This window comes from Heterocephalus glaber, unplaced genomic scaffold (genome assembly GCF_053883595.1).
Source record: "Heterocephalus glaber isolate CG9 unplaced genomic scaffold, H.glaber_assembly_v1.0 deba00001571, whole genome shotgun sequence".
NCBI classification, from domain to species: domain Eukaryota; kingdom Metazoa; phylum Chordata; class Mammalia; order Rodentia; family Bathyergidae; genus Heterocephalus; species Heterocephalus glaber.
Genome location: NW_028258356.1, coordinates 5,716,872 through 6,293,587, shown reverse-complemented (window position 1 = coordinate 6,293,587; position 576,716 = coordinate 5,716,872). Strand labels below are relative to the sequence as shown.

At 33.5% G+C, this 576,716-nt stretch overlaps 1 protein-coding gene and 1 pseudogene across 1 annotated transcript; both read right to left on the bottom strand.

The window, feature by feature from the left end:
- Positions 1 to 6,572: 6,572 nt before the first annotated feature.
- On the bottom strand, positions 6,573 to 7,198 carry LOC101720870 (rho-related GTP-binding protein RhoQ pseudogene; annotated as a pseudogene).
- Positions 7,199 to 327,523: 320,325 nt separating this feature from the next.
- Atxn7l3b (ataxin 7 like 3B) lies at positions 327,524 to 331,092 on the bottom strand. The gene has a single exon (XM_004845025.3). The coding sequence runs from the start codon at positions 330,764 to 330,766 to the stop codon at positions 330,473 to 330,475; it is 294 nt and encodes a 97-aa protein (XP_004845082.1). The 5' UTR covers positions 330,767 to 331,092; the 3' UTR covers positions 327,524 to 330,472.
- Positions 331,093 to 576,716: the final 245,624 nt, after the last annotated feature.

Sequence of the window (576,716 nt, the reverse complement as noted above, 5' to 3'; positions counted from 1 at the left end):
TTTTAAAGGCTAAACTGAAAATTAGGGTGGATCTCAGACATTCTATGAAAATCTTTTCTTCCTTCCCCTGTCTCTGAGTCAAGGCAGGGATGTTCAGTGCTCAGTGGTGTCTGGTACAGGTGGACATTCATTCCTGATCTAACTCTAGGGCACTCAACACACCAAAATAATGGGACAACATTATTGATGCTGCTCAGAAAATCAGAATATGCTGCTGGTCCTAACTATAGAGGTGGGGGGTATTCTGTATCAAATAGCTCAAAGGGTGAAGCAAGGGAGTAGACCATTGAAGGAAAGGTTGTATTTTATTTACACAAGTCACCTGGAGAATCTATGTTACACTTAGGATCTTTGGTAATAAGTTGTGTTTCCTCTAACTGCAGGTAGTGACATGGCAGTTGTTTACAGTTTTCTGCTTAGATCCGAGAATCCTGCTGGGATTGTTTTATGTGATTGTTTTCCTTTTTTATTAACTCCAAGAAAACTGTGTTCTTTATTCTATACCTTATTCATAGAGAGAAGCAGGCGGAATTAAACAATAGCTCAGTTCCAATTTCCAATACAATGAAGGAAAACTAGAATGCCAATAGGTTTCTATCCCAGTAATTATTTTCATATGTCCTAGAATATTGATTTAAAAACTGTAACCAACAACAGTTTTATATGTGTCTTAAATGATATTTTTAATATCCACTTAAATGTGATTTGATCTATTATACTACTTATACTACTTAACAGGTAATTTTTTAAATACTGAGCTATTTCAAACCTCCAGAACCAACTTCCATACTAATCTCTACATTTATCTTGAGCTTTCCCACATTTTTTTTATTGTACATGAGCTAGACCTTTTAGTTACAAGATGACAAATAAAACATTGACCTAGTGTCTTATTTTGCCTCAAATCCATAGTCTTGCTTTCCATTAAATTACAAGATAACAAATAAAACATTGACTTAGTATCTTATTTTGCCTCAAATCCACAGTCTTGCTTTTCTTAGCTAACAAATTAAATTACTAGGAGAAAGGAAATATTTTTCCCCAACCCTCATTTGAGTCTGTTTTTGTTTCTGTTTTTGGTTTTTTTTGAGTACTGGGGTTCAAACTCAGGATCTTGTGCTTGTGAGGCTGGCAGCAGAACTACTGAGCTAAATCCCTGGCCTGAGTCTGTTATTTTTTAATCTGCAGAAAACAGATATTTCTAGGAAATTTTGATATTCTTTTTAGAAAAGCTATTTCATTTCATCATAATCAACAGTATTCATCCACCTATATATCGTATTCAAGGAATTGCCAGCATTACAAACTTATCTTGTGAAATCTTAAACATATGTAGTAGGACTGAAGCTAGAGGCTAAAATGTGGTTTAATATAAGAGCTCTGGGGGTTCTAATGGCAATGGATTTATGATTCTACGGTGGTGTACCCCAGAGACCAAGAATGAATTGAAAGAGCTTTCTGCCCTTCGCTGTCTTCTGCAACACAAATCCTTTTGATGAGTGGAACAATTTGCTTTTTGAATTGCTCTGTTGATTCACGAACTTCAGTTATTTTACATGAACTCCCAAGATGGCTATGCTGTAAGTAAGGACAAAAGTTAGGTATCACCGAGATAGTTAGACTACAATCACAATTACTGTTTCATTTATTTTCCTGGAACAAATAAAACTTTACCATGTGTTACCATGATGAAACTCTACAAGGATTGTGTTAAGCCATGTAGTAAACTTCCCGGTTCCTCCTGGAACAAATATTTATCAATATCAGAGAGAGAGAGAGAGAGAGAGAGAGAGAGAGAGAGAGAGAGAGACCAAGAGAGACCTAGACCAAAAGACCCAAGGACCTTATTTGCAACTTATTAATCTTTTTGTCCTTTTACCTTGAAAGATGTCCTTGTATTGAAAAGCAATAAATGTGAATCCTCCTATGGAAAGGATATTCTCAGAAATGTTTTACCTACTAATTCACTTATTCAACAAATACTTATTGGGCACCTACAATGTGCCAAGTGCCATGGGTGTGGACATAGTTTAACAAATTAAGTCAGTGATCTCTTGCTTGTGAGAGGATGCAACTATGTCATCAGTATTATGATTACTGATTTTGCATCTTTCTCTGATCTACTTAGCTGCATGAGCTATATTTCCACAATTATCAACTGAGTCTTCTGTGGTGCTTAGGGGTACTTTTCTCAATTATTTAAAAAGTATTGTGGTCATTTATTTAAGTAGTATACTTGTTTGTTTTTTTCATTGATTTGCAACTGACAATATTAGCCAAGTTGCTTTCAAATAAGCATTTTAGCAGTGAAACTGATTGTATGATTCCTGTCATTATTCAGTCCCTGTAATTTTGCCTTTGCTATTAGCTACTTGAAGTTATCTTCCACAGATTATTACCACAATAATTGCTTCCTATTATTGCAGATCATCATTATTTTAAATTTTACTTATTGTTATCATGAGTGATTTTGGAATGTATATTGAAGAAAAATCCTTGGTATATATGATTTTTAAAAATAATTGAATATCTTAATATTATAGATTGGTAAAAATGTTAATGTATTTCCAAAGTAAACTTAAATATGCATTTTCACAATATATATACATCTTTTAGATGTTAATTCAACTTCTTCAACAGTTATCACCTGTTTTCACAAAACACTGGGGTGATTGTGTTGCCTGTCTATGATTTAAATTGACCAAAAGTGGATGTCAATAATACCTACTTGTGCTCTTTGAAATGGTTTTACAAATTATGTAACTAATTCATTAAGCCATGATATAAAGATATTTGTGATTAAACTCAAAAACTATCTCTTTGTCTTCCTATCTCTGTGTGTGTTTTGTCACAAACCCTATTTGTCTCATTTATATCAGAAATTGCTGCCATTGAGGAATTCGCTCCTATACTCTGGGGCTTCATAGCATTGTTTCTGATACATTTTGGGAGTTGCTAAAGAATTTCATTTATTAATTAATAATATGCAAATAAAAGCTGTCTCACCATCATTTTAGTTTCTAGGATATAACTTTAGTTATATATACAGCATATGTTAAATAAATGACTTATTTGAAGTAAATATATTTCCTTTTTCAGGCATTTATAAGTTTGCTTTCAGATTTGTCAAAACTCTTAATGTCATATGAAACAGTCTAACCCAAATGTTTAGAATTTTTGCTTCAAATACTTGTTAGCTTCTTTCCTCTCTCTCTTTATTTTTTGAAAAATACAATAATTTAACATTTACAATTATAAACTATTCGGTTTCTATTTTTACTAGTTAACTACCTATAATTGTGAAAGAAATATATGCTTTGAGTTATAGAAAACTAGGTTATTCTTGTAGCTTTTTTGTCATTAGTATGATCTTGGACAACTACGCAGGTTACATTTCATCAAGTGTAAAAAGTGCATGATAATTACTGCTTCTTCAGATTGTGGTGGAGTTTAGTATTTTTCACATGGTTAGTTGTATAAAGATACATTGTAAGAAATTCCTTTTATCTTATAATAAAAGATCTTGCATATTAATGAAATGTTTTTTGAAGTAGGTGATAACATAGTAAACGAGGTACAGTCTTTGCTTATACTTACCAATGAATGTAAGCTAAGTGCATAAGGAACATGAACTGCAATCATGTGCCTTGAGGTTTCTTGCAATGTGACATGCATCTTCAAAACAAAGGATGATTAGTTTTGTCTAAGGAAATTAAGAAAGAGTTCAAGTTGGAAATCACTTTCGAGAAAGACTTTAAATAATGAATACACCTAAAAATGTGATTAAAGGATACTGAATTCATGAATACTTCATTCTAGGTAGTAGCAACATTGTCAATAGAAGCCACACACTAAGGATATTAGACTAGAGAGTCAAAGCCATGTTCTCATGAAAATTACATAAGAGTGGAAAAGAAATAGCAAATTAATTTACCTGTAACTAAAAACATGGTTGTGCATATATTGCTGTGATTTGATCTTTTTAATTCTTTTGGGAAGAAACTCAGAAGGGGAATAGCTAGGTCAAATGGGACCTCTAATCCTAGTTTTTTGAGGTATCTCCACATTGATTTCCACAGTAGTTGCACCAGTCTACACTCCCACCAACAGTGGAGAGGGGTTCCTTTTTCCAGAAATTCTCAACAGTATTTGTTGTGTGTTGATTTCTTGATATTAGCCATTCTTTCTTGAGTGAGATGAAATCTCAGCATTGTTTTAATTTGGATTTCTCAAGTGACCAGTGATGTTGAACATTTTTTCATGTGTTTATTTGCCATTTGTACTTCTTCATCTGAGAAAAGTCTATTTATTTTCAGACATCTATTTTTTTGATTGGGTCTTTACATTTGGTGCTTCTAATTTTTTTCAATTCTTTGTATGTTCTAGATATTAGTCCTCTGAGGACCAACTAGCTACAATTTTTTTTTTTCCAACTCTTGGGTTGCCTCTTCATTCTGTTGGTGATTTCCTTTGCTATGCAAAAGCTTTTTATTTTTAAAATTTTTATTTATTTATTTATTTATTTAATTTTACACTGCAAAAGCTTTTTAATAGAATGAGATCCCAGTGGTTGATTCTTTGTATTATTTCCTATGTATTAAAACCCATTAAGTTTTTGTTCATGAAGTCTTTGGCTATACCTATGTCCTCAAGAGATCTATCTTTTCTCTCTTCCATAAAATTTAGTGTTTTTGTTTTAATATTTAGATCTTTGACCCATTTTGATTTTATTTTGGTGTATGGTGAGAGACATGGGTCTAATTTAAAATTAAAATTTAATTTATTTAATTTATTTTTTTGGTGACTGATATAAGTATTTAAGGCTGTCATTTTCAAGTATAAATGTTTAGTATTCCAGGCCGGGGATTTAGCTCAGTGGTTCCGGCGCCTGCCTCTCAAGCACAAGGTCCTGAGTTTGAACCCTGGTACCAAAGAAATAAATGTTTAGTGTTCCATTACCCAATCTGTTCAATACACATAGCTGTAAGTACAAATCATAAAAATTAACAGAAGCCTACCAAAAACAAATCATAATTTGGGCAACAGCAAGTTAAATGTAAGGAAGGCTAGGGGAAATCGTGGATTAGATTATGCATCTCTAAACTGCATTAGGTAGCTCACACTTTGTCTAGCACTACTATCTGTTGTGTGGCATCTGGAACATGGCAGATCCACAGCAGACCAAACAAAGAAGGTAGATTAGGACCAGTTATTAAGAATGTACACCTCTAACACAGTCCTAAGGCCTATTCCCTCAGATGATGATGAGAAATGGCTCCAGTACCACGTAAGCTTCACAGATGAACATGAAAAATTAGTTTCCAATTTTTTTTTTTTAAGCAGAGCCTTTCACCTTGAGACAAATACGTACTGCCCTGGAACTAATTAAATCAACATTATCTACTTCTGGCTTAATGGAATAATTGTGAAATGTAATACAACTGGAAAGAATAGGTATTTGGAAGCCAGTAGTATTCTGTTTAACTTACATTCTGAGAGTGTACATAAGCTATGGTTCTATAACTTCTGCTATAGTTGCAATATCTGTATCTGAAAGGTGACAACAGTTTTATTACAGAAGCAGCTGCTCTGTTTTAAATTCCATGTAGCATGCTTTGATTCTAGGTCTTGCCTCTTTAGCATAAATCAACGTTCTCTTGTGTTTTGCTCAGCATACACAGTTCTCATTTCATTTGATGTACATGGTCAATGTGGGAACTTTAAAAAAATTATCAGCTAATTCAGAGAGCTAAACTGAGTTCATGATTATGGCAAAGTCTGACCCAAAATTTTAATTTGTAATTTAGCATGCATCTCATGCAATTTGGGGAGCATCAAACTAAATCTACAATTGTCAGAAGCCTTGTTACAGTTTAATGCACATTAACTAAAATGTGTACATTTTTAGTGTTGATGATAAATGCAGTTATGACCTTATTACACTTTTGGTATTCTTTAAGAAACCATATTAAGCTTTAATATAGAAATATTTAGTTTACATTTAACTTGTGCTCAGGTAATAAACGTTTGTTTGCTTTTGATCTCATACATTCTCTCTTCAGGTATGGGCCATCTCCTGTACGCTTGGAGCAAACTTTGGCTATGTGGCTGGCCTTGTTTTTTCACCACTCTGGGTATACCGGAATAGAAAGCAACTTACGTTCAAGAACAATTAACTGGAGCAAATGGAGAAGATATTTCTTTGTGCAGATTCCATAAGGGCTGTGCAGAAATGTATATGGTCAAAGCCAAGCAGTTCCATTTACAGCACTGTTTTTTTTTAAATGTAGTTTCAACATGATGTGATTGTAGCTTTTTAAACTATGAAAACCCTGAGAGAGTGTACCTTCTAGTTGAAATTAAGTATTTATAATAGATTGTGGCGTCAGATTCTGTTTGCTGCTTCTTAAACTTTTAAGGAACATTCTTAATAAACTTTATAGAATTCTGGGGACAGGTTTTTGCTTTCTTTCAAGTTTGAAACTGCTTCATTATAAGAGGTCTGGGTATTGCTGTAGCATTTTGTATGCTTTCTGAGAGAAACTGACAGTTTTCTTGGCCACTGAAGTTTTTCACATAATCAAACAACAGTTTATACATCTTAATCCTATTCTTTTTTTAACTGTATGTTTCTTTGGAGTTAAAATGACTATGATAGCCTCATCAAAAACAGTCTTCAATCCCTTCTGGGTTAAAGCTGAACATTCCACATAGCAACGTGCTCCTATCTCTTTTGCTAGTTTCTGTCCTTGTTCCACATATATAGGTTTGTCTTTCATGTCATTCAGTCTCGCTAAAGTTTTGGGGTCATCCCAGAGATCAATCTGAGTTCTGATTAATAAAAAGGGTACATGTGGTGCGCATTCCTTAAGTTCTGTACCCACTCTTCTTTCACATTTTGAAACAAGGCTGGATTGACCAAGGAGAAGCATATGAGGAAGACATCAGGCATTGAATAGAATAAAGGCGTCAGACGATCAAAGTCTGTCCCTCCGTATCATAGAGTCCCAGGAGGTACTGCTCCCCCCACCCCGCCCGCAGTGACGCTGACAGTCTAGTGGTCGAAGACGGTGGGCACGTACTCCTTGGTGAAGGCGTCGTTGGCGAAGCTCATGAGCAAGCACGTCTTGTCCACAGCCCAGTCGCCCACCACCACGCATTTGAGTATCAGCGCCCCGGTCCCATGAGCCATGCAGCGGCCGGCCGGCCTCCAGGCATGGTCCCGGAGCCCCCGCGCCTTCTGGGCTCAGCACCAGAGTGCCTCGGGGGGCCACCCCATGGGTCTAATTTTAGTCTTTGAGATGCAGAAAGCCAGATTTTCCAGTACTACTTATTAAAGAGGTTATCTTTCTTCCAGTGGCATTTTTGGTCCCTTTTGTCAAAAATGAGGAAGGTAAGTGTGTTTGGAGTTGTTTCTGCATCTTCTAGTCTGTTCCATTGACCCTCATGTCTATTTTCTTTTTTCGGAGCCTTGCTGTTTTTATCACAGTAGCTCTTAGTATAATTTGAAGTCAGGGATTGTGATGCCGCCTGCCTTGCCTTTGTTGCCCAGAATATTGTACATATTAAATATTAAATGTCTGAATTTTGTTATTTTTCTTTTAAGATTCAGAGGACTTTCATAGTTGTTAGCATGCATATGAAAGTAACTCCTGAGACCATTTTATTACTAAAATGTGTTGTTACTAGGTATGTAGTTAATGCCTGGTCACTCAACAAAGTTGCTGCACTCTGGTTGTGAGGAATTTGAGCATCTCTCCATTCTTTGAGGGTTTTGGGATTTGGAATTTATTCCATTCAGAGATTCATAGTACATTTTACTGAGCTTTGATGATTCTAATCTTAGCATTAATCCAGAGGCTCAAGAAAATTCCTCTTTAAAATTCTGGAACTTTTTCTTGCTTAATTTCCCCATGATTGTGCTAGATACAATAGATGGCCTAAGCTTCTTCAAAACTGATCCTCTGTCTCCTAAATTCAGTGATATCACTATGTTTTGCTTGACTTCTCTTTGCTTGCATTGGAATCTAGAATGTGGCTTGATGAAGAAAGATGATAATCGTAATGGTCACCTTACTTTTTCTCTTTTCTCAGGTAATAAAGATTTGAGCTGCATTTTGTTCAGTGTTTTAAGGGTTGTTTCATATATTTTGTTCAGCTTTTTAGTTGTTAATGACAAGATCACAGTATTCCCATCATGACTTGAAGTGCAAGATATTTAATTTCTTTTGTATTTAAAATTTTCTATTATATTATACTATTATCTTTATGTGATTAAATGAAAAAAGTAAAGCCAATATGAGCACACTTCTCTTTGGAGAGTTTTTCTTTTTCATCTTGAAGTCAATTAGAAGAAAAGTTTATACTATTGTTTTGACATAAATTGTTCCAGAATAAAGTTATAATTTATTCTACTCAACATTCTCCATTAGAATATTATTGTATACATTGAAGTTGTTCTCCTAAGTACATTATCTATGTGATAAGCTTGTTCTCTTAGAGATGTCATTTATGTGAAAGTTATTATCCCCAAAAAAGTATAGACGAAGAATTCTGGCAAACAAGACAGAGAAACTAGGATTATTTATTTTATTTTATATTTGCCCAAATAATACACACCAAACAGCTATGTTTAAATACCAGATCTCAAAGATTCTTTAGTTTGATGAAACTTTTTTTTGTACTGAGAAATTTTAGAACTGAACAATTACTACATTTGCTCATAGACACCATTTTGCAACAATAGGTGAAGAGAAATACATCTTTGCTGGTAGCCTAAATGTCATTATTTATTGGCATATATTTCTTAGAAAAAATATGAAATTCTGAGAAGTCAAGTTGAATATATAACAAGTGTGTACTAATTCTACAATGGTGGAAAATATCTTTGAAATTAAAAAAGACTGAAAAATGGCTAAGAATTTTTTCTATTTTTTATAGTTTAAAGAAAGATACAGTATTATGAAAAACTTTTAAATGAGACCGTGTAATTTGACATACACTGTTATATAAAGCTAGGAGCTTAATCCCCTGGTCAAACAGTAATTCTTTTGTCATACTGTTTAATGTAAAAACCTAAGCTCCTGCCTCAAAGTTCTATTTTGTAGTTTGAAGATTATATTTATAATAAGATCTTTATTGTCACTATTACCAAATATCTGAGAATAATCTCTTGTTTGGTCTAAACACTTAAAACTGAACAATTATTCTAAATTAGTGAGTGTACAGAAATAGACTCTTCTCCCAAATGATAGTCTTTTCTTTCTTATTACCATCTTACAAAATAGAATCTAAACAATACAGAACATTTTCATAATCTCAAGATTACCAAGTGAATATTAATATGAAACAGCAACATTATCATCAAGTTTTTTTGATTTAAGCTGTCAAGTAATAACGGTACCTAGCCTATAGTACAAGGGCTGTGAAGCTTTAAAAAAAAACATTTCATAATATAACATGGTTTCCTATTCATAGTGGCAGTTTTAGGTGTGTTAGAAAAGAAAGTAAAATATGAAGAATTTAAGACTATTATTGGATGGTTGCTTGGCACTTAGCTTTTGGAGAAATGGCTTTTCCATTCTTCTATTAGATAACTGTATCATTTTTAGTTTTGAAAGTGTATTTGGCAGAAAGTGTATTTGGCCTGAGTTAAGTGCTACTGCAGTAGGCTCAGCTATAATTTATAAGGTACTTGCGACACTTCTTGTCTGTGGCCTGGATCTGTCATAAAACAAGTACATGACAAAACTTGACTACTTCTGACATGTCCAACATACATTTTAAGCAGAAAACCTTACCCAGTTTGCTCTGAATAGGAACAAAATCATCGTTAAATAATGTAATGGGACATTTGCATTGTAAGAAGCAGGACTAGGCAGAAGGACTTGGACTCCGATCTAGGTATATTTGGGGTTTGTCATGGAAGAATTGCTATTGTAAAAGGTCCTTAGCATAAGATCATTCATACATACACATTTCATTAGGTTCTATATGCTATTATAGAGCCAGGAATTGAGTATGAAATTCTTCACTAACTTAGCAAACATTATTTCAGTATGATGTTCTTGAAATACTAAAAATAAGACCTTTCATCTTAGAACAAGCAAAGGTAATGAGGCAGTGAACACCTTAAGAATTTAAGCACAATTACTTGTAGTGAATCTCTATCATCTATCTATGTATCTATTATCTATCATCTATCAATATTTCTATCTGTCTATCTATCTTCTGCATCTTTCTTCAAGACACTAAGCCTTCTAAGGAAAGAGATCATTTCTTATTTGCTCTAAAATCCTATCACCTGGAAGTGTCTGGTGCATGTTTCAGTTGTTATTAATTAAGTAGACAGACAAGTTTGGATCTTCTTGGTACTGAAGACTGTGCCTGTTTTCACCATGAGATGAGAATCCTTGAGATACCATGAGGTGGTTTTTGTTTCTATGTTGCTCTGCAGGTGACACAACTTCTGTTTGGAACCCAGAGCAAAGATAATTATATCTTACACTCAAATTCATTCATTAACACACCTTGAACTTCTTCTATTCTCATCTATCCTATACTTTCAAAAAGTACCCCAGTCACGTGTGATCTTGAGGAAACTTGTCCACTTCCTTTTTAAAGTCTCATCACAACACACCACCCTTCACGTTATCAATAAAAGTACTTGTCCCCTCAGTACACAGTTATTGTGTGCAGCACATGCTCCTCAAATTGAGGCTACTCATTATTCTACCTCCTATTTTATATAGAATTAGTGGGCAATGTGCATTATCCAAGCCCACATATGTTTGTAAGTGTTCACTTATCCATCTCCATCATTGTATGATGATCCTTATCCTAAATAGCTGTGCCACATTCTGTATTATTCACACCTGCCTTCTACACCTTCTGTCCTTTCAGGTCATGGTATCTTTTATTTTAGTGTTCTTCTGTATGTTCCCTTGATAAATATAGAGAATTCCACCTCAGCTTCATCTCAAGTAACCATACTGTGGACACACTGTAATATAGGATTTGTCAAAGAATGTACAATAGATTGTATCTTTAGTTTTATGTATTTCTTTTGTCCATTGGATGAGCTGCTTCATAAGGTTTCTCAGTTTTCACATTTTCTAATCATTTATCTATATTTTCCTGATCACTCTTTACTCAAATCCAGTAGCTTCCTATTATACTTCAAATAAATATCCAACTTATTACTTTGACCTACAACCTTCTGCATGGCCAAGTCACTTCCTTACTTTCTGATTTTATTCTTTCACTCAGAGTCTTATTTTTCATACTTTAGCCTCATTGATTGTTTTCTTAAACAGAATAATAAATTCATTTTTGTCTCACAACCTTTTATAACTGTTTTTGAATCTGAGCAGACGATGTTCCCATTAGATTTTAATTCAATAACTTTCCTTTTATTAATGAAGTCTTAAATGCTACTTTGTTATTTCCTATAAGGAAAGCAACCTTTGTCTTCCAAACTTCATTGTTCCTGGTTACTTTCTGTCATACTATAATTACTTCTGAATAGAATTAATATTCCATTATACATTGTATAAAATGTATTATACAGTAACTTTTAATGTATGCTATGTGTTATGATTTAGATCTAGATGTCTCCCCTCAAGTCTCATGTGCTCATAGGTGGGGCTTTTGGAAGGGTGATTGAATCATGGAGGTTTTTTCGCCAAATGTGAATTTCAAAGGTGAGGCCAGGCCAGAATATGTGGATCACTGGGGCTGTTACCTGAAAAAGCATATCTTTCTCCCTAGCTCCTCCCTTCTCTCTCTGCTTACTGGTTGCCAGGACATAAAAGCAGCTTTCCTCTGCCAGCCCCTTCCACTCCACCTTCCTGACTTCAAGCCAGCCATCTATGAACTAAAAACGTGAGGCAAAATAATCTTCTCTTCCTTTTAAGTTGTGAATCTCAGGTATTGTACCTCAGTGATGAGAAAGTGACTAAGTCTTGCTTCTTTGTCCTTGGGGTAACAACTATTGATGCCTTACTCATTGGTAGATAGTTGTAAACTTTGTAGACCTTCAGTAAAGATGTTACCTGATTGACAGACACTCATACCCCACAAGTTAAATATGCATAAGACAGTATTCTTGTATCCTTCAAGAACTTCTGAATGTAAAGTGAACAATGTCAAATACAGATAGGAAGAAAAACCCCTCAAAATGAAGGAATCAAAATGGAAAATACACATTAGATATTTAAGCTGTCTATAAAATATAATTTAAAACAAAATATCTTGTATTTAGCCAAACTTTAGACAGAAAAATCTCAAAGTATTCGTTCCATATAAGTAAGTTGCTGACTTATAAACGAGTTCAGTTGCAGAAAAACATTTCTAAGTTTCATTTGTTCATATGTCCCACTACACCTTTGAGGAAAAAATATACAATGTAAAGCATTAAAAAAAACAAACACATATACAAAAATACTGTAAATACACTATTTTTATGGGCAAACATGAGTGAACTACTTCCACAATTTATTCACATCTGTGAATATTTATAATGGGAAGTCCATTCATATCTGTGAAAGTCTGCAATTAGAATGTTTGTATGTTGAGGACTATTCTATTACTCATTCTGCATTAGTCCTCATTCTGCCTGTATGTGGTCTCATTAGTCTGTATTCCTTATTGTGCAATAGTCCTCAGAGAACTGTTCTGTATTCTATTTCAAGGAATTTTCCTCAGTACTCAGGGATTTATTGCCAAATATTTATCATATTATTATTTGACTTAATAAATAATCAGAAATAATCTTTTGTGTCAATAGCAGTTAATTGGTTAAAATATTTCAAAGAAGCAATGAGAATAATTTCAACTGACAGAAATTTATAACATCAAGATTATTTTCTTGCTCAGAAGTGGGAAAAAAACTTCTTTATCTGGTTCAATACATTCAATTCAATGAGATCTTATTTTTAGTTCAAATAAAAATTGTACTTTATCATACTGGGAAAGCTTTTGCTAAGCCTGGTAGCCTGTAGTTTTCTACAGAACAGAAAGAGATATTATAGATTGTAATAAGAAAAAAAGAACCAGGATAAGGGAGTTTTAAAGCGTTTTTACATAATGAAGTATTTAAATTTTAATAACCAACTCAGTGTCAAAAATATAATATACATATTACAGGATTTTGAGCAATGATATATTTGATGTACACTATTATAGAACCAAGATGGGCAGTTAGTATGAACATACCAAAGAAAAGCAGAACTAATTTAAGATCTATTATCCTCACAGAAAATCTCCAGCAATTCCACTGATTACCAGTCTGCTGTATCCTATGCAGCTGTGTTTCTCTTCCTCCATGTGGTATAATTGTCAAAGTCAAATTTCTGAAGGGGCTTCTGCAGACATACTCAAGGATCTGTTTGTAAAAAGGAAGTCGAAGTGTATGATAGAGGTACTGTGAGGCCCTGTTGTGTAAATATCTAAAGAGAAAACCACAGTAGAATCTTAGGGGTATTTTAAATGACATTCGTTCATTCACTACTTATTTATTTATTTATTTGTTTGTTTGTTTGTTTATTCTGAGGAATGAACAGAGGGCCTTTGCATTGAGCTACACCCCTAGCACTACCAGTTCTTTTCCATTTTTTCTTTTAAAACAGAGTCTCACCAAGTCACTAAGTTGCCCAGGTTGGGCTGGAACTTGCAGACCTCCTGCCTCAGCCTCCTGGAGCACTGGAATTATAGACATTTGTCACCATACCTGGATAATCAGAGGATATTTTATGTGCATACTACCATGTCTGGCTGTAGATGACACTTTAAAAACTATGGATCTGAAGTTCCATTGAATTTGAAAATAAAATATTTTCAATTGCTCACTTAGAATGTGGTTGGGTAACTAAAGTTTGTGGACTAAATCCACCTAGCTTTGTAAATAAAGTTTCATTGTAACACTGCTGCCCTGTTTATCTATGTATTTTCTATAACTGGATGGTTTAAGGTTAATGAGTGCAACAAAAGCCCTATGACCCACTGAACCTAAAATATTTGCCAAATGGATATGTAAGAAAAAATATCACAGATCCCCAAATGTAGAGTATTTTTTCACATATATATTTTCAATTTAATTTATTAAAGTATATTTAATATTTTTCCATGGTAGATTATTGTTATGAATCATTTGACATTATACTAAAATGCTAGTTTCTATTAGAAAACCTCCTCTCTTTAATAAGTAGAAAAATAATAAATTAAGTCTTATCTCCTAAAAGCAGTTTCTTCTTTTTATATTAATATGCTAATATTTTGTTGAATAGGACAATCCACACAAAGTACATTCTCAATGTATCTTTTATTGACTTAGAATTCTAGAATTATAACTTAAAGCCATGAGCCATTTGACAACTATTTTCACTGGCTGCAGATGCCATCTAAAACTAGAGCCCATAGGCCACGTTTATGAATTTAACTATAAATATTTGGCATACTAGGTTTTCTCTTAAAGATACATATAAAATATATTTATTTATTCAATGTGTGAGTCTTAATTATTATATCAAATACAATGATTTTTTCATTATATTTGGACACTTATACTGAGGTTATGAATGGTTTTCAGACCATTTATGTCTTAAAAAACTAGAAAACAATTTTGAAAGAAAATCTGAATAGAAGTTAAAATGAAAAATTTAGTCAGGGTCTGAGACCTGAACTGTTTCCCTTTTGACAAAAGGTAGTTTCAGCTTCATTCAGATAAACAATATTAGTAGTTACCCTTCTCACACACATACATATATAACCAACATTCACCAAAGCAAATGTTTGCAAGTACTTTGTATTAACAAGAATCACTGTTTTTTTCACTATAATCACAAGTTTAACTATGGTTCCTTATCCTCAGAAATATCTGGTTGATCCATGACAGAGCTATGCTAACTTGAGGGATGCAAGATTAAAGGAAGATCTGGTAGGATTCATCAATCCAACATATATCCTTTGCCCCATACTGAAACTGCTTCACATGTTTCTGTGATAAGTAACATAAAATTGTAGTTTGTCATTTCCAGTGTCAGAACACTAAGTTATCTAACAGGAACATATTTCCTTTTTGTAGTTAGTGTATGTGGCAGTCAGTTAATAAGGCTTGCTTTTATTAAGCTGATTCTTAACTGAGGAATTCTTAAGCTATCCTTTTTATTAAATTCTTAGGTTAATGTCTCAGGTTCAATATTAATTCTTTGTACAGGTTATGTTAAATTTTCTTAATAATTTTATAAAATTATTATTTCTATGCCCATGATAACATAGGCATTGTAGGAAGTGAAATTATTTACCTTCTTTCTTTTATATACCCTATATTTTATGCATACAGGAGATGCATAAAATGTTTCTTTGAACTCTTTTTCTTTATAAACACTAATCATCCTTTAAGATGAGAAGTTCATATCTCTGCTGTTTTGCAAAATGATATAATCTGTCTTTCGAAAGCCAAAAGACTAATAACTTATACTCTATGGGTTATTACTGAATAACGAGTACTTTAAAGTTTGTGATAACTTTACATATATTAGTCTAATTTCTGCAACAACATAACAAACATTTTACTTAATTATATTTTATTTGTGTCATTCTTTTATTATCTGTAAATCATCTGAAAGTTTTATGGATTGTCTGAATTTTAATACCACATATTTTAAATGGTTTTAGCTACCAATTGGAAGTGACCTGCAATTCAATTTCTGCATTACAATATTCATTTTAATACATTTTTTGTTTTTAGCCAGATATTTGGCCTCCCTTGTGCTTTTTAGGAATCAATTTCAGGTGCACATCATTTTAATTCTATTTGTAGAAGAAAGCATAATGGCTGGCTTTTTTTTTTCTTTTTTGCATGTAGCTGAAGGAACCCAGCTGTATGTGATATGAATAAGAAATGCTTTCTACTTAATATTAAATAAAATTGGCATTTAATAATCATAGTATTGAATGTGTCAAATGTTGTGGTCACAGAAAATACTTTCTAAATCTTTCTTGCAATTTTAATTTGTTATTGTTCAAATGTATAGATTGATCTATTGTTTAGGATTATAAATATTCTTATAAATTCTCAATTATAGTAATCTGAGCAGCATTTGATTAGCTCACATAAAGGTAAGTAAGCAAAAAATATGCTAGTTTTTGAAGGCACATTTTTCATCTATGAAACTAATGATGACAGGCTCAGCTAAAGTAAGTCCCTCTGGATTCTGGGTAAAAGCTACTAGATACAATTGACCTGGTTTCTGAAAATTTGGATTTAAATAGGCACCGCTGCCATTACATCCTTTGATTATTTGTAATTCTATTAGTATTTTACGTCTGTAGTCATATTTTTGGAATTGGAACACAAGCATTTCAAGGCTCTTAGTAATTTCTTTTATATTATCTATCTTGTTCCTGGTAGACCAAATATGTTTTTTTAAAGAAAATGTATTGTAATTTATTAAGCTACTTACACAACAGGAAGAATGTTGAAATTTCTTATAGTATCTAGCACTTAGTTCTGCATGCTTTTTTTTTTGCATAGAATCAGCGTAACCACACGTCCAAAATTGGGAGTGAATGCTTTGATATTACCAACATATTATCAACTGATCTCTGTATAGATATATCTAGATTCAAACTCTCTTTTTCAAAGGAAATTTGATAGATATCAAGACTTTTAAAATATAAATTAAACTAGTTATTTTAGTATCAATTATCAATAGGAATAAGCATTTCAATTAAGATACATTAAAATACAAATTCCTTGTATCATTAGTCTATTATCATTAGTTACTCTTTGATTTGTTTGATCTATTCATTATAAAGCAATTAATCTATAAAGTACTACAGGTGTTATAGAATATAAGACAAAACTAAATTTAATAGGACTCCATTTGTTAACAGCTAAAACATGGTATAAAAATGTACTTGTTAATAAGCAAACATTAATATAAGGAGGACTGCAATAAAAAGGAACAGAATAATGCATAAACCAATGCAGAGTATTAGACCCCAATCATGATTGCTATTTGAGTGTTTGCAGAAGTTGCTTTTCTCTTGCCCCTATTAAATGATGATTGACTTACTGGGTTTTCAACATCCCAGAATAAACCCATCCATCACTACTCTTACTTCACAGAAATGGAGCATTCTATTTCTGTTAAGTTACTGGCATTCACAGAATAAAATTTTTAACTTTCACTTCTTCTCCTCCTCTAATACATACATACACACTCAAACTGTGCACATTCACCATAATTATCTCTAATTTAAAGAAGTGAAATTTGACTATTTGCCATCTACTATGTTCCAAGTAATGTTAGACAGTTTGTCTTATTTCATTTTTTTTGTCAAAACATCACTGTGAGGTATTTATTATAGAAGACCAAAATGGATTAGAGAAGTGGATTTCTCAGTACTTTTTTCCAAAGATAGTAAGGTATAGAATCTTCACTGTGCATGTTGTTTTATTGAATATGCACATTACAGGTAGCACAGTTTAGATCCTTAATTTTAGAAAGACGTTTAAAATATTCATTAAATCAGGAACCCATATTAACTCATACCCCCCTCCTTTAGGGGTAGCTGGACACCACATCAGAAGTCTGACTACCCTGAGATCTCCACCCTGTTAGAGATCTAAAATAGCCATGTGAGGAGGATATAAAAAGTGAAAGCAATACTGGTTAACTGCCAGTTGCTCTGCCATTCAAGACTAGGTGCCTCTCACAAGTGTGCAGCCATCCAGACATTCAAGATCCAGCAGATGCCACAGACAATAGGACTGAGGTCTAAAAGATAAGGCTTTCAGTCATATTTTAACATTGAACCATCTCAGCTAGAACTCTGTCATCACAGCATGGAAACAAGTCACTTTACAGCAATCCACCTAAATTCTCAACACACAGAATTATGAGCCTAATAAAATGAGTTGTTTTTTCCCACTAAGTTTTGGGTATTTTGTTACACAGCAATAAAAAAACAGAGTATAGGACTTTGTGGGATAAAATTGTACAAAATTGATTCTGTATCTTTCCACCTCCACTGTGTAGATAATGAGAAATTAATACTGTATAGAGATATTGTCAGTGTAAAATGAGCAATGTTGGGGGGAAATTCATCTTATTCTTTGTCCTGTGCTTAGGAAAGGAAAAGGAGGTAGAAAGATGTGGGGTTTTTTTTTATTGTGTGACTAGGCGTATTAGTCAGCTTCCCCAATGCTTGACATGATACATGACATCCACAGCTTAGATGAGGACAGGTTTAATTTGCCTCATGATTTAAGGGGATTCAGTCTGTAATCACCTGGCTCCAAGGCAAAACATTATGGCAGAAGAGTGTGGGAAAGAAAAACTGCTTAGTTCATGGGATTTAAGAAGTAGAGGAAAGAAACTGTGCCAGAGAGGAAGGTGCCGGGGACCACATACAGCACCCAAATCCACACATCCATGACTCACCTAGATACACCCAGAAATGTACTTTCCTAATTTTGTAGGACTTTTTTAAGCCAACCAAGTTGACACAATAAAAGTTAACTGCCACGCTGGCTATTTTTCACATTTATTTGACTTGTGTGAAATTATGAACATTAACATCTGAGATGAGAATTTAACAGGAAAATACATCATTCAAGAAGAATAGAGAACCATTATCTAATCTTTTCTTAAATAGTTTGTTCTTCAGTATTATGCTTGGACCTAGGAGATACATAGCAACAACTGGAGTCACTGGCTCCATTTTTTCTTTTTTTTCTCTCTTTTGTTTCTAGTGCTGGAAAATCCAAGAGTCAGTTGTTAGGCTAAAGAAAACAAGAAAATAAAAATTCCATGGTTTTGGGGAATAAGTAACTTGGAGACAGACAGACTTGAGTTCAAGTTTCAGTGGTTTGACCTTAGACAAATTTCTAATGTCAGATTTTTGGCTTTTTATCTGCAGATAAAGGAAGATCTAAGTGAGGGGAATATTGATATGATTAAATAAGATTGCTTAAGGAGAGGGTTCAGCACATTATACACTTGTCATTCAATTGTTCTTCCCTTAGCTTTTCAAGCTAAATATAGAAACATCCAGAGTGGCCCTGCTTCTGTGTACTTAAGTGAGAAACTCAATGAAACCTTTAAAATGTCTAGCAGAAAGACTTGCTCTATGAGTCACTTAGCCATGATAATTGATAATGTTATGTAGATTGGCCAGACAGACTGCAGAGATGATGTGCAGCAGTTTTGATTAGTGAGCCCAAACTCAATGCAGAAACCTGGCTTTGCCCTATCCATTTAAATGTCAGTGTGTGCAGCAGATTACTAGCAAGATATGTGTCTCCACTTCTCCTTTATAAAATAAGATTGACAAGCGAGCAATAATTTCACTTTGTTTAGGTTAGTTGATTCTATCTCACATCTTTATCCTTTATTTTTTAGCTTTCTTTTCTTTTTTCCTTCCTTCTTGAAGAAATATTTTTACTAAGGTAACCTGAATGATTAGGGACTCTATTTCTGTTGACTATAAAGGGATTTGGGGCTGGGGTTATAGCTTAGTGGTAGAGTGCTTGCCTAATGTACTTGAGCCCCTGAGCTCCAGTATAAGAAGCAAGAAAAATAACAGTGATAAAGGAGATTTGAAAACTTCTATTGGCCGTAGACACATTTGGCTGTAAGGGACAGATATTCACTTATATTACCATGAATAGTGGAAAATTAAGTTATATGATTAATAAGGGAAATGATAAGTACCAAATGTAAGGGTGACTTGTACTGATGGAATCATATGAAGAGTGAAGTTAGACCCCAAGCTAAGACCTTAGAACCAAGACATCCTTTATTTCTCTTGTGCTACTGACTTATCATTTGCTTTTTCCATTGCTGTTTCTGTTGCTTTGGTCTTTTCATTTCTCCTGTTACTATTAAATACTTCATCTTCCAGTTGGCATCTCTAGAGCAATGCTACTGCCACAGTCTATTTCCTTTCAAGCTGACATTAGTTATATGTTCTATTTTACCTCTATGTGTTTGAGATGCCTTTCAACTTCACCTGAAACTGCTAAGTGAGTTACTTATTAAGCAGCAAAACCACAATTGATTTATCATACTACTATTGTAAAAGTCAATTTATCTGGCCAGAGCAGGGCCCACAGCAGAGCCTGGGACATGATCATCTTTCAGTCACGAGCTGTGGCTTGGAAAAGGGTTGTGGGGCAATTTGTCTTAAAAGGATCTGCATAACAGGAGCATAACTGGTATATTTAATGCAGTTTTAGATTTTTGGAGGTAATTTACCAGGATTTTCTACAAATTTAGGAGGATCATAATTGATTTCTTATTTGTTATGATTTTCCTAGCCTATATATATATATATATATATATATTTTAAGTTTAGCTTTTCATTCATGACTAATTTTTTTCCTTAGGTACTATATATCACAACACTTACCCAGTGATCCTATGATTGTTTGGTGTGTCTTCCTTCATATTATAAATTCAATGAGGACAGACATTGTGTTTTAGATATAGCTATTTAAATCCCCATACTTGTCAGATGAAAATTAACATATACATATTTTTAACCTTTATTGAGCAAAGAGATTTAAACACATTTGACCATGCTCATGAAACAACCCTATATGACATTCAATCAATCTGCTATGTAAATATTTTTATGTTTAAAAACACAAACATAGTTTATTATCATCCACAAAGAATAATAAAAATATTAAATATTATCAATAAAAAATAGGTCCTTTATAGTCTTTACTGGATGAATCTAATATAGATAGGTCATTTTAAAATTATTATTTAAAGGTAATTTGCTTTATTCAGCCCTCTCCTGTACACTTTTCTATGTTTAGCATATTTAGTCTATTATTTGAAGACATCGAGACTTTTTATTATGTGCTGGCACTGTTATTTCGTCTAACCAAATATTTGACAGCAAAAGTTTCTTCAAGTTGGAATGTTTTTCTCAGTTCAAAAATGTACTAGTGGCATTTTAGGCTAATTTTATTTTACCAAGGAAAATTGTCTTTTTCACTGAGCAAGTTTTATTGCCATGGAAGTTTAACTGGGGGTATAAAGAGTAAGAAAACATGTCAGAGATTTTGTATTCTATTAATGGGTCATTCATTTATTCAGTCATTCACAAGATTAGTTCATTCTTTAAGAAACAGTAGAGTCCTAATTTGCATTTTTCATGTATTGAAATGAACTAATTACTGAAAGAACAGTCAAAGAATGTAAAACTCAGATGGATGTAATTGCAATTGTGGATGCAAAACATGACAGCTCTTCTTTGCTTTTAACTGTCTAAAGCTCTTGAAATGAATACCCAAGATGCACTAGAAATATTTGTAGAAAAACATCAAAAGTTTCTCCTGCTGCCAAAGGCAGATATTTGTTGGTCTAATGTACTCAGGTATTGCTACTTATGGAAATTCTCTGCTGTAGTTGAAATCTGCATCCTGATTAGAATATTTGTGAAAGAGAACTCTGCTGCTGTACTTTAGATTCTCCAAGCACAGACAATAAATAAAATCTTCCAGAAAACATAAATAACATTTTAATTCTACCTAAATTCTTCAGGATAATATATTTCCCTGTTGGAGCTTTTGAAAATAATATCTTACTGACATTACACTAAATGCTCTTGTCATGTTTACAATCATGTCATAAATGCAGAAAACCAGTTATCCCACAAGTACAGCTTGAATTCTAATTTCTGCATAGAGACAAAGCCAGGCTCTGACATAATTTCTAAGGGGGATGAGGAAGTAGCTAGCACACAGGAGAGTAAGACATTGACCTCCTTCTTTCTGTGTGTCATTTTCTTGTTTTCATACTTTTCCAATATCTTCATATCATAATAGTATAATTAATTGCATCAACATTTAACAATATTGAAAAGAATCTTATTCAAAAATATTCTTAAAGTGGGAAGCTGATTCCACGGCTTCTCTCTTAGGTTTGTCAGATTTCTACCAACTAAAATTCCAAGATTTATTAGTAGGCACTTTAATGAAAATCCATGACCTATAAGGTGTTCCTTCAGTATGATTAGAATATATTAAGGATAGACATAATTTCTCTTCATAACCAGAATAAACCTGATCTTTGCTTTGAGATTAATTCTACATTGAGTTGTATTTCCAGGGAATACAGAACTCCAAGAAGATGCTACTTGAAAAAATCATATTTTCTAAAAATTATAGTAGATATAAAATAAAGTTTTTATAGCAATAATAATAATAATATAACTTAAAAATTTATAGTGTGCCTGCTGGTACTATTTAAAATTTTGAAGATGAAACAATTGATTTCTAAATAGACAAAAGAAGTACCTTCTCTAATAAGTGTTGAAATGAATTTGAGTCATGATGCTCTTTACTGCATAAAATAATCTCTACTACCCAAAGTAATCTCCAAATTTAATACAATCATATCAAATTATAATAATTTTTTGAAAAGATTGGGAAAACAAGTCAAAAACTCATGTGGAAAGAAAAGATCTTACATAGCCAAAGTAATCCTCAGGAAGATAGAAAACTGAAGACATCACTGTGATGATCAAGGTTACTGTCTAATTTAATTTTCTTTGAAGCTGTCTTGAGGATTAGTAAGTCACAGTGCTGTGTGACAGGGTAGATCGCTGGAGGCAAGGAGTGGGGGACTATATATACTCCATTGCCCCTTCCTCTCTGGTATCATTCTCCTATTCTGCCTCCTGATGTAAGCATCTTTACTCTGCCATGTCCTTCTGCCATGATGTTTCTGCCAGAGAGCCAGTCAACTGTGGACTGAACCCTTGAACCATGAACCAAATTAAATTCCTCCTCCTTTGAATTACAGGGGGTGTATTTGGTCCCAAGGGTGGGAAAGCTGACAAATACAATCATATTACCTAATTTCAAAATCTAGTACAAAACAGTAATAGTCAAAATAGCATGCTACTAGCAACAAAACATATGTATAGATCAATGGAACAGATGTGTACAAACCAATAGAACAGAATATGTCAACAGAAAGAATAGAGAATCCAGAGAAAGAGCTATATATCTCCAGTCAACTTATTTTGTTAACAGTGCCAATTAGACATAATGAGGAAGGAACCTTCTCTTTAATAAGAGGTGCTGAGTAAATTTAAATTCTACATGCCATATAAAGAAACTGGACACTTATTTCACTCCACACACACAAAAAGACCAACTAGAATCATTTAAAGTCTTAAGTAGAAAAGTTAAAAGTATAAAACAAATAGAGAAAATATAGGATGATTTTGGTTGGAGCTCAAGAGACAAGAATACTGAAAGGAATGTGAACAGTAAAGACCAGATTTAGGAAGTTTTATTTGGTAATAAGAACTTCATTGTCAATTGAAGAAGAGTCCATGTGTGTTACACTCTGACAACAAAAATATATAAGTTGCTCATATTTTAAGAGTGCAAGATACTACAATTAAGGATGGTGATCTAATTGATCTTACAGAGGAAACTTCAAGAAAGCCCAACATTCAGGCTGTGGCATTAGTACTGCTGCCTGCTTTTAAGGAGATTTATACTGAGAATCAGGGGCAAAACAGAACAGCAAAGAACAGAACAGAACAGAGAAGTAGAACAAAAAATTTCAAAATCTTTAATTTTGTCCCAAAAGGAGCTGTATATAAATTTGGGACCAAAATAAATGTGTTTACTAAAGAGTTTTGTGCCATTAAAAAGAAACTAAGACTTTGTGAAAGGACAAGAAGAAAGATACCTTTAGAGTGTTCTAGAGATTAACAAGATCCCATCCATTGCAAGCTTAAATGTGAAAAAATGTACCCCTGGGACTCCTACTTGAGAAGGGCTGTCTAAGTAATTGGTTCCCTGGGATTCATTTCACTGTGATCAGCCAACCAAGTACTCAGAAGCCACTATAGCCATGGGCCAAGAGGAAATGAAAACTGCTTCAGCTGGCAGTAAACTTTGGTGTCATATGTGTGATATCAGTTTTACTAGCATATAAATTGCAAGAATTCTGGAATCAGATAGGCTTCCACCCAAATTGCAAAGACAATCCTGAGAAGTCAGGCAAGGAAGCCCTGAAAGGGCAAGGCATGAAGCTGTGGGATGAGGCCAAAGATGCAATGGAGACCACAGAGAGTTGTATATACTGGGAACATGAAATATCTTCCAATAAAAGTCACAGATAGTGAAAAGCCAGCCCAAGGGAGAGGTGTTGTAGGGTATAATTGACACGATCATCAGAGTGGAACTGTCCAAACCCTTTGGAACTTACTTCTCAGTCATGTGCACATGCTACTGGATGGGAACTAAAAGATTTAGTGTTTGCCCTTCTGGGTTTCAAACTTGTTTTCATTTGATTATTTTCTAATCACCTATTCCTCCATTTTGTAATGAGAATGTTCACCCTATGCTGTTATACCTTGGAACTATGTAACGATGTTATTTTCACAGAGCTTCACAGTTTGTCTTGATTCTCAGAAGAGACTTTAACTTGGACTTTTGAAAAATACTGGAACTATTCAGTTTTTGGGGAAGGGAATGTTGTGTTATGGTTGTACAGAAGATAGTTATATGATGTTAGCTGGAATTAGGACTTTGTGTTTATTTAAAGAAAAAGTATGATATAAGGATATTAATTTGAGTTTCAAGTTGACAATGTGGTTGTTAATTGTGTCCTTTCAATTGGCTTGTGAACCACCCAGGGGATTAGTAAACCACATTTCTGGGTATGACTGGGTGGGTTATGGAGGCATGACTCTATAGTCCCTGGCTCCTTTTTCCCTGGCACTTTTCCCCTGCTATGCTCTCCAGCCACCATGAAATAAGCATTTTTGTTCTGTGATGTTTCTTCCTCAGAGCCAGCCAACGAAGGTCTTAGTCCCTTTAAAATATAAGAGAATTTAAACCACTCTTCCTTTGAGTTGTGGTTGTCATGTGTTTGTGTCCAGTAACAAGAAAACTGACTAACTAACACACTAGGACTGTGTCTAAGGTTACTTGGCTAGTAATTGACAGAGTCAAGATTTAAACCCAGAAGGTCTGGTTTAGCATTCATTTTAAGCCTATAGACTGCTTCTCTTTTGATGATAAATATGCAGTGTTTTCACAAAAACATTCCAATGTCTTTTAGTCTTCAAGTTAAGAAAGCATGGAATTGGCTGGCTTTTATAGAACTAGTGTTTTGTTCAGAACATCATCCACAATGATGTATGTAGACAGCTTTTGTTGAAATGAAACAGCTGATGTGCTCTTCACTCCTTGGACTAGCATGTCTCCCCAGTTCAATTTTACTACTCAAAAATTTGCTTGTGAAAAGGGAAATATAATTGTTAAATAGTAAAAGAGAATATATCATCCATATTTTTAATGTTTAACTTATGAAATCAGCAATACTTAACTATAAGTAATATAGTAATCACACTACTGTATAATATTTTTCAAAGAAATATACTTCTGTGTAATATGTGCAATATACAAATTGCTTCCCATTTTTAGAATTTCCTTAAAAATCATAATTCAATAGAAATACATTTAAGCAATGTGTGGATATCACAGGTATTAATTTACCTTGATGTGACCATTTTGTGAATTGTAAGGTAGTTAGAAAATTTAGTTCTTCTAATATTATTCTATAACTTGGAATTATTTAAAACTTGAAAGTGTCTTTTTCATCCTCTTTCTTTACTTTAATTGATAAAAGTTTATTGTATTAATATTTTTATTGTTTCAAAGATAGGCTGTATTTTTAGCATAACTAGAACATTAAATATTCATGTTAACAAGTTCATAGAAATGAAAATTTTTTCTTTTCTAATTTTTAATTTGTTCTTTGGTATCGGGGATCGAACTCGGGTCCTTGAGCTTTCCAGGCAGGCGATGGAACCACTGAGCTAAATCCCAGGCCTAATTTGTTCTTTAATAAATTCTCATTGGAAACTTTAAATTGGTACAAAATTGGACATGTATCGCAAATGCAAATGCAAAATATTTAATTTTATTTTATTGATTAAATATGTTGTAGTATATGTATTTTCAGTATTTTATTTTGAATTGTGAAATTCTGAAGTATTTGCATTGATACTTTAGTTTAAACTAAGAACAGTTTTATGTTGATTTTAATAACAGACTTAAAACCTTGGGAGGGCCCTTCACAGATTTTGGAGAATTGAGTCAGGTATCCTCATTATGAATGCAGTACTGGTATGTTCTTTTGAGCCTGGGATTTAACGTAATGTCACTCTCATCTGCAAAGTACCTGTTGTTCCATCTAATAGAAGCTTCAGGGAAGTTGTACCTCAGTTTAAATTAGATGAGAATTGCATTGCATTAATGTCAATAAAAATTTATATACTAGTAAAATATATTATGTCCCTTTCTCTGGATGGCAAGATGTTTTCTATTATATTTTTAATTAGATGATCTTTTCCCATTATAATTAGTGAGAAGAACCAATGTTGAAGATTGACAAATGTTTTTTTCTACAGTGGCTCATATGCCACTATCTTCATTTTCAGATGAATTTTCCTGATGTAATACTGTTTTCTAGTTCTGATTGTACTGGATGATTGAATATGTATAAAATTGATACAATTTCTCTTAAATATCCAGTCTTTCCCCTTTCTACATTTGCATGCATTTCGTCACTCTCTGGCAAAGTACCAGGCTATTTTCAGACCTTTCAGTCTCTATTGTTGCTTCTCATTTTCTCCCTAACTTCAAACAGAATGACAATTTTCCATAAGAGGCTTAAGAATCAAGGCTTTTCCAAACACGATGCAATCAGCTGACCTATTTCATACGCAGACTTCTTTCTCTTAATAATAAATTCTGCACTATCATTTGAATATATTTTAATACCAAGATAGATGTATGCAATAACCAGTTTTTTCCTCTTATTTTACAGAAGGTACACACTTTGCATCTTACTTAGTTACCTAATTTTTCTTGTGTGTTTTCTTAAAATTGAGTAGCTTGGTATTTTTTCTGAATCTGCTCCATGGTTCTTTCAAACTTCTGTAATTCTATTTTCTCCATTTCCTTCTCCTAAACTTGAGATTTTTCTGGGATGCCTCCTACTATATCCATTACTCATTTACAGATCCATTCTTTATTACTAGGTAGGCTCAGATAATGCTAGGATATTGCATTAGACTGCCCTTTTCCTCCCCTGGTCTCTGGCACTTTCTTGGCATAATCTCTATTCTACTGTGCACAAATACTTTTTCTTTACATGGTTCTCTCTATATAAGTTATTGCCTAAGGAAAGATGCCATGCCATCTTTGTATCCCATGTAGTAAATAACACAGTTTTTATTTCATGATACAACTTTCTCATAAAAGAGAATAAATGATAAAGACAATGTAAATATGGAGTAAATGTCTGAGAAGGTGAATCTTTCGGCATGTTAGCTCAGAGGGTGACTGAAAATGGATCCTCCCTGAACTTGAAGATTATGACCTGGTTTACTCTGTTTAGCACACAGTTGATAAGAGGCTCTGAAAATTGAAAGAGAACCTTTAACCAACTTTGAAAAAAGCATGTCTTCTATTTTTATAAAACTTGTAGAACATATTGGTAGACAAATTTACACAATTTCTGTCCTTTAAAACATTGAATAAACAAAAATTTCTAATTACTAAAGAACAAAATACATATTTTACCTGTCATTACTTTTAAAATAAATTTAGTTTGTATATTAAAACATTTTATTTTTTATCTGGGTCTTATTTGCAAGTAGACTATTAAGGTTAGGTACTTATCTTGGATGTTTAACTGTGAGAAAAATGTCCTTGACTTGGCTTATTATTCCATTGAGTGATAAAATTTCATTAAAATTGCTTAGCAGATCTTTGAAAGGAGTACTCAGAGAGGGTGTTCTAGTTATAGTAGGTCAACTTTGAGAGTTGAATTACAAAACACGACTATACTGTTTCAGAAGAATCTATTAAAACTACAAAGTTTTATGGATAATATGATTAATTCATAAAACCTAATACTTCTTGTGGGATGACCAAGGAATAAAGTAAAGCGGGCACAATGTAAGAAAGAACTCAAATAAAAAAAATATAGCAAAATTGGGAGCACATGTTGATGAAAAGCTAATTATATGGGATATATTTAAGCTGAGTTAACTGATATAGAAATATATTTATTTTCCATAATACATCATATATTATATGTGTATAACATCCTTGAAGTACAAGAAGCATTATTTAATTTTTTCAACTTAAATGGATTGTATAAGAACATTTATTTAGCTAGGCTCCAGAATCTGTTCTAAACACAGGGAATATAGCTATGAATGTTCTGTTATATTCATAGATTTATAATGATTCTTGTAAATGTGGCCACTGATGATATTGTGGAAAATTAAATCCAATATGAAGAGGGATAAATAAATCACATTGCAAGGAAATGGAACATCACATATAAAGGACATAATTTTTGAAGAAATATTAATACGGTATTCAACAAATATAAACTTCCATCAAATAATAAAATATTTTGGGGCAAGTAAAATTAGTGTGTGATTAAAAGTTTTTATTTGTACTTTTCTTCATTGTCATATGCCCTAAAGTCTCTTTATGCTCAAATACCCAAATAACAGCTCATTAACTATAACCACGTTTTTTCCTTTTCATTCAATTTTATTTTAAGCATGACAGAGAATCAAATATCACATTACCAAAGAGTAAAAATTAGTGCAAGTGAAGGATTTCAGGACAGTGTGAAAACCTACTTTGCATCATGAATATTCTGCTAATTATTCAGAGATGGAGATGATTGGGAAGGGAGGCACTTTACCATTTTTCCCTGATGAAATCTGACACTTAGCACATTTATCTTATATTAACAATGGAATCTTAATCAGCAAGAACTCTTTACAAGGTGGAAAGAATGTTTGCTTATGTTATGGAGTTAAATTTTTATAAATATCAAGCCACATGGCATTGTAGCCCTCAATCTTTTTCAATTAATGGAAATTTAATGAAATACTGCTAAAAGAAGTGCCTGTAGGGAACTTGACTTACAAACCATACAAAAACTTCTTAGGGATTTCAGCATCTTCAAATCCCTCCATCTGGCACAGCTTCCTTCTGGATATGAGACTAAGATTTAGTCCCTAATGAGTCAGTTGAGAATCTAAATTAGACTTAATTATTCTAGAGATTGTAAATGATTAGAAAAGCGACTAGAAAAATGATTAGAAAAGCATCTAGAAAAGTGAATAATGAGATATGGGATGAAACGCTGAATCAGCAACAATATATTACTAGGAAAAAGAAAATCTGCAAGGGACTTTTTCCTCAACTGGGTGCAGATATATGACTGTTTTGAAACTGTGACTTAATGACAGAAACTCTATTCTGTTTCTTTTTGTTTTCACACTTAGTAAAGTATTCTGGTTCCTGAGGATGCAAATACATATTAAAAGAATAGATAGGGAAAGAAAAGTATAAAACCAGAAAGCATGAACATTTTTGCTATACAGCTAGAATATTAAAACTAAAATAGATATAACTGAGACTTTATGGATATAATTAGTGAAAAATCCTGAATTTAAAACGTTTTGGTCTCTGGGCATAGTGGCACACAACTGTAATCTCAGCCTGAGAGGCTAAGGTAGAAAGATCATAAAATTGAGTTTAGCCTGGGCAACTTAGGGGAAAAGAAAGGAAAGAAATGCTAAAGATGCAGCTAAGAGAAGAAACTGAGTTAAGTCCCCAGTACCACACACACAAAAACAAAACAAAACCAACAACAAAAGAGTCATTGAGAGTACTCTCAGGACCAGAACCTCAAAATATTTTTCCTAAACAAAATCAATTAGTGGTTGCATGATTACTACAAATTGAACATATAAACATCAGATAAATGACACATCAAACTCAGCCTCTACAAGTGGTACCAAATAATATGCTTGTGGAAAAATGTCATAGCTATATTTTAATCTAATAGTTTCAAAAAATTAAAATAGATCATATTTCTAGGCCCTTTTATTTTCTAACTCGATATTGTACAAAAATGTCTAAATTGAACCAAATCATTTTTGTTTCAAAACCATATAGCTTTTGTACATATTAGCATATATTCAAAATAGAAAAATATATAAATGATAAATAATTTTTGGAATTATAACTTAAAACATTTTTTAAAAACAAAGACATTCACATATCTTATGGGAAACATATTACACTCTATTAAGTATTTGACTAAAGACTTACACATAGTTTTTTTGTATTTTAACATCAGCTTTAACTTTTTGAATTTTCCAACTCATAAACCAGCCACAGTAAATTCATAAAATTAAGATTCTTAAAACTCTTAACCTAAGAAAATTGAGTACAGCTTTAAAACCACAAAATAATAATCACTGTAAAACAATATTAGAAATGTATTAGGTGTAGTTTCAAAATATTTTGGATATATAATCTCATTTCATAGTCCAGAAACCATATGAGGATGTTTTTCCATTCTGCAAATGAGAATTCTAAGGCTCATGAAGGTTAAATAGCTTGTACATAGTCAGTAATAGGTAGAGCCAGCCAGAATTTGAACTAGAGTCACCTCATTGCCTCTCGATTGTACTTTGAATGATAAAGTATTACTTTGACATTAGGTATGCAAATATCCAGAAACCAGCAATTTTTATAATTTGATGAATTAAATGACTTTCATGTAAAATGTGTATGAATTAAAGAGCATTTAAAAATAGAGAATCAAAGTAAGGTTGGTAAAAATTTCCAGTCATATTACCAGTGACAACATATGAACATTTCAGTCCATTTTCACTCAGACTCTGATACACTCATATAGGTATTTTAAAACGCAAAATTCACACCCTATTTTATAATCTCCTTGTTTTTCCCCTTAGTAATACATCATGACCTACTTTTCATATTATCACATTTGCACAAAATCATTTAAAGAATATTTTCTCCATTGTTGTCATTCTGTCTTATAGTGCCATCTCTAAATAAAGGCATCTTCAACACCCTGTGGTGAATGTAATCTACTATGAAAAATATCTCCCCATGTAATAAATCAAAATTATTATTGCAGAAGACCTTGAATTTCCATTTCTCGCTGAGTGTTTCAGGACCCCCAAGAGTGAACATACTGTTTAGTTGTTTCACACAGCAGGTAAAGAAGGTAAACATGATGGAAAATTTCAGAAGAAAAACTCGTAAATTTAATGAAGCTAATTTCTCAATGAGATATAATAAATGGAAGATAAATTTGCCTGAATGCCTGATATTCCTTTGATATCTGCATAGATACTGCCAGGGCAGCGTAAATAGAGATTGTGTAAAGAAATCTTAAAATTTTCTAGGTTACCAAACAAGTGATTTACTAAATATTTGGATATTTTATATAAATTGTGTCACTAAATAAATTATGTTATATAAACTATTGTGTTATTATTTATCTAATGATGTTTAAATGTTGCAATATATCTAAGTTATAGAATGAGATCTCTTAGCCAAGACAATCTGATACAAAAAGTGATAAATCATATACGATTGACTAAGCAACATTTCATATGTGTTATACCTGAAAATATTAGCAGTAATATTGCCAAAAATATTTTTTGTGGTTTTTCATAGCAGAAACAATATTTACTCCGATACGTATGACACTACTTCAAGGATAATTGAAGTCCCACCTCCTAAGAGACAGAAACTTTTCTCTTTCTTTCTTTCTTTCTTTCTTTCTTTCTTTCTTTCTTTCTTTCTTTCTTTTCTTTCTTTTTTTCTTTCTTTCTTTCATGATGTGGGATGATCAGGGCTTCCAAACAGATAAGTTATTACACAGAACATAATTTCCTAGAGAGTTACTTGTATTTTCATAAGGTTCTATGTGCTAACAAGGAAAGTTAGAATTCAAAATTTCAAATAAGAATGACACCAAAAATTTCAAAATTTCAAAATAGGAAAAAAAATTTCAAATAAGAATGACACCAAAAATTTCAAAATGTCAAATAAGAACAACACCAAAAATATGTATCTAACAAGATACATGCTGAGTCTACATAGTGAAAATGTAAAACACTGATATTTAAAAGTGGTATGAATGTAAAAGTGTTAAAAAAGGATGTGTACCTTTGACAGTGTTATTTGTATCTATTTTAGTTTAGTTTTCATTGAATATAGAATTCAAACACATGAATCAACAAGTATAATTAATTTCACGAATAGAGTTTAATACATTTATTTAATAAAAACGTAGTAAATAAATACTGCTTTAACTAATATTCTTTTTAAAACTAATATTCTTATCCATAAATTGAGCATTACCAGCACCAGAAAAATTCTCTCTGTCAAAGACCATTCCTATATCTGATTTGTTTTATTTCTTTTTAGATTCTTGGACCTACTTACCTGTCTCAGTACTACAGGATAATAACCATTACAGCTTACTGTTAAGTCTCCCTATCTGGAAAAACTTCCAACTTTTTGTGTATCATAAGAATCTTATACATTACCTTGCATCTGTTTCTGGGTGAGACACTTGTTCTAACCTGACTTCAAATCAATTAACTATGTGGGAGAGTTAAGTTCACCACTAAGGTCAACACCCAAACTTCTCCTGGCTCCTGCCCTATTCTCAATTCTGATACCAAGTATCATGTGGCAGAAATAGGGTAAGAGTTTCCTCCTTAGCTACCAGAGGCCAGGTACCAAACATGACCAGTGAGAGATAAGAGATAGGAAGAGAAGGACAGATAAAGTCCTTTTCCATATCCATTTGGCTGGACTTCAAAGGCCTCATGTTTCTGTACAACCTGTCAGAGCTACCGCGTGGGACAACATGACTGTGAATCCTTGCGGTGCAATCGACATCTGGAGAGTGCATCATAACAGATTTGCTTCTCATTTTTCTTTTTCCTTATTTTTCCCTAATATGCAAAACTAAGCATTAATACTTAAGTATTTTCTTCAGATTCTACATTAAAATTTTTTATTAGTACATGTTTACAATACATGCTTTTTACAGTCTTTTTGAGGAGTTGGCACATGTACATAATACAACTTGGGGTTTTTTTTTGTCCTCTGCCCCCCCATCCTGCTCTAGTTCCCTTTTCATTCTTGTTGATATTATTCATCTTAGTTCATGTCTATGACATATAATATCCACATTCACTGATTTTATTAGAACCTAGTACATGGCATATCTTCACTCTACCTAATTCTCCATCCCCTTCTCCTCACCTCTCACCCTTGGTTCACTGGAGCTCTTCCCATCTGCAAGAGATCTATCCCCTTGTATCCTCTATCCTTCTTTTATTTTTCTCTCACATGGTACTCACTCAGATGAGAGATATCATATGGTACTAAAATTTGTGTGTCTGATTTATTTCACCCGGAATCATATTTTCCAAGTACATCCATTTTCCTACAAATGTCTCAAACTTGTCCCTCTATATAGCCCAGTAGTATTCTATTATATACAGATACTACATTTTCTTTATTCAATCATCTATTTATGGGAATACAGGATGTTTCCAGGATTTGGCTCTTATGAATCATGTTGTTATAAACATTGTTGTGCATGTATCACTGTAGTATGATGACTGAAGCTCTTTGGAGATGGTACCTAGAGGGGGATAGCTGGGCCATATGGAATTTCTAATTTAGTTCTTTGAAAACTCTCCATAATGGTTTTACTAATGTACATTTCCATTAACAATGTAGGAGCATTCCTTTTTCACCACAGCCACATAATTAGAGAGATGCAAATTAAAACAAACATAAGCTCCATCCCAGGCTCCTAGGACAGAGAAGCTCAGCCGGTCCCAGCACCCAGAAGGAAGATCCCCACCTCCATCCCAGGCTCCTAGGACACAGAAGCTCAGCTGATCCCAGCACCCAGAAGGAAGCTCCCCTGCTGCCATCCCAAGCTCCTAGGGCAGAGAAGGTGAGCCAGTCCGAGCACCCAGAAGGAAGCTTCCTGCCTCAATCCTAGGCTCCTAGGGCAGAGAAGGTGAGCTGCGTGGGTGCCAGAAGCACCCCCCCGCCCCCGGGGAAATGAGAAGACACATAAACAAGCCTCAAAAACAGACTTCCAGATCACCTACAGCAACCCCAAAGGGAAATGAGGTGGAACAATCTGATACTCAACCACCTGGAATCTCTGAACTGGCAACAAAAGAGGATCTGGGAAAAATGAAATCAGAAATAATTACTCAGATAACAGCCAAGATTTTGCTCATGGTGCATGATTAATAAATCTAGAGAGGACACAGATAAAAAAATAGAGGATCTGAGGAACATGATGGAATCCCAACATAGGAAACAAATGGAATCCATAAAACAGATTCAAACAGATTTTCAAGAGATTAAAAACTCCATAGAAAGTCTGCGCAGCAGAATGAACCAATGTGAGGATAGAATTTCACACATAGAAGATAAGATTGCAATTAGTGACCAGGAAAAGAAAAATTGCTTTAAAATTGTAAGGGAAAATGAGAAATCAATCCAGCATCTGCTAGATGATGCAAAGAAGAATAGCATAAGAATGATTGGAGTCAATGAAGAAAGAGGAGAGAGTGCAGAGGACATAAAAAAACTGTTCACAGAAGTGATGGCAGAAAACTTCCCAAGGAGGGGAAAAGAACTTGACATACAGATAAGTGAGGCATATAGGACTCCAGCTAGCCTTAATCAAAAAAAATCTACACATAGGCATATAATTGTTAGGATTCCAGAAATCGAGCAGAAGAACAAAATTCTACAAGGAGAGAAAAGAAACAAATCACATACAAAGGAAAGCCCATCAGAATCACAGCAGACTTCTCAATGCAAACCCTCAAGGCAAGAACAGCTTGGAGAGATGTATTTCAAGCCCTAAAGGAAAACAGCCTCCAACCCAGATTGATGTACCCTGCAAAACTATCTTTCAAAATGGATGGAGAAATAAGATACTTTCATGACAAAGAGCACCTCAGGAATTTCATGAATACCAAACCGGCACTCCAGAAAATTTTAGACAATACCCTAGGAAAAGACAATGAGGATCACAACCCCAGGAAACCCAGAAGAATGAATCCACTGGGCATGACAAATTAAATGCAAAGAGGGAGAATCCAAAAAAAGAAAAAGTCATGACAAGGTTTTTAAAACTTTTAACTTCATCTCCCTAATGAGTGTATAATTCAATCTTATTGTACTGATTAGTGTTTTTCTGATTCTAGAGTTGCGCACCATTCTTTGTGCTATACTGGCTATTTATCATCTTCTTATGTCTACATTTTAATTGGGTTGTCTATTAATGAGCTCTAAGAATTTTTTATTTTTCTGGTCATAGGTTATATGCATTGTAAATATGGTCTGTTTAAGGACTACTTTTCATTTTAATGATGTCATTTAAAGTTCTAAATTTTGATGGAATCTCATTTATCAATTTTTTTCTTTTATACATCATGGTTTTTGTATCCTTGCCTACCCTGAATTCATAAACATTTTCCCTTATAATTTCTTCTTAAAGTTTTATACTTTTAGGCTTTCTTATTTAGGTTCATAGATCCCTTCAAGTTATTTTCATGTATGGAAATAAAGGGTTGAGGTTAATTTTTTATATACGGATACCAGGTGTTCTAGTGCTGTTTGCTGAAAACATTATCTTCTCCTCGGCTCTTGGATTGAGTTTATATTCTATAAAATGCTAATGTTAAATAATCTTTCAAAACCCAGTGGACCATACATGTGTGGTTCTATTTCTAGATTCTCTGTTTTGTTCAAATAAGTCTATATGTCTTTCCTTACACCAACACTGCCTTGATTACTGTAGCTTTAGAAGAAGTCTTAAAATTAGGTACTAAACGTCTTCCAATACTGTTTTTGTTTTTAACTTTTCTAGGTCCTTTGTACTCCTACATAACTTTTAAATTTCAATATTGAATTCTTCATTTACAGCAAGTATACACAGACCTGAATTTTTATATATACCTTGTGTTTTCTAATCCTGCTAAATTCGAGTATAAGTTCTAGGGGCTCCTAGAGATTTCTTAGTACTTTCTCTGAAGATGATCATTTCATCTACATGTAAAGATTTTGCTTCTTCCGTGCCAATCCTATCCTAGTTGTGTCATTTTATTGCCAGACTATTTTGGTGGGGACTAGGTTTCAAAGTTTAATGGACAGATAAAGAGTAAGCATATCCACCCTTGTTCCCCACCATAAGGAGAAAGCATTGTATCTTCTCCATTCATATATGGCGTTCTCGCTGGAAGTATGGAGTACATGTCTTCAATCTGTTGAGAAGTTTCTGTTCTACTTCTAGTCTCCTGATAGCTTTTACCATGAACAGCTGTAGAATTTAGTCCAATACTTTTTCTCCAACTAGTGGCAGGATCATATGGCTTTTTCCTTTCCTCTGTTAAAGTGATGACTTTTGGGGGTGGATCTTCCAATGCTGAACCAACACTGCCATCCCTACAACAAAACCACTTTCTACATCCTGCCAGATCTGACTTCTAAGAGTTTGTTTTGTTAAACAAATTTCTATCTATGTTCATACTTTTTTCTTCTATTATCTTTATCCAGTTTTAGGATTAGCACAATGTTAAGTTCCTAAAATGAGGGGAGAAATGTTCCTTCTTTTTTCTGCTTTTGTTGTTTGATATAATTTATCAGATAAAATGTTTATGAGCCTGCTGTTGTCATACAGGTAGGTTTTCAAGCTAGGAATATACTTTCTTTAATAGGTGCTATTCAAATTTTATATTTCCTCCGGAGTTAGTTTCATTAATTTGTCTTCCAAGTTACTTCTTAGAAGTTGTCAAATTTATTTCAAAAAAGATTTTTGTAATATGTTTTCTATATCCTTTTAAATTATGTAAAAGCTGTGGAAAAAAAAAACCCCAAAAAACAAATATAAGTTTCCAACTTACTCCAAAAAGAATAGCAACCATCAAGAAATCAAACCAAAAAAAAAATAACAGAATAAATTTTCTTAGAACTTGGTTAAGATAATTTTCTGGCTGTTTTTGCCCTTTGGATTTTTATAAATTTAAAAATTTCCTGCATATATACACATAAATACATTCACAGCTAATGAAATTTCATTAGAATTTTGTTATTATAAAGCAATTAGAAAACAATTTAATATCACTAAAATATTATTCTTTATTAATATAGCAAACCCCATTTATTAATATTTTCTTTCAAGTCAACAAAGTTTAAACACTTTAATACAAGTGGCACATAATATTTTGACAAACTTTTTTCTAAATATATAAATGATAAAATGTGCTGGCACATGATAGAATAAAATATGATACATCTTATGCAACTTTAAATAGTGATTTTCCATTTATTTTTAAGTCTTTGAGCCAGTTAATTTTGACATTTTGGTTTTAAATTCTATATCCTTGGTAAACATGATAATGTGTGCACATATACATACATACATACATACATACGTGCACATATTCTTTTGCAATGCTATCTACACAACATAAAATTTATTTCTTGCCTATCATTGTTTTCTTGGCATATTAGGCAATCATATTTCTCCAGTAACATATTTAATAGAAATGGTGAAAGTGGGAATCCTTGACTTATACCTAACTCTAAGAAAAAGATAAAAATTAATGATTTTTATATTTGTTCTAAGATTGTGGATGTATCTTTCATCGGGTTAAGTAATTTACATGGAATTCGTAGTTTATCAAGATAATTTATCATGAAAGTATTATGAATTTCACCGTATGCCTTTTCTATATTATATTTGTTACCATATAGTGTGTTAATGCAGTAAATGTTATTGATTGAATGTGGAACATACTGTAACTTTGAATTCCTGTGATAAACACAACTGACTATGATGTAAAATTATTTGCATATACTATTGCACTTGCTTTGTTTATATTTTTTTCAGGTTTAGAAAAATATTAACCTGTGATTTTTCTTTCAATATATTATTTTTATCAGGTCTTGAACAAGATCAGCTAAATTATACAATGAATTACAAAATGTTTACAGCCGATTTATTCTTTGAAATATGTTTGCATACTTTGGAAAATATTTAGTCTATGAAGTCAAACAAATAAACAAAACTCTTCACAAATGAACTTCCTCACCAGATGATTTTATCAAATATTCAATAAACAAATAAGAATCTTTTATTTCTGGTCCACAATATCAAGTAATCTAACTTGAATTGTTGCTAAGTACTTATGACAATGAAAAACATACCAGTAGCCTAAAAATTAAAGCGGAAAGTAAATCTTTTGGATTTGTTTTCAATTAGCTTTTTCCCATACTTGACCAGGCTATCACAAACCTCAAAGCCTGAAAGTACTCAGTAAGCTCATTTATGGAACACTGAACATACACATAGTGCCTACTAATGGTTCAAGTCCTTGTTAATTATTAAAGTTTTTCATTTCTATGTGTGTTACTTTTAGTTTTAGTTTTATTTTATATATTTTTAGTTTATCCATTTTATTTGTATTTCCTAATTTTTTTTTTGGTACCTGGGATCAAACTCAGGATCTTGAGCTTGCTAGGTAGGCACAGTGCCAGTGAACTAAATCCCCAGCCCCTGTGTTTCCTAATTTTTGACATAAAAGTGTTCATAATACTCTTTGGTTTGTTGCTTAATATCCTCTAGTAGTGCTTCATCTGTTTCTTCTGACTTTGGTTACTTGAAACTTCTTTCACAATTTTACTGCTCTTGCATATCAGAAGTATCTTTTTGAAATTATACATCTCAGAAAATTGATTTTTTAAATCCTTTTCAATCTATCCTATTTTAGTAATATTTGTAATATTTTTTATATTCTCCATTCAGCATTCTTCATATATCCTTTAATGTTTTCCTAAATTCTGCATGACATCAAAGTTCATAAATTTTCACACCTTTTATTTTCTAATATTCTTATTTAGACATTTTAATTACATTAAAAATTATATATTATTTTAAATATTCAATTTAAATTATTTAATTTTCAGTTATATCTTTTTTCCTGTTCAGGTTGATTATATACATCCTGCTTCTCCCCATACAAATTTATTTATAAGTTATATGTTTCTATTGTTTTAAAGGTCTTTTGAATAGTTATAGCATGAATGTGTTCCTATACACTCCTGTCCATTCTGGTTACATTATACATTCACTTATATACTCTTGTCCCCTGATATTTACTAGATAAATTTAGAATTGTATGCTTTAAGCTTCTAATCTTATTCTGATATTGAAATTTTATCTATTTTGACTTTCTTTAGAGCCTTCTCTGCTTAAGGTGTCATTATTACTTCCTCTTTACCCTGTTTTTCACTCCTCATCCCATGTGGAATATTTGTCTTTAACCTAGACACCTAGCAATCACACAGTCCTTAGTCCTCAGTTTGAATAATACCAATTTCTCATAGATTGTCCTCTGTAGTCAAAATTTACTTTCTCATTCGATTTCTTTTTTCAAATTTTTACTTTTTATTAGTAGATGTTTGCAGTATTTTATGATTCCATTCCTTGTGGGGAGTGGTACATGTACATAACACATCTTAATTCTTGTCATTCCCTTTCCCTCCCTTTTCGCGCCCCCTTCACTTCTTGGTCCCCTTACCTTTTGCAAAAGATCTGTCTCCCTATTTCCTATTATCTATTTTTTATTTTGCTCTTTCTTTATATTTTAGGTTTCTCATTTAGAGAAAAGCATGTGAAATTTAACCTGTGTGTCTGATTTATTTCACTTAATGTTATGGTCTCAAGGTGCATCCATTTTCCTACAAATGATTCATATTTATCCATCTTTAGGGCAGAGCAGTACTCCCTTATGTATGAATACTACATATTCTTTATTCATTTATCTGTTAATAAACGTGAGGGCATTGGCCAGAGGTATGTATGAGGTAGATATGCAGAGGTAAGGGACTTTTGGAGCCACACACTCAAAACCTCCTGGAATCCATGATTAAAGATTAAAAGATCACCTACAAGGCCACAAGACAAAATAGAGTCCAAACACAATGTCTTAAAGAATGATGCTATGGCCCTCATCCTCCCCATATTCTGATTTATTACTGAAGGGCCCTAAGGCCCTAAGACCATGCTGACATTTCCCTGTCTTTCCCCTATCCCCTAAATGAATTCAAGCATAGATGTCTTTCCTTTGTCCTTTATCCTTGCTTCCTGATTCTATTAATAAAAAGCCACAAAAGCTTCAGTTTGGGGCTGTCTCTATGAGATGGTCTCATGCTGGGTGGTCTCGGTTAAAGGCAGTCCTCTGGGCCTTTTTGGAGTTTGAATTGGACATTGATTCTGAGTAGTCTCTCATCCTTTGTGCTGCACCACAGTTGTGAACTGTGACAAATAAAGATATAGGGTGCTTGTAAGATTTAGGTATTATGAGTTGTGCTGCTATAAATATAGGTGTATGCATGTATCACTGTAACATGATGCCTTTAACTCTCTGGGAAGATTCCTAGAAGGGGGAATACCTGGGCTAAATGGAATTTCTGTTTTTAGTTTTTTGAGGAATCTCCATACTGATTTCCATATTACTTGTCCTATTTTACATTCCCATTAACAATATAGAAGGGTTCCTTGTTCAATATCTTTTTTTAGGGCTCCTTTTCAACATCATTTGTTAGAGAATTCAAATTAAAACAACACTGAGATTCGATCTTACTCCAGGAAGAATAGCTATCATTGTTCTTTCAATTTAAATAATACATATGCCACTCAATTTGAACATCAAATTCCTTTTTTTTTTTAGTATATGCTATTTTTACTCTTCTAGAAAATATGCAAGAATTTAAATTACAATGTTTTTCTCATCTTTTAAATTCCCTCCATGCTTAATCAATTTACCATCATGAAAGAGGTATAGTGAAAGTGTAGAAGAAATGAATAAATAAATGAATGAATGAACCAATACCAATTGGTATAGGGTGATGCCACATTGTCCTTGACTGATAGGAAATTGGCAGTTATTCAGTGAGACACTCTAAATTGCTTCTACAATAAAATGGCATGCTTCCTACAGTGGATAGTCAGTGATTGATCCTATTAGATTGAAACGGCACCTGTTTCTGTTTTAATGTATTTCAGTGCATATCAAGTACGCTTGATAATGCAGATTGAATTGTTCTAAATCGGTTGGAGTCTACAGAAATAATAAATGAGGCAATTTTAGCTTTGAAGACAATGGACTTTAATGAGAATATTTCTGAATCTGGAAATTTGCAGTCATAATTTATTTATAGCAGGGCTTATGATTCATCATTACAATTTCTTTCAAATTTTGTAAGAAAAGTCATCTTTATGAGTACAAGCGTCTTATTCTCACAGCTGCTTTTCACTAGATGATATTTCCTGCAATCCCTAAACTTAGAATTAGCAGTTTTCAGCTTACTTTTCCTTTGTTTACATTTGAAACATTTTTACCATATAAAAATATCATCATAAGAGTGCAAGAAAGAAATGTATGATGTTTTAGCAAGGCCTGCTAGCAAATTCTAGTGTTCTTTGATTTCAGGTGAGGATGTTAGCAGCTGAAATCTCCTTCCCCATGGTGATGGTATATAAAAAGAAATGAGATCACATGGCTTTTCTTTTCTTTTTTTTTTTTTTTTTGTTTAAAAAATGGTTGATGTGTCCAAAGGGCTTCTTCAGAGTTTGCTTTATGAATATTTAGCCACTACTTAAAATTTCTGGAGAATAACATTTATTTTTTATTTTATTTTTTTGCTTAAATTCTTTTATTGGTACATTTTAGGTATACAATATGTTTACATTTATCATTGGATGCTTGTACCTGTACATGATGCATCTTGATTCTTATTTTTTCCCCATTACCTGTGTGCCCTTCACCCCCTCCACCCTTCCCTATTTACATAGACTTCATTTCCTTTTTGTTTTCTTTTGTCATAATTTTTCCTTTCCCTTCTTCTTTTTCTCTTCCCCTCCCCCCTACCCTACCCCTTTGGAACTTTTCTTCCTATTTCAAATTATCAATTATTCATATTAATCATTTTAATCCTTATTTACACTTTCAATTTCTCACACTAGAGAAACTATTCAGTATTTACACATTTTTGCCCCATTATTTCACTTAAGAGTATGGCCTCAACATGCATCCATTTAGCTATAAATGTCTCCAGTTTCTCATTCTTTATGGCTAAGTAGTATTCCATTTTATAAAAAAAAATACATCTTGTTTATCCTGTTTCCAGTTGATGGGCACTTGGGTTGTTTCCAAGTTGTAGCTATTACAAACTGTTCCACTATAAACATGGCTGCACATGTATTTCTGTGGTATGATTCTTTTAATTCTTTTGAGAAGATACCCAGCAGGGGCATAGCTGGGTCAAATGGGACCTCTAGCCCTGGTTCTTTGAGGAATCTCCATACTGATTTCCACAGTGGTTGAGTACAGACTGGTGTAACATTTATTTTTCTTTTTTGGCAGGGGGGAACTGGGGATGGAACTCGGGACCTTACATTTGTGAGGCAGGGAGCAGAATCACTGAGCTAAATCCCCGGCCCTGTAACATTTATGTTTTTATCATATTTGCAAGGATCTAGTAATCTCTAGCTGCTAGAGAAGAAGTGGGCAGATATTTTTGCAATCTTATAGTGCTATTTTTAAGAAGTTTTACCTGTCTATTGCTTTCATTCTATCTGTGTTCATCTTGTGATATATACACCCTGGACCTCCAAGGCATTCAGAGGCTTGGGAAAACCTAGATGTTGGATGATTACCCAAAGTTTAAACACTATATACAAATAGAAGCCCCCCCCACTGCCAACATGGAGGCCCAACATACCATCACCCCCAGCACAGAGGAGCAGAGGCCCCCAGCACTGAGCAGCTGAGCCTTTCTACTTGCAGTGCTACTACCCCCAGCACAGAGAAGCAGAGACCTGCCAAACGCCTAGGGGGTGAGCTCCACAGGCACCAGCAGCATCGCCCCCACCATGCTGAAATGAGAAGACACGTAAATAAGTCCCAAAACCAGACTTCCAGATCACCTAAAGGAACCGCAAAGGGAAATGAGATGGAAAAATCTGATACTCAACAACCTGGACTCCCTGAACTGGCAACAAAAGAGGACCTGGAAAAAGTGAAATCAGAAATGATTTCTCAGATAACAGCAGAGATTGGGCCCATAGTGCAAGACATGATTAATCAATCTAGTCAGGACACATATAAAAAATAGAGGAGCTGAGGAACATTATGGAATCTCAACATAGGAAACAAATGGAATCTGTAAAACAGATACAAACAGATTTCCAGGAGATTAAAAACTCCACTGAAAGTTTATGAAGCAGAATGAGCCAATGTGAGGACAGAATTTCAGATATAGAAGATAAGATTGCAATTAGTGACCAGGAAAAGAAACATTTCTTTAAAATAGTAAGGGACCACAAGAAATCAATCCAGCAGCTGCTAGATGATGCAAAGAAGAATAACATGAGACTAATCAGAGTCAATGAAGAAACAGGAGCGAGTGCAGATGACATAAAACAAAACAAAACAAAAAAACCTGTTCACAGAAGTGATGGCAGAAAACTTCCCAAGCAGGGGAAAAGAACTTGACATACAGATAAGTGTGGCATATAGGACTCCAAATAGCCTTGATCAAAAAAATCTGCACATAGGCATATAAAAGTTAAGATTCCAGAAACCCAACAGAAGAACAAAATTCTACAAGAAGTTAGAGAAAAAAAACAAATCACATACAAAGGAAAGTCCATCAGAATCACATCAGACTTCTCAATGCAAACCCTCAAGGCAAGAAGAGATTGGAGTGTCATATTTTAAGCCCCAAAGGAAAAACAGGCTCCAACCCAGATTGATGTACCCTGCAAAACTATCTTTCAAAATTGATGCAGAAATAAGATTCTGTTATGACAAAGAGCACCTGAACTTCATGAATACCAAACCAACACACCAAAAAATTTTAAACAATATCCTAGGAAAAGACAATGAGGATCACAACCCCAGGGAGCCCTGCAGAATGAATCCATCAGGCCTGAGAAGAAATTAAATGCAAATGGGGAGACTCCAACAACAACAAAAAAAAGTCATGAGAAGGATACGTCAATATGTATCAATTATAACCATCAATGTTAATGGTCTCAATTCACCAATCAAAAGAAATAGAGTGGCAGAATGGGTCAAGAAGCAAGATCTAACAATATGCTGAAAGAAGAAACACACTTAATTCAAAAAGAAACTCATAGACCGAAAGTTAGAGGGGCAAAAACAATACTCCATGGAACAGGAACCCCCCCCACCAAAAAAACAGGATTAGCTATCCTTTCTGCAGATCAAATGGATTTCAAACCAACACTGATTAAGAGAGACAAAGAAGGACACTACACCCTTGTAAAGTGATCAATCTGACAGGAAGAGATGACAATCTTAAATATAAATGTACCAAACACTATGCACCCAACTATATAAAAACAAATACTAATGGACATGAAAAATCAAATAAGCACTAATGCAATATTAGTGAGGGACCTCAATACCACCCTCTCACAAATAGATACATCAACTTGACAAAAAATAAGTAATGAAATCCTCAAACTCAAACTCTTGAACAAATGAACTTAACAGATGTTTACAGAGTGTTCTACCCCCAAAAAACAGAATACACATTATTTTCAGTTGCACACGGGTCATTCTCTAAAATAGACCACATACTCACTCATAGAACATGTTTAAATAAGTGCAAAGAAATTGAAGTTATTCCCTGTATATTATCAGATCATAGTGCGATGAAATTAGAGATCAATAACAAAATAAACCTCAAGAATTTCATAAACACATGAAAACTGAACAACAAACTTCTGAAAGACCAATGGGTCACATAGGAAATTAAGGAAGAAATCAGACAGTCCTACAATTAAATAACAATGTCAATACAACCTACTGGAATCTATGGGACAAAATGAAAGCAGTCTTAAGAGGGAAATTCAGAGCAGTGAATAAGCATATTAGGAAAACAGAGGGAGACAATTTACAAAACCTGATGCTGAACCTCAAGATTCTAGAAAAAGAAGAGCTGGACAAACCCAAAGCTCATACAAGGGGGAAATTATAAATATCAGAGCAGAAATCAATCCAATGGAGACTAAGAGAATGATACCAAAAAATCAACGAAGCCAAGAGTTGGTTCGTCCAAAGAATAAACAGAATTGACAAACCCTTAGCCAAGCTTATCAGAAAAAGGAAAGAAAAGGCCCATGCAATTAGGAATGAAAAGGATGAAATTACAATGGAGCCAGCAGAAATGCAGAGGATCATCAATACCTACTTCAAGAAACTAAATGCCAATAAGATGGAAAACACAGAAGAAATGGACAGATTCATAGATATGTATGAATTACCAAAATTGAATGAAGATGACCTAAAAATTCTAAACAACCCAATATCCATCAGTGAAATTGAAAACATAATGAAAAACTTACCAACTAAGAAAAGCCTGGGCCCTGATGGCTTCACCGCTGAATTCTACAAGACATTTAGAGAGGAACTACTGCTGCTACTGTTTAAACTCTTCAATGAAATTGAAAGGGAAGCAATACTCCTGAATTCATTCCTGGAACCAAACATTACCTTGACTCCCAAAGCAGATAAAGACCAAACTGCAAAAGAGAACTATAGGCCAATCTCACAAATGAACATAGATGCAAAAATCCTTAATAAGGTACTGGCAAATAGAATGCAGAAGATCATTAAGGAGATCATTCACTCTGAACAAGTGCGATTCATCTCAGGCATGAAGGGATGGTTCAACATACACAAATTAATAAATGTAATACAATATATTAATAAAGCCAAGGACAAAAACTGTATGATCATCTCAATATATGCAGAAAAAGCATTTTACAAAATCCAACACACATTTATGATTAAAACCCTACAAAAAATTGGAATAGACAGTCTCTATCTCAATCTGATAAAAGCCATCTATGAAAAACCAACAGCCAATATCATACAAAATGGTCAAAAACTTAAATTCTTCACAGTAAAATCAGGAACAAGACAAGGATGTCCACTATCATGATGCCTGTTCAATATAGTTTTGAAAACATTAGCCAAAGCAATTAGACAAGAGAAAGAAATAAAAGGAATAAAGATAGAAAACGAGGAAGACAAATTGTCACTTTTTGCAGTTGAGAGGTTACTCTATATAGAAGACCCTAAAAATGCCACCAAAAGTCTTCTAGACTTAATAACCAAATTCAGAAAGTACATGCAAATGAGGTCAACACACAAAAATCAATAGCTTTTCCGTAAATGAAAAACAGACTCACTGTGAGAGAAATGAGGCAATCAATTCCTTTCACAATAGCATCCAAAAAATTGAAATACCTAAGAATCAACCTAACAAAAGAAATCAAAGACCTCTTCTCTGAGAACTATAGCACTCTGAAAAGAGAGATTGAGGATGATATCAGAAAATGGAAAGACATCCGTTGCTTCTGGGTAGAAAGAATCAATAAAGTGAAAATCGCCATACTTCCAAAAGTGCTATATAGATTCAATGCAATCCCAATTGAAATCCCAGCAGCATACTTCACAGAACTACAGAAAACAATCCAAAAATTCATATGGAACAAGAAAAGACCTAGAATAGCAAAAGCAATTCTAGGCAACAGAGACATGGCAAGGGGTATCACAACCCCCAACTTGAAACTCAACTACAAAGCTACTGTGATAAAACAGCATGGTACTAGCAAAGGAACAGACCTGAGGACCAGTGGAACAGATTAGAAGATGCAGAAACAGCGCCAGACACACTCAGCCATCTCATCTTTGACAAAGGAGCCAAACACCCTCACTGGAGGAAAGATAGCCTCTTTAATAAATGGTGCTGGGAAAATTGGGTTTCAGTTTGCCAAAGATTAAAACTAGAGCTATATTTCTCACCATGCATTAAACTAAAATCAATATGGATTAAAGATCTAAATATAAAAACAGAAATGTTGAACCAGCTGGAACAGAGGCTAGGTAGAACTCTTGAAGACATCGGTGTAGGAAATTTTATGAAAAAATTTTAGTCGCCCGAGAACTAGCACAATCAGCAGGTGGGATCTCTTCCTATTAAAAAGCTTCTGGAGAGCAAGAGAGGCCACTAACAGCGTTAAGAGACAACCCACAATGTGGAAAAAAATTTTCCCCTGATGTTCCTCAGACAAAGGTCTAATATCTAATATCTATAAAGAACTTAAAAAAATCAGACCTCCCAAATTTAAAGACCAAATCCAAAAATGGGCATCTGAAATAAACAGACATTTCTCAGACAAAGAAGTAGAAATACCAGATAAACATATGAAAATATGTTCAACATCGCTGGTCATTTGAGAGATGCAAATGAAAACAACGCTGAGATTCCCCCTCACCCCGGAAAGAATGGCTGCTATCAAGAAATCAACCAATAACAAATGCTGGCAGGGCTGTGAGGAAAGAGGAACCCTGCTCCACTGCTGGAGCGAGTGTAGACTGTTGCAACAACTGTGGAAATCAGTATGGAGATACCTCAAAGAACTAGGACTGGAAGTGGCATTTGACCCAGTTATTCTCCTGCTGAGTATCTTCCCAAAACAATTAAAAGAAGCATACCAAAATATTATATGTGTGCCCATGTTCATACCAGTACAATTTATAATAGCCAAAACTTGGAAGCAGCCCAATTGCCCATCAACTAGAGACTGGATAAAGAAAATGTGTTTTTTTTTTTATGAAATGGAGTACTACTCAGCCTTAAAAAATGAGAAATTAGAGACATGTATTGTTAAATGGATGCACATTGTGGCAATAGTCTTTTTTTTTTATTATTAAATTCTTTTATTAGTACATTGTAGGTATACAACACAATTACTTTTCTCATTGGGAATTGTACCTTTACATAATGCATCTTGCTTCTTATTTTTTCCCCATTCCTAGCCCTCCCTTCATGCCCTCCACCCTTCCCGTTTTACAAAGACTTTATTTCCATTTTTTCCATTTCTCATCATTTTTCCATTCCCTTCTATCCTTTCCCCTAGCCCTCCCACTTCCTTCCCCTTTGCCCCTTTTCTTCCTATTTCACATTACCTATTATACATTTAGTTGTGGCAATACTCTTAAGTGAAATAAATAGGACACACATGTTTAAATACTGAGTAGTTTCTCTAGTGTGAGAAACTAAAAGTGTAAACAAGGTCTAAAAGGAGTAATAGGTAATATGAAATAGGAAGAAAAGGGGCAAAGGGGAATGGGACTTGGGAGGGGTAGGGAAAATGAAAGAAGGAAATGTTATCAATATGAGAAAATGCAAAAATGGAAACAAAATCTTTGTAAATAGGGAGGGATGGAGGGGTTGAATGGGGGGCAGGGGAAAGGGGAAAAAATAGGAACCAAGAGAGATTATGTGAAGGTTCAAATTTCTAGTAAAAAAAAGACCTTATACAAATAACCTGGAGGACAATAGAGGGTCCTGCCATGAAAGCCAGAGAAAAGAAAAGGATGACTGCCTACCTTGCTTTTAGTTATTCAAAAAATATTTGGTAAGTCGTTATCAGGTATATTCAGTTCATATGAATTTCAATATCAGTTGTTTTAGCATTTATTATTTACACACGTTTATTTGTCTCATTTATATGGAAATGAATTCACATAAATTCTAAGCTGAAACATCAGGACTTTCCTCCAAAGATAAGTCAAGTAGACTCAGAGATCCTGTAACACAGGACAATGAGGACACAGAAAACTGATATTCAGAAGATGCTTTTACAGGTTTAGAGGTTGAGATTTCAGTCTCAAGAGAAAACAAAGAGAAAAAGCATGTATTCATGTAAATATGACATGGAGCATTCATAGTTGTGTGGGAGTGTATACCTGTGACCATGAATAAAATTATAAAGATATCTTTTCCTTTGAGACAGTGTTCTTCATGAGTGGACAGCACAGAGTAGTGGGGAAAAGTGTATGTAGAGCAGAAAAGTTTCCTATTGCAATATACTACTGACTACTATTGGCAAATCATTTTGTCCCCTTTAATGTCAATTTGCTTTTTCTCAAAATAGACATAGCAAAATTTTATCCATAAAGCAAATGAGAGGATTACTTCAAAAGCCATGAAGACAATATTTGACAGAAGACAGCATTCAGTAAAATTAACCCAACCTCCCAACTATAATTGTTTTTTTTTCTTAAATTCTCTTATTGGTACATTTTAGGTGTACAATACATTTAGATTTATTTTTGAGTGCTTGTACCTGTACATGATGTATCTTGGTTATTATTTTTTCCCCATTACCTGTGCGCCCTTCACCCCTAAACCCTTCCCTATTTACATACTTCCCAACTATAATTATTTAGTTCCCCTTTAGAAAATATTACATACTGATTTCATTGAGAGGTGTCTGTAGGATGGCCCTAAACCCTTCCCTATTTACATACTTCCCAACTATAATTATTTAGTTCCCCTTTAGAAAATATTACATACTGCTTTCATTGAGAGGTGTCTGTAGGATGGTCTCATTCTCATTCTTAAATATGGCCAGTTTAGAACTGAGAAGTTTTACGTTGTTATCACTATAGTACTATGTTTCTTCAATACAGGAATCATTCTGAGCTTTTTTTTTTTTTTTTAATCTTCATCCTGGTTTTAATGACTCATTGACTTCTGAAAACCTGACTCCATTATTTATCCTCAATTTCTTGGCTCTGTCTTTAAAGATCAACTTTATATTGGATTCTAACTTTTAGTCTGATGATGGTCTTTCACTTTCTCACTAGCTCCTTGATAAGGCACACCTTTTGTGATTTTCTTCCTTGGTAGACCATGAGGATCCTAGGATTTCTTAATACCTTCAAATTAAAATACTCTAGATTCCTATTTATATTTGTATACTGGTGTTTACAAATGGCAAATTATGAAAATACTCTGTCACTGATAAAGTCCTGAGATTTGATTTGTATGTGACAATTTTCCCAAATCATTTCATTCGTCAGATTACTTATAATTAAAAACCCATCAGTGAGTGGGTATAGTGGGGTTGGAAGAATTGACAGAAGATGCTTTTATGGGAATAATGTTCTAGTTGTTCTGGTAAAATTAAATGGGTTCCATAAGAAAAATGAATATCTACACAGTTGTGAATAGGAAGTGTGCCAGAAGATGGAGTAAAACGGGAGCATGACCTTATGAATCAAACTAGAAATTTCTACTGCATTCACTAGGGAAAAGATAATTTGCTTCTGGCTGAATTTCCTCCTGAGAGTAGTTCACTTAGGGATGTCATTCTTTGAGATAATCTTTTTGACACATTTTGTTGGTAATGGATTACTTCTATAAATTATTAAATTTTCAGCTTAAAAATCATCAAATAAATGTAAAAAATAGACATTGCCACATCATTCTTTCTGAAGTGGAATTAAACATGATATAAAAATGACTTAAGAGGTAAATGACTTTTTTTTGAAGTAAATGTCTTTGATATTGAAGCAAATTACAGAGTTTCTTTGTGAATTGACTTGATGGAGCTGGTGATATTAAAATATATTTACATGTGGATATCAAGTTTCAAGAATATCATTTTTGAAGATGCTATTCATTCCTCATTGTGTGTTTTTGGCATTTTTATAGAAGATCAGTTGACCATGTATCATATATACCTGAGTTTGTGGGCAGTCTATTCCATTACATTGGTTTGTGTGTCCGTGTCCATTATTATGGTCATAGCATGCTGCTTTTTGTTTTTTTCAGTCCCGGGGATCGAACTCAGGATCTTGCACTTGCAAGGCAGGCGTGGTGCCACTGAGCTAAATCCCTGGCCTCATACTGTTTTGATTTATATAGCTTGTAACATATTTTGAAATCAGGAAATGTGATGCTTCCAGCTTTGTTCTTCTTTTTTTGTAATTGCTTTGGATATCCAAAGTCATTTGTGGTTCCATATAGATTTTGAGAGTCTTCCTATTTGTATAAAAAATGCTAGAGGAGTTTTTATAAGGATTATATTGAATTTATAGATAGTTTTGAATAGTATGGACATTTTAACAGTATTAATTCTTCAAGTTTGTGAACACAAGTTTATTTGTGTCTTTTAAAATTTCTTCCATCAAAGTTTTAAAGTATTTATTATGAAGAATTTTCACCTCCTTGAATGTTTATTACCTAATATTTTATTCTTTCTCATCATTAATAGAGTTGTTTTCTTCATTTTCTTTTCAGATAGTTCTTTACTGGCTTATAAAAATGTAAAATATTTTGACATTATATCCTAAAACATTGAATTTATTAGTGTTAACCGGTTTTGTTTTGGTGAAGTCCTTAGAGTTCTCAACATAAAATAATGTCATCTGAAGTCAGAAAAATTTTTATTATTTCCTTTCTAATTTAGGTTCTTTGTATTGCTTTTTTGAGCCTAATTGCCTTGACTAGCAGTTCAAGTACTATGTTGAATAGAAGTAATGAGAGTGGGCATCTGTGATAATTAATCTTGATTGTCTATTTGATTACTTAAGTGATACCTAAGAGATCGGTAAAGCACACTTCTGAGTTTGTCTGAGTGGGTCGTGGGGCTTGACCTTGGCGACCGTATTTGGTCCAAGACCCCTTCCTCTCATCTCTTTCCCTCCCTCTTTCTGCGTCTTGGCTGCCATGTGAGCAGCTTTTCTCCACCATACCCTTCCACCATGCTGTTTCTGTTTTGAGGCCAGCTGATAATGAGCTGATACCTCGAAAACTGTGAGCCTAAATACATATTCTCTCCTTTATGTTTTGGGTGTCAGGTATCTACTCTCCACCAAAAACACTGACCAATACAGCATCCTTGTCATATTTCTGCTCTCAGAGAAAAACTTTCAGATTTTGACCATTAGGTAGACTGTGGGCTTCTTGTATATGATCTATTTGACAGTGGTGGTGAACCTGCGGTGCACATATTATTTGCATTTCTTTTAAGACAATTGATGTTAATGCATGAGTTAGTTTTTCTAAACTAAAACCTCAGTATTCAAGTTTAATTGCAGTGTTGGCACTTTGTGATAAATAACTGGGTTTTGGGTTGCAGTTTGGTCTCTCTAAAAGGTTCACCATCACTGGTCTATTATATAAGATAATTTTGGGGCCTGGGATTTAGCTCAGTGGCACCGGGCCTGACTTGGAAGGTGTGCGTGTGTGTGTGTGTGTGTGTGTGTGTGTGTGTGTATATATATAATTTCTTTACTTAAGATGTCTCAGAGTTTTTATCATGGAAGTGGGTTGAATTTTTTCAGATTCAAATGCCCTTTATTGTCTATTGAGATGATTTTATGATTTTTGTCCTTAATTATGTCAATATGGTCTATCAAATTAATGATATGCATATGTTAGATTATATTTGTGTACTAGGGATCAATATTACTTGTTATGTGATTCATTCTTCAAGACATAATGTTGAGAAAACTGGATATCCACATGTAAAATAATAACTTGCTTAATTTATACCACACAAAAATCCTCTTTAAACTTCTACCAGTCCTGCTTAAAAAATGTTAAAATCTCCTGAGAGAGAACTTTTATCACTATATGCTGTTTAGAAATAGAATACTATCCATTAATGGTATTACAGTTTTAGAGTCAAACTAAATCTTTGAAGAATATATGGACAGCACATTTTCTAATGGGTTTAGAAATTTCCCTTCAGGACATTATAATACTGTAGCAAACAGTATGTTTTTCTTGGATGATAAGAGGGCAGACTTATCAGTATAAAATTGTCTTATATCTTTGATTTTTTTGAGTTCTTTATATTCAAAGGATTAATTACCCTCCCAAGGAAAATTGGAGTACATATGAGAATTACACATCAGTGGAGGTGTGGATGTAGCTCAGCGGTTGAACACTTAGTATGCATGAGGCCCTAGGTACAAACCTTAATACCACCTCATGAAATATATGTGCATTAGTGTGAGTTTATTGTGATGAATAAATAACATAAAGATACATATGGATTTAAATATTTGTTTCCATGTATACTTCAACTTTCTTAGAGTGTACTTTAGTCCATGATAGTACTTAATAATAATTAATAGTGCTTACTACTGTTATTATGATCTCTTTGGGGGAACATACATCATCATTTCTTGTCCCTAATTATAACTACAGAATTAGTGTATTTTTTTCAATTGCACTACTAACAATCCCTTTATTAGACAAATGGAAAATCTGACAAGATTATTGAAACATTTAAGGTTTGGGTAAGTTTAGGTTGGATAGCATAATTCTCAGAGTCAGATAATTTTGTGGTCTTATGGTGTTCATCTTTCCCTAAGCATTACAAAGTCCACTGTGTGTGTGCAGAAGGCATGCAGAACACATAACTTGCATCAGCATCTGGTCCATATAAAGTATCTGTCCATTGAATGTCCAATCACTATGATCCTCACAATTTTTACTAGAAATAGATGAAAAGTCATTAATGACCAAAAGATTCTTACCACCATCTTACCGTAATAATCAGTTAACTCTTCAATATTGCAGTAAATTATTCATCTCAGCCTTCTTACCACACTTCTCAGTAGCACTTCTAACAAAATGAATTCAAAATAGGAGACAGAAGAAACCTCAGTCATTTTCTCAAACGTTTTTCATTCAAACAATTGTTAACGCTGTGAATCTCTAACTATTTGAGTTTAATGTATTTATCTATTCTTCTCTATCATTGTCACAGATAACTGAGAAATGCCAATAAAAAGAAGTTTAGAACTTGAGTATAAAGTGTTTTGAGGCAGGGGAATCCATGAGACTGGAACAAAAGACAAGTGATCTGGCATTGAACATTGCTGACATAGACATGAAAAACTTAGATGGGAATGACTAGTGTACAAAAGAGTAATCTTTTTTGCCTGAAATATATGGGTTTCAGATGAGAGCAAGAAAACATTCATTAATTCATAGAGAAGGCCTACTATGTGTCTGGTAGTACAATAATTACTGAGGATACTATGATATGCAATAGAGCCATGGGCCTTACAGACTTACAGTCTAAAAACTCAGGGATTAATACATGTTCATACTGTAAAATATCTTGACAAAAATGCCCTTATAATTTACTTTGAGATGAGAATATTGTACTAGATTTCAGGGCACAAACAGAATGGAAGAAAAGGGGAATATTTTTTCTAAATAGGAACACAGAGATATTTGAGGGAAAAAATGAATTTATATAGGAATTGCATCCATAATATTTTAAATAAGCTTTACATCTGCCTATAATAATTTCTTCATTTTATAAGAAGGATTTGTAAAAGAGGATTTAAAAAAAGATTTAAGAATAATCTTTAAAATACCACTTTAGCTCTAAATATCCTGTCTAATGACCATGTGTATTTATATTTATTTTTCTCAACATTGTTTTAGCACAACAATAATGACAAACATTGGTGGAGGTTAATGGGGATAATTACCCACTTCAGCTACTGCTGCTGACAGATAAATCTGTAAAGAAATTACTGCAGCCAAAAGCATAATCACTATGCCCCAGGGAACTTTAAAGTCTTAATCAAAGTCATTTTTGTTAAGTCATTTTTAAGAATTACCTTTACTAAATGAATGCTAGTAATTATAATCTATTGAAGAGATATTTTATTTTTCATCTCTAAACATAACACTGTGTATGCTAAGCTCTGATTCATTTGTAAAATATTGCCTCCTTTAATTCACACAAAATTCTGTATTTTCCTTGGTCCATTCAGTCTGCTTGAAGAAAATATCATGAATTGGTTAAGTTACTCATGACAGAAATACCTTTCTCAAAGTTCTAGAAGCTGAGAGTTTCAAGATGAAGATTCTGGTGTATTTGGTGTCAGACTGGGGAATGTTCTGCATAGAGGAGCCACTCCTATGGCAAAAGGATCTAGGCAGGTTTCTAGGGCTTCTTTTATGAAGAAATCAATCATATGATTAAGGGATTCACCTTCATGGTCCAATCACTTCTCTGAAGCCCTATCTGATAATACCATCTGCTTCAGGGTAAGATTTCAATACATGTATTGTGGGGGAACACAGACATACAAATCTTAGCACATAATTGATGTAGTAATTTTCCCCACTTTGTAAATTAGGACAGTGAAAACCTAGTGTAGTTAACCAATTTGTCCAAATTAATAAGTAGCAGAGCCAAGATATAGACTCAGGCAATGTGATAGAGTCTGTCCAGTAACGTTACCTACCCCAAATCCAAGTTAAATTATTTTGTTTGTCCATAGTTTTGTTATCATGTTCTAAGATAACCATTACTTTTGGACAGTTTGTGACACAATTTTTGATAATTGGAGAGGCCATTTATTTGATCTAGTTTAGTGTTATGGCAGAAGAAGTCACCAACAATTTCTTTTCCAATTAATGTTAGAGTACTTTTGGAGTAGTAACTGATTGTTTTTAATGTAGCAAAATATACATAGTTATTTAATGTTAACTATTTTATGTGTAATGGTCAGTGACATTAAATACTTTCACATTGTTGAGGAATTGAATTGCATCTTTTAACTGTTTTGAATAATACTACTATGAGCATTGGTATACAAATATCTGTTCTTGTTGTGGCTTTCAATGTTGGGGGGACATATATATGCGCCCTTAAATAAGATTACTGAATCATACTCTAATTCTGTTTAATTTTTGGAGGAGCTGACTCTACTTTCTACAGGGACTGCACCATTTTACATTCTCACCAACATTATATAAATTTTCCATTGTTTACCCTTTCTCTTCCCTCCCTCCCTCCCTCCCTTCCTTTCTTCCTTCCTTCCTTCCTTTTCGCATGACAGTTTAAAATGTCTTTTTCCCTATATTGCATTCTATTTCATAATCCTATGGACCTATTAAGGTAATATAAATGCTTACAGAAACTTTGTCTTCTTTTAAACATAGAAGGCACACATTAATAGCTCAAGACTGTACAGATGATCATTAACCTCTTCTTCAAGTATCTGCTCTCACTTTAGCCCCCACCAAGACCTACAACTATTGAGTTACATAGAGAAGGGGGAATGATCGATGCCATGGAACCCTAGAACATGTTAAAATTGGTGCTAGAGGTATATTCCATTCTCCCCCAAATATGCAAATTTATAGAAAGAAGATAACTACATTCATGAGGCAAGCTTGATCACTTGGTACGTAGAAAATTCCTCTCTCCCCTGGAATGAGTCAGCTACAATCTGGACTTATGTTTTAAGTTATAACAGGTAAATATACAGTATTTGGCTTCATTCCAAGGTATTAACATCTACATATTTATAGAAAACTTGAATACACACACACACACACACACACACACACACACAGAAATGAGCATCCACAGATGAAAGACATAACTCAGCAAACAGTTGTGACGTACGACTCAAGGGAAAAGAATGTTTTGATCAGGGAGATTCAATAGTATTAACTATGTTCTATCCCATGAAGAAAAGACTTAAAATTACTCAAATGATTTAATGCAAGTTTGTTATGAATGTTTGATTTCTAATATTTTTCTTTTGTCAAGAAGCTGTTTCTGCAATATTAACAAGTTTTATAATTAGTGTAAATGTAAAAATTTTCATAGAAAATTATGCGGCATTATTATACCTTAATTTAATGCTTATTTATGAAAGAGGCAATGATATTAGGACTATTAAGACTGCTGGTGGTTTTCAGTCTATACACATAACTTTCAGGTTTATTTGGGGATAATTTGTGAATATTATCATTTCCTCTAGATGCCTCAATTTGGATATTGGTTCTGCAGAGTAGCCCTTGGAGAATGCCTGCTAAGGAGCATGGGACTGCACCATGAGGCAGGAGGAATGAGCTGAAGAGAACAATAACGCTTACTATGTTATGCACATATTCCAGAGTATATGTACTATGGTGGAACATTTAAGGGCTCAGCTGGACACTGTAATGAGCACATACTGCACTGCACTATGCTTTGTCATGCCCTAGTGACTTTACAAAACTTTCTCTACTTTATATACTTCCTCTTCCCCACCTTTTATGTGGCAAAAATAACTGAATTTTCTCCACTGGTAAGCTTTTCCTGATCTCATGGACTGAGTTGGGAATCTATAGTACCATAGAACCTGTGCGTTATAGAATCAGACCCAACAGCTTCCAAAGTAGGTTATGAACTCTTCAAAGCAGACATTGCTATTCATCATTTTATTCCAGCCTCCTGCCTGATAGGATATTATGCACCCTAGTAACTATTGCACAAAATTTTGTTAAAGTAATATCACTGCAGCAAGCAGCTTCTGAAATATTTCCCAGGGACTCCCACATTCTCATCTTTGTAGGATTGGGTGGTCTGGACCAAGGGACTTGCCTTTAAAAAACCAAAGCAAGGGAAATAAATAGGATTATACTTACAATATTAGCTTTGAAAGCACTTTGAATTATAATGCTGTGGTGAAGTAAGCTTTCATCTGGGATGGCCTAGGGAATACACCACATGGCAAAGTGCCAAGGGCAGCTTTTTGTCTTGGGTCAGCAAGGAACTGAGGTTCTCAGAATCCAAGAGTGCCTGACTCCAGTTAACATTTTTATAAATGATCCTGGGAGAGGATCCACTCCTGTTCAAGCCTTAAAATAACTATAGCACAGGTTGACACTATGATTGCAGCTATGTAAGAAAGACCCATGGCCAAAGGACCTACAGATAATAAACACTTTTATTTTGTGCCACTAAGTTTTACAGTATTTATTATACAACTATAGCTGATTTATACCATCAAGTCAATGGATTAGCTTGATTAGACAACAGTTATCAAGCACCTTAATATGTCATATGTAAAAATTAGAAAGTAAAATTTTCCAGAATGACTGAGACTCTGTAGGAATATTAAGCAATAGAAAAAGAGGGACCATTTTCATTGTGGAAATAAAATGGCATCCCAATATCTTAGTCTGTTTGGCCTGCTGTATAACAGGTCACTATAGATTGGGTAGGTGAAATAGTAAACATTGATTTCTCAGAGTTCTGGAGGCTGAGAAATTCAAGATGAAGGCAGTAAAAAATTTAGTGTCTGAGCAGGGCCAATTTTCTAGTTTATAGACTGTTATATTCTCACTGAAACCTCACATGGTGTACATGAGGAGAAAACTCTCTGGGATCTCTTTTATAAGGGTACTGATCCAATTCATGAGGGTTCTCTTCTTACAAGCGAATGACCTCTCAAAACCCTCTGTCCTGATACCATCACCTTAAGAGTAATGATTTTAACATACCATATAACTTTATGGGATACACAAGCCTACAGTCTGTAGCACTAAACATTTACAACATTTGATCTTGAAAATTGGTTAAAGATATGCTATTAGAGTAACTATCAATTTTTCCTAAGTATAATAGAAATTCTAAATATTTAGGTAGATATGATCCAAACTAGCTCCTAACTTTTCAGAGGGGTGCCTGACTGGGAACAAATGTCTGTACTTATTAATAATATTTATTAGATATATACCCCAATAAGATTATTATTAGTTGATTTCAAGAGATTAATTTCAAGATAAATTAAGGAAAACGAAGTGAAATAATAAGGTTAAGAATTCAGATTCCAAATTTACTTTTCTTCTAATATATTCAATAATATGATCCAAAGAATATTTTAGACTTGGAAGTGAAAAATCCATAAATAATAAAAGTAAGTTAGTAAATTTAACATATCAGAATCTGTTTAAAAGTGAAATCAATGATTTTCTAAGATAGAAATATAAACATTTTTCTAAGAGAGAGTTATAAAGATGAAAGTCTATTTTCCTTAGATTTTAAAATTAGAAATTTATGGAGAATAATTTTTGTAATTTTTAAAATGATCTTTGCATAACCAGTTTTTACATGTGTGCATGATACAGCAAAGGGTGAGCTTTAAAGAAAATAGAGAATTCAAGAAACGTATCAAATAACCATTTAAAAAGAAATAACATATAATTCATTAACATTCAAAGTATTTTTAATGAATATGTGTGGCCAAGGAAATTTAACTAGAGTCCTAGATATGCATTTATTGTTTTCTCACAAATGCATGAAGAGTAAAAACATAATTTTTGTGGTATTTCCCCTTATCAAACCAAAAAGAAAGTAATCTCCAAAGCTACACAGAATGCTAATGTGTAATACAGGTATTTTATAATTCATGTGAACTTTCAAAACATCTAGACTTCTTTTAAAACTAAAATTTAAAATTAAAGTCTTGGAACAATTTCAGTATACTTTCATCTTGCAAAAAACTACATTAGTATTAAAAACACAGTCATATAAAAGTTGGAAATTCTAAGATATCAAAAAGATTATCTGATTTCAATTTTTCAAATACTCTTTATTTTTCTGTACTGCCTTTTAAAAAATGCACATATAGGGGCCGGGGATTTAGCTCAGTGGTTTCACTGCCTGCTGTGCAAGTGGAAGAACCTGAGTTCGATCCCTGGTACCAAAAAAACCAAAAAACAAAAAACAAAAGCACGTATATTTAAATATATATATATATATATATATTTGTTAATTCAGTTTTAGTTCCAGACAATATCCTTTTTGCAGCAATGTAAGAACATGTACATTTTGTACATTATACAAAAGTAGGAGCAAAGCACAAATGTATGTAATATTTTCTTGGCTAATGCTGCTGAGCTTTCTATGTACCTAAAATAAAGATGGGATTATATAATTGCTTCAATTATTTCCATATCTTGAAACTTAACACTATGCAAATGTTCTTGAGCCTATTGTATTCCAGACAAGCAGAAATTCTATTATAAGCCATGCAAATATGTTTTCATAATAGTAGGTACAGAAAGAAAACCAATGTATGTCTTGGTGCCAACGTGGTTCCAGCACCATTACAATTCCATGTATAAACAGTAGTCTTCAGTATAATGGTCAAATTTGAAATGTTTTACTAGAATAACTTGTTAAAAGAGACACAGTGGTTTGAATAATTTTGAGGTTATATGACAAAACTCTATACATCGAGAAATATAACAAACCTCTGTAGGATTCACAAAGTTAAGTTCTTTCTGCTCTATTGTGTTGTTCAGTGCCAATTATGATTCCTCATTCCAAGAAAATCACTAGTAATATATATTTACATATGGAATTTACCTATATATCACTTAACTGTGTTCCTGTGGAACTAACATTAATATCTGAGATTATGCTTTTTTAGAAATGAGAGAGTATAAGACTGAGCAATCAGACATGATTGCATGGATGGAGACAAAATTAGTTCTGGAGGAAATTACTCTATAGGTTAAGATACAGCTGGAATGCAATTTTAAGATTCAGCTTTTATCTTATTTCCTTAGTACATTGTAGAGAGATAGAAAGAACAAAGCTTGAAATAGAAGCAAATGGATCCCTTAAAAATGGAGAAGCCACAATTGGACATGGGAAATGATGATGGCTTATCTTTAAACCCACTTCATGATAAATATGCTGGAAACTCAAGAAATATTCAATGATCTACATTATACTTGCTGAAGCAGAACATATACTAAGAAATGAGAATGACTACAGAAGGTCAACGTTGTGACAAAAATACCACTGAGTTTACTATATTTATTCATCTGTAGAAATGCTTTCTATTTTCCCAAGAATTCCTTGAGGTATAACTTATTAGATTTTACAGATGAGAGAACTGAAGTCCATAAAGCTCTCACAAATTATAAAATTATCACTGCAAAATCTAATTAAATTGTATAACTGCATGAATTCTTGGATTTTAGAGCTGAGTAGCTGAAGATTTTATCAGAGTAGTCGGTGTATGGATTGAAATTTAAAATACAGGATTGAGAGAAACAGCAAAAATGCTTAGAAAGAAAGCCTTCCAGTATTTATTTGATTGGTTGATTGATTGATGTGATTTATCAACAACAAAAATGTATATAGATCACTTAGGGAAAATCAGAGAGTCTGCATCCATTGGGTAATCCATATCCCTCCTGTGTCAGATGAGTTAATTGTTTTTGAACATTTGGTTTTGAATTGATGGAAGAGATAAACATTAAAGAAGAAAAGGATTCTATGAACTACTGCTTCTCTAGTCAAGTACATTTCTTCTTACTTATTGCTTACAGTGGTTCATATTATATTTTGTTCTTATCGTTTTCAAAATCTATTCTGGATTTTTTATTTTTCTTATTCTGCCAGTAAATTTTGCTTTATTTAATCCTTTCTACCAAACACATTTTAAATTTTTAATAGCATCCCCCTTCAAATTGCACTTTCTCATTGGTCTGTGAACTCTAATTCAAATTTAAATATTTTTGTCTTGTTTTGTTTTTGGTAGCTGGGATCAAACTCGGGACCTTGCTCTTGTGAGGCAGGCAGCATAACCACTGAGCTAAATCCCCAGCAACACTTTTAAATATTTTCATTGTTAAGGGTACATGTAATAAGGTGGGGGAGAGATAAAAAAAAGTAAATGCTCATCTGTTTTCTTTCTTTTTTCTTTTCCATTTAAAATATTTCCTAACTGGTTTTCCTTTTCTCAGTTTATCTCTTGTGAGTTACAGTTGGCAAGCACTGCATCATATGATTAACTAAGCAAAGCTAAGATCATTAATTATGAGTAACTTCCACTCATTTTTATTTATACTGCTGTATACAGGGTCATGTTTTTACATAAGACTAGAGGAAACTGTAAATTACAGAGAGGCATTCATTAGCAAAGCATTCCTAACACATTTGACCTGTGTGGCTGAGGACTCTACAATACTAGGAACAAAGGAATGAAATAAACTAAATTCTAAACCGGGAAATAGTTAACATAATTCCTTGTATTTCAGCTGATTTTTTTTACTTTGTTACACCAAGCCCTGGATTAAATAATATATTTAAATTATTTTTGTGAGGTTATTTTCTATTCCGATCTTTGACATCTATAAAAGTAAAAAGAAGAAAAACTCTTTTAGAACTAAAAAATTACATATCTACCAGTTTCATTTTTATTTCTTCTTCATAAATGTCAGCTTAAAAACACTGATTTGTAATGAATGTAGTTTTAGGTGTTGATAATAAAATAAAATTTGTATTTGTTTCTTGAAATAATATGCCTGTTTTCAAGTCTTTTTTTTCCCCCCAGTACCGGGAGTCAAACTTAGAACCTTGCACTTGCCAGGCAGGCATGGTGCCACTGAGCTACATCCTGGCCCTGATTGTTTTGATATAGTTACTTTAAATTAACTCATTTGAAAGAACTAAGTATTAAAATATGACAAAAATATAGATGGTGATAATTTTCAAAATCCAGTATAAAATTTAAATCTTTTAAACCAGAATTTAAATACCTCTGACTTAATCGGTCCTCCTTCCTCCAGAAGTGAATATAAGTTTTATTAGGAGGTACTTTTGATACAAATAAAACAATATTTTATATGACAGTATTTGGCTCTATAACAGACATATCAGTAAATATATAATGAAAATTTAAATTGTTTCATCTCAAGAAACTATTCACTATATGTCTGATTACTGCTAAGAGAAAAAAAATCACTTCATATGAGTACTTATAAACATGAACTATCACTTATTCTGCTCATTATCTGTGGTTGGCTGGACTGTAGGCAGTTTTCACTTAGTGTCTCTCATGAGGATGGAGTCAGATGGAGGCTGCAGCTGGGGTCATTTCTAAGCCTTCTGTAATCACATGTCTGACACTTAGACTAGGAAAAGGCAAATAGACAAGGCTCCTGAGGGCTTTCTCACTCTCCTTTTCTCTTTCTCTCCCTATTTGGTCAAATTGTTTTCTCTCCCCTCATCATTTAGCCAGAATTCTTATATGGAGGCAAAGGGAGTCAGAGCAAATATCTCAAGAGAAATTAGTTAAGGCCGCATGACATTTTTTATCCATTCTTGAAGGTCACACAGTCTCATTTCCACCACATTGCACTCCCTCTCTCTCTCTCTCTCTCTCTCCTCTTCTTTCTTTCCTTCTTTCTTCCTTTTCCTTCCTTTCATTCTTTTGCTCTTTCTTTCCTTTTCTGGTATTGGGGCTGGGATACCAGGCCTTTGCCCTGAGCTGCATCCTCTGCCCTTTTTAATTTTTTCATTTTGGGACAGGGTCTAAGTAAGTTGCTGTCTTGCTCATGCTGGCCTCAAACTTGTGTGCTCCTGTCTTAGCTTCTCAGATGGCTGGGATTACAGGTTGCACCTCTGTACCAGTACTAAGCCCAAGTTCAAAGAAAAAAGACATTGATTTTCCCTCCTACTTAACAGAGAAATAAAAAATTTGAACACACACTCACCATGTATGCAAATGATTATCTAGTATTTATTATTTTGTTGGTAAAAAGTATCCACTTTTATGAAATAATGAATAAGTTTTGAGTTACTAAAACCAGTAACTCACTATATTTCATCAATAATGGTTGTGAAATGATGACTCAAAGCACTTTTCCCTCCGTAGGGTGAGATTTCCCCAAAACATAGGAAGGAAAAAATAAATATAGCATTGAGCTAGCTGGTGTAATCGGTTGGTAGGATCACCTATTTCCATTGTTTGTTCAAGAAATATTTGTTCAGCACCTAATATGTACCCACTGATCATGTGAGCCTATTATCAAAAATAGAAGAGAAAATTAAAACCATACTGAAACTATTTATTATTTAGTTCTAGAAAAACAATGAAAGCTATATAACCTAAGGTTTAACTTTTAAGATCAATTATGATTATTAAACTAAAAAATTAAAAAATCTTCCAAACAGATTAAATGTATTTGTATTTTAAATAAACTAATAGAAAAAAGAGGCACACTGTCCAAAAAGTGTGGAAAATATATTAAAAAGCCATTTGGAAATAATGAATAAACATATTTGCTGAATATTTAACTTTATTAATAATAAATTAACTACAAAATTAAATATAATTTTCCTATAAAATTGACAAAGCCAAATTATGTTTTCTACCCACAGCTGCCAAGTATATGGAAAATGGTTACTGGATGGTGGAAATATGAACACAGATTTCCTCAAGAACGAAGGTAAAATATAGAATGTGAAAAAATCCTTACACACATGAAAATCCAGAAATTTATTTCTAGGAAATAGTCAAGATATGTTTAATGATATACACATAAATATGAGTAAACAAATACCAAAATCATTAGCAAAGCAGGAACTCAGATAAGAGGAATGTGGACAATTAATCCAGATTGATTTCAAGTAAGAAATCAAAGTTGATATTTAAGAGAGAGTAGATATGATGTGGATAGGCTGAGGAGATTAAAAAAACCAAAACTCATGATCATAAAACTAACACAGCATCAATTGTCCCCTTAGCTTAATTTTAAAATTCTGTTCTACCTCAATCTTTTTTTTCTCTGAGTTGCTAGTGCTTTTACCACAAGTGCCAAATCCCAGAGCAAAGTGCTTTCTCCTTGGTTTTTGTTTCTTTGCTTTCCCCCTAGATAAGTTCCCTAAAAATAGAAATAGTATCTTCTTTGACACCCTCTACTGCACACAGCGGGGTGAATGAATCCCATTTAATGCCGACAGAACAGAAGTTTTCTGGTTGAGCACCCCTTACAGGGGCTCTAATAGATCATTCATTTCGGTCTAAGCACAGGGGATCTTCAGCGCTTTATTACATTGACTACAAAATTGGTTACAGCTTTGCTTTTGTTTTTATTTCTCTTTTAATAAAATGATCAGTGTGACATTACAGTTCATAGAAAGGTAAGTAATAAAAGTAAACATTATTTGATATTTTGTAGCCTAAAACTGTATTTTCCAATTTTCAGTATTGGACTTGGTCAGATTCGGCCTTATTATTTAGGAAGATGTATTTATGAAATAATTTTAAAACGAAAAGCATTAATATATTACTTCTTTTCATGGCACTACTTATACAGAAGACAGAGAAAAATGCTACTATTTGAATAATCATTTACATATATATGAGTACATTTAAAATAAATCTATATGATTCATTGCACTATTAATATTTTTAGAAATCACCTGATTTTTAGAAATCATATTTATTTTATTTGCACATCCAATACAACAAAATTTGTGCATAATTTTATGAATCTCCCAGAACTATTTGTGAATAAAGGAATCACAATTATGGCAACCAGTTGACTAAAGTGGGTAAGATATTTATCCGTATAGTTCATTTCCTTTCACAAATGTAAAGTAATTGCCTTTTACTTTTATGGTACATTTAAGCTCATGTTACCAAAGAAGATGCTTTCTGCAAGAAAGAAAAATACCTGATTTATAATGAAAAATATTTGCATTTTATAGAAGACAGCTGGAAAAACATACACATCATATTAAAGAAAGCAGAGAACATGTTATGATTATGCACATATGTAATGTACCACACAAAGAGATCCACAGCCATATATTTTACTTATTTAATAATTTGCATCTCACTTCATTTTGGGAAACAGTTTCCTTTGTGGATTCAACTCCAATCTCAGGAAGTTTTTCTTATCATTTTGTTCAGGAAAAAATGATGAGCTCAAATGAAAGTCAGCAGTAAAATGAAATTGTATTTCTGAACAGGAAACAAATGACACATTTGCAACTTACCTTTGTTGTTGCTTTTTTTGTCTTTGTAATAAAATGCAAAAGCATAACATTTTATATCCATTAGAAGCTTATTTGATAAACAAAGGGCCTGTTAAAATTTCACAGTATTTCTCAAAATTAAACACATCTAAGAGTCTGTCATGAAGACAAAATAACATAATACCAAATATTAAAATCCATCCAATGAGGAATTTTTCTTCATTTTGAAGATGTAATAGTTTTCTTTTTATAGAATAACTGAAAAAAATTTTCTCCTGAAGTCAGTGAACTATAGAAGTGTAGAACAAATAAGGAAGAATAAATGCTCAAATCGCATGGAAATAAAGTACTTCTAAAGCTATCTAAACACATTAAATGCATCTCAATTCTTTCACTTCACAATTATACTACTTTTGGAATGAAGTTAAAGATCTTGGCCCCAAACTCTAGTTATTCATGACACGTGAGTCTGAAATACATGGAATAAGGTTTCACCTGTCATATGGCTGAATACTTCAATTGATAAACAAATGGTAGAAAAAGTAAGCATTCTTGTCTTGTTACATATCTTAGAGGAAAAGCTTTCAACTTTTCTCCATTCATTGTGATTTGTAGATCCAATGCAATTTCTATTAATCAAAATAACAATGACATTCTTTACACAAGTGGAAAAAGACAATAAAAATTCACATAGAAAAACAAAAGACTGAATCACCAAAGCAATCTTGAACAAGAGCAAAGAGCAAAGCTGGCAGGATCATATCACCTGACTTTAAAATAGACTACAAAGCTGTAGTACCCAAAACAACATGGTACTTGAATAAAAATCAGACACACAGAATAAAAGAATATAAAAGGAAACTCAGAAATCCATATATTTACGCAATTAATTGATTTCCACAAAGTTGCCAAGAATACACCTGGAGAAAGGCCAACATTTCTCCAATAAATGATGTTAAGAAAACTGGATATCTACATGCAGAAGAATGAAAGTAGACATGCTGTGTCATCCTATACAAAAATTAATCTAAGTGGTTTAAAAGATCAAATTTAAGATCTAAGAGCTATGAAACTTTTAGAAGAAAATTTGTAGGAAAAGTTATGAGACAGTTCTAGTAAAGATTTTTTGAACAAAATGTCAAAATTGTGCATTTTTTATATACAAAAAATGTTTAGAGACAACTCAGAATGGGAGAAAATATTTGTGAATTATACTTTGAATTAGAGGCTGGTATCAAAATGCACAAGGAACTCAAACTATTCAATGACTAGAAAACAAACAACCTTATTAAAATTGGGCAAAGTATTAAAGAGACATTTCTCAAAAATAAAGCAAAATAAATAAACAAACCAAAGTCATACAGATGACCAAAAAGTATGAGAAAATTCTCCATATTTCTAATCATAAGAGATATGCAAATTAAAACCACAATGAAATATTACCTCATATTTGTTAGAATAGCTATTATTAAAGAAAAGATGAGTCATCCAAGTGCCGGTGAGGGGGTGGAGAAAGGAAATGCTTATAAACTGTTCATAATGTCGTAAATTTTTACAGCCATTTTGAAAAACTGAATGGATGTTCCTCAGTAAACTAAAAACAGAATTACCATATGACTCAGCAATCCCACTAGTGAAAATACATTCAAAAAAAATGAAATCTGCGTGTTGAAGAGATATTTGTATTTCCATGTTTACTGAAGTATTATTCATGATAAACATCCTAAGTATCCATTAGTGGATGAACAGATTTTTAAACTGTGGTATCTATACACAGTGGGATACTATTTAGCATAAAATACAAGGAAATTCTATCATTTGCCATACTATGGGGAAAACTGGGGACAATGTGTTAAGTGAAATAATCTAGGCACAGACTAAATTTTCTATGATTTTTTTGCTTTTTGAAATTATAAAATCCCTTCTCCTTTCATTCTGTTCTTGTCCCATACGAACTCCATCTTTAGGTTCAATTATACTCTATTATTGATATTGAGTCAACTTTGAATCAGGCCACCTTTCCATTCTCTTTGTTTCCATTACAGGTGTGCTGACATCTATACAATAAATCTGTTTGACTTTAAAACATATTCAAAAGTAATGCTTTGGTGAGTATTTAACATTATTCTTCAGGGCCTTTATCTACAATCAAGTTTTCCTCCAGTCTTTAGAATGCATGTCCAAATTTTCTACACCTGTATATATTTCTTACCTAATCCTATTTCTTTCTCTTAGTGTGTGACTCTGCTACTAACATTACCAAGAAAAAAAAATCTCATTATCAGAATGAAGATTCTTCAATAATTTTCTTTTCTAACTCTAGATGTACTGGAATAATAATAATAATAATATAAATAATTATACTATTTGTGAGCATTTGTGTGTTACTAATTCTGAGTTTCTTAACCCATGCTTCAGTTTCTTCATCTAAAAAGTGGGTATATAATAATAGCTTTCCGAATTATTCTATAACTTAAGTAATTAGAAGCATATATATTAGTGTCCAGCATGTAGTAAATACTGAATATGTTTTATCTGTTTCATCATCAACATCATCATTAACATGACTTTGCATACACTTACTCTAACCCTAAACATGGATGTTACACTTGATGTTTTTATTACTCTCTCTACATACATTTATGATTATTGCCTCTTGATTCCAGATTTCAAATTTATCCAGTTATTCATACTATAACTTTCCAAGTTTAGTGTATAATTTTGGACATTATGTTTTTCTTTAAAAATGTCTCCTTAGCTATGTTCACTTTCTGCTATAGTGTTTGCAAGGCATGAGAAAGATCTTTTGAAAATATAAATTTGATTATTACTTTTCTATTTAAACATAGCAGAACAGATATAAGGTTCAAACTCCTGGTTATAATTTAAATCCTTATTGTTCAAAGAGTGACAAACAGACCAGCAATACTGGCATTGCAAGTTTCTTAGATGTTAGTGTCCCATCCTAGACCTACTAAATAGGAACACAAGAATTAACAAGACCCCAAGTGATAGCTTTGTAAATCAATTTTTTGAGAAGGACTAATTTATATAGTCTTTTTATCTAGCTCCACCTATCACTTCAACCTTTTATTTTTCCACCTCATACTCTGTCAAGTTCTATGAGCCTGTCCTAGTCATTTTTTAGCTGTGGACAGCTCTCTCTATTATGTCTTTGAATGTGCTGTTAGATCTTTTCATGAAACACTGTTAATTTACCTTGATACTCAGGTACCATTTCCAAAGTGAAATTCTATTAGTCAAGTCTCTTTTCTTCTCTCAAGTCTTTTAATAGTGCTGATTTAATCCCTAGTAATGGCTATGTGTCCTTTCTTATTGTTTCTCCAACAGAACACTCTCTACTTCTCTCATGAAAACAATAAATATACTTGCATTTCAGAACAGAGATGTGATAATATAAGTCAATATAGCTACCCAGACTATTTTTCTCTAGGATGTCTTGAATTTCTAGAAGAGTGAAAATGCCTAACAGATAATCAATAAACATTTGTTGAACAAATGATGAATGATGAGAATATTGATGCTTAAAGAATTTGATTAATTTATCCTTTCACATTGACCAGAATTAGAGATGTTAAAGTCTGTTCATATTCTCATTTTCTACCTTTCTGTCTCAGAATAGATATTTCTCTTCTTACAATACCAATTCCTTTAGACTTTTCTTTGTGCTAAATTCTTCAAATTTCTCTAGAATATATTATATCAATTATGTGTCTCCAATTTTCCGAATCCAGTGTATTCTTCATTTTTTTCTATTTAAAATGAAACAAAGAAATTATTTGCTTAGATCAAATTTTCTCAGAGATGTTTAGTGAAGTACTTACGGCTAAATGGAGTTGAAAACAAATGAATTGCCATCATCATAAACATTATAGTACATTATACAATATGTGCCCCTTAGAGAGAATCACAGTGAGTATATTTGCAATATCCAGAAAACAATTTGAGATAAATAGTGGAGGTAGAGTCATCATTCAAGAAACATGTACTGCTATCCTGAATAAAGATGATCATGGCATTGGTAGATCTATAGAAGGGGTCATGTTGCAAACATTTTTTGAGATGCAGTTGAGAGAACGTTGTGATCATACATATAACATAAGTATAACTGAGTCACAGAACAGTCTAGGATTTCTGTTTTAAGCAACTTGAAGAGTTATTATGGTATTATTCATATGGAGACCGCTATAGGAGCAGGAGATGTACTTGGGGTGGGATTTAGTGATGGAAAAGAAGCCATTTTCCACTGGGGACAGATGGAGACAGACACATGGGTAGATGGAAAATGGTGTGCAGTAGCTTCCAAGAGTAGTCCTGGACATTATTTTCTGTGGTGGTGTAGCAACCTAAGATCGTTGAAGAGTACTTGGGTAAGCCATGATGCAGGCACTTCTTCTTCTTTTTTTTTTTTTTTGCCGGCACTTCTTAAATATGTAAAATTTGGATGAATATTTTCTGCTTATACTGCCCCTACCCTTCTGACAGAAGCATAAGTCTCTAACTCCCTCTGTTAAAGACTTCCTATTTTTGAATTTTGGAGTAGCTTTTATTTCTCACACAAAACTAACTGATCTAGGATGAAAAGTGTCCTTTGAAAAAGTCACATTATATTTAGAGCAAGAAGATGAGGAAATGTTACAGAAGGAGATAATGTGCAGGAGTTTGCTAATTCTATAGTCTGGGTTCTAGAGGTATGTCAGAAAGATTTTAAAAGTTGAGGAGGGTTAGGAGATAGAGTTACGTTGGAAGATGAGTGAAACCTATGGCTTTGGGAATTCAAGTGCTGATAGATGTCTTTGAGCCTTGGAATTCATATAACTAATGTGAACAGAGAAAAAGATATTATTAATTCTGATAATTTGACATAAAAATTATAATATTGTTAGAAGGTAGGGAGTACTGGAAAGGAGGTGTGAGATTTTTCTGGACCATAACATGTGAAAAAAACCAAATTAATGTATATTTTAGTTTGTTACAAAAGAAGCATTTGAAAAGTTATATTTAATAATATATCCACTGGAGTTTATATCATTAAAATTAAAATACATTTTGAATATAATAAACATACAAATGACTATTCATTGCTCAAATAAAATTGGACATAAACATTAGTGTATTGTATCTGTAAGGAGACATAAGTAAATCATAAAAATATAGAAGGTAAAATCTTAGAAAATTTCCTTTAATGTTCTAATACAGTGATTTGCTTCTAAATCATTGCACAGAAAGGTCTTCTCATACACTTAGTGATTTTCAGGCATTTGAAGAACTATTGATGGAAACAATAATTTCTCTAGCTTTCTGAGTGATAGGAAAGCAATATAAATAAAAGTAAAATATGTAACATACCCCTACGAAAACTTCTTCAATTTTTCTTATATACTTCCTGATTCAATAAAATCATTCAATATTCATACATTCATTCAATAAACTTATATTTAATTCTTGACAATATGTTACCATATTGAGATACTGATATTAAAGAAGATAGGAGGAAAAGGCTCAATTTAAACATATTAGGAAAATACAACATTGAATATTTTAGTAGTGCTGATAATCAAATTGTGAAAACACGGAAGAGATTTTTTTTATCTTGTCAGAGAATGCTAGAGATGAATCTTTAAGGTTCTTCATGAAGATGGAGAAGGATGTTTTTAAGGCAGAAGGAAGAAGATGTTCAAAACTGAGATGAGCACAAGGTCTTTATTGCTTTCAGTCATGAAAAATCCCAGAAAAAAATATGGGAAAAAGACTGAAAAAACTCAAAAGACAAAAATGTCTGAGCTAAAGGACTTCGTATGTGATGGAGTTGTACTTTATGTATAAATATGTATGAAGTTGGAAATCAATAAAATTTTTTAAATAAATGATGTTTAGGCTTTTGAAAGGATTTTGCCATCTGTGTGTCTGGAATGAGTGGGTTAAGTGAAGAAAAAGGAAGTGGATAAATATTTAGGGAGATCTTGTTTCTTGGAGTCTAGACAGTTGAAAAGACATTATTTATGGTAGGAGAGAGGAAGTGAGTCATCTGCCAGAGAACTGGACACTTCTTGCTATGAGAAGTGGCTCAATTCATTCACCCAGCTGTCAGGAGCATGGTGTGAGAGCAGGTCCCAGCTTCCCAGTGGTAAGTTTCTTTAGTGGAAGTCTGAAGTCTTGTCCCAATACTAGGGGCAGACAAGGCAGCCTACAGGCAGTAACTGGTCTATTCAGGGTAACAAAGGCCTACATTTATGTATGTATGTATGTATGTATGTATGTATGTATGTATTTATTTATTTGCCTCTATTCAAGACAACTCTGAAAAACTTTCCCAGCTCCTGAGCCTCTTATGGGATTTTCTGAATTCTCTTACAACTGCATAGTAATTCAACCTCAGCCTCCATCTTAAACAGTTTCTTGGTTATGGGTGCTGATCTTATGGGTATTCCTCAATAATTCACCTACATAAAAATGTTTCCTGTAACACTAGACCCATGATAGTATGTTAGATGACAAAAATATAGGAAAATGTATTGTAGATAATATTAGCTTATAGGAACATTGTTAAAATCTAACTGATAGGCTGGAATCATAGCTCAGTGATAGAGAATTTAATTAGCATACACAAGGCCCTGTATCCCCACTGTGGCCAAAAAAAAAAAAAAAAAATCTAATTGGCCATTAACAAACAAGATCTCACATTTTCCCATTCTGTTAGAACATCTTTCATGTTGTTTTACATGTGTGTCTTTTGTTCACATTCACATTCTTTCATCAAGTATTTAAGTTTCTTTGTGTTCATGGGACTAAGAATGTGCTTGATGGCACTACGAATATAAATATTGCATAGCCTTTCTCCCAACAGAGATTGTGATCAATTTAAAATGGCCAAAGATCATGGAAATAGATGAGCCTCAGAAATATAGCCTCAGTTCATGAGAGAGATTCATGTGATTCAAAAAAAGATATTGGGTGTAGTATATGAAAGACATATACGTATTGAAAAATAATCACTTTGCAAAATTTATGGAGAACAAACTGGAAAAGGAGCTTGGAGATAGGGAACTCAAGTACAAGACAATTTCAATACGCTAGATGATTTGAGTAGGGTTGAAGCAAAATGCTGAATGTAAAGATTTAGATGAGGGGGTACTTTTAAATTATAATTAGGATCATGTAATTTATAAAACTTTGGAAAATTTTAAGTAATGGCTAAAACTGGGTAAACTTTGACTCAATACTCTCTCGGCTTGATTTTCACTGATCAAAATAAAGGTGAAAGAAAATATAATTTAGTTGAGAAGAGAAGGCAATTGATTCACATTTGAACAAATTATTCTTATTAAACTAGGTGAGATTTACAAAGAGAAAGAGGAGGTAGTGAAAGAAAAGATGACTGAGAGAGTAGAACAAAAAAGACTCGCAAATAAAATTGCAAAGGAGCTAGATTGAGAACCAGATGGGGAAGGGGAAATGATATCATGGAATCCAAAAGATGAGACAGATTCATGAAACCATAGTAACCAGTATTGAAAGCTACAGCCAAATAAGAGGATAGGGAAAAAAAAGTGTAATTTAACAATCAGATCATTGTAGCAAGGCTTAATTAGTGCAATTCAGTGAAATGATGAGGCGATAGCAAGAATTCAAATATTGTGGAATGACAAGGGGGGGAGGTTGTATAAGAAAGACAAGGAGCTTACACATATTTTTTGCTTATTCTAGAATTGAGAGAAAGCATAACAAAGAATTTCAAAGATAAAGTTTCTTAGAAATTCTTCTATTGCATTTTAATTTTTAAGATAGAAAATTCTTGTTTTATCTATTTATAAGCAGAGGAGAGAAACCAGTAGTATAGAGGAATAGTGTCAATATGGAGAAAATTCCCAAGACCAACAAAGTGGTAGTTAGCATAATATTTAGAGTAGCAGCATTACACTTAAGACAAAATTGGGTTTATTTCTTCTGAGACAAAAGTAAAAAACTATTGTTATACAAAAATTTTCAGGTTAGATGTAGGGGGAGCACCTGGTAATGGATCCCATATGTGAAGACATCTATTTCTCATCTGGAAAAAAGAAGGTTTTGTGCTAGAGAAAAAAACGGTTGGAAAGTTAGAGAGAAATGTGGGAGATTTTGAATACCGGCTCTGAGTAATGTGAAAGACCATGGTTATAAATAGATGAATTGCTAACAATTACTGAAAAAGGATATGGTTTTCTGAGCCATGATTTTGCAAAGTTACTAAGATAAAGGATAAATGATTTTGCCCAGTAATTTTGTTTTTAAAAAATGAATTATACAATGACTAGAATTATTTGAAATATGAAATGGAAATGTCTGCCTTCACTTTTTTAATATGCTCATTAACCATTACTTTGAACAACCTGAGGAAAAATGTCTTATGAGGGTGTGTGTGTGTGTGTGTGTGTGTGTGTGTGTGTGTGAGAGAGAGAGAGAGAGAGAGAGAGAGAGAGAGAGACAGAGAGAAATGGTTTGAGTACACAAAAAACTAGATTCCAAATGGTAAATAGAAACCATGATCATTGAGTGATTAAAAAATCAGAGGAGGAATTTTGCAACCTGGTTTTAATTAATAATTCTCACAAATATCAAAACTTCTGAACATGAAGTGCCATGAACATAAAATGAACACAATATGAATGTGATCTTTGTCTTTAAGATATGATTAGAAAAAATCAAAGCAGAACATCAGTCTTTAAATGCAAGCCATCTGATATTTTGATAAAAAGCTTAGTTACTTTTTCTTAATTTTATAAAAACCCTTTCCTCAAATCTCTGGCTTGCCATTTTTTTTTTACTGGTCCTGTGTGAATATTTTCCATGTCTATAATAAAGCTCTGTCAAAGATTCAATCAGTTCTTCATATTTCTTTAACAATGAGAAGTGGATATGTCTCTTATTACTGGGAAAGTAGGGCATTTCTTTTTCTTTGAGGACAAAGCAGCCCTACAGAGGTAAGTAGGATAAACTGAAGTCAATTGATTTCATAGAAAGCCAAGAGACTTAGCTGTATGAGGGATGAAAGGTTCGTATCCATAGTATAAATGAGCTATCAGTCTAATGCATTGATGAGATGGTCATCCCACAGCCACAGCTAAGGTTTTCCACTGGAGGAATGTTAATGTCTCAGGAGAAACTCTCATTACTCCACGGGGTGTGTATGACTCTGTGTATGAAGAAGAGGGACCTCAAAAATTGGGTCAGACTTGATGTTTTCATAGATGAATTGTCAAATTCTCATTCTTTGACTGAACCACTCATCAGTTTCACAGAAAATATATCTGAACACCCAATTTCTCATAATTATACTTGTTTTTTTCCAATTTTTACTTCAACAGCTATTCCTATGCAAAATTGTCATTGAGTTTTCAAATGCAGGAAAGAAACCACAGGCATATGCTTATATAACCAGTGCAACTTCTAAATGGTGCATCAGAAATCAGCAAGACTTCCTGTGTACATGTAGGTTAAGACCACAGTAAAGGTCTAACTATGCTTGAGGAGCTAAACTGTAGTTGCTGTGGAAACAGAGCTTAACGTTCAGGTTTTACACAGTGGTGCATAGAAAATTTTAAGCCAACTGTGCAGCAATGTCAGCTTTTTCATTGAATATGCAGCATCAGTTACAGGAAATGGCATGAATGGAAGATAATTAGTTCCTAAAACTGACAACAACATCAAACACACACACACTCTCTCTCTCTCTCTCTCTCTCAGAAGCATAATTGCATATAATTTATATATATGTAGCATTTTCTACTCTTTTTGTGAATTGATTTTCAATGTCATATTTTCACTCCACTGTTCATAAATGTCATTTTTAAGAGGATTTTCAAGTATTCTTTTCTTTCTGATAAGAGTAGTTATAAATGATCTCTAACATTTTTCTCTATAAATCCCCAGCATTGCTAAACATTCTCATCTCGGCCAGTTATGTGTGATCCCATTCATGCTGCCCTTGCCTCCTTGTTCCTGGTGGAATTTTGTCATGTCTGCAGCCATCTCTGAGTACGATGTTGGGTGACCAACATCTTGGAAACTTTGAAGGTGGATATTGCTCTTTGGTTAATCATCCAGTTAGTATAGGGCTGACACAGTAACTGTGATGAAAAGAAATTTTTTAATCATTCCATCTGTAGAGGGAACAGGTATTTAATTAAATTAACACATTAACACAATAAATTAACATTTATTTTTTCTGTGAGCACAGAAAAACTACTACATTTTAAGGCTTTAATATTTTAATTCAATATTTCAATTTAGTGCTCAATCATGATGATTTTGTGAAAATCTGCACAAATCCCACCAGGACACAAAATAAAGTCAAAAAAACATAACTCACAGGGAAAATTATTATGCTTTACCATGGACAATGGTTATTTTCCTATATTTTAACTGTCTCATTTTCTTTTATTTAATTTATTATGGATTATGTACTTACCCTACCTCAAAACTTTCTGACAGTTGTAAAATTCTTCAGTTTATTTCATACATTATGCATTTTATCATTTACTTCATAACCCTCTCTTTTTATACAAACTTTTAAAGACACTTACATAGAACATTGGATTACCTTATGCCAATAACTTGGAGAGTCTTTTTTGGGGGGTGGGAGTCTTTTTATTTTATCCCATTGAAACTTCTGTTTTTTCATGCCAATATTTAATTTATCTTGATATATTCAATATAGTCTCCTATAGTTTTTTAAAAATCAGGGCATAGGAAGTATTAGCAGACTTTCATGTGTAAAAACATCATTGTTCCACTTTCATGCTCAAGTTGAAGTGGATTGGATACAAATAAAAATATTTTTTAGTTAGAACTCTAAAAGTTTGACCATTTTCTATTTCTTTTGGGGAACTGCTTCAGATACAGTCCATTGGTCCTTTGGCCCCCAAAACACAGTTTGCTTTTGTTTTGGTCATGGGAGTACCATGCTGTGGGGACTCCCACTTAAGAATACTGTTCCCTCTAGTCATGGTGATTGATTCATAAACAGGCGTTCAACTCTAGCAGCTCATATCAGAGCTGGTGGAAGTCAATGTACAAGTCCCAGGAGAGAGATTTATCTTCCTATGGAATTACAAACTATAAAAACTATGTAAGCCTGAAGCTGCTTACCATGTTCTCCCACGGCACACTGAGGAATATTATTACATAATGATGCTGAAATTAAATAAACTGAAATTAAATAAACCAGTGCCCCTTTTTGATCATGCCAGTCGAGTGGCAGAGGCAGGTTTCAGTCTTGCCTCTTCTTCCAAAGCACTAGAATTTCTTTTGTTTAATATATCAAAGCACAAACTGTGAAACTGATGAATTTATGTGCTGGAAGGCTTTGTGGCTTTTATCAATTTTGTTTCAACAAAACTAACAAGGGACAAGAACAAAATAAAAAGAGTGGTTTGTAACTGTTAAGTATCATTCACTGTGTATGACAGTTTTCTCTGGTTGTTAGATTAAAACAAAGAAAATATACATCTGTATAATACATGTAATACTTAGATATACATCCATGCACACAAATATATACACAGTAAGTCCCTGACTGATGAACATTTGAGTTGCCACCTTTCACAGATACCAACAGATCTGCATTGCAAAAACTCAACAAATCGTGAAAGTAACTCACTTGTCTGTTGGACATTGTCACAGTTGTGCTGCTGTGTGGTTACTGTATAGTGCAATAGTATACTATATTTTCTAGTAGTTTTTAGGCCTTTGGGAGGTGGCCAAATTGTGGGTATATGATTTTGGATGAAAGGCGCAAATATCTGTATTAGTCCACTGATTTGTTTAGTGAAGTTCTGGGTGTGGGTGATGAGAAGGCTGACCCTGGATGTGGGTGGGGCCAACCAATAGGTCTGCAGTCTGAATGGAATAAAAAGGGGGAAAAAATGCTTGCTGCTGGCTACTTCCTGCCTGCCTTGCCATGGATGTGTCTCCTCTGTCATGCTGCCCTGCCTTGGAGCCAGCCAACTATGGACTCAAACCTCTGGACACTGAGCTAAAATAAACCTTCCCTCCTCTAACTTGTGGGTAGTCAATAACTTGTCCCAGGAACAAGAAAGTTACTAAGAATATATATGTTGCCAAGATATATATCTCCAAGCTATATTGCCAAGGTACATAAGACTATATTGCCGTTTTGTGCTATTATACTATAATAGCATCACAGACTGCAAGTCACAGTATAAAGAACAGAGATTCATTTCTTAAAGTTCTGGAGGCTGGGAAGTCCACTATGGGAAAACTGCATCCAATGAGGTTTTCTTTTTGTATCATCGTATGGCAGAATGTGGTAGGGTGAGGAAAGACATCAACAGGCTAAACTCTCTCTATAAGAAATTCACTTTTGTGATCACAAACCCAGTCCCATAATAGTGACATTATTCTATTCCAGAGAACAATGCCCTAGTAACCTGGTCACCTCTTAAAGGTCCTACTTCTCAGTAGTTGCACAGAGGACTAGATTTTTAAGATGTGAAAGTTGGGAGACACATTCAAGCCATAGCAGTATGCATAAATATATTATGTATGTAATGACTTCATAATTTGTGCTAATATATATTTATCCCATTAGTCCTCATGCAATATTATCCAGGGAGCATATAGCAAACTTTATACTCCAGGATTTCTGCTTATTTCCAGTTCACCATCCTTGAGGAAGTTATGGGGCAAAGTTTTCACATGTTCACAAATTTCTTTAGCTCAGATTGAGAAAAGTAATTGAAATAGTCATCTTATTTCTATAAATGTATCATAAATATAAAAATAAGTAATATATTTTCACAGTTGTCCTAGACATATATCACTAACTAAAATTCCAGTAGTCATTTTTAGGAAGTTGTATTGATATTTCTGTAAAATTTTTATTTAGAATGTTATTAAATATTTGGATAAAATTTCACTAAAAATGACACTGGACAACTTAAAATGCTGTGCAGCAATATTTGGTACTTTCTAACATATTGTATAGTCTTTTAAAGACACTTTATACTTCATGATCTTGTCAAAGAGATGACACATAAAGGAGAGAAATTTGAAACATAACAAAGAGGATAATTGTGTGTCAGTGGTATCACAGGAGATGTATTCTTTCACTTTGGAGGATGTTTCTAAATCTTCATCAAGATTTCAATCTCAAGTTCCATCAAGTTTACATCAAAATATCTTCCTTTGAATTGTCAAATACAAACCATAGTTTTTATTTTTCAATTTATGATGTTCTCATTAAATATGTTGCAGTTTTGCTTATGAAATAATTGTATGTTCTGTGGTGGAAATTCCTTTAAATTTTTTTTGTTTTATGGCTTAATAGAATGCTTATAGTGTCTGCAAGAACTGACCGAAATGTTAGCCAGTGCTAATTGGTCCATTTGAGATGTGTGTTTATTCTTAAATGGGTCAATTTCTGTGTTTGGACTATAGTGGATGAATAAATAAATCACTAGACTGTAAACATGTATGAGATTTCTCTATAATCTGCTTCTTGTTTTCCACAACAATAATTATCTCTATAATTCTGTGAAGATATTTGACATTCCATTTCTATCTTTCCATGTAGCTGGCTCATTTATAATGTGGTAGATTTACACTCCCACCACCAATGCTCTGCAATTGTAGAGCTCCTCTATTATGTGCAACTCAGAAAATAAAGAGAGTTAGAAGGGGAGAAATTTCTGCTTGCCTATCTACATTTCTCTAGCCTGAGTTAACATAGTTATAGTCTTTTGGATGAGGTGCCCTATACTTCACTAGAAGCAACTTTCTTTGAAATCCAATTAGGTGCATTGTTACTAGCATCATCATAAATACACTCTTCTGCTCGTCTGCCACTGTCATCAACTCCATGTACTATCAATAGCTTCACATTATCATTTGACAGAGCATTGAAAATTTTAGGTTATCACACAATTTAGAGAGGCCCTGGATTGAAGAAACTGAACATTTGAAATGAAAATTTCAGTGTCTCTAAAGAGTTTCATATTTCTTGGTGTTCAAAGTAGACTGGAAAATAAATAAATAACCATTTTGGTCTGTACTATTTCTTCCACTCTTTATTCTTTTAGTGTATAACCTAATAGTAAAAATAGGGAACTTTAGTAACAGACTATTCAGATTCTTTTCCCAGTTTTGCTAGTTATTATTTATGTGACATTGGAAAAATTATTTTAATATGATTGATCTTTATATATAAAGCAAGAATTGTGAAAGTACTTATCATATAATAAGTCTCTGTTATGTTGTTTTTATAACTGTAACAACAGTTCTGGTTTAAAACACTAAGTCTTAACATACCATTTAGATAACATTGCTGCTTTGGAAATAATGAATTCCAATTTTAAGCTCCAAAAATAGGAACACTTGTTGTCAACACACTTTGACTGGGAGTGCAGGAGTGCTTTAAATCAATTCAATAGGTTGATCAAATAAACTTACATGACTGGGCCCGGCTATATCCCATGTTCAAAGGTTTGATACCTCTCTCTCTCTGTCTCACTCACACACTCACACAATTTTGCTATGTTTTGTGTTGAGTTTGTTATAGGCAATTTTGCTCTGAAAAGCCTTTGAAGACTGCTCTGTCTTTTCAATGTGAGATCTTAATACAAAGCAAAAAGACCACTCCTTTTCTCTCCAGCATGTCCTCAAAGCAGTCTATTTGGGCAATCTTGGTTCATGTGCTTGTCCCAAATAGTCCCAAGGAGTAACACTTTTTCTAGTAACAAGTACCATTTCCCAGTCACAGGGCCACATTCAGGCTGGGGAAGGTAGGTCCATTCAATGACCTATTATGGCTTATAAAATATTATGACATAAAATGGCATCAAGACAGATAAAAATTTACAGATGTGTCATAGTCACTCTAATCTGATGCCCTCTCCTCACTTTCTATCTCTTCTCTAGGTTTGCAGCTACTGAAAAATCTGGAACAAATGTCAAAGCTTACACAATTGTTCCATTTAGTTGCCCTTTTTTTCTGCTGCTGACCCTTCTGCTGTATCTCTGCAAATAAACCAGAATCCTGCTGGTGCTTCCTCAGGAGTCAGTACAGCTCACCACTTGTAGCAGTGGTTCTGGATTTGGGTGTTAACATTTTTGTGGTACCATCTATTGTGTCCCCTTGTCCAAATAATTTCCACTGTGTCAAAAAACTGTGATCTTAGGGCTGGGGGTGAAGCTCAGTGATACAGTGATTGCCTAGCAAGCATGAGGCCCTGGGTCTGATACTTGGTCTCTCTCTCTTTCTCTTTCTCTCTCTCTCCTTAGATAATCTATATAATTATATTGATAAAATTATCACTGTCCTGTGATATCTAGAGACATGTTTGTATTAAATGATATTTCTTACAACAAAGAACAGAAAAGGAAGTAAAATTTGTTGGTTGTTAGTAAAAACAGTTGTGTCCATTAGAGCAAGTGTAGCTACCTCCTGTAAGTTTCATCTTAAGACATTGCATGATCTTTTCCTTTGTTTTCTTTCTCTTTATTATTTTTTGTTCTGATCCCTGAAAAACTCTAATACTTGATGTATTCAGAACATGTAATTCTTGTTTGATTCCAGAGACTGTCAAATGAATAAATAATATGTTCGTACTTCAGGCTTCATCTGGTTTTATTCAGTGTTGCTATTTTTGCTCACTTGCTGTACTTTTTTGTGTCCTACTTCCTCCTGTACTTTCTTACAGATAAAACATTAGATGATTTCCTTTAATCTTAAAAGGCATCTCATAATGTTAAAAAATATAATAATTAATCTCATAATATTAAAAAATATAACTCTGCACTCCAAAACCAGGTGCACCTTTTAGTTCTTAATAGTAACAAAAGTGCTCTCCCCAACCTTTTTCATTATGTTGAAATACCTTCAGTAGCCATGTTCTTGCTTTGGCAATCCTATGGCGAGGTCATCCATGTCATTCAAATGCTATGAGTCTGTGAATTTGCAGTGTGTGTCTAGAAAGATTTTAACACCAAGAGCCTTCTACTCTCCCAGCTTAACCATGTCTTGCAGAGAAGTTGTCTTAGTTTATTTTCTGTTGTTATAACAAAATACTGAAGGCTGGGTATTTTATGAAGGGAAGAGGTTTATTTAGCTCACAGTTCTGGGAGTTCAAAAGCATTGTGCCAGCATCTAAGTGGCTCTAGTGAGGGTCATCTATCTAAATCACAATGTGTCAAGTAATAAAATAGCGGGACTGGGTATGAAAGCCAAAGCTCACATGGTGAGACAGGAAGCAGAAGTCCTACCTACTTCCCACTAAGTCTCATCTCTGAGCATTCCCACAGGAGGACCAAGCTTCCAATATATCACCGTGTGGGGGACACATTTAAACTGTATGTGGACCATAAAGGAAGTGTTTTATTAAAACCCTTTATGGGCTTTATTGTTATTTTTGTTATTATTCTTATTACTAATTTTCTATCTTTATCAATATCTTCCTTAATTTTATCTTCTGTCATGAGATGAAAAAGATTTAAAATGGTCATTTAAAAAGCTCATAGCCAAATATTGTAAACACCCTTGAAAATCCCTTCTTTTTTACTTTTATTAAATGCTCGATTTGAACTTTGTTATATTTATATCTAGAAGTCCCTAAGAGCCTCATGAGCTCATAGGTGGAGCAACTGAATCATGTGGGCACTAGAGGTAAATGTGATGTTAGAAGGTGGGGCCTGGTCAGAATTAGCAGGTCCGGGGTGGGGGTGGGGTGGGCGACTGGGAATGGTGTATCTCCCTAGCAGACGCCTTTCTTTGCTGTCAGCCTCCTAACCCCCACAGTGTGAGCAACCTTCCTCCATGAAGACCCTTTCCCCATGTTGCTTCTGCCCTTGACCCAGCCCACCATGAATTGAAACTTCTAAAAAATGTGAGGCAAAATAAATATCTGTTCATTTAATTTGTTGGTAGCAGGTATTGAGCCTGAAATTTATTTATATTTTGGTTTTGTCATAAGAAAAACCACATGATAATTAACTTCTGCATCTAACTTATTTCACTTAACGTTATCTTCTCAAGATTCATCCCTTTTACTACAAAGGGTATTAATTAATTCTTCTTTATGGCTAAGTAAAATTCCATTCTGCATATATATGGCACATTTGCTTTATCCATTCCTCTGTTGATTGGCATCTAGGCTTTTTCTCTAGTTTAGCTATTGGAATTGTGCCGCTATAAACATAAGAATGCATTGTATCATGATGTTTTTAACTCTTTTAGGATAGTACTTTCTTTTTTTTTTTTTTTTTTTGGTACTGGGGATCAAACTCGGGTCCTTGTGCTTATGAGGCAAGCGACGGAACCACTGGGCTAAATCCCCGGCCCAGGATAGTACTTTCTTAATGACGGTATTCTGTATGACCAGTTGGAGGAACGATCATTTTATAAGTCGTGCAAACCAATATGCCCAGTCTATAAAAATAAAGTTTTCAAATTATCAAGCAAAATTTGTGCTGTGTAACTATAAAACTGCACACTGAAAATTGAATGTTATTTATAGTGTTCCTTATAATACACTTGTATTTGGCATGTTATTTTTGCTGTATTTAATCAACTATACATTTATATTCTATGACATCATCTCAGTCTACTTTTCTCATGTTTGTTAAAGGACTATCTTTTTTAATATTTGGAGTTATGTTTATAGCCTAAAAAAGGGATATTTGATAATTGTGCTTTAGTTAGCTTTTAAAATTTGAGGTCAGTTTATGTAACTATATTAACATTCGCCTTTCATCAACTGATATTGAAAGAACATGAAGAGTTTGCTGTTTTATTATGCAGGACTGCTGCACTGATGGTATCTCAAGTGTTTCTGTACTGTGGTACTTGACAGTCGAAACCCCAGTGTTGATGAAGCATGGTAAGGTGCTCATCTCCAGCTGGGTCTGACTGTTCTAAATAGCTTGCCATCACTAGACTTACATCAGGAATCAGCCCAAGCTTCTCTGGCTTACACAGAGACCTGGGCAAAATTCATCTAATGGTCTTATTTTCTCCCCTATTCTGTGTGGTCAAATAGAAGTATGATTGTTTTGTAATTTCTGAGTGGTTAGGTTTTTGGGATATGCTCTTGCTGTGTGAGCTTCTCATCAAAGGTAGTGTTATTCTACATGTTTACCACCAGATGAGGACAGCTCGCTCTCTCTCTCTCGCTCTCTCTCCACCATGTATGTATGTGTGTTTTTCTGTCCTCTGTGTGTGTGTGTGTGTGTGTGTGTGTGTGTATATCTCTGCATTTAGAATTTAGAACAGGAAGGGAGAGAAAATAAGTTGACCTTATCAGAATCCTCTACTGGGGAAAAGGAAAGACCAATATCCAATCACTGCAGATGTTAAAAGCAGCTAACTCTATACCACTTGCACCATGCTTTGTATAGACATGACATCTTTTCTCTGTATAACATTAAGGATTTAGCATTGCTAAAAAACATGAATAAATAAACAAATTTTGGGATATGTATATATATTTAGAGAGAGAGAGAGACAAGTCTGATGTAAGACAGGGTAACACTACTAACTGCGAAAACAAACCTCCTCCAAATCAAAATACTTTCATATGTTAAGAAATCATTGTGCTCATGTCACAATCTATTATGAGTAGTATGAGTTTCCAGAAATTTCCTTGTGAAGGGATAACTTGAGTTTCTAGCTCTTTCTGTAGAGTGCCTCCTCTGTCTTGAAGTCATTCCTTTCTCACTACAGAGATAAGGGAAAGAGGGGCATAGAATAAGCAACATGGGCAGAGCAAGGAGGGGGACGTGTGTGAAAATGTGGAATTGTAAGGTTCACCTTTGAAAGTGGATGTGTATTATTTGTTTTCATTTTTGTTGTCCAAAACTACTCACAGGGCACCACCTTACACCAAAGAATAGTGGCATATGTCTTGCTATGTTCTATAAAACAGGCAGTTAGAATTGGTCAGTAGATATGCAATCGCTTCTGGTTACCAATATATTTTTCATAATTTCTCGAAGATAGAACACATTCAACCTTTCCCAAAGCTGTTGATATCCAAATTCCACTGGTCATGGCACACAGCTTAACATCTGAGACCTTTAGCTGATGTTCATCCTTCCCATCTGGGAACAGCTATGACTTCTGGTCTAAAGACCTTTTTTTAAAGGTGCAGATTATATGCACAACCTCTTCCAATCATCACTCAGTTATCTCAGGGTGAAATGAAAAGAATATAAACCCAAAATGTCCTAATTATGAATGCAAAGGAAAAGTTCTTGATTTGTAGTAAATCAAAATGCTGCCAATTAGACTACATTAAAAGCCTTTCCTCTGAGGTGTGAAGGTTCCTTGAGTAGAAAATTAGTCAATTACCTAGAAGGATATCCCTTGTTCATATTTCTCTATATTTTCCCTTATCAGACCTGTGGAATGCTTGTTATGTTCTGTAATTGTCCTTAGTCATATCCATTGTCACAAACAGCAAGATTTCACTCTTTTTTATGATAGAGTAGTATTCCATTGTGTATATGTACAATATTTTCTTTATTCATCAACCTATGGGCATTTAAATTGTTTCTGTTTCATCACTTCCCCGCCTTTTGGCTAAGATCAAGTGTTTCTGTTTCATGGCTACTGTGAATAACATCACAATGAACATGAGAAGGGAGATGCCTTTTGACATACTGATTTCATTTTTTAAGATATATACCAATTACTGGAATAGCTAGATTGTATGATAATTCTATTTTTAGTTTTTTAAGGAACTTCCATGCGGTTTTTCACAATGAATGGACTAATTTAGATTTCATCAAATAATATGCAAGTGTTTCATTATATACACATACTCACCAGAACTTGATAACTTTTGTGTTTTTATTTATTTTTTATTAATTATATTGGTACATTTAATGTATACAATATAACGACATTCATCATTGGAAATTTGCACCTTTACACGATCCATCTTGGTTCTTATTTTTTTCCCATTCCCCTGCCCTCCCTTCAACCCCTCCATCCCTCCCTATCTACAAAGACTTTGTTTCCGTTTTTCTTTATCTCATATTAATTCTATTCCCTTCTTTCTTTTTCCCTACTCCTCCCACTTCCTCTTCCCCTTTGCCCCTTTTCTTCCTATTTCACATTATCTATTATACCTTTTAGTCCTTATTTACACTTTCAGCTTCTCACACTAGAGAAACTATTTGGTATTTACACATGTGTCCTACTTATTTAACTTAAGAGTATGGCCTCAATGTGTATCCATTTAGCTATAAATGTCTCTAGTTTCTTGTTCTTTATGGCTGAGCAATACTCCATTTTATTTTTTAAAACCCCACATTTTCTTTATCCAGTCTCCAGTTGATGGGCATTTGGGCTGCTTCCAAGTTTTAGCTATTACAAATTGTGCTGCTATGAACATGGGTGCACATATATCACTGTGGTATGATTCTTTTAATTCTTTGGGGAGGATACCCAGCAGGGGAATAGCTGGGTCAAATGGGACTTCCAGTCCTAGTTCTTCGAAGTATCTCCATACTGATTTCTACAGTGGTTGCACGAGTCTACACTCCCATCAGCAATGGAGAAGTGTTCATCTTTCTCCATAGCCCTGTCAGCAATTGTTATTGGTTGATTTCATGATAGCAGCCATTTCTTCTGGGGTGACGTGGAATCTCAGCCTTGTTTTCATTTGCATCTCTCGAATGACCAGTGATGTTGAACATTTTTTCATATGTTTATTTGGTATTTCTACTTATTTGTCTGAGAACTGTCTGTTTATTTCAGATTCCCATTTTTAGATTGGGTCTTTAAATTTGGGAGGCCTGATTTTTTTTAAAGTTCTTTATATATTCTAGATAGTAGACCTTTGTCTGAGGGACAGCTGGTGAAAATTTTTTCCCACATTGTGGGTTGTCTCTTCACACTCTTGGTGGTTTCTCTTGCTGTGTGGAAGCTTTTTAGTAATAAGAGATCCCACTTGTTGATTTTGCTAGTTCACGGGCAACTGAGGTTTTGTTTATAAAATCTTTTCCTACACCAATGTCTTCAAGAGTTCTACCTAACCTCTGTTCCAGCCGATTCAGCATTTCTGTTTTAATGTTACAATCTTTAATCCATTTCAATTTTAGTTTAGTGCATGGTGAGAGATACAGGTCTAGTTTTAATGTTTGGGAAGTTGAAACTCAGTTTTTCCAGCACCATTCATTAAAGAGGCTATCTTTCCTCCAGTGAGGGTGTTTGGCTCCATTGTCAAAGAAGAGGTTGCTGAGTGTGCCTGGGGTTTTTTCTTCATCTTCTGATCTGTTCCACTGATCCTCAGGTCTGTTTCTTTGCCACTACCATGCTGTTTTATTGCAGTATCTTTTCAGTAGAGTTTCAAGTTGGGGATTATGCTACCTCTTAACTTTTCTTTATTGCCTAGTATTGCTATTGCTATTCTAGGTCTCTTCTTGTTCCAAATGAATTTTTGGATTGCTTTCTCCAGGTCTGTGAAGTATGCTACTGAGATTTCAATTGGGATTTCATTGAATCTATATAGCAGTTTTGGAAGTATGGCCATTTTCACTATATTGATTCTTCCTACCCAGAAGCAATGGATGTCTTTCCATTTTCTGATATCATCTTCAATCTCTTTCCAGAGTGCAATGGTTTTCCGAGTAGAGGTTTTTGATTTCTTTTGTTAGGTTGATTCCTAGGTATTTCAATTTTTTGGATGCTATTGTGAAAGGAATTTATTGCCCCATTTCTCTCTCAGTGAGTCTGTTTTTTGTTTACAGAAAAGCTATTCATTTCTGTGTTGACCTTGTATCCAGGTACTTTATAGGATTTGGTTATTAAGTCTCGAAAACTTTTGGTGGAGTTCTTAGTGTCTTCCACATAGCATAACATGTCATCTGCAAATAGACAATTTGACTTCTTCATTTCCTATCTTTATTCCTTTTATTTTTTTTCTCTTGTCTAATTGCTGTGGCTAATATTTCTAAATCTATATTGAACAGGACTGGCGATAGTGGACATATTTGTCTTGTTCCTGATTTTAGCATGAAGGATTTGAGTTTTTGATCATTTAGTATGATATTGGCTTTTGGTTTTTCATAGATGGCTTTTATCAGATTGAGATAAGAGTCCATCTATTCCATTTTTTTGTAGGGTTTTTATCATAAATGCATGTTGGAATTTGTCAAATGCTTTTTCTGCATCTATTGAAGTGATCATATGGTTTTTGTCCTTAGATCTATTAATATAGTGTATTCCATTGATTGATTTGTGTATGTTGAACCATCCCTGCATCCCTGGGATAAATCCCACTCAGTCAAGGTGTATGATCTTCTTGATGATCTTCTGCATTCTATTTGCCAGTATTTTATTAAAGATTTTTGCATCTATGTTCTTTAGTGAGTTTGACTTATAGTTCTCTTTTTTGATTGGGTCTTTCTCTGCTTTGGGGATCAAGGTGATGCTTGCTTCCAGGAATGAATTTGGGAGTATTTCTTCCCTTTCAATTTCACTGAAGAGTTTAAACAGGAGTGGCAGTACTTCCTCTGTAAATGTCTTGTAGAATTCATCAGTGAAGCCATCAAGACACGGGATTTTCTTAGTTGGTAAGTTTTTAATTATGTTTTCAATTACATTGAGTGATATTGTGTCATTTAGAATTTTTAGGTCATCTTCATTCAACTTTGGTAATTCACACATATCTAGGAATCTGTCTATTTTTTCTGTGTTTTCCATCTTATTGGCATATAGGTTCTCAAAGTAGGTATTGGTGATCCTCTGGATTTCTGCTGGGTCCATTGTAACTTCACCCTTTTCATTCCTAATTTCATGGATTTGAGCCTTTTCTTTCTGTTTTTTGATAAGGTTGGCCAGGGGTTTGTCAATTTTGTTTATTCGTTCGAAGAACCAACTCTTGGGTTCATTGATTTTTTTTCTATTGTTCTCTTAGTCTCCATTGCATTGATTTCTGCCCTGATCTTTATAATTTCCTCCCTTATATGGGCTTTAGGTTTGCCCTGCTCTTCTTTTTCTAGAAGGTAGAGGTTCAGCATCAGGTTGTATAATTGAGCTCACTCTTTTTCCTAATGTGAGTATTCACTTCTATGAATTTCCCTTGTGAGATGGCTTTCCTTGTGTCCCATAGATGTTAATATGTTGTATTGGCATTGTCATTTAGTTATAGGAACTGTCTGATTTCTTCTTTAATTTCCTCTGTGACCCATTGGTCATTCAAAAGTGTGTTGTGCAGTTTCCATATGTTTATGTAATTCTTGTGGTTTCTTTTGCTATTGATTTCCAATTTCATTGCACTATGGTCTGATAATATACAGGGGATAACTTTAATTATTTTGCACTTATTTAAATATGTTCTATGAGTGAGCATGTTGTCTATTTTAGAGAATGACCCATGTGCACCTTAAAAGAATGTGTATTCTGATTTTTGGAGTGGAACACTCTGTAAACATCTCTTAAGGTCATTTGTTTAAGAGTTTTATTGAGTTCTAGTATTTAGTTGCTTATTTTTTGTCTAGTTGATCTATTTGTGAGTGTGGGTATTAAGGTCCCCCACTACTATCATATTAGTGCTTATATGATTTTGCATGTCTGTTAGTATTTGTTTTATATTGTTGCATACACTAGTGTTTGGTGCGTATATACTAATGATTGTCATCTCTTCCTCTTGGATTGTTCCCTTTACAAGGATGTAGTGTCCTTCTTTGTCTCTCTTAATCAGTGTTGTTTTGAAATCCACTTGATCTTCTAAGAGGATAGCTAGTCTTCCTTTTTTTCAGGTTCCTGTCTCATAGTGTATTGTTTTCCACCCTTTAACTTTCAGTCTATAAGTTTCTTTTTGAATTAAGTGTGTTTCTTGTTTTCAGCGTATTGCTGGATCTTGCTTCTTGACCCATTCTTCCAGTCTATTTCTTTTGATTGGTGAATTAAGACCATTAACATTGATAGTTATAATTGATACATACTAACGTATCCTTCTTATATAATTAATATGTATTGACTTATCCTTGTCATGACTTTTTCTTTTTGTTGGATTCTCCTCGTTTGAGTTTAATTTCTTGTCATAACTGATGGATTCATTCTGCAGGGCTTCCTGGGGTTGTGATCCTCATTGTCTTTTCCTAGGATATTGTTTAAAAATTGTGGGGTGCTGGTTTGGTATTCATGAAATTCATCAGGTGCTCTTTGTCATGAAAGTATCTTATATCTCCATCAATTTTGAATGATAGTTTTGCAGGGTACATCAGTCTGGGTTGGAGGCTGTTTTCCTTTAGGGCTTGAAATACATCACTCCAAGCTCTTCTTGCCTTGAGGGTTTGCATTGAGAAGTCTGCTGTGATTCGGATGGGCTTTCCTTTGTATATGATTTGTTTCTTTTCTCTAACTGCTTGTAGAATTTTGTTCTTTGGTTGGGTTTCTGGAATCTTAACTATTATACATCTATGTGTAGATTTTTTTGATCAAGGCCATTTGGAGTCCTATATGCCTCACTTATCTGTATATCAAGTTCTTTTTCCCTGCCTGGGAAGTTTTCTGCCATCACTTCTGTGTAGTTTTTTTTTTTTGTCATCTGCTCTCTCTCCTGTTTCTTCCTTGACTCCAATCATTCTGATGTTATTCTTCTTTGCATCATCTAGCAGCTGCTGGATTGGTTTCTCTTGGTCCCTTACTATTTTTAAGAAATTTTTCTTTTCCTGGTCACTAATTGCAATCCTGTCTTCTATGTCTGAAATTGGATCTTTGCATTGGCTCATTCTCTGTGTAAACTTTAAATGGAGTTTTTAATTTCCTAGAAATCTGTTTGCATCTGTTTTATAGATTCCATTTGTTTCCTGTGTTGGGATTCCATCATATTCCTCAGCTCCTCTATTTTTTTTATCTGTGTCCACTCTAGATTTATTAATCATGTCTTGTACTGTGGACACAATCTCTGCTATTATCTGAGAAATTATTTCTGATTTCATTTTTTCCAGGACCCTTTTTGTTGCCAGTTGAGGGATTCCAGGTGGTTGAGTATCAGAGTGTTCCATCTCATTTCCCTTTCAGGCTCCCTTAGGTGATCTGGAAGTCTGGTTTTGGGACTTGTTTACAGGTCTTCTCATTTCAACAGCTGGAGCCTGCTGTGTCTTTGTTGAGGTGACTTTTTGCCCACCCAGTGGTGTTGAATTCTCAGCAAGACACCAAGCAGCCTTTCCTCTGCTGCTCACTAGCACACCAATTCATGGGTTCAGAGTGGTGACCTTCTAAATCTCTGAGCTGACCTGTTGTCTGGGCGGGCTTCTGGCTGGGGTCTGAGTACACTTGGGTTGGTATCTAGGCATGCCTCTTACTGGGGCCCCTATGTAGCTATTGTTTGGGATGGCCTTTGGTTGGGAGATGTGCTCTCCAGTTTCTGTCTGCACAGGCTTTGGCTAGGGTCTCCTTGCACTTATCAATGGTATTGGGGCAACCCTCTGGGTATTGCTTGTGTGCCTGTACAGCTCTTCTCCAGGAAGGTCCCTGGCTGTGGCCAATGGTATGGCGAGCCTCTGGCTGAAGCTTGTGTGCCTATATAGCCTCTTTCTGGGCGGGCCTTTGGCTTAGGCTTTTGTGCCTGAGCCTCTGGGGTCGGGCGGAGCCCTGGTTGGGATACACCTGCAGCCACTGAGCTGGTCTGGGCCACACAGGTACTCCCCAGGATCTGACAGAACTTAGGGATGGAATGGCAGGCCTCCAGGGGAGCCTGCATGCTTGTGCAGCTCCTCTCTGGGCAGGCTCCTCTGCTTTGTGTTTCTTTTTTTAATATTTTTGTAAAAATTTTATTTTATTGGTACATTTTAGGTATCCAATATAATGACAGTCGTCATTGGAAATTTGCACCTTTACATAATCTCTCTTGGTTCTTATTTTTTCCCCCTTCTCCTCCCCTCCCTTCAACCCCTCCATCCCTCTCTATTTACTGACTTTGTTTCCATTTTTCCATTTTCTCACATTAATTCCATTCCCTTCTTTTCTTTCCCCTGCCCCTCTCACTTCCCCTTCCCCTTTGCCCCTTTTTGTCCTATTTCACATTACCTATTATACCTTGTAGACCTTATTTACACTTTCAGTTTCTCACACTAGAGAAACTATTTGGTATTTACACATGTGTGTCCTATTTTTTTCACTTCAAAGTATCACCTCAATGTGCATCCATTTAGCTATAAATGTCGCTAATTTCTCATTTTTGGTGGCTGAGTGGTACTCCATTTTATAAAAAAATCCCCGTATTTTCTTGATCCAGTCTGCAGTTGATGGGCATTTGGGCTGTTTCCAAGTTTTAGCTATCACAAACTGTGCTGCTATGAACATGGGTGCACATATATCACTGTGGTATGATTCTTTTAATTCTTTGGGGCAGATACCCAGCAGGGGTATAGATGGGTCAAATGGCACTTCCAGTCCTAGTTTTTGAGGTATCCCCCTACTGATTTCCTCAGTGGTTGCACCAGTCTACACTCCCACCAGCAGTGGGGCAGGGTTCCTCTTTCCCCACAGCCCCTCCCCCACCCCCCAGTATTTGTTATTGATTGATTTCTTGATAGCAGCCATTCTTTCCTGGGTAAGGTGGAATCTCAGCATTGTTTTCATTTGCATCTCTTGAATGACCAGTGATGTTGAACATTTTTTCATATGTTTATTTGCTGTTTCTACTTCTTTGCCTGAGAAATGTCTATTCATTTCAGATCCCCATTTTTGGACTGGGTATAAAATCAGTCAATGTAATATACTATATCAATAGAGCCAGGGATCATCTCAATAGATGCAGAAAAAGCATTTGACAAAATCCAACATGCATTTATGATAAAAAAAACCCCTACAAAAAATTGTGTTTTTGATAATAGTACTCTTACTGGAATGAAGTGATGCCTCCTTTGTTTGAATTCTAATATCTCAGGTTTTAGTGACAAGCATTTTTTCTTATACCAGTTAGCCATTTGTTTTTCTTTTTTTGAAAAGTGTCTATTTAGATCTACTACCCATTTTAATTATTTTTTTTATGTTCCTTATAGATTTGGAATATAAACCCTTGTCAGATGTAGAATTGGCAAATATTTTCTCCCATTATGTAGTTTGTCTCTTCACTCTGATTATTATTTCCTCTGCACAAGCTTTATTTTCATGTAATCATTTTGTCTTCATTGCCTTTTATTTCTTTTGTTTTGGGGTCTTATTAAATAATAAAATAAAGCCTCGCCAGTCCCACTGTCCTAAAGTGTTTCATTCCTTGTTTCTAGCAGTTTTTTAGTTTAAAAATTTTTAAGTCTTTAATTTATGTTTTATGATGTCTGTAGCTGGTATGAAGCAAGGAACAACTTTTATTCTTCTACCTGTGAATGTCTAATTTTCATATCACCACTCATTGAAAAAGTTGAAAAGTTATCCACTGTGTTGTTATCACATTTATCAAAAATCTGTTGGCTCTAGATATATGTGTTTCCTCCTAGTCTTCCTATTCTGCTCTATTGGTCTGTACATCTGTTTTCATGCTAATGCCATGTTGTTTGATTACCACAGCTGTGTTGAAGTCAAGTAGTTTAATGCCTGTTGCTTTGTACATTTTTTTCTTAAGATCATTTTGCTTACTCAGGTTTTTTTTTACAGTTTTGTACAGACTTCAGGATTGTTTTTTATGAATAAAGAATTGTTTTCTATGAAGAATGTTGTTTTCGATTGTGATTTTATTGAATGTGTAGATTATTTAAGCTAGTATGGATGTTTTAATACTATTGATTTTTTCAATCTGTGAACACAGAATGTCTTCTGTTTTTCTATATGTCCTTTTCAATTTCTTTCCTCCCAATTTCTTTCATCATTTTCGTATCAATTGTTGAGATCATTCACCTTTTTGGTTAAATTTATTCCTAGTTATTATAATAATGTTTTATAACTACTAAAAATGGAATTGCTTTCTTGATTTTTATATCAGATTATTTGCTATTGGCATATAACATTGGTATTAATTTCTATGTGTTGATTTTGTGTCCTGCAACTTCGCTGAATTCATGTATCCTGTTTAATATTTGTAGATGTCTGATTTCTTTGCTTTGTAAGTTTCATGTGTGATACTTTTTTCCTTCCCTTTTTTTCTATTCCCAATGATAAATGTGATCATACTGTATACCTAAAATGTACCAAAAAATTCATGGAATAAAAAAAAGAGTCATGTGTGAGAAGTCATTCCCGACATTCTTTGTTAAGTGCTACTCTCCCTTCTGTTCTGTTTCTTTTCTCTGTGGTCTTCATTTCTTAACCTAGCTATGGTCAAACTCCAGAACAGAAAATAATAAAATACCTCCAGAATACATGGAAATATCATTAGAAATCAAAGATTTTTTTAAATCCATAAATGTTGACTAATTCATCTAATTTTACTTGCTTTACTCTTGCTTTTAAAACAAGTAAACAAGCAACAGTAAACTATAGGTTTATTCCTACTTAGCTTAACACAACATTTTATTCAAGAAGTTAAGGTGAGATACTGAGTGTGATTTTTATGACAAAATAAACTTTGTTTACCCCTCATTTTTTTTCCTAGAATCACCACTATTTACATTCCCTTGGATATGTTACTCAGTCCCTCTATATCTCATTTCTGAGATGAGGCTAATAATAGTCTCTTTCTAATATAACTTTGATAACTAAATAAAATAAATTTGTTTCTTTTTCAGTTATCTAAGCTTTCAGAATATAACTACTGTTGTTGTTGCTGTCACAATTTTCATCCATATTTTGTTACATGACTGTGGTATCTGGTGTCTATACAACAAGCACCCAGTGTTTATTGACAAGATATAAAGTAATAATTAAGACATGACCTTCAAGAGCTCTTTGTTTAGTGACCCCTTTATAAAAAATCCACAGCAACTTTAGAAGATTCAATTTTATTTTCAATATTCCTTTCATCTGATCAGTTTATAGATGTCCACGGATTAAATGAATCCTTATTTACTTGGTAAACAGCATTTGGAATAGCAGATGGTTTTGAGTTGTATGTCTATCCTTTCTTTGGGTCTTAGTAATATATTGAGCAATTATTTGCTATGTAATGGTTGCTTCAGGAAATAAAGTAATTTATTTCAAAATTACAGGGCAGGCACATGGTACATGGTCACAAAGGCATTAACAGACATGCAGATGGCAATAACATCAATACAACCACCACAAGCACTAGCAACAGATTTTAAGAACCAATCTGCCTTTGGGCTTCAAAATGCACTACACATATTACTATTCTTGATTTGTTTTAAGAAGACATAAACTACCTTTTATTTTTAACTTCTTGTTTTAGATTTAATATTCTGAATCAAGGTACTGAACAATGCATTTTGATTAGCTGGGTTTTTTAAGTTGTATTTTACATGATGTCTGATTCATCAGATGATTTGAGCAAGAATAATACTTTCTATTTGCTTGTTGCTATGTGTACAAAATATATTTGTTTTTGGATAATACTTTGTACATTGAGTTCCAATAATAAAATCTATTTAAAATATATTTCAAGGAACATACTATTTCTGGTCTCCATAAACACAAACATGGTACTCATCACAGTACTTGTGATTGTCAGTTGCTAAGGTTTTCATTGTTGTTTTGTTTTTCTGTTTTTGTTTTTCGTAAATGTTGTGTGGCTGTCAAAAATGTAACAGGTCTTGCAACTATGATGTAATGAAGATATCCATAGATCTCCACCCTGTCCAGTCCCCCCCCCGGGGGGGGAGGGGCCTTTTCTATTTTGCTGTTCTTTTCCAAATTAAGCAGAGTTTTTTCTCTGAGTTACAAAGAATCCATGACTGTACAATTAAGTCTCAAATGTTTTCAAGATAAGAGCAGTATCTTTTCCTTTATAATCACTACTTTTCCTTTTTATAAATTGTTAGATCAAGACAATATCTTTGTATTCCAGAACAAATCAAAAGCAACTCCATCTTGAAAGATATTTCTTGAATCATCTGTAGGTTGGAAATCACATTATCACATTTTTTCTTGTACTACTATTATTACTTAATATATAACCATTACAATTTCCCATACCTTAAAAAGAAAACAAAAGCAAATGAGGCTGGGCTTGTTATTTTATGTACTCACAAGCTATATTTTTTTAAAATTAAATTTAAATCTTTCCATCCAGCATTCCAGTGGGAATCTACAGACTTTGATGGGTTAAGATGAGTTTTTAATTTATAACACAGACATGACCAGTATTCTAATACTTTCCTAAGTTTATAATTTGATCTTGAGGAACTTCTAGTGTAATGATGACAGCACTAGCATTTTACTAACATAAAAAATACTACGCATTTTCTATTAACAAACTCTCAGACCTCATAATCAAAACTATCAGGGAAAAAAGTCTCATGTTTTATTTTTCTACTTCTCCTCTCTCCTTAGTGCTCTCCCTTGGGTTTTCTCAGACCCAAAGCAAAGGAGTGTTGTTTTAAGAGGATCATCACTCACCTAGCTCTACTTTGAAAACTAATGGAAATTTCTAAATTTTCTAGCTCTCAGAAGCATCCAATACAAAATGAACTCTTTTTTCTGGAAGTATTTGCTTCTCTCAGTTTTTGAGAAGACGTATTTTCTGGTTTTCTTTTTCCCTAATTTTCTCTGTACTTTTGATTTCTTGATATTCTTTCTTTGTTTACCTCTTAATATTGGTGCATCTGAAGATTATTCCTTACCTGTCTCCTCTTTATCTATCATCATGGTTAAAAATGTAGGTTATAAAATCATACCATATGAATTTGAATTCATGCTTCATCAATGATTAGTTATATGCCTTTAGTCATGCTATTTAGGCTCTTAGTGCTTCGATTTTTTGAATTGCAAAATGAGGGAGAAATAATGTTTTAAAATGAGCTTTTTATCATTAGATGACCTGATTTAAATTGAATTTAAAATAGTGTATGTCCCATAAATATTATATGTATAATATATATACACACATACAAAGAGTATGTTAATTGTTGTGGTTTTTGTTATTATATATGGCACATAGAATTTGGACTTTTCTTTCAACATGTCTTCTCCTGAGTTACTATTGAGATCCAGAGTTTGCAACTACTGAACAATCTGACATCCCCACTTTAAATATTATAATAGCAATAAGACATTTGATATAAATTGACCAATATTCTTGATTTCTTGCCACCCACAACTCTTTTCCTCCTTCAGATTTCAGTCTCTTTAAATGATACTACTTTTTATTTAATCTAGACAGAAATTGAGAAATAATCCTTAACTCCTTTTTGACTAACCATGATAATTATTCATTAAACAAACAGCCACTGAGGAGTAACTTTCCACTTATGTCTTTGAATCCTAGAGATGTGACAGTGAACATAAGAATGGATTCCTCTTGTAGGCTAGAAAATACATCAAAGCAGGGGAAGCATGGGACATGGCTATATAAAAGGGAGAGTGTGAATCTATGAGATTCCAGAGCCAGAAGAGTCTTCCTTAAAAATTGACACTTAATCTTGGGACTAAATTATAGAAGAGGAATGATGAAAAAGAAGAAAAGTTTAGAATATAGCTTGGTTTGTTTGAGGTAAATAAAGTAGCTAATATAGCTCAGTGGTAGCTGATGATGATAGTTGATATGAGCCAAATACATAGGAGTGAAATCATGTGGGAGTTTATAAATTAGCTCAAGGAGTTTGTAACACAATCTGAATATAATGATAATTTTTGAAAGGTTCTCAGCAGAATGATGATGTAGACCTATTTATGTTACAAAAATATCACCTTCCTCTATATCCTATACAAATCGCTTTACTTTCTGTTTAAAACTCCTTAATGACATTGATAATCAAATACGTGAGTGCTTAGAATATGTCAAATATGCAAATATGATAAACGTAAAGTAACAAGTTAAATAAATTTGATTCATATTAAGACTTTGTAAAATTGAAAAGTCAATATTTTAATATAAAATTTAATTGGAATTTTCCATTATACCAAAAATATTTTAAATAAATTTTATTTAATTCATTTCAATAATAATGCGTGGCATATGCCTTCTTTATAAAACACCGACTAGATATATAAGCACAGACTCTACTCTCAAGAAGCTCCAAGTTTATTAAGATGCATAATGGTGCAACAGAAGATTGAATCACAGCATTTTTCTGAAGACAAAGGTAAACGTGGGGTTCGTACTTTCCCTCCTTCCTTCTTTCCTTCTTTACCACTCTCTTTCTTTGGGAAAACTACCTTAAACTAGAAATAGAAGTTGGAAGGAAAAATGGAAAGAATTTTAAGCCATCAAGTTAAGCGAGACAGATCCTGGGAATTTATAAGTCTCATGTGACTTTGATCCTATTGACACTGGAGATTAATGTGTCATGAAAATTGACTACAAATTACTCAAAGCTTGATTATAGAACTTCTCTGTATTAATCAGCTTGAGATGACATAATAAGATACCATAGGCAGGAGAGTTTAAAAATGGACATTTTCTTGCAGTTTGGGAAGCTGGAACCCCAAGTTGAAGGTGCCAGAAATGCTGGTTTTTGGTGAAGAAGGCCTCTTTTCTTGGCTTGCTGGTGCCACTTTCTTGCAGTCTTTCCTTTTGTGCATTCAAAGAAAAAGAGGCCAGGTGTTTCACCTCGCCTTCTAAGAACACCAGTCTTATTAGTTCAGAGACTAGGCCTTATGACCTCATTTAACCTCAGTCTCTTCCTTTAAAACCTTCTCCAGGTATAGTGACATTGAGAGTTAGAGCTTTGAATTTTATATGGGAAAATTCAGCTCATAACATGCTTTACACATTCATGATTGTCTCCTGGATAAATGACATTGTCCTTAATTCTAACAAATTAAAATAAAATAACAAAAATATTATTTTAAATTTCTGGGGTATAGGATTTGGGAAAGAAGTTTAGCTGGGTAATTTTGGCTCAGAATCTCTTATGAATTTCCATTGAAGACATTAGCAAGTGCTGTAGTTACCTAAAGGCTAGACTGGTGCTGGAGGGAAGGCTCATACACATGGTTATTGGCAGAACAATCTCAGTTTATGCTGGGTCTTGGCAGGAGGCCTCCATTCTTTGCTATGTAGACCTTTCCACAGTACTGGTATGCCTTGATTCTCTCACAGGAGGTGATTTAAGAGAGAGAGAGAATAAGGAGCAATGGCAATTTATTCCATGATCTAGTCTCGAAGATAATATTGTGTCAATTCTGCCTATTTTGATTCATTAGAAGTGAATTCCTCTGAAGAAGTGCAAAAGTAGGCATCATCTTTGAAAGGAAATGTACCAAATCATTTTATATTATTTAAAGCAAACACAGCCTCCTAAAATATTTCCTGGCTTTATAAATCTTTATATTATTAAATAATTATAATTTAATTGTAGATATACAGCAATTCCTTAAAACTAAAGGAAGTGAGAATCTATAAGAAATAGATGAGTTAGTTTAGTTATTATGAAATTCAGGTAACTCAACTACTGACAGAAATGAAATGGGGAGAAACAGCATTTTATCTATACAAGTTATGAGTATAGCAGCTTATATTGCTAGTTCATAATAGTTTCTATTACAGCAAAGTAAAATAAATGGTAATTGATTGCACTTTGTTCTCTTACTGAAAAAATATTTCTTGAGGTATTATTGCTGAAAAGACACTGATCTTCCCTTCGGATATTAGTACGAAAAAATTTTGTCCTGTATGCTCCTTGGGCCATCCTGTGTAATTTCCTGAGGCTGTAAATGTGTTCTTTCATTTTAGCCTTGCATAGTAAGTAAAGTTGTATTGCTATCCTTTCATTCCAAAATAGTCTATGACTGTTTTTTTATACAGTGAACTGCTAAGCTGTTTCAACAAGTGAAAATAAAGTTAGCACTAAAAGATGTGCTTTAGATGCTATCACTAAACATGTTTCTTAAGATGCTACCAGATATTCACAGGCCAGAAGACCTTAACCTTGCTGTATTGGAGGGAAGATTTATAATTATGTTTAAAATATTAGTGTAGTTGGAACTGAACTTTCACAAAGCTTAGTTTTATAATTTATGGCCTTGCTTCAGAATTACAAAAAAATGTGATCTTGTAAATAAATTGTAATGGAAAGTGCCCAGTAAGAAAACTCTAGAAGTCTAGGTCCAGAGACATGAACAGGCAACGTAGAACTTTCTAATGTTTGTTTCTTTCACTACAAAATAAGAACTTAAGGATCATTCTATGGCCTCCTGGAGTTCTACAGTTCTATGATTATTACAGCATTTTATGGAAGAAATTAGAATATCATTAGTGTGCATGCTATAAAATATCAATGAACTGTAAAAGAAGTTTATTTGCTACATGACCAAGTTAATTTCACATTTGTAAGAATTTTAATGAAATAGATACCCAGGACATAATTTACATTAATATTCAAATTTCATAAGATAAATTTTTACATTTAAGCTAAGACAGCTTTACAGATAATTATGATGGCCAAAGAAAATATTAGGAATTAAAAAACAAAACATTCCATTATAACATGTAATAGCATATTACATAAGACAAAAATATGATTTATAATTAATTTTTGCATCACCATATAATGATTTTATGGTGAAGTGATGACAGGCAACAATTTTCTAAACATATTATCATCAAGAGATTAGTGCAAAGAAGGAATGAAATTTTCAGAGTCAGTTAACTATGGTACTAAGATATTTATATAATCATCTCAAATTAATTCATAAAATTATTTAAGCCTAGATGGAATATCATTAGTTCAAGCAAATGTTTATTATGAAGAGGAAGTAAGGAGGTTTGACAATAAGTATGTGTCATGTGATTTTAAGCTGATTATCTAAACTTTATATTATATAATACCCTTACCTTTGATATTAAGAATTTGGAGTCATAGATCATCATACATTTTAAAGACATGGAACTTCAAGTCAAACCTGGATTTAAGTTTCTTATCTTTGACTTATTTATTCTGTAGGATTACCAAAGTTATTTAGACTTAGTAAGCTTTAATCTATCCAGCTTCAAAATAGGGATGGTATAATGCATCTCTCAAGGTAAAGGATTAAATTAGACACTGCACATAAATATGTTCCACATATTAGATCATTTATAAGTAGAATCATATGTTCTCCTTGGCATCAATGTACTCTTTTTAAAATATTCTTATCTACCTTGTCCATTTTTAGGACTAAGAAGATTGGGGTAAACATATATTTTAGAAATGCTTTGCTCAAATTAAGCTAACTGGAATTAAAAGATTCTTCTAGACCCAGAATAGCAAAAGCAATTCTAGGTAACAGAGACATGGCAGGGGGTATCACAATCCCCAACCTGCAACTCTACTACAAAGCTACTGTGATAAAAACAGCATGGTACTGGCAAAGAGACAGACCTGAGGACCAGTGGAACAGAGTAGAAGATGCAGAAACAACGCCAGACACACTCAGCCATCTCATCTTCTACAAAGGAGCCAAACACCCTCACTGGAGGAAAGATAGCCTCTTTAATAAAGGGTGCTGGAAAAATTGGTCTTCAACTTGCCAAAGATTAAAACTAGACCTGTATCTCTGGCCATGAACTAAACTAAAATCAAAATGGATTAAAGATCTAAATATTAAAATAGAAACTCTGAACCAGTTGGAACAGAGGTTAGGTAGAACCCTTGAAGACATCGGTGTAGGAAAAGATTTTATGAACAAAACCTCAGTTTCCCATGAACTAGCACAAACAATCAACAAGTGGGATCTCTTCTTATTAAAAGACTTCTGCACAGCAAGAGAAACCACCAGCAGTGTGAAGAGACAACCCACAATGTGGGAAAAAATCTTCACCTGCTCTTCCTCAGACAAAGGTCTACTATCTTGAATCTATAAAGAACTTAAAAAGATCAGACCTCCCAAATTTAAAGACCCAATCCAAAAATGGGCATCTGAAATGAAGAGACATTTCTCAGACAAAGAAGTAGAAATAGCAAATAAATACATGAAAAAATGTTCAACATCACTGGTCATTCGAGAGATGCAAATGAAAACAACGCTGAGATTCCATTTCACTCCAGAAAGAATGGCTGCTATCAAGAAATCAACCAATAACAAATACTGGTGGGGCTATGGGGAAAGAGGAACCCTGGTCCGCTGCTGGTGGGAGTGTAGACTGGTGCAAGCACTGTGGAAATCAGTATGGAGATACCTCAAAGAACTAGGACTGGAAGTCCCATTTGACCCCGCTATTCCACTGCTGGGGATCTTCCCCAAAGAATTAAAAGAATAATACCACAGTGATATATGTGCACCCATGTTCATAGCAGCACAGTTTATAATAGCTAAAACTTGAAAACAGCCCAAATGCCCATCAACTGGAGACTGGATAAAGAAAGTGTGTTTTTTTAATAAAATGGAATACTACTCAGCCATAAAAAATGAGAAATTGGAGACATTTATAGCTAAGTGGATGCGCATTGAGGCAATACTCTTAAGTGAAATAAATAGGACACACATGAATAAATACTGAATAGTTTCTCTGGTGTGAGAAACTGAAAGTGTAAATAAGGACTAAATGTATAATAGGTAATGTGAAATAGGAAGAAAAGGGGCAAAGTGGAAGGAAGTGGGAGGGCTAGGGGAAAGGATAGAAGGGAATGGGATTAATATGAGAAAATGGAAAAATAGGAACAAAATCTTTGTAAATAGGGAGAACTGGAGGGGTTGAAGGGAGGGCTGGGCAAGGGTGAAAAATAACAACCAAGAGAGACTATGTAAAGGTGCAAATTTCCAATGATGAATGTCATTATATTCTATACTTAAAATGTACCAATGATTAGAATGAATAATCGATAATGTAAAATAGGAAGAAAAGGTCCAAAGGGGTATGGGTAGTGGGAGGGGTGGGGGAAAGGAAAGAAGGGAAAGGAAAAATGATGAGAAATGGAAAAAATGGAAATAAAGTCTTTGTAAATAGGGAAGGGTGGAGGGTGTGAAGGGAGGGCTAGGAATGGGGAAAAAATAAGAACCAAGATGCATTATGTAAAGGTACAATTCCCAATGAGAAACGTAATTGTTTTGTATACCTACAATGTACCAATAAAATAACAATACAAAAAAAAAAAAGATTCTTCTACCAGTGCACATTGCTTACTGTGTTAAATGAATCTTATATTTAGATATTTTACATTTAAAAGTAGAACTGTTAATATCAAGTGGCCCTGTAGATGCAGGATTGGAAATTTAGTTAATAAAATGCCAGATAATTTTCACTAAAATTGAAAAAGCCAAGTATAGTAAGAGAATCTACTTTGTCAATGATACTTCCATTCTCCCACCCTTTCTAGAATTTGATGTTTGCTTCTCAGTGAAGCATGCAGTGCACTGTTACAGTGGACTAAGGCACAATCTAGACACTCTAAACCTGGAATTTATGATTAACTGCTTGTTATATAAGCATTCCCAGGGAAATCACATTCACAAAGTTTAAAGTCTAATGCTCCACTCTAAAATCTGCCTGTTAATGGCAGACAGTATCATTCAGATGAAAAGGCACTTGATAAGTGAAAAAATACAATGATTATTTTACTAATTACACACACACACACACTAACGTAAGAGTTAAGGCAAATTACTCATACTGCCAATGTTCATCACAGGGCCTTCTTCTGTGGTAAGATTCTCTAGTTCTGAAAGACGCTGAGTCCTTTCAAGGACCTGAAGCAGAAGCCCTTGCTAGTTTATTCTGGGCTTATTTTGCGAAGATGTCCATCTGGCTCCAAAGCTCACCTTCTGCTGGCCAAGCTGTTCAGTTGGGCAGCTGTATTATCTGGAGCCCAGGTGTCCACAGGGCCACTTGCTATATGCACAGTAGTTGATATAACATTTTGATTTTAATATAAAACAAAACATGGAGAGACTATTGGAAGGCTTCACTCTTCACATATTATTTCTGTCCATGTAATGCTACTTGGGCACAGGTAATCACCTCAGGGCAGTTATTGTATGTTGGTTTAAATTGAAGGTACAAGTTAAAAAGCAATTTTAGGATTTATCCTGAGAGCTGTCTTCTTAAATGATACTGTGTGACAATATATCCATGTTAGTCTTGGCCATCCTCACATTATGTGTGTTGTCCCAGTATAATTATTGAAAATTCCCTTTTTTTAAATCTCCCCAGTGTCCTTTGGACAATTCACCCTATAATTTCCTTAATAATGTTAGTAGCCCTCATGATTCTTCTTGAGATTTTACTCTCTCCTGTCTTTAAGCATTAATCAGAGCTGGATGAATAGGCTTTTCAAAAGTGTGGCTAAAAATTAGCCTGATGATTTTACAATAGTATTTCTCAATAAGTTAGTAAATATCAGTACAGGTCAGAGCTGATAGAAATTGACTGATATTTAGACAAATGTAACAGTAGGCTATTGATGCAAGTGGAGGTAAAGGATTGAAGTGACAGTGTTAGGAGCTCCTAATAACAAGTCAGGAGTCTTGTTGCCCAACGATCCCATTTAGTGCCATCATACAGAGAGCTAAGGTAGGAGTTTAAAAGGTCAGAAAAACATGGTCCTTGATGAACGAGGTTGAATAGGTGGTTAACCAACCAAAGGATTTGTCATATTCAATAATTTGAGAGGACTTTTGATAAGAAATTTTTTATTAATAATTCTTTCCAGCAACAAAAACAGAAAGTACGAACTTTCAGAAAGAAATTTTAGTAGCATCGCTAGTTCTGAAAGAGATCCTGAGTTTCCTGTGTGAACATTGTTATCTCTTAAACAGAGGTGCGTGGGCAGTACTGAAGCAACCCACTAATTGTCTTTATCCTGATTTGGGGCTTACTAAACAACTTCTTCTGTTTCCCTATGGAAAGAAACATCATTTACATCTCAGCACAAACTGAAAAATTAGCATTCTGGTAACTATATACATGAAAAAAATGTAAATACAACTTCTTGTCATAATGAGGACATTTTAAAATTAAAATCACAATAAATGATCATACTCTGATGACACATCACTATATGACCTTCTGTATCACACCCAAAGACCACTTTTTTATCTGCTAACATAAAGTCAGTAGATGCTATATACAGTGCATGTATTTGCACATTTGTTTATGAAAATTCTGAAATTTGAAAAGTACTTCATTAAGTCTCCAAAGCCATGGAGTAAATCAATAGTAATGTAGGGAAGGACTGAAATATAGGCTTTCCAAATTAATATTTGCTGCTCAGCTTATCCACCTATGCATTTTAAACCTGTGTTATAAGTCACAGAAAAAAAAGTGTATGCTTCTATCTTTTCATAAAAGTATTTAAGCACACTAGTCATGATTCCAATTTTAAAATACAGTGACTCTGTGTTGCTATATATAGGTTGTCAGAGCCATTAACTTGAGATTACAATATTTCCAGTTGACATTAAATACCTTAGGCCTATTTGAGATAACATTTAAATCCTTGACTTGGTTTAACAATTGAGTATATCTTTCTATCAGTGAATACATTTTCCCATTTTTGAAGACTTTTAAGTGAAATCTGATTTTTTCTTTTTTATTGCAAAGGTAATACATTCATATAATACAAAATTCAAAAAGAATTAAAAGTGAATTTAAACTAAAGCTTTCTCTTTCTTTAGCCTAAGTATAACCTAATTTCCTAGCCCAGAAGTATCCACTGTTACATTTCTTATATATTCTTTCTAAATTTGTTGTTTGAGAATATGCACATACACATTCACAGGAAAATATTATGTATTATGTGTCACCCCTACATAGAATAACATTCTTTTCAATATAAGTTTAAACAGAACTGTCATATATATACATAGATACATACATATATATATATATATTTTTTTTAATTTATTTATTTTGTACCAGGGATCGAACTCGGGGCCTTGCACTTACACAGCAGATGATGAAACCACTGAGCTAAATCCCCGGCCCAGAACTGTTATATTCTTAATAGTGCATATCATTTCACTGAATGTATGAACATAATTGATTTGAAGCAGCTCCAGTTCATAAATATTTCTGGTGCTACACTATTTCCTTGCAATCTGTTATTTTGCTTGAATCTGAAGAAGTTAAATAACTCTGAGTAGAATATCTTGGTAAAAGGATATATAAATTTAAAATTGTGTAAATGTTTTCAAGTTGCAATAGACAGTAGTTTAGTTTATATCTCTTTCAAGTGCATACAGGCATGTAGGAAAGTATCTTTTTCTCTTGTTCACAGTTTGTAGAACCAAACCTTCAGTTCTTTCTCCATAAGATAGGGTAAAACAATGTTTATTTGTAGTCAAAGTTTGAATTTTTCTTAAATTTATTTTAACACTTTAACTGTTTTTAATATCCAATATCTATTAAATGCTCATGCCTCTTGCCTTGGAGAAAGAATGGAGCGGTGTCAATGCATGCTTTGTTACTTACTAAGGATTCTTTCTCCAACCTTTCCTGAGAGCAAATACCTAAATTCCTGTGAAGGAATATGTGCTGAAATATGTGTATAATTTCTCAGTTATGTTTTTAAAATGCGTCCCTTCTCACTGCCAACTATACCTTTTAGTAATGACTAAAATTTGCACAAAATGGAGGGAGACAGGACAGCCATTTTAGAACATAGAACTAACATTTTTTGGAAGACCAAACAGCAATATGACCCCTGACCTTGCATACATACTATTGTTTGAGACATAAACCAACCAACCAACCAACAAACAAAAATCTATTTTTAAAAGATATTTTAACTGTTACTATCTTGCCATTTGTTTAGAAATCTCATCTGCATTTTAATATAAACATATTATATTGAATAATTGATTTTTTATTGATTTGTAGGTGCTAATGATTTTATTGAGTCCACCCTTCAATGGAATACTTATTTATTTTTTCAGTTGTTTTAAAAATATCTATTTTTCAAAGTTATCACATTACCTTACAGTATATCCAAAGATTAATGAAAGATGAATGACAAACATAAAAGTGATAAAGTGTCATGGCATTAGAAGAAAACACTGGAAAATAACTTTTGGCAATAAAATGTGCACTTTTAAAAAATAATGAAAGTGCTGACCTAGAGAAAAACAGAAGTTAGATATTATTAAGATAAAACATGTTTGTTCATCAGAAAAAGGGAATGCAAAATGCTGGTACAGAACAGAAGAAAATATTTCCGTATTTTGGAATGATATTTGTATCCTGAATGTCTAAAATACTTCAAAAATTGACTAAGAAATACAAACAACCCAACAGATACATGGAAAAAAGTCAGTATAATCAAATGTGCCATAGGTATATGAAAAAATGCTTACCATCATTACTCATCTAGGAAGCGTAAAATTACCATATCATCACACATTCTCCAAAATAGCTAATATTAAAATATCAACAATATAAAAGTATTGGTACACAGTACATCCTTCCTGAGTGTTATCATTATGTATCCTAAAATGTACCAATAAATTTTTTGTTATAGAATAAAATCAAAGACAAAGATGCTGTAAAAAAAAGTATTGGTGAGGATGTGAAATGATGGAAATCCTCCTGTAGTACTTGTGATAATTTATATTTGGAAAAGTATTTGGCAAAGTCTACTGCAGCTGAGCATATGGATTACTTTGATCCAATAATTCTATTCCCAATGGAATTGTGTACATATGTTATCAAAAGTATAAGAAATATATAATACTCCAAAATTGAAATGATTTACTCTCAATAATAGTAGAACAAAACAAAAAATAAACATAATGCATTTTCACAATGAAATATAGAGAAACTAGTTTGATTATTCAACAATTACATTAACAACTACATTAAATAGTATAGAAGAATCTCACCAAAATATTAACTATGTACTCTTAACAAGGCAAACATTGTCCCTAAGAAGGTAAAAACTGGTTCTTGGAAGGGGAAAATACTGCTCTTATGTAGATATGCATAGACACATACATATATCCACACAGATTGAAAAGTTTCAGTTACAAAAGTGGAATAAATTCAGAAGTGTTAATGTGCAGCAGGTGACAATGATTAACAATATTTAATTTTGCACTGTATATTTGCTAAAAGGATGATTCTTAGTGTTCTCAACACATACACAACATTTCCAAGCAAAAGTTAACTATGATGGATAGGTTAATAAATTTGATTGTTTTGATCATTTCACAGAATGTACGAATACCCAAATATCAAATTATCCATCAAAAATTTATACATTTACTATTTGTTAGTCATATCTCAATAAAGCTTAGAGAAGTACAGATGGACATACAGTGTACAGATCAATAAAACACCACTGGCATTAACATTTCATTGGAGGTTAATTAGTGTCTTAGTCACTTTCCATTTCTGAGACATAATATCTGACTGACACTTGTAATTTAAAGGAGGAGAGCTTTATTTTGGATCATGTTTTTAGGCTATAATTGACTGACTTTAAGAGAAGGAGAGGGAGAGGGAGAGAGAAAGAGGAGAGAGAGAGAGAGAGAGAGAAGGAAGGGCAGGAGGAGAAGGAGGAGGAGGCGGAGTGGAGAAAGAGAAAAATGCCCTATTGCATCACTTCCCTAGTAACCTGCCTCTTCCAACCACCAAATCAGGTCAGCTAATTGTCCTCACCATTCTGTCATCTTCCCAAAACCCAACCCATGAGCATATGAGGGTGTGGGGGAGGCATCTAGATGTAAACCATAACATTCAGCAAATAAAAATATAAAACTTGTTTAGGTACAACAAAAAATGAATCGAAGAAACATTATTTTAAGAAAAACAAAGAAGCAAACTATGTACAAATGCATTCAGATGGTATGATTGCATTTATATAAAGTTGAAAAACAGATGTATGATGTCACAAGTCAGCACGTGATTACTCCTGGCTGGGTGGGGTGGTGTTGTGACAGGAGGAAATATGAGAAGCTTCTTCAGGGCTGCTCAAGTTCTTCTTCTAGATTTGGGTATTGTACCTGTCTATATATTTATGATTTGTCCACCATACATTGTATTCAAATAAAAGTATGAAACATTTGGACCACATGGCTTTTTCCTCATTAATATATGTCCTTATATGTGTCTATTTTTCCTTCGTCATTTATCATTTGTTGTTTGTATTTTGAAATAATTATTTTGTAACTTTATAACACTAAGATTAATTCTGCTTCTTAAAAGAGTGAGCATTACACAATATGATAATTACATCATATTATAGTTCATACATTTGTATGATTATCTTGTTAATAAAAGATAAAAAGGTTAAAAATATCACGTTAGTAATATACTAACTATATCATCATACTAACTGGAATGGTTAATAGAGTAATATAATTCAATACAATAGTGCAGTAACTTAGTAAAATGCCCTTTTGGGACCTACTAATCTGCAAACCTTCTAATCTTCAATAGAGATGAAGGCTACACTCTTTATCAGTCTACCCTATACCTCTTTGATAACACTTCTGAGATCCTTTCATACTGATTTTCCTTTAGCACTCATTCATAAATTTATCATTTGTCCAGAAATCTATTTCCTTTCTTAAACTCGTGCTTTTTTAATTTTTTTTTTTTTTGCTTTCAAAATATTCAGAGAAAAAGTTTTACTCCCATTAAAAAGTTGAGAGTTAAGGAACTTGTCAAGCATAAGGAAATCATGGAAACACTCTTTTGCATGTATTTCTTGTGACAGTAGTGTGAAATGACATGTAGTGTGAAATGCTTTTTTCCTGTACGTAGTAAGAGGACAGGAGACTTTTTTGTCTTAAACTCTATCTTGTGAAGCTCCAGAGCCGGCCGTCTACAGAATTTCCTTACCAGAAAGTGAAAATAGGAGTGAGGGAAAGGTGATCTATTGACAGGCATCAGAGAACTCTGGAGAAGTGATGAGGGCTTGAAAAAGATGAATGAGGTTCATGTTAGGAGGATGATCGTTTCTCAGTGATCATATTCATTATATATTGCACAGTAATTTACTGTTTGCTAACTATACTCTTGGACATTACTCTATACTTAACGCAAACAGTGGAAAGCATTAAAATTTTGTTGAATTAAGGACTGAGTTTTCTTCATATGTTAGCAAATGAATAAAGTTTTCTAAATTAATATAGATAATTAGTGAATAGTGCTGATTTCTAAAATTCATATCAGAATTCATTTCTGAATCTTAAAATATCATTATTTGTGTATATTTATTGCAAATATTAACTAATTACTTTACACTGTTTACCATTGCAGCAATTAAAATCTTCATAAAGCTTGTCCAAACTGTGCATATTTGGAGAATGAATCCTTATCCTTACTCTACTATGCAAAATTTATTGCTCATTAGAGTCACCATCATATTTTTACTAAAACAAATGTTAGAAATTATAAGAGTAATTTTCTAGGTCAATTATGAGTGCCTTGTTTTACATACTTAATGAATATAATACTTCCAAAAGTAGAAGGAAAATTATAAACATAAATACATAAGAATTTTTTCATAATCACATTTAAAATCTATATTACTTACATTTTATTGCACTTTAATTTATGATATAGCGATATTCTCTACTTAGATTTTTTTCCTACATAAGAGAAAGTTTATTTGCTAGGTAGCCAAGTGTGGAGGTGGGAGATCCATGTCTTAAATCTGCCTCCAGATAATAGGAGGATTTTTTTTCTTTTATTGATTTTTTTTTATTAGTACATGTTTGTAGTACATAGTGATCGCATTCATTGTGGGGAACTTTTACAAGTACATAGCACATCTTAATTCTTTCTTTTTCTCTCCTTCTTGTCCCCTTCTTTCCCTCCCCATTTACAAAAGCTCTATTTCCATTTTTACTTCATTTTTTTATTGTATTTAAATCCATTTTCACCCCCTCAACACCTTGTTCCCTTTTCCATTTGAAACAGTTCTTCCTACTTCCTAAAATCGATCCTCCATTTTGCTCCTTATTTATGTTTTGGGTTTCTCACACGTGAGAAACAATGCAATACTCAAACTTGAGGGTCTGATTTATTTCACTTGACTGTTGTCTCGAGGTACAGCCAGTTACCTCAAAATGTCTCAAGTTTATCTTCTTTATGGCGGAGTAGTTGAAGTATAGGTTCTTAACTTTTAAACAATAAACAGCATTTTGACTGTCAATTTAATAGATATTGAATAATTAGTTTCAGAATTTATTATTTCTAGACAGTCTATAAATAAAAACATAACATGTTCAAATTTATAAAAAAACCCTCAATTTTTTATATAATTTCATATGTAAATATTTTTAATTTATAAGGTTGAAAAGATTAAATTAATCTGCTTTCCCATTGCTGGGACACAATACACAACACTCAAAATTTAAAGCAGGAGAATTTTTATTTGCTCAGAGTTTCAGGGCCCGGCTGCATGGCAAGAACATTACGGTGGAAGGGCAAGGCAGAACAAAGATGCTTGGTTCAGGGTACCATGGTATCTCTCAGGGTCCCCAGAGGGAAAGCAGCAAGGGATCGGAGACAGCACTCAAGCTGCCACCTCCATGACCCATGCAGACACATCCAGAAGTGATGACCAACCCCCTTGCTGGAGGCCAAATCTGGTGAAGTTGACACAATCAAGCTTAACCTGGACCATCCCAAGTAGTGTAGTTAAGTTGTCTTCTTTTTCAAGACACCTTTTTGGTCTGTACAACGTCGAAGTCTATTCGGCTTTACACAATGAAAGGATGTGAAAGTGACCCAAACTGTTCATCCAAAACTAAGTTACCACTAATTCAGTCCTCAGAATATTTTGATGACACAAAAATACAGGAGAACATGAATCTTTTTCATTCCTTCAATATTTTATTATTTGCTTGTCTCTTCATGTCAATTTTTTCTTCCTTTAAAACAGTAGTGGCCTAATGAAGTTACTCCATACTTCACTGAGAATATTTAAACCATTATGAAAAAAATCACGTCTTTCAAAACAAGCAATTGGCAGCACATTTTAGAGTGAAAATGCATTTTTTCTAGGTTCAATGGATTAGCTGTTGATCCTCCAATAAAGGCAGTTCCCTCATTCATACACTAAACCAACCTTCTTGTTTATTCTTAGTCATCTTTCTTTTTTATATATCATCCTCTTTTCCTTCTGTTGGATTATTCTCAGTGACATACAGATTGAGTTAAATTTCTTTCTAGCTATAATCAAAAGATAAGAATAGATGTATTTTAAGTACATCTCCTCATCAGGTTTTAACCCCCTTTCTCAGCCACCCTTCTCTGCAAAGATTCTCAAAAGAATTCTCAAGTCATTGTCTCTACTTGCTCAATTTCTGTCTAGTAATTTCATCACTATTGTAAAATATTATTCAACAGTATAAAATATTTGAAACTCAAATAATAGCAAAAGCTGGAGATGTGGCTCATTGGAGAGTAACTAAGGCTAATTCATGAGAAGACTCAATGTTTGTAAAGACATCAAATTTTCCCAGTTTTTTTATATGCATAATACAATTCTAATCAAAGTTCTGACAAGTTATTTATTTTGCAGACCTGATATGATTATTTTAAAATTTATGGAGAAATACACAAAACTAAGAATAAGCAAGGCACTTTCTAGGAAAAACAAGGTGGGAAGGCTTATTCTGTAAAACTGCAGAGCTTATTGTGAAAGATGACAATGAAACTAAGATGAAAAAATATCCAGTAATATATCCTGTTACGGCTTGTGTTTAATGTTCCCCCAAAGACTCATGTGGTCATTATGGGGATTCCTCTGAAATCATACACTCTGGATCTAGAGGGTGCTATGCTGGAATTGATTCATGGTGCAATGTTAGACTCAAAAGCACTGGGATTAAGAGTGTGAGTGCAATCCACCCTAAGTAGTCTGGATAAAATTAAAGGAGCAGAAAGCACTGTTAAAGTCCCTTACTTGCTTTTGCTGCTTTTTGCTCCTCCATGAACTGGTTCTCCTGTGTGAAGTCCCTCTGCCAACCCACCCTGCTTTGGATCCAGCTGATTATAAACTGATACCTCTACAAACTATGAGCTAAATAAATCTTTCCTCCCATAACTTGTGGGTGTTAGGTATTTTTTCTTAGAAACAAGAGAAAAGTAACTAAAACAAATTCGTATGAGAACATTTGATTTAAAGTAAAGCTGAAACTGTGGGATCATGGACACACACACACACACACACACACACACATGCCTGCATGTGGATACACATATATACAATAATGTACTATGAAAGGAAAAATACAGCTTTTCAATTATTTTAAGAAAATTATATCACATTATAGATATGTTTCTGAAATAACATTAACTATCTAGGAAAATATTTTTACACTTAAAATGCTAAAATAAAGCTATTCATCAAAAGCCAGTTATGCCAAGATAAATATAGGCATTAGAAGAATATATTTTCAAAGCATGAAGGAGAGGCAGTATATCCATAAGATAAATTTTATAAGCAAAAGCTCAGGAGAAAAATGACTAAGAACCCTAAACCCATATTTCCCCCAGAAATCTCCAAATGGCCAACAATTAGTAGTCGGTGAAGTGCAAATTAAAACCAACACGAGATACTGATACACATACTTACCATATTTAACTTAAACCAAAATTAATTTAATATTAAAATGTTGCTTGTCAAGTGTTGGTGAGAGTGAATAGCAATAGTTCTCATTTATTTCTAGTGGGATTGAAATTTTTGGTATCATTTACTTATACTGAAGATATACATGTCCTATAATCCAAGAGAAATTCAAGAAACAAGTTTAAGAATGCATATGGCAGCATCATTATTGATAACTTTAAAATTAAAAAAAATACTCAATAGAAGAATGGATGATTCAATTGGGCAACATTTCTATCAGAGTATTTTATGTATGCATAAAAGTGAACAAATGGTAATGACAACAAAATAGATGCATCTCATATGTAATATTAAGCAACATTAAGTAAAAGAAGTCAAATAGAATGCTATGCACTATATGATTCATTTATATAAACACTCCAATTGGCAAAATTAATCATAGCATAAATGTACAAAGAGAAGCAAGGTAGTGATTATCATAAAGATCATAATAGCGGGGCTGGGGATTTAGCTCAGTGGTTCCACTGCCTCGCAAGCACAAGGTCCCGAGTTTGATCCCCGGTACCAAAGCAAAAAAAAAAAAAGATCATAATAGCAGTAACACTTAGGAGAGGGAAAAGAAACCATTTTTGTGAAATCAGGAGACTTCCGTGTTTTTAATCATATTCTTCATTACCTGACAACATAGTTCACTTTAAAAATTATTCATTAAGTTTATTTTTGCTTTTAATTCATATTTATCTAAAAGAATAATATTTCACCATGAAAAGCAGTTTTGTTAAATCATTTACCTATATAGGAAAAATACTATTACCTCAATGGCAGTTTTTCCATCCATGTACTAAGGTTTTTGCATCCTTAGGACTTCTGGTTGTAGTATAAGACCTAGTTATTTATAAAAAATACAGAGTTCCATTATTATAACATAAATTCTTCAATTAAAATGTTTATTATCCACATGTACCGTCTTATTATCTTGTAAACAAAATTTTATCTTACAAAGATGACATGGTTTCTTTATTGCTTCAGTTGGATTTGTCTTTATTTTACTCTCAAGATTTGTATAAAATTTTAGTTATTTTTCAGTTCCTTTTCTTTTAAAAGAATTACCTTAGAAGAAATCATTCAGACACATAAGTCACCAAGCAGATGACTCAGTTAGTATAAGTGTGTAGAAGTACAATATTACTTTCTACATTTTGATTGCTAGAAGTTATTGTAAATAGAATAGATGTCTATTGTTCATTTTTTTGAAGCAATCCAACTCAAACAGAGATCAAATGCTTTAATCTTTATAGTAAATTAATAAGTTAGCATGGGTGGTAAGTGGTACCACCTCTTATTTGACTATTGTGAAATAAATAATGATTCTGAAAGAGTTTGTTTATACTTCAAGAAACTGTCTTGAGTCTCTAATCACTCAATATGGTTTAATGATGGACATCAGGCTACCTACCGAAGAAACCACACCATGAGACAAGTATACTGTGTCAATTGTAAAGGCAGCACATCCCCAGTGAAGTAGCATTGCATGTGTTTAAAAATAGGGTTTACAGATTGAATGCAGTGTCTTTTACCTGTGTAATATTCGAAAAGTCACCTATCCATTTTTTTCATTTCCTCTGTCATAGAATGGTAATAATAATAACATTGATACTAATGGAACTTATATAAAAGTCATTTTTAAAATATAAAATGAATGTAAATAAAAAATAACTTTAAACAGAAGATAGCCTAAAGTGAACTTCAATAAATATTAGTTATTAATTGATTAGGACAATTTTTCATTACTGACTATCAATATAATTCTTTGTTTAAAAAAGTATTCTTCATAATCTCCATTATCTGATATTCGACCAAAATGAGAATAATAAAATAAGAAAAGTGTTACATAAGAAGAACAATAAATGCCATGAAAAGGGAGAAGAAAAGAAGGCAAATACAGTGCTTATAAATGATAGAATCTGTAACTGTAATTCCCAAACATCAAGGGGCAAAGTGATTTGGAGATCTGCGAAAGCCTGGATTCCCTAGACCCACCTGCTGAACTCCATCTTACCTCCCATGTGATTCTGATGTAATTAGATTAAACTGGGAGAAATATTATATTAGTTAGACCAGCCTCTGAACTTGACAGTCATGAAAATTAATATTGGAGAAAAGGAAATGAAAGAAAAATGAATTTTAACAGTGGTACCACAACAAATTAATGAAAAGGCTAAGTTTAAAAACCAAATGACTTGTCCAAATGGAGCAGCATTTTTTGTTATAACAATTTCTTAAAGAAAGAGACAAAATTTGGTGATGTAATATCCTCCCAGACTCCTAGGGAAACTAATCACTGAAACTTTTTTTGGATTCTAATTATAATTAAAATAGAACAATTAGATGCAGATGAGTCATTCCTGTTTTTGCTAATACAAGAGGATTGAAGAACACGTCTCAAACTTTGTCTGAAACCTGCAAACCAGTGGACCTTTTTCACCTCCTTAGTCACAGGTGAAGCACTGGGACAGAAAGCCTTGCTCTAATGTTGCACCATGAGTCACAGAAACGAAAAATGTACCTACTGTCTTAGTCTGTTTTATGTTGCTGCAACGGTATTCCACCAACTGGGTAATTTACAGTACACTTAAATTGATTTGGCTCCTGGAGTTTGAGAAATCCAAGAGCAATGTGCCAGCATCTGGCAAGGGTCTTTGTTTTGTGCGATAATTTGAGACGCAGACAAGCAAGCATATGCAGGACAAAGAAAGAAATTGAGCCAAATTTATTCTTTATCAGGAGCTCATGTCTGTAATAAAAGCATGAATCCATTTGCCTCTTAAAAGTCCAATCTCAAATTATTGTCACAAGAGTAACTGAATGTCATCATGAGTTTTTGAGGTCATTCAAACTATAGCACCTAATCACTGGCCCATAGGACCCATCTGTGTAAATACAAGTAAATTTCTGATGATCAGTTATAATTTTGTACTTATTGTTGGGATTATCTGGAGTCATATGCTGACCATTGTCCAAATCTAACACATATGTACCAACTGTTGATCGATACATTTCTATTCCGGAGTCCAATACATAAGCTGCAGCCCATATTATCTTGCCAAAATTGTTTACAAAAATGTTCAGACTGGTGATTTGTGCCTGGTTTCTGTTATATTAATTTCTTTCCAAACTGTTTTATTTTCCAGGCTGCTATAAAGGCTTTCCAAAGACCCATGTATCACACATGTTTTGGGAGTTTGTAATCCAGTAATAAAGCATGTTTGAAATGACCAAAACCTACTTTAAAAGCTGAGCTTGGCTGTCTCAGATTTTCACGACAGCTTCCTGTGCAGTAACGTAATCCTTACTTTCATCAGAGCGTGACAGGGATGTGTTTTTATTGTCAGTCCTTTCACTAAACTCACCAAGCACAAAGGATGCATTATCTCACCCAGATGGATCACTGCTGCTACAAAAGAGAAAAACAAATAAGAGTTAAAGAAAGGAAGAAGCTTTCGCTACAATCTTTCCTAAAGTCCAAGTCCTATTGTATGGATCAAGTCTGAAGAACAAGGACAGAATGAAAGAACATTTAGTTGTCATGTAGTCGTCAAGCATAATAAATAGATTGCCAGGTAAATACTTCTCCCACATTTGTGGGTTACTCTCTATATTAACTAGTCTTCTCTTGTGTATCTGCCTGGAAATCATGTGAACAGTAAATCTTTTGTCCTCTGAAGCTTCTGACATAGGTTAGAAGAAGGCCTAATTATACTAAATACAGTCATATAACACACTTCTGGCTGATAATTATTTTCCTATTTTCTCAAGACAAATTCTACTCAACAATATTGTCTGAAGTTTTTTTTTCCCACAAAATGTTATGCAATAAACACTCAGACCACAGTGTAAAAATACTATATAACACAACTTCACTGGCATAAAACTTCCCCACTAACATAAAAGTGAGCATTAAATTTCTCCTTTCTAAGGAAGGTTCAGCTAAATTTGCATGTTTTTTCTATTTGAAAGCCACTATTTCCAACAAACAACTTTCTTTATTATACAATTGAAAATATAGTAGTATGTTGGTATATTTTGTTCTGATCTCTATAATAAATTAAATAATGTATTACTAATAAAGTTGGATTTTCTTTTATATGTTCTTATAATTTGATTTCTTATATCCATTCCCAGAGAAAATCATTACCAAGAATTTAGTATGCGTCCTTCCAGTGCATAATTTCATACTTTTGTTAAATATGTATTTACCTATTAACACAATGCAGCAATACATTTTGTGCTGTTAATTTATAAAATTTATTTAACCTCTATTATATCTTTCAGACACTTTTATTTTTTTAAATTCATTAATTTTTTTGGTACATTGGTACAATGATGACATTCATCATTGGGAATTTGTACCTTTACATGACATATCTTGGTTCTTATTTTTTTCCCCATTCCCCTGCCCTCCCTTCAACACCTCCAGCCCCTCCTATTTACAAAGACTTTGTTTCCATTTTCAGATACTTTTACTCTTGTATCACATTAAGGTTTTGAGATTTATGTTGAAACATATAGATAAATGATACTTTTATTATTTTTCCATTTCTGAAGAGGAATTAAAATCCAAAATAAATGCTTTTACAAATACTAAGACTTTTGAGGCCCAAATTCTCCACCACTCAGTTTCTTGTTATTCTCAGTCTACAAAGTGTCAGTTGCTCTACATCACTTTTGTTAATGTCATTGATGGGCATCATGGTGCATTATAATTAACTTCATATCTGTTATTTTTCCCATTCATGTGCCCTCTGTGTCTCTGTCTCTCTCCTATTTATTGTTTCACATTCACCTCTGAGAAGAACATAGAGTTATACTATCATCCATGTTATAATCTCTTTCACATAGAATAGAGTCATTGTTACAGGGAACAGTGGAATACGGGGCCATCTGTCCATTTCTTGCAATGTAAGTAGAAGTCATAGATGTCATTTCCAGACAACACAACTAAGAATAGAGGTGTGTTTGTTGGTTTGGTTTTTTCCCCCATAAGTTTATCGGTACATTTTAGGTATACATTATGATCACATTCATCATTGTGAATTTGTACCTGTACATAGTATGTCTTGGTTCTTGTTTTTTCCTATTCTTCTTCCCTCCCTTCCAGCCCTCCAATTCTCTCCATTTCAAAAAACTTTGTTTCTGTTTTTTGCTTCTTTTCTCACTTTTACTTTCCTTTCCCCACCCCCCACCCCCATTGCCCCTTCCGGTTTGAACCTTTTCTTCCTCATTTCACATTATCTATTACACATTTTGGTCCTCATTTACAATTTCCATTTCTCACACCAGAGAAACAATTCAGTATTTACACATGTGTGTCTTATTTATTTCACCTAAGAGTATGGCCTCAATATGCATTCTTACATATAAATGCCTCTAGTTTAGCATTCTTTATGGCTGAGTAGTAATCCATTTTATTTTTTTTTAAAAAAACAATCTTTTTTTATTCAGTCACCAGTTGATGGGCATTTGGGCTGTTTCCAAGATTTAGCTATTAGAAACTATGCCACTATAAACATGCACATTAATATATCACTGGGGTATGATGTTTTTTAATTCTTTTGGTAAGATACCCAGCAAAGGAACAGCTGGATCAAATGGGATTTCTAATTCTAGTTTTTTGAGGAATCTCTATACTGATTTATTGTTGCACCAGTCTACACTCCCACCAACAATGGAGAAGGTTCATTTTTACCCACAGCCCTGCCAGCATTGGTTATTGGCTGATTTCTTGATAGCAGCCATTCTTTCTGGAGTGCAGTGGAATCTCAGTGTTGTTTTCATTTGAATCTCTTCAATGAGCAGTGATGTTGAATATTTTTTCATATGTTATTTGCTGCTTTTACTTCTTCATCAGAGAAATGTTTGTTCATTTCAGATGCCCATTTTGGGATTGGGTCTTAAATTTGAAGGGTCTGATTTTTTTTTAAATTTCTGTATATATTCTAGATAATAGTCCTTGGTCTGAGGAACAGCTGGTAAAAAATTTTTCCCACATTGTTTGTTGTCTCTTCATTCTCTTGGTGGTTTCTCTTGCTGTGCAGAAGCTTTTTAATAATATGAGATCTCAGCTGTTGATTCTTTTTGCTACTTCAAGTGCAACTGAGGGTTTGTCCATAGTCTTTTCCAATGCCAGTGGCTTCAAGAGTTCTACCTAAGCTCTCTTCCAGCCGTGTTTCTGTTCCACAATGTTTCTGTTTTCCTACTTAGGTCTTTGACTCATTTCAATCTTAGTTTCCTACATGGTGAGAGATACAGGCTTAGTTTTAATGTTTGGCAAGTTGAAACTCAGTTTTTTCAGCACCATTTATTAAAGAGGCTATCATTCCTCCAATGAGGGTGTTTGGCTTCTTTGTCAAAGATGAGGTGGCTGAGTATGTCTGGAGTTGTTGCTGCATCTTCTAACCTGTTCCATTGATCCTCAGGTCTGTTTCTTTGTCAGTACCATACTGTTTTTATCACAGTAGCTTTGTAGTACAGTTTCAAGTTGGGGATTGTGACACCCCCTGCCTTGTCTTTGTTGCCTAGAATTGCTTTTGCTGTTCTAGGTCTCTTCTTATTCCAAATGAATTTTTGGATTGTTTTCTCTAGTTCTGAGAAATATGCTGTTGGTATTTCAATAGTGATTTCCTTGAATCTATGTAGCAGTTTTGGAAGTATGGCCATTTTCAAAATATTGGTTCTTCCTACCCAAGAACAAGGGATGTCTTTCCATTTTCTGATATTCTGTTTGATCTCTATTTTCAGAATGCTGGAATTTTCAAATTGGAGGTCTTTTACTTACTCTGTTAGATTGATAACCTGATCTACTTTCATTTTTTACCTGAGACCAAAATTTCAGGAGAACCTAAAACACAGGAGAAGCCTTGAGTCCTGAATTACCATATGCCAAAAAGTTGTGTAGTAATAAGAACTGCCGTCGTGCAACTGTTATTTGAATGAGAAATAAACTTTTGTTGTACTAAAGCACAGAGATGTGTGGATTTGTTTGTTATAATAGCTAGCATTACTTTAAGCCACATATTTTTTATTTTACATAAAACACCCAAGAGGATTAAAGACTTCATTTTATCTGATGATTATTTCAACCATTTTAACATATCCCAAATCTTCCCACAATATCATCTACCTAAAACTATATACTACTATATCCTACCTAATTTGACAATCAGTGCAGAATCTCTTTCTTCAATTCTAGACTTGGGTGTTTTTAAGTGATAGCAAGTACTGGATTGTTAATATTTCTGAATGTTTTTCATGGTAAATATTGGGATAAAATTAGTACATTTTTGGTCTTTAAGAAAGATAGTTGATTTACAACTATTGTATAGCATATGGAGAGAGGTATTTTCACAGACCTTAAAAACAGGACAGCATTGATAAAAAAAAAATGAGTGGATTGGAAATTTTGATAGACATTAATTAGGAGCCCATTTAGCCTAATTAAAATGAATATTTCCTAATTATTTTAATGGCAAAGAGAAATATTCATATATATTAGCCATTTGAGATCCAGACACATTCTTTCTGACACATGGAAAGAAATGCTATTCCACTAACTTATAAAGAGTGTCAAACTTAAGTATAGTTCTGAAGAAAATACAGCTAAAAAGAAGAAAACGTGAGTTAATATATTTTCCATTCTCTATTTCTTATATTTGCATGTACTTTAGAAATACTTTTAAACATTGCAGTTTATTATAAATTATTAGATATAATTTTTTTAAATCAATGGAAAGTACTCCTATATTTGGAATTTTTCCATGAAATCTAATTAATTCATATTTATCCTATAACAAGTCCTAAAATCCATTTATATGACAGATATTTGCAGCTGTGCTTATTCTAGCTACCCCACAACTGCTGTCAGTTATTCTACTACCAACACTCTAAGTGAGAAAATTTCTTTCTTTCTGTATGCATCCTGGGAAATGGGTATCATTAACATTTAGTCTAGGTCCCTAAGCAAGATGTAGGCATATAATTCCAGTTAGGTCTGTTAAGCTTTTAAAGGGACTGTAAATGGTAAGCTGGGTAACATGAATATGTGGGAGGTGGGTTAAAGCCCATTTATCAAAACAGCAGCAGAAGACTCAATATGTTCCTGTTCCGTTCCCTCAGCCCCTTCGGCTCTACTGGTTCTCACTTTGCCCCAGACAGTCTTCTGCTTTTCCTTTAATGAATTCTATTTTCTTTCATGCTAATCTAGATAAGGTTTTATAAGTTCCAACTAAAACATCTTGAGAAGATTTTTTATAAAGTTTTGGTTTCAGCATTACTCCAACACTTTCTGATCATTTTCTCAATCTAATTTGAATAACATGACCACTATTTGTCAAACTCTTTTAAAATATGAAGCAAACAAACAAGCATAGCAACTGATCTAAGATTTCAAAAGTCATTTACCATACATGGCAAATAAAATAATGACCAAAACTGCACAGTGTTTCTGGAACTTTATAATTTTCTTAAAAATTGTTATATTATGATCTTGTTTAATCCTCATAAGAATTCTGCAAAATAGATAGCAAAGGAACTACCAATTCAAAGGAGGAAATTAAGTTTGAAAAAGAAAAAAGGATGCTAGAGGAGCATGGAAAGATATTTAAAGAAAAATCTGCCATTCAAACTAAATAAATTTGCTTCGTACTGAAAGTACATTGTAAAAGTACATCTGAAGAAATCCTTTAATGTGAATAGAAGTGATCAAAAATATGGCATGTTTAACTGAAATTTATTACAATAAAAGAGATACATTATCATTAATTGCCCTCATAATACTCCCAGAGCTTCAAATACACTTATCCCATCATTTTTGACAATGTGCCTTTTATTATGCTGTTTTAAAAAATTTAAACTTTCAAAATATTTTTAATAAATGCTTGAGTTCCATGAATAAGAAGACAAAAATACAAAATCGGTCTTTCAATTCATTGTTTGTTTGATCCTTTAATCTTCCATCTCCTCAATAAATGCTATTCCTACTACCAATTTACCTAACACTGTTAATTGTATAAGACACACAGAATTAACTTTCAATTCAAATAAAGTAAAGAGACATATGATATCATTCTGAATCCAAGATGGGACTGATGATGGTCTTTTTACTTTAACAGACTGATGAACTTTTTCACTGAAGAGGTTGGAGAAATCCTCTTTGTTCTCAAGTCTATGACACCTATTCAACAATCAAAAAATTAAAGAATATGACTAGAAGTTAGAAAATAATTATTTATCAGCTGTTTGTCTTTAAAATTATTGGACACTATTACCATAATTTATAGCATAAATATATAAACAATGTAAATATTAATATGTGCATGCATATCTACTTACCTACAAATTTGTGTATATATACATACATATGTGTGTGCGTGAATGTGTGTGTACATACCTACTTATATTTAAGAAATAGATTTGGTCTTTTATTAAAAGTCTGGAAAAAATATTTCATAAGTACTGGTTAAAATATTTCCTCTTTTATGCTTACATTTCTTTGTGCTCTTTTCTTGTTAGAAAAAAAAAGCAATCAACTGGTATATCATTTCTAAAGTAGACTTCATCTCTGAAAACTATTCTTAAATCATTCCTTGATTTTCTTTTCCCATGATAAATGTTTCATTTTGTTTTTATTTTTTCTCTTATAGGCTTTGATTTTCAACCTTTAATCATCTGATTTACTCAATGCTAGCTGGATTCAAGACACATGTTAAATTGCCATTGATTTATTCATTTGGGTACCAAGTGGGTGCACAGACATTGAAAGAGGTTTTTCTTCCATTTTCTTGCAATCTCTACCAAATGCAGAAATTCCAAGATAAATTTAAACCGCACTTCAAGCACCCTGGTAAAAAGCAAAAAATGAAGCCTGCAAAGTGTCAATATCACAAAAGTAAAACCAGCCCCACTCTAGGGTTTTAGGTTGAGAGGACTAGGAATTTATATCGTTTCATTGGTCATTCAGAAATATTACCCTCTTTTCAGGTTGTCCATCAATGCCCACTAAGTTCAAATGAATTGTAAAATACTTTAGACACTTATGTACACTTTTTCACAAGTATAAGGAAAAAAATGAGAGTTGGATTACACTAATCAGATTGCATCTACACTAACTTGTTTCTTTTCATTACCAAGATTAAAAAATAAGCAAAGAGTTAGTTTTGTTTTGATTGACAACTATTTTTTAAAGATGCAAGTATTTTTGATCAATCATTAGTCAAAATAGTTAAGTGTGTGTCAGTTACATGTATGCTTGCGTTTTCCTTTGTTTGAAACGAGAAATTCTAGGGTTCACATTTCAACTTCCTTGATACTATTCTTTTCCTTCTATCCATTTCCTTTTTTATTTTGAACCTGAGATTGTGATTTAAAGTTACTAAGCAACTAGCTGCTACTGAAACCATCATCCATAACTTTCATAGGAATGATTATTCATTGCTGTATCCACCATACCTACTTTTGTGGTACTTATTATAGTGCTATAAGTATTTATTTTATAAATCCAAATTGGGCTATTCTGCAGGCAAAAAATATTGTATGTAACCTTCTCTACCTTGGCCAAAGTGAATTATATTATTACATATTTGTTTATACAAATATTAAATATTTGTTATTACATAACATTTAATAAGTGTTATCAATAAAATGAGAACTGACAGCATAGTTTGGCAAGGCTAATTGCTATAAATGATAAACCTTAGTAACTCAGTGGCTGAAAATAATAGATTATTTATCACATTTAAATTATTTCAAATTTATATAAATTAAACTAAATGAACTTTATTTCTTTCAAGTAAAAATGGAAAATAAATACCAACAGAGCAAATATATTCCTTCTAACAAAGACATAACAAATCTTAGATGACTATTAGCTTTCAATTTTCTATTGGACATTAAAAAGGAAATACTTCTGAGAAAGAAACAAAAATAAAATAAAAATTTTAAAATCAAAATTTGAAATTTAATAATTAACTTTTGACTTTGCAGCTGACTTGCTCTTTTAAGCTTAATAAGTTTCTTAAGAAGATTAAATATCAAACTACTTTTTCAAAGCTTAAAGAACACAAAAAACAAGACAAAAATCCTACCATAATTTTCTTCAGATGTTAGAAAAGTGCTTCATGCATTCTCTAATTGTAATCTCTCCCTTGTAGCAACATTAACTAACAAATTGTTCCTAAATTACTCGTATTCTACAAAAATGCTAACACAAAAGATGAAAATAAATTAAATACTGAAATATCTTTCTCCTGCCAAAGTAAACTCCTATTTAAGATAGAAAATACTTGACATATTTTTAGGTGTAAATTTAAGATTCAGGTTTTTCCCAGTTCTTTTAAGTATAGCTTTATAAAAATGGAATTACGTATTTTATTTTTTTAAATTATACAGTATGCAATTAAATATTTATAATTTGCTAAAAAATTATGAAATGAACTGTGCAAAAAGTGTAAGTTCATAATTTGGAAATCAGTTCAAATGATAGTAATATAATATAATGCATGATATGTTGGTGAGGGACAAATAAGAAAATATATATGAAAATATACAAAATGCTCTTATGCCCATGGTTGGATTTCAACAGGTATAAAATTTCCCATTTTCTAATTCAATTTCCTTCCTTCTCTTTCTCTTTTCTTACTTCATTCCCTTTTCTAAACTTCAGCAAGTCTCAGTGATATACTGACATCAAGAGACCATAACTCTGAATATGTCTCTTGTCCTGCTTTAAAGTGAATATTGACAATAATATAAAAGTGTGTAGAAGGTAAACAGACCTATCTATCTCCTTCAGCAAACATTTGAGAATATTGTCTTATTTTGTGGTTGTATGATTGCAAAACATTGTATCAGTAGGAACAAGTGGTTGTACACATTTTACAGGGAAAACATGGCTTTGACTAAATAGATGCTAATAGATTAAGGGAACCTTAACGTAAACTGAAAAATATTTGTTTCAGACAAAAAAACAGATTCAAGAATTACTAGTTATTTTAGAAATATTCTTTTTCAAAAAATAGTCACAATTTTGTTATTTCTTTAATAATTAATTTTGCTAGTTTTTAAAGCTATAAGTAATTAAATGTCAAAGTTCCCAATTTTATGTGATGTTTTCATACTTTGCACTTGAAAATAATGTCAATTCATGCTGGCTGAGCCTAAAAAATTTAGTGCAATAAAACATTAAATCTCAAAATTAAAAGCAGCTTTTAAAATTAATTCTTACTATACATTTTCACACTCAAAATCAATGTCCTAGTTGCAATACAACATAAATTACTGAAATAATGTCTTAACAACTGTCAGATAAGTTTGTCCTCACTTAAATATTAAAACATTTTTAAATTTTGAATGATTAAGATGTGATATATATATATATGCACCAATTCCCCAAGATGAATGTAATTATTATGTCATGCAAAGACTTATAAAAATACATAAATATTTTTATTTATACTATCAATTTGACCTGTTTTACTTTTTACTGGGAAGCCATATATATATATATATATATATATATATATATACACACAATAACTCCTCTATATATGTTACACTCTGCACTCACAATTATTTGGTTCCTCTATAGCTTATGTCTTCATTTAAAATATATCTATTTGCTATAATTTTGTATAAAGTACATTAAGTAATTTATCTAAGCATTACACATATAATTTATACCCACTAGCCTTTCATTCATTATTTATTCTTATCCACTAGTTATTTACCATATGCTTGATAATGGGCTAATTACTGGAGAGTCCAATATTATGAGGTTTAATTTCAAACCTTAGAAAAAATTATTATTTTGGAAACTGCACAATATACACTCTGTGGTGACACGACAAAACTAGTACAAGTAAAAAGACAACACACGCAAGTCAGTGCTGAATATGCACTGTAGCATGCATTCCTACAATTTCTAGATCATTATATAGAGTGAAATAAAATTAACTCTCTACCTAACTGGACATAAAGAATTGAACTTCAGATTAAACAAAAATATAAATGTGAAAGAAGAAATTGTAAGATAATCATATTAATATGTGAGCAAACTTTGAACTGAGGTAAGGAAAAATGACTTACAATTTTCCAAAAGAATAAATTATAAGTAAATTTTTTTTTTGGTACTGGGCATCAAACTTGGGACCTTGTGCTTGCGAGGCAGGTGCCAGAACCACTGAGCTAAATCCTCAGCAAGAATAAATTATAAAAATATTATTTATGTGCATGAATATCTGTGTCACATTTTTGTAATTCTCTCAATGTTTTGAATTTTTCCATTGCTATTAACCTGTCGTAATGATCTTGTGTTACTATTCCAACTCTTTTGGGGTGCTACACGCTACATCTATACATGACAGTTAACTTAATAAGGAAATCTTGTGTGTGTTCTAATTCTGGCTCTGCTCCATCAATTTTATTTCATCTTCCCTCTTCTTGGATCTCTCCATTCCCTGAAACACAGTACTATTTTTTTTCATATTGTTCATCTTTTATTGTTTTATTGGTACATTTTAGGTATACAATATGAAGACATTTCATTGGGAATTTGTACCTTTACATGATATATTTTGGTTCTTATTTTTTTCCCCATTCTCCTACCCTGCCTTCAATCCCTTCACTCCCCTCCCATTTACAAAGACTTTGCAAAACACAGTATTATTGAAATAAAAGCAATTAATAATTATACAATGTTCTGTAAGTTGTCAAGTGAAAGGAAGAGTAATGCATCTCTCACTTTACATGAAGAAGCTGGAAATGACTAAATAAGGAAGGAATGTTCAAAGCTGATACTGGCTGAAACCTAATCCTCTTGAACCAGTTAGCCATATTGTAAATGCAAGGAAACCCTTCTTAAGGGAAATGTTACTGCTGTAGTGACAAGTGGTAATAAAGTAAAACAGCTTCATTAACTACAGTCCAGACAGCTCAAATCATTCACCTTCCCTTAAATTAAAGCCCAACTCTGAGCATGTCCTTTTGTTCATTTCTGTGAAGACTGAGAAAGATCAGGAAGATGCAGAAAAAATGTTCCAAGCTATGAGAGGTTGGGTCGTGAGGCTGAAAGGGAGAAATAGAAGGCGAAACAGTAAATGCTGGTGAAAGAGCTGCAGCAAGTTACCCAGAAGTAACTAAGATAATTGATGAAAGTAGCTAAACAACAACAATTTCAAAAGTAATTAAGTTGTATTATGTACATGTACCAACTTTCCATAAGCAATGCAGTTATCATGTACTGCAAACATGTACTAGTGAAAAAGAAACAAACATTAAAAAAAACAATTAAATAAGAAAAAAAGTTTTAATGTAGATAAATCAGCCTTATATTGGAAGAGGATGCTATCTATAGCTTTCATAGCCAGAAAGAGAATTAAATGCCTGGCCTCAAAGCTTCAAAGTAAAGTCTGACTCTCTTCTTAGGGGTTAATACAGCTGATAATTGTAAGTTGAAGGCTGTGCTCAGTTACTATTCCAAAAATACCGGAACCCTTAAGAATTACTTTAAACCTACTTTGCCTGTGCTCTTTGGTCCTTATTATTTTTATTATTGCTCACTATTTTGCAAGGCCTATGGCTAAAGACTCAGCCCAATTTATTGTTGAAGGCCAAAGTTGTGTCTTCCATAGGTGAAACATCCCATTTTTATGTAGTTTCTCTTACATACATTTTATTCTCTTCTTCATTTTTTCCCATTCTTTTTAGTTTTTTGATTTTTTGGTTTTGGGTTTTCTTGGTACCGGGCATTGAACTTGGGACCTTGCACTTGCAAGGCAGGAGGCATAACCACTAAGAGAAATCCCAAGCTCCAACCATTCTTTTTAGTGTTTATGTTATTATACTCTCTAATTAAAGCAAACACAAGATACAAAATGCAATAATTATTTAACTGGTATAAAAACTTGACAATGTCCTTTCCTGTATTTGTCCAATGTTTCATTGTATTTGAAATGTAAACTTATCTTTTCTAAAATATTATAATTTTTCTCAGATTAGAACATGTCAGTGTTAAAATAGACAATCTTCAAATCTCTGCACCAAAAGATTAAAAGATGTATTGCTCATTCAGAAGTTAGCCTAATCCAGTGTTGACAACTAGATTCTGTGTGTTGATTCAGAAATCTGTGTCCCTTTGATCTAAGAAGATCTCAAATCTTCTGCATTTGGCTAAGAAATGGAAAGGAAGCAAAAGGTTGTCACATGATATTTAGGGTGCCGGATCTGGAAGCATGTGATATTTCCATTAGGAATTCATTGCCCATAGTTAGTCAAACAGCCTCATACCGATGAGATGAGAGTGGCTGGGAAGTGTAGAACAATTTGTTGTTCCTTCTGCAATAGTTTAAACAGTTATCAACATAGTAGTTTGTTAATTGGTAATGACAGAAACAAATAACAACTTGGAAAATTGCCTCAGTGTATGCCTAAGTCTTCTATTAATAGAAGAAATGATGTGGTTCCAAAAATCAGACACCTACAAAATTGTCATTTATATGGTTCCATGTTCAGGAATATAGTCACAGTTTTGCACCTTTCTAAATATAATGGCTTTATGAAGTTAATTATGAAATGCTGTGAAAGGAAACAAAAAGCTAAGTATTGGGGAAAATGTCAAGATTTTCTATTTGAGCTTTTTGAGATTGCAACTACATAAATAATAAAAACTTAGTCTAATTTGATTTTTTTGTGATTCTCAAAGGACTAATTATAGTTTCACTTTCCTTTTGAACTAATTGACCATCTGATGCTTTTCATCTTTCTTCATATTTTGAAGATGTCTTACATTAATGATAACTGTCATTCTGGTACTAGCCCTTGTTTATTATTTCAAATTAGTGAAACCTGTTCTTCATTTATTTCTTCTTTATATTCACAAATATATTGATATTACATACATTCACGGCCGGCTGTGGTGGCACAATCCTGTAATTCCAGCACTCAGGAGGCTGAGGGAGGAGGAGTGCTGTGAGTTCCAGGCCAGCCTGGGCTACATAATGAGATCAAGGCCAGCCTGAACTACATAGTGAGACCTTGTTTTTTTTAAAAAAATCAGTAATACCTATATAACTGTTTGTTCGTAGCAGTAAAATAAGTTTTAAACATTCTAATACTTGATTTTACTAAAGTTTCTAGTTTTCTACAAAGGAGATATATGTGGTCCTCAATCTTAATCTGCTGTTGATTTTATATTTCTTCTAACATAAATATGATGACAAGTTACAATAAATACCAAAAATTTATAATTTTTATTTGGAATATTTATTTTTATTTTATCCTTAACTTGGTAGGCTTAACTTAGTTTTATAAAGAATAGTCTTTGAATTATTATACTAAGGCTAAGTCTTCTGAATTTTTTCTCAAAGAATCACAGTATCTTCTAGTATTTTATACAGTTTTCATTAACATTTTCAACCTTTCCATTCCTAGATCTTAAATTTTTTTATTTATGTCAAATTTTGTCATGTCTGTACATTCCAAAGTCTACCTTGTCGTGTGTTATTTTCTCTGCTTTCAAAACTTTATTCTTTAAGATTTAACATCCTATTAAGGATGTTGACTCAACCACATCAGCCAGAATTCTTTTACCATTTCCCCATTTGAGCTGATTCTTTGTTCTCTAATTTCTCAGAAATACTACACATATCCAGTATGAGAATTAATGTTTACATGTGTGTGAATTTTTACTCTCTTCACCCCTCCTTTTCAATGATTCATAACATTAAAAATGTGAAGGAAATATCAGAGTGGCTTAGAGTGAAAAATCAGTGGATCCATGATGAAGTTAAGAAAAAATGATTTCTGCTATTGCAAATGTATTTCTTTCTGTCTTTCTAGCTCTTACCATACAGCTTTTGCTTTTTTGGATTCATAAGTTATTCTAACAATAACAATTTTCCTTTCTATTCTCTGATTCATTATTTTCACCACTGAATTTTAAAGGACCACAAAGTGTCTGCTATAATTAAATCTAAAATGTCCCCTCAAATTCTCCTCTGTGAGTAGATCATGGGGGCACTATAACAGACTTTCTGTTAGGAAGTGAGGTTTGGTTTGAGGTAGGCCACTGGGGATGTGACATAGAGTGGTAAATGCATCTCCCTCTCAGGCTCCTCCCTTCTTTTTCTGCTTTCTGGCCACCATGATGTGAGAAGCTTTCTTTCCCACCAGACCCACCTTCATCCTCTTTCTGTATTCCAGGTTGACAACCATGGACTGAAACTTCTGCAACTGAGGAAAAATAAAACTCTCTTTAAGTTTTGGGTGGTACATATTTTGTCCCCAACAACAAGGAAAGACAATGTCCCTACCCTAAAGATTCACAAAATGACACTAATTGCCAAAATGACCTTTCATTGTGCAGATCTCTACTTGAATGACAAATTCCATAATATTGCCACCACTTTCATGAAAAAAAAATTACACTTTAAAAGGAGAATGGGCAGTATTCTACTCCAGTTAAAACCCTTTCCAGGATTATCTCTACCCTTCCTGAGAGAATATTAAGTACCACTGGTGATGCCATTTGGGAAGTGATCCCCATGGTTTCACTCTTGGTACATCCATCCACATGCACATGAGTATACCTTGATTAGTATTAGGAAAAGCAGACAGAAAACCTTCAGGAAAAGCAAAGATGAATAGATCTTTAGGATATCTATTACTGGAAATAAAAAGTAGCCAAACAGAGCTAAACAGGAAAAAAATTTTTGAAGTATCTGAAAGATCATTTCACTTGGTGAATTTACCTCTATTGCTAGAAATGGGAAATGGGAAAACAATTTTGGAAAGCAGATCAAGAGCTTACCACAAAATTAAATTTTACCTCTTACAGATATTGCTAGAATATAAGAAATCAACAAAAAGTTTTAAATACACAAACACTCAAAGCATTCATAATGAAATAAACTGAATAGTTCTATATGTATTAAATTAATTGAATTTCTAAAAACTCACATGGAAAATTGCACTCACAACTGGCACCACGAGAAAAATGTTTTCAAATATGTGAAAGATAAAAAAATAATAATTGTCAACAAAAATCACCAAAAATTAGAGGACAGAGAATACTTTTCTATGCACTTTATAATTTCATGGTAATGGAGTACTACTCAGCCATAAAGAATGAGAAACTAGAGACATTTATAGCTAAACGGATGCATATTGAGGCCATACTCTTAAGTGAAATAAATAGGACACATGTGCAAATACTGAAAAGTTTCTCTGGTGTGAGAAACCGAAAGTCTAAATAGGATTAAAATGATTAAAATGGCTCTGTCCCCAAGTCCTGCACAATGTGACCAGCCTGTGCAAGCTGAGGATACAGGCAGTATGAAGCCCCTGGTCCGTTCTGGGCTCTTCCCACTGCAGAGTGAGGACCCCTGTAAAGCTTGCACGCCCTGCTCCTTCCCCGAGTTCCGCACAACGTGACCAGCTTAGCTGCGCAGACGCCCGCAGGGCCCAAGGATGGTTCAACATTCATAAATCAATAAATCAATAAACGTAACACACTATATTAACAGAGTCAAGGACAAAAACCATATGATCATCTCAATAGATACAGAAAAGGCATTCCACAAAATCCAACACCCATTCATGATAAAAACCCTACAGAAAACTGGCATAGAAGGTCTTTATCTCAACCTGATTAAGGCTATCTATGAAGAACCAACAGTCAACATCATACTAAATGGTCAAAAACTGAAAATTTTCACCCTAAAATCAGGAACAAGACAAGGATGCCCACTATCACCACTCCTGTTCAATGTAGTTCTGGAAACATTACCCACAGCAATTAGAAAAGAGAAAGAAATAAAACGAATAAAGATAGGAAAAGAAGAAGTTAAACTGCCATTATTTGCTGATGATATGATACTTTACATGGAAGATCCAAAAAACTCCACCAAAAGACTTCTAGACTTAATTGGCAGATTTAGTAGAGTAGCTGGATATAAGGTCAAAACTCAAAAAACAATGATTTTCTCATACATACACAATTAGTAGACTCACTGAGAGAGAAATTAGGGAAACAATTTCTTTTACAATAGCATCCAAAAAAATGAAATATCTAGGAATCAATCTAACAAAGGAAGCAAAAGACCTCAACACTGAAAACTATACCACTCTGAAAAAGGAGATTGAGGAGGATATAAGAAAATAGAAAGACATCCCTTGTTACTGGGTAAGAAGAACCAATATACTGAAAATGGCCATAATTCCAAAACTATTATATAGATTCAATAGAATACCAATTGAAATTCCAACAATATATTTCACAGAACTAGAGAAAACAAAATCCAAAAATTCATTTGGAACCAGAAGAGACCTAGAATAGCAAAAGCAATTCTAGGCAACAGAGACAGGCTGGGGTATCACAATCCCGAACTTGAAACTATACTACAAGGCTACTGTGATAAAAACAGCATGGTGCTGGCAAAGAAACAGACCCCAGGATCAGTGGAATAGATTAGAAGATACAGAAACAACTTCAGACATACTCAGCCACCTCATCTTTGACAAAGGAGCCAACCACCCTCATTGGAGGAAAAATAGCCTATTTAGTAAATGGTGTTGGAAAAACTGGATTTCAACCTTCCAAAGATTAAAACTAGACCCATACCTATCACCATGCACTAAACTAAGATCAAAGTGGATTAAAGATCTAAATATCAAGACAGAAACATTAAACTTGCTGGAAGATAAGTTAGGTAGAACTCTTGAAGACAATGGCATAGGAAAAGACTTTATGAACAAAATCTCAGTAGCACAGAAACTAGCACAAAGAATCAACAACTGGGCTCTCATCTTATTAAAAAGCTTCTGCACTGCAAGAGAAACCAGCAACAGAGCTAACAGACAACCTACAATGTGGGAAAAAAATTTTAGCAGCTGTACTTCAGACAAAGGACTACTATCTAGAATATATAAAGAACTGAAAGAAGTCAGATACCCCCAAATTTAAAGACCAAAAATGTGCATCTGAAATGAACAGACATTTCTCAAAGAAGTAAAAGTAGCAAATAAATACATGAAAAAATGTTCATCATCACTGGTCATTCAAGAGATGCAAATGAAAACAACACTGAGATTTCACTTCACCCAGGAAAGAACGGCTGCTATCAAGAAATCAACCAATAACAAATGCTGGCAGGGGTGTGGCAAGAAAGGAACCCTTCTCCATTGTTGGTGGCAGTGTAGATTAGTGCAACCACTATGGAAGTCAGCATGGAGAAACCTCAAAGAACTAGGGCTGGAGGTCCCATTTGACCTAGCTATTCCCCTACTGGGTATCTTCCCCCCAAAATTAAAAGAATCATACCACAGCAATATATGCTTACCCATGTTTATAGCGGCACAGTTTGTAATAGCTAAAGCTTGGAAACAGCCCAAGTGCCCATCAACTGGAAACTGGATAAAGAAGATGTGTTTTTTTTTTAATAAAATGGAGTACTACTCAGCCATAAAGAATGAGAAACTAGTCATTTATACCTAAATGGATGCATATTGAGGCCATACTCTTAAGTGAAATAAATGGGTCACATATGTGTAAATACCGAATAGTTTGTCTAGTGTGAGAAACTGAAAATGTAAATAAGGATTAAAAGGATTAATAACAAATAATTGATACTTTGAAATAGGAAAAGGTCCAAAAGGGTAGGGGTGGTGGGAGGGGAAGGGGAAAGAAAAGAAGAGAAAGGAAAAATTATGAGAAAAGAAAAAAAATGGAAATGTAGTCTATGTAAATAGGGAAGGATGGATGGGGTGAAGGGCGCAGAGGTAATGGGAAAAAAAAATAAAAACCGAGATACATCTCATGTAGAGGTAAAAGCACCCAATGATAAATGTAAACATATCATATACCTAAAATGTACCAATAAAAGAATTTAAGGAAAAAAAAATAAAATGATTAAAATGAATAAGTGATGATTTGAAATAGGAAGAAAAGGTGCAAAGGGGTAGGGGAAGTGGGAGGGGAAGGGGAAAGGAAAGAAGGGAAAGGAAAAATTATGAGAAAAAGAAAAAATGGAAACAAATTCTTTGTAAATAAGGAAGGGTGGAGGGAGTGAAGGGAGAACAGGGAATGGGGAAAAAACAAGAACCAAGATACATCATGTACAGGTACAAGTACCCAATGATAAATGTGAATGTATTGTATACCTAAAATGTAACAGTAATAGAACTTAAGGAAAAAAGAAGAACTACCTTCTTACCAAATAAGATAGCCAAAAGTATAATGAAACAGAATAACTCATCAGTAAACATTATTAATCAAATAAGCAAACTATTAAAAAGTTATATAGCATTATAAAGTAAGTTTTTTCAAGGAATGCAAAATTGGTTGAACATATACAAACTGATCAATGTAATTTATTATTTCAACAAGCTAAAGAAGAAAAACTGGGATCGTCATAGTGAATGCAAAAAAAGCATTACATTTCCACATTTCATTGTAATAAAAATCTTGGTCCAAAAGGAAAATTAAAACAAGGGAACTTCCTCAAATTCATAAAATTATCTATGAAATTCCTCCTGTCAACATCATGTACATTGTAACAGAGTGAACAATTTTTCCTTGAGACTGGAAACAAAGAAAGAGTTTTCACAATAGTCACTCCCAAGTCAACATTTTACTGGAGGTGTTACCCAATCTAATAAGACAAGGAAACAATAAAATGCAACCATCACAGAAAGAACAAAATACAGTGTTCTCTATTTGCTCATGACATGGTTACTTATATAGAAAATGCTAAAGAATCTAAAAGATAAGTAATTAAAACTAATAAGTAGTTGGTGCTGGGGATATATCTCAGTGGTGACATGCCTGCCTGGCAAACCCAAGGTCTCTGATACCAGAAAAAAAATCATTTGGATTTTTTAAAATTAAAATTTAATTTCTTACTGATACACAAACATAGAATTTTACATATTAATAGATAGCAGTGATATGTCATAGTAGCAAAAATAATTGGAAATTAATTTTTTTTTCCAGTACTGGGGGTCTAACTCAGGAACTTGCACTTGCCAGGCAAGTGAGGCACTGCTAAACTACATCCCCATCCCTGAAAATTAAAATTTTGGAAAGGACTATCTATAATAGTAATAACAATCTATCTAGGTATAAGCTAAAAATATGTTTAACATTTGTAACTTTATACTGTAACTACAAAACATAATCAAAACATTAATGACAGGAATAAAAGAAGCATACATAGTTGGAAAGATATACTATATTTATGAAATAGAAGACTCAATATGGTTGATATTAATTCTTCCTCAATTGATATGTAGATTTAATATAATCCCAATACAAATTCTAGGATGCTATTTTTATTTTATTTTTCATTTATTTATTCATTTGTTTCATGAAAAACAACTTGTAAAATTAATAGGAAAATAAGCACTAAGAATATCTTTCATGTCAAAATAATCTTAAAAGTGTTTCAAAATCAAAAACACCCTTGAAGGTCTTCTTTGATATCTAGTATTTTTATAATATGACAGCAGGCAAGAAAATGTTAACTTTGGTGCAAAAATAATTAAGTGGATCTAAGGAACAGAGCACAGGATGCAGAAATAGATTGAATCAATAAGTTATATTTTGTGTGAGTTTATGATTTGGTTTCAAATGTCCCCCAAATTCATGTGTTGTAAGCTTAGTCCCCAGCTGCTGACATTGGAAGGTAGTGAGGACTTTAGGAAGTGTGGCCTAGTTGAAAGAAATTAGGTCACTGGGGATGTGCTCTTGAAGAGGATATTGAAATTTTAACCCCTTCTTTTGGTTTCCAGCCATTACGGGTGAGCAATTTTGCTCCACTATGTGCTCCCCCACCATGATGCCCAAAGCAAAGGGGCAAGCAATCACGGGCTGAAACCACTGAAATTGTGATTCAAAATAAATCTTTCCTCTTTTTGCATTATTTACCTAAGGTATTTTGATAGAAACTAACTGAAACAGACTTCCTTTATATGCCATTCTGGTTAAGGTAAAGCTAAACCTAAAGCTGATCAATGGTTGCCAGGAGTGGGAAAGTAATGGAAAGGAATGATTTTAGGCTCAGATGTTAACATTTTCTTGAGTAGGAAATATTCTATTTCTTAACTGTCTTATATTTCAATTGAACTGTAATAATTAAAATCCTATGAACATTTATTGGATACTTCTTAATAATAATTAATGAATGACTTGGTTCTAGGGTGAAGGTATGGTCTGAAATTGTGGCGGTGTTTATAAATATGTATATTTATTTTAAAACATATATAATTTTAAATAGATATGTATTGGTATAATTACAGATGGCTTAGTGGAAGAATGATTGTGTAATGTCCTTGGTTCAATGATACAACCCCCGAGAACCTCTGCCCTCCAAAAGAAAAGAAAAATGAAAAGGAATAATTGCAGTGTTTGGGATTTATTTCTGCTTAATCTGCTATGATTACTGGGGAGAAGCAGATTGTTGAAAGGAAGTGTTACAACAGAGAGCTCATTGAACTATTCTAACTAGTATTATATTCTATTAAAAATTCCCTGACCTAGATATATAGCATAGTCTTTTTTTTTTCAGCATAATCTTCTTTTGAAAATTATTGGCCATTCTTCCTAAGCTTGAAAAAAGAAGTTATATTCCATATTCATGTCCTAATAAACCATGAAAATACTTCTTGGGGGTTGTTTGACATAGGAAAAAGGAAGATACAAAATCTTTTAAGAGTGTATTATTTTATGAAAGCATCAAGAAATTTCTGTTAATGATGTGGATTTGTGTGATCCTTCCCTGAAAGTTAGTGAGTTTTCATGACACAGTGCTATGATATACCATCTGAATAAAAACAATAATTCAAGAAGACAAAATAAAGTAACTTAGAGAAAAATAGCAAAGAAGTCATTTTGTCAGTGGAACAAATTAATATTTCACACTAGAAGCTCTATAGGATATGTTAAAGGTTCCCGATGAGATATACAACAGAAGCACAGTATACTCTACAGGTGGTTCCAAGCAAAACCTATCATTAAAAAGAAAGGACCTGAAGACTTAAAAAAAAATTTATAAAAGAAGAAAAGATCAATGATTTTTACAATATTCAATAATTACTTCTACTTTATTATATATATATATTAATGTGGTAAGCATATCAATGCTAGTCTCATATTGTTATCATTCTGGTGTTCCTTGAGTCTATGCAGTGTACTTGAAATCTGCCATAAAACTCAGAACTGACAAGATTTACCACTAGCACAATAGTTGAGTCTAAAAAAAAGTTATGGATAAATACTATTATCCATTAAAGGAATATAATTTTTTAAAAGAAGAAAATATTTTAATTATTTAATCTACTAGAAACACTATTTTGTAATTAATTACTGAATATTACATCAGATTTATCAATTAAAATGAAGGAATATTGACACTTTGAAATATAGAAGATTATTGCTTTCCTGCATCTCATTAATAATAATATTGAATCCACCCTGAGAAAATCTAAATCTCTAGGATATTAGCAATCATAATTTTTAATGCACTGTATTTCTCACAAAAATATCTTGAAAATTCAACTGAATATTTACTGTTTATAAAAGGATTAATGTTTAAATTATGGAGTTATATTAAGGAGGGGCATATATTGACTTTCTTTGATGACTGAAACTCCTTAAGTATGTTCCCTGGCAATGACTTCATAATTCCACACTTACTTAAATCTCACTTTGAAATGTGTGAGTAGCAAAGTTTCACTGACTTGTATGGTGTATCAGCCTATTGGGACTGCTATAGCAAAATATAGACTGGGTGATTTGTAAAAAGTGGAAATTTATTGCTTATAGTTCTGGACAGGGAAAGTCCAAGATCAAAGTGTCAGCAGATAAAGTGGCTTCTGAGGGCTTTTTTTATCAAGATGGTGGCTTGGTGCCATGTCTTCACAGGGCAAAAGGGATGTCTATTTATTAACATCATGCAATTTAAATATATATAAATATTTATATATAATATATACATAATCATGTTATTGTTATTTCAACACATTTGCCATATTTGATAATCCTACTAGAATGATAGCCATTAAATAATTTTCATAAATAGCAATAGTTACACTAATGAAAGTTTAAAAAAAATAAGACAAATTTTCCTAATGATATATCAGCTGTTTACCTAGAAACGCTTAAATAAAATTTGAGCAAAGTAACTGAAGTTGTGAAAAAACTTATTATCATATTAGCATGGCAAAATTAATTTTACATCATTCATTATATTTGGATAGCAAGAAAATATTAATAGAAATCAAAATAACAAACAAAAATATTGAAGCATACAAAAATACTCATATTTTTATCTTTGAAAAAAGGTGTATTAGGCTATGAGAAAATAATGAACAAAATTTCCCCTAGTAAATACCTTTTACTTGTTCCATTATCAAAATACAAATTTAAAAATGAATCTAAAATCAAATTATATTAGGCTTAAAATCTACTAAAAATTAAAAATATTATAATTTTATCTAAAATCATAAAACTGAGTAGCCTACCACTTGTTACACCTCCTACTCTGTCTTCAGCTTCTCCCTCTTTTGTTTACTTTCTTTATTTCTATTTTTCTTTCTTTCTTTAACTCTTTCTCATTTTTGGAACAGGATTTCACCAGAATTCTCAATTATTTTTACATTGTCATGTATGTGTATACAAAATGACATATTCTTTATATTTGTTATATGTACATATACACGTGCTAAATTCATAAAAATTTCTTGTAATTGTGTATGAAATTAAATGTTATTTTTAAAGCTTAGATTTCTGGCAGTCATGTGATTGCTGCCACAATTGTGTATTTTTAGCCATGTGCTTGGAATTTGGTTAGTAGAGTGCTAGGTATTATAACTTTATATAGAGAGATTCACAGTATTGGTTTCTTACATTCCTAAAAAGACAAATAATTATGTTAAATCCACCACATATTGTAATATGTACTGATATAAAATAATATAATGTGAAAGTATGAATTATTTTATGACCATTTATACCATATAAAAATACAAATTGTCTCAGAACATTCAAAATAATATTTAACTCACTCAAAACTAAAGAAATACCAAATAATGAATTTTATTTGAATCTGTAAAGTTGGTAAGTGAAAAGTTTTTAAATAATTGTTTTGAAAATGAGTGTAAAAGAATAAATATGCTCAGCATTGCTGTTAGAATCATGAATCAGTACCTTTGGAGAATGTTTTGGCAATATCTTTCAGCATTTAAAATATTATGCATTTTTACTAAGACATTCTATTTTTAAAAAATTATTTAAATGATATGCTCAGATAAGAATACAAAGACATACACAAACATTGTTCATATTTATGAAATCTTTTTAAAAACTCACATGAGCATTACTAGCACATTTTGCATGTGGTAAATCTCCCTGTGTTGACATGAAATGATACCTCACCCTGTTGTGTGTCATGTTTTTAATATAGGTAAAACAAGTTAAGACTAGAAGGCATTATATGATCATATTTGTGCCCCAAAGCAAAGGCACATCCTTATCTCTTCTTCTGTTCTTTCATTCTTATGCTGGATTCTGGATATAGTGACTGAAGTGGAACAGATTTGAAACTGTGACCATGAAAACACATGTTAAAGATGGCAGTATGAACAAACAGAAGGAGCTGCCAATCCTGATGGCTTTTAGAGCCACACTGTTAGTCCTGAGTTGTTTCAGGTTCCTTGTAAAGAGATAAAAATCTACTGTATTCCTGTTGTGTTACATACAGACAAACACAGTGCTAAATCATACAATAATGGTCCTCAAATCTTTATGCTGTAAACCACTTAGCTGAGCAACCTGTGTTTATATCATTTGTCTAGATTTCATCAACAAGTCAGTATGTATCTAAGTGAGTCAAAGTCAAACATTGTCAACAATAATTATATTGTCTGTCAGAGAAAATTGGATGAATGTATGAAATTTGCAAAATATTGTATATAAAATGATGTAAGGGAATTGTTTTCACTGGATCTAAGATTATTAAAAGGCTTTTTACTTTCTCTTTTTTTTGGTACCAGGGATAGAACTCAGTTCCTTGTGCTTGCAAGGTAGGAACCGGAACCAGTGAGCTAAATCCTTGGCCCTTTATTTTCTTAATTGGATATGAAAGATCAATGATTTTCAAATTTAAATTTTGAATTTCTAGTACTATCTTTCCATTCATTGTAGTCAATTTGCTGAGAGTCAAAAGGCCATTAATGTGTCATGGTACTTGTTATCAATATTATTTATTACAGATTCTCTATTATGTTGTGATAATTATTGAGAAAATGTTAAAAGTCCCAAAATCTATAGTGATTTAAATAATTTTGATGAGAGTCTATTTTAAAAAACAGTAACAAAAATGATTGAAGCAAGTTTGGATCAATTCCTGTATGTCTGGACTCCAGAATTCTAAACATCTCCCCAATAGTTAAAACAAATCACTTGTTAAACAGTATAGTATAACAAAAATGTATCTTACTTTTCAGAATATGTTGTTTCAATTACATTTTGTACTGAATTTCAATTTCCTAAATGCCTTATCTTCTCTAATCTGAATTGGAAGCAATCAAATCTCATTTCTTCTTGCTAGGAGACATAGCAGAAAATAAGTTCTTAGTTTAAAATGTAAAACACAATAAGTCCCTTCATGTAAGTGTTTTTGTGGAAGCAGAACAATTGTTAGCATTGTTTACCCAATGTATACCCAGGTATGTATGGTATTTTATGTAAACTTCAGGAAAGTAAGGGATAGGACTCATTACATCTTCACTATATTCAACATTAATGCAGAAATGAATGAGTGACTGAATGATTAGAATCTTACAGATCAATATTCCTTTGAATATACTTCTTCCAGAATTTTATTTTTGGATTTTCCTCAAAAATTTAAATGTCTGCCAAAGATCTATAAATTAATAATAAAATTGTTATAAGCATACCATGAAAAAAATGCCTATAAGAACGATGGCTCTTGGGTTAAAGCACATACATTTGATGCTGATGCTGACATTTACTGTTTCATTTATTGATCCTTCACATAACACTAGATGTTTACTTTCAGATGAGTCACTTAAATTTCCTAGTCATGGTGTTCTTTTTGTTTTGTTTCTGGATATAAGAATAGTATATAATCTCTTTGGATAATTACAAGTTCCAAGGCATGCCATAAGTATCCAATTCATGCTCACGATTTTTATTCAGTTCTATGTTATAGTACAAGTGATTTCTTGAACAAGTAGGGTACTGTTTCCCAGCATCAGCTCTCAATAGATCTCAAGATTCTTAGGCAAAACTTAATTACTAAGCACTTTTTGAGAAGGACTGTACATTTTGCACATTTCCAGACCTATTGTACTACTTTGAACTCTTTCTCAAGGTACAATTTAGATATCTTCTAGTGTGGATTATTGACCTCTAAGACAACTGGGTCTGAGGACATGCAGTTTCTGTACCAAAAACAATTTGAGTTTCATAGCTAGTGAAGAATAAGCATGCTAATGCTAATATTTTGGTAGAACCAACTTAAAATATGACTCAGACTGAAGTCAGAAAATCTTTAAATCTTGTTCCACTTTCCTTTCTTCTTTCTTACAGCAAACAATTTTAGTTTAAACTCCAGCAGCCACCTTGGTTCACGAGGAAAATGGAGAACGGAGGAAGCCTTACACTAAGCACGGAACAATGGAAAGGTTGCTAATGATCTCTGTACTTCTTTCATAAAAGAAGTCAGTAAGTATTGTTTAAGCTTTTGCTTACATGGTGAAAAGTAAAATGATACTCAATTTAATTCTGCATGTTGGAATTATATATTGAGAAAACGTGCATTAATTCATTTATAAAAAATCAATAAAAGATTAGATTTCACGAATCATTCAAGTTTAAGAAGGTAAATTACAGAAACAATGTTTTGTAAATAATTCCCCACATAGTAAAAGGTATAGTATGAAAAGTAATCGTACTAATAATAAAGTATTTGGTATATATTTTAATTATTGTATTCAGGGTTCTATGCTATAGGTTTTGCATATCTAAGCCTATTTAATCTTCACCGTATTCTTTGAAGAAATTGCTATGGTAATTATTACATTACAATTGAACAAATTTAAGTTCAGATAGACTTGATGACATTTACCAATGACTGTTACTAAATGGCCAAGTCAGGATTTAAAGCCAAGTAACTGAGGTTGTGTGATTATGTTACCTAGGAAAGTACCAATGATACTCTCATCAACACTTAAAAAGCAACTATGTTAATTATCACACTGCTTTATTTTGCTATTTCTTTAGAAGTCTTTTTTTTTTTTTTGTACCGGGGATCAAACTCGGGTCCTTGCGCTTGCGCAGCGGGCGGCGAAACCACTGAGCTAAATCCCCCGGCCCTAGAAGTCTTAATGAAGTTGAAATGCAGGAATTCCAGGAGATACTGACTGAAAATATTAGAGATACTTACTGAAAAGATTAGAGGGTTAAGAAATGAAGAGAGTACACTGGTATTTAAGATTTCAAAAGTAGGTCAACTTCAGACAACTTCAGGGTCCTTGGTCCATTGATAGGTTGGCTGGTGCTAGGTGATCATAAACACAGTCAAATAAGACAAAGGAAATAAAAGTTTTAGGGTATTTGTTTGAGTGCAAACGCTTCCATGGAAGTTTTTATGATCATCCAGATAATGAGAAGTCCTTTTTTCTTAATAATAATGATTTTACATACCTTTAGGATCATTTTCTTTTTATCCTCAGGTTTTCTTTTTTTGGTACCGGGGATCGAACTCGGGTCCTTGCGCTTGAGCAGCAAGCGGCGAAACCACTGAGCTAAATCGCCAGCCCCTAACTGCAGGTTTAAATATCTTTTTACCACTTGCTACCTTTGTTAAAAACTTAAAATCATTTTTTGTTTCTACAAAGTATATTTTATAAGCTAGTCTTTCTTCTTTCAAAAGTCTTGTAAATCTGCCTTGAAACGTGTTAGTATTAAAGGCTACAAGCTTCTATTATTTTATGACCAAATTGTCATTAAAACGAAATTTTGAATTTATATGAGAAAAATATTGGCATTTCTATGAATCATTGTGTGCATCATCAGTTCAGGACAACACTTCCCTCTATTAATGGTAATCTACAAACATAACTAAAATAAATTATGTTAATAGAAAATTGATTCAAGCAGAAGACAAGAATATGATAGGTTAATTTAAAATGAATTCTTTTAGGTTGGTAGTGAATGGTATGTTTGATGGCTAATTCATGTAATGTCTAGGAAAAGATAAGTTGTTTTTATAATGGATGTAATTTCCCCTGAATTGTATTTATTGACTGAATGTGTGTCTGAGATATAATAATGTGACTTCAGTTGTTCCTTTTTTAAATTTGGTGCTGACAGAAATTTTTCTTTTATTTTACTCTGAAGAAAATTTATAACTATGCATGACTGATATTATTTCAACCAATCTATTTCACCATCACTTAGGTAGTAGAGAATAAATTGTAATGGTGAATATAATCTCGATTTGTAAATGAAAAGAATCTTGTCTTACTGTGTATATCTCTTTATTCCTATACAAATGTAGATAATACGAACAGCATACAGATCTTAGGTAGATTAAATAATTTAAAAGTTTGGAAGTATCTAAAGAAGTGTAATACTAAAATATACAAATATTGTGCAAGTTAGTCAAAATATTTTGTGTAGTATACCTGAAATGTATAAGAAATTGAATTTAAAAAATTAAAAGAAGTGAAAACTTTAATAAAGAGATTTATCTTGATTATCTCAATGTCAGTAATATTTTACTGACATATATATGACTAAATTATTTATAATTATTGTATTTATTTTTAATTATTGATTACTGGGATGCCACTTTTTATATAAAAAGACTTTTGCTACTTTTCTGTTTCATTTATAACAAATTATTCACTGATGATGAATAACATTTTGAATTATGTTACTATATTTTGAAAAAGCTTTACTTTAGCTCTAGTCTCATACCAGCCACTTCTTACTGTCAACTGTTAAGTCTTCACAATCTGTCTCTGTCTGCCTCTCTCTCTCTGTCTCTCTCTCAATATTTACTATGCTCATGACTCAATTACCTTTTGCATTTGATCTTTCCACTGTTTGTTAACTCCTCCTGCCTGCTCATTTATTTTCCCTCTAAACTTACTCTTTCCCTTCAGACTACAAACATGTTCATATGCCTCTCAATTAACACAACAAGAAAAACAATCTTTCATTAATATTACAATCATAGATAGATTATACTATGTAAATAGCCATTATCACTGCAGAAAAAGTGAAACGTTCCATTTCTCTTTTTGCTTATATGTTGTGGCATAAGTGTCTAGTGGAATTCAGCCCCTAGGAATGTTGTAACATTCATGGCAATTTCTGTCAAAGAAAAATATTACAGGCTGTCCTCATCCACTTAATGCACAAGTTCCTGCACCATGTGCCTTCTGGCTCTTCTCCAAAGTCAAAAAGACTATAAAAAGTAAATGTTTTGAATTAATTCAGAATATTGAGGTATCTAAAGCCACAAAACAAAGACTGGCAGGGGTGGAGTATTTAGCTCAGTGCTTCTGCAGCCTGCCTCTCAAGCTCAAGAACCAGAGTCTGATCCCTGGTACTAAAAAAAAAAAAAAAAAAAAAAAAACTGACACAAATGCTTCCAAAAGAGGCAAGAATGATTGCATAAGTGTGTTGGAAATGAAAGGAAATATTTTTAGGGGATTAGTAGCAATCTTGTACGGTAACATATTTTTAATTATAAATATTCACCATATATGTCAATCACATTTTGTGTATTCACTGAATGCATGCATATATTTAATGTTGCATATATTCAAAATTTTGGTGATAGCAGGACAAGTTATTACTGTATTTGGTAACCTTGCATGGTCTGTCCTCAAAGAGTGATTTGTTATTAGCTACCATTAGATTCTGAAAATAATATTATATATCATTTTATGTTAATTCCACCTCTTATTTCTGAGTTTTCACTCACAGTGTGGATTTTCCCTTGAATACATTGTGAAGACAGAGAATGTGTTTCTACCCATGATTTTCCCCATACAGCCATCCCAGTCTAGTCGTTCCCCTCTATAGCTGGAAGTTGGCAAATGGGCTAAGATTCTAGCAAGTGTCTTAGGTTGTATATCAGTGAAACTAGATTGATTATAAATTTTATCCAGGTCTATATCACAAGTTGATATATACTTTTCTTAGTTTTTCTCCTGTTTTATTTTTCTGGAATATTTTATGCAGTAATTTTAATAATTCTTGATATTTTCTTACTTAGATTTGTATGACACAGGGTGTCAGTCTTTGCGTTAGGATACAGTTTTTTCTTTCCTTCAAAATATGTTCTTTCCTATAGATTTGCCCTCTAAGCTTCTCCACCATCTTTGCACTCTATTTAATATTCTCATATTCTTATTTATTTCTATATTTAAAATGTGTTAAAAATTAAAAAAGAAAAAGGAGCTATCAAATTAAAAATCAAGAAGCCAGAAAATTATAATTTTGCTTTGACTTAAAGTAGTTTGTGACTTTGAGCTTGCCATTCCATTTATTCATGTTTCATTTTCCTTTTCAATTAAAAACATTTTCGGGCTGGGGATTTAGCTCAGTGGTTTCGGCGCCTGCTGCACAAGCGCAAGGACCCGAGTTTGATCCCCGGTATCAAAAAAAAGTTCCTGAAAATCAATTAAAAACATTTTCTATGGAACTTTACTATAAATATTACTAATATTACTAAGTAAAATGTAATGTGAGGTCAAAATAAGTAGAGCAAAATAAATTCTTTCTTTAGAGATTCACAATGTACATTGGCAAATTAAGGTTTTGAGAAGTCCTGTGACTTAGAGTAAAAAGAAAGAAACAGAAACATACAAAGTAAAGAAAATGTTTCTATAGCTCAGTTTTCGAAAGCCATGTGATTATATAATACCGAGCTAATAAATCTCTCAAGTGTATCCAGTTTTCCTCAGGTTCACTACCAACACATCCTTGCCCATCAAAATGGAGAGTACATTTCCAGCCGTCTATTCATAAAACTCAAAAACTTTCACTGCCAAAGTCACCTTAATCTCTGTCCTCTTTCTATATAATCTTCAGGTGGCAAGGGAAGTAAGATTCTAGCAGGTCTCTTCTGCTGCGTTTCCATGAACCTTGGTAATAGAAAAAGGGAGCACAATTCACTAATTTATAAGCACCAGGAAAAAATACCATTCAATATTTTATCACTTTATCAATATTCATCACTCAGACTCTTTCTTGGATGTCTCCCTTCCTTCTATAACCAGTGAATTCCCCCTTGAGTTTTTCAAGATTCAACGTCCATATAATTTCTTCAAAAACAGTTTTTGCACTTTTCTAGAGAGATTTAAGGTCTCTTATACTAGAGCTCCCCCTTCAGTCCCTGCACATAATCCTACCATACCACATATCACATATGACTATATTGATTTTAGTTTCCTGGTCCCTTAGTTGAAACCTGGATTCATGAGAAGAGTCAATGCTGGACTACATTAGCTGAGCAAACAAAAATCCAACTATAGATACCTAGATTTTAAAAATTATTCTATTCCACCATTAAGTTCCCTGATCTGAAATTCTTCATCTTCTGCCTAAAATACATGGAGAATATTTGAAGCATTATGGATGCTTCATTGATAATATAAAACCTCAATATGAGAAAAAAGTGGAAACAAAGTCTTTGTAAATAGGGAAGGGTAGAGGGGGTGAAGGGAGGGCAGAGGAATGGGGTAAAAATAAGAACCAAGATACATCATTAAAGGTACAAGATTCCAATGATGAATGTAATCATTATATACCTAAAATGTACCAATAAATTTAATGGGAAAACCCCCTCTATTATCATGCAGATTACATTCCAATAGGTATAATGTCCATTAATTATTCAAAACATTAAACTATTTTTATTAAATTTATATTACATATTACCTAAAAATTTGATCAGCATGCCATTGAACTGATAATGAAGCAAGGAAAAAAATGTAACCAAAAAAGAACTAGGGACAATGATTTTTTCATAAAACAGGAAGTTTTCCTTTAAATAAAGGAGTACATACATACAAAAATGAATAAAAGAATGAGAAAGGAGTGAATATTTAAAAGGAAGAGGGAAAAGAAATGTGGGAAATGAGAGAGGGTAAAAATAAGATTAGAGAATAAACAGAGACCAGGGAAGGAAAGAGAAGAGAAGAATGGACAAATAGTTGAAGATGGACAAATAATGTGCTAAAAGACACAAATTTGCATTAGTAACTGAGTGAACTTTGACTGGATAATGTATCTACTGGGAGAAATGAAATCTTCAACACATTCCTAAGCTAATAATCTGAGATTTGAGATTCTCTTCATGCTTTTGACAAGTTTCCTTTGCTAAATTTTAAAAAATATTCCTACTTAGAATGTATATTTGAGTTTTTAATTCATTGTTATAATGTTAAGATCTGTTTTTCAAAAAAATATTTTAAAGAAGGTTTTTAAATGAACCTGTTGAGCCATTGTAGGACTATACTATAGAAATTGCGATCACTCCATTCTTTAGAATGGCACAGTGGAGTACAGACTGTAGGAATCTATTCTGTTTATTATGTCTGTCAATGTTGAGTCTTAAAATTAGCAATGACCAATTCTTCTATGATTGAATATTTCCTTCTAATATTTAACCAGATCTATTGGTTGCCAGGGAGGGATTTGCTGATAATTGGAATAAAGAAGTAGGGACGAACACAATTTTTATGGATATAACACATTTATAAAACACACACATATGTTTAGAAAACAGACAAGTCATAACATTGAGTCAATTTTTGGTTGCAATGTCTCAAGTTTTAGAGACAGGTGAAATATGGAAGGAGTTGGTTTTGTTTTAAAATCCAAATTATCTCTATATCTACTGCTATTTTTGACAGCCCAGTGAGAAAGTCCAGGATAGAACACTGAAATCATAAGTAAGCTTTGTAACTCACTACAGAATGTCCTTATTAAATCATAATGTTGGTCTCTGACGATCAATAAAGTTTTACTGTTCCGAAGAACAATGAAATGAGAATGTTGCATGATTCTGAAAGGGTATTTCTAAGCAACCCTAAAAGACAAGTTTCTTGACCAGAGATGGAAGGTATATTTTCCCTTTCTGCTCTTGTAATCTTAGTTTTGCAGCTTAGTACTCAGCATCCCACATACTTTGCAAACTCCCTGGTATGAGTTCATTTTTATTCTTTATGTTTCCTAGTCCCTTGGAGTTTAATCAAGCTAAACTAACTTTGATTTCTTTAACATCAATCTCTTTAAATATGAGAGGCATACTTTAATTTATGCAAGACAATTTATAATGTCTACATAATTTGAATTTTGTACAAGGGCTCATATTTTTGTAGACTATATTAAAATTTCCACTATGTTTAAGGAATTGCAATCTTTTTTAGATGGATAGTTTGTCAATTTATCTTCCAAACATATAATGGTACAACACTAAAATCTACATGGCTAAATGATGTTTTGTTCATACAGAAAAGCAAACCTGAATAATATTTTAAACAGCATTTTTTTCTAATTGTAAGTCAGATGATTTTGGCAGAACAATGTGAGAAACAAAGAAGTTTATGAGAAGAGTAATGGTCATTTGTAACATCTCTTAGTGTTTTAACATTGTCAATATTTGAAAATGCACATCTTCATTATTGAAATAAATGTAGCAATAGAAGTCAAGCGATATTTCTTAAAGACTACACAATTAAATTATAACTAATATTCATACTAAATATTGCACATAATAGTAATGAGATAATTAAAAAGCTTGAGATAATATTTTTAAATTTATAAATTAAGAATTCATCAAAAAGAAATATGGAAACTCTCATTCATCTTTATGGAAGGCAATGAAGCTGGAAAATGTAAATGAGAAACATTAAAATTGTTATATTCTTTGATGTATACTTTCACACTTTTAAAGAACTTCGCTGAAGGAACATTTAAGTGGTACATGATTATTCATTTCATCTCAAAAGTAGCCAACACTGAAATCAAAATATGACCAAGAGTGTGAATTTTTTAATTCCTTATAGTTCCAAAAATTCAGATACTGGAAGTAACTTCCTTGCATAAATGTTGAGCACATTGCTTATTGAAATATATGTTATTTAATGATCATTTATTGCATGTAACAATGAATATGAATTATACCTACCTCAAAGTGTGCGTGATTTTTTTCTCCTAGCAATGTTCAAGTGCTCAATTAAAGAGATGTAATTACTAGATCTTCTATGGCCATTGTTGTGCCAAGGAACGAAAAAAGTTTTTATAAAGATGGAGTAGAAAATATTTACAAGGTAATAATTGTGATACTGAAACAGGGCTTCTTAGCTACATAAACAGTGAAATGAAGGTAAGGAAATAAAGTCAGTAGAAAAAACAATGATCAGGTCGATGGGCTGAAGGACTGGGAGGAAGGAAATTGTCATAGTAAAATATTGAGCAAAGAAGTTGGAACTTCTTTCTATAACAAGGAGCATTAACATGTTAAGTACTGAAGATGTTTTTACAAGTTTGATATGTGCCTCTATTTTCAGTATTTTTACATGCAAAAGTTTTAAATTTCTCCATGATGTTTTTACCTTTGTTATTGGCTTTCTTCTTAGAAGGACTTCTCTGCAGCAGAAAATTAGTTTTATTCCCCAAATGTAGGTCATATTTCATTGTTAAGCATTTATGATCAAGCTCCAGATGTGAATCAGACCCACTCCCCAGGAACCTTATCAGCTCCACCCCTTCCTCAGAGTATACCTGAGCACTTCAGAGTGGGGTCCTAGTTCTCTTACCTTTCCTAATCTGCATTCTTTACATAAACTTACAAGTAAGCACAGTTAGATAGTGTTTTCTCACTTTGGATAAAATATAAAATTAAAGTTTATTCAAATTTCATGTTTCTCTGAATGGCTAAGAGTCCTAAGAATTCTTAAACTATTTAAATCATGTCCTTGGTTTTCATTTGTAGCAGGCTTAAGAAGACAAAGAAGTGGGATAAATGTACAGAAGATTCTCTTTTTCATCCAAAAAGGATGAAAATCCTCATCAATGAAGTCATTGCAGATTAACAGCTTTAAAAAATATCCAAAGGGTAAGAAATTAATATTTAAAGTATATTGACAAATTTATTCAATGAATAAGAAGATAAAGTATCAGGCCGGGGATTTAGCTCAATGGTTTCAGCACCGGCCTAGCAAGTGCAAGGACCTGAGTTTGATCTCCGGTACCAAAAAAAAAAAAGAAAAAAAGAAAGAAAATAAAGTATTCTGTCTCAGTTCCTGACCTTAAAGGAGCTCAAAAAGCTCTGGGTTTTTCATCTGAAAAGGATATGTGCACCATAAACAGTTTTAAAAACATGCAGTTTTGTCAAAGATAAGTTGGCTGAGTGTGTTTGGGGTTATTTCGTGTCTTCTAGTCTGTTCCATTGATCTTCAGGTCTGTTTTTGTTTTGTTTTGTTTTGTTTTTTTGCCAGTACCATGCTGTTTTTATCATGGTAGCATGGTAGTATAATTTCAAGTCAGGGTTTTTGATGCCTCCTGCCTGGTCTTTGTTGCCCATTCTAGATCTCTTCTGGTTCCAAATAAATTTTAGAATTTTTTTCTCTAACTTTGTGAGCTATGTTGCTGGGATTTTGATCAGAATTGCATTAAATCTGTATGATAATTTTGGAAGTATGGCTATTTTCACTACATTGGTTTTTCCTATCCAAGAGCAAGGGATATCTTTCCATTTTCTAATATTCTCTTCGATCTCTTTTTTCAGAGTATTATAGTTTTAAATTAATTTTATTGGTACATTTAAGGTATAGAATATAATGAAATTCATCACTGGAAATTTGCACCTTTACATAATTCATCTTGGTTCTTATTTTCTCCCCATTCCCCTGCCCTCCCTTCAATCCCTCAACCCCTCCCTATCTACAAAGACTTTGTTTCCATTTTTTTTTCTTTTTCTCATATTAATTTCATTCCCTTCTTTAGTTTCTCCTACCTCTCCCATTGCCCCTTCCCCTTTGCAACTTTTCTTCCTATTTCACATTAGTTATTATACATTTTAGTCCTTATTTACACTTTCAGTTTCTCACACCAGAGAAACTATTCGGTATTTACACGTGTGTCCTATTTATTTCACTTAAGAGTATCTCCTCAATGTGCATCCATTTAGCTATAAATGTTTCTAGTTCCTCATTCTTTATGGCTGAGTAATACTCCATTTTATTAAAAAAAACACAAAAAACCACATTATCCAGTTGATGGTCAATTAGGTTGCCTCCAAGTTTTAGCTATCATGAATCGTGCTGCTATGAGCATGGGTGCACATACATCACTCTGGTATGATTCTTTTAATTCTTTGGGGAAGATACCCAGCAGGGGAATAGCAGGGTCAAATGGGACTTCCAGTCCTAGTTCTTCGAGGTATCTCCATACTGATTTCCACAGTGGCTGCACCAGTCTACACTCCCACCAGCAGTGGAGCAGTTTTCCTCTTTCCCCACAGCCCTGCCAGCATTTGTCATTGGTTGATTTCATGATAGCAGCCATTCTTTCTGGAGTGAGGTGAAATTTCAGTGTTGTTTTCATTTGCATCTCTCAAATGACCAGTGATGTTGAACATTTTTTCATATGTTTATTTGGTATTTCTACTTCTTTGTGTGAGAAATGTCTGTTCATTTCAGATGCCCATTTTTGGACTGGGTCTTTAAATTTGGGAGGTCTGATTTTTTAAAGTTATTTACATATTCCTAGATAGTAGACCTTTGTCTGAGGGACAGCTGGTGAAAATTTGTTCCCACATTGTGAGTTTTCTCATCACACTGTTTGTGGTTTCTCTTGCTGTGCAGAAGGTTTTTAGTAAGAAGAGATCCCACTTGTTGATCATTTGTGTGAGTTCATGGGCAGCTGAAGTTTTGTTAATAAAATCTTTTCCTACACCAATGTCTTCAAGAGTTCTACCTAACCTCTGTTCAGCTGGTTCAGCTTCTCTGTCTTAATATTTAGATCTTTAATCCATTCCAATTTTAGTTTAGTGCATGGTGAGAGACATAGTTCTAGTTGTCATCTTTGGCAAGTTGAAACCCAATATTTCCAGCACCATTTCTTAAAGAGGCTATCTTTCCTCCAGTGAGGGTGTTTGGCTCCTTTGTCAAAGACAAAGTGGCTGAGTGTGTCTGGAGTTATTTCTGCATCTTCTAATCTGTTCCACTGGTCCTCAGGTCTGCTTCTTTATCAGTAGATGCTGTTTTTATTACAGTAGCCTTATAGTAGAGTTTCAAGTTGGGGATTGTGATAACCCCTACCAATTCTTTATTGCCTAGTACTGCTTTTGCTATGCTAAGTCTCTTCTTGTTCCAAATGAATTTTTAGATTGTTTTCTCCAGGTCTGTGAAATATGCTACTGGGATTTCAATTGGGCTTGCACTGAATCTATATAGCAGTTTTGGAAGTGGCCATTTTCACTATGTTGATCCTTCCTACCCAAGAGCAAGGGATGTCTTTCCATTTTCTGATATCCTCTTCAATCTATTTTTTCAGAGTGCTATAGTTTTCAGAGTAGAGGTCTGATTTCTTTTGTTAGATTGATTCCTAGATATTTCAATTTTTTGGATGCTATTGTGAAAGGAATTTATTGCCCCATTTTTCTCTCAGTGAGTCTGTTTTTCCTGTAGTGGAAAGCTATTGATTTTTTGTGTGTTGATCTTGCATCCAGCTACATTACTGAATTTGGTTATTAAGTCTAGAAGACTTTTGATGGAGTTCTTGTGGTCTTCTAGACTATCATGTCATCTGCAAATAATGACAATTTAACTTCTTCCTTTCCTATATATTCCTTTTATTTCTTTCTCTTGTCTAATTGCTGTGGCTAATGTTTTCAAAACTATATTGAACAGGAATGGTGGTAGTGGAAATCCTTGTCTTGTTCCTGATTTCAATGTAAAGGATTTCAGTTTTTGACCATTTAGTATGATATTGACTGTTGGTTTTGGGGTTTTTTGGGTTTTTTTTTTTGTGCCAGGGATCGAACTTGGGACCTTGTGCTTGCAAGGCAGGCGCCAGAACCACTGAGCTAAATCCCGGGGCCTGACTGTTGGTTTTTCATAGACGGCTTTTACCAGATTGAGGTAGAGACCATCTATTTCAATTTTTTGTTAGGTTTTTATCATAAATGTGTGTTGGATTCTGTCAAATGCTTTTTCTGCATGTATTGAGATGATCATATGGTTTTTGTCCTTGGCTCTATTAATATAGTGTATTACATTGATTGATTTGCGTATGCTGAACCATCCCTGCATCCCTGGGATGAATTCTGCTTGGTCAGCGTGTATGATCTTCTTGATGATTTTCTACATTCTATTTGCCAGTGTCTTATTAAGTATTTTTGCATCTATGTTCATTAGTGAGATTGGCCTATAGTTCTCTTTTTCGGTTGGGTCTTTTTCTTCTTCTTTGGGGATCAAGGTGATGCTTGCTTCCAGGAAAGAATTTGGGAGTATTGCTTCCCTTTCAATTTCACTGAAGAGTTTAAACAATAGTAGGAGTAGTACCTCTCTAAATGTCTTTTAGAATTCAGCAGTGAAGCCATCAGAACCCGGGCTTTCCTTAGCTGGTAACTTTTTAATTATATTTTCAATTTCATTGATTGATATTGGGTCCTTTAGAACTTTTAGGTCATCTTCGTTCACTTTGCTAATTCACACATATCTAGGAAGCTGTTCATTCCTTCTGTGTTTTCCATCTTATTGGTATATAGGTTTTACGAAATAGGTATTGATGATCCTCTGGATTTCTGCTGGGTCCATCGTAATTTCACCATTTTCATTACTAATTGCATGGATTTGGACCTTTTCTTTAATTTTTTGGATGAAATTGGTGAAAGGTTTGTGAATTTCATTTATTCTTTCAAAGAACCAGCTCTTGGCTGCATTTATTTTTTTGTATTATTCTCTTAGTCTCAATTGCATTGATTTCTGCCCTGATCTTTATAATTTCCTCCCTGGTATGGGCTTTGGGTTTGTCCTACTCTTCTTTTTCTAGAAGCTTAAGGTTCAGCATCAGGTTATGAAATTGAGCTCGCTCTTTTTTCCTAATGTGATTATTCACGGCTATGTGATTCCTTCTTTAATTTCCTCTGTAACCCATTGATTATTCAGCAGTGTGTTGTTCAGTTTCCATGTGTTTATGAAATTCTTGCAGTTTCTTTTCCTACTGATCTCCAATTACATCGCAACATGGTCTGATAATACACAGGGGATAACTTCAATTCCTTTGCACTTACTTAAACATATTCTATGTGTGAGTATGTGGTCTATTTTGGAGAATGACCCATGTGCAGCAGAAAAGAATGTGTGTTCTGATTTTGTGGGGTTGAAGACTCTGTAAATATCTGTTAAGTTCATTTGTTCAAGAGTTCAATTGAGTTCTAGTATTTCATTACTCACTTTTTGTCTAGTTGAGCTATCTATTTGTGACAGTGGGGTGTTGAGGTTCCCCACTAGTATTGTATTAGTGCTTATATGATTTTTCAATGTCCATTAGTATTTGTTTTATATAGTTGGGTGATCTAGTGTTTGGTGCATATATATTAATGATTGTCACCTCTTCCTCTTGGATTGTTCCCTTTACTAGGATATAGCATCCTTCTTTGTCTCTCTTAATCAGTGTGGGTTTGAAATCCACTTGCTCTGCAAAGAGGATAGCTCCTGATTTTTTGTGTGTGGGGGGGGACGTTCCTGTCCCATGGAGTATTGTTTTCCACCCTTTAACTTTCAGTCTGTGAGTTTCTTTTTGAATTAAGTGTGTTTCTTGTATGCAGCATGTTGTTGGATCTTGCCTCTTCACCCATTCTGCCAGCCTAGTTCTTTTGATTGGTGAATTGAGACCATTAACCATTGATGGTTATAACTGACATATATTGACTTATCCTTAGCATGACTTTTTCTTTTTGTCAGAGTCTCCCCCTTTGCATTTAATTTCTTGTCATGCCTGATGGATTCATTCTGCAGGGATTCCTGGGGTTGATGCTCATTGTCTTTTCCTAGGATACTGTTTAAAATTTTTTTGTGTGCTGATTTGGTATTCATGAAGTTCCTAAGGTGCTCTTTGTCATGAAAGAATATTATTTCTCCATCAATTTTGAAAGATAGTTTTGCAGGGTACATCAATCTGGGTTGGAGGTTGTTTACCTTTAGGGTTTTAAATAGGTCACTCCAAGCTCTTCTTCCCTAGTGGGTTTGTGTTGAAAAGTCTGCTGTGATTCTGATGGGCTTTCCTTTGTATGTGATTCGTTTCTTTTCTCTACTTGTAAAATTTTGTTCTTCTGTTGGGTTTCTGGAATCTTAACTATTATATGCCTATGTGTAGATTTTTTGATCATGGCTTGTTGGAGTCCTATATGCCTCACTTATCTCGATGTCAAGTTCTTTCCCCCTATTTGTGATGTTTTCTGCCATCACTGTCATGAAGTTTTTTTATGTCATCCATACTGTCTCTTGTTTCTTCATTGACTCCAATCAGTCTGGTGTTATTCTTCTTTGTATTATCTCACAGCTGCTGAATTGATTTCTCATGGTCCCTTATTATTTTAAAGAAACTTTTCTTTTCCTGATCACTATTTGCAGTCTTATCTTCTATATCTAAAATTGTATCCTTGCCTTGGTTCATTCTCTGCGTAAACTTTCAGTGGAGTTTTTAATCTCCTAGAAACCTGTTTGCATCTGTTTTCTGGATTCCATTTGTTTCCTATGTTGGGATCCCATCATGTTCCTCAGCTCCTTTATTTTTTTATCTGTGTCCTCTCTAGATATATTATTCATGTCTTGCACTATGGGCACCATCTCTGCTGTTATCTGAGAAATTATTTCCACTTTCATTTTTTCCAGGTCCCCAGTTTTTGCCAGTTGAGGGAGTCCAGGTTGTTGAGTATTAGATTGTTCCATCTTGTTGCCCTTTGGAGTTCCCTTAGGTGATCTGGAAGTCTGGTTTTGAGAGACTTATTTATGTGTCTTCTCATTTCAACAGATGCAGCCTGCTGTGCCTTTGTTGAGGTGACTTTCTGCTCACCCAGTGGTCTCGAATTCTCAGCAAGCCAACCAGCAGCTTTAATTCTGCTGCTCACCAGTACACCAATTCCTAGATTCAGAGTGGTGGCCTTCTGGATCCCTGAGCTGACGTGTTGTCTGGGCAAGCTTCTGGCTGGGGCCTGTGCACACTTGAGTTGGTATCTCGACATGCCTCTTTCTGGGGACCCTATGTAGCTGTTGTCTGGGATGGACTTTGGCTGGGGGCTGTGCATCCCAGTTCCTTTTGTCTGTTCAGGCTTTGGCTAGGGTCATCAGGCACTTATCAGTGGTATTGGGGTAGGCCTCTGGGTATTGCTTGTGTGCCTATGTAGCTCTTTTCCAGCTGGGTCCTTGGCTGTGGCCAATGGTATGGAGGACCTCTGACTGAAGATTGTGTGACTGTACAGTTCTTTTCTGGGCGGGCCTTTGGCTTAGGTGGGTGTCCAGGAGCTTCCGGGGTCAGGGCAGAGCCCAGGCTGGGATTCACCTACAGCCATGCTGGTCTGGGCCTCAGTGCCGCTCCCCGGGATCTGCGCGCACTTACTGATGGAATAGTGTGTCTCTACCGAGCATTATAGTTTTAATTCCAGAAGTCTTTTATTTCCTTCCTTAGAGTGATTCCTAGGTATTTTATTCTTTTCCAATATTATTGTGAAAGGCATTGTTTCCGTAATTTCTCTCTCAGTGAGTTTCTTGCTCATGTAGAGGAAGGCAATTGATTTTTGAGAGTTGACTTTATATCCAGCTATGCTACTGAATTTGGTCATGAAATCTAGAAGTCTTCTGGTGGAATTTTTGGAGTCTTCTTTGTAGAGTATCATGTCATCTGCACATAAAGATAGTTTAAATTTTTCCTTTTATTTCTTTCTCTTGTTTCATTGCTCTGGCAAATATTTCCAGAACTATATTGAGTAAGAGTGGTGACAGTGGACATCCATGTTCATTGGAAGAAAAATAAGTCTCTTGAATAAGATGTGCTGGAAAAACTGGCTTGTTACATTCTGAAGACTAAAACTAGATCCATGATTCTCATCATGAACCACACTAAAATCAAAATAGATCAAAGATCTAAATATTAAAACAGAAACACTAATTCTGCTTCAAGAGAGAATAGAGAGAACTCTTGAAGACTTAGGGGTAGGCAAAGACTTCATGAACTAAACCCAGAGTGCACAGGAAATAATACAAAGAATCAACAACTGGGATCTCACCCTATTGAAAAGCTTTGGCACTGCAAAACAAATCACCAATAGAGTGAAGAGCCAACCCACAGAGTTGGAAAAAATTCTAGCTAGTAGTTCCTCAGACAAAGGGCTAATACCTAGAATGTACAAAGAACTGAAAAAAATCAAACCCCTCAGATTTCAAAACCTAATCCAAAAGCGGGCATCTGAAATGAACAGACACTTCTCAGATGAAGTACAATGGAAAATAAATATAAGAAAAAATGTTCAATATCACTGGTCATCAAAGAGATGCAAATTAAAACAATACTAAGATATCTTCTCACTCCAGAAGGAATGGCTAATATCAAGAAATCAACCAACAACAAATCCTGGTAGGGCTATGGGGAAAAAAAGAACCCTTCTTCACTGTTGCTGGGAGTGCGGACAGGTACAACCACTATGGAAATCAGTGTAGACATTCCTCAAAAACCTAGGATTAGATGTCCCATTTGACCCAGCCATTTCTCTTTTGGGTATCTTTCCAAACAAAATTAAAAGCATTATACCACAGTGATACACATGCACCCATGTTTATAGTGACACACTTTGTCACAGCTAAATCTTGGAAACAACCCAAATGCCCATCAATCAATGAATGGAAAAAGATGATGTGGTTTTTCTATACAATTAAGTACTAGTCAGCGATAAAGAAGGATAAACTTTAGATATTTATAGCTGAATGAATGTGCCTTACTCTCAAGTGCAATAAACCAGACATATATGTGAAAATATTCCATTATCTCTCTGGTGTAAGAAAGTGAATATGTAAATAAAGAACAAAATGTATAATAGACAATGTGAAATTTTAAAAAATCCTTCAATAGGAAAGGGGAACTAGAGAAGTGGGAAGGAGAAAGGAAAGAAAGAAAAAGAAAAAATTAGTAAAAGAAGGAAAAACTGGAAATGGGGCTTTTGTAAATATAAAAGGGGAAGAGGGATTAAAAGGTGGAGAAGTGAATGGGAAAAAATGGAATCAAGATACATCATGTAAAGTTACAAATTCCCTATGATAAATGTGATCATTATGCAAATCTAAATTGTAGCAATAAAATTAAAAATGATTTTAAAAAGGCTTGACTTAACATCTCAAAAAATGCAGTTTATGCCAGGTCATACTCAGGTGTGAGAGTACAGAATTGTGATAGAACTGAGGGGTATTATGAAATCATTATCACTGGCTTTAATTGTCTGATTTACTCTTATAGGGGATTGCTGGACATATGAGTAATAGTAAGTGATCTAATGCATCTTACTTTGGCTTCCAGATACATGTTTTCCTTCCTGCTATCTTTAGCAATGACTCTTTCTTCTTGATGGATTGGCTCAACATTACAAGGACACAATCTTTGCCTTTGTGCCTATTCAGTGGCATGAAGAGTCCAAATAGCAAATAACATTATACAGTATAGTACTTGAAATTCAATGGAAATATTGTCATGGTGACTGGTGGAAGCTTTCCTTGCTTAGATACTAAGATCCCTAAAAGATATGAGTCCTGCATAGAAAAGAAATAGATATTTGTTAATTAGGTATAACAATGACAGATTCTGATTATGATGTAAATAGCATCACAGAACTGTCATTTGTTGGGTTGCATCTCAACCTCACAAGATACATTTCTAATATATAATATAATAAGCTGATCTGCAGTAAATCATTTTATTCCACAGAAATAGCTGTTTGAGGTTTATGGAAAACATGGTAACCTCAAGAGTCAGAAAATTGCCTTAATTAATTTATCTTAAAAGTGTTTTCTTCTTGAGAAGTAATGTTACATAGGATACTATGACTATGAATAAGATACTCAGTCACTGGATGGTAATTCAGGTAGAAGCCTGGCAGAGAAGAAACGCAGATATTAAACATTGTGAATATTCCAGTCCATAAAATTGCTGCCCCTTCCATCTACTAGAGATGAGGTTTAAGTTGTTAATCTTACCATCATGGTGGTGAACTTGGGCTCTTGGCAAATTGAGAAGAACTCAATGTTATACCGTGACAATGTTATGTACAATGACAATGTTATATACAGTGACACCTAGGCTATCAAAGTCAATTCATCCCAAGTTCATATTCAAACACTAAAATATTCAAGAACTGAACATAGTTTTCCCATAAGAAATAATGGAAAGCCAAATAATTGCTTTTGAGGCACCAAAATTACACTTATAAATTCATTTTTCCAGAAATTTAACAAATTTCACAATGTTTCTTTCTCTAACTTTATTGTGGTTCTCACAATTTTCCTCTTAGCTTTATTCATCCTATCATTAACTTTCTTTGAAGCCATTATTGTGATATTTTATGCAAATAAAGCACACACACACAACATGATGAATGTTTTAATGCACTAACGGAAGCACTACATGTTGTCTAAACGAGTGGTGTTTAGACTGAAGGGTCACCCCTTTGTGACTGGTGAGACTCGAGGTTTGACTCACTCTCAGCCCATATAGGATTTTTCAAGTCAGATTTTCAGTTCAACTATTGAGCAAAGATACAAAAATTAAGCAGATTTTCTTTGAACATTGCTGTTGAGTATTGGAAACTTCAAGCTTGGAGCCGTACAACACCTGAGGTGTCACTATACTTCATCACTGCCATCTTTTAATTTTGTTCATAGGAGTTAGAGTAAATATTTTCATGCTGGGGAGAAACACTGAGTGAACTCTGTATGGCATAACACCTGGTAGGTCATCTAGTAAACTGCTATCTCAGAAAAGAGGACGTTTGGGAAAGTATTCACACTGGATACACATATGTCTCACAATCTGGGCCATGTTGAGAGATTTACACACATAATTCATCAATAAATACCTACTTTACAAATTGTCACTCTTTTTCTTCTAGTTTTTTGTCCATTGATATAAAATGATTGTACCTCTTTATATTCTTTTCTCTTTTACCTTCCCTTCACAGACAACTAATTATGCAGAAGTGTGACAGGGACTGCAAATTAATCACAAAGCCCATATTCTCTCCCTTACCAACAAACATCTAGACTTTGTTTTTCAGCCTTCATAGAATCTAGGTATGAACAAGTGACTAAATGCTAGACTACAGTGTGTAGACAAAACTGATGGCTGCTACATAGAGACCAACTCCACAATTGCTCATGGGCCATTCTTTTAGTCTTTCTTCTATGACACAGTGACACAGACAGCCTAATTTTGAAGATTCCAAGCAACAAATGAAAAGAACCATGGTCATTGCTTGGAAGAGAAAACTACTTGATATGAAATTTTTTAAAAAAATATTTGAATGAAAAATATATTGATCAGAAATAGATTTTCAAAATACGTGAATGAGAAATAGATTTCTATCAAGTTAAAGTCTCATATTTTGGATTTTATTTTATAGAAACAAAAATTTCCTAAAGAATTTAGGTATTTCCCATGAATTCACAAATAGGAATTGTGAGGAAGATAATAATAGCACATCAAGATAACTATGAGTGAGTCATATAATTCATTTATCCTTGCAGGATATATTTTGACCTGAGCTTATTTATTGAACTCAGTCAACTCATAGGAATGTGTAAGCTAACACACATTTTAATTTTAAGCTACTATGTTTTGGAGTTGGCATTTAAAGTTGCACATAGATTATCAGAAGGGACCTACAGAAAAAGTGAATATTGCTAAAATATTTCAAGAAAGTGGTGCAGAGGGAAAAAAATGGTACAGCAGTGAGTGCCAGCAGCACAGTTTCTCTAGAACAAAGTGTCTAAAGTCTGGAAATCAATAGCTTGGAGAGGATTCAAAGTGAGTGGAGGTTACCTGGGAACCAAGAAGGCACTAACAGAGGAGAACAGGATTGAGTGCTACAGAAGAAATAGTTCGGACCGTGAAGAAGAGAGATGAACCCCTACAGACTACACAGTGGTACTGTATATCAGGATGCATGATCAACAGGCAAAAATCATTAGCATTTGAGTATACCAATGATGGAAGGGATGAGAAGAAAATTATAAAAATAATACCATTCACAGTAAATGAAAATGAAAAATGATACAACATGCTATCTCTCATTTGAGTGAGGCAAAGTACAAACAAAGAGAATAATACAGGATGGATAGAAGGTGAGAAGGTGATGGATATCTTACAATAGGGAAGAGATCCAATGGAATGAGTGCAAGGGGTGAAGAAGAAAGGGGAATAAGTAGAGTAAGGATATGCCATGTACAGGAACCTAATAACCTCAACTAATGTAAATGTTATATTGAATAACATGAGATAAGATTCATAATATCAGCAAGAATGAAAAATGGGACAAGGGAATTAGAGGAGCAGGGAGGGAGGGGGAGTGAAGGGGGAGGATATTAAAAAAAAAAAAAAACCCAAGCTGTGTTATTTATGTGCAACTACTCCCCAAGATGATTGTAAACTGCATGAACTGCAAACTTTAAAAGTGCAAATTTTAAAAATTAAAAAAAGAAAGCAATGCAGTTGCCCATACACATAATAGATGATAAATGAAATTGTCAGCTGAGATGATCAAAACTAGGAAGAATCAAAAGTGAAATTTGGGACATCATAATGAGAACATTTTGTTTCATTTTTTTCTAATACAACTTTTGTTATATTACTATTTATTTTCTCTTTCCTTTATTTTGCATCTTAAAATGCATTTTATGTTTGACAAATGTATGTTAAACACTCTATACTTTAAGCCATCACAGTAAGAACATTTATAGTGATATGGGCACAGATAGAGTGTATTAGTCAGCTTTCCATTGCTGTGATAAAATACCTGAGATGAACAGTTTCAAAGGAGAAAAGATATATTTTGTTCACGGTTTCAGAGGTTTCAGTCCATGGTTGGCTGCTTCCATTGATGTGGGCCTGAAGTAAGGCAGAAGATCATGGCTGAAGGGAGTAGCAGAGGAAAGCTTATTTTCCAGACATCTCAAAGAGGAGAAATCCTTTCTCCTTTCCAAGCTATACTGAGTTTCACCACATCTTCTATTAAACATCCGTAGTTATCAATACTTGTTTATGTTGCCTTTTGTGACTCCATTCTTACTATGCCTTGGTCTTCTCTTCTTTGATCTTAATTCTCTATTTACCCTTTCACTTCTTCTCTCTGTATTAAAGTTGATCTCTTCATCTGGTCACTTTGTCTCTCTTGTTCTTGATTTGTAGATGCATTTGGCATTGTCAAGAGACCAAAGTATGGAAAAGGAAAGAAACCACTCTACCACTGCATCTATCTCTGTGCTGCAACACTGTGGCTGCACTGAGCTCCCTCTCCTGTCTGTAGCACCTCCCTCTCCATAGGTTTAGTTCTCTCTGAGCTCTGGCAACAAAATTCTTTCTATTTGTTGTTTTAGGCCTAGAGTTGATATTTATTCCATTAAACTGTGATTCATGTCTTACTCTGTCTCGTGCTATTCTAAAAGAATACTTGAGATTGGGTAATTTATAAAGAACAGAAATTTATTTCTTACAGTTTCGGAGGCTAGAAAGTCAAAGATTAAAGTACTGGAAAATTCAATGTCTGTGCAGTATCTGCTTCCAAGATGGCACCTAGAACATTGTGTCCTCTGGAGAGGAAGAAAGTTGTGTCTTCACATGGCAGAAGATGGCAGGATAAAAAGGAAAGAACTCACTCAATCAAGTCATTTTATAAGGACCTCTAAGCCCATTTATGTGGGTGCAGGATTCATGACTCATTCACTTCCCACCCCAAAGTTCACATCTCACAATATCACTACACTGGGATGAAGTTTCCAAATGAATTCTGGAGGGGACAAAATATTCAAACCATAGCAATATCTACCCTCTTCATTAAATTATTTTCATTTATTTCCTTTCAAAAGTGCTATTATTTTTTACTGAAACAACAACAAATACATTGTCCTCTCCCTCAGACCTGTGTACTATTTCCATATGGATGTCTGCTTTTCATTGCTGCCTGCCTGGCACTGCTATTCCTGGTCTGAACATGACTAAGGCATTCTGCCTCTATCTTTTCATCTAAGTAACTTCCTCTGTTGTACATATTTGTATTTCTTTTAACTAAAAACACATCTTCTGTGCTCTCTTCTTGCAAGCCTTGTTTTTCAGATGTCTAATCTGATTTACTAATTCATGTCATTAACTATAGATAAGCTAATATGTGATTCTTCTCATGGTTTTAATTCAAAGAGAGGAGTAAATTTCAAGTAGTTTTAATTGTTTATTGATATGGAAATATGTTCACTTTTTTCTTCTATCCAAATGCTTCATTATGACATAGATATTCAGCAGTGGTTGAATTTGTTTTTTGCTTTTTTATTTGGAAGTACCAGGGATCAAACTCAGGACCTTGAACTTGTGAGGCAGGCTTGGTGCCACTGAGCTAAATCCCCAGGCCTAGGTAGCAACTTTAAAGGACAAAGGTTGATTTTATAACCTTTGTGGAGTCCCATCTCAGGCTGGATAAGATACATATTCATCAGCACAACATGTAATATGCTTTAATCTTTAGGCTTTAATCTCAAGAGTCCATGACTTTATGCTGTTTTTCTATTATTTTTAATTTTGTTAGATATTCTTTGGTTTCTGTTTTCCTCTGATTCCTTAGTGGATTTCTTTATTTCATGAATTTCCACTTCTTTTTCAGATGTAAGTTCAGAGAACACCTCTTTTATGAAGGTTCCCTGATTCTGGTAGAAAAAATTATCTACTATAAGTCAAAAATATTTAGCTCATATAGTTATCATAAAACATAGGATTTTCTATAGTTATAACTGTAGCAAGCTTGTACTTAAATAGATCCTTTGACTTTCACATGGGCAGGCATTGCAAATTAATTCTCTCTATAATCTCTACTACTTGAACTATTAAAATTAGAATTCAATTAACATATGCCAAATTCATAAATTAAGTAAATAAAAATTAATAGATGAAAGAAAATAGGGGTTCTGTATTGTTATTAGCAATCAGTTGCTGGTGTGTCTGACTTTACAGTTAGAGTTGAGCAGGAAGGAAAGATGATGAAAGGAATAAATAAATGAAAAGAAGACGAGATAATGGCAAGTTAGTAAGGAAAGAGAAAGAAATTGTGTTTTCAGAAAAGACATATTCCAAAATAAAATCTCAGCATTGTATGTGATTTTTGAGTTCTGAGGGATTGTTGTGTCCTTGAGAGCCAATATTAAACTGAAATTGATTTTTAAAAATTAGATAATTTTTTTCCATAGGAAGAATAAAAGTCTTTAAGGGATAAAACTAACTCAGGTGTCCTCAGACACTTAAAGCAGCTTGGAAATTGATAGAGCAGTAGGTGTGTAACATCGGTACTAAATCAGGCTTTAGACAGTGATTTGAATGTAGGAAAGAAAAAGCTGATATGAGTAGCTTAAAAGCGCGAGGCTGTTTTCACCTATCACAAGAGAAAACTTGAGAGTTTGGTCTTCACCAGCAAGCCCCATTTCAATTTATACTTTACTCAGACTGCATGTGTTTGGTCCTCTTCATTTGACTTTATTCTTACATTATAAATTTAACATCATTTATTATGTACATTAGATCATTAGATATCAGAATAGTGTTTTCTGTTGAAACTATTATAGTTTTCATTGCCAACCTTTGAAGGATGAGGTAACTGATATGTCGACTTATCCTGGTCTATTTGTTAAATTTTAACCTAAAGGTTTTGAAGACAAGGCTTAGAAATATTAGTAACTTATATACTAAAATAGCTTTGTAGAGTGGGATAAAACACACTACACATTTTTATCATAATGAGAAGTATATCTTCTAAAAATCTCATGGTGTCATGAGACTAAGAGTGAATATGGATCTATATGTAATATGCATATGTACCAATTCTACACTATTAATGTATTTATTATGTAGGCCAAACATTCTAAAAAAGTGAAGAAAAAAATGAGTGGCGATGAGTATGATAGAAAAATACAGTGAATGTTGAAATTCACAAAAATTATTACTGTAATAGGGGGATTTCCCCCTCAAAATATTTCCCTTCTCTTTGAACACACTTATCCCATCATCCTTGCCAATTTCTGAGGTAGTTCAGGAATTACACTTTTGTGGATACCTTTTGCAGCACTGTCATGATTGCCATGATGTCCTGAATTGATTCAAAATGTTTATCTTCCAGGGTCATTTTGACTTTAAATTAGAGATAGAAGTTGCACAGTGCCAGATAGGATGAGTAAGGTAGATGAGGACATGTGCTAATAATGTATTATATCCTTGCCTTTCCATTGGATGGCACATAGTAGCAGCATTCATTGCGTATTTGATCACACCTCCTAAAGACAGTCATGAAGAAACTTTCAGAAAGTGACAAGTGTCGGGAACAATTCTACATGATTTTGGGGAAAAATCATTTCACAATTAAACCATGATTAGGGCCTAGTTCTCCTGCATACAGGTCAGCTATGGCATGTTGAGACATAACTCCATCTTCGCCTCTGGTCACACCTAAAACCTCAATGGTCCAGTGATGCTGTGATTCTCCAAGACAAGATTACACCAGCTGAAGACATTCTGGGAGGAACAAAATCTTCATCTGCCTAGTTCCTCATTGTTCTAGCATTTTTCACCACTGCTGCTTCTGCCCTCTGTGTCACCTTTTAGATTTGTTACTCTCCCAGCATACTGAACTCTCTGCCTGAGTCATCTGTTACGTTTATTTCTCCTGATGTACTGAATAAAGGTATGGAAAGCTCCAAAGTCTTTTGTCTTTGCTGCCCAGAGCAGCACTGATCAGGCCCAAAGCTCAGCTTCTTCTCAGTCTCATTTTTCTACCTTTCCTGTAATTTGCCTTGTGCTGCTGTGGCTCACAGGAGACTAGGACTTACTGCAGAGGTTCTAGTAATGCCCCCTTTCCCTGTTCCCTACAGGAAAGAATAATGGAATACATGTGTTTGCGGCAAGAAGGAATACTGTTAGGAGGTTTCACAATGATTGTCTTTTTGGTTATAACTTTTTAAAAATTTAAACACGTCATATTTTTTTATCAGGTCTTGTCCGAATATTTGTAAAAATGCCTGACACCAAATAATCCTTTCATAAATATCAGTGGATGATTTTTCTTACTGTTAATATGATTTGCTTGAGTCAAAGTGATTTCTGGGAGATGAGCTATCCTATGGAAAGGAATGAGGGTCTGAGGGATCCTGTTGTTTGTTTGGACAGTTTTTTTCCTGTTTTACACTCTTGTGGACACATGTATGAAATGCAAAGAAAAAGGAGATTGCAAGTATGACTGTAAGATCTTAAACTTTAGTCCCTACTCTAGAAGAATGTAACACAAAAAGAGAAAGTACCTTCTTCACTTATTTCCTGGAGCATAATAGTAACAGTAAGAACTCCAGAAAACAAATCACCACTTTTGTGATGCTGGGAATCTCCCAGCCTTGATGATGGGAATGGTGGTAACATGGGGGTCTGGGGATTGCAGTGATATCTATAAGGACAGCAGATGGCAATATTGGCCATGGGAGGCCAGGAAGCATGTCTAATACCTTATGCTGAACAGCTGCAGCAATCATCTTCAAATAGAAGAAGTCCACATAGGGACTTGGAAGAAAACTAGACACAAGGTAGACAAAATGAAAGAAACATCAGATAAAAGATAATTTGCAGTAAAAGAGGAGTTTTCTTCCTATGTATCACCACACACACACACACACACACACACACACACACACACTACTTGTCCCCTCCATACCTTTTCACATAGGAGAGTCTTTCAATAGATGATAGATGTGATTTGTTACTGCTAACATTGCAACTTCTATCTTGGGAGTACTGTCATTGAATTATAATAGTTATATTCTAAACACTGAAGCCATTTATTTCTCATGAAATGTCAATAAGGCAATGCTGAAGTGAAACTATTTTTTAATTAAATAAAATTTATCTGAAGTCTGAATTAATGTTTTTGAAAGTGTCTCATTAAATTGCCCAGAATGACCTGAATCTTGTATCCTACTGCCTCAGCTTTGACTTAATTTATTTTCAACACTAAAACTTCTTATATATTTGGTGAATATAACTATCATATATTTTATAAATCCATGCAGACTCTTTCTTTTGGTTGAGCTATATCACTTCTCTATTTGTACACAGCCACACAAAAACATGTAAGAATTTTTTTTAAAGAAATAAAATAATGTCATGTAATTTGATCTGTATGTTGCTGTTCATTTACAATAATATCACTAAAAACTAGATAGTATGTGATATTTAATAACCCTATAACTGTTATGGCTTGTGTCTAGATGGCCCCCCAAAGCCTCATGCTTTTTCTAGGTCACTGAGTCTAGAGTGTGTGATGCTAGGATTAAGGTCATGTGATTACTAAACCACTTCATGTGAGTGATTGGTTAAGCACTGCCCTAGTTTGAATAAGATAGAAGGGACAGAAAGGCACTATTAAGGTCCTTTGCTGCATTGCTACCATCTGTCCACCATGAATTGTTGCCCCTCTGTCACCCTGCCTTGGAGCCAGCCAATTACGGACTGAAACTGAATTATAAGGCAAATAAAACTTTCCCACTTTAACTTTGGGTGTCAAGTATTTTGTCTCAGCAAAGAGAGAAAAGTAACACAATAACATTCTACTGTACGAATGTGCCAATAGTTATTCAATTAATTTTTATATTTTTCTATTATGAATAACGACACAGCTGGCATTGTTGTATGAATATTTTTCTTATATGTATTATACTTTTAAAAATTAAACACTATATTTTATAATTTATTAGTGTTTAACAAATCACTATTCATGTGTACCAATGTATATATCTATCTAAATTTTGTGGATTAGTGTAAGTGGCTGTCTTCAAAAGTCTTTAGGAGGTTGGATGCAGGAAATAGTTGGGTTTCAATAAGATGTGGTGGAGAGTGGTGAAGTTAGGACTAGCATCTGATGACACCGGAGAATGTGGAGATAAGGTTGGCTTCTCCAAGGAAAAAAAATAAGAGCACTTCTTGGCAAAAGCCGGGCTCTCAGACTTTCATGAACCATCTGTACCAACAATCACCCAGGTGTGAGTGCCAAGCTTACCATATCCTTAAAAGGCTGAAGAGAAATTAAATATTTCTCCTATTTCTCCTTTTCTACCACCTGTGAGAATACAGCCATGATGCCTGCTGTCTCGATGTAGCTCCCATCACAGGCTTTTCAAGTACTTCAATCAATGCATTCATATTCATTATTTAATTCAGTTGAATTGCATTTCCATTATTTGCCTCAAATTATTTAGTACAGCATAAGTCTTCTTTATCAGCTACATCTAGATATTAGGGGGTACAAAGTTTCTTAATGTCCAGAACCTCCAAATAAACCTATCAACTGACCCCATCAGATTTCCATGACAATTCCTGATTCTGATGGAAACCATCTAACTTTCTTTTTCTCAAAATCTTTCACTGTTCACTTTGGAAAACAACCTATCAATTCAGAAATATCACACATCAGACTTCATCTCTTCCCTGTCCAAAATACCTGACTATATCTTCTCACATTTGAGAACTTGGATCCGGATTTTTAACAAATGCCTAGTAAGTTTTTGTAACATAAAATATAAAATTCACCTATAATCCTTGAGACCAAAACCCTAAAACTTCTTGAAAGAGAAGAAGGCAAAATCAGCTTTTCATCTTACTTGAGTCTCCTGTGGAGATGAGTTGGAGACAGCAATCAACAGCTTGGTAAATTATCCTGTGACAAATGTAAATTACCCAAAGCAGGGTAAGGAGGAAATTATCACCTCCTGTCATTTTCAGTCCTAATTCCTTCCTACATTGGCCTACTGCCATGTGTCCTAAATATGAGTAATACTCAGCTTATTTCCAGATTCCCCCAAGTGAAAACAGATACTATTTCTCAGGGCAGTGATGAAGTGGTAGCTGCTTTGTCCTTGAACTATCTTCTGGTCTCTAATAAAAAGCAAACATCCCCCTTGTAACTCCAGAGCAACAGGCTAATTTTTAGCTCAGACCTCTAGGGAAAACAGAGCTTTTAGAAAATATTCCATGAAAACTATAGCCCCTTCCCTTACATTATATGCCTTTATGGTTGGTAGAATAATTTTCATCCTTCAAAGATATTCCTTATTCTAACGTCCAGAGCCAATGGACATGTTACCTCACATGGTAAAAGAGACTTATAGGTATGATCAATTTAAGAATATTACAATGGGCTGATTATCTGACAGTACATAGATGGACTCAATGCATTTATAATGGTATTTTCAACAGCAAGGCAGGAAGATCAAGAACAGAGAGGAAGATATAATAAAGTGAAGGAAAGGATAGGATAAGCCAGTGTGAGAAGGACTCAAAACATGGTTGTTGTCTTCAAAGACAGAGGGAAATGCTGATAAATGCACTCAGCCTTGAGAAGTGAAAAAAGGCAAGAGAATGAATTCTCTCCTAGCATTTTCAGAAGAGGCACAGCCCTATTAGCTACTTTAGACTTCTGATCGCAAGAAATTTAAGATATAAAATTGCATGATTTTAACCTACTACACTCAAAATAATTTGTTACATCAGCAGTAGATATAGTCCCTGACTTAAACCTGCAGATTCTGGGGAGGTTTCAATAAAAATCCTGTTGGAGAGGCTGCCTAAAGGAACATGTGCAAGTCCCTTATACACTAGAAAATAACTCATGACCTAAAAATTAAACTCATGAGCCCTTTTGCTATTTATACTGTTAAAGGGGTAGCCCACTCAAACTTTTTTTGCTCTAATATTAGGTACTGAGTAAAGGGCTTGGGATTATTTGGGATTACTTTTTCTCTCATGATCAGTGTCAGAGGAAACTCCAGAAGTACAACTCTATTCAAGATCATTGATGTTTCTGGATTTTTACAATACTATGAGCTCTAACTGACAGTACAAAGATTTGAGTTTCTAGTGAAATTTGTCCTACCATTATTCAACTGAGGAGCTCTTGACTTTACAAGCCTTCTTGTTTTGGTTCATGATTTGGAGTAAAGCAAAGTAATAACAGCCCCAGAGTTACAGAGAATCACTCCTGTGCATTTTTGCTGCTTTATTCATGTCAGCCCCGTGGAGTGTGCCTATCCTGTCCAACTGCCTCACCTCTCATATTTCTCTACAGATATGCAATGCATTTGGAACCTTGAACAGACAGGGGACCTAAGCACCGGCACTCAGCACTTTAAAGCTGCCACCTTTCCCATGGTGTCAAATTTGGGGGCCTCAGATACATGGGAAGTGTTACCAACTGGACTCACATCTTGAGTGGTTCTTAAATTCTAGCTTTTTGCCCATTGGTTAAGTGTCTCTGAACTTCAATTTAGGAAAGTTTAAAACAAAATCTAACTTGTAATATAAGTAAGTATGTTGTTAAGAGTAGAAACTAAATTTCCCAGTTTTTAGTGCTATTGTTAGCCTTCTTTGTAAAAGCTTTCCTAGGTCCATGATCTTGGTCATAGGGCAGTGTGAAAAGTGTTGAGTAGAGCCAAATGATGTCTTCATGCCTTCAGGTAAATTCTTCACAAAAAGGACAAGATTTGACATGGTATTGTCCGACGTGACTAGAAGAAAGCAAGGTGGCTCCCTTATGAGAGCAAGGCCTTGTGTAACTGCATATTGCATACCTATGAAGCTACAATCCTGTCTCATTGTTTACCAGTATCGTGACTTGGGACAGACCAACATCTTCCTTGTACTTTAGATTCTTTTTCTGATTCATAGGCATATATCAAGCATCTACCTCATAATATTAGTGAGAGATTTAAATGAATTGATGTATGTAAAATTCTTAGAAGAAGGTCTGGTAATATATCAGTGTCTTCATTTATTAACATGATAGTAGATTAGAAAGATGGCTATGACTGTAGAAAAAGAATATGGACATTTGAGCCAAGCATTGTAATTAAACCCTATTAATACAGAAAGATACTCTTTCTGAATAAAGAGGCCCAGTCCATGGTTTCCAATTTCATCCATTGATTACATTAATATTTTTAAACTCTCATATCTAAGAGCCCATTCAAGGATTCTTCATATATCCTGTACTCATGTTTTTGTAAATCAAATCTGAATGAGAATGAGAAAACATCAATAAAATTACAAAATTATATAACTGTTTCATTTTTTAAATTGAAGTTTAAATGAAGTATCTAGCAAACGCTTCCCAGTCATTTTTACCCAACATCTCTCCATAGGTCAGAAGTACGTTTATGGGTAATAATCATAGTAAGAAAACAGGAGACTTGAAGCTGTTTTTAAACTAGTGACCTCAAGAACAATAGTACTAGAACTGATCAGAGTACTACAATTATTTCTCTGGTAAATGAAACTAATGGAATGTCACATAAGTTAAAAAGCGCAAAATAATGTTGAGCAGAAACACATGTCTAGTGGGTTGTAGGACTTATCCTCCTGTTTAAAAAAATATTCTTTGTGAAAATTATGTGTATAGCTCAAAACTTCAAGACTTTAGAGTATACTTATTAATGTTAGGCATGAAATAACCAATAACAATGTTGAAATTCAGCCCTTCCCCAGGGTACAAGGCCCAAATAGCCCATAAGTGACAAAGTAAGGTTAACTATTGATGTTACACCTAAGATTCATATGGAGCAGAAAGGATTTATCATTGTGTAAATTCTGCAGTACTGTGATTTTCATTAAAGGAAAAATTTAGTCTTTCCTAAATCTCTAAATTCAACAAAATATTATTTAAGACTAAAATTAATATCTCCTTAGAATAACTTGTCTCCCACCTACAGAAACTTACACCCTTGTTATAATTACTTCAGTGCGAACAGCTCCTCCTCCTAACACTGAAAGTGTGTGGGCTCTGAGAAGTCAATATACAAACCTGATATTTTTTAAAGGGATCTAATAATAACAACAGAATATTTTTCTTCTTCCAGATGCCTACTTTTTCTTCCTTTGCACCTCCTTTTCCTTATCTCCTGTAAATGTTTAACTCATTATATTACTTATTATGAACTAAAAATGTAGGTATGTAATCACTCCTTTATTTGTCACTTATTTAAATTTCTAAGAGCAAATTATAAAGAGTGTAAGACCCATATGATTACATATACATTTAAAACTTTATTAAAAATTTTTATTGCGCCAACAAAAGTCTATGTGAGTTTTATGAGGTTTAGATTTTTTATGGATGCAAAGAGGTTAATAGTGACAATTTTTATTGAATATTTATTATTTAGCATCAAATACAGTTATAATACCTTAGTATTTGAAAATCATTTGGTAATTATAGTAATCTAATTTAGGTGCGGTATTTGACACATATTTATAATAGTGCTGTATTTTAATAATCTGATGACAAAAGTTAAAATGAATCTTGATAGATGTATAAAGCTTGAGAATTCCAGAAACATCTGTCTACTACTTCATATAAGCAAAATGAGATACACTGGCATGGCATAAGAACCTCTAGAAGAGAAAAATCTAGAAGGAATACCAAAATATCTTAAGATATTTCAGCTGATGGAATATATATCTGGATTTCTATCACTTTGACTGGCTTAAATGAAAAAATATATTTGTATCCTGAATTGACAATAGAGAAAAATTTGTTTGGGGGACCACTGAAAAGTTTAGTAATGTTTAATTTTGTTAATGTATGATCAATGAAATTATGCAGTTTTCAGTAACAAAAATACAAATACATATTTGTAGAACTACTTGTAAAAATTACTAATTTTTATAGTATCCTATCAGCTTTGTATGGCATTGCCCATTAGTTCAAATGCATGAGCTGAGAGGATATACCTGGATTAAGGTAAAGAAAACGGGATGTAAGCAAATAACAAGTGTGTATAATGATGAGAATATTTACCTAAAACAGGACTTTGATATTTTACTAATCTTTTTTTCAGATAAGTGAGGTATATAGGACTTCAACTAGCTGTGATCAAAAAAATGTACACCTAGCAATATAATAGTTAAGATTCCAGAAACCCAGCAGAAGGACAAAATGGTACAAGTGGTTTTTCTTGGAGCTTTTTGAAAAAAGTGAATTTAGGAAAAATATATGCAGGCCAACTATGAAGAGCTACATTATACCTTGCGTATGGTTAAGGCAAAGGGATATGTTATACTGAAAACCAACAGGAATCTTTTTCAACAAGTTCCTTTGAGCAAGGTTGGATGAGCTCTGGAAACATCTATGTGTTTAAAAATTCATTTTTCTGGAGGAGGGTCACTTTTTTCTAATTCAGCAAAAAAAAAAGCCTTATGTAATAGAAGCAGACCTGACTATGTGAGCTGTCAAAATATCTTGCAGAGATTTTTTTTCAATCAAAATTATTTTGAACTTCTTAGATTCTTAAATGAATGTTCAATGTTGGCATTCAAATTATCATGGGATATATAATCTAAGTGTATTTTCCACATTCTTTCATACTGCTGATCTGTTTTGACATTTAGATAGCAGTTAAGTTTCAATTTTGGATCATCACATACACAGAACTCATCAACTTATATGTTTATAAAATAAAAATGCACACTTGACACATACTACAGAACACTGTCTAAACAATGAACACTGTCAAAATTTTGGCAAACATATGGGATGCATGCTTCAATAAAATGCATTTAATTATTTCTTCAGCTAGAATCAAGGGGGGAGAAACACGTTACCAGGTTGGAGTATGACTCTTGGAGCATTCAGTGGCATCAGTAGAGGCAAAGTACTTCCATACTAGTATTTTCATGTATTGTAATCCTTGATGGGAATATAGTGCTAAGTTAATAAAAAGAAAACAAATAAAATTTTATCACTTCATTTGTAAAATACTTTCTATTTAATGTGTTATTAAAAGATTTACATAGATTTTAATGTAACCTCAATGCTAAAATGAGGCATGAAATTTATACCAGCCTTGTACTTGCAAGCCTGACCATTTAGTTGTCCTATGACCAGATCACTGTAGTGATTTTAGCTTACTGTTTACATGATACTGATGGAGTAACATTTGAATGCCATAAGAGTGGGAATTGCTTAATGTCTTTTTGCCTGTAGATATGTGAGGAGCAACCAAGTGCAGAGCATTTTGGCAAAACCACAGGCTTTAATTAAATAAGGGGGATTTTCATTTATAGTCCAGTATTTTATCATTAAACTATTTCCAGAGATAAAACATAGCACATTTCTAGAATAACAATGACTGTAGGGAAAATGGGATAAGGTTAAAATGATACCTCTGTTATGTGAAATTAAAGGACATTAAATGTTTATTAATGTGGCCATAATAGTTGTTAAAATGTTTAAATTAAATATGTATTTAATTTTGATAGTGAATAAACAGCATTTCTTTAAATGTGAGTATTTAATGATATGGGTATGATTTTTATTTATTTTAGAATTGCATGCATCTATAAGAATTATAAAACCAGGGCTGAGGATTTAGCTCAGTGGTTCCGCCGCTTGCCTTGAAACCACAAGGACCCAAGTTCGATTCCAGGTACCAAAAAAAAAAAAAAGAATTATAAAACACAAAAACATTGAGATGATTTATTGCTTTTATTATAACTTATTGATTTTGTAGGTACACAATGGGTATTCTTTCTAACTTGATATCTCTGTTGTTTTGGTCATTTAATCCTGGTGACCTTGGAATTACCGCTTGGAAAGGAACTAGTTTAAAATGAAATAATCCTGCCAAAACAGACAAATAAATCTGAATAGAAAATGTTCATACATTAGAAGCATTTTTTCTAAATTTGTACAACAGTTTATAAAACCAAAGTATATGTACCAAACTAATGCCATGTATTACTGTAACTTGTAAATTTAAATCATTTTCTTTATTTCCTAAAGCCAAATCAACTCAACAAATTCACCTGTGAGTGGTTTAATACTTGCATAATATTATAAATAAAATTTTGAAATAAATAAATTAAATCTCTGCTTCTAGACAAAATAGAACAAAAAGATTGAAAAGCAAGATATTATTCCAGTAAAAACATTTTTAAAGTGTATTAAATCATCCGAAATGACCCTTTTTTTCATATGAGGCACATTATAGCACATATTGTTCTAAAGAGGAAGCTTGTACTATTGTCTGAAAGAGGCAATTTGTATGATAGAGGCAGACCATTGAGGGTGAGTACACTGAGAAAAAGTGGAGGACATCTCAGATTACCATCCCATTTACCTGCAGCAGAGATCTCCTCATTGCTTCTTTGCCATTAGCAGTGTTCTACCTTGGTGTCTGTGAAAACACCTTAAAATGAAGTATACATAATACCAAGGACATCAATAGATGGCCTGGGAAACTGAATAGTAGGGAAAGTGCTAATGACCCTTCTACTTGTGTCTCCATCTACTCTTGAGAGAATACTTCTAGGGTTCCAGATGGATAGAGGAGTGACTGTTACTACTCAGAATCTGACAGTCATGGGTTTGATGGTAATGTGGACCTCTTTTCCTGCTTCTCTGGGAGTTACCTTCTGTTTTCTGAGTGCTACACATTCTCCCCAATGATGTTCCCACATCATAAGGATAGAGCTTCCTCAATTCACACTCACATGAAAAAAAATCCCTGAAGCTTTCTTGCTTTCCTTTCTGTGCCAAGATAGAGAAATTTTATTCATTGAGAAGATAGCATTAAAAAAGTTCCTTGAATCAATATCACATCCATTAGTCTAATTTTGCCAATAATAAAACAAATACGTTTCAAAAAGTCATTGGTTCTGAATCTGAAAGGTAAAGTTCATAATTTAGGCATCATTTCCAAACTCTAAAAATACTGAGAAGTCATCAAGGGAAATTTGGGAAAATCTAATCTAGCATCTATATTATATATAGATATATTTATAAATATATCACAATATAATTTTTTCCCTTTTAAAAGCAATCCTAGTGTTATACAACAAATTGAATCCTCTGATTTTTTTCTGTTCCATTTCTACCATATTCTCACACAAAGTTCAATGAGAAATACTAAAGAAGAAATATAAATTTAGGTTAAATTTTCCCAAAAATCTTTAATTTAAATAAAATGTGCTTTAATTCCTAGGCAAATATGATAGATTGTTTTGACCAAAGAAAGAGTATGTTGACAAACTGATTAAGACTAACACAGGATGAGAGTTAAAGGGAAGAGGAAGCATTGGGGCTGCCTTAGGGGAGGGGCCCTTAGAAATCCATGTGCCATTGAACTAAAGATCAACCACACAACAAGGGCTGAGAAGGTTTTAATCAAGCCAGCGAAAGTTTTGTTGGAGGCGAGTAATAGAGCTATCTGAGCTGTCTGAATAAATCTGTCTGAGGTTTTTAAAAAAAGAATTCTTATAAAATAGTAAAACATTTGTATTAATGTCAGGAAAAGACATAATTCATCTGCATGAAATATCAAATATATTTTATGGTGTTATATCTTTTGTATTATATATCAGATTTAGAAATGATCACAAAGGACATGTCCCAAGCACATATCCATATGTATACCAAATAGAAAAAGAAAAATAACAAAATGATAATGGTGCCCTGGCAGTTTTGCTTGTTACTACCCAAAACTGAGAGTCATTGTGGGAGAATTAAATTTGGTACCAGTGAGGAAAATTATACTGACAGCCACATAAAAATGCCTCTTCATAGTAGAGAAATAGGCCCTGATGAATATTTAGTAGGTTAATAAATACACAACAAAGCAAATTTAAGAAAAATCCATTTATACTCTTTGGTAACCTAGTATTTTGGCTTGAATAAAGTTTCAAAAATGCAAAAATTAGTAAACATGTATGGATTCATCCTCACTGATCCACTGTAAACAAAAGAAAAAATAACCCAAAGAAATACAAGAGGAAGAAGATATTGCCAAAACTATTTTCTCTAGGAGTTAGAAGAACTTTTTGGGAAGATCATTGACCTCAAAATTCAATAAAACACAAATTCCATGAAATGACATATAAGATGAAGTGATAAGAAATCAGATTTAGATCATTTGAACACTCTCTGATAGACATTCAACATATAAAAAGCAATGGATACGATAGGAAAAGAGCTTACTAAAGATAAGTTTTCAATGAAATAATAAAAAATGCATTAGAAACAATGTATTGACTTTGGAAGGAATCTAAGGTCTCAATATTTTTTCTTGAAAGTCCCTACAATTTTGTTCATTTCCTATGATGAATAAGAATCTGTATGGCAAGGCTGAAAACATGGGCAGGACCCTCTTTGTAGTGTTTGAGTCACTGAAGTCTTGATCTCCCCTTACAATTTTTCTATTTTTGTCTTCAGACCAGTAGTAGAGAAAAGATATCTAGATCTCATAGAGTGAGGCTTAATGATCTGGCTCTCCTTTCTTTATTCCATTCTGAAGTAAATTTTCAATGCTTTAAGTTAGAAATGGGGAAACTACTGTTCACATTCTTTCTGATTATTAAAGGACCGTAGTTAGCAAGATAGACTCCATATTGCTGCTTGACCCACCTGCCTGCCCTTTAGATGAACTCAGAAGGAGGAAGCTTAGAAACCTCCTCCCCTTAGAGAGTCTCTTAGAAGCAACAATTAATCAACTATTGTTTTACAAATGTTCTAAAGACAGGGCATTCTGCTTCTGTACCTTTTGCTTGCTTTGCTAGTTCTATCCCATAGGGGGGCCTAGAAACTGCTGGCCTCAAAGATGTATAAAATATGTTAATCTCCCCCAGTCGGGACTCTAGTCCGATGCTCGGCTCGGGTCCGGCCGGTAAGGAACTCCTGTGTGGATTTAATATCGGTTTCTGGTTGGTTCTTTCTCTCTGGGTGCAACAATTATGATGGGTAAATTAGACTACCATTTCCCCTTGATATGGTTTAAGCCAAGAATGTCATCCAAAGGCCTCATGTGGTCATAGGAAGGGGTGCTTTTGGAAGACGATTAAGTCAAGAGAACAGATAGCTGACTTTTTCCTAGAAGGCTGGATCTGGTCAGAAGAGGCATCTCCCTCCCTGGCATTTCCCTTCTCCCTATTTTCTGGCCACCATGACATTAGCAGATTTTCCTCTACTATAACTCTCTGTCATGTCATTCTACCTTGGAAGCAGAGGACTATGGACTGAAAAGAGCTTCCTTTGAGTCCTGGGATTCAGGTATTTTGTTTTAGAGGAAAGTGAATGAGACACTCCTAAAATTCAAAGAAGGTCTTAAGCCTGTTACGTATTTTTAAGGATAAGAAAAGAGAGGCAGACAATGTAGGTTTCAGGCCTCCAGGACTTGTCTCTGGGTTCTTTGTTCACACAGAATAAAGAAATGCTGTATTTCTCAATTTGTTCATATGTGGTAATGCATTACTCTATGATTTTACCTTGTAGTCTTCAGTTTTGTGGCCCAAGAAATACTCAAATTTTATTTCTATGTTTGAAAAATGAAAAAGATATCTTAGAAAAATCTATACTGTATATGAGAACACTGGGAAAGTCTCCAAATAAGCAAAGGAATTGGATAAAGATCAGAAAATGCAGAGATGACAGCTTTCATAGGTAGAGGATAGCATCTGGAGAAACCTCATATACAACAGAGAAAAGAAGAAAAAACAAATAAAAATCTTAAATCAATAGTACAGTAGAAAAGTACTCTAGAGTCAAAGACAATTTATAAATAAAATTGTTCACAGGGTACTATGGAAAATAAAGGGGTTCAAACCTAGACATCCAAACATTTAGAATTTCCATAGCACTTTTAAACTTTCAGATCTTCACAGGGAAAATATTAAACATGAATGATTATAAGAAAAATTATGGCCTCAAAAACATTAAATTCCAGAGGACAGTAAATGAATATTTCATGTAGACCTCAAAAATGGACTGATCACTCTACCCAGTACATAAACAGATGGCCTCCATAAATTTTCACACTGTATATTTCATTTCAATATTTTATAGTTCTGATTTCTCTTGAATAATAGTAAGATTTGGCAACACTGGATCCCACTTTTCTTCAGCTAGGGTTAAATTTGTCTGTGTCACAATTCATTCTGTTCCATTGTTCTTTCCCAACACTTGGTCAAACTCTCAGTTGTTATTTGCCCTAGGGTTTTCACTGTTGTTCTTGAAAAGATATTTGATTTATTTATGGCTCTATTGAAATTGCAAAAATGTGAGTTAATGAAAATATAATACTCTTTAAGAAAACTTGAGAGAGAAAATATGTACATGTAGAATCTCTTTTTAAAATGAAATTATTTATTTTATTTATGACAAATAGAAAAATAAAGCAAAACAACAGAAATTCCATTAAGATTGTTTCCTGAATTTACCTAACCTCTGTGTTTTTAAGTTTTTGCAGTCTTTAAGTACCTTGAAGCAGGTGTCCCCAATCAATACCAGTACCTGGGCCACTGACCAATACCAGCACTGGTCTATGGCCTATTAGGAACCTGGCTGCATAACAAAAGGTGAACAGTGGATCAGCAAGTGAAGGTTCATCTATATTTATAGATCAGCCATAGGAACACATGTTTTCATAGGAATATGAAGCCCATTGTGAACTACACAACCAAGGGATCCAGATTGTGTACTCTTCATGAAAATCTAATGCTTGATGATGTGAGGTGGAGCTGAGGTGGTGATGTTAGCACTAAGTGGCTACAAATACATATTAACACTAGCAGAAAGCTTCAATCTCACAAAGACCATAATAAATCAGTTGCTTGCAGGCTCATATCAACACCCCATCAGTAAGTGGCAAGTGAAAATACATTGGATCTGGTGGCAAGATTTACAGTGGCAAGTGAGTGATTACATCAATTTTACAGTTGCATCTGGTGGCAAGTGTACTTAGAATCTAACACTAATTTTAGTCTGTGCAAGGTCTGTCCATTATTACTTCTGTTTCTGCCCCTTTCCTGCCCTGCACATTTAACTCAGTCACAATTCTGGTAAGTGCACAAGCTAACCCTAGCCAAAGTGACTAAAAAACAAATGCCAGTGGACACCTTCTTTGAAGGGGGGGAATGATCCAATGATGAGATAACAGAAGACTCTAAGACTGACATCAAAAAAGAAAGCTGCATTTAAAAGAAAATACCAAGAGTCCTACTTAAATTATGAGTTCATTATAAGAAGTGATTCACATTCTCCCAGCTTACTTTGTATAATATGAGGCTACCAGCTATCCAATAAAACTATGAAACCTTCAAAATTGCTTCACCACATGGAGAGCAAGAAATCTGGATTAAAAGACAAATTTTTGCAGTCTCTTTTTAAAATATGAACAGGAAGAAGAGAAGGAATTATTGAAGGCCACCACATCATCAAATTGTTTTCCACTGACAGCATCATTGTTTTTTTAAATTTTTAATTAAATTTATTGGTACATGATGGAATTTGTATGGAATTTGTACCTGTATGTGATATATCAATTCTTATTTTTTTCTCATTCCCCTACCCTCCTTTCGACCTTTTTTCCTCTCCTTACTTACAAAAACTTTGTTTCTATTTCATCGTTCTTTTCCAGGTTTCTTCCCTTTTCCCTATCTTTCTTTCCCTCTCATCCATCCCTAGCAGTCCTCCCTCCCTATTTGAACTTTTTCTTCCTGTTTCACATTATTTATTATACATTTTGATCCTTTTTTACACTTTCAGTTTCTCACACCAGAGAAACAGTGCAATATTTAAACCAGTCCAACTTATTTCACTTTGAAGCATGGGAATTATTACAAGGAATCAACAACTGGGGCAGGGGATCTAGCTCAGTGGTTATGCCGGCTGTCTCGAAAGCACAAGGACCCGAGTTCAATCCTCGGTACCAAAAAAAAAAAAAAAAAAAATGAGAATGGGCCGGGGATTTAACTTAGTGGTTTTGCTGCCTGCTATGCAAGCTCAAGAACCCGAGTTCGATCCCCAGTACCAAAAACAAACAAACAAACAAAAACAACTGGGATCTCATCTTATTAAAAAGCTTTTGCTCAGCAAAATAAATCACCAACAGAATGAAGAGATAATCAACAAAGTGGGAAAAAACTTTGGCCAGCTGTTCCTCAGACAAAAAACTGATATCTAGAATATAGAAAGACCAAACTTTAAAGACTCGATACCAAAAAAAGGGTATCTGAGATGAATATACACTTCTCAGATGAAGAAGTAGAAATAGAAAATAAATATATGAAAACATGTTCAGCATCACTGGTTATTCAAGAGATGCAAATTAAAACAACACTGAGATTCCACCTCACTCCAGAAAGAATGGCTGCTATCAAGAAATCAACCAATAACAAATGCTGGAAGGGCTTTAGGGAAAAAGGAACTTTTCCACTGTTAGTGGGAATGTAGATTGGTGGAACCACTGTGGAAACCAGTGTGGAGATTCTAAAAAAATCTAGGACTAGAGGTTCCATTTGACCCAGCTATGCCCCTTCTCAGCATCTTCCTGAAAGAATTAAAAGCATCATACCACAGTGACATATGTACATCCATATTCATAATAGCACAGTTTGTAATCAGTAAATCTTGGAAACAATCCAAATTCCCATCAATCAATGAGGGGATAAAGATTTTTTTGTACATAGGCCGGGGGTTTAGCTCAGTGGTTCTGCCGCCTGTCTCGCAAGCTCAAGGACCCAAGTTTGATCCTGGTACCAAAACAAAAAAAAAAAGTTTTTTTATACAATGGAGTACTACTCTGCCAAAAAGAAAGATTAAATTTGAGACATTTATAGCAAATGGATGCACCTAGAGATAGCATTATTCTTAATGACTAACCACATTGCAAAAGCTAAGAAGCTGTTTACTGTGTATGAAAAGTTGGTCTTGCCTGCTTCTAAGGACATTTTTGTGAAATTTTAGGAGAAGCTGGAGTTTAGAAGATGGCATGAGTTCCTGTTTGGCTAGCACAATAAGTAGATTAATTTACAAAACTAGGTTATCAAGGCACAATTGTTAGAGGAAATTAATGTCACTCTGCTAAGTGCAGTCCAAGCTGGCAAGTCTACTGATGTTGACAAGACAACAACACTTATTCTATGCAATATACTGTACTTTTAAGAGGATGTGCATAAGAATGGATGTGCACAAGTGTGTACTTTTGCTACCTACCAAAACCCCAGCTGTAGAATGATTTAAGTCTTTGAATTATTACATATCAGGAAATTGAATTGGTCATTTTATGTTGATATATGCACTGATAGAATAGCTGCTGTTAGTGGAGATTATCTCAGTTTATTACTTGGGTAAAATGTTTACTTCTCAATATGAGTCAACACATTGTGTAATCCAGAGAGAGATGCTGGCTAGCTGAAAAAAAATGTCACCTGGTCTTAACAATGTTTTGCAGGATGTGATTAAAATTATCATTCACATTAGAGTATATACCCTCAACTCATGTCCATTTGTGCAGCTCTGTGAGGAGGTAGACACGGAGCAAACAAGTATTCTCTTAGACACAGGAGTGAGACAGTTTTTGAAAGATAGATCATTGGGCAGAGTTTTTCAATTATGAAAGCTGCTCTATTTTTTTTTTTTTTTAGTAAAACTGTCACTACTGTTGGTACATGTCAGTGACACAGTGTGAGTTGCAAAATTGTGATTACTTGTGTGATGTAATCAACCTGATCAAAAAACTCAAGCTGTCACTTCAGAGGAGAATGGCAAGTGTGTGTGTAATCCAGCAGATATAGTGGATGCATTCAAAGCTAACTGGAATTGTGGTGGGGATAACTAAACATTGGGAATTTTACACTTTTCAAACATGAACAGAGATTTTCAAAGAAACTGAACTAGGGCATTTTTTTCTCCCAGCTTGTGGTTGATCACCTACCTCAGCTTTCAAAAAATGTAAGCATTACTTTCTAACCACAAAAGCCCCCCAGAGTGGGAAGGAATGCATCTGTGACCCATTTGTGATAAACCAGCGCTGGAAGAAGATCAATGGCTTGGGATTACAAATGACTATGGCCTTAAAAGTATGTTTGAAACAACTTCAAATCTTGATATATTTTAGGCTAAAGTTAAGATAGAATATCCTAAGATTGCCACAACAACACTGAAAAGCCTGATTCCACTTCCAATATTCTATCTTTGTGAAATAGAGTTTTTCTGCAATGACAGCAACCAGAATGAGATTACGAGTATTCTGAGCCTAAGCAACACACATCGGGTGTCACTGTTTCCCATCACTCCAGATGAAGCCATCTAGTGTCAGGAAAACCAGCTCAGGGTTCTCACTGACTGCATTATGGTGAGCTGCATAATTATATCATCACAAATAACAGTGTGATAATAATAGTAATGAAATGCACAATAAATATAATTTGCTTGAATCGTCTTGAAATTTTTTCTTTCCCCACCTGTGGAAAAATTTTCTTACATAAATCAGTCTGGTGTCAAAACTGTAGGATACGACTACCTTTGATGATTTGAAGTGAAAATTTTGTAGCTATTGCTTTACTTTTCAGGTAGTTGTTTAATGTAATAGACAGACTTTCTCAGATATGCCAGATTTCACAAACTACAGTCAATTACTACCTCTTAGAAAAACTAGTAAGGAAAGTTTTACACTTATCATAACATCAATATAAAAACTTTTACTTAATGATATTGGATTTATCCCTGAAATCAATTTTAGGAAATAAAATATAGATTGCATAAGACATTGCATAAAAATTGAAAACAAAGATAGCATAAAGTTTTCATATAAAAAGAAAATGCATTTACAAATACATCATTGTTGAAAATACAACTGTCACTCAGACTGAACAAATGGAATAAAAATGTTAGTCACTGGTAAAATTCTTCAAAGTAACCATCGGAGCATGGAAATTTCTTCCTTAAATCCAATGTAATTATGAACTAAATGTCTTTAAAAATTATAAAATTACTCCATTTCTACTAAGATACTTTCATCATTTTCCATTTATGGGAAAATTGGTCTGAGTTTTTGTAAGTAAAGTGTTTCACAGGAGTGACTAGCCTATGCTATCTTCTAGTACTTAAATCAAATCATGGTTTCTGAGAGCTATAAAGTTGTTTCACATGATTGGGCTTGGACAAATTGTAACTCACTAGCATTTTGATACTATGGTGTTTACCTTAAATAAATTTAGTAGCATTGTAAGAAATTATCATTATGCAGTTATCATTGCATTTCACTTTGGGAATGTTATCAAATCAGTTTTTCATTATGTTACATAGAATGTCTTCTGTATGTTCTTCTGTTTGTATCTGAGATGGACTGTCTAATATTTATTCTAGAAGTATCTAATTTGTTGTTGTGCAATGTGTTTAATTGCTAGTTCTTAAAAACATAATTTTTTTCTCTTTTGCTTTCCTCATACTTTGTTTCCAAATATAGGATAATTTAATAGGCAAAAGACTATGTTTTGAGCAAAATTTATATTACTTTTAGAGGAAAGATGTAGGCATTACTGAATTTGACTTTGCTTTTTTTCTTCATCAAATTTCCATTGCCATGTAATTGTTTTTGCATTGTGTGCACTTGAACCATGTGATGTGCTTGAAAATTCCAAAGCAGCATTGCAGATTTAACTAATTAACCCCTGCCAGTGAATGAGTAATGGAATTTTATTAAAGTTTCCTTGTGCACAATAATAATTGACCTCTTGAAGGCTATATCCTTACTATCATAACTGGTCTGTGACTCCAATATAAATTTAAAACAACTCTCACGTGTATCCAAAAGAGAATATTGGCAAAATTTTATTAGAGTTTAGATTCTACCATAGTATTTTATGTTCAATATTTCATGGTGAATTTTCTCAGAATATATACTGTATTTGACAAGAAGAACTGTTGAAAGTCCCTCATAATGTGTAATATGAATATCTGGATTCTAAATGGACCTTGTTTTCTTCCAGTTATACATCAGTATAGGACTTTTGTTTCATTGTTGGTGGTAGTGATATGTGCCTAGAGTAAGAGGGTTGAGGAAGGAGAAAAGAAACATAGAATAGGCATTTTGTAGGTTTTAAAGTTTGAGCAGCTAATATTTTAATAAAGGTAGTGTTACTTAGCTGAAGGATATATGCATTATTTTAGGCCATTGCTTCATTCAATTATTTATTAATTTAATAAAGCAATAAATATTCAGGACATGCAATGTTGTAGATACCCTGTAACTAAAACTACAATATTGGAAAGATTCATTCCTTGTCTATTAAGAGTTAAATTGTAAAAAAGAAGAGAGATATACTGGCAAATATTTACCTCTGAATGCTGTCATTTCTCTGGGGAACAAATGTAGATATTTCAATGAGAACAGAGACCTATAATTCTGACTTGGAAGTAGCATAAAAGGGAAGAAATCTATTTAAGAGATATTGGTATTTGATACTTGTTAGCAGTATGTTAGGGCAGCCTAAAAATCCTGAAACAAGGACCACACTCTTGAAATTTAATAACAGTAGAACAAGTTTGTTTCTTTCATATGTAAGCCTCTAGGGCAGATTTTCATAGGCAGGCTGTCCTACCAAATATTCTAGAACCCGGAGTAATGGTTTCTTAGAATTTTTAAAATATGTTTTCCAAGATTACCCTAGGAACAGTGGTCCCCAATAGTTAAGGGGGAAGAACATGAAGCATTGTTGGTTGGAGGGTTTGAAGTTGAGAGTACTAAGAGATCCACATCTCTCTGCCTTACAAAAGTTAGAGAGAACTTTGTCAAATATTATACTTAACTGAAATAGAGATTGAAAGATCTGGAGAAAGATTAGATTATGAGATGTCTGGTAACCTTCAAGAAATATTCTAAAGAAAGAAAGAAAAAACATTGTCCAAGGTTCTTGAGTATGAGCATGAATGACATTCTAGAAAGCATATAAAGTTGTAATTACATAGTCAGAACTTTTAATAAAGAATTTAATATAATTCTTTAGACAATGGACAACTATTCAGTTATTTTGAACTATGAACAGATTCGATCATATTTTGTGATAGCTTATAAAAGTGTTAACATGATACTTTACTCTTAGTGTAAATATATTCCTTAAGCCAGACAGTTAAGATTTATGATTTTTCAGACCTAGCAGCAAACACTTAGCACTCCAAAATATCATCTTAAATACCATTAGACTAATCTGATTTACAGAATACATTAATATTACTATTTTGAGAAAATTAGAAGAAAAGTTACTTGAATTCAAACTGATTATTTTCTAATAAAATATTTCAGTGAAAAAGTCACACAGTGTATTCCTCAAGGAAACGTTATTACAAAACTTGCATACTCTTCAGCCCAAAGGATATTCTACTATATTAGATGTACGTACAAACAAAATTATGTAAAAGTGATAATTATCACTAAGAATTACTGAAATCGAAACCTCAAGGTATTAAATAAAAAGAACTATTGTAACAAAGTACTTAAAAATTATATGGCAGCACATATGCCATAAAAAAACAAATTTAATGTCTATCATGTGTACTTATTCAACCAGCTTTTTTTTTTTTTTTTTTTTTTTTTTTGGTGCCTAGCATTATGAATTGCTCTACAAGCCTAAACAACATCAGAATTTTTTTTTTTTTTTTTTTTGTACCAGGGATCGGACTCAGGACCTTGCACTTGGGAGGCAGGAGTGGTGTCACTGAGCTAAATCCCCGGCCCCACATCAGAAATTTTGAAAGAAAAATCCTTGTCCTTTTGGCACTTATATTTTAACATAGAATATAGTGATAATTTTAAAAATAAACTACAAAATATATTCTAGACATTGTGTAAAAATAGTTGATAGGATAAGACTTAGAATCAGAAAAATATGGAGATATAGCTCAGCCTAGCATGCACGAAACCTTGGATTTGATCCTTAGTATAAAGAGAAATTCAAGCAGAATGCAAAAATGCCCAATATGATCTCACTAACATATGTCCATGAATAGAAAAAGGCTTGGAGAAAACAGGGGAAAAGACTGTAAGTTTATGTAGGTTGCTCAGGGATTACTTCACTGAAAGGTGGTATTTCATTAGAGAACAAAGGAGTTGGTGGAGTTAGTCTTAAAGATCTTTGTCAGAAAGACTTTCCAGATACAGAGAGTACCAGTATAGACACTAAAGTAGGAGTGCACTTGTGAAAAGGCTGCAGTAACCACTTTCTAGCCAGGAGGAATAGCAATTCGTATGGTTAGTGAAGAAAAGGGGTGGAAACAACAGATTGTACAAGACCCAAGAGGCTGTTGGGAAGACATTGGCTGTTATTTTCAGTAAAATGAGGAATCAGTGAAAGGTTTTTGGGTGTTTTCGGGTTTTTGTTTGTTTGTTTAAAGAGCATGAAATATCTTTTTTTTTAAAAGATTTTTTCTTGCTGTTGTGCTAAGAACAGTCCCGGGTAGGAGGTACAAAGAAAAAACGCCAGTATACTCTTTATGTGCTTTTATAGTAATCCAAATGAGAAATGATGACTGGTGGTGGTATAGGGATGTTGTGAAGAAGTGGGATTTTGAAAGATTTTGAAAGAATGAGTAAGAGAACCACGTGATAGGTTACACCTAAGATTTAAGAGAAGACAAAAGGGGGGCGGGAATTTAGCTCAGTGATGCCGTCACCTGCCTCTCAAGTGCAAGGACCCAAGTTTGATCCCCGCCCCCTAAAAAAAAGAGACAAAGTAAACAAGAAGGGTGACTCAAAGAGCATATGGCCTGAGCAGCTGTGTGTGTGATGTTGTCTTCCGCTGAAATGAGGAAGATTGCACGGAGAGAGGCAGATTACAGAGGAGAAAGATTGTTTTCTGATTCCATGAGATGTCTTTTGTGCTTCTGAGAAGAGTCAATGAGTTGATATCAATAAAAGTTTAGAAAATAGACTTGAACAAGATATCAGAAATCTAGGATAATAATGTCACTTGAAAAGGTCCAAGTTTAATACTCAAAACAATGTAATGGATGCATGTAAAATGAAGTTTTCAAATACATTTTACTCTATATTTTATTACTATAAAACATATTTCATAAATTATATCTGCCATTACTTACTTCTGCAAATTTCTTCACTAAAAAAAACCTTTTGGTTTTACTGTCCTGCCACTGAGTAACAGAAGTAAAAATGTAGTTTAGCAATAATGAAAAGAATACACTGTGAGCTCCCTCTGCTGTCACTGGATACTCAGTTATTTTTAAAAATTGAAAATTACTTTTATATTTCTTTCAGAATTTAGAAACAGATATGTAACTTTTATTTAAAAACTGAAACCAGTTGCAAGTCCACCTAGTAAAACCAGAAATAAATGCTGAAGATCAAAGGAAAATATCTCTAACTTTTAGAAGACAAAATTAACAGCTTGTTTTTGCCATAGAAAACAGCATTGTATGTTTCATATTTAATTATTTAGTATCCAGCAACTGAAAAATACAGTGGCTAGCTGGCAACTGTTAATTTTCAAAGTGGACTTAATTATAATCAAGAAAAATAGGTAGAGATTTCTTATGTAGGTGATAAGGCATAAGGTGTTTGGAAAAAATTTATATCCTATGTCCACATACACTAAAACTCAGGACTACACTTTAGAGATTGAGATCTGAGAATGAAATATATGTGAATTGAAAAATAAGTGATATTAAGCAAGACACAGTAATGGTAAAAAAATGGTATCTAAAGTCATTTATGGTGACTGTCACATCTCTCTTTAGGTTATATTTCCTGATATTTTTCAGTTTAGAGCCTTGGTAAAACAAGTACTATTTCTCCAAATGCAACATATACTTAATTTTCTTTTATACAAGAGGTGATCGAAACTATAGTGAATATTTCAATTTAAAAAAATTTTTTACAGTAAAAGATAGCGTGCCAAGAAAACTCGGATAAGTTTGTTTGAAGCAAGGATGGAGGTTACTTTGAGTATTTTCAGGTGGATTAATACCAATATATCTTTCACTGTAATAAATTATTTTATTTAAACATTTAACATATTTTGTGACCCACACCTAATTATCAGTCCTGTATTGCAATTTCTGTCAATTAAAAACATTACAATGTATCCTCTTCTACCTCTTCACCAGATCTGGTATCCTATGACTTTTGGCTCTTTCCCAAAGTCAAAATGACCATTCCAATATTTTGAATCAATTCAGAACATGAGGCAGCTGTGACAGCACAACTGAAGACACTTGCAAAAGAGGGCTTCCAGAACTTCAGAAAGTGGCAAGAATGATAGGATAAATGCGTATGAAGGAAGGGGAAGTATGTTGAAGGTGACTAATGTCAATGTGGATTTTACTGTAATAATTTTTTAAATGTAAACATTCACCTCATTTTTTAATCACACCTCAAGGTGTAGCCGAATAGACATCTTGGTTAGTTTAGATGCCTTTCTTTGAAAATATAAAACACACATGTCCAAAATCAAATTGAACTAACATTTTATTAAGGCTCTCCTACATCATGCTTGTGGGTCTCTGAGAGAAAAAAAAAAAACAACCTTTCTCAGGCTTCATTTTTCCTTATCATTGGAAAAACAAGAAACACATATGATTTTTGGAAATAACAATATGAAATAATACATATAGAGGATACTGTACAGTTGACACAAAAGAAGCACTTCATATATTGCAGCTATTAATTTTCTATAACTACTGTACTATCTTTCAGAATTACCACATTGTATTTTAGCTTAATTTTTTGTATCTTCACTACTAGATTTCAATTTCTTTAAGGGTAATGAATCATTTTTTCTGTTATTTTTAGGACCTAGATGGACATGAGCAGTAAACAGTGTTAAAGATGAATGCAGGAAAATTAAGTAAAATTGGAACATTAAAGCAAAAATTTTCTTAGAAAGTAATATGCCATTAGTTTCTAATTCTATGAATTAGCATTTTAATAGAATTAATCAGACATAATACTAAAAAAGTAAGTCTTTTTTCATTAGATAAAATATTGTGTTTTCTTTGTTGCTTCTGTTCTTATTGATCTTGAGTTGTTAAGTGCAGCACTAGACAAGAGGGCCAGGTAATCATGTAGGATAATAGTTGTAACTAAGGCAACCATGCCATTTCTTTCTGTTTTGCTTTCCATTTTCCTTCAGTCAATAAAAGCTCTCAAGTGAAAGGGAACAAAGTGTTTATGCTAATTTTCCTTTCTGCCTGATATTTTTCAGGCTAGTTCTTACAGTATATTTGGCAATTATTCTAATTTTTAAGATTCTCTTTTGAGACATTTAGAGTATCATTTATTATAGTATCTTAAAGGTGATGTGTCAAGGTGAATGTAAGTCATCTTTGAGTGAAGTATGTGTCAGCAACACTTAACTCTATCTTGTGAACTTTTGATATTTTGTAGTTTCCCAAAATATGAAGAAAAGAATAGTAGAAAATTTCATGTGGAGATATGAATTGCTTATAAAAATATCAGCCTAAAAGAGCAACCACAACATCTAAAAATTAGTTTCTTACATAAATAACATTAAAAATACAATATTGCACCTTAATGCTCTATTATTATTTAATAAGGAAATAATATTTCTTCTTATAACAATTACTTGAGTTACATTTAGTAAAATTCCACTATTAAACCAATTGCCATATGAAGTAGTGTTTTTTCTTTCATAGACATAAAGAAATTGACATTCTAGTACAGTGATTTTGCAATATGTTTAGCTGTTATCCACTATATGTATACAGGGGAGATAGGTAAGTGTGAAATACACACCAAATTCCAGAAATGTGGAAAACAAAAGCACAGTAGCAAAACTTCTGGTGGGAAATAGAATTTGTTTGTAGGAGTATTCCCTGGGGAAAGGGACAAGAGTTGGTTCTTTGTTTTTTAGGAAAATTAAGTAGATCGTATAGGGTAGTTCTAAATTTAGATTTGGACAAGTAGCTATTGGAGGAAATCAACTTTTTTGCCAATAGCTATATTTTTGTACCTGACATGGTGCCTATGTGGACAGACAATATGTTTTTAGAAATATTTTTCTGAATGTGCATTGCTATTTGAATATGAATGCATTGGGCTTGGAGCAAGGTGAAGAATACAGTGGGAAAACAGGACTGTCATGAAAGAGAGGTTAGAAGAATCTTGAAATAACTGAGAATAATAGGTTAAAATCTTCATGTAAAGGCCCTGCAGTGAGTTTGAAGAAACATGAAAAATGCAAATGACATCTGAAAAACAGATGGACTATAAGGTAAGAGATCACAAAATTGCTAATATGAGAAGATCTCTTGAATAGTGTTTCACAAGAATTGCAAAAGAAGGAAGAGATATAAGAAGAGGGCTGGTGGGTAGAAAATATTAAATAGAATCTATTTTGAATCCTTGGACAATTTTACATGAAAATGATTGTTTATTACTGGGCTCCCAAAATGAGAAGAGTTGTCCACAGCTTCCAAATTAATTAGGAATATAATAAAAAGACACAAAAATACTGCTGTGCAGTACTTTTTACTGTATTTATTTCTGCTATTCAAAGCATAAACAAATATAATTTATAGTAATTTATTAAACAAATGCTTTGAAGAATAAATACCAAGAAAATTATTAATGACACTCTAAGTCTGTGCCATTATGAGGACTTCATAGAAAAGATAAAATTTCAGTTTTGATCTTTATATCAGATTTTTACTAACTTTCTGTATGTTTTGGGGTAAGTTTATCTCTCTTTTAAAAATTAATGATAGTTTCACTTTGTATAGTCCTTTAGTTTTCAAAGCAATGCCAAAATGAAATAGGCCTGGAATTGATTCCATACTCTATTCAGTTGTCCTTCAGGGATAGGTATATTACTTAGCTTTAGTATGTCTCAGATTCCTTATTCTTAAGCTAGTGATAAAATTCAATGACAACAAGAGGGAAGGGCTGTGGCTTGTGCAATGTCCTGGTGTTGGGGAGGAGTGATGTCCTCAGGCACAGCTTCCTGCCTCCTGCACTCTTGGACCTTTTCTGGCATGGCTGTCCCACCTCTCCCAGCCCAGAGGAAGTGGCTTCTGAGCCACCATACCACCACTCCCGGCTTAGAGGAAGGGGCTTGCTGGCCACTGTCCATCCCGCCAGTCCCAGCACAGAGGAAGGGACTTCTGAGCTGCCGTCCCACAGCATCCGGCCCAGAGGAAGGGGTTTCCAGGCCTGTGTCTGTCCCACCAATCCTGGCCCAGAGGAAGGGGCTTCTGAGCCACTGACCCACCCATCAGAGGAGGTGAGCCACGCAGGCACCAACAGCACCCCCTCTTGCAGGGTTGAAATGAGAAGACACCTAAATAAGTCTCAAAAGCAGACTTCCAGATCACCTACAGCAACCCCAAAGGGCAATGAGATGGAACACTCTGATACTCAACCACCTGGACCCACTGAACTGGCAACAAAAGGGGATCTGGAAAAAATGAAATCAGAAATAATTTCTCAGATGACAGCAGAGATTGTGCTCATAGTGCAAGATATGATTAATAAATCTAGAGGAGGTGAGGAACATGATGGAATCCCAACATAGGAAACAAATGGAATCCATAAAACAGATGCAAATAGATTTCCAGGAGAGCAAAAACTCCACTGAAAGTCTACACAGCAGAATGAGACAATGTGAGGACAGAATTTCAGATATAGAAGACAAGATTGCAATTAGTGACCAGAAAAAGAAAAATTGCTTCAAAATTGTAAGGGAACTCGAGAAATCAATCCAGCAGCTGCTAGACAATGCAAAGAAGAATAACATAAGACTGACTGGAGTCAATGAAGAAACAGAAGAGAGTGCAGATGACATAAAAAACTCTTAACAGAAGTAATGGCAGAAAACTTCCCAAGCAGGTGAAAAGAACTTGACATACAGATAAGTGAGGCATATAGGACTCCAAACAACTTTGATCAAAAAAATCTACCCATAGGCATATAATTGTTAAGATTCCAGAAACTCAGCAGAAGAACAAAGTTCTACAAGCAGTTACAGAAAAGAAACAAATCACATACAAAGGAAAGCCCATCAAAATCACAGCAGACTTCTCAACACAAACCATCAAGGCAAGAAGAGCTTGGAGTGACATATTCCCAGCCCTAAAAGAAAACAGCTTCCAACCCAGATTGATGAACCCTGCAAAACCATCTTTCAAAATTGATGGAGAAATAAGATACTTTCATGACAAAGAGCACCTTAGGAATTTCGTGAATACCAAACCAGCACTCCAAAGAATTTTACACAATATCCTAGGAACAGACAATGAGGATCACAACCCCATGAAGCACAGCAGAATGAACCCATCTGGTGTGACAAGAAATTAAATGTAAAGAGGGAGAACCCAACAAAAAGAGAAAGTCATGAAAATGATAAGTCAATAAGTTTCAGTTATAACCATCAATGTTAATGGTCTCAATTCACCAATCAAAAGAAATAGACTGGCAGAATGGGTCAAAAAGCAAAATCCAACATTATGTCGCATACAAAAAACACACTTAATTCAAAATGAATCTCATAGACTGAAAGTTAAGGGTGGAAAACAATATTCCATGCAAGACGAACCCGAAAAAAACCAGAAGTAGCTATCCTCCTGGCAGTTCAAGTAGATTTCAAACCAAAACTGATTAAAAGAGACAAAGAAGGATACTACATCCTTGTAAAGGGAACAATCCAACAGGAAGAGATGACAATCATAAATATCTATGCACCAAACACTAGTGCACCCAACTATATAAAACAAATACTAACAGACATGAAAAGTCATATATGCACTAACACAATAGTAGTGAGGGACCTCAACACCCCACTGTCACAAATAGATAGCTCAACTAGACAAAAATGAGTAATGAAATACTAGAATTCAATTGAACTCTTGAACAAATGAACTTAACAGATGTTTACAGAATGTTCCTACCCACAAAATCAGAATACACATTCTTCTCAGCTGCACATGGGTCATTCTCCAAAATAGACCACATACTCACACATAGAACATGTTTAAGAAGTGCAAAGGAATTGAAGTTATCCCCTATATATTATAAGACCATAGTACGATGAAATTGGAGATTCATAGTAAAAGAAACTGGAAAAATTTCATAAACACGTGGAAATTGAAAAATATACTTCTGAATAAACAATGGGTCACAGAGGAAATTAAAGAAGAAAGCAGACAGTTCCTTCAATTAAATGACAATGACAATACAACATATCGGAATCTATGTGACACAATGAAAGCAGTCTTACGAGGGAAATTCATAGCAGTGAATACGCATATTAGGAAACCAGAACAAGCCCAATTAAACAACCTGATGCTGAACCTCAAGCTTCTAGAAAAAGAAGAGTAGGACAACCCCAAAGCTCATACAAGGGAGGAAATTATAAAGATCAGAGCAGAAATCATTTCAATGGAGACTGAGAAGGATACAAAAAATCAATGAAGCCATGAGTTGGTTCTTTGAAAAAATCAACAAAATTTACAAACCCTTAGCCAACCTTATCAGAAAAAGGAAAGAAAAGGCTCAAATCCATGCAATTAGGAATGAAAAGGGTGAAATTACAACAGACCAGCAGAAATCCAGAGGATCATCTATACCTACTTCAGAACCTATATGCCAATAAGATGGAAAACACAGAAGAAATGGACAGATTCCTAGATACATATGAATTACCAAAGTTGAATGAAGAAGACCTAAAAATTCTGAACAACCCAATATCAACCAATGAAATCGAAAACATAATTAAAAACTTATTAACTAAGAAAAGCCCGGGCCCTGATGACTTCATTGCTGAATGCTGCAAGACACTTAGAGAGCAACTACTCCCACTACTGTTTAAACTCTTCAATGAAATTGAAAGGGAAGCAATACTCCCAAATTCATTCTTGGAAGCAAGCATCACCTTGATATCCAAAGCAGAGAAAGATCCAACTGAAAAGGAGAACTATAGGCCAATCTCACTAATGAATATAGATGCAAAAATCCTTAATAAGATACTGGCAAATAGAATACAGAAGATCATCAAGAAGATCATACAACCCTGATAAAGTGGGATTCACCCCAGGGATGCAGGGATGGTTCAACATATGCAAATTAATCAATGTAATATACTGCATCAATAGAAACAAGGACAAAAACCATATGGTTATCTCCATAGATATAGAAAAAGCATTTGACAAAATCCAACATGCATTTATGATAAAAACCCTACAAAAAATTGGAATAGATGGTTTCTACCTCTAACTGATAAAAGCCATCTATGAAAAACCAACACCCAATATCATACTTAATGGTCAAACCTTAAATCCTTCTCACTAAAATAAGGAACAAGGCAAGGATGTCCACTATCACCACTCTTGTTCAATATAGTTTTGGATACATTAGCCACAGCAATTAGAGAAGAGAAAGAAATAAAAGGAATAAAGATAGGAAATGAAGAAGTCAAATTGTCATTATTTGCAGATGACATGATACTCTATATAGAAGACCCCAGGAACTCCACCAAAAGTCTTCTAGACTTAATAACCAGATTCAGTCAAGTAGCTGGTTACAAGGCCAACACACAATAATCAATAGCTTTCCTCTACACGAATAACAGACTCATTCAGAGAGAAATAGGGCAAATAATTCTTTTCACAATAGCATCCAAAAACTGAAATACCTAGGAATCAACCTAACAAAAGAATTCAAAAACCTCTTCTCTGAAAACTATAACACTCTGAAAAGAGAGATTGAAGACGATATCAGAAAATGGATAGACATCTTCTGCTCCAGGGTAGGAAGGATCAATATAGTGAAAATGGCCAGACTTCCAAAACTGCTTTATAGATTCAATGCAATTCCAATTGAGATTCCAGGAGCATACTTCATGGACCTTGAGAAAACAATCAAAAAATTCATTTGGAACAAGAAGAGACCCAGAATAGCAAAAGCAATTCTAGGTAACAGAGACATGGCAGGGGGTATCACAATCCCCAACTTGCAACTATACTACAAAGCTAGTGTGATAAAAACAGCATGGTCCTGGCAAAGAAACAGACCTGAGGACTAGTAGAACAGACTAGAAGACGCAGAAACAATGCCAGACACAGCCATTTCATCTTTGATAAAGGAGCCAAACACCTTCACTGGAGGAAAGATAGCCTCTTTAAGAAATGGTGCTGGATAAATTGGGTTTCAACTTGCCAAAGATTAAAACTAGACCTATATCTCTCATCATGCACTCAACTAAAATTGAAATGGATTAAAGATTTAAATATTAAAATAGAAACACTGAACCGGATGGAACAGAGGTTAGGTAGAACTTTTGAAGACCTTGGTGTAGGAAAAGATTTTATGAATAAAACCTCAGTTGCCTTTGAACTAGCACAAACAATCAACAAGTGGGATCTCTTCTTATTAAAAAGCTTCTACACAGCAAGAGAAACCACCACCAGTGTGAAGAGACAGCCCACAATGTGGGAAAATATCTTCTCCTGTTGTTCCCCAGACAAAGATCTACTATCTAGAATCTATAAAGAACTTAAAAAGATCAGACCTCCCAGATTTAAAGATCCAATCTGAAAATGGGCATCTGAAATGAATGGACATTTCTCAGACAAAGAAGTAGAAGTTGCAAGTAAATACATGAAAAAATGTTCAACATCACTGGTCATTCGAGAGATGCAATTAAAAACATTGCTGAGATTCCACCTCACTCCAGAAAGAATGGCTGCTATCATGAAATCAACCAATAACAAATGCTGGCGGGGCTGTGGGGAAAGAAGAACCCTGCTCCACTGCTGGTGGGAGTGTAGACTGGTGCAACCACTGTGGAAATCAGTATGGAAATACCTCAAAGAACTAGGACTGGAGTCTCATTTGACCCCACTATTCCCCTGCTGGGGATCTTCCCCAAAGAATTAAAAGTATCATACCACAGTGATATATGTGCACCCATGTTCATAGCAGCACAATTTGTAATAGCTAAAACTTGGAAACAGCCCAAATGCCCATCAACTGGAGACTGCATAAAGAAAATGTGAGTTGTTTTTATAAAATGGAGTACTACTCAGCCATAAAAAATGAGAAATTAGAGACATTTATAGCTACATGGATGCACATTGAAGCGATACTCTTAAGTGAAATAAATAGGAAACGTGTGCAAATACTGAATAGTTTCTCTAGTGTGAGAAACTGAAAGTGTAAATAAGGACTAAAAGTTATAACAGGTAATGTGAAATAGGAAGAAAAGGTGCAAAGGGGAAGGGGAAGTGGTAGGGGTAGGGGAAAGGAAAGAAGGGAGTGGAATTAATATGAGAAAATGGAAAAATGGAAACAAAATCTTTGCAAATAGGAAGGGATGGAGGGGTTGAAGGGAGGGCTGGGCTCTGGGCAAGGGTGAAAAATAAGAACCAAGAGAGAATATGTAAGGGTGCAAATTTCCAATGATGAATGTCATTATATTGTACACCTAAAATGTACCAATGATTAAAATGAATAATCAATAATACAAAATAGGTAGAAAAGGCCTAAAGAGGTATGGGTAGTGTGAGGGGCAGGGGAAAGGAAAGAAGGGAAAGGAAAAATGATGAGAAATGGGAGAAATGGAAACAATGTCCTTGTAAATAGGGAAGGGTGGAGAGAGTGAAGGGCAGGCTAGGAATGGGAAAAAAATAAGAACCAAGATACATCATGTAAATGTTCAAGTTCCCAATGAGAAATGTAAATCTGTTGTATACCTAAAATGTACCAATAAAAGAATTTAAGTAAAAAAAGAAAAATTCAATGACAATAAGTTTCACATGCTGAAATAGGAGTCAAAGAAGAAGAAAACCTACTAGTTTCTAAAGCTGTAGTGTTTAATATGGTAGCAATTAGCGAAATGAGGTTATTTTAAAAGTTCATTTTAAACTAAATAACATTTAAAATCCATTTCTTCAATTTCATTACCACATTTCAGGTTCTCACTATCACTATGTGGCTTGTGGCTGTTATATTTGATAGTGCATATATAGAACACATCTGTCACCTCAGAAAGTTCTTTCAGTGTCATTCCTAAATCATTCTAAAATTATAGAAACAATGTATATATAAAATAGCATTTGCTAAAATAAAGGCTATTCTTATTGTATTAATCATCTTTTGAGGTTTCCAACTTATCTTCTTCTGAATTTACATTAAATTTTAAAATATGACTCAAAATTATTAATACTAAAAAGGAATTTCTAAATTATATTTCATTTAATTAAGAAAACAGAACAGGGCCGGGGATTTAGTTCAGTGGTTCTGCTGCCTGACTTGCAAGTGCAAGGACCCGAGTTCGATCCCCAGTACCAAAAAAAAACGAAAAAGAAAAGAAAACTTCATTGAAGTGTCAAGAAAACGGAACAACTGAGTTTAACAAAAGACACCATAAAAAAGTGAAAAGGTAAGCTATATGGTAGGTTTATAATATAACATATCAAGAATAAAGAATTTTGCACATCAAGCAGAGTAAAAGCAAACAGATACCTGGACTTTTCAACAGGCATTTCAAAAAAGATGACACATATATGAACAATAAGCATTTGAAAAAGTGCCAATTACCATTAGGCATTAGGAAGATGCAAAATAAATATAACAAGATATTGCATTTCATACCCTAGAATAGATACAGTTTTAAAGATAAAGCTGAAAATAACACATATAAATTTTGGTAAGCATCTAAAGCATTTAGAATGCTAATTAGTATACCGCTATTGGCTGCTATTGGAATGTATCTTTTTATAAGCACTCTGGGAAAAAACCTGGGACATACACACAAAAGTTGAATATGTGCAACTTTATGCACCAGTAATTTCACTTCTAGAAATACGTATTTTGTCCATCAAAATTATGATAACTTTTTTCAAGCAGAATTAAAAAAAGAACTCTAATTAATATAAAATTTCAAGTAGCCTCAACTAACCAAAACAATCTTGAAAAAGAACATACTTGGACACTAATAATTCCTTGTTTTAGCAACCATACAAAGCTGTAGTCACCAAAATATTATAGTATCAGAATAAGGATGGATATACCAAATAAAAAGAACCAGAAGCCCAGAAACAAATTCAACAATCCTTTTACTGTAGAAAGAACAGTATTTTCAAATATGATGTTGGAAGAAATGGATTTCTACATGTACAAAATAAAGCCTAAATAAAAACTGAATGGTATCTGAGAGAGCATCTGAGAAGAACTATATATTTCACAGAATTTTAGCTTTTAATCAATAAAAATACTATAATAAAAATTGTATAGTATTTAATGATTATATCTCAATGAATACTATAAATATACAATTAATAAGGTATCCCTCCAGCATACCCTTTCTGCTCTGGAGCTAACTGACCCTGGACTGAATCCTCTTAAGTCTCTGAGCCAAAACAAACCTCTCCTTGCAGCTGTAGGTGTCAGACATTTTGTCCCAGTGATAGAAAAGTAACTAAGACAGAGGATATATTTATATTGATAATTCTGATGTTCTGATACTTGATCCAAATCAAATTAATCTGGAAATACTATATGGGATCAATTTTAAAAGACAAGGAAAGAAGCTATGATTCTTTCCAATATCCTTAATGATGGTATCATAAAGCACAAAGATAAAAAAACCACATAGGGAAAGGAGAGTGCAGAGCAACATAATCGGTCCTAAGGTAGGTGTTCTGGTCCTCATGGAGACAGAGAAACATCCTGGCAAGGAGATGAGGCCCAGAAGTTTCCACCTATGAAGGGCAACCAGGGAAGCAATGGCTCCCAATGGGTCCATGAGACCAGAGAACCCCAGATGGACTTGGTGACTGCTGGTAAGTGGAGAACTCGTGAAACAAAATTTCTCTTCTCACACATTCTCAGTGTGTTCTAAGGACAACTAACACTTGAAGAATGTGTCTTTGAGGTCTCTGACACTTAGAAGGTTTTACAGAACTAAAAGACATATAGCAGGTTTTTAGTAAATATGTGGATGGATGAAGAAATGGCTACTGAGGTGCACAAATCGCAGTTCTTTGATGATATTTCTCTATACTACTTTTTGTTGCCTTTTTCTATGTTAAAATTCTGCTAGTCTGCCTTTTAAAATAGTGATATATGTTTTATTAATTATTACAGCCTTTGAAAAGTTATATCTGCATATCAAAAAGAATGTTTAAATGGTTTCTCAGATTTCTGCCATGTTTTACAATAGATTCTATTAAGTACTAAGTAAACATCAACATTTATTTTCTTTCCTTAGACAGTTCTAAGCAGACTTAATTTATTTAATATTGGTAGTCTTAAAATGTCCTTAAAATATTCTCACATAGTTAATCTTCCTCATCTTTTAGTCTCTTTCCTATTTGCATATGTCTATCTTCCAGTTTCCTTTATCTGTCTCATATTTTGCTCTTTATAGATTATATGTCCATCAACACATGAATGGCTAAAGAAAATGTGATATTTATACATAATGGAGTACTACTCTGCTATAAGGAAGGATAAATTAAGTCATTTATAGAAAAGTAAATGGACTTCGAAAAAATGATGCAGATGAACTAAATCAGACACACAAGCTTAAATACTATATAGTTTCTCTCATATGAGAAATCCAAAGTATACATAGGTATCACATATTTTTAAAATCTATTCACTAGTCAATAGACATTTAACTTTTCCATAATTTTGTCTGTTATGAATGAATGATTCCAAGAACTTTCAATTACAAGTCTGTGTGGGAAAATACATTTTCATTTTTCTTGTATGTATACTTACAAGTAGAATTATTAGGTAATATGTTAACTTTACTAAAAAACTTAACTAAACTTAACTAAAAAAACTTAATTAAAAAAACTGCCAACTACCTTCCAAAATAGTTGCAATAAATCGTATTTCCACCAGCAGTGTATGATGCTCCAATCTTTTCAAATCCTCACAAAACGTTGTATTTGACTGTCTTTTTTATAGTCATCCTTGTGGGCTTAGCATGATATTTCATTGTAATTTTAGTTTCATTATACATAGTAATTTTTATTGTTATAGAATTGTGAGGCCAAAGAATGTTAATTACTTAACATAATGTAGCAAATTCAACTCCTTTGAACATATGCTATACTTTTAGGATACAAGTTTGCTTTTCTCTAAACTAAATTTAACAAATATAGATATTTATAATGTACATGTGGAGTCTCAAGCTTATGAACAATATCACTAGAACAAACCTCTGAAAATTGGAGAAAGGCTATTTGGTTTAAGCCACACAAATTGAGACTTAAATATGTTGTATATTTCAAAATATCTACGTGAGAGAATTTTGAATGTATTCATCATAGAGAAATGATAAAAATTTAAGGAGATAGATATGCTAATTACTCAGATTTGATCATTAGTCTCTATATATATGAATCATAATATCACACCTTACCTCGTAACTATACACAATATTTTTATGTCAATCAAAAATTAGAATTAAAATTTCAAAAGAGCCTAGATGCTAGAGATAGAGGGCTTGAGTTCAGATCCTGACTTCACCACTTATAAATTGTGTGACCTTTGGGATGTATTCGATTCTCTGTAATTCTATTTCCTTACCTGTAAAATTGACTTAGTAACTGTATTAGTTTATGGGTGAAGAGTCAATGAATCAACATATTTTCATCATTCTTTGTTCAGACAAAAAACTAGAAACTGTCCTAGTTATTAAAATAAACTGGGAATCAGCACTAGGAATTGATCCTAAATATAGTGGAAACATTGGAGGAACAATAAGGGCATGACCCAGATATTAAATTCAGGAGGCTGCCAGTATCCTTAACAATGGAAGGGGTAGCGGTCCACACCCTTCTGTGATGCCACTGTAGTACAGCTGCCACACTGGCACCATTTGAACTGATAATCTTACCTCTATAAAGCAACCAGGAAGCCCATAGAAAGACAAGATTTGCACTCTTGATGCAGAGGCTGAAAACACAAAACATACTGTGGGAGCTTGGGCTTACCTACCACTGCCAGAGTCAGAAGTATCTTCAATCCCCCACATCTTTCCCCATTCTAATCTCAGACAAGAACCTCCCATTTCTAAATCAGCTGGCAAAAGAGTTTGTCAAATGTGTCCTCTAGCTATGCAATACAGAAGACTAAGAAGAAGCGAATGGGGCTGGGGAATAACAGAATGTCTGAAATAATAGATAAAGCTCAAAGAATAGGTCTGGGTGCAGCATAATTGCCATAACATTAGGTCTATTACTTTTTTTATATTTACTTTTTAAATAGCCTTAAAGAAAGATTCAATGATGACTGAACTGAGAATCAAAATTTTTATTTAAATTGTATAGTAATGTGCAACCTCTTCCTTTTTCTTAATAGAATATAACCTCTTACCGGAGACTCTCATGAATGGACATATCATGTTATCTAAAAATTTAACATAGTGCTTGCACTAGATTGGATCTTAAATGCTACCTCAAAGGTCCCTGAGTTAAAAGGCTTGGTCAGTTCCAAAGGTTGCATTGATAGATAGTAGGTGGGAGAAGCATAAAAGGTGAAAACCAGTGGGAGATATTTGGTCTCTGGAGGCATTGCTTAAAGGAAATAGAGACCCAAGTCTTTACCTCTTCTTCTCTCTTCCTTTCCAGTCATAAGGTGAATTTTTGTTTTTGTTTTTAATCTCAGGCTCCTACCAGGAGCTCAGAAACAATGGGGCTAAGTGATCATAGACTGGAAATTCCATAAATGCAGGCCAAAATAAACCTTTTCTCTTTACAAGTTATCTCAGGTATTTACTATAGAAATGAAAAGCTGACTAAAACATTGCTCTAAAATTTTTTGATCTCCTCCAATTTGAATTTTAACAAATGTAAAATTACATATATATTTTTTATAACCCAAATCTTTCTACCTTTAGATATTGAAGCTCAATTTTCCTGAGTTTTTTTTTGGGCGGGGGGTTGCGGAGGGGTTGGTAGCAGCTTCCTATGTACAACACACTTCCGATATCAAATATGAGAACTGTTTAGCTATTATATACTTTTCCAGATTCTAGAGTAAGGAAGTGTTTTGTGATAATTAGTCACATCTGGAAATGCCACTTACATCATTTTACAAGTTTAGAATGATAAGTAGCTTGAAATATCAGCCAAAGAATCTTGCCTTCTGGTCACATTGTAAATGAGTGCATCTCTAAACAAGTACAATGTATTTTAGAGCTGTGTTCATAATGTCTGATTTGCTTTGAGATAAATTCTTAACATTATCCATCTGCTTTTGCAATCAAGAATTAGAAAAATGTATACAGTGAGAAAGATAGAAATATCATCTAAATATATTCTGAAACTGACATTGTCAGGGTCACCTTGAACTATATTGCACAGAAATGTACATTTTATTTACATTCTAAGTGTTTCAGTCTTTGTTACTCAGAAAACAATCTGAAGTTAACTATACTAGAATCTTGAGTAACATTAATTTCTCCTTCATATCTCCACATGAATGTGGATTAAGCTTGACTGTGTCGACTTGATTGGCTTTGGAACTACCCACAGGTCTGGTGGAACATACTCCTGAGTATATCTGGGTGCGTAATGAAGGCATGACCGTGCATAATATATCTGGTTCCTAGCCCCTCCCTCTCTGGTACTGTTCCCTGGTTTTGCTTCCCTACCATCATGAACTAAACATCTTTGCTTCTCCACGCTTTTTGCCATGATATTCTGTCCTTGGAGCCTGCCTAGCATGTACTGAATCCCCTGAAACTGTGAGCTAAATTAAACCTACCCTCCTTTAATTTGTAGGTATTGGGTATTGTGTTCCTGCAAGAAGAAAGTGGACTAATAAATAAAAATTTGAGAAGAGCTCCCAATTAAATAGTACATAACTTTATTTTATAATTTTATTGAATAAATTTAAATTCCTTTGTATTTCTTTTTGAAAGTTTGTTTTTTAAAATGTAGGAAGATACAGGAAACACAATGCAAATCGGTGACATTTTGACTTAGAAAACAGAGAAAGAAAGATTGAGGAACAATTTTCAGAAATTTTATTTATCCATTCAGCATATATTTGTTAAGTATTTACAACATGTCCCATACTATGAAAGCTACTAAAAATACATTGAAATATAAGAAGTTACATTTGATTGCATCCTTAAATTATTACCTAATATAAATAATTAATTAAAATAAAGCAAAAAATAGTTTTACTGAATATGCAGTACATAATTCTATAAGAGTATTAAAAACTTCAGGAAGTTCCAGGTCATGTCAGAAATAAGATAAAAGTTCAGATTTAATAAGCACATGCGATTCACCCAGTCTAAGGTATATGGAGAAAAAGATGTTTCAAGATAGTGCTTGGAGGTAGTCACAGCGGTGGTTATTTAAACCCAAAGATATACATTGTTCAGAGATTAGATATGGATTAATGGGCAGAGTGGCTTTAAAATTTTAAAATAGTTCATTCTATATAAAAGTTTATATATACATACATATGGCATAATATATTTCTACATCATATCATTTTATTATGATTGTATTCTATACCATTCCAAAAAAAAATAAAGTGACACAGCAACAATATTATAACTCATGGGACAATCACCATTCACAGTGTGTAAAGTAGTGTGTACAGTCTTAGGAAAACAAAATGTCTCCACCGATAAAAATGGAGTGCATTATTTTGAAATACTGATAGAGGATACAAGAAATAAATAAAAAGATCAATGCATAGGAATTGAAAAATAGATTAAGTAGAGTTATTTTTTTCTTAAGAACAGTAGATCCTTACAAATGTTCAAATAGAGGGATGTCATACACTAGTGTGGGTTTTAGGGAAATGGGGTTGGCTACTCTGTGAAGACTAACCTGGAGAAAAGGAGGCTGGGAAAGAGCAAGGGAAGAGGTTGTTACACTGCTCAAGATGAGAGAAAATAGTAGCTTGAGTTAGAATGGTAAAATGCAAAACTTGAGGTATTTATGAAGTAGAGTAAATAGATCTTAATGCCTGGATGTGGGTAAGTGAAGAATCCAAAACAACTTCCAAGTTTTTGGCTTGAGCACCTTGGCTGTGGTGAAATTTTTCATCAGGATTTTGAACAGAAGAGAATGAATACATTTTAGACAAATTAATGTGCTCTGTTTTGCACATGACAGGACTGAGGTTACTGTGGAATTTGATTTGGAGATGTCCACTATGTAGTTACTGTTCTAAAGTTATGGTTCTAGAGCTAACTAATATCTAAGTTAGATTTATTATTTGTTTCATGATTGTTTTTCTAGCTTTTCTGTGTTATAGTAAACTTAAAGCTATTATAAACTGCAGAATTTTGATTATACCAGAGAAGATCTCCTTCAACTCTATCAATTTTCTAGTACTACAATTCAAAACAATAGGCTTTGAAAGGTAAGTATTTTTGGTGGTATTTTAGATTCATAAAATAAGCACAGATCTCAGATATCATGACATATACTAGCCATTTGTAGTTCAGCTAATGTATATAATCAACAACTTGAAAATATGGCTGATACTTTCGAGGTTGAGTTGATCCAACCATATCCACAGTTTTGTTGCACATTGAAAGAACTAGTTAAGAATAAACCATCTATTACTTTTATCCAGAGCTGATATATACACTTTTTTCCATATCTCATCTTATATGCATCTACTTAATCAGGGATTTTTCTTTTTTTTTTGGTTCATTAAGTTTATTGGTATATTTTAGGTGTACAGTATGATGACATTCATCATTGGGAATTTGTACCTTTACATGATTAGTCAGGGATTTTTACTTCTATTTTAAACTCCCTGAGTAAAAAACCATTGTCTGCACATTTTTCCTCATAATAATTAACTAGAATGCTGAGCATTTAGTAATGTTTAGTTAGTACATCATTGTTCATTTTTTGACTAAAGGTGGGAAGAGATTATTTTCAGTATTTAATCCAATTGATACCTTCCAAGACTGAATAGGTGAATGAAAGCCCTTAACGATACAGAATTGGATACTTATTTCTACAGGGAAATGTAAAAACATTTGTGCTTAAGAAATCACAAATAATTAGGGTATATAATGATCATAATATAGCTCATAAGTATAGTCTAGAAGTGTCAATAAATAGATCCTTATTTCTTTTTTTAATTAAGTTTATTGGTGCATTTTAGGTATAAAATAGTTACATTCATCATTGGGATCTTGTACCTTTATATGATGTATTTTGGTTCTTATTTTTTCCCCATTTCCCTGCCCTCCCTTTACCCCCTCCACCCTTCCCTATTTACAAAGATTTTGCTTCCATTTTTTTCCATTTCTCAGTTTTTCTTTTCCCTTCTTTCCTTTCTTCTACCCACCCCATTTCTCCTACTCCTTTAGACCTTTTCCTACTATTACACAATATCAATTATAAATTTTGATCCTTATTTACACTTTTAGTTTTTCACACCAGAGAAACTATTTGGTATTTACATATGTGTGTCCTATTAATTTCACTTGAGACTATGGCCACAAGGGCTGGGGATTTAGCTCAGTGATGCCGCTGCTTGCCTCACAAACTCAGGGTCCTGAGTTCAATCCCCAGTACCAAAAAAAAAAAAAAAAAGAATACGGCCTCAATGTGCAGCATTTAGCTATAAATGTCTCTAGTTTCTCATTCTTTGTGGCTGAGTAATACTCCATTTTATAAAACTCCCCACATCTTTATCCAGTCTCCAGTTGATGGGCAATTGGGCTGTTTCCAACTTTTAGCTATTATAAATTGTGCCACTATTAACATGGGTGCACATATATTACTGTGGTGTGATTCTTTTAATTCTTTTGGGAAGATACCCAGCAGGGGAATAGCTGGGTCAAATGGGACTTTTAATCCTAGTTGTTTAAGTATCTCCATACCAGTCTACACTCCCACCAAAAATGGAGAAGGGTTCCTTTCTCCCCACAACACTGGCAACATTTATCATTGGTTGATTTCTTGATAGCAGCCATTCTTTCTGAGGTGAGGTGGAATCTCCGTGTTGTTTCCATCTGCATCTCTCAAATGACTAGTGATGTGGAACATTTTTTCATATGTTTATTTGCTGCTTTTACTTCTTTGTCTGAGAAATGTCTGTTCATTTCAGATGCCCATTTTTGAATTGGGTCTTTGTATTTCTAGGGGTCTGATTTTTTAAAGTTCTTTATATATTCTAGATAGTAGACCTTTGTCTGAGGAACAGCTGGTAAAAAATTGTTCCCACACTGTAAGTTGTCTCTTAGCTCAGTTGGTGGTTTCTCTTGCAGTGCAGAAGCTTTTTAATAAGATGAGATCCCAGTTGTTGATTCTTTGTGCAAGTTCCCGTGCTACTGAGGTTTTGTTCATAAAGTCTTTTCCTATGCCAATGTCTTCAAGAGTTCTACCTAACTTATCTTCCAGCAAGTTTAGTGTTTCTGTTTTAATATTTAGATCTTTAATCCACTTTGATTTTAGTTTAGTGCACACTGAAAGATAGGAGTCTAGTTTTAATCTTTGGCAAGTTGAAATCCAGTTTTTCCAACACCATTTATTAACATTATTTCTTAACATCAGCATGTACAGTATTCTTCAGCTTAGACTTGACTAGAAACAATAAGAAACAAAAATATTTTCTATTGCCTACCATATTGGTAAATAAAGGGACAAAAAGAGAAAAATAGCCTATTATATAATTTGAGGGTGGGTGGGTAGAAAAGACACAAGAAATCCATTGAGGAATTTTATATATAGCTGGAGTTTAGGAGTAGAAATACATCTATTAATTTTCCATTCCTGACAAGTTAAACATTTTATTTTCACAGCTACTTTTGTACGATTGTCATCTTTATTCTTGCCTTAAGCTGAAATGCTTGTCAAATAGAATCTTTCTGGTAATGAGACACTAAACAGCAAGTAAGTTGGCAAGCTTCCTTACAAGATCACAGGATCTGCATGACACAATCTGCCAATGATAAAGAGGAGATGCTTTTAATCAAAATAACCGGGAAGAAGGAAAGCAAGGGAATGTAAGGTGTGGTGTCTATATCTTGAAAGTTCTCATTTTCCTGGCTGTCCATTAGGTCACATTATTCCAAGTCACAGCCAGTGTTTGTCTTCTCATTAGTGGAGGGTAAGGAATGTAGATGACTGTGTTCACTGACCCAAACTTTAAACTCAAATGTGCTCTAACTGATAGCATAGGACTAAATCAAAAAACTTGTGAGCAAGGGAAGCTTATCTCAGAAGCCCAGGCTTTGGCCTTTCTCATGCTGTCTGAGAACAATGTCCTTCTGTCATTTGCCATTGCATTCAGCCAAAAATTAGGTGTCCAGAAAACTGACTTGTGAATGCCACATATTCCAAGTGTAGCTCTATTCAAAATTTACATATGAATGAAGTTACCAGTCAAGTAATTTGTTATGTTTCACTAAGACTCTTTAATCATGGCAGTCATTGCAGTTTAGTTTACCACAGTTCTCTCAGAAAATGTCTGTAAAGTTTTCAGACTAAATATTTGAGGATTTTGAAATTCTTTTATTTTTACTGAATTTACTGTAGGCTTCCACAACAAAAAGCTCTTATAAGTAGAGAAAACATTGCAGCCTGCGATCTAATTCATAGTGATGCTTAAGAAGAGGAAATTTTGTTGCTACAGAGTGTTTAATCATAGTGAGAATTTAAATTCACTTTGATGATTTCCATTGTGCTTTTCCACAAATATATATATATATGTGTATATATAATCAAATTTTTAATGATAGAAAAAACAATCACATTATGAATGCTCTGATGAACATTTATTTTTATCATTATTGTTATCTATTTTCATTATTCTGGAAAAAAAAATTATCCCTGTTCAAAGAACTTTTATGGTAGAGTTGCATCTCTAGAACTATGTTTGCATGTAGAATTAAGGAGCATTTCTCATTTATGAAACAAAAATACCTACAGGTCTAGAGTGAAGTCAAGAAAGAGTACATTTATGAAATAAAAACAAAATCAATATATGTAAGCTAAAAATCAAGCTCCATGAACTCAGGAAAATTGCCTTGTAGTTTGCTCATCTGTGTACAGCAGCTATTGTATACTGATATATACAGGTGCCCAGCAAAAGCTTGTGAACCAGTGAATGGTTTAGTCATATGTAGAGTAACATATTCAGAATGGTACTGATGAAGAAACACCGTATTATATTTTCAGTGAAGGAAACTGAGGCATAATACACTCTTAATATCTGAGTACTACTTAAAGACTAATGTAAATGAAAACTGTCATAATGGAATAGTAACTTTCTTGGCTCTTGTGGTGATGTAAAATATCAATTGAAAGTAATAACTTGTAAATCTTTAACTAACTATGACCAAGAAGGAAAGTTTACTCATTTGTTTAAAAGAATTACTCTAGACAGAGGAAGACACCCATCAGACTGTAACAGATTGACGAGCACATCCCTTGGGACCATGCAACCTTCTGAATTGATCGATGCTCCTTAAACCAAACACCGGAGATAGTGCTTTCTCCTTTCAGTGACTATTTGAGAATCAATGAAGGTAAGAGTAAATATTTTGTAGCCTAAAATCCTAGCTCTGTTTTTATTTTTTCAAAAAACATTAAAAATATCTAAACACTTGTAGACTTCTTGTCCACAGAGAAAATTGGGTGGCCAGATCTCTCAGCGGGTCAGTGGTGTCTCATTGAAGTTCAGTTGAAGATGAACTTCCCAAATCAGTTTTCCCTACAGCATTTCCACTCACTCAAATGAACCCTCTGTGAGGGGAGAAACATAGCTAGCTTTGCTCACCATTGTACATCCAGCACCTATAATAAGAACTCCATAAATATTTGCCTAGTTCTAATTTCTAGATTCAATCAGTGCTCAACAAGTTCATTCCTTATCTTTAATTTGATCTCTTGAGCTAGCTTTTTAAGATCTTTGTTCAGCTTCTAAGTTAAAAAAATTTCCCACTGATGACAAAATATTAATATTCATGTCTTCACATCATTGTTTTTAATGAGGAGGCAGCAGTAGTTAACATAGGTAGACCATGGAAGACAGAATTACTGTAGATAAACTTATGCATTTAAATTTCTGAATTTGCATATCCAATGACCCCACACTGATTATGACTTCATCAAGTTCTGTAAACAAGTTAGATTTTCTTTGACATTTGGATCATATGAAGAAAAATGTTTTAGCCAATTAATTAGCTATAAAGTTGCAAGATTTGGTAAAAATTATTGACTAAATAACTTTTGGATTTATGAAGAGTTAAGATTTTTCTTTGTGGTGGTAGTGTAGTTAGTAGTGGTTGTTTGTGATGGTTTACAAGGAAGAAAAAGGAAAAGAAAGAAAATAGGAGCTATGATGCAAAGTAAGCATGCACTTTTCATCTCAATTATGAGTAAAACTCTCTGTAGTTCAGAAAAAAAAATGCCATTTCCTAGGAAGTCATATTAGTTACATTCCCATTACATATGGGTACTTGCTATGTTTCCAGGTCTGGAGAATATAAGGATGAATCATATGCAGCTGTTTCCCTAATTAGCTAGTAATAAAGATAGGAAATTAGAGTATGACACTCTGACATTGATGGAAAAGAACTTCTGAGTAAGAGCATGGGTGTATGAGATTATTGTATTAAAGTGGATATTTTATAATTAAGATGAGATTTTTCTTGGTATTACAAGTACCTATAAGGCTATATATAATCAAAGAATAAAAACTTTTCAAAAGTCTGTGACTTTCCTGAGAATTCTTTAAAGGAAAAGGACAATAAAATGTCCACATAATGGGTCAAAGTAGTAAATATATGTATTTACTTGCACTCAAATAGTTGAGCTCATTCTAACAACAGGCTATATTGAAATATATGCACAATAGAAAAGCAATCAAAGTGTAGCTATTATAGATAGGCAAGTTAATTGGATATCTTGTTGACTGGTAGACAGAGCCTCCCTTAGGCTGGAGCCTTAAGCAATACAGCAAGGATCCAACATGGAGAACAACTGAGGCACATTCACTGGTTAGCATTATAAAAAGGAAAAGAAGTGCTACTTCCCCTAGAGATAGATAGCAGTGATTGATATTCTAAATGGGAAATTCCTTGTGTGTGACTTGTCTTCCCATTTGATCCCCATTTAATCAATATTACCTGGGTGACTGTACTTGTAATCTTATTAGTTGATCATGGCTTTGTCCCACGTCATGCCCACCTTGTAAATTTAAATTGGGTCTTACAGTTTTTTCCCACTTTGTGCCTGCCTCACCACATGGTTTTGCTGTATAAAAAAAATATCTTTGAAAACTGGGGTGGGTGGGCAACCCACTTTCTGGTCCCCTTTCTGTGTCTCTTAGAGAGAAGCTTTCTTTCTCTCAATAAATTTTTCCTGCTCTTAACCTCCGTTGTTCCTAAAATTCATTCTTCTATTTTAGAAAACACAAGCTCGCATTTCAGATATCTAGTAGGTTTGGGAGTTATATCTCTTCCCCTATATCATAACCACCTAAAAACCCCCTACACAACAAAAAAGCAACGGACACAGTGAAGAAACAATCTACAAAATATTCGCAAGAAATATTTACAAATCATACATCTGACGTGGATTAATATCCAAGATATATAACGGAACTCAATTCAACCTAATTAAAAATTGGCAAGGGAGCTGAATAGGCATTTTTCAAAAGAAGACATACAAAAGGCCAATAAATGTATGAAAAAAATTATTCACCATTACTAGTGATCAAGAAAATGCAAATTAATCCACAATGAGATATCATCTCACACGTGTTAAATAGTGATTATCAAAAGGATAAAGAGGATGTAGAAAAAGAGAACCCTTGCATACTGTTTACAGGATACAAACTAATGCAACTATTACAAAAAATAGAGTAATCTTTCCTCAAAATATTAAAAATAAAAGTACCATATAATCCAAAAATACCACTAACGTATATATATCTGCACTCCCATGTACACTGAAGCATTATTCACAATCATCGAGGTATATTTATATGTATATTCATATTTATATATACACAATTAGATACTAATAAACCTTCAAAAGGAAAAGAATCCTTTAGAGCAGCATTGATAAACCTATTGGTTATTATGATAAGTGAAACAAACACATAGAATGACAAATATGATATGCCTCAATCTAAAAAACAGTTGAATTCATAGAAACATGGGCTAGAATGCTGGTTACTAGGTGCTGGGAGTGGATTAGCTGAGTTGGGAAGAGGTTGGTGAAAGAATGCAAAATTTTGGTTAGGTAAGAGAAAGATATTCAGGAGTTCTGTTGTATGACATGATGACTATAAACAATGAAAAGGTATTTCATTCTTAAGGATTATTGAGGAGGGCTCCCCTGAAGTTATATAGTTTAGGTAAGTTGTAGAACACTTGCCTGCCTTGCAAGAGGCCTAAATTCAATCCACCACATTGCAAACAAATGTATGAACAACAATCTGAGGAGATCTTAAGTGTTCTTACTGCAAAAAAATATGTATGTGAGGTGATGCGTATGTTAATTTACTCAGCTTATCCATTCCACAATGTATATGCACTTCAAAACACTGTGTTTTACACAATAAACATACACAAATTTATTTATTACTTTGGTTCATTAATTAAAAATAAAGTTATTCTAGTAAAAATAAATAATTGTTAAAAAAAAAAAGATGAAAACCAGGAGAAAGTGACTGACCAAAAAAGAGAGGTAGAGATCAGGAGGCCTTTTTACATCACGAGATCAGTAGTCAAAATTTTGGTCAAAGTATGGAATGATTAGAATAATTATATTCTTACTGTGAAGACTCTAATTTTATTTAATACAAATGTTTAGCTATTCCCTCATCTTTGCAGAGTATCAAAGCCTTTCTTGTGAGTATAGGTCTGCTGATTGGAGTTGTCTTATTTCTCACATAAATTATATGCATAATACATCATTTGTAACTTAGTTTTAATTTTTTCTATTAGTACATGACTGCACTACATATTGATTACATTCATCATGGAGGGCTAACAGATACACAGCGCGTTTTCTTTTTACTTCCCTTTTTCTTCCAGCTCCTCTCCCTTACTTCCTCATTCCTTCCATCTCTTTTTATGTGGCAGTAATTTAAATATTCTTGTAAGATAAGTTCAGTAAGTTTTTCTACTTCTTTAAAGTATTTTTCTCTCATCTTTTGCAATTTCACATTCATATTTAGTTTAACTGGAAGATTTTGACATGTCTTTACCAAACATTTCCACCAACAGAAACCCCTTTAAGCATCTAGGGAAACTTAAATGGGCATAATTGTTGGGGAACAAGAGGCAAGAAGCTGTTAAACAGAAGGGTTTGAAAACTCCATGAGTGGTATTAGGATGTTGGAAGGCAGAATGAGAATTACTGGCTAATGCACTGAGTTTTTAAGTGGAAATCAATTAAGAGCTTTTATTTAACTTCTTGATGGCTGTGCAATCACAGATACCTTGAGATGTCTCCTTTATACTTATTGTTTTGCAGTTCAAAAAATTACCTGAACTCTTTAAAATACATTTCCTTAGTTGTTTATTAAGACTCAAGTAGATTTATCAGTTGTATCCTAAAACAGACATTGATAAGCACTGGGCCAAGTCCAAAGTTAAATTAGCATAGATGTTTTCTACAGTTCATTATTCAAAATATTTAAATCAATGTAAATATTTCAATTATATCTGGGTATTTATTCTATTATATAAAGGATGGTTGGTATTTCATACAATAATCACTACCGATAGGATATCTAATACAAAAAGAGTAGGTATTTTTCAGACCAAGCATCAGAACAATTACCAAAGTAAACTATTTAAATAATTTTGACAGTCAATTTAATAAATGATGTAAGAAAAAATTGCAAAGTTGGAGTCAGAATTGCATGGCATCCTAAAAAAGTTGTTAACATCAAAGTTGCTTTCTGGTTTTCATAAATTGATTTATTGTGTTCTTGTACATACAACTTCAATTTTCTTCTTTGATTCTGGCCCTTGTTCTTTCATCCTCTGTAGTTCTTTATACTATGCCTGAGTTAAAAAAGATAAATCTGAATGTACAGAATGGTTTTGTTTCTCCTTCAAGAAATATTCTTTTTATATTATTTTCATCAATATAAGTTGAATGATCAACTCAACAATGAAGCTAAATACCTTTATTTTTACAATCCACTAAAGCATACTTACTTTCCCTATTATGCCGGAGAATAGATTCTACTTCATTATAAAATGTTTTTGACTCTCATTTAACTATCTGGGAAATCAACTACTTTTCCTCCACATAGTCTCCTCATATTGGATTTAAATTTAGGAAATTTCCAAATTCTGTCTCCTTGTCTCACATTAAATCAAGGAATAAGTTCTTTCCATTTCTGAAACACACAAGAGTCATATCAAAGAGCAAATGCACAAATGAAAAGATGATTTAAGTACTTAAAACAAAATTTTAATTGATATTTTAAGGTAAAAAACAACTGATCCATTAATCTTATCTGTTCTTTAATTCCACGGTGTCTCAAAGGATGTGGACAGAGTTAACATTATGCATTAGTCTAGATCATGTCTACTATTTTTCCACAATCATTTCTTAAATTTCCTTATAGAGAAAATTCAGTTAAAAATATACAAGCATCCTTCCAACACAATTAAAAAATTTTAAATTACTTAATGTTTATTAAAAGAAAACACAGGTTTATGAATAAGTGTAACTAATAACTACTTTCTTACATGTCTTTTTCATAAATTCTCACCAATTTTTAGATCCTTAGACTTATAACCAGAAGATGCAATGATAATATGAGAAACCATCCCAAAACAGACTAATTTTATGTAGGACTTTAATCTATTGAATCAAAAATGTGTCTCTTGGTAATTTTATCCCATTTTTTTCTTTAGAGTTTGTGACTTTTAATCAGGTTTGTCAGCTTCATTGGATTAAAACACATCTACCAGATTAATAAATCTCAGGATGTGCCTGCAGAGGTTGAGATGACTGGCATGTAGATCAGCAAATGGAGAGAGGAAGACCCAGCCTCCTAGTGGGTAGCACCATCCAATAGGCTTGGCAGGCTGAGGATGTAGCTCAGTGCTGCTGTGCCTTGGCAAACGCAAGGTCCCGAGTTTGCTTGCAGGTAGAAAAAAAAAAAAAAGAACATTAGGCTGGGAGCCTGGATGGAATGAAAGGGCAAGCAGAGAAAGCCTACATTTGCAAAGTTCTACTGTTCTTTTCTCTTGCCTTTGGCGATGGACATCAGACTCAAGTTTCTTCAGCCTTTCAGTAGGAGTGGACTCATAGAAACTCCTTTGGAGGTAATTTCCAGGCCTTGAGTCTGAGATTAGCAATACATCCTTGATCCTGCCTGTTTTGTGACTTCTAGCTTTTTTAACTGAGCAGCTACTGGAGCTCTGGCTCTCTGGAGTATGTCTGTCCAGCTAATAAATTCCCTTGCATAAATGCAGATATTCTGTTGATTTTATTCCTCTGAAGAACTCTAAACAATAAAAAATTTATATGAAAATATAAATCTATATTTTGTTCAACCACAGCAAGTTCAGATTTATGGCCATATTCACATGTTCCAAGAACATCCTCAATATTCTTTGAACAGTTTTTTTTCTGACAGGAATTCCAGTTCATCACAATTGTGACACATCTCTAACTCAATTCTGTTTTTTTATTATCTTTATTGAAATATAATGCCCACAGGATTATAAACACTGTAATGCAATGAATTTTCTATCAGGATAGTACCTAAGATGAAATGCTAATTCTTAATTGAAATATTTTCAATTTTGACCCTGATTTCCATAATATGGCCAATGCTTCCAGAAGTTTCTCTTACTTATTCTAAAAGAAAGAATAGGAGTAGAAGAGGTAATTCTTCACTGAGTGATTAATATATTTTTCACAATTTTACAGACTTGAAGCAACTTTGCAGATTTTATTTGATACTATTTCATTCAGTAGTTTTGTATATTTACTAAGAAAAATTTAATTTGTTCAGAAGTATTTGCAGAGAAGTACTGAAAGTGTGATGTTCTTGTTAAGTAATTTTACACTGATAGCTGGTGTAGTTTATTTATGTTTGGTCCCTAAAGATTCGTGTATCGATGAGGTAGCCCTTGTGGAGTAGGAGGTAGTGCAAGGCAATTAGGTCACTTGGTGCCACCATCATGGATGGATTAATACTGTCTCAAAGTGAGTCATATCCCCTGAGACTGGATTAGTTTTCATAGAAGTGGATTGTTATTAAGCAAGTTTGGCCATCCAAGCTGGCTCTCTTGCATATTTAATCCTTCTGCATGTAGTTGGTTCCCTTCTGTTTCTCCACTATGTTGTGACACAGTCATGTGGCAGTGGGGATGATGACAATGCTATTCTGTTTGGTCCCTGTAGCCCCCAGAAACATGAACCAAATAAATCTGTTTACTTTATAAATTACTCAGCCACAGATATAATATTATAGTAACATAACAGATTAAGTCAGTGATCTATATTGAATCTTTATAATTTATAAATTATGATGTAGGATTTGAATTATTAGTAAGTAGTCCAGCTAAGATTTATCAATTTTCTTTATATTTTCTTTTTCTTTATCTTCAAAATACTAACTCATAGTTTTGGTAATTTTTAATTGATTTTAATATATATGATCCTTATCATTTATTTTTTTCCCTAACATTGGACTTAGCTTGTTTCTTTTTTCTAGTCCCTTTAGGTGTGAAATTAAGCTTTTTTATTGTGATCTTTCTTCTTTTCTGATATAGAAATTTATTGCGATGACACTTTACTCTTTACCTCTCCTCCTGGTTAGGCAGAAGCAATATAGTGAAAATTACTATATTTCCAGAACTGTTATATAGATTTAATGCAATCCTAATGAAAATACCAATAGAATTCTTCATAGAATCAGAGAAAACAATCCTAAAATGCATGTGGAACCAGAAGACATCTAGAATAGCAAAACAAGTCTGGGCAACAAGGCCAAGGCAGGGGGTTTTGCTATAAAACTACAGTGATAATAACAGCATGGTACAGCAAAAAGAAAGACTTGTGGATCAATGGAGCAGAATAGAGAATACAGAAACAACTCCAGACACACTTAACTTTAATTTGTCTTTGACAAAGTGGCCAAACTCCTTCACTGGAGGAATGACAGCCTCTTTAATCATGTGTTGGGAAAACATGGTTTCCAGGTACCTGAGATTGAACATGGACTCATATCTCTCACCATGCACTAACTAAAATTGAAATGGATTAAAGATCTAAATATTAGCAGGAACACTTAATCTGATGGAAGACAGAATAGGTAAAACTCTTGAAAACATAGTATAGGGAAAGACTTTATGAATCATACCTCAGTTATACAAGAAATATTACAAAGAATCAACAGATGGAATCACATCAAGTTGAAAAACTTCTGCACAGCAAAGGAAACCACCAACAGAGTGAAGAGACAACCTACAGAATGGAAAAAAAAAATAGCAGCTACTTCTCAGACAGAAATCTAATATCAAGAATATATGAATAACTCATATTTAAAGACCAAATCCAAAAATGGGCATCTAAAATGAATATATGCTTCTCAGATGAAGTACAAATGGACAATAAATACATGAAAAAATGCTCAACAATGCTGGCCATTTGAGAAATGCAAATTAAAACAACACTGAAATTCTATCTCACTCCAAAAAAGAATCATCAAGAAATCAACCAATAACAAATGCTGTTAAGGCTGTGGGGAAAAAGGAATGCTTCTCTATTTTTGGTGGAGTGTAAATTGGTACAACCACTATGAAAATCAGTATGGAGATTACTCAAAAACTAAAACTAAAGGTTTCATTTGACTCAGCTATTCCCCTCTTGGTATCTTCCCAAAAGAGTTAAAGACATCATATTACAGTGATCCTGTGCATGCCTACCTATGTTTATAGCAGCACAGTTTATAATAGCTAAATCTGGAAACAGCCTATATCAGCAGATGAATGGATAAAGAAAATGTGGTATTTATATAAATGGACTACTACATGCCATAAAGAAGTATAAACTGGAGGCATTTTTAGGTAGATAGATGCACCTGGAGACCATAATCTTAAGCGAAATAAATCAGGCACACAAGTTTAAATATCACATTACTTCACTTGTGTCAAAAATCCAAAGCATAAATAAGGAGCAAATGGGGGAGAGATGTTACAAAGTAGGAAGAACTCATTCAAATGGGAAGGGGAACAAGGGAGGGAGACGGGCACATGAATGAAGGGAAAAAGGATTTAAAGGAAAAAGAATTCAAAGAAAAAATGGAAATAGAGCTTTTGTAAATGTGGAGGGGGAGAAGGGTTGGAGGAAGGGCAGGGGGAGGGGACAAAAAGAATTAAGATGTGTAACATAAATGTGCACATCTGCCATGATGAATGGGATCATTATGTACTGCAAATATTTACTAATAAAAAGTTAAAATATGAAAAATTTTATGAAAAAGAAATTTTCCTCTTCACATCATACTACAGTGATACATACATACCCATGTCTATTGCAGCACAGATTGGCTTCTTAGCTTTGGAAAAGCACTAAATCCTAGGTTCCAACTGTTTATGTGTGTACATCAACACTAAACTAATTCAGTTGTCCTGAAGTGTGGGATGAGCATGTAAAGTGCTTTGTATGGTTTCAAAGTTAAGGGCTTGATCCAGTGACATGCAACAGTTGCCTCACTGGACTTGCTGTGTAGCTTTGCTATATCCTTTGTTGAGTTGAGAGGCCAAATTCTCCAGAAATGTAAGGATTGCAGAAGGACAATGAAATGAGAAGACTCCAACCCAGATACAAAATTCATTTGGCCAATATTTCTAATTCTCGGTGACAACCGATAGCAACCTGCTCCTTGTTTGTTTGATACTTGTTACAGAGACACAAAGGTTTTGCAGTTCCTTGGCTCTATTTCCAATATGACTATGATCATAATACAAGGAAAACTAATCTTTGTTTCTAGGAGGCAGGAGTAAAATACAGGTCTAGTGTTGCCTCCAGTAACAGGTAGTAATCACTCATGATAGTCTGGCTAGAAGGATGCTCCATTCCTTTACTGATGTCCTGGTCTTTGCTTCATGTTCAAACTTGATTGCAAGTGACTCTGCTTTCTCCTACTCAGCAGTCATAGAGTAATATTTTCTGAAACTGATGATATTTTATAGAATATTTCCTCATGTAATGCTCAGCAGTACCATTATAGCCCAGCTGTGAGCTGCCAGTTTTCAAAGCCAGAGTCCTTTTCTATTTCTTCTCCTTTTTCTCTTCCTTCTCCTTCCTCTCTTCCTCCTCTGCAGTCTCCTCTTCCTTCTCCTCCTCTTCATCCATCTTCTCCTCCTTCTTTATTCCTTTTCTTAGCTTTAACTTTAAATATATCCAATGTTTTCCATTTTCCATCTAATACTTTTCATTGATTTCCCTGAGACAGTGAAGCAGTTTTAGTTAGCATCTCTTACATGTAGTGGACTGTTAATACTTTATATATAATCAATAGAAAACACAAATTAAAAGGTGTCATTATGGATATATCAATTCTGTGCTGTTATATTTTATTCCCCACTAGGGAATTTAACATTTGCCCATCTTGGTTAATTTTTTCTCAACATATGCTATGTGTCTTCATACTTTCTCCTCTATAGTTTGAATTTTCAAACCAGGAATTCTTTTAAATGTATAAAAATATATATATCATATTTCATATGTTCATTTTTAGATCTTATACTAATTGAAATTATATACCCATGAAAAAATAGTCCCAACCTAAGTTGCTGCTATTCCTTGATTAAAAATCACTGGTTTTTGGTTTTTCCCATTTGAAGAACAAATTATATGAATATGCACAGAAATGGATTTTCATTTCTACTTAATATAGACTACATTCTCAAGTATGCTTAATTATTCATATAATTTAAGTGATTTAGATCTAAATGTGCTTTTGATTAAATGGTTACATCAGGAAATATTCTTCATAGTAAATGAGACTTTAAACGTGTTTAATATTTTAGTCATCTAAAAAAGGATTAGAGAAGATAACTGGAATATTAGACATGAAGATAGACTAAGTAAAACTAATATAATAAAAATGTATCTTCCCATCTTGTCTACCACAAAGCAATCTTTTTTTTTGTACCAGGGATCAAACTCGGGTCTTTGAGCTTGCAGGGCAGGCAGCGGAACCACTGAGCTAAATCCCCGGCCCAACAGAGCAATCTTAAACATATCCATCTGATGAAATAAGTTCAGTTGTACAACTTCATTAGAATAAAACATAAGAAATGACACCAATTTCTAGGTTGCCAATTATAATTTATTTCTCATCTGCATAATGGATGAAACCATGGCAACCACTGAGAAATGTTCTTCAACTTCATCTGTAACAATCACTACTGCAAATTTGTCCCTTGTTCATATGGAGTCTATACTTTGGCAAACCTAATGTTCACAAATATTTTCTTAGAATATAAATTCCAAACTGTTTTCTGAGGAAAAGCTTCAAAATTCAGGAAGGCCCTATCTACTGCCTAAGTGCTTATATAGTACACTGTTTTATACAATATGGTTTTATGATGAGTTTTATAATTTGTCAAAGCTGTTTATATTGCTAAATTGAAGGATTGAGCAGTTGTTCATGTTCCTAAAGACACTAATATAAAAATCAGTAATGAATGTATAAAGAAAAGGGTGAAAAATTATTTTATGGGACTCCACTCCAGGAAGATGTTTTAAAAAGTAAATAACAGGACTCTGGATGTAGAAGATTAAGCAATCAGTTATAGATGGTTGTTATATTGCCTTCTAAAGAGGCTAAAATCAGTTAATTGCAGGCTTTATTATTGGCAAATGTCTATTGGAGCAGTATATCTAGAAATTCTCCTTTTCCCTTCCCACAATTATATCTAAACTTAATTTCCAAACAAATGTCAAAAAATTTTAAGAATGTTCTCTATGAGAGGTTCCACATAATAAATATTTCTTTCAAGTAATTTTCCCATTTCTTGTGTATATACATGGATAAAATAATTCTAATTATTTACACAGCTGACTATTTCATACTGGCATCAAGTTTGTAATACTGTTTTAAAAATTATTAAATGGTTCCTTTTAAAACACAGTGAGAAGGATTTTATTTGGAACATCTTGATAGATATAAGAACTACTGCTATGGGATTTTGCAGAGGAAGAGAGAGACTGAGCTTAATTTTTTAGTTTTAATATAGCGTGATGGCCAAGCCAAAGAATGGGATAAGGGTTAGTGGATGGACAATTACAAGAAGTTTAGGGATAAGGCATGATTCTGGCTAACCTGACCTAACAGTATTCTCTCTGAAGATAAGCCAAGGTGAGGAGGAGAAACCTGATAAGATACCAAGGATAATCAGGCACCATGCCTGGGGGCTTCTTACTGAATTGACTTACCAGTGTTCTTGTTAAACTCCATTTTACAAATAGGCACACAGGCTTAGGAGATGGTTTAGGGACTTGACTAAAGCTTTATCAATCAAAATATCTTTGGCAATATAAAAATGATCATAGGTTTTTGGATTATGTTCTTTTATTACTTGAAGCTCTATAAAAATTGTTTTAAAAATTCTACTTCACAGATGTTTTTCCCCGTTTTCACATATTTTGGGGTTTGTTATTTAAAACTTTTTTGAGCAATTTCAGTTCACAGCCAAACTGAACAGAAAGTACAATTTCCACACACCCTTTACCCCCACAGTCTCTCCCACTAACAACCCACACAAATAAACCTTATGCTAACCTGGCATATATTCCTTTTGATATAGGGCAACTATAACTCCAAACCTGCTAGATGTCAGATACGCCAAATTTGTGTCCCCTCAAATTGAAGAATAAATTCTAAGGAACACAGAAGATTGAGAGTAGGAAAGATTTTTGGAGAGAGAGCTCCTAAGAGACAGGAGGGGATCTGAAAGTGGATTGTCATGGAGGCCATTTGTCTAAGACTGTTTTATAGAACAAAATCCCAAGATGGGTACATGGTGAGGTAAGTACAATGTAGGTCAAACTATATTCAACCAATAAGAGTATAAGTATATCCACTTAGGTAATATTGATCCAATAGGGAAGAAGGTGATATAGCAAGGGTACACAGAAAAAACAAAGGCATTTTGGGCAAGGGATGGGTCTGGATGCTCTGGTCACCTGTCTGGGTGACTGACATCTATCTGGACTGTACTGGACCAGGTGATACCAATTACAGTATAATCTCAAGTTATTGCCTATCCCTGGGGAGGCATGTAGGCTTGATTATTCCATATTTATCCTGAGGCCTGACTTTTAACAGATACACCTCTAGCCTCAATTGTGGTGTGTTCTCGTCTTCTGCCCTGACTCTCTCAAGGGCCTAACTCAGTCTGACTTCCTGAAATATTTCTACTAACTTAGCTGCCTGTAATCCTTTTACCTTTGAAACTTTATCACCAAAGTAGCTCTAGAACTGATTTTTATTTCTGTGTGGTCATTGAATCTGTTTTAATAAGAGTAAATGTTTATTTCTTAATTATCACTTATTATCTGATTGATCTATTCACACACACACACACACACACACACACAAAACCTTCTAACTCCTGACTTTTCAATTAAAGTTCTCAGTTAAATTTCAAAATAACTTAAATTTATCTGAATTCAGTTGAATTCAGTGTGCTTGTCCATATAAACACATGTACACACCCATCCGTGTGCCTTGTGTAATCATACATTACTTGCATGATTGGGTTGTTTTGGTTTTTGTTTGGTTTGGTTTTGCTGCTGAAAACAATCATGCACATCTTTAAATTTCATGTGCATTACATAATTTTAAAAATGCACTAAAATTTGAAAACTGATGCCTGGTTTTTAATGCTATATGAATAGAAATTATGGTTAGTTCGATCCCCGGTACCAAAAAAAGAAAAGAAAAGAAAAAGAAATTATGGTGTATAAATTTGTACGGACCTGATTTTTTTCTGACAGCAGCTGTTTGTGAGATTAATCTGCTGTTACATGTAGCTCTAGTTCTGTCCTTTTTAATGCTATATTCTATTTACTGGTGCCATGAGTTATTGGGAAAGATGTTTAAGTCTGACTATAATTTTCAATCTACCTACTTTTCTACTCACTCTTGTCATACTTTACTTCATCTTTGAACCTCTGATTATTATTGTTATTGTCCTTTTTGTTCTTGGTTATGCTACCAAGGATTGAACACAGGGCCTTGTACACACTAGGCATGCATGCACTCTTCCACTGAGTTAGATCCTTGTACCTTTTATTTTTTTAAACAGTTTCACTACTTGCCCAAGTTGGACTTAAACCTATGATACTCCTGTTTTAGCCTCCTGAATAGAATAGTTGGGATTTTAGACTTGTACCTCTGCACTTGGCCCTCTGATTTAGTTGCATACAAATTTGGATGCTTATATCTACATGTAAGTTTCTTTTACGATTATGTACTGCCCCTCTTTATCATTAGTAATTTCATTACTCTGATATCCATATTGTCTGATATTAATATAGGCACCCCAGCTTTTAAAAATGGTTTTGTCTGTTATATGTTATTCCTTCTTTTTACTCTTAAACTACTGATGTTATTCTATGTAATATCATATAGACAATATAGGTAGAATGTTATGACCTAATATAGGGCCGGGGATTTAATTCAGTGGTGCCGCTGCCTGCCTCAAAATCAAAAGGTCCCAAGTTCGATCCCCGGTACCAAAACAAAAAAAAACTAATACAAAAATCTCTCTTAATCATTATGTTTATGCTATTAATATTTAATATAGCTATTAATGTGTTTGGGTATTGGTTTATGATATTCTAACTTGTCTGAGGTTTCATTTTTTTATTAAATTTATTGGTACATTTTAGGTATACAATACAGTTACATTCATCATTGGGAACTTGTACCTTTACATAATACATCTTGGTTCTTATTTTTTCCCCATTCCCCTCTCCTCCCTTTAACCCCTCCACCCCTCCCTATTTACAAATGAAGTTTCATTTTTATTCCTCTCCTTTCCTTTTCTGCATTTTAATGAGTTATTTATACTTGTTTCAGCATTTCACTTTCGTATGTTTATTGGCTTCCTGATATATTTTTCTTCGAATATTTTTTCTTTTTTTATAGATGCTCTAAAAATTACAATATATCTACCTATATTAGATTATTAGAGTGACCTAAACAAAGTACCACAGACTGTATGGCTTTAATAATACAAATTTATAGTCGCAGTTTTGGATCAAAGATTCAGCAAGTTTGTTTTTTTTTTTCTTTAATGTTACAGGTGTCTTATATCTACATAAAAAATTTTTTACTTTCAACCTTCAATCATATTTGAAAGGAATCAAGAACAAAAAATAATCTATTTCATTTACCACAGATATTTACAATCCCTATTACTCTTTGTTACCAATGATCCAAGTTTTCTTGTGTTAGTATAGCTCTTCTATTTGATGAATTTTGTTTAGCAATTATTTTACAGTAAATATACTGTCCATAAATATTTAATTTCTTTTATTTAAAAATTTCCGGGGGCCGGGGATTTAGCTCAGTGGTTTCACCGCTTGCCTCCCAAGCGCAAGGGCTTGAGTTTGATCCCTGGTACAAAAAAAAAAAATTTCCTTATTTTAGTCAGGTATATTGGCACATGCCTGTAATCCTAGCACTCTGGGAGTATTGCAAGTTCTACCTCAGCCTGAGCAATTTAGCTACTCAGGAAGAACCTGACCCAAAATTAAAAATGAACAAAAGGACAAGGGATTTAGCTCAGTATGAAGGTCCTGGGGTTCAATTCACTCTCATATATAAAGAAAAAAAATAGTCCTTATTTACCTTAATTACTGTAGAATATTTTTTTCTTGATTTAGAATTCTTAATAAAGTGTTTTTCTTCGCTTGTAAAAATGTTGCTCCATTTCTTACTGTTCCCCATGGTTCTTAAAAAAATACAGTCATATTTGGTCCATCAAAGGTGGGAATAATGATACTTTCCTAAAAGCATAATGAATATAAGTAAAACGAATATGTACCTCAGGAACTGGCACAAAAATATTGATCAGAAATGAAAAGCTAGTTGTAAAATGGATGAATTCTACACATTACTCATCACAACCAATTAACAGAAAATCCTGTGTCTAAATTTCATTTTCTAAAAATAAAACTCTAGATAAATTAGGATAAACCCTTATTTTTACTATAATTTTTAATAACTGTCATAGATTGATTAGTATTTTATACAGCAAAAATTGTTTTCCATTATTCCAATTTGGTCAAGAATATTTGTGATATTGAATAAGGGACTTATTTGTTCTCTTCCACCATTAAAATTGAAGCCTTAAAAGTGTTTTTTACTTCATGAATTCCTCCAACAACAACAAAAAGGATGTTTACTGTAAGTCCCAATAATGTGAAAACTACAACACATACGGAACTTTTAATTCCAAATCTAGTATTTCTCCCAATGCTATTGGGTCAAATCTATTTTCCAAATGTGGCTTATTATTAAATTACCTCACTCTTTAAAATGTTTTGTACCATATCCCATATCTATTGAATTTGAATTTCCAATCCAGAAGCCTGGAAAAAGCTGCTCAGCCCCCAAAAATGTGATGATGAAAACATTTTGGGAACCACTGGACTAAAGTATCTCAAATCCTCTTCCAGTTTCTGATTTCTGACAGTCCATTTTAGGAAAGAAAGTTCATTTCAGTGTATCACATTTGTTTAAACCAAGTGAAATTTTATGGCAATTAAATAATCAAACTTCTTGCAAATTGAAAGAGAGTCCATGAGGTAGCAGGAATAGAAGCAAAAGTCTCAATTTAGTTATAATGACTGATCACACATTTTGGTGTAGCAATCAAAGAAAAATGTGATTTTTGTTTTGCCTTTGAGGCTGATCTATGTATCTTTGAAAAATCTGATTGCAAATACAGTTATACTTTGAATGATAACTTGCTCTTTGAATATCTTTAAATATTTCACCTTCTGGAAAATGGGGTATATGTGAGACAATAAAAGTTACATTATTTATTTTATTTAGTTTACAGCTTCCTTAGTATTGCTGCCCTTGAAATTTGACTTGACATACTCATCTTATCCAAATATGTCAAGATCATATTATTTTACCAGTGGAGTTAATTCAGAAAAAATTTGGCATCCATTTTAACTTTTTGTTAGTTTCTATCACAAAACTCAATATTGTCATTATATGTTAATACATTTAGCTGATGATATACAGAAATTTAATGGATATCACTTTTTTATTTCCATTCTTGACATTTCATAAGGTGGTAAAGACAAAAATATTTCCTTTTTTGCTAATGAAAGTACAGGATATGGAATTATCATTACTACAACTGAAATTGTTGTTCTCCATAGGTTAATTGTTAGCCCTAGAACTTTGACTGACATCTCCACCAATCAGTATTTTATTATTTGTTCTAGGATTCTTGTCCCCAAATATATGACTATCAACAAATAAGTACATATAATTTCATCCCTAACTTCCAATAGTAGGTTATTTAAGCAGCCCCTTCTCAAAAATAATTTTCTCATCAGATTAACTGCTTGCTTTTCAGGACAACTGGGTAAAGATATTTCCTTATCACTTACCAAAAGTAACTCAAAGATTTCTGACTTGGTGTGTGCACCAACCTTAAAGTAATATATCAAGAATCTTACCCTATAAGAAAGAAAATAGTATATCAATTTTTGTTTGAGTTTTGTTGCTTACACAATATGCAAAACTATTAAGTATGCTAACTTATAGTTCATCCTTTTTCATATTATGGAAGTCATATAATTATGATTCATATTAGTAAATCAAAATAAAAAGCTTTTCACTCAGTAGGTGTAAAGATATGTGATAAATTTTGAAGTTAGTGGGGGGTTTTTTGAATTTTTTTTGGAGACAAGTTCTTACTATTAGTTCAGGCTGGCCTTGAACTAACTATGTAGCCCAGCCTGACCTTCAACTTGCAGTGGTCTTTCTGGGTCAGGCTCCCAATTGCTGGGATTACAGGCATGCACCAACACTACCAGCAAAGTTACTTTATTTTTAAATATCCTTCTATACTTACACACATATAGACCAACACAATAGTCAACATTCTGATTAATTTTAAAGATAAAGCAAAACCTAGAAAAAGTTTTGAATTGTCAAATTTTAAATAATCTTCCTGGCAGCACCCAGAAGGAAGCTCCCCTGCCACCATCCCATGCTCCTAGGGCAGAGAAGGTGAGCCAGTCCCAGCACCCAGAAGGAAGCTCCCCTGCAGCCATCTCAAGCTCCTAGGACAGAGAAGCTGAACTGATTTCAGCACCTGGAAGGAAGCTCCCTCACCACCATCCCAAGCTCCTAGAGCACAGAAGGTGAGCCATGTGGGCACCAGAAGCACACCCCCTCCCCCATGGAAATGAGAAGACATGTAAACAAGCCTTAAAAACAGACTTCTGGATCACCTACAGCAACCCCAAAGGGAAACGAGATGGAACAATCTGATGCTCAACCACCTGGACTCTCTCAACTGGAAACAAAAGAGGATCTGGGAAAAATGAAATCAGAAATAATTACTCAGATAACAGCAAAGATTTTGCTCATGGTGCAAGACATGATTAATAAATCTAGAGAGGACACAGACAAAAATATAGAAGATCTGAGGAACATGATGGAATCCCAACATAGGAAACAAATGGAATCCATAAAACAGATACAAACAGATTTCCAAGAGATTAAAAACTCCATCGAAAGTCTGCACAGCAGAATGAACCAATGTGAGGATAGAATTTCGTATATAGAAGATAAGATTGCAATTAGTGAGGAGGAAAAGAAAAATTGCTTTAAAATTGTAAGGGAACATGAGAAATCAATCCAGCAGTTGCTAGACGATGCAAAGAAGAATAACAAGACTGATTGGAGTCAATGAAGAAAGAGGAGAGAGTGCAGATGACATAAAAAGTCTGTTCACAGAAGTGATGGCAGAAAACTTCCCAAGGAGGGGAAAAGAACTTGACATACAGATAAGTGAGGCATATAGGACTCCAGCTAGCCTTAATCAAAAAAAACTACACATAGGCATATAATAGTTAGGATTCCAGAAACCCAACAGAAGAACAAAATTCTACAAGCAGTGAGAGAAAAGAAACAAATCACATACAAAGGAAAGCCCATCAGAATCACAGCAGACTTCTCAATGCAAACCCTCAAGGCCAGAAGAGCTTGGAGTGATGTATTTCAAGCCCTAAAGGAAAACAGCCTCCAACCCAGATGGATGTACCCTGCAAAACTATCTTTCAAAATTGATAGAGAAATAAGATACTTTCATGATAAAGAACACCTCAGGAACTTCACGAATATCAAACCAGCACTCCAAAAATTTTTAGACAATACCCTAGGAAAAGACAATGAGGATTACAACCCCAGGAAACCCAGCAGAATGAATCCATTGGGTGTGACAAATTAAATGCAAAGGGGGAGAATCCAACAAAAAGAAAATGTCATGACAAAGCTTTTAAAACTTTTAACTTCATCTCCCTAATGAGTGTATAGTTCAATCTTGTTATTGTACTGATTAGTATTTTTCTGATTCTAGAGTTTCACACCTTTCCTTGTGCCATACTGGCTGTTTATCATCTTTTTATGCCTACTTTTAAATTGGGTTGTCTATTAATGAGCTGTAAGAGTTCTTTATATATTCTGGTCATAGGTTATATGCATTGTAAATGTGGTCTGTTTAAGGACTACTTTTCATTTCAATGATGTCATTTAAAGTTCTGAATTTTGATGGAATCTCATTTATCAATGTTTTTATTTTATACATCATGTTTTTTGTATCCTAGGTAGTTCTTGCCTACCCTGAATTCATAAACATTTTCCCTTATAATTTCTTCTTAAAGTTTTATACTTTTAGGCTTTCTTATTTAGGTTCATAGATCCATTCAAGTTATTTTCATGCATGGAAATAAAGGGTTGAAGTTAATTTTTTATATACGGATACCAGGTGTTCTAGTGCTGTTTGCTGAAAACACTATCTCTTCCTCAGCTCTTGAATTGAGTTTATATTCTATAAAATGCTAATGTTAAATAATCTTTCAAAACTCAGTGGACCATATATGTGTGGTTCTATTTCTAGATTTTCTGTTTTATTCCAATGATCTATATGTCTTTCCTTACACCAACACTGCCTTGATTACTGTAGCTTTAGAAGTCTTAAAATTAGGTACTAAACATCTTCCAACACTGTTTTTCTTTTGTTTTTAACTTTTCTAGGTCCTTTGTACTCCTACATAACTTTTAAATTTCAATATCCAATTCTTCATTTATAGCAAGTATACACAGACCTGAATTTTTATATATTCCTTGTGTTTTCTAATCCTGCTAAATTCAAATACAAGTTCTAGGGGCTCCTAGAGATTTCTTAGTATTTTCTCTGTAGATGATCATTTCATCTACAAATAAAGATTTTGCTTCTACCTTGCCAATCCTATCCTAATTGTGTCATTGTATTACCAGACTATTTTGGTGGGGACTAGGTTTCAAAGTTTAATGGACATAAAGAGTAAGCATATCTGCCCTTGTTCCCCACATTAAGGAGAAAGCATTGTATCTTCTCCATTCATATAAGGCATTCTCACTGGAAATACGGAGTACATGTCTTTAGTCTGTTGAGAAGTTTCTGTTCTACCTCTAGTCTCCTGATAGCTTTTACCATGAACAGCTGTAGAATTTAGTCCAATACTTTTTCTCCAAATAGTGACAGGATCATATGGCTTTTTCCTTTCCTATGTTAAAATGATGACTTTTGGGGGTGGATCTTCCAATGCTGAACCAACACTGCCATCCCTATAACAAAACCACTTTCTACATCCTGCCAGATCTGACTTCTAATAGTTTGTTTTGTTAAACAAATTTCTATCTATGTTCATACTTTTTTCTTCTATTATTTTTATCCAGTTTTAGGATTAGTACAATGTTGAGTTCCTAAAATGAGGGGAGAAGTGTTCCTTCTTTTTGCTGCTTTAAACGTTTGATATAATTTATCAGTTAAAATGTATATGAACCTGCTGTTGTCATATAGGTAGGTTTTCAAGCTAGGAATATACTTTCTTTAATAGGTGCTATTCAAATTTTATATTTCCTCCAGAGTTAGTTTCATTAATTTGTCTTCCAAGGTACTTCTTAGAAGTTGTTGAATTTATTTCAAAACAGATTTTTGAAATATGCTTTCTATATCCTTTTAAATTCTGTAAAATCTGTGGTAATGTCTCCTAGATCTTGATATTGTAATTTTAAAAATGTATAATTGATATTGTGTAACAGGAAGAAAAGGTCTAAAGGAGCAGGGGAAGTGGGAGGGGTAGGGGAAAGGAAAAAATTGAAAAGAAAAAATATGAGAAAAGGAAAAAAATGGAAAGAAAGTCTTTGCAAATAGGGAAGGGTGGGCAAGGGAAGGGGAAAAAATAAGAACCAAGATACTCATGTAATATTACAAGATCCCAATGATGAATGTAACTGTATTTTATACCTAAAATGTACCAATAAGCTTAATGGGGGAAAAGAAAGAAATAAAAAAGTATCATAATTAAAAAGTAAATAATCTTTTTGTTTGGTAATTCTCTGTGGTTTACTAATTTCCTAATTTTTTTAAAAAATTAGTTATATTATTGCTAAAGCTGAATTTTACAATGATCTCAGTTCTATAAAATATGATTAGAAATATTCTATATTGATTGATGTGAAATTATAATTTCTATTTATATTTCATATTTTGTCATGTGTTTTCAATGAATTAAATATAAACTCTTAGAAAATGATAAATATTTAAAATATATTCTTTTAAAATATGTGATCAGACCTAATATAATGAACAGCTGAGATGTTATAAATGATGAAAAATTAATTTAGGTAATAATAGTAATATGATTAAAACTTTAATAAAAGATTCTTTGATAAATGGATGTATGTAATTATTTCTGTGTGGTCTTTTCAATAACACTTTAATACAAATTTTTGCAATCTATAATAGAGGATTTAAAAACTGAATGTACATACTGAAAATGAACCTAGTAACTTAGTTACAGTGTTGATGAAAGTATTATATACAGGAGGTGTTCATTTAAATTGTTCATAATATATTACTTTGAAAATATATTAATATATTAGTAAGTGATGCTACTATGAGAGGGACAAATTTCTGAATATTTAGGAATACTTGGCTCTGTAGTAAAAAATTTCATTTAAAAGTCATTATAGTCTTTTTATGTGTATTAAAAATAGAAATATTTAGATGACACATCCTTTAATTTAGTTAACATGACTTATTAAGTCTTATGTACACTGCACTAGGCACTTAAGATACATCCATCTCAGGTCCCAGACATCATGGATGATATGAAAGTGGAGAAAACATGAGCTTTTATATAGGCTTATACAGTATTTTCCATGTACCTGGTACTGTCTAAGAACCTTCCAATTATTAGTCCTCGAAACTTACAAGATAGGTGCTCTCGTAACTTACAAGATAGGGATGAAGAAACTGAAACAGATGTGCAGGGAGGGTAAAGGCCTAAGATGCACCTGAAGTTATGCAGCCAGCAAGAGACAAGAGACAAGATTTAAGCTCAGACATAGTGCTTCAAAGGCATTGGTCTTTGACATTGCTGAATTGCTTCATTTTAACTGGAAAACAAATGCTTTGTAGCTTCTCAAGTTATTTTCCAAGTAAAATATCATTTTAGCCTCAAATTATTTTAATGTTTACTTTATTCTCTAAGTTGCCCGTTGAATAAATAGAAATAAAATGCAAGACTTACAAAAACAGAATTTTATTGCACATTATTAAGACAACATTTTCCACTCCTTTTATTTGCAAATAATATGCATTTTTAAAAGACTAAGAAAATTACATATAATATCCACTATGCATTGAAATCATTTTGTTTTTGAGCAAAGTACACGTTACAGAGAACAGAGAATTGTCAGACTTTTACTAATAAATATAAAAATGAGTCCTATATGAAATTTGTGTTACTTGATAGTATATTGGCATAAATTTCTAATTTAAAAGACCAATCAATAATCATCAAATATATATTTGAAAATAGTAAATCAAGAAAAATATTTAGGGGGCCGGGATTTAGCTCAGTGGTTTCGCCACCTGCTGCGCAAACGCAAGGACCCGAGTTCGATCCTGGTACCAAAAAAAAGAAAAAAGAGAAAAGAAAAATATTTAACCCATATAAACTTACACATTTATTGATACATCTCACATTACTCCTATTGGGCGTAGATGGTTAATTTCTTATACATCTTATAGTGTTTATAATGTCTAAGGAGTTCTACGAAGATGGAATTCTCAAGAAAATCGAGATCATTGTCATTGTCAACAATTTGCCTTCTGGAAGAACTCAACACCCAAGTTTATTGATATAACATGTACATTAGAAGTTGTGATTTCTGTGAGGAAGACAGTGCAGGGGTTTTGTTGTTTGTGCTGTCTGAAGACTAAAGAAATGACTAGAAGTTTTGCAGCTACTAGAGCAGCCTTTGCTGGGGATGTTTTTGTAAACTGAAATGGTTTTTACAAAGTCAAAACATTGTTTTGTAACTTGTTGAGTATCCTCTAGGATTCTTCTAGCTCTCAAGAGGAAGTGCAGACTTGCAGTGTATTCGTTTTTAATACATACTGGGTTGAATTGCATCTGGCCCTGCAGTTAGAGATGGTCTCCTTTATTTTTACCTGCCCTCTCATTTTTACTAGAAAAAGTTTTAGATTACTAACATATCCATTTTGTGTCTCAGTGTATCTCCATTTTAAAAATTCATTACAGTGCATGTCCTTCCAGGAAACAAAGTTCACTATTTTTCCATATTGATTACAGTGTTATCACTGCAAAAAGTTCATGAATTTGACTTGTACAATTGCTAATGAACTTACAAACACAACACCTATGAATAGGTTAAAAGACTATTATCATTTTAAGCAGATTGATTTACTTATAGAAAAAAATCCAACATAACAAATCAAAACAAGTGATGAACACTGGATAACTGAAAAGAAGAATAGAGGACTAGCAGTAAGACTGAAACAGATAATACATCTTTAAATTATTTTTACATCTTATGATTTAAAATTAAAACACAAAAACAACTACTGGAAACTTTTCTAAGTAAAAAATAAATACTTTTTAGTTCAGAGGAAATTACGAGGAAATAAATAGGTGAAAAGGAAACAGACTTGAAGAATAATTGTAGTAGTTTATGGTTTTGTTTAATTTAAATAGATGATATTATTATTATTACATACTTCAATCCCAGGACCAAAACCAGATCACTGAAGAAAAGGTGAAGCATAGAACTATTGAGATAGCTGGGAGTTTAAAAAGTCTAAACTATTCATGCAAAGTCCAGGAACAGACAACTGGGAAGAAACAGATGATCCAAATGTGGTGTTTTAAGTGTCTGATGTCAAACTCCTATACTCAATACTTTATATAAATACTAGGTAACTTATTATCCTAGTATTGTTTAGAATAACTTAGCCCAACATAGTTGGAAATTTTAAAAATATTATTTTTTTAATTATCTAGGAAATATACTATTTGTGTAATTTTACATTTTTAACCTTTTGTTACTATTTTTTTGTTTATTTTAATTCTTTACACCTGCATTGTAAGCCTGCCATAATCACAGCACTTTGTTAATTCAGAGTCGCCCTGATAGATAAATGACAGATAAACCCTACCATCAAAGACTTACTATATGGTCAGAGCAGTAAGAGTAGAAAACAGCTGGCAGTAATACACTCTGTGTAAAGTAAGATACAGTTATGAGTTCATACTTTTAAAGAGAGAACATTTTCCAGATTTTGAAGGAACAGTACAATTTTAGCAGGTAAGGAGTACAGAATATGAGAAAGAGCTTTCAGAAGGAAGGACTAGAAGAAGAAAAGGGACATGGGCAGGTGGATTTATATTGCAATGAATAAACAGCTCTACTCTGTTATCTCTTTCCAGTTCCATGAGCATACTGTGTGCAGTCTTACCTGGACTACTACAACAGCTGACATTTTAACTTCTCTGACTCCATTCTTGTCCCATCAACCACACATCTGTCAGAGTGACTTTAAAAATGAAATTCTGATTCACCGTTTTGTAAAAACACTTCAATAAAAGCAGATTAAATCAAATTCCTTATCATTGTGGACATGGCATTATGTAATTTGGGCTTTGCTTTATTTTCCAGATTCATCTGGACTAACTTTCCTCTTAATTTGTGGTCCATAAATGCTCAAAATTTTCTCCTGCAGTTTTTTTGAATACTGTTCACCTTTCCTCTACCATACTCATATCAAAACTACTTTTTCTTTTTAAATCAACTCAGCCATCACTTCTTCAAAGCGGTTGTTTTTTGCTGTTGTTGTTGTTGTTGTTTTTGTTAAATTCTTTTATTGGTACATTGTAGGTATACAACCCAATTACATTTCTCACTGGGAATTGTACCTTTACATAATGCATATTGGTTCTTATTTTCCCCCATTCCTAGCCCTCCCTTCACCCCCTCCACCCTTCCCTATTTACAAAGACTTTATTTCCATTTTTTCCATTTCTCAGCATTTTTCCTTTCCCTTCTTTCCTTTCCCCTGCCCCTCCCATTACCCCTACCCCTTTGGACCTTTTCTTCCTATTTTGCAGTATTGATTATTCATTCTAATCATTGGTACATTTTAAAGGCGGTTTTTTAAATTATATTAATATATTTAAAAATATCTGGAAGCACAGTAGCTCAAATTTACAGCTTCTACATTTTCCCACAATTCTAATCATAACTGATTGCAGATGAGTTAATGATTCCTCTAATTAATGAGTTACTGATTACTCTCATTGCTCTCGCTTGTGTAGGATGCATTCAGGGGCCCTATTCAATGGTATCATTGAGTAGATATAATTCTGCTTCTCTAGTGAATCTTCAGGACTCTTCTACTCCACCTATTCATTCCACATGGTCTTTTATAGGAGTATGGCGAGACTTCTTTTATGGTGTTTCAGGGCTCTTAAGAGCAAAATGGTGGACACAGCCCAACATCATAATACTTAGGCATGGAGATAACACACTGCTTTCCACCACCACCCTACAGTGAATTATTTTAGTTAAAGTGAGTTACAGAGCAAACCCAAACTGCAGTGGAGGGTCTACACATAGATGTATATGAGTAATGATTCATAGGAGGCCACCAGTTTAATAGACAATCACATAAGCTTGCCCTATTATCATTCACATCAGATTAGGTATGTCTGCTCAGTGCTTTTCTGATCTCCTTAAATGTGTTTTATTGCACTTGCTATTTTGAATTATTATCTGCAAACAATCTATGTATTCTTTGCTTATACTAGGTAATCAATAGATTTTTGTTCAGTGAAAGAACTAATGAATTATTGAATATAAATAAAATAAACATATGGGATATTTTGTAGACCATAAAATTAGATTACAGCAATGTTCAGTAATTTTATGAATACCTGCCTAATATGTAAATAAAGGAAGAAAATGTGCATATATCAATTATAATATGTGATATCAATACATATCATTGTACTGCTGTTCTCAATTTGTCTTTAATACATCAATTCTCTATCCTTCTCTGATCTATTATTTGAAATGTGAGCCCTCCCCTATGCATATCATCCCTCTGGCTTTTTATAATCTCATTTCCCAACTAGTATGAATAGTAGGAGAGACTGGGATATATCAACATACGAGAGCAAAAGGAAAAGGATCAGACTACTCTTCCCTCTCTTGCTGCTCAGTGTGATTGCACTAGTAGTTTCAGCCCCTCTCCACACTTCAACTGGGAAGAGGTGGTCCATGCCTGTCTTTTCAAGGACATATTTCTCATCATCGCCAATAACATCTTTCCTTCTTCTGTACTTCGTTATTAGGGGGAAATTAGTTTCCCACAGTTGATTCTCAGATACCTGAGCTCTCTTGTTGCTTCCTTTAGCCATTCCTTCAATAAAGTGTTACTTTGCTAAATTGTCTTCTTAATCTTAGATGAATGTGTCATTTGTTTCTGATGAAACCTTGACATTTACAATTATTGAATTAAAAGTAAATAGATGACTACTGAGGATTTATTTTACATTGGGATTAATATTGTTGATTTGGAGATAGAAAGTTATAGTTCTAAATACTTTGATTCGTCTTTGCTTAACATCATAATTTACATTATAATGAGAAGCAGAGAAAAGTGTTGACACAAGTGCATCTGAGAATGTAAAAGACAGAAGTGGTCATGTTTTTCCTCCACCAAAGAAGGTTGAAAAATATTTGCAGATTAGATACTCAAGGACATAAGTAAATAGGTGAACCAGGGCATTGGCAGAGATGAAGGCACAGTTTAAAATAGAAATATGCATTTTATTTTGCACATGGTAAAATTGAGTTCTTGGCATCTCATAAATTAAAAAAAATAAATGCACATGACCGCAGAAGCCAGGCATTAAGTGTATGGGACCACAGGAGCCAGATGGAATTGACAAAACACTTGTCATAATACCAACTAGCTTTGTGATTTTTAAATATTAGTGAATTTGTTTATGTCTCAGTTTCCTCATTCATAAAGCAAAGATAATTTATTCTTAATTTTATAACAAAGAAGCTATATCATTGTGATTGTTAATTGTGATATTTCAATTTGGCTTGAGTAAAAACCACCTAGCAGATTAGCAAACCTCTGTGTCTGTCTGTGGATGACTGACATATAGGTCACAAACTGAGATGTGGCAGCACCAGCCAATAGACTCCTAGCCTCCATGGAATGAAAAGGGAAAGAAGAAGGGAGTATTTTTGTTTTTTTGTTTTTTTTTTACTTTAGATGAGCTTTGGTCTTGGTCATTACCTTTGAATGTTCCTCTCCAATTCCTTCAGTCTTTCTGAGCAGACTTTTCAGCCTTCCCAGACTGGCCCTTTCACTTTTCAGCACAAACTCACATTGGAGTCTGCTGTGAGCTTCAGGTCTTTGACCTTCAACTGGATCCAGCATACAGATGTTCGTTTTGAATTCTTCCACCTCTGATCTTGAAGAGGGCCACTGGGACTCTGCTTCTGATGCTATAAGCCTACCTAGTAAATCCTTTGTATAATCCTACTATATTTTATATTAAATATATCTCTATTGAACCCTAACTAATACAGGGTTGGTAGTATGAAGACTACTAAATAATAAATTATCCAGAGCAGAAAGCCAAAGAAAATCTTACAGTAATGGTTCCTGTTACTTTTTACTTGCTGAAAATGTGGAAAGTTCTATATATTCTTCTTTAAATGAAAAGTTTACCCCAAGTATCACTCAAACAGTGCATTTATTATGTACTAAGTATCCCTAGCTTCACTCAGGCAGATGTCATTTCAACCAGTTGATTCTTGTATTGAATAAACATGACAAAATAGTCATTTTTATATTTCCTGTTATATTACCACATAAAAATTAATGAAAAATGTGCAATTTTTGGTCATCTTGTATTTAAATAATCCAACCGGTAAATTGTTAACTACAAAAAATGAATACTTTGGAATTATACCTTATCCTAGAAGTTATGATTTTGGTCATTTTTTTTCCATTAAGCTTATCGGTACATTTTAGGTATACAATACATTTATGTTCATCATTGGGATCTTGCACCTTTCCATGATGTATCTTGGTTCTTATTTTTTCCCCATTCCCCTGCTCTCCCTTCACCCCCTCCACCCTTCCCTATTTATAGATTTTAATTTTTTTATATGCTTGTTTGAAGGAATTGTATCATACTCCTATATATGCTATAAAGTATGATCAATAATTTATTTTTGCTGTAGGAAGTTAAATTTTACCCTGTGGAAATTGTGAAATACACACATGAATATTATAAATAAACTGCAATATACTTAGTCCTACAGAAAAATGCAAAGCACATTTTATCAACAAGAAAAAATAAAGATAAATATCACTTCATATCAATATGGTTATCTTTAAAGTAAGCAGATCAATGTCAATTATTACTATTTGTTTTTATCCAATCTACTGTCATCAATTTTCAAGTATATGATAAATGATTATTAACTACAGGCACCTTGTTGTTTAACAGAAAAAATCTCAGACTGATTTTGCCTTCTAACTGAAATTTTGTTGATTTTGATCAACATCTCTTCAATACTCATTCATCCCTCCTTCATGGGGATTCCTTAAACAAGGTCCAAAAAAAGACCAGTAAAATTAAATTAAAATTTAATCCATCAAATACAAATGTGTGTGAGTAGAGATGCTATTTGCAACACATCTATTAAATTATTAATATATAGAATATTAATAGAATTGCCAATTAATAACAAAAAGAAAAACATGCCACTAGAAAATTTATCAAATTTATGAGCAAGCATTTCACAAGAGTGGACATGCAAAGGACAAACAGAGAGTTGGAAATTTGTTCACTTCATTAGTAATCAAGTATATTCACATGGAGATGGTAAGAAAGTAACATAGCTAACAAATTAAAGAGAATAACTTTCAAACCATTGTGTTGATAAGGGTTGGAAGCAGTGAAAACCTTTCTGCATTGCTGCCACGACTATGAATTGTACAAATTCTTTAGACATTTTGCAACACAAAGTAAAGTTCAGAATCTTCTTTATCCCTCAACACAAGATTAAACAAAGGTTCATGGAATTAATGTCATAAATCTTTTGTATAAACTTCAAAAATTTGCAAAACTAATGATGTAAATTGCAACACACATAAGGTAAAGAAAAACAAGGAGAACAAAGATAAAATTCAGGATAAGGACGGGGGTGTAGCTTGGTGGTGCAGTACCTGCCTCACAAATGGAAGGTCCTGAGTTTAATCTCTGGTATGGGGTGAGGGGGGGAACTCAGGATAGTTATTCCTTTAGTTCAGGAGGAGAATCTAAGAGATATGTCTTAACTTGAGTGGTAGGTACAGTCTACCATAATATTTGTTAGCAAGTGTATGAATGCCTCTATCTATCTACCTATGGGCTAAAATGGATTTAGTGTAAGTCATATATCATACATTGAATTTTTAAACATGTAATATGGGACCCATGAATTATGAATGTGAGATATTTCTTGTACATTTGAGATTTTTAAACCAAAGCCCCTACCTCTACCACTTGTGTAATGAGTTTTGAGCTCACAGCGTCATTGTGGTAAACAGTCTCCCTCCCTCACTTCCACCAACAGAATGTGCATGTTTATTTTCTGCAAAAATTGGATAGGAAGATCCCGTATTTGTGGTAAATACAGAGATTTCACAGAAATGTGTGCTAACCATGAGAGTCTGGCTAAAAAGAAAAATTCATCATTCCCCCATTTTCTTCCTTCTCACCCCAACTCCAGACAAGCAGAAGACGTGAAGCTTCATTTCAAGCAACACTGAACAATACGAGGCTGTACCAGTTGATGATAACACTTGAAATAAAATGGTCCACTCAGATGACCCTACAAGAAAAACTACTAACTGGCCAACCACCCATGCACATAGAGATTGCAGTAGTGCCTTACTTTTAAACATGAAACAGCAGCCAAGTTGTTAAACAGTAGAAGAAATTCTCTAAACATTAACAAGTCAGGTAAAAATGTCAAAAAGGCAAAAGAGAAATGCAAAAAGAATTTAAAACATAGGAACATGTGAGGGTTAGCAGGCAGAATTTTGATCTATGTTCTTTTTTTATCATGTCAATAAGTACACATAGAGTCTCAGTAGAAATATAATATTTACATGTAGTCCTTGAATGAAAGAAAGTGTTAGAAATATTTCCAACACTTTTATTAAGAGATTAAAAACATAAAATGCCTGGCATTTAAAGAGTAATTAACAAATCTATCACTCATTATTTTAGTTGTTATTCATTCTACTGATGTAATATGTTATACTATAGAATATTGTCTTTATGTACTATTTAAGTTAGATCTTGTTTTTAATGATTTCATATATTCCTAGGTCCTTGCTACTCTTCTCTCTCACACAACGATTTTTCATTTTTCAAACAGATATCTCTCATTTTTGATGAATTCCTACTCCTATTTCACAAAAGTCATATCTTCTGATGTCACCAAAGTACACATGTTGTAAGTTTTCTTTAGCATCTTAATGCAAATCATTTTCAGGACTTGTATTTTTCCTAAGTTTACATGATAGTGTTGTTTTTCCTTTGCCTTTTATAAATTCTTCCTAGGCCTGTAAGATACATTTGTGTATTTGAGCTTAAAAATCTCTAGTGGTACAGAAAACTTGCTAAACTCAGTATTTACTGTTCTTCAGGTTGTATGGAGGTTTTTATTTTTAGTTGAAGGTATTTTTCCACTCCAGTGGCCTCCTTTCTCTGTTTCAGGCTTCCAGCTGGACAGCACATCGATGCTCACCTGTGGCAGAGAAGGCCTCACTTCTCTCTTCAGCTTGATTGACCTCACAGCAGACCCCAGATTCTCTGCTCTTAGAGTTTGTACTTCAGAAAACCTGTAATTTAAAATTTCTTCTTTTCTCTTAGAGATATAAAGTTTTGAAACCGATTTCTAACCAGTTTTATAACCTAGGCACCTCTTTCTTAAGGACCTGGGCAGGATCTCTGTGAAATGTGATCACTGAGTCAGAAAGTATCTGAATCTCTCAGCTTCTGTGGGAGAGCAGAAGCTTTAATTTGGAAGTGAGCTATGAAAGTACCTGATGTCATGAAAATAAGAGGAAGTTCACTTTTTCTTTAAAAAAAGACAATTAACAAAGATGAAGAGGGGCTAAAATTCCCCAGTTTTAACTTCTAAATATTGTCTGCCTTTTTGCTTTATTGGAGTTAAGTTTCACCTGGGTTCTGGCATTTCTTTTCTATAGCAGTCATCTTGTATAAACCACTGTAGGTTTGCCTTGATATGTGTTACAGCTCTATAATGCTAAGCTTTCATTTAAAGGGTTATGCTGACATCAGATGAAATGGACATTGAGAATATCATATTCTAATTCATCCCAAAAACCTATGTTTCAAGTAGGCACAAACACAGCAACTCTGGATATTTAATGTTCTCAACCTTTTATTTTATTTTTTTGTTTTGGTTTTGTTTTTCTGCTTTATTCTGGGCCTGCATAACTCCCAGTGTGAAATGCAGGAAGCACTCCCTTGTCATGGGGAAGGGACAATCTCTGACTAGTTGTAGAAAGAGGTGTCCATGTGTCTCTGGGCTGGGTGTTAGGAGGTCCCAGGAGCTGAGATAAGGTAAGCTGAGATAAAATAATCCACCCTGAACACTCCCTTTATCTCAGTATCAGGTTCCTGCCCTTACTTTCTCAATTATACCAATTTATGAACTTTCAGTATTCTTGAGGAATTTGGGGTACGATGGGTCTGGAAGAGAAGGAGCCTAAATTTAACCAAAGGAATGTTGATATACATTACCTTGGGTATTTGCTGCCTGGGTCTTGGGATTTGTAGTCTTGAAGAGGATTTAAAAGAAAGAAACAAACTGCATTATATACATCATTATGGATTGTGTTTAGGTATCCCCCCAAAGCCTCATGTGGCCTTAGGTGGGGCTTTTTCAGAGGTGGCTGAATCTAGAGTGTGTGATTGATTTGTGCTGCAATGCTAAGTCCAAGGGTGCTAGGCTGTGAGTGGGTCTCATTCAAAGTAGTCTGAATAAGATAAAAGGGGTAGAAAGATGCTGTTAAGGTCTCTTGTTGCTTTTGCTACTGGGTGGGCATCATTATTTCTCCCGTGTGACAACCCTCTGCCATGTGCCACTCTGCCTTGGACCTAGCCAATTATGGACTGAAACCTCTACAAACTGTGAGCTAAATAAACATTCTTCTTTTTGATACAGGAAATAATATCAGATATGAAATATGAAATGTTATATCTCCCAACCTGTTAGCTGTCTGATATGCTGATCTTGTGTTCTCTAAAAATTGAAGAGTGAATTCTAGGAACAACAGCGGTCAAGAATAGGAAGATATTTATTGATAGGAAAGTTCCTGAGAGGCAGGAAGGGACCTGAGTGGGTACCCGGGTCCCCACTCTATAGGGGTGTTTTATAGAGTGAAACCCACGTGAATACAATTTGGGCCACATCAGTGATCATGCAATAAGTCACTCAGGTAATACTGGTCCAATTGGAAAACAAGTCATGTAACAAGTGTGGATGGAAAGAACAAAGATTTTTCCTAGACAATGGTGGATCCGGAGATCTCTGGTCACCTACCGGGTGGCTGATGTCTATCTAAACTTCATTAGCCCAGTGTTCATTCTGTGAGGAAGTATACAGGTCTGGTCACCTTGAAACCTGGTCTTCAACAGTACGTCTCCAGCTGCAGTTGTGGTGTGTTTCACCTTTGTCCTGACTCTCTCAAGGACCTAGCCCTATCTGGCTGCCTGTAATATTTCTACCTAACTCAGTTGTCTATAATACTTTAACCTTGGGTTTCAAGTATTTTGTCTCAGCAATGAGAAAAATAACTAAGACATACTTGCCCTTACTCCCGAAGATGAATGTACATTTTGTGTACTGCAAACATGTATGAATAAAATAAAAATTAATAAGCCCAGTCAAAAGTACAATTTCCAGTTATGATTTCCTTGTCTCCTTTCTACCTATCATTTATTACTTCTATTCTACCTTACATGTAGAGAAAGAAAAATTCTTTAACTTTTTCCTAGAGCTTCAGTCATGTAATAAAGGGCAAAACCAGACAAATTTTCTTTTTCTTACTTTCTTCTTTTTCAGTTTTCATTTGTAGTGCCATAAAGTATCTCTGATGAGATAAAGATGTACGCATTTTTATTTTGTAAGACATTCAAAACTTGAGCTAGACACATTTTGTTTTTATTCCATGTGATTGTAAACATGTAGGTCACTTCTTAGAAAATTAAAGTAGTAAAAATGGTGTATCTCTGAGAAGTATAGCTGATTTAGAATAAGTTTTATAGCAAAATGAACAGGAATATTTCAAGGAGTGAAGTGGTAGAAAAGTGAAGCTCCCTAGCTAAGAACAGTAGATCATCTCAGATTCTGTTATAATCACATGGGTGAGATAATAAAGGTTTTAAATAATGATTTGAAAATGCAGATGAATTAATGAGATGCATTCAAGAGGCTTTTGGGGAAAGATTCGGCATGTACCTTTGATTAAGGTTGATAGGTAAGGGAGACAGGACTAATTGTGTCTAAAATTTCTAGGTTGGGTCATAAACAAAACCAGAGAGAATGTGTCATGTATTAGAAAGTTGGCGTGTTTGTTTCTAATCTAGGCACTGCCTCAAAAAATTATATGATTTTAAAGACCTGCATTTTTTCATCCAGCTTAGCTTGCCCCACCCTCACTCCTGGGGATTGAACTCTGGATCATCTCATTAAGCTACACCCCAGCTCTTCCTTTAGTTCATTCATTCTCTTTTTTATTTTAAAACAGGGCTTTGCTAAGTCACTAATTGCCCAGGCTGGGCCTTAACTTGTGATCTGTCCTCCTGTCTCAGTCTCCCAGAGTGCTGGAATGCAGGAACACACACCATGCCCAGCTTCTCATTCAGCTTATTTTGATATTCTTTTTTCAGCAATAAAGAGCAATTAGTCACGTCGAGTGAATTTTCCCTTTGCCATCATGACAACAGATATATATCCAGCATCTATTTTGTGATCGTTGTATTCTGAGAATTGAGATACAAATTAAAGATAATACATATATAAAGATAGTGGAAGGATATTATTTGTCTACCCAATACATCTAAAAAATATTAAAGCTAGCATTATTGAAATTCAACATTTATACTATAAATAGAAAAAAAACATACAAGTTTAATCATTGTAGCACAAATTACTTATAAGAATAAGCACAACATGTTTTCTAAGCTTAATGACTACTAAGGAGATAAGCCAAACTTAAAATCAGATTCCAAATCTTATGTCCTTTATAGTCTACACCTTGTTTGGTATTAGCATTAAATAACTTATCTCTTTGTCCATAAAACAGTTACCACTTTCCTACTTAGAACAAAACATATTAGCCCAAACATCAAGATTATGTGCAGTTATATGTAACTAGCATTTCATACCAACTAATATATCATTTTAAGATAAAGTTTTTGTTACTAAAGTTTTGAAAACTAATGCCAGTCATAAGAAAAAATATATATAATTTAGAATTAATTCTATGCTGCCATCTTGTGGTTATTTTGTTGCTGATACAGTATTTCTGAAGAATTAAACAAAAATTTAATAAATTAAAAATCTTAGTATGTGCACAATGTGGGCTAACCAAACTATAAAATAGGCATACATAAATTTATATCATGAGGCACAAAAAATTTACATTAGGGAAATGAAAAATTAAGATAAAAGATATTAATAAAAAACTTCATTATTCATTTTCTTCATCTTGTACATAAAATGGTAACAAATTATTTAAATAATATTTTTACATCTTTCATTTTATATATTCTAGGTTATTTGTTCTATTATTTTAAGTAAATATTCCTCTTAATTTACATCTGGTCTGTTTAGAGAGAATGTATTTCAAGGAAACTATAATCTTTTCACCTACCCCGGAAAGTGAAAATAAGATTTAAGGGCAATTTAAAGAAACAGAGAGGTATTCCTTAGCAGAACAATAGCCACAAACCACATTTGAGTTCTGAGCCCTAGCACATGGCAAGTCCAAATTCAGACATGTGAGGGTAAACCACACACTGGAGTTTGTAGATGTGTAACATTTTTATTAAGATTATATCTTTAAATAATACACTACTTCCAATATGTTAACATACTAATATATTATTTCAAATATATCAAAATAAAAACTTTAGGGCCAAGGATTTATCTCAGTGGCAGTGTGGCTGCCTCACAAGCACAAGGTCGTGAATTCAATTCCCAGTACCAAAAAATTTTTAAGAATTAAAAAATAAAAATAAAAATTTTGTTAAGTTAGTTTTACCAGTATATTTTTATTTTTATTAAGATGTCTACTAGAAAATATGGAATTATATATTTTTAGTAATATCTATTTATGTTCACTTTTTAAAATTATTTTTAAATTTTTAATAGTGCATAGGATAACATTTGATGGAATATATTCTGTGTATAGTGATCAAATAAGTGAAGCTAACATTTATATCTCTTCAAATTTTTATTAACAATGAATAATTACACTTATTTCTGGAGTACAATGGGATATTTTAATACTTGTATATAATATGCCCTGATCAAATTATAGTAATTAACATTTCCATTCCTCTATCATTATTTGGTGTTTTGACCCTTTAATCTCATCTAGTTATTCATAAAAGATAAACTACGTTACTGTGAACTGTAGTCACCTCATTGCGCTATATAACTCTGGTAAAATTATTCATTTCTATCTAACTGTGCTTTGATATCTGTCATCCAGCTTCTCTGCATTCTCCCTTCTCCCGCCTTTCTCAGTCTCTGGTAATTGTTAATATACATTCCATTACACTTTTTAAAATGTCCATATATGAGAAAGAACATACAATATTTATCATTCTGTATTTGACTTACTTCATTCCTATAAATTTTCCTGCAAATGATAGGTCATGATTGCTTGTATTTGATTATATATTTAGAGTATATTCTTTATGTACTTATAAATTCATGGGCATCTAGGATTCCATATCTTAGCTATCATGAAAAGTGCACCAATAAACATGAGCATGAAGATGTGTCTGATACATTGATTTTTTTTCTTTAAATACATACTTGAAAAAGGGATTTTTGAAGTATATGGTAATCTTTTTAGTGTTTTGAGAAACTTGCATACTGTTTTCCATAGTGGCTGTACTAATTCACACATCCACCAACTGTGTGTAAGAGTTCTGTTTGTTTCCCATCCTCTCCAGCCTTCATTACTTTTTGTCTTTTTCTTTAGAGCCATCCTAAGTGGAATTAGAGGATATTTCATAGAAGCTTTGACTTGCATTTCCTTGACAGCTAATATAGTTGAGTGTTTTTCCGTAAATCTGTTGGCTATTTGAAATTTTTATTTTGAGATGTGTCTGTTCATATCTGTTTCCCATTTTTAAATTAGATTCTTTTTTTATTGAGGAGTTTTAAAGGTTACAGTACTTATGTAGCCTAGATATTAATCCTTTATCAAATAGGTAGTCTACACTTTTTAAAATTCTGTAGCTGTCTCTTTATTCTCTTGATTTTTTTGTTTGTGTTAATATTATTTTTTTCTGGGTTTCTTGCCATGCAGACACTTCTTTGTTTGATTAAATTTCATTTCCTTTTCTGTGCTTTTGGGATATTTCCAAAATAAAAAGTCATTGATCACCAACTTGGGGTCCCCTACGAGCCCAGCAGTGCAGGCAGTTAGCATCACAGCCCCCCAGGCCTCTGGCTGCTGAGCTGTGCTGGTGCCTGGATCCACACCAAAGAGGTGCAGTAGATCATAAAGGTCATTGTTGTGAGCTCCAAAAGATAGAGCAGACGTGAACAACAGAAGGAGGGCCTCTCTCTGGCTCCTTGATGAAAACTGAAGCCCACCGGAAAGAGAAGAAAATCTCTACAATAAAGGCTCACCGGACCACTGTAGTTGGTAAGTTGGAGGGATCACCACCTCTCATTGGAACTTGGACTATCTTCAGGGTAAGGGTAGCTGCAACCTGCAGTAGAACCTTGTAGAGTTCAATCCAGCACGAGGTCAAGGAGCTCAAGTTGGACCTTCCAGCCAGAAATCAGACTGAATCTCAGTGGACGGCAGCTGGCTTGCTAAAACTAATTGACTTATATCTGCACACTGCTGCCCATGTTGTCTATCGTGACAGCAGAGACACACCCTGAAGAAGCCCCTTTATTTTTATTTTTTTTCAGTCATTTTTTTCTTTTAACTTTTATTTTTTTTAATTTATTTTTTCTCTTTTTCTTTTTCTTCTCTCCCCCCCCCACCTTGTTCTTCATCTCTCTCCCTTTTTATTCCTGTTCCTGTCCTTATTTAGATCTTTTTTATTTCCTTTTCTTTTTTTCTCTCTTTTCCTTCTCTCGATTGTAATTAGCTTTATAGGACAGTGAATATAATTTCTAGCTTCCCTATTGCTGCTAGTTTGCTCTGTTCCTATCTTTGTTCTTTCGTTCTGCCTTTACCTTTTATCTTAACAGTTTCACAAAGTTTGCATGATCTTCCTGTGCTGTCTAGCCTCACTTCTAGCCTTTCCCTATCCGTTCACCTATCTCTCCCTCCCCAGCTCCTTCTAAGTCCTCTTCCTAAAGGGCAAAGTTGTTATATTGAAGAGTTTATTCATTATAAATATATTTTGTGCTGGTCCTCAATGTTGATATAATTCACAAGGTTAAAGGTGATAGATTAGTAACTACCACAAATTGTCATTTTCTTTCTTTCTTTCTTTCTTTCTTTCTTTCTTTCTTTCTTTCTTTCTTTCTTTCTTTTTTTGGTACTGGGGATTGAACTTGGGACCTTGCACTTTGTTTCCATTTTTTCCTTCTCTCATATTTTTTCTCTTTCCTTCTTTTCTTTCCCATACCCTTCCCATTTCCCCTACTCCTTTAGAACTTTTCTTCCTATTTTACATTATCAATTATACATTTTGATCCTGACCCTTTTTAAATTTTATTTTTTATTTGCAGTACATAATGATTACCTTCATCATGGGGAATTGGCATTGCAGATGACGCATCTTTATTCTTCTTACAACTTCTTCCCTTTCTGTTCCTATTCCCTCATTCCATTTTTTGGTCACTTTTCATTTTGCTAAAGATCTGTCACTCTGTTTCCTATTATCTGTCTTTTATTTTGCCCTTTAAATTTTTTATATCTTGGATTTCTCATGTAAAAGAAAACATGCAATATTTAAGCTTGTGTGTATGATTTATTTCACTTAACATTATGGTCACAAATTAATTTTCACATTAATTTTCCTAAAAATGACTCAAGTTTATTTTTCTTTATGGCAAAATAGTATTCTCTTGAGTATAGATAGCACATTTTCTTTATCCATTCCTTGATCCATTTATAGTTTTCTTTCGTATGTGATGAGAAATAGGGGTCAAGTTCCAATATTCTGAATGTGAGTACCCAGTTTCTCAGCATCATTTATTGAAAAGGTTCTCATTTCACTAATGAATGTTTTAGGAACCTCCATTGAAAATCAGTTTTCTGTAAATACATGGCGTTACTTTGGGGTACTCTGTTCTCCTTCATTGGTGTATGTCTGTATTTATGCCAGTACTATGTTGTGTTGATGAAGAGGTTAGTAAGTTACCTCGAGCTTTGCTCTTTTTGCTCAAGATTATTTGGCTATTTGTGGACTTTTTTGTTTCCACCGAAACTATTTTAAAAAATAGGTCTTGTGGTTCCGCCGCCTGCCTTGCAAGCGGAAGGACCCAAGTTCAATCCCCGATACCAAAAAATGAAAAATAAAAAATAGGTCTGTGCAGAATGCCGGTAGCATTTTGGTAGGGATTGCATTGAATTTATAAATTTCTATGAGTATCGAGGACATTTTTAACAATATTAATTTTTAAAATCCACAGACATTGGAAGGTCTTCTCATTTTTTCTGTCATCTTGAATTTCTTCCACCAAAGTTTTGTATTTTCACTTTAGAAGTCTTTTACTACCATAAGTTTATTTACAAGTAATTTATATACTTACTCGATTGCTATTAGTAATGGTGTTCCTTTCATGTCTTTCTCATTAACATCATTATTAGTGTTATGAATATCCTACTGTATGTTTATTTTGTATCCTGCAGCTATGTCAAATTTGTTCATCAGTTTTAATAGTTTTTTAGTGAAGTCTGAGGTTTTTCTATATAGAATAATATTTTCTGCAAACAGGAATAATAATTTCACTTTTACCCTCTCCATATTTGTGTGCCTTTTATTTTATTTCTCTCTCTTGACTAATTGCTCTGGCTAGGACTTCTAGTATCAAGATGAGATATTTGTTGAATGGTGCCCCAAATGTATCAGAGGTTGTCTTCATTCTTTGATTTTCTTTTTTGTTTACTTACAATACAAGAAACTTATCTTTAGATTCAGACATCCTTTCTTCTTCTTCTTCTTTTTTTTTTTTTTTTTTTTTGGTACCAGGGATCGAACTTGGGACCTTGCGCTTGTGAGGCAGGCGGTGGAACCATGGAGCTAAATCCCTAGCCCTGTCCTTTCTTCTTTTTGACCTAGTTTGTAGTTGCAGCTTTGAACTACACTTTTGTTTGACTTATTGAGATCTTCCTTGTTATAGCTTGTGTTTAGATTTCCCCTGAAAGCCTCATGAGGTCTTAGGTGGGGCTTTTTCAGAGGTGGCTGGATCTAGAATGTGCGATGCTGGGATTGATTCACGATGCAATGCTAGGATCAAGGGCACTAAGATTAAGGGTATGAGTGTTACTTGCTGTAAGTAGCCTGGATAAGATATAAGGGATAGAAAGAGCTCTGGTGGGCCCTTATTGCTTTGCTACCTTCTGCCCACCATGAACTGTTTCTCCTCTGTGATGCCTGTCTGCTGTGTCACCTTGCCTTAGAGCCAGAGGATTATGGACTAAAACTTCAACAAAATTTGCGCTTAATAAAACTCTCCTCCTTTAAATTTGAGTGTCAGGTATTTTGTCTCAGCAACAAGAAAAGTAACTAAGACATTAATTTCCAAAATGTCTCTGTGATCTTTTCTCAGTATCTCTCTTTGTGAATTTTTTCATTTATGTCATGAATTTTTCCCTAATTGTGTACAACTGTCTTTATATAATCTCTTGAATCTTATTGAGATTCCTTATTATTATTCTTTCAACTTCTTTTTCAGATAGTTTGCCAATTTCATTTTCTTTAGGATCTACTTCTAGATTCTAAATTATCATGTTTTTTCATATTTCTTGGGCCTGTTTTGATTTTCACACCTGGTTGATCAATTATCTCTACTACTTTTATAAAGTAGGTTTCCTAATTAATGGCTTTCTCCTGAAGATATGTCTTGGTATGTAATGTTGGCTTTCCACCTGGGTGCCATAGTGCATTTTTCTGTGTAGCTACTTTGGTTATAATCAATGGCTTTAGGTGCACTGTATGATAGAGCAGGGTCAATGAGATCCAGATCCACTATCTCTAGGGCCATGCAAAGGCAGAGAAGTTCTAGTGACCCGGGTGAGCATGGTGCAAATACAGTGGGCCTGGGTTGCCCACTGTTGACACAAAAAAATAATGACAGTGGTGGCATCAGGAATGTGGTGGATATTTCTTTATATATTTCTGGGATGGGATCTCTGCTGGAAAGGACCTCTGGCACTGGGAGCCCTGGTAGATGTGTGTGCCCTGCAGCACCTTCCCTCACTTCTTATGGTAACACAGCCTCACAAGTGGATGGCCATGAAGAGATGACAGAGGTAGGGAATTAGGATTTTTGTTCTCTGTCCTGGTTGTAGCATACTTCCCATGCTACTACTGCCTGTTCAGGGAGGTGGCCACAATGAGCCATACTCCCTGTTCCACATATCCACACTCAATCTTAGTGGTAGTATAGGGCCATACTTGGATGGCAATGCTCTGGGGCCCATAGGACAAGTGCTTTTGGCTCTAAGTTCTTAACAATGACACTGCTTAATCTGTGTACTGAAGCACAGAGTGTCTTATATTTCAGAGGATTCATGGAGTTGTGTGCTGGGGACACAGTTGTTATGGGTCAAGTTGGGTTTATGAAGTTGAAGGCTTCTGTGTTAATGTATGGTGCATTGTCTATGAGATCTCAGGAATAGGTATATGCAGAGACTTCTGGCCCCTAAGACTGTGTAAATTTGGACAATAGCTCTTTTCTAAAGATAGCTCTTAGCTACATCATTCTGCGAGCTAAATGTTGGTGGAGAGAAAATTTGAGTTCCTTCTGTAAAGTAAAGCTATAGGATGGATTCCATAGAGCTCTCCTAACTGGGCTGCAAACCAATGATAAATATAATGTTTTGTCATAGCTAAGATTGCCAGCATCTGCAATGATAAGTTTTGTGGGTGCTCTCTCATTTGTTTTTTACTCTCTGAAGTGCAGTACTCCTAAACTGGGGAGCCTGAATTATGGTTCATTGTTCCTCTTTCTATTCTGCTGTCTCAAATCTCTGGGTCCTACGATTCCAGCCCCTCCCTTACTGAGTTCCAACATTCTCCCAATATCACTTACCTCAAAATGCAACTGTCTACCAGTTGCTTTGTTTCTTTGTGGACAAGAAGGAGGCAAGCTCTGGGCAGCTTTATTCAGCCCTCTTGAGAATTTAAAGTGAATAATTTCTCCTGGACAGCACTGGTCTAGAAAACAACCTCTTGAACTGGAAGAACAAGAAGTTTCTCTCTTTAAGAACCGTTACCATGTTCTTTGGAGTAGGAATTTCTCTCTTTCACTGTCTCATTTTAAGATCTATACTTTTGTACCTTAGTGTTGTGGTGCACTTGAGAAGCTGAGGCAGGAAGGTTGCCATGAGTTCTAGGCCAGCCTGGCTTACACAGTGAATTCAGGGCCAGCTTGAACTGCATAGCATGGCCTTGTCTCAGAAAACAGAAACAAAAACAAAACTTCTACATGATAAATAATTTCCTTTCAGTCCAGGTTGTATAGTTACATATTTTAACATGTAATTTGGCCTCAGTTTCTAAAGAAAAGTTCCAATAAAACAACTGATAGTCTTTATTCTTCAATTTTTATATTTCTGCTTCTTGAAAAAGAGATCACAGAAGATTTGGAAAACTGTTGTCTTTACATTTATGTGGGAGAATTTCGCATTAACTCTGATTACCTACCCAAGTCCAGTGACATGGAAGGTTTAGACTCTCTGGCATTAAGTATGTGAAATCTGACCACCTTACGTATGCTTCTTATTGTACATATATTTTCCCATTATATTTCTTGGTAATGATTTTGTTTGCAAATAATATTAACTTAAATTTATCTATTTGAAGTTAAAAACAATTGAATTGGATATTCACATCATACGATAAAACAAAGTTGTGTAAAATGCAGACAGGCAAATAAACCTGCAGGAAGAATTATAAACAGGACTTGGAAATTCACTAAAAGTCTTTCTTAATTCCTTATTCTTAATTTTCTCTCATGTATTTACTTTTTCTCTCTAACTTTTGATTGACTTTCTTATAGGGCAGAAAACATGACTGCTGAATCTTAGAGGTAAATTAATAAATAAAATATTTTCATATTTTAACTCAATAGAAGTCAGTCTATTCTCTGGTACTAATGCATATTCACAACTTCATAGCTGTTTTTAAATGTCCTCATTCATTGCCTTTGCATGTAACAAGGGGAACAATCTTTACTCTCACAGTTTCCCTAAACTTTCCAGTATACTATCCACATCCTAATTCAAGGACTTTGTATTTCTCCTCCGACTTCTCATTTTGATTTCTACTTGTACACTTTTTCTTCTTCCATTGTACTGGTTCAAATTAAAAATACTAAAAATCTTTCAATGATAACCATTTTGGTGATTGAGTTCTTTTGACAATTCTTTGTGTTAGTGCATAAAGTTAATATTGTACTAAGAAGAGATATAAATAATCATTAAAAATGATGAGTTTTGAAAAAGAAACAATAGTTTATCTTTGAGTTACATGACTTTTATCATAAATGAAGTTATTCATCTTCTGAATTTTGCATAATCAAAGAAAAATATTGTATTTAAAGTTAATTGATTTCAGAATGCAATTTCCTTGAGCACAGTGAAGGTGAGCGTTATTCACCCTTCAGCAAGTCTTTATTTATAAATATGTATACTCATATGATTTTCATCTAATTTGATTACATTTTTAGGGAAGTTGTTTGATGACAGATATCTGTGTTTGAAAAGCTACTGAAAAAGAGAGAATTGCTTTTTGAAAAGCTGCTAAAATGATATAAACACAGGAGTATGGAAGCAGTTATATAAATACATTCTATAAAGGTTAAAATACCAACACAGAAATAATTGCAAGTTTGATGAATATTGTCAATATTTTCATCTTTGCTTCCATGCATGATTTATCTTCCCTATTTTTTTCAACAAGTGAATTGCCTTGCCAATGATAGGCCATTAAATAACAGTTGTTTCAGTTTGCCTAAAATATAATTCTAATGATTAGAATTAATGTGTCTGCTAAATATAGTCAATATAAGCAGACATTTTTAGCTAAAAAGGGAAAATGATTTTTTAAATATACATTCCCTTTATCTACTGATAGTATCAAGAACATACGATTACAATACAAAATGGATTCCTTTAAAAGATGATTCTAGTTTTGAGGAGGAGACATACTTTTTGTTAAATCTCATATAAGGTGTATTGGCTGGACATATATTCGCCTTAGAAGGAAAATGTATTAAAATTTATTGGTTTGAGTCAGGGACCAAGTTGGTGTTGGGCAAGGTGACAAATGTGAGTTTTGAGTTTTAAGAAGAATACAGTTTTAAACAGAAGAGACCACTTGTCTTTCAGATATATTGATGTTGACATGATTTAATACAGTCTCTGCATCACTAAATACAGTAAAGGTCTGTGGAATAACTAACAATCATCATTCCTGGAGAAAAGATATGAGAGGAAAAGAAGTTTTCTATGAATTATTATTTTGATTATTTTCATTGAAAGATTATTAGAAAATGTAGCTTTCTGGTTTGTTTTTATATCTTTATATCTTTTGAAACTGTTAGTAGAAATATTAACATGAGATCCACTTTCTTAAATTTATATGTGTACATAGCAATACTAACTATGGACAAATGTTGTACTGCAGAGCTCTAGAATTTAGAATTTATTCATCTTGAATATCCAAAATTTTTTACCCTTGGATGACAACTACCTGTTTTCTTCTACCTCCAGGCCCTAGCATCCACCGTTTTACTCTACCTTTTTGAGAACTGGACTTCTACTTGTCTTATATAAGTAGAATTATGCAGTATTTGTCTGCATAGACTGATTTAGTTCACTTAGAAAAATGTTCTCCAGACTTTCCCGTACTGTTGTATTTGACAGGATTTCCCTTTTTGTAATCTACTAATATTCCCTTGAACATACAAACCAGATTTTTCTTCATCCATTCATTTGCTAATGTACATTTAGGTTGTTTCATATCTTACTCTTGTAAGTAATTCTGCAATGATCATGTGAGATAGGATAAATCTGTATGATCCCACATAGCAATTTGTGATTTCCATCTTTTTCAAATTTATGGCTACCTAGATTTTAAATTTCTCATCATGATGGGAGAGGGAAATACAGTCCTTTAAAAACAAAAAATGCTGACTGCTCATGATCCCAGCCCCTCCCACAGCTGTCTTTGACTCAGTAGCTTATAAACAGCCTCTCTTTTTCTTTGCTGCTGGGAGTAGTAGTAAATTATGAAAATATAAATATCTCATGCTTGAAGGAATATTCTTCAACAAATCAATTCTCTAGTACAGTTTTGTGCATTATTTCTGGAAAATAATTTAAAACTTGTGTCAATGACTCATTTAATGAATTCATTTTCTGAGATAGGTAGATTATGCTAATAGAACAAAAACATCAAATCAGTTATAATTACATATTTATACTATTATGATTTTTTTCCTTTGTTTGGAATTTGTGAGGAATATAGTCTTTAATGATTCCCCAAAATTCAAACCTATACTCTAATTTGTTTCTTTATTCCCCTATTTCATTATAAATTCATCATAGAGCCCTTGTGCTATATTTTTGTATCATCTATATTTGGCAAAAGTGCTATCTTAATATGGATTATTGAGGGACTATCTGATCACATCAAAATTCATCAGCTTACACATACCTAAAGCACAAATCCTGCTAAAACTTTTACATAAACCATACTATCTGCAGGTCACAGATTTTTCACATATAAAATGACATGATGAGATGAATTTTATGAACCTAGGATTCAGCATTTTTATTCTTAGCCTATTATTTTCTGTAGAACTTGAAGTTAAAGACCTTTAATATAATATTCCTTTGTAACAATTTAGAAACATGTGCCTAACAGAAATGCACAGCCCACATTTCTTTCATGTTTGCTTCTTTCTTGTTTTCCTGTCCATAAACTGAGGATTAACTAAACACGTGCCAAAGTATCTTCACCTCAGGGGAAAAGTTGGAGTATTTCTGATCTAAGTTAATACTACTCCCATTGTCCCCTTCCTTTGGTACCTCAGTTCCTCCTGAGATGGGCAGCTCAGCAATTGCAACTGTGTCAATTGCTCAGGAATTGTGTCCTCCAGATCTTACTTTCCTATAATTATTCATCTGCTCCAATCCCCAGCTGTCATTCCCTGATGACTCTCTATCCTCGTCTTTGTCTGGGGATGAAACAATAAATGGCAGGCATATCCAAACTCCCCCTCTATATCTCACCAGACGTCACTAATGAATCATGTCACTCTTTCTTGCTGAGCCTGCATATGCTCAGCTCATCCTCAGAACACCACTCCAGGAAGTCAATACCAATCAAGGCTGGCACAATTTGTTACAGACACTTTATATTAACTCACTCACCATTCATTTCTATTCATTTTTTGGCTTACATTATTGACTAATAGAGGCTGGCCACACACCAGTTGCATTTTTCAAACTTCCTTTTAATTAGTGTGTAGACATGGGATTTAGATTCAGCCTAACAGATGCACCTGCATAAATCAGCTGAAGAAATATGGATGAAGAAGCCATTGCAGGTGGGTTTTCTAGGGCAGCTGTGGTGGAATTTCCAGCTTCTAGCTCCTATTATCAGGTCAATTTCTTAATGTATAAACAAGACTGAGGATTTTAATTATCTGTAACTCAGACCCATAACCTCCACAAAGTTGAAATACACTGATTATCATAACTGTAATAGAAAACTCCAAAGAACAGTGGCGTAAGCACAGGGCTTATTTTTCACATGATCCTCATAGATGTCAATCAGGAACTATTTTTAACATGTGCTTTTTAAAAACTTCATCATTATGAGATGTCTTCTTTATTGTTACTTTGCACATTGGGAAGAAGGGAAAGTGTGGACCAAAAGCTTTCTTCTAACATTACTTGAGAAAGGCTGCCATTTTCAGAGATTATTCTTAACATCTCATTCTTTAGAATTGAATCTTGTGTCCTTCCTCAGCCATAGAGGTTGGTATTTCACTCTTCTATTTTTATAATAGGAACAGTACAAAAAATGGAAATTATTTTTAAAAATATTGTTGCAGGAACTAGCCTACAGCATTTTTTCACACACCAACACTACTGTAGGAGCTGTTGTCACCAGAGTTTCTCTGATATATTCCTACCAAATTTGTTCACATATTTATATTAAATATTTAGTTATTAACTTGATGGAACTCAATCATACCAAAAGGCCCATCTGCTCATCAGTAACACTCTCGAAATCTTTTCACTGAATGTGAATTTCCTACTCTTAGAGTCACATATTTGGATTAAGATATTTGGCATCCAGCACATATGCTGAAATGAGTATGTATATTCAGTCTGGAGGATTGGTCTCACAGAAATGTGGAGAAAAGGGAAGAAGCCCTCTCCATTGATGATTCTTAGCAGTCAAGGCAGGCAGCTAGTACAGATAGTGACAAAAAATTATGGGCAATAACATTATACAGTATTTAATCATCCTAAATTATTTTTAAAAGGCTAATGGTAATTTATTTTGTATTATTGTTGTTATTTTCCCATAATATTTTCAGAAAGAACATTTTAGAAGCATAAAAATACTATGTGGTCATTTATCTATCCAAAGTATTTTCTCTTTATTTGTGAAGTAGAATAAGTGATTTAAAAACATATTAATAATTGGCTCATCCCTCTATTATTCTAAATTTACTTTATACTCTAGTAAAAATGATTTGTCCATAAAGATTATGACACATTTCCAACTTTTCTTTTGCTTTCACTATTTTGTCTCCCTGAAATGTTTTCATGCCCCATTTATTTAGCATTGAATACCCTTCAAATCTCAGCTCAAGTGTTATTTATTCCACTAGAATGGCTTTTCTGAGTCTTCTGGATGCATTAAGTGGCTGTCTCCCGTGATTTCATAATAGCAATTTTCACAGTATTCAAAATTGTGTGTCAGATATTTGTTAAGTCCACTGGATTAGAAGTGGCTTAGGTTGAGGATCATTATTTTTTATTAATATCTGTATCTTTATAACTTCACACAGAGATCACTCTAAAAATGCATTTAATAATGGTTTTTTGGAATAAAGAGGGAAAGACAATGGAGTTATTAGGACAGAACAGATTTTTAGAGAAGGGCAAATTGTGCATAAAGACACCTTTAGTCCAGATATATTGTAGAAGCTGGGGAATGGCATAGCTCTTTCTATACATCCTTACCTTTTGAAATAGCATATTAAGCTTTTAAAGTGCTAAAAGCATAATGTTTTGATATTTAAAAAGAAAGACCTTTGAGTAACATTGAACTCTTTTAAAACACTTTCAAAAGAATAAGAGAAAAGAAACACTATTTCAGAAGACTTGTTAAATCAGGATACCTGGATATGTGGGTTTTTTTCATTAAGTTTATTGGTACATTTTAGGTATAAAATATACTTACATTCCTCATTGGGATCTTGTACCTGTACATGATGTGTCTTGGTTCTTATTTTTTCCCCATTTCCCTGCCCTCCCTTCACCCCTCCTCCCTTCCCTATTTACAGAGACTTTGCTTCCATGATTTCCTTTTCTCATATTTTTTTCTTTTTCCTTCTTTCCTTTCCCCTACCCTTCCCACTTCCCCTACTCCTTTAGATCTTTACTTCCTATTTCACATTATCAGTTATACCATTTGAACCTTATTTACACTTTTAGTTTTTCACACCAGAGAAACTATTCAGTACTTACACATGTGTGTCCTATGTGTTTTTCATTGCATTTCATATCATAATCACCATCAGACATTTGGTAACAAAATTGTAATCACTCAACATTGCAAATGAGAATGTGTCATTTATACTATGTATACTACACAAGAATGAACAAAGATAAATGATATTTGTGTTCTAAAGTATATTCTAAAAACAAATGTAGATTATAATAATGTGGATATTATTAGTTCACTTCTGATTAGAACAACATATAACTAAGTCAACAACTTGCTTCTTAAGCAGAATTTTTAAAATATACTGTATGTTATAGGGTAGATAAACTGTAGATAAAATCATGTTTTTCAAATCATATATATAGATGCTAATTTGATATAATATTGCTAGCCAATAGGGAAAGTAGGCTTGTTCTATTTTTTTACATTACATTTATAAATTTGTTTTCTCCTTCACAGATCAGGTATCTTTATGTTGAATTCTGTCTGAAATACATAGAGGTAGCATTCTATTTCCATATGACCATATTTATACAAAAACAATTATTGGTTTCATAAATTAAGGAGAACTGAAGTCCTCCATGCCCCACTCTTTTGGCGTATTTATTAATATGTGGAGTTCTGTCTTGAGTTTAGGTTGAGTATTGCAATTGCATATTTGGAGGATGTTTTCACTACTTATTTTAAAATACTTAACAATTTTGGCTCCCAAAAATCTCATTATGAGCTTTCTATAGAAATGCTGTTTTGACTTCCATAAAATATTAACATTTATAATAGAAATTTTATTTTATTTTTTTTTAAGATTTACAGCTTACCTGGTCCAAATTGGATACTTTGTAGTTAAGGTTAAATTCATATACATCAACAATTCACTTAGCTTTGCCAAATAAATGATAAAAATTGGTATCTGCCTACTTAATTATTGCTAAAACAAATCATTTCCTTTGAATTTGTGTTTTTTCAAGCACCTATCACAAAGAATCTCCTCAAAGTTTCTCCGTCCTATAGAGGTTTGACAACACCTTTATTTTTCAAATACATTTTTCTGCACTTCTTTTTTAAAAATATTTAAGCATATTTATACAAAAATAGAAGAAAAATAACCACACTATTAATTTCATTTTAATGGCTAGAAAAATCTCTTGAAACTGTTACAAGTCAACAAAATGTAAAATAGCATTAGTTTGTAAGGCTTGGAGAGAAAAGGCATTGAAATATCTTTTATTTAAAAGGGGCATAGTGAGGAAACCACCTGGTTCCACACTACAAAGATGCAGAGGGCACCAGAACGCCAGACCAAGGTACGGAGTCCCACTGCTCCCGGCCCAGAAGTAGAGGCTTCTGAGCCACTGTCCCACTGCTCCTGGCCCAGAGGAAGGGGCTTCCAGGCCACCATCCCTCCCACTGCTCCCAGCCCACAGGAAAGGGCTTTTGGGTGACTATCCCTACCACTGAACCTGGCCCCTATCCCACCTCTCCCAGATCAGAGGAGGTAATCCGTGCAGGCACTAACAGCCTCCCGCCCCAGTCGAAATGAGAAAACACATAAATAAGTCTCAAAGCCAGACTTTCAGATAATCTACAGCAACCCCAAAGGGAAATGAGATGGAACACTCTAATACTCAACCACATGGACCCACTGAACTGGCAACAAAAGGGGATCTGGAAAAACTGAAATCAGAAATAATTTCTCAGATAACAGGAGAAATTGTGCCCCTAGTGCCAGACATGATTAATAAATCTAGAGAGGAGCTCAGGAACATGATGGAATCCCAACATAGGAAACAAGTGAAATCCATAAAACAGATGCAAATATATTTCCAGGACATGAAAAACTCCATTGAAAGTCTACACAGCCAAATGAGCCAATGTGAGGACAGAATTTCAGATATAGAAGATAAGATTACAATTAGTGACCAGGAAAAGAAAAATTGCTTCAAAATTATAAGGGAACATGAGAAATCAATCCAGCAGCTGCAAGATACTGAAAAGAAGAATAACATAAAACTGATTGGAGTCAATGAAGAAACAGGAGAGAGTGCAGATGACATAAAAAATCTCTTCACAGAAATAATGGCAGAAAACTTCCCAAGCAGGGGAAAAGAGCTTGACATACAGATAAGTGAGGCATATAGGACTCCAAATAGCCTTGATCAAAAAAAAATCTACACATAGGCATATAATTGTTAAGATTCCAGAAACACAACAGAAGAACAAAGTTCTCCAAGCAGTCAGAGAAAAGAAACAAATCACATACAAAGGAAAGCCCATCAGAATCACAGCAGACTTCTCAACACAAACCATCAAGGCAAGAAGAGCTTGGAGTGACATATTCCAAGCCCTAAAAGAAAACAGCCTCCAACCCAGATTGATGTACCCTGCAAAACTATCTTTCAAAATGGATGGAGAAATAAGATACTTTCATGAGAAGAGCACCTTAGGAACTTGTGAATACCAAACCAGCACTCCAAAGAATTTTACACAATATCCTAGGAACAGACATTGAGGATCACAACCCCAGGAAGCAAAGAAGAATGAACCCATCTGGCATGACAAGAAATTAAATGGAAAGGGGGAGAACCCAACAAAAAGAAAAAGTCATGGCAATGACGAGGCAATACGTTTCAGTTATAACCATCAATGTCAATGGTCTCAATTCACCAATCAAAAGAAATAGACTAGCAGAATGGGTCAAGAAGGAAAATCCAACAATATGCTACATACAAGAAACACACTTCATTCAGAAGGAAACTCATAGACTGAAAGTTAAAGGGTGGAAAACAATACTGCATGTGACAGGAACCCGAAGAAAAGCAGGAGTAGCTATTCTCTTTGCAGATCAAGTAGATTTCAAACCAAAACTGATTAAGAGAGACAAAGAAGGACACTACATCCTTGTAAAGGGAACAATCCAAGAGGAAGAGATGACAGTAATAAATAAATATCTATGCACCAAACACTAGTGCACCCAACTATAAAAAACAAATACTAACAGACATGAAAAGTCATATATGCACTAACACAATAGTAGTGGGGGACCTCAACACCCCACTGTCACAAATAGATAGCTCAACTAGACAAAAAGTGAGTAATGAAATACTAGAACTCAATTGAACTCTTGAACAAATGAACTTAACAAATATTTACAGAGTCTTCAACCCCACAAAATCAGAACACACATTCTTCTCGGCTGCACATGGGTCATTCTCCAAAATAGACCACATACTCACACATAGAACATGTTTAAGTAAGTGCAAAGGAATTGAAGTTATCCCCTGTATATTATCAGACCATAGTGTGATGAAATTGGAGATCCATAGCAAAAGAAACTCAAAAAATTTCATAAACACATGGAAACTGAACAACACACTTCTGAATAACCAATGGGTCACAGAGGAAATTAAAGAAGAAATCAGACAGTTCCTTCAATTAAATGACAATGACAATACAACATATCGGAATCTATGGGACACAATGAAAGCAGTCTTATGAGGGAAATTCATAGCAGTGAATACACATATTAGGAAAACAGAACGAGCCCAATTAAACAACCTGATGCTGAACCTCAGGCTTCTAGAAAAAGAAGAGCAGGACAACCCCAGAGCTCATACAAGGGAGGAAATTATGAAGATCAGCGGAGAAATCAATGCAATGGAGACTAAGGGAACGCTACAAAAAATCAAGGAAGCCAAGAGTTGGTTCTTCGAAAGAATCAACAAAATTGACAAACCCTTAGCCAACCTTATCAGAAAAAAGAAAGAAAAGGCCCAAATCCATGCAATTTGGAATGAAAACGGTGAAATTACAATGGACCCAGCAGAAATCCAGAGGATCATCAATACCTACTTCCAGAACCTATATGCCAATAAGATGGACAACACAGAACAAATGGACAGATTCCTAGATACATATGAATTACCAAAGTTGAAGGAAGAAGACCTAAAAATTCTGCAACAACCCAATATCAACCAATGAAATTGAAAATGTAATTAAAAACTTCTCAACTAAGAAAAGCCTGGGCCCTGATGGCTTCACTGCTGAATTCTACAAGACATTTAGAGAGGAGCTGCTGCCATTATTGTTTAAACTCTTCAATGAAATTGAAAGGGAAGGAATACTCCCAAATTCATTCCTGGAAGCAAGCATCACCTTGATCCCCAAAGCAGAGAAAGACCCAACTGAAAAAGAGAACTATAGGCCAATCTCACTAATGAATATAGATGCAAAAATCCTTAATAAGATAATGGCAAACAGAATGCAGAAGATCATTAAGAAGATCATACACCCTGATCAAGTGGGATTCATCCCAGGGATGCAGAGATGGCTCAATATACACAAATCAATCAATGTAATAGACTGTATCAATAGAGCCAAGGACAAAAACCATATGATTATCTCCATAGATGCAGAAAAAGAATGTGACAAAATCCAACATGCATTTATGATAAAATTCCTACAAATAATTGGAATAGATGGTCTCTACCTCAAACTGATAGAAGACATCTATGAAAAACCAAAAGCCAATATCATACTAAATGGTCAAAAACTGAAATCCTTCACACTCAAATCAGGAACAAGACATGGATGCCCACTATCACCACTCTTGTTCAATATAGTTCTGGAAACATTAGCCATGGCAATTAGAGAAGAGAAAGAAATAAAAGGAATAAAGATAGGAAATGAAGAAGTCAAATTGTCATTATTTGCAGATGACATGATACTGTATATAGAAGACCCCAAGAACTTCAAAAGTCTTCTAGACTTAATAACCAAATTCAGTCAAGTAGCTGGTTACAAGGCCAACACACAAATATCAATAGCTTTCCTCTACACCAATGACAGACTCACTGAGAGAGAAATAGGGCAAATAATTCCTTTCACAATAGCATCCAAAAAACTGAAATACCTAGGAATCAACCTAACAAAAGAAATCAAAGACCTCTTCTCTGAAAACTATAGCACTCTGAAAAGAGAGATTGAAGATGTTATCAGAAAATGGGCAGACATCCCCTGCTCATGGGTAGGAAAGATTAATATAGTGAAAATGGCCATACTTCCAGAACTGCTATATAGATTCAATGCAATTCCAACTGAGATCCCAGCAGCATACTTCATGGACCTTGAGAAAACAATCCAAACATTCATTTGGAACAAGAAGAGACCCAGAATAGCAAAAGCAATTCTAGGTAACAGAGACATGGCAGGGAGTATCACAATCCCCAACCTGCAACTATACTATAAAGCTACTGTGATAAAAACTGCACGGTACTGGCAAAGAAACAGACCTGAGGACCATTGGAACAGATTAGAAGATGCAGAAACAACACCAGACACACTCAGCCATCTCATCTTTGATAAAGGAGCCAAACACCCTCACTGGAGGAAAGATAGCCTCTTCAATAAATGGTGCTGGAAAAATTGGGCTTCAACTGGCCAAAGATTAAAACTAGACCTATATCTCTCACCATGCACTAAACTAAAATCAAAATGGATTAAAGATCTAAATATTAAAATAGAAATAATTAGAGAAGAGAAAGAAATAAAAGGAATAAAGATAGGAAATGAAGAAGTCAAATAGTCATTATTTGAAGATGACATGATACTGTATATAGAATACCTCAGGAACTCCACCAAAAGTCTTCTAGACTTAATAACCAAATTCAGTCAAATAGATGGTTACAAGGTCAACACACAATAATCAATAGCTTTCTGCTACATGAATAACAGACTCATTCAGAGAGAAATAGGGCAAATAATTCTTTTCACAATAGCATCCAAAAACTGAAATACCTAGGAATCAACCTAACAAAAGAATTCAAAAACCTCTTCTCTGAAAACTATAACACTCTGAAAAGAGAGATTGAAGATGATATCAGAAAATGGATAGACATCCTCTGCTCCGGGGTAGGAAGGATCAATATAGTGAAAATGGCCAGACTTCCAAAACTGCTTTATAGATTCAATGCAATTCCAATTGAGATCCCACCAGCATACTTCATGGACCTTGAGAAAACAATCAAAAAATTCATTTGGAACAAGAAGAGACCCAGAATAGCAAAAGCAATTCTAGGTAACAGAGACATGGCAGGGGGTAACACAATCCCCAACTTGCAACTATACTACAAAGCTAGTGTGATAAAAACTGCATGGTCCTGGCAAAGAAACAGACCTGAGGACTAGTGGAACAGACTCGAAGATGCAGAAACAATGCCAGACACAGCCATTTCATCTTTGATAAAGGAGCCAAAAATCCTTCATTGGAGGAAAGATAGCCTCTTTAAGAAATGGTGCTGGAAAAACTGGGTTTCAACTTGTCAAAGTTTAAAACTAGACCTATATCTCTCATCATGCACTCAACTAAAATTGAAATGGATTAAAGATCTAAATATTAAAATAGAAACACTGAACTGGATGGAACAGAGGTTAGGTAGAACTTTTGAAGACCTTGGTGTAGGAAAAGATTTTATGAACAAAACCTCAGTTGCCTGTGAACTAGCACAAACAATCAACAAGTGGGATCTCTTCTTATTAAAAAGCTTCTACACAGCAAGAAAAACCACCACCAGTGTGAAGAGACAACCCACAATATGGGAAAAAAATCTTCTCCTGTTGTTCTTCAGACAAAGGTCTACTATCTAGAATCTATAAAGAACTTAAAAAGATCAGACCTCCCAAATTTAAAGACCCAATCTGAAAATGAGCATCTGAAATGAACGGACATTTCTCAGACAAAGATGTAGAAATTGCAAATAAATACATATAAAAATGTTCAACATCACTGGTCATTTGAGAGATGCAAATGAAAACAATGCTGAGATTCCACCTCACTCCAGAAAGAATGGCTGCTATTTTGAAATCAACCAATAACAAATGCTGGTGGGGCTGTGGGAAGAAAGGAACCCTGCTCCACTGCTGGTGGGAGTGTAGACTGGTGCAACCACTGTGGAAATCAGTATGGAAATACCTCAAAGAACTAGGACTGGAGTCCCATTTGACTCCACTATTCCCCTGCTGGGGATCTTCCCCAAAGAATTAAAAGTATCATACCACAGTGATATATGTGCACCCATGTTCACAGCAGCACAATTTGTAATAGCTAAAACTTGGAAACAGCCCAAATGCCCATCAACTGGAGACTGGATAAAGAAAATGTGAGTTATTTTTATGAAATGGAGTACTACGCAGCCATAAAAAGTGAGAAATTAGAGACATTTATAGCTAAATGGATGCACATTGAGGTGATACTCTTCCGTGAAATAAATAGGACACACATGTATAAATACTGAATAGTTTCTCTGGTGTAAGAAACTGAAAGTGTAAATAAGGACTAAATGTATAATAGGTAATGTGAAATAGGAAGAAAAGGGGCAAAGTGGAAGGAAGTGGGAGGGCTAGGGGAAAGGATAGAAGGGAATGGGTTTAATATGAGAAAATGGAAAAACAGGAACAAAATCTTTGTAAATAGGGAGGACTGGAGGGGTTGAAGGTCGGGCTGGGCAAGGGTAAAAAATAAGAACCAAGAGAGCGTATGTAAAGGTGCAAATTTCCAATGATGAATGTCATTATATTGTATATCTAAACTGTACCAATGATTAGAATGAATAATCGATAATGTAAAATAGGAAGAAAAGGTCCAAAGGAGTAGGGGTAGTGGGAGGGTCAGGGGAAAGGAAAGAAGGGAAAGGAAAAATGATGAGAAATGGAAAAAATGGAAATAAAGTCTTTGTAAATAGGGAAGGGTGGAGGGGGTGCAGGGAGGGCTAGGAATGGGGAAAAAATAAGAACCAAGATGCATTATGTAAATGTACAATTCCCAATGAGAAATGTAATTGTGTTGTATACCTACAATGTACCAATAAAAGAATTTAATAAAAAAAAATTAGTTTGGGTAATGGGAACAAGTCTGTTCACAGTATCATTCAGTTTATTACTGTACAAATAAGGACCTGTGGTTGAGTTGTAGGATAAATTTCTAAATTGAAAGCATAATAAGTCTTTGCATCACAAAGGAGTAAATTTTTATGGCATATCTTGACCCATCACTTTTCCATTATTCTTTTACATTCCTGCAGTTAACATGAGAAATCTTTGTTAAGTAGAGCAGATTTGTGAATGCTTTTATTCTGGCTAGTGATTACATTTTTGATTATGGCTATAGATGCATACAGAACATTTTACTTGTATTTCTTCCTTTGTGTATTTCACAACATCTTAGCATTTTGTCTGTTACAATTGCCAACTTTGAATTGTAGTTTTGGCATTCTGTCTAATAGGTTTCACCCCTGCCAAGATCCTTACTGTATTTTCAGACCTAGTTTTAACATTGAATCATTCCGTTTGGTTGTGTACCCATCTTGCAACATTTTGACTAGTCAAATATGCACTCATGTTGCTGTTTTCTTCATCATCTGAATCAAGGAGATCTGTATTCCCTGTGTCTGTATCAGACAATTCTTGCACTGTCATAGAAACTTTGCTTCACAGGACCAACGTCAAAGTCATTATCATATTCATCATCTAAGCATGAATAATTCAGTTATTCACCTTTGACTTCCTCTAAAACTTGCAAATCTGATTTTTCATGTGCCATTTATACTGAATTAGGCTACTTCTACCAGAAAAATCAAAAGAAAGCTTTAAAAAAAATAAATCCTAAATTCACAGAAATTTATCAATGAGCATTTCATGGGCCAAACTCCCTTGTTGCTGCTTTGGAGCTCCTGTACCAATGTTGCCATTTGTCTGCCAAGCGGGTGAATGCACAAATGGGTTTTTTTCTTTCCCCAGGTGCAGCAACTGTGAGTCACACCCACATTCCATTATGATAAAATACATGTTTTCCTAAAAGAAGAATGATGTGAGTGTAATTTACCCCTGTGATGCTCAGGTAAACATATGCAAAATTTGTTAGATGGAACATAATGTGAGTAAAAATCCAGATTTAACAGTTTAGCACACATGCACACACCTTACCATCCATCCATCATACCAAGTAAGGAAACACAAAGATTGCTTCCTGTATCCACCTGCACAGGCACTGAGTCACACAGATGGCTACTACTATGCTAAAGTACAAATTTTTTAGTAGAAAAATATGGTATGGGTTGTTATAAATCAATGCTGTTCCCTTATTTATTCTCTGCAAGCACAAAACACAAGCATTTGATTTCACGAAGGTTAAAGTGAACTTCAAGTAGATTTAGGCCATTCAATACTTGTGCTTTTGCACTGTCCAAAATTATTTTCAGACTATAAGCATTGCAAAAACTACTTAGCTGAAGACATTAAAATCACATAATCAAAATAATTTTACATTTTTGTTTTTTCTTTCTTCTGGTAATTTTTCTTTAAATTTTTATCTCACAGCCTTTAATACATCATAAAAACCTCTGAAAATTGCATATTTACTCATGCTAAATTGGTTGACATTCCATCTCTTTATTCCTTTTTACTGTGGCAAATTTTCAAGCTAATATAGACTTAAACTGTTTACTCTCAAAGTGAACTCATGAAAGTATTCAATATTTTTCCTCTTTTATTATCATTCTGACTAAAATAGACACAAATATTTTTGTAACAATAGCTGATTAACTTTAACAATTGCTTAATTTATTAAATGCATGTAAATTAAACTTAAGCAGTGTACTTAAGTTCTGTGGAAGTTTATATTGGTACCAAGTCCTATGTCATCTTCTCAGGGACCATACATTATCTCTGCTGGTATAAAATTAATAAAAATATGTGCCTCAGTCATGTTTTGGCTTAGCTATTTTTTACCTAAATTTTACTTTAATTACTGGCTGATATAAAGATAAAGATTCCAATGTAAGTATGAGTAGAAATGAAAAATTAGTCAACCAAGACTAAAGCCAGTTTCTGCTGACTCAATATTGTACATTCCTTCTGCTTACTAGTTATGATTATGCACATCAATGAAGTAGGATTAAGTAGTTCCTTCAACGTTACTTCATTTTGGCCAACTTTGCAAAAAAAAAAGTACAAGCTGGAGTTTGAGTATTCTGTGGGGAGTTTAAAAATAATTCACAGACATATACATTCACATATTTTATATTTGAAAATTTGAAAGATGAAAGTATATTATGCAATCACTTTTGTGTATAACTTAATCTCCAAATGAGGAAATATAACATCCAGGCCCCTCAATGGTAAAAGTAGGCTTATAATATTAGTGTTCATAGTGTCACATCAATTGTGTGCATAGTCCATAGAACAGTGTTTTGTACAGGGATATGCTATATATAAAGTTAGGTATTTTATCACCATCTGCAGCAGCATTAGAGGGTTTCTATTTCCTTGTGCTGTGTGGTGACTCCATACCATTTAAAGAAAATTATACTGTATTATCTTCCCCTGCTTTACTGATTAGGGAAGCACCTGCGGATATGGAGGTGGGGCAATGTACATTGGAGGGAGAGCTACCCTGGAGAATCTGCAATGTACTGCACAGAACAAAAACAAACAATACCTTCTAATGCAACTCAGATTTTGAAGTTATTCTTACCATAACCTGACTATATTTACTGTAGATATTTGAAAACCCTGGTCTCTTCCTGGGACCAGAGAGGGTATCTGTGGGAAGAAAACATGGATGTGGCACAAATATAACCTGACTATACAGTATAGTATAAATTATAACTGTACTAATTACACTTATTATTTGCACTATACATTAAATATAGCAGCATTTCTGACTAATAAATGACCCTATTGATGCTAAGAACTGACCACAATCTTCACCAGTTTCTAGCTATCTGACCTTAGGAACTTCTTCACTCTCTAGTTTCTTATGTATAAAAAAATAAGTGAGACTCTGATTTATTCTTAAGGATTAATATGACTGTGGGTATGAAAACATGTCAAGAGTGCTTCACGCATAGTAGTTTCTCAGTAGTTATTACAAGTTTTAATATTGATTTTATTAATTTTGAATGGATTAAATATATTAGAGAGTATTTTGATAGCCATCAAAATCAGTGGAAAATTGAGTTTAAACTTTTTTGTAAGTCTTTATCTGTAGCTGGTAAAGTTGATGGTGTCTAAATCACAATAATATCTACGGAGGAAAATTTTACGATAGTTTTCAGAATTAAAAATAACTGTGCCTACTAACCCAGCTTTCTGCTTCTAGTAATTTATTCTGCATGTATACATGGACATGTATGATAATATCAATGTCCTTATATACCCATTAAGTTTTATGATAGCAAAGAAAGAAAAACAAGTAAATTAATGAAGCTATCAACAGAGAATTATTTTAAAAATATAAATTTACCCTGAAATACTAGCAGACCGTTTTTTAAATGAGGTTTTCTGTACATATTGACATAGTGATGAATAAAGTGAAACAAATATAATATAGTACTATTTACTATTCATACAAACAAAATATATATATGTACAAAATGTCTTTGGAGAATGGAAGAACCATAAATAACTGAGAACACTGTCTTTGGTGAAAAGAGTTTAGGAAGAAATTGAATGAAGGATATGTTTTTCATCATATATTTTCTAAGGTAGGTCAAATTTTTATTTTTAACCATGTAACCATATTACTTATTAGCAAAAAAATAGATAAAAGCAAAGAGCATGCTTTAGATATAGTTTTATCATTATAGTGTCAATAAAGGACCATTGTGGGTAAATATTGTGGGTGACCTTGACATGAGATTTTTGGTACACTTATAAATGAGTCTTACATAGAGAAAAGATTACTCAAAAGAATTTGATGTCTTTAACTCTTTTGTGAGGACAGCTGGAAGGGGGATCTCTAATTTTAGTTCTTTTGAGGAGTCTCCATCATTTTCCATAATGATTGTACTAGTTTACATTTACAATGGTGTAGAAGGGTTTCTTTTTATCCCACAGCCACACCAGCACCTTATTATTTGATTGATGGTCACTCTTTCTAGAGAGTATGAAGGAATTTCAGTGTTGTTGTAATCACTGTTTCTCTAATGGCCAGATATACTGAACATCTTTTATGCATTCACTAATTTAAAAAAACTGAAAAACCTATGATGTGGACAATAAAAATAAATACTTTTAGTGTTAAAACTAAATACTAAAGTTGTTGAAATTAGAAAACTATACCTGTTTTGTTCCTGCAACTTATTCTACAAATTTTATTCTGCTGATAATTAATAAGTTTATTGCATTTCAATCATTATTTAATTATGTTTGCTCTTGTTTTCAAACTTAATTATGCATCTTTAATTTGTAAACAATGAAGTTATAAATGTATTCTATTATATGCTTTAAAGCACTTCAGTTCTCTAGACTAACAATTAAAAACTAAATATAAAATTCTAATAAATCAAATTTATATTACTAATTAAAATTTTACATGGGCTTCAACTTAAAATCTATAATTTACATCAGTTACTTAATTACTTGTACTGTTTTATCCACCTATGGATGGATTGATCCCAGAACCAGTACATGCTAAGAACATGCTCTACTATAGAGTTATACCACACAGCCCTCAATGAACAATTTTTAAATTGTTTCTAAAAGACTATCACTCTAACAGTCAAATTATTGTAAACAACATATGTGTAAGAATGTCCATGATGACATGCAGCAGGATCTGGGACAAGGTAGGTGTTTATTTTACATATGTAGAGAGACTAAGTGACTTGACTAACTTCATTTAACTAGATAATAGCAGAATTAGATACAGGTTTTTCTAATCTAGTTCTTACAACTTCTACATTGTGCCAATATCTTTACTGCATAATACCAGCCACTGATAAAAAGGTCTTATATTAATTTATATATTTAAAATTTAAAGAGTAGAGGACTAACTTCAAATGTAGTTCAATACTGGGCTCAAAATATATCATTAGTTTTCCATTTCACATTCAGTCTCTTGCATCTCTGCTTGTTTAGTGTTTGCTTCTTTTCTGCCTGCTGACACAAGCCTTATGTCTACTTAGTATCTAATACTCACTTTTTTCTGTTGATATTCTTCAGCAAAACCTTATCACATCCTGTTTTGTTTTTAGCAATATTCATATATCTGAAAAGTAACCAGGGACATTAAATAGACCGATTCACATACAGAAGTCAGAGTTATACTTTGGAATGAGCAGTTACAGTTTACTAAATCATATGAATTGAGAGTGCAAATAGGTGTGTATACAAAGGAAATGTTAGGTTTGTATAAGTAGAGTTAGGGAGAAGAAATCCTTCTCATGATTTAAACAACTGGCAAAGTGTGTATGTTTATGTTAATGTGTTTTTGTTCAAGTTACCCTTTTCATTAAGTTTATTGGTACACTTCAGGTATAGAATACAGTTACATTCATCATTGGGATCTTGTACCTTTACCTGATGTATCTGGGTTCTTATTTTTTCCCCATTCCCCTGCCCTCCCTTTACCCCATCCATCCCTGCCTATTTACAAAGACTTTATTTCCATTTTTTCCTTTTCTCATATTTTTTCTTTTCCCTTCTTTCCTTTTCCCTCTCCCTCTCCCTTCCCCTACTCCTTTAGACCTTTTCTTCTTATTTCACATTATCAATTATACATTTTGATCCTTATTTACACTTTTAGTTTTTCACACCAGAGAAACTATTCAACATTAGCGTAAACAACTATAAATAAACTAAGTAATATTGATGTTAAATAGTCAATTTTTATAACTTTACAAATTTTGTTAGACAACATAAGTACAAGATAAGTCTGGGTCAAATACAAATTGGTTTAGTTTAAAAACTAATTTAGGTCCTTGATACACTGCTGAATATATTAAAGGTGACTCTATCCTTTTTAAGAAATCTTTTTTCCTTTAAAAAATTTGGTCGCAATTATACATAGAGCCACCCTACAGCATCATATCACGATGTAAATTAAGTACATAGTTCAAGGGAAAAAAATCCCAAATGATGGGGAGGTGCATGTGAAAGGGACAGAACAGCCAAATTAAAAGAGCTTCTTTGGCCAAAGGCAGAACTATTTGGGTAACAAAATATTGTATTATAAAATTATAAACCAAAATATAAAATAAATATCTGTAAATCCATTCTGATATAACGACTGTAGAACAGACAAATCTGCTGTGAAGATGTTATGTAGATACTACATCCCCAAAGAGAGTTGCATAACTCACTGCTCCCTATGGGGGGTCTGCACAAAATGATTTCCCTTGAAGAATGCAGTTCGGAAAGTGGGACAAGAATGACTTCATAGTGAAGACAGCTGACACACACTTCCTAAGCCAGGTGACAAGAGATAACATCAAGGGTGAAAAGTCACATTGCTAATATGTATGCTTGATATGGAGTGATGAGAACCACAGGTTTATTATCATTTTCTTTCTATGAACGTGTATACTAATCATGAGAAAAACTAATCACAAGTTAATTAATAAGGTCTTATCATAGTTTATCAACTATGAATAAGACACCTTACTAATATTAATCATACAGGAAACTGGGTGGTGTGGGAGCAAATAGAAAGATTCAACCTTGAAATTTTTCAGTACATCTAAAAATAAACTAAAAATTTCTTTTCAAAAAGAGGAGAGACAACTTCTAACAGAAAACTACTGATTTAAAAAATAGCAAGTCCTGCAAACAATGGTACTTTTTGAACATAACTGTAAATTTGACCTTCATTTTAGTAGTCACAATTTAAGTGTTATAATTTGACTCTCATAGTAACCAACTTTAAAGGAAGTAGTTAACCTTTAGTACCTAAAGTGTAACTTGCTTTATTTTTGTTTTTGTTTTATTTTTTGTTTTTGAGACAGGGTCTCCCTTTGCAGTACAAGCTGACCTTGAACTATGTAACCTGCAATGGTGTTGAACTTGTGGCAATCCTTCTGCCTTAGCCTCCCCAGTGCTTGATTACAAGCGTGAGCCACCACTCTCAGCTTAGTTTGCTTGTTTATGAAAGAAAATGAAAGGGAAAAATTCAAAAATTAGTATTAAAATTTTTCTAAATAAATACAATTAACTTGAAAAATGGATACAGAACCTTGAGGAATAAACCATTTTAAAAAATTAACTTTTTCCAAGAGTACACCAAATGACTTTCTGCTAGCAATCTTCCATATTTACATGACTACAAACTGCAACATTTTCTTCCTCATATGTTCCTGGTTTTCTCCGCTAAAAGGTCCAAGATATTTTCTTAGCAATAATCCATGGAATCCTCGAAAAATTAAGAACATAAAAAAACTTAATGGTATGCCCATTTAAAATATAATTACACTGTTCTCTTTCTTATAACATCATCTTGAACATGATTTTTTGTGTTTTTGTAATTGTTTTAAAATAAACTTTATCCTATACCATTTTAGATTAACAGAAAAGTTTAGATTGTAGACATATCCTGTCCCTGGTTTGTGGTATCATTAAGCTCATATTGTTATGTGACATTTGTAAAAACTAGTGAACCAACGTAGACACATTGTTATAACTAAACTGCATACATGACTCAGATTTCATTAGATTTATCTCCCTTTTTCTTTCTTTTCTACACTCCCATTCATGGTACTTTGCCTTTCTCTATATTTCCTTAGGCCCTCTTAGCTGTGAAAATTTCTTAGACCTTCCTTATTTTTATGACCTTGATGGTTTAAAAACAGCTTTATGGAAGAATAAACTGCACATATTTGCTGTATACAATTTGGTGAGTTTGTATATATGCATACACCTGTGAAACCATCACAATCAATGTAATGAATGTATCTGTCACCTCCAAAAGTCTCATTTTCCCATTGTGTGTGTGTGTGTGTGTGTTAAGGACACTAAACATGAGATCAACAGTCTTAATTTTTTAAGGTGTACAATCCAGTCCAATTTCAGTGCATCTCTAGAGGTTATTCATTGTGCATAAGTGAAAGTTTGGAACCACTGAACAACAAACACTCCATTGTCTTCCAGCTCCTTGAAGACTCCATTTTATTCTCTATGTGTGTTTGACTATTTTATTTTGCAGTTTTTCTTTAGTTTTATTTATATATTCTTGTGTTCTATCTATTGTCTTGATATTTTTTGAAATTTCTACTTCAAAAAGCTTTCCCAAAGTGCATTGTTTCATTTTCATTGTATGTTATCATGGATGAAAATTGTTCTGCTTTTTATGAAAGTCTAGATTCAAGTAATGTTTTAATCCATGTTTTTCTGAAATTCAGCATATTATTTTGAACATATGTATGTCCCTTGTGTTCTTCTGCTATGAAAATAATTGACATTTTGGCTTTAAGAACAAACGAAAAGAAATCTCAAATTTAATTTGTCTTTGATTTGGGTCTCGACTAATTACTAAGGTACCTTTCAACAATAACGGCTTCAAACATTTAAATACCCAGTGAAACTGCAGTTAATTAAGAGGCTGCTGATTCTAAGAACTATGCAATTATTAAGGAATAAGAGAAGAATTATAAATACAAATCCCGGGCCGGCGGTTTAGCTCAGTGGTTTCGCTGCCTGCTGTGCAAGCGTAAGGACCGGAGTTCAATCCCCGGTACAAAAAAAAAAAAAGAATGCCAAACTCAGAACAAAATGTCAATAATTTTCTAACTTTTGCAGTATCTATGAATCAAACACAGGAAGAGGATAAGAATAATATAAATGTTAACTAAAATATTCATACAAAATTTGAATTTTTTTCATTATATTTCACACTTGAGCTCAGTAAAACGCTCCTAAAAATAGTCACTTAAGTCAAAGTGCTTATATTGCTGTTATCCAGAACTTTTGGGAACAAAAGAATATCTATAACATTCTCTGGTTTAAAATTAATCATGTGTTTTAAAACCTGCTACGTTTTCATTTAAACTTCTATGGCATGCCTTGAAATTTTAAAACAAAAGTAAAATCATATAGAAAGCCAGAAACTTCATAATACACTGAGATAGATATTTATTTGTAGATTTTTAATCCAAATCTTTTTACCATGCAGCACTCAGCTACCACTGTATATGCAGAGCCCTAGTAGTACCAAGAATCTGATTGGTGCATTGAACTTTTAGAACCTCTGAAAGTAGAAAACTTATTGTATCTTTCCATATAGATTAAACAAGAACCTCCTCTTTCTCTTGGTCTTCTTCCTTCTCTTCTCCCTCTCCTCCTTTTTCCTCATTTCTTACTCCTCTTCTTCTGCTTCTCCTGGAAATACTGTGATTTCAATATTGAACAGATACAAAAACTTATGCTCACATGATTTGGGCATCATCCTCTGGTGCTACTTGCACATAGTGAAACTTTCAGGAGGTGGGGTCTACTGCAAAGAAGTTAAGTCATAGAAAACATGTACAGTACTTGGAGGGGATTTGGGGACCGGGGGCCCTTCCTGGCTCTTACTTTTTTCTTCTTGGCCACCACAATGTGAATAGTTTTCTTTTGCCACATATTCCACCACAACACACTGTGCTCCTACAGACCCAGAATGATAGGACCAAATGATTGCAGATGAAAACCTCTGAAACTGTGATCCAAAACCAATCTTTCCTCTTTGTAAGTTGATTATTGTTGATATTTTGGCATAGGAAAACAAAGCTGAGTAACATAGAAAGCCAAAGCTTTATTTTGGCTTAGCTTTTTTTTTTTTTTTTGGTGTTCCTTTACTTTTTATTCCATGTATCTTTTAAATTTCAATAATAACTGTACCAAGTTTAATTTCAAATTTTTTCACATCATCCTTCCATATGAAGATAATGAAGATCCTCAACTATAGTAGTAGCTTGGAATCACTGAATTTGACTATTTTAGACATTTCTTGTAAATGGAATCGTTTTCTTCAATAATTGGCTCTTTCATTTAGAATTATGTCCTCCAGTTTCACCCATATCATGGTATATGGCAGAATTCCCTTTTGTAAAGTTGCAAAATATCCCATTATATGTATACATCACATTTATTTACCTATAATATGTTGAGGTGCATTAAGATGGCTTCCACGTCTTGACTATCACAGGTATAAAGTGATATTTCATTGTGCTTTTGATTTGTATTTCCCAGATAATTAGTATATCAAATGCCTTGTCATAAACCTGGTGACCATTTTGCATATGATATAATTGTTATATGTAGAAAACCACAAAGATTCCACAAAAGAGCTGTTAGAACTAATGAATAAATTCATTTCCTTTGTAGGATACAAAATCAATATACACAAATCAATTCTGTTTCTACAACAAGCTATCTGAAAAGAAATTAAGAAAATGTTTCCTCTTACAATAAAATCAAAGGTAATAAATACTTAAACATAATCAAATGGTGAAAGATTTGTACACTAAAAACTACAATAAGTTGAAAGAAATGAAAGAAGATACAAATAAATAGAAAGATATCCTGTAACTATGAAATAGGAGAATCAATATTGTTTAAATGCTGATTCTACCCAAAGTGATCTGGATAGTCAATGGTAGAGCCATAAAAATTCCGATGGCACTTTTTCATATAAATAAAAATAATTCTTAATTTCCTATGGAGCTACAAAAGACTGCACGGCAAAAATAATCTTGAAAAACATCCTGGAAATATTACATTTTAAAATTTCAAAACATATTACCAAGCTATAATAATTAGTTATCATGTTGACATAAAAAGATATATAGACAAAGAAAATAATGTTAGGTATATATGGCCAATTTATTTTCAAAAACATAAAGAGTTAAGAATATACATGGGAGAAGGAACAAACTTTAAAAAATGATGCTGAGAAAAGTGGCTGTCCACATGCAAAAGAATGAATTGGACACTTAATTTATATCATACATAAATATGAACTTCAAATTCATTAAATAGTAAATGTAAAAAGCTATTAAACTCTTAGAAGAAAACATAGGAGAAAATCCCTGAATACTGATCTTGGCAATGATTTCTTTCATATGACACCAAAACGTATACAGAAAGGCAGATATATGCACAAGTGTGACTACATTAAACAAAAAGACTTCTACAGGGATGAAAAACAGAGTGAAAACATAGCCTATGTAATGGTAGCAAATATTTGTGAACCATTTATCTGATGAGGGAGTAATATTCTATATATTTAAGAAAATCCCACAACTCAATAGCAAAAAAAGTAATTAGACAGATTGAAAAATGGGCAAAGGAACTGATGAGCCTTTTTTTTCTAAAACAGATAAATGAACAGATAAATGAAAAGATGCTTGCTAGTTTTAAGAAGTTCTCATAAGGCATTTTGTAAAATGTCTCTCAATTGGGATTAGTTTTTTTTGCTTTGTTTGGTTTTTGTTTTTCTCAATGAGGAGTTACATGACCTAAGGAGGAAGAGTACAAAGATAAAGTTCTCTTTATAATCACATTATATAAAAGAAATATATCATCATTATGAGTTTTCAGTTGATGCTAGCCTTGATCACCTGGCTGAGGAATTTGTCAGGTTTCTCCACAGCAGTCATTCTTTCTTCCTTTTCATCCTGTACTCTTTACATAAAGTCACCTTACATAGCTGACACTTGAGAAGTGAGCAGTATGTTCCACCCTCTTGAGAATCATCTTGAACTATTTTTAAATTATTAATTCATTTAAAAATGTGTGTTGAAACTTTGCATTGTTGAGCATTGACTGGCACTGTGTCTGGCACTAGGGTGGAGATGATGACAAAAACAGATGAGACCATACTTTGATGGATCTAATTGACAATACAGTTCCAATACTAATTCTGCGCCTTCATTGAGCATAGCTTTTTACCTCTCACGATTATCCAACCTTCTTCCATGGTTCACATTAGAAGAGAACTTTTTTCTGTTTTTCATATTTTCATAAGAAGAGTATTGCCACACAAACACTCCCACCTCCTCCCTTTATTCCTGACAGCATGGAATGTACTTTCTTGATGGGAAATGATAGATATTAATTCATGATTTTTGATTGAATGATATTAACCTAGAAATTGTTCTAAATGGGAGAAATTTAGAACTTCATCCTTTTAAAAAATGTCTTCTCTGAACCAATGTGAAACAGTTGGACAGTGGTGTATTAGTCAGCTTTCCTTTTGCTGGACACAATACCAGACACCCGCTAGTTAAAGAAGAAAAGGCTTAAAAGGCTGATGATTTCAGGGGATTTATTCTGTGGTAAGTTGGATCCAAGGCAGAAACATCATGGCTGCAGGGCACGGAGGAGCAAAGTTATGGCAACCAAGAAGCAGAATAGGAAAACAGTACCAGAGAAATGACTAAGGGACCATATATAGTTCCCAAAGTCATACCTCCATGACCCACCCAGACACCACTAGGAGTGTGCTTCTCCGCTAGGTGTTTCTTAATCCAATGAAGTCAACATACAAGGTTTAATGATCACAAATTGGTATAAAGAATTTGCCCTTTGGCAAAATGTTCCTTGGGAGTCACCATTTTTCTTTCCTCTATGTTAAGATTATTCTAAAAGAATAAGCATAAGTATATATTATAGAAGTTAAATATTCTGCCTTCTAAATCCTTGGAAAATAAGTTTTCCCAAATTTATAAACTTTCTAGAACATATAAGGTGAACAAAGTCATCTATAAATGTATTACATCCAAGAAGGTGTGTGTGTTTGGCACTAAAGTTGCTTTGCTATCCTTTCTCCCTGTATTTTAATACTTAACTGGTTCAGAACATAGGTTAAAAAAACAGAGAAAACTAAAGTCTTCACAATATTCATTACCTCACAAAGCCAAATAAAATCATTTATAGGATGGTAGCTTGAAAAGAAAGGAAATTATCATTTGAATGTAACTTATTATGACAACAAAATTAAAGTTTTTGAAATAACAGCCATATGAATTCTACATATATACAAAGAATATTTAATTATTATGACTTCTGGTACCATACAAAATACTAATGAAATTCTCAACTTGTTTAAAGTTTGTAGCAAGCTTACTTAGCTTTTCTGAGTGGACTCTGATGCCAATTATTTTCCTCTCTTTCTTCCTAGTAAATGTTCAATATAAAACTATGCTTTTAATTAACTTCTGCTCAGTAAATAGATATTCAGATGCACATTTTGTGCATCAGAATTACAATTAACGCTTTAGGGTTAGTTTTTGCAATGTTATTTTAATTAAAATACTTTTAGCTATATTTGGCATGCATTAAAATGTCAAGTAATTGACAACCCATAAGTGAAAAATTGATCCAATTATCAAGCCAGCTAGGACTTCTTTTTTTCATCTGCTAAGATTTATTATTGCCATTAGAATTACAGATGTTTATATGTTTGCTTTGAGTAATTGAAATTCATTTAATTTTGCCATACCCTAAGTGTTGTTCCTGCTCTTCAGTGGGATAGACAATTCCTCAGTGTTTCAAATACACTTTTAGAAAGGCCTCCCGAATCTCTCTTCACATGGAGGAGATAATCATGCTTTCATTGGAGTTTAGGGAATAGATTTTTCTTTTCATATCTCCAGATGGTACTTCTGGTAATAAGTCACAGAGGAGCACAGCTTGTCCTAAGATATGGCTTCTATACAATATGCTCTTTTTAAATTAATAATATAAATCTTTGAAAAATTAAGTAACAAGTCATGCAAATAAAAGAAAAGAATATGTGATAAATATTACCCTCTATTCCCATCCCTTTAGTTCATATCTCTTAAAATGTAATAAAAATGTTTAATACTCTCAATAAATGTCAGCCAAATAAAACCCCAAAGATCAATCCAAATAGATGCTTGAGAGTAACTAATATAGAACAATGACTAATAAAACAAAAAATTAGAGAATTCATGTCTACTGAATTATTTATATTGAATCTGATGAGCGCTATAGAGGAAGTAATATATATTGTTTATCAAGAATATTTTTCAATAATATCCCTAATTTAAAAAATCACTTTGGTTTGTAGGTTTTAGATATTAAATTTATATGGATTAGGATCTAATATGTCTAGGTGGAATAAATATAAAACTCATTTGTTATGAACATCATAGACATATTATTCCAATGACTGCATTTTATATAGTATTAACAAATGTATCCAAAATCTACAGAAGTCTTTCCTTATCCAAGGCTTCAAAGTAACATTTATGTCTTAAGTCAAGATCCTCAGCTTAGTACCCAATGCTTCCTACCTTTATTTTCCCACTTACCCTACCATGTTCCTGGGAATCCTGATTTTAGCCATTCATTGACATCTTGATCAATCTCATCTGTTTATTTTCTCCTCTTCTGTTTTCTGTTCTTCAGTAATCTCTACTTTGTGCAAAATTCCAAGAAGAGTATTACTCAGCCAAGAAGAATGAGAAACTAGAGACATTTATAGCTAAATGGATGCCCATTGAGGTGATACTTTTAAGTGAAATAAATAGGACACACATGTGTAAATACCGAATAGTTTCTCTGGTGTGAGAAACAAAACTTGCTTTGATCAAAAACATTCCTTTATGAAGCCATACCAGAAACAGTAAGTGCATATTTTAAATTTCACTGTGTGTTCCACTTATGAGAGATTATTCACGGTAGTTATGTTCTATAAAGTCACAGTTAACACTGAATTGGAAAGTACTGAAACATTGTTTCTTGATAATATAAAGATTAAATTTTCCAGGGACCCTCTAATTACAACATTTTCCATAAACAGTCAACAGACAGGCTTGTTTCATGTATGTTTCGGTTTCAAGTCATCTTGTACTTAAGGACACAGGGCATCTCGGAAGCATGGACTTGGTGGGATCTTTTTTGTTTTGTTTTGTTTTTGGGTACCGGGGCTAGAACTCCAGACCTTGTGCTTGCCAGGCAGGAGGTGGCACCACTGAGCTAAATACCTGGCCCTTGGTGGAATCATTTAAAGAGCAAAATCACCAAGCAAAAACATAGTAAGGAGAAAAACATGGCATTAAATAGAGCATAAAAGAAAACTTTTACTGCATGAGAGCTGAAATAAGATGCTAATGCCTTATTCAGCCTCAGCTGGAAGCGTGTGCATTGACCAATTCCTAATGTTCACAGTACTCACTGAGCACACCAAACTGTAGAATGACTGCGAAAGCCTTGTATAATGATCTTGGTTGACAAATTTTGCCAAGTAGGCAAATTCACAAAAATGCACGCTATAAATAATGATGATCAATTGTATATTTCTTAGTTGCTTCAATTGTTTTGTTTCCATTACTACATCTGGCCACAGTACTAAGGGTAGTTCATTGTAATAATATCAATATATATTTGCTGAATGTGAACTTACATTAAATCTCACTTTGATGCAAACTATCATAATTGTAAACATCTCTGTCAAGTTATTTTGATTACAGACTATCTTGCCTTCTGGAAACAGGGATTTAAAGACCTCAGAGTAAAATTTATTTAGAACTTGAAATTCACATACAAAGTAATAAGTTTAATTGTATCAAGTGATAACATTAGAGAAAAAAAGATAGTAATATTATTAAAATGTTGATAATATAATTCTGGAATAAGTCTCTGGACAATCTATACAGGGAAATATAGCAATATGAAGACTAAGATCATCATGATTTGAGATGAGGTGATAGAGATAGGAATTAGGACATCGATACAAAAGAAGCTATCCGAGAAATACTTTTCAAGATTCAATTTGAAAGTCTCTCATAAGGCAACTGTTTTGAGATTACTAATCTCAAAGAAAATATTTTATATTTTGGTCTAATATTTGGTTTATAAGATTTAGAGGAAGTAAAAGATTTTTTCTGTAAATAAAAGAAAACAATGAACCTAGTCAATAGAAAAGGATAGTAACAACAAAGAAGTTATATATCACTGGTGAAAATCACGGTAATGTTTAATGAATAAGATTTCTATTTTTTTAAATATAGAAAATTTAAATTTGCCTGAAGGATAATAAATAATATTCAAAAATGGTTTTTAAGCATCTAGTTGAATTTCTTGAACTTCTACTTAAAAATATTTCCTTGGAGGAGTATAAATGGAACTAGTAGTTGTTAGTAAAAATGACTGTGACTTAATAAACTTCTCAAACAAAGCTAAGAAAGTTTCGAAGTCCATGATAATTTTTTGGTGTGTGTGAAAAAGACTCTGAAAAATACACACATCCTTCTCTCATCTTTCTTACTAAAATGATCCTTCATAGACTGCTACACATTCACCAGGCTGCCGAATTAGAAAGGAACTGATTTTTGCTTTAGTTTTCTCAGGATTTATGGATTTTGTTTTTATCCATCACTAAATGTATTGGACAATTTTTATGAACTTGGTTTTTCTATAAAAATCCTAAATTACATCACATTTAAATTCAGTTGGGAAATACTTCCTGGTTTCCTGTTTAATTAATATCTATGTTAAAATTGTTCTCAAAGATGACTCACATTTTGTTTCCTTTAGATAATTAACATACAGTACAATCTGCAGACTCTTATGGAATATTCCAAACCTTCTGTGTTATTAATATTAGCAAAAGAGGATTTATTTTACAGACCGCATAAAAATTACACTTACTTTTTCTCAATTGTTTCTTTGCCCATTGGGAGGAGCCATTGTCCTTCAGGAAGAGAAAAAAGATGGGTGCAGTAAAGTTGTCTTTTCTTATTTTGATCTTATATGAGGCTTTTATGTCTGAGGATCAAAATTCATTGTAGGAGATATAGGTGAGTTAGCAATGTCTGTGTTATAACTAACTACCCATAGTAACCAACTCCACGAAGTAGTTCCTTTCAATGGAGCAGGCTCTGTGCCTAACAGATCACACTATGCAATAGTATAGAATTTATTTCAAAAATAAAACAGCTAAATTGAATTATATGATTTTTTGTTTATAGATTAATTGAGTAAAAATGTTCACTAGAAGACATAGAACTACTTGACCTTAACAGATATATTACACTCAATTTTCAGATACTTGTTCACTTTTATAAATATCTAAACATTACATATATTGTTCTCTAAATAGGTTTTGGAAAAGCTATTTAAATATTAGGCTACAATGAAAATTGAAAGATACTACTGAAAATCAAGAAAGATATAAGACTTAGTCATATGCTTTTTGATTATGCAAAATATGAAAATATTAAATTTAGTTAGCAGTATTGAAATAGCATGGGATTAGAAATTGAGCATTGATGAACTTACTTAGAAAATTACCTTTTGGTCTTTTTTTTCTGGAAAGCAATTTTTTATTTAAAAAATGATGCAATAGAATGCAGAAGATCATCAAGAAGATCATACACCCTGATCAAGTGGGATTCATACCAGGGATGCAGGGATGGTTCAACATATGCAATCAATCAATGTAATACACTATATCAATAGAGCCAAGGGCAAAAACCATATGATTATCTCCATAGATACAGAAAAAGCATTTGACAAAATCCAACTTGCATTTATGATAAAAACCCTACAAAAAATTGGAATAGATGGTCTCTACCTCAAACTGATAGAAGACATCTATGAAAAGCCAACAGCCAATATCATACTAAATGGTCAAAAACTGAAATCCTTCACACTAAAATCAGGAACAAGACATGGATGTCCACTATCACCACTCTTGTTCAATATAGTTCTGGAAACACTAGCCATGGCAATTAGAGAAGAGAAAGAAATAAAAGGAATAAAGGTAGGAAATGAAGAAGTCAAATTGTCATTATATGCAGATGACATGATACTGTATATAGAAGACCTCAAGAACTTCACCAAAAGTCTTCTAGACTTAATAACCAAATTCAGTCAAGTAACTGGTTACAAGGCCAACACACAAAAATCAATAGCTTTCCTCTACACCAATGACAGACTCACTGAGAGAGAAATAGGGCAAATAATTCCTTTCACAATAGTGTCCAAAAAACTGAAATACCTAGGAATCAACTTAACAAAAGACATCAAAGACCTCTTCTCTGAAAACTATAGCACTCTGAAAAGAGAGATTGAAGATGTTATCAGAAAATGGGCAGACATCCCCTGCTCATGGGTAGGAAAGATTAATATAGTGAAAATGGCCATACTTCCAGAACTGCTATATAGGTTCAATGCAATTCCAACTGAGATCCCAGCAACATACTTCATGGACCTTGAGAAAACAATCAAAAAATTCATTTGGAAGAAGAAGAGAACCAGAATAGCAAAAGCAATTTCAGGTAACAGAGACATGGCAGGGGTTATCACAATCCCCAACCTGCAACGATACTATAAAGCTACTGTGATAAAAACTGCATGGTACTGGCAAAGAAACAAACCTGAGGACCAGTGGAACAGATTAGAAGATGCAGAAACAATGCCAGATACACTCAGCCATCTCATCTTCAATAAAGGAGCCAAACACCCTCACTGGAGGAAAGATAGCCTCTTCAATAAATGGTGCTGGAAAAATTGGGCTTCAACTTGCCAAAGATTAAAACTAGACCTATATCTCTCACCATGCACTAAACTAAAATCAAAATGGATTAAAGATCTAAATATTAAAATAGAAACTCTGAACCAGTTGGAACAGAGGTTAGGTAGAACCCTTGAAGACTTCGGTGTAGGAAAAGATTTTATGAACAAAACCTCAGTTACCTGTGAACTAGCACAAACAATCAACAAGTGGGATCTCTTCTTATTAAAAAGCTTCTGCACAGCAAGAGAAACCACCAGCAGTGTGAAGAGACAACCCACAATGTGGGAAAATATCTCCACCTGCTTTTCCTCAGACAAAAGTCTACTATCTCGAATCTATAAAGAGCTTAAAAGGTCAGACCTCCCAAATTTAAAGACCCAATCCAAAAATGGGCATCTGACATGAACAGACATTTCTCAGACAAAGAAGTAAAAGTTGCAAGTAAATACATGAAAAAATGTTCAACATCACTGGTCATTCGAGAGATGCAAATGAAAACAATGCTGAGATTTCACCTCACTCCAGAAAGAATGGCTGCTATCAGGAAACCAACCAATAACAAATGCTGGTGGGGCTGTGGGAAGAAAGGAACCCTGCTCCACTGCTGGTGGGAGTGTAGACTGGTGCAACCACTGTGGAAATCAGTATGGAAATACCTCAAAGAACTAGGACTGGAAGTCCAATTTGACCCTGCTATTCCACTGCTGGGGATCTTCCCCAAAGAATTAAAAGAATCATATCACAGTGATATATGTGCACCCATGTTCATAGCAGCACAGTTTGTGATAGCTAAAACTTGGAAACAGCCCAAATGCCCATCAACTGGAGACTGGATAAAGAAAATGTGGGTTTTTTTTTCTAAAATGGAATACTACTCAGCCATAAAAAGTGAGAAATTAGAGACATATATAGCTAAGTGGATGCACATTGAGACAGTACTCTTAAGTGAAATAAATAGGACACACATGTATAAATACCAAATAGTTTCTCTGCTGTGGGAAACTGAAAGTGTAAATGAGGACTAAAATGTATAATAGGTAATGTGAAACAGGAAGAAAAGGGGCAAAGGGGAAGGAAGTGAGGGGGGGAGGGGAAAGGAAAGAAGGGAATGGAGTTAATATGAGAAAATGGAAAAATAGGAACAAAATCTTTGTAAATAGGGAGGAATGGAGGGGTTGAAGGGAGGGCTGGGCAAGGGTGAAAGATGGGAACCAAGAGAAATTATGTAAAGGTGCAAATTTCCAATGATGAATGTCATTAAAATGTACCAATGATTAGAATGAGTAATCGATAATGCAAAATAAGAAGAAAAGGTCCAAAGGGGTAGGGGTAATGGGAGGGTCAGGGGAAAGGAAAGAAGGGAAAGGAAAAATGATGAGAAATGGAAATAAAGTCTTTGTGAATAGGGAAGAGTGGAGGGGGTGAAGGGAGGGCTAGGAATGGGGAAAAACTAAGAACCAAGATGCATCATATAAAGGTACAAGTTCCCAATGAGAAATGTAATTGTGTTGTATACCTAAAATGTGTCAATAAAAGAATTTAAGGAAAAAAATGATGCAAAAGAGTAAGCATTGGTACAGAAAGCATGTACAATAAAGTCAATACAGAATAAAATTCACAAACAATAAAATCCTCAGGTCCAATTTCTCCAAGGAATTTCAAAATTTAATAACTTGTTTAAAGAGCATAGTTCTAGTTGGTTATCTGTAGTAGCCCGTAACAAGACAAAATGTATCATAAATGATCTGTCTTCTGTCTTCATCCCTGTAGGTTAGCACAAACTATAAAAATCAATTTTAAAAGTTGGTCTATATCGCAATTACACATCTCAAAATATATGACATATTTTTCAGTGCCTAAAGCATACTGCTGCATTTGACTCTGCATTCATAATCACCTAATTTCATGGTGAAAATCATTCAGTAGGCAATAATATTTTTTTCCTAATCTTGGGAGTTCTGGGTCCAGAAATCACAAACAATTCCAATGAAGGTGCTTGGAATTTTCAAATCTAGGTTTATATCACTACAAAGTTTATGTCCTATACATTTGAAATCATTTCATTAATTAGCTAAGTACAATCTTGTTATGACCACATCATAACTGACCTGTAAGGGACTGCTGCACAGTTGATCATTTCCCCTGGAAACACTATCTTCACTTGGCTTGTAGAAAACCACAACTTTCTCTTTTGTTGTTCACATCTTACTGACTACCAGGAAGGATTTATTTATTGCTAGAGTATATTGCACAAAATAGAATCTAAAGGAACATAAGTAGAGGTAAAACAATCGGGTACTGAAATGATAGCAATTTTTATTTTTCAGAAAAATGAAAACATTTATATACTAGTAAATCTGAGAAAATAGGTGATCTTTATGTATGTATCTTTCTATATAAGAAACATTAATCAGTAAATAAATTTTGTTTTAAATATTATATAGTGAATATGTGTGTAATAAAAAAATAGAAGCAAAGTTACAGAAATATGAAATATATTTTTCTCTAAAGAAATATTCTTTTACATACGAATATCTCATGAAAACATACTCTTATACACATTGTGGATATAACATGGGCTTTTATTGGCAAAGACATTTTAGTAGAAAAATCAAGAAAGAAATCTATGAACAGTTCTCATTTGAATTAAGAACTAAATGATAAAAAAAAAATGACCATCACGGGGGTAACTGTGGAACACGCTTTCAGGGTACATCAAATGTGAAATCCCTGATAGGATTTTCTAATGAAATTCACTAGAATAGAACAATAGAGAGAGCAATCAGCTGCACTGACCAGGAACTCAGTGTGTAATTAGAGGAACACTGAAGTCACTACCTAATATGGGACAGACTCAGTGAGATGCAGGTTTAGGACAAAAGCTCCTCTTTGATGGACAAGTACTAGGAGATAGTGACAATGACAGCTAAGCTATAGATTAGCTCAGACTTTCCCAAAGTCAGAGTGACTTCCTTGGTCACCAAGGCAGTACCTACATGTTGGGGTTAATTTTACCTTTTCTATAAACTGTACCAAAACATCCACATAACTTAATTAATTTCCACCATTCCTTTAAATAAAGAGAGTTAGTATTCCCCTCTCCACCTCCTCAAAACAGAGATTATTCACCATGATGAAGTGGAACTCATTTCAGGATGCAGGGATCTTTCAATAAACAAAAATCAATAATGTGATACTCCACTAAGAGAATGAAGCATAAAAGCCTAGGATCATCCTCATTGATGCAGAAAAAAAAATTTAATAAAATTCATCATCCTTTCATGATTAAAAACTCTAAGCAAATTAGATATAGAGAAAACATGTCAATATAATAAAGGCAACTAAAGCATGATGCAAAGTTGTTTTTGGAGATGAAGGACAAGTTACATAGATTTTACTAAATTTTAATTGGATTACCTAGAATCAGCTTGCTGCTGAAATAACCTGGGTATTAAAAGGGGGGACTGGTCAAATTCGAAAGCTTGGAATTTAACATTAGACAAACATGATTCCAAATCTTAGACATTTGCCAGCCATATAATCTAGAGAAAGTTATTTAACTTTATTCTTTGGTCTTATTATTTCCAGGATGAATGTGTACATTCAATGAGAAAGAATATATTGAATAATTCCTAAGCTTTGGACAAATTTGTGGGAATATACTATGCCTTCAAAAATCATAGCAATTTTATTATTACTATATGGAAATTTTTTCTTAGAAAGTAGTAGTTCTAATTTGTGTTTAAATTAAAGAAAGAAGTTATGAAGATCATTACAAATAACAGAATTCTTACAGTGATTTTACCAAATCACTGTAATTTGATGACATTCAACACTTTATTTGCTTTATTCAAAGTAGAGAAAAATATAATTTCTACCTAGTAGATTTGAGAACACAATAAGATTAATGTATGGTAGAAAATAGTTACTATGAAAATGTCTCTCTATATATTATTTACATTATGCTACATTGACAATTGTCCCCTTTTTTGGCCTTTCATTAAGTTTATTGGTACATTTTAGGTATACAGTATGATGACACTCATCATTGGTAAATTGTACCTTTACATGATATATCTTGGTTCTTAGTTTTTCCCCATTTCCTTGCCCTCCCTTCAACCCCTCCACTCCTCCTTATTTCCGAAGACTTTGTTTCCATTTTTTTTTTCCTTTTTTCATATTTATTCTTTTTCCTTTTTTCCTTTTTCCATACCCCTTCCACTTCTCTTCCCTTTCCCCTTTGGACCTTTTCTTGCTATTTCACATTGTCTGTTATACATTTTGATCCTCATTTACACTTTCAGTTTCTCACACCAGAGAAACTATTCAGTATTTACACATGTGTGTCCTATTTATTTCACTTAAGAGTATGGCCTCAAGATTCATCCATTTAGCTATAAATGTCTCTAGTTTATCTTTCTTTGTGGCTGAGTGGTACTCCATTCCATAAAAAAAAATCTTTATCCAATGCTCAGTTGATGGGCATCTGAGCTGTTTCCATGATTTAGCTATTACAAACTGTGCCACTATAAACCTGGATGTACATATATTGCTGTGGTATGATGCTTTTTATTCTTTTGGGAATATTTCTAGAAAGGCACTAGCTGGGTCAGATGGGACCTTTAATTCCAGAGGTTGAGGAATCTCCACACTTATTTCCATAGTGATTGCACCAGTCTACGCACTTGTCAACAGTAGAGAATGGTTCCTTTTTCTCCACAGCTGCACCAGCATTTAATATTTGTTAATTTCTTGATAGCAGCTGTTCTTTCTGGAGTGAGATGGAATCTCAGTGCTGTTTTCATTTGCATCTCTCCAATGACCAGTGATATTGAACCTTTTTCATATGTTTATTTGCTGCTTCTACTTCTTCATCTGAGAAATGTCTGTTCATTTCAGATGCCTATTTTTAGATTGGGTTTTTAAATTTTTGAGGTCTGACTTTTAAAATTTCTTTACATATTCTAGATTGTAGACCTTTGTTTGAGAAAAAAATGTTTCCCCCACATTGTTGGTTGTTTCTACACTCTGTTGGTGATTGAACCTCAGGTATGTTTCTTTGCCAGTACCATGTTGTTTTTATTATTCCCTAGTTTTCTTTTTTCCCTGATGCTAACAAAGATCAAATTTGGACATAGCTACCCTAATATGTACCTTTTTTATAATTTTAGTAGTGTTTTAGAAAAATGTTTTAAAATATATATTATTTTATACATTATATATTATTTTGTATATATTTCTCCTAAGCATTCTCTCACTCTGCCTCAAGCTGGAAATTCTCCTCTGAACTTTCTCACTTTCACTGAAACATTTTGGAGAGCAAGGGATACCTGAGGCCATTCATTCTTCCTTTTTTTTTTTCCTTTGGTAGAATGTTGAAATGATTATGGTCAGTGAATAGGACAATAAACTTTTTTACACTGACAGTCATCCTCTTTTTTTTTTTGCTGGGGGCTGGTGTTTATTGTTGCTTATTTTATTTTATACTGACCAAATCAAATTTCTTGTTTTTCAATTGAAGTTTTCATACAAAAATTTCCCTATTAAATTCTGTAAATTTCTAGAGTCCTTTATGGGTTAATTAAATAGAATTAGTAGATGACAAGTGTCATCTTAAATCTCTGTTTTGTTTTGTTTGTTTAATATCCACCCCTGTGCTTGGCACAATTTTAAGTTCATCACTTACATTTATTCCTTTTGTTCCTGTGGACTTTTGACAGGCTAGTATTAGTATTAACTCTTTTTAAATGTGAGCAAATAGGGGCTGGGGATTTAGCTCAATCATTCTGCCTCCTGCCTCACAAGTGCAAGGACCCAAGTTCAATCCCTGGCACCAAAAAAACAAAATGAAACAAAAAATGTGAGAAAATTGCTATTAAATAGCTTCCATAAAGTCAAGTTGATAAGTTATCCAGGATTTAAACTCAATTTTATGTCTAGTTCATTGGTTACAATCAGAGCACTCTTTCTAATATACTAAATTGTTTATGGGAGCCAGAAAGGACAAGCAAAGATGGAGGATGAGGTTGTTTATAAGTATAGCTGCTAGCTCTACCTAAAGTGGCAAAACCTTCAGTCTAGGAGCTTCAAACTTAATAATGATTTTAGGGCTCCAATTTATTATAGAAGCAGCATGTGGCCACTATGGATTCACTTTTAGGGTCTCTCTAAAATTGTAGATTTCAAAATAGAAAGAAATTAAGACTTGGTTGACTTTAAGAAATGGACAGGATTTATAAAGGAATAAGGAAGAGCAGGATTGGACTTCATGAGCACAAATGAAGCCACACCCCCATTTTACCCTTCACAGGGTGGTCAATTTCCATTTCAGATTTATGAATATTATTGCATTAACATAACATACATATGAAAATGTCAAACAGAATGCTGAAAATCCTGAACCTCAAAGGTTGTATTATGAGTGTTACTATGGTTTGGTAAGTCTTTTCCATATACAACAGTTCCCTTATAAAAATTCTTGATACGCATAGCTTTCAGTGAGTGACAAAACAGAGACATTGTTTTATGTCTATTATTGTTTCTCTTTAAAAAAGTGTGTAAAATAGGGAAAGGAGATTATGAAAATTCAAATCTGTTAGAAATCATTTTTTATCTAGAAAAATAAACATAATCCTTTAAATATTAATATTAATCAGCCAAGGTTAGAGTATGGCTGATTCTATAACTTTATCCGATATTCCATAAAGAAAATTGTATTTTATGCACATCTGTGCATTAAAATAAAATGTAGGTAAGATCATTCATCCAAATGCTACCATGAGTTACCTTTACGTTATTAGGGTGAGAAAAGGTGAGAAGAGAATTTTCACAGTTTATTTTTACATTTCTATAGATATTGCTTAAATTTTTAAGAATAAAATGTATATCATTTTAGAAATTTTAAGTGAAAGTAGATTTGTGGGAAAGCTGAAGTTATTTTTGTCTGGAACATTGACAAACTAATTTTAAAATGCTAAATCCTAATTCTTCCTCACTGTCTTTGCCCTATAATCTTTACCTGCTTAATCAGCATCTAGTAGAATGAGTATCAATATCTCTATGTTTAACAAGACTTTCCTATGCTTTTTATGCGCACTACATTTTTAAAAATCACTACATGTTAGTTTTAATACAAATCTAGGTGCAAACATCAAATAACAGTAGTAAAAGGGATAAATAAAAGTTGCAACTACTGGAGCAGAAAATGAAATGATCAGTGGAGAAATCTTGAGGTAAAGGTGAAAGGGATAGAAGATTGTTATTATGCTAATAACTAAGTTATATTTAAGTATCTTCCATTAATTAAGAGATTAAAGTTTATTAGACAGTTCTATCTCTTGACTCGAGCAAAAAATGACATTTCTTTAAAAGTTTGATTTTCCGTAACTGGTAAAATGAGTCTGAAGTCATAAGCCAAAGGAGTGGTTTCAGATATACTGTAATGTAAAAACTAGACAATATATTCTTTTACCTGTCTCGATTATATTTCTCTAATAGACAGACACATATTTTCTTCATTTTTCACCATATATATAATATCCTTAAAGCTTTTCCTGTATATGGTGGAAAATATGTTTCACCTCTGTTAATTTACAAGAATACGATATTCTTGTTCTTTTCAGTATATGTAGGAATTCATTACTTTTAATAAGTCAGAACTCTGCTGATTTTGTCTAGACAGCTGGCATTCATGTTTACAGCCTTCAAGGGAACATGCTAACATCTGCATTTGACGAATGACTCTGTGTGCATAGTACTTTCTTGAGCAGACATTGTTCAAAGTTTCAGAGAGCTAGTAATAAATAATTAATGAACACAGAAGCAATAGTCTAAGTTTATTGCCAGAGCTGGAGAAAATACACAGCACAAGATGTAAAGCAGGCTTTCTTTCCCTTTTGTCTTCTCTTTGAATAGACATTTAGTTGATTGCACACTCGGCCACTCAGAAAACCTCTAGGTTTTATGACATGTCTTCAATTCATTGTCTTTAATTCATTTTGTCAACCATCATGAATATTGAAAGCTTCTGTCCTTCACATGCCAATGAGACATGACTTCCAGAGAAAATAGCTTGCTGTGAATGTAGTGGGTATGAGCACATCTACATTTTACGTTTTTTACTTTAGGAATATTTTGGTTTTGTAAAGCTTTTTATGACAGAAACTGACTTACTACAGAAACTGAAAAATTAGAAGTATAATAATTAATAGGAGAGTTCTATGTAATTTCTATAAAAATCATGGAGCCAAGATGTGATTATAACTAGAAACACAATGATCCCATTTTTGTGGGTGTACAGCTCAAAAATTGGCTCGCTTGGAATTCTTTTATGTATATAATAGCTGAAACTTAATATCAGACATTATAGATGTAGTAATATATGCATGTAGTGATAATTTTATAAAAGATGAAATCTGTTAAAGAACTCTATGTACCAACAAACTTAATAAATATAATCCACAAATAATATTCTATGAACTAATATAAGGCATTACTAATTACAAATAAATTTTCATATTATGTTTTTATAACTTATCTTATAATAAAATTTAAACTCAGTATATCCCCCAAGAATAGCAGCCACAGAGACAGTAAAAATTACGGTAAAAAAAAATAAAGCATTATGTATCTTCATGCCAGGAACGGTACATTACAAATATTATCTTATTTACCCATCGAGGCCCCAATTACTGATATAATACTTGTCTGTTTTGTAGAAGAAGGATCTAAGGCTAAGAAATTATATCATTTTCATGGCTCATGGGTTTCATAACCAGGATACATATCTAGAATTGCCTTCTTATAAAGTTCATGTTTATTCCATTTTCTTCTCTTGAGAATACCTGATTTTACTCTGTATAATATCAGTACCTTATAATTATGACCCAAGGCTGTTTGCTGGCATTAAGTATTTTAAAATCCATTATTAATCTTTTGTCTATGAGATTGAGATTAAAAATTGTGTTAAAGGGCCGGGGATTTAGCTCAGTGGTTTCGCTGCCTGCTGCTCAAACACAAGGACCCGAGTTTGATCAACGGTACCAAAAAAAAAAAATTCTGTTAAAAATTACAAGATAAATTCTAACAGTTTTTATATTTAGCCCCAGTGGCTTTAATTCTCCTATACTTTTTAAATGTTATTTATGAATCTATTAAATTACAAATAAAAATTATATATACTTATTGCACAACATGCTGTTGAGATATAAACATTGTGGAAGAGCTATAATGAGCTAATATCCTCACAGACTTATCAATTTTGTGATAAGAATCAATGTTTTAGGAATTTTCAACAATGAATCATTATTAACTCTAGCTAGCATCTTTTCAGTGCTGGAGATTGAATCCAGGGATATGTGCATACTAGGCAATTGCTCTACCACTGAGCTACATCTCCAGGACTCTTCCTATTTAATGGTAACTTTGGTTTTCTGTTTTTATGTCTATAGTAAGTCTATCATCTATCTCTCTCTATAATCCTTCCATTCATCTATCTCAAGTATTTGGATATTTTACTATGTTCCTAATCATTACTGAATTTTTAATGAAAGCAAGGATCATATTGTATTCATTTTTGTTCATTCAATGACTAGCACAATAGCATTAAAATTTGCTCAATAGAAAAGATTGTAATCCTTTAGTTATGATAACATTACACTGGAAGACATACTGATGTCCAAAACTGTTGTGAATTAGTGAAATAGCAAGGGAGCCCAGGAATAAAAGTAATTTACTGGCTCAGTTTCTAATTTAATGACACTTGTACTTACAGACAATGAATATATGTGGAATAAAACAAATATCTGGCAGACATGAAATCATGATCACGATTTGTTGTTTCTGATGAAATTTCCCAAAAGATAATTCTTAACATTCTCAAATCTCACAAGCAGAGAAGACAATGTCATCTGACCTTAATGTAATATTATACTTTACTATTGTCTTTTAAAATACCACAGTATTAGCAATCTAATCTATAAACCTCTCCAGGGCTAGAGAGTTGTTTTATCACTTCACATCATTTGATTAAAAAAAATTTGTTATTAAAAACAAAATTGTTCCGTTATTGGATTGTGAATTTTTCCTGTGAGTGTTTCCTTTACAAAGGAACACAAAATAAGCATATGCATTATTGAACATGGAGCATTTAAATATTTGAAGTTTAATATTTAATAATTTTTATCTTTTGACAAATTTCCTAATCTTTGTTTTCATCCCATGTTTAGTAAGTGGGCTTTAATTTGTTATAAATTTGAGTTATTTTGCCACTGTAGTAATTTGTCTCCATATGTATTTCTTTGTACTTTTCCTGAACTTGAATTTAGATTTTGCTCAGCAGAAAGAAGTTCCCTCACTTGTCATGTTCTTAAATCATTTTTTCTTAATAAAGTTTAAGAAAGCCTTCTTGGACTTATGACAATGGTTCTATAATCTTTACACTTATTATCTCACAAACAACTATAAATCATGTTTTCATATTTGTTTTTCATAAAGTTAAACCATATCTCCTTATTTTGTAGTTGTCAATTTATTTTCATACTAGTTTCAAGACTTCCATATTTTTTTCATCTTAAATGTATTAATTTTACTCTATTATTCAAGCTTGATATGTTCATTTTATGTTATCTGTTTTCTGTTCTTTCATAAATTAAGTCTTGTAAATAATTTAGATTGTTTTAATATTTGGATATGTAATCACACATAATGTATCTGCTTAATATAGACATTGTTCAGTAATATTTTCCACATAATATTACATCAGTTATAATTTCACTTAACTTTATTTCAAATTAAAATTTCTTCATTATGTCTACATAATATTTTGGTAGACACCGATGAAACTCTTGATGAAATCAAGGATATAATTGGAGAATACTAAACTTGTAGGCTCAGTTTAAATTTATTATTAAATTTGGGATCTGGCCCCTGAAAATGTATGAATTTGAGGCCACTTAATTATTCCTCTGATATAACAATTTTACTCCCTACAAATTTCAGCAATTTATGAGTTCACCTTTATAATTTATCTCCACATCTCCATATCACATATGACTATTAACTGTTAGAAAATTAACTCAAATTTTTTCCTGTTTCAAAATTAAGTTCAATAGTCTTAAATATAACTTTTCTTCCTTTCTTAACAATGTGACTCTAGTACCTCTTGATTATGAAAATATTATAGATTGCCAATCAAATGTTTTGAATGCCTTAGAATTTAATTTCTTCAAACATGAAAACAGCTCTTTAGAATAGTTATGGTAACACCTAACATCATATATTTTGTGATTAATTTTCCTATAAGTCTTGTTTCTTCCAATTGAAAATGCCAGCATACCATTATTCTTAAGAGATTAAAACGTAGAAAACAGGAATTGAGAACTGATACTGTAGTTACCATTTGTTCAAAATTGCTTTAACTTTCCAGTTAGCTTGACCAAATTTTATAGAGGTTTCTTCCTGAAAGAAATGTTTTTAACCCCCTCTTTCCTACTTCAGAAAATTTGGAGTTGTAAGTTAGCCCATTCAAGATGTAAGTATTTCCCAAACTTTTGTCAGTTTTATAAGCCAGGAATGTCTTTCTCAAGGTTCTGGAAATATTTCATTTGAAATCAAGAAGAAAGGGAAAACATCTATGTTACAATCTCTATAGAGCATAGGAACCCAACTCAATAAATGTTTTTTTTCAATAAATGTTAATTATCAAACACCGAAAGCCTAATCATTTTAAGTCCCTTAGTAGGATTTCCTAGTACATTTTCACTTAAGCTCTATCTCTTTTTGTTTAAGAGAAGTTCAATGAAAATTCTTTACCCTGTTGCAGTGATCTTAAATATACTTCATTTTCTTTACCTTTATTTTTAAAAATTTTACATCACTAACTGGGCTACAATATCCCTTTATTTCTTTTTTATTTACATTTGACTATAGATTCATTTGTTTCTCATGTTGAAAAGTTAATTCTGTATAAACCTACCTCCTAGACACAAAATCAAAGAAAGAAATCACAAACCAGATAAAATAAGTTTGGAGACTATTTATTGGAAAGAAGCAGAGCAGCTCCTGGATTTCCAGGAGGAGTCCAAATGGGTGGTCATGTGGCCCCTTGATCCAGAGCTACTTATGGATAAGAACATGGAAATTATTCAATTTTTTAGTGGGTACTTACAAGGGGTGTCTCTGTGAATTTAAAATGACCAATGAGCTCAGGCTCTCTAACCCAGTTACTTAGCATGTTGCAGGGCTTTAAAAAGATTGGGATTTTAAAGAAAAAAAAAATGGTCATTTTGGATTTCAAATTGCTCAAAACTTGAAATTAGTAGATAGGACTGCAATTCCCTTTAGTAGGGAGCGGCTGCACTCATTGCCTGAGAAATTTCATTCTTGGTTCAGTGTCCTAGTTCACTGAGTATTCATATTTCATATTCATTATTATCAATACAGGTCATCATCCAACATCGCAAGCCCTTTCCTTAGCTAGGTGCCTTATTCCTAAGCTACTTAAATAAACTTTTTTTTTTTTTTTTTTTTGCAATATCACTTCATTACAAAGTTCTAGTGTGGCTTCTAATTTTCTGATTTCCAAACAATTCAGAAAGGTTTGCTAACTCATTTATGGTTATGTAGCAAAGGACAAAGCTAAGATGCCTATGCAGGAAGTCAACTCCAGAATTCTAGGTTACTTGATATCAGACTAATCTACTTAGATTTAAACAATATTTTAAGCCTAAATATTATTCTTCAATTGGACATTTCTCTTCTCTAAAATAATATTTACTTTCTAATTTATTTATTTGCTCTTATCTTTTTAAAATATGCTTTAAAGCTTTGCTCAGTGGGACAATCAATTATCTCTTTAGCTACTCAAATCACACTAGTTTGGGATTTATTTTTTTTCTCAGCCAATGTCCTTCTTTATTCTCAGCTTTGGTATTTCAATATTCTCAAGTTTGAGGTGCATTTATTACATGCCCAGCATTTCCCCTTTTAGCTATTACAAATTTCAAATGACATAGTCCTTTTCTCCAAAGGTTAAACAGGATGTGTTCATTTTCCAAATAAAGTAATGAGGCATAAAAGGTAAATTGCAGTAGCAATAACAACAAGATCAGTCAGCTGATAGGGGAAGTTTTTAGTAGTGATATTGATGGCACTGTCTGTTGAATTTATCCTTTGTCAGAAATGACAAAAGAGAATAGCCTCATAGCAATCCACTAGACCATCTCAAATATCAATAGTGTGTAAGCTGATCATCACTACCTTTGGGCATTCAAGGAACATTAGGTTGTTTTGGGGTTTTGTTAGCTTGTTTAACTCTTTCATTTTTCTTCTTCCTTCTAAAACTCTTTTCTAATTTCAAATGACAATTTAGAAATTAATTTAATAATATTTTAATTTATTTGCTATTCAGTTAAGATGATTTAAATTCTGTTGTTTTGTTTTATTTGTTCTTTGAGAAAAGCAGGATACTTTTGTTCATTCTCACAAATATCCATAAATTTACATAAAGGTAATTTGTATTTTATTTAGAGTTGTAACTTAGAGATAGTTGGATAGCTTTTGGCAAATGTCAGTTAGTTTATAAAGACAGGAAAACATACAGACCCCTCTCCCCGAAACATTTTACTATGTATGCTCCACCATCTTCCTGTCAGCCCATCATCAGCAGAGAAGTAAGCTGACCATTAATATATATAGTCCTATGTTCAATATTTTGATGCCTATAATGATATCTCAAGTAAAGAGTGAAAAATAATTGACATAGTAGAAAAAAAGCAAAACAAACAAGTTTTGATAGAAAAACTTTAACATAACTGTAAGTTAAAAATCTCCCTTTTATAGGAACATGAAGCCTCATTTGCAGACAGGAAACTTCTTTTCTGAAAATTCAAGGTGTGTTTTCTTCTGTGGCATTTAATAAGTTGATATGAATCAGTATCTTAGTATTCTACCTAGAAGTGGAAAATAAAATTATCTTTCTGACCAAAATAGTGACACACAATTACTCATTCTCAAAAGAGATCATTAATACTACAGAATTTTCTAATGCACATTTTCTTAGACATGATATTTATCTTGAAGGGTGTAATTTAATGAAGAATATTCTGTCATCCTCAGGAATTTAACTGAATGTGCAAGTAGCCACAAGCCAAGTTCTAAATAGAGAGTAATAACATTTACTTATAGTAATGTCATGCAAATACATGAGATGTAGGATACTGAATTACAAAGAATATTACTTTAGCCCACGAGTTTCTTATGTAAAAAATTAAAAATTATTTGAATTGCCAATTCCATGAATCTCACCCATCCTTCCATTGACTTTGCTTACCTGGGTGATGCCTTATTAAAAATAAGAAAACTTCTCATTGACCTAAATGGAAAATATTTGGAGAAGATGAAATATGAATGTGAAAAGATCAAAGCCTATATGGGACAATGTTTTGAATCATGTATTCTCTGAGGTTATGAAATTTCCTTGCTATATTTGAAGGAAAATGTTTTAAGGTACAACCTATGATCACTCTTTACAGTATCACTTGCTTCTTTAAATGATCTTCGCATCATTCTCAACTGGAGACAAGGTATTTCAACAGGATGATGCAGACTGAAGGGGAAAGGGATTGTAGGCAAGGAAATATTAGAATAAGGCCCTCATTAGCTTTTCTGGCAAATCCTGATTAGAAAGAAGCAATTAACAAAACCTAACAAGACAAAGAGGGAGAGCTGATAAACAGAACAGAAAGAAAGCAAGGTGTCCTCAACCAGATAGCCACCTCTCCCCACCTTCAGTAAAATACAAAAGAGACAAAAGAGGAGGGCTACATGATTTTATATATATATATATATATATATATATATATATATATATATATAGTCACTCTAGGGTCACTATATTACTGTACTAGATTTATAAGCATCTCCTTACTTAATCACTAACTGCAAGGGACCTTGTCTGTAAAGGTCTTAACCAACCTATAAATCCCAGAGATAAGGCTCTGACAAGGACAAATGGGTGGGAAAATGTCAAACAAAGCCTACCTAGGAATGTGCACAAGTAGGCTATGGCATCCACATTAAGGTCTTGTGGCCTGGGATATAAAATAGCCCAGGGAACCAATCAGATTGTGGCAATTTCCAGGGAGAAGGACCCCAAACCTGACAAAAGAGGCCAAAAAAAGGGGTCCTGCGAGAATCTATCTTTCCTGAACCCCCTGCCCTGCTTCAGGACAACTTTATATCTTCTGCTTTTTCCTCCTTACAAATAAAGCATCTCAGATAAACTCACTGAGAGAGAAGTTAGGGAAACAGTACCTTTCAGAATAGCATTTAAAAAAATGAAAAACTTAGGAATCAATCTAACAAAGGAAATAAAAGATCTTTACTTTGAAAACTACAGTACTCTGAAAAAGAAGATTGAAGAGGATATAAGAAAATGGAAAAGTATCCCTTTTTCTTGGGTAGGAAGAACAATATAGTGAAATTGGCCATACTTCCAAAACTGTTATACAGGTTTAAACGCAATCCCAAACAGCATATTTCACAGAATTAGAGAAAACAATCCTAAAATTTATTTGGAACCAGAACAGATCTAGAATAGCAAAAGCAATTCTGGGCAACAAAGGCAAGGCAGGGAACATCAGAATTCCTGATACAAAATTACACTACAGAGCTATTGTTATAAAAACAGCTTGGTACTAGCAAAAAAAAAAAAAAAAAAAAAAGACCTGAGTATCAATGGAACAGATTAGAGGATGCAGAAACAACCCCCAGACCATTCAGTTACCTTATCTTTTACAAAAGGACCAAACATATTCACTTGGAAAAAGATAGCCTCTTTATTAAATGGTGCTGGAAAAACTGGCTTTCTACATGCCAAAGACTAAAACTAGACCTGTGTCTTTCACCATGCATTAAACTAAAAGTGAAATAAACTGAAGATCTAAATATTAAAACAGAAACATTAAATCTTCCAGAAGAGAGAATAGGCAGAACTCTGGAAGATATAAGTGTAGGCAAAGACTTCCTAAATAAAACCCTGATCATACAGGAAATACTACAAAGAATCAACAACTGGGATCTTAGTAAAAAGCTTTTGCACCACAAAAGAAATCACCAACAGATTGAAAAGACAACCCATAATGTGGGAAAAAATGTTAGCCAGTTGTGCCTCAGAGAGAAGACTAATATCTAATACATACAGAGAATTAAAAAAATTCCCCACACCCAGATTTAAAGACCCAATCCAAAACTTGTCATCTGAAGTGAATATGAAGTTCTTAGATGAAGAAATAGAAATGACAAATGAATATATTAAAGAGCATTCAACATCACTGGTCATTCAAGGGATGCAAATTAAAACAATGCTGAGATTTCATCTCACTCCAGAAAAAATGGCTATTATTAAGAAAAGGAATCCATCTCCACTGTTGGTGGGAGTGTAGACTGGTGCAACCACTGTGGAAAAGTGTGAAAATTCCTCAAAAAACTAGGGTTAAAAGTCCCATTTGACTCAGCTAGTTCCCTCCTGGGTATCTTCCCCAGAAGAATTAAAAGCATCATACCACAGTGATATACATACATCTATGTTTATAGCAACACAGTTCGTAATAGCTAAATCTTGGAAACAACACAAATGCCCATCAATTGATGAATAGATAAAGAAGATGTGTTTTTTTTATACAATGGAGTATTACTCACCCATAAAGAAGGGTAAACTTGAGACAATTCTATTTAAATAGATGCAACTAGAGACAATACTCTTAAGTGAAATAAATTGGACATACAAGTGTAAATACTGTGTTGTCTCTCTGGTGTGAGAAACTAAGTGTAAACAAAGAATAAAATATATAATAGATACTGTGAAAGAGGAAGAAATTGTTAAAAAGGAAAGGAGAACTAGGGAGGGGAGGGGGAGGGGAGGGAGAAGGAAGGAAAGAAAAACAGAAAATGAGAAAAGAAGGATAAAATGAAAACAAAGAATAAGGAGGGGAAGAAGGATTGGAGTGAGAGGAGGGGAAGGGGAAAAAAGAGGAATCAAGATATATCATGTCCAGTTACAAATTCCTTATGATGAGTGTGATCATTATGTATATCTATATTGTACCAATAAAATTAATAAAAAAGAAACTATTTTGGTATTTTGGAAATTTTATATTAAATTGGAATATAATAAGTCAATTTGTATCTATCATGATAGTCTAATTTCATCATTAATAAAGTAAATTAATATTTTTAAAAATAAAATATCTTCCCTCATTTTAAACTCTGTCTCTTTAATTCATTACTGTGGCTGAGTTTGAGATCCCATTTGATTGCTCATCCCAGCAGAGCAGCGGTGTGCACTCCAGACTCTGTCTGGAAAATGGGTTCTGGTCAAAGGAGGAGATCCAAAGAGTCAAAAGCAAGAGATGCCGCTGTCCCACATTAGCCAGATACTTCTTCCCCCAGGAGTTCAGCTTTATCACACAACACTCTGAGCTGGACAGGGAATTCAGCACTACCAGGTCATGGCCTTGGGGTTGAAAGGCTTGAGAACTACCAGGAGAGGCCCTGTAATGCTCCCAGGGATAGGCCTCTTATTATCAGAAGTCTTCCTGGGAACAAAACCCATTTTGGGGTACATCTCATCCATTCCACCTGACTCCCTGTTTAAATGCCTTCTCAACAGTTCTCATATTTAGTTATGGATATTCAACAGTACAAAATGTTCGATAGATTTTCTGAGGACTTTAAAAAGTTTCCAGGTAGTTTCCATACCCTAACAATGGCTTTTGATCTGACCTGGAAAGATATCCAGCAGTAGAATAAGCTCAGGTCTTTCAATTAAGGTTTTGATAAAAAAAAAAATCTAGTTGAGGACCGGGGATTTAGCTCAGTGGTTACAACGCCTGCCTCGCAAGCACAAGGTCCCGAGTTCGAGCCATGTACCAAACAAACAAGCAAACAAACAAAATCTAGCTGATTTCCAGCTAAAAAGACACTCCTCAAATATACTAATTTAGCCTCAAAGTCTAGGAAAGGTCAAATTATCTTAGGAGAGTAAGTACAAGAGCACTGGGCAAAGAAATGCCTCTAAAGCTGCTCAACACTTCTCAGCCCTGTTGAAGTACAAAAGACCCTTGGCATTAGTAGAGGAACTGCCCTCATAACCAGAGAGGGTTGAGGTCATCCACTAGCATGGTGGTCAAGGAAAGATGCTCAGTCAGTAAAAGATGATGTCCGAAGAGGCCTCTGTGGTCTCTATACAAAGATATCCTTATAACCTCACAGGAGTCTAGTGGGCAAGCCTATGTGACTTTGGGGCATCTTTATTCTAATTTCTTATTGGAGTGAGATTTCATCCTGTTACAAAGATGTTGTGAGCCTTGAAAGAGTTAACTCATCTGCTTTCTTTAATGCCTACTCTGAACTTGTGGTTGGAAGATTTCTTTTTCCAAGCTGTCTTATGGTGACACTGAAATGCTCCATATGATCAATTAGAAGAGATCTACTCTTCTAGCTCAGGGCCACTCTGTCATTCATACCTCTGGCAATCCATATCGTAGTTGCTAGAGACCCAGCCAGCCTGAACCCATGGGGTTTATTATGGCTTGTATCTAGATCCCCCCCCACTCAAACTTCATGAGGTCATAGACAGGGCTTTTTGCAGGTAGCTGGAACTAGGATGTCTGATGCTGGGATTAAGGGATTGAATATAAGGGACAGAAAGAAGGCTTGTTTGGGTTGTTTCTTTTTCTGCTGCTGTCACCTATTTGCTGACTTCCTCCTGACGTTTCATGCTATGAACTATTCCTCCTCCATGATGTCCCTCTGTCTTGCCACCCTGCTTGGAATCCAACTGATTATGGAGTGAAAGCTCTACGAACTGGGAGCAACAATAATTCTTTCCTCCTTTAACTTTGAGTGTTGAATATTTTGACCCTGCAGTGAAAGAAGTAACTAAAAGGGTTTAATTTCTCTGTCAGGAATAGATCCCTAAACATGATATGACAGCACCCTAGTGAGGGCTGACAGGGACACTCCAGCAGCTGTTCAGCTGAAGACCTTAATTTAACCCTCACAGAAGACAGTATTACCTTAAGAGAGAAATTAGGAAGAGGCTAAAGCTCATTATTATTTCTTTTAAGTTATTATTATTTATTTTGATACCAGGGATCGAACTCAGGACCTTGCCCCTGCGAGGCAGGCGGCAGAGCCACTGAGCTAAATCCCCAGTGCTAAAGCTCATTATTGATAAATTTTTGGCTACAAGGTTGCTAGTACCATGCTAGTCCTTGTCCAATACATGTCTTACTAATAGTCAAATAATTGGAAAGATATCACCTAGTAAAAGTCCTGCTCACTAGAAAGCCCTTAAATGATTCAGCAGCCTGTCAGTCATTCTTGTCAATCTTACCTACAGGCTGAATGGGAGACACATAGGCTGAGATGCACATATCCATGTGCAATGCTTTTTATTTTCCTATTGTCCAGGGATCACCTTTCTGTTAATGCCACATTTTATTTTATTTTTTGTTTGGTTGGTTGGTTTGTTTGGTTTTTGTGGCCCAGGCCTTCTCTTAGCACATCGTCACATGACCTTCAATAGATGTAACTGCTTCTCTTTTCCCATAGGATTTACACTTCACAATTCTTTGTTCACCGTACACAACAGCTTGGAAACTATCTGCTGGATGACAGTGGGAAATGGCAGTGGAAAAATGCCCATGACGGCAGTGGGAAACTTGTAAAGCATTAATTCAGGACCATTTATAGAATTTATTCTAAAATAACAATATAGAATCAATCTGTTGAAACAGTAAAAAATTCATAGTTCAAGTAATTATTACAAAAGAGTTTGCAAAGGAGACGTTTTTACCCTGACTCTACCGTAAAATTAGGTGGAAATAGTATTGACAGATAATTTGGGAAAAGTTCCTTTATATACTCAACAGTAAAACTTCCCTAAAAAGTATCATTTAGAAGAATTTTTATCTTCTTACTTCATCATTCAATAAGTTTTGTTCATTGTTAACATATTGACAGTCTTCTAAGTATGGATTATGGATTCATAATAAACGTATTTCAAGTTGAACAATTGGGCTCTCCCTAAAATTAACTGTTTCAAGGAATCAAAGCCAAGAAAGTATGGAGTAAAGATGCCAATCCACTTACTTTGACTCCAGACTATATTCTTAACTGATTACCACCTTATAGTTCAAACATTCAAAACTTAATTATTCCTAAATTTGAAAGAAATATCTTCTTTCTCACAGCTATGAACTTTTTATGCTATTAAAGTACATATAAAATAATCAAAAATAGAATATTTTATAAACTTATTTATATGTGAAGATAGCTACACAAGCATCAAAAACTAGATTAGATTAAAAATGGTTAAGGTTTTAGTGGACAGAGATTGACAAAATACCTCAGAAAAGACAAAGTTGAGAATATAGAAAGAATCTATATATCCATCAACAGATGAATGGATAAAGAAAACATAGTATTTATACAGAATGGAGTACTATACTACTCTACCATAAAGAAAGACAAACTTAAGTCATTTGTAGGAAAATGGATATACCTTGAGACCTTAATGTTAAGTGAAATAAATGAGATGCACAAGTTTAAATATCGCATGAGTTCTCTTGTTAGAAACCCAAATTATAAATAAAGAACAAAATAAAAGACAGATAATAGATCTTTCTCAAATGGGAAGGGGAACAAGAGATTAAGGGGGGGGGTAAACTGAGGGAAAAGATGAAATAAGGAATTAAGATGTGTTACATCCATATACCAACTCCATTACAAGAAGTGTAAACATTATGTACTACAAACATGTACTAATAAAAAAAAATTTAAATGGAGCTTTTGAAGAGACCATGGTACAAATCATGAATATCTTGAAAGCAGGCTTAAGAAACTTCTGATTAGGAGAGTGTAGTCCTTGCTTACTAGTCAATGGTTTGTAAAAGAGCAGATTTAATTCAGGACACAAGATTACAAATTTACAGGATTTACAAGTAAATTTACAAGATCGTCCTACAATAGTCACCCACAAAGTCAAATGTAGAAGAGTGCAAAGATCTGTTTGTGTTCTGTAAATCTGAAGGATCCAGTCAAGGGCTTGCAGTCCAAGTCAATGTCCGTGCAAGTCCATGTGTGTGCCAAGAGACTGAGGGATCTGTGCCAGAAGGCTGAGAGATTGGAACTGGAGCCAGGAAATGCTCAAGTCAGAAGCAAAAACCAGAGCTCCCCTGAAGCAAACACCAGCCATTCCTAATGACATTGAGGATGTGAGATCCTCAAATAGGGACAGCCAGATTCTATCAGGAAAACCAGCTTCTCCAGGGAAACAGGCAATAAAAATCTCCTCCTCCTCCTCTCCTTTTATAACTGTTCTGACAACAATCCTCAGGTGGATCTTCCATGCCCAGAGCCATGCTGACTCAATTAAGATGGGCGTTCCCACTCAAGTTGACTATTAATTAATCCACCATAAGCATAGTTTAAATGTATGTGTGAATATCATTTGGTAGGATCTGATAGAATACATTGTCACATGGAGGTGAGATGAAAACTTAGAAAACAGGACAGTTAAATTCCAAATCTTTATTGTGAAATAAAAATATATAAATAAAAAATATAAATAATAATCCTATTGTCTTGAAAAGTAAGAACTGCAAAATGTAGTAATTTGGCTGCATATTGTTATAAAAATATTTCAGTTTTTGATTAAGATAGAATGTACATGAGGGATGGATTTTACTAATTCATCAGGAAATTTAGTAGTTTTCAAGGATGATATCTCTAATATCTTTTCACATTTTTGAGGAAACACATTAATAATGACACACCCTGAATTTATATTGATTTAGCCAATAAGAAATAATTTTTTATAGTATTATCATATTTTGTTCAAAAATGTATTTTTCACCTCCATGAAATGCTTTTAGGTGATTAATAATCATCTCATTTATTATTATCTAGACTTGGGCATCTTGTTGAAAGCATTCTAGAGCAAATGCTGCACTGTATTTTATACATTTTTATTTCTAAGAATAAAATAAAATTCTTTTTAATATAGTTTTGGTGAAACATGTATATACATACAGCTTCTTTGAGGTCCCGTTTGACTCAGCTATTCCCCTCCTGGGTATCTTCCCAAAAGAATTAAAAGAATCATACCACATCTATATATGTGCAACCATGTTCATAGTGGCACAGTTTGTAATAGCTAAAACATGGAAACAACCCAACTGCCCATCGACTGGAGACTAGACAAAGAAGGTGTGGTTTTTTTTTTTTATAGAATGGAGTACTAATTGGACATATAAAATGAGAAATTAGAGGCATTTATAGCTAAATGGATGCACATTGAGATGATACTCTTATGTGAAATAAATAGGACACACATGTGTAAATATTGAATAGTTTCTCTGGTGTGAGAAACTGAAAGTGTAAATAAGGATCAAAAGGTATAATAGATAATGTGAAATAGGAAGAAAAGGGGCAAAGGGGAAGGGGAAGTGGAAGGGGTAGGGGAAAGGAAAGAGGTGAATGGAATTTATATGAAAACTGAAAAAATGGAAACAAAATCTTTATAAATAGGGAGGGGTGGAGGGGTTGAACAGAGTGCAGGGGAATGGGGAAAAATAAGAATCAAGATATATTATGTAAAGGTACAAATCTCAAATGATGAATTTCATTATATTGTATACCTAAAATGTACCAATGAAATTAATTTTAAAAAAGAATAAATGTGGTGAGATTAAAATGGCATTTGAATTTAGAAACATGGAGATGACAGAGTTCTGTCTTTGACCATTCCCCTCATCTTATAAGGTCGTTAAATCCAAGTATTAAATGCAATAAGGCATTGGACTAAATTTATAAGGCAGAACCTTAGCCAGTGAAGACTGACTAAGTATAATTGTCTTTGCTTTTTAGAAACTGGGGAACCTACCGGACAATAGGCTTCACTAAGCCTGAAGGAAACCTGGTTTCATCTTAAGCCATAAGCCTTTCCAGAGTTGTAATGAGATCTTGTAACAAGCTGGAAAAAAAAAATTTCCGAGGTGAAATATATGCTTGGAATTTTTTCCCCAGTATATTGCCTTTCTTTGACCAATTTAGCCAGAATGAAAATTGAGAGGGCCATAGTCTCTATTTGCTCAAGTTTTTCTGAATACAGTGAACACTTTGGCAACTTTCTGCTGTTGGCTGTAAGGTTAGGTTGTGTAGTCTTAAATGTACTTTATCTAGAATGTAGTTATAATACTATCTTAACTGTAAGAAAATTACAGCTTCAAAACATGGTTAAAATAAGGTTTACTCTTGAAATAAAAACTCTGGAATAAAAAATTTGTAGAAAACTAACACATTAAGGATAATCTATAGAACAAATCAGAAGAGTAACATACATTATGGCAAAATGGAAGTGTGACAAGAAAGAGAACATAAGATTCAGAAATACTTATGAGACACTAAAATACGTGGAAATTTTGTTGACATGATAGTTCAAAAATTGTAAAACATATAATGTACTCTTTAAAAAATTGAAGGTTCGATCAGATAATACATGACACATATGTAGTTGACTTATGACTAAAATTTTTATAAATTTATGGTTTTTTGCCTGAAATATTATTACAAAGGTCTCCAGCCAAAGAATTGTGTCTTCTTCCTTCATGAATTCAAGTAGTGACTTAATATTCATAGCAGGGACATTAAGTGAATTATTTGTGAATAATAAATATCTTCATTTTCATTATATGTACACAAGTACTTCATGATATATTTAGGAAGAAGCAGAAAAAAATCACAATTAATCTAACACTGTCTTATTATATCTAAGCCTTAATCTCTTCAATCCAGGACTAGCAGTTTCTTTACCATAGTAGGGATGCCTACTAAAACAGAGCTATTGAGTACTTGGTACCAAATTTTATCGCATGTATAAAGCATATAGTACTATCCTTTTCATTCACTTCTTAAGGTGGGAGTATTAAAGAGTTAAATATTCTTATACTGTTGGAGTTAATTTGAAACCTATCCATTTTGTCTACTTTAAGAAATCTTTTCCCAAATAAAAGTCACGGTGTTATTATCCTTTCTTTTCTTCTAGAAATTGTGTTAGCTTTTCCTTGTATGTTTCAAGTTGATTTTTGTGTTTAGAATAAGAGGTATACTGTTTTTTATTTGGATACTATTTTTTCAGCTCTCCTTAGTCAAAAGACTATTATTTTTCCACTGAAATACTTTGGTAATTTTATAGAAAATCAACTGACTGTAAATGCCTGAGACTTTTTCTAGATTATCCACTTTGTTCTATTTAGTCTATTTAGAACAAAATAGTTTAATTTTTATATGATCATACTTTCACCAATATTATTCCATCTTGATTACTGTAGTTTTATAGAAAGTCTAGACTATAGTACAATGAGTTATTGACTTATGTATTCCTTCTAAAAATTGCTTTTCTGAAGCTTAGGAAAAATTATTTTTACAACAAATATTTCATAAGGAATTTATGTCCAGAGAATATAGATAGTTTTTATGATAGAATAATAAAACAACTCAACAGTGAACAGAAATTTTGAGCACACTCTTCACTAAAAATATATTGTCGATAAATGAGATGGTCAACATTATTTGTTCTTATGGATATGCATTTAAAAGGTCAGTGAGTTAACATTGCAAGCCCATAGACATTGCTTAAAAAATGAAGCAGAAAAGCATCTAACAACCCAAAATACTAGGGACATCATAGATCAAACAAACCCCTCAATCACTGCTGTTAGATATAAAAAAGATGAAGCTATTTTGGAAGAGTTTAACAGTTTGTAAAGTTGAACATATATTGAAGAATTGGTAATTCTATTTTTAGGTATTTATGTATCTATTGGAGGTGAAAACAAATGTCCACACAAAGACCTGTACTCAGTGCTTCGTAGCAGTTTTATTCATAAAACCCCAAATTGAAACTACTCAAATGTCTATCAACTGAACACACACAGATGAATACATTGTGGAGTATTAACAAAATGGAATAATTCTAAGTAATAAAAATGAAGGGATTGATGATGCATGGTACAATGAGTCTTTAGGCATTATGTTAACAGTGACTAGAAACAAAAGTAATAGAACTATTTCAAAATAGCAAAATTATAAACTTGAAGGTAAATAATTATTTGACAGAAACTAGATACAGGAAGATAAAGGGCTTGGAGTACCTTTTCTCTGTGATGAAATTGCATCTGTAACTGTCAAGACAATTGCAGATTATACTACTATGCACACTTATCAAATGTGTGCTTTAAAAGAACAACGGTTTTAATTTATATCTCAATGAACACAATACTTTAAGATATTTTATTAGTCTTTGAAAGCAATTTACTACCTTATCCTTGCACTTAGTAAAACTCAGGCAAGTGCAACATGCACAAACACACACTCCTTCTAGTTTTCCTTTCCTCTTATTTTCTACATTTGCCTATGAATATGCTATCTACTTATTCTGAAAATTTTTTAAAAACTAAGTTCCAATGAAATTTCCATTGAAATGAAAATTGGTTTCTCTTTGTGTGGGAAGAAAGTTTTCCATGTACCAAATATCATATAGATGTGATGAAATCTAATTTAAATTCTTGCCTAGTAAAACTAGGATCTCGATACTCTCAGGAAAAGATTGTCTATAGTCATTAACAGTCTTCTTGATTTTTAACTGCCTAAAGAAAGGAAGAAGTAGATGGAAGACTAATCAAGTTATTTTGTGTAGGCAGAAGGTAGATTTAGTTTATTTTACAAATTGAATATCTTATTATGATAAACCCTCTCCTAGGAAAAAAATGTCCATACACAATTCCCTTTACATACCCTGTAAGAAGATTTAAGACCAATGTTGTAAGATTAGAATATTGGAGAAAACCCTTTCTATATAACAATAGCAAAGATATTCGTTTCTTAAAAAAACCTCTCTTTAGTATCTTGCTCAAAATTCTATCAAATTCATTGATAAATAACAGGGCTTATGATAAGGATAATGTCAATTTATTTTACCAATTGAGATTACATCTTAAAATATAATTTGGTTTTTAGGTTCTATTTCCAAAATAGCAACATAAACAAAGCAAGAATGAGAACATGAAGGAATCTGAGAAATATGACATTAGGAAATGAAAAACTTATAGTGCTTTCAAACTTGTTGCCTTGAATTATTTGATTTTCTACAGATGTCATCTGTTCTCAGCAAAATGTATTATCAGTGTGAAATTGTGTGAGTTTGAAAAGCCAGAAATATTTTTCTCTGAGTCTTCACTGATTTTGGAGAGTAGCAAAAATCATGTAAACAAAGTATTCAGTAACTAGAATTTTATTTAGCCCCAACATTTTAAATAAATAATGTTACAATAAAAATTTATCAATAATTAGAAAAAATACTGTTGACCTTAAATACAGAATTTATTTATTTTCATTTATGAAAAATGCTCTCAATTTATAATTATCCACGACAATTGTGAACAGATAAGAGATGGCATGCAACAAAATATCAACAAATAAGATAAAAATAGCACATCTAAATGCATCAATTTCTTGGCCCATGAAATATTTAATTAAATTTTCTGAAACTAACAATTTGACCAAGTAATTAAAAAAAATAAATAATTACTATGCATATTACTACCTTGTGAATCAATTTCTCATGTTGTTTGTCATTACCTAAAATGTGAATTAGAAGTAACAATGTAGACAGCAAAAAAGATATATTAATGACTATAAAATTACAGGTAGAAAGAAAGAATGTGTTCTAGTATTATATGATTCTGTAAGGTGAACATATTTAACAATAATGTGCATTTGTCATGTATAATGTAACATACAATAGTTAGACAAGAGGATTTTGGATATTTTCAAAATGATGCATATGTGCGGTAATTGATATGCCAATTACTCTGATTTGATCAGTATACTGTAAAAACTTGTATTAAGCCAGTCCATGTCTTCCATGAATGTGTACAATTATGTGTCAATTGTAGTAAGTAGTACTAAAAAAGTTAATTACTGATTTTATATAAAAAGATATGGAGCACTGGAAATTCCACAAAGAACAATCACTTCCAACAGAACAAAAAAATGGTTATCTCAATTTGGATTGCTTTTAGGAGCCCTTTCTAGGTTTGCTGAAAATTTTTCACTCAGTTACTGCTTTTGTGGTGGAAATCTGGAGTAAACGACATGCTCTTACAAAACCCTAGAAAAATTTTTGTCTTATGTTATTCCCTACAGCGACTTTTGAAGAACAATCCACAGTCCCTTATGGCCTCCTTCCAAACTTGCATCGATTTTTCTCAGCAGTTACAATAGTCTTGCTTTGTAGACTGAGGAAATGACCACTGAGGGGCTTTATTTTTTTGTTATACTCTTTAATTGTTCTGTCAATCCTTTAGTTTCCTTAACTCCAAATTACAAAGAAGTTACAATTTGTCTCACATGTTTCTTGGAAGGTTCGTAAATGTAGAGCGTGGGAATGTTAGGAGCAGTCCCCCGGGGGAATGGTGAAGGACGATGTGTTGCAGCATTATTGCTATTTTCTCATCTCCACTCTCACATTCCTTGGCCATCTCAAACATTTCTCCAAATTTTCATCCATGTTCTTTTAAAAATTGTTGTCTTGGAGAAAGAACACTCTCTTCTCCTATCCAATATCACTTTTATCTTAATATTTTTTAAAAGTCCTCATGATTTGATGGCCCGGAACAAAGCATCCAGTGGTGGGGATGCTCCAGGTATATATGTAATTACTTAACCTACCATCCACCGTTTTAATTTACTTTCTCTGTTCAATTTTATATGTACAAATCTTTCTGTAGTAGTCTGTTATTTTTTGTTTTGTTTTGTTTTTTCTCTCCTGATTCAGTACCATTTATTTTTCATTTCTATAGAATGTTCTACTCTTTTATAAACAAACAATATCTTCCTTAATTCAACATTTGACAAACATTCTAGCAGAGATAATTACTAATTATATGTAACAATGTATTCCTCCACATCGGCCAGGCTCTTTGTTTCCTGGCCGATCTGTGACTTTTCCTAGTGAACAGAATTTTGGTGGAATACAGATTAGATGGTTTTAATTTTCATATATACTTCATTCCAGTGTGCAGACTATGAAGATTTTAAGTTCTAAATGATGCAACTACAAGGTGTTGGAATCTCCATCAGCTTGAAACTATGATTAGTGGTGATTAGAAAACTTCACAGTAACCCACAATGGAAATGTATGATAAACAAGGGATAAAGTCTGTAATGTTAAAACACTGATGCAGCATTAGTGTTTATTACCACAGTAGAATCAAAACTGTCCTATCACAGGATATAAAGATAGAAAAGCCAAAAATACTGTTCTAAGTGACTAGTAGGGTAATATCTTGCCATACAATATGGTAGCCACCAAACACATTTTTAAATGAAATCAGATAATATTAAATAAAATTTGAACTTTGGTTCCTCTGTCGTGCTAATCATTATTTCAAGTGTTTATTTGCTTTAAATGTCTAATGGGTCTCATATTACTTGTTCTATTACTATTTCCATTTTTAGAGAGTACTCTTGGATATGATTCCTCTGGAAGAATGGATTTTAAAAGGACATAAGATGTTGAAATACAATTTCACAGGTGGTAACAGACCTGTAGGTACAGAATATTAGAAGAAAGAACTGTTGGTGGAAAATATAAATTCTCAAAAAGTGTTATTTTTAAGATATTTTAGAAAATGGGAAGAAATAATGTAGCATATTTTAATGTTTAAAATATGTAAAATCAAATTGAATTTTAACATCTAATTCATATATTAGAACGAATATGAAATGATGACTATAGAATTGTTGAATGTAGCAGTACAGCTTTAATAATAGGTACCTGCGAACAAAGGAGATAATTACATGCTTCTTCATTTGAACTTGGGAATATAAATAAATTTTGATGTATCTACAAAAGGATATTATGTAGTTTTCAACATAAAATGTGTCAGGGTGTATTCATCTTTGGGCTCTATATAGTGAATTCATCTTATCCGAGAAAGCAAACATCACCACCACTACAGAACATGTCAGCTAGGAAGCTACAGATTAAGTCTAAGCTACTTGGAATGCTCTAGATCCTCTACAGTTGAATTTCTCCACCAGAAAAACTCTAAGGAAGACTAATCAGTCCTTCTGGTTCTAAAAGGGTGGCCTTTTCTCCATGATCAATGACATATAAGGATTTCCCCTTAATCATTTCCCACAAAAGTATAGATGTCTCAGAGGGCCTTGTAGAGAGATGTGAAAAATGTAAGGAGCTGCACAATTTAAAGGTTATACTCTGTTGAGGTTTGAGTTCCCATTAAATGAAACGAGGACCTGCAACCTTAACTTTCCCACTGTATAAAACTGTAAGTCCCGGTCAACTCATGAGAAGCAGTGACATGTAGACGATAATAAGTAAATGTCACCAGGTGGACTGAAAGCTCAAAGTACTAACTGATGGTGAGTTTCCTGTTTTTGTCTTTTTTTAAATTTTTTTATTTTCAATTCTGTTATCAGCAAGCTTGGAATCAAAGACAGCCTGAAACCTAGAACTGCATAAGAGTTGCAGACAGAAACAGTTTCTAATGAAATGAGTAAGAAATGGAGGCTTTATGGAGCATAAAGTAGAAGAATTTTGGTTTTCTTCCTTTTTTTCTTCGTTGACTCCCAGGCAATTGCAGCTATTTGTCTATCATGTATAATAGTTTATGAATTTTAAGAGGGCAAGAGATTTCTTGCTTCTGCTGTATTCCTATGATCTATAACAATGCTAGAATATATAAAATGTTCAACAAATATTTCTGTGATGAAGGTAAAATATAATGTTGTGAAAACAAGTAGAAGAGGCCTCATTCACAGGATCACAGAATGACCACAGACAACTTTCAGGATATTTCAATTGGGGGAGATAATTATGTAGAACTAGCAAATAGAGGCAATAGAGCAAGTCATTTAATGTAATATATTTGACAAGTGAAGTAGAAAAAAACAAAAAGACATTTATTGTTTAGATAGAGGAGGAAGTTCTAGTGAAAGTTTGTATTGGACATAAGAAATTTAATCTTCTCTTCATATATAGATATTACACAAGATATTAAAAAGCTTTGCTTTTTGTTTTATAAAAGGAATCCCTCAATGCAACAAAATCACTGCAAATCACACATTTTTAGTAAATATCACTCTGGGTACTTTTTTATGAATTGAGGTTAATTTACTAAGGAAAGATTTTTCTAATATTCAGCCTTGGTCAACTTTTCCAATATTCCCTGTGCAGTAAGCACTGCATGAAGCAGGAGTTCTCTGTGAAGAAAAGTCACAACTCTCTCATGTGGGCCAGGACATTTCCCTGTGTGAAAAAGAAAAGGATGATTTTTCCTCATCTATTTCTAGCTCATTTTCCCCAATATCTAAGATTTTAGAGTTTAAGTAATGCAATAAATTATTTCATACATTCTCTCCTAGACATTCAAGTAAAACACCCTCAATCTGCTATTTTATACAATATATATAGCATCTCATGATTTTATTGAATTCGTCAATAATGCACCTTATTTGATTGTGTATGGGAAAATATGACCATGAAATTTCTCTAGTTTATATTTTGTGTTTAAGCACTCTCATATATAAACCCAATCATCCCCCCTTCACTCCCAGTTTGTCCACCCTTTACAGATACATACTGAAAGCAAAATGTGCAAATTCCTTTTTTTACCCAATTGTGTGACCCTGGGGACTAGATGGCCAATTACTTTCTTCTTTGAATTCTTTTTTGTGCTGCCATCTGTGCAGTTTAATTTTTACGAACTCTCTTCATTACCTGGTCTTTATATCCATTAGTTAAAATCTAAGATCCTGAAGAAGCCAGACCAGCCCAGCTGATTTGACCTTGCCTCAAATCTCTGTGGTTCCACTTTCATGAGTCCTTAAATAGCATTTGTTATATTCATCTCACAAAATCTTGGCTACATGCTACATATAGGAGATAAATCATTATGATTAACAGAATTTTCTGAAAATTTGAAGACATGCTGCTCTTAAAATCAATTTTGAGTATAATGTTTTCTTATGCCTGATTATAAAATGTGAAAGTTGGAGAAACATTGAGGCATAAGAACAACAACATTTCTAACATCATTATCGGGAACACAATTTTTAAATTTTATTTTTCTGTGGAATATCTGTGTAAACGCACTTTAAGAATTGACAAAATTAAGATTTCTGAGCTTTACTGTAGATATATTAATTCAGACATTGTCAAAAACCAGTTGACTATGTGTGATGGAAAGAGGCAAGAAGAAGGGAAGAATGCAAAATGGTGACTACTGATCTGATTTTACAGTTCTTGAAGCTGATTTTTACATCATTTCTGGCTGCTCCTTGCTTTGAGACTGACAGCAGTTGCTGTTCACTGTTGCCAGTATATAAGCTAGGAACAGTCATTCCCGTGCTGTCTGATGCAGTTATACATTGGAACATGATAAATATTACAAAAATGATCAATTTCTCTGCAAAATCAGAGCAAATATTCTGTAATTATAGGCCTAAGAGGCTCTCTTATGGATACGTAATCAATTTGTATAATGGGCTAGACTGTAGAAATAGCTTTAATTTTTTTCAAATTTCCTTAAACAATGGATTTCAGTTGAAATCCCTTTTCTGCCTTTGGGTAGCATTTTAGAAATACACTATAATTTGAGGTCATTTTTAGACATAAAAATGTCCAATTTAATCTAAATCAAATGTTAAATCTGGCACTGTTTGAAGCTTTCAGCTCACCATAACTCATGCCTTACCATATGCTATAGACCCAGCCGACAGGAAAGGGTAGAATGAGGGACAGAACCTGTTCTGTGATTGTATCTCATTGTTTCAAACCCTTCTTCTCCCATTTTTATCCCAATAATTTCCTATGTATGACTCTCACTTAATTTTGGCAGATGTCTCAATTTGATATAATTCCTATATTAGTGATTTCTTTGGAGACAGTCAACACTACATCTTTTGGTGGGTATTTGATTGGTTTTCTAGGAGTTTGTTCAATATCATCCTTGTAAGCTTCTGCCCTTGATTTACACTGAGGGTTCTCTTACCCTTGGAGATAGTTTTTAAAAATATCTTTCAGCACTTCCCTTTGAGGAAACTTCCAGGTAGATATGCTCCTATTCTTCCCCTTCCCCCTTCTCCCCTCACTTTCCATGTTAGCTTCATTTAGCCAGCCTTGGGCTTGGAAATTTTTCCTGAGAAGTTCAAGTACTTGTTCTCTCTTTACATCCAACTTCTTGGAACACATAACAAGTGTTTCTTCACAAAATATTTTTTTCTATAAGTTTCTACAGCTAGGCTGTGCCTCTTTTATGGCAGACAACTTCAAGCTCTATGAGTAGTCCTTTTGGGGGCTCCTCAATTTGAGGTACAGAGGAGGAATCCTCCTGTCTTAGCAGGAATGAAGAGGAAAAGGAGAAATCCTAGAGTAGTCTCAATCTCATCTGAGACAGTTACACTGTTTTTTATTGTTATGTGGAAACTGAGGATGAGCATTGATAGTGATGAGCTTGGCCAGATCTTTTGTAAGTCCTCTTATATGTGTAAGCACCTTTCTTTAGAAATCAGATATGTGCTTTTAACCTTTATTTTTTTCCTATGCTTTTTGGGCTCAATTAATCCTCCTCAAGCCAGACAATAGGAATAGTCAAATATACAAGTATATTGGATGAACTGAAAAGTGCTACTTGTAACATCTGTTTTAGCAGTTCAGGAATCTTTTCATTATGGTTCATTCCAAACCTTGTCATAGTTGAACTTGCCAACATGCAGTAATGATGCAGTTCAAATTTTGATAATTGTAATGGAGTAGATTACTCTGTAACATTTTTTATTTTTGGTACCGGGACCTAAACTCAGGATCTGTGCTTATGAGGCAGGTGTGGTGCCACGGAGCTAAATTCTTGGCCCCATGGATCATTTTTTTTAGTTTTCGATGTATATGTCACATCTCCTCATGCTAATTACAAAAGACTTCTCAAATTCTTAAATTTATAAAATATTAATCAAGCAAGTTTATATATAAAGTCTCTAGCATTACATAAAGACATAAAAAACCACTATGCATTATTTCTTCATTAATCACATTTATCTTTCTATGTAAAATAGCTACCGTCTAACACTAAAACATTTCAAGAACAATGGTTTGGAGTTGTGTGTGCTAAAGAGAAAAGAGATTAAAATTTGAGTGATTAATTCAAATTCTGTAAGCTGTTAACCAGATATAAGATTTATGGAGATTTCTTAACTTCTACTTGTTTTTATTTAAAAAGAAATATGTTTGGCATGTTTGTGAGAATTAAATGATACTACAAATATATATCTTCTAGAACACAGTAGATTCACACATGCTAATATACTTTACTTACCTTTGATTTCTTACAGTTGGTATAGTTAATCTTTCATAATCTGCATGGCAAAACTTTCAAATATATTGCATTAGCTACTGAATTTGTCTATATTATATTATATTATACTGAATGTCCTTAGAGATTTAAAAATGTGTATCTTGGGGGTCAGTTATTGCTTTTTCTAATTCCTCTTGAATTCTATGATGTAATTAATCTAAACTTGGTGTTCTGTCAGCTTTAATAATCCTGATATCTTATCTCTCTGGTGGAAAGATAAGTATTAAGTGAGAACCTGAGGGAATTGGATTCTGCTGTCATCATTACCAACCAGTGTTTTTAGAAACCATTTCACTCCTTTTTGTACATGAGAAATTATATATTAAACTGAGAATGAATAGAACTGTTGTGTTTGTCAACTCATTTTTATAACTGGGGGCAGGGTGGAGGAGGAGAGCTAATAAGGATTCTAATAAGAAAGAAGAAATTAAATTGCTTCTGTTCAGTTAAGACTGAGAGTCTATTTTCATTATTAAAGATTTTTGTCACTGCAACAACCACTAGTTTTTGTGTTAGGGAGGTATTATACAAGCCTGCAGTTTTAAGGAAAAAAATCTTTTAAATTTTGTTTTGTTGTTTTTGACTTGATTGCTGGGAAAGCAGTGTGATTGGATATCTGAATAATAATAAATTTTGACATGCAGATTCAAATAGTGAAGGGAAAATGAGGAAAATAATAATGGTGGCTTAAACCCATGCTAAATTTATGCAAAAATGTCATTAGCCAAATGATGGACAGATGGAGTTGAGTATTTTCATCATTTTTGTTAAATATCCTGCAAATGATTCTGGCTAGTTATACAGGAAAATTGCATCAAAATGAAATGTGTACATGAGTAAAATATTAATGACTGAGCTCCGTTCAGTGGTCTACAGATAATGCAGCTGTTTTTAGGCTCTGGCTGGAAAAAAAACATAACTGACTTTTTCTGAGGGAAAATCAGCCTTATTTTCTTATTTAATGTCCCATTTACACATTTTTATTTTCTTAGTTTTCTGCCATTCTCCCCTTAAGAGGTATCTTTCATATCTATAGTCTTTTCTTACTAATGGGAATCATCTTTGTAACCTTTCTGTAAATTTTGATGTTTGTGTCACTCATAAGAGGTGGATACTTTTGGAAAGCAGCACAATGTAGTCTTAGTGTCTGAAGTACTCCTTATGATGGGAGGCCATGTGTGTTGGTCTCGCTAGTCACAACAGGACTGGGGTGGATGTAGAAAATAAAAACTGGCCATACTTTATATAAATTCTTATCCAAACATGGAAGATAGTAACTGAATCAAGATCTACTATTTTAGAAAGATGAATAAAGGCATAATATACTACTAGCATGGGATAAGAGTAGGCAGAAGTTTAAAAATGTAAAGAGAATTTATTAACTAGTAACCATGAAGTTGAAGTGGATGTAACTTAACAGAAAACACATATGAAGCAAAGAAGAGGCTGAAGTGAATTGCTGATCATACTAATAATATAAACATAGGTAGCCAGGCCTGTGAAATAAAAAGATTATTTCATACACATCTCATTTAATGATCAAAACTCCTACAAATATAATAGGATATTTAGAAATGTTACAGAAGTGGAAACTGAAATATAAGGAGATGGGGAAAAAATAAGAATGAAAATACATCATGTAAAGGTACAAGTTCCCAATGATGAATGTAACTGTATTGTATACCTAAAATGTAACAATAAACTTAATTTAACAAAGAGAAATTTGTCCATGATCATATAATTACTTCCACTTATTGCTTGGGTCAGTCTATATTCTTAATCATTACATTACTTTACTGCCTTCGGTAACACTTGCAGTAATGGAAGGAGAGTTGGAAAGTAATCAAGCCATAATATAGTAGAAATGGAGAATAAGAAGCAGTTACTTCAGTTGAAATAAATTTTATTTCACAATTATATTTAAACTCTTAAACTATATCCCAGGCCTTTAAATTGAGATTAAGAAACTCATCCTTTCTCCTATGTGATCTTCCATGTGGTCCTCAGGCCTCTAGCAACATTGTACTCACTGGACCATTAAAAATCATATAGGAGACACTTGAAACATGAAAATGAAATGTAAAGAAATGAGAACAGAGTATTGGAGACAGACATGTCAATGAGTAAAAATGCCTTGACATTGGAATGAGGCTGGCATATTCTAGTCTAGGCAAGAAGATCAGTTTACTTTTATTCTAATAGAGATACTGTCGGTGCTATTTAAATTATCTTAAAACTTAGAGTTACTGATACTTAGGGAGAGTATGATAAATCACATATTGGGTCAATAAATGAAGAAAAATGCATGAATAAATGCTGAAAAACATGAGCATTGTGCGAGATGACCATAGTCATTTCTCATAGAAAATTCTGTGCTTTGAGAGAGCTGCACAACAGTAAATGGTCCTTTCATTAAAGAAGTATTTTTAGTTTGCTTATCCCCCATGTTAATAGGAAGGATCACACTGATGTGTGTAGAGGATCTGAGATTGGCATGCTGGGGAGGGTGCACAGGAATAATGATTCTAAAGTTCCCAAATACCTGGCGCACAAATGTGCTCAAAGAAGTGCCCTAAAGATTGGACCTATCATTCTATTATTCATATCTCACACGTTAGTAAGAGGTTTTCACTATAAATGAGAATAAAATCACTAACCAAAAGATCCCTAAATATCAGATGATGACATGCTTTGATGAGAGTATTCCCGAGGCTACAGGGCCATACGTAAAAAATTTCCCTAAAAATGAGCTAGATTCCCTAGAGAACAATATGATTATACAGATTGGGCTTTTGGGGGATTATTTATTTGAAAAAGAGTGTATTGTCACAACTCTGTATCCAAGTCTCATCTGACTGTTTACTCTCCCTGAAGACCAGAAAAGAGAACAAACAGGAGATGACATTCTTGAGAACTCCACAATCAACCCCACAATAGGTTATCTTTCAGTGTATGTAAGAATCTAAGTGTGAAACAAAACAGTTTGCAAGTAGGTTTGGGGAGCAGTTATCTAAGATGCCTTCTAAATTTTCTAGTCTCTCTTATACACATATGTGTTAGTAATCCTTTGAATGTGGGGTTGGGGCCGAGCAAAGTTGTTGTGATAATGATTGTAACTCCTGTAATTAGGTTACTCTTCTACTTTGAGATCAGGGGGATTACCTTATATGAGAGAGACTAAAGCATCAGAGAGACATGCGTCTATTGGCAGTAAGCTTCCATATTGTGAAAGCAGGTAGTTCAAAGACAAAGACTGAACAGCAGTCTCAGGAAGCTGAGAGCTGTCCCTAGTTGACAGCTAGCAAGAAAACACAGTCCTCAAACATATCATAGTCACAAGGGAATGAATTCTGCCACCAACCTATCACCTTGAAAGAGGAGCCCCATATGAGACAGCAGCTCTGGCTGACACTTGGACTTCTGTCTGGCAAGATCCCAAATAGATCTAAAGTACAAAGAAAACATAAAAGGTGGTTCTATTAATCTATTGCTCTTGTGGCCAACCACTATTGTCCAGAATAAAAGTTAATATAATTATGACAATGATAAATTGACAAAAGAACAAGGTCCTCAAAAATTTATGTATAATCATTAGGTCTATTGGAGGTATAAGTGTAATGCTACTTACCCAAAAATTTACCTGAATGAATATGGGGGAAATATTGATATTGAGATGAAAAAGAGTGAGATAGAGTCTGAGAGAAGTTAGAAAATATTTTAGTTGTTACACGATAAATTTAACTAATTATAGATATCAATTCTAAAATGGTAAAATGCCACACTGCACTACTTCATATATTTTATGAATGATTTCAGATTGCCATTTTTGTCCAGAATATAGACTTTTCAAGTGAACACTTAACTTGTAGGGCAAAGAAAACACCCTTAACAACTGATTCAAAGATATCCAAACAAAAATCAGTGCTTTCTGCTGAAGTATATATTGAAGTATATATTCCCTCTAAATTGAAGGAAATAGTGCATATCTCATATTACTGCAGATGTGAGGAATCTCAATAATAATTTGAGGAATAATTTTTCAGAAACTTCAATCTTTTTAAAGTAATTACAATATGCCTGACATGTCTTAGCTTTAAATTCTAAAGTATGGGATTGCCTTTAATCTATTAAATGTCTCATTTTATAAATACAAGTAACTTTCAGGAAATGTTTACTATCCTCAGTCCATCCATATTCAGTGTTTAAAACTGTTCATAAAAAAACTAAGATACTCATAATTGTGGTAGTAAAAGATATTAATAAATATTTTTTAAATATATTATCATTTTTGTCAATAAATGTTAATGCAACAAGATATTATGATTATTATAGAATAACATTCTAATTATTTTTAATACATCTTGCTCACAATTGTAACCTTGTTAGGCTCTAAGAAAGAAGTCACAGAAGAATAAAAGTGGGAAGTAACTACACAGGGAAAAGAATTATATATGCAAGCTTGTAAACAGTCTACATTAGTAAAAGGTGAAATTACACTTCTCAGTGTATCTTTTTTATGTTTAAAAGTCTTTACTCTGTAAAATAAATATGAGATTTATAAAGAAAATAGAAAGATTGCCTTAGGCGTTTATAATTGAGAATTTAAAAACCTGGAGTGCTTTAACTTAACATATTTGGATAATTCTTTAAAGAAAGACTTGTAAAACGAGGATAAAGTTATAGAATTACAGAATTAATCATTACGAATACAAAATGTCATACTATTGAATTAAATATTTGAGACCTCTAAAGTGTAATGAATTTGTATGAAATAATCAGGTAAAAAGCAATACATTCTCAATTGAGGCAAAGGTCATTATCCCTAAAATTTAACAACAAAAGAGAACATTAAAAAAATGACCACTTTTTATATGAAAAAGTACATGCCATCTATAGAGTATTATATAGAAAACTCTACACATATGTCTTTTCAATTACAATCTTCCTAATCTCATTCAACTAAAATGTGAAAAGAAAATAGTTACCTCAATAAACACTTTAACATTGAAAGTAACATGTGTACTCAAACTTATGTAAATGCATACAAATAAAATATCTTCAAAGATTTCAAAATTTATATCATGTTCATAGACATAGAAGAAATTTAAACTTTTTATAGTCATTGAAAATGTTACTTATATATCAGGTATTCTATATGGAAGTGAAATTGACTTATAACCACTTTTTCTAAAAGAAATAAACTATCTTTACCATGCAAGTATTCAGCTAATATATTTCCTTTTTCACCTTTATTCCTCCAGAGTATTTCTTCAATATTAACACAGGGTAAGAAAGTGCTTACACGTATTTAAATGTAATTTGTTCAAGAAGTAACAAATGGTAAAAAAGTATATAAACATGTGCAGAAAAATATCGATAAAGTGCTAAAGAATTAACTATGGAATTAACTATTAAGCAATGAAATACTATACACTCAACACTTCATGCCAATATTACCATTTTCATATTTTCCTAACATGAAAAATTTCTTTTTTTAGACCCATTTAAATGTTTCTATGTCACATAAAAGTCACCACTACTTCTGAAAGTATATTCAAAAAGTGGTGAAAAATACTTATGTTTAAATTGATCATAAATATAGTGATTTAACAATTGCAAAACCATGGTAAATATTTTTATCTTCCACATTCAGTTATTTTTTATTATATTCAAAATGATCTCAATATATTACTGAAAAAGAAGGTAGTGCAGTCATATGGTAATACAAAGAATTTATTCTTTTGAGGGATAGGTTACAGAGTAAAGAAGAAAACAAGTACTCTTATCTGATGGAGATTTATTAATAAACTTATTTTTGAAAGAATATTTGTCACTTAACTGCTTCAAACTAAAACAATTTGCTATGATACAGGAATTTCTATGCCATTTGGTAGCAAACAGGATGAATTATATAAATGGTCCAAAACAATACTTTGCTTTCTATTAATTACTTCACCTCATAGAAACCTCATATGAGCTAAACATTACATTGTACCTCTGAAAAGCAGAAAATGCAAAATCTATTATCCTACTTCTATAATGCAGTAGAAAAATAGGAAAATTAATTACATGATAATATACATCATTTTTTCAATTGACTGCTTTTAGAATCTAGCATACAAAGGAGGTTCCATACTTCTGTGTTCATATGTGTCAAACTTTAGCATGTTTATTTGAAATAAAATACGAGGTCAGACTTTATGATATAGGTAAAGGCAATTTAATTGCCTGGTTTAATGAGGCCTGGCTTTGCTATTCAGCTTTCAGGACAGATTTCATTCAAAAGTTGATCAGTTTAACTTGCACATTCACTTATATAGAATGAGCATTTTGATAAACTTTAGCTTCTGGTATTGTATCTCTGGCCTCGGGTGTTTAATGGATCCTACTCCCCATGAATGGAGCAGATACATTCATACTTTGAATGATTTGAAAACTGAAACTCCTACATGACCATTTCTTCAAAAGTAAAATCATACTAGAGATGCAAGAGGGTAACAGAAAGTAATAAGAATTTAAAACTGTAAGATACTGATGAGGGAGGAGTTTTGAGTGAAAACATGAAAATCATCATTTACTTGATGTGTGAATAACTAGCATAGAGTCTAGCATATCTGAACACAGTTCACAGAGTTAAGAAAGTGGAGGAACTCAAGTTATAAAATTAGTAACTTGAAATTCCAACTCGCTAAAAATGAGGGCAAAATAAGAGGATGTTTGCCTTTATGTCAGGTAGTGTGTGTCACTGTGTGTGTGTGTGTGTGTCCTTGTAGTAAAGGAAAGAAAGCAATGCTTGGTAATAGATTTGAGATAAATAAGATGAATGATGAATTTTGAAAATATTAGATTTAGATAGGAAAATATCAGGTTATGGAGAGCTTTAAATGTAAACTTCAAATATCTGGATGTTGATATTTAGGAAATACAGAGTAAATGTAGGTGGCTGATTTGAGCAATGGGTAAAGAAATAGGATGAATAGGAAGAAAATATTTGTAATTTGGTTTAGGTTCTTATGCTGGCACAGGGTAATGCTAGCAGAGAGAAAAGAATAGAAACACTAGAGTTATATTTGGGAAACAACTGAGTGTACAGACTATAGTACACTAATTAGCATAGCTGGAGATTTGGGATTAATGTTTAAATATTATTTATGTGTAAAATACTGATTTACCTCTGAAGAAATTTCTGAAAATGACAGTAAATTTGTAATGCATATATTATCTTCAGTTCACTCTATGTATCAACCAAACATTAAATTTTTAACTTTCTTCTCATAAGGCACAGAGAGATAGATAGATTTTTACGGTTCAGCATATTACTGGAATTGGGACTTTGTTGAGGCCAATTCATCTAAAGAGGTTTCTAAATGATCAGCATAATAAATCCGTTATGTAATACAATGTATAGCTGTTAAAGGCACATGGAAGCATTGAGCAAGGCCACCTAATGCAGGCTGCTTACTGGAAAAGATTATATGTGACTAAACCATTTTCTTTTATCAAAGAGAAATTCACATAAAACAATTATTTTAAATCACATAATTCAGTATATTCGCAATCTTGTTTTACTACGTCTCTAGTTTTAAAAGTCTTTCACCCCTCAAAACACTGTACCCATTAAGTGTAATTATTTCTTGTTACTTCCTATTCCTTGGTAACCTCTGAACTGTTTGCTATCTCTATAGATTTGTCTGTTATAGAAATAGTACAAAATAATCTTATATATGTGAATTTTATATCTGACTTATTTCATGCAACGTTTTCAAGTTTTGCTCAAGATGGCAGCATGTATAGTATGCAGTTTAAAATCAACATATTTCTTTTTTTGCTCACACACTTCCAGTAAGGCTCAAATAATAGGATTGAAAAGGCTTTCAGAAATGGAAAAAAGAAAAGAAAGGATACATGTGGCTTAGTATACCTGTAGTCCCAACTACTCAGGAAGCCGAGGTGGGACCAGAAGGATGGAAAATTCAATACTCAGGGACAGCCTGGGTAACTTAGTGATACATCTCAAAACAATAAAAATTTAAAAAGGGCTGGGGATGTAGCTCTGCAGTCCCTGGTCTCAATCCTCAGTAATGCAAAAATAACACACACACACAAAACAAACAAACAAACACACCAGGATTTGTGGGTTTATCTACAGTTCTTTTTGTACAACCATATCATTTTAATATTTTCTTCCAAAGTGTCACAAAGGGCATCTATTGGGACACAAAGATGAAAAAGCTTATATCCTTCACAGCATAGTAAAACTAGTGAAGTTTAATGTTATCGCAAGTTGACTTGAGAACTGATATTTTGTTAGTTATTTTGAACACTACTGTGAAAATATAGTCAATAAATGTTTTAAGCACAGTAAACATCCTCTTTAAATTTCACTTATTTCATTTCATCAAACATCCTCTTTAAATAATTTATAAAACACTAAATTTAGAACTCAGGTAGGTTCTAATTCAAGGCAATACTATTAACTAAGTATATAAAGCAAGTTCTTCCTGAGTCCTTAACTACTTCAGCACATTTCATTTTCTATCTTTGTGAACATCAAAAAATCTTTTATTAGGTTCTTGACCTGATGCTACAGGCTATTTAAGATATTAATCTAGGAAGCTGAAATTTTAGTTACAAGTTACATGATGAGATTTTTAGGTAGAGAGCATATTAGAAAAGATAAAAGAGAATAATCTTAAAAGCCCTATTTTTAAGTATTCAATAAAGCACTAAACATATTAATTCAAATATAACTTACAAAACAAGATCCAAAATTCTTTGCTTCAGCAATATTTGATTCCTAGTTGAAAATAGATTCCTATAATGAATTTCAATACAAGCAATGAAAGTCTTATTTAAAGCAAACTATTATCAGTGAAATTTCATTTTAAGAAATTTCCTACAATGGTTGTATTTTGTCCTTTCTTTAGAGGTCAAAGTTTTACATTTTTTTCAACATTAAGTCACCAGTAGGTAGGTCTTATCATGTTTAAAATGGACAATGATATTAATATTTAGGGCTTTTGAGAGGAAAGATGACTCTACCAGGTGACTCATCTGTAAGGCTCCTGGAGATACTCGAGAGCCGTTTTTTTCTCTGGCCCCATTTCCATGAAAATGTTATTGACTTAAATACTATATTCATTCTGGAATTATTGATTTTGACATTTAGCAAAAGAAAAAAAATCCAAAAAACAAAAATGAAACATTTTGATCAACACTAATGAATTATAATTTCTACTCATACTGAACTGTGAATTTAAAAAATGAAAAACCTCAGAATTACTCCTAAAATGAGAAGCCTGAAGAATGAAGGTAAAGTTTTAAAATTATGGGAAAATGTTATTTTCAGAAAGATGGAATCATTTTCTGCTAGGAATCATTTGCTTTTTGAAAGCAAGATTAGCTTGAAGTGATGGTAATATTCATATATTAATATACTTTAAATTCTATTGAACTACCACAGTAAGATTTTAGTAAGAGGTCTGGAGTGTATTTATTTTACCGCTTTTCTGCCTCATAAGGAAAAAGGAAGATTATATATGGTTCATTTCTTTTGTAGAGAGCTAAATTCACAGGACAAGATTGAGAAATAAGGCTGGACAGTTTCTCTACTACTCTGATACAACTCGCATTCAGGACACAGTACTAACAGTGACTCAACATTTATTTTATTAAGCATTGTCTGTAAAACGTGCACAATTAAAAAAATGAGTCCAAATAAAATCATTTTTCAAAATTTTATTATTACCATTTAGCAATGAGAAGATGCAGTTTATTTACACCAGCAGCCATAGTAGTTAGGGGAACACATAAGAGTTAATCAGCTATCTGTATAAGATGGATTACTTATGCAAAAATAAGAATCTCCAAAATAAAGAACAGTGGTAAGTTTCACACTACCCTCCCCTAAAGATTCCAGCATGCGATAATGCCAGGCAGTGGCCCCTGGGCATGCGGCATTAGGAACTAGTTATGGGGAAAAAAAGCCACAAACCACAAAAATTTTAAAGAACCCCTTTCCCCTATACACACATACACACTCAGATACGTAATAGGATTATAGAGTGATCAATACAATTAATTGAAAAGGGAAGGATAGAAATTCTGAGGTTACAGGGAAGGCAGATAGGGAAAGGGAGAGTTCCTAACCACTGTCAACTATACTGTAGGAAACATTATCTCCTTTAAAAAGTAGTGTGTCCCTTCGGGGCACCTGCTGAATCCAGGGACTGAGCCCACTTTAATTATACCTTTCCAGGGCAGGGTGCTATTGCCCTAATGTTGGTAGTGTTGGGGAAAAAGAAAACCAAAACCGGAAGGAAGTAATGTGAACAAACCTTTTCTCAAATCTGCTTCCCACACCTTCCTCCTCTAACCAGAAGTATAGATGAGAAAGGAAACACTCATGATCGGACTGCCCTATATAAAAGAAGAGTGAGTGTGCCCTTGCCCTTCTCCCTTATTCATCGCCTTTCCAAAACACTATTTGGAAGTAGGCCAATGTCTCACTCCCTTCCCTTCTGAATTCTCTTAGGAGATATCGTTAAAGTCTAGGGCAAAAATAATTCCAAATTATTCCTGCCAAGATTTGATTTTCTGAAAAGTTCCCACAACTCTTAGATTGAAGGTCAATCTGTAATGAGGACCTAGTCGTGATCAGGACAAGTCTAGGGGGAGAAGGCAATATAGTCTCAAGGCCCAATTGCTCTGGTTTCAACTCTCTAAAATACCTAATCCAAATCAATCCAGAGTCCAAATAGTTGCTTCTGAGATAAAGCAGATACATACACAGCAAAAGTAAGAGAAAGTGGATCGACCAACTCCATCCTTGTATGTATCAGTCTTCACTGTTCTACTTAGCTCCCAAGAGGCAGTACCCCAAAGGAGATGGGATAAAACTCATGAAAACAAAGCAGGAGGGCCTACTAGCAAGGCAGTCTCAAAGAAATGCATAGGCAGGACACTGCCTTGTAAATACAAAAGTTTCTAAGTTCTTCCCATTCTAATCCAAACAAGGGAGCCATAAGAAAGATTCTCCCCAAAAACACAGGAAAAAAGAAAAAGTACAAAATTAACAAGCCATGGAAGATAAATTGGGCAGACTTCAGAAGCATGAAGAGAGATGAACTGAAACTGGTCAAGGTGAAAGCTTAAGTGGCAAGAAGCACCTGCAGTCATGAGCTGCACCAGATAGGCAGTGGAGTAGTGGACAGGAACAGGAACATGGGGCCAAGCCAGTGGAGGCTGGGCCCTTTACTGGGGCACAGAATGAGGTAAGAAAACATTTCAAATAAAGCAGCACCGTTCTGTTCACCTCAGGACTCCCACCCACCTACACTTTATAAACTCAGGGAGTAAACTAGAGGGCAGTTTTGATATGCAACTCTAGCTTTCCATCCTCCTGTATCCCATTCCCTAAAGCTAGGGGATTGTGGAGGTCTCTTCCTTACTTCCAAAAACAAAAAAGGACAGCTCTTGCTGTCAAGATGGTCCAAAGGGGACCGAGTGGAAAGGATTACTCCTTATAAGGGGCAGAGAAGGTGGTGGAGAGTCTGGATGTTCACCACTGCAGAGTCCTGACTGTTCAACTAAAGGAACAGAAGCATGTAACAGGATTCTGCACACAGGTAAGAGATGACCCAGTTCAGCTCCTTGGTTCCTAGCACTAACTCATTCACATTATTAAGGGCAGCTGGAAGAGATTCCTTCCAAGCTCAGTTTCCAAAAAACTGCCTCCTGCACGGATATTCTATCTTCTATATTTCAGTCTTGACCAAGTTGGACCCATGGACTGGCTAAGTAACCAGTAACTCAGAGTAGGAAAGATATGCCCATACTAAGCTTACGTCCATGGTATAATATGTCCACAAATCTTCCAGTATGAGATGGTGCACACTGTAGTTGCAGAGGTCCCTATTACCTCTCCACAGAATCACAACTGAATCCTCAGCCTGTCTGTACAACTTGTTCTATGCCAAGCCTATATCGCTGGGTGGGAGGAAAAGAAAGAAGTCTCTGCTCAACCAAAGTTTAGGCCTTGTCCCCAAATCTGTTGAAATCATTGCAAATCCTGGACTTTTGGATAACAGGTGATTCTGAGCTTTTCTTCTTGCAGTCAAGGCCACAGAGGTTCCCTACCAAATTCAACGGGGAATTTTTTCTTGGTTGTTTCAAATTGATACTATCAGTATCAGGATCTCATACCTGACTTCCATTTGTATCAGAAAACCCCAAATTAGAGGCAGCAGTCCCACTGATGCCAATTTAAGTCCACACTGTCCAGGAAGCCCCTGACATCAAGCAGACAGTCTGAAGAACAACAGGACTTTATATGCTGGACACACAACTGCTCACATGTGCACGGAGGGCAGCACAGGGATCCTGTGTATATTCAGATGTGTTTAAGTGATCCCCAGGTTGTGCACTTTCTCCTGCCCAGGCTATCAGAGTTGGCCCTAGACAAATTTTTTAAAAAGCATCCGAATTTCAAAGTTCTCCACTTTAGGTTTTTTAAATGCTAGGATCTTCAAAGGAATATTGAGGCTTTTGTCTGATGTTTTCTCTTTCTTTCTTTTCTTTTTTTTCCCTCTTATCTACTTAGCTTAGTCTTTCAAGCCACAGGACCAGTCTCTATTATTGTCCTGGTCACTCCCAGACTCTCTCATGTTGCACCTACTGGAATTCTGGAGGAGAGCGCTGCAGCTGCTGATCAGGCCCATTCCCTGGTTCTCCAGGAAGGGAGCAGAGCGGGAGGCGGCATGCTCCTTTGTCTTCCACTGGCTGAATGCCAAAATCCTTCACGCTACCAGTCTCTGCGAATTCCAGGTAGAAGTAGCCACATTTGACTGCCCGGTGCACCTCAAAACAGAATCCCAAACAGGAATCCTCTATCAGGTCTACGTATATCTCCTGAGCGATGGCCTCTAGCTTGTTAGTATCCAGATTAGCCAACGAAATTTCCTCCATCTTAATTTGTAAACGACTGTGCAGAGGGCGTTCGTTTTACTCACGGCAGCTACACGTCAGGGTCTACTGGCCGCGCCTAGGCCTAGAGGCCTCTCAGGCCGCGTCCTCCGGCAGCAGCGGAGACAGTGGAGTCTCAGGCAGCTGAAGCAGCGGCAACGGCGAGAGCTCGGGAACCCCACGTCTTTCGGTTTGTTTTGACGTTCTCGCGAATTCGGGGCTTTGAGCGGCGCCTGTACCAGGATTCACTGTCAGCCCTTCTGGGAGCCTCACACAGCAGCTAGGGCCTCTCCCACTCGCTGGCTGCTCCTGGCCCCGCCTCCCCGCTTCCGCTCCCAGCGCGCCTGCGTACCGACTCGGCGCAGACGCGCAGACGCTCCCAACGCTCAGCTGCCCTGGCGGCGTTTGAATTTATTAGAAGGAATGGGAAGAATTGAAGTATTTCTCAGTCTCATTATCGCCGTTTGTAAAAAGATCGCAGGATTTCATGTTACTTTATTTATAGATTTAGACATTCACTAATGAATTCCGGACCTATATTTTACTGATTCTCATCGGAAACGGGGAAAAATAAAGTGAACTATTGTGAAAGTTGAACTATTTTAGGAACAGTTCACATCCGTTTGAAAATTTGACTTATATGATTGACTTGTAATTATTTGTAGTGCTGCCGTGGTTGTCATTTAATCCAGTAGATGGTGCAAGGAAACAAATTATAGTTTATCTTTGAGGATTTTTGAATGAAGAATGTAGAAAGTAGGCACTAGCGCGTAATTCCTATACATTGATCAAATAAACCCGAGGCATTTATCTTACTTATAAGACCATTAAGTCAGTGTGTCTATAAAGAGATGTTTATATGCATCTCTGAAAGAGTTAAAGGAAAAAATTATGTGTGTGTTCCATCTTGAGATCAAGAAAACCTGAAAGAAAAAATTGTGAGGACTAGAGCCAGCCTAGCCAAGTTTAATTCCTGCACCCAACACTCAACAATGCTCTTTCCTCTTTCGAATGAAACTGGTCCTTATTTCCCGGTGAAGATAATAAAGTTAAGCATCCTTTGGCAACAGTGCCTTACATATAAGTAAGGGTTCAGTAAATATCACCTCTTTTTAGTTATTTGCATGGGAACTCTAACATAAGCAAATTGAGATGAAATTTCCTGTATTTTCTGTTCATTATTTGAATCTCCACCACCGCTACTATGACATAAAACAACTTCTGTTATGTTTATAATTTATCAAAAAAAGTAGCTATAAATCAAGTAAAATGTAAAAATACAGTTACTGGTAGCTTTCTGAGTCAACATTTTCCAGAATAAAGGCGAGACAAGTATCTTTCCAAAGAGATGAGATAAATAAAATATACATGATCATCAAGACACTGTTATATGGTTTTAGAATTCATTCTGAATATTTCACTCTCTGCTTTCATGAGAATTACACTTAACTTGTGTTTTATCCTGTACTTGTACCCATGTAGATTTTAATTGAGTATTTCACAATTTTATAAAACAACAATTGGTGGGTATGGAGCAAAAGACTTAGATTTATGTAGAATGGGATTTTTTAAAAATCTAGGACAGTATTTGTAGAATTTATATGTTCTCCATTTAACAATTGGCATTGTTTGATACAAATTGGAATCAACACATAGCTATTTGCTAGACCATGTATTATAATGATCAACTTTGCAAGTTCTTGAGTTAGGCTTCCTCCTATTACTTACTGTCTTTGTGAACTTGCCACATCTCCATAACTTCTGTAAATCTGTCTTTTCATTGTAAAATCAATAGCAGTTACTGTCACGTAGATTTGTGATATTAAATATAAAAAGTCCTCAAAAGTGCCAATCAATTCCTCAAATGTGGAATATAATAGTGTGAATACTGTCACATATGTACTTATGTGAGAAAATACAGCTATAAATACAATCATTTCCACTCATTTCCTTCTATCTAGTCTTTCTCTAAATTTAATTTAAAGTGATACTTCTCAAACCATGTCCATGAATCACACAGAGACTTTTAAAATGTACATCATGATTCCATAGTTCTGGGGTGAAGTAAAGCCTGAGTTTCTGCATTTCTAACATATTTTAATTAACTGAACACACATTAAGTAGCAAGGATATAAAAGGCCTTGGTAGGAACAACTGTTCTTTTTTGGGGGGCGGGGGTTACCGGGGATCAAACTTGGGGCCTTGCACTTGCAAAGCAGGTAACAGAACCATTGAGCTAAATCCCCGGCCCCTGGAACAACTGTTCTTTATCATTCTTGACTCATGAAATTTGTTTTTAGCCAGAGTCTTTGTACTCTTGGTTTTGACTGAAAAGTATGAGCTGTTTTTGTCCCTTATGTCCTCCTTATATTGTGACAGTTGTATTCCAAGTCTGAAATTTAGGTAAAGAGGAACATACTTCAGTAAAATTTACCTCAAAATATATAGAGAAATTCATATTAATAACAATTAATATAATCAGAGTCATGGGTAGGTTTTAATTTCCTGTCAATATTTTATTACATTTAGAAAAGGAACACTACCATGACATCAAAACTTTGTACTATTAATTGTCACCTTGTCACTCTTATCATTCACTACATTTCCTTAGTTTATATTGTAATGTAGTGAAAGCTTTTATTTTAAATCAGTAACATACTACCAAGAAAAGTTACAAATAACTCATTAGTCCTGGAATAGATAGGGTGGAACTTATTTTTTTTTAAGAATTTTTTTTTTTTGGTACCGGGGATCAAACTTGGGACCTTGAGCTTGCGAGGCATGTGATGGAACCACTGAGCTAAACCCCTGGCCCTTTTTTAAGATTTTGAAGGTAAAATATTTTAAGATAATTTTTTGGTAACCATTTTCTTAATTTAAAGTGAGCAACATTGGCTATTTCTTCACAAAGGATCTTCAAAAAGTGTCTTAGAATATGAAGTGTGCAAATTTAAGGCAAGTAAAAGAATATATTGTGAAATTTTGTCTTTGATTATTCTTGTCCATTCAGTAATTGTAATATATTGTTTTGAGAGAATCAACTATTTCAAAGAAAACATTTAAAAATTTTTAAAGTTTTTCATTAAAGACTGAAGCTCTGTAAAATATATTTTAAGAGCCTGATACTTTTTCTGTTCATGTAAAACAGAATGAAATAGAGTGTATCAAGGATACACTTGGTGGTCAAATGACTCAAGTGACTGTCGTATTTCCGGTACTGATTTACCAAATGACTTTGAGCAAGATGAGGAATTTACTTTTTCACAAAAAACAAAGACATTCATGTTTTCCAAATATTTTTATATATTCATATAGAGAGAGAGGGGGCGGAGGAGAGAGGGTGTTAGTTTGGTACTCAGGATTGAACTCTCAGGGCCTTCACACTGAGCTACTATATCTCCAGCCCATTTTAAACTTTTTTATTGTGATTTTAGTACAGGATCTTGCTAAGTTGTGCAGGCTGGGCTCAAAACTTTTTTTTGCTACCCGGGATCAAACTCGGGATCTTCCACTTGCGAGGCAGGCGGCAGAACCACTGAGCTAAATCCCTGGCCCTTCAAAACGTTGATCCCCTTGCATCAGCCTCCCAGCATTCTAGGATTACAGGCTTGCAGCACCATGCCTGGCTTATTTTTTCTTACTAACAATTATCTCATTAGCTGTGATTTAAGTCACAAATAAACTATGGAGATTTATGTGTGTCCTAACTCAACTGTAAATTCTAGTACATTGTTCTAGGAATAGCTGGTTTATATGCTGAAATCAATTTTTTAGGATTTACATTTAAAAAATTGATTGTCATTGGTTTACATGAGATACAGAGCTGCCACACGATGAGATCAGAGTGTCATGCTTAAATTTAAATGTCTGAGATTAGTATATGATTTGAATCTGCTCTGCTAATCAATGAAATCAAGGCAATATCCAGAAATTTGGTATTTATGACAAATCCAAATGATGATCTCCTAAAAAGAAAGACAAAATAATCCTAAACTAACAGTAGTTAGTAAGTAGAATGTTATGCTGAGCCAAAATAACAATTTTAGTAGAGTAGTTAACACAGTAAAATATTTTAAAATGTTGGTCTTTTGTTACATCAATTCTTCTGAACCAGTTCAATCAACAAAAGACCTTCAGAGGATTTATTTCCATACATTTCTTATATACAAGCTTATGATTTTAAAAATATTTTTAAAGTATTTATAGCATTGCCTCTGAAGATTATAAAATATTCTTAAACAAAAATGCAATCACTCTTGATAACCCCTTCTTGTGTGGGAAAGTCTACTAAGTAGTTCAGAAATTGTTATCTGTTTGTCATGTGCGTGGATATAAGGATTGGAACCATAAACATAATCTTGAACATGAAAAGATTTATAATTAGGTAATATGGATATTCTAAAAATTAACAGACTATTAAAAACTCATACTTTAAGGGAATTTCAAACTTATAAAGTATAATAATAAAGTTGAGAGTGGCACTGGGGAGACTGAGGCAGGATTGCTATGAGGCCAGCCTGGGCTACATAGTAAATTTCAGGCCTTCCTGAACTATATGGCAAGACCATGTGTCAAAAAATGTGCAATAATAGTAGAAATAATACCTATATACCTTTCACTCAAATTTACTTAATTTGCTACTTACAAATTTACTTTATTTTGCTACTTTTGCTTTCTCCCTATTGTAAGACCGAGGGCCTTACCAAACTCTCCGAGGAGGTGACTGCAGTGAAGAACACCGGGGAAGGAACACACCGGACAAGTTGGAAAGTAAAACAGACCTTAGTCTGGCCAGAGGGCACTCACAAAGCAAAGTAGTTTAGAGAGGCGACTAGCCCAGAGTACTAGGCTCTTTTTATAGGGGGTTGCAGGGGAAGTTAACAGGCGAAATTTACAGAAGAAGAACGAAGGTTAGTGGTCAGCTGACACGTACTGATGGTCAGCAGATGTTTGTAGATTGTTCTATAGATAGCGGTGTCCAGAACATCAGTTTCAAACAAAGAGTTGAGTAATTTACTTTGGGACCTTATGGCTGATACAGATCTTATCTAGTGTCCCGGAACTGACAAGCATCTTTATCTATTTACTCACATTCACAGTTGGGGCTAGGGGAGTTTTATGATTACAGAGTTATGCAGTCCCACACTATTTTTTCCCCAGAAGTTTCCTTATCACCAAAATCATGAGTTTTGGTGGTAATGGAGATTGAACCCAGTACCTTTTGTACCTAACTAGATCTTCAGCCCTTTTAAAAGTTTTTATGTTGAGACAAGGTCTTACTAAATTGCTAAATTGCCCAGGCTGGGATGGAACTTGTGATCCTCCTGCCTCAGGATCCAAGAATGTTGGGATTACTGGTGTGAACCACCATGCCTGGCTACAAATCCAAACTATTGCTTTTTCTCGAAACATCTTATAGTAAATTGCAGACAGCATGCCATATTATGACTATATTATTTTAGTGGGCATGTGCCTTAACATTCTCCTATGTAATGACAATGGAATGATCACACTTAGGCACTTGGCTACTTCAGATATTAATAATATATAATTCACATTCAAATATCAGTTATCATAATAACATCTTATATAGTAGTATTATGGATAATAATAATAATGATAACATTCTTCATACATCCAATCCAGGATTGTATTTAACTGTTGTGTCTATTCAATATCTGTTAATCTGGAACAGTTTCATAGCACAGAAATTTTGAAGCTAAAAAGTGATAAATATACAGTCAAAGACATTCAGTTTCAATATAATATGGGAAAAATAAAAAAAAGTTTAAAACTTTCCCTTTCCCTAATTAAAGTCTGTAATACATATTTATCTTAGTAAGTTAAGATATTGTACAAAGTTGCTTGAAAACAAAGATGATTTTGAAGAAAGTTCACCTATTAGAGTAGCTTTATAAGGCTAACAAGTCAGGACTCTTTTAGACATAGATGCCCTTTAGAATTCATATTATAACAGTTTTTCAATATATTTAATGGCAGCGTATTGATTTCTTTTTCTCTCTTGCTAACCAATGTCCTTTGGGAGATCTTAGTTTTATTAAGCATGATACTTTTTGTAAATATATCCCTGAAGCTTAGTGAAGAGTTTCTATCATGACATGAAAACTTGCGTTTTAGTTTGTCTTTGTTATGAAACATACAATTAGTCGCTAATACATGTCAGAGTAAAGGAATAGTAAGAGAAGTCTGAATAGAAGACTCATTGAGAAGTGCTCATGGCATACTTTTAGATTCATCCATTGTAATAGAAAAAAGAAGAAACTGAAATAATATCTTCATTGCTGACCAAGAAACAAATAAAAAATTTAATCGGATATTAAGTGAATTATTTAACTAGTTTGTGACAATGTTAGGGCTAAATGTCAAGACTTCTGACACCTAATCTAATTTTCTTTCTGTTAATCTATCTTTTTCCGATATTCACTGGTTTATTGCAAAATTTATAGTAATGACTACTATTTGTAATTCATTCCAAAAAAATTATGGACAGCATTTGTATGTAATACATCAAAATGTAGCTAGTAGCCTGTAGCAGTGATAGAAGCCATGAAATACAGCTTATGCACTTTTTGCTTTGTGAATTCTTTTTTTTTTATTCTAGAGGGTCAAAATAAGTATTTTTCAAATTAACAAACTATCCATTTCGAGAAAGTATCACACACCTATTTGAGAAACTTCTCAAGTTTAAAGAATCTAATATTCACATAATTTCTTGCTGACCAAAAGTTGTAAAGTTTTTTCATTAAATTGGTTTTTAATTGTTTTACCTAAAGTTGACTTTCTTTCCTTCCTTCCTTCCTTCCTTCCTTCCTTCCTTCCTTCCTTCCTTCCTTCCTCTCTCTCTCTTTCTCTCTTTCCTTCTCTCTTTCTTTCTTTCTTTCCTTTCTTTCTTTCTTTTTCCATAGTTCTTTGCCTTCAAGTTGTAAGAACAATTTATGTAAATAATCAGTTAAACATACTTTTAAAAGTTTTACTAAAGCCTATTAGGTTTGTTTTTGTTTGTCTTCTCCCATCAAGAACTGTCTCATATTTTCTTAAATCAAGCTGTTAAACTGGTGGGTGGGACGCTTTTATTTCTTATGTTCTACAGATAGGCATCTGGCAAATGCCAACAAGTTAAAGATTAATTTTCTTGCAAAAATCATGGTAAATGTGAAATTAAGATCAGGTTTAGGTACAAACATAAGAATATCTCAGAATCTCAATTAATTAGATTAATCATTAATCTAATTAATAGATTAATCATTGATACTTTTATTAAAGAAACAAAGTTTCTTTTTTTGGATGTAACCTTATATAATTTTGCTTGTTATTTTCTTTCCATTTGTGTTGAACATCATAATAGCTTTTCTCAATTCTCAAAGAATTTCTGGAAACAATTTGTCTCCATTATCAGAAATAATTACTTGGCATCTACCCTCCCTTTTAATATATTTCTTAATGTAGCCTGCATACTTATCTTACTCAAATTTTATCAAAAAAAGGATGTTATCAGAAGATCCTTTTTAGTTACCTTATCCTAATTTTATCAATCCTAAGACTTTATTACTATAGTTTACTTTTACTATTCATTTCTTAGCTAGTCCCCATTACTATTAAATATTTATTTGAGCCATTTATGAGTAAAGCCCTAATATATAGACCCACAGGGATTTTTCTCTCTCTCTTTCTGACTTGTATGACTTGCTGATTTCAGGGGCATAGGACTTGTATTTTATAAGAAAATATACAAACATGGATTGTTTGTACAATCAATGGTTCTAAATAATGACGTGTACATAGATATACTTAATACCTGATATTTTTCAATATCAATTGCAATTGTTTTAGATATAAATTTTATCTTTTAGTATCTCTAATTTGTAATAAATGTTATATTTCAAAACATGTTCCTTTCTTAATATTGGTCTAAAGAACAAATTGAAAAGTAATTATTTTAAAATAGAATAAAACTCATTTTAACTTTCAGATTAAATGTGTCTCTAAATTTCAGCAAAATTATTGGACCTGGGTGATTTTATTTTTTTCTACATGCTGAAATGTTTTTCTATTTCATCACAGAAGCTGTTTTATCATTAGTTATCAGTTATTCATAATTATATTTAAAAGACAAAACAAAAACAAAAAAATAACAAAAAATATATGAAAACAAAGGAATCATCTGAATTCACAGGTATGGGGACTGAGGGACAAATTTTCTTCCTGTTGCTAAATTAAAATTAGATTCTGTTATTCTCCTATCATGTAACATAAGTGTTGGCTTTATATCATAATGTTTAATTTATGGGAAATTCATCACTCAAGGACCTTATCCCTTCTGGGAGAAAGATTAATGCATTTTAGACAAAAATATACTCAGATAACATATAATATATTAGAGACATAACAAACATATACATATACAATAATATATAATATGTAATTTCAATGTTGAAATATTTATATATTTTATATATATATATATTCCAATATCTATTTCCCAATAGAATATATATCTGGTTCTATATGGAGAACTCTAGTACAGAATTTGGTAAATACAATTTTATTGTAATCACATTACTTTTTTGTATTGACAATAGCTGCATTTGCTTCAATCATAAAGTTGAGTAGGTGTAACTCAGAACATGTGCCCCATAAGCATAAAAATATTTATTATATGGCCTTTTAAGAAAAAAATTTACTTATGCTATGGTTAATTTAAAAGGATAGTGAAAGGACTATTATCTTCAGTTTTCTTATTCTGTTGCTCAGTAAATTGTATTTCCTTTGAAAAGTGGAGACGCTATATCTATAGTCTGCTTTTAGCTTTCATCGATCACAATTGCCAAGAAATTTTTTCTTCCTTAATGGCATAGAGAAAAAAACTGACTGAGAAGATGTTTCACAGTTATAAATTAGTCAGAATATGAATTCAAACAGATAAATAACGATAGCCTAATGATGAAGGTTAAATGGATTATGTAAATGAAATCTCAGACAATGAGATAAGTCTTCAGAAGAAAATATTTGGGTAAATTATCTGAAATTAAAGTGTATATAAGTGAATAATATATTTCCAAGGACAAATGGAAATATGATAGCTTTATTTAGTTAGCCATGGAATAAGAAAGGCTGTGTCAGGCAAAGTTTACAGGAAAGCACATGTACTATACTGTTTTGCTAAAGGGAGATGTGGCAGCATATTTTGCTCTAAATGATGTTTCAAAATTTACTTGTTATAAAAAATTTGTGAAGATTGAGTTACTTTAAAATTTATAATATACTCATGGTTGTATCCCAGTATTCTTCTTATTTCTATTATTTATTTATTAAAAGAAAATTATTTTTAAAATCTTCAGTGGACCCAGATGACAAATGATAATGATGATTTTTTGATGTATTTAAGGATTGAACATTAATAAGAGGAAAAAAGGAGGCATAATTAGAAGGAATAAACTCGGAAAGGTAGAATTATTAGTTTTAGTTCATAGATTTTTAAAATTAGTATAAAGTTTCTGTATTTTATATTAAATCTTTGTCTTTGGAAGTTGAACCTGTTTTAGCCCATGAAAAATTTCAAGGGTTTTTATCTAATTAAACTTTGAGAGAGCTTCCTATAAAAACAAACAATTCAGATAATGTCCTTTAAACAGTTCTGTACAGTGAAATTGTTTTTCAGTTAAACACAGATGCTTATATCATCATTCTTTAAATCAAGTGTTGACTTCCTCAGGTTATTTTTTTCTTTTGTAATTTTTTCCTCATATGCTTGCCCTTTTCCTTTGTTTTTAATTCAGAAAGATATTTTCACAGATAAGTTTTAGTATGCTTACTTCTTTGATAATTATTCCTTGGCAGGCTTAAGAAAATAACAAGGTATCTGTTTTAGAGAGGAGAATGAAGAGCTTTCTCTCTAGCACCAAAAGTACTCATCATCATAAACTCTACCTGCATAAATAAGGTACAGCAAAGAATACCATAAATAAAAATATCCAATATCAAGATGAGCAAAGAGAAAAATCAGTATGGTTTGTAAAACTTCTTTTCTGAGATTTGAAATCATAAAATAAATCTTTTGATCAGTGATGCACAGTAAACTTTGACACTTGGTGGCAGGCAGAGACAAGTTAGATTAATGGTTTCAAGTTTAAATTTGGCAGGTTGCAAAAGGCCTAAAATGTGTTTTATTTTTAATCTACTTTTCTTAGCACAGAGTTCATTCTTACTCTACACAAATCTCATTGAATAATGCAGATTTTTCTTTCGGGATAGTACCATGAGAGAAGACAAGAAAAGAGAGGAAGGTAGGGGAAATCTTGTTATTTTTGTATTTGATACAAATATCTTTCTTACATTAAGGTTGAAAAAAAATAAATTCCTTACAACTGGTATGGTTTCATTCTTCCATCACCACTTTTAATAAAGCATAATATACAGTGAAATAATGCATATTGGTGTTAGAGCCTGGATCACATACTATTTGTATGACCCTAGGCAATTTTGGTAATAGCTTAGATTTGGTTACATAATCTATTAAATGGATTTTATAACAGGCATCATGACATAAAATAAAATGTAAATTGCTTAAAACAATATTGAGATTTAACTATTCAGTAAGCATAGTATACTTAATTTCTTACAAATAATATGAGAGAAATATTAGCCTTCAAATGTAAACAATCATTCCAGGTATGACAATGCATGCCTGTAATCCCTGCACTTGGAAAACTGAGGCAGGAGGAGTGCCATGAGTTCAAGGCCAGCCTGGGCTACATAGTGGTTACAAGGCCAATCTGAACTAAATAGCAAAAATCCTGTCTCAAAAATTTAAAAAAATGTACACAATCTTAATTTTCAACCACTTATTTCAATGTTCAGTAAATTGAGGTTTACATAAATGTGTGATTGGAATTAGATGTACAATGATAAAGGGATCTAGTTTCTTTTCAAATAGCTACTTAGAGTCATTAAATTAACAATTATGAACACTGTTTTTAAAAATGTGTGTAGAATTCAGCAGCAATACCCAAAATGAAGTGCTCAGTTCTGTATATGTGGGAGGGAAAATATCATGGAAAAGACTATGTAAAATTTGGCACAGGAATATTGCTTTTCCAAAAGTATAGGAAGAAAGAGAGCATGGTTAAGACTATTGAGGAATGAAATAGTGCACCATGCTCTTTAAGTGTCAGTTAGTACAGTAGGCTAAAGTGGAGGAAAAAGTCTTTCGAACCTGGACATGAGATGTAGATGAGGCTGGAAATAAAGCTAACAGTCAATGAAAGATCGTTACAGATTTTGTTTTAGAAAGATTATCTTATGTCAGTGTGGAGGATGAAATGGAATGTTATGAAACCACAGGCAGAAGAATAACCCCTAGACTATTATTGTAGACAAGTGATCATAAATTCATAAACTAACACAAGACCATTAAAGATGGTGGAAAGAAATAATTATAGTAAATAAAGAAAAATTGCTGTAATTTGAATCACAATAATAAAAATTATACAGAATGACAGAAAATGAAATGACTTAAATAAAATTGCTTAATAAGAAATACAGTTCTACGGGATTTTTCAGTTGTTATCCATACTAGAGAAAGTATTATCAGTGCCTTTAAAGACAAAATTAATATGTTCTCCTATAATATGTAAGCTTTGTCTGCTCATGTTGAATATTTTAAGGTTTTATATTTTATTTGTTAATACAATTTTTACAACCATGTCAGGAACTGTCCCAATAATCCTAGTATTTAGGGGGTCAAATGCCCCAAGGATGTGTTTCCATAGAATTCAAATTTCTTATGCACAAAACCCCTCCTTAGCTGCAATCTAACTTTCTGCAGCTTCATGGAGCCTCAGTCAACCATGGTCTGAGAATATTAAATGGAATAGTCCATGATTCATAAGTTTCAAAAAACTTTTAATACAGTACTATCTATTCTTATAATAATTCCATTTCATTACTATTTTCACAATCTTTGTTGTGCCTAATTTATAAATTAAACTTTATCATACATATTTTGTGTGAGGAAAACCTTAGCATGCTTAGGGTTGGGCAATATCTGAGGTTTCAAGCATCTATTGTGGGGATCTTAAAACATCTCCTGTAGTTGAGGGAAAGAACCATACTTACAGCATCAGGTCTAAACAAATGTTTATATTTTACTAGAAGATATTGCACATATATATACACATGCAGAAACACAAACCTATACATACTGAGGTCAAATATAAGGGAATTATTGTGATAGCAGAGTTGAAATAGATTTTATAGTATTATAGCTATTGTGAAAAATATGTTAGCTTATATAATAAATTTTAAAGAAAGAATAAAATTGGAGACGTAATTCAAATGGACTTTCATGGTATGCATTTTTGAATTGAGGCTCAATTTGTCTTCATATGCATGGGTGCCTGTGAAGCAGTAAATTAATTTTTAAGTGATAATCATTCTTTTCCAGAGCCAGCTAAGATCTTGGTGGTCAGACTTCTATAAACCTTGACAAATGATTTCCCTACATGTACTCTAGGTCTTTCACTCATTTAGTGTTGGAGGAATCCAGCCATGCCTGGAATGAGTTTAAAAACATCTAGAGATTTCATTCTCATATTCCATGTTTTGGAGCCATTTATCCATTGACATTAGGTCTGCCACATCTGTTCATGCATTTAAATGAAAGTTAAAGACCTTCTTTTTTGATCAAGTTTTAGTGTTTTCATAATTTATGTGCACCACAGTATTCTAGAAGAGTTTGTTCAGAGCAATTTTCTCTGTTTTATCTCTTTCGTATTTTTATGCCTCTTATTTTTCAGCTTCTAAGATGTGATGTGAATAAAAACAGCTTTCTAAATAAAGATTGATTCTTTGGCAATAGTTACCCAATAAACCATTGTCTTTATGTGAGACTAAAAAAGTACTATGCATATTGGTTTAAGTGGTAGAATGATACATATCTGAATTTATTGGCAATATAACAGAAAACAATATTTCTCATATACATTTTAAAATTGAATTGAGATTTTTTTTTGAGAAAAAAATATCCTGACAAATGCCTTCTTCAAATGAGTGTAAACATCTATATACAATGTTGTCTTAATATGATTACCGGAGGCATCATTTTTCCCTGATGGTATTTGCTTTTGTCCTGCTGAAAAGAATATCTTTGCTATGATTGAATGAGTCATTTTCAGTCATCTCCACAAATCAAACATCTCTCTTAATTAAATTCTCTTCTTGATTTTAATTTATAACAAAGTTTCTGACATCATTTCAACCTAGTGGTTAAGGTAGAATATTTGGAAGAAAAACTACTAGGCTTTCATATATAAATAGATTTGTTGGATTTATATTTTCATTATCTCATTGTAAAATGTGGTGCATATCAAAGGAGCTAGATGTTTTTATTGATCCTTAATGGAGAAATGAACTTATGTTAACAAAATAACAGTGCAAAAATATCTTCTAAAATTTGTGGCAAATCATGATGCTACTTAGAAGTATAAAGAAGCATAATATTAAAATAACCAGAATTTATTGGAAAAGGTTTTCTTTCTTTTTTTTTTTTGGTACTGGGGATCTAACTTAGGACCTTGTGCTTGTGAGGCATGTGCGGTGCCACTGAGCTAAATCCCCAGCCCCTTGGAAAAGGATTTTATTTAATCACCATCAGAAGAAATAAAATCTTTCTTAAAGACGCTAAGATGAAATGCTTCCTGCTATTTAGTAAATATGTACACGTTTTTTGACACATTGATAAACTGCAGACTATATTTATTCCTTTGTGCTATAAACCACTAGCACTAAATATCTAGCTTCTAGTGACCACTATTTTGCTCTCTACTGCTATGAAATAAACATTTTTAGCTCCCACAAATGAGTGACAAAACACAGTATTTAATTTTTTTGGTGTATTTAATTTTAATTTGTGACAACATGGATAGTTCTTGAGGATATCAAGTGATACATCAGGCACAGAATGACAGAGACTGTATATAAATAGTTTTGAATTCCCCATTTAGTTTCTGGAATCATAATCTTGCTACACAAGACAAGCTTCTTTCACTTTAAAATGTTAACTCTTAAATATATATTTTTATTACGATGAATTAATTGTGAGTATAGCAGGATTCTGTATCAACACAAGCATATAGCATGCATTGATCAAATCAGAGTAATTAACATTCCTTCTCCTTATAATTTCTTTGTGTTTGGAGAATGCAAGTTTCTCTATTCTAGATCTTCAAAGAACATATAATAGGCTTAAAATAATTGTGTTTTAATATATGTCTTATTCTCTAGTATTCTCTCTCTTTCTTAAAAGGGCATCTAATTGTAGCTTGGGTGTGGGGAGGGAACCTTAATGGACAGATACTGGTTTTGTGGGTCATTTTCTGTTCTCATTAATTTCAGCCATTGTGTAGGTTATTCTGGTGTCAGTAGTTACCACTCAATCTGGTTGGACACATTTTTACTTCCATGTTAATAAAGTTTGATTTTTAAGTTTCAGATTTCTACAAAATTTACAAATATAGTACTGGGAGTTCCTCTAGACCCTATACCCAGTTTCCCATATTATTCATGTCTTGCATTAGTATGGGACATTTGTTAAAACTAATAAAGGAAAATTGACACATTGTTACCACCTACATAATCTCTAGGCTTTTTTTTTTTTTTCAGATTTCATTAGTTTACTTTCCAATAATCCTTTTTCTGGTACAGGGTCTTATGTAGAATACCAGTTTGCATTTAATCATCCATCATGACTTCTCTGGTGCCTTTGGACACTGACAGATTTTCAGACTTTTTTGTTTTTGATGACATTGACAATTTTGAGGAATATTGATGAGGCATTTTGTGGAAAACGTCACAGTTGAGTTTGTTTAATAACTTTTTTATGGCTAGACAGGTTATGGGTTATTTGGACAGGAAAAGATAGAATATTATATAAAAGACACATGCTATCAACATATTTACCATGAACCATCTGAATATTGATCACCTGAATAAGGTAATATTTGCCAAGTTTCTCCACTGTAAAATCTCCCTTTTCATAATACGCTTTTTATAATCTACTCTTTGGGACTAAGTTGCTAAGCCCACACAACAGGTGGGAACTTATATATTATCTCCTTGAGAAGGTAATATTTATATTAATTACTTGGACTTTTTCCACCTGATTTGTTGGTACTTACTTATTTATTACGATATTGACCCATGCATATCTACTGTGCTATTTCTTCTGTTGTAAAATTGTTCCATCTTTGGCTGTTAGGAGAAGTTTCAGTTCCCCTTTGACTTATCCCTATCATTTTATTTTTTAGGCACTTTATTTGTGGCACTACAAAATATTTCAGCTCATTATGAATAATACCACAGCTCTGTTTTCCAGTACCATTTTTTGAACAATTGTTTAGAAATCAAGTTCTAGGTGTATATACACATTATTATTGAGGTATCATTGAATTAAGCCCAGTTTGTGAACAGAGCTGAGACACATATGTGTACACTACCCCATGTATAAAGTGATTTGCACACTTTATTTCTATATCTATCCTCCAGCACCCTTGTTAACCTAACATGAGTTTATACAAATTCTTTTGGCTGTATTTCAGAGCTCTTATTTTTTTAACTTTCCCCTCATTCTGTAACTTTCTACTCCAATAGTTAAAAATTAGACTCCCATCACTTATTATCCATTTACTTGTTTGTTCAATTTTCATATATAAAAGGATTTCAAAATTTTTAACTTATGTCATTAGAAACAACTTTACCAATTAAGCAAATACTTATGTATATTTTATTTTGTTTTCTGTCCTAATGTCTAGTTATTGCCAAATTTAGGTCAGTCAGCACTTTTTAAATTCCAAAACTTACAGCTAGTTTATATCATTCATTTCAAAAAAAATTTAGATTCTCTTTATCAGAGTCTCCATTCAATTCCATCTGAAAGGTTGATGTGAGCTGACAAGTTTGCCAAGCACTTACTGATGACACTTTTGGTGGGGTTCAGAACAAAACAAAACACCAAACAGAGCTGCCCAGCTTCTGTAATTCTGCCCAGCCAAACCCCCAAAGTGAGCCCTTGCAGACTTCTTGGGTTCCTCTCTTCAATTTCCTCCTTTCCAAGAATCTACCCTAAATATTTCATCTACTTCAGAAATGTAGAATTTTGATCTCTGCTTCTAAAGCTCATCAAAGCACTGAATTGCTTGAGCTCCATTTTCCTAAGACAAGTAGAGAAAACACGCCTACTCAGAACATTGTTATATCCCTTCTATTAAAAATTACAGACCTGTTCACTTGTTCTGTGCATAAACAATTACATTATGTATTTTGCCCACATTAAGTGATTTTATTTTTAATATGTCAATACTGGGAAATTTTGCATGGTTGAAAGTAAATTTGAATCGGTATTAATTTATCACTAAATCTTTTATAGCCATCAATATTTCTTGATACAGTTATGATCCAGTCTTGGTATGTTATTGTGCTGTTGCAAAGGTTTTTTTAACTCTAGTTTATAGTATGAGATTTATGGTCTAATTTAATGAAAAGTTGTTCTTGATGTTCTAAGTCAAACTTTTGGTATCCCAAGCAACTATTAAATGTTGCAAGTATCTAATTCTAGAAAGAAAAAAAATGGTCACTCTTTATTGCATGAACGTCTAGCAAGATGAATATGTTTCTCAAGACTGTTTTGGAAAATATGCCCAAGAAATCACCAATATTTAAAAAATATTTTTGGGTATACTTTTCACTGGATAGTAAGTACCATCTCAACAACTAGTTTAAATGAAAAAAGGAACACACAGCCAAAAAGTATTATTGAGAAAGAAAATGTACAAGAGAATAAAGAGAATAAATCAAAATATGAATCACTAAGTCAATCACTTCCCTAGTCTCAGTGTTATATGGGGAGTGAACATTATTTTATGTGGTCATTATGAATATAACATATGAAAGTTATGTTAATTCATTTTGAGTTCTATATACATTGCAAAAATACACTATGCCATCCATTGTTTGCTTTAAAAAATAAGAATGAGAAGGAAAATCAATTTGTCATGCAAATTTCTATGTCCATATCTTATCACTTAATAGAGTTTTGATGTAAAAAGAAAGAAACCTAATAATTTTATTAATACAGCAAAAACAAAAAATATTTAGAAAAAATTAAAATTTGTAAGGTACTGTTTTATGTTTTTAAGCCAGGCATGGTGGTATATACTCATAATCCCAGTAGTTAGGAGGCTGAGGCATGTGGATTGTGGACTTGATGACAGCAAGGTTCATGCCATAGCAAAGATTGTGCTGGGTGCAATGTAAAGCAAAGTACTTTGGGGATGGTGATGCATTTCCTTGCACTAACTTATTTGTGTGGTGGAAAAAATATTTGATTCTAGAAAGAATTTTTCCCCTAATAAGTACATTTCAGGCTAAAGAATTTTGTGTTGATTTCCTTTTATAAATATGCTTTTCTAGTACAAGATTTAAGAAATAAATCATTATAAAATTGAACAAGGAAAGGAGATAATAAATGCCTAATGTTGACACGTTGCACATCTGAAATAGTATGCCATAGATTCTTATATAAATGGTATATTACCTTTATATGTTTTGATCATTTTTTTATGCAGGCAAAAAAGAATGTCAGATTTCCCAATGGAATATTGGCAGTATCTCTGCTGTAATTTATGTCAGTATGGTTTTGAGAAGATATAAAGCTCATCAGAATCTTAAAACAAATTAGGCTTTGTTTTGTTTATTATTACAAGGCTACTTCAAAGAATAACTAATGTGCAGCTTATTAACAATTGAGAACAGTTTCACAACTGAAGTTCTATAAGTCAGTGCAATTCATTTCATTTTCAAATAAAAATTATTATATATACCCTTATTATAACATGTTTATTAATACTTTATAGCTAGAATTTGGTGGTAAATTAGACAAGCAAGTAAATTTATGAAAATAAGACTGTTATTGTTTGTTAAGAATGTGTGGAGAAAAGTAATTTAACAATTGAACTATCCAGTCTAATTGTGAAGTAAGAGAAAGTAGGAGCATTTTATAAATGTTGAACTTCATAGCATGATAATTACATATTGATGAAAACCTACTACATCTTTGAGCATACATTATCTTATTTTAGATAGTATGTATTTGTCTCCTGCAGCAAGAAACCATGTTTGGACAGTCCTGGAACTTTACGGTAGTTCATTGGTCACATGTGAGGCTCAGTATCTTTTCACAATGTTACCTGCCATTATTTATGTGTGATTCTCATCTTCATAGAATCAGCATTGATGCAGTTCCAGATGCTGTATTTGCTTTACAGGCAGGAAAAAGAGTGAAAGTGCTGATGGTGAATGTGCCATTCCATCCCACCACCAACTTTCCCAGAAGAAGCTCCAAATACAAAATTATGTTTTCATCTCACAGCTAAAAATGGATAATATAGTTGATCTTAACTTCAGAAATGACCAGGAAGTGAGTATTAACTTTTTTCTCCAACATAGAACATGGTAAGAGAGAAAGGAGTCGTGTGTAGTTGAAAGGGGTAGTATGCTCACACTATCTGTTGTCACTGTTCTGAACAAACCATAGTATTACAATTTCTTGAATTTAAGCCACCTGTGTCAATGATAAAAAGTTAGAAGCAGTTGATACATTTTACATCTGGTAGGGTAATTTCTCTGCTGGAGAAATTGGCTTTGATGAAAGGGCATCGTTTTGGAAAAGGTAAATCTTTTGGGAGATTGGTAATTTGCACCCAGGTATCAAGGAAAGGGACAGGAAACTCTTGGAAGAGAGGAAGTTTTAAATTTTTTAGAGAAGTGGCTCAGGGTATAAATTTGAAAAAAAGTGATTTCTTTCCAATGCACTTTAAAAAGTGAATGAACTTATTAAATTCTAAAAAAGTTTGTTGCAACTAAATTTTTTGAAATTGAAAAGGGGCTTCATATTAGATTCTGCTTGATGTGAAAGAAAAACAGCAGGAGCATGTAAAATGTAGGAGCTAGAGAAAAGCTGCTGGAGAAAACTACATTGCAAAATTTTATTTTTATTAGAGACAAATTCGGACAGTCTCCAAGACATGAGTAGTTTCCTGCAAACTTATATAGAAATTTAAGGGAAGGGAAAACCCTGCTGATATACAGTCTACAAACAGAACAAAACAGTTAGTAAATACCTAGCAAATCAGAATCTTGGTAGAAATTAAAGCATGTGTAACTATGTATTAATAATATTAAATAAATAATGAGTGTGAGTGCATGTGAATATCTATCATGCTGAAATTTTTTTCAAGTTACCATCGTTGTTAGAAGTTAAAAGGCAGAATTGGCAGAAGGCATATTATCTGTTTATTATTTATCTGATGAGTAAAACTGAAATCAAACTTTTCATTAATTATAGTATTAAAAACTTTCTTTTAAAACAGTAGGATTGTGAATTTCCATATAGGCACTATAAAGTAGTTGCAGAATATCTGATGCATGTTTATATCATAATTTATTTAGTCCATTCTGTGTACATAGACATCAGGTATTTTCTAACATTTTATCATAATAAACTATACTGTAGTGGCATATTCTATTATCTTTATAAGGTTATTCACTTTAGGAATATATTCCCTGGACAAGGGGACAGGACAAAAGAAAATACTTACAGTTTAATGTTGGGAGCAATGCTACATAATTCTAGGGAAAAATCATTTGAGTAGGCCTACATCTCCTGCCTACAGACCAGCCACGACATTCCAGACATAATTGCATTTTGGCCTCTGGTCACAACTGAGACGTCAGTGATCCCCGGATGCTGTAAAGCTCCAGGACAAGACCACACCTGCAGGAGACGCCGGGGAGGAACCAAATCTTCAGCTGCATAGTTCCTCATTGTTCTTAGATTTCCACTGCCCTCCCCCCCCCCCCCGCCCCGAGTCTTTTTACACCTTGTTTATCCCAATGTAAAGTACTGTACTCTGCATTTTCACTTGTTAGATCTGTTTCCCCATGTACTGAATAAAAAGTGCTGCAAGCTAGGGGGCTTTTGTCTTTGCTGCCCAGAGCAGCACTGATCAGACCCAAAGCTCAGCTTCTCATTTGTCTACCTTTCCTGTAATTCGCCGTGTGCTGCCGCGGCTCACAGGAGACTAGGACTTACTGCAGAGGTTCTAGTAACTTCCCCTTCCCCTGTTCCCTAATTTGTCCTGGAGCATTACAGCATCCAGGGATCACTGAGGTCTCAGTTGTGACCCGAGGCCAAAATGCAATGTCTTGTTTTTTATAAATAAGAATTTTATGTTTTGTGTTTGTTTTTGAATGAATATTTACATCTATTTCCATTAACAAATTATTATGGAAATACATTAAATTTTTATGATTTAACTTTTTAATGTTTTGGTTAATTTCTTGATATTTTAATGTAAATGTATTATCTACAAATAATGACTGTATTTGAATTTAATAAATATTTCAAAAATCTATTGACTTGGTCATAAATTTTTCTTAATTTTACATAAAAATAATAACTACAATATCTGTACCTACTAAAATTGCTACTATTAATAGCAATATTGAATAATTGCTGAACAGTTATAGGATAAGCATCAGCTAAGTGAATTTTATTCATTGTTTCTTTGATCTTCAAATAACCTCATGAAGTAGGTACCATTAGGTATGTTGTTATGGAAGAAGAAACTGGGAAACATAGGATTTAATTAACTTCCAACTTTGTTAAATATTACAAGTGAACTGTGGATAAACCTTGCTTGGTCAGAAAAAAAATATATTACCTTTCATCAATATTGTGTTTATAAGTACAGGTCTTTATAATTAACCATTTTTGAATGATTACAATAATGCCTGCTTACAGATTGAATATTGACCTTTCATAGTAAACTGAATATTATTAGGTGGTGCAATATTTTTTTGCATCATTGCTTATAAGTGAGATTTTATTCTTCTGTAAGTTATTTTTATAAAATAAAATTAATAAAGAGGAGTTCTCCATGGTGATTTAGAGTGATATTTTGTTAAATATCAAATTGTAAATTGCTGACCTGGGTATATTGTATCCTTCACACTAAGGGGAAGCAAAAAAAGAAAAAAGAAAGTAACTCGAATTACACTCATTCAAGTGCACAATTTCAATTTTTGTTGAAAAAAGCTACTGCATGTAGAAATAAGAAATGAGTGCCAATTAAGGAGTAGGTCAGATGGAGAACAAGCTGTAGGAATGAAAACAATTTTTAAGCATGGCTTTTATGTGGTTTCAAATAATATACTATGTGAGTTAAATATTGTCTCTCCAAGAAAAAAGATATGCTGTAGCCCTATCTTTTGGTACTTATGATGTGTTCTCTTTAGAAATAAGATCTTTATATCTGTAATTAATTAAATTGAGGGGAAGTCACATTGAAATAGAATGGGCCCTCAAATGATATGACTCATGTTCTTATCAGTAAGTGATGTGAAGGTGCATAGGAATCCCACCATGTAATTGAAGAGTTTGGACTAAAGCAGCTGCCAACCAAACAATGCCAAGGATTGATAGTCATCACCAGAGTTGAGGAAGAAGGCAGGTATGATTCTCCCTTACAGCTATTAGAGGAAATAAGGCTTTGAAACAACTTGTTTTTGAATTCTATCCTCCACAACTGTGAGACAATATCTGTTTATTAACACTATTTATTGTTTTAAGCCTCCCAGTTTGTTGTACACTGTTATGGCAATACTTGGAATCTAATACATTTATTTTGCAAATGTTTTGTCTATTTGAAAAGAAATATATTTTCAATTTTAAAAAGAATATATTCCTCAGTTCTCTTTACTTTCCAGTTCATAAAAATTATCTTCAAAGTTATAAAGCATTCTTCCATAAAATAATGTATATTTTTCCAAATTTTCATTGTTGTACTTTTAAAAATATTTTCTTCTGTTCTTGTTCATCTCAAAAAAAAATTATCAATATGTTATTCTATGAAATTCCTCATTTTTAAGTTCATTAAGGATCTTTTCATTTTTGTTTTATGTTCTCCATTCTTAAATAGTGGGTAGCTATATATCATTTATTTTTAAGGAAAACTAGATATTTTGTTTTGAATTTTATACTCCACATTACTAAATATGAATCTATTATTCTGGGATTGTTATACTCAGTTTCTCACAAGACCAGTGAGTTGTTTTTCCCTGAGAGAAAAGTGTGTGATTTTGCAGAGGCAACAGGCTCACCAAAGAGCTAGTTTTTGCTCTTAACTCTGCTAAATATGGTTCACTCAGTCCAGAAGGCCTGTTACTAAAATAATTTGATATTTCTCTCTGCTAAAACCCTTTGGATTTATGCTGAGAATAGAGATCTCCCAGCAGGTAAGATCTTGGCACCAGACACTACACATCCTTAGCAACATCTTGGCAATTTTTGTGGAAATGTGTATCAAATATGTTGTTTTCTTACTGGACCTGACGTTGCAAGATTTCTTTTCCCAATTAACCTACACTTCAATTCATAGCACTTTTAAACACTGTGGAATTCAATGGATATTCTTTGGCCATCCTTTTACTTATGGAATTGCTGTCTTATTATTTTCAGATGATTCTTTTCTTTAGAACGCATAATTGGATTTTTGTTTCCTAACCAAAGCAAATTATTCACTTTTGTCCAATTAATTATCTTTGTATTTATTTCATGACAAATAGATTTGACAGTCTATTCTATTACGTGTAGTGTTTTATTGTTTAAAAGGATTCCCTATTATTTTTTCTTTTAATTCTTTATTTATTGCTATATGATCTTTGGATACATGCTTACCCTCCACTTTCACCAGGACTTTGTCTGTCCCCTATAAAATTTGAAAATATTATTTTTAGCTGGTTTTATTTGGAGAACTATAAAATATATTCTGGACAATCTGAAAATTACAAAAATTTACTTCTCATAGTACTGGAGGCTAGAAAACCTACAGTAAAAGCATCAACAGATTAAATGTCCAGTAAAGGTCTAATCCATTTGTCCTCACATAGTGAAAGGAATAAAGGAACTCTCTAGGGTCTCTTTTTAAAAGGAATATATCCATTTTTATGGCAGCTTTGTTCTTATAACTTAATCACCACCCCAAGACTGCACTTCCCAATACTTTCATATTGGAAGTTAGGATTAAAAAATTTGGAGGAGCACAAACATTTGGTTTACAGTTGTCCTAACTAGGATGTTTACAATTTTACCTAATATATTTTTATCTCTACTCTCTACCCACTTTATAATACTATAGAAACTCTTTGGTTCCCATTTTATAAAATATGAAGGTATTATTGTAGGGGCAGAGGTCTTTAGCAAAAAAAAAAAAAGGAGTCTTATTAGGTCTTCTAGGTAAGCCTGACTAGAAGGAGTTAAAATCAGTATTACTAGAGAGATTCCCCTGGGAAATAGATCAAGGACGCTGGGGTTGGGGGAGGAGTGAGAAAGAGAAAAAACAGATGAAGAAAGGAACAGAATGGCCTTGCAACTTGCACCAAGAGACCAGAAAAAGAGCTAACAGGCAGGACACAGAGAAAAAGCCAAGTGCGAAAATGATAAAGCACCCCCACCTCCAATAAAATATGGAAAGAAACAAAGTGGGGGTGCTAACTTTAATGCAGTATGTACTCACAACTATGCACTAACGTGTGTGTGTGCATTCACTCTAGAGTCATTATATTACTCACTCTAGGGTCATTGTAGAGTACAGTAGATATCCACATGCTCATTTACTAACTCTAAGCTAAGCATGAATAATGCACCTCCTTGCCAACTAGCCGCCCTCCCCAAAGACAAGGCCTTGAAAGGTAGGTCAGCTAAACAGAGAAACTGCGTAGACCACCGGAAGAAATGACATTAAGCAGAGGTGCCTGGAAGCCAATCCAGTTATGGTATGTTCGGGAGTGTGGTGGAGGGAGTCACTCACCCCCCCCCCCCCGCCCATAAAAGCAGCTGGGAAGAAAGGGCCCATGGGTCCTCCATTTTTCCTGATCCACCTACTATAAATCTTTATTATCGAGCTAGCTATCTTCATTTCTCTCCCTTCAATTTCCTCTTTACAAATAAAATGTCTTCCTTTAGTTAAACTTTGTCTCTAATTTTTTGTTGGGGCTGAGTTTACAATTTTGGTGGGCTGCTTGGACAGCAGAGCCACAGTGCTCATCTGCCACATGGGACATCTTTATTTCCTGACCAGGAGTCAGATGTAACATTATCAAAATTATTCTATTTCTGTCTTCTCTTCTTTCTTCCTACACTTCTATTCTTTTATTAGGTGATAAGGTCTAGGGTATTTGTCCCAATTGATTGATACTACATTATGAATTTTGCATTTCAAATTTAATAACAATGCCATTTTAAACTGTCTTTATCACCCTTGTAGTTTCATCTATTGCATACACTTTTAATTTTAGAACTCATAATTATTTTAGAAACAGTAAAGGAAAAATGGAAAAATTATACCTTTGAATTTTATTCATCAAAGAAATTGTTTTGAACTCAAATATATGGATATATGTATGTCATCATGTATCATTCTAGTATGACTAAAAATAATAAAGAGAAATCAGTATTTAAGTCATTCTTAAAACATGTTCCAATATATAGCACAAATCTAATGAAAGCATTTTTATATTGAAAAACTATTGATACCTCATTTCCTTTCTTTTCTCATTTCTTCTATTAAAAAGTGTTCAACTATTGAACTGTATGGTTTCCTTTAAATGCTTTTGCAACTTTTGGTGGTGATATTTTTTGATGTTCTTTCCTTGTGTCAATGGAACATTATCAGGTAACAACCAGGAGTCATAGTTCTTTAAATTGTGTAAAATAAATCAGTGAGGAATCATAATGCAGTCATTCCACTGTGAGGAGCAAGTGATTTTGCTCATTTTCAAATGAACAAACTGCTATGTCAAAACTGATCAGTGACTACTACTGATATAGATATCATTAATTAAAAATACATATGTTTATTTCTGAATCTAACATTAAATAAGGTGATATTTTCAAATCCGTGAAGTACCTGTTTAAATATTTATCTGCAAATCCTTTACACTATGATGATTAAAATTGAGCATGTGTTTAGTTTAAAAAAAATTTTGTGAGTAGAATTTTTATTTAGAATTATTTTTTACCTAATACTTTGAATACATCACTCAGCTGCCTTCTGTTCTTTCTTATTTCTGATAAATGCCTTACTGATCAATCTTCTCTTGATAGATTGATGTTTTCCTATATTTTTGGTTTTAAATAATTTATACAACTTCTTGAATTTTTCATAGTCTTTGGAGCTTTCTGGATTTCTTGATGTTTCATGGAGTTTGGAAATTTTCAGCTATTATTCTTCTGCTCCTTTGAGAACTGTTTTTCTCTCTTTTCTTTTAAAAACTCACTTTGCATTTAGTATATCGATACTGTACACTTGGTATTTTTCTCAATGGTCTCTGATAATATGGAAAACTATTTTTCATATCCTGCTTGGGGATAGTTAATTTCATGTATTTTTATAAAATATTTTGTCAATTTAATTTAAAATGTTAAGTAAAAATCCCAATTAGCTCACTAATTCATTTTCTGTAAATCTATTCAACAGAAATTAGAGGACATGACATACAAACATGAATATGAATATTTATAAAAACAGGTAGACAAAAATTACAAACAATTCAAATGTCTATCCATTAGAAAAGAAGTAGCAAAAAGTTGTGTATGCATACAATGAAATATTATTCAACAATAAAAAGAAACATAATTATTCATGTTATAACATGAAAGAATCTGAAAAACAGCATGTCAGGTGAAAGTAATCATATGCAAAATACTGCTTACCAATTACATGAAATTTCCAGAAAACACACTTATCTCTGCATGAATCTTGTGTGGAAGTGGGGATTGACTATAAATAAATACAAAGTTATTTTGGGGGAGGATGATAGAAATCTTCAGTAATTGGGTTGTTCTGATGCTTACACAACTATAAATTCACCAAAACTAAACTAAATTTACATTCACAATAGTGACATTTCATGTTACTTGAATTGCATGTCAAAAAACTACTCAAAGTAAAAGAAAAGATAGGAAGAGAAAAAATGCTATTAATAAAATACTACATGCACACATCATTCTGAATATTTTAAAATGTATTTCAAGTATAATTTTCTAGAAGTATGATTACAAGATAAAAATTATTTTTATTTGTATATTTTAGGTAGTGCCACATTCCTCTATATAGTAACCATAGCATATTTCACTCTCATCAGTAAAACATATGAATCCTTTTTCCTCAAGTCTTGATTGTGTGTAATAGTTTCACACTTCGATTGCTAGTATTCTGGTACTTCAAATATTGCCATATTATGAACTTCGACTTTACATTTACCTTACTGTAAATGAGGATGAAAATCTTTTCATATATTTAAAAACTTTGTAATTCACTTTCTACACACACTCTATTTCTTATTTTCATATTCTTTTAATCTTTCATTGATTTAAAAAAACCTTTAAATATTAGAAACCTAAAGCCTTTGCCCACTCAGTTGTTGCAAATACTTTTCCTACTTTAACATGTCTTTGACATTTATTAAAATGTCTTTCATTAAGTGTCCCAGTGTTTATTTCACTCTTGCCTTGTAAGTATAGGAAAAAGCTCTTCAGCTCCTTTGCAAAATGCAGTTTTAGAAATTGTCATTTTTTGAGTTTACAAAGTATATTTCATTTACTTTCACTGCTATGCTCTTTTTTCTGTAGAATTTTTGATATCATTGGTATGATTTTGTGTTTATTCATTTTTATACAGGGACACATGTTTGCCAATGCATTTGCCTTCAAACAATGCAGATGTAGTTCCTTAATACATTCTCTTTACATCTGGTTTCCCTTACACCTTGCTTCAGTGAAGCTTAATTACTTATTTTTATTTAAATTTTGGTGGCTTTTTCAAGTAGTCCAAGAGAAAATTGCTCTTTTTCTGTGCTATAATCTTGACTTTTTCCTTCTCAATTTCTTCCTGATATTTTTGAATTTTCATTATTTGTCTTGTTACTTTAGGGTTTGTCATTTTACACACAAAAACGTCTTTCTGTGCTACTGGTTAATTCCAAATTAGGAGGTAATGGATACTTTTTTGAGGAAGTGAGCTAAAGTTTGGCTTCTCGGTTAAGATTACGTTTTCCAGTTGTTTTTGTCTGGAGCTGAATTTTTTGGTAACCTTAACTTTTCTGTAAAGAATTTTGAACACAGGAAAAATGATTCTAGATAATAAAATCATATTATTCAAATATTGCAAACCCTTCCTATCCAAAGTACTATAGTTTGCTATAAACTAGGAAATTTCCCTGACTCTTACCCATCACTACTTCAGGATGTCTCTGTAACTTGTTACTGTGCATTGTGCCTGAGAGGCACAATGTTTTATATTAACTCCTTATGGGTCTTTTAATTTGTTCAATTATTTTTACCTGATAATGCACTATTTCTCTCTCTCTCTCTCTCTCTCTCTCTGTCTCTCTCTCTCTCTCTCTCTCTCTCTCTCTCTCTCTCTCTCATTTCTGCTTTCACTTTGGTGGAACAACCCAGTAATTTCCCTCAGGAAACTATGCCACTTTACTAGAAAATGCTTGACTTTGAAGTAGGTTTCAAGAATGACAAAACCTTCAGGATATCAACTCTCAGGGTACTAGCGTATTTCATCACATTAAAACATTTTTGACTGCAACTACAGAGCTAGGATCAAAAGGACATTAAAATACAGCCAAAAGTGTCAGTAATAAATGGATCAACAGTGTTTTGTAGAAATTAGATGAAAGAGTATTTGTACTTTTAAGCCATTATTCCCTACTAAATGTGCATTATAAGAGTACTATAAAATGTCTAACATCTTATTTGCTGAATGTTAACTTGAATATGTTTACACTTGCACATAAGTCTGGAAGGGAAGAAATTCTGTGCAATCAGGTCATATTTTCTCCCTGTCCTCCTAATTCTAATACAGTGAGGATTAGGAAATGAAATTAAATTGGAGATATTTAAATTTTTTGATTATCTTCTATCTTTTTCTACTCATGAGGTTTCCTCCACCGCACATTCTTTATCTTAGTACTGTAAAGTCTTCCTTTGGAGTATTATTTAATCCATTAACTCCTGTAATTGACTTTAATCATCAATTTAATGCAATGATTTATTATTGTTGCCATCATTAAAAACTAGGCTTTTAGTTCACAAGATCACTGAGATTTTGCTACTCTTGTAACTGAAGGTGCTAATATTTCTCACTATGGGCTTGTAATAAACATTTATTGAATGAAGAAAAGAGTACAGAATTCTCTCCTCTACTCTTGTAAACCCAGAAAGAAGTACCCAAGTTATCGCTGAATAAACATGAGAGTAAAACTTGTTCAGTGGTCGTTTGTTATTTTCACTACCTCTGGAGTGCATTGCTGTCTTTCCAATGACACTGGATTTCCCTCATGGGAATTTCTTCCTCCTTCTATGTATGACCTAGGAGAGGCTATCAGGGAAGATTCCCTGCCCTCACATAAAAAGGGAGGTAGGGACAGAAATAAAGACAAAATGCAAGTAGGTGCACATAAAAAGTCAGTTGGTTCCAGCTACCTGGAAATGTGAGGCTGACTGTCTTTTTGAACATAGTTCTTAAACAGTCTATTTGATTATGTGCACCAGGCCTATATTCTCCCAATAAATTTCTTTTTATCTAAGTTAGGCAATTTCTATTGCTTACAACAATAGTATTTTGATTTACATAAATAGAGATGCAGTTAGTATTAATAAAACACAAGGAAAAGTTATTTCATTTATCAATAGATTGACTAAAAACCTAGAGAAGAATTTAAAAGGGGAAAAGAGTTAGAAATAAAAGAGTCTTTTTTTCAGTGTCATGAGTCACATATTCATAGCATTACTTTTTTGTCTAGCAGCATGGTTCCAAATATCAAATTATACTTTCAGTCGCAAATATTAAGATATAGTTTCTTTCTTAGAAAGGTTAATTACTTTAAATTAGAAACAACACTGTTACCTACTTTGTAGATTTATTTGGAGAATTATAAGAGATAATATAAAACACAAACCAGTGAACTATTTTTATAAGGGGAGGTAACCTTTTCTGCTCTATTCTTTATACTATCGCTATGTATTTTCTCTATTTTACCTTACTAGTTTCTCCATTCATCAAGAGTTGCTACTTCACAGATCAGATCAGTTAATTAACTGAACCTATAGCTTCTGTGAAAAGACACAGCAACAAAACATGATATGCATCAGAGGCTTTCACTATTTACTTCTTCTTCCTCTATCTACTACCAGATGGTAAGTGAACAGAAGAGAGAATTTACTGAAAGTCAGATACAACTGGGAAGCAGGAAAACTTGTTTAAACTCAATGGTCTAAGCTAGTAGTTTTCAAACTTGGAGAATCATCTGGAGTGTTTGTTAGAATACAAATGGCTGAGACTCCTCCTAGGTTTTCAGATTCAGTGCATTTTAATTGGAGTTAGGAATATGTTCTTCCAGAGAGTTACTAGAGAATGGTTATTCTTGGTGGACCAGTGATGTCTTTGAGATCGCTGGACCTGTGAGAATTATTGATACCAGGTAGTAGAAAACTGCATTGGAACTTGGGTACTTGTCAACATATAAAGAAATTGATGCTTCCATATTTATCTATTAGTATGTATACTCATTCTCTGTGAAGTCATGGAGGGGAGACAGAATGAGATGACTACAGAACAATAAAATGCCAAGCTAAAAATAGTGTAATACTTATGATAATGTGCCACCATATTTTACTATATTTGAGGTACCATTACTGGAAAACATACCATTATTTTAAGTATCACAAATGAAAAATGAACTCTGCCATTTTACTTTCTCATCTCTTAAAGATTTTATATTAGTTAAATTATTAAAAATTAAAATAATGGGTTTTGACTTAAACATATTTTTATCATGTATTATTCTCATTCAGACATAAAAAATACAAATAAAATAATTTAAGGTGTTCTTAATTTTCACATGTGGAGTTTGAGTTTCAATTCACTTTTCTACTCATAGAAGCTAAAGTCTACATTTTTTCCGCAGTCACCCAATATGCATTTAAGAGCACTGGACCCTTCTAAATGATAAGGGCTGCCAGAATGATGTAGCCTTTAGTAAGAGAGTTATTTACTATTTTCTGGAATATTTTATGACTGGGTTTAGACACTCATCTGACAGTATGCTATTGAGGATGTCTTAATATTAGTATAAAGCATTAATTTGCTTTCTAACAAAAATCAGAAGTCACATTTCTTTTTCATATGGTACATATATTGGCTTTCCTGTCACACGGACACAACACCTAACACAACTTAAGGGAAGAGGGGTTTAACTTAGCTCATCTTTTAAGGAGACTCAGTCCATGGTCAGCAGGCTTCGAGACAGAATTACGGAGGAAGGTTGTGATGGATCAAAGCTGCCCAGTTCATAGCTCTGGACACAGAACGGGGGAGCAGTGCTAAAGAGAAAAGTGCACAGGGCCATATAGAGTACTCAAGGTCATGCCTCCATTACCCACTAAGACATAATTAGGAGAATTCTTTACTAATCTCCTGTTATTTAATCCAAATGAAGTTGATTAATAATTAGACTCCATCTTTTGTCAATTTCCCACCAAAATACATCTCCTTAAGCCATACTTAATGTCCAAAAAATGTCTTTGTTTAAATTCCCCCTAACATGATACAATATTCCCTGGTAAAACCAGAAATGCAATAATCTCTTGCCCAAAATTTCAAGAATTTCAACTTTTTTCAAAAGTCAAGTCCAAGTTTCTTCTGAGACTAAAGGCAAACTCTTTCTGGGAACCTCTAAAAAAGATAAAAGGTAAGTCACATAATTCCAAAATATAATGCTACAAGTCAAAATATTTGTATTCAAAAAGGAGCAATAGGAATATAGAAAATAACTGGACCAAAACAAGACTGAAACCCAGAAGGACAAATATTAAGTCCCACACTTCCATATTGGATGTCTGGAGCACATGGTGATACAATGTAAATTTCAAATGTCTTGGGTAACCCTACCCCTATAGCCTCACTCATTGCAGCCATCACAGACCCTCTCTTATCCTGGCTCTAGTCTTCACCTGCAGCTTTTCTTGGGAGACATTCCACATTCCTGGCATCTTTAACTTCCTGGATTCTCTACTGTACCTTCAGTTTCATTCCCAGGGCTTCATTTACTGCCATTAGGAAATATTTTTCTGACCTTCTAGTCTTTTTCTTAAATTGGGCAGAACCCTCCCTGATTCTACAACTATTGCAGTATGTATGCTGGTAAAACCAATATCACTTGAATGATTCCAAGGTCTGCTGTCAGTGGAAGCAGTAGTCAGATCCCCTTGAACTTTGTCTTTAGCAGACTGTGGGTAACTGGATGGGTTATCTCAGTCTCCTGCAGTGAATCCCATGAAAACAATTCCTTAAGAGTTCATTCCTTAGGAGAATTGTTCCTAAGAATAATTACTTAGGAGTTCTATTTCCCCTTAAAATAGTTTTTTCACCTTCATGCACTGCAGTTAATGGCAGAATTAACAGAGCAGATATGTCTTGAGAAACCTCAAACTTTTTAAATTGGTCTCAGGTTAGTAGTCCCTTGAGATACCTGGGAGAAGGAAATACAAATACAGTACTGTACTTCTCTGAAAAAAGTAATATTCAAAACTGGTCTCAAAAAATTTCTTTAGATAAAATATCATTGAAGAATAGATTAAATATCATTGCCAGAAAAAGTCACCATAACAAAGAAGCACCAGAAACAATAGACAACAAAATCTCACCTGTGAAGAATTAGGATATTGAAATCATTAGATTCAGAATGTAAAATCTGCATATTAACAGAGAAAAGAGGAACATATGAGTAGTAACAGATAGAAAAAAAATGATCACATAATTTTGACTAAAGAATAAAAGAGAGCTTTTAGAACAAAATAATAAAACTAGAGAGAATAGTTGGCACTAGAGTTAGGGTAGGAGCAGTGGGAATAGAGAGAGCAGATATAAAGTACCAAAATAAAATTTTATAGAAAAGTAGACTCTAATGTTCTACAGTACAGTGGGTGACTATACTTCACAATAATTTATTCTGTTTTATGAAGAACTAGAATAGATGAGGCTGAAAGTTTCAATCAAAGAGTGGTTTAAAGAGACGGAATGATCTTTAATTTGACAATTACATACTTTATACACATATTGGATTTTCATATTTTACTCCATATATGCAATTCTGTCAATAAAATATCTAAATAAAAAACTTAGAACACTGAAAAAATAATTAAAACTGAAGCAAACTAGTAGGAAAATATCCCTCAAATTGATGAACTATCAAACTATATATAGAACCAAAAGGCAATTTATAAATTGGAAGATAGATTTGAAAAAAAAAACTCCACAAAATATAGGCTAATGAGACAAAATGTTAAATACATGAAAATACACAGAGGACAGAAATTCTACCTCTCATCTAACTAAAAGTCTCAATGAGGATAATAGAATGTGGCGAGGAAATATTTTAAAATATTATTTTTATTACTAAAAATAAATTATCAGGTTACAAATATATTTCTACAAAATAGAACACTTAAAAAACAATATCAAATACACCTCATGTAAAGGAGTTGATCTTTGAATTAGATAAAAATAAATATTAGGTTGAAGCATGCCAAAATACTTTCCCACAGATTGAAAATGGTCAGATAGCATTAATTCCACATGTTGTTCAATCTATTATGAAGAAACAACACCACAACTGTTGAGAATTAGAGAAGCAAAACCAAGCATCTTTGACATGGGTAAAAAAAATAATTTGATACTGTGTAATTTCAAAGAATTCACATCTCAGTGTGTCTAAATTTACAAAACAAAAGTCTGGAAAAACTTCAAAGGCCTTGGTGGCTTTTGCTATGCAAAGTAAAATATTTAAATTACTGGACAAAGAAAAGCCTGTCAATTTAAAAGTGTAAGGGTGATAAAATGAAGGCTGAAATTAAAGATATTTTCTTATAAGATCCACCAAAGATAATCTACATTGAGATGTTGCCCACAAATGTGGAAATTTTAATGCCTTTCACTGAGCAAATGTCAAGGTTAAAATGAGTCTAAAAATATGAAAGTAATAGAAATTTTAATCTTGATCTAATATATACATGTGAAATAATGCATCTGAAATACAAAAAAATTCATTTTCTTTTAAAAGACATATAAGATGTTTTCAAAAGATAATTATAGTAATAATTCATTTTTCTTTCAAGTTTTAAGAAAAAATAAAATTTAAGCATGAATTAGAGAGGAAAATAATCACTCAAAAGGACTAAATTTGCAAGAAGAATAAGAGTTATCAACAGATTATCTCTTGAAAAAGGAATTTAAATGACCAATAAGTATTTTCTAAGTTTAAATCCATTTATATATAAAAAAACATAATGAATATAACTTATCCTATGAGATGGACAATGAACAATATATTTGAAAGATACTCAGCGCTGACTTGAGTAAAGAGCAAGAGGCATATAAAATATTGGTAGGATCCTAAATTCCATATAATCTTTTGACAGAATATTTGGAAAGGATTTGGCAGAAATAGCATATCCTTTAATCTTAAAGTTCAACTGCTCGGAAGGACATTTAAAAAAGGCTTTTATAGTATCATGATAATAAAAACAAAGCAAAACAAAACAAAACAAAAACTTGGGAAATATCTAGCTGACTTTGGTTTTCCTGATGACTTTGTAGATACAACACCAAAAGAGAATGATTCATAAAAGAAAAAAATGATAAATTTGTACATTTCTTTTTCTGAGATTGACTTAACAAAGATCCATGCTAGATGGTTTAAATTTCAGAAATTGAGGTTTTTTTACAGTTCTAGAACTAAATGCAATGCATCAGGAATGCTAGTTCTTTCTGAGGGTCACAGGAGAAGGACTTATTTCTAGACCCTCTTGGTTTTCAATTAGTGTTTTTGTACCGGTATCTTCATGTAGTCTTCCCTTTGTATGTATTTCTATCCAAAGTTTCACTTAAGGACCTACCCTAATGATTTCATTTTAACTTAGTTATTTCTGTAAAGACCTTGTCTCCAAACACTATCATATTCTGTAATTTTGACTGTTAGGATTTCAATTTATGAAGGGGAAAAGGTGGAGAATACAATTAGACTAACAATTGGACTTCCTACAATGAAAATACAAGCCATGGATTAGAAGGCAAAAAAGTAACAAAAAGTGGAAATAAGTAAAAATCCTACTTAATAAATATGTATATCACATAATGAAATATATACAGCTATTAAAAAATGCAGGTCTGAATACTCTAATATGAATACTATAATAAAAAGTAAGATATAAAGCAGCTTTTACATTATTATATTTATATAAATAACTTTTGATTGTATATATGTATATGTGTATTTATTCATATATAAATATATATAGTACAATATCTCTATTTTTCCTGTGAAAAAATGTGAAAGAATTGTTTATAGTGATTTTCCAAAAGGAATTTGGCAATGGTAATAAAAGAGATGGTGAGTGAGAGACTAAGTCATCCTATTGTATCCCTTTTCGAAATTGTTATATGTTTGTGATATATTATATATACATTTGTTTTGGGTATTATTGGTGGGAACATAGACTAGCACGACCAGTACAAAAATCAATATTGTAATTCCTCAGAAGACTAAAAATTGAAATTCCACTTGAGAGTCCTATATTACAGTGATCCATGGCACCCCTGTTTATACCAGCACAACTAAGAAGAGTTAAATCACATAAGTGGTCTATACTCCCATCAATGGATGGATAAAGAAAATGTGGTGTGTATATATATATATATATATATATATATATATATATATATATATACTGGAATACTACTCAGTGATGAAGGATAAATTTGAATCATGTGTAGGAAAATGGATGTATCTTGTGATCACACTACTAAGTTAAATAAGTCAGTCTCAAAAGGATAAATATTATCTATTTTCTCTAATGTGAGAGACCCAAAATATAAATAATGTAAATATCAAAATCAAATATTATGTTAAGAAACAGAGATGTAGACTTTATAGAGATAGGAAATAGGAAGGGATCTTGGGGAAAAATGTAATCACTATGCATTTAAAACATATAGTAATAACTTTTTTGAAAAAATAAATTCCACTTAATCCAGTTAAATTCCTCTTAGGTACATTCTTGAAAAAATTAAAGTCATCATTCTATAGTGATATATATATACCCATATATATAGCAGCGCAATCCCCTTTAATTTTTATTATTTTTCTTATACTGTATTCTAACATGTTAAAGTTTAAAGTACTCTCTATACACAAATTAAATACATTTCCTAAAATTTAATACAGAATAAGTGAAATATATCCTAGACACAAATAATAATTAATACTTACGGAGAAGTTTCTCTTTGCTAAAAACATAAATGGATGATTTGATAGTTAATAACTTATCTATTACAAATTTGAGAGTTTTAGTACTTTGAAATATGAAATCTGTAACTATGTGACAGATCTGAGTTGGAGTAGGAAAATGAGTCAGGGAAGAAGTTTTGAATTGAATTGGATACAGGAATGAAGTTTAAACTGGATTGGATGTTTTGAAATAGAAAGTGCGTAGTAGTTTATTCCTTTGGACATTATCAAGTTGGAAAAAGGACAGGGGTGGAAAACTAGAAAACTTCCTCTCTAGTCTGTCTACTGTACTGTGAGGGGAAAAACTAATAGTTTTCACAAAACATCTTTTAAAATAGTAGCTGAAGAAACAGTTATTTCCTGGTTTATTCCCATCTTAGATTTTAATTGTTAAGTAAGATTCTATTAAGAAACATTAACAGTATACATTCCAAATAGCTGTTGCAAGACTTCAATCCAACAAATGGCTGATTACTATTTATCACGTAACATGTTCTTCTGTGAAAGATAAATAAAAAATAACAGATTTTTCTATCTTGTTTCAGAGAAATATTTTCTGACTTCAAACATATGTTAAATTTCTATCTTTCATGATATAATGGGGAAGATGACTTAGCTTGTGTGATGCATCACTGCAATCTCTGCTAATGGTTATAAATTGGGGGAAAAGTGGGATTATTTTGAGTCAGAACAGAAAAATGACACTAACAGCAAATAATTTAAGTTTTAGATATTCTTTATTTGAATGGGTATGTTGATAGATCTTTTAAAACATATTTGTCTGGAAAATGTGTTCATCTTTTTCTTACTGGTACAAATTGGAGCTGTTTACTAGGTTTTCTCTACAGCTACAATTCCAAGTTTGAAGAAAAAGCAAAATGGGGAAATTTCTTTGTACATATTTCCAAGCAGCTGGTGATCTGCCATCAGGAGCCATCAGAGACCAGCAGGGATGCTTGTGCCTAGCTAACTGTGAGGATTTCTATTTTGTGCTACTTCCCTGGGGATGGATGGAGGGAGAAATTTGACCTTTTTCTTCTAATGATAATGGCATGAGGAATCCCAGTTTAACATCAAAGTCAACTTGAGAGTAATATATGCATGTAATAATACTTTAATTTGTGGCTCTGGTGAACCCTGAAATAATGAACAAGAAAATGATACTGCCTAAGAGAAGAGCACATCATGAAACTAGTTTCGACAAGTTGTCCCAAGTACTTGTCTCTGGCCCCGTTTCTGAGATTTTTATGTATATATAATTGAATGATCCTGTTATAGCCTTCTCTAGACACATTTAGCTTTTAAAATTTTTCAGTTAATGTAGCAACCTGTATATTACGTCCTGTGGATAGTACATAATTGCTCAAGCTCTTTGCCTTACTGATTCTTTTCCGATACATCTGCAGGTCTCCTTAACCTTCAGTATTGCAAAATCAGAAGTTGGTGCCTACAATGGAGACCTTGGAGCCCCACCATCTCTTGTTATAAGTTATGAAAGTGAGATAAGAATCAGTGTTCATGAGACTTACCCCAAATCAAAATGTTTAATATTGCACTAGACTCAAAAGGAATGTGTGACTTATCGAAACTGTAGTAGGAAATTAAGTGGGTAGAATGAAAGTCCTGTATTTCTTCCCACTGTAGATTAGTTTTCCCAATCTAAGCAGAAGTAACTTAGAACAGAATGGCACTATTCACTAGCTTAGTAGACCAACCCATCAAATACTGCTGTCTGTTGCCATGTGGAGCATTGTGGAGCTGATACACATTTAGCCTTTGAAGAAAAGGCATATAATCATATCAGTGTGCCGTGAAATTCATTTAAATCTGGCAATGTACTGCAATGGTTTATAAATTCACAGTGATAGCTGATAAGAACAGAGTCATAAATGGAATGTCAGAAAAAGTGAGGATCACTTGCTGGCAACTGTCTATTCAGTTGTCAAAAATTAAACAGTTTGAGTTTCATTGTGGTATCAGTGCACTGCTTAGAAACTAGCAGTTAATTTTTATACCCCCTGCTACCCCCAACTCTGTTCTCATGAAACAGATAGACTTGGATTCTAATGCACAGAGAGGTGACTTCATGAAAAAACACTCTTTCTCTAAAGAAAGGTATATAAAAAGGAACTACTTCTTTCTTGGGTTATAGGATTTTAAACCACACCAACGGGGACGTGACTAAGGAGTTAAAATAGAGTATTAGCATTTATCTAAGTAAAACTGTCCAATATATTCATAAATATCATATTTGTGTTTTAAAATTAAACATAGTGGTGCATTCAAAATGCATATATCCAAGAATAGATAATTTTACTCCTGCTGACATGGACAAATTGGGTGATTTTTATCCAGTTAGGTATTAGTGAGTTTAATACGTGGAGCAACCACTTTATGTAAATCTCCCAAAAAGACTTTAAAGCCCAACTATTTTATTTTTAAATAGGATTCAGAGTACAGAGCTTATGGAGTACCAAAGGAAAGATTTTTAACGTGACTATTTTTCCTTAATGCTAATTCCCACTGAACTTTGCTAACTTTCTCAAGTATGCACATTGCATTCTTCCCTCAGAAATAACTTATCTAAAATCACCTCAACTTCTATTCTTTTGCACAGTTTCTGTACTCTATTTCTTTAATTTTCTATTTCAAAATACCTTCTCTTTCCAATTCTCTCTCAACATGGTTTACCTTATTTCTTCCAAAGGAATCTCCAGATGATAGCAATTACTGGCAAATGAATAATATATGGAGTAAAACGTGATTACCTCAAATGCTAGTCTTATTTTTATTACAAACCAGCAACTTAAATGATATAGAAATAGGCCATTTTCTTATTTCTAGTTGTGAAGAAAGTGCATCTTTATTTGGAATTTTAATGAGAAAATGAGAGATAGAAATTTTATTATCTAATTTTGAGAATACATGAAAATTAAATTAGGTACTTTCTTGGTACAGTGAAATTGTATTTCACATTATACACCTGCAGAACTAGAGTTGTTCATTGAACTTACATATAAACATTGTTCTGCAGAATTTTTAGTAATCTTAATGGCAGTCCATGATGATGAATGAATGCTTGTGGTGAAAAGAGAAGCAGGATAGGCTCATTAATCAACTCAGTACAGTACCTGTCAAAAGGAACTTTAGTTATCTATTTCCTCCGCATATCTGGAAAGCCTTTGTTGCCAGACAACCATTGATAAAATGTCATAGTGAAAAAATATCTGAAATTGAAGTATACCTGCTTTCATACAGTGATCTTGAATGTAAAAGAAGAATAATGTCTGATATTACATTGATTCTGTTAGATAACAACAGACAAATATTTTACATAAAATTAGAACAAAGATTGAAAAAAATTAGATGTTAATAATATTATTTTTTTTTTACTAAATACAGCATAGGCACCAAGTTTACATGTTTTTTTTTTGTATTAAATTCTTTTATTGGTACATTGTAGGTATACAACACAATTACATTTCTCATTGGGAATTGTAACTTTACATAATGCATCTTGGTTCTTATTTTTTCCCCATTCCTAGCCCTCCCTTCATGCCCTCCACCCTTCCCTATTTACAAAGACTTTATTTCCATTTTTTCCATTTCTCAGCATTTTTCCTTTCCCTTCTTTCCTTTCCCTTGCTCCTCCCAATACCCCTACCCCTTTGGACCTTTTCTTCCTATTTTACATTATCAATTATTCATTCTAATAATTGGTACATTTAAGGAATACAATATAATGACATTGATCATCGGAAATTTGCATCTTTACATATTCTCTCTTGGTTCTTATTTTTCACCCTTGCCCAGCCCTCCCTTCAAACACTCCAGTCCTCCCCATTTACAAAGATTTTGTTCCTATTTTTCCATTTTCTCATATTAATCCCATTCCCTTCTATCTTTTCCCCTAGCCCTCCCACTTCCTTCACCTTTGCCCCTTTTCTTCCTATTTCACATTACTTATTATACATTTAGTCCTTATTTACACTTTCAGTTTCTCACACCAGAGAAACTATTTGGTATTTATTCATGCGTGTCCTATTTATTTCACTTAAGAGTATCGCCTCAAAGTGCATCCACTTAGCTATAAATGTCTCTAATTTCTCATTTTTTATGGCTGAGTAGTACTCCATTTTATAAAAAAACCACAAACCCACATTTTCTTTATCCAGCCTCCAGTTGATGGGCATTTGGGCTGTTTCCAAGTTTTAGCTATTACAAACTGGGCTGCTATGAACATGGGCACATATATATCACTGTAGTATGATTCTTTTAATTCTTTGGGGAAGATCCCCAGCAGTGGAATAGCAGGGTCAAATGGGACTTCCAGTCCTAGTTCTTTGAGGTATCTCCATACTGATTTCCACAGTGGTTGCAACAGTCTACATTCCCACCAGGAGTGGAGCAGGGTTCCTCTTTCCCCACACCCCCACCAGCATTTGTAATTGGTTGATTTCATGACAGCAGTCATTCTTTCTGGAGTGAAATGGAACATCAGCGTTGTTTTCATTTGCATCTCTCGAATGACCAGTGATGTTGAACATTTTTTCATGAATTTATTTGCTATTTCTACTTCTTTGTTTGAGAAATGTCTGTTCATTTCAGATGCCCATTTTCGGATTGGGTCTTTAAATTTGAGAGGTCTGATCTTTTTAAGTTCTTTATAGATTCGAGATAGTAGACCTTTGTCTGAGGAAGAGCAGGTGAAGATTTTTTCCCACATTGTGGGCTGTCTCTTCACACTGCTGGTAGTTTCTCTTGCTGTCTAGAAGCCTTTTAATAAGAAGAGATCCCACCTGTTGACTGTTTGTGCTAGTTCACGGGCAACTGAGGTTTTGTTCATAAAATCTTTTCCTACACTGATGTCTTCAAGGGTTCTACCTAACCTCTGTTCTAACTGGTTTTGAGTTTCTATTTTAATATTTAGATCTTTAATCCAGTTTGATTTTAGTTTAGTGCATGATGAGAGATATAGGTCTAGTTTTAATCTTTGGCAAGTTGAAGCCCAATTTTTCCAGCACCATTTATTAAAGAGGCTATCTTTCCTCCAGTGAGGGTGTTTGGCTCCTTTATTGAAGATGAGATGGCTGAGTGTGTCTGGTGTTGTTTCTGCATCTTCTAATCTGTTCCACTGGTCCTCAGGTCTGTCTCTTTGCCAGTACCATGCTGTTTTTATCACAGTAGCTTTGTAGTAGAGTTGCAGGTTGGGGATTGTGATACCCCCTGCCATTTCTCTGTTACGTAGAATTGCTTTTGCTATTCTGGGTCTCTTCTTGTTCCAAATGAATGTTTGGATTGTTTTCTCAAGGTCCATGAAGTATGCTGCTGGGATCTCAGTTGGAATTGCATTGAATCTGTATAGAAGTTTTGGAAGTATGGTCATTTTTACTATATTGATCCTTCCTACCCAGGATGAGGGGATGTCTGTCCATTTTCTGATAACATCTTCAATGTCTCTTTTCAGAGTGCTATAGTTTTCAGAGAAGAGGTCTTTGATTTCTTTTGTTAGGTTGATTTCTAGGTATTTCAGTTTTTTGGACGCTATTGTGAAAGGAATTATTTGCCCTATTTCTCTCTCAGTGAGTCTGTCATTGGTGTGGAGGAAAGTTATTGATTTTTGCATGTGGACCTTGTAACCAGCTACTTCATTGAATTTGGTTATTAAATATAGAAGACTTTTGGTGAAGTTCTTGTGGTCTTCTATATACAGTATCATGTCATCTGCAAATAATGACCATTTGACTTCTTCATTTCCTATCTTTATTCCTTTTATTTCTTTCTCTTGTCTAATTGCCATAGCTAATGTTTCCAGAACTATATTTAACAAGAGTGGTGATAGTGGACATCCATGTCTTGTTCCTGATTTTAGTGTGAAGAATTTCAGTTTTTGACCATTTAGTATGATACTGCCTGTTGGTTTTTCATAGATGTCTTCTATCAGTTTGAGGTAGAGACCATCTATTCCAATTATTTGTAGGGATTTTATCATAAATCCATGTTGGATTTTGTCAAATGCTATTTCTGCATCTATGGAGATAATCATATGGTTTTTGTCCTTGGCTCTATTGATATAGTGTATTACATTGATTGATTTTCGTATATTGAACCAACTCTGCATCCCTGGGATGAATCCCACTTGATCAGGGTGTATGATCTTCTTGATGATCTTCTGCATTCTGTTTGCCAGTATCTTATTAAGGATTTTTGCATCTATGTTCATTAGTGAGATTGGCCTATAGTTCTCTTTTTCAGTTGGGCCTTTCTCTGCTTTGGGGATCAAGGTGATGCTTGCTTCCAGGAATGAATTTGGGAGTATTGCTTCCCTTTCAATTTCATTGAAGAGTTTAAACAGTAGTGGCAGCAGTTCCTCTCTAAATGTCTTGTAGAATTCAGCAGTGAAGCCATCAGGGCCAGGGCTTTTCTTAGTCGAGAAGTTTTTAATTACATTTTCAATTTCATTGGTTGATATTGGGTTGTTCAGAATTTTCAGGTCTTCTTTGTTCAGCTTTGGTAATTCATATGTGTCTAGGAATCTGTCCATTTGTTCTGTGTTGTCCATCTTATTGGTGTATAGGTTCTGGAAGTAGGTATTGATGATCCTCTGGATTTCTGCTGGGTCTGTTGTCATTTCACCCTTTTCATTCCTAATTGCATGCATTTGGGCCTTTTCTTTCCTTTTTCTGATAAGGTTGGCTAAGGGTTTGTCAATTTTGTTGATTCTTTCGAAGAACCAACTCTTGGCTTCATTGATTTTTTGTATCGTTCTCTTAGTCTCCATTGCATTGATTTCTCCTCTGATCTTTATAATTTCCTCCCTTGTATGAGCTTTGATGTTGTCCTGCTCTTCTTTTTCTAGAAGCTTGAGGTTCAGCATCAGGTTGTTTAATTGGGCTCATTCTGTTTTCCTAATATGCGTATTCACTGCTCTGAATTTCCCTCATAAGACAGCTTTCATTGTGTCCCATAAATTCTGATATGTTGTATTGTCATTGTCATTTAATTGAAGGAACTGTCTGATTTCTTTAATTTCCTCTGTGACTCATTTGTTATTCAGAAGTGTGTTGTTCAATTTCCATGTGTTTATGAAATTTTTTGAGTTTCTTTTGCTATGGATCTCCAATTTCATTGCACTATGGTCTGACAATATACAGGGGATAACTTCAATTCCTTTGCACTTACTTAAACATGTTCTATGTGTGAGTATGTGGTCTATTTTGGAGAATGACCCATATGCAGCTGAGAAGAATGTGTATTCTGATTTTGTGGGGTTGAAGACTTTGTAAACACCTGTTAAGTTCATTTGTTCAAGAGTTCGATTGATTTATAGTATTTCATTACTTATTTTTAGTCTGGTTGAATTATTTGTGACAGTGGGGTGTTGAGGTCCCCCACTACAATTGTTTTAGTGCATATATGACTTTTCATATCCTTTAGTATTTGTTTTATATAGTTGGGTGCACTAGTGTTTGGTGCATAGATATTTATTTATGACTGTCATCTCTTCCTCTTGGATTTTTCCCTTTACAAGGATGTAGTGTCCTTCTTAATCAGTGTTGCTTTGAAATCTACTTGATCTGCCAAGAGGATAGCTACTCCTGTTTTTCTTCCGGTTCCTGTCACATGGAGTATTGTTTTCCACCCTTTAACTTTCAATCTATGAGTTTCCTTTTGAATTAAGTGTGTTTCTTGTATGCAGCATATTGTTGGATTTTGCTTCTTGACCCCTTCTGCCAGTCTATTTCTTTTGATTGGTGAATTGAGACCATTAACGTTGATAGTTATAACTGAAACATATTGACTTGTCATTGCCATGACTTTTTCTTTTTGTTGGGTTCTCTCCCTTTCCATTTAATTTCTTGTCATGCCAGATGGGTTCATTCTTCTTTGCTTCCTGGGGTTGTGATCCTCAATGTCTGTTCCTAGGATATTGTGTAAAATTCTTTGGAGTGCTGGTTTGGTATTCACGAATTCCTAAGGTGCTCTTTGTCCTGAAAGTATCTTATTTCTCCATCCATTTTGAAAGATAGTTTTGTAGGGTACATCCATCTGGGTTGGAGACTGTTTTCCTTTAGGGCTTGGAATACCTCACTCCAAGCTCTTCTTGCCTTGATTGTTTGTGTTGAGAAGTCTGCTGTGATTTTGATGGGCTTTCCTTTGTATGTGATTTGTTTCTTTTTTCTGACTGCTTGTATAACTTTGTTCTTCTATTGTGTTCCTGAAATCTTAACAATTGTATGCCTATGTGTAGATTTTTTTTGATCCAGGCTATTTGGAGTCCTATATGCCTCACTTATCTGTATGTCAAGCTCTTTTCCCCTGCTTGGGAAGTTTTCTGCCATTATTTCTGTGAAGAGATTTTTTATGTCATCTGCATTCTCTCCTGTTTCTTCATTGACTCCAATCAGTCTTATGTTATTCTTCTTTGCATCATCTAGCAGCTGCTGGATTGATTTCTCATGTTCCCTTATAATTTTGAAGCAATATTTCTTTTCCTGGTCACTAATTGCAATCTTATCTTCTATATCTGAAATTCTGTCCTCACATTGGCTCATCTGGCCGTGTAGACTTTCAATGGAGTTTTTCATGTCCTGGAAATCTATTTGCATCTGTTTTATGGATTCCATTTGTTTCCTATGTTGGGATTCCATCATGTTCCTCAGCTCCATTCTAGATTTATTAATCATGTCTTGTGCTAGGGGCACAATTTCTCCTGTTATCTGAGAAATTATTTCTGATTTCAGTTTTTCCAGATCCCCTTTTGTTGCCAGTTTAGTGGGTCCAGGTGGTTGAGTATCAGAGTGTTCCATGTCATTTCTCTTTGAGGTTGGTGTAGGTGATCTGAAAGTCTGGTTTTGAGACTTATTTATGTGTTTTCTCATTTCGACTGGGGCAGGGAGCTGTTAACGCAGGCACGGATTACCGCCTCTGAGCTGGGTGAGGTGGGCCGGGTCTGCTAGCAGAGGTAGGGATGGTGACCCAAAAGCCCTTTCCTGTGGGCTGGGAGCAGTGGGAGGGATGGTGGCCAGGAAGCCCTTTCCTTTGGACCAGGAGCAGTGGGACAGTGGCTCAGAAGCCCTTACCTCTGGGCTGGGAACAGCGGGGGACTCAGTACCTTCCAAGTTTATATGTTGATAAGCCCCAAATATGAGTCTTAGGCCTGAGTCCTGTTTTCTAAGTCTTTAAGTCATCAGCTCTCACCAGAATTTAAACTGCACAGTTTAAGGATATCATGTCTACCCTATGCTTAAATCAAAAAAATCACTAGTTTAACCTTGATTGTACTCTTTTACTTTCATCTCATTTCTAACCTATGAGTGAGTAACGTAGATCCACCTCCAGTGTATGTCCATGCACTTATTACCTTTCTGACCACTATTCCATAATCCTAGTTCCTTTGATTTCTTGGCAAGATAATGATAATAGTCATTTTACTAATGGTCTTTCTTCCCTTTTTACTTTCTATTTCCATTGTCAGTAGGATGGCACGAACCATGACCTGAAAATAATGCCTAGAAATAAAATCAAACCATGCCAAGACACTAAAGACAAAACAAACAAAACAAAAACAAAAAACATTAACCCTTCTTCCCTTTGTCAAAAATCTTTGGAATCCACATAAACACTAGCTCCTGTTAAACATAAATATTCAATCCTCAAGTTAAACACCATCGCTATTACTTACTATGTTCCAACATTATTGCAGTACTTTTGGCTCCTTGACTATGGGAAGTTTGTTCCCCTCTTTGGGTTTTTAAGCAACTATTCTCTGCTTAGAGTATACTTCTGCTTTACTTTCATAAGACAGATCCTACTTCACATTTATATCTTTGTTGAATGTTGGTTTCAGTATCAAACTTTCTCCCTGATATCTCAAATTCAGTTAGTGACCTTGGTAACCTCTCTCTCTCATTGCTGTATTTTTTTTTTTTTTTTTTTTTTTTGGTACCAGGGATTGAACTTGGGACCTTGCGCTTGCAAGGCAGGCGCTGGAACCACTGAGCTAAATCCCCGGCCCTCATTGCTGTATTTTAATTTACTTCATAACACTTATTGCTATCTGGCATTTTCTTAAGTATTTATTTATTTTATTTCTATTGACTCTCACCCCATAAGCTCCATTACAGCATGAAATTTACCTGTCTTTTTCTTCCTGCTATCCTCAAGGTATATACTAGTAATTGGTGCATATGGGCATTCTAGAAGTACTTACCAAATTGATTGATGAATGATATATTAGCAGCTGCTTAAATACAATTACTCTGGTAAGTATGAACTAGTAATTTGAAAAAAATAGTAAAAATGTTGAATGTACATGCAAGCATAATGTTTCTGAAATTAAAATCATTCTGTGTTTCATGTTTGGATTGTGCTGGGATATTTGTAGGTTTACCTTGCCCTTTTAGATTGTAAAAATTTAAAAATTTTAAAAGATTGGGGCCAGGGATTTAGCTCAGTGGTTCCAGTGCCTGCCATGCAAGGGCAAGGTCCTGAGTTCAATCCCCGCTACCAAAAAAAAAAGAAAGAAAGAAAGAAAAAAGACTGTTAATATAGTATAATTTAAATAATTAAATAATAGTAATTAAATAATTAATATAGTATAATTTAAAGTTTTTATGTTCCATACAATGATTTGTTTTACATTTATTAACTGTTAATTTATAATACCCTAATAAAGTTTATTTTGTAGATGTAGAACCTAATTTCTGAACGATTAAACAAATATCATAAGTTTCCATGACTAATAATAGTAGATCTGGGTATCCAGCATAGGCAATATGGATTTCTTGTGCTCATACAATCTAAATTGTATTGCCTCTTAAACTTGAAACACAAGTTAAACCATTCTAACAACATCCACCAGTCATCTATTGAAATCTCATTGTCTAAGGAAAAGTATTCAGTATTTTAGATTGAAAGACAAACATCACACACTTACATTTCAGAGACAACTTTTTTATTAGTGGGCTAGCAGAAAAGTTAACACTCAGTGAAATATTGATTACAGTAAGCATGAAAAATGTTAAATAAACAGAAGTTACAGGGACTAAGTGAACACATGAAAACACATGCAAGAACACCTAAAATATGCTATGGAACGACATTTATCAGACAAAGACAAGCAGAAGAGCTTATGTTTAAGCTACATTCAGAAGATGCAGCTACTTAGGATTAGAACAGCCATGCTCCAGGCGGAGCATTTAAGCAGATAAGTGGTAAAACTGAGGTTCAGTGTGGGCTATATTTTGGATTACAGGCATATACTGAGGAATGCACTTTCTTAATGTGGCATATTCTTGCTGGCAATCAGTGTCACACAGCCTATTGTGAGCCAGTCTCCTCATTCCTGTCTTCATGGCCTTTTAGTTATAACTGTAACAAAGCTGACCACAGATACGTTCAAGAGCAGGATATGAAAAAGACTTACATAAGGAATTTAAAATCTTTGCTAAAATACTTAAAAGTATTTCAATAATACATTTAATTAAAAAATCCTACTAAGTAAAAAAAATCACTTTTTAAAACTTTTCTTACATTTAACAGTTAAATTCAACATAAAGAAATTTAAATTAAAATCATTGTTAGTAAGTAATCCTCCCAAGCAAAACTTAAACTGTTTTCTTAGCGAATATAATAACAAATATTGTAAGAATAAACATCAAAATAATCACAATCAGCTTTGTTTTTAAAACGATTATTCTGTGGTATCACTGCACTATTATTTTGTAAAATCATTTCTAGAAAAATTAATCCTCATCTTAAATTGGCTTTGTGTGTAGGTGTGTGTCAATGTATATTTGTGCACGTTTTTATTTTCCCTTGTTGAAAGCTTTTGCAATCAGAGCAGAAATAAACTATAAACAGACTATATTCTAGACAGACTATACTTACTTTTATTTAGGGCCCTATCATCACAGAAGAACTCTTGGTGCTATACTAATCAAATAGGAGAAAAATGAAGATAATATTGAAATAAGTTCTATGGACCAGATTTCAATAAATTATTAGAATGATAGAGGCAAGTGTAACAAAAGCCTTTAAAAGAGTTAATTTCCTTCTTGTATTAGCTTATTAAAGAAGAAAATGGAGTGGTTCATCTCTTCACTACTTACTGGTTCATTTATTTTCAAGAGATGAGGATCTATCTCATGATTAATTACTCAACTTTTAAGCTGTGGTTGATGCTAAAGAACATCTCATCAGAAAGTTGAAAAAAAACTTAGACATTTATCAAAGTTTCCATTTTGAGTCTAGAGAAACAATAAAGTAGATATTGACTTCTCTGGAGGAATGGACCATGATTTATTGATCCAAAGGGAGAAGCAATATTTACCTTTAGTGAAAATAATTCTTGATGCCCAATGAAATGAAAAATTTAATACGTTAGCTGTAATCAAAAATCTCTTGAAATCTATTAAATGATGATACTGTTTAAATTGCATTTATGTTTTCAGTTTATAAAAATATTTGTGTATTTTAAGAAACTTAGTAGTACATAGAGCATTAAAAGTGAAAAAATGCCAATAGCTTCTCATTAAAAGGAAAACATCTGTTGCTATTTTGTTTTGTTTCATGTCAGTAAGTTTTCCTATGAAAATAATTGAGTTGGTTTATATGTGTGAATTCTGATTTAAAGCATAATAAAAATAAAGTATATAATTTGTATTAACACTCCCCAATATACATTTCTGCTTTTTACAAAGGGATTATACATCTATTGACATATGTCATGTCACATCTATGTCCTGCTGCATTGTGAGTGTCCCTGAAACTTGGTTTGGCCAATGGCCTGAGGGATACATATATCTACCACAATCTGTAAAGTGTTTAAGAAATAAATATTTATCATCCTAAGCCAGGGAGCTATGAAGACATTGGGCCATTTTATTATTGAAAAGTGACAAATATTCTCAAATATATTAACAGATAAATTGTAAGATGAGACTTTACCCCATATCTAAACTAACAGGTTATCTGATATATATATGACAGAGCGGGGGGGAGAACATTTCTCCATTTGGATGAAGATAGAGTGTTTATTGCAATGGGAGCCAGAATAATATCTTTTAGTTTCTCAGATTCCATTCCCTACAAGATGATGTAGTAATAGCCAGATGGTACCTATGCATGTAGAAAGATGCATTTTGACAGAGGTACATTCAATTTAGGAAATTTTAATCTATTATAGGGCTACTGGAGATCTGCTCTACCTCTGCACCCGAGAGAGTCACTTTACTTTTCTTCTGGATTTAAAGTAATTCTTTTGATCGGAGAGGAGGAAGACTATCCAATCACAGAAGATTAGCGAGGTTTAGGATGTACTCTACCTTTATCACATTAGCCAAGAAATGAATCTCCCCTCTGTTGCAGTGGAGAATGGTATCTCTAGAAAAAGATTTTCAGTTCCCTTGGTTCTGACTACTCAGATTGTGCATAAATATAAGATATTCAAAAAGAATTTTCTCTGACTACATGTATACCCCTGCATCTATATATTTGTATATAAATATTTCATATGAATATATGTATTTGGATCTACATATTCTATATGGATATCCTAATTTTTACAAAATTAAAATCATATTGTTAACTTTGCTTATATACATACTTTGTCACTGAACAAGTGATAATCTATCCCTTACATACATGCATGTTTTCTTTGAAAATAAAAACAATGATTGCTTATCATCTCATGGTGTAACAAAACCATAAAATAAAATCAGTACATTTCTACTATTGGATATGTAGATAGTTTGCCAATATTTAATGATGTATAATACTATATAAGCCTATATTTTATGCCATAGGTCCTTACTGTCTATTGACCTTGGGGGTTTGATTTATGATTAGAAATCAGATAAGTTTTTCCTCAAATTACTGTTGCTATATTTTCTTCAACTATTCAAATGATAAATATATTTCTCATAAATATACAGTTAATAGATAGTAAATTATTTTGTTCACCAAAACCAACTAAACATTGTTTGGATTTCTATTTCATAAATTTTATTATCTAACATATATATTTCTTCAACTGAGGACAATTATTATTATTATTATCTTTTGGTACCGGGGATCAAACTTGGGTCCTTGAGCTTGAGCAGCAGGCGGCGAAACCACTGAGCTAAATCCCTGGCCCTGATGACAATTATTGTCTCACTTCTGATTAGGACCTAGTGGGCCATAAGTCAGTGAAAGACGAGTTTTATATATTTGATATATATTATGACATTGAAAAAAGACTAGTGATAAATTATCCTTGCCACCAGGAGAAGGAGAATAGTGATAGAAATGTCTACTTCTGAGTCATAGTTTAAAATGTTTATTACATGCATCAGTCTTTCTCAAATATCTAGAGACTCGTGAGAGCTTAGCAGCAATCAAGAAGTTACCAGCCACACATGTCTTGAGCAGGATAGTCAGGTAAATACAGGGTGCCTGATAAAGAAAGTTTCATAGAAAATAATATTAAATATAAGTATTCTGAAATACATCATGGGTCATCCTTACACTAATAAAATATTTATTTACCTGGTACTCAAAATTAACTAGACCACCTTTATTTTTGCTTGAGGGATATCACAACATTAATAATGAACAAGAAAGCGTAGATGGTGAACACCAACCATAAATGGTTCAAAATTAGATTTGTAGATTTGCATACTTTATAACATTTTACATATGTTGCAAATACTCATTCAATAGTACTATCAATATTTCTTTTTACCTGATATATGATTCAGACATCAAAACTACCTATATTATTTTAGCAACATATTTTGCTAATTTAATTACTAAACATTATATTCCAATGTAAAATATTTATTCCTTTACTTATTAATGAGTACTTTCCACTTATAGTAAATATTTGTTTCAATTCCTTAACAGCTTCCAGGGAAATTTTACAATACAAAAATAAATCTTTTTTTTTTTGGTCCCAGGAATCGAACTCAGGACCTTGCAGTTGTACAAAAATAAATCTTAAGCTCATCATCATTACAAATAATATCTACATCGGTGGTTTTTATTTATATACATGGACTTGTAAATCCCAAATTCGTATATTTAACTTATTCCAACAAAAAGTAGCTACCTCAAAGTGACTGCATCAAAGTGACTTTTAGTTCTTTATGAAATCTCCATACTGATATCCATAATGATTATACTGGTTCACATTCCCACTAACAATATAGGAGGGTTCCTTTTTCACCACATCTGTTTGTTATTCTTTGATTTTTTAATGATTGCCAGTCTTTCTAGAGGAAGATAAAATCGTAGCATTGTTTTAATTTGCATTTCTCTAATGGCCAGAAATGTTGGTCTTTTGTACCGCTGCGAAGAAGTTTCTGTTCATTTCACGTGCCCATTTCTTTTGAGTGGATTGATTTCTCTGAGCTTTTTAGTATACTCTAGATGTTAGTCCTCTGAGGAATAACAGGCAAAACTTTTTCCCATTCTTTTAGTTGTCTCTTCACTCTACCAATTGTTTCCTTTGCTATGTAGAAGCTTTTTACTTTGATATACTCTCTTTTCTTGATTCTTGCTGTTTTTTTGTGTGTAATTGCTGTTCTGTTCATAAAGTCATTGCCTACACCTGTGACTTCAAGTATTTTACCTATTTTCTCTTCCAGTAAGTTCATTGTTACTGCTTTTATGTTTAGATCTTTGATCCATTTTGATTTTAGTTTTCTTATTGAATGCTCCAGTAATGTATTTAATCCTTTATTACATAACTATTTTTTAAAATAAAGAAGGTGTTCAATATGTGCTCATTTATCTTTACAGGTTTTTAAATAATATCAATATACAATATTGACAATGTTTATTATTTAGTTATTTTAGGGAATAGCCACACGTGTGTACATGCACACACACACACACATACACACAATGTTGTAGCTGAGTGTCAATACCTTGTAGATTTGAAATCTAAACTTGTATAACCTAATAGTGGTATTTCTGTAGATTTATTGAGACAACTTGAGGAATTCTCAGGCTGCTCATGTATAAGAAATAAAAAATTGCATCATTACTTCAGAGATTTTAAAGACTCAAAGCAGTAATATGTTCTAAAATAGCTGTAAGCAGAGTCACCAGAGAGAAGTTCATTTATAATACTGATGAGATATTCTTTTAAAAAGGGAACCAAGGCATTTTACATTCTTTGAAAGTTTCTATATATTAAAAGTAAAATGTGCAGTTTGTAATTTCAAAAACTATGGTTTATTTAAATGCTTTCAATTAAGAAGTTGCCTGTTTCACACATAGACCCAGGCACACATTACATTGACCTTGTTATTAGAAATCAAAGGCATAAATATAAAGTCCATTGAAAAAGTGGAACTGAAAGTCTGCTGATTACTATTAAGTGTCAATTTGACTGAATTCAAGGATACCCAGACAGAAAAAGCTATCATTTCTGGACAGATATGTGAGGTTGTTTTTAGAAGAGATTAGCATTTGAATCAGTGCACTAGGAAACATTCACCCTCAAAATGGACAAAGATGATCCAGCGAGCTAGGAGCACCAACAGAACCAAAAAGTAGCGGACAGGGGAATTTATAGTATCTTCTGGAGGTGATACCCTTCTTCCCCTCCTCACCTATCAGAACTCCGGGTTCTCCATGCTTTGGATTCTTATATTTGTACCAGTGGCTCTCAGGTTCTCAAGACTTAGCCTTCTAATAGAGACTTGCACCACCTGTTTCCTTAGTTCTGAGCAGGGACTGGGACTGAGCCAAGCTGTGTGCTTTTCTGGACTCCAGCTTGAAGGCCTATCATGGAACTTCTCAGATATATGGGCCAATTCCTTAATAAATCCCTCATATATCTCTATCTCTGTCTCTGTCTGTTTTACGTCTGTATATTTTATGTCTATGTCTATATCTACATCTATCTACAATAATTTTTGAATTCTAACAATTTTTGAATTTTTTATCCTATAGCCTCTGCCTCTCTGGAGACACCTGATAAATAGATAAAATGCTCCACTAGGATCTGGGTATGGGTGTGCACACCTATAATACCCACACTTGGCAGGCTGAGGCAGGTGGATTATGTGGGTTTGAAGCCAGGTTGGGCTGCATAGTAAAGTCAAGGCTATCCTGAACTACATAACAAGACCTTGTTTAAAAAACAAAAGTTCATTTCAGAAGGAGTACAGGGACCAGGGATTTAGCACAGTGGTACCGCTGCCTGCCTCGAAAGCACAAGGTCCTGAGTTCGATCCCTGGTACCAAAAAGGAAAGAAAAAAAGGTGGTGGTGGGGAAGTACACTATCCTTTAAAGGATATACATTGTCCTGAACTCTTGTAATTCCACACCACTTTATAAACAATCTTTTATTTTCAACTTCTTTTATGGCTTAAAATAGAAGAGATGGTTAAAATGATTTTCAACATTTACATTAGCTTCATCATTCATTTAAACTCTTTTACTTTTAAAGGATATATCACGTGTTTTCATTAATCAAAAGCACTTTCTGTATGATTTGATTGTGATTCTTTTATTTCACACGCTCCACATGTCCTGATGTTTGAATTTTGATCCATGGGCCAATCCTTCTAAAAGATCTACTTTAAAAAATATGAAGTACAATTTAGAAAAGAACACAGATAAGGAATATGATTCATTTCATGAAACATTAAATAATTTTTCTTTTCTCCATTTTGGCTCATTTTTCAGAGGGTCTAAGTTTATTTTTCATTCTTGAGCTTTCTTTTTCTAGGGGGGTTCACAAATGAGTTAGCAAAGAGCTAGGTGTTTTTGTGGGCAACATGTGTACATAGTTTTCCCTCCCTTGGTTACAATCCTGTCTCAGTCTAGCAGGGGCTGAAAGACAAGGAAATATTTTTCCTGTGTCCACATGCCATTACTGCCCTGGATGCCATTTACCTTCTGTCAAGGACTGATACATACACAAATTTGAAAAGTGAAAATGAATCAGGGAATTCTAGCAACATAATGCATAATGCTATTGCAAGCTTCAGCTGACCAAGATTTTCATAATGGCTAACCAGACTCTCATCTTGGTTTTTATTCACCAACTGCAAAGCTGCTGCTTAACTATGACTTTGACAGTAAGTTCTTAAACATTTTTGAATTCTGAGCAGCAGAAACATAAATTTCCAACACAATTTTTTCTGTGATGTGACCTAAACCCTTGTGATACTGTCTTTATTTTCATACTTTGAGACTTTCCAACAACCTTGTAAATACCTGATTTCTTCCAGTAGATTCTTTCTTGCTTGTGATGTCAAAAACTGATTTATTTTCCTGAAACAAACACTGACAGACATAATCTTTCCCAGCAAGGATTCTTATTAGGTCCTCTCCACCAGACAATGCTATACATGCTTTAGGTGTATAAATAAATTTAATCCTAGGAACAATCCAACACTGTAAGCATTGATATTCTTTTTTGAAAGAGAAGGAAACTGAAGTACAAAGACAGTTAATAATTTTGTCCTGAGTTATGTGACTATTAAGTAGTGGAACTTCACTTAAACCAGTCTGGTTACAGAGCCTGTGTTTTTAATTAAGCAACCTCAATCCAGACTTGCCTTATTCAACTGGTCCTATTGGATTTGAAGGTAAAGCCAGTTACCATGTACAATACTTTGCAAATCCTCAAGTTGCAAATTAAATGGTCTATAAATCCCATTGTCTAACAGAGCTAATCTGAGACTTCAAAATTCCTTTTCAGTCATTGTGGATTTCTTCAACCTTGGTCTATCCCCAAGTAAATGAACAAGAACTAATCTCTTATCTATAGACCGGTATGAATTTGCTCATTTACTTTGTTATTTACTCCAGTACAGGCACAGACAGAGGGATATCTCATTCAGTTTGTCCTGTCTTTTTCACATCTGCAGTGCACACATGATTAGTGTTATATAACTGGTGAAGAAAATCCTGAATATGGAGAGTGAATACAGTTGGTGATAATAGGGTTGGTAGATGTCACGTATAAGAAATACTTTTGAGTGTTCAATTACTGAGTTACATAGTACATTTTAGAGGTTGATTCAACTCAGTAGTTGCCAAGGAATCCAAAAGTTTACATATCCCTTCATAGTGTCACAGAAAGAGACAAAAGCCCGGCATACAGTATTCAGTAAATAAGGGCAAAATAACCTATTTGGTATTTGTTGTATGAAAATAGAAAGCTAAATGTACAACAGTAATATATGAGGCATCATCAAAAGCTATGGTAAATGGTACAGCTGCATGCCATCCAGAGGAAAGGCAGGCTCTTAAAAACATTATGGTATATCCTCATCCACCTTACTCACTAGATCTGGAACCATGCAACTTCTGGCTCTTCTGGCAAATTAACATTACCATGAGAGTAAAACATTTTAAATTGATGCAGAACATCAAGGCAGGCACAACAATTCAACTAAAGACATCCAGGAAAGAACATGCAGAATAGTTTCAGCAAGTGGCAAGGACAATGGAATAAGTGTGATCTAAGTCGTGGGGGAGGGAGTATTTTCCAGTGGACTAGTAACAATCTATCTTTTACAGTTGTATTTTTTAGTTTAAACATTCCCTATATTTTTATCACATCTGTATATTCTGTCATGAAATTTTAAACATTTAGCGAATACACAAAGAATTCAAAAATTCATTGCAATTTGTAATACATAATGTATTGTATTGAACATAAAGTTCAACATGTATTGTAATGAACATAAAGTCAAGAGATAGATTGCAGAAAAAAGACATGGATGGAACAGTGCTAGGGTTATTTTTCTCAGCCACAAATGATTTTTTCTTTCATTATCTGATGTGGAAAGCTTGGAAATTTATATAAGAAACACATTTCAGATTATTTCTAATATATTTTTATATAATTATCCTAAGATATATCTTTATTCAAATTATTTCTTTATAGTATAGCTCAATGATTTTCAAATTAATCTTTTCATAATAAAGCACTTAGCTGAAGAAAATCTTCATGTAATTTATTGTTTGGTTTCTAAATGTCATAGTCAAGAATCAATAATTGATTTCTAGAATGTGATTTCTAAAGTGGACTAGACAGTTAAATCATACTTCATATGGATTTGTAAAGGGACCAGGAAAATTCCTGTTATTGATGTCACATGTTGTCAAGGTGTACATTAGTGGCATGGTTATATTATTTTATATTACTGAAATGCTTCAGATATATTAATTATATAAAGAAGAATTCTACAGCATACATATCTACACTATAATGGATTCTTACATTAAATAATAGAAAATCATAATCTTATGATAACTGAGGTACATTAGAGACAATGAAGCTTTCACATTTGCCAAGACTTTTCAGTCAAATATACCATTTTATGATGAAATTATCACTATACATAATTTGTTACTAAAGCTGTTAGAGGATGTATATTCTTGCAACAAATACTGCACTCTATAGACAAGTGGCATTAATGTTCCGAACACCTGAAGCTTGAATATAGTCTTGGGAATAATTAAGATTCTGTCACATAAGTACTAGATTGTATCTACACTTAAGCTGGTTTTTGGTATCATGAGAGGTAAAAGGGTAATTGTCAAAATGGATGTAAATGAAACATGCAGTTTAGAAAATAGTTGAGCCAATTACTCTCCAAGAATAGATAAGCGCTGGAAAATCTTATAGTCAATTTACTTATCCACTCAAACTTTATTTCCAAAGTAAGTGATGATCATTCCATAAATGTTTATTTATTAAATATATGAAATGTGGCTAGTTCAAATTACAAAAGAATACTTGAGACAAAAATCATTTAACAACTCATAGAAGATTCTTCTTAAGAGACCTTTCTGCACTAGAAGCTGACTGCAGCAATATCTAATGTTATGAGATACCAATATGACAGCATAGAGAACAAAGTTTACTAAATCTTGTGTTTTTTTCCAGTACAATATGCTAAATATAATTACTGACCCTAGTCACAATGGACTGAAAAAAATAAATAAAATGACCAAATTCTCTAAAGAAAGGCAAATGTATGCAAGTTCTTATTTTTAATAAGTAAATTGCATATCTACTTAAATCAGTTTCATGATTTTTTTTACATTTGACATTTAGAGCCCTCATTTATATTTTCTATTCAGTACCAAATTAAAAAACAAACAAGACCACTTCCCCTTCTGATTTCCCCCACCATGTCCACCATGATGAACCCATGGCTCTGTTCCTTCACATGTGTTCTCACAAAACGTTCAGGATCAAGTGATTCCTGGTCAAGCAACAAAAGTAAAGGCATCCCATCTTCCAGTGGATTTGGATAAAATTAGGTGTAACTCCCTGAGAAGACACTGGAAGAGAAGCAAGCTAGTCTATTAAGAATTTTACAAGATTACATAGGTATTTATGCTATGTGAAGGTCACTATCTTCTTACCATAACCAGATAAAAATGCCATCACTGTCTGGAAAGTTGTGCACATTAATTAGGTATCTGATTTTTCTTTATCTATGATCTGCACTAATGAATTTTTTCAATAATAAATACTTAAAACCTTTCTTTAAAAAGAAAACTTTTCTTGTGGGAATAATAGACAACGTCTTTTCCTTTTCTCTTCCTTCTCTTCTTTATTTTACTCCTTTTAAATTTCATTACCCTATCATTAGTATTATCAATAAAAACTAAAACATAAAATATGAATGGGCAACTGAACATTAAAATATAATAAAAGGAAAAGTAAATGAACTGAAGGTTAAAGGGATTATGTAACTGATTCATAGTTAGAAATTAGTACGGGAGTATTTAAACACAATATCTGATAGTTGAGGTGTATAGATTCAAATCCTAGTTCTGCTAAATCCTTACATGGTGATTGTTGGTAGGCTGTTTAACCTCTAAGGTATAAAAATATACTGTACCAATTTAAGTGATTTAAATTCAAAGCATTTCACTGGCTTGGAGATTTTCCTTCAATTAAATAATATGTGCTTTATGCTATTGGAAGGGAAAGGAACTATTTGTGTGGGAGGAGAGTATCGGGAACAAATAAAATCGTTTCGACAATAACTGTGTTATTTTACACATGACCTCAGGTTAAACCATTTCTACAGTTGTGAACATTCTTTTCTAAGTGATAGATATTTCTTTTGACATTTCTAGTAACAATGACTTCTCTTAAAGTATGATTGAACTGTGCTGGGTGACAGGATAGCATGGTGATTAAGAGTCTGTGCTCTATATATTCACACTGCCTAGATTTGGAGCATGGGTGTACCACTACTGTGTATGTGGCCTTGAGTAGCTACTCAACTTATGCTTAGAAGTAAGATTGCCAAACCAAAGGGCACATGCTTATGTAGTTTTGCTGAATGTAAAGTTTTGCTCAAATTCATTCTCACAAGTGATATATGAGTGTTTATATTTCCACCGGCACTTGGAAAATGTGTTTTCAAATGTGAAATAGGAAGAAAAGATCAAAAGATGAAGAGGAAGGGGAAGTAGGAGGAGTAGGGAAAAGGAAAGAAGGGAAAGGAAAAAATATGAGAAAGGGAAACAAAGTACACTCAGCACATTGTTAATGTCTCATACATTTTAGGATGCTAGGTGTTTTCATGCTATTGATGTTTTTATCCATGTGCCTCCTCCAGTACACTGTACAACCCTCTCCCAGCTCTTCACTTCTCACACACTTCTTTCAAGAAGTTTCATCATGACAACCTGACTGGAAACTTGGAAAGAGAGATTAACTATGTAGATCTGGCTTCTGCTTTCTGCTCTTTTTCTGAAACTGCCTGAAGGGGATGTGCAGTCTTGAGATATCTTTACCTTAGTTTAAGCCTAAGATTAAAAACCTTTCCTTATAGCCTGCAGGGAGGCAGGAAAATTTGTCCAATCCTAGTGTTCAGTATCTAACATCTCAGTTGCTGCTTACAAATATACATAGGATGTCCTTATTCTTGGGAGACAGATACGTGCTAAGGCATTTAGGAGTGTGAGGCTAGGAAGTGTTCAACAGTTTCTAATTTTGGGGGAGGGGGTACTAGGGATCAAACTCAGGACCTTGAGGTAGCAAAGCAGGCGGTGGCACCACTGAGCTAAATCCTCTGGCCCCCTAATGTTTTAACAAAATAAGAATCCCACAATAGAAGTACCTACTTTTATATTTGTATTTGCCATACCAGGGAGATAAAGCAATCTATTAAATTAATAACTGGAAGGGAGATCTATGTGGGTCGATCCAGGTGAAGAATGCAGAGGCTGATTGCATCACCACTGTGATTGTTCTGTAAATATAAATATTTTTCAAACTAAAAGAAAACCCACAAAAACTAAGTTGAAAATAAACTAAAATTATAAAAATAAAAAAGGAAAGTAGAAATCACTAAGATATGGGAGAAGATAGGAAAGACAAATAAGAGGCTTATGAGTTTTGCATAAGAGAACATTTCAAATAGCACACTGAATAAACCCAGGAATGAAATAATATTCAGGTATTAAAAAGACTAACAAATATTATCAACAAAATTATATTTCTTTTCCTATAATTAATAAATTTAGAATTAATAAGATTAAAATTCAGGAGCAGTAAAATGTGTTTTTAAGGGATTATTTTTATTTTCTATGGGTGAAAATATTAGTTTCTTAGTTCTCAACCTGTGATATTTCTTTTATTTTGTTTAAATTTCTCTTAAATACAAACAAGGAGCTCTCTGATTGAGCTCTGTGTATATAGCCTTATTATTACTTAGACTTTTGACCTCATCATTTCTAACCTAAGAGATTGTCATTTGATTATATCCAAATATAATTTTAGTTTTGGGGACACTAATTTGTGGATTTTCTCTAATATTTAATGAAAGAGTTAAATAGTATTAGTATTGGAGATAGCATTAGAAAGGACAAGTATGCATAGTGTGTCTGTTTTTATTTTATCTGGTATAAATTATCATCTGCAATGAGTCTCTAGTTGTGAAACACTAAACTGTCACAAGTAAAGAAGTGATTATATAATAAATACTCATAAATATTGTTCTATAAGCAAGATATTCTAAAACTTTTGTTCTCTCTTTAATAATGTTTCCAAAATATTTTTGTATTCCTCAACTGCTAAATGAATTTGGAATTATTAATAACAAAACAGGTTTTGCAACATCAAATTCAGTAACGGTCCAAAAAATTTAGGGTTCATTCTACCTCCAATAATGTAAGATATTGTGTTTTTAACAATTACCTTTTAGTCAGTTTCTTTAAAACAATCTTCAGTTGGTCCCCTGCCTCAATCCTATACTGGGGCCCCCAGAAGCAAGCTCTTTTGCATTGCTTTGCTGGGCATACAATGCTTCCCAGCATAGCCCCCTCTACTCTGCATTCCCATCAAGTCAGCTTCAGCTGCAGTCCTGGATTCTGACTCCTAGTTGTGAATCAGTTATAGGTTCATGTATTCCGCAGCCTTCAGAAGACTCCTGTTGAGGTCTCCATTTATACTTGTTTGGTGTTTGCTTGTTTGTTTGCTTTTGAGCTGAAGTTTGAACCCAGGACATCACATACACTAAACATGTGCTTTACCACTGAGCTACACCCCCAGCACTGCTGAGGGCTGTGAATTGTCTCTGCTCATTCTTTCTAGCTAGGGGGACACATCCCCAGCATGGGGGAATTACATGTCACTGTGTCAGCTCACTCCAAAGAAATGTTATTTTCTCAGCCTAATATAGGTGCTGAAGCTGAGGGTACAAGTTGTACATGTCTACATGTCTGGCATAGGTGGTCTAGCTCCTCAGGCAGTGTCTACTTGGCATCTGCTGTGCTGTTCTTGTCCTCTGTGTGGTGCCAAACTCTGATCAGAGCCCAGCCTAAGATCATGCTTCCTTCATTCAAAGTAACCAAGTCATTTTCTACTGTTTGTGCTCAAAAGCACCTTCATTAATAGAAGCAATTGCTGAGGGTACAATTTTACTATATATCCAAGAGGTGTTTTGTACAGAGATATGAGACATTGATCTTTCAGTGAGAATAGGATATGAAGGAGAAGTAGAGTTCGATTTTGTAGGATATAAAACAACAAGATTAAAATATAAATAGCAAGCTCAAAACTTAAAAAAACACTAGGACTAAAGGCTGAAAAAAGGAGTTTGTAAGCATAATCAGCTGGAAAATATATTTATGGTTTTACTGAGTTTCAATTACTATTATTAGTGTAAAAGGTCCATGAAGGTCAGGGTGCCCCCTCAACGCAACAGGACCAGGTAATAGAACTGTTTAACTCTATTTGTAGTAGTTTTGAAAAACTATTCAGATAATTTTTAAGAAATTTTGAAAAAGGCTCCAATGGATTTGGCTCAAGAAGTCAGGTAGATTATATATATATATATTTTTTTTGGAGGGGTGAGGAATTGGGGATCAAACTCAGGACCTTGCACTTTTGAGGCAGGTGCCAAACTACTGAGCTAAATCCCCAGCCTCTAGATGATATTTTAATTGTAAATTACATCTTGTTGTTTGGGATGTTGGTGCTATTAGAAAACACTTATAGATCAGAACATTAATCTTTGTCATTTTGGTAGGAAATGGATATGGGAGAGTGTATTCTGTTCCATTTAGGGAGAAGAGTAGCACTACAAATAATTTCTTGTATACTTGTCTTCTTCTGGGTACTTTTTAAATATTGTTTATTTGAAATGAAAATTATTATGTTTTTCAGCTGGATAATAAATATAAAACTCTTTGTTTAAGAATAATTTTTGTCTGATTTTGATGGAAACTAATAAATATCTATCAAATATATAATGTATCATGTAGATATAATCTACGCAATAAAGTAATGAAGTTAATTGTTAAACAGTTAATTATTAAATACACATAAACTTAAAATACAGGAAGATTTAATCTCTTTTATTGAATGTTATTAAATGACCATAGAATAAAAATAAACACTAGATATCTGAACTATGGACAGTTTCTCTTCCACAGGCAAGTTCTGGTATATTGAAATTATTTTTAGTATATGTCCACAAAACACAGAAACTTAAAGCATTTATTAATGCAAGAGTAATATGATAATGATGCATGCATTTTGTCATATGAAAATGAAATTCTAAGAAAACATTATATTCATTTATATCTACTCATCCTATGTTAAGTGAAAAGGGTCTATAGTAAAATATTAGTTAAGATAAAATATTTCTAAATTCGACATAATATTTTGACTTAGAAAAATGCACACAAACTTAAAGAAGTAATTTACTTTTTCAATTATCCCATTTATGTGAGTTTTAACTACAGTTGGTGGTGATACATCTTCTACTTAGAAGGAAAATATTTTCCATTTTGAAAGTAAAGCATAGCCATTCCTTTTACCACATTATTTCTGTAGACCCTTTAAATCTCTGAATTATTCAACCACATTTTTATGTGTGTCTCAATAACAAGATTTTGTAAACTTTGCACCATAGTTATAATGCACACACAGATACTGGGAAAATAATAAATTCAGATCAGGGGGAAAGGCTCTTGAATCTGGACAGCCCTTTACTATGTGAGAACAATGCATTTGTCAAGGTGCTTTACAGACATCCTCTTAATTTTAATGTGCCTGGATTAAAATATCAGCAGTTTATTTCACCATTTCATCACTTGTGAAGTTTGCAATATTAGTATTTAATCATTTTAAAGGCACAGTTATTATCCTTCGGTCCATGCTTTCTCACAGGTCCTCTGAAGGACAGTAAAGTACTGCAATCATATTTTTTCTACCTATTTCTTTTCCTAGTTATTCACACAGTTAAAATATATCAGGAATGCAATATGTTAAATTACACAAAAGGTGAGGAAATCAACTCTATTCATAAATATATGGAATGAATGCTTCTATTTTAGTAATATATGAAATTAAATTCAAGTTATCTTTGCATCTTCTTTGTGGATTTATAATGTTTCCAGTTGTGACTTGAAGCACTTTTGATATATATATATATATATATATATATATATATGTAGATATATAGATATCAGTGCTAACTGCTCCTTTTTTACCCAGTTACAATCCTAGTACTAGCTTATAAAATATTGGAAAGGAACCACCTCTTAGATCATTCTATATTTATGTTTAAAATGGATACACTACTAAATCATTATATAATATTAAATACACAGTTATATAGTAGTCTTGAAATATTGGTTTAATATACTTATGAGAGTAAAAATATTATTCATCTATACAATACCTTAAATATTCATATCTACTTTACCTGGGAGCCATTAATATTCTCTATGTATATCTTCAGACCTAGGGAAAAAAACTCTGAGATTTTCTTTGTGTATTAAATTGATATCATAACATCAACTCATTTGTAGTAAATATATCATATATTTTTACTAAAATTAGAAGATTAAGAAATTCTGAAGATATTTTTAAAGAATACTTCTTAGTTTTGTTGCTTATCTGGTATTTTCTAAATTTTTTCTTTCTATATATGCTAAGGCTTTATAATGTTTTTGTTTGTTAATGTATAATGTTTTGTATAATATTTTGTTTTGGTTTGGTTTGGTTTAATTTGGTTTTTAGAGACAGAGTATCACTATATAGTTTAGGCTGGCTGTAGACTCACTATGTAGCTCAGACTGGCCTCTAACTCATGATGATCCTCCTGGCTCAGCCTCCCAAGTTCTGGGATTACAGGTGTGTGCCACCACCACCACACCTGGCTATAACGTGCTCTTTAGATTGATCTCTTCACCTTACTTTCCTCAACTTGTAAGAGGGGTGATTTAATTAATTAAAGTTTGTATCATTTGGAAGAAATATACTTTCATTTGCACAGGGAAAGGAGAAAACTAAAAATAATCAAATGACTCAATTTAATGTGCAATGATTTTATAACAAAATATTAATGAGATAAATTCTGATGTAGGGTGAAAGACGTTGACTCACCTTTTGTTTATACAATACTCAAATATGCCAATGAGTAATTCCTTTCCCAAAAGTCAATGTATAAAATCTGTTTTTTAAAATAATAATTTCTCTAACATTAAAGAAAAAGAGAAAATAATTTTTAAAGTTTTTATTCTATATGAGCATTATAAAAGTATGTGTACCTAAGGACAAAAATGGAAAAAAGGCAAAGAACATATCTCACATCTTTGTCATAATAACATCTCTACTTCTGAGAATCCAAGTAATGGAGCCAATTGACCATGGACTGAATATTTCAAAATTGTGATTCAAAATAAAACTTTCCTTTTCATAAGGTTATTATCTTTGGTGTGTTGTTGCAGTAACAGAAAGCTGCTTAATATATATCATTGCTTGACTATTAAGATTACAGCATACTTCATAAATCAAATATATAAACATTTTCCTTGTTTTATTTTACTTTCTTAATCTTCCAATAGTGCTTTCAAAGTAAGCCTTTGAATGGCAAATTCTCTGGGCTATCATATGTTTACTTCTTAAATTAAATTCAACTTGATTATGACTCTAGGTTCAAAGTTATTTTCCAATAACTAGTTTTAATTTATTATTCAGGTGTTTTTACAACTTGTGTTGAGAAGTTCAATGTCACTCTGAATCTTACTGCTTTGTAGATAATCTATTACTTTTGGTGTGTTTTCTTCAATTTTGATTTTATAATTATATGCCAGTTTTTTATATATAAAATGCTTTGCACTCTGTGAGTCATTTAAAACTGGGGTCTTTATTCTTTATTTATTGTATTTTATTAAGTATGTTTGTCATTAATGATAAATACCCTACAGAAATTGGAATAGAAGGTCGTTATCTCAACCTGATTAAGGCTATCTATGAAAAAATAACAGCCAACATCATACTAAATGGTCAAAGACTGAAAACTTTCACGCTAAAATCAGGAACAAGACAAGTATGTCCACTATCACCACTCCTCTTCAATATAGTTCTGGAAACAGCCACAGCAATTAGAAAGAGAAAGAAATAAAGGGAATAAAGATAGGAAAGGAAGAAGCTAAACTCTCATTATTTGCTGATGATATGATACTTTACATAGAAGACCCAAAAAACTCCACCAAAAGACTTCTAGACTTAATTGACAGATTCAGTAGAGTAGCTGAATATAAGGTCAACACTCAAAAAACAATAGCCTTCTTATACACAAATAGCAGACTCACTGAGAGAGAAATTAAGGAAATAATTCCTTTTACAAAAGCATCCAAAAAATGAAATATCTAGGAATCAATCTAACAAAGGAAGCAAAAGACCTCTACATTGAAAACTACAGCACTCTGAAAAAAGAGATCATTGAAGAGGATATAAGACAATGGAAAGACATCCCTTGCTCCTAGGTAGGAAGAACCAATATAGGGAAAATGGCCATATTTCCAAAACTATTATATAGTTTTAATCCAACGCTGATTGAAATTCCAACAATATAGTTCACAGAACTAGAGAAAACAAAATCCAAAAATTCATTTGGAACCAGAAGAGACCTAGAATAGCAAAAGCCATTCTAAGCAACAGAGACATGGCAAGGGGTATCACAATCCCCAACTTGAAACTATACTACAAGGCTACTGTGATAAAAACAGCATGGTACTGGCAAAGAAACAGACCCAAGGATCAGTGGAATAGATTAGAAGATGCAGAAACAACTCCAGACATACTCAACCACCTCATCTTTGACACAGGAGCCAAGCACCCTCGTTGGAGGAAAGATAGCCTATTTAATAAATGATGTTGGAAAAACTGGATTTCAACTTGCCAATGATTAAAACTAGACACATACCTATCATCATGCACTAAACGAAGATCAAAGTGGATTAAAGATCTAAATATTAAAACAGAAACACTAAACTTGCTGGAAGATAAGTTAGGTAGAACTCTTAAAGACATTGGCATAGGAAAAGACTTTATGAACAAAACCTCAGTAGCACAGGAACTAGCACAAAGAATCAACGACTGGGCTCTCATCTTATTAAAAAGCTTCTGCACTGCAAGAGAAACCCCCAACAGAGCTAAGAGACAACCTACAATGTGGGAAAAATTTTTAGCCCCTGTACTCCAGACAAAGGACTACTATCTAGAATATATAAAGAACTGAAAAAAATCAGATCCCCCAAATTCAAAAACCCAGTTCAAAAATGGGCATCTGTAATGAACAGACATTTCTCAGACAAAGTAAAATCAGCAAAAGAAAATATGAAAAAATCTTCCACATCACTGGTCATTCGACAGATGCAGATGAAAACAACACTGAGATTCCACCTCACCCCAGAAAGAATGGCTGCTATTAATAAATCAACCAATAACAAATGCTGGCGGGGGTGTGGGGAGAAAGGAACCCTTCTCCATTTTGGCAGGAGTGAAGAATGGTGCAACCACTGTGGAAATCAGTATGGAGATACCTCAAAGAACTAGGACTAGAGGTCCCATTTGACCCAGCTATTCCCCTGCTGGATATCTTCCCAAAAGAATTAAAAGAATCATACCACAGCGATATATGTGCACCCATGTTTATAGCGGCACAGTTTGTAATAGCTAAAGCTTGGAAACAGCCCAAGCGCCCATCAACTGGAAACTGGATAAAGAAGATGTGGTGGTTTTTTTTTATAAAATGGAGTACTACTCAGCCATAAAGAATGAGAAACTACAGAACATTTATAGCTAAATGGATGAGTACTGAGGACATAATCTTAAGTGAAATAAATAGGACAAGTGTAAATACTGGAGTTTCTGTAGTGTGAGAAACTGAAAGTGTAAATAAGGATTAAAATGAATAATTGAAAATTTGAAATAGGAAGAAAAAGTCCAAAGGAGTAGAAGAAATAGGAAGGGAAGGGGAAAGGAAAGAAGGGAAAGGAAAAATTATGAGAAAAGAAAAAAAAAAAAAGGAAACAAAGTCTATGTAAATAGGGAAGGGTGGAGGGGGGGAAGGAAGCACAGGTAATGGGGGAAAAATAAGAACCCAGATACATCATGTACAGGTACATCAACCAATGATAAATGTAAATGTATTGTATACCTACAATGTACCAATAAAAATTTAAGCAAAAAAATATATGTTTGTCAGCAAAGAAGTACATATGATTATATTTGTTTATTTTCTTTCTATTGTAAGAAATTCACATTGTCTATATATTACCCTGTATTTGTATTTTAATCCCATATATCTTTGAAGTTTATTTTTTTCATATTTACTTTGTGTCTTTTTCTTACATTTTCATGGAAAATCAATCATCCTGCTCATTGATTTTTCTTCCTTCATATTCTATATCTTTGTTTTTATCAATCTCAATAGATGTAACTTAGCTCATTTTTAACATGAATATTTTTGTGAGTTCTTTTTTTCTTTCTAGTTTATGAATATCCACTCCTATTTTGAGAATCTTTACTATATAGTATTAATATATTTGTTTGCTTGTTCTAATAATTTTGCTTCACGTACTTTGTTTATAAAACAATATAAAGTTTCTTTAAAAGTTAGACATAGAACTACCATATTGTTCAGTAACTCCACTTCTAGATATATATCCAAAATAAATGATATCAGTGTGTTGAATAGATATCTGCACTCCACCTTTTATTATACCATTTTCAAAATAGAAAATCTATTAGGAGTCAACCTAATTGTGCATCATTGAATAAAGACAATATGATATATATTGATTATACAATATTATTTCGCCTTCAAAAAGAGAAAATCTTATAATTTCCAACAGTGTGGATAAACTGGGTGGTCATGATGCTAAAGGAAAGTGAAATAAGAGAGGTACATAAAGACAGGTACTATATTATTTCACAAATATGTAGAGTATGAAGAGATCAAACACACATCAGTAGTGAGTAGAAGTTGGTTACCAGGGGCTGTTTTGAGAATGGGGGGAAATTGGGGAGAGGCTGGTCGAAGGTAGTTATCTTCAGTTTAACATGTTGAAACTCTTTATCTTGGAAAGTCATGTCTTGAGATAACAACTATTCTGCCTCATAAGGGTAATTGGGGAAGAACTAAGCACCAGGCTCCAGTTGTTATGCCTTGTACTTATGAGTTAGTGAGTAAGACCCGGGGAAGAAGACCCTTGCTTCAGGTGGAAGCAAGACATAAAATAGGTGAGATTTGAATGTATTTTCCCTTGGAAATAAGCAGCCCAGAAAGGAAGCAAGCTTTCTAAGATCTTAGATGACCTCCTATCAATTTTCAGGGTTTGAAGAGCCAACATTAGAGAAGTGAATGCTTTAGGGAAACTACTTATCAGATTACCACAGTGAAAGTGTTTTGGTATTGCACCAAGAAGCTGCTGCCAGTTTCTAGTCCACTATAGTGAAAATTGCCCAAAGACAGTATGAACTCCAGGCAAGAACAGAATTTCAAAGCCCTCCCCCAACCTACATGCACTCCCCTTACTGAACTGTGTAACCATACTCACTCCTGCCCTAAAACCAGACCTGCACTGCTATCATAGACTTCAGGCTTCCTGGAAGGTAGCAGAGGTTTGATGTTAATTCCTTATATCTGTGGTTTTCTGTCTCTTGTAGTTTTTTTTGGTTTTTTTGTTTTGTTTTTGAGCAGGCTTGACAAATACATAAACATTTACTTGGTTTGCTATATTGTCCATTCTGAAAATTTTTGTAACTTTTCTTACACTGCATTATATTCTTTTCCTCTCCTCTCTGAATACACCATGAAGTTCTTAAGAGAAATCCTGCTTTATATATATCTACATTTTCCCCATATTTCTTGACATTTGATCATCAATGAATACATGCCAAAATAATAAGAGTATCTAAATTGATCATATTTAGTTTTATAAGTGGTATGGTACAAGAACAAACAAGTTTTTGGTTTTTTTTTTAACAGCAAACTATTTTCCTAGTATTTGCTTCTTTGTTGTTTGTTCAGCATAGTATTGGTACACAAGGAAAATATTATACTTTTTATTACATAAATTGAAGAATTTACAATATAGATCAATATTTTCCAGTATAATTGTATAATTATAATGCAGTTGTAAAGAAACAAAAACAAAGTAAAAACTAGAGAACTAAATGCTGATTGTGCATGGTATAAATAAAAAACAAACTAAAATAAAATTATATGGGACTGTGGCTAATTTTAAAAAGTATAAAATAGAGTAAGTATCATATCATGCCAAATAAATATTACAAAACCAATTCTCTTTACCCAACACATTTCAAGCTCAATTTGTCCCTTAAACATGACCTTTGGGAACATGAGCTAGTTTTCAAAATTTATGACATCCTAGAAAAAGAATATCCAATACATTACATTCTAGTGTTCCCACTCCTAAGGCACTGTCACCAGGTAGAACAGGTGAGGTATTATATACTGACGAACATTTAGTTTGTTTAATCTGATAGCTGAGGAAGGTAATACCTAATTTTAAGTATGAAATGAACTAATAAAAGGGAAATAGTTCCTCACTCATTGTATCACATTTAACACCCATGTTTGGTATCATTATGATTATTTAAAAAAATATTTATTCTGCTTTATCATCAGAGTTAACTTAATTTCAGTACCAGTCATATTTTAGGCTAGATAATTGTTGTAAGAAGCTCATTTCTACATTAAAGAATGCTTAGCATCATTCCTGAATATTTGTATCCACTAGGTGCCAAGGATACACTTATCCCATAGTTGAGAGAATCAAATACATCCTGAGACACTGACAAATTCCTCTTAAAGGAAAAGGTTCCCCAGGTTGAAAATTCCTGAATTATATTACTGGAAAGGACAAGAAGCTGGAATTTGTAATGTGATCATTTTCACTTTTATATCAAGTTTATTATTTTGTAAATTCACATTTTCTTATTTTTTATAGATTTACTAAATAGCTTCACAATCTACTACAAGCTAAGAGATATTCTAGGTGTTGAGAATACAGTGTCATGAAAGGGATATTTCCTGCTTGCATGAAACTTCAATCCTAATGGAATAGAGCCATAATATATTCAAAAGAATATATAAAATAGTTCAAAGGGCTTTACAATGAAAAAAATAGGATGTTGAGGTTATGGAACTTGTTTGTGGGATACTTGACATCATATAATTCAAAAAACCTCCCTTGTTGATATTATATTTAAGCTAAAAAGTCATCATGCTAATATCTTTGTTTTCGCCAAAGAGTAGCAAATATATCTCAGAAAGAAATGGTTGAGAGTTGATTAGTGAAAGGAATACTTATAATTGTGAACAAAGAGAAGGAGATTTAAAGCACATTAAGCAAGTTTGATAAAAACAAAACTCTCAGACTCCTCTTTTTCACCATGCTGGAAGGAAAATTTGCTACATAACATGATTGTGCATCTTAAGTCTTACTTGCTTATTTGAGGTTGGTAATATTTATCACCATGTAATTTTTAAATATAGATGTCTGCACACTCAAGTATTAAAATGGATATGTTTTATGGCTTGTGTCTAGATGTCCCCCCAAAGACTCATGTGGTCACAGGTGGGGCTTTTTCTGGGGTGACTGGACCTAGAGTTTGTGATGCTAGAATGGATTCATGGTGCAATGCTAGGATCAAGCACACTAGGACTAAGGGTGTGAGTACTATCCACCCTAAGTAGTCAGGATTAAAGGGGAAGAAAGACACTGTTAAGGTCCCTTGTTGCTTTTGCTTTCTTCTGCATGCAATGAACTGTTTCTCCTCTTCGATGCTCCTCTGCCAGAGGTATCACTCTGCCTTGAAGCCAGCCAAATATGGACTGAAACTTCTACAAAGTGTGAGCTAAATAAACCTTTCCTCCTTTAACTTTGGATGTTGAGTATTTTGTCTCAACAATGAGAAAAGTAACTAAGACATATGTCCATCAACTGATGAATATATAAAGAAAATATAGTATCTACACAAAATGGGCTACTACTCTGCCATAAAGAAGGATAAACTCGAGTCGTTTGTAGGAAAGTGGATTCACCTTGAGACTATGTTGAGTGAAATAAATCAAATTTAAATATCACCTCATTTTTCTTATATGAGAAACCCAGATTATACACAAAGAGCAAAATTAAAGACATAATAGAAAGTAGGGAGATAGAACTTTCTCAAAGGGGAAAGGGATCAAGAAATGGAGGGAGTGGGAAGGAGGGGAGGGAAAGGGGATGAAAAAAGTACTAGGATATGTTATAGTACATGTACCAACTCCATATAAGAAATATAAATGTTATATACTGTAAATTCATATTAATAAAAAAAGAAAAAAAGAATCTGGATAATTTGCATTTATTGTGTTGATTAGACTTTAATTCTCTTCTTAGTTCATCTCACATTTTGTTTTTTTAAATTAATTTTATTGGTGCAATTTAAATATATAAAATGATCACACTAATCAAAGGTAATTTGTACCTGTACATGGTATATCTAGATTACTCCTTTTCTCTTAATTCCCTACTCTTCCTTCAAGCCCCTTCCTTCTTATTTACAGAAGTTTGTTTCCATTTTTCTTCTTTCTTTTCTCATTTTTTTATTTTCCCTTCCTTTTCATCTCATATTTTGGACCTTGAGATTTACCCTTTATAATTCAACATTTTCTCTGATCTCAGTGACTTTGTAAACTTTCTTATTTAACCTAGTATATTCTCAATATGGGTCCCACCCCCTTACAGTTCAACAGATTTCCTTTTGATAAATACTACTTAATAAATAGTTTTCCATTACCTTGATTTACAGAATATATGAACTCCATGAACCATAACTGATATGATCCTATAAGAATAGTAAGCCTTAGAAATCCCAGAAGTCCATAAAGTGGAGAGCCTCATAAGGTCAGTTTATGACAAACAAGAAATCATACTGCATCAATGGAATAAAAATTTAAACCTCCAAATGTATTTCTTTTAATTTCTTATTTCATCACTTCATGCATTCGTTGAATATAAGTTTAGCAACCTTCTATGTCTCAGAAAATATTTTCAGTGCTAGAAATGCTGTGGCAGGAAGACAGAAATCTTCCTGGTTTCTACTGATCTCTAATCCTAAGAGGTGAGTTGAGGTGCTACTACCAACAGAAGCTTTGTAAGCACTCCCCAGATGGAAACTGGTATGAAGAGAAGGAACACTTGCTAGATGTAGTGTTGACTAAATGATCTGCCTGCTTCAATCACTTTCATTTAGGGCCAGTGTGTTTATTCTTTCAGCTTCCTGGAGTATTGTAGACTGAATGCCCCCAGGTGGGTCTCTCTTAGGAATGTTTAAAGTTACAGGTGGTGCTGTACCCAAGATCACATCTTCTCCCAGAGGCTGACCCTGCTCAATTTGTATTCTCTCAATGTAGATTACAAAAACTTAACCAAATTCCTTGTTAGTTCTGGACAATTCTTAACAGTCTCTCCAACTTTAGAGTCCTCAGTGGGTTTCTTAGGTGCTTGAAGACCATTGGTATGACTGCCCGAGGATCAATTTTTGCCTCTAGCCAGTGCTGCTGCCCTTAATTCTGCCTAGGTGCTAAGTCTGGGCATATTTTCCTATGAATTTCTTGTACAAAGTTCTCCATAGTCATGAAGTCTCCTCTCTGAGGAATTCAATGGAAGATATCAGGGTAATTTACTGAAATTGAAAAAATGAGATTCTGTGTTAATGAGAATATTGATATATTTTGCCTTCAGGGAATATGGACTTTAGAGATATTTCAGTGTTTTAGACACAAGAAATTCTAAAAATATGCAAACTTCACAATAATTTATAAAAATAATTTCCTAGTGAAAATCATATTGTGATAGAATACTTAAGTCTTAGTTTTGATAAGATACACATTGCAGATAAAATTAATAAAATTTGATAATAACTAGTGTTTTGTCATAAATACTTAGGATATTTTGATTAAAATTTTACAAATTAAATTAGGTATAATTCAGGACCTTTCAATCTCTACTAAGTGGGAAGATTTATATATACAATATATATATCATATATTTTTTATAACTTCTTCATTTTGCACAAAAATCTTAATGAAGGAAATTTAGATTATTTATTCTGCATCCTGTATAAATTTAGTTTTTTACATGAACCTATCAGCTTGTTACAAGACATTATTTTGATTCTTTAAGGAGAATGCCTCTAAAACGTTTGATATTTTAGGTGAAATATCAATATATTCTAGCTGAAAGACAAACAAGGTTTAAAATGCAAGATTGAGTTTGGGAAGTCTTAATAGCTTTTGATGAAAAAGGATTATACCAATCTGTAGAAAACATTCTCCTCTGCTTCTCCAGTTATACTCAGAATTTCTCTAAAGGAGGCTGTAAATGTTCCTATGGGATAAAGCTGTAAGAGTGAAAACACCGTTATTGTGTGAAGGCAGTTTGGATTTTAATCCCTTGAGAAAGTTTTGATTATGCATATGTGTGTTGCAGAAGCAGGCATACAGGGAAAAAAACAAGTAAGGCTAGGACAGTGAAGTACACAAGTGATTCACATTCACCACGCACACACACACGGAATCACAACAGATTACATCACATCATGCACGCTCCCTTTCTATTTCATCTCTTTCTCTCATCAAGTGCACTGGATATTTCTCCAGCTGCTAGAATATAAGCAGCCATAGCTGTGTCCCTTCCTAGAGTCGTGATCACTTTCACCCACTTTCATCCATATACCCACCATGGAGGTATCACACATAAACTGATTTGTCTCTGCTGGAATACAAAGTTCCTACCCACTTCTCTAAAATCCTGATATCTCTGTACAATATGTTTCCATGTTCAAGGCAACTAAGAAATTACTTGATGTTTTTATCTCAGTTTCATCAGCAGTTCAATACTCCATTTGTTCTGTATTTCTCTTCTTTACTGGTAGTATCTTGAGATCATACAGCAGTAAATTCATGCTTCAGATTTCCATCTCATCATAGCCTGTTTTAGGAAAATCTGACCTATTACACACAAGGTAATAATTTCCCACTGAAGTCATTGACTTTGCCATTGGGAGTCTTGATTTTTGGGGGGGGTGTATAGTATTTTTTAGCCTTCCTAACTTTGTGTGGTGCTGAAAATTTATCAAAATTTTCTAACAGACAACATGAAAAATCTTCTGTTATAAAGGAAGAGAAATAAGATATTTAAAATATTTTCCTGATTATCCTGCCCTGATATTTATACTTGTTATATACTATCATGTCCTCATTTTACCTTATAATATAGACATTTTTTTGAGGATTGGGAGCTTTTGACTTCAAGAAGTTCAGTGATGGACTGGAAAATTACATCCAGTGGTGAGGTGTTGAAATTCTACATGCTGAGATTCGGTCTCACTCTCAAAAAAAAAAAAAAATTAGGTCATTTTCTCTTTTTAGTAGGATAGTTTTGGAATTTTTGAGGCTGGTACTCAGGCCATATACTTGGATTCTCTGTACATCTAAATACTATTCTACACCTCTTATTTATTGTTGAAATATTGTCTCACTCTGACTTGTGTGTTTTTAAAGAAAGTACTGCTATTTATTGGGTCTTGACCCATACTGAAGCATGATTACCAAGTTGATGTAAAGAGAATGCCTAAGTGTTTGTGAAGAGCTTTGTGAACTAGATCAGAAATTGCTCTTATGTTTCTCTGTCCCTTGGCTTGGAATTAGTGGTTAAACCCAAAAAGAGGAGAGGGCATGAGAATTTGAAGAAGGCTTCCATAACTAAATTCTCTCCTTAGTCACTCAAGTTAATATTTTTAAATGGCTTTTTAACATTTTTCCTAACAAGTCTTTGAACTCTTATATTTGATAGAAATATACTAGGGTGGGATATTGGTAATGGGAAAAAAATAACCAAGGCACATTATGTAGAGGTATAAGCATCCAATGATAAATGTAAATGTATTGTTTACCTAAAATGTATCAATAAAAGAATTTAAGGAAAAAAAAGAGTGATGATTGAAATCCATCTTTAGATTTGTTTACCAAGTATAAAAAAAGGAAGGAACAATTCCAGAATGGTACAGAAATGTGAAAAATCATCTTTTTGAAAAGTAAAATTGTATTTTTTGTTTTATAGTATACATTTGCATATGGGCATATTTCTTAGAAAGTTTTGTGATAGAAAATAGTAGTTAGCTATCCATTTTCATGACTCCCAACTCTACCTCAAAATTACTGTTTCCACTTACAACATAAAGGTGAATAAATGAACAAAGCCTCCATGGATCTTCTATCAGCAGATTCATGTACACCTCTTTTTTGGAATAAACTCAAATTGTCTTTTACTCAAATTGTCTTAGACTCAAATTGTCTTAGACTCAAATTAATTCTTTTACTGGTAAAAGCACCTCAAAGTTTTTTTATTTAGTGTTTAAAATCCACTCACTTTTAATGTACATATTTAAGATATGGCTGGCTAGATTTGGTCAATCAGACTAAGGTCTATTCTTAACCTAGTCTGTAGACAGGAGGCCAACTACAATCCAGGACAATTAGCTTCAGAAGTTTTATATGTTATTATTAGGAAAGAAACATGTTCTTTCTCTCTGAGTTAGTAAGCCATAAAATGCAAGTCTTCATTTTCTGCTAGACATCTTTGAAACTTTGCAGAAGGAGAGCTTTCTTGGATTAAGGGTAAAATGGGGGGGAAAGAAAACCTACAAAGAGAGATCATTTCTTGAAAACTCAATTTGACAAGCTTGATAGGGTCTATGAAGTCCATCTTGTCATGGGCCTTCTAAAATATGAAAAGCCCCTTTTATATATAAACCAGACTGAGTTATGTCTCAGTCTTTTCTGGACTCCAAAAGTTTCTGATTCATAAACTTTCCTTTCAAAGCTCTCAACTGCCTCCACCTGTCCACTATTGGCTTAGAATACTTGACTTTTGGGGTCTTCACTATTTGCTTTATTTATTTTCATTAATTATTTTTCTTCAGTATTCATTTGTCTGTTTTCACTACTCTTTGGGTGGTTACATAAACATAGATCTGGACTATAAATGGGAAGTTCTGCCACTATGCAAAACTCAGGTCATTTAAGATAATGTTTAATTGATTACAGACCCCATTTTCCTCCCCAGACATCATTCTTTTTTAAAAAATTAAGTTTATTGGTACCTTTTAGGTATACAATACAATGACATTCATCACTGGGAATTTGTACCTTTACATAATATATCTTGGTTCTTACCAAGAGGGATTCATCACAGGGATGGGCCAACATATGCAAATCAATAAATATAATACACTACATTATCAGAGTCAAGGGCAGAAATCATATGATCATCTCAATAGATGAAGAAAAAGCATTCATCAAATTCCAACACCCATACATGATTTAAAAAAAAACCTACAGAAAATTGGAATAGATGGTCTCTATCTTAACCTGACAAAAGCCATCTATGAAAAACCAACAGCCAACATCATAATAAATGGCCAAAAACTTCATGCTAAAATCAGGAACAAGATAAAGATGTCCCAGACATCATTCTTATCTGAAAATGTCAAATTAGAAGAAATATTAACTCAGGTCATATGTAATGAAAGCATAAACAAAGACATGGTAGTGAGAGGTATTTAAGATAACACTTAGTATGAAAAATGAGGGGACAGAATTTATGACTGACTTTCTTCAGTACTCAAAAGAGTAATGGCAACATTAGAAGCAATATTTTAAAAAGAAAATATAATTATGAGTATATATGCCTCCATCTCAACTGTCTCCAAACTAGTTTACATTACTTTTTCATGGTTAAATCACATTCCATATGTAATACCATTATTACTGGCATCCCTGAATCTACTCTTATTACCTGCTTCCTGTTAGCCAAAAAGAAATTTCAAATTCCAAGCATAAATATTTGACTTAGAACATTTTAAGAATTTTCAACTCTTCCTAGGATTAGGAAACAAATACTAATTTTGCAGAGAATTGATATTCCAAAGGCACAGCAGAATTTTTCATCATCAAAGAAATATTTGATTACAATAAAAATAAATGTAAATAGCAACTGATTGCAAGATTTGCTGCCTCCCTGCTTCTGCACCTGACTCAGTCCCACCCTTGCTCTGCTCCTTCCATTAACTCATTTCACGCTGGCCCTCCACTCCCAGCATACCCAACTCCTTCCATTTTGGGTGCTTTTGCTTATGTCTTTTGCACTGCTAAAGAGATGAAGCCTTCCACATTCCATTTCTCAACCTAATTTTTACTCAGTACTTTGATATCCCTCACTAGAGAAAATCCCTCAATTAAATCTACTTTGTCGTGTTTAGCAAACCCATATTACTGTCTATTTATGGGATTATTTAATTACCTTCTCAGTAGACTGTGTGTTCCATAAGGTTGGAAGCCAAAAGTTTTGTACACTAGTATATTCACACTGTCTTGTGAATGCCCAGCTCATTTTAAAACTCCAATATATATTTATTTCTTAATGAATATTTTTGAGAGAGTTCAAATTTTTGTTTGGAAATATTTTTCTTTTCCTTACCATTTCATGTTTGTGTCCATAAGAAGCAGAGTTTTCACTTAGTTTCATTTTTATATATCACCGAGATGAGACTCCTTACTTTCTATTTTGACAGTAAATGTTTGCATCAAATATTAGTTGGTAGGATTTTGAATCTTAAACATAATTTATAATGCTTATGTGTAGCTCCATGGATGGCATTGCTCTCAATTTATGCAGAGTTACTGATAACATTCCTTTGATAGAGGAAGTTAATTTTTCTTGCTGCAATTTATTTAGCCTGGAAATATCAAAAAACTCACTATTCAGAAGTTTCTTAATCTCTTCACATTTAAAATGACAGTTTATGGGATAGGAATAGTGGCACTAGGGAATGTCATTTATTTCCACAAGGCTTATGTAATGGACAGAGTGCAGACAGCAGATAAAACTGAATATTTGTGCCTGGGATAGAGCATATTTTAATTGCAAATTCACCAGTAAAGAAATTCTTGTCACTACCTTAGAGCAGAATAAATAGATGATATTCCTCTTATTTCTGCATGCATACTTATGAATTTTATCAGAGAATCAGGCCAGACATAACTGCTCCATTTCTCTGCTTTCTATTGCTGCAAGTGTTTTAACTAACTCATTATATTTTTTTGAGAGAAGGAAACTTTGGTACTGATTACGTCTTTGTCAGATCAAAATCCTCAGTTTGCACTACTGGAAAGTGATTTGGACAGAGGAAAGAAATTTTGAGTGTCACAAGCTTAACTACAAAACCACAATTATTGTCAGTTCTTTGCTGTGCTAATTGAGAGTAATCTGAAATTTTCATTTACCAGATTACTGTGACTATAATGTTTTAGGTACTATTCTAAATATTTGACAAATAATAGCTTTTGAATCTCCATGGCAAGTTAGAAGATGTTATCATAATCTCTGAGTGGAGGCACCTGCAGTACATAGATGGTATCAAAGCCACATGGCCAGTGAATATTGGTGCAAAGGCTGTAACAGCCATCTGGTGTCAGAATTCATGCCCTCCACCACTACTTGGCATGCCCTGTTCAGTTTGATGTAAACTCATTTATTTTATTATAAAGTGATTACGAACACTCACTCTAGCTTTAAAAACAAACTAACAAACAAACAAGAAAAGTCTTTTAGAAAATAAGGTCTGGTAACACACCGGTTGCTTCTTTTACCTTCTTAGTAAATGGAGCACAGTGTATTTTCCAAGGTAATTGCAGTATTGTTTCCCTTCGCACATGTTTTCTTCCACTATGACTTTATCACTTCTTCCATGATAAGTGCAGATGAAGTTGCTTTCCTTTAAATCTCTGTGGAAATCCATCTACAGGGGAAGTGATCTATCAAAGGTGACACAACTTCCACTGGGTCATCTTGAAGTGCTTTCTTTTAGAATACAGTTATCATGCAGTGATGAAGCCCAGACCACAAGGAGAGGGCACATTTATTTGTTGTGACCATCAGCACAGATGACTTCTCAGGCAACACACTACATCTGCCCTAGTCGTGAATATGGAGGCTCCGCTGGATGATCCTGATCCTCGGGCCAAAGTCTTTCTAGCTCCATGCCTGTGACAGGCCGGTCCTTCTGAGCCCTGTCTAAATTCCTGACCCATGAATTCTGTAGCATAATAATGTTTTATATTTGTGCCACTAAGGATTGGAATAGATTTGTTACTCAGCAATAGATTATTGGTGATAATACATTTTTAAAGTAAAATAGAAAAAAAACCCTCTCGATTATTAATAGGTATATGATAAATTTTCAAATTAGTATAATTTGAGTTATTGATTACAGTTTAATCCTAGGAAACACTTTAGATCAAAGAAATCTCATTTTTAAGAGACACAGTAGAAATTTAAATTTGATTTTTACTGAGGAAGTTTTCACTTTTGTTGCTTTCAATTGAATAGGTAATTTTTTGTACTATTTCTTCTTAAAGGCTTCATGTCATTTTATTTTTCTTTCAAATTCCAAATTGCTAACATCATGATGCTGTTATTATTATTAAAAACTTTTGCAGGAAACATGTGTGCTAAAGATGCTTGATATTACTACCAGATTTTTGTTTGAAGAAATAGATTCAAGGTTACTAGCAAATGAGGTCTACTTTATTTCAAATGATATAACTGGAAATTGCACCTCAATAAAGTACTTTTTCAGCAATGGTAATGATTCAATAATTGTACTCTTGTAGTGTAGGACAAATATCAGAATGAATTCTCTGGGTAAATTTTGGTCACCCAGAACCAAAAATATCACAGCTCTGTGTGTGTGTGTGTGTGTGTGTGTGTGTGTGTGTGTGTGTGTACCGAAGTCCTATCTCTGAATATCTTAAGCTAAGATTGTCAAAAGCTTACAGATATTGTAATAAGTCAATATTATGGTACCTCAATTTTATTGCAACTTGTAAAAGTTTATATTATGTTAAGAATGTGATTAAAAACAAATGAGCATTTTATTTTGATATATAAAATAATAATTACCCTTCAATGACTTAAGGTTTTGTGTGTTGACAATTTTATGTGATAAATTCATATACTTTAATCTCTTACACATATAACTTGATGTTTTTAAAACCGAAAATTAAAAAAAAATAGCAAATATTTCAATAGCGACAATATTTTTCAGGTCAACACTATAAAATGATACACACTCTATCATAAAACAGAAGCAACAAGAGACAGAGAAGTGGAAATGAGAGATATCAGTTGTAAAGTACAAGAGACAAAGCTCCATTAGCTCTGCTAGTTAACATCCTCAGGTAGGTCTCAAATTAAGAAAAGCGGACAGCAATAGCACAATAACGAACAACAATATAAAATAGGGTAGTGGTGATAAAGAATTAGAAAATAGTGAGTTTTTTTTGAGGATTTCACATAAAGGTAGTGAACACTGACTATGATCCAATGTATAACTGAGATAAACTTTGAGGGTTTAAAAAATAGTGTCCCAATACTACTCTTTGTTTTAACAAATAAATTTTGCCAGTTAAAGAAAAAAAATCTTTAGCAGGATTGTAATGGGAGAAAAGTGACAAATAACTCAATATATATACTTGTTTTATTATTTTTCTAGTCCTCATAGAAAAACTAGCACAGTACTTTGAAGTTGTTAGTACTTTTGAGTTGTTAGGGAAAAGGTTATTAGAAAAATCTACTTTAAATCTAACATGTAAAATAAATATATTGTAATGATCATTGTAGAGAACTATCATGCTTTAATTTATAAAGATCACAAATAACCAACTAGAGATAATAACATTTAGCTCCTTATGGAAATATTAAGCAGTAAAGCATATAATTTGAAGTATCAGGACAAGTGTCAGTGCCCACTACTGAGCCCTACAAGGTGAGAAATTCCATTATCAGATGTTTAGTCTTTCTGTCAGCTTTTTATTTTCCTTAAATTCTTTCATTGGTACATTTTAGGTATACAACACATTTCTCATTGGGAACTTGCACCTTTACATGATGCATCTTGGTTCTTATTTTTTCCCCATTCCTAGCACTTGCTTCACCAACTCCACCCTTCCCTATTTACAAAGACTTTATTTCCATTTTTTCCATTTCTCATCATTTTTCCTTTCCCTTCTTTCCTTTCCCCTGACCCTCCCAATACCCCTACCCCTTTGGACCTTTTCTTCCTATTTTACATTATCAATTATTCATTTTAATCATTGGTACATTTTAGGTATACAATATAATGACATTCATCATTGGAAATTTGCACCTTTACATAGTCTCTCTTGATGCTTATTTTTCACCCTTGCCCAGCCCTCTCTTCAACCCCTCCATTCCTACCTATTTACAAAGATTTTGTTCCTAATTTTTCCATTTTCTCATATTAATCCCATTCCCTTCTATCCTTTCCCCTACCCCTCCCACTTCCTTCCCCTTTGCCCCTTTTCTTCCTATTTCACATTACCTATTATACATTTTAGTCCTTATTTACACTTCCAGTTTCTCACACCAGAGAAACTATTAGGTATTTATTCATGTGTGTCCTATTTATTTCACTTAAGAGTATGACCTCAATGTGCATCCACTTAGCTATAAATGTCTCTAATTTCTCATTTTTAATGGCTGAGTAGTACTCCATTTTATAAAAAACAAACACATTTTCTTTATGCAGTCTCCAGTTGATGGGCATTTGGGCTGTTTCCAAGTTTTAGCTATTACAAACTGGGCTGCTATGAACATGGGCACACATATATCACTGTAGTATGATTCTTTTAATTCTTTGGGGAAGATCCCCAGCAGGGGAATAGCTGGGTCAAATGGGACTTCCAGTCCTAGTTCTTTGAGGTATCTCCATACTGATTTCCACAGTGGTTGCAACAGTCTACACTCCCACCAGGAGTGGAGCAGGGTTCCTCTTTCCCCACACCCCCACCAGCATTTGTAATTGGTTGATTTCATAATAGCAGCCATTCTTCTGGAGTGAGGTGGAATCTCAGCATTGTTTTCATTTGCATCTCTCGAATGACCAGTGATGTTGAACATTTTTTCATGTATTTATTTGCTATTTCTACTTCCTTGTCTGAGAAATGTCTGTTCATTTCAGATGCCCATTTTCAGATTGGGTCTTTAAATTTGGGAGGTCTGATCTTTTAAAGCTCTTTTTAGATTCAAGATAGTAGACCTTTGTCTGAGGAAACACAGGTGAAGATTTTTTCCCACATTGTGAGTTGTCTCTTCACACTGCTGGTGGTTTCTCTTGCTGTCCAGAAGCCTTTTAATAAGAAGAGATCCCACTTGTTGATTGTTTGTGCTAGTTCATGGACAACTGAAGTTTTGTTCATAAAATCTTTTCCTACACCGATGTCTTCAAGAGTTCAACCTAACCTCTATTCCAACTGGTTCAGAGTTTCTATTTTAATATTTAGATCTTTAATCCATTTTGATTTTAGTTTAGTGCATGGCCAGAGATACAGGTCTAGTTTTAATCTTTGGCAAGTTGAAGACCAATTTTTCCAGCACCCTTTATTAAAGAGGCTATCTTTCCTCCAGTGAGGGTGTTTGGCTCCTTTGTAGAAGATGAGATGGCTGAGTGTGTCTGGCGTTGTTTCTGCATCTTCTACTCTGTTCCACTGGTCCTCAGGTCTGTCTCTTTGCCAGTACCATGCTGTTTTTATCACAGTAGCTTTGTAGTAGAGTTGCAGGTTGGGGATTGTGATACCCCCTGCCATGTCTCTGTTACCTAGAATTGCTTTTGCTATTCTGGGTCTCTTCTTGTTCCAAATGAATGTTTGGATTGTTTTCTCAAGGTCCATGAAGTATGCTGCTGGGATCTCAGTTGGAATTGCATTGAATCTATATAGCAGTTTTGGAAGTATGGCCATTTTCACTATGTTGATCCTTCCTACCCAGGATCAGGGGATGTCTTTCCATTTTCTGATATCATCTTCAATCTCTCTTTTCAGAGTGCCATAGTTCTCAGAGAAGGGGTCTTTGATTTCTTTCATTAGGTTGATTCCTAGGTATTTCAGTTTTTTGGATGCTATTGTGAAAGGAATTATTTGCCCTATTTCTCTCTCAGTGAGTCTGTCATTGGTGTAGAGGAAAGCTATTGATTTTTGCATGTGGACCTTGTAACAAGCTACTTGACTGAATTTGGTTATTAAATATAGAAGACTTTTGGTGAAGTTCTTGGGGTTGTTCTGCTCTTCTTTTTCTAGAAGGTTGAGGTTCAGCATCAGGTTGTTTAATTGGGCTCATTCTGTTTTCCTAATATGCATATTCACTGCTCTGAATTTCCCTCATAAGACAGCTTTCATTGTGTCCCATAAATTCTGACATGTTGTATTGTCATTGTCATTTAGTTGAAGGAACTGTCTGATTTCTTTTTTAATTTCCTCTGTGACCCATTGGTTATTCTTAAGTGTGTTCAATTTCCATGTGTTTATGAAATTTTTTGAGTTTCTTTTGCTATGGATCTCCAATTTCATCGCACTATGGTCTGATAATGTACAGGGGATAACTTCAATTCCTTTGCATTTACTTAAACATGTTCCATGTGTGAGTATGTGGTGTATTTTGGAGAATGGCCCATGTTCAGCTGAGAAGAATGTGTATTCTGATTTTGTGGGGCGGAAGACTCTGTAAACATCTCTTAAATTCATTTGTTCAAGAGTTCGACTGAGTTCTAGTTTTTCATTACTTATTTTTTGTCTAGTTGATCTATCTATTTGTGACAGTGGGGTGTTGAGGTCCCCTCTACAATTGTATTAGTGCATATATGACTTTTCATGTGCATATGGTGCATAGATATTTATGATTGTCATCTCTTCCTCTTGCATTGTTCCCTTTACAAGTATGTAGTGCCCTTCTTTGTCTCTCTTAATCAGTTTTGATTTGAAATCTACTTGATCTGCCAAGTGGATAGCTACTCCTCCTTTTTTTGGGTTCCTGTCACATGCAGTACTGTTTTCCACCCTTTAACTTTCAGTCTATGAGTTTCATTTTTAATTAAGTGTGTGTCTTGTATGCAGCATATTGTTGGATTTTCCTTCTTGACCCATTCTGCCAGTCTATTTCTTTTGATTGGTGAATTGAGACCATTAACATTGATGGTTATAACTGAAACGTATTGACTTGTCATTGCCATGACTTTTTATTTTTGTTGGATTTCCCCCTTTACATTTAATTTCTTTTCCTGCCAGGTGGGTTCATTCTTCTTTGCTTTCTGGGATTGTGATCCTCAATGTCGGTTCCTATGATATTGTGTAAAATTTTTTGGAGGGCTGGTTTTGTATTCACGAATTTCCTAAAATGCTCTTTGTCATGAAAGCATCTTATTTCTCCATCAATTTTGAAAGATAGTTTTGCAGGGTACATCAATCTGAGTTGGAGGCTGTTTCTCTTTATTGCTTGAAATACATCACTCCAACCTCTTCTTGCCTTGAGGGTTTGCATTGAGAAGTCTGCTGTGATTCTGATGGTCTTTCCTTTTTATGTGATTCGTTTCTTTTCTCTAAATGCTTGTAGAAATTTTTCCTTCTTTTGGGTTTCTGGAATCCTAACTATTATATGCCTATGTGTAGATTTTGTTTTTGATCAAGGCTCTTTGGAGTCCTATATGCCTCACTTATCTGTATGTCAAGTTTTTTTCCCCTGCCTGGGAAGTTTTCTGCCATCCTTTCTGTTAACAGATTTTTTATGTCATCTTCCCTCTCTCCTGTTTCTTCTTTGACTCCAGTCAGTCTTATGTTATTCTTCTTTGCATTGTCTAGCAGTTGCTAGATTGATTTCTCACGGTCCCTTACATTTTAAAAGCATTTTTCTTTTCCTTGTCACTAGTTGCAATCTTATCTTCTATATCTGAAATTCTGTCCTCACATTGGCTCATTCTGCTATGTAGACTTTCAATGGAGTTTTTCATCTCCTGGAAGTCTATTTGCATGTGTTTTATGGATTCCATTTGTTTCTTGTTTTGGGATTTCATCATGTTCCTCAGCTCCTCTCTAGATTCATTAATCATGTCTTGCACTAGGGGCACAATTTCTCCTGTTATCTGAGAAATTATTTCTGATTTCATTTTTTCCAGATCCCCTTTTGTTGCCAGTTCAGTGGGTCCAGGTGGTTGAGTATCAGAGTGTTCCATTTCATTTCCCTTTGGGGTTGCTGTAGGTGATCTGGAAGTCTGGTTTTGAGACTTATTTATGTTTTTTCTCATTTTGACTGGGGGGGCAGGGGGGTGCTTTTGGCACCTGTGCGGGTCACCTCCTCTGAGCTGGGAGAGGTGGGACAGGGGCCTGGAGCAGTGGTAGGGATGGGGGCCCAGAAGCCCCTTCCTCTAGACCAGGAGCAGTGAGATGGCGGCTCAGAAGCCCCTACTTCTGGGCTGGGAGTGGCAGGATAGATGGTGGCCCAAAAGCCCTTTCCTCTGGGCCTGGAATGGTGGGACAGACAGTGGCCCAAAAGCCCTTTCCTCTGGGCTGGAAATGGCAGGATGGATGCCGGCCTGGAAGCCCCTTCCTCTGGGCTGGGATCGGCAGGACAGACATCGGTCAGCTTTTTAATTAAAATTAAATCCTTCTTACAAGAATGAACCTTTATGATGTTGACCTATAGACATGAAAACCATAGAAAACAAAGTTGGTAATGAAAGGAGGCAGTATCATAAAATAGAGTTACCAAAATCAAAGTTTTCCTCTTCTTAATACCATTTTGCATCTATGACATTATACACAATCATACATAAAATATATGCACTATAGTACGTAAGACTGTGTACTCCATTGATTCTTGTCAATAATCACTTCTTTAGGTAATGCCCTATATGTTTTAGTATTTAGAGCCTATTCATCATTAAAGTTGTTAAATTTGGGACAATTAAAATACCATTTTAATTTTGTATTTACAGAAATATAACCTATGGAATCACAGGGTTAATAAATTTAGCTTGATTTGAATCACCTTAATTTGAGTCTTTGCTATTTCACTGTGAAATGATATTAACATTTTCTCTATGTTATTTAGTGTAATAATATACATGGAATAGTTTTGACATTATTTTGACAGATACGTGGCAAGCACATTAATACATTAACATTGCGTATTATCTGGCTTATTTGTAACAGTTTATTGTTTCTTTCTCAGTGGGTTTTGTCTTCTTTGCTGACATGAAAACAGAGGTACAGCTTTCTTCCATACAATTACCAAGGAAGAGCTTCATGACTATAAACGCATACTTAGCTAAAGTTACATATGACTGGCTAAGTAAAATCCTATATAGCAGAAGAATTTTTTGGATTTTGGCACACTTGAATACATGCAGAGTTTTTATAGGTTGCAAATTTGCATGTTATCTCTACCATAATTGATTTATAAGAGATGAATGTGTCCATTGAAGATAAGGATCCTACTGAGTACTGTGTTTATAGTCCAAGTATTGTCTAACTAATGTTAAACATATGGTTAACCATTAATATTTGATATACCAAGATAATATACTTTCCATAATGAGCATTTAGATAACAATACATTGTTACTCTGATGTAAAGCTGCACCACATGATGAAAAAGACCTCAGTCCCGGCAGTGACATTTAATAGCCATATTACCCGGTAAGTTGTTATTCAGGCTCTCTGAACCACTATTTCTTCATATTTGAAATTGAGATAATGCCTATTTGATATTGTTCCAAAGATTTAATGAGAAAATGTACACAAAATGCTTAGCACAGCTCATGACATGAAGTAAGCTCTCAATAAATATCAGTTCTCTCCTGGCCCATCATTTGCCAGAAGCTGAATTACACTCACACGTTAGATAAAGTAATTAATAGCTGGAGCTTCTAAAATCTTAAAGTGTTAGTTACAGGAACATCTAATATCTTATAAATGCAAGAGAAAAACAACAACATCTTTAAGGCAAATGTGTTCAAATAACTTGTGACAGCAATCTTACTACTTGGCAATAAATTATAATAGTAGCAATTTCCCTATGAAATTGGAAATCTTCATAAAAGAACAGAACAGCTCTTTTTGTCTTTAACTTTGTAAATTATAGTATACAATGTGCTCTCAACTTCAAAATAAAGATGTTCTTGGTGGATGTTGAAATTTATAATGTTGTTATTTCAGCACTGGAAAGATTGGCACTTGAGAGAGATCAGATTGCATTTTTTTTCCCAGTAGGACTAAAAACACTTTGTTTATGTAAAACAAAATTATAGAAATTATATGATTAAATCTCTCTTATATTTGTTTATTGATGAACTGCTTGACCTCAACTGATGTCTGATAATGTTTTATTGCTTGGCCATTAAACATTTTCAAAGAAATGAATAACCCACATGCTGTTTTTGCTTATGCCATTATTTCAAGGTACTGGATCCCATAGGTACCATAGGTCTAGAAGCTCTGTTCTCTTGAGAGCAAAATGTGCTATTGCATTCTCCAGATTTAAAGGACTTTTTACTTTGGATGAATTTTGATAGTCTTTTAATAATAATTGTCATCCAGAAGGGTTTTTGAATGGTGGTTTAAGAAAATAAAATTGAATATGTTTAATTTCTTTTTTCTCTATTTCCCATTTTTTGGATAGTCTGAGAATACTGTTTGACTGCAAAATAGATGAATGAATGTGTTCTTGTTGACAATAATAGCCTTTCTATTTAAATTATTCTTATGCTTTTTGTGTATCTATCATATATATGTTTGTAGAAATACCACTTTTACAATATGCCTCTAATTAAACATAACTCTGCAACAGTTATAGTTATATTGCTTAAGTGCAACTCATATTAAACAATTTGTTTCTTTTTTCTGATTTTAAATCTAAGGCATTTAATAAGCCTTTCAACCAATTTTGTAGTGTATGGTTGTTTTTTTTTTTTCCTCAAAAAAGGGTGTTGAAAAATTGGGAAAATTCTACTAATAAACTGAATTTCAAATTCAGTTTAACTCCATTTCCCTCAAACAAATAATCTCTAGAACAAGAAAATAGATCAATTGTTAACGTTTCACCAGTGGTGGAGTTAGAATTCCAGTAGAGTAGGAAAACCTGTTAGTATAATAATTCAGGCATTTGAAAAATGTGAAATGTAAATTGGCTAGTTATTATTACCTTTTGTTGCCTGTATAAAGAGAGAAAGTGAAAAACTAAGGGCTATTAAAAATAAGTGAAGACTAAAAGATATCAAGAAATTAGTTTTCATTTACAGTAGCTACCGAAATCATTTCTAAACATCAGTATAAATTTAAACAAGGAAGTGAAAGATTTGTACACTTAAAACGGCCAATTGATGAAAGTAATGAACAAAGATGCAAGTAAATGGAAAGATATTTCATGTTCATGGATTGGAAAATTAATATTGTTAAAAAGACCATGCTACCCAAGGTGCCCTAAAGACTAAAGCTATCTAAACTTCAGTAAAATCCTTCACAGAAATAGGAAAAATAATCTCAAAATTTGTATTCAATCACAGAAAAGTGAAATAGCAAAAAGAATTTTTAACAAAAAGAGCAAAACTGAAGCCATCACAATACTTGATTTCAAAATATACTGCAAAGCTATTGTAATCAAAACAGCTTGGGATGGTGTCAAAACAGACACATAGAGCGATGGCACAAAATAGCCAATAAATAGATTCACAAATTCATGGTCAAATGATTTTTGACAAATAAGTCAGAATACACCATGGGGAAAGAACCAACTTTTTAATAAATGGAAATAGGATAACTGATGTCCCTGTTGAAATTGATTTGCAAAATGCATTACAATAGAATTTAACCTTTATCTCATACCATATGTAAAAATCAAATCAAAATGAATTGATTGTCATATATGTGGGAGTTGAAACTAAACATTTTAGAGGAAAGAATTAGTTAAAAAAAAAAAACCTCTATAAGTCTGAGCAGTGATTGCTGGATATGAGCCATAAAAGCATAGTGACAAAATAAAAAATAGTTGAGATTTACAGAAAACTATAATGTATCCAATAGCAAAGGCAATAATCAGCAGAGTGAAGAGGCAACCTACAAAATATGAGAAAATAATTTCAAAGCCTACATATAATGAGGGGTTAATATCCAAAATATTTAAAGAACACAGACAACTTAATATTTAAAAAAAACTAAATTAAAATGTGCACAAAGAATTTTAATGGACCTTTCTTAAAATAAGATGAACATATGGCCAGCAGGTATATTTCTAAAATGGTGAACTTCACTAATTCTCAGGGAAATGCAAGTTAAAACTATAATGAGAAACAGCCGCACACCTGTTAGAATCTCTGTTATCAAAAAGGGAAAAGATTACAAGTTTTGGAGAGAATGCATAAAAATAAAACTCTTATACACTTGATAAAAATGCTAACTCAGTACAGCCATCTCAGAAAACAGTAGTTTCATTAAAAAAAGAAAAATTTGGAACTCAGTAAAGACTTTATACACCAAGGAAAGTACAAGAATTACTTATCATGGACCAGAAGAAGGCGAGAGAGTTCTAAGAGTGACGTTTTTAGAAAAATAAGGCATCTCTGCTTTTTATTGGTAATATGACTTTTAAAATATCTTTCCTGTCATTAACACTTTAATTATTTTTGAGCAAAATGAAATCACACATTTAGAATTAGTTGAGTCAAGAAATATCTCCATAAACTAGAATCTCCTAACTGGAAACTAAATTTCTGTGCTGTTTTTTGTTGTTGTTGTTTTGTTTTGTTTTTTTATAGTGAACAAGTCACACAGAAGTGGCATAGCAGAAATGGAGGATTATATTTTGAGCCTCAAATCAAAATTTGAAAAGCACAAGTTTATTTAATTGTGAGCATTTTCTTGGGACAGAGGATTTAAAAATACATTGAGGATCCTAGGGATTGGGGGCAACTTAATTGTGGGATAAGGATGATGGCCCATGAGGAGTGGAGTTGAAAACAGATGAATTGCCTTGGCATGTGATGGAAGGAAGGGAGGGAGGGAGGAAAAGAAAGGAAAAGAAAGGGGGAAGGGGAAAGGGGAAAGGGAAAGGGAAAGGAAGAGAAGGGAAGGAAAGGGAAGGAAAAAGTGAAGGAGGGAAGGAAAGGAAAAGAATTTTCTGGAATAGATACACTGAGGAGAGAAAATGTACCTAAGGATTATGTTTGAATTGATGCCTCAGATGGCACATTCTCCAAGGCCTTCAGGAATCTACTGTTTACATGGCCCAATGCAGCACTAAAGAATTCAGTAGTGTCTCTCCTTTGTGAGAGCAGTATAAGTTGTCACAGAGTGAAAAGACTTCCTAATATCCTTAAAACAATAGATCCCAGAGAGTGAAACCGGGTGACAGTACTTAATTCACAGTGAACAAAGAAACAGCAATTACTTTGAGCATCAGCAAAGGAAGAGAAACACTCACAGGGGTTTCACCAACAATGTATGGTGCTGATTGTTAGTAGAGAATGGCACTCGTAAGGGCACGATGGAAAGGCAGCAAACACTGGTGCTATGTAAATTATAAGGATGGAGGAAGAGGAACCTGTTGATCATCATCCCAATAAAAGATCACAACAATTTTTTCTGTTCCTCAAGCTGATTCACTTTTTAGTTCTATACTCCACTAACAGAAGGATCCTGAAAAATTGCAATAAACTGTAATTATTCCCCACTTCTCCTCAAAAAAAAATCTTTACATTTTTACTCAAGTGATTTTCACAGATAATGGGAGGTAAGTAGACAATTTAAGGATTGGCAGAAGGAGGATCTGGACTGATGTTTATACATGAAAACTAAAGGGATTACATATTGTGGCCCTCTGTTAGAGTAGGAGATTACAGAGCTAGATAATGAGTAGTATCCTGCCCAAACACAGCTTTATGTTTGTCCACAAAATATGTGGAATCACCTAGTGAACATTCCTCCAAGCCTAGAGTGTATCATTGGGATTATACACTTGATAGATTAACTTCTGTTTGAGCCCTTGACTGGTAAGGTAAGAGTTTTCAAAATGGGAAGTCCCAGAAAGAAATATTTGTAATTATTCCTTCACTACTCTGATTAAGGAGGTAACTCAAAGTTATGTAGGATTCAGGTTTTGGTTTATAATATCATTCTCTAATTAAAGAAACAAGAACTTGTTGAAGAAATGGCTCATTTTAGGGCTAGGATAGTGAATATATAAATGAACCTAGAGCATCTTGTAATATTATGAAGTATCAAAAATAATTGAACAGTATGGCAAATAATATAATAGAAAGCTAAAAGAGTTCATATTTGAAAATACTTGAAAATTTTAAAACAAGGGAAATCAAGTAGTACTGAATTATAATCCAAAGTATAAAATAAAGTTCATGACTATGTAAGAAATCATTGAATAAATAAATACAAGGTAAAGAAGGAACAAATCTCCTACACAGAAGAATTCCAGGTGGTGGAGTTTCTCCACCTTCAGGGATTCTTCCACTCATCTTAAGTATGGGCTACACATATTAATTTTCTTTAATTATGGAGACAGAGGAGGAGTAACTTTACAGTGAAAAACAATAAATACTACCTCTGCCAGATGTCAAGGTAAACACCAACAGCAATAAATTATGTTGACAGCATGTATCCTTGATAGGATGTGATAAGAATTGTTTTTCTCTGCAACACTAATAATGCCAGCCTAATTATGAGAAAAATACCAAGTAAATTCCAGTTGAGAAATATTCTACAAAATATCTAATACTGTTCAATATTGTTCGGGTCATCAAAAACAGAGAAAGTTTGACAAACTGTCATAACCAAGAAAAGCCTAAAAAGGAATCATCACTAAAAGTGATGTCTTGTACAGGAATAAAAAAAGAGTACAAGGTTAAAACTAAAGAAATATGAATAAACCGCAGATTTAACTAATAATAATGTATCTGTAGTAGACCATGAATTGTGAAAAATATATGGAAACTCCTATAGTGTCCTTGAAACTTTTGTATAAATATAAATGTATTCTAAAATTTAAAACAGTTTGTTAAAAATCAAAACAAAACAATATTGGATTCTGAATTATGGCTGGGAAATGTTCAAGATTATTTTCATCATTATGGATCTATACATTGTAGTGCCTTATATATGTCTCTTTAATTCTTCAGTCTGGCCCTTAAAGAAATAAATCCTCAAGAAAGAATGTACAGAAGCACAAATTCAACAGAGCATTAGTTCTATTGAAGCTGCTATGCCATATGTGGTTTATCCATATTATGGAAACAAATAATAAGTATTCATGATTTTGCAAATGTATTCTTTTGTATTCTAATCAAAAGACGATTAGAAGCAGTTCAATGCCATATGGAATAGACAATAATATCTGTTTATAGTTTGTGCCATAATTATATTTACATTCCTGTTCTTTGTAACAACTTTTGTGATTATCTGTGGAGTGACCAACTGAGAATCCCACAGGTATCTTAATGACCCTATCACTGAGGATATGCAAACTGTACAGTATATGTGAGAAATACCCAATTTAGTGAAGATTTTATCACTTGTTCCCTATGGTCCCCACCATCAAAACCTAGGATTATATAGGTGGGAAGTCTTGATTCCCAAAGAAGAGCACATAGCAATCATTGAATTATAATTTAGGACCCTCTATGTTCTTTGTGTCCAGAAAAATGGAGTCAGCAAGAGGACAGTGTGAGGAAATAGGACTGTTTTCACTCAATGAGAGCAGGAAAGAATACATACTGGAGCCAAGTGATCCACTTGGACATTGCTAGGCATTCTCTTACTTAATAAAAGGCATATTAAGCAACAGGGACTGACAAAAAGATGATTGTAAACAACCAAGAGCCCTCCGGAATGAAATACTTTTACACCATCAAAAAAACCCCATCAGGACAAGTTGCAGGGATAGCACAAAGCGAAGGTGAGTATTAATTGCATTCCCAAAAACAATTGCAGTGAGAGAGATTTCAGTTCATCTCCTTAACATCTGTGTTGTATGCTTTCTATCCAGCAGAGAGACCAGGAGAACTACGGAGGAAGGAATAGCTTTCTAAAGCTAAAAGAAGAAAGATGATCTCCTCAGAGGTGTCATTCAGATCTTTCAAGAGAATATGTTCCTGCAGCAAATGAAGCAAAAGTTCAACTTCTGTTCTTTGTTCTTTCATACATCATTGTGTTAACACTGAGGCAACACTTTTTCTGTACTGCCAGCAGCTAGGCACAACCCATAGTATTGTATTAGTGCTACGTGAGAGATGTTCTCTTGCTTAGGAAATATTTCTTTGATAAACTTTTGCTTTGAGATTCCTCATCAAGTGACCAAGACTCTCTTAGAAATTTGCTTTAATTTTTTGTCCTTTTGGCAAATTGTTACTTTCCTTTATCCTTGTACAAAGGCAGACCTGCACGTTAATCTGAAGTCTCCTTTGCCTACTCTTCTGTTTTATATTTCATAAGTGGTTCTCTAAATAAACTATTTGTACATCAAATCTATCTTAGCTGCTATTCTTAGAGAACTTAAAGTGACGCAAAGGTCCTCAGGCCCTCTTATGTGGTACTATTGTTTATTTTAATTTTACATTTCACAGAATATATTTAAATATATTTTTTAACACATCTGCTTCCCTAGTAAGCTAAGACCTCTTAGTCTGCCTCGTAACATGACAATGGGCCTCTTACAAAATCAAATATCACTAGTTGAGTTTGTTGAAGAAAATTTTATTAAAGTTATATGATCTTAATGCAATGTACATGTATCAAATTTAGCATTATCATGTTGTAACTACTGATAGACTCCTCTCTAATGACCACTACAGCACTCTGAGCTATTTAGACTAATCACTATTCCCATTGCTCTTTGTGTTTCTGGCATGTAATGCCACAAAGTAGTACTAAATACATGCTAAAAATGTTAATTTTTAATTTATTATAAATATTAATAACTCATACTAAACAATAGAGAATGTGTATCATAAATTAATGAGTCATTATTCAATGAGTCATTCTACTGAGGTATTCCAAACATAAAAATTAAGATTTAGAACTACTTATGTTATATCCACTGACATTTTAAGAAAAATTAATGAGAAAATAAAAGTATTATAATTGATTTAAATAAGAATGAAAGTACAGTGGTGGTTTTAAAATGTGGCTGATGGTCACTGGATGACATAGATAGTTGCCTTATGTAAAAGAAATCATTTCTTTATTGATGCAGTTTATTCATCTAATCTATACTGAATATTTCCTAAATACCAACCACTCCATTGGAAACCATAATATTATTTTATATTAGAGTATAAATGTTTCCAATAGACCACATTTAAAGATTTATTTCCGTATTGATAGTTCCTAATGTATTCTATATTACTTATTGACATCTTTTAGTAATTCAGTATTAATATCTGTTGGTACTTAATTTAAAAAGATATAATCTCATAGATATTAAAATATATCACTCTACATATTATTATTCCCTTTCTCCATTAATTTCTCCTTCCACACTGAAAGATAAAAACAAAACAAAGAACCCGCAAGAACAAAGCAAACCAAGATAAACATATTTTCTTTATGTTAAAAAGATAACTCCTGTGATCCTGAATTATTGTTTTAAAGTCACAATTAAAACTATGTCTTATTGGCCTTCTCATATTTCCTTTCTGAGGATTTATGGACTGGGCAACCATTATTCTGCTAAAACCATTTTTCAAAAGACCAGAAATAGCTGTCAGTATTATTCCCATAGGGAGTAAAAAATCCAGTAGCATAAGCATCTGTGTGTTAGTCAGCTTTTTGTCCCTGTGACAAAATACCTGAGGAGAGTAGCTTTAAAAAGGGAAGATTTATCTTGGTTCATTGTTGCAAAGGTTTAAAACCATGGTTGGGTGGCTCCATAGGTGTGGATGTGGGGTGAATCAAAACATCATGATGGAAGGGTGTGGCAACAGAAAGCTGATTACCTAAGGACAGCAAGGATCAGATAGGGAGTAGAACCCAAGATAAAGTGGCTGAGGACCAGCTAGAGTTCCCAATGTCATGGTGCCATGATCCACTCCCTATAAATAGGCCCTATTTCTTGTTTCCATCGTCTTCCTGAATCTGATCAAATTATGATCCCATCAATGCATTAATAGATTGATGAAGTCTGAGCCTTCATCATTCAATCACTTTCCCAGAGCTTCAGCAATGAAGCCTTTAATAGGATAACCCTTTTGGAAGACATTATCATAACAAACCTAGAACAATCTGTGACACAGGAACATGTGATCTATAAAGTTGGAAGTAGGAAAAGCAATTGAGTGGAGAACATCCTAAAGTGAAGTAAACAAATGGTTCAGGTTAAAGGAAGTAGTAAATGATTAAATTAGAAAAGGTAACAGTAAAAACTAGGCTCAAACATCATAGTATTGAGCTCAATCCAGTTCTTGTTAGCCATCAGTATAGAAACAGTGGAAACATCAGAATATCTGACTACTATTGACTTTAGTTTGAAACTTTTCTCTGGTTTGCCTCTCTTGCCATCACCCCAGTTTAAGTTTTATGGCTCCTCTTTGTTAGACATAATTCATTAACTTCCTAACCAGCCTTTTTGCTTCCTGGCTTTCCTTCACCCAAAACATTATAAACAATTTCATACGAGCTGACTTTTAAATCTGATCATGTCACCCTTTCTTCCAAAAGATATTGTTACCCCCCCTTTTTTTAGGAATAAAGAATCCATTTCCCTTAATATGATAATCAAAGATTTATAATTCTTTTTAAACCTGCATTTTTGTCTTGATTTCAGGTCATATCCTTCAGTATTATGATGCTCTGAGCTTGTTGGTTTCCTCCAAATTTTCATTTATTCCTTCTAATCTTTACCTAATCCTTTCCATCTATGTGAATTGCCCTTCTGTTTCTCTGATGGATGAGGTATACATCACCTCTTGCTCACTAATAGCTAGAATATAGATCCTCAAGGAAGATGACTTAGAAGAAACACCACCAAATATAACTAATTCTAGTAATACAGTTCTGGTAAATGTTTTCATGTGATTTTATTGGAATCCCATTGTCTAGTTTTATGCTTGACAAATCAGCAAATATATTTAAAATATTTTTGAATTGCTGAGATCTTTGTCTGACACTGTGTATAGCCATTGGCATTTGAGCACAGGATTAGTAGATGTGCAATCATGGTTTTGTGAAATTCAAGCTGTAGATGGGCTTAGACTCACGTATAGAGGCCAGATGTTTCTGAGAGGCAGGCTGAATTATGAATGAGGTCCCTTGGACTGGATCTGCGGAGGAGAGGGCAGGGAAGGGTTTTTGAAGAATTGTGTTTCTTCATTTGTACAAACATGCCACAAAATGACCACAGATAGAGAAATATTGGGGTTATAAGGAAATAATTATATCATAGTTATATAGTGGAACGATCATTAGAAATCTCAAAGTGAGACACTGCAGGGAATACGATCTAAAATTGAGAATTTTGGCCAAGAATGATGATTGAAACAAAGTGAAAGTGTGTATATAAGAAAACAAAAAGAGTTCTTTCCTATAAATCAGGCAGGCTTCAGTCAAAAACAAAAGGGCTTTAACTCCATCTTTTCTGTGCACCCCAAGGGTTTCTGTGATTGCTGTCTGTTGGAATTTCTTCTGCGAGTCATGATGAATTTTTATGATTATTACTGAATAAAAGGAAGGAATCTAGGTGTGCTAGCACATAGCAGTAATCTCAACATTCTGGGAGGCTGAGGCAGGAGGTTGCCAAGTTCCAACCCAGCTTGAGCAACTTAATAATCCTTGTAAGGCTCTATGTCAAAATAAAAATATTTAAATAGGTCTGGGGTTGTAGTTCAATCCTCTATACTGAAGAAAAAAATACACATATTTGAAATAAGCTTCTTTCATTTTCCCCTACCAGAGAGAACCTTTAAAAAAACTAAAATAATTAAAATTTTTGGCGAAGATTTTTTTTCTTCATAATCAACAATATTTTGTGTTCAAGAAGAAAATGTCAATGAGCAGAGTAAATTCCCAATTTTAGAAGAGAGTAAATATTGAAAATTAATTGAAACCTTTCATTTTACAGATGATAAATTTTGCTAGATAGGAAAAATATTTTCCCTAGATAGCTAGAGAGATCAGGGATGGATCTTGAACCCATGACTCTTGTCCTTTTACTGTAACATAATTTCATCAAGCATTATGTTTAATCTAATGTAGGGTTTAACAAAATACGGCCCACCAGCCAAATGAAACTTGCTGTCTGTTTTGATAATGTTTATTGGAACACAGCTATGCTCTTTTATTTGAAATTTTTCCATGGGTGTTTTTATGTAACAATGGTGGAGACAAGTAGTATAACAAGGACCATAGAAACCTATTTACTATCTGAGTCTTTACAAAAATGTTTGACATCCTTCTACCTGGACCCATCAACACTCTTGTAATAAATAATCTTACACACTTTCCTCAGTCCACTTTTCTTTTATTTTCCTTCCAACCATTGCTGTCCTGAGCAACCACAGTTTCCTGAAAGAATACGTACCACGAGAAAGGGACAGAGTCTTCATATTATCTCCCTGCTTACATCTGACATTATACATTTTTTATTTTAAAATAAATTTTCTAAAGGAAATTGTTTTTAATGCCTTCATCAGGAGCCACAGCATATATTTTAAGTTGGAAAACAGGTAAATATTGTAGACTTCATTACTACTGAGGCTTGTTTACACAGTTGTGCCAAGAAAACTTGAAAATTCAGGGTGTATTACACAGGATGACTTTGAAACTTTTGAAAAGGGTCTGCAAGCAAGTGCAAACATCTTTAGTATTTTATAATTTTGTGTTTATGTCTGATTGGCTTTGTGATAATATTTCACAACCACAATTTTTAATCCTTGTGAAGAAAATTTTGTCTGAGTGTCCTCTGCTGAAGATTTCTTCACCTTATAAGTCAATAAAGCTGAGCAGATTGTCTAGTCCTTCAAAATAATGCTGTCACAGAAAATAGAAAAATAAAGAAAATAGAAATAAGATCTACCTAGATACTTTCAAAGAATAGACCAACAATCATAGTAAACTGGTTAACTTTAATTTGGAGAAAAAAATGAGAGCATGAAATTAATGACGATGATCAGATAGCAAGAAGTGTTAGAATTAAAAAACAATTAGGGGCCTGGGATTTAGCTCAGGGGTTCTACCGCCTGCCTCGAAAGCACAAGGACCCAAGTTGAATCCCCGATACCAAAAAAGAAAAAATTAAAAACTAAATTATTGTTTCAGATTATAGAAATAAATATGATGACAAGCAAAATACCATGGAAAATATTAAGCAGAATGATGTTATAGGAGAAATAGAAAAAGATTGTATTTGTGAACTTCACACTCTGGTAACATTAGACAAGAAGGAAATGGCAAAGTAAACTGTAGCCTCACAGTGTGGGAAGAATACGTGATGTTCATCACTGTATTGAGAATTCAGCTGTCACTGAAGATACTACTGTTAATCTCTGCTGGATCTGCTGTGAAGTTGCTGTAGATAAAAGTAGAAGAACAACCTAAGAGTGTACATTCTTCCGGGAAAATGCAAATTTGAGGATGATATGATAGACAGTGGTGGTTTCTCCATTATGAGAGAGAGCATGGTTAGCAAAGTCATTAACAGAAATATGATCAAGAAATGATAACAATAAATTGTATAAAGTGTAACCAAATTTTATCTCTGGAGCTGGTACCTAGGCAGATTCCACCAACTGATGACACCTATATGAGGTACAACTCAGTCACATAATGGGGAGACTGCCTGCTCAGAAAAGAGTCATGTAAAAGAAGCCCAGGAGAGTCTTATGATCAGCCATGTCTGAAAGTAATTGAACATAAAATTAGAACAATGAAAGATTCCTTGGTGTAGAGCTGTCAAATAATCTGTAATTGGTGTAAGATGTCCAAAACTTTTCTTTTACTGTTCCGTTGTGTAATTTAAATTTTCTTTGAATATACTTGGAAATTATTTCTTTGCTAGTACCTCTGTCAGTTTTCCTGAGGGCTGGGTTGAGCCCCAGCATATTTTGGAGTTAAACTTCTCTTTTCCCCTCCACACACTGAGGCACAGCATATCTTGATTGTTTCATCTTTTATGAAAGCACTCATTTTCCTTTTTACTCAAATTTACAGATACCTTCCCAGATTCTTGTATTTATTTTGTTTCCTATTGCCAAACACAATACTTGACATTCATAGGTTAAAGGAGGATAGGTTTAATTTGGATTATATATAGGGAGATTCAGTCCATGTTCAGCTGGCTCCAAGGCAGAAATATTACGTTAGAAGGACATGTTGAAGAATAGTGCTCAGTTCATGGTGGCCAATAAGCAGAGCAAAAGTGTCAGAGAGAAAAGAAAAAAGATCAATAGATCGCAAAGCTACACCTCCATGACCTCCCATACACACCTAGATGTGTGCTCTACCAATCTTTTGGGCAGATCCCAAATTTCAATCAAGTGTATACTCCACCATAACTGCCACATCCCATCCCTTTGTCAACTTGTTAAAAACACATCTCCTTAAATCATAATCTTCAAATAAAGAGAATAACAACCTTATAATTCTGCCTAACACAGCTATACAACTAAAAATATAATAATGTCTTTCCCAAAGGCTCAAGAGTTTTAGCATTTTTTAAAAGTCCAAGTGAAAATATCTTCTCAGATGGAATGCAAACACTTAGCTGTGAACCCATGTAAAACTCAAAAACATGTTATTTAATCCCAAAGTCCAACAGTACAGGATAACTATTTCTATTCCAAAAAGGATAAATACAGTTATAAAAGAGAACTAGACCAAAGGAAAACAGAAACCTAGCAGGGCCAATACTAAGTCTCGTCATATCAGTATCTGGGACACATGGCTATGAGATATGAGTCTGAGAGGGCTTTGGTGACCTTGCTGGTTGCATCATTCATGGTTTTTCTCTTTAGCTTCCGTTGGTCACAGCCTACATTGTTCTTCAGCAGATGTTCCACTTTTTAGATATCTCTTACTTCCTGGGATATCCTTTGTCTTTATTCCAATAGCTTCATGCATCAACCTCTCAGGGACTCCTTGCCTACCGTCCTGGGCAGGCCTTCCTTTGAAATCTGAACAGAAGTTTCTCTAAACCCTATAACTCTCGTGTTCTATATGCTGACACAAAACCAATATCACATGGATGATGCCCAGGTCCATTCTTAGTAAAAGCAGTAGTACCAGGTCCACTTGGACCATTTCTGTTTCAGCCACTGAGTACTTGGATGGCTGAGCAGAGTGATATGAATCCAGGGAATCTATTCTCTAGGGAACCCTTCTCCAATAGAAGGAACAGAGGCTTCTTTTTCAAATGAAAGCTTTACATTTTGTACTTTAAAGCCTGTAACAGGTGAGGTCTTGTTGATTTCTGAGATGGTGTCAAGGTATTCATTTTGTCCTTGTACAAATTATTTGTTTTCTCTTCATTGTTGCTAATCTGAGGTGCAACCACACCTCTCTTGTTCCCAAGTTTACACTTAGTAACTTTTAGGTAAAAATTTAAGTTTTTCAGTTTTTTTTTCTGCTCTGCTTTTTGTCCCTATTTTTCACTATGAATCTGCCTTAAAGTAGCCAGCAGTACCGGTGCTACAGAATGAATGATCTCTCTTGAAATTTCCACTACCAGCTTACTAAACCCATTGCCCTTAATCTAAATTTCCTCCAAAGTCTCGAGACATAGGCAAAGTTATGACAATTTTTTTTTTTTTGCCACAGTGTAGCACATATAGTCTCTAGTCCAGCTGCCAATTCAGTCCTTATGACCAAATAATACCTCCCAAGCCTGGCTTTTACTGACTGAATTCTTATCATCATTCTGATTTTTCTCACCATAATCACTCATCAGGTTCTGTTCACAGTATTCCAGGATCTCTCTACCCATCATCTCCCAACTTTTCTAAATTCCTCCCTCAAATTAGTTCCAAAGGTGTTTAAATCATATGATCAGTTACATTCACAGAAATGATCCCCCTCCTTTGGTACCAATTTTCTTATTTGTGAGCTTTCCTATTGCTGGATTTAATAATCAACACTCATAAATTTAAGGAGAAGAGCATTAATTTAGCTCACTTTTTCAGGAAGATCCAATCCATGCTCAATTAGCTCCATGGCATAAAGATCATGACAAAAAGGTGTGGTAGAACAAAGCTCCTAGGGAGCTTTGGGATTAAATAACATGTTTTTGAGTTTTACATGGGTTCACAGCTAAGAGTTCTGCATTCCGTCTTAGAAGATATTTTCACTTGGAGTTTTGAAAAATGCTAAAACTATTGATTTGTACTGGAGAATAATGTCAGAGAGGAAGGAGTGAACTAACAATAGACCCCAAGACCACTCCTTCATAACCTTCCTAGACACACTCAGAAATGTGTTTTACCAATCCCCCAGGTGGACCCCAAGGCTAATCAAGTTGACAACTTAATTGACACAATCCTCATTATATACCTTAACATAATTGACAGAACTCTACAACTATTATGTTTATGTTGTTCAACAAGCTTGCAAAGATACTTTTAAGTAGTTTTCCCTTGGCTGAGTCTTTCTGTTCAGTCTTTGTATTAGACCAGGTACTGTAATTTAAAAATGAAATCAGAGTCTTTATTTCTAGCCACATTTGAAATATTTATTAGCCTACTTATAATTTAGAATGAAGAAATCAAAGAGAATAAAATGATAAAAGTAAAACCAGAGTAATATTAAATAATCTTTTTTGAATTTCTGAAATATGCCTGCAATTTGCTTTTTAAAAAACTTTTTTAATATCACCAAAGGAAAATGCATCTTACATTTTCAATAACATACAATATGAAAAGTAATAACATAACTAATATTATAATAACTAATATTATACTAATATTACAACTAATATTATAATAACTAGTATTGTAATAGAATTTCATATTTAATCTCCAGCTTTTTATTTAGACAAATGCTTTTTCATTCATTAAATTTAAATTCTGAACTCTTCTCCTACAACTTAGGTTTTGGTGGCAGTTGCAACACATGATGTAGTAAGCCTTGAGTTCCATAAGGTGGCATCAACCTACCAGAATGATCGAGACACTGCTAATATTTCAGGTGACCTTGGACCTTAACAATTCACTCATTCCTTTAGTTGTTTTATGCAGAGGAGAAATTCAAAGATATTTTTAAAAGTCCCTTCAAACCTAGTATCTACTGACTTATATATATATAAAGAAAATCTCAAATGAATCCAAATCTGTGTTCTTCTAAAGATCCTAAAGTTCAACTATACAACTGAAGCTTATCTGAATCTCTAGTCTTCCTTTGACTGCAAACTTGAGTTTGAAGTCTTGTAGAAAACTCTGTGCTTCTGGGATTTTTGAAATCTCACTTTGTAAGTTATAGTCAAACATATCATGAAGGTAGTCATTTTCTTATTTTTTTATATAGTGAGGAAAGGGAGGATGGAGAAGCACATGAGATATTAATTATTTGATTGTTTCTTTTTTACATGTTAAATTACATCTAATTTTAAAACAAACATAATGAAAATAAAATAATGCTCTTTACATTGTTTCTTTCTGAGTATCAGAATCTCTTTAGAATGCATGATTGAAAAATGAAACAATAAGCTTAAATATATATCTCTTATATGAGAAACTCAATGTATAAATAAAGAGTAGTACAAAACATAAATAACAGGAAGTAAAGAAATAGAACTTTCTCAAAGGGGAAGGGGATGATGACATGAGGGTGATGAAAAAAGGAATGAAGATGTGTTATGAACTTGTACCAACTCCAGGAATGGAATGGTAACAGTATTTACTAAACACATGTTCTAATAAAGAATATTATTTGGAAAAATAAAATAATGAAATAGCATATTGAACTGTTTAATTCTAATGGGATGAAGAGAGCTATTAAATTAGCTTCTTAATAAATAAAGGGAACAAATAAAAAATTAATTCAAAATCTACTCATTAATGATTCTTAAAATTACTCACTCGTTAATAAATGCCAACTTGGTTATATAATTAGAAAAACAAAAGTTATTTCATTCCATATATCACTAGAACAGCATGCACTGTGTACTGCCAATATAAACACATGTATATTCTCAACTATTACTTCAAAATGCCATTTTAAAGAGCACTGTTACAATTAAATATGAAGAAATTTGTTCAGTTTTGAACTCCTAGTACTAGTTATCTCTGAAGAGGTTCTTGTATTGTGAGAAATAATGACTCAATATTCCAATAAAGGCAAGCCTTAAGCAATTTCCTTAACTCTGCTTTTCACTGGCTTGGTGACAAAGTATAAGTCATTTAATATTCCTACATGTAGAATGGGAATTTACTTCCTATTCTTACTTTAGAGCAATGTGAGGAGGATTAATTGGACAATGAATCTAAAAGCTCCTAGGCTCAGTAAAGAAAGAAACAAATGCAATGCATTATTTGCCAGGAAAGAAGACAATGACAAAGCTGTTTCCCTACTAATCAAAATTATTCCTACCAAGAAAGTGAGTGGTAGCAAGTAAATTAAGACTGTTTTGATAGAGTTTTTAGTCTCACATATCCTAGGGCAGCAAACAAGAAAATAAACACAGAACTCAGACAATTTAAATGTATTTCTCCCATTAAGAAAATGGGACCACTTCAAAGGCATAATGGAAACAATTTCATAAAGTCATTAAAACAAAAACTGATAGTTAGACCAAACCTAAATGACAGACACACAGTAAAAAAGTAGTAATTCAAATGAAGTTTCATTCTTGCATTTCCTCTATTGTCTTAGAAAAAAGCCACTACACTATGGCAAAAGAGTTAAAAAATAATGTAATGAAAGACTATCCCATGTGGTAGTAGGTATAAAATATATTTCCCCAAATTCATGAAACATGCAAAACCTATCAATGCCCATAAGAGTGATGGCAACATGATATTGTTGAAGTAGAACTGGATTGAGTGTAAGATCACCTGAGGTTGCCCTGCTGTTTTAAATTCTATCTCCTTATGGACTTTTTACTTAAAACAGTGTCTTATTATAATAATAATAATAATTATTATTAGTAGTAGTAGCAGTAAGAAGTCTAGATTATAACTAAGCTGTTTTGTATCTAAATTATAATTTGCTTCTAATTTGCATCTGAAAGTTGGAATTTCAACCATAGGTATTCTCCTGTCCCACACAAAATGAAAGCAACTCTACCTCTGATCCAACTATGAAATTTCCATATAACAGGTTGATTTTTGAGAATTATGTGGGTGAGGAAGGTTCAGGGACTTTCTAATTCAGAATTGTGGTCTGCTCAAACTTGGGTTGAATGTTAAGACTCTTTGTATGTGAGAACAACTTTAAAGCAAGATTTTTGAAACCGTCCTATAAAATCAGCTACATACTCTCATCTTGACCATCTTTACAAATAGTCAGTGAAAATGTTTAATACATTAAAAATTACAGTTTTATAACCCAATATTGTCTAATTTTACCTCCAAGTAGGTAATTTGGCTTATGAATGTGAAGCATAATCCATCATTTCCCAACCTCCTTTAGTCACTAATAACGCTAGCACTGTGGTTAATCAAGGTTCCTTTTTCATTCTGTTATTACATTGCAGCAATTCTCTTACCCTTTTAATTATAAGTGGTAATAAAGATATCTGATTTCTTCAACTTTTTCTTAGACAAGTAATTAATTTAGTTTTTGACACTGTTATGGTTCAGATGTGAAATGTCTCCCTAAAATCGTATTTATTCTGACACAGGACTTTTGGAAAGTGATTGGATATGGGAGCACTTACTCATCAGTGGATTAATCCACTGGGAAATTCATAGCTGAATGTGCTGTTTGGAGGTGTGGCCTGGTAGGAATAGGTGGCTTCTGGAGGCATTACTTCTTGGGTACCATGGGTTGAGCAGTTTCCTTCCACTATGCCCTTCCACAAAGACATTTCTGCTCTATAGTCAGCTGGCCATGACCTGAAGCCATTAAAACCACGAGCTAAGGGCTGCGGATTTAGCTCAGTGGTTCTGGTGCCTGCCTCGCAATCGCAAGGTCCTGAGTTCGATCTCCGGTACCAAAAAACAAACAAACAAACAAAAAACATGAGCTAAAATCAACCTCTCCTAGTTTCAATTGTGGATGTTGGGTAAGAAACTATGAGAAAATTAATAATACAGAAAAGTCACATATTAGATATATTCCCAGTGAACAAAATAAAATAAAATAAATATTTCAAATATTTTAATAAAATCCTATCATTTATCAATGCTTAATTTATCTTTTAATAGAAATGCAAGTTCATGAACTAGTCAGTATCAAATAGTTAATTATAATATATACTTTTAAAATGATATATACTTTTGATGATCCATGGTAACTTTTCTTATATTACATGTGATTTCTTTTTAAATTTATATTTTTTAAGCAAATAAATGTCATTGTAAAGTTTTTAGTCTGTAACTGATGAAACAGAGAAAAGTTTTGAATTAATTTGATAATATCAGTTTTACTTTATATGGATTGAGATTAAATTTTCCTGTCTTTTTATACATTATTAATTTTCTTGGTAGATTTTAGGTATAAAATATAATGACATTCATCATTGGGAATTTGCACCTTTACATACTCTATCTTGGTTCCTAGTTTTTTCCCCATTCCCCTACTCTCCCTTCAACCCCTCCATCCCTCCCTATTTACAAATACTTTGTTTCCATTTTTTTCATTTTCTCATATTAATTCCATTCCCTTCTTTCCTTTTCCCTAACCTTCCCACTTTCCCTTCCCCCTTGCCCCTTTTCTTACTATTTCATAGTATCTATTTTACTCTTTAGTCCTTATTTACACTTTCAATTTTTCACACCAGAGAATCTATTCAGAATTTACACATGTGTGTCTTATTTATTTATTTATTGCCTCAATGTGCATCCATTTATCTATAAATGTCTCTAATTTCTCATTCTTTATGACAGAGTAGTACTCATTCGAGAGATGCAAATGAAAACAACTGAGATTCCACCTTACCCTAGAAAGAATGGCTGCTATTATGAAATCAACCAATAACAAATCCTGGTAGGGCTGTAGGGAAAGAGGAACACTGCTCCACTGCTGATGGGAGTGTAGACTGGTGCAACTACTGTGGAAATCAGTATGGAGATACCTCAAAGAACTAGGACTGGAAGTCCCATTTGACCCAGCTATTCCCCTGCTGGGGATCTTCCCAAAAGAATGAAAAGAATCATACCACAGTGATATATGTGCACCCATGTTCATAGCAGCACAGTTTGTGATAGCTAAAACTTGGAAACAGCCCAGTTGCCCATCAACAGGAGACTGTCTTCTCCATTAATATTTCAAACTACTTGAAAAAATGAGTGCAGAGACACTTATTGTAAATGCTGAGTTTAAATTAATGATTATTTTAAAGACATTGGTAGGTCTTATTTAAACATTACCTACTATTTTCAAATAAATTAATATCTTTTTAATCATCTTTTAAATAATATTGGAAATGTGTACTTACAAGGCTAAATTTTGTTGCTTTGAAAAATCTGCCACAAGGTGGCAGTCAAGAAAAGTCTTTTAAATTTAGTCTTGAAATCATAACAGTTAAGAGCTTGAAGTCAGGTTTCTTTGAAGAGTTACTGTACATTTGACATGCCAGTGGCCAAATCAGTCCATAATAATTGATGTGTGCTCCAATTAAAAATAATAATTATCTATAGAGGGAAAGGAGCAGCCTATGAAACCAAATGCTCTGGCATTAAGCTAGAACTCTTAGACAGACATCTTGACTCTAAAAGTATAAGCCAACCATATTAATTTTCTGTCAATCACTTTGATTCTTTGTGTCAATACTTTTCATTTCCTCATACCAACCCTGCAATGATTTTGAACTAATGATGAAAAGTACCTATCCAACTTTAGCTGCCTCCAAGATTCTACAAATGAGCAATGCTGAAAAAAGCTTTTGGCTTAAAGCAAGTCAATTCCGTTCCTCATCTAAACTTCTGTCTCAATGATCAACCAGATAAGAGCACTGTGTTGAACGCAGTAGGCCTATACACAGATTAACAATAACACCTTGGTCAAGGAAACAATAAAAGCAGGACACAATGGTTTTTTTCACTGATAAAAATGAAAATGTTCGTGTGCAGTAATATATAGAATATATAAATTTGTCAGATTAATGAGAAATATTCATAATTTATGTTTTGTGTTTATTACTGAAACATTGTCTAGTTTGGTAATTAAGAAGTGCATACAATTGATGTTCTTTTTGCCATGTTTATCATCCATCTCTCATTCAATGAAAATATGACTGTGTTTTTATATTTTTAGAGAGTAAGATTCTTTCACAGTAAAATTAATACATTATTAATGTTACTTATATACAAAAAATTGGTTATCATACACTCATCAGTCCTAGAAAAATCCTTACTAGTAGATGTTACTATATGAATAACTAGTATTATAGAATATTTGCTGTGTTTCTGGTACATAATTTGATCATCTCTTATCTCTATTCTACTTTTTAGAAAATTGAGACTGAAAGTGTATTTGATTTTCCTAATATCATAGAGTTTAGAAGAGATAGGTCCAGAGTTCCAGCCAGAGCCCACTTGACCCCACAGTCTACAGTCTTAGCTATTTCATAAGAATCCTTCTTACATGACCCTTTTCCCTTTCTCTTTTTGCTAAAACAAACTATTCTTTAGCCACAGCAAACCCTTTTAATTTTAATATAAGATATCTCATGTAATTAAGTTTTGTTAGAATAAGAAACTTTAAATTTTGTTCCTGAAATTATTAGTGGACAATATTTATCTGAAAATGAAGACCATGTTTTCCTTTTATTCTTTTAATAGGTATGCATTGACCTGCAAATAGTGGGCATGGGCTCAACATTTGTTTACATATTTGTATATTCTAAAGACATTTAGTTATGCAAATCAGTAATAAATATCTTCAGGAGTATGCATTTTTATATTATAGGCTATTTTCTCATTGTACTTTCCTTTTGTCTGTCTGTTTGTTTGCTTGTTTGTTTTTGAGACAGGGTCTCCCTAAGTAGTTCAGGTTGGCCTTGAAATCACTATATAGCCCAGGCAGGCCTTGAACTCACAGCGATTCTCCTGCCTCTGCCTCCCAAGTGCTGGGACTACAGGCATAGGCCACCATGCCCGACTTTCATTGTACTTTCTAAAGAAATAATTTTAAAGCAAGTAGTTGAAATTCTAATTTACAAATAAAATGAAAAGCTAGAAATAACAAGTGTCAAATTTTTGCATCAAATTATCAACTAGGAACTTCTCTGAATAATTGCTTGTTTTAAACATCCCAGGAAAAACTATAATAAATGTATGTTCAATATTTACCTAGTCAATGTTCGCTTTAATTGATAAATTGCTTTTTCTGTGTAATCATTTAATCCTTTATCATTTATTTTCTTTTTTATTTAACATTTAGAGGAATGGATTTCATTGGTATTATTTTGAAACCAGTTTTTATATTAATGCAGTCATGCTTAGCTATGGACTGGTGAGTTTATCCTTAGAAGTTCTCAACCAGGGGTGATTTGAGTCATAAAGTGGATATATGACAATGTCTGGAGACATTTTTGATTGTCATGGCTGGGGAAGGGAAAACTCCTGGCACCTAGCAGAGGGAGGTTAGCAATGCTGCTAACTTTCCCACAATTTACAGGGTAGCCTCTCATCACAAAGAATGCCAATAGCATAGAGGTTGAGAAGCCATTGCTATTTTCAATCTTTATATTCAAATGCAGAAATGTACACTCTTCAGAAAAGCAGACAATAGATTTCTTTATATTCTTAAAAGTATCCTGATATTTTAAAAATACATTATTTTACTCCCAATTCACATTTTATTTATTTTAGTTTTTTAAATTTACACTTACTGAATATAATTTCTTAGAACAAAGGTATATTGTTTGCATCAAAGAGTTAGTAAACAATTAGGGAAATATTATAAACAAAAAGTGCTACTAAAATAAAGCAGGATATTAATGATAGAGGAACGGTATCCAGGGGCATAGGACATATGAGCACTCTTTACTTTCTGCTCAATATTTCTGTAAATTGAAAACTTCTTTAAAAATGAATTCTATTAATTTTTAAAATGTGGTATGTTGTATGCAATAACAGCAATGAGACAAGCGTGGGCCAGACTGGAGGTTATGTTGTAGCTCTTGAGCAGGCATCATAAGAAGGAGACATATTTTCAGGTAGACAGAAAAGCCCACTGTCATTCTCTTCTATATGAATAATGCATTTGAAAGTGAACATTTTCCGAGGAATTTTCACTGATTTAGTTAATAAGAACTTTAAAGCAGAGGCTTCTTGGCACCAGAACAATATGTTTCCCCCTCTAATTTCTGAGCTAGATTGAGCTTACATTCTTTTTGCAATGTGCACTTAAAGTTCACATATTCTATTACCTCTATCTCTTTTTTTTTCACTACTTCTCATATTGTTTTTCTATTTTTATTATTCTAAATGAAAGACTTCTTATTATTTTTCCATTTCTTTTTTTACTTTCTGTCTCCATTTATAATATTTCATTGTAATTGTCTTTTTGTATCTGTAGGCTGTTAGTTGCAGGGCACCACACAAATACTAAAGTCTACAAATACTCAAATCACTTATATAAAATAGTATGATATTTAGGTATAGCTTCTGCACATCCTCTTGTTTACTTTAAATCATCTTTAGATTATCTGTAATTCCTAATAAAATGTAAATCCTATGTCAATAGTTATTAACTGCATTGTTTGGGGGACAACAACAAGAAAAATACCTATACGTGTTCACTATAGACTCAATATTTTAAAAATATGGTTGACCTATGACTAAGTGAATCCAGGGAGGTAGGACCTATGGAAGCAAAATGGCAGCATTCAGAGGGCTGATTGTTCTCCAATTCCAGAAGTGGGTGTAATAGAATTTTAAAGATTCTAAAACATCCCACTTTCTTTCTTGTTTACCTTTAATAAATTAAAAACGTTTCCTTGGAATACTTTGGAGGATCTTCACTCCTCTTATTACCAAGAAAAACCTAGGACAAGTATTTCAAATCAACAGGGTTTAGCTTCTAGCAAATGCATTTTCATGGATTTGCAGATCTGTTCATTGCCGTTTGTGTGTTTGAGATTGATATTTTTTATCATTAGGGTATCAGGATTCACAATTCATAGATTGGACTTTTAGATGAAAAGCTAACAAAGCAAACCTTTGGACTGTGTCAGTTCCAGTCCATGCAGCCACTATTGAAGGGAAAAGTGGTCCTGTGTATGTTCCCACTTTATCCCATGGAGTTCAACACTGGAGTTTGGAACAAGTTCCAAAGAGTGATACAACTCCCAACCTCTCCTTGAATTAATTCCTTCACGTGTTTTATGGGAAATATATTTGATAATAAAAATGCAGCTCAACCCAGAAAACCTCTCAGTAAGATTAGAAAAGAAATAATAGAATTTTTTATTGAATAAGCTTTAAAGCAGAATGTGATATATATCACAATCTGCTAAGAGATAACTAAGAGGCAGAAAAAAGAGAGTTTCAAATTTTCTAAAGTAAATGTTCTAAAATGTGTGTGTGTGTGGGGGAACTTTTCCATTTTTGTATTTGTTTCAGAAAAAGTTAATTGTTTTTTATTTCAATTTATTTTACTTTTACAGCATAAAATTCACTTGTAATTTGAAAATGTGTATAATGCTTTTGAGAGATTCTTTAGTTCAAAATTTATTTCAATAGATACACATTTTTATTTACAATTATTAATCAAATCCAAATTTGGTAAATCTTTTGCCTATTCATAAAGATTTCTGTCAGCTATATTATGCTCCTTTCTTCATATAATCTAACGAGCCATTTCGAAAGTATTTAGAACAAAGTTCATATTAAATGCTTTATATAAAAAAGAAAACAATATTTAAATGTATTACTAAACTGGAAAAAATACAGAAAGAAATTTAAAATAGTGTTAAAAGAAATGTAGACTCTGTTCCTATATGCATACTGCTCTTAAAATGTTTTATTTTTGTTACTGTTGCTCTTTTATTGAATATTCCTCCATGAAAGCAGTCTGTAAGTGCTTATTCCTCAGAATGTGGTCTATGGAGATATGAAATTGTTATTATCCAGAATACTTATTTTAGAAGTGAATATCTCAGTATCTCCTAGTCTACTGAATCTGAATATAATTTAACAGACTTTCTCATACTTAAAAATACCCCTCCAAATAATTACAAAATCACAATCCTTTCCTGAAAAATGTATCTTATCTTATATACCAATGAAATCTTTTCACTGTCTTCCAATATCAACTCTCAAAGTGTCATTAGTTCCTGCTTTAATTGCTGGGTGATGACCCTAGTTTAGTCACATTCTCATCCCAATATTCTATAACCTATATAAATTATATTATAACACTACTATCTACCTATGTAAAATAGAAGAGGAAGAAAGGGGGCAAGTTAAGTAGTTTATATGTAAATAAGGGAGGGGAGAAAGAATAGAGGGATTGGGGGAGAAGAAGAGAGAGAAAAGGGGAAAGAGAGAGAGAGACCAGACAGAGAGAGACAAGGAGAGAGAAATACAAAAGAAAGCAAGTACCGATTAAATATTAAGTAGCCCATTTTGCCCTCAGAAGGCCGTGGACCTATTCTTAGCCCACTTATTTTACTAACCCTTCCATGTTCCTTTTTTTCAGTCAGCATCTCAAAGGATCAAGTTTATTTAGTGGAATGATTCAGACTTTCACTTCTGGGGATTCTAATTCCTCCACAGTCCTGATGCTGCATGTACATATTGCCTGTAGTGTTTGATTAAATTTACCACTGGATGTGACAATACTAGGAATTGCTACAGAAGATCTTCCTTAGATACAGAGGAACATCTGTCTGCCTCCAGGTGGGAGGTGGGAGGCAACCCTATTTCCCCTAGGCAATCTAGATGATTCACCACAATCATTTTGCTACTGATAAAGGTCTCTAGGGACCAGGTGCCAATTCAAATTCTTACTCAGTGAAGTGATGTTTGCATCCTCTTATAGAAAATTTCTTTCTTAGGAAATACAGAACTCCAAATCAGTAAAACCCAAAGACACAGAAAAGGAAAACTAGATTATTTTCAAGTAGATCATTTATTTCCTAACCCAATATACATAAGAGAAATAGCATAAGTTGAAAATCATTAAGATGATGTAATAACTGCTTTAGGGAAACATTTTAATGTCACAAAGTTTCATCTACCAGATAATACCATAGTTAAGTCTTCGTTAAGCCATTTCAAAATTGCTCCTAGTCCAAGTGATACAAGTTAAGAGCACAGAATCCCAAAGATGTTAGTGTATTTCTTCATTGGTTTTTCTATAAATTTTATTTTTAATAAGTATTGTTGTATAAAATATCAAATGATGAACAACAAACATTCTGATTCCGACAGAAACATTGTAGTAAAAAATAACAAATTGAGACCAGGAATGTAGTTTATCTGTGCCATTCCTGCCTCCCAAGCACAAGATTATGAGTTCAATCCCCAGTACACCTTTACACACACACACACACACACACACACACACGCACACACACACAGAATAAAAAATTGAAATCACTCTTCCAAATTACTTCCCACTTCCTGGTGAAATGAGACCATTTTAATCAACCAACCATCACATGGCTGCAAGACTTCCCATTTATGGTGCCACATGAGAGTCTCAGCACTGATACTCATTCATGATGGGCACCCTAGATATTCATAAGTGACTATATACAGGTTATCCATGTAGAAGGGAAGTTTACTTTTTGAGATTTTTGTTAATATTTTTTCATCTAAACATTGTTGCTTTCCTTGGAGTCTCTCCTTTAATCATACTATATGTCTTATCCAAGTTACTTTTGACTTAGAATCACAACTAATCTCCCTTCAAAATGGAGTTGAATTGCCACGGTGCATTGCTCAGTTTATGGCTTGGAAAATCAATTAACATTTGATGCATGGTAAGTAGCTGAGGTCTCTTGGTGGTTTGGTATCCCACTGAGAGACATTCAGATCTTAACAGGACCCAGTAACACACTGGTACATTATTTTGAAAAGAAGAGAAGTTCATTTAAATGGTAGATATGGAGTCACTCTAAAATTCTATAGGTATGCCCTGTGATTCTCCTGTGCTATCACAGGAAAAAGAATATGCTGAAAGAGTAAAGTAAGCAAAAGAATTCTTTTTATTCTATTAAAAATTGCTGAAGACATTTATTCAATAAGTGGCTGTAAGGACATATAGCCTAACAGAACTTCCTCTACACTCAATACCCTCCTCTCACAAAGCCCTGATTTTACCATTGTCAAAGGATTTACCTTTTTAGAAGGTACTTTTCTATTTATTTTCCTATATGCAGCAGTATACTGGGAGGGCAATAATTATATTCTTTTCTTTTTGCTTAAATTCTTTTATTGGTACATTGTAGGTATACAATACATTTACATTTATCATTGGGTACTTGTACCTGTACATGATGCATCTTGGTTCTTATTTTTTCCCCATTCCCAGTGTTTCCTTCACCTCCTCCACCCTTCCTTATTTACAAAGACTTTGTTTCCATTTTTTCCTTTTCTTATAATTTTTCCTTTCCTTTCTTTCCTTTCCCCTTCCCCTCCCACTTCCCCTACTTCTTTGGACCTTTTCTTCCTATTTCAAATTATCAATTTTTCATTTTAATCATTTTAATCCTTATTTACACTTTCAATTTCTCACACCAGAGAAACTATTCAGTATTCACATGTGTGTCCTATTTATTTCACTTAAGAGTATGGCCTCAATATGAATCCATTTAGCTATAAATATCTCTAGTTTCTTGTTCTTTATGGTTGAGTAGTACTCCATTATTTTTTTTTAAAATCACATCTTTATCCAGTGTCCAGTTGATGGGCACTTGGGCTGTTTCCAAGCTTTCGCTATTACAAACTGTGCCACTATAAACATGGGTGCACATATATCACTCTGGTATGATTCCTTTCTTTTGGGTATTCTTATCTTAGAATATTAGTGGTCAAATGAGTGGTAGGCAGATAGTATGTCATGGATAAATAAATTAATTAATAAATAATGTCTCACATTATGGGGAAAAAACTAAGGAATTGAAGTAATCCTTGCACAACTTTCACCTTGTGATTTTGAACTATTTTCCCACTCCTGTAATTTACATGTGTAATTTAATTCTGAATAAAAGTCAAAAAAAGTATTTGATGAATTTTAAACAAATTTAATTTTCCAACCTTACATAAGTTCTCAACTCACCATGTTTAGGTCATCTGAAGAAAAAAACAATGTCTCAAATTGTATGAACTTTAAGAATTCCCGGTTTCAGCCACTTGTCAGTTTCCTGGATGTTTGGAGATTTGAGTATCAATTCTGACAACCAAAAATGCAAAGTTTTGAATTTTCTTTCAAAGATTTAAAACAAGTAGTCATATGAGAGGAGGAACTATTATAATTTTCAAGAAAATAAAAGTCTTTTTTAACTGTTAAGAGATACTGCAACTAAAAGTTTTATCTTAGAAGCAAAAGCAATAGGTAAGAAACTAAGTATAAATTACATGATGTTGGACCTAAAAGAAATAAAGGTATAGTGAATATGACACAGAAATGTTTTCAATATCTTATGTTTATATTTCTAGTAAACTGTTTATATCATGATGATCTATTAAAATATTCATTAAGATAGGAGAATGAATGCTTTTTCTTTACATTTTCTTTCAAATTTTCAAAATGGCTCAACAAAAGTTTCAATGTGCTGTAAAAATGCAATCTCAATAAGCATGGAATATGAAGTCACAGAAATTCTAGAATCACAATTGATGTGTCCAGGTGCCAGCATAGTACAATTTAAACAAGTGGATGAACATGTATTTGGGGCACTGGAGGAGTCTATATTTCTGGATAGTCCTTTCTGCAAGTGAGTAATGATAAAAGCACTATTTCATATAAAAATAGTTTAAATAAGTGGATGACGGGACACAATGAATATAATTTTGTAGACATGCATAAACCTTACAAATTTACATGTATGTTTAACCATGATAGCTCTTTTTCTCAGACTTATTTTCAGCATTTCTATGCATTTAATGAGAAAAAATAGACATGACTATATAAACATTACAATACAGACTAGGTTGTAACTAAAGGATATATTGTCTGTTTTAACTTTTAGTATCAATTTAGTTTTTAAGATCCAGTTAAGTTTAAGAATTCTGAAATTCTCTTCCTGTACTGACGAATTCCCTATAATACATCACTTCTTTATGGACCATAATTTGAGTAATTGGCCATAACATTTCAGTCTTCCTCTACATGTCTTTTTGCATGTTATTTTGTATTTCTTTTCAGGAAAAGGGAAGAGTATGTTTTCTGCTGGTTGACTTTCAGACATGTGATCTACTTTGGCCAAAAGAATAAAATAGGAGTGAAAGTACCCAGTAAGAAATTTTGCTTTAGCCCTTCCACCACTCCCAGGCCAGAGAAGGGGCTTCTGGGCCTCCGTTCCACTGCTCCCAGCCAAGAGGTAGAGGCTTCCTGGCCACTGTTCCACCACTCCCAGCACAGAGGTAGCAGCTTCCAGGCCATCACCTCAGTGCTCCCAGCCCAGAGGAATGGACTTCCAGGCAGCCATTCCACCACTCCCAGCTCAGAGGGGGTGAGCCACACTGGTGCCAACAGCACCCCCACCCCCCGCTAAATGAGTAGGCACATGAACAAGTCTCAAAACCAAACTTCCAGATCACCTACAGCAACCCTAAAAGGAAATGAGATGGAACACAGAACATAATGGAATCCCAACATAGGAAACAAATGGAATCCATAAAGTGGATGCAACACAGATTTCCAGGAGATCAAAAACTCCACTGAAAGTCTACACAGCAGAATGATCCAATGTGAGGAGAGAATTTCAGATAGAGAAGATAAGATTAAAATTAGTGACAAGGAAAAGAAAAATTGCTTCAAAAGTGTAAGGAACCATTAGAAATCAAACCAGCAGCTTCTAGACAATGCAAAGAAGAATAACATAAGACACATTGGAGTCAATGAAGAAACAGGAGAGAGTGGAGATGACATAAAAAAAAAAATCTTCACAGAAGTAATGGCAGAAAACTTCCCAAGCAGGGGAAAAGAACTTGACATACAGATAAGTGAGGCATATAGGATTTCAAATAGCCCTGATCAAAAAAAATCTACACATAGACATATAATTGTTAAGATTCCAGAAACCCAACACAAGAACAAAGTTCTACAAGCAGTTAGAAAAAAGAAACAAATCACATACAAAGGAAAGCCCATCAGAATCACAGCAGACTTCTCAATGCAAACCCTCAAGGCAAGAAGAGCTTGGAGTAACATATTCCAAGCCCTATAGGAAAACAACCTCCAACCAAGATTGATGTACCTTGCAAAACTATCTTTCAAAATTGTTGGAGAAATACAATACTTTCATGACAAAAAACACTTAGGAACTTCATGAATACTAAATCAGCACTCCAAAAAATTTTACACAATGTCCTAGGAATAGACAATGAGGATCACAACCCCAGGAAGCAAAGCAGAGTGAACCCATCTGGCACAAGAAGAAATTAAATGTAAAGGGGGAGAACCCAACAAAAAGAAAAAGTAATGACAATGATAACTCAATATGTATCAGTTATAAATGTCAATGTTAATGGTCTCAATTCACCAATCAAAAGAAATACACTGGCAGAATGTGTAAAGAAGCAAAATACAACAATATACTACACACAAGAAACACACTTAATTCAAAATGAAACTCATGAAAGTTAAAGGTTGGAAAACAATACTTCATGTGACAGGAATATGAGAAAAAGCAGGGGTAGCTATCCTCTTGGCAGATCAAGTAGATTTCAAACCAACACTGATTAAGAGAGACAAAGAAGGACACCACATCCTTGTAAAGTGAACAATCCAACAGGAAGAGATGACAATCATAATTATCTATGCACCAAAAACTAGTGCACCCAACTATATAAAACAAATTCTAATGGACATGAAAAGTCATATATGCACTATTGCAATAGTAGGGGGATACCTCAATATCAAACTGTCACAAATTGACAGATCAACTAGACAAAAAATAAGTAGTGAAATACTAGAACTCAATCAAACTCTTGAACAAATGAACTTAACAGATGTTTACAGAGTGTTCCACCCCACAAAATCAGAATACACATTCTTTTCAGCTCTACACTAGTCATTCTCCAAAATAGACCACATATTCTCTCATAGAACATGTTTAAGTGCAAAGGAATTGAAGTTATCCCCTGTATATTATCAGAACATACTGCGGTAAAATTGGAGATCCATACAAAAAGAAACCACAAAAATTTCATAAACAGATGGAAATTGAACAACACACTTCTGAATAACCAATGGGTCACAGAGGAAATTAAAGAAGAAATCAGACAGTTCATTCAATTAAATGGCAATGACAATGCAACATATTGGTATCTATGGGACACAATGAAAGCAGTCTTATGAGGGAAATTCATAGCAGTGAATACGCATATTAGGAAAACAGAATGAGCCCAATTAAACAACCTGATGCTGAACCTCAAGCTTCTAGAAAACGAAGAGCAGGACAACCCCAAAGCTCATACAAGGGAGGAAATTATAGAGATCAGAGCAGAAATCAATTCAATGGAGAGTAAGGGAATGGTACAAAAAAATCAATGAAGCCAAGAGTTGGTTCTTCAAATGAAGCAACAAAATTGACAAACCCTTAGCCAACCTTATCAGAAAAAGGAAAGAAAAGACCCAAATCCATGCAATTAAGAATAAAAAGGGTGAAATTACAACAGACTCAGTAGAAATCCAGAGGAACATCAATACCTACTTCAAGAAACTATATGCCAATAAGGTGGAAAACACAGAAGAAATGGACAGATTCCTAGATACATATGAATTACCAAAATTGAAAGAAGAAGACATAAAAATTCTAAACAAGCCAGTATAAATCAACAAAATTGAAAAAGTAATTAAAAACTTATCAACTAAGAAAAGCCCAGGTCCTGATGGCTTCACTGCTGAATTCTACAAGACATTTAGAGAGAAACTACTTCCACTATTGTTTAAACTCTTCAATGAAATTGAAAGGGAAGCAATACACCCAAATTCATTTCTGGAAGCAAGCATCACCTTGATCCCCAAAGCAGAGAAAGACCCAACTCAAAAAGAGAACTATAGGCCAATCTCAGTAATGAACATAGATGCAAAAATCCTTAATAAGATACTGGCAAATACAATGCAGAAGATCATCAAGAAGATCATACACCCTGATCAAGTGGGATTCCTCCCAGGGATGCAGGGATGGTTCAACATACGCAAATCAATCAATGTAATACACTATATCAATAGAGCCAAGGACAAAAACCATATGATTATCTCCATAGATGCAGAAAAAGTATTTGACAAAATCCAACATGCATTTATGATAAAAACCCTACACAAAATTGGAAGAGATGGTCTCTACCTCAATCTGATAAAAGACATCTATAAAAAACCAACAGGCAGTATCATACTAAATGGTCAAAAACTGAAATCCTTCACACTAAAATTAGGAACAAGACAAGGATGTCCACTATCGCTACTCCTATTCAATATAGTTTTGGAAACATTAGCCATGACAATTAGAAAAGAGAAAGAAATAAGAGAAATAAAGATAGGTAATGAAGAAGTCAAATTGTCATTATTTGCAGATGACATGATACTCTATATAGAAGACCACAAGAATGCCACCAAAAGTCTTCTAGACTTAATAACCAAATACAGTAAATTAACTGGATGCCAGTTCAAGATAGAAAAATCAATATCTTTCCTTTAAACAAACAACAGATTCACTGAGAGAGAAATAGGGCAAACAATTCCTTTCACAATAGCATCCAAAAAACTGAAATACCTAGGAATAAACCTAACGAAAAAAAATGAAAGACCTCTTCTCTGAAAACTATAGCACTCTGAAAAGAGAGATTGAAGATGATTTCTGAAAATGGAAGGACATCCCCTGCTCCTAGGTAGGAAGAATCAATATAGTGAAAAGGGCCATGCTTCCTAAACTGATATATAGATTCAATTCAATCTCAATTGAAATCCCAGCAGCATACTTCATGGACATTGAAAGAACAATCCAGAAATTCATTTGGAACAAGAAGAAACCCAGAATAGCAAAAGCAGTTGTAGGTAACAGAGACATGGCAGGGGGTATCACAATCCCCAACTTGAAACTATACTACAAAGCTGCAGTGATAAAAACAGCATGGTACACACAAAGAAACAGACCTGAGGATGAGTGGAAAAGATTAGAAAATGCCCAGAGACACTCAGGCATCTCAGCTTCAATAAAGGTGCCAAACACCCTCACTGGAGGAAAGATAGCCTCTTTCATAAATGCTGCTGGAAAAATTGGGTTTCAAATTGCCAAAGATTAAAACTAGACCTATATCTCTCACCATGCACTCAACTAAAATTGAAGTGGATTAAAGATCTGAATATTAGAATAGAAACGCTGAACTTGCTGGAACAGAGGTGATGTAGAACTCCTGAAGACATTGGTGTAGGAAAAGATTTTTTGAACAAAACCCCAGTTGCCCATGAACTAGCACAAAAAATCAACAAGTGAGATCTCTTCTTATTAAAAAGCTTCTGCACAGCAAGAGAAACCACCAACAATGTGAAGAGACAACCCACAATATGGGAAAATTTCTTCACCAGCTGTTCCTCAGATAAAGGCCTACTATCTTGAATCTATAAACAACTTTAAAAGATCAGACTTGCCAAATTTAAAGACCCAATCCAAAAATGGGCATCTGAAATGAACAGAAATTTCTTAGACAAAGAACTAGAAATAGCAAATAAACATATGAAAAAATGTTCAATATCACTGGTCATTCGAGAGATGCAGATGAAAACAACACTGAGATTCCACCTAACCCCACAAACAATGGTTGCTAGAATGAAATCAACAAATAATAAATACTGGCTGGGCTGTGGGGAAAGAAGAACCCTGTTCCACTGCTGGAGGGAGTGTAGACTTGTGCAACCACTGTGAAAATCATTATGGAGATACCTCAAAGAACTAGGACTGGAAGTCCCATTTGACCCAGCTATTCCCCTACTGGGTATCTTCCAAAAAGAATTGAAAGAATCATACCACAGTGATATATGTGCACCCATGTTCATAGCAGCACAATTTGTAATAGTTAAAACTTGGAAGCAGCCCAAATGCCCATGAACTGGAGACTGGATAAAGAAAATGTGTTTTTAAAATAAATTGGAGTATTAGCCATGAAAAATGAGAAATTAGAGACATAGCTAAATGGAAGCACATTTAGGCAGTACTCTTGAGTGAAGGAAATAGGACACACATGTGTAAATACCAAATAGTTTCTCTACTGTGAGAAATTGAGAGTGTAAATAAGGACTAAAAGGTATAATAGATAATTTGAAACAGGAAGAAAATGGGCAAATGGGAAGGAGAAGTGGGAAGGGTAGGGGAAAGTAAAGAAGGGAATGGAATTAATATGAGAAAATGGAAAAATGGAAATAAAGTCTTTGTAAATAGGGGGTGATGGAGGAGTTGAAGGGAGGGTAGGAAAAAGGGGAAAAATGAGAACCAAGAGAGATTATGTAAAGGTGCAAATCTCCAATGATGATTGTCACTATATTGTATACCTAACATGTACCAATGATTGAAATGAATAATTGATAATGCATAATAGGAAGAAAAGTTCCAAAGTGGTAGGGGAAGTGGAAGGGGTAGGGGAAATGAAAGAAGGGAAAGGAAAAATGATGAGAAATGGAAAAAATGGAAACAAAATCTTTGTAAATAGGGAAGGGTGGAGGGGGTAGAGGGAGGGCTGGGAATGGGGAAAAAATAAGAACCACGATACGTCACATAAAGGTACAAATTCCCAATGAGAAATGTAAATATATTGTATACCTAAAATGTACCAATGAAAGAATATAAGGAAAAAATTTTAAAAATTTGCTTTTTGTGTACTTCTGCTTGCTTCTTTGTGACTCTATCATCACTCTCTATACTGTGCTTTCTCCAGGATATGCTATTTTCTTAGACTTGAACTGAGAATAAACACAGTATAAACCTGATACCACAGCTCAGCTGGGACAGTAGCTGGACCCATGGACATAGCTATCCCCTGCTTCAATGGCAATGAAGATAAGCTTTCCCCTGCTTCAATGTTAGCAAGTTTGGCTTGGTCCTACCAATGAATTAATTGAATGTTTATCATTGCATACATCTGCAGTCATCTTATATGCAACTTCCTCCTCTACTACATATGGACATTACCTTGTTCCCTATCTGAAAACTATATATATCTCTTTCATACAGATGGAACTGTATTTTTTATTTATGTCCCATCAATTGAATCAGAAAATAAGATATACCACGGTCTATAAAATTGACAATATCTTCATTTCAATCTGAATTGATACCCATGTTTTTAGCAGCACAATTCATAATAGCTAAATATTAGAAGTAGCCTATATGTCCATCAACAGATAAATGAATAAAGTCAATATGGTATTCACACACATTGGAATATTTCTCTGCCACAAAGAGGGATAAGCTTGAGTCATTCATAGGAAAATAGATGTACCTTGAAGCAGGATGTTAAGTGAAATAAATCAGACACACAGTGTTATCACATGGTTTCTTTTATATGAGAAACCCAAATTATAACTAAAGAGCAAAATAAAAAGTAGATAATAGGAAGTAAGAAGCTGGATCTTTCTCAGATAGGAAGAGGATCAAGAGAAGAAGGAAGAAGTTAGAGAGAGGAGGGGTAGGAGATTTAAAAAGTATTAAGTTGTATTATGTACATGTACTAACTCCCACAAGGATCATAAATATTATATATTGCAAGCATACACTAACACAAAACTTAAAAAGATGATTTAGATTTTAATGGAAAGAAAGTCTTTTGTCAAATAATCATCCAAGTAGACATGTACACAGGCCCTAGGCAAGGAATAACTGTGTAGGTTAAGGGATGAAGTAGTTGTAAATGATAAGACATCTAACACTTGATAGAGAAATTATGACAGAACTGCAAAATAAATGTTTATATTTTACTTCAGTACACAATTCTTTCTAAAATGTAAAACTGAGTTCAGAATGATTCAAAAGTCAAAGTGATTTGTGTGTGTGTATGTGTGTGTGTGTGTGTGTGTGTTTCTGGTGGTGGCTGCGGTGGTATGTGCTTGTGTTTTGTTGAGGAACAGAAAAAAAAGATGCAAAACTAGGAAATAGTCTCTCCCTTGAATATTCTACCTATAAAATAAATGAACATAGAATACACATACATAATATATTATTAGGAGCTTGTCTTTCTCATTATGGGGATGTAACACCCAACACCCAGAAGTTAAAGGAGGAAAAGTTTATTTTGCCTCAAAGTTTGTAGAGATTTTAGAATGCAAGGAGGGTGGCACAGCAGAGGAAAAACAGTTCATGATCTGTAGGTGAGAAGCAGCAAGTCATCGTGGGAGGAGAAGGGATATGGTATGTATGTCCCCTTCCAGGGCACACCACAGTGACCACACTTCCCACTAGGCTTCATCTCCCAACACCACACCCAGCTATAAACCCATCAGTGTAGCATACACCTATGATCCAATATCACACACCCATGTTCTAGTCCCCTCCCAAAAGCAGGAGAAGTGAGCACATGAGGCTTTCTTCAGACTCTAGACATAAACTGTATCACAGGGGCGCTGTGTTCTTCCAAACTCAGTGTTGAAGCTCCAGCCTTGAATACTTAAAAATGTTAGTTGGTTTGAAGAGTAGAGATAAATTAAAATGAGAGTGGTAGAGAAGGGTCCTAATTCAATCGTGGGTCTTTATTTGAAAAAGACTGACTACAAAGGAAAAAGACCATGTAGGGAGTCTCAGAAGAAGCCAGAATTGCTAATCGCTTGACACTTGATTTCTAGTCCCAGAAGTGTAGGAAAATAAATTCCTGTTGTTTAAACCATTCTGTGTATTTTGTTATGGCAGGTCTATAAAACTAACATTTACATATATATACATATATGTCTTTAATTATTAAATTTATACATGCAAATGTTAAATTAAATATTATATATGTGTATGTTGGCATGTGCATACATTAGTTTATTAAATATAATATTATTAATAGTACACACATACACACAAAGGACATAACCTGACTTAAAATGGTGCTTATCACACATATAGATACTAGGTTTAACTTAATTGAGTCATTATTATTCAATTGGTTATGATTTTGGTTTGGGGAGCTTTTCCACTGGCTAGTAAATTATCACCTTCTAATCCTTTCATAAGTGAATATGGTGAGGAATACACATTTTTAATAAATGAACAGAACTAATTTTATTACACATTTTTGAGCTGTGCATTTTAATCAATTCTACAGTAAGAGAAAATGAAGATGACAGTAGCTGGGTAGGCAAAAATTCTGTAAAATAAGAAGAATATTTTTGCAAGAGAATTTGTGTGAATTTTGTATTTATTTCTTCATTCTTTCTAAGAAAGTTTACATTTATGAATTGAGGAACTTTGTCTTTAAAAAAGAACACCTCTAAAATGTTCATGTAAATTGAAAAAAAAATTCTGAAACTTCAAAAATTACATACTCACTTTTGGATATTCTTCAACAAATGATTCCAGTTATTTAAATTAAAAAATGCATATTCTACCTAGCTAAGCTAAGATTTACATGCATCTAAGGCACATTGAAAACATTCTAATAAATTACTAGTTGGAATGAAAACCGTATTGTTTATGCAAATCTTAAAGGATAATAATTTATATAATATTGTGTGTTTCCAAACTTACTGGATTTATTATATGATATATATAAGGATTAATTTGTTTTTTGCTGTAAACTCACAATTTTCATGCAATTAGGCAAGCTATGGTTTCTGTACCCTTTAATGATCATTTATTAATAATACAGGACACATCCTGTGAGATAAGATGAACAGCAAAATTCTAATATTAAAGAATGATAGCAATGTAATGAGTTAATAATTTTTGTAAATGTTTGAACTATACATGGGCTTGAAGAAAATATTAAGCTTTTTCTGTGTAAGCAAGTCCCAGGAGCTTTTTTTCTTTGAAATTTTATATTATATATTTTAAAAAATAGGTTCAGAAATAGAACATTAGTTAAAGAATTACGAGAAATTTTCTAGGACATTCTAGAATTTTATTATTGACCCTATTTAGGGTATTTTATCGCCTCTCAAAACCAAGAACTTTGGCTGCTCTGTGACTTTCATGATTGAGTCATACTGTCTAAGGCTATAGAGTAACTAGAATAAATTTTTGATACAAAAAGCCTATAGCCTGATATAGCCACAGTTAAATCCCTATTTGAAAAGGAGGTATCAAATAAAGGGTGTTTAGAAGGTGCTAGGACAAATGGAAATGAGGAGGAGGATAAATAGCAGAAAACCAATGCAGCAGTGGAGCATTTTGGCTCATGTGAAAGAGAAGTCCTACAGTATCTTCAATATCCTAGCCATGAAGCTATTAGCTCCACTTGCCTCTTTCTTTTCTTGATAGATATGTACAAATGCATAGAGGCTTCAAGGTGTGATGTTGGGTGGTCCACAACTAAATTCTGCAGAATTAATTCCTCCAGCCAAGAAAGGTATGTTTTCAGCTTTTTGTTAATTTTAGTTTTTTCTTCTCAGTTGCATGATCTTTTGTGTCTGTATATTGCTATAAATGAAGCCACCAGTCCTGAATACTATGCCATCAATTTTTAAAAATTTGTACCAAAGTGAGAGAAAAAACAATGTAAAATTACCCTTCTGTTCCAATGTCTTCGAAATACTGTGTGTTTTCCCTTTAAGTAATTTTGTTTCATTTCAAAGTTTCCTTAAGCCTAATCTACGTTGGTGAGGTACATACAAATTGGAAATTTCATAGATTTCCATGTAAAGAGTATTAGACTTTTGAAACAAAAGGAAATCTTTTGTATATAAATTTAAAATATTTTATGTTTTTCACATGTCAGAGACCTAATTAATAGTGGTAAATAACTGAAACAATGAAGAGTGAGCAGGTATTATGGGTCATGAAGAATTAGGGTTCAGGAAATATTAAAAATTCTATATAATTTGTAGAATATATTTGTATATGGATCTTATGAGAAAAGTAAAACAATATGTATGTAGAAGGAAACAGATATATAAATGAGTTGAGAGGGCCGGGATTTAGACCAGTGGGTCCTCTGCCTGCCTCACAAGCGCAAGGTCCAGAGTTTGATCACTGGTAGCAAAAAACAAATAAACAAACAAACAAATGAGTTGAGAAAATGATGTGGTTTTATTACAAGAGAAATTATGAAATAAGATGGAGATATCTTAGAGTTATAAAAACTTCATCAAGGAGTGAGTTTGGAGAAAGTAAATGTCCATGGATTAAACAAAAAACATATTATTGAAAGTTTACCTACAATTTACAAAAGAAATAATTCCCCATTTCTCTTAGAGACAAAATGATGATTAGTAAAATGGTTAACTCATTAACGTACTAAGATAATTGTAATTACATGGCTTGACTCTGACCTTTATATAGGGTACAAGTTATTGAGTGATGCTATTTTTAAGTAATGAATTTATTAATAAATAACAGAAATATTTTACTTTACTTTTGCCCTTTTGTGTATTTTCTGTAATGAATAAAACATCAGGCCAAGCATTCTAGAACATAGTAGATATTGCTGTCTTCATTTGATAGTGAGCTAAATAAATTTTGTAAAATAACCTTAGGTAAGTGAAAATAACCTTAGGTAAGCAAAAATTAAGGATTATATGACATGAAAACAATTTTCTTTCTCCTCTACATTGGTCTTCTAGAACTGGGTCAGGAAGGAGAGTTATTCTTCAAATATTGATATTATACTTGTATTGCTTGTTATTATACCTCATTTATCACATTCTTTTAATGAACATGAAGTGAAGTAGTTGGGGGTTATGTGTGTATCAGTCAGTATTTACTAGAGGAACAGATATTACAAGATATACAAATATGTATGAATTTATAAGATTGGTTTACAATGACCACCCACAGAGTTGGATGAGGAAGAGTCCAGAAGCATTTGTCTATACACTGGAGACCAAAGAATTTAGTTGAAGGTCTGGAGCTCACTGCAGTGTCTTGTGGGGTTCCAAATCAGGAGGCAATGGGTCTGTGATGGAAGGATGAAGAGTCTACACTGGAATCTGAAGAGTCTGCACTGGAAGGCATGGAAGGCAGGAAGGCATGGAAGGCAGGAGATGACATCCAAGGTGAAGATGGGAGCTCCTCCAAAGGAACAAATGCAGCTGAATCTTTCCTCATTTCCCCTTTATAACATCCAGGTTAGGAACAGCCCTAGCACGCATCATCCATGGCCTGGGCCACAGAACTGTTGAGCTGAGTTAGCTAAGCTTCTCAACCCAACTTCTCAAATTGACATTATCTCAAACATCACATTATGTTTAAGGCTATTAGGAGAATCCTCTCAGAAAGGGCTTCTTTTGTAAACCATTTTTTGTCTAGTGTAAAAAGGGTGAAGAAGAGATCATTCACGTCAGAGAGATGAAATACAAATGCCCTGGGGTAAAGTTTATGTGTTTTGTTCAACTACTTTCAAGGAGCTCAATCATGGAGTAGGAGATGTGTTTAGAGAAGTTACTGGCAATATAGGGGACTCTAGGACACAGTAATAGTGACAGGAAATTATTGGAGAATTTAGAACATAAGGTAATTGGGCCAGAATTGTATTCCAAGGTTTTATTTTGACTGCAGTATATGGAAAATATATGGGAAGTTCAGGAAGTAAAAATATAAGAATATGTATGTAAATTATTGTGATTGTTTAGAAATTAGTGACAAAGTGGTAGAAATGGTGAGGATTGACCAAATATGCGATATTTTGAGATAGCACCACTAGATACTGCTAAAAGTATTGGAGGTGGAATTTGTTAAAGAGAAGTGTTTAGATTTTTTGCTTGAGCAATTGGAAAGTAAGATGGTATTGATACAAGAATTCAGTTTGTGACGTGTTAAGTCTCCAATGCCTGTTCAAAAACCAAGTGTCATTAGTATTTAAAGAAGGTTGGGGTTTTAAAATGTAAAACATTAATATATTAATGATACTCAAATGCATGGAACTGTGTAAGATCACTACTGGAGTGAGAGTAGTTGACAAATGGGGAGGTTCAAAGACTGAGCATGGAAACACAACCAAATTTTATGTCAAAAATTTTAATGGGATCCAGAAAAAGAGAGTGACAGGGAAAATATAAAGAAAAAAAGTAGTGCTTCTTGTTATCTCATAGGCCAAGTGAAAGAAATACTTCAAAACAGAGTAACCAAGTCTGTTAAATTCTGGTGCTAAAATACTGAATAGCTATTGAGTATGACATTTGATAATGCTGAATTAACAAAAAATAGAATGAAGTTTTGATAGAGTAGCACAGAACATATCTGCTTAGGTTGGAGTGAAGAGAAAAAAAGATATAATATAGAGCAAAGCTTAAGTCTTTTTAGGAGTTTTGTTTCAAACAAGGGTAGAAAAAGAGGATAAAAGTTTTTCAAAGATGACTTAGAAATAGGCTTGTTTCTGGACACATTTTATAGGAATGATAAAGCCTATACATTTCTGCATGGAACCAGAGACATTTCCTACTGTAAGTATAAGAAGTGTATTTATGATCTTGTGTGGGATTCTTTAATAATGCCATTGTCTATGTCTATGGTAGATGCACACAGATATTGACTCATTCTGAATTAGTGAGCACCATTAGTCATAGAACATCACAGCATGTCTGAGGTTTGCTTTTGTTCTCACTTTTGCTGAAGAACAAGGAGGTTAAGTGACTTGCCGATGATCATCAGACATGTTGGTGAGGAAGCCAAGAATATCTCCTTAGGATTCTGACTCCAAGTTATTTACGTCACTGTATTTATTAACTTTACCTTCTGCTTAGTCATTTATTAGGTACATTTACAATAAATACAATGAAAAGCGACACTCCAATGGTTTAAATAGAGAATCTGCTTTTACTGCCGTGGCAGGATAGAAACAGAACAAAGTCTGCAAGGCATACGCAGTGGATGTTTTATTGAAATCTTACACTACTCAATTGGGTCACTCACTTAATTTTCAGTCTCAGTTTCTACATCTGTAAAATTAATGCAATCATTTTTTAGGTACCTTATAAGTATATTATATTTCTGTAGGAGCTAATTGAGGATTGGGTCAATTTAACTTCATTTATGAGATAAGACTTCACTATCTGGGATCCTAATCAAATAGTCTTCCTCACCTGTGATGGGGAATCCTAGGTAGAGATACTTAGCACTCTACACCAGGAAGTCAACATATTTCTCATTAAGCCTCTTATCATTACAAATCCCAATCTCTACAGTTTATTTCCTTCTTTTTAAAGTTCCTTTAACTATTACCATTAAAATTCTAATTAAATGCATGCATCTTTATTGTTCATCTCATTAGTATCTACACTTTGAAAGACTAAAACAGATTCTCCTGCATTAGGTTCTTCACCTCCATACTTTATGAATTTTTGCTTCTTACATTAGTAAAAATTCCAATGTCTTCTAATACTTATCTCTAGACTTAGATCTCTAGTTCTTGTTATTCTAAACCTAAATAGATTTTTCCTTATCTTTGCTCCATAAAATGAGGGATATAGCACACCAATATTCCTCTTAATTGTCCTAGTTCTCTACCAAGCTATGCTTTGTATATCTGTCATTTTATAACATCAGAGTATGCTGGTTTTGTGTTGTGATTCAATTCCATTTTCATACTTATGAATGTTTTTATTGAAATAAAATTCTGCTTACATTCTGCAGTAAGGGCCATTAAATTAAAGGAGAAGAGATAAGATGGATTCTTCTGGTTTTGGTGGTCACCAAACTATATCTCTTCCAAACTTTTAGCATATCTCTGTTTTTATAATTAAAGTTTGTTTTCCTTGTTACAGGGTATATTTTGGACATTGCTTTTTTATGCTGTTGACAATTTTGTTCTCTAATTATAATACTTAATCCTCGCACAAGCCTAATTGTTGATAGGATGAAAATTCAGTCTACTATTTTTTATTTAGTTTTTATTTCATGTGTATTTGTTTCTTTCTGAGAACATTAACAAATATTTTGGAATTCCATTTTATATTCTTTTTACCACTTTCATTTTTTTTGTCACTTAAATGGTTGCTCTAGAATTTATAATACACCTCTAAACTTTTATTTAGTTGTTTTTTATTTCACATATATTTTTTCCTCCTTGAACATTAATGATATTTTTGGAATCCTATTTTATCTTCCCTGTTGGATTTTTATCCACTTTGGTCTTTTTTCAATTTAATTGGCTGCTCTAAGATTTACAATAAGTCACTTTAAATTTTCAATTTATCGTCCAACAATTTTATACTACTCTCTACAATGTAGAACTTCACAGCTGCACATGTTTAATTCCCCTTCCTATATTGTATGCTATTGTTGAAATGTATTTCACTCCTGCATATGTACTTAACATGAAAATATTAATTTTTATCATGAATGTAAATTGAATTCTGTCACATATTTCTTCTACATCTTTGGAGATGGCGATATGGTTTTTCTTTTTAATTCTATTAATATAATGTATTTTATTAATTTATTTTTAAACATTACATCAACTTTGCATTCATGAAATAAACCTGACTTGTTCATCATGAATTATCCTTTGTATATATTGCTGAATTTGATTTAATAAAATTTTTAAAAGAATTTTGTGTTTGTGCTCATGAGGAATTTTTTTTTTTGAAATCTATTTTTTTTTGTATTTTCTTCGTCATATTGCAGTGTCAGAATTATACAAGGATCATAAATTGAGTCTTATAATTTCTGAAATTTTTGTGTAGAACTGGTGTTATTACTGGCCTGAGATTTTTGTTAAAATATGCTGTTAGAAGTTATCAAAACACAGATTTTAAGTGTGACTGTTGCAAAATAATACATTGATTTCTGTAACATATTTAGTCCTATTCACACTTTCTGTATTTTTTAAGTGAGCTTTGGTAGTTGATGTCTTTTAAGAAATTTGTCTCTTTTAAAGATGTTGTTCAATTTCTTGTCATAGTTATTTGTAATGGGCATTTTAACTGGTTGCAAGACCTGTGTTATATTTTACTAGTTGAAGGATATTTTACTTTATTCAAGATATTGTTGGGCCAGGGATTTAGCTCAGTGGTTCTGCTGCCCACCTCGCAAGTGCAAGGTCCTGAGTTAGATCCCCAGGACCAAAAAAAAAATGTTGTTAATATTTTTCGTGATCAGTCTTTCATGAGTTTTATCAATATTATCTATTTTCAAAGACATTTCTTTTTATTTTATTTATCCTTATTATTGATTCTTGCTTTTGTTTATCATTTTTATCTTCTATTTAAATTACTTTTAATATTTTCTTCAATCTTAAATTTCTTTGAGTGAAACTTGAATCATAGATTTGAGACCTTTATTTTTTCTTATGTAACATTATATCAATACACTTTTCTCAAAGCACTTATTTAAACTATTTCCTAAAATGTTGATTTTTTTTGTGCTTTCAATTTCAAATAGTTCAAAATACCTTATACTTCCCATTATAAATTATTTTTGTTCCACACTTGATTGAGAATATACTGTTTAATTTTTCTGTATTTGAGAATTTTCAAATAGGTTTTAGTAGATTCATACTATAGTTAAATAATATACTTTGAACACCATTTTAAAAAGCTGAGCTCTTGAAAACATTATAAACTGTAATTCAGCTACTGATGAGTAACATGCTCTCTAAAAATCAATTAAGTCAATTTTTTTCTAAATGTCCATTAAATTCCCATTATTTTAACTTTTTTTCTGTCTGCTTGTTAAATCTAAAACCAAGAAAAACGTTGAAAATTTTAAATACAACTTTCTCCTCTTCTTTCCTTCTGACATTCTAAATACACGTATTTTTGACCATTTCATATAGTTATAGTAGTTGTATCTCTGTTCATTTTTGTTCAGTCTTTTATCCACTGTGCTTCATCGTGGGTGTTTTCTGTTTCTGTATTTTCATGTATAGTGAGCTTCCATTTTGGCTTATGTAATTTGCTGCCAAGTCTGGCCAGTTAATTTTCACTTCAGATATGGTAATTTTCACCTCTAAGAAACTCCACTTACATTTTTTTCCTTTTTTTTTTCTGTTCTCAATATGTTCATGTTTTACTTCGAATACACTTATACAGTGATAATAGATACATCAGTGCCCTTGTCTGTCAATTTATTTTTCCTCTCCTTTCTAGGACTGTTTGTATTAACAAATTTCTCCTTGTCACGTTTTCTTGCTTCTTACTAGGGCTAGGATTCTTTTAAATTGTATGTTGTGTATTACAACTCTGGGTCTGTTGAGCTTTGGACTGACAGCAGTTAAATTACTAGGGACTGTTCACTGCTTTTGAGACTTGTTTGTCATGTTCATTTGGTGGACCATAGGAAGCCTGTATTATGTGGACAGTTAATGCCTCTAATGTGCAATCATACTTTGATTTCCACTGACTACCCTAATAGTTAATAAGGACACATAATTCTAGTTGATTGGAATTTGAGAGCATGACAGCATGGGTTGCTATGGTTCAGCTCATAGATCATAGCTCTCTGTTCACCTTCTGGAGTTTCATGTACATTTAATTTTTAAATTAATTTTATTGCTACAATTTAGGTATAAAATACAGTTATATTTATCATTGGAATATTGCACCTTTACATAATCTCTCTTGGTTCTTATATTTTCCCCATTCCCCTGGCCTCCCTTCAAGCCCTCCATCTGTCCAGCCCTGCCTATTTACAAAGACTTTGCTTCCATTTTTTCATTTTCTCATATTGATTCCATGCCCTTCTTTCCTTTTCCCTAAACTTCCCGCTTCCCCTTCCTCCTTGACCCTTTTCTTCCTATTTCACATTATCTATTATACCTTTTAGTCCATATTTACACTTTCAGTTTCTCACACTAGAGAAACTATTTGGTATTTACCAATGTTTGTCCTATTTATTTCACTTAAGAGTATTGCCTCAATGTGCATCCATTTAGCTATAAATGTATCTAGTTTCTGATACTTTATGGCTGAGTAATACTCCATTTTATTTTTAAGAAAACACATTTTCTTTATCCAGTCTCCAGTTGATAGGCAATTGGGCTGCTTTCAAGTTTTAGCTATTACAAATCATGCTGCTATGAACATGGGTGCACATATATCACTGTGGAATGATTCTTTTAATTCTTTGGGGAAGATCCCCAACAGTGGAATAGCAGGGTCAAATGGGACTTCCAGTTCTAGTTCTTTGAGGTATCTCTATATTGATTTCCACAGTGGTTGCACCAGTCTAGACTCCCACCAGCAGTGGAACAGCGTTTGTTTGTTTTTTTCCCACAGCCCCACCAGCATTTGTTATTGGTTGACTTCATGATAGTAGGCATTCTTTATGGGGTGAAGTGTAATCTCAGCATGGTTTTCATTTGCATCTCTGGGATGACCAGTGATGTTGAACATCTTTTCACATGATTATTTGCTATATGTACTTCTTTGTCTGAGAAATGTCTATTCATTTCAGACGGCAATTTTTGGATTGGGTCTTTAAATTTGGGAGGTCTGATTTTTTTAAGTTCTTCATATATTATAGATAGTAGACCATAGTCTGAGGAACAGCAGGTGAAAATTTTTCCCACATTGTGGGTTGTCTCTTCACACTGTTGGTGGTTTCTCTTGCTGCACAGAAGCTTTTTAATAAGAAGAAATCCCACATGTTGATTGCTTGTGCTAGTTCATGGGCAACTGAGGTTTTGTTCATAAAATCTTTTCCTACACCAATGTCTTCAATAGTTCAACCTAACCTCTGTTCTAGTCCGTTCAGAGTTTCTGTTTTAAGATTTAGATCTTTAACCCATTTTGATTTTAGTTTTTTGGATGGTGAGAGATATAGGTCTAGTTTTAGTCTTTGGTAAATTGAAACCCAATTTCTCCAGCACCATTTATTAAAGAGGCTACACTTCCTTCAATGAGGGTGTTTGAGTCCTTTGGCAAAGATGAGGTGGCTGAGTGTGTCTGGAGTTGTTTCTGTATCTTGTAATCTGTTCCACTGGTCCTCAAGTCTGTTTCTTTGGCAGTACCATGCTGTTTTTATCACAGTAGCCTTGTAGTATAGTTTCAAGTTGAGGGTTGTGATACCACCTGCCATGTCTCTATTACCTAGAATTGTTTTGCTATTCTAGGTCTCTTGTTCCAAATGAATTTTTGGATTGTTTTCTCAAGGTCCATGAAGTATGCTGCTGGGATTTCGATTGGGATTGCATTGAATCTATATAGCAGTTTTGGAAGTATGACCATTTTCACTATGTTGATTCTTCCTACCCAGGAGCAAGGGATGTCTTTCCATTTTCTGATATCGTCTTCAATCTCTCTTTTCAGAGTGCTATAGTCTTTTTTAAAAATTTTTTTCCATTAAGTTTATTGGTAAATTTTAGGTATAAAACACAGTTACATTCATCATTGGGATCCTGTACCTTTACATGAGTATCTTGGTTCTTATTTTCCCCCTTCTCCTCCCCTCCCTTCACCCCCCCTACCCTTCCCTATTTGCAAAGATTTTGTTTCCATTTTTTCCTTTTCTCATATTTTTTATTTACCCTTCTTTCCTTTTACCTATCCCTCCTACTCCCCCTATTCCTTTAGACCTTTTCTTCCTATTACACAATATCAGTTATACATTTTTAATTACAATAACAAGATCTAGCAGACATTGCCACAAATTTTACAAAATTTAAAAGGATTTAGACAGCATATTACAAAAATCTTTTTTGAAATAAATTGGACAACTTCTAAGAAGTACCTTGGAAGACAAATTAATGAAACTTACACTGGAGGAAATATAAAATTTTAATAGCACCTATTAAAGAAAGTATATTCCTAGCTTGAAAACCTATCTATATGACAGCAACAGGCTCATATACATTTTAACTGATAAATTATATCAAACATTTAAAGGAGAAAGAAAAATCCATATGATCCTGTCAGTAGTTGAAGAAAAAGTATTGGACTAAATTCTACAGCTGTTCATGGTAAAAGCTATCAGGAGACTAGAACTAGAACAGAACCTTCTCAACAGATCAAAGAAATGTACTCCATACTTCCAAGAAAAATGCCTTAAATGAATGGAGAAGATACAATGCTTTCTCCATGAGGTGGGAAACAAGGGCAGATATGCCTACTATTCATCTGTCCATTAAACTTTGAAACATTGGCCCAAACCAAAATAGTCTGGCAATAAAATGACACAATAAGGATAGGGTTAGCAAGGTAGATGTAAAATCTTTATATGTAGATGAAATGATTATCTGCAGAGAAAATACTAAGAAATCTCAAGGAGCCCCTAGAACTTGTATTGAATTTAGCAGGATTAGAAAACACAAGGTATATATAAAAATTCAGGTCTATGTATACTTGCTATAAATGAAGAATTGGATACTGAAATTTAAAAGTTATGTGGCAGTACAAAGGACCTAGAAAAGTAAAAAGAAAAAGAAAACAGTGTTCGAAGACATTTAGTACCTAATTTTAATTAGGTAATTTTAAATTTTTGATTACCTACAGTAATCAACACAATGTTGGTGTAAGGAAAGACATATAGACCATTGGAATGAAACTGAGAATCTAGAAATAGAACCACACATATATGGTCCACTGAGTTTTGAAAGATTATTTAACATTAACATTTTATAGAACATAAACTCAATTCAAGAGCAAAGGAAAAGATAATGCTTTCAGCGAATGACACTAGAGCACCTGGTAACTGCATATAAAAAATTAACCTCAACCTTTTATTTCCATACATAAAAGTAATTTGAAAGGATCTATGAACCTAAATATGAAAGACTAAAACTATAAAGCTTTAAGAAGAAATTATAAGGGAAAATGTTTTTGAATTTAGGGTAGGCAAGGATTTCCTAGGATATAAATTACATGATGTATAAAAGAAAAAAATGATAAATGAGATTCCATCAAAATTTAGAACTTTAAATGACATTATTAAGAAAATGAAAAGTAGTCCTTAAAGAGACCATATTTACAATGCATATAACCTATGACCAGAATATATAAAGAACTCTTACATCTCATTAATAGACAACCCAATTAAAAAGTAGACACAAAAAGATGATAAATAACCAATACAGCACAAGGAAAGGTGTGCAACACTAGCATCAGAAAAATACTAATCAGTACAATAACAAGATTGAATTATACACTCATTAGGGAGATGAAATTCATGACTATTTCTTTTTGTTGGATTCTCCCTGTTTACATTTAATTTCTTCTTGCACCCTATGGGTTCATTCTGCTGTGCTTCCTGGGGTTGTGATCCTCATTGTCTGTTCCTAGGCTATTATCAAAATTTTTTTGGTGTGCTGGTTTGGTATTCGTGAAGTTCCTAAGGTGCTCTTTTTTTTTTTGGTACTGGGGATCGAACTTGGGACCTTGTGCTTGCGAGGCAGCAGTGAAACCACTGAGCTAAATCCCCGGCCCCTCCTAAGGTGCTTTTTGTCCTGAAAGTATCTTATTTCTCCATCAATTTTGAAAGATAGTTTTGCAGGGTACATCAATCTGGGTTGGAGGCTGTTTTCCTTTAGGGCCTGAAATACTTAACTCCAAGGTCTTCTTGCCTTGAGGGTTTGTGTTGAGAAGTCTGCTGTGATTCTGATGAACTTTCCTTTTTATGTGACTTGTTTCTTTTCTCTCACTGTTTGTAGAATTTTGTTCTTCTGTTGGGTTTCTGGAATCTTAACAATTATATGCCTATGTGTAGATATTTTTTTTGATCAAGGCTATTTGGAGTCCTATATGCCTCACTTATCTGTATGTCAAGTTCTTTTCCCCTGCTTGGGAAGTTTTCTGCCATTACTTCTGTGAACAGTTTCTTTAATGTCATCTGCACTCTATGCTGTTTCTTTGTTGACTCCAATCAGTCTTATGTTATTCTTCTTTGCATTATCTAGCAGCTGCTGGATTGATTTCTGGTTGTCCCTTACAATTTTGAAGCAATTTTTCTTTTCCTTGTCACTAATTGCAATCTTATCATCTATATCTTAAATTCTGTCCTCACATTGGATCATTCTGCTGCATAGGCTTTCAATGGATTTTTTAATCTCCTGGAAATCTCTTTGTATCTGTTTTATGGATTCCATTTGTTTCCTATGCTGAGATTTCATCATGCTCCTCAGCTCCTCTATTTTTTAAATCTATGTCCTCTCTAGATTTATTAATCATGTCTTGTACTATGGGCACAAACTCTGCTGATATCAGAGAAATTATTTCTGATTTAGTTTTTTCTGGATCTTTTTTTGCTGCTAGTTAAGGAAGTCCAGGTGTTTGAGTATCAGAGTGTTCCATCTCATTTCCCTTTGGGGTTGCTGTAGGTGATCTGGAAGTCTGGTTTTGCCACTTGTTTACATGTCTTCTCATTTCAATGGGGCCGGTGGGGGGGGGTTGTTGGTGCCCAAGCTGCTCACCTCCTCTGGGCTGGGAGTGGTGAAACATTGGCCCAGAAGTCCCTTCCTCTAGGCTGGGGGCAGTGGAACCCAGAGTGCTATAGTTTTCAGAGAAAAGGTGTTTGATTTCTTTTGTTAGGTTGATTCCTAGGTATTTCAGTTTTTTGGATGCTATTGTGAAAGGAATTGTTTGCCCTATTTCTCTCTCAGTGAGTCTGTTGTTTGTGCAGAGAAAACCTATTGATTTTTGTATGTTGACCTTGTATCCAGCTACTTTACTGAAGTTGGTTATTAAATCCAGAAGACTTTTGATGGTGTTCTTGAGGTCTTTTTTTCTTTTTTTTTTTTGATACCTGGGATTCAACTCGGGTCCTTGTGCTTGCTCAGAGAGGTCTTCTATATAGGGTTTCATGTCATCTGCAAATAATGACAATTTGACTTCTTCATTTCCTATCTTTATTCCTTTTATTTCTTTCTCTTGTCTAATTGCTGTGGCTAATGTTTCCAAAACTATATTGAACAGGACTGGTGATAGTGGACATCCTTGTCTTGTTCCTGATTTTACCATGAAGGATTTGTGTTTTGATCATTTAGTGTGATGCTGGCTGTTGGTTTTTCAGTTTTTTGTTTGTTTGTTTGTTTGTTTGGTACAGGGGATTGAACTCAGGTCCTTGTGCTTGCGCAGCAGGTGGCAAAACTGCTGAGCTAAATCCCAGGCCCCAAGAGGATTACTTTTGATAATATAAGTGGACCTCACCCAATCAAAGATCTTTAAGAGCAAAAATTGAAATTTTTCTGAAAAGGAGAAAATTCTGTCCCAAGTATATAGGAGCAACTCCTGCTTAAGTTTTTAGCCCGCTAGCCAATTCTTTAAAACATCTATCTATCTATCTATCTATCCATCTATCTATCTATCTATCTATCTATCTATCTATCTATCTATCTATCTCCCTCCCTTCCTACTTTGTGTTAGTTCTGTTTCTCTCAAAAACTACTGACTGGTAGAGTAATCAATAAAGAGTCAGAGAAGTTAAGCATTACAATTTCTGGAATTATTTCTCTATGCAGTTCTCTCCTTTCTGCACTTCTGCCCTGCAACTTTAAGTGCCTCATCATCTATAAAATCCAATCTCTGGCTCCTCCATTAAATAAGAATCTCCACACCTAATTCTTGATTCATAACCAGAGTGCAGGCATAGTTATAGAGGTCATATGGTTCACTTTGTTTCTCTTCTCTGGTATTGACATTTGTCAGATGACTGAGAGCAGATGTTTCTTATATTTTATTCAGTTAGTCCAGGTGTTGACAATGGGAGATTGAATTGAGTCCTTATTCACTTGGGGCCAGAAATGTGTTTCTTGGTCTTCAACATTAGTAAGATGGGACCACAGTTATGAATCTTTATTTTAAAATTGTATTTTGAGAAGTTTTATTTCAAAGGAAAGAGATATTCATTGTTACGTTTATGGTAAACTAGAAATAAAAATACTTCATATATATGAATTCTCCTCACATGTTTACAGTGCAATTCATTTCATACTGAGATAGCCTTTCATTCTGATCTCATCTAGTGTGTAATCAATCTCATGACTCTTTGGATAATGTCTTGATGGCAAGTCTGAGTAAATCATGGGTCCACCAAAGGTTACAATCTGTTATTTGTTTAATATGTTGTTTTATATTTGCTCAGAAAGAGGATCTTTGGGCATTCTAGAAAAGTGTAAGTAATAGAATTCTCATCCTTGTGTGGTGACTACCACTGTCCAGCTACATCTTTTACTAATCTCATTTACTGGTTTCAGGCATCAACTTGCTGTCTACATGAAAAAAATTCACTCTCTGAACCTTATGGGATAATGCATGTTCCCTTCAATTCTTACCACTTTTCTGGGCTAATGAGTTTATTCAGAACTATTCCTGTTATGTTCATAAACTGCTGCTCCTTTTCTTCTTTTATTGATTCATTTCAGGTCTAGTATAACTGGGAAATTACTTCTTTCACAGCATTAGGTTTTTGTATTATTTTTTTCCATTTCAGTAAGTATATGACAAATATAAGGCCGAGTTTCCTTTCTTATGTAATAATGATTGAGTTGCATATAATGGACAAATAGAAAATGTTTTATATAAAATGACCTAATAGAAGCACTTTTCCTTGTTTAAAAAACACAGTATATTCCATTTTTATGTCTGTTTGATGGTATTTCTCAACTCTCAATTTAGCTTTCCCTGGTGGGAGTCATCATTACTTGCTCTTGGCAAGCAGAAAAATTGCAACATAGTCATTTAGTTTCTCCCATTTCCTTTATCCCATATTTTTTAGGTCACCTCTGTAATGAGATGGTTGTAAAGCTATTTTGTTTGCATTCTGCAATTCCATTCTTTTTCTCTGTCTGAAGCAGCTGTACCTTGTATTCTAATTGAATTCTAGGTTAAACTATGTGTTAGCTATGTATTTTCTCCCTCAGTCATGAGCAGTGCAGTTACATACTGACTAGTACATATGAATCTTGAAGAGTGTAATTATTTTTGTTTTTGACTATTTGTGTCACACTAATAACTATATTTATGTTAATGTTATTGCAAAATAACAAAATTCAAGGATTGTATTTCATAATTGTTTAATACATGGTTGACTTTTAATTTGTGATTATCTTACCAGAAAAATCAAATATGTTGAGGACTCTCAAGAACATTATTCAAAAAATGACTACCTCATTTTATCCCCTCAGCACCTATGACAGTGAAAGATAGTGGCTATTCAAGTAGTATTTTACTGCAATCACTGAGGTCATTTAAAGTGTTTTTAATTATATACAGGTTGGACTATGTTGTGGCTTTAATATATCATATCAAGTAATACATAATTCAAATTTAAAATTATACCTTTTCCATATTTTCTTCATCACACAGCACTTCCTTTTGCTGACTTTTTTTTCAGTCCAGACTAAAAAGAAAATCCACACATTGTAGACAGGGGCTGTATCATTGAGCTGTACCTCAGGTTCATAAATTCTTGTAAAACAAAATCTGAAACAATTTTCTCTGAAACTTCTGACATTAAGCTCAGAACTTTTGCGTGTACTGCTTAAAATAAACATTTCTCTTTTTAGGTAATTTCATTTGCATAGTCTTTCTCTTAAAATATAGAAATGTGAGTATTTTACATTTTAAAATATTTAAAATTATTGTGGTCAAGTAAAAAGCTAAAAATTAATGAAAATAAATATGCCATTTTTTAGTAAAAAATAAACACTAGCTAATTTAAAGCAAAACTATCCCCTCCATTGACCATATTTATCTCTACTATTTTCTACTTGCAAATCTATTATGAGATTTACACCCTTGATTTAAGGAGAAAACAAAAATGTGAAAAAGGACCAAAATGTTTAATACTGTGAAATAGGAAGAAAATTTTCAAATAGGAAGGGGAACTAGGGAGGGGGAGGGGGAAAGGAAAGAAGGGAAAAGAAAAAATGAGAAAAGGAAAAGCTGGACACAAAGCTTTTGTAAATAAAGAGGGAGATTGAAGGGAGTGGAGGAGGATGGAAAAAACAAAAGAAGAATCAAGATATATCATGTACAGGGCTGGGGGCTTAGCTCAGTGGTTCTGCCACCTACCTTGCAAGCCCAAGGTCCTGAGTTCAATACTTGGTACAAAAAAAAAAAAAAAAAACTATAGCAAGATGTATCATGTATAGGTATAAAATCCCTAGGATGAATCTGATCATTATGTATATCTAAAATATACCATAAACTTAATTAAAAATAAAGTTTGCAATTATAATTATCATTGTTTTAATAGTCAAAGTGTTTTTGTTTTTAATGATGATTTTTTAAAAAGCTTGTAGCACTTTTTTCTTGATGTTAAAAGAACTTCATTTTAACATGCTCTTCCTGTTTTACAAAGATGATAATAGCACAAGTGGGTAAGGAATTCATCCTAAAAGGATAAAATACATAAAGGTATGTTAGATTATTCAAAAAAATTCTTTTACGTTTTAGGTACACAATATAATGACATACACCATTGGAAATTTGCACCTTTACATAATCTCTCTTGGTTCTTATTTTTCCCCCTTCCCCTACCCTCCCTGCAACCTCTCTATCCATCCCTATTTACAGAGACTTTGTTTCCATTTTTTCATTTATTCATATTAATTCCATTCCCTTCTTTAATTTCCCCTACCCCTCCCACTTCCCCTTCCCCTTTGCCCCTTTTCTTCCTATTTCACATTATCTATTATACCTTTTAATCCTTATTTACACTTTCAGTTTCTCACACTAAAGAAACTATTTAGTATTCACATGTGTGTCCTGTTTATTTCGCTTAAGAGTGTGGCCTCAATGTACATCCATTTAGCTATAAATGTCTCTAGTTTCTTATTTTTATGGCTGAGTAGTATTTCATTTTATGAAAAAACCCACATTTTCTTTATTCAGTCTCCAAGTGATGGGTATTTCGGCTGTTTCCATGTTTTAGCTATTACAAATTGTGCTGCCATGAACATGGGTGCACATGTATCATTGTGGTGTGTTTCTTTTAATTCTTTGGGGGAGAGACCCAGCAGGGGACTAGCTGGGTCAAATGGGACTTCCAGTCCTAGTTCTTTGAGGTATCTCCATACTGATTTCCATAGTGGTTGCACCAGTCTACATTCCCACCAGCAGTGGACCAGAGTCTCTCTTTCCCCACAGCCCCACCAGCATTTGTTATTGGTTGATTTCTTGATAGCAGCCATTCTTTCTGAGGTGAGGTGGAATCTCAGCATTGTTTTCATTCGCATCTCTCCAATGTCCAGTGATGTTGAACATTTTTTCATATGTTTATTTGCTGTTTCTACTTTTTTGTCTGAGAAATGCCTGTTCATTTCAGATGGCCATTTTTGGATTGGGTCTTTAAATTTGGGAGGTCTGATTTATTACTTTCTTTATACATTTGAGATAATAGACCTTTGCCTGAGGGATGGCTGATGAAACGTTTTTCCCACATTGTGGGTTGTCTCTTCACACTGGTGGTGGTTTCTCTTGCTGTGCCGAAGCTTTTTAATAAGAAGGGATCCCACTTGTTGATTGTTTGTGCTAGTTCATGGGCAACTGAGGTTTTGTTCATAAAATCTTTGCCTACACCGATATCTTCAACAGTTCTACCTAACCTGTGCACTTCCTAGGGTTGTGATCCTCATCGTCTGTTCCTAGGATATTGTCTAAAATTTTTTGGAGTGCTGATTTGGTATTCACGAAGTTCCTAAGGTGCTCTTGGTCATGAAAATATCTTATTTCTCCATCAGTTTAGAAAGATAGTTTTGCAGGATACATCAATCTGGGTTGGAGGCTGTTTTCTTTTAGGGCTTGGAATATGTCACTGCAAGCTCTTCTTGCCTTGATGGTTTGTGTTGAGAAGTCTACTGTGATTCTGATGGGCTTTCCTTTGTATGAGATTTGTTTCTTTTCTCTAACTGCTTGGAGAACTTTGTACTTCTGTTGAGTTTCTGGAATCTTAACGATTATATGCCTATGTGTAGATTTTTTTGATCAAGACTATTTGGAGTCCTATATGCTTCATTTATCTGTATGTCAAGTTCTTTTCCCCTGCTTGGGAAGTTTTCTGCCATTACTTCTGTGAACAGTTTTTTAATGTCATCTGCACTCTATGCTGTTTCTTTGTTGACTCCCATCAGTCTTATGTTATTCTTCTTTGCATCGTCTAGCAGCTGCTGGATTGATTTCTCATGTTCCCTTATAATTTTGAAGCAATTTTTCTTTTCCTTGTCACTAGTTGCAATCTTATCTACTGTATCTGAAATTCTCTCCTCACATTGGCTCATTCTGCTGTGTAGACTTTCCATGGAGTTTTTCTTGTCCTGGAAATCTATTTGCATCTATTTTATGGATTCCATTTGTTTCCTATGTTGGGATTCCATCATGTTCCTCAGCTCCTCTCTAGATTTATTAATCATGTCTTGCACTAGAGGCACAATTTCTCCTGTTATCTGAGAAATTATTTCTGATTTCATTTTTTTCCAGATCCCCTTTTGTTGCCAGTTCAGTGGGTCCATGTGGTTGAGTATCAGAGTGTTCCATCTCATTTCCCTTTGGGGTTGGTTTAGGTCATCTGGAAGTCTGGTTTTGAGACTTATTTACATGTTTTCTCATTTCAACTGGAGGGGGGGCTGTTGGCCCCTACACAGATTACCTCCTCTGAGCTGGGAGAGGTGGGACAGGGGCTGGGAGCAGCGGTAGGGTTGGTGGCTCAAAAGCCCTTCCCTGGGCTGGGAGCAATGGGAGGGATGGTGACTGGGAAGCCTCTTCCTCTGGGCCAGGAGCAGTGGGATGGTAGCTCAGAAGCCTCTACCTTTGTGCCAGGAGCAGTGGAAGGGATGGTGGCCTGGAAGCCCTTCCTCTGTGCCAGGAGTGGCGGGACAGAAGGTGGCCCCAAAGCGCTTTCCTCTGGGGTGGGAGCAGCTGGTGGAATGGTGGCTGGGAAGCCCCTTCCTGTGGACCAGGAGCAGTGGGACAGTGGCTCAGAAGCCCCTACCTCTGGGCTGGGAGCAGTGGGACTCAGTATCATGGTCTGGTGGTCCAGTGTCCTCTGCATCATCTTTGTAGTCTGGAACCAGGTGGCAGTACAGAGACGGGTGGGGGAGCAGGGGCTTCCAGTGGGCTGATTCGGTATGTTCCTCGTGACTCAGGACCTTGGTAGGGTGTCCGCAGACCTGCTTGCCTGCTTGTCTGCACTGGAATGATTCGGTGTGTTCTGCATGACTCTGGATCTTGGTAGGGCCAGCACTGACTTTTTTTTTTTTGTATTAAATTCTTTTATTGGTACATTGTAAATATACAACACAATTACATTTCTCATTGGGAATTGTACCTTTACATAATGCATCTTGGTTCTTATTTTTTCCCCATTCCTAGCCCTCCCTTCACGCCCTCCACCCTTCCCTATTTACAAAGACTTTATTTCCATTTTTTCCATTTCTCAGCATTTTTTCCTTTCCCTTCTTTCTTTTCCCCTGTCCCTCCCACTACTCATACCCCTTTGAACCTTTTCTTCTTATTTGACTTTATCGATTATTCATTCTAAGCATTGGTACATTTTAAGTATACAACATAATGACATTCATCATTGGAAATTTGCACCTTTACATATTGTCTCTTGGTTCTTATTTTTCACCCTTGCCCAGCCCTCCCTTCAACCACTCCAGTCCTCCCTATTTACAAAGATTTTGTTCCTATTTTTCCATTTTCTCATATTAATCCCATTCCCTTCTATCCTTTCCCCTAGCCCTCCCACTTCCTTCCCCTTTGCCCCTTTTCTTCCTATTTCACATTACCTATTATACATTTAGTCCTTACTTACACTTTCTGTTTCTCACACCAGAGAAACTATTCAGTATTTATACATGTGTGCCCTATTTATTTCACTTAAGAGTATCTCCTCAATGTGCATCCACTTAGCTATAAATGTCTCTAATTTCTCATTTTTTATGGCTGAGTAGTACTCCATTTTATAAATAAACAACATTTTCTATATCCAGTCTCCAGTTGATGGGTATATGGGCTGTTTCCAAGTTTTAGCTATTACAAACTGCACTGCTATGAACATGGGTGCACATATATCACTGTGGTACGATTCTTTTAATTCTTTGGGGAAGATCCCCAGCAGTGGAATAGCGGGGTCAAATGGGACTTCCTGTCCTAGTTCTTTGAGGTATCTCCATACTGATTTCCACAGTGCTTGCACTAGTCTACACTCCCACCAGCACTGGAGCAGGGTTCCTCTTTCCCCACAACCCCACCAGCATTTGTAATTGGTTGATTTCATGATAGCAGCCATTCTTTCTGGAGTGAAATGGAACATCAGCATTGTTTTCATTTGCATCTCTCGAATGACCAGTGATGTTGAACATTTTTTCAAGTATTTATTTGCTATTTCTACTTCTTTATCTGAGAAATGTCTGTTCATTTCAGCTGCCCATTTTTGGAGTGGGTCTTTAAATTTGGGAGGTGTGATCTTTTTAAGTTCTTTATAGATTCGAGATAGTAGACCTTTGTCTGAGGAAGGCAGGTGAAGATTTTTTCCCACATTGTGGGTTGTCTCTTCACACTGGTGGTGGTCTCTCTTGCTGTGCAGAAGCCTTTTAATAAGAAGAGATCCCATTTGTTGATTGTCTGTGCTAGTTCAAAGGCAACTGAGGTTTTGTTCATAAAATCTTTTCCTACACCGATGTCTTCAAGGGTTCTACCTAACCTCTGTTCCAACTGGTTCAGAGTTTCTATTTTAATATTTAGATCTTTAATCCATTTTGATTTTAGTTTAGTGCATGGTGAGAGATACATGTCTAGTTTTAGTCTTCGGCAAGTTGAAGCCCAATTTTTCCTGCACCATTTATTAAAGAGGCTATCTTTCCTCCAGTGAGGGTGTTTAGCTCCTTTGTCAAAGATGAGATGGCTGAGTGTGTCTGGCATTGTTTCTGCATCTTCTAATCTGGTCTACTGGTCCTCAAGTCTGTTTCTTTGCCAGTACCATGCTGTTTTTATCACAGTAGCTTTGTAGTAGAGTTGCAGGTTGGGGATTGTGATACCCCCTGCCATGTCTCTGTTACCTAGAATTGCTTTTGCTATTCTGGGTCTCTTCTTGTTCCAAATGAATTTTTGGATTGTTTTCTCGAGGTCTATGAAGTATGATGCTGGGATCTCAATTGGAATTGCATTAAATCTATATAGCAGTTTTGGAAGTATGGCCATTTTCACGCTATTAATCCTTCCTACCCAGGAGCAGGGGATGTCTGTCCATTTTCCGATATCATCTTCAATCTCTCTTTTCAGAGTGCCATAGTTTTCAGAGAAGAGGTCTTTGATTTCTTTCATTAGGATGATTCCTAGGTATTTCAATTTTTTGGATGCTATTGTGAAAGGAATTATTTGCCCTATTTCTCTCTCAGCAGCACTGACTTTTAAAGAAAGAAAAGGAGAGAGCCTGGGGGAGGAACAGAAGTTTAGTTCCTCTGACACTATTTGACAATCACAAAGGAAAGTAGTAAGGCTTTTATACATGTAGGAAAGCAGCTTAGTTATTCTGGCTATTGTCTTTCTGGTTTTTACATCTGATGATGACCAGTGAGTTTAAGTGACTCATAAAAGCTACAGGCAAATTTACAAGTCCCCCATTTCCGTTCACCAATCCCGTGCATTAAAAAGCATACCGTAGCCCTCTTCTTATCAGATGGTACCAAGAGAGTAGGGTGACTTCAGCCAAAATGAAGCCCACTGGCCCATCACAAACATCACAGATGTGTATAGTGTGTCGTATCTCTCTCACCAACCATAGGGTCATTGGGTTGCGGTCTTCTGATCCTGGAAAATGGTAAAGAAGAAAACTTGGAAAACCTGTTTTTCTCCCATGAGACTTTTAGAACATCTCTTATAGTTTTCTGGCATTCTTTTCACAAACAGACCTGTGGAATTTCCCAGAAACGACTTAATTTTCTCAGTTAACAAACTTCTTGTCATTTATTTTTACAACTAGATAACTAAATTCTACAATTTTCCACAAATTAAAGCCTATCAGAATCATGGAAGATTTTTCAATACAAACTCTCAAGTCAAGGAGAGTCTGGAGTCAAGTATTTGAAGCCCTAAAAGAAAATACCTTCCAACCTAGACTGTTGTATCCTGCAAAATTATCTTTCAAAATCGATGGGGAAATTAGATACTTTCATGACAAAGAACACCTGAGAAATTTCATGAATATCAAACCAGCATTCCGAACAATCCTAAGCAATATCCTAGAAAAAGACAATGAAGATCACAACTCCACGAGGCCCAACTGAGGGAAGCCACCAGGCAAGGCAAGAAACTAATGTGAAAGGAAAAATAACCCAAGAAATAAAAGAACCACCAATAGTAAAACATCATGACAAGGATAAGTCAATATCTATCAATTATAACTGTCAATGTTAATGCTCTCAGTTCATCAATCAAAAGAAATAGACTGAAAGAATTGATTAAGAAGCAAAATCCAACAATATACTGTATATAAGAAATACACCTAACTGCAAAACAAATACATAGACTGAAAGTAAAAGGATGGAAAACAGTTCTCCAGTTTCTCTGAACCCAGAAAAAAGCATGCTAGAAATTCTATTTGGAGACAAACTAGATTTCAAATCAAAATTAATTAAGAGAGACAATGAAGGTCACTATATCCTTGTGAAGGGTACAATCCAAGAGGAAGAGATGACAATCATAAATATATATGCACCAAATATGAATGCCCCCAACTATATAAAACAAATATTAATGGACATGAAAAACCAAATAAGCTCTAATACAATTGTAGTGGGGGATCTCAATACTCCTTTATCACAAATAGACAGATCATCTAGACAAAAAATTAATAACAAAATTCTAGAATTGAACCAAGCTATTGATCAAATGGATTTAATAGATGTTTACAGAGTGTTCTACCCTACAAAATCAGAATGCACATTCTTTTCAGCTGCACCTGAGTCATTCTCTAAAATTGACCACATGATAGCTCATAGGACATGTCTAAGTAACTGTAAAAGAACTGAAGTTACCTCCTGTATATTATCAAACCAGAGTGCCATAAAATTGGAGATCAATAATATAAGAAACCACAAAACCCCCACAAACACATGGAAACTGAGTAACAAACACCCTCCTGAGCAACCAATGGGTCACAGAGGAAATTAAGGAAGTAATTTGACAGTTTCTACAAGTAAATGATAATGCCAGCACAACATAACAGGAATCTATGGGACACAATGAAAGCAGTTCTATGCAGGAAATTCATAGCAATAAATACCCATGTTAGGGAAACAGAGAGAACTCAGATAAATAACCTAATGCAGAACCTCAACCTCCTAGAAAAAGAAGACCATACCAAATTCAAAGCTGGTACAAGAGAGGAAGTTATAAAGATCAGAGCAGAAATCAATGCAATGGAGACTAAGAGAATGATATAAAAATTAATGAATCAAAGAGTGATTTTTCGAAAAATAAATAAAATCAATAAACCCTTAGCCAACTCTATCAAAAAAAGGAAAGAAAAGGCTCAAATCCATGGAATCAAGAATGAAAGAGGTGAAGTCACAACAGATCCAGGAGAAATCCAAAGCATCATCAATACGTACTTTGAGAACCTGTATTCTAATAAAATGGAAAACACAGAAGAAATGGACAGATTCCTACTAGATACATACGAATTACCAAAGTTAAATGAAGAAGATGTAGAAATTCTAAACACCCCAATTACAGTGAGTGAAATTGAAAATGTAATAAAACATTTACCAACCAAGAAAAGCCCAGGTCCTGATGGCTTCACTGCTGAATTCTTCAAGACATTTAAAGACAATCTATCGCCATTACTCTTTAAACTCATCAAGGAAATTGAAAGGGAAGCAAACTTCCAAATTCATTCCTGGAAGCAATATTACTTTGATTCCAAAACCAGGGAAAGATACATCCCTAAAAGAGGATTTCTGTGCTTTTAGTTCCTTCTGTCTGGAATATGCTTCACTTTGTCCATCAATCACCTACACAGCTTGAGAATGTTCATCATCTCTTTTTTCAGATTTCAGTTCTCATATTAACAACCAATTCTTATGAAAGTCCTATACTGATCACCAAAACAGGTTAAATTCTTGTTGTACATTTGCTGTCTTCTGTATTTGTAAATGCTATATAATGGTAATTGGAACATTAAATAACTTTTTTATAAAGGTGGGTAGTATTTATTTTTCTTACTGTGCTGTAAGCTTTCAAGGCCAAAACTCATCTTTTTCACAATGCTACATTATATTAACACGTTGAGATGCTCATTAAGTATTTGCTTACTAAATAAACAGCCAATAAATAAATTAAAAATTTACTGAAGACAATGTTATGAGGAAAGAGAATATGGACATCAAGATTGTTATTTTACATTGGGTAGAAAATAAGAAAATGAGTAATTATGATCATCAACAAGGTTTAAATGGAATAAAACTTTCTTTTATGACTACTGCTGTATTTACATGATGTACAAAACTCATTTTTTTTCAGACTATTGAAATTATAAAATTCATTATAGCAATAATATGTGATCTTATCACAATAAAATCACTATCTGAAGGGCTTTGAATGGAATGATTATGTGTTATATAAAGGTAAATATCCGTATTCAGTCTGAAAAATACCTGAGATCTGAAAAAGGACACAATGCAAATTAGTATGCTACATCTTGTTATTTATATTTCAAGCATTTATAACATAAGTATCATTTTCTAGTCTGTTTTCCATATATAAAAGTAGTGACATATATCACTGTTCGGAAGGGCAACAGCAGAAATGCCTTGTACTTCATTAACTCACTGAGGCAGAATAGCCCAATTTACAACAGATTAAAATAGAACATTTTGGTCTTCCATCCTACATCGTTTTAGATTTCTTTATCTTTTCGTGTGCTTCCTTAAAACTTTCTTTACCTACGACTGAGTGATACTACTGTGACTATTACCACTCTTGCTACTATTACTAATCATACACATTAATGGGAATTTACTACATCCCAGTGCTTTGTATAGAGACACTGTGAGGTGTGTCCTGTAATACTCTAATTGCTCACCATTTTACATCTAAGGGAAGTGCAGCACAGAGGAGATTGGATGGTTTTTACAAACCAGTACAATGGATGCAGTCTATGTACTTTAGTACTATTTAAAATCCTTGAACCACTACAATCATCGCTATACTATTTTGTTTGAGCCCCACTTCTAGAATCAGTCCTACTGGAGTACAGCTATAGCAATGGCTGCACTCAGAGTTGAAAGAGTACTCGACTCAAGGAAAAACACTTGACTTGAAAACTGCCAACCTTAAGTAGAAAGTACAAATCCATCTGCATAGCTGTCGAGCTCCTACCACCTTCGTCTTCAGGGAAGCCACTGGATTTCTTTAAGGATTAATCTCCCTGACTGTTAGACTTCTATGAAGATTTGTTGATGGTCTCTCTTGAGGGAGACCTGGAACCCCGGAAAGCACCAACTTTTAAAGAAAGAAAAGGAGACAGCCTGGGGGACGAACAGCAGTTTAATTCCTCTGGCACTATTCGACAATCACAAAGGGAAGAAGCAAGGTTTTTATACATGTAGGAAAGCAGCTTAGTTATTCTGGCCATTTTCTTTCTGATTTTAACCTCTGATGATAACCAGTGACTTTAAGTGACTTATAAAAGCTACAGGAGAATTCACAAGTCCCCTGTTTCCATTCACCAATCCCATACATCAAAGAGCACACTGCAGCCCTCTTCTTATCAGATAGTATCAAGAGAGCAGGACAATTTCAGCCAAAATCAAGCCCACCGGCCCACCGTAAACATCACAGATGTGCATAGTGAGTCGTATCTCTCTTACCACCGGTAGAGTCATTGGGTCCTGGTCCTCTGATCCTGGAAAATGGTAAATAAGAAAACTAGTAAAACCCGTTTTTCTCCCATGAGACTTTTACAACGTCTCTTAAAGTTTTCTGGCATTCTTTTAACAAATAGACCCGTGGAATTTCCCAGAAACGACTTAATTTTCTCAGCAAACTTCTTGTGATCATTTCTTACAACTAGATAGCTGAATTCTACAATTTCCCACAAAAATTCATCTCCAAATCTGTTTAGCTTACAGTTTCATCTTAAAGAAAGAAGAATTAATGAATATCTAAGTCCTTACTGCGCAGGTGTAAGCAATATTAAGCCCTAACTCATTTACAGTAGCACTTTGTTGTTAGAGGTGAGTTAAATGACTACTTTGAGATGTATAACCTGAGAATGTTAATTCACTCAATCTCAACATCATTATCTGTGAAATGGAAAAGCTTATTAATAATGCCAAGTTATTTTAGGATTTATGAAAAAGGCATGAGATGATGGGAGTTGTATATTAACTCCTTGTTAGAAGTGAATTCCCTAATGTCTTCTTTCACTGCTTCAGGATTCAGTGATCCAAGAGATGTTTACTGGTTTTCTTTTTATGTCTATGCAGTTTACAAATAGATTCCCATTACATAGACCCCAAGTTTCAAACTCCATTCACTAAGTTAAAATTTTATCTTTCCAATTTTAGCATAACCAACTAGTTTTGTAACATGGTTCTTATTATTTTATTCTTATTTATTACACAACCTTAGTTCATTAAATCATTTTTGGATTTTGATTGAATCCTTAAACTTTGCCTACATGCTAAGGATGCTGAATTGCTTTTTATTTTGTGTGTAAGTTAGGTTGCCAATTTTAAATTGGTGGAGTTTTCTTAGAAAAGAGTTTTTATTTTATTTCTAACTTGTGCATAGCACTGACAAAGTGCAATGTGTCATTATTCTACGTTTACATAATTAAAGTATTTTGAGTGCTACATAATGTTATTTTCTAAACCTTCCATTAAACTGGCTTGCCCATTGTTAAGCCCTTGAAATGTGGTGTGAAGCAGGGTGTGTCCTTTTCAATTTATTCTTCAGTCTTTGTGGTTGCTCTGGAAAAGCCAAGCTTGTGCAGAGAAATGCCATTTTGTAGGAGGAAACTGCATTCCTCTGCATATATTCTAGGTTTCAGTTCCATGCCACACATGTGGTTCCAAATTTCAGTCTGGAACCTTTTTTTTTCCATCACTTTGAAAAGGTCTTTATGGGGGAAAGGCTTTTAATTTATAGGAAGTTAAATTTATCACTTTTTCCTTTCATGGCATGTATTCTTAATGTCAAGTGTAATGACACTTTGCCTAGCCTTAGATATCAGAAATTTCTCAAGTTTTCTATTCTGTTCCATTGACAAATGCATTTATCCTTTTGCCATACTGTGCTGCCTTGCTTACTTTAGTTACATAGTAAACTTGAATATTGGCTTGGTGAGTAATTCTCCCCAGTTTATCCTTCTTTCTCAAATTTGTTTGCAGTCTTTTTGAAGTTATGAAAGTAGTGTATGAAGGCATACTTGCAAAAATTTTCAAGTGATACCAGATTCATATCTCTCTAGGGAGTATTTTTTTCTTAAGTTTTGGAGGAAAAAAACTTTCCTTTTCAGTCATGGAAGAGGATATATATTGCTTTCCCAAATGTGCATTCTCCCTGATGGTTTTAAGACTAATACTTGTAGCTACCAATAATGGCTCAAAAGTTTAATGCTTTCCAACTTTTAACTCAAAAGGCTTGAAGGAAAAAGTGGCTCTGGGTGGAATTCTTCTCATATTACAGTGGTACATATCGACAGACTCCTGTTGCTTTGCCTCCAACACAGAAGCTCAAGATGGCTGAGGTCTAATCTCTTTGCTGTGAAGAAAAGCTTAGAGAAATTTTGAAAAAGCAGCCTTCTATGTAGAGTTATTTCTAGTTAGAGAAAAGATTATCCTTATTCCACATGTTTATTTTCCTTGTTGTTAGAAAAGCTCACTTTAAGCTGATGTCCAAGCAAATTTGGAGATAAAATGATTAAGCAGAAATGCCTATGAGCTATTACTTCCACGACTATGTGAAATATTCTACTTAGGAAATTCTTGGTGCTGGAAAATAAGCATCTGTCTTGAGCTGATTCCAAGTTGGAAGTATTTCTTACAGCCTACAGGGGTGTAAAATGATCCTCTGCTGATCACATTCAAAACTATTTGTTAGGGAAATTGCTTCATCAAGGGATCCAAATCCTAGAGTAAGGCAATACTTTGCACAGAGGATTTTCCAGAAAGCAGCACCTTGTATGTACGTGAGATTTGACAGAAAAAATAATGGTTCTAATAAATTTGAAACACATCACTACAGCTACATTATTTGAATCAACAAGCTGCATTTAAAAACAAAAGGGAACACACATAAGATCAGAAAATGATATTAAAGTGACATCAAGAACCTTCAACCTTAATTATTTCTGCTAAGTTCCTTGTTGTCAGTAAGATGCTTGAGGAAGTATCACTTGGATCCACATTGGCCACAGTGGAATATTGGTGGAAAATATATCAGTAGAATAGAATGTCACCCTTTTAATTATTCAGTCACTCAGAATCCTCCCTCAGTCATTTTTCTTAGAATGATAACTTTTACTTTCACTCAAATATGGAGTCTGGTGGTGGCTATCAATAACAGCAGTCATTTGATTACCAAGAAGTGACCATGTGGCCCACTTAGGAAAAATGGACTTTTATCTATTCACCATAGCAAATGCTTCAGTATGGCCTCAGGTACCAAGCTGAGCTAATCAGAATCATTCTCTAAGATTTCCACCTGGGACTGAGTTAAGCATCTGAATATTTAATACTGCTTTAGTTTGCATGCTAGAAAACTAGAGATAATTAACAGAAAATGATAGAACAGAGACAAGATTCTTTAGGCACACTTATTAAGTCCTATCCTACTTTTATTTAGAGTTGATGATATTTTTCAAATATTCAGTTTCTTGTTGACTTTTGTCTTAGTTATTGAGAGAGAAGTTTTGAATTCTCTACACAAATTTGTCTATTTATCCTTTCATTTATCATCTGCTTTTAAGTATATAGTAGGTTTGTGTTAGGTTCATATACATGTTAAATTGTTATATCTTCTGGTAAATTGGTTTTTGTACCGTAAGGCAGTATCCATCTTTATTACTGGTACTTTTCCTTTCTTTTTCTATCTATATAGCCATATATCCTTCCTTCCTTTCTTCTTCCTTCCTTCCTTCCTTCCTTTCTTTCTTTTCTTTCTTTCTTTCTTTCTTTCTTTCTTTCTTTCTTTCTTTCTTTCTTTCTTTCTTTCTTTCTTCCTACTTCCTTCTAACTGACTCTTTATGATTGTGCTTATTTATAGGGCAAAGTTTGATGTTTTGACACATATGTACATGTTATAATGATCAAGTTAAAATAGTTACTATACATTGCTGTGTGTATTTATCATTTCTTAGTAGTAAGAACATTCAAAGACCTCCCCTCTAGGTATTTAAAAATATATCACCCTACTCTGTAATAGAACACAAGAACTTATTTCTCTTATCTAATGGCAACTTTGTACATATTAATGATGTTCTTCCTGTCCCCTCTCCCCAATTCCCTCTCCAGTCTCTAGTATCACTACCCTACTGTCTTCTGTGAGAGTAACTGTTTTTAGACTCCTTGTGAATGAGAATATGTGCTTTGCTTTTCTGTGTCTGTCATATTTCAGTTAACATGATGTCCTCAGATTCATCCTTGTTATCTCAAATTATAGGATTTTTTCCTGGGGAAGTGGTGGACACTAATCCCAGCTACACAGAAGATGGAGACAATAGAATTTCAAGTACAAGATTAATCTGGGGAACTTATGAGAACCTATCACAAAACAGAATTTTAAAGCTGTCTAGAAATATAGTTCAAACTCAGTTGCCCATGAACTAGCACAAACAATCAACAAATGGGATTTCTTCCTATTAAAAAGCTTCTGTACAGAAAGAGAAACCACCAACAGAGTGAAGAGACAACCCACAATGTGGGAAAGATTTTTCACCTGCTGTTCCTCAGACAAAGGTCTACGTGTCTTCTCATTTCAATGGGGGTGGGGTAGGGGGATGATGTGTGCTGCTGGTGCCTGGGCGGCTCACCTCCTAGGCACTGGGGGTGGTGGTATGGCTACTGGGAATGTTCACCTCCTCTGGACTGGTGGCAGATCTGCTCCTCTGCCCTGGGGGCTGTGATACGGGGGGCTTAAAAGTATATTAAAAAGCTATAGTAAGCAAAATAGCATTGTAATAAAAACATACAGGCCAATGAAAGAGACTAGAGAATATGCAAGTAAATCCATACTGCCTACAATCAACTAATTTTCAATAAAAAGTCCAAGAACACACATTGGAGAAAGGACAGTCTCTTTAATAAATGATGCCAGGTAAATTGGATATCCACATATGGAAGGCTGAGAATAGGTTATGACCTCTGGCCAAATACAAAAATCAACTCAAAATGCGTTAAAAAACTTAAATCTAAGACCTGAAACTGAAAAACTACTAAAACAGATCAGAAGGGAAAAATCTAAGCACATTGGGCTGGGCAAACATTTTTAGATAAAGCTTCAAAAGTGTAGGTAACTCACCTCTCAATAGACAAATGGAATTTTTTCAAACTTAAAAGCTTCTGTACAGCAATGGAAAAAAATCAGCAGAATTAAGATACAAGCTACAGAATGGCAAAAGATTTTGCAAACTACAAATATCAGCTTTGAAAATTAGTTTTCGCATGACATATCTTTCCGGCCTTTTGATTTTAACCTATAAAAAGGTGTTTATGGTGACACAACATATTTGTTTCATGCTTTTTAAGGCATTGTTATAATTTTTGCCTTTTAATCTGTATACTTAAGTCACTTTTGTTAACATAACGTATGTTTGGATTTAGACCTGCCATATTATCATTTTCTATTTGTTCCTTTGATTTTAGTTTTCTCTTTTTCTCCTTTACTCTTTATTATTTATTAATGAAAATTTTAATTAACTGTCTCCTCAAAATAGTCCATGTCTCTCACATGAGCAGGAAAATCCAAAGTCAAAACACTATAGCCTAAGAATCTAAGCTATTCAGCCTCACACCAAAATTCATGAAATTATTATAAAAAGGAAATGTGGAGATTTCTGATTTTTTCCTCAATTCAGTCATTCCTTTTTGAAATTTGTGCACCGTATCATCTCTCTATTCTCTGCTTCTAGTAGACAGATGTTGACGATCTTCAAAATTTTTACACCATATCCCAAAATTTATCTTATTATTTAGTACTGTATTTTGAGTTAATTTCTACATTTTATGTTACAGACATTTAATTTACTACTCAGATGTGTCAGTACAGAAATACACCTGATCTATTTAGGTTTTTATTGTGAGTTATTATTACTACTACTATTGTTTTTATTAGTATTGAGGTTTTCCCTCAAACTATCAAACAATGGAAAACCCACATGTTCATCTTAACTACTTATAGCTACATTACATTTTGTTATGCTTTTGAAATTATCAACAATATTTGGTCTTTACATTGAATTTCCCAAAATTTTTAGTTATTTCTATATGTATACTCCAATTGCTTACTCCAGTTCTGATATTTGTAAAGCCTTACCAATCTTCACAAAGTATACTTAATGGTTTTATTTAAAGGCAAAGATGTAGTAGAGCAAAAGAAATAAAATGGAGGTGGGTATCAGAAATCAGAGACATTTCCAAGACTCTTCTTTTTACACATGCAGAGAACATGCTGTGAACTTCTAGGCCTTTGTTCTTTTGACTGGTTGTGCATCCATGATCCCTCTTGCTCTGGAGCTTCCCTCCTCTTGGGCTGAGTGACTACTAGATCCTCCAGCTTTGCAGAACAAAGTTAGTCTTAAGAGTACTGCCTCAAGGTGCAGACATTTAGCTATAAATGTCTTAAGTTTATCTTTCTTTATGGCTGAGTAGTAATCCATTGTATAAAAAAAAAAACAAGTCTTTTTCCATTCATTAGTTGATGGATATCTGGGCTGTTTCCAAGATTTAGCTTTTACAAACTGTGCTGCTATAAACATGTGTGTGCACATATCACTGTGATATGATGCTTTTAATTCTTTTGGAAAGATCTGGAGAAGAGGAGTAGCTGGTTCAAATGGAACCTCTAGTTAGTTTTAGCTTTTTGAGGAATCTCCACACTAATTTCCTCAGTGGTTGAGACCATACTCTTAAGTGAAATAAATAGGACACACATGTATAAATACTGCATTATTTTTCTGGTTTGAGAAACAGAAAGTGTTAATGAGGATCAAAATGCATAATAGATATTGTGAAATAGAAAGAAAGTGTTCAAATGGGTATGGGAACTAGGGAAGAGGACAGGGGAAAGGAAGGAAGGGAAAGAAAAAAAAGAAGTAAAAAATGGATACAAAGTTTTTGTAAATGAGGAGGGCTAGAGGGGTTGGAGGGAAGGAAGGGGAATGGGAAAAAATAAGAATCAAAATATGACATGTACAGGTACAAATTCCCTATGATGAATGCGATCTTTATATATATCTAAAATGCACCAATAAACTTAATTATAAAAAACAAAGTTACCCTTTGTAGACTCTCCTGCCTCTGCTCCTGTATACCAACCTAATAAACCCTCTTGCATAATTGACATACATTTTCTATTGATTCTGTACCTTTAGAGAACACTATCTAATATATGCGCATCTTCTGTGTTCTTTGAGAAGCTGTATATTTTATGTTTGGCTTTATTTTATTTTACATTTAGCTTAGTACTATTTTTCAGTTAATTTATTGTGAAAGATATAAAGGTGTTAAGATCAGTTTTGGTATATGGGCATCCAGTTGTTTCAGCACCATTTGTTGTGAGGACTGTAATTTCACCCCACTGAATTATGTTCCCTTGTCAGTGATAGCTGACTATATTGGTTAGCTTGTTTTTCTGGACTATCTCCTGTTTTTTTTTTTTAACCTATATATGCTTATCCCACTGTCACATTGTCATGATTATTATGGCCTCATGTAGGGTCTTGAAGTTAGGCACCATCAGTGCTCTATTCTTTTTTTAAAACTGTTTTATTGTATATTTCTGTATTCTAGATCTTGTGTCTTTCTATATAGGGCAATGATGGTAAAACTTTTAGAGCTTTCAATGATAACAAATAGCCAGCTGTGGCACACATGCCATAGATTCCTCACCACTGATCTGGAGTGTAAAATTAATTTATTGACATTCACAAGATAATTAACTGAGACTGTGATTCAAATTACTTTGAATATATAGATCAAACTGAGGAAAAAAATCACATTTGAAACATATTGAGGCTTCCAATCCATTAACATGAGCTTTTCTCTTCCCTTAATTAGATCTTTGATTTTTGTGTTTTATAGTTTTTTACATTAATATTCTCTATATATTTTGTCAAATTTCTTAGTACTTCATTTATTGCCGCATGATACATGGTATATTTTTGTTTAAAATTCAAGTTCCGATTGTTAGTTGTTGCTATATAACTTTGACCTTTGACATTTGTATAACCCTAACTCCAATATTGCTATAATTGCATACTAATTATATGATTTTGTTATTGGTATGACTTTCTAGAAACCATTATGACATCTGTTATTAGAGAGTTTTATTTTTTTCCCTTCTGGGCTGTATATTTTAAATATTCTCATGTTATCACACTAGCTAAGACTTCCAGTAGAATGGAGAAAGGACTGGAGACAAAAGTATCCAGTTTCTCATTATTAACTATGATATGAGTAGGTTTTTACGATACTTCTATCAAGTACAGAAAGTTTGTCTTTTTATTTTTCAGCTAGTTTTTAAAAAGCATTTTTTTTTTATCATGAGAGAGGTTTGGATTTTGTTAAATGCTTTTTATATATCCATTAAGATCATTATATAATTTTTTCTTCTTTAGCCTCTTGGTGAGGTGGACTACATCTCTTAGTTTTCCAATGCTGAACCAGACTTGCATGCCTGAATTAAATCCAACTTGAGCATGGAATATAATTATTTCTGTACATAATTAGGTTCAATTGACTAATTTTTTTTGAAGATTTTAATGTGTGTTTTAATGAAATATGTTGGTCTATAATACACTAGTAATGTCTTTACTTGCCATTTGTGCTAATGTAATGAATGACAGAAAAAGTTAAGTTTTTTCTACTTCTATTTTTCTGAAGAAATTGAGAATTGATGCAATTTCTGTTTTAGCTGTCTGTCACATTTAGTTATTTAACAACCTGGCCCTTGCTGGGTTTTTAAAAAAATTATTATTATTAAGTTTATTGGTATATTTTAGGTATACAATATGATGACATTCCTTATTGGGAATTTGTACCTTTCCAAGATATATCTTGGTTTTTATTTTTTCCCCATTCCCCTTCACCCCTTCCTCCCCTTCACCCCTTCCTATTTACAAGGACTTTGTTTCTGTATTTTGCTTTTCTCATATTTATTCCTTTCCCTTTCCCTTCCCCTACCTGTCCCACTTCCTTTTCCCCTTTGGGCCTTATCTTCCTATTTCAGATTATCTATTATAACTTTTAGTCCTTATTTACACTTTCAGTTTCTCACACTAGAGAAACTATTCGGTATTTATATATGTGTGTCCTATTTATTTCACTTAAGAGTATCACCTCAATGTGCATCCATTTAGGTATAAATGTCTTAAATTTCTCATTCTTTATGATTGAGGAGTACTCCATTTTATATAAAAAAACAAGTGTATTAACTACTGACAAATTTTTTTAATATAATGTTTGAAAGCCTTTGAGGATTCTCTTTGAGTGTTTTGTTTATCAGTGATTTGTTTTAATTTCTTTTCAGTCATCAGCTTCATCTAAATCATCACATGAGAGATAAAGTATTCCTTTGGCCACAATGGCACTCATGCTAAACACTACTATTCTAACATTTGTATTTAATATTTTTCTATTTTAACCTTAGGCATATTGCTTAGTCATTAGTTTTTATAAAATTTTCAAGTAGCTAGCATTTTATTTCATTGATTTTTCTTTATTTTTCTTTTTCAATTGATTCATACTGTCCTCTTCACTGTTTCTTTTCTCCTACTTATTCTACAGAGAAGTGGTTCTACTTTCTATAATTTTCTTCAGATATTAATTTTAGGTATCTCCTTTGTAAATATATGTATTTTACACACATTTTTCTCAAAGCAATTTTTCTGCATCTCATAATTTTTGTTCATTGGTGTTGTAAATTTTATTTAGTTTATAATAATTTTATTTATACGAGAATCCTTTTACTGAAGTATTAATGTTTGTTACTTTCAAATATTTAGGATTTTCCTACTGTCTTACTCTTTGTTTTAGTTTAATTGTTGACTAAAAACATACATTGGACGAATTCTACTGTTTTAAATTTGGTGACATTTTTTGGCCACAATACAGTCCATATTAAAGAACATTTCATGAGTTCTTGAGAACAGTGTGCATTCTTGATGTTTTTGGATGAAGTAATTAATTGATGAAAATGTCAGTTAAGCAGGTTAAAGGATAATGTTATTTAGTTTATCTAGACATGGTTATTATTCTTATCCTCTACTGGAGAATTTGTACTTTCCCAATATATTAGTACCCCTATACAACCCCTGATAATTTTTCTTGATAAAAATTTTACTTTCCTTGAAATTATTACAACTCCTCAACTTTCTTTTGATTAGTGTTAGCATGATTTCTATTTCTATATTCTGTTACTCTTCACCTGTGAGTCTTTATATTGAAAATGGCTTGTAGTAAACAATTTATGTTAAAATCACTTAATAATTCACTCTGACAATCCTTGTATTTTAGTTTGTACCTTTAGACCTTTTCTATTTAAAGTAATTATTAATATAGCTGAAATAATATCTACTGTGTTTCTGACCATTATCTATTCTAGGCATTCTTTTTTGCATCTTTTCATTTTCCTTTTTCTGTTTTCTGTGATTTTTAACTCACTGTTGTATGTGATTCTATTTTCTCTTTTTGCTTAGAGCAGCAATTGTACTTTTGCTTTCAAAAATTTTATCAGTAGTCCAAGAATTTTAAATATATATTAAAACTGGGTTAGTCCTAGTGAAGTAAGTGTAATGCATCAAGCATAATGCAGGAAACTTGTACTAGAGTATTCCCACTTCTCCTCTATTATAAATTTTCTGTCATTCCTTTTACTTATCTACAAACTGTAACAATCTAATACAGCCTATTACTGCTTTAAACAGACAGTTATATTTTACATCAAATAAGAATAAGAAGCATAAAAGGTTTTATTTTCCCTACATGTATTCCTTCTCTGGTATTCTTTATTTAGATCCACATTTCTGATCTACATCATTTTCCTTCTCCCCAAAGGATTTATAATTTTTCTTGCATGGTAGGTCTGATTACAATGAATTCCCACAACTAATTTTTGTCTGAGAAAAACTAATTATCTTTTACTCTGAAAGTACAGTTTTGGTGGATATTGAATTCTAGGATTTTTTTAACATTTTAGTGTTCACTTTCTTCCTGTTTGCACAATTTCTTACTAGACCATAATTTTTATCCTTATTCCTTTGTAAGTAAAGATATTTTGGTCCTCTGTCTTCAAAGTTCTCTTTGTCTGTGTTTATACATGAGATGACTACGTTTGTTTTGCTTTTGAATTTTATTTAATAATTTTTCTGGTTAGTGTTCTCTCACTTGCCTTAATCTACTGTTAGTGCCTGTTATTAAATGAAAAACTGTTGACCATTACTGCTTTGAATTATCTCTCTTTTTTCTTCTTCAAGTATTTTCATTGTTACTATTACACCTTTTATAATTGTTCCATAGACCTCTGAATGTTCTATTCTGGTTTTGTCATCATTTTGGGATATTTCTATTGACCTATATTAAATTTCAGTGATTGTTTTTCCTCTTTGTGTCCAATTTATTAATGAGCCCATTGAAAGTATTCTTATTTTAGTTAAAGTGGTTTTCATTTCTATTGTTTCTTTTTTATTCTTAGAGGTTTCATAATTTGATTTGCATTACTAATTTTTTTTTATGTTATCTATTTTTCACCAGAACCTTTAATATGTTAGTGACAGTTGAAGAATTGTTTTAAATTTTCTGCCTGAACATACCTACATCTGTGGTATCAACTATGTTTGTTTTTGGTTTGACATTTCTCTCTCTCTCTCTCTCTCTCTCTCTCTCTCTCTCTCTCTCTCTCTCTCTCTCTCCCCTTTTCCCTCTTCCTCCTTTTGTTCTCTTCCTCATATTTTTTTCTACTTCTTGGCTTACTGTTTGTTTTCTTAAAAGCTTGATGTATTTTTGAGATAATAAAACTCAGATGATTAGGCCTTTAATGTCAGATTTTATGTTAGTATGAGTAGGAGTCACTCTGTTTATTTTTTATAGCTATATTTGCTAGAGGCTTTAAATTTCTTTAAACTTTTTTTTCATGATTCTCTCTCTCTCTCTCTCTCTCTCTCTCAACTTTGGTTTTCATACTCTTTTTTTTTTTTTTTTTGGTACCGGGGATCCAACTCGGGTCCTTGTGCTTACACAGCAGGCAGCAAAACCACTGAGCTAAATCCCCAGCCCAACTTTGGGTTTCTATAAGTACTTCTCTACTCTTTATTGGAAAGATTCTGAATCTTGCAGTTTTTTCAGCTGTAATCTACTGTCATTATAATGGAGCTGTAATGATGTGGTGGAAAAAGTGGAGAGGGAAAGCATTTTATAATCTTGTGACTAAATCTCTATATTTTTGTAAACTTGTGTCTGAGTTGTGAACCTCATAAATGTTTCCTTAGCAGCATAGCTTTTTAAAAATATCTTTTAGATGACAAAGGAAAATTACAGGAGTGCTAGGGTCTGAATAATAGGCTTCTTTATCCGGACTGGATAATGATCTACCTCCCCACTACCACCACCAGAGAATAGGCACTACTCATGTATGACATTCTTGAAATATTTCACAATTATTATGTTTTTCTCCCCCTTTAAAGCCATAAAGGGATCTTTCCATGATGTTTGCCCTAGAAACAACAAGTTTGAAAAGTATGGGGCTCTTCCTAAGACGAAGGACCCACAATTTTCTTATTGTAATAGTTGCCCACATTCTGCATCTAGCAAATAATCTAAATTACCATTTAAGTAATTCTACACATTTTTGGTTCCCAAGCATTCAGATCCAAGTAAGAAGTTCTTTGTTATTTGATTTGCTTGTCTTTCCAGAGTTCAGGGTGGCAATTTGCCCTGTAATCTCAGTTCTCTGATGAGTTCAATAAAAGTCATTGATTTTCTTTTGTTCTGCTTTTTCTTGTAAGGATTGGTGTGACAACATTAAAAATTTTCTTCACATATTGGAGTAGAAATTGGAGTAATCAGTCATTGAATGTTTAACCTCTAAGAATTTAAAATTTATATTGCTATTCTCCACTTTTCTATTATATCAATATATCAATGATTTTAAAAAATTTTATTTTATTGGTACATTTTAGGTATACAATATAAGGACATTCATCATTAGAAATTTTCACCTTTACATCATCTCTCTTGGTTCTTATTTTTCCCGCTTCCCCTGCCCTCCCTTCAACCCCTCCATCCCTCCCTATTTACAAAGACTTTTTTTCCATTTTTTCATTTACGCATATTAATTCCATTCCCTTCTTTAATTTCCCCTACCCCTCCCACTTCCCTTTCCCCTTTGCCCCTTTTCTTCCTATTTCACATTATCTATTATACCTTTTAGTCCTTATTTACACTTTCAGTTTCTCACACTAAAGAAGCTATTTAGTATTTACACTTGTGTCCTGTTTATTTCACTTGAGTATCGATACTTAAATGGATACTTAAGAGTATCCATTTAGCTATAAATGTCTCTAGTTTCTCATTTTTTATGGCTGAATAGTATTCCATTTTATTAAAAAACCCACATTTTCTTTATCCAGTCTCCAATTGATGGGCATTTGGGCTGCTTCCAAGTTTTAGCTATCACGAATTGCGCTATGAACACGGGTGCACATGTATCATTGTGGTATGATTCTTCTAATTCTTGGGGGGAAGATACCCAGCAGGGGAATAGCTGGGTAAAATGGGACTTCCTGTCCTAGTTCTTTGAGGTATCTCCATACTGATTTCCATAGTGGTTGCACCAGTCTACACTCCCACCAGCAGTGGGGCAGAGTTTCTCTTTCCCCACAGCCCTGCCAGCATTTGTTATTGGTTGATTTCATGATAGCAACCATTCATTCTGGGGTGAGGTGGAAACTCAGCCTTGTTTTCATTTGCATCTCTCAAATGAACAGTGATGTTGAACACTTTTTCATATGTTTATTTACTATTTATACATCTTTGTCTGAGAAATGTCCATTCATTTCAGATGCCCATTTTAGGATTGGGTCTTAAAATTTGGGAGGTCTGATTATTTAAAAAAAAATTTCCCATTAAGTTTATTGGTACATTTTAGGCCTAAAATAGTTACATTCATCATTGGGGTCTTGTACCTTTACATGATGTATCTTGGTTCTTATTTTTTCCCCTTCCCCTGCCCTCCCTTCACCCCCTCCACCCTTTCCTATTTGCAAAGACTTTGTTTCCATTTTTTCCCTTTGTCATATTTTTTCCCTTTCAAGTTATTTTTATGTATGGAAATGAAGGGTTGAGGTTACATACGGATAACAGGTGTCTTGGTACCATTTGGTGAAAACACTATCTTTTCCTCTGCTCTTGAATTGAGTTTATGTTCTATAAAATGTTAATGTTAAATAATCTTTCAAAACTCAGTGAACCATATATGTGTGGTTCTATTTCTAGATTCTCTGTTTTATTCCAATGATCTATATGTTTTTCTTTATGCCAACACTGCCTTGATTACTGTAGCTTTAGAGGAAGTCTTAAAATTAGGTAATAAATGTCTTCCAATGCTGCTTTTTTTTTTTTTTAACTTTTCTAGGTCCTTTGTACTCCTGAATAACTTTTGAATTTCAATATCCAATTCTTCATTTATAGCAAGTTTACATAGACCTGAATTTGTATATATACCTTGTGTTTTCTAATCCTGCTAAATTCAAATACTAGTTCTAGGGGTTCCTAGGGATTTCTTAATATTTTCTCTGTAGATGATCATTTCATTTACATATAAAGATTTTACTTCTACCTTGCCAATCCTATCCTAATTGTGCCATTTTTTTGCCAGACTATTTCAGTTTGAGCCTATGTTTCAAAGTTTAATGGACAGATGAAAAGTAAGCATATCAGCCCTTGTTCCCCACCTTAGGGAGAAAGCACTATATCTTCTCCATTCATATAAGGCAATTTGGCTGGAAGTATGGAGTACAGGTCTTTGATCTGTTGAGAAGTTTCTATTCTACTTCTAGTCTCCTGATAGTTTTTCCCATGAAAAGCTGTAAAATTTAGTCTGATACTTTTTCTCCAACTACTGACAGGGTCATATGGCCTTTTCCTTTCCTCTGTTAAAATGAGGGGGTGGATCTTCCAATGCTGAAGGTCTGATTTTTTTTAAAGTTCTTTGTAGATTCGAGATAGTAGACCATTGTCTGAGGAATAGCAGGTGAAAAAATTTTCCCATGTTGTAGGTTGTCTCTCTACACTGTTGGTGGTTTTTCTTTCTGTACAGAAGCTTTTTAATAAGAAGAGATCTCACTTATTGATGGTTTGTGCTAGTTCATGGGCAACTGAGGTTTTGTTCATAAAATCTTTTCCTACACCAATGTCTTCAAGAATTCTACCTAACCTCTGTTCAAGCCGATTCTGCATTTATATTTTTATACTTAGATCCTTAATCCATTTTGATTTTAGTTTAGTGCATGTGAGAGATATAGGTCTAGTTTTAATCTTTGGCAAGTTGAAACCCTATTTCCAAGCACCATTTATTAAAGAGGCTATCTTTCCTCCAGTGAGGGTGTTTGGCTCCTTTATCAAAGATGAGATGACTGAGTGTGTCTGAAGTTCTTTCTGCATCTTCTAATCTGTTCCACTGGTCCTCTCATCTGTTTCTTTTACCAGTACAATGCTGTTTTTATTATAGTAGCTTTATAGTATAGTTTCAAGTTGAGGATTGTGATACCCCCTTCCATGTCTCTATTACCTAGAATTGTTTTTGGTATTCTGGGTCTCTTCTTGTTCCAAATGAATGTTTGGATTGTTTTCTCAAGGTCCATGAAGTATGTTGCTGAGATTTCAATTGGGATTGTACTGAATCTATATAGCAGTTTTGGAAGCATAGCCATTTTCACTATATTGATCCTTCCTACCCAGGAGGAGGGGATATCTTTCCATTTTCTGATGTCATCTTCAATCTCTCTTTTCAGAGTGCTACAGTTTTCAGAGAAGAAGTCTTTGATTTCTTTTGTTATATTGATTCCTAGGCATTTCAATTTTTTGGATGCTACTGTGAAAGGAATTGGTTGACCTATTTCTCTCTCAGTGAGACTGTTGTTCATGTAGAGGAAAGCTATTGATTTTTGTGTATTGACCTTGCATCCAGCTACTCTACTGAATTTGGTTTTTAAGTCTAGAAGACTTTTGGTGGAGTTCTTGGGGTCTTCTATATAGAGCATCATGTCATCTGCAAATAATGACAATTTGACTTCTAATTAAAAACTTACCAACTAAGAGAAGTCCAGGTGCTGATGGATTCACTCCTGAATTCTACAAGACATTTAGAGAGGAACTACTGCCACTACTGTTTAAACTCTTCAATGAAATTGAAAGGGAAGCAATATTCCCGAATTCATTCCTGGAAGCAAACATCACCTTGATCTCCAAAGCAGAGAAAGACCCAACCAAAAAAGAGAACTATAGGCCAATTTCACTAATGAACATAGATGCAAAAATTCTTAATAAGATACTGGCAAATAGAATGCAGAAGAACATTAAGAAGATCACACACCCTGGCCAAGTGGGATTCATCCCAAGGATGCAGAGATGGTTCAATATACGCAAATCAATCAAGGTAATACACTATATCAATAGAGCCAAGGACAAAAACCATATGATCATCTCCATAGATACAGAAAAAGCATTTGACAAAATTCAACATGCATTTATGATAAAAACCCTAAAAAAATTGGAATAGATGGTCTCCACCTCAATCTGATAAAAGCCATCTATGAAAAACCAACAGCCATTATCATACTAAATGGTAAAAAACTGAAATCCTTCACACTAAAATCAGGAGCAAGACAAGGATGTCCACTATCACCACTCCTGTTCAATATAGATTTGGAAACATTAGCCACGACAATTAGACAAGAGAAAGAAATAAAAGGAATAAAGATAAGAAATGAAGTCAATGATATTTAAAAAAAATTTTGTCTGATAACTGTGATATCTATTTCATCTATTTTTTTCTTGTTTTTTGCTCAGTTGTTTTTGCCACAGCGTATTTTGTAATTATTAAATTTAATGCTAGATATTGTATATAAAAAGATGAGAGAATCTCTTGACGATTTGGTGTCCCATGAAGGGTGCAATCTTTTCTAGAAAGCAAATAACATAAAAGTTGATGTTCTTGATCTCATAGCAGCTCAGTTTTAGGATCCATTCAACCCCCGGCTGAATTATTTTTTTTCAATTTTGGTGCTGTTTCTACTTCACAGCCCTTACCCTTATTCTGTGCTGCTGTGAGGTGTTAACTACAATCTAGGCATCATTTGCTAGTGCCCCTATCTTGGGAGATGTTTATCTCTAGGCTCTGCCACCAAAATATCACCTTTCTGCTGAACTATTTGACCATGTCTTTACCTTCCCTGCTGCTTCTTTGGTACATTGTTATAGTATCTCTCTGAGTATGTTTATCTTAAAGGCTATGTTAGTGCCACCTTGCTGTAATGAAATACCTGAAATAATTAATCTATAAAAGGAAAGGCTCATTTTTGCTCAAAGTTTTGGAGGTTCCAGTCCAGGTTTGGGGTGACTCATTGCTTTGGGATTGTGACAGTCATGCTGGATAGCAATGGCAAGAAACATGTGGCAGAGCTAACTCTTGACCTCATGAGCAGGAAGCAGAAAAGAGAATGAAGATATTCTTCATTCATTCTTCATAGTCCCTTATGAGGGAATGTTCTCCAATTATCTATAATACACTACCTTCTGAAGGTATTGCCTCTTCCCAATATTGGCACTCTGAGGACCAAGCCTTTAGCTCATAGGCCTTTGGGGAACATTCACAGTCTAAACTATATAAGGAGCCAACAAATAGCTGGAGAAATCCCACACTTAATTTTTTAAAATTTTTATATGATTTCCTTTTTGATTTGTTTATAAATGAGACCACTTTAAAATTTACACTATCCAGCCTGTCAGTTATCAGCAATGTCAAATCTGCTGATGATTTATCTGCTGATAAGTCTAGAGTTTTAATTCTTCCCATTATTTTAAATTTCCCCTAGCTATATCAATATGCATATATATTACATTTGAAATTATTGTATATTCAGCCAACTCGAGTCTTGGAAAAATACCACATCAAAAATATTCAAAGTAAAAATTAGTCTACACAGTGGAAATCAAAGGAGAATGGCTTGCTAGTGCAATTTTTTTATTTTTTAGGTATCATAATAAAATATATGGATCTATTAATATTTTAAAATAAATTCAAATTTTTGGCTTTTTAATTCCGATTTACTTGTCATTTCTATTTGTGTCATTCAATTTCAAAAATATGTGGCTAATAAACTAGGAAATAGTTCTAATGAAAATGCTATAATTTTATTAATTATAATAAGTAGAGAATATCAAATTTTTGCTTTGCTTTACTTTATCAGTTTTTTGAAAGATTATGCAGCTAAGGGTAATGAAATGACATAGTGTGTGTAAATAGCCAAGTGAGAGGCAATACTATTCCAACACTACCACTAACTGTGTAGTGGTTTACACATTAAGTACATTTCTTTCATTAATTCCCTCAAGAAAAAAAATGAACAGAATACCTGAATGTATTTGCTTTTTATTTGGTTAATATTACATATTAAATACTACTTAGAACCCAATTTAGATTGTATGTATTTCTACTGATTGACACCTTTATTTTGGAAATAATATACTTACTGTAATGATAATATGTATTTACATATGAGTGTGCAGAAATAGATTTATACAAAACATTGATTTTACAGAATTTGTTATGCTTAAATTCTGAAATCATGAGAATTTAGTCCCCTGGAATTTAGCAGTTGATGGCTGATTACCTTTTCCCTTGATACAAGACTGTTTGTGTCTCTGAATGGTATATTATTATTTATGTAGCTTATATTACTATGAAAGATAAAGCAAATAATTTATTTAAAATATTGACTGTTCAGTTACAAAAGAAGAGTTTAAATATTCACATCGTCTATGTCCAAGTATTTATTTTAAATAAATATCTGAATAAATCTATTATGTTTTAGCTCTATACTGATTAGCCATTCCAAAAATGATTATTATTTATTATTCCATATTGTTTATACAAACAGATGTGAATTATTACTTTTTTTAACCGGTACATTTATTGAAACAAAGACTGCCAGTATTTTTTCATAAATAGACTTTGTAAAGAGAAATATTTAATTTTGGAAATTTTTGCAAGCATGATTTTTTTCTTTTGAAATGGTTCATTGGAGATAATTGAGGAGACAAAGAAATGTCCTTGGTGAGTATTAGCTGGATCACTGCACTATGGGAATGAAAGCACACGAGGGCAACGTGAAACCTGCCAAAGAACAATGATAAATAATTAAAACAAACATTCTTTCATAAGTTCACAATGGAAACTAAAATCACTAGAAATTAACAACCTATGCTTATGTGTTTCAGAAAATATTACTCATTCACTTTGATAATAATCTTAAAAAGAGGCCCAAAAAGGACTTACCAGAACTATTACCTCTTTTTTGTGATAGCAATTAGTTTTCTTGCTTATTTTAATTAATTTAATTAAAATTTTAAAAATTGGGGATAGAAGACTGACTTAAGAATAGAAAAGATTTTCATCCAAGAAGAAACACACACACACACACACACACACACACACACACACACACATTCAGCAAGTACCATTTTAATCACCAAGCAGAACCAGTTATTTTAACATTGTCATATTTGGTTCTTGAAAGGTTTTGTTTTGTTTAAAGATACATATGACATTGTCTATGAATAATTCTAATTGAAAAATATAACCTTTGAAGTAATCTTAAGTCTTACCCATCTTTTTGCTTCTCTAAAGATAATCAAGATCTTGAATTTATTGTGCATGTTTTTAAACTATTTTTTGCTCTTAATTTTCACATGATAAATTATACTTGCATATAAGAATACATATATACTATATATGAAAGCATATATTATTTTTCAAATTGCCATTTTACCAAATAATATTTTTGAATCTATCAGTTTTTGATAGAAAAAATTTTTTTGGAAAAAAGATGGTCTGATTCATTCTTTTTTCTGATTATGTAGTCTCCATTGTTATATATACCCAATCTGTACATATAACCTAATTAAAATATAGCTGGAATTTATTATATTTAATAATTTAACAGATTATACTTTTTTTTTCTTTCTTTTTTTTTCTTTTTTGAGACAAGGTCTTGCTTTGTAGTTCTGGCTGGCCTTGATCTCACTATGCAGCCCAGCCCAGGATAGCCTCAGACTTGCAGTGATCCTCTTGTCTCAGCCTTCTGAGTGCTTTACATGTGTGTACCACACCTGGCTGAATTTACTTAATTTCTACCATTAATTCTATTTTTTAAACTTATTTATTCTGATCTCACAAAGTTTTTATTTCTTTCCTTTTTATTATACTGATAAATATTCTTTAGTCTACTTTAATTTCTGTTAATGTCTTATTTATTCTATACTTTTTAAATTAAGTGCCTATGATGAAATATTTAATGCATGTCTTATACATATATATGTGCATGTATATGAATAATAGTTTTACTTCTTTGTGGACAATTTAAGGAATTTACTATAGCTTAAACTTCCTGAAATTTTTTCTACATTTTCAGGTGACATTTAATTCTTCTCTTTTAGTTTTGTGATGCAAAAAAAATGTTATTATTTTCTATAATCCTCTGGCTAAAGTAATTTACTTCTTTGCTCATTGAAATTTGAATCTCAATATTTTACATAGGTACATTTTTATTTTTCTTGCTGTGGAATTTAACTTTCCTTCATAGCTAAATTATTTTTTGCTTGGCTTAGAAATATTGACTGAAAATTTTTATTTGGTTTTTAAGATATTATTATTTTTTCTTCATATCATTTTTATTATAGGGAATCTGGTTAAATTTTATTGATGTGCTTTTGGAGACAGGTTTTTAATATGATACTTTTACCTTTTTTCTTCAAATTAAGGTTGCACAATTTCATAAATTTTTTTATCTAATGATATAAGTATTTCTTAAATTCAATAATTTTAGTTTATAATGACATTAAATGTTACCTCTTTTCATTCCCACATTCCATTTTCTACTGTTGTTTCATCTATTATTCTTCTAATCCAAACAAATCTATACTTGACTTGGTAAATCTACCATGTTATTTACCTTCTCTTAATTTATCAAATCTATAGTTTAAGTTGTCTATTGGGTTTATTATATTTGGGAAACATGTTATACTTCTTTTCCTACATTTGGCTCCCTTCAGGTCTGTTTTTTGTTTCAGAATCTTGACACCTTTCTGGATTATCAATCTGATTATATCTGTGAATGTTTAGAGCATAGTTGATTTAAGTTTCTTTTCTTTTTTTTTTTGGGGGGGTACTGGGGATTGAACTTGGGTCCTTGCACTTGCAAAGCAGGCACTGGAACCACTGAGGTAATTCCCCTGCAATTTAAGTTTCTTTTTATTTAAATTGCATTCTGTTCAGTTCATTGGCTAACAATTCTTGGATTATAGATCTGCCAACAAGCTTCCATTAGACTTCATTGTGAGTCATAATTTCAATTTGTAGTCTATCCTCAATATCATAAATCTAATTACTTTCAAGTACCAAGAATTATGGAAACTAATCTGTGGGACATTTTATATACTGCTGTCATGCCATGTCATATAATTCATCAGTTTTCAATAGTTTTATTAGTTAATTATATTCAGGATTTTAGCATTAAAACTATCTTGTGCAACTTCACATAATTGCCTTATCTATTTCTTACCAGAATTTTGTGCAGAGAGCTTATATTTTGCTGCATCTCCAAGTGAGTAGGTAAATAAATGTTAGCAACATATTAATCTATACAAAACTTTAGATCTATACAAAAGATATAAAGAATTTGGCCTTGAATTTCAGCATTTTGTACATAGCTCATATCCATTTCCTTCATATCACATCAAAATTCATCTATCAACAATGCCACAATTTACATGGTTTCACCATCATTTCACCATCAAAACTATGAATTATTTTTTAATTTGGTACATATGACAAATAGGAAGAAGATTCATTCCTCACAATAGTTTCCCAATTGGTCAGAAATAAGGTTTATGAAAATTTATGTTTTATCTTTACATTTGAATTACATCCTTGGATTCAGATAATTACTTAGAAGTGTCCTAGCTCACAATTAACATATAATTTTTATTCCATAAATTAGCATAACAAAGAAAATGTTGTTTCACCCATGAAATCCACACAGCCTTAATTAATAGGGAATGGGTCTGAATATAAGGTCTTATATTAAATTCTGAGTTTAGTCATAGTAAATTACAACATCCATCTGAGATTTACCTCTGGAATCAATGAGATGGTCTTACTCGTGTTAGGTCTTGATTAGTGGGCCTTTTTAATCAACAGTTTCTATTTGCTTCAAAGTCAGTAGACACATCATTTGTATGTCAAACCAAAAGAATTATTTCCCTTTTCATAGTAATTATAATGGGAGGGTTCATAATAAATGTATGCATCAATGAATGGAGGAGAAACCAGGGATCTATTTATTAAAAATAGCCATCAATTAAATTTTAGTTAATTTACAACATGGAAAAGAATATATTATATCACGTATATATCCTATTTTCTAATATAACCTCAATCAATAGATTAACTAGGTAGACTGGTTAATTAAGTAATTTAAGGTCATATTAAAAAGAGGATGAAACCAAATTGCGAACACAATTTTATTATTAAACATCTCACTTTGAGCAGAGCTTTATATATTTTCGAATTTTAATTTAATGATTCATATTAATGATGTAAGGCCTTAGTTCTTAAGTGCATTGCATATCGTTTCTTTTGTAACATTTGAGTAATTAGAATGGATTAAAGAAAAAATAATCATTAGATAGAATTCACAGTATAAGAATATAGAAAAAGAGCATATTAACTGTGTATAAAACTTTTAAGATTTAGCACCTTCAAAAATGTATAGTTTTATAGTATGTAAACTTTATGATTTTTAGAATTTATATTTTCCAAGTCCCATATACAATAAATGATGAGTCACAAATTATATATAACTCCGAATTCTCTTTTTTAAGTAGTTAAAATGGCTAAAGCAATCAATGGAATTAACAAATATATTTGAACACTGGATATGTGACATATCTAGCATTAATTGTACATGATTCTTACCCTCAAGATTAAGTCTACTGGAAGAGAACTATTAAAACAAGTATTAATTTATAAATACTTATTGCAAGTTAAATAACTGAATTATCAATTAATGTAATAAAAGGAAGATATAAAGAAATTAATAATGAATGATATGAAAAAATGAGAATTTGTAAGATATGGATTAAAGGAAAGAAAAGGGCAATATTTTATATTTAAGAAAATGGTAAATTAACTAAATTAATGAGAAAGTGACAAAGTAAATATAAGATAGTTAAAAACAATAAAGATGATTAAAATGTGATATAGGCTTATGAAAGGGTAATTTATTTAAATATTAGTTGTATTTATATTTTGAGACTTTTTATAATCTAGGAACATCCTTAACATGTTAATAGAAATGATGTAGTAATTTTTGATGTCTGAAAGATAGTGTTATTTTGGTATGTATTACTTTTTTTTTAATGCTGAGAAATTTTGATGTGCTAAACTTTCATAGGTATCAAACTTCCATAAAGCAATACCATTTTTTTCCTATATTATAAATTCTTTAAATTAGAAGATGTAGTTTGGAAGTAGAATGTATATTATGAAAATATTCCTTATGCAAAATAGAATAACAAAAAATAAATTTAAACTATCTGAACACTGAAGCATAGTCTATTTTTCTTGTGAAAATTGTTAGTCACAATTTTTCCTTGAAAAATAGTGTAGAATAATTATTTCAAATCTTTCATGGAGGAAAATTTTGGAAATGAGTGAAATATGTTTTAAAAAGCTCCTAAATATCCAAAGTTATCCTAGAGATTAAAAATACTTTCTAATAAAGCATAAAAGTTTATGAAGATTTTCTTTAATGCAATGTACAACATATAATAAAATAAACAAGTGAAGACTAGGATAGAAAAAAATTATAAAGAACTGTTAACAATCCAATAATAATTTACATTTAGGTTTATCAACTACAAGTTAAACACATACTGAAATGAAAACACACAGCAATTTTATTATACTCGTGGAGATTTTTTAAGAGTATAAAAGTTTACAGGGAAATAAAAATCTTTAAAATGTGATATATCGGGTGACACTGGAATCTTTAAAATGTGATCTAAAAGCCAAAGAAAAATTCTTTTAAAAATCTGTAATTGAATGCACAGAAACAGCAAAAAGATAAGACTGCTAAACAGTTTTGAAAGCAGTTTTATACCTATGAGCAGGTTAGACATCCCTGGAGAATGAACCAGCCAACTGGAAAATAGATCTGAAGAAGCACTGAAAATACAGTATTGACAGATAAGCAGACTCAAATTAGAGAAAAGAGGATAAAAGAAGTAGCTAATATAGTGAGAAATTCTAAGGTCCATATCATTGGCATCTCCAAACAAGTGGATGGAAAAAATAATTTTAAAGTAGTGTTTGAAGATAAAGTGTCAAGGAATTTCCCAGAATTAATTAAATCAAGAGTGCAGAGTAAGGAAGTCCAGTAAATCCTTACTGTGGCAAATAAGGTAAAAAAATTCTTGGGAAAATACTTTAGAACTATTTTCTCCAGTTGATCATAAGCATAACCTGAGGCTTAGTGATTTTATTTGTAGGTTTACACCACAAAAGTAAATGCCTGCTTGCATCAAAAACTGCATAAGAGGAAGAAAAGGTCCAAAGGGGTAGGGGTAGTGGGAGGGGCAGGGGAAAGGAAAAATGCTGAGAAATGGAAAAATGGAAATAAAGTCCTTGTAAATAGAGAAGGGTGGAGGGGGTGAAGGGAGGGCTAGGAATGGAGAAAAAATAAGAAGCAAGATGCATTATGTAAAGGTACAATTCCCAATGAGAAATGTAATTGTGTTGTATACCTACAATGTACCAATAAAAGAATTTAATAAAATAATCCAAAAAAACTATGCATAAGAATTCTCTTAAAAGCTTTATTCACAATAGGCTTAAACTGGAAGAATCTCAAACATTTATTTCACTACAAGACAAACATTGTCTATTTTCCAACAAATACAAAATAGAGAATTAGATAACAATGAAAAAGTATATACTACTACATGCAATAGTATAAATATATCACAAATATAATGCTGTCCAAAAGAAGAAGGTGATAAGGAGATACATACTGCATGATTCCATTTATTTGCATTTTGAAAACATGTAAAATCATAAAAAAGTTAAAAGTCAGAATAACATATATAGGAAGGTATTATTTTGAAAGAAGGATGAAAGACATTTTAATGTGTTGTTTATATCCTATATTTTGAACCAAGTACCGATCACATGGATGAGCTTGTTTGAATAAATTTTGTTATTTTCTTAATATTTATGTATATATTGTATGCATGCTATATTTTAATAAATGAAACCTAACTATTGAAAGCGTTAAAGCACCTTTGAAGAAAAGTACATTTAACATTTTATTTAGTAATGTGGGTAAGGAAATTTTTCTTAAGACATGTAATAGACTAAATTGATAAATTTATCTATATCAAACTTAAGCACTTCTCTTCATTCAAAGAAAATATAAGTATATGAAAAGATACTGTCAACACGTAATGAGCAATTCATATCTAGAAGGTGTACAGTACCTTTATGAAGAAAAAATCTACTTTGAAAAATTATCAAAACATTTGAACAAGAACTTAAAAACAGATGAAAAATTAAAGCACATCATAAAAAAAGTTGGTAAAATCTTTAACAATCATTTAGAGAAACTGACAAATTCTGTATTTTGGAAAATTTTGAATCAATAAAAATCTTCATAAATAACTACTTTGTGTACACATTTTATAAACATTTTGAATATTTATATGCTGAAATTAAAAATGCACACCCTATAGACAAACAAATTCACTCATGAATGAATTGCAAGTAAATGTACATCAGGATCTACAAATGGAAATATTTGTCAGAGCATTTTTTCATTTGTTCAAAACAGAAAATGACTGAATATTCATCTACATTAGAATAGAAAAAATAAATTTTGTTATGTTATAAAATAAATGACACTACAGTAAAGAAGCTAAACAAACTAAAGTTATAACAACACCTTGGTGAATCCTGAAAATATAATATTGAGCAAATGAAATACACTAAGAAAATATGTTTAGCATGATTTTATGGATATAAACTAAATAAAAGGCATAAATTTGCTCTATTTTGATGCCCATGGAGCTAAAACATAAAAGTCAAGACAATATTAGTCCAGAAAATAACTTGAAGGAAGGTGATTGTGAAGGGAACACAGAGTTTATAGAAATGTTTTCTAACCCTGTGTTTGCTCATAAAGTGACCAAATGATGATCACTTAATGATTTTTAATTTATTAGTATACATTTATTGAACTAACATATATTCCATGATAATTTCTAAAAGATCAACAACTCATACAGTTGATCACTTAAATGCCAATGATATCTGATGAATATTACCATTGACTAATTAATTTTATTGAACTTTGTCCAGTGGATTAAACATTCAATCTTGTGACTCTATAACTTTTGTCTCAAATAAGTATAATTATGAATAAAATTTCATTGTTAAGCAAGAATCATTCTGATGCAAAAATCAGTTTGACATAAACAAAGGTAGCTTTAATTTGTTCAGACTTCAGAGAGAAGGCACAAAGTGACAAAACTTTTAATGTGTCATTAGGTAAAGACAGTGATGCTTGTGCAAAATATGGGATAGAGATAACATGTATTTGCCTTAGGTAGAAAAGAAGAGCAAGAAACAAGGATCAAAATTAATCTATGAGAAAAAATATACATTTCACTCTGAAGTTTTTCTTAAATTATTTACAGTAGTCCCCAGCCCTTATTTTGGGAGGATATGTTGCAAGACTACCAGGGAATACCTGAAGACACAGAAAATAACAAATCTTATATATACTATTTTATCCTATGCATAGCTTATTATAATAAAGTTTAATATATAAATTAGGTAGAGTGAGAATTAACAACCATGACTAATTTCAAATTGAATAAGTATAATAATATACTAAATAAGTGTAGTTAAATATTATTATTTTTTAATTTTTGGAAGTCTCTGTACAGTATTATAAGACCATGATTAGACTCTTGCATCTGAAATCATAGAAAGTGAAACAGAAGATAACCAGAGACTAATAAATTTCATTTTAAATTCTGTTTCTAATTTTTCAATTACCTCAAGACCCGTGTATTAATCGTATTAAAAAGTAGAACAGAGAGAAGCTCAGCCAGTCTCAGCATCTGGAAGGAAGCTCCCCGCCTCCATCCCAGGCTCCTAGGACAGAGAAGCTCAGCCGGTCCCAACACCCGGAAGGAAGCTCCCCCACTGCCATCTCAGGCTCCTAGGGCAGAGAAGGTGAGCTGTGTGGGTGCCAGAAGCACCCCCTCCCATGGAAATGAGAAGACACCTAAACAAGTCACAAAAACAGACTTCTGGATCACCTACAGCAACACCAAAGGGAAATGAGATAGAACAATCTGATACTCAACCACCTGGACTCTCTGAACTGGCAACAAAAGAGGATCTGGGAAAAATGAAATCAGAAATAATTACTCAGATAACAGCAAAGATTTTGCTCATGGTGCAAGACATGATTAATAAATCTAGAGAGGACACAGATAAAAAAGTAGAAGATCTGAGGAACATGATGGAATCCCAACATAGGAAACAAATGAAATCCATAAAACAGACACAAACAGATTTCCAAGAGATTAAAAACTCCATCAAAAGTCTGTGCAGCAGAATGAACCAATGTGAGGATAGAATTTCACATATAGAAGACAAGGTTGCAATTAGTGAGGAGGAAAAGAAAAACTTCTTTAAAATTCTAAAGGAACATGAGAAATCAATCCAGCAGCTGCTAGACGATGCAAAGAAGAATAACATAAGACTGATAGGAGTCAATGAAGAAAGAGGAGAGAGTGCAGATGACATAAAAAAGCTGTTCACAGAAGTGATGGCAGAAAACTTCCCAAGGAGGGGAAAAGAACTTGACATACAGATAAGTGAGGCATATAGGACTCCAGCTAGCCTTTATCAAAAAAAAAAAAAATCTACACAAAGTCATATAATAGTTAGGATTCCAGAAATCCAAAAGAAGAACAAAATTCTACAAGCAGTGAGAGAAAAGAAACAAATCACATACAAAGGAAAGCCCATCAGAATCACAACAGACTTCTCAATGCAAACCCTCAAGGCCAGAAGAGCTTGGAGTGATGTGTTTCAAGCCCTAAAGGAAAACAGCCTCCAACCCAGATTGATGTACCCTGCAAAACTATCTTTCAAAATTGATGGAGAAATAAGATACTTTCATGACAAAGAGCACCTCAGGAACTTCATGAATACCAAACTGACACTCTAGAAAATTTTAGACAATACCCTAGGAAAAGACAATGAGGATCACAATCCCAGGAAACCCAGCAGAATGAATCCATTGAGCGTGACAAATTAAATGCAAAGGGGGAGAATCCAACAAAAAGAAAAAGTCATGACAAGGCTTTTAAAACTTTTAACTTCATCTCCTCAGTGAGTGTATAATTCAATCTTATTATTGTACTGATTAGTATTTTTCTGATTCTAGAGTTGCACACCATTCCTTGTGCTATACTGGCTATTTATCATCTCCTTATGTCTACATTTTAATTGGGTTGTCTATTAATGAGCTCTAAGAATTCTTTATATATTCTGGTCATAGGTTATCTGTATTGTAAATATGGTCTGTTTAAGGACTACTTTTAATTTTAATGATGTCATTTAAAGTCCTAAATTTTGATGGAATCTCATTTATCAGTTTTTTTCTTTTACACATCATGGTTTTTGTAACCTAGGTAGTTCTTGCCTACCCTGAGTTCATAAATATTTTCCCTTATAATTTCTTCTTAAAGTTTTATACTTTTAGGCTTTCTTATTTAGATTCATAGATCCCTTCAAGTTATTTTCATGTATGGAAAAAAAGGGTTGAGGTTAATTTTTTATATATAGATACCAGGGGTTCTAGTGCCATTTGCTGAAGACACTATCTCTTCCTTGGCTCTTGAATTGAATTTATATTCTATAAAATGTTAATGTTAAATAATCTTTCAAAACTCAGTGGACCATATATGTGTGGTTCTATTTCTAGATTCTCTGTTTTATTCCAATGATCTATACGTCTTTCCTTACACCAACACTACCTTGATTACTGTAGCTTTAGAAGAAGTCTTAAAATTAGGTACTAAACGTCTTCCAACACTGTTTTTGTTTTTGTTTTTAACTTTTCTAGGTCCTTTGTACTCCTACATAACTTTTAAATTTCAATATCCAATTCTTCATTTATAGCAAGCATACACAGACCTAAATTTTTATATATACCTTGTGTTTTCTAATCCTGCTAAATTCAAGTACAAGTTCTAGGGGCTCCTAGAGATTTCTTAGTATTTTCTCTGTAGATGATCATTTCATCTACATATAAAGATTTTGCTCCTACCTTGCCAATCCTATCCTAATTGTGTCATTTTATTGCCAGACTATTTTGGTGGAGACTAGGTTTCAAAGTTTAATGAACAGATAAAGAGTAAGCATATCCGCCCTTGTTCCCCACCTGAAGGAGAAAGGATTGTATCTTCTCCATTTATATAAGGCATTCTCGCTGGAAATATGGAGTACATGTCTTTAATCTTTTGAGAAGTTTCTGTTCTACTTCTAGTCTCCTGATAGCTTTTACCATGAGCAGTTGTACAATTTAGTCCAATACTTTTTCTCCAACTAGTGACAGGATCATATGGCTTTTTCCTTTCCTCTGTTTAAATGATGACTTTTGGGGGTGGATCTTCCAATGCTGAACCAACACTGCCATCCCTACAACAAAACCACTTTCTACATTCTGCCACATCTGACTTCCAATAGTTTGTTTTGTTAAACCAATTTCTATCCATGTTCATACTTACTTCTTCTATTATCTTTATCCAGTTTTAGGATTAGCACAATGTTGAGTTCCTAAAATGAGGGTAGAAGTGTTCCTTCTTTTTTCTGCTTTAATTGTTTGATATAATTTATCAGTTAAAATGTTTATGAGCCTGCTGTTGTCATATAGGTAGGTTTTCAAGCTAGGAATATACTTTCTTTAATAGGTGCTATTCAAATTTTATATTTCCTCCAGAGTTAGTTTCATTAATTTGTCTTCCAAGGTACTTCTTAGGAGTTGTCAAGTTTATTTCAAAAAAGATTTTTGTAATATGCTTTCTATATCCTTTTAAATTCTGTAAAATCTGTGGTAATGTCTCCTAGATCTTAATATTGTAATTTAAAAAAATGTATAACTGATATTGTGTAACAGGAAGAAAAGGTCTAAAAGAGCAGGGGAATTGGGAGGGGTAGGGGAAGGGAAAAAAGGGAAAGGAAAAGATATGAAAAGAGGAAAAAAAATGGAGACAAGGTCTTTGCAAATAGGGAAGGGAGGGCAAGGGAAGGGGAAAAAAGTAAGAACCAAGATACTCATGTAAAGGTAGAAGATCCCAATGATGAATGTAACTGTATTTTATACCAAAAATGTACCAATAAACTTAATGGGGAAAAAAAAAAGTAGAACATTGCACCTAACAGGTACATGAGAAATGGTTTCAGAAATACTTTAATTATTTTAAAATTTCAAATATCAATATTTATTTTGTTTAAATTTTTAAAATGACTCATATGTATATGGTAAAAATTTAACTGATATAGATATCTTCTAAAGAGCTTATTACCTAAAAATTGCTCTGTAATAGAAATTAAAATTATGTAAATAAGACTATATAATAGTAATAGTTCCCAAAGACTATCGCCTCACCCGAGATACTTTAACTCTATAACATATTAAATGACCCTAATTCTACTACTGTGTGCATTATAAATATTATTATTATTATTATTATTGATACTGGGGATCAAAATCAGGTCCTTGCACTTGCGAGGCAGGCAGCGGAACCACTGAGCTAAACCCCTGGCCTGAGTGCATTATAAATAAGGTAAAATTTCAAGAAATTTCTCTATTGTTCCTATTTCACATTTTCAATTACTCATTGTTTTGAAAACTAAGATAATAAGGTGGGAAAAATGATGTCAAGTTCTAAATTAGCCATATTTCACTTCGTGTATTTTAAATTATCTTTTTAAAAAATATTGGATAGATGCACTGGGGTTACAATTCATCATCATTATTGCTGCTGTTATCACTAAACTACATATTATGAATAATTTACTACCACTTCAGCTACTACTATACTCACTAATATATGAATAAAGACATTTCTTTTTTATGTTAAAGTAATCAGAGTTCCTTTTGAGAAACTTGTTAAGACTTTATTTGCAAGTCTGGATGATTTATGTTGTACATGATAAAACCAACTTCCACACAGTTGGGCTAATTTGGGAGCTGAATCATTGTCCCTCTAAACAATCCTGAAACTCTTTCTATGCTAGTGAATCACTCATCTGGGGTGAGAGGATTGCAGGCAGGAAGTGTCAGGGTTGTTATGTGCTCTGCCACATCTCACATAGGTGTTTGGATTTGTACTGATCTCATTTGTAACAGATCTCTGTGCTGTGTTCTAATTTACAGACATAAATGCTGGACAGAGTTCTGTGGCTTAATTGAATAGTGTCAAGGGATGATTGGAGGATATTGATCCATAACTGAGTATGCTATACACTGAGTCACAAGTACAAGGATCCAAGTCACATTTTCAATTCCATTTTGATTATAGTCCATTTTGATTATAGTCTGGATAACCTATAAATTTCCTTGTTTGGACTTGAAAGTAATGACATGTAGCTATTGACAAGATGTGTTTTTCTTCCTTTTGCTCCATTAAGCTACAAGTTTGGATAAACAAGTACCCTTAATTTTAGAGTTATATATTTTCTGATGGGACTTTTGAGAATAAGGAGACAGCTTTTGTAAGACAGTAGATGTAAAGTTAATTTTTCATATTTTCCCTATAAAGTTGACACACAACTAGAAAATAAACTCTGTTTTCTTCTAAAGACAATGATGTCCTTTCTTCCCCTCAATCATTATTGCTATTTCCTATCCTCTACAAAACCCCTTCAGAAGTAATGAAACCTACATTGCTATCCATCTCTCCTTTTTTTCTTTTCTGCAAATCACAGTGTGGCTTCTAGATATGGTTTTATGGTTTCTCTATATTATTAGAGAGTTCACCATCAGCATGAAACTTTTCACTTTGCACTTTATGTATAAACTCAAGTAGAGTATATATCAGTTTTACATCTCTTTTTCCCTATTGAGGCATTAATCATATGCTTTTGTAATTTTTGTGATTTGAACAAAATGTTAGCAAACACTTAGGACTTATATAAGCAAAGTAAGCAAAGTATGAGAAAATCTTGACTCTGAATCTCTGACACATGGATAGTAATATTTTCAAATTTAACACATATCCCAAAAGAATTGAACAAAATGCATGCCAAACTTACTTTTGCTTGAAGAGCAGGATAGGATGGTGGGCTAGTTTTTCACCTAGTCCCATCAAGTTCCCCCATAGCAAGGGATGTTTCATAGGATTTGCTGAAAGAGTTTTCTGTGTGGTTCATAAATCAGACACAACCTCCCCACACCCTCAACTGTGTTCCATTTAAACTCCTTTCCCTCTCTTTACTTGCTTTCCCTCTTACACCCTCTCAAATCCTCCCCTCCCTCTCCACTGTTTTTAAATGACACTAATATTATCAGCATAATGTATTATTACTTGCATTTATTTTTCACATTACTTTTTCTCTTTCTTTCATCTTTCTATCTCAGAACATAAATATAAAGTGTTTGTGTATTTCAAATGGTGAATAAAATTAATTATTGCTTTAGCTTAATTATTAATTATATTAATTTTTAATTATTAATTATTAATTTAATTATTAATTATATTAATTTAGCTTAATTATATAGTGTCTTTCATAGTCATGTCATTAAAAATCATGTACAAAGGATTCAAACACAAGCTTTCTACCACCACAATAATTGCATCTGATCTTCTCACATCTTTCTTCAATCCCTGATAATGTTTCTCTCTCTCTTTTTCTATTTCTTGCCCCTGAAAATTAATTCCCAGACCCCCATTTGTCCCTTAGTCCAGACATAAAAGTATCACCAAAGTTCTATCTTTTCCTTCTTTTCATTAGCTGTTGTCACTTTTCTCCCTTCTTTCTAAAGTATTTCTTTCATTACTTCTTCCCTTTCCTTGCCTTATATTTTACACCTCAGCTACTTGTCACCAGTACTATTTCTTTGACTTCCTGGGTTATGGAAGAAAGTGTCAAATGTTTAAAACAAACCTAAAGTTACATGATTGGTATGTGATTGCTTCTGTAGCTGCTGATACAATCAGTATCAGTATTGCTTTCTCCTTGCAACACAATGGTCAGGACTATTCCTACTATATTGAACAGGATCACTAGGTGCATGAACACTAAAACATAACCAAAGCCAAGTTCACATCACAGGGAGACATCCACAAACAAAAGAGATCTCCACGGCAGCGACAGAATTTTCTATTCTCAGTACAAAAACAATAAAACTATGAGAAAATAAGGCAATGGGATGCTTCCAAAAACACAGAATAGGAGGAAGTTTCAAAAATTAAGTGATTTGAATGTTTGAAGAAAATAAACCATAAAGTAAATGCATAAAATGTTTAATGAGCTCAAAGAAGATGTAAATAAATAAGGGATTTAATTAATAAGATGTTCATTAACTTTAAAAAAGACACACAAACTATTACTTGAATTGAGGAAGACAATGCAGGGTATAATGACAACTTTAATAAGGAATTAGAGATTATGAAGAAAAACAAAGCAGAAATTCTAATTACAAAATGTTCATGCCTGTAAGAATGACTATCCTCAAGGATTCAAAAATAACAAATGCTGGCAAGAATGTGGCAAAAAAGCATGACATTTATATTATTAGTAGAAATATAAACTAGTAAAATTATTGTGGAAATCAGTATGGAGATTCCTCAAAATCTAAAAGTAGAAATCCATTTGACTCAGCTATACCTTTTCTGGATATCTTCTTGAAACAGTTAAATTTGTCATATTATACTGATACGTGCATGCCACATTTATAGCTGGATAATTCATAATAGCTAAATTATGGAAGTGACCTATATGCCTATCACCAGAAGAATATTGGTAGATAAAAAATAATATGTTATTTATGCACAGTGGAGTACTACTGAACCATAAAGAATAAATTTGATTCATTTATAGGTAAATGGATCTTGAAAACATAATGTTAAGTAAAATAAATCAGACACAGTAGGTTAAATACTAGATGGTTATTTTTATGAGAAGCCCAAAATACAAATAATTTAAAGAGAAAATAAAGGAAAGCTGGTAGGAAAAATAGTGATAAGCTTTTTGGAGGTGGGAAAGGGATCATAGGAAGGAGAAGGAGGAAAGGGTAAGGGAAAGGTAGTAAAAAGGATCAACATGCAATATGTGAATGTACCAATTTCCAAAAAATCTATGCAACTGTTATATGTTGCAAATGTATCCTAAATTCTTTTTAAAAACCTAACTTTTCAAAACAAAGGAACAATGGAGCCATATCACTACTATTTCATGTGCATTAATTCTACTAGAAAGATTAGAACAAAAATAAGGAAGATAATTTTAAATAACATGGTTACATTCTCTTACCGTTTCACTCAGTAGGCATATGCTTGCTGCAGGATGACACAATAAATGAGATGACACAATGATTGACTGGGCTCTTTCTTCAATCAGTTTAATTTCTTGCCATCGTTCAGAGTATGTACACATTTACAAGGTTCTGTTTAACATAACTATTTTTCACAACCATATCCTTTAAGTAGTTGTTTAAACTTCTTTGTGTTTTTAATTATGTTCCTCCCAAAATATATGTTCAAGTCTTAATCTGCTGTACCTTTGAACATAATATTTGGCAATTAAGTTTTTGCAGATATACTCGTTAAGATGAATTAGTAATACTGAATTAGGGAAGGGGCTAAATGATGAGTGTTTTCCTTTTAAAGAAAAGGAAATTTGGACTTTCTTCCTTATAAGGAAAAAGAGGTTGGAAATTTAGGCAGAAATTCACTTAGGGAGAATAGCATCTAATGACTGATGTAGAACATGGAGTTATGATTCCACAGCCAAGGAATGCAGACTTGAAAGCATCTACTGGGGGAGAGAGAGATGGATAGAAGTTGGAACAGATTTTTCCTCTAAGCTCCTGAAAAAGGACCCAGAGTGAGCACTCTGAGGTTGTCTATTTGGATTCCAGTGCTGTGAAAGAACTGACTGGTTTGAAGTCAACTACACTGTGGTGCTGGGTTAACGGTGTCCTTAGGAAAACAATCCAAACTCCAAATAAGCACAACAAAAAAAGCATGGCTCTAAATACTTATAGAGAGACAAGGTAGGTCTCAAGGTAGGTCTATCCTAAGGGCTTCAAATATAATATATTTGGGGAATATTATTTATCCAGAGCTCCCTTGAAGTTAGCATCTCACACATAGTATTGGTCATATTTGCTGTTGCTGAGAGAAACTACTTGACACTCACAACATAAAGGAGGAAAAGTTTAAAGAGGCTCATGGTTTCAGTCCATGGTCTACTGGTTTCACGGCAGAGACATCACGTCAGAGGGGCTGATGGAACAATATTATTTACTTCTGGGAAGCCAGTAAGTAGAGCAGAGGAAGGGCACCAGAGCGGAATGGGCCAGGGTTCAGATACAGTCCCCAGAATCACTTCTCCGTGACCCACCCAGACCCAGCCAGAAGGGTGAATTACTCACCTCTCAGGGTAGCATTTCCTTTTATTTATTTATTTATTTTTTTGGTACTGGGGATCGAACTTGGGACCTTGCACTTGCGAGGCAGGTGGTGGAACCACTGAGCTAAATTCCTGGCCCCAAGGGCAGCATTTCTTAAGCCAATGCAGTTGACCATTAGGATTAATTTTCACAATCATCTTGATTTCTGGAGCCTGTTCCCTCTCCATTGAGAACTGATCTCATGGCTACAATAATCATCATCTAATGTATATTCCAAAAGAGTAATATTTTATAATATTTTTATATAGACAATAGAAAATAGTGGTTTATTTCTAGGGTCTCTGAGTTGAGAAAGACCCAAGAATTTAGACCCCATTCCTGTATCATATCTAACATATGTGTAGCAACTGAAAATTATTAAGATAGTCTAAACATCTGTTTCTCATTTTTTTCATAAAATGAAGCCAGAATTAAGAATAATTACTATGCTGTTCTAACTTTTAACTAAGATAACTTTCAGTTGAAGGTAAGGTACATATGGGTGGAGTCGTTTGCCTTTTTATTCAGTACCAGGACCACATAAAAAGGGTTCTATAAATACTTGTTGAGTGGATATATGAGTGAATGAATAATACCTGGCAGAAAATGTCACAAGGTAAATGCTTGAAAAATTGGATACTAGTTTTGCTGAAAAAATTATCAGATCTGTTTATTTTGGACTTTTCTAAAGATCTGCATTTAAGTTTTTTCTCTTTCTGAAACATGTTTTCTTTCATTATTTACAGTCTTCTTTCAGTATACATCATTGCTCAATTTTATATAATTTTCAGTACAAAATAAGGACATTTATATATCATTTGATGGTTTTGATGTTACATGAATAAATTAGTGGCTAGAAACATGAAACTTTTTGAAATGCATTAGAACTTTCATAAACTAAAGTGTCTCTTACATATCAATTTAGTAAATTATTAAAGGACAACTTAATGACCAATGATATACTAATTTCCAAGAACAGGTTTATCTCAGGTGCTCTATTGACAAAAGATAATTTCTCTCTCATTTTAAGCTCTGCCATTGTCAACCTAGTGACTCATATTAAAAAATAGTAAATGGCTCAAAGTGAATCATTTCCTCTCTTCAAAACACAGCTTAAAGCAAAGATCATACTTTTCATGGATGAATCATTAGCAATGCATTCAATGTAAACTGTGGCAAAATATAGTATACATACAAACCTTTTAGCTTCAGAAAAATTTCCTGAAAACAAGAGTTCCAAAGTTATTTGTTGTCAATTTATTCTGCCAAGGTCTTTATCATTTTCATTTTTTCCATTTATTTTGTGTGCACACAAATATACCAACAGATAACATATATGAAGAACACTGAAGATTTTTAATCATCAAAATTGAAAGAGCCAAACAAAAAGCAAAGAAAGCATACTTCCTTGATATATAAATACTGGAAATATATATAGTAGGCTAAAATGAGGCAAAAAGAATAGTTAGTAAGCTATTTGAATGAGACAAGAAAGAATTAAATAGTCCTAGAACTGAGAAATAAAACATGTAATAAATAAAAATAAAAAATAAAACTAGGGGAAAAAGGTAATAAGACTGAATTCTAGTATAAAAAAGAGGAAAATGGAGTGTAAAATGTAAAGTATAGAAATATGTAGATATAAGAATAACAGGAAAGAAATGAATGGACTAGCTTTAATCTTAGGCTTTTAGGGAGATAGAAAAAGTATTAAACAGATAGAAAGACAATTGTATATGTGTCTTTTAATATGAGGGATCAGTGTGATGCTTAATGTTGATTGTTAACTGGACTGGATCAAGAAAAACCTAAGATATTAGTAAAGCATACTTCTTGGTATGTTTCTGAGGGTGTTTCAGGGAAAATTGGCATGTTGAACAGCAAACTGAAAGGGAAATCTGTCTGAATGTGAGCAGCACTGCTAATAGAGCAGGGGCCCAGATGGAGCAAAAGAGCACAAGCTATTTCCCCTGCTGTCTGCTTCTACATTGTCATGAAGTGAGCAGCTTCCTTCTACCACACCCTCCTGCCATGATAAGCTGCCTCACCACAGGACCTCAATCAAAGGATCCAAGTGACCATAGACTAGAACTTCTGAAATCATGAGCCAAAAGAAACATTTCCTTTTTTTAAATTGCTTTTTCTCTGATATTTTGTCACAGTAACAAAAAGCTGAGTAGTACAAGCAGTGTAGGCAAGACACACTGACTTGTGTGTATGAAGTAAAAATGGAATTCTTACTTGTTCTTTCCAGACAGGAAAGTGCAGAGTGACAGAGCAAGAATTCAATGGTGAAATAATGGAGGAACTGATGACCTATTTATTTAATACAAGATTACAAAGCACTTTAAATGAACCATACATTACATTTACATTTTGTGAGAAATGGTCTCACAGGATTCTCTTTCACATGTTATTTTTAAAATGTATCAGTTCCAACCTTCTCCAGTTCCTAACTGAACATTAACCTTTCTGTTTCATTTTCTAAATAAAAAATACTTTCCTGTAATAAGAGTTAATAATAAATGCAGTTCCTAAAAGATTGTAAGAATGCCCAGGAACCCATATTAAAAGTATTAAACTGAATTGGCTTTAGGTTTCTTTTAAACCCAATATTGGTTCATCTTTTCAACTGGAATTGTAACAAACTGAAAGAACTGGGAAAAGTGGCAAAGTGGTGGATTTCTTTTCTAATTCTATTGGTCTAGTGAATTTGTCTTTGGTTTTAGTCTTTAGTACATAATCATTTATTTTTCTGGGATTTTAAATGAAAATATTAAAAAAACTTTTCTTACATTCACATTTTAAAAGAATTTCTGTTTTATTTTCTATTCTTTTTACATGCTTAGGTTCTCCTATTTTTACTGACTTGTTTTCTCATTCACCAATCCTGTCTTTTGTGCTTTAACTGTCTTCAAGCAATAGTTTGTGTGGGACTGTATGATTCCAAATTCAATTACTCCCCTAGCCTCTATTGTATTTAAAAATCAATGGTTAAAATGGGCTTGTTAGTTCTGGGATAATGGATAAAATCTGTAGCAAAACAAAGTTCCTAAGTAAATTACTCAACCCCTTACTTGTCCAGAGAACGAATGTTCCCGGGCCCACTGTCGGTAGAACAATCCATCAATGTGTCTGCCGACCATCAGTACGTGATGGTCGTGACCATATGGTAGTGACCATTGCTGTGTGTGTCTGCTGACCACCAGTACGCGACAGTCGACCACTAACCTTTGTTCCTTTTTTTCGTACATCTACATGTTAAACTCCCTCTCAACCCCCTATAAAACAGCCTCGGACTCTGAGCCAGTTGCCTCTCTAAGCTATTTTGCTTTGGGAGTGCCGTCTGGCCAGACTAATAAAGGTCTGTTTTATTTTCCAACTTGTCCGGTGTGTTCCTTCCCGGGTGTTCGTCACTGCAGTCAGCTCCTCAGAGTGTTTGGTAAGGCCCTCGGTCTTACATTTGGAGTTTTAATGTGATTTAGTCTATTAGATGTAAATTTAATTTCCTTATTTTTATAAATTCAATGATATGCTGAATTTATTTTTTCTTGTGTCGTTTTGCATTTTTTCTTTGTGTATTGAACAGTTCTTTTCTACTAATTCAGTTATATTACTTTCTGGGATCTGTTTTAGTGTCTACTTTTTTCTTTCATATTTGTATCGTAGTTGTGAATGTCGGTCATAGATTATCATAAAGGGTTCATGCTTTCCTTTAGATAGGTAAAATATAGGCTAACTTCCTTAACTGAGTGGGTAAAACTTGGCTGAAGAATTGGTAAGGATTTTTCGACCACTAATTTATTCCTAGATAGCATAGTCTTCCTAAGACTCTCAACTAAGAGTATAGGTTCACTTTCATTCTTTGGTGTCGTGTCAGTGGTCCTTTCAGCTTTATAATACTGTTGAAAATTCTGCTTTTCTTTATAAAGGTCTTACATTTAGTCTTTTGGTATCCTACCTTAAGAATTTTCACATTTCAGTAAATATTTCGGTTAGCATTAATTTGAGGCTTCTCATATTTCCAATTTTGTCTCTCATTGGCCCTATTTTAAAAAAAAACATACATGTTTCATGCTCATATTTAAAACTTTTAAATTTATTTAGAAAAAAATGATATCTCACTTTTTTGTGAATTTTCACTCTGTTGTATTAATCCAATTAGTTCTATAGACTTCAGTAAGTTTAAGGTGCCTTTAAACAGAATTTTTTTTCTTAGCCTAGTTTTTCTAGTTTTTATCAAGAGAGCTTTGTCCATCAGCAAAAGTCTCAAGAGGTAATTTTGTGAGAATTTTCTGGGCTCCTCTTACTGCAATTCCTTTGTCTAAAGTAATGTATCTCTATTTCTGAAAACTACTTACAAAACCAGGTCATTTTTCACTCAGATGTCATTCTAGTTGTAGATACTTCTCCAATCTTTCTGTCATCCCTGTATGATGGAATCTGTAATTTCACTATAATGAATTGCTTTATCTCATATCTTTCATCTGTTTCACAGAAAATACTAGGCATTACTGCCCCCAACAGTATCTCGTAGGTTGGGTTTAATCCAATATGGCCACCTTTATGATTCCAGTAGAACTCATTTTTAGAATTTTCATATATCAGCCAAACTCCAATATTCTTGTGCCTGGAAACTTCAAAGAACACATTTGAATCTCTCTGATTGAACTTAAGAAAGATCCCCTTATAAGAGCAAGGGATGAAGAGATAGCACAACCTCTACTTTGATGGCATTGGTGGGGCATAGTATGCAGCACAGCAGTGGTACTGAATCTTAAACATTTCTCAACAGCCAAAAATTTTTGTTAACATTCATTGTTTATAAAGATTTACTGTATTTCAAATTAAATGAGTTATCAATTCATTTAAAATGTTAGTACTCAGCCTACGAGAAGACAGCACAAAAATATTTTTCATAAAATAACGGCACTTTCCAAAAGGAAAAGGATTGTTGTATATTTTTATAAATCCCTTTAATATCTCACTTAACAGAGAACCAATGAACTCTTATATCCTATATTGCAATAATGATTCACAATTTCAAGGTTTTCTTCATTGTACTGTACTTTACTCTACTGCATCTCCCCACTGTACACACAAAGTTTTGACAGTTTGGACATTCTGAAGTAATCTTGTGGAAACTCTGAAGCTCTCAAACCACATTTGAGAACCACAATAAAACAGAAATTGGGTTCTTTAAATTAGTATCTTCACTTTCATTTATTTTTATATTCTTGAACTGATTCAAAACGAGGAAGTGTGAAGGAAGTTCTTGGAATGATGGGAATATTGTAAATCTGTCATTAGATTATATTGGTAGTTCTACCATTGTAAATTTACTAAAATTTACTCAATTACAAATTTACAGTTGGTAAATGTTATCATATGTAAATTTTGCTTTCAGAAATCTGTAGAATTAGTGGGATACATTATCATGTTTTTGTAAAATCATCTTATGACGATTTTCATTTGCAATCTGATATTTTTTGTAAATAGGTATCTTATTTAAAGCTTCAAAGTCAGGAGAAACAGGATGTGTAGGGGTTATAAACACAAACACTTTGAACTCACATTTCTAGCTTTAATCCTAGACTTCTAGAAATGCTTCAGAAAGTAGCAGGAATGATGGAAAAACTGCACTTCAAGTGAGGGGGAGTATTTTGAGGGGAATTAATACCAATATATCATTTACTGTAATAAAATTTTTAGTTAAACACACTTTATTTTTGAGTACTCCATGTATGCTTAGATAAGGATTCAGTCAAATGTCAAAAATGAAGGTCAAAATGTAAAATAGTAAAATTGATAGAGGAAAAATATGAGAAAGAAAAAGTAATGGGTTAATCTTAATGTAAGTAAACATAGCTTATCTGTACATAAGATCAATAAGCAATAACTAATACTAATTTGGCTATATTTGTAGGTGCAACTGTAGAGTAGGGTCTGCAGATGAGAAAATAGCAGAGGAGCCTCATTAGATCTTCTAGCTAATCCTGACTAGAAGGAGTTAAAAATAAACTTTACTAGAGAAATTCTCCTGAGAAGCAGGTCAAGTACAGGAGTAGAAAAAGAGAAAAACCAGATAAAGAAAGGTACCATTTGGGACTTGTACCATGAAACCAGAGAGGGAAAGAGATGATAGGCAGAGTACAGAGAAAAAGCCAAACGCATAAACAATAAGCCACCCCCACCTCCAATAAAATGTAGGGGACACAAAGGGGTAGGAGAGGGCTGCTTAACCTTGACGAAGGCTCCTAGTGTATACAACTATACACTCACACCTATGCCCTAACATATACATATACATATACATTTACTCTATCATCACTATATTATTCACTCCAGTCACTATAAAGTTCAATAGATATCCTCAATCCCCCTTACTAACTCTAATCTAAGCATGAATAAGGCACTCCCTTGCCAACTAGCCACACACCCCAAAGTTAAAGCCTTAAAAAGTAGGTCAAGGTCAGGTCAACAAACATAATGAAGCTGCAGGAAGACCACAGGAAGAAATTCCAGAAAGGCAGAGGTACCCAGGACCGAATCCAGTTACTGTAAATTCCAGGTAGGAGGGAGTGGCCTCTGACTCCCTGTAAAAGCAACAAGAAACAAAGGCCTGTGGGTCTTCCATCTTTCTGGAGCCACCCACCCTAATACTTTCTTATCAGGGTAGCTATTATCTTCTCTTCCCACTTCCTTTTCCTCTTTATAAATAAAGCATCTTTCTTTCATTAAACTGTGTCCTATTTTTTTTTTACTAGATGTTTGTTAAACTTTTTTATTCATTGTTTATTGGTACATTTTAGGTATACAATATGATGACATTTATCATTGGGTATTAGTACCTTTACATGATATATCTTGATTCTTATTATTTTCCCCATTCCCTTGGCCTCCCTTCAACCCCTCCACCCCTATTTACGAAGACTTTGTTTCATATTTTTTTCTCATATTTATTTCTTTCCCTTGTTTCCTTTCCCTACTCCTTTCTCTTCCCCTTCCCCTTTGAACCATTTCTTCCTATTTCACATTGTCTAATTTTTTTTTAATTGAGAATGAGTTTACAATCCTGGTTGGCTGCTTGGACAACAGAGCAGTGGTGCTTGTTCCTCAGACATGACAAAACAATGAATGATGGTGTGACTAATTGAAAAGATAAAAGAAATTCAATTATTTTACCCATTTCTACTACTGTTCTATATTTTATAAAATTGTTTGATAAAGGAGATAGCCCAGGATGACAAGAGTTGCAGAGTTAAAGAGATTCCTTAGCACATGGTTACTATTGTTGTTAGCAATAGGAAATTAAGCTATATAGAATTACATAAGATGAGAGTCAAGTGGTAATTAGAATTCCAGGCAAACTTGCTGATATCAGTATCAATATATTCTTGGGAAAGGTTTTATATACCTAAAAATTCTAAAACCATTTTACTAAGATTTATCTTCCTATTATTAAAACCAGTTTTAATAGTGTGTAGTAGCCATCAAGATTGAGTTATGATAACATATTTCCTATGAAATAATTAGTCTCAGTCAGTCATTGTAATTTCTTCAACTTTTCTACTGTGTAGGTTGAAGATGAGCCAGTTTAACAAGTTTAAACTAATAATCTACATCTCAGAATTTGCTTTTGACTTATGATTGAGTTAGCTCAGCCTTTTGTGTTGGATGGGATCAAAGAGGCTTTTCTTCCCAGTTTCTGCTGGCATAGATCTCATAAGGGCAGGTGTTACACCAATCTAATTTTCAGTGGCAGAGCAGAGACAGAAATAACCTCAGTTTTTCACAAAACATTTAGAAACCAAAGCAAGAATCCCAAGAGCCTGCCTAAATCTCCACTCTTTATTATGTTTCTATATATTCTTATTTTTAAACACAACTTAGCTAAGATTTCCATTATGTGTAGATAAAATAATTTAAGCTAATATGGAACATAGATACGAAAATATTTCTTAGACATTCATTTTAAAATATAAAGAATGATACAAACCAAAAATAATTTGAAAGATATTTTATTAATGAAATTAGTATTAATATGAAATTTGTACATGTTAATTACATGTTCATATAATCATAATTATTTCATCACCTTATCTATAAATTATGGGCTTCTTTCAAACAGACAATCCCAATGGATCTACCAGGATTACTGGGTCCATGAACTTTAAAAAAATCTGATAATAAAATAAAAAAATAAATTATACAAGTTCACATTTAACAGAAAGTAGTTGTTATTACATATATATGTGTGTATGTAGTGGAAGTGAACTAACGTGACAAATTAAAGAGTTTTAAAAACTCACTGAATGTATCTCATAATGTGGTAAGAGGTATACATACATTTGTGTCTGTCCTATTTTAAGATTTCTATTTAGTAGAAATTCTCCAAACCATTTTCTCTGACTATATTGATTTGAGTCATTGCAATGACTCTGGATTATAACTGGCTTACAAATTACAGGAAATGGTTTTCATTCTTTTTACTACATTTTAGTTTTTCTCTCTTGATTTAGAAGCAATGTTCTTACTATTCCATATTATTTTATTCTCAGAGTATATTATTCTCATCACCCTTAAAAATCAAACCCTGCCAGACTTCTGATACTGATTATACCTGAAGCAATTGTTCTGACATTGTTCCTTTAAACATTTCTCATTCCTGAGTTTATGAGAAAGAAAGAAAAAAACATAGTTTCATTCATTCAGTTGTTGTATTTTACCACAACAGTAAACAATTACTCTGTCACAAATACCTTTTAATTCATTCTTAGATGCATAATAAAATTATAATAGAGCATGTAGTTTAGAAGACAAATCCTTCATCTTTCTCTAAATATACGCATAGGCTAGAAACACATTAATTAATTTTAGAACTCATCACATTTATTTGTTTAGTGAATGGTAAGGGGAAGTCTCACACTAGCAGAATTTTACTAGACCAAAAAAAAAAAATTACCTTTAAATGCCATAACTTCCAAAACTCACATGAGTCTCTTATATTCTGAAAATAATTCAGGCTTGACAGCAACACAACATTGTAAAATTGGAAAATACTTCTTTTCAAAGCTTTTTTCCAGTTTTTATTTCTCATTTACATTTTTAGGTCACTTATGTTCCACTCAAGTGCTCTCTTCAAAATTTTGTGCAACATTCCTCCTTTGCTTATTTCCCACTTGAATGCTACTTAGAAGGAATTCTTCATTACTTCTACTTTTAAAATAATTATTTATTTCTAATTGATATAAAGTTTTAGATTTAGCTACACAAAATTATCAACTTTCAACTATATTGATATACAAATTAACTCTTTCAAATGGTTCAAACTAATATGGTATTACCAAAAAGTTGAAAATTCTTTCATAGAAGAAACAGTTACTCTATATGATCAATATTAAAAATTAATGATCATTTTGACTTTTGATGTTTCTCAGATTTTAATTTCCATGGATTTAGACTTGTCTGCTATGTAGTATAAGTATTCATTTATTTCACCTAGTATTTTTTGCCCCTTCAGTAATTTTAAAACAATTTTATTCTGAGTTTAGGTAGGAAAATAGTTATACAGGAATAAGAAATCTTAATGTAAGAATAGAATTTATTTCACATTACCTATTATACATTTTAGTCCTTATTTACACTTTCAGTTTCTCACACCAGAGAAACTATTTGGTATTTATACATGTGTGTCCTATTTATTTCACTTAAGACTATGGCCTCAATGTGCATCCACTTAGCTATAAATGTCTCTAATTTCTCATTTTTGATGACTGAGTAGTACTTCATTTTATAAAAAACCACATTTTCTTTATCCAGTCTCCAGTTGATGGGCATTTGGGCTGTTTCCAAGTTTTAGCTATCACAAACTGTGCTGCTCTGAACATGCGTGCACATATATCACTGTGGTATGATTCTTTTAATGCTTTGGGGAAGATCCCCAGCAGTGGAATAGCAGGGTCAGATGGGATTTCCAGTCCTAGTTTTTTGAGGTATCTCCATACTGATTTCCACAGTGGTTGCACCAGTCTACACTCCCACCAGCAGTGGAGCAGGGTTCCTCTTTCCCCACACCCTCGCCAGCATTTGTTATTGGTTAATTTCATGATAGCAGCCATTCTTTCTGGAGTGAGGTGGAATCTAAGCCTTGTTTTCATTTGCATCTCTTGAATGACCAGTGATGAAGAAAAGGGGCAAAGGGGAAGGAGAAGTGGGTGGGGTAGGGGGAAGGAAAGAAGGGAATGGAATTAATATGAGAAAATGGAAAAATTAGGAACAAAATCTTTGTAAATAGGGAGGAATGGAGGGGTTGAAGGGAGCGTTGGGCAAGGGTGAAAAATAAGAACCAAGAGAGACTATGTAAAGGTGCAAATTTCCAATGATGAATGTCATTATATTGTATACCTAAAATGTACCAATGATTAGAATGAATAATCAATAATGCAAAATAGGAAGAAAAGGTCCAAAGGGGTAGGGGTAGGGGGAGGGCCAGAGTAAAGCAAAGAAGGGAAAGGAAAAATGCTGAGAAATGGAAAAAATGGAAATAAAGTCATTGTAAATAGGGAAGGGTGGAGTGGGTGAAGGAGGGCTAGGAATGGGGAAAAAATAAGAACCAAGATGTATCATGTAAAGTTACAAGTTCCCAATGAGAAATGTAATTGTGTTGTATACCTAAAATGTACCAATAAAAGAATTAAAAAAAAAAGAATTGAGTTTATATGCCACTGGAAGGAAATCGAGGAGTGAAAATTTGATTGCAACATGCCTTAACACAACTACTATAGTGTTTATCATTCTACTTCCTTTGGCTTTCATTCTCCCAAGCCCTTCCTAATGAGCACCTCATACTAACAAGGGAGGGGATTCCTAGGAAAACATATCTTACCCTCGGAAAGACAATGCTAGTGATTCCAAATTTACTTTCACTACTATTTTAAATTCACTTTATCATTGGCAGGAAGGCCTGAAACTCACTTAAATGATGAAGATTTTCATCTTCAAGGAACCATTGCATTTTCTAGAAAAATATAATGATATAATTTAACATTGAGTTATGCCATTCCCACAACCATGCACATACACACATAAGCACAACACTAATCTCAAAGAGGAAACTAAATGGAAATGGTCTTCTCGGATCTTTAGGGTACACTAATCCTTTTTGGATATTAGCCATAGTTAATGAGATGATAGAGAAGTTAATTATAAGTTTGGCCTAATACAGAACATTCTCCTCACACTCTGAAAGAAAGTCTCCTTAATTAGCTACAAGATGAGTCATAAATGTCACATTTGAGTGATCACTTCTGATATTTCATTCCTATGAAAAGATGAGTTAAGCATTCATGCACTAAAGCCACTCCCTACTAGATAGATTTGCAACTCCCTCAATAATCACTGATAAAAGTAAATACAAATGACTGTGAAACTTGAGAAAAAATTATAATTTTCATGGAAATGCTAATTCTAAAAGAAACAGATTGCCGGGAGTGGTGGTGCATGCCTACAATCCCAGTACTCTGGGAGACTGAGGCAGGAGGATCTCCATGAACTCAAGGCCAGCCTGGGATACCTTGTTTTCAAACTAGTGAGTCATAGTTACTATGACAGTCTTGCCATTGGAAAAAGCACTATTTCAGAAATACATAAATATATTTTAAATTTATGTTCCTTATTTTATTATATTTTAGATTATTTGACAGATTACTTCTTTATAATTTGGTTTAAAAATGAATATTTGTAATTAATTGTTATGCAACAAGTATTATTTTCTCAGAATATGTATTTCTTTCTCATTCCATAGCATCAAAAATTTATCTTACTGTATCAAAATTAGAGTATAACCATGAAACTTGTGTGTGAATCATACTATAAAAAAATAGGAAACCAAACAAAAAATTGGGAAAGCTAATACAGGTGTTCCAGATTTATAATGGTTTGGAAAGAATTTCAACTTTATAATGATTAAAAGTGTTACATATTCAGTAGAAACTGTAATTTGAATTTTGGTCTTTTGCCAGACTAACAATGTGTGGTAGGATACACTCTAAAAATGCTGAGTGTTGGCAGTAAACAATTAATAGTGTCCATGAATGTACCCCTTGTTTTGAAATGTTTATATTAAATGAGTTGGAGAACATGAGAAATGGAGAATAAGAAAAAGAAAGAGCAATTATGCTTGGTACAATTGACAACTATATTCTGAAAGACAGTGTATGTGGAACAGATACAATATGGTTTCAGGTAAATTAGCAATAAAAGAAAAATTTTTCAGGTTTGAAAGTTAGCAAAATAATAATCATCTTAGCTAATAAAGATTGAAATCTTTGAAGAACATACTCAAAGTAAAATAAAAAGTCTTATTTTTACAAGTTTACCTCTGAAGGCTTTTTCATGTGTTTTTCTGGGGATCTGTGTTTGCTAATTATTGGCAAAGCAGATATTTAGTATTTTGACTATTTCGTCTTTTATCAGAAAATTTGAGTTCCTTAAAATTTAATTAATTTTAAGACTAAATGATTAATTTTAATATTATAACTTGCATCATACATGTCTCCTTATTGGATGGAATTTTATTAATTCTTAATATGACAAGATTACTTTTTTAAAAAACTAGTCTTATTATAAAAAGTGTAATTGGATCTAAAAGTGGATAACTTCTGTCAATATTAAAGATTTAATTTGCTTACACTCTAATTAAAATTAGAAAGATCTATGTGTGAATATGTTTAGAAAAGATTTATATTTTCAAAATAGTTGCAACAGTAATATAGTTCCCATATAGTCCATATTCAATTTCTGTTTTTAATATTTTACTTTAGTTTGGTGTATTTCTAGCAAGAATAAGATGATATTGATATATTACTAAATGAACCCTATACTTTATTCAAATTTTTGTAATTTTTCTTTAGTTTCTTTTTTTTATTTTCCAGAGTCCCATTCTAAATGACACATTACAGTTTCTTTGACTTTCCTTACTTTATATAACATTTAGCATTATGAGTTAAGAATTATACAGTATAGCGAGCCACCACCAGCACCCAAGAGCTGAGCCTTATGGGTCACCATAAAACCACCCCCAGTGCTGAAGAGCAGAGCCCCACCGGGGCCAAGGAGGTGAGCTGTGCAGGAGTTAGAGGCACCCCACCCCAATTGAAATGAGAAGACACATAAACAAGTCTCAAAACCAGACTTCCAGATCACCTACAGCAACCCCAAAGGGAAATGAGATGGAACACTCTGATACTCAACCACCTGGACTCCCTGAACTGGCAACAAAAGAGGATCTGGAAAAAATGAAATCAGAAATAATTTCCCAGATAAGACAAAAAATTGTTTCCATAGTGCAAGACATGATTAATAAATCTAGAGCAGACACAGAAAAATAGAGGAGCTGAGGAACGTGATGGAATCACAATGTAGGAAACAAATGCAAACAGGTTTCCAGGAGATTAAAAACTCCATTGAAAGTTTCTGCAGAGAATGAGCCAGGAGGAGGATATAATTTTAGATATAGAAGATAAGATTTCAATTAGTGACCAGGAAAAGAAAATTTTCTTAAAACGTGTAAAGAACCACAATAAGTCAATCCAGCAACTGCTGGATGATGCAAAGAATAATGTAAGACTGATCAGACTCAATGAAAAAACAGGAGAGGGTGCAGATGACATAAAAAAACTGTTCACAGCAGTGATGGCAGAAAAGTTCCCAAGCAGGGGAAAAGAACTTGACATACAGATAAGTGAGAAATATAAGACTCCAACTAGCCTTGATCAAAAAAAAAATCTACACATAGGCATATAATAGTTAAGATTCCAGAAACACAATGGAAGAATAAAATTCTACAAGCAGTTGGAAAAAAAAAACACACAACTAAATCACATACAGAGGAAAGCCCATCAGAATCATAGCAGACTTCTCAACACAAACCCTCAAGGCAAGAAGAGCTTGGAGTGATGTATTCCAAGCCCTAAAGGAAAACAGCCTCCAACCCAGATTGATGAACACTGCAAAACTCTCTTTAAAAATTGATGGAGAAATAAGATACTTTCATGAAAAAGAGCACCTGAGGAACTTCATGAATATCAAACCAGCACTCCAAAAAATTTTAGACAATATTCTAGGAAAAGACAATGAGGATCACAACCCCAGGAAGCCCAGCAGAATGAATCCATCAGGCATGACAAGAAATTAAATGCAAAGGGGGAGAATCCAACAAAAAGCAAAATTCATAACAATGATAAGTCAATACTTATCAGTTATAACCATTAATGTTAATGGTCTCAATTCACCAATCAAAAGAAATAGACTGGCAGAATGGGTCAAGAAGCAAAATCCAACAATATGCTCCAAACAAGAAACACACTTAATTCAAAAAGAAACTCATAGACTGAAAGTTAAAGGGTGGAATACAATACTCCATGTGACCAGAACCAAAAAAAAAAAAAAAAAAAAAAAAGCAGGCATAGCTATCCTCTTTACAGATCAAGTGTATTTCAAACCAACACTGATTAAGAAAGACAAAGAAGGACACTATATCCTTGGAAAGGGAGCAATCCAATAGAAAGAGATGACAATCATAAATATGTATGCACCAAACACTAGGGCACCTAACTATAGAAAACAAATACTAATGGACATGAAAAATCAAATAAGTACTAAGACAAAAGTAGTGGGTGACCTCAATACCCCATTGTCACAAATAGATAGATCAACTAGACAAAATACAAGTAACAAAATACTAGAACCCAGTCAAATTCTTGAACAAATGAACTTGACAGATGTTTACAGAGGGTTCCACCCCACAAAATCAGAATACACATTCTTTTCAACTGCACATGGGTTGTTCTCCAAAATAAACAACGTACTCACTCATAGAACATGTTTAAGTAAGTGCAAAGGAATTGAAGTTATCCCCTGTATATTATCAGACAGTAGTGCGATGAAATTGGAGATCAGTAGCTAAAGAAACAGCAAGAATTTCATAAACACACTTCTGAATAACCAATGGGTCACAGAGGAAATTAAAGAAGAAATCAGACACTTCCAACAGTTAAATGACAATGACAATACAACATATCGGAATCTATGGAAAACAATGAAAGCACTCTTATGAGGAAAATTTAGAGGAGTGAATACTCACATGAGGAAAACAGAGCAAGCTCAATTACACAACCTGATGCTGAGCCTCAAGCTTCTAGAAAAAGTAGAACAGGACAAACCCAAAGCTCATACAAGGAAGGAAATTATAAAGATCAGAGCAGAGATCAATGCAATGGAGACTAAAGAACAATAAAAAAAAAAAACAATGAGGCCAAGTGTTGGTTCTTCGAAAGAATAAATGACATTGACAAACCCTTAGCCAACCTTATCAGAAAAAGGAAAGAAAAGGCCCAAATCCATGCAATTAGTAAAGAAAAAGATGAAATTAAAATGGACCCAGCAGAAATTCAAAGGATCAACAATATCTACTTCAGAACCTATACTCCAATAAGATGGAAAACACGCAAGAAATGGACAGATTCTTAGATACATACAAATTATCAAAGTTGAAGAAGACCTAAAAATTCTAAACACCCCAATATCAATCAATGAAATTGAAAAAATAATTAAAAACTTACCAACTAGGAAAAGCCCGGGTCCTGATGGCTTCACCAATGAACTCTATAAGATATTTAGAGAGGAACTACTGCCACTACTGTTTAACTTTTTAATGAAATTGAAAGGGAAGCAACGCTCCCAAATTCATTTTTGGAAGCAATCATCATCTTGATTCCCAAAGCAGAGAAAGACCCAACTGAAAAAGAGAACTATAGCACAATCTCACTAACGAACATAGATGCAAAAATCCTTAATAAGATACTGGCAAATAGAATGCAAAAGATAAGCAAGAAGATCATACACCCTGATCAAGTGGGATTCATCCCAGGGATGCAGGGCAGGTTCAACAGATGCAAATCAATAAGTGTAATACACTGTCTCAATAAAGCCAAGGACAAAAACCTTATGATCATCTCAAGAGATGCAGAAAAAGCATTTGATAAAATCCGACATGCATTTATGATAAAAACCCCACACAAAATTGGAATAGACAGTCTCTACCTCAATCTGATAAAAGCCATCTATGAAAAAGCAACAGCCAATATCATACTAAATGGTCAAAAACTGAAATCCTTCACACTAAAATCAGGAATAAGACAAGGACATCCACTATCACTACTCTTATTAAATATAGTTCTGGAAACATTAGCCACGGCAATTAGACAAGAGAAAGAAATAAAAGGAATAAAGATAGGAAATGAAGAAGTCAAATTGTCATTATTTGCAGATGACATGATACTCTATATAGACCCCGAGAACTGGAGCAAAAGTCTTCTGGACTTAATAACCAAATTCAATACAGTAGCTGGATACAAGGTCAACACACAAAAATCAACAGTTTTCCTATACATGAACAACCAACTCACTGAGAGAAATAGGGCAAACAATTCCTTTCACAATAGCATCCAAAACACTGAAATACCAAAGAGTCAACCTAACAAAAGAAATCAATTTCCTCTCCTCTGAAAACTATAGCACTCTGAATAGAAAGATTGAAGACAATATCAGAAAATGGAAAAATATCCTTTGCTCCTGGGTAGAAAGGATCAACATAGTGAAAATGGCCATACTTCCAAAACTGCTATATAGATTCAATGCAATTCCAATTGAGATCCCAGCAGCATACTTCATGGACCTTGAGAAAACAATCCAAACATTTATTTGGAAGAAGGAGAGACCTAGAATAACAAATACAATTCTAGGCAACAGAGATATGGCAGGGGTATCCCAACCCTCAACTTGAAAGTATACTACAAAGCTACGGTGATACAAACAGCATGGCACTGGCAAAGAAACAGACCTGAGGACCAGTGGAACAGATTAGAAGATGCAGAAACTATTCCAGACACACTCAGCCACTTCATCTTTGACAAAGGAGCCAAACACCCTTCCTGAAGGAAAGATAACCTCTTTAATAAATGGTGCTGGAGTAATTGGATTTCAATTTGCCAAAGACTAAAACTAGACCTATATCTTTCACCATGCACTAAACTAAATCAAAATGGATTAAAAATCTAAACACTAAAACAGAAGCGCTGAACCAGTTGGAACAGAGGTTAGGTAGAACTCTTGAAGACATTGGTGTAGGAAAAGATTTTATGAACAAAACCTCAGTTGCCCATGGACTAGCAAAAAACAATCAGAAAGCAGTATCTCTTCCTATTAAAAAGCTTCCACACAACAAGAGAAACCATCAACAGTGTGAAGAGACAAACCATAATGTGGGAAAAAATTTTCACCTGCTGTTACTCAAATAATAGCCTACTATCTAGAATATATAAAGAAGTTAAAAAAAATCAGACCTCCAAAATTTAAAGACCTAATCCAAAAATTGGCATCTGAAATGAACAGACATTTCTCAGACAAACAAGTAGATACAGAACATAAACATATGAAAAAATGTTCAACATTACTGGTTATCCCAGAGATGCAAATGAAAACCATCCTGAGATTTCACCTCATCCCATAAAGAATGGCTGCTATCATTAAATCAACCAATAACAAATGCTGGCAGGGCTGTGTGAAAAAGGAACATTGTTCCACTGCTGGTGGGAGTGTAGACTAGTGCAATCACTGTGGCAATCAATATAGAGATACCTCAAAGAACGAGGACTGGAAGTCCCATTTGACCCAGCTATTCACTTGCTGAGTATCTTCCCCAAAGAATTAAAAGAATCATTCCACAGTGATATATGTGCACCCATGTTCACAGCAGCACAGTTTGTAATAGCTAAAAATTGGAAGCAGCCCAATTGCCCATCAACTGGAGACTGGATAAAGAAAATGTGTTTTTTTTGGGTTTTTTTTTTTAATAATATGGAGTACTACTCAGCCATAAAAAATGAGAAATTGGAGACATGTACTGCTAAATGGATGCACATTGAGGTGATAGTCTTAAGTGAAATAAATAGCATACACATGTGTAAATACCGAATAGTTTTTCTAGTGTGAGAAACTGAAAGTGTACATAAGGACCAGGAAGTATAACAATGTGAAATAGGAAGAAAAGTGTCAAAGGGGAAGGGGAATTGGGAGGGGTAGGATATAGGAAAGAAGGAAATGGAATCAGTATGAGTAAATGAAAAAAATGGAAGCAAAGTCTTTGTAAATAGGGAGGGATGGAGGGGTTGAAAGGAGGACAGGGGAATGGGGAAAAAAATAAGAGCCAAGAGAGTTTATGTAAAGGTGCTAATTTCCAATGATGAATGTCAGTGTGTTGTACATGTAAAATGTACCAATATAATTAATAATAAAAAAGAATTATATAGGATATAAACAAAGCGGAGGCATCTCAAACCTGGACTTAAATATATATTACAAAGATACAGTGACCAAAATGGCATGTTACTGGCACAAAAATAACATAAGAATCTATGGAACAGAATAGAGCATACAGAAATAACCCCAAGCAATCAAGTCCAACTATTTTATCTTTAACAAAGGGACAAAAAAACACACTGGAAAAAATAAAAAGCCGTTTTGTAAATGGTGTTAGGAAAACTTGCTATCCACATGTAGAAGTCTGACTACAGACCCCCTATCTTTCACAATGTCTTAAACTAAAATAAAAAATTCTATCAAAAAACTAAGTGTTTAAACATAAACTGTTAATCTGCTAGAAGACAAAATACATGATAAAACTCTTGAAGTCATAGGCATAGGCAAGGACTTTCTGAATCAATCCCCAATTGTATGAGAAATAACATCAAAAATCACCAAATAGGATTATATCAAATTTAAAAGTTTCTGCATAGCAAAAGCAATCAACAGAGTGAAGATACAAGTTGCACATGATGGAAAGAGGACTAACATCTACAATATATAGATAATTCAAAAAAATTAGACACTCAAAAGACTCAGTGAAAAAATGAACAACTGAAATGAATAGACACTTCTCAGAAGAAGAAGTATATATGGCTGATAAATAGATGAAAAAATTTTAAAATTCTCTTGTCAGTAGAGAAATACAAATTAAAACAACACTGAGATTCCATCTTTCTCCAGAAAAAATAGCTGTCAACAAGAAATCGAATAACAAATGCTGGTGAAGCTTCAGCAAACAGATTCCCTTCTATTATTTTGGTAGGAATGTAAACTGCTACAAAAACTGGAAATCAGTATGGAGATTGCTCAAAAAAAAATAGACATAACAATTCCATTTGACTTATCTATTCCCCTTTTAGGTATCTTCCTGAAAGAGTTAAAGACATCACAATATAGTGATACATGCTTATCCATGGTTATAGCAGCCCACCTGATAATAGTCAAATCTTAGGATGATGTACATGTTCATCAGCAGATGAATGGATAAAGAAAATATGGTATTTATACAAAATGAAGTGCTATGTTACCAAAAAGAATAAAACTGAGTCATTTATAAGAAAATCAATGCACCTTGAGGCCATAGTGATACATGAAATGAATTAAAAATAAAAATATAAGCTTAAGTATTGTCTGGTTTCTCTTAAGGAGGAACACAAAGTATAAATAAAGAACAAAATAAACATACAAGTAGATCTTTTAAGAAAGGAAAGAAGACCAAGAGGTGGAGGAAGGGAGGAAAGAGGGCAAGTTATGCCATGTATACATACCAAATCCTCATGATAAATGTAATCATTATGTACTGCTAACATATACTAAAATTTTTTAAAAAAATAAAAAAGAAAGAAAAAATATAAAGATAATTTGTGAAAGTTTTCTAGAACTTTCAAATTTTTCAGGACCAATATTCGCCTCTTACTGGGCTAATAAATGCCTTTTAGTCTTAGTGGTATCACTCTTAACCTTTTTTTATTTATATATTTTGTGATCCATGACTAGCACTTAAAATACACAAAAGTATAAGACAACAGCAAAGAATCTGTGGGAGTTCGGCACTATTCAGATTTAACTCTAAGACTGATCACAAGTGCCTAGTGCTGAAACAATTTTTCTCTTAAAAGGCAATGAGTACTGTTTCAATAGGTTCTGAAGCTGAGGAGTACTGAGATGTAATTGAATATGATCTAAAAATGCTTTTCTCTCCTTCTATAGTTTTCATTTTTATTCTGGTGCTTGTTTCTTTTGCTGTTGAAGCTACTTAGGTTTATGTATTTCCATTTGTTTATTTTTGTTTTGTTTTTGCTGCCTGCTCCCTTGCTGCAAATCTGAGAAATTATTGCCAAAGACAATGTCAAAATGATTGATTTTCCCTGTTTTCTGTGGTGTTTTTATGGTGTAATATTTTAGATTTAAGTCTTTAATTCCTTTGGAATTGATTTCTTTTTAGAGTTTAAGATAATTGTCAATTTCACCCTTTTTGCATGTAGGTATCAAATTTTCCCAAATTCATTTAATGAAGAGAATATCCTTTATTGAAAAGACTACTCTTTCCCCATTATTACTCTTGGCACCTTTCTCAAGGTTGGTAATATATGAGTGTTGATAATTGTGGTGTATCAGTAAGTGTTCACTAGAGGAAATATATATATATTACAATGGTAGCTGCAGAGTCAGTATGGAAGAATGAAAAAGGACCACCTGTACACTGAAGAGATGCAGTCAAAAGCTGAAGGCCTGAATCTCACTGCAGAGTCCTGCTGAATTCCCATCAGGAAGTCAAAGGGTCTACAGTGGAAAGCTGAAGAGTCTATGCTGGAAGGCTGGAGACAGATGTCCCATGACATTGATGTAAAATGAAGTTCCTCCAAAGAAGTGAAAGTGATATTTCCTTCTTGTTTCTCTCTTTATTCCATCCAGGCTATAAACATATTGGTTAGTGCCTCCCACATCCAGGATATGTCTTCCCCTCTGCAATGAGACATCATGCATAAATACGAAGAAGTGAGCTAAATCAATCCTCTAAGCATTTCTTATTCAAGTTGGTAACACAGCTATCATGTGTGCCTTCTCGATTCTATTCCATCCTTGTCAGTTTTTATGCAGTACTGTGTCATGATTATTATGGTTTTAAAATAATATGATTTAAAAGTAGGCAATAGAACTGAAGAGAAAGCATAGAAATGGCCAACAAGTAAATAAAATGGAGCTAACATTAATAAGCATCAACAAACAGCAGCTCAAAGCCACTCTGAAACACTACCTCATTCCTGTTAGCATGGCAGTTATTAAAAAACACTCATTGAGTGGATGTGGAGAAAAAGTAACTCTTGCACACTAATTATGGGAAAAGAAATTGGTGCAGCTAGAAAATGGTATGAAATTTCCTCACATAATTTTAAAAAAACAGAGCTAATATGAATTAGAGCAATTCAACTTCTAGGTATTTATTAAAAGGAATTGAAATTAGGGTATTGAAAGGTATTGGTATTCCTTTGTTCATTATTACATTATTCAAAATAGTCAAGGTAAATAAACAACCTAATATCTACTGTCAGATGAAAGGATATTGAAAATATACAATATAAATCAGTGGAAATTTGAATGCCTTACAGAAGAAGGAAATCCTATCTGTTTTGACAACATAGATAAGCCTTAATAACACTGTGTTTATACTAACTGAAATAAGCCAGATGAAGGATGAATACCACATGCTACTAGCTATATGATGAACCTAAATTTGCAAACCTATAAAAGCAGAATATAAAGGCATTAGAATGGTTGTGGGAGAGGGAAATACAGAAATATTAGTCAAAATGTTTAAAGTTTTATTTACATAAGATGACCAAGTCCTAGAAATCTATTCTACACCAAAATTTCTATATTAAACAATATTGTACTCTATATTTAAGATTTTGCTGAATCAGTAGATCTTATGACAAATGTTCTTATAAAAGGGAATAAAAATAAGATGGAAGAAAACTTTTCAAGTTAATGGATAGATTTAGGGCTTAATATTTGTACATATGTACAGCTTTTTGCATGCCAAACATACCTCAATAAAGTGATTTTTAAAAAAAAAATCACATATAAATGACTATAACCTAGGAAACAAAGGTATATTTGTAAAGGAAAGGATGGTCAATGTAAATATACATGCATATATGTCTTATAGCAGAATACAGTCTGAAGGATAAAATTTCAAAGCTCTTTGTAACCTTGACTCAGGATAATACATACATTTTTCATTGTGCCTCAGAAGACATAAACACATATAAAATTATAAAAAAGCGGATAAGCAACTTCATTTTTTAGAAGAACTGTAATCACCTAAACCCATTTCACAATTCATGATCATATAATGACTTGCAATTTGAATAGGTACATATAACTTAGTATATATCACAGACGAAACCAAATAGAATCCTTCCGCTCTTACATAGTTCTGAAAATGTTTAATTGAATAATCTCAAAGATATAAGGAGAAAATAACCCAAAACCTTGGGAGAGAATATATAATCTCTATTATTATAACAGCTTGTAAAATTTTATGTACACAGGTTGAAACTCAAAAGGCTAAGTGAGAACTAAATAAATAACATATTTTTTATGATTTTCATACTGACCATTGGTTAAATTAGGTAATCAAAATTAAAGAAGTTAGTTGTATGGATAAAGGTTGCATAGTAAATCCTTAGTAAAAAGGGGAACAAAACGCAGGCATCTGTCCCCCACAGTCTCTCTCATACATCTCAGAAATACTTGATTTAGCAGTAAATTGCATTCTTTTTTCTACTGCTTCTTTTTACACAGGTCTGCTTTTTACTCTAAAACAGAAAATGAGTGTAGGGAATTCAAAGCTAGGTACTAATGATTTTGCTTCTCAATTTTAGTTCTCTACTGAATATGAAAAAATTTTCAAGCACCATGTAAAAATGTCCTATGTTTTAAGTGTCTTGCACTACAGACGTCCTCAGGACACATTCACACACTTGAGTTGAAGGGCAGTATTACAGAGATCATTTCCAAGTGGAGATAAAAATAAGAGAAGAATCCTTCATCCTGATTTTCATTTAGAAATGTGGTTCAGAAGCATGCTTTCTGCTTAGTTTTCCTGCTTTAAAGAAGTGGACACATATCCAGGGAATAGCTTCAGATAGGGCAAATACAGCAGAGACATAGCAATTGACTGGATTGTGGTCTAGGCAAGTGAGGAATTCAAATAGACATTTGGAAAGCTTTATGAATTAAGTTCTTTTTTAGAAGCCAAAACAGTAGCCCATTAGTAATTTTTTTTTTTTTTTTTGCCAGAAGAGTGATATGAGTGTGATTTCCAGTGTCAAATGAAAGTTCCCCAGGCTATTTGGTACACATTGGAAATTAGAGTTGCCCGGAAAGAAAATAGAAAAATGTGGAGGCCAGGAAATATGACATGTTGCTCATAATCAACAGTTCTGCTGCCCAAGAGGTGATCAGTTTGTTGATGGGAGCTTGATTAGCTGTTGGAGATGGAATATCCTGGTATGGTAGATGTGTGTAGATGAAGCAAGAAGGGTTGAAGTTAGATACAGAAATAAGTGGCCGGAGTGACTTTTGTTCCTGATAAGTTTGAGGTAAGTTCTAGGATGATTTATTTTGCCTAAAATTAAGATAAAAACTGATTACAGTCAGCTTGAGCTACTAAATATTTGAGTATTACTTATATGAATATGAAATGGCACTAACATCCTAATCAGCAAGTTAAGTTTTGCTTAATTTTTAGATATAGTTCTTTGTTTTCCTTACTATATTTTCCTATTTTAATATACATCGTGGAACTTCATTTGTGACTCAGTGCTCCTTCTAATAATTTTCAATTCCTTAAAATATCCCTTGTTGGCACTATTTCAACAGTAAAACAAATTTGATAAAATAAAGTTAGAACTAGAATTGTGAAATGAACTTTTACTATATCCAAAAGCAATAAAAGAACAAAGGGAGAACATAAAACAGAGGAACAAAAAGAAATTTTGGTAAGACAACAGAGCATTTTAACCCATAACTAACATTATACTGTAGTCAGTGATTTATGATCTTGATTTAATTAACTCATAAAAAACACACGGATTCGCATACAAAACTTTAAGTAAATATATAAATAGATATTTTAATCGAGACAAAATATGTTGTTTTCAGAACATTTTAAAGCAATCTCAAGTGGAACTGTGATTAAAAGTAATCAAATCTCTGCTCTTTCTAAAGATCTCAGGTTGATTATTTTGCCAACCTGCCAAAAACAACCTAGAAAAATCTTTATTTTATATAATCTGAATCAGAAAATTAAAAGCAAGGAATAGCCGCCTTGTGTAGAGTACCAGTTTTTACTTGATAGTAAACCAGATAAAAACAGCATTAAATACAATTATAGGGTAATAATTCTTTGGATTCATAGATTTAAATTGAAATATTTTCAGATAGAATTACACAACTAATAATTCCACATAACATTAGCAGGTATAATAGAGAAAAAAAATCCTATTTGAGAGGTTTAACATGAAAGAGATTCATGTTATTGATCAGACAAAGGTAGTCATGGGGGGGGTACTTCTAGTGTTCTCTGCAATTCAGTCATTTAGCTTCCTTCAAGGTCATGGTGATTGTGGTTACCAGTCAAAAGATAGAGAAATAAATTGATAATTCAGTGAGGAAATAGCGGTTGTTCAATGAATGATACTGGACCTCTTATGTGTTAATACAAAAAATAAAATTTTTCACTTTGTATGACCTATGCAGCAAAATCAGTTGCTATAAGAATCTTAAAATAAATTTAAAGGAAACTTCAGTTTCTAAAAGCCTAGAAATGAACACAGAATAATTTAAACTGTATTCAATTTGCCAAATGATCACAAAGTTCAAATTTAAGAGGAAAAAACATAGACACAATAGTGGATGAGAGGAATGACAAAAATCTAGAGGCTATATTTGAAAACTGCAATAAGTATCTGTCATATTTCTGAATAAATTTCACTCTTCACAAGGAGGAAGAGTGTTTAAGTAAAAGAGGGATAGAAGAAAGCAACAAAAGTTTAAAGGAAAAGGTATATAGATTTTAGAAAATAGCAGGGTACAGGCAGAAAAACAAACATGAGGATAAATGGAACAGAATTTTGGATGCAGAAACAACTCAGAGCATACACAAATATTTGACCTTTGGTAATGGACCAAAAACATACACTGGAATAAAGATAGCCTCTTTAATACATGGTGCACAGAAAACTGGCTGTCCACATGCAAAAGATTGAATCTAGATCCATATCTCTCACCATGTACTAACCTAACATCAAAATAGATTAAAGTAAATGTTAAAGCAGAAACAATTAACCTGCTGGAAGACAAACAGTTAAAGCTCTTGATGTCATAGGCATAGGGATGATCTTGCTGAACAGAACCCTTGGTTGTACAGAAAATAGTATCAAGAATCAACAAATGATCACATCAAACTTCTGCACATAAAAAGAAACAACCAATAGGGTGAAAAGACAACCTACAGGATGGGAAGTATTTTTGCCAGCTATTCCTTAGACAAAGACTAATATCTAGAATATATAAAGAAAAACATTAGTCCCGCCCAAATAGAACATCCAATCAAAACATTGGCAAGTGAAATGAATAGACACATCACAAAAGCAGAGCAAATGGCCAATAAATGCGTAAATAAATGTTCAACATCATCAGATATTAGAGGAATGCAAATTAAAAGAGCACTGAGATTCCATGTTACCCCAGAAATAATGATCATAATTAAGAAATCAAATACTAACAAATGCTGGTGAGGCTGTGAGAAAAAGTAAAGCTTCTATATTTTTGGTGGGAATGTAAACTGGTATGACCACTATGAAAATCAGTATGGGGCCGGGGATTTAGCTCAGTGGTTTCATCGCCTGCTGTGCAAGCTCAAGGACCCGAGTTCGATCCCGGGCACCAAAAAAAACCAAAAAACAAAAAACAAAAACAAACAACAAAAAAAGAAAATCAGTATGGAGATTCCTTAAAAACTAAGGCTAGAAATTCTATTATATCCAGCAATAACCCTTCTAGGTATTTTCCCAAAAGAGCTAAAGACATCGGATTACAATGATACATGTATATCCATATTTATACTAGCACAATTTATAAAAGCTATTCTTGGAAGCAGCCTATATTTCTATCAACAGATGAATAAATAAAGATATGGTACTTACATGCAATCAAGTTCTACTATACCCCAAAGAAGGATAAATAAGTCATTTGAAAGAAAATTAATGCACCTGTATACCATACTATTAAATGAAATATATCAAACACACAAGATCAAGTATAACATTTCTTTTGTAAGAGAAGCCTAAAATACAAATAAAGCACAAAAAGAAAGACAAATAGCTGTAAGTAGAAAGATCGATCTTTTTCAAATGGGAAGGGAACAAGAGATGAAGGGTGGGGAGGTAGGGGAGGGGAAGGGAATGAAAAATAAAGTAATTAAAATGTATTATGTACATATATCCACGTCCTACAAAGAAAGTAAATATTATGTACTGCAAACATTTACTAATTTAAGAAATAAAAATAAAAATTAAATTACCCACAAATTTCATGATAAAGACTCTTTATTAAAATATTTTTGATATAAAAATTTCCATATTTCACACTTGAGAAAATCTGACACATTAATATTGTATTAAATGCAATCACTATAAAATTAGTCAAATGTAATTTGATAAAATAAATTTTCACCTTTGTCATGCATTTTGTCACTTTATCAAAAATTTCAACAATATAAATGAATCAAAATATTTATTAGTATTAATTAAAGTAGCAAATAACTGAAATAACTCAAAGTACTTCATATTACAAATATAAAGAATACAGAAGAGAGAATATATATTACCCTGAGCAATAAACTGAGTTATTTATTTAATTATGTTTGTCAGTTGCTCCAAATCAGAAATTAAATACACATAGAAGCTGGGAATGTGATTATACCTGTAATTCCAGCATTTGAGAGGCTAGGGCAGGAAGATTACAAGTTTGAATCCCACATGGGATACTTAGAACTTGTCTTAAAGTAAAAAAAGTCTTGAAATATAGCTCAGTGTAAAGGCCCTTGATTTAACCCCCTCCACACAAACACGCACACACACTACACATAGACTACAAAATGTAGAGGAAAAATATTTCCTTCTTTGCCAATTTATCTATTCTAAAAATTGGCTAGTGCATTTTAAAACAAAAAGGAAACATGACACTCTTTAGTAATGAATTTGAACTAAAGAGATTATTAATTTCCTACTCATTTTCAATGCACTGAAAAATTTTCATTAGTGTGTAGATTCTACTTTGAATATAAAAAAGAAATATTGTTTCCTTTTCTAAGATGAACGTGCATAGTAAAAATTGTGATTAATAATAGTATTAAAAGAGATTTAGGGACAATACTTTATCCTGAGAAGTCATTTGAGTTTTGTTTGTATTATGAGTCCTGTAGTTTATTAGGGCTTCTAATCTATTTAATTACTTATTAAACCATTTATTAGATTTAAAGGTTGTTAGTGGGAAGTCCATTTTCTTCTTGATGCTCAGTAGTAAGATTTTGTCATATATTGTCAATATATATTGATTGTCTGGAGTACCCTGTTGTGTTCTCTTGATCTTATATATTCTATTGTGTAACCACATTGCTTTGATTATTGAAATTTAATAGATTCTTATATTCTTCTTTTTTTATTCTTAAGTGCTTTTATTGGTACATTTTAGGTATGCAATACGTTTACATTTATCACTGGGTGTTTGTACCTGTACATGATGTATCTTGATTCTTATGTTTTCCCCATTATCTATGCACCCTTTAACCCCTCCACCCTTCCCTATTTGCATAGACATCATTTCCATCTTTTTTTCTTTTCTCATAATTTGTCCTTTCCCTTCTTTCCTTTCCCCTTTCCCTCCCTTCACCTCTACCTCTTTGGACCTTTTTTCCTATTTCAAATTATCAATTATTCATTTTAGTCATTTTAACCCTTATTTACACTTTCAGTTTCTCACACTAGAGAAACAATTTGGTATTTACATATGTGTGTCCTATTTATTTCACTTAAGAGTATGGCCTTGATATGCATCCATTTATCTATAAATGACTCTAGTTTCTCATTCTTTATGTTTGAGTAGTACTCCATTTTATAAAAAAATCCACATCTTCTTTATCCACTTTCCAGTAGATGGACACTTGGGCTGCTTACAAGCTTTAGCTATTACAAACTGTGTAGCTATAAACATGGGTGGACATATATCCCTGTGCTATGATTCCTTTAATTCTTTGGGGAAGATACTCAGTAGGGGAATAGCTGGGTTAAATGGGGCCTCTAGTCCTAGATTTTGAGGTATCTCCATACTAATTTCCACAGTGGTTGCACCAGTCTGCACTCCCACCAACAATGGAGAAGGGTTTCTTTCTCTCCACACCCCCGCCAGCATTTGTTATTGGTTGATTTCATGATAGCAACCATTCTTTCTGAGGTGAGATTCCAGGGTTGTTTTCATCTGCAGCTCTCGAATGCCCAGTGATGTTGAACATTTTTCATATATTTATTTGCTGCTTTTACTTCTTTGTCTGAGAAATGTCTGTTCATTTCAGATGCTCATTTTTGAACTGGGTTTTTGAATTTGGGGGGGGGTCTGATTTTTTTCAATTCTTTACATATTCTATATAGTAGTCCTTTGTCTGAGGTACAACTGCTAAAAATATTTTCCCACATTGTAGGTTGTCTCTTAGCTCTGTTGGTGGTTTCTTTTCCAGTGCAGAAGCTTTTTAATAAGGTGAGATCCCAGTTGTTGATTCTTTGTGCTAGTTCTCGTGCTACTGAGGTTTTGTTCATAAAGTCTTTTCCTATGCCAATGTCTTCAAGACTTCTATCTAACTTATCTTCCAGCAAGTCTAATGTTTCTGTTTTAATATTTAGATTTTAATCCACTTCTATCTTAGTTTAGTGCATGGTGTTAGACATGGGTCTAGTTTTAATCTTTGGCAGGTTGAAATCCAGTTTTTCCTACACCATTTATTAAATAGGCTATCTTTCCTCCAATGATGGTAGTTGGCTCCTTTGTCAAAGATGAGGTGGCTGAGTATGTCTGGAGTTGCTTCTGCATCGTCTAATCTATTCCACTGATCCTCAGGTCTGTTTTCTTGCAAGTACTATGTTGTTTTTATCACAGTAGCTTTGTAGTATAGTTTCAAGTTGGTGATTGTGATATCCCCTGCCATGTCTCTGTTGCCTAGAATTGCTTTTGCTATTCTAGGTCTCTTCTGGTTCCAAATGAAGTTTTGGATTGTTTACTCAAGTTCTGTGAAGTATATTTTTGGACTTTCAATTGGCATAGCATTGAATCTATATAGTAGTTTTGGAAGTATGGCCATTTCACTATATTGGCTCTTCCTACCCAGGAGCAAGGGATGTCTTTCCATGTTCTTTTACCCTCTTCAATCTCTTTTTTCAGAGTGGTGTAGTTTTCAGTGTAGAGGTCTTTTGCTTCCTTTGTTAGATTGATTCCTAGATATTTCATTTTTGGATGCTATTGTAAAAGGAATTGTTTTCCTAATTTTTCTCTCAGTGAGTCTGTTATTTGTGTACAAAAAGGCTATTGTTTTTTGAGTGTTGACCTTGTATTGAGCTACTCTATAGGATCTGTCAAGTCTAGAAGTCTTTTGGTGGAGTTTTTGGGGTCGTCTATGTAAAGTATCATATCATCAGCAAATAGTGAGAGTTTAACTTCTTCCTTTCCTAACTTTATTCCCTTTATTTCTTTCTCTTTTCTAATTGCTGTGGCTAATGTTTCCAGAACTATATTGAACAGGAGTGGTGATAGTGGGCATCCTTGTCTTGTTCCTGATTTTAGCATGAACATTTTCAGTTTTTTGACCATTTAGTATGATGTTGGCTGATGGTATTTCATAAATAACCTTAATCAGGTTGAGATAAAGACCTTCTATTCCAGTTTTCTGTAGCGTCTTTATCATGTATGGGTGTTGGATTTTTGTCGAATGCCTTTTCTGCATCTATTGAGATAATCATATGGTTTTTGTACTTGACTCTGTTAATATAGTGTATTACATTTATTGATTTATGGATATTGAAACATGATTGCATCCCTGGGATAAATCTGATTTGGTCAGGGTGTATGATCTTCTTGATGACCCTCTGTATTCTGTTTGCCAGTATCTTGTTGAGGATTTTTTCCTCTATGTTCATTAGGGAGATTGGCCTATAGTTCTCTTTTTGGTTGGGGTTTTTCCCTGGTTTTGGAATCAAAGAAACACTTGCTTCCAGGAATGAATTTTAAAGCATTGCTTCCCTTTCAATTTCCTTGATGAGTTTAAAGAGTAATGGCATTAGTTCTTTAAATTTCTTGTAGAATTCAGCAATGAAGCTATCAGGACCTGGGCTTTTCTTTGTTGGTAAATTTTTTTATTACATTTTCAATTTCAATAATTGTAATTGGGGTGTTTAGAATTTCTGTATCTTCTTCATTTAACTTTGGCAATTTATATGTATCTAGGAATCTGTCCATTTCTTCTGTGTTTTCCATTTTATTAGAGTACAGGTTCTCAAAGTAGGTATTGATGATCCTCTGGATTTCTGCTGGGACGTTGTGACTTCACCTTTTTCATTCTTAATTGCATGGATTTGAGCTTTTTCTTTCCTTTTTTTTTGATAAGGTTGGCTAAAGGTTTATTGATTTTATTTATTCTTTCGAAAAACCAAATCTTTAATTCTTTGATTTTTTGTATCGTTTTCTTCATCTCCATTGTATTGATTTCTGCTTCTGATCTTTGTAATTTACTCTCTTTTACCAGCTTTGGATGTGTTATGCTCTTCTTTTTCTAGGTGCTTGAGGTTCTGCATTAGGTTATTTATCTGAGTTATCTCTGTTTTCCTAATATGGGCATTCACTGCTATGAATTTCCCATGTAGAACTGCTTTCATTGTGTCCCATAGTTTCCTGTATGTTGTACTGGCATTATCATTTACTTGTAGAAACTGTTTAATTTCTTTTTTGATTTCCTCTATGATCCATTGGTTGTTCAGGAGGGTGTTAGTTTCCATGTGTTTGTGGGGGTTTTGTGGTTTCTTATATTATTGATCTCCAATTTTATGGCACTCTGGTCTGATAATATACAGGGGGTAAGTTCAATTCTTTCACATTTACTTAGACATGTCCTATGAGCTAGCATGTGGTCTATTCTGGAGAATGACCCATATGCAGCTGAAAAGAATGCGTATTCTGATTTTGTGGGGTGGAACACTGTGAACATCTATTAAGTCCATTTGTTTAATAACTTGGTTCAGTTATAGAATTTCCTTGTTAATTTTTTGTCTAGATGATCTGTCTATTTGTGATAGTGGGGTATTGAGGTCCCCTACTACAATTGTGTTAGTGTTTATTTGGTTTTTCATGTCCATTAACATTTACTTTGTATTGTTGGGGGCATTCATATTTGGTGCATATATTATTTATGATTGTCTTCTCTTATTCTTGGATTGTTCCCTTCAGAAGGATGTAGTGACCATCTTTGTTTGTCTTAATTAGTTTTGGTTTGAAATTTACTTGGTCTGCAAATAATATTGCTACCCCTGCTTTTTCCTGGGTTCCTGTGGCATGGAGAACAGTTTTCCATCCTTTTACTTTCAGTCTATGAATTTCTTTTTGAGTTAGGTGTGTTTCTTGTATACAGCATATTGTTGGATTTTGCTTCTTCTTCTTCTTTTTTTTTTTTTTTTTTTTTTTTTTGGTACCAGGGATCTAACTCAGGACCTTGTGCTTGCAAGGCAGGCATTGGAACCACTGAGCTAAATCCCAGACCCAGTTTTTTGTTTTGTTTTGTTTTTGGTACCAGGGATCAAACTCGGGTCCTTGTGGTTGTGCAGCAGGTGGCGAAACCACTGAACTAAATCCCCAGCCCTTGGATTTTGCTTCTTAATCCATTCTGCTAGTCTATTTCTTTTAATTGGTGAATTGAGACCGTTAACATTGATGGCTATAATTGATAGATATTGATTCATCCTTGTCATGACATTTTATTTTTGTTGGCTCTTTTATTTCTTTTTTTCCCCCTTTCTCTTTAGTGTCTTACTTTGCCTGATGGTTTCCCTCTGTTGGGCCTCATGGACTTGTGACCTTCATTGTTTTTTTCTAGGATCTTGTTTAGAATTGCTTGTCATGCTGGTTTGGTATTCATGAAATTTCTCAGGTGGTCTTTGTCGTGGAAGTATCTAATTTCCTCATCGATTTTGAAAGATAATTTTGCAGGATATAGCAGTCTAGGTTGGAAGTTATTTTCTTTTAGGGCTTGAAATACTTCACTCCAGGCTCTCCTTGAGTTGAGGGTTTGTATTGAGAAGTCTGCTGTGATTCTGATGGACTTTCCTTTGTAGGTGATTTGTTTCTTTTCTCTAATTGCTTATAGGATTTTGTTCTTCTGTTAGGTTTCTGGGATCTTGATTATTATATGTCTAGATGTAGATGTTTTTTGATCTTGTCTAGTTGGAGTTCTATATGCCTCACTTATCTGTATGTCCAATTCTCTACCTCCGTCTGGAAAGTTTTCCACAATTACTTTTGTGAAGAGGTTTTTTTTATGTCAATTACACTTTCTCCTGTTTTTTCATGGACTTCTATCAGTCTTATGTTATTCTTCTTTGCATCATGTAGCAGCTGCTAGATTGAATTCTCATGGTCCCTTATTATTTTTAAGAAATCTCTTTTCATGGTCCTTAACTGCAATCCTTCTATATCTGATATTCTATCTTCAGATGCCCTTAATCTGCTGTGAATACTTTCAATGAAATTTTTAATCTCCTGATTACCCATTTGAATTTGTTTCATGGATTCTATTTCTTTCTTGTGTTGGGCGATCATGATTTTCATTTCTTTCTTATGCTGGGTATTCATGACTTCCAGCATGCTTCTGAGCTCATCTATTTTTTTTATCTGTTTCTCTTCTAGAGCCTCTAATCATGTCTCTCACTCTGCTCATCATCTCTGTAGATATTTGGAAGATTATTTCTGCTTTGAAATTTTCTAGAGCCTCATTCATCTGTTTTGTTACTTGCTCTGCTATCAGTTCAGGGTGTCCAGGTGGTTGATTATCAGACTTTTCCATCTCATTTCCCCTGGGGTTTACCCTTGGTAGGTTGGAAGTCTGAATTTGTTCCTTGCTTAAATGTCTTCTCATTTTTGTTTTTGGTACTGTCCTTGGTCTAACTCCTGGGTTGATACTTCGAAATTGCTTATTGGAAGTACCTTTGTTGCTTGTAATTAGAACCCTTATGGAATGATTGCTTCTCAGAGGTGTCTTCCAGATATAGCTGGTCTTTAAGTTTTGAGTCTCTAATGACTCTGAGGCTATCTCATTTTCATTATACCAGGAAGAACCATTGACTAGACCAATAACAACACCTTAGTCCGAGTGATACAATCAGCAACACCATAGCATCAAGTACATCTTAGAAAATGACATTTTGTGGTAGTTATTAATCTGTCACCTTTAACTGTGTGAATTAAATCAAAATCGAGGACCAACCCAACATACGTTTATAGTGAATAAACTCTTCAATATAACAACTTTACCCTTTGGGATGGGGAGTTAGAAGGAGTTGGGGAGGGAGGGATAGATAGGTAGAAGGATAGGGGAACGTTAGCAGTGAGGCCAGAGGACACAGGCAAGAGAAGGAAAAAGAGAATAATAGAAAAATTAAGAAGAAATCCAAATTAGGGCCAGAACAGGATCAAAAAGGGAGATGAACAATGTGGGACAGCAAGAGAGTGAGTGTAAGAGACTAAGGAAAGAGAAATGAAAGAAGAAATAAAGAGAGGAAAACAAAAATTTTCAAAGAATAGGAAAAAAGTTAAAGATAAGAGGAGAAAGAAACCCAAACAAACCAATAATATGAATTTTGGAAATAAAAAATAAAAATGAAAATGCAGTGCCTCCTTCAGGGTATGTCTGCTGTCACAACAGAAAACGTGGGCAGCAGTGTGCAGATATAAGTCAATGAGTATCAGGAAGCCAGTTGCAGACCTGTAAGATTCAGGCAGATTTTTGGCTGCAAGTCCCAAGTTGAGCTCCCTGCCCTCCTGCAGGGTTGAACTCTGCAGGGTTGTACTGCAGGTTCCAGCTGCCCTTCTGCTGAAGATAGTCCCAGTTCCAATTAGAGGTGGTGATATCTCCAACTTACCCAGTATTGTGGTCTTGTGGTCCGGTGTCCTCTGTGTCCTTGTAGTGTGGAACCAGGTGGCAGTACAGCCAAGAGGCCAGAGGAGCGGGGTGGGGGTGGGGGACCTGCAGGTGCCCGCGCGGCCAAGTGGATCACTGTGGGGGGTGCGGGCTGGATGGGGCAGGTTCCCTGCAACTGGGAACCCCTCTGTGGCATCTGCAGATGTGCCTGGCTGGCATGGGCTCTAAATTCGTATATTCTTATAGATAAAGGTTCTGTGGTCAATGTTGTCTCCAAATACATTATTTATCTTTTTAATTTCAGTCTTTCTTCTAGCATAGCTCAATGATATGTTAAAATACTTTTAGTTTGTTTCTTTTATTTTGTTTGGTACCAGGGATCTAACTTGGGGCCTTGCACTTACAAGGCAGGGGGAGCCTGAACCACTGAGCTAAATCCCCAGCCCCTAGTTTGTTTCTTTTAAATGCTTAGTCCATACTTTCAGATATTTGAGGAGGATTACTTTGAAATACCTACTTTAATATTATTTGATTGGTGTCTGTTAATTTTTCTTTTGGACCAACGCAGACACTTGATAGAGTCTACAAATTCTTTCTTAGAATGTTTTAAATGTGTAAATATGCATGACATAAAAATGATATTAAAAAAATTACATTCAGTCCTTGTCTGATTTTTCAATTTATGACTGTTTTTGTCTTTACAATGGCATCAATGAGACATGTTCAGTAGTAATCATGCTTAGAATTTTGAATTCTCATGTTTTCCCAGGCTGGCAGTATGATATAAGATACTCTCCTGCTATGCTGGGCAGCAGTAGAAATTGGTACCTCTCAGTGAGCCTCTCAGTGAGCCATTCCATTTTAAGTGTAAATACTCTACAGTCTACTTGTACTAAGTCACTAAGCATTGATATTTGATAGGTTAGGTTTATTAAATGCATTTTGACTTATGATAATTTAAATTTAGCATGAGATTATTAGGATATAATTCCACTATAAATCAAAAACACCTGTGTACAACCGTTATACTACATTTTATGTAGAATATATTTAGTTTCTTATAGCACTAGCTCAAAATATATTCTGCCAGTCTTAATAATGTTTAGAATTTCTCACTAAATATTAGTGTAAATATATTCATATTTCTGAAAAAACTCTATTATGATATGAAATTATCTGCTTTTCTGTTAGCAGACTAACAAAGTAATAACAGGTGTTCCAAATAGTACTGGAGATTTTCTATATTTATAGTTGGAATAATTGCTAAATTTCACTATGAGGTTTTAGTAAAGAAAATATATTTTATTTTCCCCACATGGGGCAATATATCTCTGCGTCCCATAGACTTCAGGTTACGAATCCCTACTGTGACTTGATCTGTGTTTGTCTCCAATTACCTTCATGTTATTGAGAAATTCATAGTTTATCACCACCTTTCTTCTTTTTCTTTAACTAGTATATCTGTAACCTTCTACAGAGTATATTATTGCCCTGTAGCTATGATCTATGTTTTTATCTAAGCTATGCCCATGGTCTTGAAAATGGTCAGAAAGACATCACGGCAAATATCATTTGATCAAGGAACTTTCTGTAATTAAAGAAAGTAACCTTCAGGTAGAGAAGATAGGCAACCCCAATTTAGCTAAGTAACAAATTGTGATCAAAGTGTTCTTGATCACTGCCTCTGATTTCACTTAATGCCCAACAGGTCTAATCTGATGGGTTAGTTTAGATTCCTAGAAGCAATTATTGATTCTTTGCTTTCATTTACCCAATCCCTACTTACTCACCAAATTCTCTGTTGTTTAACTTCAAAATATTTATTGTTCTGCTTTCTTGTATTTCAACTATTGTAACTTTGCCTCACTGGTTATCTAGAAAATATGATTTGTATTTTGTGACTTTTCTTTTTCACACTCTTTAAAAACCATAAGGATGATATTTAAATTAAACATATTAATGTCATTTGTAGTATTCTCAAAGACATTGCCCTTTCTGCTTCTCAGACTCATAGACATATCAGATCTCAAATTCTTTGACTCTAGGAACAGTTTAGATTAGCGCCTCACATACAACCATCCCTGCACCATGGCTTTCTTTTTTTTAAAATGTATTAAATTCTTTTATTGGTACATTGTAGGTATACAACACAATTACATTTCTCACTGGGAACTGTACCTTTACGTAATGCATCTTGGTTCTTATTTTTTCCCCATTCCTAGCCCTCCCTTCACGCCCTCTACCCTTCCCTATTTACAAAGACTTTATTTCCATTTTTTCCATTTCTCACCATTTTTCCTTTCCCTTCTTTCCTTTCCCCTGCCCCTCCCACTACCCCTACCCCTTTGGATCTTTTCTTCCTATTTTACATTATCGATTATTCATTCTAATCATTGGTACATTTTAGGTATACAATATAATGACATTCATCATTGGAAATTTGCACCTATACATAGTCTCTTGGTTCTTATTTTTCACCCTTGTCCAGCCCTCCCTTCAAACACTCCAGTCCTCCCCATTTACAAAGATTTTGTTCCTATTTTTCCATTTTCTCATATTAATCCCATTCCCTTCTATCCTTTACCCTAGCCCTCCCACTTCCTTCCCTTTTGCCCCTTTTCTTCCTATTTCACATTACCTATCATACATTTAGTCCTTATTTACACTTTCAGTTTCTCACACCAGAGAAACTATTCAGTATTTACACATGTGTGTCCTATTTATTTCACTTAAGAGTACCACCTCAATGTGCATCCACTTAGCTATAAATGTCTCTAATTTCTCATTTTTTATGGCTGAGTAGTACTCCATTTTATAAAAAAAAACACATTTTCTTTATCCAGTCTCCAGTTGATGGGCATATGGGCTGTTTCCAAGTTTTAGCTATTACAAACTGCTCTGCTATGAACATGGGTGCACATATATCACTGTGGTATGATTCTTTAATTCTTTGGGGAAGATCTTTAGCAGGGGAATAGCAGGGTCAAATGGGACTTCCAGTCTTAGTTCTTTGAGGTATCTCCATACTGATTTCCACGGTGGTTGCACCAGTCTACACTCCCATCAGCAGTGGAGCAGGGTTCCGCTTTCCCCACACCCTTGGCAGCATTTGTTATTGGTTAATTTCATGATAGCAGCCATTCTTTCTGGAGTGAGGTGGAATCTCAGGGTTGTTTCCATTTGCATCTCTCCAATGACCAGTGATGTTGAACATTTTTTCATGTATTTATTTGCTATTTCTACTTCTTAGTCTGAGAAATGTCTGTTCATTTCAGATGCCCATTTTTAGATTGGGTCTTTAAATTTGGGAGGTCTTATCTTTTTAAGTTCTTTATAGATTCAAGATAGTAGACCTTTGTCTGAGGAAGAGCAGGTGAAGATTTTTTCCCACATTGTGGGTTGTCTCTTCACACTGCTGGTGGTTTCTCTTGCTGTGCAGAAGCCTTTTAATAAGAAGAGATCCCATTTGTTGATTGTTTGTGCTAGTTCACAGGCAACTGAGGTTTTGTTCATAAAATCTTTTCCTACACCGATGTCTTCAAGGGTTCTACCTAACCTCTGCTCCAACTGGTTCAGAGTTTCTATTTTAATATTTAGATCTTTAATCCATTTTGATTTTAGTTTAGTGCATGGTGAGAGATATAGGTCTAGTTTTAATCTTTGGCAAGTTGAAGCCCAATTTTTCCAGCACCATTGATTAAAGAGGCTATCTTTCCTCCAGTGAGGGTGTTTGGCTCCTTTATCGAAGATGAGATGGCTGAGTGTGTCTGGTGTTGTTTCTGCATCTTCTAATCTGGTCTACTGGTCCTCAAGTCTGTTTCTTTGCCAGTACCATGCTGTTTTTATCACAGTAGCTTTGTAGTAGTGTTGCAGGTTGGGGATTGTGATACCCCCTGCCATGTCTCTGTTACCTAGAATTGCTTTTGCTTATCTGGGTCTCTTCTTGTTCCAAATGAATTTTTGGTTTGTTTTCTCGAGGTCTATGAAGTATGATGCTGGGATCTCAATTGGAATTGCATTAAATCTATATAGCAGTTTTGGAAGTATGGCCATTTTCAATATATTAATCCTTCCTACCCAGGAGCAGGGGATGTCTGTCCATTTTCTGATATCATCTTCAATCTCTCTTTTCAGAGTGCCATAGTTTTCAGAGAAGAGGTCTTTGATTTCTTTCGTTAGGATGATTCCTAGGTATTTCAGTTTTTTGGATGCTATTGTGAAAGGAATTATTTGCCCTATTTCTCTCTCAGTGAGTCTGTCATTGGTGTAGAGGAAAGCTATTGATTTTTGCATGTGGACCTTGTAACCAGCTACTTGACTGAATTTGGTTATTAAGTCTAGAAGACTTTTCGTGGAGTTCTTGGGGTCTTCTATATAGACTATCATGTCATCTGCAAATAATGACAATTTGACTTCTTCATTACCTATCTTTATTCCTTTTATTTCTTTCTCTTGTCTAATTGCCGTGGTTAATGTTTCCAGAACTATATTGAACAGGACTGGTGATAGTGGACATCCTTGTCTTGTTCCTGATTTGAGTGTGAAGGATTTCAGTTTTTGACCATTTAGTATGATACTGCCTGTTGGTTTTTTATAGATGTCTTTTATCGGATTGAGGTAGAGACCATCTCTTCCAATTTTGTGTAGGGTTTTTATCATAAATCCATGTTGGATTTTGTCAAATGCTTTTTCTGTATCTATGGAGATAATCATATGTTTTTTGTCCTTGGCTCTATTGATATAGTGTATTACATTGATTGATTTGCATATGTTGAACCATCCCTGCATCCCTGGGATGAATCCCACTTGATCAGGGTGTTTGACCTTCTTGATGATCTTCTGCATTCTGTTTGCCATTATCTTATTAAGGATTTTTGCATCTAGACCATGGCTTTCTTAACCTTGGCTTTTGCAAAACTACTTCTTTCCCTGTAACTCTTTCCTTTCTTGAAAAAAAGAATTTATCAAAATATACTTTCTTCAGATCAAATGCTTGTGTTTACTAGTTTACTACCATTAGGACTAACAATACTAGGTAGCAATTCAGCAGTAATTCACATTTATGTCAGTAAATAAACTTCATTATGTAACATTACTATTCTAAATAGCTATAAATGTGAACTAGTTTACAAGATGTAACCAAATAGATACTCATATTAAAAGTAGATTTTCTTATGCAACTTCAATAATATAAATGCTAATTTTTATAAATATTATATTCCAATATTCCTCAATATTTGAGCATTTAGGTTATTAACAACTTAATGTACTAATTAATCTAAATATATGCACTGATTAATAAATTCATACTACTTTAAATGAGTGCACTAATTTAAGTATGTTCCAAAGAGCAATTTACAAATCCTCCAATACCCAAGCCAACATAATAACATTTTTAAAGGTGATATATTATATTCTTTACAAAAAAATCAATTTATTCATTACAACATGCTTGGACATTTTCTCAATATTTGATGTACTCTTTAATATTATCTTACATAAATTACATTAAAAATACTTTGCCCATTTTCCTATTGGGATGTTCTATTCTACATTGAATTGTTAGAATGATTTATGTTTTAAAGCTTTATATTCTTTGTTATGGATTTAGAAACATCTTTCCAATTTGTTTGTCTTTTATTATGTGCTCTCATTTTTTCAGAATTTACTAAGTATTTAATGTGAACGAATTATTGAATCCTGGAAATGTTGTCTCTTCCACTTTGTTTTCCTAGTATAGTGTTTTTCCCATTAGAACTGAGTATGTATTTACAATATTGTTTAGGAATTTATAGTTTTCTAGTTAAAGTGTCTTCTGTATTCTGAACAGTTTTATTTAGAGCCACATCCTGGGCTTGAATTTTCTGATATTTTCTTTCTATTACTTTGAAATATAGTAGAAGCATTGCCACTTCATTTTTATTTTAGGTATTTTTTTCCTCCTTATTCATCTGCAAATAAAATTTTCAATTTTGTGCATATCAGATTTCAGTAATAAAAGTATTATAGCAAGTATCCATTTTGAATTTCTATGTTAATTGCTTTCATGTCACCTTGTCATTTATTTTACACTATAGGTTGAATATTCCTTATACCAACTGTTTGGGACCAGAAGTATTTTAGCATTTGATTTTTCTTCAGGTCTTTAAATTTTTTTATGTGCATAATGAACTGTCTTGGGGATGGAACCAGTCTATATGTGAAATAAATTTATGTTTCATGTATATATTATATGTGTAGACTGAAGGTAATTTTATACAAAATTGTCTGTGCACATATGTTTTGACTCCAATCTGTTATGTAAGGTCAGTTGTGAAATTTTCTGCTTGTGTCGTACTGTCTGCACTTACAAAGTTTTGGATTTTAGAACATTTCAGATCTTGAATTTTCAAATCAGCAATGCTTAAACTATACCATTACATCATTTTGTTGCTCTAAAATGGGCTTTATATTTTTATTAGCTTTTTTTGCATATATTTAAAAATAATTGCATAGGTAATGATTTAAATTCCTATACATATTATAATATTCTGAATTCATACTCAGAGGTCCTATGATGATTTATAAAATTCATATGACATTAAAATTTCCCCTTTTAAAGTTTTATCTTTCTCTATAATCTGTTACCCATTAAATTTCTAAAGAAATGTCTGAAATTATCTTTTGTTGGGACTGTCTCATTTGTCTGGAGTACACTGAAACCTTTTCTTTACTGTGTGACTGTAACCATATATGGATCAATTTTCACTAATTTTTAAAAAATATATGCAGTCCTTTCAGCTGAGGAAAACTGTCCCAATATAGCTTTTGGTAACTGCTTCTTTTCCATTTAATCTGGTCATTTTAAATGAATATATACTAGCATTCCAGTGTTTCTATTATTTTCATTGAATTTTCCCTTGTTTTTTGCATTAGAGTTTTTCCTTCTGTGTTTTCAAAGTTCTCAGGCTTGTCCTGTATACTAGCTTGTATTTTAATAATGTAAAACTTAGGTTCTATTTTATTTAGTTTTAATTTTTATTCAACTCTTGCATTTGCTGGTTTTGCAATAATTTATTTTTTGGTGTTTCTGTCCCTTTCTGTAATTCCGCTCTTTTATTTTCTTATATGCTCATTTCTTATGGATATCAGATTAAATAAGCAGTATCTTTTCTCTCTGTCTTTTTTTGTAAGATCCCAAAGACTTCCTAAAGTATCTTTTTCAGCATGTTGTGAGTTACTTTTAACTTAATTTTAAAGGCAAGTCCTCAGCTTCAATTTTCTGGTATTCTCTTTAGATTAATTAGAAAGATATTTTTAATGTCTCCATTTTTTCTTTTAATTGTTTCTTTTATTCACTTACAAGTGAGGTAAAGACCTACTCACAATTTGTTATTGCATTAATACCGACAAGAGCCTACGATGAATTCACTGCGACATTTTCATCCTAGTCAGTTCCTATTTTTGTAACAAATTTGGTAGCTTTGTCTCCTAGAGGTAGAAACTTTTTATCCATATATATCCATATATTTTATCCATGCTTTTTTATCTATATCTCTTTGGTTTGGGGCATGTACTCCCACTAAAAGAATTTAGAAGACTATAGATAGAAAGAAAAGGCTCTAAAAGAAATGTGGACACAAGAGTATACATATACATATATATATATGTATATGTATACATATATATGTATATGTATACATATATATGTATATGTATACATATACATGCACTTTTCTGATTTGTTTGAATCCCAAATTTCAGAGTCACAGGCAGACAAACAAACAAGAAGGACCAGGGTAAATGGTCTCTTTAAAGGGTTAAATATTAAAATATTGTGTTTAATTTGGTGTAAGTTTACCCTAATATATTTTTATACTTTGTAGTCAGATAAAATTTCCTCAATATTTTTGTCTGCAACAGTCCTTGTGCCTTGGATTTTATTTTGTTGTACACCACGTTAAAGAGGTTTTCATTTTACTATTGTTGTTTGTTTAAATTTTCCACAGTTAGACAAACCTCACTTTTAATTGTCCAAATATTATTTTAAGACAGAATCTATGATTTCTTTCCTACTAAATGTAATTTGGGTTACCAGCCAAGATATGGTGTCCAGAGAATACATAACAAAAGACAGGAGTGGGCTAGTGACTGGTGTCGGGGTCTTTCCAAGAGGAGTATCAGAAAATCACTGATAGGCCAGTGGAGCATGGCAATGAGTAATTTAGGAGCTGTCATTGTTCAGAGACCAACATAGGTAAGATAAAACAACAACAACAACAACAACAACAACAACAAAACCTGCACAGAGCAGAAGGGTGGCAGACATTAGGGGATTAATTGCAATCTTTGCAATGGTAAGAGTGGAAAGACTGACCAGAAAATAAATCAGGTGTTCAGTCTGACAGACTGGAGAAGTTGTCAAGAAACTTAAGCAGGTACTTTAGCACAGGGGACCAGGGATAGTCTGCAGTTGCAGACCTGTTCCCAGGAACAACACAGAAGCATGGTTATTTTATTTGACCAGCATTCCTGGAGTCAGGTTGGTAACAATGATAAGTTGTTGCTGACCATCTAGCTATGAATCACATCCTTGTTAGTATGAAGGAATTTGGGGTCTGGAAGGAACGGCAGAGTTGATCTTAATGTTAGGAAGTCTGGTACATGGGAAGTAGCCAAACCCTGATTCTCTAGACACTTGGCCTACTTCTTAATAAATTATATAAATTCACACTACATTTCTTTCAGTTGCTTTATATTACATCCTTTAATTGGAAATACTACAGCTTTTAGTCATGAGTATTCCTCTTATTATTGAGGAGAACATATGTAAATGCAAAATATTTTCTGTTCCTTATTAAATGTTATTAACAGTGAATTAAATATACAATAATTCTGATTTCTCAGAGCTTATGATGTTTAAACATCATAACCTATTAAAATGTTTATTCCAGCCAATTCAAAATGTGAAGCACATCATCTAAATTTTTTTAAAAATACAGAATATCTCAAAAATTAAAATATTACCTTGTTACCCAAATTTACACTTAAAACATTCTTTTCAAAAATACCTGTCAAAATTTAGTAAGTAGTATTTTCAATAAATGCCATAATTTTCTATTCTTTTCCACAAAGAATATTGTTAAATCAGTCAGCCATAGTACATTTCCTACTCATTTTCACTGCCTATTCTTAAATTGTCACAGGTGCTGACATCAACGCTTTCCTATAAAACATCACTTTCTAAAAAAATTATACATCATTTCATAAACACTAATCTTAAACTATAGTGTCCACTGCTCCTTTTTGTAATCTAAAGTGCTGATATTAATATATTTTGGGGTGTGGTGATGATTAGAATATCACTTTGATTTCTACTGCTCAAAACTCCTACTCTGAATAATATCCTGCTTTTCTCTTTTAGTTTTTGTATCAGCCTGTTGACTTTGCAATCTGAAAGCTCTTGATCTTTAATGATCTGTAGCACATCTGTGTGCATAATAATGTCTTCCAAACTCCTCAACAATACAAAAACATTAAGCATGTATCAAGGAGTGCTTTTAATACATTTTCTATGCAACAGTGCTTTGCTAAAGTGCAATACATTTTTGCATAAAAAATAAGATATTGCAGTATGGGAATAATCATGTAGTTATGCTGAACTAATGAGCTTTTCTCTTTCTGACAGTCATCTGATACTGTAATTGGGGATTTAGTCATTCCTTAGATCCAGGAATGATGAGTTCTCTACTTTGGGTTATCATGAAAAATTTCCTTACAGTGGAATAATCTGTCCAGGCAAGTTCATTAACAAAGCAACACTCCAATTCATTGATTACATTATATGAAATGCTAGACTGTCTGTTCATTTGCATAAAATCATTCGTTAAAACTGAGCTACTTTGCATATAATATAAATAAATTGTGCCCACTTGTCACCATTATTTTTTTGTTACATAAACAAATCTGAAAAGATGTATTTTATTTCTTAATATATAAAGCAAAATTAAACATTTTAAAATGGTTACAGGGAAGTGACAATGTAGCATTTAGGGTAACTTCATTTAATTTCTTTAGAGGAAATAATTTTCCTAATTTGGAACCATGTTTTAAGTATTCTATTGTCACAATTTCAGATATTCCACCTCTCTTGCTGTTCGTCACAGATCATGATTGTTTTTCAGAATTCCTTCTCGAAACTCCATATCATATAAATGCCCTTTCTAGACCCAGAAGAGTACTGAGTACAAACAGGTATTATAGATAGATGAGCTAGGTAAAAATATTACAGGTAGTCAGATAGGGCTAAATCCTCGAGAGGGCCAGGACAAAGGTGAAACACACCACAGCTGCACATCAGCCTCAAGATGGAGGCAAGATGACCAGAACCACGTACTTCTTCAAAGAACTGGGCTTAGTGAAGTATAAATAGGTATTGACCACCCTGGGGGTGATCAGAGGGCTCTGGACCCACCGCCTCCTAGGAGAATGCTTGTTCTTTTCATCAGTGCTTGCTACGTGACTTGCTTCCCAATTGGACCACCATTACCTAAGTGACTATACTTGCAACTTTATTGAATGGTCATGGCTGTGGCCCACATTGTACCTATGTGGGTTTCATCCTATAAAACTTCTCTGTAAAGTGGGATCCTTGGCTATCCATTCAGGACCCCTCCTGCCCCTCAGGAGCTTTCCTATCAATAAATATCTTCCTACTTTTAACTTCTATCTTTCCTAGGACTCATTCTTCTATTTCTAGGGAATAAAAACTCAGTGTATGATACAGTTAAAAGGTTGGGAGATGTAATATTTCATATTTCCTGTGACACAGGGAGAGGAAGGGCTTGAGAATTTCAATTATACTAGTGTAGCACACCTATTAACACCAAATGGGGACATCCTTATTTTGGAAAAAAAAAGTTTTATTTTTTCCCCAATATGACAAGATATTGAGAAAGTGGCAAATCTTTCACCTTTGGTTATTTTTCTTTGAATCTCTGAACTGCTTCTTGTATTGTGGAAATAACCATGAGTTTCCTATTTCTTTCTCTGATGCTCATTTCTTTTCATAGTTCTCTGTATTCATGAATCAAGTAATGAAAACCCCCTTCCTGAAGTGAAAATGGATTCCTGCATGTACTAAATATCAGAAAGCAAGTAAACAACTAGATTTTAAGGTAAGTATCAGTCTTACTGCTTACTTTAAATCTGTTTAGAGATTTAAATAACATTTTATTAATTTTTAATACCTCTGATTCTAAGACAGAGTTGACAAAATTTTATCTTTTTTCCTATTCTATATTCTGGCTTATTTGAGGGTGCCTAGAAAATAAGACAAAGCTCATAAAAGCCCCCAAATGGTATGATTAAAGCAAAACAATTAACACATGAACAAAATCACCTGCTTTATTAGCAATGGACAACAGAATATATATATAAGAAAAGAAAAAACAACACCACAAAAGATGAAAAGGAAAAAGGAAGAAAAAAAAGAACAGAGTGAGAAAGGGAGAAAAGAAGGAAGGAAGGAAGGAAAGGAGGGAGGGAGGGAGAAAGGAAGGAAGGAAAGAAGGACAGGAGGGAGGGAGAGAGGAAATGCAAATAGAATTGAAATGTGTTTTCTGTAAGCTGAGTGAGTGAAATGGAGATTTCTAGTGGCTGTTGCATTCACTCTTAGGACATTAAATTACCCCAAAGGGATCGGTCAGCCAATCAGGAGGTCCTTACATTTTAATTGGGTCTTTAGTAAAGAGATTTGGGTGGTCATATAGTGCTTTCTTGTAGCGCGAATTTTAATTTGCTGTGTAGCGCATCACTGAAAATGTGCCAAGATTGACATGGACTTGGCAGACACTTTTGGGAACTCCTGGTGCCAACAAGATGTCTTCTCTAGATGAAAGTAAATTAGAACCAAAATTCTTCCTAGCTTGCTGAGATAAAAGTTTCCTGGGAATTGCTGGTTGTTAGATTGCAATCCTAAAACCTTTCATTTTGTACTGTTGTTCAGAGTTGTGTTTTTGTTCCAATTGGCTCCCTGTCTAGGAACTTGTTGTGCTGTGCTGGGTTAACCATGATAGGCAGGTAGCATGAGGGGCACCGGTTAATTTGACAGTAGCTCAGTGGCAGTTAGGATTACCTGTACCACAAGAGGGTGACATAAATCTTTGAAAGACAAAGACGATTTTTTGTGTGTTTTTTTGTGTTTTGTTTTGGTTTGGGAGGGTACTGGGGATCAAACTCAGGACCTTGTGCTTATGAGGCAGGTGGCAACACTACTGAGTTAAATCTTCAGCCTCAAAGATGATGTTTTGTTACAGGCTTGTTCTCTTTATGTTTTCAGTCTTGCACTGCTTGCTCTTCTCTAGAAATTCATGAAACTGTTACTCTGCAAATTTGCATTAAAGTGATTGTTTAGTCACCTTCAAAAATGTAAAAAAAAAAATGTACAGGGGTGGAGGAAGTATGCCACTGAGTTAAAATCTACATATCTTGATAATGTGGCAAATATTTAAAGATATCTCCTTAAAATCCACAGATAATACTGTTAAGTGTTTTGTTAGAATTTAATGTCTATGTAATAGATAAAAAAGGGATTAAATAAAGGTGAATATTCATTTAAAAATATTTATGTTACTGAAAATTGCAAGAATACTGTTTACTTGTAAGTTTTTCATTGAGGAGTTTTTGGCTGAATCATCAATAGAAGCCAGGCACTAAGGATATTAGACTACAAAGTCAAAGCTGTGCTCTCATGAAAATTACAGAAGAGTGGGAAAGAAATAGCAAGTGAATTTACCTGTAACTATATATCATGTGGTAATAAACAACTGTTAAGAGACCATATAAATTGGATTAAGGAGACATACAGGATAAAATTTGATATTTAGATGAAGTGTTTATATAAAGCTCCTCTAAGAGGTGAGTATATATAAATTGTGTGGTATTTGTCCAATTACTAAACATTATTTGCTTCCTAATATGTATAATATAGACCAGATGCTTTATTCAATATCTAACCTACATTACTTACATTCCCCATGTATTAATTGTTGAAACCTTGCCATTATTTAGGGATTAGGATCTTAGGTTTGATATCAAACATTTGTGCTTGCAGTTTGCTTTGGTGTGACCTCTGATATTTAGAGTTATTGTCTCAGTTTTCTGATATGTTAAATAACACCTCATGCATAGATTTGTTATCTGTGTAACATAACAAATGGAAAACACATAGCATAATGCTTGAAACACAATTTTCACTTCTTGAATGTCAGTTTTTGGCACTGCTAAAATCAATGTGTGGCTCCATTTTTGTTGTTTGAATATGAAATGTCCCCCAAGGGCCCATGTGTTAAACAATTGATTTCCAGCCTGTGATGTTATTAGGAGGTTATGGAACCTCCAAGAGTGGAACCTGGTTGGTAATTAGGAGTATGCCTTTGACAGTAATACTGGGGGCCCAGGCCCCTTCCTGTCTTAATCATTTTCTTTCCTGGTTGCAGTGAAGTGAACAGTGCTCTTCTGGTGTGCAGTCCTGCTATAAGGCCCTGTGCTGTCACAGGACCAAAGCAACAGGACCCAGAGACCCCACATGGAAAATTCTGAAACTTTGAACAAAAATGAGCTTTTACCCTTTTAAATATGTGTCACAGTTGTGGAAGGCTGCCTAAGCAGCATACAGTTTGAGTTAGAAATATGAATGATGTAATCATGGGAAGATTTTTTTGCTGTTAAAATCTTTCAAAAAATATAATGGTGGTATGTAGAAAGTGAATACTTGTGGACTGGAATATTAAATCAAAACACATAGCTGCCATTACTTTTCTATATAAGAAAACTCAGAAGACTTCATTTTAGAAATATTACTAATTTAAAGTAATTCAATTACTATGAGAAGCTTCTCTCTAGATCCTTCTTTCTAGGTGATCTACATTCAGAAGCTGATGCAGAATGCTATAGATTATCTTGCCATAAATAAAAGGAGAGGAGACTGAACTTGGCGCTGAAATATATATGCCTTCTGCCAGTCTTTGATCACAAAGGCCCTCAGACTCAGTCTTCCTGGCCTTATTCTTTCAATATTTTTGTTCGTGTTTGTGGGGACTCAGAAACCCTCTTCTGCTTTTTCTGTAATTGAGAATTCTGAAGCTGCTGCTCGCTTCAATTTCATGCCATATAGAGCACACACAGTTTCATTTTCATCCTGTGCTCCTTGCCAAAAGGGAAACAAAGACAATCCCCAAGGACTCTTCTCCTGGTGTTTGTATTGAGCACTCTCTGGCCTCCTTAAAGTTCTAGCTTCCAAATGGGGGAGGAATAATGACTTCTTTTCAAACAACTACCTTTAAACCACTGCTATCAAATCTCTTTTAATCTAAAGCAGAGTTTCTCAAGCATTACTGTTTATCAGGTTAACTGGTAGAGTTTCTTAAATCATCAAGTGTAGAGTTGCACCCCTGTATTTCTTATTTGGTACGTCCTAGGTAGAACTTGAAAATTTGGGTTTCTAACAACTCTTCAGGTGATTACTGAAGCTGTTAGTTCATGGACTGCTGTCCCAAATGAATGTTTATCTCCTGTTAGATTGCAAAAGGAAGATTATCATGCTGCTTTCTATGTTCTTTTTATTTTATAATAAAAGGCTTATTTTTCATTCTTTAAAAAAATGGCTCTTAGTGTGCCCTTTGATAGCTCAGCTGGTAGAGCAGAGAACTGTAAAAATTTGGTTGTTAGCATTCAAACTAATTTGGGGAATTCTAGAAAAATCTTACTCTTTTAACAAACCAATTTTTAAAAATCCAAGATTTTTGTCATTCAGATCAATAGTTTTTTTCTTACTATGATTTATATCTAATTAAGATAAATGAAGAGAAATGTGAGAAGTATAGTTCTGTAATATTTTCAAATATTTTTCAATTTGGAAAAAATTAAATTTGCATGTATTTGAAAATAATCTACCATTTAAGGATTTTATGTTTTAGCCTCCTAATTGGTAAATATGACTTAGGTACACAGCAGCCTTCCAAACTCTGGAGGTATCATGCTATTTTGCAGTTATGCTCTATTAAATAATACTGATATGGATTACAAGTATTGTGCTAAGTTAATGGGTAACCATTTACAATCTGTTAGGATATTTTGCTTCTGACCATTTTTAAGGAATTATTTTGGATGTACAAATAAGGTAACTCTTTTTGCTCTTACTGGATTTAAATTGCATTTTAAAATTACTCTTTTATACCATGCTTCTAAAACTGAATTAACACTCTGACCAGCTAGGGCAGTCATACACAAATGTATTCATACATACACATGCACATAGGCATACACTACTTTGGTAAACTGCCATGAGAAAATACCATATACAGCCAATAAACACAAAAGCTTGCAAATAGAATTTATATGACTACAAGTATCCAAATTTTCAATTTTTCTGACTTCAAGCAGTCTAAACTATGTACTTGTCTTAAATTTTTTAAATAGCCTAAAATTTAACTTGGACTTAATTATGAGACCTCTGTTTAGATTATTGAGGTTTGAGCATGAAATTTTGGTTGCTAGCCTTGATGATTTAGTTGGTTGTTTTTGAGAGAGTCACTACATTGCATAATCTACAGAGTGCTTGTCCCACATGCATTACTCTTTGATCTGCCATAGCTTTGATATTTTTTCAGTTTTCATTTTTTATTAGTACATGTTTGCATTGCATAGTGATTATATTCCTTGTGGAAAATCGGTACATGTACATAAAACATCTCAATTCTTTCTTTTCATCCCCTTTCTTTCACCTTCAAGGTTTACAAAATTACCATGCTTCAACATTTGATAGCGCAGGATGAGGCTGAAAAGACCAGCACATGTTCTGAGGCAGACAGTTATTGGAAATTGCTCTTCTGTTTAGGTTATGTGATTTTTACTTTTCAGCAATTCCTTTGCAATTGAAGCCCTACCTCTTATATATTAGTCTCAGTAAGATAGTTCTAATTTTTTCTCAAAATTATATCAGTGCATCTCTGATTCCTCCCTGCCAGCTGCATGATGCTATTTCTGTTTATTCTGAGTAATCAACCACGCTTTCACATTTCTACAGGCTCTGTTTCTGTGGTCTAGTCTTTCATTTGGCTGGAAAATATACTGGCTTCATTAGAGAGCTGGTCTGGTAAGCATGGCTATAATACCAATTGCATTATGGTCCAGCATTTTGATAATTTTTACTCCATTTTGTTAATTGAAGACATTAGCCAAGTGCTTGGCAATAAATTCAGTCTAAAATTGAACAAAGGGGCAATAGTGTTTAAGGGCCTCTAAACAGGCTATACATTATTATTCTTAGACTCTGTGTTAATATGTGCTTCTTCTTCTTCTGATTGCCATTTATGCAGAGGCCCTACTGCTTTGCCTACCTAGGAACCATTTATTTCATCTGATAAAATCGCTTTGAATTTTTAGAGTGATGACTCTTTCCTCAATTTTAATCCATATGATTGACATAGACTTCAACTTTGAGCTTTAGCAGTACATGTGACCCTTTAAGGGCACTTCAGTCTTTTCATTAAACTCATTGCCTCACTGAAATCCTTAATATTAATTTACCAGAACTCTGTAGAAAAAAATAAAGTGTTTTGTTTGTTTCAAAAAGGATGTCGAAATTGATATAATGTCATCTTAGTATCACTAGTTGTCACTTAGAATTAATTATGTTTAAAGATATCTAAAAATTAAGTCACCAGTGACAAAAACAGAGTAATCTTCAGGGAAATATTCTTGAATATTTCCTTAGAACACACATATCATAGCACTTATAGTACTGTTTCTACTCTGAGGCTTCTCTGTTGAACAATGTATTCCAGTTTTGCTTGAATTTGTCTGAATTGGGTTTCTGATATTCACAACTAAATTGCATTATAAAGTATATTAATTAATAAAACATATATGGTTTATAATAACTGGCATGAATAATTACAAAAACAGAAGCATGGTAGAACCACAAATCATAGGGTAAAGCAAATGTGTTATGATTAAATTAGTATCACACAACAAATTAATAAACCATGTTTTACTGGTGTTAGCACCTAAAGGGCTGCAAGGAAACTTTATGATATATATTTGCACTCATTATTGAGAATTAACTTGTTTTTCCTCATGGTTGTTTTCAGTTTTGATTTTCTCATGGGTTTGTCCAAGTATTATGCAGTTACTTTCACTTTATAATATTTAGTGACATTTGTTCTTTTATTATTAGTGATATTTGCCCCCTTTTCGATAGGGAGCTGATGTATAAATATAACACAGCATAGTGGAGACTGAGTATGAGCTATGATGGTGACATTGTATCATGACAGCTCCTAAACTTGTAGGACAGGCGAGAGTTGCTGCCCAGAACAGGATTTGCCCAGCAAGACCTTGGTTTTCAGGATGATTGTCATTTCATTGTATTCCACTGAACCTTTAAACAATCCATAATTTATTGCACATCATCCTGAATGTGCACTTCCCAGGCAGAGTCAGCAATGTACTGACTTTCCCAAATAACTTTATCAAGGTCTTCAGTGTATCCCTGGGAGCCTGAGGAGCTGAAGAGTTTCCCCGATTGACCAAACTCTACATACCAGGATTTCTGTTTCATAACTGATTGGTGTAGAATATGAGTGCTGGCAAGAGTCCTGTTTACCTCCATGCTTTTTGCTTCATGAATACACTTAGTGATGAATATTTTTACTTTCTGGAATATTTTTCTATCAAATACAGACAGTTTTTTAAGATCTTGCATTTCTTTGAATTATGATAGATACATATTATAACCTTAGCTCTCTTGCTTACAATTTTGTAGTCCTTGAAACTTAGCTTCCTCCCTTATAAACTGGGATAATATATAAGGACTATTCTATAGGATAGTATTTCTTATTGAGATAATCCTGATTAGTCCTCCAAATGAGATTTATCAGTATGAAAATATTTTAGTCAAAAGTGAAAATAAGCCCCTAAAACTGGTTCTATTCTCAGGTAAAAAAATTAAATATTATTTCTAAGATATATGATTAATTAAAATAATGAAAAATTAATTAAAATAATTATGAAATTATTTGACTGAGGTTGTTCCTTGATTTATATGTTTTATCTGAACTCATCTGTTCTTTTTCCTACGTAAAACATCATGAGTATATTATTTGTCATACATTTCTTCTTGTCCTCAATGCCCAGAGAGTGCACATGTGTGAAATGGCTCCCATGAGAGAAGAGGAGCAAAGACCCTTGGGATAAATGAATCTCTCAGAGCAAAGAGAAGATGGTTTTGTCTGGAATTCAACATAGTCATGGAATCAGAGCACATAAGAAGTGATCTATCAGTACAGCCTCAAGGTCACAATTTCCAATTCAGAGAATCACCCAAGAGAAGATTTCAGAATTACTAAGTGCTTCTGGGACTACAGCAGAAAGCAGTTCAGGAAGAAACACCATTTATAAAAGTGAAGAAGCTACAGTGAATACTAAACTTTTTTCTCCTTTTTGAAGAAATGACAGAAGAGGCAAGCACCCAATCCTCTGATGGAAAGTATATAAAGTAAGAAGGGAAGTAACTGACTTTTTGGAGATTTTTAAATTCATTACCATTACTAATGATGTTGAACAGTGATGGTATCTAGGACAAAAAGAATAGGAAAACAAAACAAAAAATATAAAAGAACGTAAAAGAAAGAAACTCAGGATAATAGAGTACATTTCTTGAAACAAAGAAAAAAGAAGAGAACAATTAATGATGCTCTGATATTATGGATTGAAACTTTGTGCCTGCTCACAAGGAGTATAAGTGTTAAGCTTCAGCATTGATGATAGAGCCCTTGGTAGGTAATTAGATTTTTGATGGGATGATAAAGGTGATGAGAGTGGATCCCAATGAGATTATTTTCCTACTACATAAGGAAAAGACTAGAGTATTAGAGCATTATGTGGTGGATATGTGCATATGTTCTCTCTCTCCCTCTTTCTCTCTCATTTCTCTCTCTCTCTCTCTCTCTCTCTCTGTTTCTCCCCCACTCCCATCTCCTCTCTCCCTTTTCTGGCATGTGAACATATACTGAGGAGGTAGCAAAAAAGGGTCCTTTCCATTACAACTTAACCATGCTGGCACCCTTCCCTTGGACTTCGTAACCTTAAAAACTACAAGAAATAAATGTCTGCTGCTGTTTACATTACCCATTCTAAGGAGATTTTATTGTTGCTGTTATTATGTGAACTGTCATAGTCACTTTTCCTGTTGTTGAGACAAAAATACCTGACACCCACGTTATAAAGGAGGAAAGATAGGAGTGTCTGGGAGGAAAGCCGATCAACCCACTGCAGCCAGGAAACAAAGTGAGAAAAGGAAAGGAGCCAATGAAAAGAACAAATCTTTCAAGGTCACATCCCCAGTGATTCACTTCCAAGCAGGCACATTTAGATATGAACTGATCAATGGATAAGTGTAGTCATGGGTATAGTGTCCTCATAATCTGGTCACTTTTCAAAAGCCCACCTCTGAACACATGAGATTTGGGGCGATAGTTTAGATCTAAATGATACATGATAAGCATTTAAGATGAGTGTATCATATCAGTAAGGCTTATTTTTACATATATCTGTATCAATTTCCTAAATTCAAAGTATTTTCAGTGAAAACAATTCATAGCTTTATTGGTCAATATTTTGCTCCCTTGAAACAAATGGGTACTGAATATGTTCTAACAATAGTTTCTTCTTGTTCTTAGCAATGCCAGATTTTATAAATTTGAAAGTATCCTGGCTTAATTTATGGGTAGGCTATATAATGTACTCAGGGATTAGTAATTGTTTATTTACTTAAGGCAATAGTTAACTTTAGTTTGATAAATGTCACTACATCTTGTGTGTAAGAAAGGAGTATTCCATAGTGCTTTGAAGCTAAGAGACTTAAATGTCATGAGAGTGTAATTAGGTAGAAAAGTTTGACACAGATAGGTTTGAGATTAATCTAAAATATTGAGTATATATTAGATAATAAAATTTATTGAAAGGAAAATTATTCAAATGCTTATCTCCCTGTTAGTATAAATTGGCAGATTTTATTACAATTGCTACTTTGTCCTGAAATTGTCTGACTTAACAAAACTCCCATTAAGCTTATAGACAAAATTTTAATGTCTACCTAAGTGGTATTATAATTTTTCTTTTCTTTTCCAGTTTTCAACTTAGGGATAATATAACACAATTATCTTTCATTGTCATATTACAAGAATTTGAGGGAACTTTTTTCAGTTTATCAGCAAATGCACTAAAATAATGTTCTCCATAATCACTTCACATGTATCTTCTTATTTGTTTATATTTCTAGGCTGCATATTATTATTTTTTTCACAATCATTATATTACTATTCTTTCCATTAAAACTCATCTATTTCTCATCTGAATAATTTCCTCAGCTGTCCAGATCTATCTGTATTTTTGATCAAGCTGATTTATTATCTCACACTTCTAATATTTTTTATTACAGATTTCAAAGTGTGCTCATTTACATTTTACGATGACTGCTTAACGGATATGTAAAATAATACCAAAGCACATCCTGATCCCCAGGGACCTTCCTTGATATGTCTATCTTCCAGTGAGCCATAAAATAATTGTAGCTTTCTATTTGCTGAGCCAATTTGTATATTCTTATGGTATTGTTACTTGTAAGCAATAAAACTGTAAGTAACAAAGTCCTCATTTAACTAGATTTTTTTCAACACTCAACTTTTAGAAAAAAAAAGAAAAATGACAAAAGAGGAGCTAGCATTATTGAATTTAAAAATGACTATTTTGCAAAATCCTGTCACAATTTTCTTTGAGCTCAATCTTCTTCACTTTTCACAGCTACAATAACAATTGAAATTTTAAATATTAAGATGGATACAACAGTATCTTTTGACATTCTGTTAGAAAACTATGCCATAGATGCTATACTAAATGTAAGAGAATTGGATCTGCTAATTTTATACAAAAGATTCTACCTGAAATATTAATTCTATTCCACTTTTTATTCCAAAAACAAGCAAATCTTTTAGAAAACCAAGAACCTAGATCTCCTCTCCTTGTGATCAGATAAACTAAGCTTCTTTGCTTAATTTAAAACAGGCTGACTCATCTGCTTCATATCATATGATTTTTTTCTGTAGATTTAGGCTGACATATAAAACACCAGAGCATATAATCCTTTCTGCTTTAAATTTATAACAGCTTCTATCTCAGAGAACTCCATGGCAGTATGGGTGTGTACATTCTAAGGCAGAGAACTTAGCTAAAAGTGAGTCTTTTCTTAATGTGACCAAGCTTAGCATTATATTGGAATCTGGCAATCGAAATCTTGAACACTTCCTTTTTTTCCTTCTTCCACTATAGTGGCTGTTATTTCCTATACACCACTTTAGTTTCCTAAGAAAATATTAAGACAGTGCCCAAATTGCAGTGTATGATTTTGTGCCTTTATTTTTATTGCGTTTTCCCATACAAATTTTAAATCCCAACTATAAATGAGAAATGTGATCAGTCAGATACTGAAGGGACTTTACCAACTGGGACTTTTTAGATGAACATGTAATCATTTCAAGTTAAAAAAGATATTTGAAACCCAAAATAAAACAGCAGGCATGATTTGCATTTCAATAAGCATAAACATGGGATAACATAAAATAATAAAAGAAGCACTAATGATAAAATACCATTAGAAATAAAAAGGAAGAGAAACTACAACATGCTGGCTAATATATAGAGAATTTAAAAGTTAGAATAAAGCTGGGCACATTGGCACATGCTTGTAATCTCAGCTATTTAGAAGCCCAAGGTAAGAAAATCAAAGATTAATGCCATTCTGAGCAAAATAGAGGGACTCTGTCTCAAAATAAAAATTTTAAAAAGGTCTGGAATGTAACTCAGTGGTAGAGCATTTGCCTAACATGTGTGAGGCCCTGGGTTTGATACCTAGTACTGAAATAAAACAAAACAAAACAAAACACTCCTCTATGTCTTAGTTACATTTAATAATCAAATCTTTTGTTACCTAATTTTTAAAATTCTATTTATAAATCCTTAATAGTTCTTCACATTTAACTTTTTAGAAAGTATACATAAACTGGATATGGTGATACACATTTGATCTTAGCACTTTGGGAAGTGGAGACAGAAGGGTTACAATTTCAAGCCCAGTCTGAACAACTTACTGAGAATTTGTTTCAAAATAAAAAAATAGAAAATAACCTGGAGATGTAGCTAAGTGTAAAGGTCCTGGGTTCAATCCCCAGTGCCATAAAAATGTATATATAAAGTATATATGAAACCTCTACCAAACTGTTTGGTGGATAATAGATAAGTGACCATAAACCTTAGCTATGCTTTTCCTTCCGTTGCAGGGTGGTACTTAGCATATATTCTTCATCTATTTAGATGGATAGTTAAAGTATAATATGACAAGATATGCTGATGTGACAGATACATCTCCTCTATCTAGAGAAATTTAGGGACAAAGAACTAAAAGGAAAATAGCTAAACCTACCATTTCCAGAGAAGAAATATTTGGTATGGTAATTTGGGGGTGAGTAAAACTTGTATTAGTCCAAGAAAGAAATGAGAAAAAGATATCCAATAAAACCATTTTGCCAGGCATAACGCTTGCCAATTTTAGATTCCTATTTGATTATCTAGCTTCTGTGTATTTAAGAAGCAGTTTTATTTATGCATGTATGTATATGCATTTATTTTTTATGATTTTTTAAATTGTTAATATCTTAAGAGTGTCACAGTTCAATGAATAGAAGTTACATCCAGTGTTGCCAAGAACCATGGCCTTTGATTCTTAAGAGAATATAGGAGAATTTTATAACTGTCCTAGAATTTTGGGCTAGGATTGAACATTAACTATATAAAAGATGAATTAACAGGATAAAAGCATAAAAATGTATTTAATGTTTTAGGAGACACATTAGATCTTATAAAGAGATGAAGACCCAAGGAAGTAGCAAAACCTAAATGTTTTTATGAGGTTCAATAAAGAGAAAGAATTGTAGAAATATAACTACATGGGGAGGATAATGAATTTCTCAGTCTCAAATTTCTTGGATTCCTCTCTGAATAACAAGAAAGTTACCTTGATTTGGAATGGGGGAAGAGTTCTTCTTCCATATGGGGATTTCGTCTTCTTTCAGAAAGTAAAATGGGGACAGTCAAAGTGTACTTCTTGTACCTGCTGTATTTTTAAATGTTGTTAGGCCTAGTCTTTACGTCAAAGAGAGCAATTTGAAGGTGCCACACTTCACTACATTTTAACAAGTGTAGCCCTTCCCTTTAAAAATCAACAGGACATTTAAAAACCACCAGAGAAAAAATACAATTTCTCATTGTCGCCCAAAGCTATTCAATAAAATCATCTAGAAAGTTTAAATAAAAAATCAAATCCATAGAAAGAAAATATTTGACAGGGAAAACAGCTTGGAGATAAGTGTAGAAGACTCTTTAAAGGAATTCCAGATTATTCTGTGAGCAATACTCCTGATGTCACAAGGAAGCTATTCTAAGGTAAAACAGATTGGCAATTCTGGGATTAAGATGAGTCAGACTGAACGGAAACTGTTTGATGAATACATTAACCCAAGTATTTATCACATTTTTCATGCACATGTAGAATGATAAATGGAAAAATGCTAAAAGTCTAAATTGCCATAATAAATGGAAAATATTTTTTCTCACAGTATAAAAAAATTTTTGAAAAACATTTTAATTTGTGTGGTTCCATTAATGTTTTTTCTAATGACAATTAAACTAATAGTATGTCACACAATTGACTATTGATGGTCAATTTCGATTGTCAGCTTGATTGGATTGAGTGACAGCTAAGAGATTAGTAAAGTTTCTTTTTGAATATGTCAGTGTGATATTTCCAGAGACAACTGTCATGCAGACCAGTTAACTGAGAGGGCAAGGTTTTTCCTGACTGTAGGTGGCACCATCTGATATCCTTGTAGCCTGGATGAGCCAAAAGGGGAAAAGGAAGAAGTCAGCCTGAATTTACAAGCTCTGTTCTGCTCAATTAGGTGTGGCTTTTGCTACTGCTGTTACCTGTGCACATCAGACTCCAGCTTTCTCAGCCATTCAATGGGGACTCATTCTATCATCGACAGTTAAGGAAATTTCCAAGCCTGCAGCTTCAAACTGAGGCCATAGTTTTGGTCCTTTTTTTGAGACTTCTTGTTTCTTAGATGGAATAGCTACTGGTTTCTCTCACACTTTTCCATGCAGGTGGCAGTTATAGACTGGAGTATCTAGGTTCTAATTCTGTAAGTCAGCCTAATAAATCATGTTTTATAATTTAGATGGATAGAATATATATTCTATCAATTTCTGTTTCTGATAACCCTAAGTAATACTCTGTGTGTTGGATTTAATGAACTATGGTAGTTGCTCGTGGGATATAACATTGTGAACAAGCTGTACCCTGATAAAAATTTTTACAGATGTTTCAGAGTTTTTTCTTTTTTCTCCTCACTAGTTCAGGTAGAGCAACCAATAAAGGTGGCACTGTGGATGCCACCCAAAGTTACAAGTGTTATGTTTTCGTACATGATAATGTAGAAGAATCATTAGAGAATATATTTAAGAAAATTTAAGAAGAATGTAAAGGAGCCCAGCCAGCCCTTAAAATAAATGAAGAGTGGTTGCATGATTATGGTAGACCTGTTTGCTAATAGATTTCTGATATTTTATGGCCACATCTCATAAAATTTTCTATTCTCTGGAAAGCATGACTGGTTTACCTTCATTATATTTATGCAACCAATATTGTACCAGGTTATTGTGCATCACTTTGTAGTGTGATAAAATGAGAAGTCTACCTAAGTGATGAAGATGTTTTAATTCTAAAAAATGTAATATAACATTCTCACTTTTCAGAACTTTAAAAGTAACATTTAAAAAGTCTAAGCAAATAGAAAAAAGTTGAAGAAATTAATTTACATTGGACCAAGAATGTAAATGATATGGAAAAACAGAATTATTTAAGTCCAAATTTGTTCCATTTTGCCCTCCATTTTGCACCTGCAGTGTGTGGGCACAATTTAAATGAGATAACATCTGGCATATTGTAAGTGCAGTAATCAACAATTGCAGAAGCTGTTAAATTGTGACTGCACTTATGAGGAAAAAGAGAAAATGTAATTAAGAAGCTGTGGGTCTAAGATAGTTTAAACTTAAGATTTCCACATAACTCATTCTTTAATTTGAGAAACTAAAGTCAAAGGTAAAGAAAATCTAACAGGTAATCAGAAGTTATACAGATATAAGTACTGATGTTCCATAATGGAGTGATAGAAAGACAGTGGGCTTTGGGCATGATTAGATTGGTTAAGTAACCCAGTGATGTCATTTCCTAGGAGTGCAGAGTTTATCTAGTTACTTAAACTCTGTATCAAATGGCTTTCAGTTATAAAATGAGAATAGTAAATATAAGCGAGATGATAGTGAGAAGTTTTGTAGAATGTCATTACACAGGAGGCAAAATGAATAGCTATGTCCTTTGCCATATTCTTTTAGCTTTTTTAGATTTATGTAACTATGTTTTATATAATAATGATATTTTATGTATTTAACTTGAGTCCATATATGCAAACTTGACTTATAAATTTGTCTGGGGATACGGGAATTATCTATCCAATCTAAGCTATGTATAAAAAGCCTCTGATGTTGAAATTAATATGCTAAGTGTTGGAATTACAATTGTGAGTATAAAAATATACTCCTTTTTTAATATAAACTGTTTGGTGAGACATATTTTAGTCAATTTACATAAGAACTAAAGTGACAAGGTGAATATGACAGACATCTGGATAAGAGATACACCTTTGTAACATGAAAGGATGGAGAAGTGATCAGTGAATCAGAGGAGAAAGAGAGAATGTATGGCAAATTAAACCTTAAATCCTACAAAAATATGAAAATAAATTTTTGTTTGCTTTTGGATTTGTTTCTAGGAAAGGTACAATGTATAGGTCTGGGAATTTAAAGACACAAAGTCACTAGGCCTGAGAAATATTTGTTGAGTTAATAAACCCACAGAATATCCAATAATAAAACCTGTATGGTCAGAATTTCAGAAGATAACATATAGAAAATATAGCCAAGTGATAGTAGAGAATTTAAATAGAAGCCAGAGAAACCTTTCCTTCATTTAATCATTAGTTTATACATTTATCTATTTCCTCATCTGTTCATTCACATCATTTGCCATAAATTTTTGAAAAGCATGTTATGTCTGAGGAGTTTCATATGATACAAATAGTCAATCACTTCTTCAGTCTTTACAATGTTCATCTGGGAATGAAGATAATTGTACAAGCTACTAGAACACAGTAAATACAAGTAAAGAATGCAAGGAGATCAAAGAGCAAATCACTACAATATTAAGTCGGGAAGAAAGACAGTGAGACAAACTTGTCAGAATTGTGTAAGCCAACCATTTACCTTGTGAGTGGGAACTAGCCGAGTAAAGGCAGACAAAATTGGGAATCCAGATAGGAGACTATTGGATGCATGTAAAGGAATAGCATGTAGGTTGGAAACCTGTGGGCTAGAAAAAGAGTTCCTTATGGATGGGGCATAGAGTACAAGTGGAGAATGAAAAAAAAAATGTGAGGATGAAAGGAAGGTTAAAAAGATAGAGAAAACGAAATTAAAGAGCTTGTGTACCATACTGAGACTTTGGATCCTCAAAGCCACAATTTATTTGGAGGGCAGAAGTAGTTAAGCCGGGGAGTAACTTTATGAGAGTTGCATTTTTGATTATTTCATAGATCCATATAAAGTCATAGAGACTTTATATGAAAATAATTTTAGAAAAAAATTCAAACAACCTACAGATATCAATTGGTTTTAATTGATATTGGAGAAATGAAATCACTAGAAGAAATGTTTAAGACAGTAACTACAAGGCATCCTAACTGATTTAGGATGAGGTTTTGGAATTTCTTTCTAGTTTTGAATCTCAGAATTAGACAGAGCATACTTGTTTCTGGGAAATATTGAAGATTGGTTCAATCAGCTTTACTTCCCTTA

Excerpts from the sequence above, each read along its gene's own strand:
- Atxn7l3b (XM_004845025.3), bottom strand. The coding sequence starts at position 330,766 with ATGGAGGAAATTTCGTTGGCTAATCTGGATACTAACAAGCTAGAGGCC.